The sequence below is a fragment of the Symphalangus syndactylus genome, chromosome 6 (assembly GCF_028878055.3).
Source record: "Symphalangus syndactylus isolate Jambi chromosome 6, NHGRI_mSymSyn1-v2.1_pri, whole genome shotgun sequence".
In the NCBI taxonomy this organism is placed as follows: domain Eukaryota; kingdom Metazoa; phylum Chordata; class Mammalia; order Primates; family Hylobatidae; genus Symphalangus; species Symphalangus syndactylus.
In genome coordinates this window covers 43,443,127-43,884,094 of record NC_072428.2, presented here as the reverse complement: position 1 = coordinate 43,884,094, position 440,968 = coordinate 43,443,127, and the positions used below count along the sequence as shown (strand labels likewise).

At 42.2% G+C, this 440,968-nt stretch overlaps 2 protein-coding genes and 3 long non-coding RNA genes across 8 annotated transcripts in view; 3 read left to right on the top strand and 2 right to left on the bottom strand.

Annotated features, from left to right (window-relative positions):
• The first annotated feature begins 15,120 nt into the window (after positions 1 to 15,120).
• PARVA (parvin alpha) lies at positions 15,121 to 174,504 on the top strand. 2 transcript variants are annotated; one of them, XM_055282389.2, is made up of 14 exons: positions 15,121 to 15,136; positions 15,439 to 15,661; positions 113,333 to 113,422; positions 113,501 to 113,571; positions 117,393 to 117,495; positions 136,280 to 136,420; positions 144,139 to 144,254; positions 148,388 to 148,446; positions 151,624 to 151,643; positions 153,409 to 153,470; positions 154,111 to 154,179; positions 157,695 to 157,796; positions 158,521 to 158,593; positions 167,806 to 172,244. In XM_055282389.2, the coding sequence occupies exons 2-14, from the start codon at positions 15,526 to 15,528 to the stop codon at positions 167,880 to 167,882; spliced, it is 1,119 nt and encodes a 372-aa protein (XP_055138364.1). In that variant the 5' UTR covers positions 15,121 to 15,136; positions 15,439 to 15,525; the 3' UTR covers positions 167,883 to 172,244. The 2 variants fall into 2 exon arrangements, with proteins under 2 accessions (XP_055138364.1, XP_055138365.1); XM_055282390.2 differs by lacking the exon at positions 15,121 to 15,136 and having other exon boundaries at positions 15,300 to 15,661; positions 167,806 to 174,504.
• Positions 76,557 to 98,630, bottom strand: LOC134737009 (uncharacterized). The gene is made up of 3 exons (XR_010121526.1): positions 98,459 to 98,630; positions 79,685 to 79,794; positions 76,557 to 76,863 (listed from the first exon to the last, which is right to left on the bottom strand). It is a non-coding gene; the product is annotated as an uncharacterized lncRNA (long non-coding RNA).
• On the bottom strand, positions 109,992 to 262,220 carry LOC129484401 (uncharacterized). The gene is made up of 4 exons (XR_008658431.1): positions 262,117 to 262,220; positions 229,006 to 229,067; positions 161,260 to 161,390; positions 109,992 to 110,121 (listed from the first exon to the last, which is right to left on the bottom strand). It is a non-coding gene; the product is annotated as an uncharacterized lncRNA (long non-coding RNA).
• Positions 262,221 to 262,388: 168 nt separating this feature from the next.
• LOC129483900 (uncharacterized) lies at positions 262,389 to 312,829 on the top strand. Of its 2 annotated transcripts, none has more exons than XR_008658328.2 (4): positions 262,389 to 262,549; positions 282,788 to 282,927; positions 289,185 to 289,270; positions 312,556 to 312,829. It is a non-coding gene; the product is annotated as an uncharacterized lncRNA (long non-coding RNA). The 2 variants fall into 2 exon arrangements; XR_008658327.2 differs by having other exon boundaries at positions 289,115 to 289,270.
• A 5,826-nt stretch (positions 312,830 to 318,655) lies between these two features.
• TEAD1 (TEA domain transcription factor 1) overlaps positions 318,656 to 440,968 on the top strand; it is a 270,500-nt gene continuing 148,187 nt past the window's right edge. The window contains exons 1-2 of one of the 2 annotated variants that reach the window (XM_055282388.2): positions 318,656 to 319,123; positions 408,411 to 408,666. In XM_055282388.2, coding sequence (XP_055138363.1) covers positions 408,510 to 408,666 — 157 coding nt within the window. In that variant the 5' untranslated portion in view covers positions 318,656 to 319,123; positions 408,411 to 408,509. Of the gene's footprint in view, positions 319,124 to 319,767; positions 319,883 to 408,410; positions 408,667 to 440,968 lie in introns of those variants that run through there. The other variant, XM_055282386.2, reaches the window with a different exon arrangement.

The following is a 440,968-nucleotide window of genomic DNA, read 5'->3' as shown; positions in this document are numbered from 1 at the left end:
AATTGATGTTTTCTGCATTCTGGAGACAAATGACAATTCAGTAGTGTCACTCTTCCCAGGAAGCAGATTTACAGGCTTTTCCTTGCAAACTGAAAATGGCAGCATGCCCCACCCAGGTGGTTGATCAGAGAACTACCTCAGCAGGGCAGAGGTGGCAGGGGGCAGCCAGGGCCACCACATGAACAGAGAGCAGCAGTCATTGGATGTGGTGAGCTCAAATGTAGGAGTTTATTGTAATACGAAAGTTCACATACAGGGGAAAGTGTACGATTTCATCTACTGTTTATCTTCTAACCTCACTGCTGAGTAGCTTGTAAAAGATTAATTTGCTCCAACAATTGGGAACTATTCATGTGGATGGAAATGTGTTATTTGTGCACTGCTATAGATACCGAAATGAACCAAAAATAAATGGTTTTGTGTCTCAGGAATCAAAACATTTTCATGTGGGCTTGGTCTGGCACCTCTGAGGGCAGCATCCATTTCATTTATTTCTTCTCAGTGAAAGAGCCTGGCAAGGCTTTGATTTTGTGTGGGAGTCTGTTAATTAACCTGGAAGATTTTATTACCATGGGGCATCTGGAAGGACTTACCTGACCAGCAAATTGGATTTGAATGGGAGGAGAAGCGAAGAAGGCTCACCTCAGGTGTATTCCTTCAACAAAGAAAGCTGTTTTCAAGGCTAGGGAAGGGGAGGGATGAGGCTTATGGTAGCCCCAGCCTCCCCCTTTCTCTCACCTGGTTTTGTATTTCACTCAACAGGAACGTTTCGTTCTGAGCAGAACTAGCCTCTTCCTTCAAGTCACACTCTTTTAGTTTGTTCTTATTACCTCTTTTCTTAACCCCAGCACATGCATATTCTTAAACTATGAGTGCAGGATACACCAGAATTGCCACATCACAGTAATCAACCCATGAGTCCCAGGAGCTCCCACCATTCCACATGAAGGTGCCCCCTTTGTTTGAAAGCTTTTGTCTGCTGATCAAATATTTGAAAGGATTTATTTTTCCATTGAGCATCAACAACAAATATACAAAACTGCAGATGAGAGCTCCTGTTTTACCAGCACTAATGTGGGGAGTGAAGAGCTCCAAGCAACAGCCACTTCTGATGGCACTTTGCAAGTTTTTCCTTGGGGCTCAGCTGACATCCTCGTGCTCACAGAGCTGCAGACTCTCAGCCATTGCTGCAACTCACTGTCTCTGAGCCTTCAGAGCACACTTGGTAATTTCATGCTCACTCCCTTTCCCAGTTCACTTAGAAATAAAAGAAACCAAACATCACAGCACCCTTCCCCCAGCCCCTCTGACCCTGATAATGGTAACAGCTACTGTGAACTCAGCTCTTCTCACCTACCAGGTGAACTAGGCCAGGAAACTCACTCCTCAGAACTCTGTCACCTCTCTGATTTCGTCTGACTCACTACAGTGCTCGTGGAATCTCTTTGGGGACCATCTCTTTGGACTGCCCTCTGCTGACTGGATGTCCAGCCTCTTGCACAGCTCTTTGGCCAATACTCCTTCAAGTATACCCTTTAGTGTTTCCAGCAGACAACATCTGGCCTTGGTGATTTGGTTCCATTTCATTGTTAGATATAATACTTCTAACTTCCTCCCTAAGAGGAAACATCCGGCGTATGAATAGCTATAATATCTCCCCCCAAGAAAGATGGAAGTGGAGTCTCTCACTCCTCCAGGTCACACTGACCTAGGAAAGATTTGGGGAGAGGAAAATCAAGACCATGGGTATAATCTCAGTGGCCTGGGACATGGACCACACACCAGTATAATCACTGGGGCCCCAGGTATTCCCCCTTGCCTGGCTGAGTCTGCAGTGGCTCACACCTACTGCTTTCTGCCCTTAAAAGCATTGCTGTGCTCTTGTTTACCTGTGTGTTACTCATTCCTCTGTTAGATTACCCAAGGAGGAACTACTGATTTTAGGGCTTCACTTCTGCAGCTGGCCCTCAGCTATCATGCTGAGCTGAGAAAATCTCTCCACCACTGTCTGTAGTTCATTATTACCCCTGAAGGGTAGGTGAGCAGGTCATCTGTCTCAAATAACTTTGGACTCATTCCCCCATGGCTGAATCAGAGGCTGTCTGAGTGGCATCATCCTGTGTGATCCTCAAAAACAGCCCTGCCCTCAGTCTACCATGTTACCAACTAAGGCTGAGGTTGTCCAACTTCCTCCTGTCCTGTGACTTCCCTGCCCACCAAGAGAATTCCTATTCTCTCATTCCATCCCTGCCACCTGGACAGCTTTCACCCAGACAGGTAGAACTCCTGGAGGACATGCTCACCGGCAGGCTGACCTTCAAAGGCCGCCACTAATATTCCAGAGTTCCCAAGGGGGACATGCAATGAGGCTTGCCCCTTAAGACCCCCACTCCACAGGCATTTCATTTCTCACGCATTCCTTTCATCCTAAGAGCACACCTTGCTTGCAGTGATCAAAGAGATCCCCAAGAGGCTCTGGCTGGCTTCTCTCTTCCCCCTCCTGCTTTGCTGCGGTCAAATAACTCTGATTATTGGTTGGGATCCAGAGCTTTTGTAAAACCCTCATCTTGATCTGCAGGGGATACCATTTTGTCCCTTAGATGGTATGTGGTCCATGTCCCAGGCCACTGAGATGATACCAAGTTCTTGATTTTCCTCTCCCCGATCCTTTCCGAGGTCAGTGTGATCTGGAAGAGTGAGAGTCTCCTAGGGCTGCTGTCACAAAGTACAGCAGGTTTAAAACAGCAGAAATTTATTATCTCCCAGTCCTGGAGGCTAGAAATCCAAAGTTAAGGTGTCTGCTGGGCCATGTTCCCTCTGAGACTCTAGGGGAGGATTCTTTGTCGCCTCCTCCATTTTCTGGAAGTCCCAGGCATCCCTTGGCATGTGGCTGCATCACTCCAATGGCCATCTTCTTCTTGTATTATTTGCATCACATTCCCTCTGTGCATGTCTGTGTCCAAATTTTCCTCTTCCCATAAAGATACAAGTCTCATTGGATTAGGTGCCCACCATATTCCAGTATGACCTAAATACAATTTTTAGCAACTAATTACATTGGCAATGACCCTACTTCCAGGATCCCATTCTGAAGTACTAGGTGTTAGAGCTTCAACGTATCTTTTTTAGGGGACAAAATTCAACCCATAACAGATGGCCTTCACATTTAGGAAGAATATCTTTTCCTAGTGAAAGCCACTTTGGGCTTGAATTTTGCCTTAATTTGCTTTGATATGATTGGTTTACCTCTATCCTGGGTTGTTAAGCTATTCAATAAAAAGCAACCCAGTAAAATAAGTAGATAACAGAATACAAAAGAAAAGCTTCCTTCTATATGACAGCTATAGATCACATGTAATTTATGAAGTCTGAATGGAACACCTAGACTCCAATTTTCTTTCCATTATCTTGGTACTTATAGTTACTATTTTATTATTCCTTTAATGGTTACCCTGGAGATTACAACATGATCCTTGATTTATCAGAGTCCAATAGAAATTGCTACTTTTACTTCTTCCCAGACAATGCCTGGATCTTAAAACACTTAACTCCATTTATTCGCTTCCCAATTTGAATGCTTCTGCTTTTGTTTATTGTGATTTATATTTTTAAATCCTGTATTATTTATCTTGTCTTGTATAGTGAATAGGCTTTTATGCTTACCCGTATACTTACCCTCACTTGGGATGATTTTCCTTCTGCCATTTGCTTCAGTATTTCCTCTTGTTTGGATCAACTATTAATAATTTTTCTCATGGTGGATAAGCTTTTTGATGTGCTGCTGGATTCGGTTTGCTAATATTAGTCTCTCAGTTATTGGCTACATGTGATCTCTAGCCCATAATTTAAATTCTGGGTTTTGAATTACTTGTCCATAAAATGGTGGTGATGATAATATCATGTATGAGTCTCAAATGACATACTAATAGCTTGGCTGGGCCCAATGGCTCATGCCTGTGATCCCAGCATTTTCAGAGGCCAAGGCAGGCGAATCATGAAGTCAGGAGTTTGAGACCAGCCTGGCCAACATGGTGAAACCCTGTCTCTACTAAAAATACAAAAATTAGCCAGGCTTGGTGGCATGCACCTGTAATCCTAGCTACTCAGGTGGCTGAAGCAGGAGAATCGCTTGAACCTGGGAGACAGAGGTTGCAGTGAGCCAAGATCATGCCACTGGACTCTAGCCTGGGCAACAGAGTGAGACTCAGTCTAAAAAAAAAAAAAGAAAAAAGGGAACTTTTAAGATGGCCAAATAAGAACAGCTCCGGTCTGCAGCTCCTAGTGAGATCGACACAGAAGACAGGTGATTCTTGCATTTCAAACTGAGGTATCTGGTTCCTCTCATTGGGACTGGTTGGACAGTTGGTGCAGGCCATGGAGGGCGAGCTGAAGCAGGGCAGGGCGTCGCCTCACCCAGGAAGCGCAAGGGGTCAGGGGACTTCCCTTTTCTAGCCAAGGGAAGCCATGACAGAATGTACCTGGAGAAACGGTACACTCCTGACCAAATACTGCATTTTCTCCACAGTCTTAGCAACTGGCAGACTAGGAGATACCCTCCCATGCCTGGCTCAGTGGGTCCCACACCCACGGAGCCTTGCTCACTGCTAGCACAGCAGTCTGAGATCATCCTGCGATGCTGCAGATTGGTGGAGGGAGGGGCGTCTGCCATTGCTGAGGCTTGAGTAGCTCACAGTGTAAACAAGCCAGGAAGCACGAATTGGGTGGAGCCCACTGCAGCTCAGCAAGGCCTACTGTCTCTGTAGATTCCACCTCTGGGGGCAGGGCATAGTAGAACAAAGGCAGCAGACAGCTTCTGCAGACTTAAACATCCCTGTCTGACAGCTCTGAAGAGAGCAGGGGTTCTCTCAGCATGGTGTTCGAGCTTTGAGAATGGACAGACTGCCTCCTCAAGTGGGTTCCTGACCCCCGTGTAGCCTGACTGGGAAACATCTCCCAGTAGGGACCAACAGACACCTCAAACAGGCGGGTGCGCCTCTGGGATGAAGCATCCAGAGGAAGGATCAGGTAGCAATACTTGCTGTTCTGCAGCTTCCGCTGATGATACCCAGGCGAACAGCATCTGGAGTGAACCTCCAGCAAACTCCAACAGACTGGCAGCTGAGGGGTCTGACTGTTAGGAAGAAAACTAACAAGCAGAAAGGAATAGCATCAATATCAACAAAAAGGACATCCACACCAAAACCCCATCTGTAGGTCACCAACATCAAAGATCAAAAACCACAAAGATGGGGAGAAGCCAGAGCAGAAAAGCTGAGAATTCCAAAAAACAGAGTGCCTCTTCTCCTCCAAGGATTGCAGCTCCTCGCCAGCAACAGAACAAAACTGGATGGAGAATGAGTTTGATGAGTTGACAGAAGTAGGCCTCAGAAGGTCGGTTATAACAAACTTCTCCGAGCTAAAGGAGCGTATTCAAAACCATTGCAAGGAAGCTAAAAACTTTGAAAAAAGGTTAGACAAATGACTAACTAGAGTAAACAGTGTAGAGAAGACCTTAAATGACCTGATGGAGCTGAAAATCATGGCACAAGAACTTCATGACGCATGCACAAGCTTCGATAGCCAATTCGATCAAGTGGAAGAAAGGATATCAGTGATTGAAGATCAAATTAATGAAATAAAGCGAAAAGACAAGATTAGAGAGAAAAGAGTGAAAAGAAACGAACAAAGCCTCAAGAAGACAAATATACGTTTGATTGGTGTACTGGAAAGTGATGGGGAGAATGGAACCAAGTTAGAAAACATTCTTCAGGATATTATCCAGGAGAACTTCCTTAACCTAGCAAGGCAGGTCAACATTCAAATTCAGGAAATACAGAGAACACTACAAAGATACTCCTCAAGAAGAGCAACCCCAAGACACATAATTATCAGATTCACCAAGGTTGAATTGAAGGAAAAAATATTAAGGGCAGCCAGAGAGAAAGGTCAGGTTACCCACAAAGGGAGGCCCATCAGACTAACAGCAGATCTCTCGGCAGGAACACTACAAGCCAGAAGAGAGTAGGGGCCAATATTCAACATTCTTAAAGAAAAGAATTTTCAACCCAGAATCTCATATCCAGCCAAACTAAGCTTCCTAAGTGAAGGAGAAATAAAATCCTTTACAGACAAGCAAATGCTGAGAGATTTTGTCACCACCAGGCCTGCCTTATAAGAGCTCCTGAAGGAAGCACTAAACATGCAAAGAAACAATTGGTACCAGCCACTGCAAAAACATCCCAAATGGTAAAGACCATTGACACTACGAAGAAACTGCATCAATTAATGGGCAAAATAACCAGCTAACATCATAATGACAGGATCAAATTCAAACATAACAATATTAATCTTACATGTAAGTGAGCTAAATGCCCTAATTAAAAGACAGACTGGCAAATTGGATAAAGAGTCAAGACCCGTCAGTGTGCTGTATTCAGGAAACCCATCTCACGTGCAAAGACTCACAGAGACTCAAAATAAAGGGATGGAGGAAGATCTACCAAGCAAATGGAAAGCAAAAAAAAAAAAAAAAAAAAAAAAAAAAGCAGGGGTTGCAATCCTAGTCTCTGATAAAACAGACTTTAAACCAACAAAGATCAAAAGAGACAAAGAAGGCCATTACATAATGGTAAAGGGATCAATTCACCAAGAAGAGCTAACTATCCTAAATATATATGCACCCAATACAGGAGCACCCAGATTCATAAAGCAAGTCCTTAGAGACCTACAAATAGACTTAGACTCCCACAGAATAACAATGGGAGACTTTAACACCCCACTGTCAATATTAGAGAGATCAATGAGACAGAAGGTTAACAAGGATATCCAGGACTTGAACTCAGCTCTGGAACAAGCAGACCTAATAGACATCTACAGAGCTCTCCACCCAAAGTCAACAGAATATACATTCTTCTCAGCACCACATCACACTTATTCTAAAATTGACCACATAATTGGTAGTAAAACACTCCTCAGCAAATGTGAAAGAACAGAAATCACAACAAACTGTCTCTCAGACCACAGTGCAATCAAATCAGAACTCTGGATTAAGAAATTCACTCAAAACTGCACAACTACGTGCAAACTGAGCAACCTGCTCCTGAATGACTACTGGGTAAATAACAAAATGAAGGCAGAAATAAAGATGTTCTTTGAAACCAATGAGAACAAAGACACAACATACCAGAATCTCTGGGACACATTTAAAGCAGTGTGTAGAGGGAAATTTATACCACTAAGTGCCCACAAAAGAAAGCAGGAAAGATCTAAAATTGACACCCTAACATCACAATTAAAAGAACTAGAGAAGCAAGAGCAAACAAATTCAAAAGCTAGCAGAAGGCAAGAAATAACGAAGATCAGAGCAGAACTAAAGGAGATAGAGACACAAAAAAACTTTCAAAAAATCAATGAATCCTGGAGCTGGTTTTTTGAAAAGATCGACAAAATAGACCACTGGCAAGACTAATAAAGAAGAAAAGAGAGAAGAATCAAATAGATACAATAAAAAATGATAAAGGGGATGTCACCACCGATCCCACAGAAATACAAACTACCATCAGAGAATACTATAAACACCTCTATGCAAATAAACTAGAAAATCTAGAAAAAATGGATAAATTCCTGGACACATACAACCTCCCAAGACTAAACCAGGAAGAAGTTGAATCTCTGAATAGACCAATAACAGGCTCTGAAATTGAGGCAATAATTAATAGCCTACCAAACGGATTCACAGCCAAATTCTATCAGAGCTACAAAGAGGAGCTGGTACCATTCCTTCTGAAACTATTTCAGTCAATAGAAAAAGAGGGAATCCTCTCTAAATCATTTTATGAGGCTAGCCTGGGAGAGACACAACAAAAAAAGGGAATTTTAGGCCAATATCCCTGATAAACATCGATGTGATAATCCTCAATAAAATACTGGCAAACCGAATCCAGCAGCACATCAAAAAGCTTATCCACCATGATCAAGTCGGCTTCATCCCTGGGATGCAAGGCTGGTTCAACATACGCAAATCAATAAACGTAATCCATCACATAAACAGAACCAGTGACAAAAACCACGTGACTATCTCAATAGATGCAGAAAAGGCCTTTGACAAAATTCAACAGCCTTTCATGCTAAAATCTCTCAATAAACTAGGTATTAATGGAACATATCTCAAAAAAGTAAGAACTACTTATGACAAACCCACAGCCAATATCATACTCAATGGCAAAAACTGGAAGCATTCCATTTGAAAACTGGCACAAGACAAGGATGCTCTCTCTCACCACTCCTGTTCAACATAGCATTGGAAGTTCTGGTCAGGGCAATCAGGCAAGAGAAAGAAATAAAAGGTATTCAATTGGGAAAAGAGGAAGTCAAATTGTCTCTGTTTGCAGATGACATGATTGTATATTTAGAAAACCCCATCGTCTCAGCCCCAAATCTCCTTAAGCTGATAAGCAACCTTAGCAAAGTCTCAGGATACAAAATCAATGTGCAAAAATCACAAGCATTCCTATACACCAATAACAGACAAACAGAGATCCAAATCATGAGTGAACTCCCATTCACAATTACTACAAAGAGAATAAAATACCTAGGAATTCAACTTACAAGGGATGTGAAGGACCTCTTGAAGGAGAACTACAAACCACTGCTCAACACAATAAAAGAGAACACAAACAAATGGAAGAACATTCCATGCTCATGGATAGGAAGAATCAATATTGTGAAAATGGCCATACTGCCTAAAGTAATTTATAGATTCAATGCTATCCCCATCAAGCTACCACTGACTTTCTTCACAGAATTGGAAAAAACTACTTTAAAGTTCATATGGGACCAAAAAAGAGCCCGCACAGCCCAGACAATCCTAAGCAAAAAGAACAAAGCTGGAGGCATCACACTACCTGACTTCAAACTACACTACAAGGCTCCGGTAACCAAAACAGCATGGTACTGGTACCAAAACAGATATATAGACCAATGGAACAGAAAAGAGGCCTCAGAAATAACGCCACACATCTACAACCATCTGATCTTTGACAAACCTGATGAAAACAAACAATGAGGAAAGGATTCCCTACTTAATAAATGGTGCTGGGATAACCAGCTAGCCATATGTAGAAAGCTGAAACTGGATTCCTTCCTTACACCATGTACAAAAATTAACTCAAGATGGATTAAAGACTTAAATGTAAGACCTAACAGCATAAAAACCCTAGAATACAACCTAGGCAGTACCATTCAGGACATAGGCATGGGCAAAGACTTCATGACTAAAACACAAAAAGCAATGGCAACAAAAGCCAAAATAGGCATATAGGATCAAATTAAACTAAAGAGCTTCTGCACAGCAAAATAAACTATCATCAGAGTGAACATGCAACCTACAGAATGGGAGAGAATCTTTGCAATCTACCCATCTGACAAAGGGCTAATATACAGAATCTACAAAGAACTTAAACAAATTTACAAGAAAAAAAATCCCATCAAAAAGTGGGCAAAGGATATGAACAGACACTTCTCAAAAGAAGACAATTTACGCAGCCAACAAACATACGAAAAAATGCTCATCATCACTGGTCATCAGAGAAATGCAAATCAAAACCACAATGAGATACCATCTCATGCCAGTTAGAATAGCCATCATTAAAAAGTCAGGAATCAACAGACGCTGGAGAGGATGTGGAGAAATAGGAACACTTCTACACTGTTGGTGGGAGTATAAATTAGGTCAACCACTGTGGAAGACAGTGTGGTGATTCCTCAAGGATCTAGAGCTAGAAATATCATTTGACCCAGCTATCCCATTACTGGGTATATACCCAAAGGATTATAAATCATGCTACTGTAAAGACACATGCACATGTACGTTTATTGTGGCACTATTCACAATAGCCAAGACTTGGAACCAACCCAAATGCCCATCAATGATAGACTGGATTAAGAAAATGTGGCATGGTATATACCATGGAATACTATGCAGCCATAAAAAAGGATGAGTTCCTGTCCTTTGAATGGACATCGATGAAGCTGGAAACCATCATTCAAAGGAAATTATCACAAGGACAGAAAACCAAACACTGCATGTTCTCACTCATAGGTGGGAGTTGAACAATGAGACACATGGACACAGGGTGGAGAACATCACACACTGGGGCCTGTTGGGGGGTGAGGGGCTAGGGGAGGGATAGGATTAGAAGAAACACCTAATGTAAATGACGAGTTGATGGGTGCAGCAAACCAACATGGCACATGTATTCCTGTGTAACAAACCTGCACATTGTGCTCATGTACCCTAGAACTTAAAGTATAATAAAAACAGAAAAAAAAAGAGAGATACTAATAGCCAGTATTTATTAAACTAAGGTCTTATCATCTGCTAGGCACTGAGCTGAGTTGCTTATTTATTCTCACTCTCTTGGTCCTCTCAACAAACTCAAGAGGAATTATTCATTTTGTGATAAAAGTGAAGCAACAGCAAAGTTAAATAACTCTCACAGGATTATACAGCTTTGGCTGCAGAATGGTGATTTGAACCCATATGCTTCACCACTACGTGATCTTTCTTGTACATCACACAGCCTGCCTGTTGACATTCTTGAAGGAAGATGACAGGACTGGGATAGGAAAGCTGCTGGGTGGATGAGAGTAGACACAAGTTTATGTAGAAATGTAATTGCCTAAGAAAAGGCTGGGGACAGAACTGGACTCATTTAGGAACTGTGAAATTTTGAGTGACATGGGCCACCCAGTGACTTGGAGGAGACTAGACATACCTACAGGGCATATCGTCCCATGGCTTCATTTTTAAAAATTAATCATGTTTGTGATAAATTCATAATTTTTTTTTGAGACAGGGTCTGGCTCTGTTGCCCAGCCTGGAGTGCAATGGCGCAATCTCAGCTCACTGCAGCCTTTGCCTCCTTGGCTCAAGCCATCCTTACACCTCAGCCTCCTGAGTAGCTGGGACTACAGGCACATGCCATCATACCTGGCTAATTTTTGTATTTTTTGTAGAGACACGTTTTTGCCATGTTGTCCAGGCTGGCCTTGAACTCCAAACTCAAGCAATCCACCTGGCTCAGCCTCCCAAAGTGCTGGGATTACAGGCATAAGCCACCATGCCCAGCTGTAGATTTTTATTGAAGTAAAAAATACATACAGAAAATCTGCTGAAAGTACTATGTATATGTCCCATTGATTTTTAAAAATGAATATATCCACGTACCCAGTACCCAGATCAGGAAACAGAACATTAGCAGCTTCAGTGGTTTCCCTCATGCCGCCCACCCCATTCTAGTCACTACACTGCCCAAGGCTAATCAATATCCTGACTTCTAACATTATAGAGTAGTTTTGCCTGTTTGAGAACTTTATATGAATAGAATTATACAGTATGTGCTCTTTTGTGTCTGGTTTCCTTCGCTCAACATTATATTGTAAAATCCATTCCTATTGCTGCTTGTAGTTGCAAATTGTTCACTCTCATTGCTGTGGTTATCATAATCAATTCAACTGTTAACAGACAGTTGAATGGTGCTGCTGTGAACTTTCTAGAGCCTGTATCTGTGTGTACACATGTACTCATTTTTGTTGGGTATAGCCTATAATTGAAATTGTTGATCATAAGGTATGTATGATGGTTGGCTTTAGTAGGTACTGCCTTGGCTTCATTTTATAGATGATGGGAAAAGTAAATGCAGAAAGGGAAGAGATTTATCCAAGATCACCTGGCTGCTAAGCTAAGATTGGAACCTGAGTTTATTCTCTTCCAGTGCATTTGTCTAGGCCCCAATTTCAAGAAATGGCAGCCTAGAAATTCAGCAGAGTCTTACACATCACACATTTAATTGATGATCTGTCCTTATAATCAAACCCCTTGGGTAAGATGAAAACAATGACCAAGCATGAGAGGGGGTGCTGTTCAGTGGGGACATAATTGTAAATACCAATTTAGAGTGGAGGGAGCTGGTACAAGGTCTTCACATCCTATCAAAGAATAGCATACAGCATGTCTCTAAATAAGATTTAGATTCAGCCTACTTCAGTGCCAGGCCCTGTAGATGGTGCTTTCCCATAGATTATCTCATTTACTCTTCTAAACAAAAACCAGATCAATTCACATTCTTAAGGATTCTAAAAGCATTATATCAAATGAGAGTAGATGAACTCTGTAAGTAAACAAGAGCAATGTAGAACAGTGCTTCTCAATCTGCTAAAGGACCAATTCATCATAGAGCAATATTTTTGTAAAAAAATAAATAAATAAAAAATTACTAGAAAAATAGAATGAAAAGATTCAAAATATAAGCTTCTGATTTTTATAATTAGATTAAACAGACATAAAGTGTTGTTAAATTGCTAAGAAATTTTCTAAAAACTCTCAATTTCTACATTTATGTCATTGGCTAATTGTTGGGAACAGGCCCCCCAAAATCTGGCCATAAACTGGCCCCAAAACTGGCCATAAACAAAATCTCTGCAGCACTGTGACATGTTCATGATGGCCATAACACCCACGCTGGAAGCTTGTGGGTTTACCAGAATGAGGGCAAGGAACACCTGGCCCCCCAGGGTGGAAAACCACAAACAATAGCATGAGCAATCTGTGCCTTAAGGACATGCTTCTGCTGCAGATAACTAGCCCAACCCATCCCTTTATTTCGGCCCATCCCTTCGTTTCCCATAAGGAATACTTTTAGTTAATCTAATATCTATAGAAACAATGCTAATGACTGGCTGGCTTGCTGTAAATAAATACGTGGGTAAATCTCTGTTCAAGACTTTCAGCTCTGAAGACTGTAAGACCCCTGATTTCCCACTTCACATGTCTATATTTCTGTGTGTGTGTCTTTAATTCCTCTAGCGCCGCTGGGTTAGGGTCTCCCTGACTGAGCTGGTCTTGGCAGCTAATAATGGTATCCAGATCAATACTGGTTTGCAGACTACACTGTGAGTAGCACTGATTTATAATTCACCATCCATGCCCACTGGCCTTTCCAGAAAGATTGATAATGATCTCACCAGTAGAAATGCTTGAATAACAAGGTATGGGCATAATATTGAGACCCTGGGAACCATTCCCACCAACATAGGTTACTGCATACATTAACAGGACTTTATCGTTCCCCTGTCTGTCTTCCAAAAATTCTTGCCCAGGAAGATAAAAAGCTATGAATAACTTTCTTGTTCTTTTCAAGTACTCCCCACCAAATCTCATGGAAATGAACATAAACCCATTAGACTTTTCAATAGCATTAAAAAGACGGTTTACTCTCCAAGACTCTTGGAAAGCTTTGCCTTGGGTCTACCAGTCCTAATCTATTATATCATGATCCTTAGTCGAACTTAATCAAGCACCATCCCACTGGAAGGCCTGTCTTCATCAAGATTCCAAAACCTTATAAATATCCCTTCCCCTACTCCAAGATGCTACTGAGACTCTGCCAAGGCAGGGCTCTCCTTATCATGGTGTACAAAAAATTCAGCTTTGCCTTCTTCCACAGCTTATTTTGCTGATATTTTCTGGGAGCTAGCATTCAACAATCAAGACTTTACTCTTCCTTTTAGCCTTGCTCAGTGGCTTTCCAAGTTTAATGAACATAACAATTACTGAGGAGTATTATATATGCAAAAGCATGCATGGGCAATTGAAGGAATCTCCATGGGTAATTTTGGTTATGCCACATTTAGGACTAAGCCTTGCATACAGATATTAGCAATTTTTGAAAGAATAAAGAACCACAGACTGTTAGAGCTGAAAGAAGCCCTAAATGGCAAGACATCAGGGTGTGAATCAGCTATTAATACATTGAAATCACCTGATGTAGTCTGTTTAAAAAACACCTATCCCTTGGTTTCACCTGAGATCTACTGAATCAGAATTTCTGGAGATGGGGCCTGTGAATGTAACAGACTTCTAAGGGACTGTGATGCACAATCAAGTTTGAGAACCACTGTTCTGTACCAACCATTTCCTTTTGTAGATGAGGAAATGGAGACTCAGAAAAGGGAGTAAACCTTTCCAAGATCACACCGCTATTGAGCTCCGTGTCTCTTAATTCCCTGACAAGAGCTCCCGGGGCTGGAGATACACTTTTGGAGACGTCCTATATCTGATATCCTGAACAAAAATGATTAATGATGTAATCAAAACACACTTATATTTTGGCTTCTCACCATCCCTTTAAGATTTATTGTCTAGGAGGAGTTGCAGTAATCTTCCCAGGCTAGCAGACATCATGACTTTTCTGCTGTTAGGTAAGAGGCACCAACTAAAGTAGAATTTTCAAAAAAAAAAAAAGTAAAATTATTACTTTCAAAAAAAGATAAAATGAACCTATATGGTGTTGAGAATCTGTTGACTATCTTGTTTGTTAAATTTTAGTTCTACTCAGAAACTGTTGCTTGTCATGTTATTTAGTTTAAGGAAAGGTGGATGGGTTAATAAAAGGCTGAGTAACATCTCCTGGGAAGCAGCACAGCTGGCCCTGGCAGTAAGTGCAAGTGGGGTCTGGGAAAAGATTCAAGGTCCAAGCAGCTACTCCCCACGGTTTCCATTACTCAGACCACGTGCCTTCTTGAGCACACTTCTTTGCTCCATTCTTTGGTTTCCCTACTCCTCAGCATGGACATGGCTAGAAACAGCCACCCTAGTTTTAACTGCGAATGATCATCAGTCACGAGCACAACTTCTGACAACAGTCTCTCCAGCTTAGCGCAGTCTTAACTGGGGCTAGCTGATCGGCTGCTCTTCAGTAAAACAGTACCGCCCTTTGGATTGGGTGTTCACCCAGGTTCAATCAGCTGTAGCCTAGAGGGAAGGGGCCACAAGGAGGAAATACAGTTGCCAAGGTGCTGTGAGTCTGTGTGTGAGAGGATAACTTGTGCACTCCAAGCTTCTCAGTCTTGGATGGGAGTAGAGACGAGGAGGTTGACGGTCATGGATAGGTTCAGGAGTGATTGGTTCTGCCCACTTTGGTGGGGCCTGGACACATTTTGGTTCACTGCAATAATTTCTTCCAGGAGCTGCAGTCTTGTGGGCGCAAGACGTGGGCTTGATAACCCCACAGGCAGTAGTGCTGGGGAAGAGCGAGCTCACCAGCCGCCGGCTGGAAGACCCTGGGAGAGTAGTAGGGTTGGGTTGGTTCTCAGATCTGTTTTGCGCCAGGCTGTGTGGTGGGTGCAGAGCCTGGGTAAATAAAGCTTTCCGGCTCGACCGCTCCTAACCTGGGCACACACGGCCTCCTGTAAGGGGCAGTTTTGGGGCATCCTCCCTGCTTGGGGCAACCCAGGGGCGCAGGGCGCGGCCCCGGGAGCGCAGCTCCTTCCAGGGCAGAGGGCGGCGCGAGGGAGGGAGCGAGGGAGGGAGCGAGGGAAGGGAAAGGCGAGCGTGAGCTGCCTCAAATGCTTGGAATAATTCCGCTTCCGTTTGGAAAGCCGCAGCCTCAGTCCCGCCGCCGCCCGCTGCGTCCGCCCAGCACCAGCTCCGCGTCCCGACCGGCCCGCGGCAGCCTGCGCCGCGCCATGGCCACCTCCCCGCAGAAGTCGCCTTCTGTCCCCAAGTCTCCCACTCCCAAGTCGCCCCCGTCCCGCAAGAAAGATGATTCCTTCTTGGGGAAACTCGGAGGCACCCTGGCCCGGAGGAAGAAAGCCAAGGAGGGTGAGTGCGGCCAGGCCGGCCAGGCGGGCGGTGGGAGCTGGGGGTGCCGTAGGGGCCGAGGGGCCGGGGCGCTGGGGCCGGGCGGGAGCGCGCCGCGGGTGCCCGGCGCAGTGGGGCGCGCGGCGATGCGTGCGCGCGCTTTCCGGATACGTCGGGCAGGAGCTACGCGCGCCCCACACTGAGCACGGGGCTCGCGGGCCATCGAGGCCACCCCGCCCGCTCGCGGTCGCCCGGGCGCTGCCCTCCTGGGCCGGGGACCAGGCCAACGCCCCCGCCGGGCCGTGGGCGGGCGCCGTTTGGCGGCCGGAGGCAGCAGGACTGGAGTCCAGGCGGGGCCCCAGCCCGCAGGCAGCGCGATCCAGTAGGCCCTGCCCCGCCCTCTGCGCCCGAAGGCTGGCATTTCCCAAGTTTCCGCTGCAACTTTCCTGGGCGCCGTCACTTTTACTCGTTGCATTCATTGGTCCTTAAAATCAGGTCGTTTCCTAGACCTGCTGACGTCCTCTGGCAGCGGCGTCGTGGCTTTGGCCTCTTCGGATCTTTTGTCCATCCCGAGAGCCGAGAAGGGCTCTGTTAATGGAGTAGGTGGACATCGAGTGTTTGTTGAATGAATGAGCGAAAAACTGGCAGACCTAGCGTGCCCTTGGTGTAATACACAGTAAACTCCCACCAAAGGAGAAAACCTGCGTGAGACACAAACTTCGTCATGGGCCTGCTGTGAACTCAGGCATTCAGGGCTTTTGTAAAAACCTTTGTTTTCCCCACGAGAGTGAATTGAGGCGACCTTATTCTTTTTTTTCTTTTCTTTTCAGGGTAGTTTGCATGTGGAATATTTTTTTCCCATGGACAGATTTTGCGTCCTGGTTTTTGGTTTGAAAACTGAGGTGGCAGTTCTCAAGAGGCACTGTGGTGACTGGTGTGTAGATAGAAGTTGCTGAGTTAAAAATTTTTGTTTTAAACATTTTTTAATTGATGCATGATGTACATAGTTTTGGGGCACATGTGATAATTTAATACGTTCATATAATTTGTAAAGATCAAATTGCACAGGAAAGGGGTCCCAATCCAGACCCCAAGAGAGGGTTCTTGGATCTCATGCAAGAAAAAATTCAGGGTGAGTACACACAGTAAAGTGAAAGCAAGTTTATTAAGAAAGTAGAGGAATAAAAGAATGGCCACTCCATAGACAGAGCAGCCTGGGGCTGCTGGTTGCCCATTTTTATGGTTATTTCTTGATGGTATGCTAAACAAGGGGTGGATTATTCATGTCTCCTCTTTTTAGACCATATAGGGTAACTTCTGGACGTTGCCATGGCATGTGTAAACTGTCCTGGCGCTGGTGGGAGTGTTATCAGTGAGGACGACCAGAGGTCACTCTTGTCGCCATTTTGGTTTTGGTGGGTTTTAGCCGACTTCTTTACTGCGACCTGTTTTATCAGCAAGGTCTTTATGACCTATATCTTGTGCCGACATCCTATCTCATCCTATAAGTTAGAATGCCTTAACCTTGTGGGAATGCAGCCCAGTAGGTCTCACTCAGCCTTGTTTTACCTGGCCCCATTCAAGATGGAGTTGCTCTGGTTCACATGCCTCTGACAAAATCAGTGTACTTGGGATATCTATCACGTTAAATATTTGTCTTTTCTCTATGCTAGACCATTGGAATGCTAGATATTTTTGAAATATACAAGAGGTTATTGTAAAATATAGTTACTTTACCAATCTAACACTAGGTCTTCTTATATCAAATGGTATATTTGTAACAATTAATCAAGTTCTCTTCCCCCCTAAAAAATGTTTTTAATAGATCGCTCCGTGAATTGGAAATAACCTTTTGAAAGCTGTGATGCTGTGTGAAATGTTTCATGTTTGTAAGTCGTCTTAAAGTATAAAAACATCTTCAGCGTTGAGGATTATCAGACTTGATGAAGAACTAGACTTCTGTTCCCTAGATTGAAACGAGAAGCAGCAAAAACATAGGAAAGTTTCCCCACATTGGTTATTTTGGTAACCCATTGAGTAGTGTACAGTTGGTGGCAAATCATGAAACCCTGGCTTGGAAAGCTCTTTTCTAGACCATGTTTCTAACTTCTTCCTTACAGCATTCCTGACATAGTCTCATCCAGTTTAAAATGGGGCAACTGAGAAATATTGAGGCTCATGACCTACCAGGATAACCATCCTTACCTACTCTGTAGAAAGGTTTATTTTATATTTAGCCCGAAATTTATCTCTCTGTACCTATCACTGTTGGTGGAGCCAGAGAATGAGTCTGGGGTGGCCCTTTATTAATACCTTGCTGAAGTAGGCTATCCTGCTTTCTAGAGTCTTCTCTCCACCAGGCCCAACATCCTCTGTTCTTCACAGACATAATTTTAAGGCCTTTTGCATCCTGTCTCTTTAGTTTCAGTCAGGGTCCCTGCAGGAAAAAGAAGGCCAATTTAGATGAGATTTTGAAAATAATTTAGTGAAAGGGCTATTGACAGAGCTGTGGGCAGGGTTAAGGGAACTAAGAAGGGATGCTGAGGTCCCTAGGGGCTAGCAACAGGGGGAAGCTCTTAATGACTCCGAGGCCTGAGGGACAAGGGAAGCAAATTGGAACCTATTGCAAGCTGGGGTTATGGACGAGGGGCTGCTGGACTGGAACTATAGTCACAGAGGGATGCAGCTACTGTCAGAAATATGCAGACAGAGCAAGGAGAGAGTGGCACAAGAAATGCACATTCTGCATGTTCTCTGTCTTCTTGCCCTTGCATCACCTACTGGTGCTAAACCCAGTGGGAAGCCATCAGAGCAAGGGATCTGCAATAGATAGGGGCAGCGTCCATAGGGCACAGAGCAGTGCAGAGAATAGATCACAGCGGGGACGGGGGAAATGGAGAATACCTAGCAGATCAACCTGTTACCAGACCCGCTCAAAGTGAGCTCTCCAGAAGTCACCATAGTACAGTTGTGCAAGCCAGCCACCCCAGATTAGGACTGTCACCTCCCTTATTCTAGCCCAGACACTATGTTTTTTTAATGCAGCTAAGGTTGCTTCTAACTATTCTGCCAGCCACGTCGCACTGTGATCTCTCACTGAGCTTGCTATCAGCTTACTCAAAGACATTTTTATATTTGTTGCTCCTAAATCACAGCCTTCCCTATCTTGGATTTACTCAGTTGGGTTTTTGAAACCAAGTGCAAGATCTTATTTTCATCCCTGTTATATTTCACCGTAAAGTCCTGATTCTGTCATTCAGTCTGTCAACTAATCCAGGGGCTGTAAATGGGTGAATGGAAGAACACAGAGCCTCTTCTGAAGGGCCAGCCACCACCCAGCTCCAGCTGCTTGCTGCGGCATATGGTATTTCTGCAAGCCCAGGCAAAGAAGGGAGTGGGTTGGTCTGAAATGACTGCCCTTAGTGGGTATGTGCTAGATCTCAATGATCAGCGCTGAAGTGATGGTTAGTAGGTGTGGGGCCCCATTAACCATCACTTCAGTAATAATAAGGCCGGGTCTTGCTCTGCATCCTGGATAAGCTCACAGCTTTGTGCTCTGTAGAATCTGCCTTCTTCCACTTTCTCTCTGGTGTTCTTGAACCTCTCATTCTTCATTCCTCAAGATCACTGCCATCAGTCTGCCCACAGATTATCTCAGTGCTTTGGTGTAGCATTCTACGAGGCCCAAGGACTCCCATTCATTCATTTGGTGCCTGCTATGCCCCACTGTAGGACACAACAAATGGAAAGATATAATACTTGTTAGAATACAGTTGACCCTTGAACTATGTGGGGGTTATGGACATTGACCCCCTGTACAGTCAAAAATCTGTGTATAGTTTTTAACTCCCCCCAAACTAATAGCCTATCGTTGACCAGAAGCCTTACTGATAATAGTTAGTCAACACATATTTTGTATTATATACTATATTCTTACAATAAAGAAACTGGAGAAAAGAAAATGTTATTAAGAAAATCATAAGGAAGAGAAAATACATTTGCAAAACTGTGCTGCATTTATCGATACTGTAAGTTTACGTCGTCTGACTGAAATGGTGGGTAACCACAGCTGCACACCTCAACCTATGGTACATATCAAGCAATTCAACTTTTCTTATAATGTCATGACTTTTCTCTGATACTTGGGAGTACTTCTAGCATCTCTAGTGGCACTTCGTTAGAGTTCCATGGTGTTAGTCAAGGTTTACGGTATTTCACTAAACATGAAAAATATGTGAGAACCTCAAGAGATCACTTTTAACTGCTATACACAATTTACTGGAGAGATGAACTGTTCACGTGGAGATGATTAGCGTCACACGGTGTTTTAAGCAGATACTTGCAACACTTGAGCTCACCACAATAGCAACAGGAGGTAGCTGTGAAATTATTACAGTAGTACAGTATGTACTACAGTTCATTTTGTGCAGTGAGGATTTAATCTTTACATTTACATTTCTTTCATCTGCAAATGGCATCACACACAGTTTTTGTGTGTATGTGTACATTTCGATAAGTTCTAACTTTATAATAGATTTGTTTATATTTTATGGTAGTAAATGAGAAGGCAGACAAGTATCGATGTATATTTTATGCATTCATGACATGAGTAACTTTTTCTTATTTTTTTTTATATTTCTAGGCTACATGGTTCATCTCAAGGTTTTTCTAATTGTCACAGATCTCCAAAAATATTTTCCCATATTGTTATTGAAAAAATTTGCATATAAGTGGACCCTCGCAGTTCAAACCTGTGTTGTTCAAGGATCAACTCTAGGTTAATAATTTCATGTAAAAAATGTCCTCCTAAGGAAAACTACATCCTAGAATGACTATGAGTCTCATAAGAATGCACTCAACTAGTCATCACTCCTGTGTTTTCATAAGAAAAAACAGTGTTAGAGTCCAAGAGAGAACAGGGGTTAAAAGCATGGTCTTTAGGATTAGACACATTTCAATTTGATTTCTGGTTCAACCCCTTATTTATTCTATGACTTAAGACAAGTTACTTAACCCCTGTAAGCCTCTGTGTCTTCATCTATAAAATGAGAATAGGAATTCCTTCTTTACTTGGAAGTTGTGAGGTTAAATTAGATCGAGAATATAAAATGCATTGCATGGCACAAGTAATGGTAGCTATTAAAATTGACAACTCAATTTTCATTGGTCTTTGAAATTTGAAATAGTCTTTTTATTATGGACTGCACTGGCTTTTTCAGGTTCTGTAAATAGCCTAGTAGCCCATGACTAATGGAGCCTGTGGGACACTGTTTTGTCCCTTTAGGAGTTAAGGGATCTTTCTTTGCAAGTGAGATCCTCCCTTTTCCCAAGATGACAATTTCAGCACTTTATCTGGGCCCCTTCTTATGAGTTGTAGCTTAAGTGGCTTTTGTTTTTCTCTGTTGATCTTTTTCTTCTTCTTTTGGGTTTTCAATGCCATTTCTGTTGGACATGGCCCTCCTGTGTGGATTCTTTCACTACCCTTTCAGAGTCTACTTGCCAGAGGGCCACTTTTCAACTTTCTTTCTCTGAAACTGTCCTCAAGACGTGCTCTTTCAAGGAACACCAACTTGAATTGTACCTCTCTGCTGAAGGCACCCGAATTAGGTCGGCAGCACTGGTCATTCCTGTCGTTTACCCATTCATTTAAGTTTTTATCCCCCAGAGTTTTACATTTTGATCAGGACCTGAAGTATCCAATGAAGGCTTTAATTTCATAATTCTTCTAATAATGCTAGTTCTTACCACTTGATTCTCATTGGCTGCCCAGTGTTGCTGGAGAAAAATCCACAAACCTTGCAACAAATGTCTGGTTTCTAGAGTGAGTAGAACCCTTAGCACTGCAGAGCTACCCTTTTCTTCTAATCAGGGTGCATTCTCATTTTTCCAAAGTACATCTTTTTTTGTAGAGACATGGTGTTGCTATGTTGCCCTGGTGGGTCTCGAACTCCTGGGCATATCTAACTTTTTCTTAAATTTTTTTGATATTTCTAGATCACAAAATTCATCTGCAATTTTTTCAAATTGTTGCAGTTCTCAAAAAAGTTTCTAATACATTTATTTTGAAAGTTTGCATATAAGTGGACTCTTGAAATTCAAACCTGCATTGTTCAAGGGGCACGCCTTGAACAATGGTACCCAAGTTGTTGTCCATAGCCCCTAAAACCCTTCCCTGGATCTTCAAATAGAAATTTGAGACCAGCTATGAGCTCCTTCAAGTTCCCTTTCTACCATATCTGGCCAGTCCCACCCATATGTGCAACTGTCTTTTTGTTCTCCCCTCCTGCCCTAGTCCCTTCCGAGGAGGTCCCTTCCCTCCTTGCTCACAAGGCCATTTCTTTCAGCTTCCTCCCAGACTTGGCATAGCCAGATATGCTATTTCTCATATCCCATCTTTTTTTGCCACTCTGTAAATATGCTTGATGTTCTGTAAATATGCTTGAGTCTTTCCTGTTTGGAGAAAATCTCCTGATACGGTTTCCTCTTTAGCTACTCACCAGATGCCTTGAAAGAGTTATCTCTACCTGCTTCTCTTTTCTTATCTCCCAGTCACTTTCTGATCCATTTTTCCCATTTTTTCAGCAACTATTTATTGAGTGCCTAATATGTACCATGCACTGTACTAGGTGCTAGAAAGGAAAACAAAACAAAAACTCCTGCCTTCCTGGAGCTTACATTCTAATAGGGGAGACAGGTAATAAACAAGATAAATTGGTAATGTATGTATTTTGTTTGAGTGGTAGTAAGTACTAGAGAGCAGAATAAAGCAAGAAAAAGAGAAATGGAGGGTTGTGGTCTGAGGATGGTTGTCAGTATTAAGTAGGATGGCTAGAGAAGGCCTTACTAAGAAGGGTAGATTTGAGTCCCAATCTGAAGGAGTTGAGGGAGAGAACCACATGTATATCTTGGAAAATAACATTCCAGGTGGAAGGAATGACAGATGCAAAGACCTTAAGGCAGGTGTGGACCTGGTACATTATTGAGGACCAAGAAGGAGGTTGATGTGACTGGAGAAGAGAGTGAGCATGATTGTGGAATGGGGGTTGGTCCTGGGCATAACGAGAGGAAGGGCAGAGGCAGGTTTTGTAGGGCCCTGGAAGCCATTGTAAAACTTGGGCCTTTACTCAGAGTTAGATGGGAAGGCTTGGGAAGACTTTGTGCAGAGGAATGGCGTGATCTCACTTCTGTTTTAACTGATGGTGCTAAAACACCATCGCTCAGATGGTGTTAAGTGACTGAAGCAGACAGAGATGAAGCAGGGAGATGAGGCAAAAGTTTTCTAGAATGAAGCTGGGCATGGTGGCTCATGCCTGTAATCCCAGCACTTTGGGAGGCCAAGTGGGTGGATTGCTTGAGCTCAGGAGTTCAAGACCAGCCTGGGCAACATGGCAAAATCCCATCTCTGCAAAAAATTAGCCATGGGTGGTGGTGCACACCTGTAGTCCCAGCTACTCAGGAGGCTGACATGGGAGGATTGCTTGAGCCCAGGAGTTTGGGACTGCAGGGAGCTGTGATCACACCACTGCACTCCAGTCTATGTGACAGAGCAAGGCCCTGTCTCAATAAATAATAAATAAATAAAGACTACTACAATGACCCAGCTGAGAGATGGTAGTGGTCAGGAACAGAGTGGTAGCAAGGGAAGGAGTGAGGGTCAAATTCTGGATATATTTTTAAAATACAGCAGATCTTGATGAAAGATCGGATGGCAGGTTAAGAGCAGAATTAAGATGACCCCAGAGGTTTTGGTCTGGGCAACTAGAAAGATGAACTGATTTTAACTGAGTTGGAGAATCCTGCAGGAGGTCAGCAACTTTTTCTGAAAGGGCCAAATAGTAACTATCTAAGGCTTTATGAGACCTATGACCTGGTTTGCACTATTCAAGTCTGCCTTTGCTGCCATAGACAATAGGTCAATGAACAAGTGCGGCTGTGTTCCCATGTAATTTTAGTTATGGTCACTGAAATTTGAATTTCCCATGATTTTCATGTGTTACAAAAGATGCTTCTTTTGTTTCTTCTCAGCTATTGAAGGAAGCATGTACATGTACATGAGAATGTCAAAACCATTCTTAGCACTCGGGCTGTACAAAATAGATGGCAGCCTGCACATGACCCAAGGGCAGTAGTTTGCTGTCCCATCCTCCATTTTATTCCCCATGTCTAATCATCTTTTATGAAATCCTGCTGAGTCTACTGTCACTAAATATCTAAATATCACTGCTTTAATTCAACCTTCACAAGTGCTCTGGATTGTTCGTTCATTTTCAAAATTTTTACTCTTATTTTCCACCTGAAATACTGTGTTATCCACCCAGCCAGGCTTCCTATCATGGTTCCATTTTTGTTCAACCCATTCTTCATCCTTTTGCCACTACATTGTTTCTTAAAGCACAAAGAGAACTTCTCTTCAGGACACACTTCTTAGCATGCTGTCCAAGGCCTTCACAGCTACTCCTTCCTTTACCTTTTTGCTGTCTCGTCTATTTCCCTTCCAATAAATCTCCATTTTTACCATGGAAAACCACTCTTTATCCCCCAAACACGTCATTTTCTTTCACATGTTTATGCCTTTACATGCTGTTCCATATTCTGGAAAGACCTTTTCCCTTTCCTATACAACCAACTTCTATTCATTCATAAAGACCCAACTCAGAAGTCCCCTTCTGCATGAAGCCTTCCACAGTGCCCCCAGGAAGAGTGAGATGCTTCCTCCTCTGTGATCCCACAGTGCCTTGTCTATACTCTGTGCTAGCACTGGTCATGTTGCATTGCAGCTGCTTGTCATACGCTATGGTGAGAGTCCTCCTGCCTACCATAATATCATCAAACACATAGTTATTAGAATTTCTGTGGAATGAATTTCCCCATATTTACCTTGATGAAAATAGCCCACCATTAACTGGCCATGTAATCTTAGACAGATCTCTTCCCCTTTTGGTGTTATTTGCCCATTTCTAACATTAGAAGATGAGGCTAAATAACCTCTTAGGCCCCTGCTGCACTGGTATTCTATGGTTTCTGAGCTCTTATTTCACCCAGCTTCTCTCAAATTCAGTTTTATTGTATGTGTAGGGTGGTCTGGGAATTACATCATCACAAAGACCTCTTTCTTTCCTCTACTAATGAAGGCACCTCTGTGTCGGGAGGAGGAGATGGATACCAGGATAAGTGGGCCCCGGCCCAAGGACACCTCCATATTAGGAATCAGCCTTCTTGTCTCATGGAATATCTCTATTTGGTTAACAAGCACAGTTCATAATTATGTTCCAGCCATTAGTCCAAGAGAAGAGATGAAATCCTCATGTAAACATTTGTAAGCATCTAAAATCTCCTCACTGTCATGGAACAAAGAACAACATTTGAGGAAAGCCCTACAGTCATTTCAAAAATAAAATACTTTTAAAAAGTAGATGTAAACACATTCTGTTAGGTTTTCAATAGGTTGTGCAGCCTGAAATCAGTAGGAAATCCAATGAGGGCTTTGCCCGAGGACCAGAGCACCCCCACAAGGAGACCTCCTCCTGCATAGGCCCTGGGCAGCATCCTTTCTTTTTTGTTTTTTCTGCAGATGCCATGAGGGGAGCCGTTGTGGTATCTTTGGTGCCTAGCATACTACTTAGTACTTAACCAATGCTCCCTACAATGCTTCTTTTTATTTTATTTTATTATTTTTTTTTGAGATGGAGTTTAGCTGTGTCATCCAGGCTGGGGTGCAGTGGCGTGATCTCAGCTCACTGCAAGCTCCGCCTCCCGGGTTCACACCATTCTCCTGCCTCAGCCTCCTGAGTAGCTGGGACTACCAGTAGATGGGACTACAGGCGCCTGCCAACACACCCGGCTAATTTTTCTATATTTTTAGTAGAGATGCGGTTTCACCGTGTTAGCCAGGATGGTCTCGATCTCTTGACCTTGTGATCCGCCCGCCTCGGTCTCCCAAAGTGCTGGGATTACAGGCGTGAGCCACCGCGCCCAGCCCTTAAAATACTTCTTAACTGTCTGAATCATCATTGGGCATCTTATTCCCATAGAGGGAGTCCCCAGGTTACCCCAAACTCTGCTTTAACCTTGGATGACTCTTCTGGTCCCCAGATTCTATCCAGGTCTCTATTTTTGAATGTGTGTGTGTGTGTGTGTGTGTATGTAGCTTATGAAAATGCCTCATCCCTACCCCTAGGAGTCTCTTTTCCTTTTGCGGGGAGACATTATCAGTTAATCCTGTTATTTGACAAAGGCCTGTGAGACCAGAGGGTCCTAGAGCCCATGGGCACTGATTTTGCCGTGGCAGCAGTGAGCCCGGAGGAGGCCCATCGGTTGGGGGGTTTGGGGTGGGGAGGGTGCGGGGGGTGACCAGATGGAATGTGAAGGCCAGTTGACTTCTTTGTTTTCATGCAGAAAAGCTTGCTTTTCAGAAATGGCTTAGTATATATTTATACGAAGGAGGACTAAGGTAAAAGAGCCCAATAGCAAGATTTAGGAGAGATAAGAGACGTACAGACCAAAACTCTATAGGAGAGATTCAGAGTTCCCTTAATTCCCCAAAGTCTGTCTCATTCTCCCTCCCCTACCTATTCCATCCCCTCTTGCCCATCTCAGCTTCATTTCCTCACTAAAGTGCAAAGTGAAGGCAACTGAAAATCAGCCAGATGCAGAGCCACTATCATTCCTCCTCAACAAGAGTCTCCTCACTTCAGCCCTCCCCCAAAAGACAGAACTCACCAAGAGGAGAAGATGGCTGGAGGGCACGCCTTTGGTGAGCTTTGCCTAGCCTCAGTTAATTGCAGCTGCTTAATTTTTGTTCAGGCCTGGGACAAATGTTAGCTTGATGTGTGGATCACTATAGGACTTACCTAAAATCTGGTTCTACTAGCATTTACTAAGTGATAATTCTGTTTGCTTGGAACAGGCCAGCCTGCCAAAGCCTTAGTAAACTGACACGTGACCAGTGTCACTGTTTTTGCTTCAAACCAGCTTTAGGGCAATGAGAGGCCATGGATGGAAGAGGCAGTGAACTTTTATCAGCTTAAACATAAACATTCTTAATGACTGCACACTCTCTTGGGGGAAAGAAGAATGAACCAAATCACCATCTGATTTTTTTTAATAAAAGTTTTTCCTTCCCCGTTATAAAATTAGCCCATGCTTATGGGATTTATGGAGAAATAGATAAAACCATTGTGCAAAGTTCCAGCTCCCAAAGGCAATTGCTATTAGCGTTTTGCTTCATTTCTTTCTATTCTTCATTATAATTTTTTTCTTTTTTAGTATTGTGAGTATACCATGTATGTTGTAAAGATAAGTTTTTTATCTTTTTCATTTATTATAATGTAAATATTTTTGTGTTATAAATCTTATTAAACACAATTTTATAGGCACATAATACTCCATTGAGTGATTATCTTGTTGTTTACTTTGGTCTTCATTTTTTTTCTTCTGTAAATAATGCAACCTAAAGCTTTTTTAAAAAAATTCAGAGTACTTTACTTTGGGTAAAGTCCTAAAAGTGCAATTACAGGGCTAGAGTGTGATAATTAGCTTGTTTATCCTCAATAGGTTAGAACTGATAGCCAAGAAGAAATGGTTGCCGTTAATCATTATCAGAGGGATCTGAGTGATCCCTCTGATAGGTTGCTTGGAAGTAAAAGCAACATTGTGAGGCTGAAAGTTTCTATTTGCTTTGGGCTGGCAGGGCCAGGTTACCTAAGGGGTAGGATGGGAGGAAGATGGGTCAGGGAGAGGAGATTTCCAGCCTGGCCAGTAACGTGCTCAGAAGCAGGCCTTTATTTGAGAACGTTCTCTATGGCCATCTTTCCATCCATATATGGCCCTGTATATCACCCCAGTGTCTCCTCCCTTCTGACAGAGCCCAGAGTGTGGCTGCCCTGGGAACTGCCATCCTTGAAGCTGTCTGAGAAGCATGGCCACCATCCCCTCTTCCCCTCTGCGCCGTCACCACTCCTGTGTGAGACCCAGTGGAGGTCTAGTCAAGAAGTCTCTTTCTCTTGTACACTTTTCTCCCCACCTCCCAGCTTCTGAGTTCTTGGACTTACCCCAAACTTGGCAATTACAGACACATGAGAGGTAATTGCAAGACAGTGGGCTGAGTGCTGCAGTAGACGCATTTAGGTGGAACCCTTAGGAGACAGACATGGTGATTTCAAGATGGGTCTTGACGCCAGCAAAGGGATCCCCTCCCACCCATTTCCCCTCCACGGCAACAAGAGAAGGGATGGGCTTTGGGAACCTGAGTTTCAGCTGGTTTTGACAGAGTGGGTTGGGCTGATGCCTCAGGGGCTCAGTTTCCTCTACCTACATTAGAAGTCAGTAGGCAGGTATCTCATTGCATCTCTGAAGAATGGATCTGAGCCAGTTGGAGCATGTCATTATCACACCTGACACCTCAGGGAGTGTTTCTGAGGAGTCAGTGGAGGAGGTGGATTCTCTTCCTGGGAGGGATGTGTCAGGGCATTTATTTCATCATTGAATCATACTCTTTTCCGTTCACTCATTCCCTTATCTCTTTTAAAATCCAGAGGCAACCCTCCTCTTCTACTCTGAAAAGCAGCCTGGCTCTGGGGAGCCGTGAATGAGGCTCTTCATGAAAATGCAGCCCATCTCTTGGGGATGATGATGAACTACCAAGGGGCACGGCTGGGGGCTGTTTCTCCTCCCTTGGTGACATAAACCCAGGTGGAGCAGACTCTGTGCTCGTTTCTTTCCAGGAAACATTCATAGGCAGAATCGTTAATCTGCCAATTGCAGTATTACATTGACTTTCCAATTCAAAACGATTATTCTGAAAGCATTTTTTGTCTTGGCTATCATGGTTTTGGCTGTGGGATGTGTTGAGAGCCCCTGGTGGGGATGGGGAAGGAGAGAGGAATTCAGGAGGGGTCTGTAGTTCTAATTACCATGTTTAGGAAGCAGGGCACGCCAGGTCTGTTGAGGTGGTCAGTGAGATGACAGGGTGCAGAGATTCTGAGCAGAGAATTCTTGGCATCTCTTGAGTGCCTGAGTCCTGAATCAAGGAGACTCCTCAGAGTCCAGGGTGAGGTCTCAGATTCAGAGTCCTGGGGACAGAAGCTGGCAGAACGTAGCAGGCAGGTTACAACCCTAGCTGAGTAGGTAAGGGGCAGAGGCTGCTGTAGTCTCTATGTGGAATCAAAACTCCTGGCCCTGCAAAGTAGAGATCGGTGGGGAGGCTCAAAAAGGGACCCTGGTTCTTGCCTCCCTCACCCTATTCTCCCACACTTGAGACTTGAAAATAAACTTTCCTCTCTGTTGGGAGGGGTTTTCCTATTTACCATGAGGCTGAGCTCTCCCTGGCTCTCAGCCCTGGTGAGGCAGACCTGCAGATGACAGGTAATTAATAATGACAGCTGGGAGAAGTTGGGGCAGCAGGAATCAACAGTTTTGATGCTGTTTGCAAAACACAGGAGGAGGGTAACACAATTCCATTTTAAAGCAGCTCTCAGGATACAGGCAAGTCCTGAAATAGCCCCATGTAAGGAGTAGCAGCTGCCTCTTGGCTGAGTGTTGCAAGGCCTCTCTTGGTGGGCTCAGCATCTCCTTCAGCACATGCCCAAGTTCCCAGAGAACAGAATGATCCCTTCGCCTGCATTTCCTCCATGGCCATCATTACAGTAAATTGCAAGGCTCTCATGATGACTATAGAGAGGCAGATTGATTTGTTCCTTCTGACTGTCACTGTGCTGAACGTGGCCGGGGTGATGGGCACCCAGATTTCACACCTTGTAATGGCCCTGCCAGGGTGGATGTTAGCGCAATTGGGACCTGACGCTTCAATAAATCTGAGATATTCTGCTGTGGAGATCAAAGTTCGGAATTGCTTAAATTGGTGTTGGAGCAGGTGGGAAACAGGAGTCCAGGGCCATGAATTGGCTAGATGGCAATTGTCGTTCAGTTTGTGAGATCCCAGTGTCGCCTCTTCAGATGATATGACATCAATTTAAGTAATTTGGGCTCCCAGCTACCTAGCCCTTTCAGCATTACTGGTTCTGGGAAGTGCGATTCATGGTCTAGCTTATGCTCTTGTGTGAAAAAGAAAAACAACACCCCTGCTTGTATCTCTGGGGTTGGAAGGTTGTGTTTGTGCAGGTTGGTATCAATGGGTTATCAGTTTTCACGTGAGTGTGGATGACAATTTCATCTCCTACCTGCATATGCTGCTAACTCCCCAAGCTACATTTCCAGCCATGACCTCTCATCTTCACTTCAGACTCATTAGCATGTGTGTGTCATGTCATTGTCACTTGCACACAGAAATGGACCTGGATTTTAACACACAGCACGGAATTCCCAAAGACTTCTTATGAGCTGGGAACGTGCTCTGCCTTCTGATGGAAGGTCAAGTCCAGAGGAGAGGTGATCTGATCCATTTGGAGGAGTGGGCACTTTTTTAATATAGCAGCTTTATTGAGATACAATTCACCCATTTAAATGGCATAATTCAGTGGTCTTTAGTATATTCATAGTTGTGCAACCATTGCCACAATCAATTTAGCATATTTTCATCATCCCAAAAAGCAACCCTGTACCCATTAGCAGTCACTCCTCCTCCCCTGCCCATTTCCTAACCCCAAGTTATCACTAATATACTTTCTGTTTCTCTGAATTTGCCTGCTCTGGACATTCCACATAAATGGAATAATATATATTATTATAATAATGGAATAATATATGTGGAATAATGGAATAATATATGGAATAGAATAATATGTGGTGTCTTGTGACTGGCCTTTTACACTTAGCATAATATTTTCAAGGTTTCGTCTATGTTGTAGAATGTATCTGTACTTCATTCCTTTTTTTTTTTTTTTTTTCTGAGACGGAGTCTTGCTCTGTCACTCAGGCTGGAGTGCAGTCGTGCGATCTCAGCTCACTGCAACCTCCGCCTCTTGGGTTCAAGCGATTCTCTTGCCTCAGCCTCCCAATTGGCTGGGGTTACAGGCACCTGCCACCACGCCCAGCTAATTTTTCTATTTTTAGTAGAGACGGGGTTTTACCATGTTGGTCAGGCTCGTCTCGAACTCTGGACCTCAAGTGATCTGCCCGGCTCAGCTTCCCAAAGTGCTGGGATTACAGGCGTGAGCCACCACACCCTTCATTCCTTTTTATGAGTAACAAATATTATTTGAATATGCCACATTTTGTTTATCAGTTGATGGACACTTGGATATTCATACTTTTTGGCAATTATGAATAATGTGACTGAATTTTCATGTACAAGTTTTGGTGTAGACACATATTTTTATTTGTCTTAGGTATATACCTAGGAGTATACACTCAAGTGTATTTTAAAATTTTACAGAGTTCAGTGCACATCTCCTCAGTCCTGAGCCTTATGAGATATCTGGCTGTTAACCCCGAAAGGTGCACACTGGATCTCCTTTACCCATTTTTTAACCCTGACTGGGACACCAGAGACATGCTGCATCTTGTACTAAGTGTTTCATCTTGCAGAATGGCTGTGCTCCTGAAATATTTCCTGTGAAGAAAATTGTTACAATCCTGTTACATCACTGGCTTTTATTATTAAATTGGAAATTGTTGGCCGGAAACAATTTTAACCCCAAATTGTAAAAAAAAAAGAAAAAAAATACCAGAAAAGTAGCAAAGATTTACACGTAAGTGAAATGTAGACATTCTCGATGATGCACCATTATTTTCCAAATAATACTACTATTAATAACAACAGTAATAATGTAAATGCATCAGGGACAAGCACTTATAAAGTGCGATTATGGGCTGGGTAATATGGTAGATTTACATTTGTTAACATATTTGGTCTTCCTAACAACCTCACAAAATAGGTATTAATATTAGCATCTTTGCCCCTTTACAGATGAGGAAACTGAGGCACACAGAGGCCAGGTAACTTGCCCAAAGTCAAGACTAGTGTACTAGTTAAGATAACATTAGCTGCTGTAACAGATAAGCCCCAAGTTCTTGGAAGCTTAACATAATCAGCTTATTTCTTGCTTATAGCAGAACCTGGTGGCATTGTTTTTGATTGAGTTGTCTTCCACGTGGTCGTTCAGGGATCCAGGCCCCTTTCATCTTATGGCTCTACCTTCCTGAAGGTTTTTCAAATCCTCATCACTCAGCTGGTGGGTGAGAAAGAAAGCAAGGACTCAGTGGGAGGTCTTGGGGGATCAGCCTGAATGTGGCGTATGTCACATCTGCCACTTCCCACTGGCCAGAACTCAGCTATGTGGCCATACCTAAGCACAAGAGAAATATAATTTTGTTCTTGGCTCCAGGGGAAAGGAAATGGGTTTGAGCAAACACATGTTTCATTTTGGCACTGGTAGCAAGTGGAAGACATGGATTTGAACCCAGACAGTCTGGCTCCAGAAGCTTGCTCTTGAGTGGCACACTCCTCTACCTTCCTCTGAATAGCAGCTCAGAGGTCTGGGGAAAATGTGTGGTTGCACAAGTTTTTACTCAGTTTTCTTCCCACATATAACTATATTTGGTTGCCTGGATGCTGTTGAAGTCATTGCCTTTTAGAAAAAGAGAAACGATAAAAGCCAGTATTAATCAAGTATTTGCCCTATGCCAGGCACTGTTCTAAGCATTTTACACTTACTATTTTATTGAATTTTTGCAAAACCCTATGGGATAGGGAATTATTATTTTCATTTTTCAGGTGAGGAAGCTGAAGCAGAGAGCTTGGTTCCATGTCCAAGGCCATATTATTAGTAAGAGGTATCACTGGACTTTGAATGCCCCCACACAACTACTGTGCTAGGAAGGGATTAAAGGGAAGAAGAAAGAAGATGAAAGATCCAAAGCCACCAGAGACACAATTCAAAGTCAAAACCCAGCTAGTTGTTTTGAATCCTGCTTCAAACAAATCAACTTCTACAAGTCACTTACGAGACTATCAAGAAAATGTAAACATTCATGGGAGAGCTGATGATATTAAGGAATCATTGTTAACTAACTGGGTGTAAGAATGATGTTTTGGTTATCTTACCAAAAATGTCCTTATCTTTTCAAGGTACATACTGAAACGTTTGTGGATGACACGATGAAATGTCTAGGATTTGCATCAAATAATGCAGTGTAGGGGTCAAGGTAAAGATGGAATCAAGAGTAGGCACAAGTTGTTCCTTGTTGTAGAATGGTAGTGGGTATGTGAAGAGTTGCTGTAGTATTCTGTCTACTCTGGGTATATCTGAAATTTTCCATTATGATTACAATCATCCCCCTGTATACACAAGAGATTGGTCCCAGCACCCCTGTGTATACCCAGATCCGAGCACACTCAAGTCCTGCAGTCAGCTCTACAGAATCCACCTATATGAAAAGGCCCTACGGGCTGGGCGTGGTGGCTCAAGCCTGTAATTCCAGTACTTTGGGAGGCCGAGGTGGGCAGATCACCTGTGGTCAGGAATTCGAGACCAGCCTGACCAACATGGTGAAACCCCATCTTTACTAAAAATACAAAATTAGCTGGGCATGGTGGCTCATGCCTTTAATCCCAGCTACTTGGGAGGTAGAGGCAGGAGAATCGCTTGAACCCAGGAGGTGGAGGTTGCAGTGAACCGAGATCAGGCCATTGCATTCTAGCCTGGGCAATAAGAGTGAAACTCCATCTCAAAAAAAAAAAGAGAGAAAGAAAAGGCCCTATGGAAGTTTTTCCATGGGTTTTGCATCTTGCAAATACTTTATTTTTGATTCACATTTGGTTGAAAAAAGTCCACATATAAGTGGGTCTCACAACTCAAACTAGTGTTGTTCCAGGGTCAACTGTATAATTTTAAAAAAAGACTTTAACAAATCATGAGTGTAGACTTTCCGTAGTCCCCAGATAGTAAACTAAGAGCACCGGATGTGTTTACCGAAGAACAGCTTTACACAGGTCTTCAGGGACTCTGTTTGGGAGCCGTTGGTCAGCTTTTGAACTCTGATTCTAAGATACTCCTGGAGGTAGTGGTTAGTGCCTAGAGAATCGGGCTGCTGAAGTTGAGCCCTGAAGCCTCTAAAAGTTAGAAGCACAGGCTTCCTGGGTAATGGGGAGGCCAGGCCAAAGTCTGGGCTCTGCCCTGGCCAGATTGGCTCAGCCTGGGTTAGTTGTTCAACCCATGACACATATCTTGTTTGAAAGGTACGGTGCAGCCCAGATCCCAGCTGCACTTTAATTAAACGGTGAAAATCCATCAAAACCTCGGCCTCTTCCACTGGCTAGTTTTCTCCTGAGTCCCAGGTGAAGCTTGCTCATGGCTGGCCAGGAGGACCTCCCAATTCTCCACCTAAAATCAACAGCCAACACTTGGCAGCCCAGCTTCTGACCCAATGTAAATTAAGCCTGGCATTTGGAGATGGTATTAAATGTCCTAAATCAATATTTTGGAGGCAGAATCAGAACAATTAAAATCCTGCTTTCCTATTCAGACCATTGGAATATCTTGTATTGGAATATAAGATTTTTAGTTCACTTTTAAAACTCAGAAGGTTGAAAAAGAAATATTATCCTTGGCAATGCTCTGAGCATAGTTTATTCCATCTTCAGCATCTTTTCCTTTTATTTGTATATGTATCCAACATATGTCAAGCACCTAGGGACCTCCATATATGACATCACATTTAATCCTTACAGGAACCCTGGGAGGTCCCAATTTTACAGATGAGGAAACTGAGGCCCAGAGAAGTAAAGTGACTTGTCCAAGATCTCTCAACTATTAATTGGTGGAACAGGGATTTCAACTGCTTTCTTCATACCAAAGTCTACCTCTTTGCCCACTGTAACACAGCTGGCTTTTCTGAAGTATTTATTTTTCATTCATCAATAATAATTATTAATAATGATAAATCAACAGTGACAATAGAAACTGTTTAATAATTTACTACCTTTCTCTCGTCTTTAAAGGTGCTGGCAGTTTGTCTAGCTTGTCCATTTGTTCAACAAATGTTGATTGTGAGGCAAGCCTGGGAGGGAGGTGTCTGGGCCCTGGAAGCAAAGTGCCTGGTCCTAGCACACACTGGCTGTGTCACCTGGGACAGGTTCATCATTCTCTCTGAGCTCCAGTCTCCTCATCTGCAAAATGGCATGACTAGCAGCTGTCTCATAAGGTTGTCTTGAAGATGAAAGGAATTGATACTTGTGAAGTGTTTAAAACAGGGCCTGGCCCTCAGTGGGCATTCCAGAAATAGGATCCCCTGCCAGGCATTGCCCAAGCTCTATGTCTTTGCTCTCATGGAACTTCCTCTTGTTCACAGTACGTTTAACCAGTTGGTATTATGACTTCTATGTGTATTAACCTAGCTAAAACTGTTTAGGTTTGTGGTAAAACAGAATTTTTAAAGGGTAGAAATATAAACTGAAAAGTAAGGGCCCCCTCTTTCTTACTTCCAGGCTTTGACCATAGTAGTGTAGCCTGTGAGAAATGCTTGTTTTGTTCTTTCTTCCTTTCTTCCTTTCTCCTTTCCTTTCCTTTCCTTTCATGTACTTGTTTTCTTTATATACGACTGCAATACTATTATTAAGAGTGTTCAGCAGTTTATTCTTTTTCACGTACCTATTTGTCCTGGGTATTTTTCACATGGGGATTGACCTCATTTTTATAAACAGCTTTATGCATTGCTTGGATGTGCCACTCAATGCATAAAGGTGTTTAATATGTTCCCTATTGATGAACATTTAAGTTTTTTTATAGGCTGAAAGATAATTTATTTAATCATATCTTTCTTTTATTATTATTATTTTTAGAGATGGGGTCTTGCTATGTTGCCTATGCTGGACTCGAACTCTTGGGCTCAAGCAATCCCCCTGCCTCAGCCTCTCCAGTAGCTGGGACTACAGGCATGAGCCACTGCACCCAGCTTAAATTTATTTTAGTGTTTTGCTACTCTGAACAATGCTGCATTAAACATGCTTGCAAACAACATTCTATGCCAGTTTATCTGCACAATAAATTCTTAGAGGTGGAATTGCTGAGGCAAAACGTTTTTAAGTTTGGATTTTGCTGGATTTTGCCACATTGCTCTCCAAAAAGGAAATGCTAGGGAAGAAAAACACCTACTCACATTTTAGTAAAACTCTTATTCTTGTTAAGAATTCAGTCTTGAAAAGAGAGGGTGGAAACTAAAAGTTATCCAGCTCTCTAATCTTATTGGAAATACTTCTCTTTGGCCACACATTTTTAGGCAACAAATTATCAGGCTCCTAGCTGCAGCATGTTGGTCCAGACAGGATGTTCTGGATCTCAAGGCGAAATCCTGTGTGTTCTTAACCATCTCTCCACTCCCAGGTCCCCTGCTCCCGTTTTCTGGGGGAAGGTCTTTTTTTTTTTTTCTTTCAACTTTGAGGATAAACATTTAGAGATTTCACACTCCTCTGGATGCAGAGGGGCCAGATTTCTGACTAGAGGAGGAAGTCGTGGAAGAGCATCCACACGCGGAGGTCGGAAGCCAGTGGTTGCTAAGTGTTCCACTAGCCCAGCACGGGCCTGTCTGCCCCCTTGAATTCCTCCAGGCCCAGAACAGCTGGGCCCTGCCAGTGTCCTTCCCTCTGCTTCCAGTCCATTTGGCAGGGAGAGATGGGACTTGTTAACAGGCTGATTTCCTTTTAGGGATGACTGCTCCACCAACCCCCAGCCAACTAGGAGCAGACACCCAAATGATGAAGGTAATAAATTACATCCAAAACCATGGTGAGGAGGGAGTGTTGAATGACTCACGAGCCCCTGCATCCTCCCATTACGTTCCAAGAGCTGCCCTCCTTGGGACTTAGATCACTCCCTGAGAACAACACCCCAACCAGGCTGCGGAGGAAGACCAGCTGCTGTTTGCTGGCCTGCGTGACAGGGACCAGGTGAGGGCCCTGGCTGGAAACAAGTTCTGGATTTTTTTTTGGCCTGGTCTTTTGAATAGGTTGGTGACCCTGGCTATTGTAAGAGCCCTGACTGGGGTAGGCACAGGAGGACAGGGGTCCCTAGAGGCTAGACCGTGAACCCCATAGAAGAGCAGAAATGAGACATGCTGTGTCTTGGTTTCCCATCTACCAAATGGGCATAAGAACTCAGTACTAGGTCTCTAGTGTTAATAATTAAGGAGCTAATTCATGTTAAGTGCTTGGCATGGAACCAGGCTCATATAAAGCACTTAATATTCCTTGCTGTTATTACCACATATACCACTCCTCTTAACCCATGTTGCAAATAAGACATTGGAAGATACGGTCTGACTGCGGCTGTCACCCATGCCCATGACTTGTGATGATAATAGTTGGCACTTACGTAGAGCTTATTGTTTTCCATCACCTTGTATTTATTGAATTATTTAATCCTGCCGAACCCTATACATAACTATGAGATAGGTTCTGTTTTTATCCCCATTTTATGCATGAATAAACTGAGGCACAGAGAGGTTGAGCAACTAGCTCACAGTTAGTAAATGGTGGAGCCAGGATTCAAACCAAGACTGTCGGTTCTAAAATCTATTTTCCTAACCATGATGTCATTCTGCCTCTCAGTATATATTACATTTCTCTAGAAAAGTTTTCCAAACATAGCAGTCCACTGACATTTACTTTTCTCTTTTTTCTTTCATTAAAAAAGTTTTTTCTTGTACTAGCTATAAAGCATTATAAAAAATTTTGAACATATGGAAATATAACAATATTTTCCCACAGTGCTACTACCTACAGCAGAGGGGCAGTTCTTTTTTATTTCCAATCCTTTGTGGACTGTGATGTCCTACTGTGTGTGACTACTACGCAGCTTGTGTAACCTGTAATTCTCCACTGGAGTTGGACAGCAGTGAAGCGGGTCTATACCCTGTTCAACTAGACAATGCCATGGTACACCCTCCTGAATGTCATAGCAGTATCAAATTGCTAAATATTTCTAAATGCTTATTATAAGTTCTTGTCTTATCATGGACAGGGAGCAAACAGTTCCCAGGCTGATGCTGGTCTGCAGATCACACTCTGTGTAGCACTGACCTAGATAAACACTGTTTGCATTTTATCATATTTATTTCCAAGTTTTTTTGTGTGTATTTTATTGTTTTTAGCTTGTATATACTTTTTGATTTTTTTCTCATTACATTTCCCATTACAATGTTACAGTAAATAATTCCTGTATATCTTCTTTAGTGACAATAATGTAAATAATATAGCCATTTGGAAGATGTACCATAGATTACCAACCTTTTCCCTCAGTGTTGGAGCTTAGGTATGTTTTCAGTTATTTGCTGTCATAAAAATACATTGATAAAGTTTTATATAAATATTTTTTCCATATTTAGTGTTACTTCTTTAGGGTAGATTTCCTAGAATGGAATTACTAGGTCAAACATTATGAAGGCTTTTAAATTTCTTGATAGATGGTAGGAGGATCACTTGAGCCCAGGAGTTTGAGACCAGCCTGGGCAACATAGTGAGACCCAATCTCTGTTAAAAAATAAAAATTAAAACATAAATTAAAAACATTACTTGATATATATGCCTGACCAAATTCAAACTACTTTTTAAAAGGGATGTGCCAACATATGTTCCCAGCAGTAGTCTATGAGAGTGCCTATTTAACTTTATTCTTTTTAGCATTTACTGTTTTAGTTTATTAAATTTGCTTAGTGGGAAAAACTTTAATTGTTTTTATTTGAATTTCTGTGATTACCAGTGAGGTTGAACGTTTTTCATGCATAAATCCGTTTATATGCATACCAAATACTATGTATTGATAATGTAGCAAGTGTACATTGATAATGTAGCAAGGACTTTTCTTGAGTATTTCCAATGGTTTCTTTAGCCTTATTAAAAATTTTTCTTTCCCTCCCTCTCTTTTTTGTGAGTTGGGCCTATTTTATAAGTATTACATACCAGTTTGGATTAATTAATTTTTGCAACTGTTTTGCATCCAATGGAATTTCTGACATATTTTTGTTAATTATAGGGAAAGCAAGAAGAATATTTGAAATCTGGGTTATTTTAGGAACTTCTAGATGCCTGAACACAAGTATCTAACTGTATTCCCATGTGATCTGTGCTATACGAGCAGTGTGGGCAAAGGGAGGCCTGAGGAGCAACGTAGGCAGTTGGGGCTGGAGTCTGGCAATAAATGTTGACCTGTATTTCCCTTGAAGAGACTTTTTGAGGGCTCATTTGTTGTTTAATAACATGAGGATATGTTTATCAATAAGACAGTGATTTCTCAGTGTGCACCAAAGTGCACACTTTCAAAGTGTGTGCCACTGCGGTGTGTAGTGGGACCAGGGTATTCCATCATGGTTGATTCCCACCTTAACAAGCCTTGGGTCCTTTCCCTGGGCTGGTAGATATTTTTAAGCAAGACAAAAGAGCATACTTGGAATCTGCAGCGACCTCACAGGCAAATAATTATAAGTGGCTAAAATATGTGGCTATCTGTTTTACATTTAGGAAAGCTATGTTAATAAATATCCACAGAAAAAATGTATTATGCTCAAATTGTTTGGAAAAAGCAAGGTTAAAGGGGCTTCTTTTCCTGCTAAGGCTTAACACACTATTTCAATTTCCAAAGAAGAGGCAAAGGTAGGATTTAATATGCAGTTTTTTCAAAACTTTTTTTGCCGATGGGATCCTATTTTTCAAAAAGCACCTACTAACTTCTTGCACAGTACCATTCTGCAGTACACACAGACAACGGAGCATGCTGGTGCCAGCCCAGTGTCTGTGGCATTGATGTTTACCTTGGTCGTGAATCTTACGAAGTTAAGGACATCGTACTGAAGTACAGAATTATCTGTGAAGTGGGAATGATGGTCCCTACTTTAGAAAGGGCTGGATTTGAAATGCATTCACATTCCCCAACTTTTCTTTGTGTCCAGTGACAGAGCAGTAACATTTAGGGAAAAATAAGATTGGGAAACCATGATCGCAGGGCATGAAAAAATGTTTTTAAAACAATCAAGACAGCCTTAGTATGTTAGGATATTTTATATAATTTACAGTACCAGTGCAATACTTACTGCACAGTAGCTAAGGTGTAATATAGGCATGGGAGTGTGACTGCTTGTGTCAAATCTAGACTTTGCCACTTAATTACCTTTAAGCAGTTAGTCAACCCATCAGAATTCTCAAGTTCCCCAACTAGAGAATGTAGATAATAATTTCACTCATTTATAGGGTTGATGGATTAAAAATTCATGTAAAGTGTTATAACCTCGTGTATGAGTCAAGGCCCTGGGAGGGAACGCTTTGCACACTCTATGGAGTGATTGAAGAGAGTAGTGGAGGGACCACTTACAAAGAGTGGGTTTGAAGGGAACCAATGAGGGTGAAGCGCCCCAAGGCAACAGCAGGGAGCAGTGACTACCCTTAGATAAGAGGTAAGGCGACAGGATATTGACCAGCAGCTGGGGAGAAAGCTATAGGCACAGAAGAGGGCCTCAGCAGGAACTGTGGCCCTCAGAAGAGCAAAACCATAACTGCCAGTGTGTGGCCCAGCACGGGGGGAACCAGGGGAATAAACATCCATTATTCCTGACATCATCCGTTGGCCAAACTCAACCACAGTATAGAGTGGATCTGGAGGGGCAAGTGGATATTTAGCATAGTAAATGTTAACTAAGGTTGATGGGTACTATGCAGTTAATTTCCTTTTTCCCCCTTAGTCACAAGAAGTTCTATAGGATTGCTATTACTATATGTGTAACTTTTGGAAAATTGAAAATTACTTAACCTCATGGTGCCTAAGCTTTTTCTGTCTTGCTAAAGGAGATACTACTAGTATATTCCCATTATGTAAGTAAGACAATGAGTTAATACACATCAAGCGCATAGAACAACTAATGTCTGACCCGTAGTAGGCTCTCAATAAATGTGAAGCAATGAGCTGTTTCCCTTCTTCACAGTTTCAAAGAGATGTTGACATGTACATTCTGCTTTGTTTCAGAGACTACACACACATACGTAAGAAGGAGCTTATTTTCCTCCTGGGTCTGGCCCTCTGTCGGAAAGTTGAATGCCTTTCTCATTTTCTTACTCAGAGTGGTTGGGTCTCCATTCTGGGCCTCAACTGAGTTTCAGAAATCCAAATACATTTTTCTGATGCTGATGGTAACTTTTCTGTAATGTACTCGGCACGGCTGAGAATAGGTCGTTCTCATTCCCTCTCTATAGCCTGTGGTTAGCCCTGCCCATTAAATCCTGGTACTAAAGCACATATTATCAGCCCTACCGGCACATGCCTCGCTGCCTCCTTCCCCACAGGGGCCAGCACAGGGCAGCTCGAAGGGCCTGTCCCCTCTTCTCAGTCTCCTTTCTCTCTCCCTTTTTCCCAAGGCTTCATTGTGAAACCCCTACTGTACTCTGCCTTGTATTTAACCCACTCCTGTCCCCCTCCCTCTTCCATTTCTATTTATCATAATAGGAGGAGGGGGAGAAGGAATCTTCTTGTTTTTCCAGTTTTGCCAGGAGCAGCCTGAGTCCTTGGTTTTGAGGTCACTAGGATGGGGAGCAACAGGTACCCTGATTAGTCCCCTAGCAGGTGATGGAAGCCTACACAACATTTAGGGAAGCTGAAGGCTTTTGCGTGGTGATGATAGGAGGCCCCCAGCCTTCTCTGTGCCCAGCCAGTGCTCTGAGCATTTCCACTGTGTGCGTGGGAGGTTCTGATGCGGTGGGACTCAGAATGTAGCAGGCCAAATACTTGAGGTATGTGCTCAATGTTTAGTTATGAGGATAAACTGACATTACATTAACAAAGCCAGTAAGCCAGTTTCTTTGTATTCAAAATAAGAGATTAGATTTGCTTATTTCATGTCATTTTCTGCACTAGGCAACGTCTTAGAAAATATAGTAAAGGAGTTAAAATTTAGCTGCTCAGATACATTGCTCATTCCCACCAAATAGCTCTAATGTCTAGGGTTAGTTTGGTTTCAAACTTTCAGCTGACCTGCACCTCCCAACATCAGGTTCTGTCAGCCAGCTGGTTTTGGGGTTGGTGGCACCTCTAGTTACACCTTGCACCTTGCACTTTTGGCAGTGTAAACATGTTCATCCAAAGTAGCTCTCAGAGAGAACTGTGATTTTTAACCCTCTCTCACCAAATGCGCTATCTTCTTTGACAGAAATGGAAACAATTTACACTTTACCAGTTATGGAAGAAGCAGCATGTAGAAACCTGAGTTAACTGTTACCATATTTCCAATTTATTCTAGGGATATTTCAGCATTTCTTATAAACTCGCACCCCCAGGCAGCTGCCGAGTTGGCTCACTGTTTAATATAGCTCTTTTTTTTTTAATCACTGAGAAATGCTTGGATAGGAGGCTTGCCAGGACCTCAGTAGTATGGCCTATGTGTAGTCTATTTATTCATTTTTTCAGCAAATACTGGAAGTTATCCCAGCCTGCATTACCATCGGGTCTTAGGGTTGCAGATTATAGCAGGATATTCCAGGGTGCCAGTGCTTGGGAATAAAAAGGCTCATGATTTGGGGAGATCAGTCCATTTGTTGCAGGGATGCTGATAGAGCAGGGCCCAGTTCCTTGGGGATGCAAAGGAGAGTGTGAAGGCCCCAAAAAGGGTCCAGTCCTAAAGGGATTCAAGAGTATGCTCAGTCTGGGTGGGCCCAGGAGGGAAGAGGGAAAGCCCTTGGTGCTAGGACCCAATCAGAGCCTCCACAGAAGCAGAATTTGAAGTTGCTGGCAGAAGGAGTTGCTTTTGTATCCTAAATCTTCTGCAGTTGGGCTATCCCTTCATGGGCATGGGATGGCGGGTGGCCAGGGCCATGTGCCAATAATTAGATGGGGACTGGAGAGGCTGCTGAGACGGAAAGAAAGTGCTGAATTTGGCCCCATTTAGGGTAGCGCGGGTGGCCCTGTTCGCTTCCAGCTGTGGAGCTTGAGTCATTAGGGGTCCTGGCCAGATGCTTTGGACACGTGGCATAACCCAGAGCACTTTTGGTCCTGGCACCTGACCCTGGCCATCCTTACATCCTCATCTTTTCTGGAGCTTAATGACCCATTGTCTGAAGTCACTGAAGAAAGCTGTGGAAGGCCAAGGAGAAAACTCTGTAATGTAATTGACATGGTTCTCCCACGGTCCATATGGGAGCAGTAGTGAAAGTCATTCACATGTGTCTAGTTTTACAGTTTACAAAGGAAGGAATCTGGGCTGGGTCAACTACCATCTGGGTATCTAGGTGCAACTCATTTAAACCCTTTTAGCCTCACTTTCCTCATTTATAAAACAGATAATAAAAGTCTCTGCCTGACCCATCTAACAGGTTTTTCATTTGAGAGAATAGGCTTTTTCCTTCTGGGCAGGAAAAAACGAGTCCAAAGGCAAAAAGGAACAAGAACAACAAAAAGGTGGGGCTGGGACAGGTCCAGAGGAAAGGCCAGGAATCAGATTTTTGATGTGAGATGGTAAAGAAGCATGCTGTCTTCTTCAGATTGCCTAAAATTGCACCATACACCTTTGAGTGGGCATTGAAATGGCTTCACTGAATTCAAATTATATTGTAATTATGTTTTCCCTGATTACAAATTTAACACATGCATATAGGAAAAAGTTTAGGAAAATATATTAAGTATAAAGAAAAGCCAGGAGTGTTGCCTCATGCCTGTAATCCCAACACTTTGGGAGGATCACTTGGGCCCTGGAGGTCAAAGCTGCAGTGAGCCCTGAGTCCACCATTGAACTCTAGCCTGGGTGACAGAGTGAGACCATGTCTCAAGAAAATAATAATAAAGACAAAAATTAAAATAAACCAGTTTTTTTACTGTTAATATTTGGATATGTTTTCTCTTTCGTTGTTCATATATCTAATATTGTAATAATAGAATTAGAGCTGGACATGGTGGCTCACCCCTGTAATCCCAGCAATTTGGGAGGTTGAGGTGGGTGGATCACTTAAGGTCAGGAGTTTGAGACCAGCCTGGCCAACATGGTGAAACCCCATCTCTACTAAAAATACAAAAATTAGCTGGGCGCAGTGGCAGGTGCCTGTAATCCCAGCTACTTGGGAGGCTGAGGCAGGAGAATTGCTTGAACCTGGGAGGCGGAGGTTGCAGTGAGCTGAGATCCTGCCACTGCACTCCAGCTTGGGTGACAGAGAGTCTGTCTCAGAAGAAAAAAGAATTGGAATCATACTATATATTCAATTATGAGACCCAAACTTTTTCAGTGTTATTTATACATGTATATGTTTTTAGCTTTGTTTTTACAAAAATGAAATCATACTGTGTATTAGGGTTATCCAGAGAAACAGAACCAGTAGGGAAGATACACACACACACAAACACACATTTATTTTAAGGAATTGACTCAGGTGATTGTGGAGGCTGGGAAGTCCAAAATCCATAAGCAATCCAGCAGGCTGGAAACTCAGGCAGGAATTAATTAATTCTATTGTTTTACAACAGAGTTCCATTTTCTCTGAGAAATCTCAGTTTTTGTTCTTAAGGCTTTTAACTGATTGGATGAGGTCCAGCCACGTTATGGAGGATAACCTCATTTACTTAAAGTCAACTGATTGTGGACATTAACCACATCTACAAAATACCTTCAGAGCAACATCTAGATTAGTGGTTGATTAAATAACAGGATACTGTATCCTAGTCAAGGTGACATATAAAACTAAAGTATAACATGCTGCATACCCCACTTTTGTATTTGGATTTTTTTTTTACTTTACATGTCATGAACATTTTCCCGTAATACCAAATGTTCTATAAGAATTTGATATTTAATGACTATATTGACTTTTCATCAAATGGCTTTCTCATGATTTATTTAAAATTTCCACATTGTTAGCTATTTAGGTTGTAGCTGGTTTTTTTTTTTTTTTTTTTTTTTTTGAGATGGAGTCTTGCTCTGTTGCCCAGGCTGGAATGCAGTGGCACAATCTCAGCTCACTGCAAGCTCCACCTCCCGGGTTCACACCATTCTCCTGCCTCAGCCTCCCAAGTAGCTGGGACTACAGGCACCCGCCACCATGCCTGGCTAATTTTTTGTGTTTTTAGTAGAGACGGGGTTTCACCATGTTAGCCAGGATGGTCTCGATCTCCTGACCTCATGATCCGCCCACCTCGGCTTCCCTAAGTGCTGGGATTACAGGCATAAGCCACCGTGCCCAGCCTGTATCTGGTTTTTATTGTAAACATTCTTATTGATATCTTTTTGTGCATCTTCTTCTTATGTATGTCTTATTAGTCACTAGAATATATTCATTAGTATGGAATTACTGGGTCAAAAGGTATGAAGATTTTAAGCTTTTGATGTACATTGCTAACATTTCCCTGGGATGTTGCTTCTCAAAGTGTGATCCTTGGGCCAATATCATCAGTATCAAAGCAGATTCACTGTTTTGATGTTTAAAATGTGTATATCTGTGATATATTAGCATATGGAAATATCAATTCCTTGGGAGGCCGGAACCATCTTTTTTAAGTCTTATTTCTGATGTTTCAGTTCTACCTTGCGTGTCTTCAGGAAAAATAGTGGATAAATTTAGTTTTCTACTTTAGGCATCATAGATAGAACTGATGCTAGGGAAAGCCCATAGACATGTACACTGCTATTCTTTGGAGTTGAAGCATAGAGGAGATAAACCATGAAAGGATGTTTTTTAATGTTTCATTTAAAACGTGCCCAGTAAACAAACAGTTCTTTCCAGCCAGCTTTTAAAGGTGTTTTTTGAAATCAGGAAACTGTAAATATTCACTATGGGGGCATGGGAGAAGGGATTTCTTAGGCTCCAGTTACATGGTACAGTGTCCAATTTTTTCTCCTCTTGGTCTTTTCTCACACCCTCCTAAATGTCCCCAGCTGCTCAAATGATCACCAGCACAGAGGAAAGCAGTTTGATACTCTAAGGCCTGGAAGTATTAAGTTCTCCCTGCGTCACCCTCAGGGTGTGCATGGCTCAGCCCTCTTGAAGGACCTCAGCATGAGGACAGAGCCCTGACAGGTGGCTTTGAGGTGCAGAGGTGTTTTGTGATTGAAGGCCTTTTTGTACCTCATAAGGAGTAGCTCTCCCTGCTATCTGATGCATCCTGCCTTCCATTGCTTAAATAAGTCTTCCTAAAACACAGGCTTCTCTCTTGTTCAGGAACCTGCAGTGAGTCCCCATGCTTTTAAAGAGGAAGTATAAATTCCTTAGTCCAGGTTTAAGGACTCTAGAGTCTGGCTCTTTTTTTTTTTTTCTTTTTTGAGACGGAGTCTCGCTCTGTCGCCCAGGCTGGAGTGCAGTGGCACGATCTCAGCTCACCGCAAGCTCCGCCTCCCGGGTTCACGCTGTTTTCCTGCCTCAGCCTCCGGAGTAGCTAGGACTACAGGCGCCCACCACCGCGCTCAGCTAATTTTTTGTATTTTCAGTAGAGATGGGGTTTCACTGTGGTCTTGATCTCCTGACCCCATGATCCGCCCGCCTCGGCCTCCCAAAGTGCTGGGATTACAGGCGTGAGCCACCGTGCCCAGCCAAGAGTCTGGCTCTTACTTGGCTTTGTTTTCCTTTGCTTTATAATAGCAATTTCTACTGACTGTTTTTCACGTGTGTCCTGCCAGTTCTGAGGTCTGCACCTTTGCTTGGGCATTCCCCTGTTGTCACCACATGCCCCTACCCCGGCCTGGCCCTACTTATTAAATCCAGCCACTGCGACCCTATTGTCTCTGACATGTCTGGCCCTGCAGCCTTTCCTGTCGCAGCAGTGAATCCAGGCTCATACGCCTCCTGTGTCGCTGACCGTTTCACGTTTGGGTTTGGTTTTCCCAACTTGATTGTGCATTCCTGGTTTGTGGTGACCACATCCTCTCCTGTTTTCAGCCCTCTCGGTTGGCTGAGCTGCAGACCATACCTAGTGATGCACTGATTTCTTGGGCCACAGCAGCCTCTCAGGAGGCCTCTGTCTTGGTTTCATTGCACTTCACGAAGCTTGGGACTGCTTGGGAGCTGGACCCAGTGTTTTCATCCCTGTGCCTCTCAGCCAGACCCTGTGATGAAGAGGTCAGGGATGGTTCCTTCGGAGGCTGGGGTGTAGAGTACATCCTTTGTTGGAATCCCAGCTAACTAGTTCTGGAAAGTTGGCCGTATCACTTAGTTTTTTTCATTTATCCTGTTCAGAACTGCTCACTTAACAAATATTTCTTAAGACCCTACTATTTACTAAGCCCTATGTTAGGGGTTGGAGGATATAGCAGTGAATAGAGTAGACTAGGTTTCTGACCCCATGGACCAGACAGGCAATATAAAACAAATAATGATAATTTTAGATAATAGTGGCTTGGTGGGAAGCAGGTGGTCGCTTCAGAGCAGATGGCTAAGGAAGGCCTCCCTGGGGACAGGGTATTTCAGTGGAGATTGGAATAATGAAGTGGGACTAACTATATGATCTTGGGAATGAATGTTCCAGAAAGAGGGGTCAGTAGCTACAGCCACGAGAGTTCAAGGAACCAAAAGGAGGCCCCCATGGCTGAAGCACAGAGGACCTGGGAGAGGCCGAAGGGGATGGTGCTAGATGTTGGGCCAAAGGTATGTCCCACAGGGCCTTGCAGGGCCACTGGAAGGCTATGAATTTTCCCAAGGACATATGGAAAGTCATTAGAGGATTTTAGCAAGTGAGTGACCAGTTCTGGTTTCTTAACAGTGCCTGCTTCATTAAACATCAAATACAATTAAGTAAGATTATATATATAAAATATGTAGTGGTGTGCCTGGTACACAGAGATGCTTCAGAAGAGGTAATTATTGTTTTCATATTTTGGAGACAGAATGGTTATCTCCTACAGTTTGACCTTAAAATCTGGGGTTGTGGTAGGCTGAATAGTGGCAGCCCAAAAGTGTCTATATCCTAATCCCTGGAACTTGTAGGTATGTTATCTTATATGGTAAAGGGGAATTAAAGTTGCAGATGGAGTTAAGGTTGCTAATCAGCTGACCTTAAAATAGGGAGAGTTTCCTGAGTTATCCAGGTGCACCGAATGTGATCACAAGTGTCCTTAAAAGTGGAAGAGAGGACAGAAGAGTCAGAAGGAGGTGTGACTATAGAAGAATGGCCATGGAGATGTGACATCACTGGCTTTGAAGATGGAGTAAGGGGCCACAAACCAAAAAATAGGGGTGGCTGCTAGAAGATGGGAAAGGCAAGGAAAGGGATTCTCCCCTAGAGCCCTCAGAACGGAATGCAGCCCTGCCAACAGGTTGATTTTAACTCGACTTCTAACCTCCAGAATTGTGAAATAATAAATTAGTGTTGTAAGCCACTAAGCATTTAATAATTTGTTAGAGCCACAGTTGGAAGCAAGTACGAAGTTTTTGCACCAAACATTGTCAACTCCAATTTAGTACATTCCAGTATTACCCTTGACCCATGCAGTTTTAATTCTTTCTTGAGTTCACTGCCTATTGATTGGTACCTGCTACATAGCCAGGCTGTCTGAGACAGCATCTTTGCTTTTGCAGAGTTGACTATCTAGGGGACTTGCTATTGTTTTCTGTAAACTCTAGGAGTACCAAATTCCAAATGTGCCTCTAGGTGGCACATAGTAGCCTCTCAAGTACACTGGTGAAGTGACTCCCACTTTTTATTGATCCAGGAGGGCAGGAGAGACTACAGAGCTCATGGTAAGGGATTAGGCTCTCAGCCCTAGGCCCCTCTGGGCTGGGCCACCCAGGCCCTGGGACTGCAGGGCAGGGATCAGGTTTGCCTTGTGCTGGCCTGGGCTCTGCTTGAAGTCCTCCTATCTGCCCTTTCCCCGTCTTCAGGGCTCAGCCCACAGGCCTCAGCCCGCAGGCCTCCTCCAGGAACACCCCTGCCTACCCCAGGCCACAGGAAGCATTCCCTCCAAGGTCGTGCGCCTTTCCCCCAAGCAGGGACTCCGGGCCAGCTGCTCCATCTCTTGGGCTGCGGTTATTTTCTCTTTACTGTCGGCTCCTGTCTGTGGAGACAGGCCTGTGCCAGGCATACATTTAGGGGCTCAGCAATGCCTGTGGTTTGATTGGTTGGGGCTAGATCCGAAGGATTGCTATACGAGGGCTTTTGCTTTATCCTTTTAGGGAAGTTCGTTCTCTCTGGTTGCTTCTCCTCCTCCTTTTGGAGACATCACTAGAAAATCTCAGCAGCAGGAGCCCAGTGCCTACGCCAGCCCATCGTTCACACTGTAGCTGCCAGAATGTTCATTCCCAAACCAAACTCTGACCTAGTTCCTCCTCCAGTGGAAAACTACTGAGGATCCCTTCTTCTCCCCACCCCATCTATAGCTATGACTTTCAGTGTTAAAAAGAAAGAAGGAAATGAAACTTGTGTAGACCCTTCTTTTTCAATGAAGTATCGCATGGAGTGTTCATCATTAAGCATCTGGACTCTGGCATCAGAAAGACCTGGGTCCAAATGCAGGCTCTGCCACTTACCTGTATAACCTCAGGCAAGCTGTCTAACCTCTCTGTACGTCACTTTTCTCAGCTGTAAAATGGGGGTGTGATACTGACGATCCCTAGTTCATGAGGCTGTTGTGGAGATCAGTTATGGTACTTAGCAGAGTACCTGGCCTGGTATAGCTACCAAATAAATGTTAGCTAATGTTACTAGAGCATAAGTTAATTTTCTAAGTTCTAACTTATAACAGTTATAAAGCCCATCAGTGACAATAATTTGGCTGTTTGGATGAACGAAGGATTTTTAAAAACAGATTTCACTTTTTATTAGGTTGCTGCAAAGGTAATTGTGATCTTTGCCATTTTAATGGTAAAAACCACAATTACCTTTGTACCAACCTAATAGAACAGTTTTAGATTTATGCGAAATTGTGGGATAGTGCAGAGAGTTTCCATAAGCCCTGTACCCAGTTCCCCTATTGTCAATATTGTACATTGGTATGGTACATTTATTATAATTAATGAACCAATATTAATACATAATCATCAACTAAAGTTCATACTTTATTCAAAACTCCTTAGTTTTTACCTAATAGATTTCTTTTTCTGTTCCAGGGTTCCACCAGGGAAGGTACCATAGTACATTAGGTTGTCACACCTCCCTAGGTTCCTCTTGGCTATAATAGCTTTTTTACTTTCCTTGTTTTTGATGGCCTTGACACTTTTTAGGAGTACTGGTCAGGTGTTTTGTAGGATGCCCCTGTACTAGAATTTATCTGATATTCTTCTCATGGTTAGATGAAATTGAACACAGAAATGTAAGGTTAGCGGATTATGGATGACCACTCCAGTTTTCCCTTGGTCTCAGCATCCATGAAATTAGAATCAGATGTTTATGGGGAGTCTAAAAACATGGTTTGAAAAATCACTGGAGAAGATCAAGTCTGTACTCCCTGGTGTGACCTACGAGGTCCTTCTCACTCCAACCCCTGCCCACATCACCAGCTTGCTTTATCACTCCTTCCTGCTGCAGGCACCCCCAGCTTCTCAGCATTCCCCTAATAGGTCCGGGCATTGAGGCATATCGACTCATCCCCCAGGAATGCCTTCCCTCCTTTCTCTGCCTGCCTAGTTTCTTTCTAGTCTCTATGCGAAGACTCTAAGATCCAGTTTAACTTGTCCTTCTTCCCTGATGCCGTTCCCACTTTCCTCACAGACACTGACACTCTCCCTAGGGATCCCTGGGCACATCTCTCTATTGTCCTTCTCAGCTCTCTTGTCTGCCTCTTCCTGTACACTGGAAGCTTCTTAAGAGCAGGAGCTGAGTCATAATCCTCTGTTCCTCATGTCCAGCATGAGCCTGGCACACAGTAGGTGCTTAAGAGATGCTTAATGAATGACTCTGGATGTTAGAGAAAGGTGCCGTTTCTATACCAGCTTTAACACAGAGCATGTTGCGTTTGTCCTAAGAAAATGGGGTGCCCCAGTGAATGATGGATACCGGAGTTTAAGGCCCTTTTCTCCCTGCCCCAGAGGGTGTGGGAATGAGGTGTGAGTATGGAAAGCGCCACCAGGGGGCTCCGGGATGCAGTTCACCAGCCCAGGCCGAGAGGAAGGCTCAGTGGTGGCTTCAGCAGCAAGCCTGGGTCTGGCAGAATCCTCAAAGAAAGTGTGTCAAAAGAGAGGTCTGTTTTGCTACTGATGTGCCAGGCTCTGTAGCAAGGACAGGATGTACCAGCCTGTTCTTCAAACATGTGTGGGCCCCTCACTGTCCTTTGCCCCAGAGGTCCCAGCCTACAGAGAAAGGGACAAAAGGTCCTGAGAGCCAAGAAATAATATTTGCAGGAAAAATGGTCTTGTTATATGCGCGAGCAGACCTTTACTTCATTCAGACTTCCTAATTTCCCTTCCCACGCCAGTGTTAACAGTTCTCCTTGGATCACAAACTCTTAATAGATATTCCTAAGGCCAGAAGTATCACTGAGAAGTTGGAGCCAAAATCTCAGGGCTTTTTCTTGAATTCTAGAAGAAGAGGGAAAACAGCCGAGTTAATTTGAAATAATGAAGCTGGAATTAGAAATTGCTCTGGTCAGTAACATCCACTGTTTTGTTTTTTTGTTGTTTGTGTTATTAACAGTAATAATAACAATAGCTCTTGTGCATTGGGTGCCAACTCTGTGCCAGGCATTGGGATGCAGGCGTCTGCCTGTGCCGGGCATTTGTCTTTGGGCATACAAGGGGAATTAGACCAGCATAATCCCTGCTCATTCTGCCACAAAGATATTATCTCCATTTCATAGATGAGGAAATTGAGGCCCGGGAACATTGCATGATTTGTTAAGGCTAGAAATCAGATTCTGTCCAGCTTCAAGACCTGAACCCTTTCCAGTCACCCAAACATGCCTCAAAAGGATATAAAATAGTTGCCAATCTTAAAACATGACTGTGCTCCAGGGGAAAGGAAGGGATTATCACACGAGACAGAAAGGTATAGGCATTACAAGTACATCCATGGTTAATAATAATGATGAAAGGATGATAATATCTTACTGTTTTGGGCCATGAGCTTCCTAGCATTCATGCAGACAAATGAAAATACAGAGGGATGTCTGCTAGAATGTGATATGGTTTGTATTCAAAAGATTCTTGTAGTTTACTTTAAAAGCAGTGTTATGATGGAACCTGTACACTCACACATTTTTAAGAAGCAGACTCTTCCTTCCAGGGGTTTTGACCCAGTTGCACATGATCTTATGTGCACCTCTCCTCTGCTTTAACCTCAGTAGTCAGGTGAGGTGCCCCGTAGGCTCCAGGGAGCTGGCACAGGCAGCTCCCTGTCCTGAAGGCTCTCTTGCCTCTATTTCCCAAGATGGGGATTCTAAACAGTAGAGCCCAGAACCAAACTTGGAGAACGCTCGAGCCCCCAGCTGAAAGACATTAATCACCCATGGACAGGTTTCTTGAACAGGAGAAAGTTTGTAACCAGAGAACAAAGCAGTTTCTGCACAAAACGGTAACTTAAGAAGGATATTCAAAAACCTCTTGGACTTTTGTCCCACGCCATAGCCTAAGTCCCTCTCAAAGCTGCCCAGATTCTCAGGACCAGACGTGTACCCTGCCTTTGGCCGGGCCCTTGGGATTCCAGGGCCACACGGCAGCCGTGCGTGGCACATCTTCGAGTTCACTTCTCCAAGCTCTGGGACTCTCCCCATGCCAGCACAGAACTATTAATTATTTTTCTCTGTCAAACCTTTGTCAGCAACTTTATCCCAAAAAAGGAGGTTTATTTTCCCTTCGGCAGTGTTTGTGACTCTTGTAAATAAGAGATAATTACACTCCAGTTTTTAAATTAAAACAAAAAGAGCTAGAGATGCCCGTTAGGAGTTTACATTTTACAACAGCCCACTTCCTTAGTCAAAGATCCAACAGACTTAGTTTGCTGAGTTTTATGCAGATTCTGAGAAGTTTGAGTGGTTTAAATGTGAAACTTTTGTGTTAGCCGCCTGAAATGCCTTCACTTTTGCTTCGAGTTAATATTAAAATAATTTTTAAATTCTTTCATCTTTCAGCACTGCTGGAGGATTTTAAGGCTTTAAAACTGCAATTAAAATGTGAACATTAAGGAGTTATAAGATTAAATGAGAGAATGTTTCAGAAAGCGTTTGGAGATGTTTTTATTGCATCATGATCTGACTTGGTAGCAGGAGAAATGCATTCTTGTCTTGTGGCTGCTGAAAATTTCATTTTTTTTTTTTTTTTGTCTCAAGTTTGTGCTTGGAAAGTGAAAATATATTCAAATGAGTCCTTATAAACATTTGATCTTGTTTTCATATGAAGTGAAAAGAATTGTGAAAAGTAATTCAAAACATGGAATTAGATTCTTACATCGTTAGTTGCGTGGAGCCATCTGCGGGGCTAGGCCAGGAGTTCTGTGGGTTGCGGCCAGCCCTGGATCGATGTGAACTAACATCTAATTAGTGGGCCTGGTGGAAGTTGGCAAGGCTTTGGACAAGAAGGCTTTGGGGAGGTGAAGACATCTTTCCTCCCTAAGGGGGAATCATCCCACCGTCTCAAGGGCAGCGTTCTTCGCAGAATGTAAGGGTGGACCTAGCGTCGGCTGTCAGGAACCAGCCTGGACACTGGTGGGCTGGCTTAACCCCTTGTTTTCCATCCCATCCCAACACCTTGATGAAGTGATGTGTTAACAGCAGGAAAGGCAATGTTGAGAATGTCATGACTTAGGGAGAGAGTTTATTTGACATGTCAGCTGCAGGCTGTGCTTACACAGATGGGCGTTTTGGGACTGGAAATCTGTGAATACCCCCAAAAGACATTATAAGGCTCATGGGAGCAAGGATGGCATGAGAAACTTGAAACTAGGATTCCAGCATGGCAGAGTAAGAGTACACAAAGTTTCATGTGTCATATGCTAAGCTTTCTCCTAGGCCTTTTATTTTTGTAAATCAGAGGAGAAAGCCATATGTTGACAACCCTGCATTTAAGACATACCAACCGCTTTGACAATGAAGTGGCATGGCCTTGCCCTCCCCATCCCCACCCCCACCCCAACATGTGCTTCAATAACCAGGCAGCACTCCCTGATGTCATCAATACTTAGATTTATGGGGAGGGACCAGGAGAGCTTTAGTCTATGAGAAACAATGGCCAGACTTTACTCTCAAGGGGAATCAGCCTTTACATCATCTGAGCCTAAGACGTTTTCTGGACTACAATATATATTTTCACAGATCTTAATTTGTGGCATACATGTTAGAATAATTTCATTTTGAAATATGGTGGTAGTAAAATTCAGCATTAACATGAGCAGTCAGTAATTCAAATTTTATTTGCTCTGATATCAAAGGGATATCTTTCTGCTCCCACCAGCCAGGAAAAAGACAGAGAGAGAGAGAGAGAGATTAGGCATTTTGCTGAGTACTTTTTCAGCCCAATTTTATTTAAAGATGAAGCCTTGTAATTGATTTGTTTGGTCTCTGAAACCCGCAAGAGTCCCGCATAGCCCCCTGGATCTTGGTGAAAAGGCGTAGCGCCTTCTCTACTTAGCTGTTGGCACTAATCTATGCTTGCCTTATTAGGGGCAGAAAGTTTGAAAACTTAGAACTGTTTGTAACCTCCATTTGTTTTCCCTTTCAACATCATAATGCTATGGTGAACTGGCTGTTTTGGGAAAGAGGTTGAAAGTGGAATGATTGGGGGGAATTTTCCCCCTTGGTGAAACTGATTGACTAGCCCAGTTTTAGAAAAATTTTCATCCGTAGAATAATTTTGGCCATTTATGAACATAAATGGCTTTGTCACCTGTTAGCGGGCAGATGGAGCATGTGTTTCACATTATTAATTCGAGGCAACCTTAGGGCTGGTTGAGGCAGCTTTTAAGAAAGCAGAGTCTACACGTCCCCATCTTTCATCCAGTTCCACCTCAAGAGACAGCATTCAAACTGTCCCAAGCGGGAGAACAGCCCCTCTGTTGGAAATGCTGTGTGACATGAATCTTGCCAAAAACTAATGGATCGTTTACAGGAAATAAGAAGTTGAAGAGAAGGATGAGTTAGTAGACTTCAAGGCAAACTCATTTCCACAGAACTTAAATAATGAATACCAAACCCTGAAGATTTTACAGACAGCTTATACGGTTCTCTGTACAGCTGAAACCTTTGCCAACTCCAGTGCCATCTGCCCTGATGAAGGGTCCCTGCTGCTTCAGGAAGGAAGGAAGAAAAGGAAAGAAGGAAGGAAATCAGGGGAGAAAGAGAAAGAAGGGAATGGAGAGAAAGGAGAGCAATTTTACAAAGAAAGGGAGAGGAGGAGAGAGGAAAGATAGGGAGGAGGCAGAGAAGGAAGGAAGAAAGCAATGGAGGGAGAAAGAAGGGAAGAGAAAGAGGGAGGGAGGGAGAAAGGAGGGGAGGGCACGAGGGCAGAGAGATGGAAGGTGAGAGCATGAGGGCTGATCACAAGGTGGGTCGTTAAGTCTAATTTTGCACAAATGGGTTTTGTATGGCCAGTATCCTGGGACATCTGTCTTGTGGGTCTCTAGTAATCTTTAGATTACTAAAGTCAAAATAACATTGTGTATCTTTTAAATGCCCCTGAGTCACTTTGTTGGAACTACTTATAATGGAGAACTGTGTTTGCGAAGGCCAAGGGCTGGTTCAGACTATAAGCACAATTCCAAGGTCTGTCACTGTAAGGAAACTTGTATATCAATGAAATCGACTGATTAGGGAGATTTATGCATATTACAAAAACATTTTGATCCAGCAATTCCACCTTTAGGAATTTATTCTTAATAAATAATTGGACGAGGTTGTAAATCCTGTGTAGATAACAGCATTGTTCACACTTGTGAGAAACTTGAAATAAACTATAAGTCTAATATGAAAAGATTGGTTAAATAAATTATGGTGTATCATAATAAAATACTGTAACATTAAAAATATACTGCAGTTCTATATTATTTTTTGGAATAATTTTTACGCTATATTCACTGAAATGTTTTAAAAAGTATTTATATACATTTGTAAGGGTATATATGTAAAAATATATGTTTATACTTGCATTGAATAAAGTCTGGAAATGTGTACCTACAGTATTAACAGTGACTAAATCTGGAAGGTAGGATTTGGAGTGATTTTAATTTTTCTGTCTGCATTTTCTAATTTCTACCATGAATATGTATTACTTGCCTAATATAAAAAACAATCAGTAGGAGAGGAGGATTTTTCACTCTGCAAGAGTGAAAAATGCAAGAGGATTTATTTAAGTGTTTTTCCACAGAGAAGGGCCCAAGTTAAGTTTGTATTTACAGAGTCCCTCCCAATGTTGGGAAGGGAAAAAACTTTCCCAAATGTCAAAATCCTGTTTCTGGATCTTTTTTGTCCTCAGGGCCCCCGGTGCCAAGCCTTCCTTCTTGCTTATGGCCTGACCTGAGTTTTCTTCTGGAGCCAACAGCCCCTTCTAGCTAAGCAGCTCCCAGGGCCGAGGCATCTCTGGCCAGGGAGCACCTCCTGCAAAGCACCCTTTCCTCCAGATTAGAGACCCCAGCAGTGCCAGATGCTGATGCAGAGTGCCTGTAGGCCACCTAAGGCCGGCTTGGAGCAGGGTGGGGAAGAGAAGTCACTTGAGAGAAAAAAAAAACTTCTGAAACTGCAAGTCATTGGAAGATTCCTGCTGGCACCCCCTCTGGGCTCAGATAAGAATCAGGAACCGAATTCCTGCCACATTTCAGAAATTTTCTAAGGAAATCAGCATGGGCCAAGGGGCCCAATGAGAGTCTGAGGTGGAAGTGGGTCATTGGAGTCCAGGCCGCCTACCTGGGCCTAATACTCCATGACAGACACTGCTGGTCCCTGGGTGGGTGATGTGAGTTTTCTTCCCTTAGTTTGGGCTGGGTGATGGTGCCCAGCAGGCCCCGCCCACAGGCCTCTGTGGCTTCCTGTTTGGGTCTTGCCCTTCCATCTGCTTGAGGGCTGTAGTGGTGCCCTCTGGATCCAGCTTCCCACTTTGGGCTTGCGTTCTCTTTGTTGGATCCAGCTGGTCTCATCCCTGGGGCAGGATGGGTGTGGGAGGAGGACGAAGACAGTTGGGATTCTTTAGCGGGTGGGTTGTTGGCTTGGAGCAGAGCCCAGCTTCTCAGCGTGCCTGCCACAGCCTCCCCCACCCAGTTCATGGTCTGGGCCAGCGTGATGACTGCTTGATTCTCTATCAGGCAACTGCACCTCACTGGAGCCAAATTCCATCTTTATCCTGCTCCCCATTACCACTCTGCCACGGGCTTTGTGACCTAGACTGATCACTGAATGCCTCTGAGCCTCTGTCCTCATCTGTAAAATTTAGCTGTATTGAGAGTGGAGGTGGGGGGTTGAAGACTAGATGCCACAACATAGGAAAGCACTTTGAATGCTGCCTTGCACCCTGTAACAATAATAACCATTATTGCTGTGATAACTGACGTGTATTGAACAATACTTTGCACCAGGAACTCTTAGAAACACTTTACATGTAGTAATTTACTTAATCCTCACAACGGTTTATGAGGTAGGTACTAATCAATCCCATTTGCAGATGAGTAAATTGAACCATGAAGAGATTGAATAGCTTGCTGAAGTTATTAAGTGGTTGAATTTATGAAGTAACCAGGCTGTGACCAAAGAGTTGTTTTTTTTAAATTTTTTGGTTTTAAAAAAAGTCCTTCCAGCCATCTTAAAAAAATTGTAGTAAAATACATATAACTTAAATTCTTAACCATTTTAAGTGTACAGTTCAGTAGTATAAAGTGCATTCACACTGTTTTGTAACCAACCTCCTAAACCCTTTTCATCTTGCAAAACTGAAACCCTATACCCATTAAACAACTCCCCATTCTCCCCACCCTCCAGTCCCCAGCAACCAATATCCTGCTTTATGTCTTGATGAATCTGAGTACTCTAGGTACCTCCTATGAGTGGAATCATATGATATTTGCCTTTTTATGACTGACTTATTTCACTCAGTATAATGTCCAGAGCTATATCCATGTTGTAGCATGTGTCAGAATGTTCTTTCTGTTTGAGGCTGAATGATATTCCATTGTATGTATATACCACATTTTGTTTATCCATTTATCCATTGATGGACACTTGAATTGCTTCCATCTTTTGACTATTGTGAGTAATGCTGCTCTGGACATGGGTGTACAAATGTATCTTCAAGACTGTGTTTTCAGTTCTTTTGAGTGTGTGCAGAAGTTAAATTGCTGGATCTTACAGGTAATTCTATGTTTAATTTTTTGAGGAACAGCCATACTGTTTTCCACAGTAGCTGCACCATTTTACATTCCACAGCAGGGCACAAGGGTTCCAGTTCCCCAACATCCTCACCAATACTTATTATTGTTATTTTTGTTATTAATAGTAACCATCCTAATGGATATGAAGCAGAGTCTAGCCCTACTGCGGTTAATGTCAAACTGAATTCTTCTTACGTTGTTGCTGAAGGTGTGGTGGCAAAACCTGGGTAAATGCTGGTGGAAACACTTTTAAGATTCATGTATACTGCTGTTCAGAATGTCTCCCATCATTATGGGGAAAATATACTATTTTTAGCAGATGTTAAATCAACTATATTAATTAAAAGTTCTGTTCAGTAATGTTCCAAATACATATGTAGCTAGTTCTCAAAATGCATTCCTTGAAGTCTTTGAGTTTCCACTAATAAAGAAAACTAAGGAAATCAGGCATTCATGGCTCTAGACAGGAATGAAGACTTTAGGAGAAAAAAAGGGTTAGTTCTGGGAGACTCACCTTCTAATGTGGACCCATTAAAAATTCCTAATAGGCATTTATTGTACACATGTTATTCCTTTTGGAGGCACTAATTTCAGCAAGGAATGTAGGTTTGTGGTTTTTTTGAAAAACACTAAATCAAATTATCGTGTGTTTAATTTGAACGGGAACTTCATGAATGAGATGTCTCCCAAGTGCACCAAGCAAGAGTGAGGAAACGTAGGTTTAAACCTTTTGTTCTGTTTGAAAGTGGAAACAGTGTATTCAAATTCTTAAATATAGAGAAAAGATCTAGAACAGGGGCAGTGAAGCTAATGTGTCTTGAGAGATTGCAGCAGACACATGGAAAATACCTATACCTAAAAGCACTGAGGATGTTTCCACCTAATAATAATGAGTATGGCTCTGTAAGCTCCTGGAAGTAAGGATTGTCCTTTGGGCTCAGATCCAGAGCCCAATACCTGTTTTTAGTGGATGATGAGAATGATAATAATAGCTAACATTTATTGATTGCTTACTACATGCCGAACGCTGTTCTAAGCACTTTACAGGTCTTAAATCACTTAATCTTCTTACCAATCTTGTGGGGCAAGAACCATCATTATTCTCAATTTATAGATGAAAAAGATGAGGCCCAGTGAAGCTGTTTGCCCATGGTCACACAGCTAGTAAATGGCATAACTAGCATTCAGGTCCAGGCAGTAGATTCCAGAGCCCGTCCTCTTCACACCACCCCACCCAGTGAGAATGGAAGGAGTTAGCTGCCAGAGGTCTTAAATTCCTGGATCCTTCAATGATCACTCAAACGGTGGTCAACCATCTGTTTATATCAGCATGTTAGGACTTTTTTTTTTTTGTACTTTTCAATCTGTACCAGCTTCTGTATAGAAGTGGATGTACCAGTATCATCCACCATGGTGATACTACCATGATTTACTACTTGGTGTGTCTTGATGGACTCGGAGCTTGCCATTATGGATTGCTAGGCATGAGATGGACAAGGTGGTGGGCTGGTAAGAGGGGCAACTAAGGATCTGACCCAGCTACAAAAAGTTGCACAGATGAGGCTATCCAAGCATGGTACCCAAGAGGGATTATAAATATCTCTGCCCAAAACTGAAGTGTTTACATTATATACTTAGGAAATCCAAGTAAAGACATGAGACTAGACTTTAGGTTGTGGGGCAATGATGGTGGCCATTAAGCCATGACAATGGATGGACTTTCCTAGAGAGAGGGTGCAGGATGGTAACCTCAACACCATTTATCAGATTCTTCCTCTGGAAGTCTAAATTCCAGAAAAATCCCAGCAAGATATTTTTTTTTTTCTTTAATCTGCCTTTTAAAATCTTATACCTTTGAAGTGATTGCAGAGTACAGTTTTGCGGAAGTGGACTTCACATGGTCTTAAGATAGCCAGAGGGGCATCTGTCAGCTGCCCACCTGGTGGTATCACAGCTGTCCAGGCCATGCTCTGTGGACAGATTGGTGATGATACCATGGGCTGTCACAAACCAGGCTCTCACCAGCAATGCTCTAGTTGTAGTGTTTTTAGTTATTGATGTGTTTCAGGGGCCAACAATAGCTTTAATTCTTGAATTGCAATTCTGCAAATATAGTTTGTACACTCCATTCCTTAATCCACATAATAAAAGGAAAAGCCAAAAGGATGCATTCAACAAATATTGGGGCTGATCAGATCTTTATCTGATTATGTTCTTTTGGAGTTAAACTAAGCTCTAGAAATATGGAACAGGTCAGGCCCAGAACATTCTTGATTGAGTAGTTCAAGATCTTTTGATAGAATTCAGAGCCTCCATGGCAGCTAAGCCAGTTATTGCTGCTTTAACTTGACTTCTCCCCACATTTGGAGGATATTCCAGCCAAGAAAGGACTTTGATTCATAATCATCATCTTCTATGTACAATTTGAAATGTTTTGCATTTAGGGTTCTTATGCTTGTTTTTTTCCTAACTTAAAATTGTATTGTATTTACATTTCTATCCATAGGTCAATTCACATGATCACTGAAAGTTTTAAATAATGTCATAGAAATCCTACTGAATTGCTATATTGAATTTACTTAACCCATTTCTCTGTGGTTGGATATTTAGACAGATTCCATTTTAGTTCTTAATAATATGCTGTTGGAAACATTGCTCACATTGGTTATGTTTCTTTCTGTGTGTCTCTTTTTTGAGCATTTCTTCAAGATATAGTCCCTAAAGAAGAATTAAGGATAAAAAATATGGATGGTTTTATAGCTCTAGTTCCATATTGTTAGACATCTGACAGGAACACTGGAGTAATGTACAGTGCCCCTGGCAGTAGTTGAGTGGGCTTGTCGTCCAACAGCTCTGCCCAGTATTTTACCATTGTGTCTCTTATTGTGTTCAAGTAGGTAAACAGTTATTTTCATTCATGTTTCTTTAATTGTGAGACTGAACATCTTCCCTGTGTTAGCTTATAGGGTACATTTCCCAGTGTGTGTAATGCACCTATAAAGTGCCTGGCACAGGGCTGCCACCTGCTAATGTCCTTCTCTTTCCTGCTTTCCCCCTTTACTGTTTAGCCATTTGTCAAATGAAGTCTCATTACTGATGACAATATATGTTTATCTCACACTATAAGATTTTATTATTATTTTGGATTATAAATATTTATCCATTATATTTATCATAATTTAAAATTTGGGGGGGCTCCCTTTGTATTTGTTTTGTTACTTTTCTTATTTATTTATTTGATACTGAGTCTCGCTCTGTTGCCCAGGCTGGAGTGTAGTGGCACAATCTCAGCTCACTGCAACCTCCACCTTCCGGTTCAAGCAATTCTCGCGCCTCAGCCTCCGAGTAGCTGGGATTACAGGCACCTGCCACCACGCCCAACTAAGTTTTATATTTCTAGTAGAGATGGGCTTTCACCATGTTGGCCAGGCTGGTCTCAAACTCCTGACCTCAGGTGATCTGTCCACCTTGGCCTCTCAAAGTGCTGGGATTACAGGCGTGAGCCACCTCGCCCAGCCAGATGTTTTGTTACTTTTCATTAAGGAGTTTTTTTTTTTTTTTTTTTTTTTTGAGACGGGGTCTTGCTCACCCATTCTGGAGTGCAGTGGCTTGAACACAGCTCATTTCAGCCTTGACCTCCAGGGCTCAAGCCATTCTCCCACCCCAGTCTCCTGAGTAGCTGGGACCACAGGCGTGCCCCACCATGCTCGGCTAATTTTTTTGTTTGTTTGTTTTTTTGGTAGAGACAGGGTTTTGCCATGTTGCCCAGGCTGACCTTGAACTCCTGGGCTCAAGCAGTCTGCCTTCCTTGGCCTTCCAGAGTGCAAAGAGACTTTAAATAGACTTTATGATAGTCGAGTCCACCTACCTCAGTCTTATACTATTTAAAACTCATGTTTTTAAATCATGAATTTCTCTCTCTGCTATAGCTGGGATAAATATGCTCTCCTTTTTTTCTTTTAAATGCTTTCCATGTTTAATTAGTTCATTAACCAATTTAGAAAGTACTATTGTATATGGTGAGTTATGGATATAATATACTTTTCTTCATATTGATATCAGGTTGTTCCACCAGCATTTATTAAATGGTGATTCTGACATCTATTATCGTGATTCTTAGTTTTGTTTTGTTTGCCATGTCCTCAGGACTTATAAGTGCTTGAATCCATCTCTGGAATCACTGTTTTAGTAGAGTCTTTGTCCTGGCTTTGATTCAGCAAAATTCAGTTTTGATGAAGATCACTTTATAATATGTCTTAAAATTTGATTATTACATCCTCCTGCAATCTTCTTTGGAATTATTGTGTATTTATTTTTCTTTATGAATTTTGCCAGTCATTTATCACATTCTAGAGTATTCTTGCAGGAATATAATTGTTATTATGTTAATATATTTTTTGTTTTATGGATTAATGTTACTGGTATTACTCTAAATTTTCTAAATCAAGAGCAATGGATATAACTTTGTTTCTTTAGGTATTCCTTTATTTTTCCCATTATAATTATATTATTTTTATCTCACTAGATATTTATCTAGATATATAAATTCTCAGATGTTTTTTAATATTGTGAATAGCACCATTTTTCATTGCCTTTTCTAACTTTATAGCAGTGGTATGCATTTGGTTAATCTTGCTTTTTCTATTTACACTTTTATATCATCTGCAAAACAAGTGATATGTCTGTTTCCATCTTTCCTATATTTATTCTGTATTTATTTTTCATCTTGTCCTGCAGTATTTCCTATTACCTCCAACACGAGTGCTGAGAGGAACATCTTATGCTTCTACCTGTGTTTGCAAAGTGAAGTCTCTAAGACTGTGCCATCATTACAGTAGCTAATAGCCACTTCTGGCTATTCAAATTTAAATAAATTTAAAAATAAAATAAAAAATTCAGTCCTTCAGTCACATTTGCCACATCGAAGTCTCAATAGTCCTCCATAACTGGTTGCTACCAATACTAGTTGTCCAGTTGTACTGGACAGTGCAGAAATAAATATTTCCATCATTGCAGAAAGTCCTAATAGATAGCATTGCTCTAGAATTTCCACATAAAGAATAACACTCAAGCCCAGATTTATGTCTATAATCATTGTTTTATCCTAAGGAATAAATCTCCTCTTCTGATTTTGAGTTCTTTTGAAGATTTAATGTTGAACGTTATTGATGGCCTCAGCGTCCACCAAAGAATTCTTACAGTAAAACCCTTTTTTTCTATCAAAGTTTTGAACTACCCTAATCATTTCCCTATGTGCTAGCTCCATCTTTGTAGGATAGCTCATACTTGTTTGTTTTTGAAACATTTCCCTTTTGTGTATGTAGGATATTATTTGTGATTAAACTGTATTTATGAATTAAATGGCCTGTAATCCACATGCTCTGTCTCCCCCTCTTTCAATTGGTGTTGTCCTCAGGTGTTTCAGATCAAGATCTTATTTATATAACATATAATCTTGTCTGTATTTTGAAATCACTTATGTAACTGGTATTTGAACAGTTCGAGATGTTCTGAGAATCCATTAGGGGCTTCCTTTAGAAGTGTGTAGAGAGGACAGAACTTTCCCTAACAGTTTCTCTGTCATTTGTCTGTTTGTGTTTTTAATTTTTTATTCAACATAATTAGTTCAACAAGCACTGCTAAATGTAAACCACCTGTGAAACACTAGGCAACATGCTGGAGGATAAGATGAACAGTTTTGGCCATCGGAAAGAAATGAGAATGGTCATATCACCTCTTCATTGGATTCCTCAAGGCCTTCCCTCACCCCGCAGTTTCCCCAACACGAATCTTACCAGGTCAGTCTTCTAGTTGTGCCCCTACCCCCAAAATACCTTGACCTCCTCATTGCCTCTTCCCAACACCAAAGTTCTCTTGCAGAGGATGCCCTTTTTCTTTTCACCTCTCACTCATCCCAAAGTTCCTGTCTTTGTGATTTTCCCTGAGTGATTTCTCTCTGCTCTCATCTTAATGTTTCCCTTAAGTGTGCCATTCATCTTGGCAAATAATTATTCATAGCCTTGTCATATTATCTAGTTACCTCCTGTGTTATTATGTACATCTCATATGTCTAATATCCCTGTAGGGATAGGGGCGGAGGGAGATCTCAAGTCTTCTATTTCTTTTGTTTAGCAAACAGAGTCCACTATACAGTGCTAAATATATGGCAGACGTTAAGAAATACTTATTGAATAAGTGTGTTGAGACGTTAACAATTCTCACTTCGTTACCAGGCAGAGCCAGTAAAATCTGTGGCCAAGGGCAGGTTTTATTAGCTTTAGTAAACTATTATAACCTATTTGGAGAAAAAGGCAAAAGTTTCCACAAAGAACCAAACTCATCTTACAAGTTCATCAATCAGCCATCCAATCCCATTCATTCAACAGATAATGATTGAGTACCTCCCATGTGCCAGGTGTTGGGGAGACAGGGTCAAGCAAAGCGAACATGGTTCATGGTGTTCACAGTACCAGGGGGGACGTATTAAACAAGTCAACCAACAAATAAGTGTATAACTTCAAATTTTGTTAAGTACTATAAAGGAAGGACAATGACATGGACCATTAAAGTTAGCCTGGGTGGTTGAGCAGGGCCTCTGTCAGATTAGGAAGTGACATTTAAGCTGAGAGCTGAAGGATGGGTCACTAGCCATGTGAAGCTGGGTGAAGAAGCCTGTCTGTGGGAACAGCATATGCAAAGGCACTGAGGTGTGAAAAAGTTTAGTAGGCCTGAGAGGCAACCAGGAGCCAGTGTGTGGCTGGAGCATGGTGAGTAAGGAGGGGGAGTGGTGTGGGGTGAGGCAGGCCCTGATCTTGAAGACCCTTATGATCCAGGGCAGAGTATTTGGGTTGAAGTGGGTTTTAAGCAGTTTGATATATATTTTCAGAGGCATTTCAAAGTGCCTAAAGCCAGTTTATTGCTCCAAGCAATAAATATATTCTCTCATTTAATACTGAGAGCATCCAGATGACGTATGTGCTTTTAATTATGGGATTTTACTCTGCTCATTTTCAGTGGAGGAAACCAAGGCCCAGAGATGTTAAGCAACTAGCCTAGGGTCACATCGTATGTTTGAAAGGGGCCAGGATATCACCAGGTTGTCTTGTGCCTCCAGAGCCTAAGCTCTGCCTGCTGCCTGACCACCACAAGATTACTTGGCCACCGTGTGGCTGGAGGAATTGGGCAAGTACAGGAGCAGGCAAAATCAGGAGGCTTTTTCAGCAGGTAAGAGGCCGTAGCTTGGACCAGGGGATGCAGTGTGACTGGAGAGGAATGGATATTCTGGCGGCAGAATGAGGATGGGGGAGATAAAAGGAAATATGTGTTGAAATAAATAGACATGATTTATTTGGACCAAAAAAAGGCTTTGAAGTCTCATTTTAAAGAATTTAGAATCTAGAAAAGAAACAAAGTAGTAAGCTAAAGCATACAGCATGAGAAGGAAAATAAAAATATGAACGGAAATGAAGTAAAAATCAGGCTAATAAGACAGGGTTTTAAATTTTAATTAATATAGTAGAGCTACTGAATGAGAAAGGAAATATAATTATTATAAAAGAAATTTGTCATATGTATGGCATATTATTTATAACTCTTGCTGAATTAGCTAACCCAGCTGAAACAGATACTTAGATAGCATGAGATAATGAAATTGGTCAACAATTTATTGTCATAAAATCTGATATGCAGTCTCCTGCCCTGCAAGTGGCCTACCCTTTCACTTTCTCCCCTCTCCCTTCCCTGCCTGTTGAAGTCTGACCAGTCTTCATGACCCTGTTCAAATCCCTTCCTAGGACAGAAAAATGAAAATCATTGACATGAATAAATGGTTATTTTAGCCCAAATCAACAGTTATCAGCGGTAAGGATGGCCTTGAATTAGTGGAGGCAAAGGTTAAGTTATGTACAGCCTTCTCTGTTGATGGAAGCAAGTATGGGCTTAATCTTCTTTAGAAATGTTTTCATCTACAACAGTCACTTTTTTTTTAAAGCAAGTTTTGACACTTTAAAAGGCATACAAAAAATCAATTATCTTGAAACTTTTGTCTTATGGGTCATCAGCAGGGCTGAATAAAGTCAGAACGAAGTATCTTTTGGCAAATTGAAGTTGTAAGCTTTAGGTAAAAACATCAAATACAGCTGCTATATTCCTAACTTTCACTCTCTTGAGAAAAGGTGAATGACAGTGGTTAGGAGTCAATTGCCCTCAGGTTCTCAAACTGAGAGATGAGGAAGACTGTTCCCGATTTCTAGGTAACACAACTGCTTCTGGTCCAGGCGTGTGTCCCCGAAGGTTGTATACTGACCAGGGCAGAAAAGGGCAGCAGAACCTGGAGGGCAGCTGACATTGCCCACTGCATGCTCATCTCCAGGCCTACCCTCCTCCTGGGAGAAGTCTCCCCATTTGTGGAGAACTTAACTATTGGGACAGGGCTCACTACCAGCCTGTGAGACCTCCCTTAGAGAGTGAGCAGCCATTTTAAATGGTGCCATGTGCTTTCTGTGAGGGGACTGGGAAATTTACAGAGCAGTGGCAAATGATGAGCAGAGAAGTTGGGCAAATGTGGAGTCTCTAGCCATATGCTGCATCAGGTATTGCCGGATTACCAGTCTTAGGAAAGTAGTATGGCTTTTCTATATCATGTGCAGGCCACTTCAGCTTCCTTTTCCATATAGAGTCTCTCATATGAAAGGAGGGAAGGAAGGAAGGTAAGAGGAAAGAAGAGAAGACGCAGAGCAGATCGATAACTAAATGCTAACAGTAGGCCACTCAATCATTCATGCAGACATGTATGCTTCAACATTACTAAGCCAGGACAGGGCTGGGGCCTGAGGACTGAGATGACCAAGACCCAGTCTCAAGTCACTATCTTTGACTAGTTAGCCACATGTTCACAGATACCGCTGTATCTAGATAGTATATGCAGAGTCCCTGGCATAGTATCTGGCACCTATTTGGTCCTCAGTAAACTCTGGCCATCACTGCATTACCATCATCTCCATCATGATGAGATATTCATGCGTGTCTGAATCCCTGGTTTGGCTCAGTGTTGGGTGCAGAGGTCAACATGGTAAGTTGGCCAATTGACTAACTGAGCAAATACATTTTTTTGGCGCTCACCCCACACAGGCACCTTTAAAAGGCCCGGAGAAAGCTTCTGAAACTGACCTTTGTCTAAAACAAGATGGAACATAAATTAAAAATGTTATAAATTGAAAAGCCAGTACAGGGGTATCATGTGCTAAGTGAATAAAAACAGAAGGAGCTTCAGGAATTTGGGGGAAGGGTAAATTGTGTGGGTTGGTAAAAGCATGATGTGTATTATTAATCTAGAATCAAATCTGGTTCAGAGTTTTTGTTTTTTTTGTTTTGTTTGAGACACAATCTCTCTCTGTTACCTAGGCTAGAGTGCAGCAGTGCGATCATAGCTCACTGCAGCCTCGACCTCCTGGGCTCACGTGATCCTCCTGCCCCAGCTTCTTCCCAAGTAGCTGGGACCACAGGTGCACATCACCTTGCCCAGTTAATTTTTTAATTTTTTGTAGAGACAAGGTCTCACTTCATTGCCCAGGCTGGTCTTGAACTCCTCGCCTCAAACAGTCCTCCCGCCTCTGCCTCCCTGGGATTATAGGCATGAGCCACCATGCCTGGCTCAAAGTTTTAAAAGAAGTACTAACCCTTTAGCCCTTTAGCAGTGAGAATAGGGAGAGCAAACCCCTCCCCGAGGCCTGCATTTGCAGCACCCTCAATAAGTTGCACGTTGGTAAATGTTTAACAACCAGCTTTCCAGTAAAAAGTGTGTGTACGAATGCATATAGAAGTTAATTATAAACTTCACTGATATAAGGGATGTATAGCACACAGTTTACAAATAATAATAAAATATCAACGCTGTTTATTGTAAATTCCATATAGCCAATCCATTCTCACAGAATACTTTTGATTCTTTGAGCTCTTGTAGCCATAGCTAACCTATGGTTAGCCATGATTTGATGCGTGGAATTTCATCAGTCTGCTAACCTTTTCCCAATAAATTTATTGTCATTAAATCTGATATGTGATCACTAAACTATTTTTCATCTTTGCATCTATTAACCCATTTATGCCAGTGGTTGCAAATTTTTTGTGAAAAATCAGACCTTGGCGATGACCTTGAGCAGTAGGATATAAATAACTCCCACAAGCTTAGCGTTCCAATAATGGAACACTAGGCATAACTGGGATAAACTGAAACCTCTTTCAGCCTCAGTACTGAGTATAACTTCATTCACCAATGGCATGAGCACCTTCTTTGCTGATCGTATAACAGTTTTAAATACTGGAAGAGTATTTTCCTTTTTTTAATGTTATTCATGATATAATGACTACAGACACTTTTAAATTTTACAGACTCACTTTAAGTTTAATCTGCATCATTGACATTCCTTCATCATTATCTTAAGTCTAGATAATCAACAGAATGAGAAATCAAACCCTGATTTGCAATGTTGGTTGATTTCCAAGAAGTAAATACCCCCACTAGGGCCACTTTTGTGGTATCCCTGAACGTGGAATTGGGAAGAGCAGCACACCATTGTGTAGTAGTACTTCTGCCATATAGATGCAGAACATCATCTCAAGAACATAGTTCATCAATATAAGTGATAAGTTTTGAGTATTTCCTTTCTAAGTATAATTTACTTAATTGCAAGTTTGTATTTTAGATTTTAATAATAACTGTATTTAACAACTGGCTCCCTGAATCCCTGAAAATTTAACATTTGAGAGCTGGTAGGAGCCAGTTCCAACACACCCATTGCCCTCTTTCCTAACGAGGGTAAAAGTCTCCTGTTTGGGTGAGTGAGTACCTTTCGTCACCTTGCCCCTCCTGGACACACAGGTCTTGGTTGCTCACGCTGCCTCCAGCAGAAAACCCACACACAGAGGCTCCTTTCTTTCCTGAATCTCATACCAAGATGCTGTGGGGGGTTTGACATGGATCTTGCCTAAGCCTTATTACTCACATGAATCATGACGTTTAATGCATTTACTAATACCTTTCCATCTCACACTTATTTTCCCTTATATCTTAAGAATAAGAAAGAGGGTCCATGCCTGGCTATAATAGAGGATAGTTATAGACATATCACTTGGGCAGCTGTCAAATTAGTTACTCTAAAGTGTTCAAAAGTTCCCTCCTGATCTCACCTCCTAAAAGAAATCCAAACCTGCTTGACAGGGCGGAGAAGTCTATGACTTTCTTTTCCCTCAACCATGCCACAAGAACAAAGAGACACGATTCCTAATCGCAAAAGCACAAGCTTTTGTTTGTGCTAACCAGCAAAGCAAATGTTTGAGAAATTTGACAAAAACAAGCTCCTCCTGGCTCCACCCTCAGCCTTATTTTCCTTTCTTAAGCAATATCCCTTTCACACAGATGTGGACCGAGTGCCAACTGGAAGGCGGGAATAACCTGTCTGCCCCTGCTCCCAGGGCTGACTCACAGAAGTTTATTTTTGCAGTGGTTGATAAATAGCTGATCCCCCAATACCCCTGCCAGTGTTTCCCATCCTGTGTAGGCAGCCTTGTCCCCACTGGGGCCTGCCAGACCCTCCCATAATCTAGCAACAGCAAGTGCTTCCAGACCCTGCCGTGGTGTCAGACTGGATAGTGCCTGGATGTTATGCATTGTTACATATCTGTCACCCCTGCTTCCATTCTTTCAATCTTGGCCTTGAGCCACTTAACACCCTGTGCATTCAGCCTCTGCCTCCAATCCAAACCAGGAGGCTCAGGCCCACCACGTGGCTGTGGGACCCATCTGATTTTTGGTTTTTCAGTAGAGAAGAACTTAGCAGCTTAGAATCAGGCAAGAGTCTGCAGAACCCAAGGCCCCTTCTCTGAAGTTCTTGCCCCACATTTTCAGTCCTGACATGTTCCCAGATGGCTTCACTCATTCATTCCCAAATCCTAGGTCCTTTAAATGGATTAAAGGACCTGTGTGCTCTCACCTGACCTGAAAGGCCACCTGTCCCATGCTAGGGCCTAACCATCTATTGGACCTCCTAAATGCAGACCCTGTGCTCAGCTGGGCCTTATGCCTGTATCTGCATGGCCCTGAGGCCAATGCCACCATGGGCCCCCCACTCCCTGCCAACTTCCTTCACTCATGTTACTCTTTTTGCTACCATCAACACTTAGCCACACTGCCTTGCTTGCCCTTTGGGACTTTTTTCTCATCTTATTCTGTGGCTTCTAAATCTAAGCAACCATTTGAATCTAGCAGTTGTTGGAAATTCCCAACTTTCTTACTCTGGCTGCAGCCTTGGTCCTTATAGAGGTGAGGATGCTAGTTTACGCTGGGGTTGCTTGTCCATTGAATCAGAATCATAAACGAAATGAAACTCCTTTCTCCAAAAGAGAAGAGCTCTGCAAAGGAGCTATAATATGCCCAATATCTGATCATAAAATCAAAATAAAATTCTTTTTACAATTAACATAAAACTTTTCCTACTTTGCTTTGGGTTGGGAAATTACTATATAGTTGAGTAATGACTCTTTTTTTCTTCATTTTCTTTCTCACCTGTCTCTTGAAAAATATTGCTCACACATGTTAAAGAATTTATAGTAAAAGTGAATTCCAATAAAAGGCCTATTAAATTAGCCTGATTCATTAACTCTTTTTAAAAATAATGTGCATGTTTAGGACAGTCGTATCTTTCAGTTTTTATTTCATGAGATAAATGTGTTGGGAAATGGAGAGACTACAAATAGATGTGAATGTCATTTTATCTAATTGAAGATGAATGCTGAATTTGGGAGCTGTAGAATTTAGTTTAACTTGCCTTGAAAGAGATTTATGATCATGGGATATGATGCTGTGTCTCCCAACAGCTCTGCCGTTAACCCATTCACCTCTTGTCTTTGTGAATCCAAAGAGGTAACTTGCAAGGTGGATGGGGGAAGAAAGAAGGATGTTGAAGTTTGTGTGGCAAGTCAACAGAACCAAACCAAACCAAAAAATAACTGCTTATCTGGGCCTGTGCAATTTAAAGTAATTTGACGAAGTAAGAACCACGTTCTGTCATGTGTATGTTATTTAGGCTCTTGCATCATTTTTTTCTGTATCAGGATTTTCGAGAATATTTTAAAAAGTGGAGAGCTGTTCTAGCACAGTCGGTACTGCATTGTTGAAGCCAGGCATAGCCATTGTATTTGAACCTGTTTTCTATCATGACCTCTGAAAACCCATTCCCAGAAAACTGATTGCTTAGGTCCTGTGGTTACACACAAAGGAGATGGTGGCTAGAAATGAGGGCTCTGTCGTAGCCGTGGTACTGAAAGATGCTTCCTTGATGGAATGTTGCCAGACATGATTTAAAAAATTAAAAGGTATATTAAATTGAATTGTTTTGAATCGTTTTAATACCCATAGAGGAAGCTAGGGAAAGCTAGAGTTCTTAATGACCTATTTGAAGAATAAAATACACCCGAACCTCTAGGTCAAATGCTAAATTCCTTCTGCAGGTGGAAAGGCTGCACCTCACAAGGGAGGCCAAGTTTCATTTTTGTGATGACCTTACCCAACTGAAACTTTCCCGGAATCTTTTATCATTAGCTCCCCACCCAAAGGATGAAAAACACCATCTGATTTACAGTTTTCCCATCTCTTATTTGAGTTTGCAACTTTCTTGGATAACAGATGGCCACAAAATGTGTAAGCCCAAATAAAAGCAAAGCATGGGCTTCACTGGTTCTTCACTGGTATCAGCTGCTTCTTAAAATTAAAATTATGTAAATGATACCTTAGTTTTAAGTGAGAGAATCAGCAATGAAGGAAGCAACCCCAGCACTTGAGAGTATTTCAATTTAGGTTGTGTGGAAGGCTTTTTTTTTTTTTTTTAAGCTTCTAATGTTTCCTTTTAAAGAGAAATAAAAGAGGCATTTGGTAGAAGCATTTTGCAAGTTGCTCATTCACAAGGCTCGCAGTTTCACCAGCAGCCGGCCTAGAATCAGAGAGAATATTAGGATTGGCAGAGACCTTAGAGGTTGTTGTTTTAACTGACTTGAAGAGGGAGGAAAAGACTCGGAGTAAGAGCCCAGAAAAAGGCCCCAGCCTCTCTGGGTTTGGCATCTTTCTTACCTCAAGGAGTTAAAAGTCTGGGCCTGGGCGTGATCAGCCAGATGGTCTTTAATTGTAACATGGTTCATATTGTTTAGATTATCCTGTTGCAAGTACCGTGCCTCCTTTACCTTTTATGGAATAAAGTGTGGAAAATTGACCACAGATGTAAGTAACCAAGAATGACGGGGAAGCTGTTGTTACCAGGCCTCTCTGTTTCTCTCCAACGCGCCTGATCCCACAGATAAAAATAAGGGGAAAAATGTGAGGCCGGCCGAGAACGAGCTTGCCTTACCTCGACGGCTCAGGTCTGAGCACCGCGAGCACCCTTTTCTACGTGTTCATAAATCCAGGGTTGGCCTTAGGACTCGTGTGCAGGCTACCCTCGAATTCTGATTTTCCAAGTGCCCTTGGTTAAAATATCATACCACGTAAGCAGTTTTTCCATCCTGTTTTGAAAGGCAGTGGGGGGCAAGGCCCACATACTGACACCGAGGAGTTTTGCAGCCCTGCGCTCCCTGAGGGAGAGCAGTGAGTGGCATTTTGCAGCCTGACAAGTGTGGATAAATTCTGTATTCCCATTGCTTTGATGGCTATCTCAGCTGCAGGTCCCGCCTGCTGGGACCCCCAGTACTTTTTTTTTTATTATTATTATTATACTTTAGGTTTTAGGGTACATGTGCACAATGTGCAGGTTTGTTACATATGTATCCATGTGCCATGTTGATTTCCTGCACCCATTAACTCGTCATTTAGCATTAGGTATATCTCCTAATGCTGTCCCTCCCTCCTCCCCCAACCCCACAACAGTCCCCATAGTGTGATGTTCCCCTTCCTGTGTCCATGAGTTCTCATTGTTCAATTCCCACCTATGAGTGAGAACATGTGGTGTTTGGTTTTTTGTCCTTGCGATAGTTTACTGAGAATGATGTTTTCCAGTTTCATCCATGTCCCTACAAAGGACATGAACTCATCATTTTTTATGGCTGCATAGTATTCCATAGTGTATATGTGCCACATTTTCTTAATCCAGTCTATCGTTGTTGGACATTTGGGTTGGTTCCAACTCTTTGCTATTGTGAATAGTGCCGCAATAAACATACGTGTGCATGTGTCCAAAGGACATGAACAGACACTTCTCAAAAGAAGACATTTATGCAGCCAAAAAACACATGAAGAAATGCTCATCATCACTGGCCATCAGAGAAATGCAAATCAAAACCACAGTGAGATACCATCTCACACCAGTTAGAATGGCCATCATTAAAAAATCAGGAAACAACAGGTGCTGGAGAGGATGTGGAGAAATAGGAACACTTTTACGCTGTTGGTGGGACTGTAAACTAGTTCAACCATTGTGAAGTCAGTGTGGCGATTCCTCAGGGATCTAGAACTAGAAATACCATTTGACCCCCAGTACTTTTCGTACTTACCAGGGACTCTGGCGCTTGCTCCCTATCAAACAGGCCTTCTTTTTCCCGGGTGAGTTTAACAGCCTCCCTGCTGACCTGTCTCCCAGCCTTGGAGTTCCTTCTCAGCTTTTCTGGCTATCACAGCCCCCAACCATGTGACTGTGCTTCCGTAGTTCATGGCTTGGATCATGCTATGTCTGAACACATAGTGCCCTCTGGGCTTCCCCTTCTTGACCACAATCCTCCACCTCCTGGTCTCTTCTACTCTGTAACTCCCATGAAGACTTGGTCTCCAGCCTCTAGCTTCTGGGCCTCTATCCTTCCAGACCCTCCCAACCCAGCCCGGTTATCTGTTGATTATTCTAGCCACACTCACAGCATCCTCGGTGCCCCCCACCACCAATCCCCAACCCCTTTTGTTCTTAGTGCTCAAACTGAGCAGTCCCCAACTTGAATCAACCCAGAAGGCATTTTTACTGAGCCTGCTCCAGGTCTGAAGATAATCACTTAGTCTGCCTAAGTGACTTGGTTACAAACCCCCAGCTTCTAACATTATCCCAGTCCTTAGTCCGCCACCCCACACACCAGTCCCTTCTCAATCAGCTTCTTTCCTGCCCGTATTCACCAAATGCCTTGAAAACTCACGTACAGATAAGGTGCTGCTTTTTTGCTTCCATTCATACACCAAACTGCAGTCTGACTTGTACACCCATTGAAACTGTTCTGGAAGAGTTTACCTGGGACTTCCCAATTTCCAGACTTTCTTTCCTAATCTTGCTTGATCTCTCTCTTCAGCTGCCTGCTTCTTGAAGCTGTCCTCTTCCTCAGCTGTGACAGGTGTTGCTCGAGGCTCCCCCATCTCTCTGATCACTTGTTCCATTTTCCCCACTGACTCTCCCTTTTCTTCTTAAAAATTATTCCTCCCTTAGTTCCCATCCTCTTCCCCTTCTCCTGTCACTCCAGCCAAGATCCTGATTCCAGAACATGGGGAAAAGTACAGAGGGTTGACCATTCCAAAGCCGCTTCTGAAAACATCCCTGTCATTCAACACAGATGAGATGTGAAACACGCAGATGGGTGACAGAGCTTCCGGTCTATTTCTAAGTCCCAGGACCGAAGAGTTCTTGTTTTGGTCATGATAGCAGGTGCTTGTGTTTGATGCTCCAAATGGCCAAACCTGTGGAATTACAGGGGTGTTTGAGCTGCATGTTGGGTGTACAAACTCTCATAGGTCATAAAGAATGATGAATGGGTGGTTCCTAAACTCTGGAGAAGAGCTTCCATTTCAAAAGCTGGGCTGTGCAGTGGAAACAGTGTAGGGTTTGGAGTTACACATTAAATTTAGAATCCCTCTCTCCTCTCAACAGTTGTCTGATTTTGGGGCAAGTGACTTCTCCTGGCTATATCTCTGTTGTGTTTTTTTTGTTGTTGTTGTTTTGTTCTGTTTTGCTTTGTTTTGTTTTTTGAGACGAAGTCTTGCTTTGTTGCCCAGGCTGGAGTGAAGTGGCGTGATCTTGGCTCACTGCAACCTCTGCTTCCTGGGTTCAAGTTCCCAGATTCACCTGCCTCAGCCTCCTGAGTAGCTGGCACTACAGGCGCGTACCACCACACCCAGCTAATTTTTTGTATTTTTAGTAGAGATGGGGTTTCACTGTGTTAGCCAGGATGGTCTCGATCTCCTGACCTTGTGATCCACCTGCCTCGGCCCCCCAAAGTGCTGGGGTTACAGGTATGAGCCACCGCACCCAGTGTCTGTTTTTATTTGTAAAATATATAGCAATATCTCCCTCTTCTGAGGATTAGGGATAATGTGCATATTAGGAACATATTATTTGCTAGACTTAATTCGGTCGGATGATTGAGCCCATATAGTGAAATTCTCTTAGACTAATTATAAACCTGACAACTCACCAAAAATTTTTTATTAACCTGTCTCATACACTGGTATCAGAGTTGAAGGGAGAGAATTAGCAGAACTGGTTGCTGGTCTCAGACTACGGAAACTACACACAACACAATTAGAGCCCATTCAGTAACAGTCTCCCATCAAGGTCTCAGTGGCCTTGGGAAGTCAGAGTCCTGGAGATGGAGAGAGATCTGTGTGGGCCAGAGTAGAGGGACACGTGACAAGTGGCCTAGGAGGACCTTTGGCTGCCTGTATAAAGTGAGTAATGAGTGATGAAGGCTTCTATGAAAGTTAGGGGAACTAAAATTGATGCCAGAGGCCACAGGGAGCCATTGAATATTATTGAGGGAGAACACTAAGAAACAGTGTTTTGAGAAGATCAATTTAGCTTCCTTTTATATATAAGGCATTTTTGCTTGGGAGGATGGGGGTAGGAAGTGTATTCAGCAGGTTGTTGCTGGAACCAGACCCTGATCTGAAGAAGTGTGGGGTTAGATTGGGAAGGAAAGGATGGAAATGCAAACTATTTCAAAAGAAAAAATGATTAAAGTTATTGATGATAAATTTGGTATTGGAGATGAGAGCAAAAGTGGCTTAAAAACAACTCCAAAGTTTCAATGAAACTTGAAATATGGGGATACTATGAAAATGAAAGGGAAACTTTTTTGTGTATTGAAGTATACATGACATAAATTTTGCTATTTTCACCATCTTTAAGTGCCCAGTTCAATGTGGTACCATCACCACCAAGGGAGAAACTTTTACAGCAATTTGACATTGTTGCAACATCTGAGCATGGGATTGGCATGCTAGTATTTTGTGTTATAATCCAATATTTTATAGTAGTTTATTTTATTATATTTTTGCAAAGTATCAGTCTGCAATTATTTGGAAATAAGAAAAAGAAAAGAAACTGGTCCTTTACTTCAGAGAACTTAAGGAACCCTCTCCTAGAAGAATAAGAAAGGACTGCAGAAAGAAGAGGTGAGGTACAAGAAGGATATCCTCTCCCTGCCTTTGCCAGGCATGTGCCTACTCATTCTGTGAAGCCCATCTCCTGGGTCCCTCCTTCCAGGAAGCCTTCTCTTCCCTACATCCTCCCCAGCCTCCTAAGCCTCCTGTCAGAGGTTAATTAGCCTTTGTGGTGCTGTTGTGCCCTGGACGTATTTCTATTGCTAGCATCATCACAGTGTATGAACTGGCCATCTTGGCAGTCTTCTCACTAGAATGTGAGCTCTGTGAGTAAAGACTATGGCCTCTTCATCTCTATATCCACTTTGTCTTGCACATCTTAGGTGCTCAGCGAAGGTTTGTTCACATGAATTGAATTAAGAGAGCAGACTTAGAGAGTGGATATAGGGATGATGCTATGTTCGGGTGGGGGGTGGGAATAAAAGAGCATCAGGGCTCTTGCTTAGTGTCCAAGTCTCCTTTGGGAGGGAATCAGATGGTGTGGGGAATACGCTGAAGCTGAAGACAGAATCAGGTTGAGCAGCCCATGTGGGGAATGTGCAGGGGAGGCAGAGAGAGAGAGAGTAAAAAGGAAAGGTGGCAGCTTGGTCGGTGCTTCCCATCGACCCCGTGACTTTGTACCTCTGCTGAAGCATTCTTCATGGAGTTTCATCAATATCCAATCATCAAATGTACTTCCAACCTTGTCATTCATTGTCTTAGTCCATCTTCTGCTTCTATAAAAGAATACCATACATAGGCTGGGCGCAGTGGCTCACGTCTGTAATCCCAGCACTTTGGGAGGCCGAGGTGGGTGGATCACGAGGTCAGGAGATCGAGACCATCCTGGCTAACACGGTGCAACCCTGTCTCTACTAAAAATACAAAAAATTAGCCGGGCGTGGTGGTGGGCGCCTGTAGTCCCAGCTACTCGGGAGGCTGAGGCAGGAGAATGGTGTGAACCTGGGAGGCGGAGCTTGCAGTGAGCAGAGATCGCGCCAGTGCACCCCAGCCTGGGTGACAGAGCAAGACTGCATCTCAAAAAAAAAAAAAAAGAATACCATACATAGACTGGTTTTTGGCTCATGGTTGTGGAGGCTAGGAAGTACAAGATTGAGGGGCTTCATCTGGTGAGGAGCTTCTTGTTACTTTATCCTATGATGAGAGAGCAAGCAAGCAAGCACACCAGAGACAGGAAATCAGGCCAAACTCATCCTTTTTATCAGGAGTCCACTCCCAGGATAACTAATCCACTCCTGCACTAATGGCATTTATTTCATCATGGGGGCTGAGCCCTCGTGGCCTACTCACCTCTTAAAGTCCCCACCTCTTAATACTGTTACAATGGCATTTAAATTTCAACATGAGTTTTGAAGGGGACATTCAAACATAGCATTCATTAATTTATTCATTTATTCAATAAATATCCACTAAGGGCCTACTTTGTCTCCAGCTTCATGCTAGAGACTTGACTTTTATTGTTCCTAACCCCTAAGCACCTCCTTAAAGTAGGTATTATTGTTCCCATTCATAGTTGAGACTCAGGGAGGTTCGGTTATTTGCCCAAATTAAGATAGTCAGTGGCAGCATTAGGTTTTGAACCCAGGGCTTAAATCCCTCCTGCCTTGTACAATGCCACAAGGTTGGCGCTCAATAAACGTTTGCTGGATCAATTCCAGGAAAATTTGGAAACCAGGATGAGAAGAAAGAGGCTCTTTGGGATTAAAAATTGGCCCAGCAGTTCAGAGGAAGATTGAGGCAAAATGGCGTTAGGGTGGGTACTATAGTGCCCGAGATGGCTCATGTCTTCAGAAGGGCCTAATGATACGGGAAAGAAAGGATACATGATAAGACTGTTTGGGATGGACAGTAGACTCGTTTGGGAAAGTGGCAGAGGAGACCACTAGTTCTGATCCCAGGGGCACTTCAGGAACAGTAATTCTTTTGGAGTCCCTCTCATGGTTTCTGAGCTGACTATGTTCTTTTGATTGGATGCATCTCTCTAGGAATATGAGGGTGAATGGGGAAGGGGACAACTCCTTGGCCAGTGGTTCTGCTGATTCTTCCCCCAAACTACACGGCAGGAGAGATGAAAAGAGGGCCCAGCTATCTCTGTAGGAAGGAGCCTTTGGTATAGACACTGTCCCTTCATTTACCACTGACCTTCCATTACCTCCTGTGGACTCTGCCCATTTGATTCAGTCCTCCAGCTTGAATCAAAGATGGTTGAGACATTATTGAATTAACCAAAGTTGTTCTTAGTGATAATGGGAGCATGAAGTAGATGTCTAGCCTGACTCACTCATCACCCCCATTCTTTGGGAATGATGGCACCCAGAGGCCCAGCTGAAGGGGCAGGCCTGGGTTGCCATGTTTGAGACCTTGTTTGGATCTCTGACTGAAGACCAGCAATCCGTGTCACTACCTCGCAGTAAACTCCTTGATGGTTTTCCCATATTGGCCATAATTGTGTTGGCCCGTGCTGCTCCTCCCACCCCACTTCCCGTCCTCCTCCCCCTGCTTTCTCTGCCCCAGCTGCCCTGGCCTCCTCCTTGTTCCCTACAGGAGCAAAGTACATTTACATTTCAAAGCCTCTGCACTTCCTGTTTCTTCTTCCTGAATGTTCCCTATGTATTTGCATAACTGGCTCCTTCACTCCAGCCTCTGTTCAAATCCTCCTTATGCACAACCCTTCTTAGAGAGGCCTATGACCACCTGTTTAAATATAGCACTTCCTGGTTCTCTTTATTCCCATCTCCCTGTTCTGTTTTCTTTATAGCCTGTCACTGCTGGCGTAGCATGCATGTTTCCTTGTTTGCCTTTCCATTGTTTCTCTCCTTCACTAGAATATAAACTCCCTGTGAGCAGGATAGCATCTTGTTTATTGCTGTATCCCCAGCACCTGGAACAATTCTTAACCATTGTATATGCTCAGTTAACGTTTGTTGGATGAATAAATGGCCAATGACCAACTGGCCATTCATTGCAAATTCTCAGAATTTGAACTAAGGACACAGTGGCTTTTTTGGTCAGTGGTAGGTGCTGGCCCTGTGAGTTCAGTTAGGGTTGGGGCCAGCAGTCATATGTTGTCACAGGTAAGTGTAGGAAGCCGGTAAAGATCAAAAGAGAAGCTGAGGGGGAGAGTCCAGGTGGCCCCTGACCGGTGGAGAGGTTTTGCTTCCTTGGGACTTCTCTCCTTCCCACTGGGGCCTGCCCACATTTGGGTTCCTGTGCCCATGAACTGGGAATCTGTATTAGTTTTCTAATGCTGCATAACAGCATTAGAAATTAGAAATTATCACAAACTTAGCAGCTTAAAACAATCCATGTATTATATCCCAGTTCTATAGGTCAGAAGTCCAGTGGGTTCAACTGGGTTCTCTGTTTAGAATCTCACAAAGCTGACGTCAGGGTGTTGGCTGGGCAGGGTTTTTATCTGGTGGCCCTGGAAAGAATCTGCTTCTAAGCTCATTCAGGTTCTTGGCAAAATTTGTTTCCTTGCACTGTAGGACTGGAGTCCCTATTCCCTTGCTGGCCTTGGCCAGGGACTGTTCTTACCTCCGAGGGGCCACTCTCAGCTCCTTGCCACAGGGCCTCTCCATGTCAGCAACAGAGAATCACGAATGCCCCTCATACTAAGTCTCTCCGACTTCTTCTTCTGCTACCTGCTTTTAAAGGGTAAGAATGATTAGGTTAGGTTTACGCAGATCATCTCCTTTAGGGTAACTCAAATCAAAACTAGTACCCATGATTACATCTACATAATCCCTCTATCAGGTAACCTAACATAGGGCATGATGTCTCATCACATTCAAAGTCCCAGGGTTGGAGCAGGAAATCTTAAGGCACAGGATTTTGCCTACCACTGTATTTTTAAACAATCTCCTTTAATTAATTAGCCTAGGGGAGGCGGATTCTGTTTCTTACAACTAAAGAGTAATGGCCTGTAATCCACAGAGGCCCCAGCCTTGGGGGTGGAGGTGGGGCTGAAGTTACAAACTTTGCATTCCTGACCTCTACTAAATTGTGGTTCTTTATTTTTCCTCTGGAATTGAGTTCAGACTATAGAGATGCAAAAGATTAGACCATCTGCCATGCTTCAGATGCCAAAAATAATGAAAATGTTTGCCTCTATATTCTGGTAGAAAACTTTTTCTTTTTTAATTGCTTTTCCTTGCGGATCACTCTCCAAGTGAGATCATTGGTGATCCTGAGCCTTTTCCCATGACTTAATTGACCAAGAGAAGACCGCCCAGCTAAATCTCACAGAATACATTCGGGGGTAATTGGCTTAAAGCCTCTAGGCTCTTGTTAAAATGAGTGGTTTTGGTTAATCCACACCATGAAGCTGAAAAGCTATTATGTATGTATATTTTTGTCCTGAGGTATTATCAAGAAATTCCACATAGACGGGAATAAAGTATGGTTTGAGAATGAAAAAAAAAAAAAAAAAAACGCAAGACGTAAACTCTATTTCCTACAGATGTAAATCAGAGCAAGTTTTAAAGCCTTTTCATGACTCAGAGGTCACCAACCAAATCTGCTGAGGGAGGCAGGATTAAACAAAAACGACTACATTTTAATGATTTTTCCCCCTGCTGCTGTTAGCTCTTTCATTTGCCCAATGTAACACAATTCTCCACAACGCTGTAGGAAATTGGAGATAGGGAATTGCTATCCAGTTCACTGCCTAGCTCCACAAAATGTATAGTAAATAGTTGAGTGTCAAAAAATAGCATGCGGTAAGTTGGGGGGAGTTGAAGAGAGAAGCTTGCTTTGTGGAAGATTGCCGACAGGTCGAAGGATTGTGGAGTTAGAGAGTCAGAGAGACCCAGAGTTGGAAGGGGCCTTGCCCCTCGTAGCCTACCAATCCAAACCTTACTTGATGCGTGGACCAGTTCAGCAGCATGGAGGCAGGGGGCCATCAGCTCTACTTAATCATACTCTTCAGAGCAAGTGAGAAGTAGCAAGGCAGCAACTGTGATTGAGGATAAGGAGTCCTGGACAGGGAGGACCTTTGGGCAGTGCCCGACGCTGCTGTCCAGCTGAACAAACTTCTTAACTCTTTTGAGCCTCAGCGTCAAATGGAGATCACAATACCTACTTAGCAGGATTGCTATAGAGTTAAATAAGATGCATATGTAAGCTTTGGGAAGCATTAAGCAAATGTAAGGTATGGTATTCATACTATTAACAGGAAGAAAGTGAGACTCTAACCAAGGATGGTGGATGGCCAGTGCCTGAAGAAAAGGTATGTGGAGCCCAAGGCAGGTATTGGGAATGCAGCCAAAGACTGCATTTTCAAGGTCAATAGCTGTGACACTAGGAGCTTGAGGCTGCTTCAAAGAGGGAGATGTCGGGGAGATGTAGGGCAGAAGTCTCAGGTACAAGACAAAAAGCCCTCATTGCTTGGCTGTCCACAGGTACATCAACTAAGCTCTTAGGGATACAGCCTAAGAGCAGAGCCCCTGTGATCTATTCATCAGGCCCACTGAGAATCCAGGCACCATGAGGACCGAGGGGAAAAGAGCCTCCCCACGAAGCTTTAGGAGGGTAGAAGGCAGAGGCTGCTACACATAAAATAAATGACATAAGGGCAGTTTCCAAAAGCCGTGGGGCAACTTGGGATGCTATATATCAAGGTGTTTTGTAATGTTTGCTCACTTCACTTCCTTTTTTTTTTGAGACGGAGTCTTGCTCTGTCCCCCAGGCTTGAGTGCAGTGGTGCAATCTTGGCTCACTGCAAGTTCCGCCTCCTGGGTTCACACCATTCTCCTGCCTCAGCCTCCCAAGTAGCTGGGACTACAGGCACCCACCACCACACCCAGCTAATTTTTTGTATTTTTAGTAGAGACAGGGTTTCACTGTGTTAGCCAGGATGGTCTTGATCTCCTGACCTTGTGATCTGCCCGCCTCGGCCTCCCAAAGTGCTGGGATTACAGGCATGAACCACCGTGCCCGTCCCCCCGCCGCCCCCCGCCGCTTTTTTTTTGAGACGGAGTCTCACTCTGTCGCCAAGTTGGAGTGCAGTGGTGCAATCTCAGCACACTGCAACCTTCGCATCCCGGGTTGAAGCGATTCCCTTGCCTCAGCCTCCTGAGTAGCTGGGACTACAGGTGTGTGCCACCATGCCCAGCTAATTTTTTGTATTTCAGTAGAGACGGGGTTTCACCATGTTGGCCAGGATGGTCTCGATCTCCTGATCTCATGATCCTCCCACCTTGGCCTCCCAAAGTGCTGGGATTACAGGCATGAGCCACCACGCCTGGCCAACTTGACTTCTTAAAAGCATCTGTCACACACCACTTCTCTTGGATGACCTGTTTCCCCTGCAGATATAGGATTCAAAGGAACTACTGAACTCTTGGCTTTTGGCAATAACAGAGTTAAGTATATTCATTCATGCTTTTTAAGTATATTCATTTGTGCTTTTATTTTACTGATACTTTCTCAACCCTGTTTCTAGGCTCTGGGGATTCAGAGATGCAGCCTAGTGGATATCAGATGGGAACATGAGGTGCTTGGATGGAAGCAGGTGTAGCATAATTTTTGTTTTCCCTTGCCTGTACCCTTAGGCAATATGGCCACCATTGCTGATTCCTGCTCTGAAGACTTTGCTTCTGGGCTTGCTTCTTCTCCTCTACCTTCAAGTTCTAGGTTGAGCCCTGCTTCTTCTCCAAAGCCTTACCAATCCTGTCACCACTTGCTTGTTGTCTGTGCTCCCATTTTACTGCCTTACTATCTCATTCCTGTTTGCCTCATGTCGTTTGCAGTGTGCCTTTGTAGTACTGAACCTGGCTCCATGAATGCTTGTTGAGCTGAATCTTGAGGTCCTCACTTCAGACACCATGTGGTGGCTTCAGGGAGGCAGGTTTGCAGCTTCCTACCCACCTCCTAACCCCCCAGCATCCTTTTGCTCATGGTTTCCTCACAGAGAGGGGCATGTTGAGGTTGGCCCCAAATGGTAAGGATTTGGCAGAAGCGAAATCCAGGTTGTTAGTGGGAACACACAGGAGGGCATCAGGCAGTGCTGTTGGTAAGAGGTGGGTCAGTGGAGGCATTGCAAAGTCTTCCAAAGAGCACCAAAAGCGAAATTCAAGGGCCCAGAAGAAATGGATAGCCCATAAAGATGGGTGGTGAGGGCCAGAACAGGCAGCTCAGACAATTAATACTCACTAATTCATGGTGATGACTGAACCAATCCTTATGTATAATACTCAGCCCAGTATATCTTTCTTTTCTTTTCTTTTCTTTTTTTATAGAGATATAGGGTCTCACTCTGTTGCCAGGCTGGAGTGCAGTGACAAGATCAAAACTCACTGCAGCCTGGAACTCCTGGGTTCAAGTGATCTGCTCACCTCAGCCTCCTGAGTAGCAGGGACTACAGGCATGCATCACCACACCCAGCTGTTTTTTAAATTTTTTTGTTGTTGCCCAGTCTGGTCTCAAACTCCTGGCCTCAAGTGATCCTCCCACCTCAGCCTCCCAACCTGTTTATCTTAAATGCATTATATAATCTCTGGTATTCTGGTTGCTCCTGAAGGAAGAAGCCACTGGTTATTACTACATAGATGAACCCAGAGGCATGCTGAGACCTCAGCCTTGGCCCTAGGGGAAAAGAAAGCAGCTAGGGCAGGGTAGAACCAAGATTGGAATTCAGGATTTCAGGTTAGCATGAGCAGCTGGATTGCTGTGCCTGGTGGTCTATCTGGAGTGTAGCAATTCTGCAGTCAGTAGGTGGAGTTGAGAGGGCTTGTCGTATAAAGAAGGGGCTGGCAAAGTAGCCAAGTAGGCAGTGGTCTAGGGGAGGGCTGTACTTCTAGGAGGAACTAGACTTTTAACCCTTGAGTGCACAGAGCCAACTGTAATGGGGTCTGGGGAAAACTAACTCTGATTGTATATGTACTTGTTCACTGAGGCAGCCTGGATACTGGGTATATGAGGAAGGGTCCCCGCTGGACACTATGGCACACTCCAGTTGATTAACATAACTACAGTTTAATAAAGGGTTTGTTCACATAGGAATGGGCTAAGTATACTCTATCCTGGGGCTGGGAACTGTGGGGAGCTGTTATCACTCCTAAGCCTGAAACGGGAGGGATGTGAATGGTTACTAAATTCCAAGATAGAGAAAGTGGTGTGGGGAGGGCCACCCAACAGACAAGGCCTATGACCTTTGATCATGGTGACCTCACAGCAGGGGAATCAGGACATAAATACCCTGATTGTCTCTCCCCTCTCTCCCAGATTTCTTGGGGTACTTCCCATTGATCTAATGGGAGCTGAGGACAGACAGCAAGTGTGCCCACTGAAACATGGAGTGGGGAACAAGGTGGGAAGGCATGGATCTAGAGGGGCAAATACCAGGCTCTTTGCAACATAACTAATTCCGGATCCTTCTTTCTGGTAGGAATGGCTGTATTGCCATTCTGCCTGCCCTCATAAGGTTGGGCTCAGGACTTGGGTGACATTGAACCTTAGGCTAAAAAGCTCTATTGCTTAGAGTTGATATGGGCTGAAAAAAGCGGGACGTTTAAAATAACAGCTTGCTCCATACATATGGGGGCCATATGTCCTTGATTTTCCAGGAAAGTCTCAATTTCAAATATTCTGTCCCATTTTACCCATGAGAACACTGGCATTTGTCAGATCACATGTTCCAATTTTTGATTCAGAAAATATGGTCAGTGTATCCCTATACCACAACAAATGCCAGATGGTTTAAAGAGCTAATTTTTTTAATAGTATTCTTATCCCAATTGTTGAGGAAAGACAATTTTCTGACTATTGAAGCAATTGAAGAAATTATCAGTGACAAGTTTGACGAGTTCAATTACTTTAAAAAAAAATACACACCTTTTTTTGTACAAAGAAAATCAACAAAACAAAAAGGTAAAAAGACAAGCAACAGATTGGGGAAATAGTTGTAATAAACATGACATCTGAAAACTTAATATCCAAACACTTTGAGGGAGTTTTAGAAAAATCTGAGAGGTCCCAATCAAGACTTCATTGGACAGATGGTCAAAGGATATGAGCAGACAATTCACACAGTGGTACACAAATCCTAGGGAGGTAAGTTAATAAGTTCAAGTTAAAACAACTGTGAGTTACCACTCCCACCTACTACAATATCAAAAATAAAAAAACCTACAAAATCTAACATGGGCAGAGATATACCCATACACTCAGGAAGGCATTATAATTTTTTTTCCTTCCTAGAGAACAGTGTGATGATATGCAAAAAAGATCACCAAATCAGTCCTCCACTCTGACCCAGCAATTCTACTTTTAGAAATATATCCTAAGGTAATAAAAAATTATATAGAGAGTTTTACCTAGACTGCAACAACCCAATGGCCAACAATTGTGTGATGACTTAAATATATTAAAATAGGCTGGGATCAATGAATATTATTAAAATATCAAATAGGTTCACTTTGTAAGTATGTGGAGAGATATACTTTAAATATTGACAAGAATACAATAATAAAGCAGTAATGATTGTCATCATTTGAAAGCTAGCCTTGTCCAATTATAAGGGTCAGATGAGTCTAAATTTTGCAGTTCATTGCTTTCCTGTGGTAAAAGTGTATTCTGTGGTTTCTGGCCCGTTGTTTCATGATTGTTGGTTTCATACATTCTCAATGTAGCCAAGTTTTCCATAGAGAAAATTAAGAACATGGCTATGACTCCTATAAGTCTATAGGTTAAGTCTCAGGGTAAATGTTGCTTGTGTCTTTAGAAAAATTCCTATACAGGATGAGTAACTTCTACCAGGCCTGTGTTATATGCTTGGCTCTCTGTCTCCTCTCTGTGTCCTAAATGTGACTGATGAGAATGCCCAGGCACCTGGCTGTAACAGGTGATGAGGTTCCATCTATGTGTTACTCAAACCCTGTAATGTAGCAGTTTATACTTGACCGTAAAATTGCTCAGGTTAACCCAAGTAAAGGTCAATCTAATGACACAACCCCGCCATGCCTCACTGTAGGGAAAAGCCAGTATAATCTCTAGTGTATTTTTTTTGGTCGTATTTTTAAAGCCTTAAATGTTAATCTTAAAAGTGGGGGTGGGGTCAGGAGAGGAGATAATTCATTATGCAAATGTGAAGTTTTCAAATACCTTGCCCCGTGTCCCTTTCATAAACAGCACCCCATCAGGGCTGGTGTGTAGCTCACCCTGGGCAATCCCTGGCATACCTCATGTCTTCAGCAGAGAGAGAGAGACAGAGAGAGAGAGGGACCAGAGCGCCTTGCCGAGCCCCGAGCCCTGCAGATGTGGTCCCAGTCAGTATGGGTGCATTGACTTGCTTCTGGGAAATCCAAGTCTCACTCATGCCTTGCTTGCTGGGACAGCAGCTCCCATAAAGTTATAATACTTATTTGTACTCTGCTCCCTTGAGAGAGTTTGGAGAACTCCACATTTCATCTTCTGTGTGACCTGAATTTTAATAGTAGAAAAAAACTGGGAGAGAATGCTGAGAGCAGTTTGTATGAATACTCTGAGTACAGTCACTAACCCTGAAGGTAGATGCCCTATATATTATCAAAATTTATAAAGGGAAGAAAGAAAAAGATAAAAACCTCGTAGGGTTCCAGGCACCCATCAGAAAGACCACGCCCAGTGTTGGGGAATGAACATGAGGTTTGAAGTCAGTGGGACCCCTGTTGAGGGCCGTGCCTGATGCCTTGCTGGCTCTTTGAACTGAATCTTCTCATACAGAAAATGTTAATGATGATGTATCTATCTCTTGGGTTTGTTATGGTTAAAATAATTGTGTAAAGCAAGAAATCAATGTCTGGTACAAAATAAACCTTCAGCATTAGTTCTCCTCTCTTTCCCTCACCTGTCAGGGTATCTTGCATATAGGAGGTGCTCAATTTATAACGTGTATAAATTACAATTGAATCACGTGCAGGGCTGCAGTCTGATTAACCTACCTTACAGTAGAGATAACCAAAACTCAGAGATTTTGGTCGTGTTGCAGCATGGCCAGTTACCTACAATGGAATGACGAAGGTGGGGGGGTCATAGAGATCTGACCCTTCCGCCAGGCTAGGATTGCACTAGAATTGCTGGCCTGCACGCTAATGGTGAAGATGCAGCCTGGCCAGCATGGGTGCAGCCGTGATCCTTCTGAGATTCGACAGCAACACAGAAGGATCCAAGACAAAGTAGTAGGATGTTTCCATGGGCAGATGAGTGTGGCAGCAGTTGGATGGGATGATGCTCAGATGTCCAGAAAGGCAGGCTTACGACACCCAGGAGTTGTAGCTCCAGACATTGGGTAAGGGTGCTTGGCAATTCTCTAGGATGAGGTGCTCAGCAGATTCTTGGACAGGGATTCATCAACAGGGACCAAGGCAGAGAACTTCAGTGATAAGAACCCGAGTAATGGATTAGAACTGTCATTTATTGGAATGAAGCAGTGCCCTGGGATCAGACAGTGATGCTGTTGAGCCCAAGTCAGCCTTAGGTCAAGATCGGTCTTAGAAAATGAGGCAGAACTGAGTTACAGCTGAGGGTCAGCTGGTCCCTGTCATGGGGAGGGGATGGAATGGGATACAACAGCTGGAAGCCAGGGATCATTGTCTATCTTGAAAGCAGACTCACTACTACTTGGGTAAAATTTAGACTCATTTCCAGAGATATCAGCAGACGTTGCTCCGAAGTTCTTCAGGGATGACCTAGGTTCTCTGTCCCCTCTCCCTTCTCTCTGTCTTTTATCTCTTCCCAGCTTATTTAAACCACTGTGAGTTGACATTTAGCTAAGAAGCTTTATCAGAATTTTAGTGAGAGGAAGGAACTGTTTGTAATGGAAAATAATATTCACTATATTATAGTTGCTAATTTGGGTTTAGGCATGATGTTTGTTTTGAAATTTCAATCTCAATAAAAAGATTTTTATGTTTACCAAAAGGGGCATTTATTTATTTATTTATTTATTTATTTATTTATTTATTTTATATTTTTTGGAGACAGTCTCCCCGTCACCCAGGCTGGAGGGCAGCGGCGCAATCTCGGCTCACTGCAACCTCTGCCTCTCCAGCTCAAGTGATTGATTCTCCCGCCTCAGCCTCCCTCCAGGGTAGCTGGGATTACAGGTGTGCACCACCATGCCTGGCTAATTTTTGTATTTTTGTAGAGACAGGGTTTTGCCATGTTGGACAGGCTGGTTTCAAACTCCTGGCCTCAAGTGATCTGCCTGCCTCACCCTCCCTAAGTGCTAGGATTACATGTGTGTGAGCCACAGCACCTGGCACGACATACATTTAAAATGGTCGTGAAGTACCATTTAAGGCCCTGTCTTCTAAGGAACCTTCCCTGTTTCTGTCAATGAGTTCCCTTCGTGGACTTACTGCTGCTCTTTTACCACAGGTTCTAGCTCTGCATTCTTCTTTCTTCCTCTCTGTATGTGGTACTTCCCAGCTAGATCAGTAGTTCTCCATGGGGGTGACTTTGCTCCCACCAGCCTCTCCTCTGGGGAACACTAAGCAATGTCTGGAGATATTTTTGGTTGTCACAACTGTGGGAGTGGGGGAATGCCACTGGCATTTAGTGGGTAGGGGCCAGGGATGCTATTAGACATTCTACAGTGTGCAGAACAGCCCCCCACAACAAGGGATTATCCTGTCCAAAGATCAATAGTGCCTCTGTTGAGAAACTCTGAGCTAGATTGTAAGCATATTATGAGCTGATGTTTGTCTTAGGATTCTACTCCCCAGATTCTTGCAAAATAATAATCACCACTAGCAACTAACATTGATCAGATTCTTACCATGTGCCAGGTATTGTTCCAAACCCTTCCTGCATATTTACTCATTTAATCTTTTTCATGAAGAATTGTTGTTATCCCATTTTCCTAAACCTGATCATTATGGGAAAATCGTAACATCTGAGACATGAGTTAAGTAACTTGCCCAAGGTCACACATCTGGTAACAGCTGAAGCTACACATTAGTAATAATAAAATAGTAGTACCAGTAGAATTTTTATTAAGTCAAGATCTTTGTACATATTGACTCATTTCATCTTTGCCATGACCCCATGGAATAGATATTCTCTAAATCTATTTCAGATATGCAGAAACTAGGACTCAGTAGAACTTTGCTTGTATTTATTAATTTGTATATTTCTTAGATTAATGTCTGTTTTCCCCACTGCACTGTAATCCAAAGAATGCAAGGACCTTGCTGATCTGGTGGATCTTGTGGTAACCCCACTATTCAGCTCTGGGTCTGCCAATACTACATATGCTAAGTGATTAAGGGAAAAGAGAATGAAGCCTCAGGGTGTTGGATGCCCATGTGTATTAGTCAGGGTTCTCTAGAGGGACAGAACTGATAGGATATAAGCATACATGAAAGGGAGTTTATTAAGGAGAATTGACTCACACGATCACAAGGTAAAGTCCCGCGATAGGCCGTCTGCAAGTTGAGGAGCAAGGAAGCCAGTGGGGGTCAGTCCGAGACCCACAGCATTCAGTCTGTGGCCAAAGGCCCAAGAGGCCCTGGCAAACCACTCGTGGAAGTCCAAGAGTCCAAAAGCTGAAGAACTGGAGTCTGATGTTTGAGGGCAGGAAGCATCCAGCCTGGGAGAAAGATGAAGGCCGGAAGACTCAGCAAGTCTGCTCTTCCATCTTCTCCTGCCTGCTTTATTCTAGCTGTGCTGGCAGCTCATTTAGATGGTGCCCACCCAGACTGAGGGCAGGTCTGCCTCTCCTAGTCCACTAACTCAAAATGTTAATCTCCTCTGGCAACACCCTCACAGACACACCCAGAAACAATACTTTACCAGCTATCTAGGCATCCTTCAGTCCAATCAAGTTGACACTCTATATTAACCATCACACCCTGGAAGGACCAGTTGAGGCCTAGCTGTGGCTTGGTCAGTGTGCTGTGTTTTTCTTGCCCTGATGCTGTCCTGTGGCTCCTTCTTTCCACTAGACCTCAAAACTGCCCCATGAGAGGATCTGGTCCTTATCACTATACAGGGTCCCCAAACTGGTGGAAGTTTATTGAGAGTTCTCTGGTTTCTCCTGGGGCTTGTCAAAACAAGGAGAGCATCTCATCTCTACAGCTAAAAGCTCATGAGTATGTTAAACCCCAGATTTTCAGGCACCTTCGAAAGCCTTATGACTTGCTCTCAGAGGAGGGAAGGGTTTTCCTGCTGCTGGATGCTGACGTCCCTACCTAATGAAATTTGGTGACACATGAGGCTAGGTAGAGATGCTTTTTTTTTTTCTGTCTGATATCTGGACATTTTCAGAACCTAGATAATTTTATCCTATTTATATCAAACATGCAGGTAACTCTAGACTTTTATATCTGTATTATTTCTGGGGAGGTATAATATGATTATGAATGACAGTAATTGACATTACATGCTTTAATTAAATTTCCTTTGCCATGAATCAAAACCTTTTAGTTCAGTCCTACAGTGCTATTTCTAGATTTCTCTTTTACATACTCTAATGCATTAGGCAGTAGGTATGATAAATTCGTTTTTACAAAGTCTGCATCCTATAGATTAAATGAGATAATGTGTGCAAGAGGCTCAACTTAACAGTTACATATTAGTTATTAATCCAAGAATGTTAGCTAAATTTGCATACTCTACCTTTTAGCCGTTGGCTCCTTGAAGAATATTGTGCTTCTTAGGTAATCATCATAAAGCCGATGGTTATGGAAAGAGCCCCTTTTTCAAATGGTCATGGGTGGCATAGTGATTACATCTCAGGATTCCTCCTTCTAGGGCTTTTAGGGGATCTGTGGAGACTTTGAGTTTTGTCCTTTTTCAAAAGGGTGAAGTACCCCAGATAGTCTCCTGCCACCACCACCCTCCTGCCCCACTCCAACAAAACAAAACAAACCCTTCATCTGTCATCGGAAGCTATCAATCTCCTAGAAAGGACTAAACAAGGAAGGTCTATGTGTCAGTTCCGTCAGACCTAACCCTGCCCTTCACGTGGGTGCACAAAGTACCTTGCCTTGGAAAATGCACCTGTAGCTCCAGGGCTCTTGAGCATCCTGGAGCACCTCTGCAGCCCTCTGAGAATACTTCACACCTTGGTCCTGAGGGTCAGACGCAGCAGGAAGGAAGAGTCCCCTGCTGGATTCTAGCCATAGTGCCTCCTTCAAAGTGACTTTCCCTAGGTCTGATTCTCAGCAAGACCACTTTTGTGCCCTTGCTCAGTCCCTCCCCACCCCTGAGGCAGAGTGACCTTGGCACAGAGTCCTGGGGGACAGACCACAGTGGTTGGCATCCTTGCTGAGACCCCCAAGACCAGCATCTTGGGAACCCTGCAGGAGACAGAGTTTTGTCCTTTTCCAAAAGGGTGAAGTACCCCAGATAGTCTCCTGCCACCACCACCCTGCAGGGCTACTCCAGCAGGGTGCAGATGAACTGGTCCCGGCACCTGAGCAATCCGTTTAGCCCAGGGCCAGTGCTGCTCATCTGCCTGCCTTATCTGCAAGCGGAAACAGGTGTACGGTTCCAGGGCCTGCCTCCCAGGCAGGGCTTAGCATTAAGCCAACCAAGCAGCAAACCCAAAGGGCCAGAATGACACTTATTCAAAAATGAGAAAGTTTTCTTCTTTTCCTTAATGCATGCCTAAGATTACACACTTGTGCTTAGAAAAGTGTATGTAAATGCCCTCTTCTCCTGTGGGGAGAGCCTGTCCTATCATATGAGACAACCTAAACTAGTAGTTAGATCTTCGTGATCTAGTTTGGGTTATCTCACCTGATAGGACAGGCTCTCCCCACCACAATTGAGAAAAAGCTTTGAGAGCACAGCATAGCAACTCTGTGTCCAGTGTGGCCTTGGGGTCACCCAGCTATACCCACAACTTGCCTCTGCCTTTGTCAGATCCCCATGACCTTGAGTCTGTGAGTCAGCTAAGAAATTTCAGATCCCCCAGGTGAGACTCATTTCTCAGTAGCCCCCAGCACTTGAGTACCCAGCCCAGCCTTCACCCCTACCCTGCTCTACAGGTAACTTATATCCTGAATGAGCAGAAACAAGCAGGCACTTCAGATTTCAGGTTGCCAAGAGGCGAGAGGCAGAATCCGGCTTGCTTTGCAGCAGGTCTGTGAGTCTCCAGTGGCATCGTATTAAATTATATAGGCAGCCACTTGTTTGCAACTGACGCACTGAGCTGAGAGTTGTGCCGAGCTGGAGGCATTCTCTTCGGAAAGCATTTGAGAAGATCCTATAGCTTCACAGACCTCCAGTTGGTCTGAAAGCAGAAGGGTAGAAACCACAGGGAGGGGGTCAGCTCTGGGCAGAAGATGCCATGATCGCCATGAAATCCTAGACCATGGGCTGCGGGGCACTTTGCCCTCAAGGTAGGTCAGAGCCCGGACAAAGTTGAACGTGCTGTGGTGGGAGCGATTCTTTGTCGGAGGCGCCCTGGCCACCTCCCAGCTCGTCTCTGGGGTTTGAGTTGAGATGGTGAGGGCTCCTCCTCTTGCATTTGAAGGGTTTTTATATCATCCTGACCTGCCTTATTGTGGCTCTGTTGTTAGAGGTAGCTATGGGGGGTAGGTGGGGGTGTCTGATATTTAGAGATAGGAGGGAAGGGGTGAAGATGAACAAAGAAATGAAGGAGTGAAGGACTTATGGAAGAAAAGCTCTACCCAAGTTTACTGCTTGCTGTTCTGTGCCCCTGCATAATGGTAGGATTCTGAAACAATACAAAGAAGCTTTGGGCCTTTGTGAGCTGTGAGCCTGCTACTTGCCTTTCCTAAGAGCTGACAGTCAGCTCCACTCCATAGCTGGAGTCGAGAGGGTGTTGTCATTCTGATTAGTGACGGTAATAGGAAAAGTACAAGTATCTTTCTTACTGTAAGAGCTCCTAATCAGTAAGGGCTAATAGGCCTTTCCAATTCTCCCACATAGTTTGGAATAAATAGATTAAAACAGAAACTGAGGTGGGTTTTATTGATGTGCACGAAAGTTTTTGGCAAGATTTTCCATTCAGCTTCCACCCATAGGTTAAACATGGTTTTGAAAATTCCTATGTTTGGGTTGATGACTGAGCTGAAACGCCTCCCTGTAGATTTTGACAGGTTAAAGGTTACATTGGTTTGGGCTCATTGATTGGGTTCTGAAAACACACATAACTAATAAAGGAATAAAAAGGGTGGCTCTAAGCAACCTTCAGCCACAGCAGAGCCCACGCGATGGCCATGGTGAGCGAGCCCTCTTGGTTCCCCTGAAGACGTACTGGGGGGACACAGCATCTTCCTGGGGTCCTTTGTGCTGTCATCACAGATTAGCAGCCCCTTCCTAACAGATGAATGTATAAACCACAAATCCACTCCTTTGCCCCCCCCAGGAAGGCATTTGTATTGAAGGTCACAGCCAGAGAAGACAGTAACTTGGGGGAAAAGCAGGAGACTTTGAGGGATCCAGAGGTCACAAGCAACCCCTGGAGGCTCCTCAGCAGAGCCGGTGTTTGCCCTTGGATCCAGGAAGTGGGCGGAGCAGATATGAAGGGAAGAAGGTGGTGAGAGGACCCTGGGCTGCTACTCATAGAAAAGAGCCCTTTCACTGTTTCACCTACATTTCAGTGGAGACCAGTGAAGATGGATATTTTCTCCAATATTGACTAAATAGTATAATTTTTTTCTTTACACAAATTGCCACTTAATGTAATTTGTTGACTTTCCTTAGGGGCTTTGATAGACTTTCATTATGGATTTTGACAGTAAAGTCATTATATATTAAATAATATAGTAATCTGTGCTTGCTACGTTAGTTGAATATTTTTTTCAGATGGACATTATTCTGAGTCTGAAAAGCTTCTTGCTTTGATCTGCCTCCTTATTATGTTACAAAACAAGCCTGTGTGTCACTTCTGCTTTACCCCCACAATCCAGTTCTAAAATATCATTAAAAAAAAAAAAGAAGAAGAACTTCTGACTATGGAAAACTTCTAACAAATACAAAGGTAGATAGTGTAATACACTACCAATGCACCCAGCAGCCAACAACGATCAATCCATGGCCAATCTTGGTTTCATTCACACTTCCCATCTGACCCTCTGCCCCTGCTGGAAGATTATTTTATTATTTTGAAGTGGTTACCAGATATATCATTTTAGCATATATATTTACCATATATATTTATGGCTCTTAAAAATAAGGATCCTTTTTAAAAAACACAACTATATTCATGTAAAAACATTAATAATTCCTTAACATGTTCAGCTATTCAGTGTCATAATTTTGATTGTTTCATCAGGCATGAGTCACATGCCGAACTTATTATTTATTGTTTTTCTGGTTTGTCAGAATCAAGATTGAAATAAGGCCCATGCATTGCAGCTGGTGGACATCCTGTCATAAAATATATTTATTAAAGAAACCTGTAGAGTTTTCCACAGTCTAGACTTTGCTACTTGTATCTTGATGGTGTCACGTTCCCCTGACCCCTGCATTTCCCAAAAACTGATGGGTAAATATAGGACTGATGGTGGTGTGTCACTTCGGGGAAGATGGGAAAGCATTACTTCTGGTTGTCTCTCTTTTTGTGATGCTAGGAGCCATTAATGATCGTTGCCTAGATAATTAATCCATTAGGGATTTCCAAGTGGTAATACTCTCATTCATGCATTCCATCATCATTTATTAGCTAAAATACTTTATAAACATTTCCTCATTAGGTATTTGACCAGCCAGAGATACATTTTGATTTAGAAAAATAGGATAAATTTTAGATTATTTCCCTTTATTTATCAGTTTTCAAAATGCGTGGGTTTCCTCGCATCCTCCAGAGGTGACTAGCAATGTGTTATATATTGTTTTTCTAGTGTCATTATTAACTCATGGATTTAAATATTTTTGATGCGTTTGGGTCCATTGCTGATATCCTTATTGATGTTCACATTTTTCTGTCTTTGGTCATTGGAAGCCTCTTTGATACAACCCTATCTAGTAGAAATCTATTGCTTACTGGTTTCTGGTTCCAGGCTCTTCTCATCTATTTTTTGCTCTGTATATTTTTAGATCTAAAATCAGCCATTTCTCCAAGGAGCTCTGATTGCTTTTAGTGGGTAATAGCATTCATATTTATTTAGAGACCACAGTCCAGGTGCTGTGAGAATTGAGCACCATTTTTTTTTCTGCTCCTTGCCACCTCTGAAACTTCATCTCAACACAGTTTCCACTATCAGCACCACCACCCATTACAGCCCCCAGGCCATCACCATACCATCTTCATCTTTCCTCAAGTGTCCAGCTTCCAGACTCCATAACACCTGTAAAATATTCCTTCTCCAATCTGCCTGGGTAATTTCACCGTGCCACCTGTTCTGAAATGTCCTTCAATGTCATGAAGCATTGTGTGGGCCTTTTCTAGTCCCTTTTTCACCTTGCTGTCTCTTTGCATCTGTTTGTTTGAAACCCAAGACAAGGAGATAGATGATAATTTCTTAAAGTCTCCTCCAGCTTTGTTTTTGAGCCCTGCTGGCTTGCCAAGTCATTCTTATTCCACTAGGTCATCACTGGGCAGTCCTTCCCTCCCTCCCAGTATGTATGCGTTGTTGGCATGTACTGAGAAAACGCAGGGAAAGGGTAAACCAAGAGTTAGAGGATGCTTATGAAGGCATGCACTACTGTGCTGGGCATTTCATATGTGCCGTGTCATCTAAGCTTCATTATAAACCTATGAGCTAAGTATCATGATTCCCATTTTAGAGGGGGAACAAGTTAAGTAATAGGCAGAGCTGGGGTTAATCCAAGATCTACCTTTCTACAGAGCCCAGGCTAATTCAGACTGTATCATTGGGTAGTGTACATCCTATGAAGACTTCTGCTTGAATGGATCCATTAGGGAACCTGTTCCCAGCCATCCTACAGACTTGCAAAACTCTGCTTGTATCTCGTGGCTCCCCATTGCTTTCAGGCTTAAACTCACACTTGGTATGTTCTGGCTTGTATGGCCTTGACTTAGCTCTCTAACAACACTCCACAGTTCCATTACCCTCCAGCGAACCTTCCCAAAAATGTTCCCTGTTCTCATGTCTCCAGCCCTTTTGTATGTCTTGTTCCCTCTTCACCTGGTGAACTCCTAATCCCCTTTAAGAAGCAACTGAAGCATGTTCTCCCTCATGAGGCCCTCCCTGATTTCCACTTTCAGATGACTTGTGATACCCCCGGGCTCCCATAGAGTACTATGCTGTACTCTGGGGCTGGTTCTTATTCATCCCTTTTACCCCAGGACACAGCACAGGGCCTGATCTGGGAACATTGGTCAGCAGTGCTGTCAAATGCACATTTAAATGAATGAGTCTGTACCAGCTACCCCACACTTGCTCACATGGGTAAAATGTTATCTTCTTTGAAATGGTCTTTATAGTTTCTTATGGCCTTTGCCACTCTATGCTTATATTGTGCATGTTTATTTTTGTGTACAAGCTAAATTATGCCCTAGGCCTAGAAGATGCAACTGGAATGAGGCTCTCATCACATTGCCTTGCCCATAGTCAAGACTGAATAATTATCCATTGAATCGAATCAAATGGAAGGTTGTACAAAAGGAAGCTATAGTGGAAGTGTCAGGCATGCAATCAGCACAACGTCAGACAGGCAGTTAAAGCATCTTCGATTTACTACAATTTCTTTTAATAGGTTCTCTCTACAGATTTGCTGTCAACATGAATTGTTGGTTTAGGAAAAAAACTCAGGGTGCTGCAATGGGTCTGTGCTGCACAGTGACTGGCAATGTTTTGCTGTTTCCAATGCAGTAGTCCACAGATTTCCAGTTGCCGACAGGGCTTAGTCATTCATGCTAAAGAGGCCTAAGTTATAAGCAAAAATGCTTCACAGTCAATGTCCTGAACCCCTACTCTCAGAACCAGCATATGCTCACCCTCTCTGCTTCCTCCATTGCTGCCTCAGTTCCTCAGCCTTCCCCATTCCAGCTTCTCTTCTTAAAGCCCAGACCCTCTGATGATTAACGTCCTGGCTCTGGTGTAGAAGGGAGAGCTGTGTATTTGGATGTGGGACTCTGCTGGAAGGGGAAGACTGCCCAGGGCCAGCGTCGACAGACCACTCATCCATTCAGTAAATAGGTATTTAGCATGTGTTGTGTGTCAGGTCCTGGCAGGACAGTGGTGCACAAGGCCTCAGTCCTCTTGGACCACCCAAAATAGTGGGGGAAGACAGGTGTCCTTCAGATATGCACACAGATGCACAATTGCAAACTGTGGTGAGTGAGATAGAAGAGCAGAGATCTGTCCATACAAGGGTCTGGCACTGCCTTTGCCATGAAGCCCTCCCTGGTCCCCCCTGGCAGTGTGAGGCTCACCTGGAGGTGCTCCTTCATCACTGGAGCTAGACCAGAGTCGGCCCTCAGCCCACCAAGACTGGGGTCATGTGTGACTGTGAGCTCCTGGGGCCAGGGTTCATTCTTTCCTAGAATAGTGTGTGGCATACAGTAGGTACTCAATCATTGTGTAAGACTGGGAGGAAAGGAATGAGTACATTTTACAAGTCCCCATTCCATCAGATGAAGGGGTCACTGGCTTTCCCCAGTGCTGTGATCATGATTGTATTAACATGATGCACAAGCTCCAAAACTTCAGTCCCGTTACCAGGAAGGTGTCTCTTCCCAGAAGAGTTGTAAAGCATGAAATAATGAACGGACAGTCCTCGGCGCAGGGCCTGGCCCCAGGAGTTTTCTCAGGACAGTGTCATACCCTACTGAGAGTGAGCTGCCCAGCAAGCATGGCCTGCATTTTCTCAAACCAGACCTGAGCCAGGCTAGGGACAGGACTGACATCCTGATCATCTCAACAGCATGGGCTTGCCAGAGAGTCAGGACTGAGGAAATGTCTGTTTTTGCATGGCATTGGCCTAGTGTCATATACAAGGAACAGGATTCTGCAACCTGCTCATTCTTGGTTGCTTCTTCCTTGGAGGAAAAGAGCATGTTCTGTTCCCAGATCTGCTCCTAAAAATATACTCTCTTAACTCCCCGCCAGTTTCCTGTGATTTCTCTCCTGGGGAAAGGGGAGAAAGACTCTGGCCCCCAGTTCTCTGGTGGGCACAGCAGATGCTTGTGCACCCCACATCCTACCCCCTCTGTGTCAGCCCAGGGTGGCAGCTTCTCACACCTCCCCTTTTCTGTCTCAAGGCTTTGGCTTCTGAAGCCCCCTCAGCCTGCACTCTGCACAGCCTGGAAGTGTGGAGAGAGAGAGCTCCCTGGGGGTAACCTCAACTAATGGGAAAGTCTCCTTGAGACACTTTCTGCAGTTTCTCAGAGAGCCCCAGTAGGGATTAAGCCCCAGTTACCCACACATGACCAGCTCAGAAACTCACCTTTATTGTCTCTTCTTGGGTCTGTCATACTTTCTTTGTTCTTCTTTCCTTTCCTGGGATTTCTTTCCTGCTTTCAAGCAACTCCAAACTAAGACACTGGAGAAAGGAGACAATTCACTGTTAGAATCATCCTGTTAGGGATCTTTTCAGGGAAGTCACTGAAGCTTTCTGGATGTTGGCTTCCCTACCCGTGAAAGAGAAAGGATATAGCCTGTGCCAGCTGGGCATGGTGGCTTGAGCCTGTAATCCCAGCACTTTTGAGCCCAGGGGTTCGAGACCAGCCTGGGCAACATGGTGAAACCCCGTCTCCACAAAAAAAATACAAAAATTAGCTGGGCATGGTGGAATATGCTTATAGTCCCAGCTACTCAGGAGGTTAAGGTGGGAAGATCACTTAAGCCCAGGAGGTCAAGGCTGCAGTGAGCTGTGATCATATTACTGCACGCCAGCTTGGGTAACAGAGAGAGACCCTGTCTCAAAAAAAAAAAAAAAAAAAAAGAAAAGAAAGAAGAAGAAAGAATATAGGCTGTGCCCTAATTCTCATATAGAACTGTGCACGAGTTCCCAGAGGCCCCACGTTCCTTGCTGGTCTGCCTGTGAGCACCCACTCACTCTTCGTAGCTGGGAAATGACTCAACTGTCACCTTCCAAAAACTGGAAACTACCTAAATGTTCAACAGTTACAGAATGGTTATGTATGGTGTGTACCTTCAATAGAGATTGAGAAGTCACTTAAAGTGATATTTTTTATGGCATATAGAAATATAACAAGATTATATGACATGAAAAAAGCAGGCTATAGAACCCAGTATGTTTTGAAACTATATAGAAAACATAGACACACTTGTGAGAAAATATAACATGTTACAGAGTTTAACTCTAAGCAGTAGGATTATTTTCTCTTTTTAAAAATATTTTCCAAGTTATCTTAAAGAGCATGTTTTTCTTTTATAGTCAGAAAAAAATCAACCATTATTTAAAACAAACAAAAATACTGCTCAAATATCACCTCCTTTTTAATCTGTCCTTGCAGGGGCTGAGCCTCCATAGAATGACCAGGCAACCCCTAGGGCTCAGCTTATGCAAGATTATTCTCCATTAAATTTTCTCCTGGCTTTACGTGGGAATGCAGAAGTGACTGTGTTCCCATGCCTTCACAACAAATGTGGTTTGCAAAAATGGCGTGATATGTATTTTTGGGCCTTTTTTAGATATATGCATTGTGTTTGGGGAGCACTTCCTCTGCCTAACCTAATGGATGAAACATTTTCGTATAAAAAGCAAATGTTGCTACATAAAACTGGGACAACATATAGCATAGTGTTAAGGATGTGAGAGCTCTGCAGCCAGCTGGCTCGGGATCAAACCTTGGCTCCACTTTCTAGCTGTGTGGCCTTGTTCAGATTATATAATGTCTCTGGGCCTCATTTTCCTCATCTGTAAAATGAGGATAATAATAATACCTACTCATTGGATTGTTGCAAAGATTACATGAGTTAATACATGTAAAAAACAAAGTGTTATATCGATGCACCTGATACAAGGGACATACAATGTGTGTGCTCTCACCACCATCATCATCGATCACAGGAGAGAGTTTCCACAAACAGTGCTCTTCAGGGTAAACCACCGACTCTTCAGACAAACCCAGAATTAACTCACCAGCAAATTGATCCGACCAGAACACAGCATGTCTGTTTGCTTACTAGCGCCACTGAGAGCTGTTTCCAAGGAGGTTACCTCTTAGGAATTCAGTGGACTAGTAGTTGATGTGGCACTTTTTAAGCAGCAATGAGCCACTGCAAAAATAAATGACTAGCTGTTCAGGATTCGTAAATAAGAAGGATATAGACATGAAGGTCAAAGAGCCACAGAGAATGAGATGAAGAGAGGAAACTTAACTCAGGTGATGCATGAAGATGAAGGCCAGTGAGATGACAAGGCTTCACCAGGTGCCTCTTGTGCCCACATGGCATTTGCTTAGGGTCCTGCTGACAGCCTGTGGCTCCAAAATGCTCCTCTATTGCTGCCTCCACCCCTGGAAGAGTACACTGCTCTCAGAACTTGGTTCAGGACTGTGTGAGGGCCCTCAGATTGCATTGCAGTTTGTGGGATGCATTGTCCCCCGCCCCCCCCCCCCATTAAAACATCCTCCAGGTACTTAATAAGTGCTTATCAGGTACCTGGAACTGTGCTGGGCTCCAAGGGCCAACAAGGTGGCTGCCCTTCAGGAACCAACTAGCTCTGGAAGGCAGGTACTTGTCTTTGTATTCATAGCTCCTGGCCCATCTCCTAGCACCAGAGATGCCCATACATGCTTATGAATCTGTGAGATAAGTAATGCCAGCTCCACTCCGGCTGTCCTTGGTTTAGGTGGCTTATTGTGTCTACATTTCCTATGTAATTAGCCAGCTTACCAGGTCAAGTTCTATGTTCTCCCCAAGGCCGTTACAAATGCTTAGGGCATGTGTACACATGGAGATGCACACCCATGCACAAAGGCATGGCACTTCTTCTCTAAGTAGGAGCAGACTTTCAAAGCAAGGAAATGGTTCTCGTTCTCAATCTAAAAAGATAACAGGGTATGGCATGGCAAAAGACAAAGAACAGTGATGAATATTGTTCCCTGGGCCCTGTATGCCTGTTTTGTGTTTAAATTTAACTCCCATGGCTTACTTGAGACCTCAAATAATGTTTCAATTCAGATTATTTTGACTGCCTGAAGCCATCCAATGGTGCTTCCATCTCCTTCTGTGCCTACGAGCAATTGGAGGGCAGCCGCATCACATGGTTGGCTGAACAGTGAATAAGTGCCTAGGGGCCATTTGCTTGGCAGACTTCCAACTCTGCAGAGCCTATGAAACAGACCAAAACAAAGATGGGTGGAAACTGTAGGACTTGGGGCTATAGATCCTGCTGTCAGCTCCCATCACAACACCAGCCTCTAAGTTCTCTTTTTTGGCTGTGCTCCAAGGGCCGTATGTCAACCCTGGTGACTAGACAGCTGTGTCAAGTACAAGAGAGTGTGGTGAGACCCCAACATTCTGCTGAGGCCACCAAGAGCTGGCTCCCATGTTTACCTGAAGCCACATATTATAACCACTGAAACAAGTATCCTTTTAGTTAAACATAGTAAAACTTCTTGTTTAAGGGACTGGGTTGGGGGGTGCAGATTTTGCATTTTCTTCTGGCAATCTCACATGGAAAAAAAGTGAACCCATATGTTGTAGGGAAGGGTGGGTATTAAGAACAGAACTTGTTCCCTTAACAGAAAAAGCTATTGTAGGCAGAATAATCACTCTCCCAAAGCTCTCCATGCCCTAATCCCTAGAATCTGTAAATATGTTAGTTTATGTGGCAAAGGGGAATTTCAGTTGCTAATCAGCTGATCCTAAAATAGGGAGATTGGCCTGGATTATTCAGGTGGGCTTAATAAAATCACAGGAAACTTAAAAGTAGAAGAGGAGATTTAGAGTATGCAGTGAGAAGGATTTGAGCCTTGCCCCCACTGCTGGCTTTGAGATGGAGGAAAGGGACCACAGATCAAGGAATGAGGGCAGCCTCCAGATGCTAGAAAAGGAAAGAAAATGGATTACTCCCTAAGCCGGTAGAAAGGAACACAGCCCTGCTGACACTTTGACTTTAGCCCAGTGAGACCTATGTTGGTCTTCTAACTTACAGGTCTGCAAGGATAATACATTTGTATTGTGTTAAGCCATGAAGTTTGTGACTTGCTACTACAGCAATAGAGAACTAATACAAAAGCCCATGGTATAAAGACCTCCGTAGGTGACCATGGATAGATGCAATTCCAGAGAAAAGTCATTGAAGAGACAACCGAACTTTCAGTGACACTTGTACTAGTGAGACAGAGCCCTTTTTAATAAAGTAGAAATGACCCTGCCAGGCATCCCTAAGTTAGGAGGAAGCTCTGTCTTCTCCTGAATTTTCTCATCTCAGCCCTGGAAACAACCAACAACTTTGAGTTCTCAGGCGCTGTAGTGATCTTTGGGCTTTGCCTCCTGTCCAAATGCTTCTACAGAGCTTAGTCAGATAAGTTACTACTATCTCCTTGGTGATGGGGGGAAACATTTGTGTCTCATAAAATCTTGGATTTCCACCCCCCCCCCCAACTTCATGAACACTATATATTTTTAGGATAGTTTTAGATCTACAAAAAAAAAAATTTGCAAAGGGAGTACAGAGTTTTCGTATATCCCACGGCCACTTTTCTTTCTTATTAACATCTTAAATTAGTATGGTACAATTCTTAAAATTAATGGACAGTAGTGATATATTACTAACTTACAGTTATTGATATATTACTTTTGTTATATTATTGATATTACTATATTTTGTCTAAAGCCATAGTTTATTCAGATTTCTTTAGCTTGTACTTAACATACTCTATCTGTTCCACATCACGCTTTGTCTTCACGTCTCCTTAGGCTTCTCTTGGCTGTGACAGTTTCTCAGACTTTGTTTTTTTATGACTTTGACAGTTTTGAGGAGTACTGGTCAAGTATTTTTTAGGATGCCCTCCTGTTAGAATTGACATTTTTTCATGCTTAGGCTATAGTTATGGGTTCCTGGAAGGAAGGTCACAGAGGTAAAGTGCCATTTTCATCACATCATGTCAAGGGTACATAACATCAACATGGTTTATGACTGTGGATATTAGTCTTGTTTTCCTGGCTGAGGTGGTGTTTGTCACATTTCTCCACTGTAAAGGCATACTTTTTTCCTCCTTCCTATACAGTACTCTTTCAAAGGAAGTCACTAGATGCAGCCCACACATAAAGAGTGGGGAGTTATGCTCCATTCTTTCAGAACAGAGGATCTATGTAAATTTGAAATTCTGCACAGATTAGTTTCTTCTCTTCCATGTGTTAATTTATTCAATTATTTATATCACTATGGATTCACAGACATTTATTTTATCTGTGGGCTTTAGATTATTATAATCCAATTTATATGATAATCCACTTTATTATAATCTAATACTACTTTATTTTGTTATTCAAATGGTTCCAACTTTGGCCAGCTCTTTCAGTCAGCTCCTGTGGGCCTTTGACATCCCTCCTTTTTTTTTTTTTTCCTGAGTACTTCCTTCCTTTCTGGCTGCAAGCTTATCTCATGTATTTTCTCTGCAGTCCTAGAACCAGCCATTTTTCCAAGGAGCCCTGGTTACTTTTATTGGAGAACAGGACTAGAAACGAACATCTGGGCTCTATGTACATTCATTGCTACTGGAGTATTGATGCATCTAGGCCCTCTCAGTTAACACAGTAAGGAAATATATGTGTGTGCACTAATTTATAGAAATACTTAGAGATATATACATGTATCTTGTAACCATCTGTATCTATATTAAGGTAAACATAAGTTCTTACTGATGTCTCTAACGCCAATGCATTACCACATGGACCATCCTAGCTTTCTCCCCTTGTTTATCTATAACCTCCCACTCCAGTGAGAAAACTGGCTCCTACCATCCACCATGCATTTACTTAATTGTTCAATTCCAGTATACACATATAGCAGTATCAGCATTGTTAACCCATACCCTATGGGAAACAACTTTATCAACTAGAGTGCAGTGCCTAGATGCAGTTCCTTTTGCCTTTGGTCTTATAGAATCATCTCATTTCCAGAGATACTTAAGTTAGTACCATTCCCATCACCCCTTTCATTGAGGTCATCTCATACATTTGTAATACAGTTAGATTCTATTGTCACAATCTGCATTCCATCCTTGGGTCCTCTAACCTTCTAAATGATTTTTTAATTTGCTTACATTAAGGTTTACTCCTTGTTAGGGTTTGAATATTTGTCGCCTCTGAAACTCATGTTAAGAATCCCCAATGTGGCAGTATTGAAAGGTGGGGCCTTTAAGAGGTGACTGACTCATGAGCACTCTACCTGGATTAATCCAGTAGTCCCTAACCTTTTTGGCATCAGGGACCAATTTCATGGAAGACAGTTTTTTCCATGGACATGGGGTTGGGTTGGGGGTAGTTTTGGGATGAAATTGTTCCACCTCAGATCATTAGGCATTAAATTCTCATAAGGAGCACACAACCTAGATCACTTGCATGCACAATTCACAATAGGGTTTGCACTCCTATGAGAATCTAAGCCACTGATCTGACAGGAGGCAGAGCTCAGCTAGTAATACTCACCCACTGCTCACCTCCTGCTGTACAGCCTAGTTCCTAACAGGCCATGGACCAGTACTGATCCACGTTCTAGTTCATAGCCTGGGGGTTGGGGATGCCTGGATTAATCCATTAATGGATTAATGAGTTATGGAATAGGACTGGTGGCTTTATAAGAAGAGGAAGAGAGATGTAAGCTGGCACACTCAGCCCCTTTGCCATGTGCTGCCTCAGGACCCTGCAGAGAGTCCCCACCAGCACAAAGGCCCTCACTAGATGTGGCCCCACAACCTTGGACATCTTAGCCTCCATAACTGTAAAAAATATTTTTTTCTTTATAAATTACCCAGTTTCAGACATTCTGTTATAAGCAACAGAAAATGGACTAAGACATTTCTTATACTATAAATATCATGTGTCTGCCATTACAGTATCATACAGAACACTTTCACTGCCTTAAAAATCTTCTGTACTTTGCCTATTTGGCATTTTCCCCCATTTATCTTTTTACTCTCTCTAGTTTCACCTTTTCCAGAATGTCATATAATTAGAATTGTATAGCATGTAGCCTTTTTAGACCAACTTCTTTGTCTAGGAATATGCATTTAAGGTTCTTTCATGTCTCTTCATGGCTTTATAGCTCATTTCTTTTTATCACTGAATAATAATTTTCATATAGATGTACTACAGTTTATCTACTCACCTATTAGAGGATATCTTGGTTGCTTGTGCTTTTGGGTGATTATGAATAAAGCTGCTATAAATATTCACATTCAGGGTTTTGTGTGAACATGTTTTCAAATCAGTTGGGTAAATACCTAGGAGCTTGACTACTGGATTATATGGTAAAATTATAGTTTTGTAAGAAAACACCAAAGTGGCTCTTACTACTTTGCATTCCCACCAGCAATAAATGAAAGTTCCTGTTGCTCCACACCCCTTGCCAGTGTTTAGTGTTGTCAGTTTATTTTGGCTTTTAGCCATTCTAATTGATACCTAGTGATATCTCATTGGTGTTTTGTCATTCCCTAATCACAAAGGATAATGAACACCCTCTCATATGCCTCTTTGCTATATGTATATCTTCTCTGGTGATATGCTTATTCAGATCTTTTGCCCATTTTGTAGTTGATTCAGACTTGCATACAAGTCTTATCAGATAGGTATTTTGCAAATATTTTCTCTCAGTCTATGCCTTGTCTTTTCATTCTCTTAACAGTATCTTTTGTAGAGTAGAAATATTTATTTATTTATTTGTTTTGAGACGGAGTCTTGCTCTGTTGCCCAGGCTGGAGTGCAGTGGCCTGATCTCAGCTCACTGCAACCTCTGCCTCCTGGGTTCAAGCAATTCTTCTGCCTCAGCCTCCCAAGTAGCTGGGACTACAGGCATGCACCACCATGCCTGGCTAATTTTTGTATTTTTAGTAGAGACGGGGTTTCACTATGTTGGCCAGGCTGGTCTCGAACTCCTGACCTTGTGGTCCGCCTGCCTTGGCCTCCCAAAGTGCTGAGATTACAGGCGTAAGCCACTACGCCCGGCCTGTAGAGTAGAAGTATTAATAAAGCCCAACTCACCAAGTTTTCTTTCAGTGATTATCCTTTTGGTGTTGTATCTAAAAACTCATTATCAAACCATCGGTCACACGGATTTTCTCCTATTTTTTTTTCTAGAAGTTTTATAGTATTGTGTTTTAACTTAGGTCTGTGATCATTTTAACAATTGATGAATGTATCTTTTTAGTAGTCTTGAAGTATGGTAGTGTTCGTCCTCCAACTTCGTTATTCTTCCATATTTTGTTAGCTACTCTAGGTCTCTCGCCTTTTTGTGTAAACTTTAGAATCAGTTTGTCAATATCCACAAAATAGCTTTCTGTGATTTTGACTGAGATTAACATTGAATCTATACATGAAGTTGGCAAGAATTGACATCTTAAGTTTTCCAGTCCATGAACACTGAATATCTCTTCCATTATTTAGATCATCTGGATTTTATAATCTTCTCCATATCAGAAGATATAGTGTGCCCATTATTTTAGATTTATACCCAAGTATTGCATTTTTTTGTCCTACTATAACTGATACTGTGTTTTTAATTTTAAATTTCAACCATTCATTGCTAGTATATAGGAAGCAACTGATTTTTGTATATTAGCCTTATATCCTGCAACCTTGCTAGAATTGCTTATTCTAGGAATTTTAGGAGTGAGGAGCATTGGTGTTTTGTTTGTTTGCTTTATGGTTGATTCTTTAGAAATGTCACCTGCAAACAAAGACAATTTCTTCCTTCCCAATCTGTGTACCTTTTATTTTCTTCTCTTGTGTTATTGTACTAAGATTTCTAGTATAATTTTGAATAGGCATGGTGAGAGGAGACATCCTTGACTTGTTCCCATTTTTAGGGGCAAAGCGTCCAATTTCTCACCATAATATATGATGTTAGGCTGTAGGGTTTAATTTTGTTGTTGTTGTTGTTGTTGTAGATGTTCTTTCAGATTGATTTTTCACATAGAGAAACATTGCTGGGACTTGCTGACCAGATAATATAGTTGTCTTTAGCTGCCAAGAGCTTCTGTATAGGACCTTGAACTATTTAGAAATTAAGGGAGCTTTAATAACTTTCAAGAGGACTAGAAATTAATAATCAGAGTTCTGATAAGGATCTAGAGAAGCCTAAACATCTCACTGGGGCCACTGGCCCTGAAGGAGAAAGAACATCTTGGTTCTTTTCTTGCCCTCTCTCAGAATGGTTTTTTTAAGTACAGATACAGTGGGCATGGTTCAGGGAGTGTAGAGAATAGATGAATTCAAGACCCTAACACTCTGGAAGCATGCCCTACTTATCTGCTATTCCATTCCTCACCCCTTCCCCTGTGCACATTTATATTCCCTGTGCTCCGACATAATCACTACGCCCTCAACACCTGCCCTGTTTTTCCACATCTTGCTGTTTTTACACAAGATGTGCCTTTTGTAGTGCACCTGTGTTGGTTGAAAATTTACATTTTCAAGGTCCAGTTCAAATGTCCCATTTTCTAGGACTCCTTCCCAATCTTCTCCATCCAAAGTTAGCCTTGTTCTACATGAGCCCCTGTGGCTGTCTCCATATATCTCTATCACCTCTGAGTGTAGCACCTTGTGCATTGCATCTATGGGCCTACCTTTCCCACCACCTTGAGCAGACTGAAGCAGGCCTATGTCAAATCCCCAAACTTGTATCACCAGTGCTGGCATGGGGACTGCTTCAGGGGAGGCACCCAGTAATGCTTATTGGTTGAATGAATGAAATTACTGGTCTTGCATATTTAGAGACCTCTGTCTGTTCTCTCCATGTTTGCTTTTCCCCTGGTATTCTTTGAGTCCCTAGATGTATTCTGGAGTAAAAGAGATGCCATAGCATTTCTTTTCTTCATGAACAAAAATCAGGGGAAATTACCATTCATTGCAGACCTATTCACCCATTGACTTTAGAATCCTAGTATCCCCATGTTATCAGTTAGGGAGTTTGGGCTCTGAGGCCCAGAAAAAATACCTCTTCTAATTGGCTCAAACAATAAGGGAATTTATTGTATCTCCTATAACAAGACAAATAGAGCTTGAGTGGTTCCAGGGGTAGTGGCTTAATAGTGTCAACAACAACTCCATCTTTCTATATTTTTTCTCTGCCAACCTCAACACACTAGCTTCTTCCTTGAGCTTACTCACTGCATGGCTACGAAATGGCTGCAACAAATCCAGGTATAATATCCTGACACAATAATGATTAGAAGGAGAAGGTTGCCTTCTCTTCCTTGGGCCTTTCTTTAGAATGAAGGAAAGTGATTCCAGAAGCTTCTAGAAATTTTCTGTCACAGTTCACTGATCAGAATTGACATGATGATACTTGAGCCAACCACTGCTACAGGGATCAAGATCATCATGATTCGTTTAAACCAATAGTGGCTTTACCTGGAGGCATGTGAGGGAGGGGTGTGTACTGGAACAAAATGAGGGTTCTTTCAGCAGGGAAAATGGATTAATATTGGGGAGCAAACCACCAGTGTCAGCTATACCCTTGTTATGGACAGAACTGTTTTATACTGAATTTCAGGGAGGTTAACCTACTTATATAAGGTTCCACGGTTGATAAAAATAGAAGTAGGGTTCAAATCCACACGCCAAAGCCCATCCAGGTACTTTCTTCTGCGCATGTGGCCCCAGAGTCAGACCACAAATCCCTGGAAACAAAAGCCCCTTTTCTCATGGTGAGCACTTCAGGGGTTCAGGCAATCTCCCTGCTTTCCCTAGCCCGACCTTCAGCTGGGCATTTGATCTGTTTATTAAGTTACGACTTAATGGCGCTGCGAGACATTCAGACCTAGTTTTAGATTGTTAGAGAAGGTTCAGGGGATAAACATCAGATTCCCATTCTGTGCGGAGAAAATTCAGTTGTAGCTCTTTCTCTTTCAGTGCATGAGGATTGGCAAGGGGCTTCTGCTGGGTCCTGCTTTGGTTTAATAGAAATGAAACCTCCAAAGCAGGAGGGCTGTTTTGGGAAAGTGGCCACTAATGGGGCCCCATGGGGCAAGGGCCAGGCCTGCACTGGGCAGTTTGCATATTCACTTTTACAAACAGTTGGCTCAGAGTCAGCAGTTAATGGAATGGGAATGATGTTCCTGTACCAAATCGTTTCCTGAAAAAAAATTTCCAATTGCAAACATATCTTGGCCTTTCTTCTTGGATTTGTTATGTCTCTGTGAGTGAATTAAAGAGGCAGGGCAGAGGGGAATGTTTCTGACTGGGGATTTTTCATCTGAAAACATTTTTAACAATGATCTACACAGAAAAAGAGATCCTGTTCAGACCCACCTTTAGGAGTCCTGGCTTCAAATACTGCGTTTCTAGTCACACTTTAGAGATGTTTCAATACCTCTCTATTTACAAATTGGCTCACTTTGGCTATACAACAAGTCTTGGGACAGGTGTGACTTTACTTCCCTTACAAAATGTAAGCTGGAAATGCTGCCCCAGAAATGTGCGTGCATGCGTACGCACACGTGCACACACATAGTCAGGCTAAAATGGAAATGTATTTTGTTTTTCTGGGAAAAAGGTAAAATCCTTTGCATCCCATTCTCTGCTTTGGCAAATTCTGCCTCAACTCATAACCTTTGCAGTTGAAGGGTGGTCTTGACAGTTTGGATTATGTATTCAACAAGTATTTCTTGAGTGCTTACAATGCTTAAGGTGTTGTTTTAAGTAATAATAATAGTTGCATATATTTACCTAGCTCTTACCAGCTGCCAGGCATGCTTCTGGGTACTTTGCATATGTTAACTCATTTAATCTTCTCAGCAACCCTTGGAGGTCAGCAATATTGCTGTCACTCCCATTTTGCAGGTGCGGAATCTAAGGCATGAGAGGTTGATGAACTTGCCCAAGGCCACAGAGCTGGTGAGTGGTAGAGTCTGGATATGAACGTAGGCAGCTTGGCTTCTAACCACTGTGCCCTCCGGCCTCATGGGGGATCTAATAGTGAACAAAAGAGAAATAGTGCCAGTCCTTACAAAACTTACATTCTTGTGAGGGAGAGAGTTAACAGACATATAAGTTATTATTTCAGATCATCATGAGAAAATAGATCATCATGAGAAAATAGATCATGATGAGAAAATAAAACATGAGAGGGAGGTGGGGGGTGCTAATCAGAGTCTGATAGAATAAAACCTCAACTCCTACCTATGACCTGAGTATGATGGGAAGTCACAAGAAAGCTTGAAGTGGGAGAATGTATGATCCTATTTACGTTTTTATAGAACAATTCTGGCTGCACTGTGGGAAGTGGGTGAGAGTGGGAGAAATGCAAGCAAAGCAGTAGACCAGTTAGAAGGTGGTTCTGATAGGCCAGGCAAAAGATAACGGTGGCTCAAGTCAGGATGGTGGAGCGGGGAGATGGTGAGAAGTGTTTGGAATTGGGTCCTGGTTTGGAGGTGGAGCCTACAAAACTTGCCAGTGTTTTGGACAGATGCAAAAGGTGAGGAAAATGATAACTTAAGAGTGATTCCTCGGAGCTCGGCGTGAACCATGGTGTAAACAGTGGTGCCATCTACTGAAGAGGATAAGAATAAAGAACAGGTTCATTTTAGTGCTGGTGTGGTGGGTATGAGGGTGTTGAGAATCACAAGTTCTGTTTGGATGTGTACATTTGAGATCTCTATTAGTAGACTTAAGAGGAAACATCGAATAAACGATTAGATTCATAAGCTTGGAGCTCAGGGCTGGAGATTTAAATGTGGACATGGACATTAGTTGAATGGGATGACCTGGGACAACATTATCCATTTAATCTCTTTTAAAAATTTTGTTTTTTAACTTTAAGTTCAGGGGTACATGTTTGTTACACAGGCAGACTTGTGTCCTGGGGGTTTGTTGTATGGATTATTTTCCCATCAACTATAGACTGGATAAAGAAAATGTGGTACATATACACCATGGAACACTATGCAGCCATGAAAAAAGAAAGGATCATGTCATTTGCAGCGACATGGATGGAGCTGGAGGCCATTATCCTTAGCGTTTGCAGAAAACCAAACACAGGAGCAGAAAACCAAATATGGCATGTTCTCACTTAAATCATGAGAACACACTTGATGATCTTGTGATGGAAACTTTCTATATCCATGCTGTCCAGTGTTGTAGGTACCAGCCACCTGTGGCCATTGAGTGCTTGAAATGTGGTTGGTGCAGCTAAGGAGCGGAATTTTTAATTCATTGAAATTTAAATAGCTCAAGTGGCTAGTAGCTACTGTATTGGACAGTGCAGATCAGTGTAGCTACAGGAGAGAAAGTCCCAGGCAGGAGCAAGTTCCTTCATTGGCCAGTAAGCCTAGCCTTGCAGCCGCATTTAGACATGACTTTATTTCCACTGCTCACTGCATGCATAACAGTGCTTGTTAACAAAGTAATGAAAATTGTGCTTCTTTGTGAGAAATAACCTGAGAAAGAAAGAAAACTGGTAGTTCTAGGGGAGATATTAGAAGAAACTATAGAAGTTTAAGGAAACAGTTGTGCTTAGCTGGAAAACAAACACAATCCGTACCTACAGAATCATTTAAGCCAGGGATGTCCAATCTTTTGGCTTCCCTGGGCCACATTGGAAGGAGGAGGATTGTCTTAGGCCACACATAAAATACACTAAACACTAATGATAGCTGATGAGCTATTAAAAAAAATATCTCCAGGTAATCTCATAATGTTTTAAGAAAGTTTATGAATTTGTGTTGGGCTGCATTCAAAGCCATCCTGGGCCACATTGCAGCCTGTGAGCTGTGGGTTGGACAAGCTTGATTTAAACTTTGAAGGTACCGTTTCTGTGTTTCTGTCATTTATGGAGAATTCTATGAAATAGTAGGTGTCTGTGAATGTGGAGATCAAGGTGGTGACTGGCTGGTACCCTATGTGAATGTCAGTGCCTGCTGCGAAGGTACTAAATAACAGCCTCGCCATGCAAGTTGTGTCTCTCAGGGCGTAGAGTGTGTTTCACTCCCTTTGTTTCTCATCCTCCTTCCAGTCCAACTGCAGCTATCAGTGAGTGTACTGAGGTGAAAGAACTCTTTGTAAGTGGCTGCCTTGTGCTTAGGATTTCTTGCAAGTCTATGCTGGCAGTTGGTGAGGCCAGAGTCTATAAAAAAATAAAATGGAAAGATGGGACGTTGCTTTTATTAAGGTTGATTGCAGCTGCTGTATTAGCTCTTTAAGAACCTCTTGGTGACCAACGCCTTCTGAGAAAATGGCCTTTCTGTGCTTAACTGGCAAAAAGCAAGGGGATTTAAGTCACTGCTTTTAGGAGGGGTAATCCAAGGTCAGCACTCACCAAACGTCTGTCACACAACTGGTTTTGTGGGAGGAATTTTTTTGTGCTAAGGCTCCATGTGGGGGCTGGGCACTTGGAGGAGCGTGGGCTGGTAATCTTTGGTAGTTTTTACCTGTTTTTGTTTTTCTTTCTGAGGAAGGTGGAATTATAGATTTCTAGGATTTGAAGACTGTAAAACAGCTTACTGTTCATCCAGTCAAACTCTATTTTCAGCTGAGGAAATGGGCCAAGAGAGATGAAGTGCCTGGCCCCAGGTGCCACAGCTGGTTCCATCTCAAGGGATAGGACCAGAGCTCAGGGAAGGGCCGGAACTGAGGTATTTTTGAGCAGTGGCTGGGGTTGGGTGGAGGTGGGAAGGCAGATAATCAGGAGAGTACCTCAGGGGAGCCAGGAGAGGTGAGAAGCCAGAGGAGGGTTGAAGTGAGGATGGAAATGCCTTACAGTGTACATGTAGCCTCAAACCCATGACCCCATTCATCCTGTCAGCACACAGTCACTGGGCACCAGACACAAGTCCTGGAAGAAGGGACAGGCAGGAGGCAGAGACTCAGAAAGAAGTCCGTGCCCACCTCGCCTCCATTTATTCCGAAATCTTTTCTGAGAGGAGGGAGATTTCTGTGCTTTTGAGACCTCCCTGCTTCCCTGAGGAAAGCAAGTGAAGTGACAGCTGGCAGAGGTGAGATTAAGGGGACAATTAGGTCCTTTCAGCCAGGCGAGGCCATGAATTGATCGGAGGCTGAGTAACAGCTGTAATCTACCCTTAGTGGGTTTTCTTCTCAATGTCAATATCGAACGCCCTTGTTATAGAGCTCTAACCTCCTGCCGTCCGTCAGCTGAAATGTGACCCTGCTCTTTCTTTTCTTCCAGTGTCCGAGCTGCAGGAGGAGGGAATGAACGCCATCAACCTGCCCCTCAGCCCGATTCCCTTCGAGCTGGACCCCGAGGACACGATGCTGGGTAACTGTGCTCTTGTCTCTGAATTCGCTTAAGCTTTCCCGTGCCCACACCCCCACTGAATTCCTTTTCTTTTTAAAGAGGAGAATGAGGTGCGAACAATGGTGGATCCAAACTCACGCAGTGACCCCAAGCTTCAAGAACTGATGAAGGTAAGAAGAAATCAGGAGCGGCTTCAGGTGGCTCACAGACCCACCAGGTGTCCATATGCCACCTGCTTTGTCCAGGCACCCCACGAGCCCCTCAGAGAAGGTAAAAAGTCATGGCAGCCCCTGCCTCAAGCAGTGAGTGGTCTAGCAGATGGCCATCGAAAATGTAACCGATTGTGTAAGCGTGGGACGTGAAAAATGCCCAGTGAGTGGTGCTGTCACAGCACCAGACAGTTCAGTACAGGTAAGCTCACGATGGCCAGGATTCCAGAGTGCATAAAATGCTTATTTTCTCAAGGACCCTCAAAAGCAGGCAGTGGAGCAGGAATTAGTCTCATCCCCATTTTCCAGATGACAAAACCAACTCTCAGAAAAGCCAGATGCTTTGTTTATGGTCATAAACAAGGAGATGGAATTCAAGCAGAAGTAAAGGAGATGAAGTGACATACCGTGCCATAATGTACCTGCGCAGTGGCTGGTGTGCGCTTGTCCTTCCAAAACTGTTCATTTCTCCCCTGCATCTTATTCCCTGTCCTATGTTCCTCCTCTTCAGCTTAACCAAGCTGCACTTAAGACAAAAGGCACTCATGCCTGTCATCCCAGCACTCTGCAGTGGCCAAGGCGGGTGGATCACTTGAGCTCAAGAGTTTGAGACCAGCCTGGACAACACGGTGAAACATCATCTCTACTAAAAGTACAAAAATTAGCTGGTGGGCGGGTCACTTGAGCTCAGGAGTTCGAGACCAGCCTGGGCAACATGGTGAAATACCATCTCTACTAAAAATACAAAAATTAGCCAAGTATGGTGGCACATGCCTGTAGTCCCAGCTACTCGGGAGGCTGAGGTGGGAGGATGGCTTGAACCTGGGAGGCAGAGGTTGCAGTGAGCCATGATCACGCCACTGTACTCCAGCCTGGCCCTGTCTCAAAAAAAAAAAAAAAATAGCACCGGATGTCAGAGTGATTCATTGCCCATGCAAATCTGAATACGCGGTTCCCCTGTGCAAGACCTATCAGAGTTTCCTGTCCACTACAGGTTGCAGTCCACTCCTAAGAGGTGGTGTTTAGAGTCCTTGCTCTAGCTGCCTCTTCAGCCTGAGATCAGCCACTACCCGGCAACACAAGGACGCCAGAACTGCTCCTCCCAGCAGCCCATGCGTGCTCCCAGCGCTCCCCACCGCCAAAGCCTGGCTAATGCAGTCCACTCTGATTAGAATGCCTCTCATGCCCCTCATCTGAAAGTCTCAGCACGCCTGCTTGCTCCAGGAAGCTTGCTCTAAACTCTAGTGCCATGGCTCAGCCACTCCACGGCTGCTATGGCCCTGTCTTTAGTTTTGTTGTTGTCTCCACATAATATTATAGCTTCTCATGCTCTTCTCTGTCTCCTTCACTAAATGGTGAGCTTCTTGGGGTTAGAGACTGTCTTTTTTTTCTATCATTGTACCCCAAGGACCCAGCACAGAATGTCACATATAGCAGGTATTTAATAAACATTGGAGTATGGATGGAGGAAAGGAAGGGTGGGTGGATGAATGGGTAGGAATTTCAAAGTAAGCCAGGAGTATTCAGAAGTAAAATCAAACCCATGTGAGGGTTGGGCCATCTCACTAGGGACTGGAGGACTGAGGGCAGTCATCTCAGAGGAGATGTATAAATGTCCCTTCTGTCTGCTGAAGGGAGTCTGTGCCCTGACCCCAGAGTTCAAGAGAAAGGAGGCAGTCTTGGCTAGGCCGCCATGCAGCCCCTTGCTCCCCTGGATCACAACTAGAGCCCCACAGGCAGCTGGGCTGTGCATGTTGGGTATCTGGCCTTTCCTGATGCAGCCTGTGCTGCACCCACAGATGACTGCTCCTGCCCAGTGAGACCCTGAGCCCTCACCTTTCTGTGCAGGAAGAAGATGGAACAGTTGAGGTGCAGGCTCTGCCTGCCGCTGCACCTCTCCGGGATGCTGGGCCTCTATGGGCAAGGATAGGGGCAAAGGGGCTAGCCCTGGGCTTGCTCCTATCAGAGGGCGCTCACCATGCTAGAATGGGTATGCTGCTACTTGCTCAGGAGACCTCTAAGGGTAAGGACAAGGTCAGAATGGGCTCCAAATGGTTTAGGTTTCAATGTTGATCTCCTAGACCTAGACCTGCACTTGGGCCCTGTTTGAGGGAGTGGAGAATTGGAGATGCACATAAGCCTGAGCCCCGGGGTGCTGACCAAAGGCACAGCTACCTCCGTAATTCCAGAGGGAGGTTCAATTTTCTAGATCTAGGCTGCTCTGACCACCTTGAAATCCTACTCTTTCTGGTCAACTCCTAGTATTCTTTTAAGAGTCTCCTTAGGAGCTGGGCACAGTAGCATGTACCTATAGTGCCAGCTACTTTCAGATGAAGGTTTGAGACCAGAAGTTTGAGGCTATAGTGCACTATGATTGCACCTGTAAATAGCCACTGCACTCCAGCCTGGGCAACATAGCAAGACCCTACCTCAAAAGAAAAAAAAAAGTCTCCTCCAACACAGGCTTTCTGGAAGCCTCCCCTCATTCCTGATCTCTCCTGCCCACTCCCAGCCTGTTGGGGCCTCTTCTCTACTGTCTCATAGCACCATGTCCTCCCCACCCCAGGATTTGAACCCTTTATGTTATAATCCTATGTTTGACCGGTTTTCTGCCCCCATAAGCCTCTCCAGGACAGAGGCTGGGTCTTACCCTACTGGATACAGTGCAGTGCCTGGTATACAGTAGGTGTTACAGTTGCCATCCTCCTGCCTTGGGACAGTAGAACAATGTCCTGTAAAGCCTCCAGGCTCCAACATCAGCCCACACAGCGATGGCAACGCTGTCTGGCTATTGCTGTGTTATAAAGGCAGCATATTTATGCTAAGGCAAAGACGTCCAACACAAAGGACGATGTCCACTTATAAGAAATTGGAGAAATGTCAAAACTGTAGTGGTTCCCCCAGGCCTGTGGTCAGGGAGGAGGATTGAGTACAAAAGGACCTACGGAAGCATCCTACTGGGGAGGGAACTGTTCTGTATCTCGATTGTGGTGGGGATTAAACTACTGTGCACAATGACCAAAACGTATCACTGTATACTTAACTTTTTTTTTTTTTATTTTGAGATAGAGTCTCACTCTGTTGCCCAGGCTGGAGTGCAGTGGCACGATCTCGGCTTACTGCAGCCTCGACCTCCCGGTTCAAGCAATTCTCCTACCTCAGCCACCCAAGTAGCTGGGATTACAGGCACCTATCACCATGCCTGACTAATCTTTGTAGTTTTAGTAGAGACGGGGTTTCACCATGTTGGCCAGGCTGGTCTCAAACTCCTGACCTCAAGTGATCTGCCCGTCTCGACCTCCCAAAGTGTTGAGATTACAGGTGTGAACCACTACGCCTGCCTAAAATTTTTTTTATGGCCATACACTGTGAATGTTGCTTGCCATTAGAGTAAGGAATAATAGGGGACATAGATATTAACAGGGACACTGGTGCCACCAGCACTAGCAGGATATACATCTGAAAATTAAGAAGGCCAGTAGGGCTCACACTTGCACACGCTGGGTCATGTGGATAGTTCTCCTGCTTTTAAAATCTGAAGTTCAAAGCGGGGCACGATGGAACACTCCCACAGTCTCAGCTACACAGGAGGCTGAGGCAGGAAGATCACTTTAGCCCAGGAGTTTGAGTCCAGCCTAGGCAACGTAGTGAGACCCTATCTCAAATAAAATGAAACTTAAAATCTAAAGTTCATTTAGATTTTAATTGTTTAGGATAAGAAAGCTGGTCTGTAAGAAAATACCCCATAACTCTTTTCTTATTATTGCACGTTCTCTCTGTAGGTATTAATTGACTGGATTAATGATGTGTTGGTTGGAGAAAGAATCATTGTGAAAGACCTAGCTGAAGATTTATATGACGGACAAGTCCTGCAGAAGCTTTTCGGTAGGAGAGTTGAGTGCTGCAGTGGATATGTGTTTAAATGCAGGTGGTTGGATCACCTACTTATAGCTAAAAGGAGTTATTCTCAGTTTACAGTGGCTTACCTGGAAATGGATTACAAATGTGTGGAGCATGGAATAACAGCTCAGTGAAGGCTTTAGATGTCCTCTTGGAATGTTGCACATGAATGAGTCGTAGAGGGAGTCCCCATGACTAGGTGGGCCTGCTCCTTCTAGCAGCCAAGAGTCATCAGCTAGATGAAAAGACCCCACTGTATATTAATAGTTAGAAAGCACGCCTCCACCTCTCCAGAAAAGCATGCCTGTGTGGCCTCTTTTGGTATATTTACATGCATGGGCGTAAGTATGCATTTTTAGACCTCTGTCACCTTCAGATGCGTGTGTGTTCTTCTGTCATCTGTAGACTTCTGTGTGTGTGTATTCCTCCCTGGGTCACTTTGAAGCGTTCATGTGAAAATGTGAGGACAAAGGGGAGAGAAAGGAGAATTCAGGGGTAATCTTAGTGTTGAAAGCACAAATTTCAGCTTAAATGGAGTTAAGGTGTCCCCCACTGCTCCTAATCTAACTCTGGCCCAAACCATCCCCTCAGATTCTCGACTTCAATCCTTAGCTGCCCTCTGGGCACCTCTACCTGAATCTACCTTAGACTGAATTCATCCACTTTTCTAAAGCTGTTTCTTCCCCTCTGAGTTCATAGAATCCCCTCCCTTCCTCCTCTGCCCCCATGTATATAGGGATCAGCAAGACCCATTTCTACCTCTCCTGAATACATCCTCTGCCATTTTGACTTCTCTGAACTATTGAAAAAACTTCCAAACTCACTTCTTTGCTTCCCATCTCACCTCCTCCAACCTATTCCCTACACAGCTAGCAGAGGAAACTTTTAAAATCACAAGTCCAGTCTTGCCTGTACTTATTTATAACTCTTAGTGCCTCTCTCTTGCTGGACAAAGTCCAAACCCCTTGGCACAACATTCAAAGCATTCCATCATCCGATGACCCCCAGCTGTCTCCTTGGTCTCACCCACACATGTGGCTCATCCGTGTGATAATACGTGTAAAGTGCTTAGGATAGTGCCTGACACATAGTAGATGCTCGATAAATGTCTGTCATCATTGGTTTTACATTTTTTTTGTATACCATTGCTGCATTTTTATATATGCCACACATATTAACATGCCTGTACTTTTGATCATGCTAGTCCTTCTGCCTCTAAGGCCTGCCTTCCTCCTTTACCCACCAGGGCAAGCCATTATTGCTCATCCTTCTGATCGCTAGAATTAATCAAATTAATCAAATGTGCCTCCCTATTACAGCCTTTACAGTACTGTCACTTCTTTTTTCTTGAGACAGGTTCTCACTGTCACCCAGGCTGGAGTGCAGTGGCATGATCTTGGCTTATTGCAGCCTTGACCTCCAGGGTTCAAGTGACCCTCCTGCCTTAGCCTCCTGAGTAGCTGGGACTACAGGGTATGTACCATCATGCCCAGCTAATTTTTGTATTTTTTCTGGAGATGGGGTTTTGCCATGTTGCCCAGGCTGGTCTCAAACTCCTGGGCTCAAGCAACCCGCCTCAGCCTCCCAAAGTACTGGGATTACAGTAGTGAGCCACGGCGCCTGGCCCTATAGTCACATTTAGAAAAGATAGTCATATACTCTTTTTTTTGTGTTCCCCACACACACACACATATGTATCTCTCTCTGAGGGACTATATATACACTTGCACATATATGCATATATGTATAGGTGTGTAGATATAAACAAATGTGTACACACATATCTGTGTACATACATGTAAGTATATATACATGCCTTATTATAAGACTTTCCATGTCATCTGTAGCTGTTTAGGTAAATGTGTATAGGCTTCCCAAGGGCACGAGCCATGTCCTATATATTTATCCAGGCTTCTCCAGCACCATCAGGTTGTCTAGCATATGTTGCCTAGCACTTAATCAATGTATATTGAGGCTGGGCATGGTGGCTCACGCCTGTAATCCCAGCACTTTGGGAGGCCGAGGCAGGCAGATCACCTGAGGTCAGGAGTTTAAGAGCAGCCTGGTCAACATGGTGAAACCCTGTCTCTACTAAAAATACAAAAATTAGCTGGGCGTGGTGGCGGGCACCTGTAATCCCAGCTACTCGGGATGCTGAGGCAGGAGAATCGCTTGAACCTGGGAGGCAGAGGTTGCAGAGAGCCGAGATCACGCCATTGCACTCTAGCATGGGGGACAGAGCAAGACTCCCTCTCAAAAAAAAAAAAAAAAAGTGTATTGAATGAATGAATGGCTAATGTAATTTCTAAGAAGTTAAACTGATTTGGTTCTCAGACATCAGTATTAATGAGTTTTAATATTTAAAGGCTTGTAAACTCCAACTGAATACAGAGAGGAAATGAAAAAGCTTCGGCACATGAAGACATGGCTAAGCTGGGAGCCTCACCACGCATCTCTCCCAGTGACTACAGCTTTTAACTCCTCCAGCAGACATCTAGTCAGGATCTGAAACTGCCAAAATGTTCTATGCTAGGCTGTCAAAGCAAGGTAGGACATGGACACAGAGTAATGGAATATGGTTGTGGAGGAATCTTGCCTCCAGGAATGGTTACAAAACTATCCAGCATCACATCTATGCAACCCCAAGTTAGGCATTGCGTACAAGCAGATTAGATCATTTCACATTTCACCCTTCATGCTGAAAAGGTGATTCACTATAGAGGTGATGCTTCTTTTGTGAACTTAAGTTTAGACCCTAATCTCAAAGGTCTGAGGCAAGGCATACACATTCAAAGCCTATATAGGAAGAATACTAAGGTGGAGGGAACCAGTTTGCGGTAAAAAAAAAAAAAAAAAAAAAAAAAAAAAAAAAAAAACATGCATCAGGAGCTCCTAGGAGGGATCAGTCTGGAAGCAGAGATTTTGGAGAATGTTTCGGTTTGTTTTCTTTTTTTAACGACCCTGTGAGTATAAAGGAGGCAGAATTTTGAGTGAGCACTCTGATCCTACGTTCCCCTCTGGCTATTTTTCCTGTCACTGGTCATGTTAACCTCAATCACATTGTCAAGGTGGTATCTGCCAGATTTCTTCATTATAAAGTGACTGTTTTTCTCTTTTTAATTAATTTAAGTGGGGAGAGATACTTTGAGACCATGTAAATATCCTGTTTCTCCTTAAACTTCTCCCTCTAGTTTTAGCATCCATTTAGAATGCATCTGTCGCAGTTCTTATGGTAGTGTTCTAGCAGAGATGGTCTCTTCTCTGCATTCCTTCTGCATTTCTTAACTGGAATTCTAAAAGGAAGAGTTGTCATTTCTATTTATTTATATCACTATGGACATATTTATTTTATACGTTGGGTTTAATCCAGTACTACTTTATCGTTCACTTTTTTGCTTATTGGCCTTCAGCTTTGGCCATTGGGAGCTCTTTCAGGTTGCCTCCTGGACACTTTCAACAAGCCGCCCATGTTTTTTTTTTTTTCTGAGCATTTTCTTTGTTTCTCACATCATAAGATACTCCAAGACCATCTTATATTTTTCTTACTCCAGTCCTGAAATCAATCACTTCTCCAATGAGCCCTGATTTATTTTACTGGAGAATGGAATTTAGATATCAAGATTTGGGCATATTAGTGGATTTTTTTTTTTTTTTTTTTTGAGACAGAGTCTCGCTCTGTCGCCCAGGCTGGAGTGCAGTGGCGCAATCTCGGCTCACTGCAAGCTCCGCCTCCCGGGTTCACGCCATTCTCCTGCCTCAGCCTCTCCGAGTAGCTGGGACTACAGGCGCCCGCCACCACGCCCGGCTAATTTTTTGTATTTTTTAGTAGAGACGGGGTTTCACCGTGGTCTCTATCTCCTGACCTCGTGATCCGCCCGCCTCGGCTTCCCAAAGTGCTGGGATTACAAGCGTGAGCCACCGCGCCCGGCTAGTGGATGTTTTTAACTTCTTGTCTGCAGCATAAATAACCAAACATCTGTACCTAGGTACAGTGCCCTTACATGATGGTATTAACCAGGCATGATTGTTCCCAGAAATCCAGCTTCTAATTGTACTGGGGCTTGAGCTTCCTTAATGCTGAGTTGGTTGGGCAGCAAGCTGGAGGGATCTAAGTTTGAGATTAGTAAAGTAACTATGAAACACTAGCACTTAGAAGATGGTAGAAATGGCATAGAGGCCTCTTGTAGCCCAGGAGCGTACACATCTGACATCAAGGAAAGGTTATGGGGCCAGGCGTGGTTGCTCACTCCTGTAATCCTAGCACTTTGGGAGACTGAGGCAGGTGGATCACCTGAGGTCAGGAGTTCAAGACCAGCCTGACCAACATGGTGAAACGCCATCTCTTCTAAATACAAAAAATTAGCCGGGCATGGTGGTGCATGCTACTTGAGAGGCTGAGGCAGGAGAATCACTTGAACCCAGGAGGCAGAGGTTGCAGTGAGCCAAGATCATGCCATTGCACTCCAGCCTGGGCAATAAGAGTGAAACTCTGTCTCAAAAAAAAAAAAAAAAAAAAGGACATGGAATCCACGAAGCCATGCTGATTACATTGTGGATCAAAGACCCAGAATCTAGAGGCAAGAAGTGTGTGAGAAGGTGTGGCAGTGTATTAGTCTGTTCTCACACTGCTCATAAAGATACACCTAAGACTGGGTAATTTTAAAAGGAAAGCCAGCCGGGTGTGGTGGCTCACACCTGTAATCCCAACACTTTGGATCATGAGGTCAGGAATTTGAGACCAGCCTGACCAACATGGTGAAACCTCCATCTCTATTAAAAATACAAAAATTAACCAGGCATGGTGGCGGGCGCCTGCAATCCCAGCTACTTGGGAGGCTGAGGTAGGAGAATTGCTTGAACCCAGGAGGCAGAGGTTGCAGTGAGCCAAGATCATACCATTGCACTCCAGCCTGGGTGACAGAGCAAGACTCCATCTCAAAAAAAAAAAAAAAAAAAAAAAAAAAAAAAAAAAAAAAAAAAAAAGGAAAGAGGTTTAATTATTGACTCATGGTTCCACATGGCTGGTGAGGCCTCACAATCATGGCTGAAGGCGAATGAAGAACAAAGTCATGTCTTACATGGCAGCAGGCAAAAAAGCTTGTGCAGGGGAACTCCCATTTATAAAACCATCAGATATTGTGAGACTTATTCACTACCCCATAATTCAGTTATGTCCACCTGGCCCCACCCTTGACACATGGGGATTATTACAATTCAAGGTGAGATTTGGGTAGGGACACAGCCAAACCATATTAGGCAGGGACCTCTTGGCAGAGGGCTGTATATGTTTCGTTGCTGTGGTGAAAGCCTGAACAGGTGAGCATCCTTGAGATGCCATGTGACCTTGGCTGGCAAGGACTGGCTGGGTGTTCTCCAATTGTGAGCTCAATGGGGAGCAATAGCATGCCTGGCTGGCCTCTGTGTGGCCACATGCCCCTTGCTCACAGCAGTGTCTGCCTTCCTTGCAGGAAAATAAATCACCCTTCTCAGAGGCCCCAGGCATTTCTGGTAGATTCTATCAGAACAGCCTCTCCCTAGTCCTTCTTTCTTAGCTGCCCAACCCAGCTGCCCCATGGCCGCCTGTATTCCCTGGGTCTTCCCACTTGCCCTGGCAGCAGATCTTAGTTTAGGTTTTCCCAAAAGCAGATGCCAAGACAAGGACGTGGGTGGAGGAACCTTATATGGAAGGTGACCTTAAAACGTACAAATAACTGAGTAGGGCATATAAGAGGGGAAGAGAGAAGTGCCAGACACGAGTATGTTAATCAGAACAGCAGCTCTGTTTCAACCAGGGCTCATAGCTGGGTCCTCTGAGAAACCACGTAACAACACATCTCAGAATCACCCTTCCCAGTGCAAGTAGCAAGGGCATTTTTCCTATGGTTCCTTTCCCGCTGTGGTTGAGGGTTGCCTGTGCAGGAAATAAAAACTTCCAGGTTGTGCTCCTGTGGTGACGGAGAAGGAGAGAGCCTTGGGGCCAGAGATGGCCATCAGTGTGCTAGGAGCGGTCTGCAGCTGCAGATGAATGCAGGTGGGCCAAGGAGCTCCAGGAAGGGGCATCGCTGTCATCCAGAGAGACCACAGGGACAGCACCCCCACTGTGGGGACACTGGCCACTTCTCTGCGCTATTGGTGTTGCTGCCAAGAAAATATTAGCCGCCAGCAACGCTGGCCTGCCTCTTCATGACGTACACTTCGTCCTCTCACAGGAGCAGCCCCAGCCCTTTCCAAACCTCAGAGCAAAGGTTTCCCAACCCCAGAATGAGGAGGAAGTTCCTTGCTACCCCAGCCAAAAAGTCACCTCATTTCTTGTCCAGCATTACCCGCTTCCAGGGTGATTGATGGAGGAAAGAGCCTTAGGTCTCCCAGAATATACTCTTACTCCATCGCATCAATAAGAAGTCACAGAATCATCCAAAGTTGGGACACATTTCCCAATGCCTCAGTTTTGCAGGTGTGTCCATGGTCACCTGGTTATATTCACATTCACAACACCTCGGCAGTAGGCATGACTGAGTGAGAGATGGGATAAGCGATTCCAGGAAGATGCCTACACAACATAATTCATCACTTCATTTGAACATGGCCCACCGCCTGTTTCTTATTGAGGTTTCCTGGCTTGGGATGTCTATGTGAATTTCCTTACGGTATGTTTCATTTGACTGATCCTTATCTTTGAACATGTACATGTGCTGGGAACAGAAAAGGCCTATTTTCAGGGATGAGAGTCATAAGGTTCCAGGGCTCTTCCTTCTGGTTTTCACAGTAACATGTGACTGAAACAGGATATCATTCTTCAGGCTTGAGACCAAAAGGTTCCCTGTGGCGATAAAGTTCTGCAGGAGGGTGGTTTTGTTTTGTGTGTGTGTGTATGTGTATGCGGTTTTCTTTTTCCCTGATAGACCCTAAAGAGTGCATTTTACACTGATCTTAATCAGTCAGATAATAATATCCACTAGGCAAAAACCATTTGGTGTGCTATATGCTAACTGCTGAGTTTAGGGATATAAAAGTAAACGTGTCATATTGCTGTCTTGTGGAAACTCACAGCCTGGTAGTATACAGGTCCGTAAGAGATCAAGTAGGAGTTTGGGAAAGGTTTCAGGAAAGAGGGGGTATTTTGGTGTTTGTTTGATTTTTGTTGACTTTTTTTTTTTTTTTTTTTGAGATAGGGCCTCCCTCTATTGCTTAGGCTGGAGTGCAGTGGCACAATCATAGCTCACTGCAGCCTCGACCTCCCTGGGCTCAGGAGATCTTCCCATCTCAGCCTCCTAGGTAGCTGGGATCACAGGTGTGTGCCACCACACCCAACTAATTTTTGCATGTTTTGTAGAAATGGGATTTCACCATGTTGCCCAAGCTGGTCTCAAACTACTGGGCTCAAATGATTCACCCACCTTGGCCTCCCAAAGTGCTGAGATTAAAGGCGTGAGCCACCTCACCCAGCCAGAGGGGGCATTTTGAATGGGGCCTTACAGAAAAAGATTCTCAACCATATGAGGAAGGAGAAAGGGCACTTTAGCCAGGACAACAAAAGAGTTTCCAGGAAGCCTCTGTTAATTTTGGTGCTAATGGAGGGAAAATGCTGTAGAGTCCAGGAGCCAGTGGGTAGATGACCATCAGTGTTGGGTGAGTGGGATATGAGGCTAACAAAGAAAATGAGACCCAGCTCCCAGGTCGTGGTTTTTAGCACCATTTCCAACAGGAGAAACCAGGACTTCTTGGAGAAATGGCTAATTTTAGACCTGGGGCAGGGAATGTAGATGAGCCTAGAGCATCTTGCAGTGCCAACAAGAAGTGCTAAGAAAAAATATATATACGGGGCCACACATTGAAAATGTCCAAATCCAACCTGAGGGAGCTCCCAAAGCTGGAATTATTTGGGGGAAAAATTAATAATAGTAGTATTGGATTATAACCCAAAGTCTAAATATCCTTAAATTGATACTGATATAAATAACTGAATAAACAAATGGGAACAAAAAGACAACTCTGTCTTATAGAATTTCAAATACTTTGTGTAGATACAACCCCTTCAAAAAAGGTGGCAATTAATTCCACAATCCTTGAGTGGCTGAATTTAGTGACAGGCTTCCCATGCTTAGGGTGTGGAAGTGGGGATAGGGTAGGGGCAGGGTGTAATGAAAGCGTACTTCACTTCTGTGGTCTTCCTCCCCAGCTTACCCATGAGAAAAATATAGGAAAATCAAGCAGTCCTGACCATCACTTCTCAAAACTGTCAAGGTCATGGTAAAAACAATGAAAGTGTGAAAAACCATCACAGAACAGAGGAGGCTAAGGAGACATGAAGAAAGGAAGTGGTATCCTAGACCGTTTCCTGAAACAGAAAAGGGGCATTAGAAAAAACCTAGTGAATCCAGATAAGATATAGAGTTAACAGTCATGTACTAATGTCATACATAAATAGCTGTGACATATGTACCATAGTAATGTGAGATGTTAACAATAGGAGGGGAGACTGAGTTCGGAGTGCATAGGAACTGTCTGTACTGTTCGTAACTTTTCTATAAATCTAAAAACCATTCTAAAATGAAAAGTCATTTAAAATAAAGGGTCGAGTGCCGTGGCTCACGCCTGTAATCTCAGCACTTTGGGAGGCCGAGGTGGGTGGATCACCTGAGGTCGAGAGTTCAAGACCAGCCTGACTAACATGGAGAAACCTTGTTTCTACTAAAAATACAAAATTAGCCAGGCATGGTGGTGAATACCTGTAATCCCAGCTACTTGGGAGGCTGAGGCAGGAGAATCACTTGAACCCGGGAGGCGGAGGTTGCAGTGAGCCGAGATCACACCATTGCACTCCAGCGTGGGCAACAAGAGCGAAACTCTGTCTCAAAAATGAAAATAAAAATAAAATAAAATAAATAGAGGCTGGGTGCGGTGGCTCATGCCTATAATCCCAGCACTTCAGGAGGCTGAGGCAGGCAGATCACTCGAGGCCAGGAATTCAAGACCAGCCTGACCAACATGATAAAACCTCATTTCTACTAAAAATACAAAAATCAGTGGGGCATGGTGGTGGGTGCCTGTAATCCCAGCTACTCAAGAGACTGAGGCGGGAGGATCACTTGAGCCCAGGAGGCAGAGGTTGCAGTGAGCTGAGATTGCACCACTGCACTCTGGCCTGGAAGACAAAGTGAGACTCTGTCTCAAAACAATAAATAAAATAAAGGAAGAAGATGAAGCTCACATTAGAGGATCATGAACTAAGAGTTTTAGACTGTATTGTTTGGGTAGCGGCAACTAGTGATGCCTTATGAGCAAAACAACACAGTCAGAAATGGGGCTTTAGGAAATAACATAGGAGCAGTATGGGGGTTGCTCAGAGACAGTGGAAGGAACTCCAGCAGAGCATCTCCTCATGAGAAAAGGATAGTGTCAAACTAGAGGAGTGACAGTTTGGATGGGGAAAAGCTTGAAGAGGACCTAGAGATGTAGGGAATGAGTAACCAGAGTAAACCAGGCTGATTCTATGTGGTGGATGTTGAATGGGTATGACTCCATGAACCCCAGGAGGAGATGCATCTTGAAGAGTTTGATCTTGTTTACTTTGAGGGTCACTTTTCTATGCCCCAAAATGCTGGGCTGAAGTGGCAGCTATGCTAAAATTGAAGCAGGAATGAAGAAACAGGAGATCTCAGTTCCAATCTTGGTTTCACCACTAAAACAAACCTCTGCTACTCCGACCACTCTCCTGTAAAGTCAGGAAGGTGGCTTTAAAAACCTCCATGGCTGAGCTATCCAATTCAGCAACCAACAGCCATATGCAGCTGTTAAAAGCAATTAAAATGGAACATTCATTTTCTCAGTTACACCAGCTAGATATCACGTGCTCAATAGCCAAATATAGCTAGTAGCTACCATATTGGACAATTAAAAAAATGAACATTGCCATCATACCAGATAGTTCTGTTGAATAGCACTGCTTGAAGATCCTCCTCCTATAATAGTCTGATTTTAGGATTGTTGATATATGCTGCTGTTCTTAAACTGAAAGAGGCATTTTCTCATCTCAGAAACTCAAAAGTTACATGAAAATTTTGTATTATTATTCTTTATAAATAATAGAGAAGCTCTCTAAAATGTCTTACTACAGAGAAAAAGGCATGGTAGAGAACGACTGTGTGTGTGTGTGTGTCAAGGGACACATACAATATTTTTATGCATAGAATATATCTGGTAATAGTCATAATAAACTGTCTCTATGAATGGGACTAGGGAACTTGGGACTGCCATGCAGAGGAGACAGTTTTCACAGCTTGAATTTTCTCTGTTTGTATATTATCAGTCTTACTGAAATTGGTTGAGTGCATATGTAAATTTCAGGAGCAAAACTGAATTAACCCATCAGTAGATATCAAATAACATTTGATATATATTTGAACAGTCATTTCAAGTAAAATAGAAAGAGGAAACTACTTAAATATGATAAAGACCACTAAATAAAACCTAACTGAACATATTAAATAGTGAAATATCAAAGATGTGGTATTAGGGACAAATGAGAAATAATGGCTATTACAACTATTATAAGTGTTTCAGAGGTCCCAGTTAATATAATAAGAAAATAGATTTTCATTTTTAGCATTATGGCTGATGACTAGATGTTCAGATAAATCTTATTGGTACAGCACATTTTAAAAATCTGGATAAGCCTTTAAGAACATATTTTTGTATGGGGTGGCTAAACTGGTGTGAAAAGGAAGGAAATTCTTCTGATTCCAAAAACAAGAAGGAAGTATAAATCTAGTGGGATAAGTGCTAATTCCTAATAACCTATCATTCCTAATGGCCTATAGCCTGAAGTTTAAAGGGTCACACATACAGGGTCAGGAGACAAATCTTGGGTAGAGTCTGAGCAAGAAAGAGGGTTGGATTCGAGCCCCCTGAATAGAACCATGGTCTTGAAAGGGCAACTCTTTCAATGAGTACAAAATTTGTCCCACAGAAAGAGGCAATAAGGATAAATTATCTTAGCCTTGGATGTGAACAGAACAACTAAAAAGAAGTCTGCGTCAGATAACTCCTCATCAAAAGTCTATACTCACACAGATTTAAGGCTAGGATTCACAGTACTTATGTGACTTTAAAAAATCTAAATTGAAATTTTAGTTACAAGTTGTCCCAGGTCACTAGTGCCCCAAGACAGAAGCAAACATATGTCCTTCTTTTAAAGAGGAAGGAACTCTAAACCCAGACCACAAAGAACTCCCAGAGTTAAAATTCCAAAGAATATGACCTCAAATTTAGAAATCACCAAAGACATGAGCGTAAGCCACCATGAGCACTGTCAACAGAAACAATAATCTATAGATTCATCCCACAAATACTATAAATATTAGAAACTGTCGAGCTATAGACTGGGCATGGTGGCTCATACCTGTAACCCCAGCACTTTGGGAAGCCAAGGTGGGAGGATTGCTTGAGCCCAGGAGTTCAAGACTAGCATGGGCAATATGGTGAGACCCCACCTCTATTTAAAAAAAAAAAAGAAAAAAAAGTATTCAGTCATAGAATATAAAATGAGTATGATTAATATGTCAAAATAAATGTTTTTAAAGACTTAAAAATAATAAAAGAACAAGAAACTATTAAGACTGGACAGGTAGATAGGAAAAACAACCAAATAGAACTTCTAGAAATGAAAAAGTGTGAATAATAATGAAACTAGAAACCTCAATGGATTAGACACAGCTAAAGAAGGAATTAATGAACCAGAAGAGAGCACTAGAGAAATTACCCAGAATCCAGTATAGAGAGACAACAGAATAGAAAACGAGAAAGAGAATTTGAAAACATAGAGGTTATTCTAAGTAGATCCAACATACATGGCTAATTGGAATTCTAGAAGAAAAGAAAATGGAGTATAGTAAATATTTAAAGAAAACATAATGAATGAGAATTTTCTAGAATTGATGAAAGACATGAATCCTCAGATTCAGGGAGCTCAGTGAATCCCAAATAGGATAAGTAGTGAGAAATCTACACCTACACACTTTACAGTGAAACCTAAGAACACTGAAGACAAATGATTAAAAGCATAGAGGAAAAAAATCAATTATTTATAAAGGAACAACAGACTGAAAGCTGTCTTTCACAAGGAACAAAAAAGCCAAAAGATATTAATATTGAAGATATCAAAACACTTTGATATCTTTAAAGTGCTGACAAAAATGATCAACTTATAAGTTCATACACAGCCAAACAGTTAGGAGAGGTGGCTTTAAAAAGTTAGGAGAGGTGGCCAGCTGCAGTGGCTCACGCCTGTAATCCCAGCACTTTGGGAGGCCAAGGCAGACGGATCACGAGGTCAGGAGATCGAGACCATCCTGGCTAATATGGTGAAACCCCGTCTCTATGAAAAATACAAAAAATTAGCCAGGTGTGATGGGGGGCGCCTGTAGTCCCAGCTATTCGGGAGGCTGAGGCAGGAGAATGGCATGAACCGGGGAGGCAGAGCTTGCCGTGAGCCGAGATCGCGCCACTGCACTCCAGCCTGGGTGACAGAGTGAGGCTCAGTCTCAAAAAAAAAAAAAAAGTTAGGAGAGGCGGGGCTCAGTGACTCACGCCTGTAATCCCAGCACTTTGGGAGGCTGAGGCAAATGGATCACCTGAGCTCAGGAGTTCAAGACTAGCCTGATCAACATGGTGAAACCCCATTTCTACTAAAAATACAAAAATTAGCCAGGCAATAGTGGCACACACCCGTAATCCCAGCTACTTGGGAGGCTGAGGCAGGAGAATCGCTTGAACCCAGGAGGTGGAGGTTGCAGTGAGCAGAGATCGAGCCACTGCACTCCAGCCTGGGTGAGACTATGTCTCAAACAAAAAAAAAAAGAGAGAAAAAATAAAGGCATTTTCAATAAACACAAACTGAGAGGGTTTATTACCAATAGACCCCCGCAAAGGAATTTCTAAAGAATATAAAATAGGAAGGAAAATGAACCCCCCAAAAATATCTAAAATGCAATAGTGAACAAAGATTATCATGGTGGGTAGATCAAAGCCATTAATTAAATGAATATAAAATAATCACAATAATGTCTAATTTGTTAATTAAAACAAGATAGAATCAGAATCCCACACAACTGTAGCACATAAGTCAGGAATTATGTGATTGGAGTCAAAGCGTGCTGAGGTCTTTGTATTGTTTAGTATATGGGTAAAGATACCAATTAGCTTAAGACTTTATTAAGTTAAATATGAATGATAAATTTTCTATCATAAATACTGAAATAATAGAAACAGAGTATATAACCTCCCTACTAATCATGGGGAGAAAATGGAATGAGAAAGAATAAAAACATTAATCCAAAAAAAAAAGGATGGAAGGGGGAAAAGAATCGGAAAACCCACTAAATAGAAAGTTCAGAATAAGTTGGTAGAAGTGAATCCAAGTATACTGGTAAACTCAGTATCAGACTAAATAACAAAACAAATTCTTGCCAAATACTATATCCAAGAGATAGTTTTGTTTTGAGACAGGGTCTTGCTCTGTTGCCCAGGCTGGAGTACAGTGGCACAATCACAGCCGACTGTAGCCTCTACCTCCCCGGCTCAAAAGAAATCCTCCCATCTCTCCCCACCAAGTAGTTAGGACTACAGGTGTGTGCCACCATGCCCAGCTAAGTTTTTTCTTATTTTTTGTACAGACAGGGTCTCACTATGTTGCCCAGGCTGGTCTCCAACTCCTGGCCTCAAGCAGTCCTCCTGCCTCAGCTTCCCAAAGTGCTGGGATTACAGGCGTAGAGCCACCACGCCCAGCTGAGATAGTTTTAATAAATGAGGGACACACAAAGGTTGAAAGGAAAAGGGTGGAAATAGTTACGTATACTGGACTAATTATTTTAAAGCTGGGGTAACTATTTTACATCATACAAAATAGACTTTAAGGCAAAAGGCATTACTACAGAGAGTCACTACATATTAATAAGAAATTAAAGTCACTAGGAAAATATAGAAATTTTAAACTTATATGTACTTTTGTATATCAAATATTTAAAAATTTAAAATGATAATCATTACTTCAAGAATTTGACAAACCTATCACAGTGGTAGTTTTTAACATACTTCTCTTAACATATTAAGAAAAAAGTTCATAGAGAATATTTGAACAATACAGTTAATCAGCTCTAACTAATCTGCAGATAGCATATGATACCCCGCGAACTGTATTCTTTTCAACTGCTCATGGAACACTTACGAAATTTGACTATGTCCATAAAGCAAATCTCAACAACTCAGTCTACAGACCAAATTCTCTGACTACAATGCAAGTTTCTCTCCTAATATACTTGGAGACAAAAGTATTTTTTAATCAACTCAGGAATTGTTCATACTGGAAAGAGTATTTTACGTATTTTAGTTCTTGAAGGGTGGTTACATTAATATAGTGTGGTATATATGACAATTGTGTTTGTTGGAACATCTCAGTTCTACCACCATTCAGGGTAATTGAGTTTATTCTGCCTTGTCTTTATGCGTCAGAACTTTTGAATACTGTTTCATTGTTTTCTATATTTAATCTCTCCAAAAGCAAATTTGGGTAATACCTTCAAAAACAACTCAAAGATTCACAAAATAATCCACCTGAGAAAATTTTCTAAATCACATCCTATCAATTTCAAAATCATGCCTAATACTTATGAAGAGTTAAACTAGTTATGAACAATTTGTATCACTATGGAAACATGAGAGAAATAGTTTCCTGGAAGAATAAAACTTCAGCAATAGAAAACTTTATGGAACTAGCTGAAATTAGCCCACAAAAGAACATTAGCTTTAAATCCTTAGTAATGTTGAGTAAATTACTATTAAGCTATAGAAATATTATTTGAGTGGACCTCTTATATTTTAAGGGTTGAATACCTTAAAGATAAAGGAGGGGGTAGGAAAAGCAGAAGAAATTCTCAAATTAATCTTGTATTTAAAATGTTAGAAAATTAAAATATGTCACATAAGCCTGCAAAATAGAGGTAATTATGTCTTATTTGCATACCCAGAGAATGCTGAAGACTCAAACTGCAATAGGACTAATAAAGGGGTTTGGTAAGATGACAACATACAAGGAAAAAATCTGTAAGGCCATAGCTTTCATGTTTACCAGCAGTAATCAATTAGTAATATATACACACACACACAACATGTTTATTGCAACTTTATTACAAATAGGGAAAACATGGGTTATAACCTGGCTGTATGTCAAGTTATAAGTCATATAATGCAATATGCAGTTTTGAAAAAGAATGAGTTATATTAACATATTGACCTAAAAAGACTTATATATATGAGTGGAAAAAATCCAATAGCAAAAATATGTATATACTATAATCTCATTTTTATTAAAAGAGAAAGAGAAGGCTGGGTGTGGTGGCTCATGCCTGTAATCCCAGCACTTGGGGAGGTTGAGGTGGGTGGATCTCTTGAGTCCAGGAGTTCAAGACCAGCCTGACCAACATAGTGAAACCCCATCTCTACTAAAAATACAAAAATTGGCTGGGCGTGGTGGCGCATGCCTGTAATCCCAGCTACTTAGGAGGCTGAGACAGGAGAATCACTTGAACCCGGGAGGCGGAGGTTGCAGTAAGCTGAGACTGTGCCACCGCACTCCAGCTTGGGCAACAGAATGAGACTCTATCTCAAAAAAAAAAAAAAAAAGAGAAAGAGAATATTAACACACACACAGTAAGGATTACTTTGAGATATATTTTTATGCAAATCCATTTAATACCAATATCAATGCCTAAACTAAAATATCCAACAGCAAAAATTAAAAGCAAGAATATAAACCCAAAAATAATGACTAAAATGGAAAGAAGTAAAGCAGAATTACATTTTATAAAACATTTGCAACACAAAACAAAGCCACAAAAATGCTTCTCCTAAATAAGAAATACCAGATGCTAAAAAAAAAAAAGGAAAAAATTTAATTTTAGGAAGAATGCACTACAATTTTAGTATCATAGACTAGTTAAATATATTAGTGGAAACAGAAAAACAATGGATGCTTCAGTAAGTAAGGTGTGAAATCCAATAATGGAAAACACATTTTTCTATACTCCTAACACTTCTGACACCAAATGTGTGGGTTTTCCACACTAAGCAATTTTCCAGTTCTCTATGGACACCAAAAGGGTGTTCTACAATTTAATTTTGATACTACTGGCCCAAAGTTAGCACAGCCCTCGCAGGTTAAGGGCTCAGTGCCACAAGAGTGTCCCCACTTCAGCTGGCATTCGCCAAGTTCAGACCTCCGGTACTTCTGACCAACTAGCTATAATCGATCAGGGGTTTCCAAAACCCCTTCCTCAGATATGATCATTTGCTAGAATGACACACAGAACTCAGGAAGGCATTTAGGTTTACTAGACTATTATAAAGGATAAAACTCAAAATCAGCCAAAAGGAAGAGATGCATAGGGCATAGTTTGCGGGAGAGGCACAGAGCTCCCATGCTTTCTCATGTGCACAACCCTCCAGCACCTTCATATATTTACCAGCCAGGAAGCTCTCTGAACATTTTTGGCCAGAGTTTTTATGAAGTGTCATTAAGTAGGCATAACTGATTAAATCACTGGCCATTGATAGTTGACCTCCAGCTTCCTTCCCCTTTCTCATGGGTGGGGGGTATGAGGCTGAATGTTCCAATCCTTTAATCATATGCTTGGTTCTCCTGGCAATCAGCTTCCCCATCTTCAAGAGCTTTCTAAAAGTTGCCTCATTAACATAAAACTCAGATGTAGGTGAAAGGGGCTTGTTATGAATAACAAAAGATGTTTCTTTTACCTTAATCATTTCAGAGCTTTTTCAGGAACTGGGGACAAAACCCAAATATTATAACAAAAGATGCCACTATCATCTTTCAGAAAGTTACAAGGTTTTTAGAAGCTCTGTGCTAGGAAGGGGGATCAAGGAGACAAGATGTATATTTCTTCTTATGTCACTCTATTTTTAAAAAAATAAGAATGAACTAGACAACTGTACAAGAAAAAGTTATTGACCTAGAAAACAGACTCAGATACCTAAGCTGAAAATCTGTTCAATGCCAGATTTTAAATATGAAAATTTATAGACAATGATGTAACACAGCAGAGCTAGCAAATAAGTGGCTCCTCCTCACTCCTCTCCTCCCCACCCAACCCTCTCTCACAACAGTCATCAGTAATCTTTGCCTGCAATCTTTTCCTCTGAGCCAAGATAAGACCAGAAGGTTCTTAACCCAGCATTTTGGGCAGCCTCTATCCAATGCTTGTAGTTGCAAAGTAAGATTAAGATAATTTGCTTCTATAGAGACAATTACATCATCTGAAAATAATGGGAAAAAGTGAAAGAAAATAACTTGTCATTTTTTCAGTAGGAGAGGATCCAAGATAAGAATTCAGCCTAAAAATGGATAAGGCACACACAAGGTCTCTTCAAGATGTAAGAAGAAGACATTTAGATATATTCTTGTTAAATCCCTGAACTTTAGAGATAAAAATGGCTTGAAACAACTAAAGAGAACATTTCAGGCCATCACAGGTAAGAATAGCTTGAGATTATCCTACTGAGGTGCTTTAAAAAATTCACAAATCCACAGAACCTGCATAAATTCTCCATTGGGCAACTTTATCTTCAAAGAATGACTCAAGGGGCATTTGGCTTAGATAAACCACAGTTACTTAAAAATAAATAATGTAAGCATTAGGGAAAATATTGATACATAGTAAAATTTAATTTGTATAGGAGCCCTTACAAATTAGGAGAAAAGATATTTTAAATGTGTGCAGTTCTGTCAATGTTAAATTAATTAGAACTGATTAGGTGAGTTCCAGGGGTAGGCAACCAATTTCCTGTTAAGGAGTCCAAAGTTGTTTTTTTCTTTGTAATAGATTAAAATATGAATTTAGATTAATATAATGATTGGACTGAGTTTTTCCTTTTTTAAGTATTAAGGTGTTATGTCATTGCATAAAAAAACCATTGATTTTAAAACACACCATTATATAAGAACCACTGAGAAAGAGAAAAATCACTTTAAGCTATTACTCAATGCTTTCTTGTTGCTGAGAATTTTTATTTTATACTTTTTGAAGGTGCTCATGTAGGCTTATTGAGACATGTGAGTAATCATACTATGAAGAGCTATGAGCAAGTTCACACCCGTGGAGACAATAACTCTTAGACCTTCCACCTAGCTGACAGCCATTGTAGGATGCCAGTAAAACACAACCTGGCTTTAAGGATGTTAAAATGTGAAAAATATGTGCCTTAGAATTGATTAAATATGACACGTTAAGTAAGTTACCTTCCAGGTGGGTTTAAAAGGAAAGAAGATACTTAAAACAGATAAATATGATTGGACCTGACACAGACTGTACTACAGGAATGTACAAAATGCCTTGACTAACTCTACAGAGAAGGCTTTCCAGTCAGAGCACAGAGATGTCCTTGGAGAAGGTAGAATTGAAAAGAAGGAGAAAACTCCAGAATGATAGAGTTCAAATATGACAGGCTAGGTTAAATGCCCCTGGGATCTGGGGATTCAAGTCATCATCATGAGGCTCTCACAGTACTGATGCTGCTGGTGCCACCATAAGGTGATGAGGGGACAGCAGTGTCCCTCTGCTGGTAGGCATCCAGTATCTATTGTTGCAAGAGTGCATGCATGCATGAGTGCATGAGAGACCGAATAAGTGAGTAAGTGCCTGCGGTAGGGTTGTCTGGGGCCCAGCATAACAGCTGTTCTCTTTTCCCTTGTCACCCTCAGAGAAACTGGAGAGTGAGAAGCTAAATGTGGCTGAGGTCACCCAGTCAGAGATTGCTCAGAAGCAAAAACTGCAGACTGTCCTGGAGAAGATCAATGAAACCCTGAAACTTCCTCCCAGGAGCATCAAGTGGAATGTGGATTGTGAGTTGAACAAAGGAAAGGGGCACCATTAAACAATGCCTGTGGTCCCTGCCATGGGGCTTCCCCAAGAAGCCATCCATAAGCTTGGCAGGCTTCAGGGGAGGGGGTCAAACTAATTTATCTTTGAACAAGATGCCCTGCTTCCTCAGAACTTAGAAGAAGTTCCATCCATACCCTTGGGGAAAAATAACAGAATGTCAAAATCTCACGTTCCTCTTCTGTAAAAGGCTTTCCATAGAAACCTCATGTGAAATGGGGAAGGGAAGCAAACTCATTCACTGAGCTACTTCTTCTAAGTCCCAGCACAGCCTTTTGAGAAAGCTGTTGTCTGCAGCTTGGAGAGGCTTGGGAAGCTGAGGTCCCCACATTCACACAGCTGAGAAGCAGGGAGCAAGGATTCAGTTCTGTCTATTCCAAAGCCCATGCCCTTCCAATCCCCCTTCATTTTCTAGAAAGAGCAAAGATATGGCTGAGATCATAGGCACTGAAACAAGATGTTAAAATTCAGCTTTTTACAGCTAGCATAGCTCAGAGACCTCAGAAAGCATAAATTATTAGTTTATAAGAATTATTAGTTTATAAATTATTAGTTCATTTGCTGCTCCAAAGGCCCGGTGTCTAATACAGACTTAATGAGTCCCTATCAGAATTAATCAAGGGATTAGGTGAATCTAGCAGTAACAACTGGATTCCAAAGTTTATTGTAATAGATAAAAATATGAATTTACATTAATAAAAGATTAGATTAGACTGTGTTTTGCCTTTAAGTATTAAAGGGTTAAGTACTATGCTTTATTGCGTCTAACTTACACAACTTAAAATCAACAGCCCCTTACAAAAAAAAAAAATACTTTTCAAACTTGGGAAAGAAAATGGAGTCTTTACCTCTAAAGTTAGAAACCCAGTAACTGCCAGTCACAATCTCTCCAGCAGGTCTCTAACATCTGACATTGGGGCTGAGACACCAAGTGCCTCCTCAGCATAATTACACGTTTTTGTGCACAGCGTGATCAGCTGCTTTGCACAGCAGTGACGCTGGGAACAGGGCACAGGGCATTCTCTGCCCGCAGAGGGAGACACCTGAGGGCAGGAGGAGGGGAGGCCGTGCCCTGGGCCCTAGATGCTATCAAGGAGAGGGGCTCTGTTTCACTGTGTTCCAGGAATGCTAGTATTGTCAGTGGGGGAGAACAAGGCAGGGCAGGGAGGTTGATGACTAGTTTGGGAAATGTATCTGCATTTTAAAACTCCACAATAGTCATAAACATTAGAGAAGTCCTGTAATGAAGACTGCTATTTAGTTTGGTTTGATCCTATCTCCCACTCCTTTGAATATGGACCACCTCCCTGTACCCCTCCAAAAAAAAAACAAGTCAAACATCATTTAACTTATCATGGCACCCAATTTGGGAAAGGCTGAGATAGAAGAACAGAGTCTTTTATTTTTTTTTTTGTAGAGACAGAGTCTCGCTCTGTCGCCCAGGCTGGAGTGCAGTGGCGCGATCTCAGCTCATTGCAGCCTCTGCCTCCCAGGTTCAAGCGATTCTCATGCCTCAGCCTCCCGAGTAGCTGGGATTACAGGCGTGTGCCACCAAGCCCAGCTAATTTGTTTTGTATTTTACTAGAGGCAGGGTTTCACCATGTTGCCCAGGCCAGTCTCGAACTCCTGAGCTCAGGCAGTCTGCCCGCCTCAGCCTCCCAAAGTGCTAGAATTACAGGCACGAGCCACTGTGCCCAGCCTAGAACAGGGTCTTTTAAAGCCACATCAAGAACATTGTCTCCAGTGGCTTTGAATGATTTGTTTGGTTTATGCTTACTTTAATTTCTTATAGGGAAATGTGTGCAAGAAAAATCATCACTCGTATTACCATGCTAATCTAGCTGTTTTCATTTGTTTGTTTCATTTCACTTGTTTTGTTTGTTACTAGTTACATCACAGCATCATTTGCTTGGTCAGGTCATATACTTTTTTTTTTTTTTTTTTTTGAGATGGAGTCTGGCTTTGTTGCCCAGGCTGAAGTGAAGTGGCACGATCTTGGCTCACTGCAACCTTCGCCTCCTGGGTTCAAGCAATTCTCCTGCCTCAGCCTCCTGAGTAGCTGGGATTACAAGGATGCCCCACCACACCCACCTAACTTTCGTATTTTTAGTAGAGACGGGAATTCGCCATGGCTAGGCTGGTCTCAAAGTCCTGACTTCAGGTGATCCGCCCGCCTCGGCCTCCCGAAGTGCCAGGATTACAGGTGTGAGCCACTGCGCCTGGCCCAAGTCATATACACTTTTGTGTTTTGTTATTTTTCTCTTGATCTTACATCACACGTATTTTCTACATTCCCTCGTGGTCTTCATAGTTAAAATTTTTGATAGCCGTTTCTGTTTCATAGGGTAGATATCCCACAGTTAACTTAAACCCTAGGTTGATGCCTATCCTTTTAGGATGTTTCCCAACCTATATCTAATATCAGATAGCACCAAACTGAATGTCTTAGCTTGTGCCTCTTTTTGCTTCTCTTGAATTCCTCCCTTTAGATAAATTTCCAGAACTGAGATGGATTATTAGGTCAGAGGGAATAATTATCTCATCTCAGTGGCTAGCTCCCTGTGATGCCTTGGGGCTTTTGAAGAGCTGGGCTTATTTACAAAGTCACAGTGGCATGTTCCATAAGGAATGTGGCAGACTCAGCTCCTGGGGGAAAAGCTGTGTCTCCTGTCTCAGTTACCTTCCCTGGATGTAAACCTGAGGAAACTGTGGCGCCTCTCCGCTCAGGATGAGGGTGGTAGGGACAGGCTGCTGAGTTACCAAGGTCCTTGATCTGGGGCTTTAGGGATTTCTTTTTTTTTTTTTTTTCTAATTCACAACAGTAATTTTCATTATTGAAAATTTACAAAGAGCAGATAAAATAAAGTTAAATATTAACATTTAACATATTTATTATGCTTACTGTATGTCTTGTACTCTCCTAAACACTTTATGTATTTTAATCTTTGTAATCTTCACTCACCCATCTGAAGTAAGAATTCTTTTCTTCCCATGTTACAGATGGGAAAATCAGGGCATAGAGTGGTTAAGAAACTATGAAGGTAAACTTCATGAGGGCAGGGACTTTTGTCTTTTCACTGCCCACCTAGAGACAAGAACCACGAACATTGTGCTGTGTTCTTCAAGCTCTGTGTGTCTGTACATGTGTAATAAGTAGTGTATAATATTTTATATATGTATATATACAAAACTTTTAGCAAAAATGAGATCAACCTGTTTATGTTGTTTGGAAGATGTCTATATTGACAAATCATTAAATATTCCTCTGTATGTCACTTTTAATACTATATAATGTGACATTGTATGGATCTACCATAATTTATTTAACTGATAATGGATTTTCAGATTGTTCTCCGTTTTCCCACTGATACCAACACAGCTGGATGCATTCTCCCTTCTTGTAGCCATAATTACTTCTTTAGGATAAATACCCAAGAGTGGTATTTTAGGGCCAAAGGGTGAGAGCATTTTTAAGGTCATAACACATAATGTTAAATTACCTCCAGAAAAATTACACCAATTTCTGTTTCCACCACAGGACATGTTTGGAAGACTATTCCTAACTCAGCAGCCCTGTTTTAAATACTGCTTTCCAGCCCTAGAGTGACACTCTTAGCCTTGCAGCTGCAGTTCTCAGCTTGCACCATGAGGCCTGGGCGCTTACTCTTATCCCATATGTTCCCTCCTGACTTGACTGCGGGCACATGTTGGCCCCAGCTTCTGTTGAGCACCAGGGAGAAAATTCCCAGGAGACGTGTTGAGAGGCAGCAATGATGAGTGTGCACAAACGTTCAACAGTGGGTAGAATCTGTTTAAATTGAAAAAATGGCATATTTTTATTCTAAAGAAGATTTCAAAATAGGAAAAAAGGCTGGGCACTGTGGCTCACACCTGTAATCCCAGCACTTTGGAAGGCCAAGGTGGGTGGATCACCTGAGGTCAGGACTTTGAGACTAGCCTGGCCAACATGGCAAAACCCCGTCTCTACTAAAAAATACAAAAATTAGCCCAGCATGGTGGCACATGCCTGTAATCCCAGCTACTCGGGAGGCTGAGGCAGGAGATTCGCTTGAACTCAGGAGGCAGAGCTTGCAGTGAGCCAAGATTGCACCAATGCACTCCAGCCTGGGCGACAGAGTGAGACTCCATCTCAAAAAAAAGAAAAAAGAAAAAAGGGGGAAAAAAAAACCTATCCGGCTGGGCACGGTGGCTCACACCTGTAATCCCAGCACTTTGGGAGGCCAAGGTGGGTGGATCACCTGAGGTCAGGAGTTAGATACCAGCCTGGCCAACATGGTGAAACTCCCTCTCTACTAAAAGCACAAAAATTAGCCAGGTATGGTGGCATGCACCTATAATCCCAGCTACTCAGGAGGCTGAGTCAGGAGAATCACTTAAACCGAGGAGGAGGTGGCTGCAGTGAGACGAGATCCAGTCATTGCACTCCAACCTGGGCGACAAGAGCAAAACTCCATCATCTCAAAAAAAAAAAAAAAAAAACTATCTTTCCACTCTAGCATAACTATTTTCATTTTTTTAAATATATTCCTTTCCAAATGTTGGCCACAAGCACATGTTTGTATGTGTATATGTAGATATACATACATATGTATATGCTTTTATGTATGCATATATCCATAAATGTATATTTATAGCTATGTATATTATACACATATACACGTGTATATAGATATATACACATATACACATATATATAGCTATACTATCTTAACTATGATTTTCAAAGCATGCAAACTATTCATTATGTGTATATACCATAACTTCTTAAAGCAGTGGTTATTCAACTATGGTTGGTCCAAAACTAGGGATTTGCAAGGAGAAACTCTAGCATCACCAAGGAGAAGAAAAGAAGTCATGGGTAGGCTGCAGTTAGGACTCCAGAATCCTCACTTTAACCAGAGCAGTTGTACTTTTTTCATGAGTTTTAACTATCAGCTTTTAGAACAAAGGATTTCCATGCTTAATATTTAAAAGTTTGAAAAATGCTGATCTAAACCATCCTCTTGTTATTGGACATAGTGTTTTCCAGGGTTTTAAAAAATCATAGTATATTACACAGTAACATCTTTGTACATGTAGTGTAGTATGTATGTGTGTGAGACTATAGACTATTTCTTTCTAAAAAAAATCCCAGGAGGATAGAGTATTCATTGAATGAGTCTGACATCTATATGATGCTTACGGTATAGCTCTGCATTGCTCACCAAGACAATGGAGATGGTGTACGATGTCACCAGGGTATAAGAACAACTTGTTTGATCACAACTTTTCTAGCATTATATTTTGCCATTAAAGGGGAGAGGGATAGCAAATGTTCTTACAACCCTCATTGATGCCAGGTGGTGGGCCGGTAGTTCTGATCAGAAGAGTAAACCTGGATTTGCCTCTGATGGTGACCACACCACGTCAGTGGGTCACAGTGGGTCGGTGCCACATTAGGATCTTTTTTTGAGGCTGTAAGTCTGGGTAAAACTTAGTTAACAAGGCCCGAAAGCCCAAAATTGAAACCTTCTGGAAGGCTAGGAGTTCAGAGCAGTTCAGCTTCTGTTTGTGGTGATGGTGAGCTGCTGTTCATAATCAGTAGAAAACCTTCTTTGAAGTAGCAGTGATAACCAGAAACCCTAATGAGTTACAAAGGAATGTCTGAATCATTCTCTTTTCTTGGTGATTTCTCAAAGCTTCTGCTAAATCAGACTCACTGATCCCAGGGAAGACAGAATGACATCCTAATAATGGGCCTAGTGCATGCGAAGTACACAAAATAGGCATTTTTTTATTATTCCCTTAAATGCCCCCTGTAATGAAGAGCTGTGAAGCTGGTAGGACTGTGAAGGCAGGCAAAATATCTGGTGAATCTTCCCTTTGATGAGAAAGAAAGGGAAGAAAGCTGGCATGTTTTAGTTGCCTAGGTGCCAGTTAATTTCACGTAAGGTATAATAAAAAAAAAAAAATCAGCCATTCCTGGGAACCTGCTGTGTTCCAGGAGCATCAGAGAGAAAACTCCCAGGACACATGTTGAGAGGCAGGAATGATAGGGGCACACAAATGTTCAACAGTGGCTAGAATTTGTTTTAATTGAAAAGATGGCAGATTGTTATTCTAAATATTTTGAAATAGGAAAAAAATTAAGACTATCCACTCTAGTGTAACTATTTTCATTTTTTTTTAATGAAGCCTTTTGGGGAATCTTTACAACCTGTACGTCCACATAGGTTCTGTTACCTCCATTTGTAAAGATGAGCAAATTAAGGCTCAGAGGCCTTTGGTGGCCTACCCTACCCAAGGCCATGTAGCCAGTAAATAAGTGGTAGATGATAAAGTTAGAATTCAGGCTCCAGTCTGCCTGACCCTCTGTGCACCTCACTGAGTCTTCTTCTCCTCATCTAGTGAGAAAACTACAACCCAGTGTGACCCAGCCTTCTCTGGTGTAAATGGCTTGACTTTGAGCACATGACTCAGCAGCTTTGGCAGCCCCCTGGCTCAGTAACATCCCGTCCCAGCTGCTCCTTAAAGGGCATTGCCTGCAGTGACCATAGTGACACTCAAGCAAGTAACATAGCCCTTTGAATGTCTCTCTCGTGCCTTCTTCCAGGGATCTTAAAGCCCTGAACCAAGGAAGAGACCTAGTGTTCCTGACTCAGTGTTTATTTATTAAGGGCGTGCTTTGTGTGCAGTCTTGAGACAAGGGTAGTAGTGATAATCCAGAGTTCATGGTTAAGTGGGAAGGGAGAGGGAGTGCAGAGCAGACATGCTTATGGTGATTGGAGTGGAGTGGGCAGGGACATGGGACTGGGAGAGAGCTGATCTGAGCTCAGAGCTCAGCAGTTGTCAGGATCCTGATGGGAACCTGGGATTAGAGAGGTGCCACATTGGAAATCTGGCAATAATATGAACCAAGAAGGAGCCCCATGGGACCTGGCAAAGAACTGAGGGGGCCAGGCATGGTGGCATATGCCTGTAGTCCCAGCTACTCCACAGAGGCCAAGGCGGGAGGATTGCTTGAGCCTAGGAGTTCGAGGCTGCAGTGAGCTAGGATTGTGCCACTGCACTCCAGCCTGAGCAACAGAGCAAGACCCTGCTTCAAAAAACAGAAAGATTTGAGGGGGCCCAGAGCGAGGCCTGTGATAACTACAGGTATCCCCTGACCCTCAGGCATGGTATAAAGGGACATTGGGTGGATATATTAGGCTGTTCATGCATAGCCATTAAGAAAGGCTTGAGGCTGGGTAATTTATAAATAAAAGAGGTTTAATTGGCCAGCATCTGCCTGGCTTACAGGGAGGCCTCAGGGACCTTTTACTCGTGGCAGAAGGCAAAGTGGGAACAGGCACTTCATATGACACAAGCAGGAGCAAGAGAGAGAGTGGGCTGCAGGAAGGTGCCATATGCTTTTCAACCACCAGATCACATGTGAGAGCTCGAGTGTACTTACTACCAAGGGGATGGCACTAAGCCATTCATGAGGGGTCCACCCCCACGATCCAAATACCTCCCACCAGGCCCCACCTCCAACACCGGGGATTACATTTCAGCATGAGATTTGGGCAGGGACAAATATCCAAACTCTATCAGTGGGGTAATACTACACTTTGAACATCTGCTTATATTGCCTAGAACCTGGAAGAAGATGCTGTAACTTTTCAATCTTCTTTCATTTCAGCTGTTCATGCCAAGAGCCTGGTGGCCATCTTACACCTGCTCGTTGCTCTGTCTCAGTATTTCCGGGCACCAATTCGACTCCCAGACCATGTTTCCATCCAAGTGGTTGTGGTCCAGGTAAGACAGATAACACTACAAACATCTGTGTCTTTAAAGAGTCGTGGAGGTCGAGTTCCTATGGTGCGTCGAGTAGATCATTAGGATGGCTGCATGAATGTTGAGTGAGCCTGGTGTGCAGTATATTGTGAGGCACTGAGCTTTCTGTTGCATGTTGGCTTCCCCTGGTAAGTGTACACAAGATGGAAGAGCGTGTGCTTGTGTATAGATAGCTTTGGGTGGGGTATGTGCCTATGGTTTATGTGTTTTTGTCTGAGTTTTCTGTGTAATGTGTAGATGAGGGTGTGTGGTATGTATGTGAGCTGTGTGTCATGGGGTCAGGAGGAAAGGTGTGTGTGTGTGTGTGTGTGTGTGTGTGTGTGTGTGTTTGTGTACAGGAGTGTACAGGTGCCCTGCAAACCATGGAGAGCCATAATATTTTGGTTAAACAAATGATACTTAGGTATGGGGAGAACGATATCTATGCATATAAGGGAATGTGTGTGTACATGTGCATGCGTTTGAGAGAGACCCCAACTGGCCATGTCTGTATTGCTATATTGAAGGCACTGCCACTGTTCACCCACCCACAGAAGCACAGCTGGGATCTCAAGTCATCTTTTCCAGATTGTTGGATGGAATTTCCATTCACATATGGCTGTGTAATTTCCACAATGAGGGTGTGCTCTCTCCCTGTGACTATCTCACTCTGCTCCTAACCCCATTAAATACCCAAATTCAATTTTATTTTCCAACTTTATACCCATTTAGCAAAAGGTCATCCTTTTGTTTGCTTGTTTCTGTTCTTTTCCAAATAAACATGCAGCAAGGGAGAGCTCTCCATCTAAGCAGCTCCCTGGTGATCCAGGCTCTGGAATAGGGAATGATAACAGTGGCTCTGCCATCCCTTGATGAGAAAAAGCCTTGAGGGCTGGTAGACTTTGCCCGATCAGACCAGGCCGGTTTCCAAGACAAAAGGACTTTGAGTTTAACTTTCAAGGATCAGCTGTCAACAGGAGGAGACGAGGAAATGGTCCTCCTAATCAACTGATCAGTTGTCCCCCAGTGAAAAACTATTTCTTCTACACCTCTGGGTACTTAACTCCACTAGGCATCAAGAAGATATAATAGGAATATGACACCTTGACCCTGCCTGCTGAGGAGATAGGACTACAAATAAGAAGCAGAGAGGGCTCATAGAAAATGGGAATGTGTGTGGCTCAGATACCCAGTGCCACTGGCCAAAAGGTCCTAAATGTCCTCGTTATTGAGCTCTTCACTTGTATCAAACATGGCACTAAGCATTTTATGGCTGCTATGGATATGTGGCCAACTCAGACTACTGTGGTTCAAGCATCTTCCTAGTGAGTCCAGGTCATCTCTATCAAGTTATTTTTACCAATCGATAATGTATGAATACAATTCTTTATGTTTTCAAAAACTACAATTAGGGAGGCAGGGATGAATAGGTGGACATGGTCCCCATAGGTGGGAGCACAGAGGATTTTTAGGTACATGTCACTGTACATTTGTCAAAACACATAGAATGGACAGCACCAAGAGTGAACCCTAATGTCAGCTATAGACTTTGGGTGATAGTATCAATTATAAGCTCATCAGTTGTTAAAAGTGTATCCTTCTGGTATAGGATACCGAAAGTGGGTGAGGACAAGTATGTGTCAGGGCAGGGAATATCTAGGAAATCTCTGGAAATGTCTGTACCTTCCTCTCAATTTTGCTGTGAACCTCAGACTGCTCTGGAAAATATAGTCTGTTTTTTTTAATCATGGTTCCTGGAACAGTTCATGAAAGAGTACTTTAAAAGTGACCACATATTATTAACATTGAAATTTTTAAAAATTATTTTCATAAGTAAACATACTGTTGTTATATTCATTTATAATAGCTCTCTTATCACTAGAGGAGATAAATACTTTTATTTAAATTGCCCTTCTTTATCTTCTCTTTTGTGACAAATCCAGTCCAGTTCTTTGTGCATGAATTTGTTGAACATCTTAAGACTTTTCTTATCAGCTAGAATAAACAGCCCTCTAACAGAAACAATAAAATCTGCCTGTTGGAATTACTACAGACTGAACGACGACTGAAAATGTGAGCAGGAGAGAGGGGGCTTCTATTTTGAAACAGTGGTCATTGCAAGCCTGTGTCTCCTGCCTTATTTTGAGCTCAATTATAGGCCATCAGAAGCCTGTTGTCGGTTTAATTTCTCCTGTAGGCTGTTTTGTTAGCATGAGGGAGAAAAGAGGACATGTTCCATAAAATGGCATTAATGCACGTCAGGTTTTATGGGGTGTTTTTGCTTTATCAAGTTGAACAGGCACAGAAGCAAGACTCAGAATTGGTGGTGAGTCACAGACTGAACCACAGGGAGAGCTCTTTGGGGAACAAATAATGGGTGGAGGTGAATCAGGATGCTGTATGAGGGGTTATTTAACCCAGATTTCTTTTCCATTCTATGCAGAAGCATTTAATTTTGCATAAAGTTGGAGATGAGGTTTTATGTCTATGAATGGCCATGCAGGACAAGGACACAGATTCCATTAACCCCACATGAAAACACTGCCTGTGTTGAAACTGCATGTGGAAAGAAGTCCTGATTTATCTTCACCTGGTCCTCTTTAAATGACAGATTTTTTTTTCTTTTACCTCCTTTTTTGTTTTAATTAGTCCATTCTTAATCTAAGCCAGATAGACTCTTGGCCTTTATCCAGCTCTTCCTTTCTTCCGTAAAAGTATTTTGCAAGGACGCTGGGTTCTGTGGCTGTTTGTGGAACTTTAGGCAGGAGGCTCAAGAAGGCAGGGCTCAGATGAGCCACCCATGTTCAGAGGCTCCTTCCTTCTTCACACTCATCTCAGCCTTGGGGAAGATGCATTTGCTTGGTCAATTGCTTGCTATGTCACAGCATCCTCCAGGTGTCTGGTGCTGGTGGTGGAAGGACGTAGTAGCATGAATCTCCCTCCTCACACCCATCAGAAAGTCTTCCTGCACCCCAATATTACCGCCTTCATCAGCTCCCATGCCCACGTAGTGCTGTTTAAACCCTCCAAACTGGCACTCAGAGCTGCCCCCTGACTGTTGGCAGCTGCCCTCCCCTGGATGGCCTCTGGAACACATTTGTGCATCCTGCCTCTGCCTCTTGGCTGGGGCCATTCCTCCCATTGAAATAACCCCTTCTCAGTGTCCAGCTCCAGGGCCCCCTCCCCTTGGAAGGTTTCTCTGACCATTCTAGCTAAAAGTGCTTGCTCCTGGCCTGCGTTCAGCACTTTCTGCCAAGGGTGACCGGGTGACCACGTAATCTATTATTCTTGACACTTTTGAGATGAAAGGGAATCTTACTAATATGCTGGGACATCAGAGATAAACCAGGACTGTTTTGGGGAAACCATTCTCAGGTGTCTGCTTCATCTATCCCTATTGACTTTAAGCTCCTCAAGGGCAGAAACTATATCATATACTCCATAGTATTTGTTCTAACTCCAGTACAAGGCCTTGTACATAGAAGGCACTAATTAATGAAATAAACAAGAAAGAGGATAAGTTGATGGGAGAAGGGTGGATAGATGGATGGATGGATGAGTTTCTAACATGCTTAACCTTTTCTCAGAGAATAAGCTAGTCACCTGAGTGAGGACTTACTACTTATTTAAAAGCTCCCATATTTATCAGTTAAAAAAAAAAAAAACCCTCTGCTTCTTGTCTGAATTCCCTGAGTTGGCCTCAGTTCCTCCACCCAGCCCCCCAGTTAAATGTGTTTCTCGGCTTCCCTCTGTGGCCCCAGCTGGAGGGCAGACACACCCTGGCCTTCATTTCCATTTGGTTTATTGTGGATTACTCCAGGAGGCAAACAGTTTGCTTCCAGCAGAATGTCTTCCAATAAAGAAAGGAAAGATTCACCATCCAAGAAACAGCCTACTTGTTTGGACTAAACACTAATTGCACTTGCGTCCTAATGGTTCAGTCCGGTCCCAGAAAATCAGGACCTCCTTTCACTTCCAGCATTATCTTATCTCGGGTGCATTTCTTAAACACCAGTAACTTTCTCATTATCAGGAATGCTCATCAGTGTTTCTGTATTTTTCTAAAGCATAGTTTTCTCTTCTCTTCCCAACCCCTTTCCCCACCCCCATTTCAGAAACGAGAAGGAATCCTCCAGTCTCGGCAAATCCAAGAGGAAATAACTGGTAACACAGAGTATGTCAACACCATTGTTGCCAGCGATTCTGTAATGGAACACAGATGTTTCTCCGAAATTCATCCATTTGCTGATATTTAGTTTTCATTTATTGGGATTGCAGGAGGGATTAGACTTCAGCCAATGATTATAGTTTAGCCTTTTCCATGCATTCAAAACATGCCTCTCAATGCTTAAGGTACAAACTTGGGTGGGGAAGTAGGGAGAGGGAATTAGCAGTGATTGAAAAATTCTAATTTTGTGCCACTCCAGGAAAAAGTGTGCCCAAAAAAAGCCAACCCAGCATGAAATCATCATGCCATAAACACTGGGTTGAATTTAAATTGTTAACCTTCAAAAGGACGTTTTTCTTCCTTTTCTGAATCTGATTTGGTCATGTGCCATGACCCAGAAAGCCTCTCTACCTTAGATTTGTCTTTTGGTTTGGGGTGGTTTTTCTTCTCATTTATTTTTAGAAATTGGGATATCAGAACCTATCAAAATTTTGCCATGGGGAACAGGAGTTTTCTCCTCAAGCAGAAAAAAATTGATAGTGTGGGGTGAGTTTGTGATCCCGAGAACTGAGCCCTGGCCCCACGCAAAGTCAGGCAGTTAGCTTTCAGCATCCCCTGCTCCCCAGACTTTTCTCTGAGTCCCCCTTGAACAAGAGCAGCATAGTGCAAAGAGCAAAGGCTGCTAAACCAACCCAACTTGAGTTCAAATCCAGGCTCTGCCACTTACTCACCAGGTGAGTCCCTTAACCTCTCTGACCTCAGTTTCTCCACGCAGAGAGGTAGGAAGGATTTATTGTGGTCACAACTGTGACTTCGTTCCCTTGCCCTCTGTAGCTGCTGTTCCAGCTTTTCTCCAGCACAGCTGACCCGTACCTGCCAAGCCCATCCAGTCTCTAGGAGGTTCCTGCCCTCTCCCCAGCCATGGCTGACAGGAGTCCAGGGCACTGCCCGTCTAGATCACATTGTGTACATGGCTTAACAAGGACTAAGGGGCGTGGGCATTCCAGGCCAAGACTAGGGGCCAGAGATGTAAAGTGGCCTTTCCCAAGATGCCCTGTTTATGGCCTATGGAGACCCCATCAAGCAGCCTCCGTATCACCTCAGAGGCCAGTCTTGGTAGCTGAAGGGTCAGCCGATCTATAGGGCACACCTTGGCCTTGGTTCTGTGAGGGATGGGAGGAGCCAGGCCTGTTGGGAAAGGAGAATTCCTCACTGTCCCACCGCCCACCACCCCTCCCCTATGCTGGGCTTGCCTGTGCCCACTATTTCACCTCTGGGAAAGAAGACGACAGAGCAGAGAGGAGCATGGCCTGGGAGAAACTCCCAAACCAGAGAGTGTGAAGTTTCAGATTACTGAACAATCTCTCGGATGCATGTTATGCTTTCTATGGCCCCTCTCTCTGCCACAAAGACATAAACATGGATGCAATGTCCTAATAATGACAACACAGTACAATTTATGGGGCACTTTCCTATCTATTGATGTTGATAGTAAACACATGAAGCCATGATTACACCCCCTAAAACCCCACAGCCCAAGGGTGAGGAAGGAGACTGTGCCCTTGGTTTATCCAGCACTTAACTCCAAGTTCATTATTCTTTCCAGTGCACTACTTGCAAGTGCTCACTTAGTGGGTGACAGGTGTGCTGATGGATAAACCAATATAATAATCATTATGAGAACCAAAAGTGTATTTGGAAAAAAGTGTTTTGAGCGTTTACTACGTACTAGGAATTATGCTAAAATATTTCTAGATATTAAATCATTTAATAATCACAATATCCGATTGAAGTATTTACCATAATCATCTTCATTTTAGAGATGAGAGACCTAGCGCCCAGAAAGGTTCATTGGCTTGCCCAAGGTCACTGTATGAGTTTGTTTTCACGCTTCTGATAAAGACATACCCGAAACTGGGAACGAAAAAAGGTTTAATTGGACTTACAGTTCCACATGGCTGGAGAGGCGTCAGAATCATGGTAGGAGGCAAAAGGCTCTTCTTTTTTTTTTTTTTTTTTTTTTTTTGAGAAGGAGTCTCGCTCTTTCACCCAGGCTGGAGTGCAGTGGCGTGATCTCGGCTCACTGCAGGCTCCGTCCCCGGGGTTCATGCCATTCTCCTGCCTCAGCCTCCCGCGTAGCTGGGACTACAGGCGCCCACCACCTCGCCCGGCTAATTTTTTTGTATTTTTAGTAGAGACGGGGTTTCACCGTGTTAGCCAGGATGGTCTCGATCTCCTGACCTCGTGATCCGCCCGCCTCGGCCTCCCAAAGTGCTGGGATTACAGGCGTGAGCCACCGCGCCCAGCCACAAAAGGCTCTTCTTACATGGTGGTGGCAGGAGAAAAATGAGGAAGAAGCAAAAGAGGAAACCCTAATAAACCCATCAGATCTCATGAGAATTATTCATTATCATGAGAATAGTATGGGAAAGACCAGCCCCCATGATTCAATTACCTCCCCCTGGGTCCCTCCCACAACACGTGGGAATTCTGGGAGATACAGTTCAAGTTGAGATTTGGGTAGGGACACAGCCAAACCATATCAGTCACACAGCAAAAAAATCACTTAGTGCAATTTAAACCTCAATGATCTGTCTTTAAAGCTTGTGCTCTTGATACTATGCTGCTTCTCTGCTATGAGTGTGGTTCCAGTTCCTGCACTCTTTGAGAAAACCTACCCTGGGTCAATGGCAGGTGCATCTTGGTGGGTACTACAGGGTGGACAGGAGAGAGACAAAGCTGACCTGCCCACAGCAACCTAGGCAGTAAAATTCTGCATTGAGGGGTTGCTTGAGCTCACCCATAAGAATCCTAAGATTTTCTGGTTGGAAATCTTCAGCCCCTGAGTCCAATGTTCTTTAACTGCAAGCAATAATATGATTTTATTTAAGGCAAAAAGTGATCCTTTAGGCATCACTATGCCAGGCTTTGCATTACACTACTATATGGGTGTAACAGATGGGGGAAAAATGGGTGGTAATGTGGTAAAGTCTCAATAACTGGAGGCCGTGCAGAATAAAATGCCAGTGGAAGGAGGCTTTTTGAGCTCCTCAGCCAAGGGCAGGTGGGTGGCAGGCAGCATGGGGTGGGCTTCCAGCAGTGGTGGAGTGTCCTTTCAGAGGACTGGCCTCTTGTAAGGGACAAGAGAAGAGTCACACTATTTTATTTCTCTTTTTCCTCCAGGGCTCTTTCCGGGAGGCATGGTAAGTCACATAAGATTGTCCTCTGGCACTGGTGGCTGCACTGGGGCTTTAGTTAATTCTGCAGCAGCTGGGAAGAACAGGCTCTCAGCTTGTCACCTGGATATATGTCTTCACCAGCCTGGGTGACATGGCCAATTGGGTTGGGAGGGACAGCTTACTGGCGGGAAGAAGACTACCTACACCTGCACAGTCATCTTGAAAGTTAGCAGGCCGTTGACCTTGCCATTTATGAAGCACTTTTGTAGCTATTGATGTTCACAGTAAACACATGAAGCCACGATTACACCCCCTGGGACCCCTCAGCCCAAGGGTGAAGGAGGAGATTATGATCTTGGTTTATCAAGCACTTAACTCCAAGTTTATTATTCTTTCCAGTGCACTACTTGCAAGTGCTTATTTAGTGGGTGATAGGTGTGCAGATGGATAAACCAATATAACAATCAAAAAGAACCATAAATGTCCTCAGAAAAAAATGTTTTGAGCATTTACTATGTCCTAGGAAGTATGCTAAAATATTTCTAGATATTAAATCATCTAATGCTCATAACATCCCACTGAAATATTTACTGTAATTATCCTCATTTTAGAGATGAGAGACCTGTAGCCCAGAAGGATTCATTAGCTTGCCCGAGGCTTCTGGATAGGTCCTGGGCATTTTCAGGGCAGTTTTGCTCTAATTGTCTCATGGAAATAAAGGAAGACATGCATGAACACAAGGACTGTCCCCTCTCCCCACTGTCCTTCTAGAGACTGTCTTCCCTTTCTTCCCTCATCACAGCTCTTATCTCTTCCATTTATCACGACTGGGTTTGTTTGTTTATGAAGTCCATGAATGTTAGGGATCACCATCCCCTTCCTGGTCGTCTCAGATTTACCCACTGGTGCCAGAGTTGGAAAAGGCAGGCCTCAGGGCCTCGCACCCTCCCAGCCCCAGGTTCACCTTGGAGACCCTTCTCCTTTCCTGAGTCAGATCCCTTCCACTGTGTCACCTCTTGGTTCTGAGAACACGGAGGCTCCAGCAAGGAGAATCCCTGCAGGCAGCATGGCTTTGCTATTTTCTATGATCCTGATATTTACTGTGGGTAATATTTTGAAATATTTCAATCATGCTAAAAATTATTCACTTCAGGAGAACATGACAGAGTTTACAGAGCACGCACATGCTTGTTCTCACCCTTCATCCTCATGACAAACCTGAGGGAGGGTTATTTTTAAAATGACATTTTATAGAAGAGTAAACTAAGGTACAAAGGGTTGAAGTGGCCTAGATCACTTAAGAGGAAGAGTTCATATACCATCCTGGAGCTCCCTGGCTCCCAGCCCTCTTCTCTGTGCCTTCTGCCAGCTTGTTTGTCATGGGTCTCCTGTTTTTGAAAATTGGGGGATGAAATGATTTAATATTTGGATAACATTCTCCCTCTACAGAGGTTCAGAAACACCTAAACAATGGCTAAGTCAGGATATAATGGAATACAATGAAGGGAAATGACTAATCCTGGGTCACACTACCTAAGAGAGCCCTGAGCCTGCCCCAATCCAATAATGTACACGTGCATGGACACAGACACAGGCTCCCAGGGTGAGAATCACCCCAAATCTTAGCCCCAGATCACATTCCAGAGTTCCTAGCACAGTCTGTATCCCAGAGGCTTCCCGTCGGTAGTTGACCTTGTAACCTAGAGAGGCGCGTGGCTCTGGGGTCCGAGGTGGGCTTCCCTGCCAGGAATCGGCCCTGTGCTCCACATTGTGTTTCCCTCTTTTTCAGAACGTGATGCCTTTGACACCTTGTTCGACCATGCCCCAGACAAGCTGAATGTGGTGAAAAAGGTGGGAAAGGGGTGCCTGGGATGGAGAGAGGGAAGCGAGATGCAACAGAACATTGGGAAAACCCATCCCTGCAGCTTGCGAGCTTCCTGCCAGAACTGGTGGCATCACCTAACCTCTGCACACACGGGGCTTTCCCCCTTGCCATCCATGTACCTGTCTGTTCCTCACTGGATGTTGCACCCGGGCCTTTTCCCCTCCATCACCATGAGCAGCCTGTCTTCCCACTCAGGCTAACCCCAGCAATCTCAGCATTCCCCGCTCCTCACAGAATTCCCTGTCTCCCTGGCCTAGGCACCTGTGCCAAAGAAGGGACAGGAAGGAGAGAGCCAGTGGAATCATTTTATCACATTTCCCCCACCCAGACACTCAGTGGCTCAGACACTCCACCTATCATTCTGCCTCTTGGGACCTCCTTGTTCCTTACACACCCTGAGTTGTATGGGACTGCAAAGTCGAACCTGTGGCCCTCCCTGTGCACTCAAGGGCCTTTGCAGAGAGAGCTCCTGGGCCCGGGGCTCTTGGCTGGTCCTGATCCCCTGCTTTCACCCTCACCCTCGCCCTCACGGGAGTCACGGAGCAGCTGCAGGCTCCTGCACTAATGCGAGTCCCCAGCTCAGGGCCTGCTTTGCTTCTCTTTTAGACACTCATCACTTTCGTGAACAAGCACCTGAATAAACTGAACCTGGAGGTCACAGAACTGGAAACCCAGGTGGGTGACAGACCCCAGCACAGGCAGAGGCAGGGCCCTGCCCTACAGCCCCTGTTCGAAGTGGCCCACCACACTTGGCCAGGGGAGCTTCCCCAGCTGAAGGGGATGAGGGCATGGGAATCTGTCCTACTCTGAGGGGTGGACTGAGTCTCTGTGGATTTTTTCCAACTTTTTATTGTGAAAATTACAAGAATGAATACTCATATACTCTTCACTGGGATGCACCGATTGTTAATATTTGGCCACACCTCTCTCTCTTTCTCTGCACCCCTAAATGCTTGAGCATATGTCTCTCAAGAACAAGCACATTCTCTTACGTAACCACAACACAATTATCAAAGGCAGGCAGTTTTAACATAATACATTAATCTGTTTAGATTGAATCATATGAAATTGCTGACATTCGACTGTTTTTGTTTTTTTGTTTTCTGTTTTTTGAGATAGAGTTTCACTCTTGTTGCCCAGGCTGGAGTGCAGTGGCAAGATCTCGGCTCACTGCAACCTCCGCCTCCCAGGTTCAAGCGATTCTCCTGCCTCAGCCTGCCAAGTAGCTGGGATTACAGGCATGCGCCACCATGCCCAGCTAATTTTTTGTAGAGACGGGGTTTCACCATGTTGGTCAGGCGGGTCTCAAACTCCTGACCTCAGGTGATCCACCCACCTTGGCCTCCCAAAGTGCTGGGATTATAGGCATGAGCCACCGTGCCCGGCCGACTGTTTTTAACCTACTAAAATGGCAACATCATGTGGTTGGAGAAAACACTCTGTTCAGATTTTGCCAGTTGTCCAGTTTGCTCACATGCTGCATTTACTTGTCACGTCTCTTTAGTCTCTTTTTAACATAGAACAACTCCTCGGCCTTTCTTGTCGTGGCATTGACACTTTTTGAAGTGTTCAGGCCAGTTGGTTTATAGACCGTCTTTTCTTCGCATATTAGATTCAGGTCATGCATTTTCATTAACAGCACTCCCCAAGCAAGGCTGTGTTCTTCCCGGGGCATCCGAGGAGGAGGCACTCTGTCCATTAGTTCCACTGCTAGTGATAACTTGGATTATTTGGTTAGGGTGGTGTTCACCAGATTTCCCTATTATAAAGTTATTTTTCCTCTCTTTATACTTAACTAATCTTTATTGGGGAGATATTTTGAGCCTGATGAATCCTGTTTCCCCACCTCCTTTCATTCTTGGTGAGCTTCTGCCTTATACTTCTCTTTCAATCATCTGGGTACCTCCCTTTATTTTAAAGGCAAATGCCAGTTTGTCGCTGAGCTCCACCTGAGTGTGTCTAGACTGTGTGAAATGAGCTTCATGTACTCTTGTAGGAAATAAGGAACGTTCTGGAAAAGTGACGCTTCCTTAAGTGAGCTAGAATGGGCCCTGGAATGATCAGCTCCGTTTTCAAGGGCAGGGAGTGCTATGACAGGGGTCACTGCCAAGCACTTTGGGTCTCTACAGTTTTATCTACTATTCCTACCAAGTCAGTGGAACCAGCCATGGGAGGTGAGGAGCAGTCTAAGCCTGGCACTCAGAGCTGTGAATGACCCCAACCCTAACCCAAGGTCACCCCTGAGCTCACAGATTGGATTCTTTTATGCCTAACTCCTTCTCACCACAGCTTGAATGAAGCCCAGTTGCTCAGCTCCCACCAGAAGGGCCTTGATTTTGACAGACTCTGGGGTCTGCTCTCCCGTGTCCACCTAGGGTGAGTCATGCTCAGGCCGTTCCCACCTGAGTCGCAGGCCTGATGGATGGAAGCTGGGAGGAGCTACCCTTTTGTTTTTGAGACAGGGTTTTACTCCTGTCATGCAGGCTAGAGTGCAGTGGCACGATCACGGCTTACTGCATCCTCAACTTCCCAGGCTCAGGTGATCCTCCCACCCCAGTCTCCTGAGCAGCTGGGACTACAGGCATGCACCACCATACCAGGTTAATTTTTTTGTATTTTTAGTACAGACAGGGTTTCACCATGTTGCCCAGGCCAGTCTTGAACTCCTGAGCTCAAGCGATCCACCCACCTCAGCCTCCCAAAGTGCTGCGATTACAGGCATGAGCCACCTTACTCGGCCAGGAGCTGCCTTTAAGGCAAGCCCAAGCTCAGGGTCTTATGCCCTTAATGACGGCTGAGCCACAGGCTGGCCAGCTGGCTACCTAGAAAGCTCTCTGAGCAGACTCAGGGCTCCTAAGGTGATTCCAAGAAATGTGGCCTTCTGTAAACCCCAGCAGCTATATACACTCATAAACATTTGGTGGCCCAGCCTCCTTTGAAAGGGTTCTAGAATGTCGAATATGCACCTGACCTCTATGTCTTTGCCAGGCCATCCCCCCTACCTGGAACCCCTACTCCTCCCAAGGTCCGTCATCCCCGGCCTCCACAAGCCTGCCCTGAGCGCTCAGTGTATGCTCACTTCACCCAGCCCTGAGCAGAAGACCAGCAGCCTCCGCACTTAGCCGAGGGACTGTCCTGTCCCTTGGGCCTGGTTTTCCAACCAATCTGGGCTCTTCTGCCTAGGAAGGGACCGGGCTGCGAGCCTCTTGCCAGGGTCCTCAGCACATACTTCTGCTTTTGCCAGCAAGAGCAAGTCAGTCATGTCCTGATTGCTTTGTTGTTTTCCCAGACAGTAATAGCAATATTTAATATTTATTCAATGCTACATGCCCAGCAGTTTACAGGCCCTCTCTGCAGGACTCTGGCTTAGTCCTCACAATAACCCTGTGACGTAGATACTATTCTATTACCATCCCTGTTTCACAGATAAGACATATGAGTACAGAGAAGTGACATAACTTGCCCAAGGCATATAGCTAGTAGGTGAGAGAGCTGAATTTGCACCTGGGAGGCCTGGCCCCATAGCCCACATTCATAACAGCTGCACTCTGCTGCTGTAATTCTGAAGAGAGATGGGAGAAAGAATGCCCAGGCCTGTGTGACACTAGTCCTTTCTCTGTTCAGAAAGCACAGATCACCCCAGGAGCCTCATGCAATTCACCTTGGACACCACCTCCCCCTCCTCCCTCTGCCCCACTCTAGCCGATCCTGCTCATCCTCAGCTCTCCACTCAGGCTCTGGCCCCTCCAGAAGACTCCTCTGATGCCTTCAGTGCTTGTGGGCAACCTTTCTCAGCCTCACTTAGGCCAGCGAGCTTCCTTCCATCAGAGTAGCTGTGCCTTGCCCCTACACCAGTTTCCCTATTGGACTGTGCACTCCTCCAGGGCAGGAGCCACACTGACCCCCACCCATGCTCTGGTCCCCATGCCTAGACCAGGAGTTGGTACACAACCTCTGTTCAGTAAATGCTGGGTCAGCTGAGATCAGGGCCTGGGCTTGTGGCTCCTGTGCCAGCCAGACGTGGGGCAGAGCAGACCTCCTTGTCTCGGGCCACTGCCCCTACCCCCCAGCTAGCAGCCTGCCTGGGGTGGTAGGCTTCAGGTGGCATAGCACAGAAGTTGATGGGCCCCCTGGATGGGGATTGGCTGGGAAGCTCAGGGGCCAGAACCATCACCTGGCTCTTCCTCCAGTTTGCAGATGGGGTGTACCTGGTGCTGCTCATGGGGCTCCTGGAGGGCTACTTTGTGCCCCTGCACAGCTTCTTCCTGACCCCGGACAGCTTTGAACAGAAGGTAAGGAGAAGGGACATCAAGGGAGGCCCCCTAGCCCACATCCCCGACTCATGTGCCCACACCCATGCTGGGGCTATCCAGAAAAAAAGGCAGAAGCTTCCCCTCTGCTCAAGGTCTTCAGTGCCTGGAGGTGGGACCCATTATAAGACCTGAGCTGGGAAGGAGCTACCTGCAGACCACTGGGCATCCCTGACTGCCTTTCCCTTCCCCTGAAGCCTGGCCCTGGTCCCCTGCCCTGTGTTCCTGTCAAGTGCCCCAGCCCAGCCTCCTCTCTTCCCAGAGGTGACAAGGAAAGTGACTGTGAAGCTGGTCAGACCTGAGGCTCATGCTTAGCCTGGTTCTGATGGCCTCTCGTAGGCTGCCACATCCTGCTCGCTACACAAAGGCATTTGGTCCACAGCAGAAAGCCTGCTCTGCCTGTTGAACATGTCCTGCCATCTGATTCTTCCAGACGTGTGCACTGACACCCCCAATTTGAAGTCCTGGCAGTTTACACAGGAACACAGTAGGATATGAAGGGAGTTTTGTGCTTCTCCAACAGCAAGCTAGGATCAGCTAGCTCACGCTCCAGGTGGCCTGCCCATTTTGGTAGCCATATTTATCTTTGACATTAGTTGAGCCTCTGTCCCTCTGGCTACAGTGCTGGGCTCCTTCACTTCCCAGGGCCAGGTCCCGGGGCTCCTGGGTGTGCAATGGTACATGCTGTCTGCATCTCTCTTGCCAGGTCTTGAATGTCTCCTTTGCCTTTGAGCTCATGCAAGATGGAGGGTTGGAAAAGCCAAAACCACGGCCAGAAGGTACTTTGCTCTTTCCTGGGTTTGTGACAACAGAGTGAGACCCTCTCCCTGCACATGAGTACTCAGATTTTGTAGCAGAGGGAAGCATTTTCTGAAGCCTTCATTGCTGGGGAAGGTGGGACTTGGTGCAGCTGCTCAGTCCCAGAGACCCTTTGTGAGCTGCCAGCTGCACAGCCAGGGGAAGAAAAGAATCTGAAATCCCACACATGCCATGCATGAGATCGCGGGGATCAAGGCCCGAGCAGAAGTGCTGCTGCAGGAACTGCCCTGTGCCCAATTTCCAGGTTTTCCTGTCCCTGCACAGGGTGCTGACCTGCCAAAGAGCTGTGTCCCCGCCAGTTGGGGTGAAGGTGCAGCGCAGCCAGTTCTGGGCTGAGCAAAACTGCTTCTCTCCTGACAGATGCGGAGCTCTGCCTGCTCAGACTCTGTCTGAGGACAGGCCGTGATTTGTGGGGTTTGGGTTGTAAATATAAGTCTGAGGGGAAATGCAGAAGGAACAAGTGCTCCTGCAGCCCTTGCATACTCATGCTAGGAGTGCACACGTGCATTCGTGAGCAGAGGAGGCACATTTCTCTTAGTAGTCTTGGTACGGATGTTTGCTTTCTGCCCCTTACTGACTGAAGTATTCCATTTCACCAGAGCTGGCGAGTCACCACTGAGTTGCAGATAATCTTCTGCATATGTCCCCTGGAAACATTGAGAATGCCATCTGTGGCCCTTTTGCTTGCACTTTTCTGGTAGTTTACAGGCAAGTGGATGAGTAGGAATGGTGGGTTTTCATGCCCCCTTCCTGCCTCTGAGCTCCTCTATCCAGACCCCCACCTAGTGGGGGCCATGCCCTGGTCTAGTGGGCTTGAGACCCTGTAGACAATGATATAACAAGAGAGGTAAGACCTTCCTGAACCTCAAGGCATGTGCAGCCAACCAGGGAAGAGAAAAGTTGCAGCCAGTTAGCAAAATGAAACGACAGTCATGGGAACTGTTATGAAAGAGGTACAAGGAAGAGGCTGTGAGGACTGAGGAGGTGATACCACTTCTGTCTTGGAGGAGGAACAGTTTGATGGAGATGGTGACAGTGGGGCTGAACCATAAGGACCAGGTAGGGCTTTGGTGTATGGAGACTGGAAGAGAAGTATGCGCATGCCAGACAGAATGACAGCATGAGCAAAAGTCCCCCCTGGGGAAGAATGGGGATCCTGTCTCATGACTCCTGCCAGACTCGTTATCTATTGACTCTAGCCAACAAAGGTCAACTCCTGTTCTCATTTATTACCACCTTGTCCTAAGCCTCTGGTCAACTGAGACCTGGGGGAGGGCCTCTAGCAAGGCTGGTGTCCCCTGGGGCTCTCTCTTTGGCAAGGCCACTCCAGCCTTCTTAATGCCATTAGGAATGGACTTGTCTTGTTCTGTGGGCAGATGATCAGCACCCTGCTTCTGGGAGGACAGACACAGTGAGAAAGTTCTGACCATCATTTTGCTTCCATTTTCTTGAACCGCTTAATATGAAACTTCCTGGTTACAGATTGGAAGTACTTCTGATATTTTAGAATTGGGATCTTTCTTTCCCTTGGGACAGATGATTTTCCCAATATAAATCAATCTATAGGAATATTTTTGAATATAGGTGATATTTTTATGCAATTATTAAGTTGCTGAATATGAAACTAACTGACCGATGTGGATGGAAAAACACGTGTTTTATTTGTTATGACACAGGGCATTATGCCCGTGCTGCAAATTTCCAGTACGTAAAGGGGAATGGAAATAGCATTTTATGAAACTGTACTTTGAAAGAAGTGAATCCCAGCATTCCGCCTGGTTTTTATGCTTCTACCTGGAAAGTGAGAGTTGGAAGTAAATGATGCAGACATTTCAAAGGGTGCCAATGTGGGTAATTCTTTGAGGGCATTTCAAAATCAAACTGGTTGTGGTGGAGGCATTTTTCATGGCAACATGTTTTTAAGGTCAGGAAAATGCATTCTCCACTGTGCTGTTGTGCCTCTCCAAAGCTCTGTTGTGCCTTGAAATCCCCTAGAAACTGGGTTTGTATCTGAGATGACTTGCTGCCCAGGCTTCATGACCCTTTAGTGCCTGAGTTAGTGTAAGCCAAGGGTTAGCATCAAGTTCATAACCAGTGGAGCAGTTGAAATAATGGCCACGCGTGGAAGCTCACACCTGTAATCCCAACACTTTGGGAGGCCAAGGTGGGCAGACGGCTTGAGCTCAGGAGTTTGAGACCAGCCTGGGCAACATAGTGAGACCCCATCTGTACAAAAAATACAAAAAAATTAGCCAGGTGTATTGGTGCATGCCTGTGGTCCCAGCTCCTCAGGAGGCTGAGGTGGAAGGGATCGCTTGAGCCTGGGAGGCGGAAGTTGCACCACTGCACTCCAGCCTGGGCAACAAAGTGAGATCCTATCTCAAAGAAAAGTAAAAAGGAAAGAAAAAGAAATATTGTCATGCAGCTGGCAGCTTTTTATTTAGGGCATTGTGCCACATGTCTTCAAATTTACATGTCCACCCTGTTATCACCTTTCAAGTAGACTCATCATCAATTATGGTTAAGACTCCAGAATAACAGGCAGGCAGGGACTCAGAAGACATCTAGTACCAGGCAGGATTGAAGTCTGTAGGACTAAATATCCAAAATTTAAGGAGTCTCATACCTGGGACCAGATGGCAAGCAATGCTGAAAAACCAAGCAGGTGATGGCAGCTTAGTTCCAGGAGATCACTTCATTTGGGGAAGACTTGGTCAGTGGCTGATAACATGGAAAATGTTCAACTCCCCCATTCCCCTAGGAGATAGTGTACAGAAGCCAACAGTGACAAACATTTAAAACTCTAATCATACCAAATGTTAGCAAGGATGTAGAACAACAGAAACTGCTGGTATTCTAAATTGCTAGAACCATTTTATTTTTATTCAGTCCTTATTTAGCTGAAAGTAGAAAACAGTTTGTTCTCATCTAACATAGTTGAAGATTTGTAATATGCTATAAAATAATGGGGTCTCCATCCCTGGCCAAAAACGTCCAGGTCCTAATCCTCAGTACCTGTTCATGTGTTATCTTACGTGGCAAAAGGGACTTTGCAGATGTGATTAAATTTAGGGTCTTGAGAGGATGACATTATCTAGGTGGTCCCAATGTCATCACAGGGATCCTTATTATAAGTCGAAGAGGGAGACAGGAGTGTGAGGGTGATGCAGCATAAGAAAGGCTCACCCAACCATTGCTGGCTTTAGGGATGGAAGAGGGTTATGAGCCAGAGAATGCAGGCAACCCCAGAGGGTTAGAACATGAGTAACTGCCTTATGGCCACCTAACTTATTCCATCCCCCACTTGGAAAGAACAAGTGTAAAGATCTCCATTCGAGCCTCCAGAAAAAAATGCAGCTGTGCTGACACTGTGATTTTATCTCAGTGAGATGGATTTGGGGCTTTTGATTTCTAGAATTCAGAGATAATACATTTATGTTGTTTTTAGGCCACCAAATGTGTGCTAATTTACTACAGCAGTAATAGGAAGTTAGCACACTCCTTGACTTAGCAATTCCATTCATAGGTATGTATGTCCATATACCAGGAGACAAGCCCAATAATACCCATGATAGCATAGGCTGGAGTGTACATCCCAGTAGACTAGCTACATAAATTGGAGCATATTCATATCATGGATTATAATACAACCATGACAATAAAAAGACTGAACTGAGAAGTCAGGGGAGGAACTTCTAGTTACTGTAGTCTGAAGAGATCAGTGACTATTCTCTGCTAAAAAGCAAGTGTAAAACTGGACAAAAATGATCAAAACAATGATTTTGAAGCACTGAAAATCTACCAGAGGTAGACAACAAATCAAGAAGATTTTTTTTTTTTTTTTTTTTTTTTTCCTGAGACGGAGTCTCGCTCTCCAGGCTGGAGTGCAATGGCACAGTCTCAGCTCACTGGAACCTTCCCCTCCCAGGTTCAAGGGATTCTCCTGCCTCAGCCTCCTAAGTAGCTGGGATTACAGGCTGCCACCACCACACCCGGCTAATTTTTGTATTTTTAGTAAAGACAGGGTTTCACCATGTTGGCCAGGCTGGTCTTGAACTCCTGACCTCAAGTGATCCGCCTGCCTCGGCTTCCCAAAGTGCTGGGATTACAGGCATGAGCCACCCTGCCCGGCCAAGAAGCTTTATTCTTGAACAATTATAGAATTATAGTTGGATAATTATAGCTATACCTCAGTAAAACTGTTAAAAAAAAAAAAACAGCTCATGTAACAACATAGATGAATCCTATGAAATACAAAAAGAGGCAACATTCGAATCTACTGTTCAAGGGCACGTATGTTGATGCTAGGACTGGTAAGAAAAGCAAGGAAGTAATCATAAGTGTCAGCACAGTGGTTATATTTGGGGAATGAGAGAGGAAATGTAGAAGGGGAGGGGATGCTTCTAGGATACCGACAATGTTCTATTTTTGGTGGGCAGGAGTTCATTTTCAAATATTTAAAACAGTACATATATGTTGCATGGTTTTCTTTTTCCGGATGTATGTCATATTTTAAAAAAATTTTAATGACTTAAAAGTTTTTAAAAATAAATAAAGCAAATGGCAAACTCATAGGGCAGTAGGTCACCATGAAAAGGAGCATCTGTACAGCATGGATCCTGCCCCAGTGGGGAATAGAGAGCAGGTAGAGATACCAGGCAGGATGAGATAGAGGCGCCAGGAGGTCAGCTGGGGGCTAGAGCATAAGTAACCACCTAGTGGCCACCTAACTGATTCCAGCCCCCACCAGCTGCCAGCCCTGAGCCAGCAGGGGCCTCCCACCTTGGTCAAGGGGTTCAGAGACTGCGGGGGAAGGCTTCGGAGAAGGGCCTTCAGCAGTGCCTTGGGATGAAGGAAACTGTGGTGTCACAAATGGCCACAGAGGGCCTTGTCCCTTTGTGCAAAGACGGTTTCTGCTGGGAAGAGAGTTCCTCTCTTTCCTTTGGCCTCTGCATCATTTAGAGATTCATGAACTCATTTTGGATGGTCCTCTCCTGATGGAAAGAGTCACTAATACCTCTGGGTGGGAGGAGCACACAATGAGCCCTTTCCCCTTGGCCAGAAGCTGTTTTATCTCTAGAGCCGCCTTTTCCTTGGCCGCAGGCTGCCAGACAGCCTCTGTTCTGGTGTATCTGACCAGGGGCCCCATAGTCCTGGCTGTCTGCCTCCAGAGAGGGGCCCTGGGCCAGCACACAGAGGCTATCAGAACTGAACTGAGTTGCTAATCACACAATTTATGAGATCAGGGCTTTGAAGTGGCTCTGTTTATACGGTATGGAGTTACAATATATTCCCAGGAATCCACAGCCCTTCTCCTGGCTGAGATAGTCCAGTCTCCTGCTGGCCTGCTAGTCTGCCTGGGACTACCTGGGGGCCCAGGTCTTGGCTTTCTCGATAAGAACAGGTGATAAGTGATAGGCAGTGTCTCTGACTGCTGTCTCCCCTATTCACCCGGCCCATCTGTTGGCGTTAGTGGTGAAGAAGCAACTCAGATTTCCAAGGAGCAGGGCTTAGTCCATGTGAATGGTGCAGGTATTGTGCAGTGCACAGACTGCACGGCTGTACATAGCAGCTCTGCTAACAGGCAAAGATGGGAAAACAGAAAGAAAACTACCATTTAGGGGACCCTTAATATATTCTGGGTGTTTTTCATAAAGGTATTGCCCAATTTTACCAGTGAGAAAACTGATTCAGAGAATTTAAGTGACTGCCAGGGTCACACAGCTGTAGTGGAGATGGACTTCAAACTTCTGTGAACATAAAAATGTCACTTAGTAACCATTAAAATGGCCAGTTTAAAACATTCTCCCATATTGGACATTTTCTTTTTCTAGCAACCTCAGAACTCACCCACCTTTCAAAAGGGAAAACAAATCCCCCTGCCTCCATCAGTGTCTGTCCTTCACCAGGCCCCCAAATTCCTCCTTTGTGACCCGTGCTCATGCCTCCACTTCTGATCTGCCCATGCTGTTGTTAACACTTTACCTCCACCTGCTCTTGGCCTTGCTCTCTCCCAAGTCACCTGCTGGGCCTGTGTTCCCTGGGAACACAGTCCTTAACCTCCTCACCCTCTTGGGAAGCATGTGGCCCTCTTGTCCGCCCTCTCTGGAATTTTTTTCCTGGGCTTCCAAGACACTGGGCAACCATTCATTCATGGATCTGTTAATATCCTTGGAGGTTCCGTGTTCTCTGTGTTCAAGGAACCTATAGTCCAGGGCAGAGGCAGATGTTAATCAATAAGCATACAAGTCACTGATTTACACCTGGAGTGAGTACTATGAAGGAAGCATGTGGGAGCTTTGAGAACATAAAACAGGACCCCTGCGCCCAGGCCGGGGTCAGGAAGGCCTCCCTCCAGGAGCCTGTGCTTTGAGCTGAGGTCTGCAGGAGGACCTAGAGCCGGCTATTTGGGAAGAGTGATCTAGATGTTGTAACAGCATGGGCAGAGGCCAAGCATGGCCCATGGGGAGGGTAGTGAAAGGAAGCCACAGTGACTGTGATACATAGTGAGGGAGGCGGTGTGGCACCAAATGAGAGTGGGAAGGTAGGCTGGTCGGGTCAGGCTATGCCTTACAAAGCCATGATTTAGGATTTTGGACCTTCTAAGTGAAATAGTTGTATGGCCATATGAGCTGTGAGCTACACAGCTCCAAGAGGCTCTGTTTACCTTGCAGTCCATGACAGTGGTGCCCTGGAAGTGTGAATGATGTGCCTGGGAGTTGTGCAGTGCACATCCTGCACAGCCATACCTGGAGGCCTGTCATAGTCTGGCTCCAGTAGGTAGAATGGATTGGAGAGGGTAAGGGGAGCTCATTAGGAGCCTGTTGTACTGGCTCCAGGCCCACTTTACCTTCCCCTTTACACCCAACTCCTTTGGCAAGCTCACCTTTGCCCCTCTCTGCCTTTCTAGCAGTTCCTCCCTGGAGTAACTTCCTAATATTTGACTTGAGTGGAATTTAAGAAACACTCAACACCAAGCAGTCAGGGGATTGGCCTAGAGGGCATGGGATTCCATCTGGCAGAAGGTGATTCAGGGTAGGACTCCTGGCTCAGCATGAGCAAGGCAAGGTAGCAGGGCTCAGCCTCAGGCCAGGGCCCCAGGTAGAGGCTTAGATATGTGATGAACCACCACGGGAGCAGAAACAGAAGCTGTGAGCTCCAGGCCACTCCAGGCCTCTCCACGGGTCTCTGGAAGCCCCTGGTCTATCAGTAGGAGACCTTGGGCCCAGCCAGGGTGGAGCAGGGTTGGTCTATAACCAGGATAAGGCCTGGAGGGAGCAGGCAGGAGGGGCCCTGGGGTGGGGGGAACCAGTGGCAGTCCCAGTTGCAAGAATCCCAAGGCTAAATACAGAGTGATATAATGCACTTTAGAGACTGAGAATGGCACAGGTGGGAGCGGGGACAGGGATAAAGAAACTAATACATGTTAGGTACAATGTGCAGTATTGGGTGGTGGGCTCACTAAAATCTCAGAATTCACTGCTATATAATTCATTCATGTAACAGAAAACCACTGTACCCCAAAAGCTATTGAAATAAAAAATAAAGTCATTTTTTAAAAGTCCCAGGGCTAAGACCTGGGAGCCCCTGGCTCCCCACTCTGCCTGCTCTTGACAGATCCCTGTGGGTATTGACCAGAGCATTGCTAGAATCCTGACACCTTCCCCCACCCCTTCTCTCCCAATGGCTTGGTGTAATTTCTCCCGTCTTTGAATCCCAGAGCACTTATTACCTTCTCTTAATCACCTACTTCATCTGACCTCCCATACAATTGTTTTTTAATCATTTTTATTGTGAAAAATATCACAAATACAGAAAGGTGCATGAAACATAAATGTACAGGTTAGTGAACTTTTACCAAGTGAGCCACCACACAGCCACCACCCAGGACAAAGAAAAGAGTAATGCCAGCTCCCAAGAGCTCCCTCCAACTTGCCCTGCATCCTTTTTGAACATAACCTCTCCCTTCTCCCTAAAGGTAACCACTATTCTGAGTCCAATCATCAAGGTTTTGCTTTGTTTTTGCTTTTCTTTATAATTTTATTACCTAAGTATGCATTCCTCAATAGTAGATAGAGTTCCATTTTTTTGTTTGTTTTCTCTTCTCCCACTCTTCAAAGGTTGGCTCTCTAGGAGAGTGACAGCAGAGGGACAAGAACAGAGAGGGGGTCTTGTTGGGGGAGGGAGAAAGGTAGAGGAGCCAGCAGAGGGTTAGAGGAACAGCCAGAGAAAGTAGTGACCAGTAAGTAGATGGATGAAGGGGGGAAGGGCCGAGCACAGTGTGTCAGTGAGTCATAGCTAGCCTGCCAGCTGCCAGTTTCCAGCCTCTAGCCTACAAAATCGTGCAAGCTCTGTAACTTGGAATTCAAGGCCTTTCAGGATCCAGCCCCGCACACCCCAACCTCTCTAGCCATGCTAGCCTATTGGGAATTCTCCAGCATAGCTGGGTTTAGTAAGATACACTAAACTTTCCACATGGAATTCTTTGCCCACTTCTGTACCTGGAAAGCTCCTATTGCAAAGGAAGGAAGGCAAAGAGGGAGGATGGGAAGATCCGGGGGGACGGAAAAAGGGAGGAATAGAGGGAGGGAAGGAGGATCAGAGGAAAGAAGGGAGGATGGGAGGATTAGAAGGAGGGAGGGAGGAAGTGAGCGAGAGAGGGAATGGTGGCATAGAAGCTGAGGAACCTCCAGCTGAAGTTTTAGCGCCTCAAACCCTTCTGCCGTGCTGTATTCTTAATCGGAAGCTGTCTGTCCCCCATGATGCCTATTTCCTGAGTACTCCTTGCAAGTCACCCTTCTCTGCTAGGCATGCTCCTGTGAGGCAGCTTGAGTCCTAACTCACCCCCTGGTCTTCCACTGTAGCCCCAGGCCTTCCCCTCCTTTCCACCACACATGGTTGGTGCTATGATGGAGGTTGGAGGCAGTGGGCAAAGAGCCCCTGGGACAGGTGGGGATTGTGGGGAGGGTCAGGCCTTCTTATCTGGAGATGCTGTGCCCCAGCACCTCTACCCTCACTGCCCCCTGCTCTGAATTCTCGCTGCCCACTCTATCCATCTGCCCCAAACATGCTGGGTACACGGGATTCGGTGGTGGGTGGGAGGGGCAATGTGTGCCAGCTTTGGAACACGTGGCCCCATGGAAACAATTGGTGTTTTTTGTTTTCTACACAGACATAGTCAACTGTGACCTGAAATCTACACTACGAGTGTTGTACAACCTCTTCACCAAGTACCGCAACGTGGAGTGAGGGGCTGCCCTGGGCCCACCACTGCCCAGGAGCTCTTGCTGTTGGCATACTGGACCCTCCTCTGAACTGCCTTACCCTGCTTATTCCTGTCTCTTGCACTGTGCTCTCCCACAAGTCCAGCTGCAACCCAGAGATAGTGGAAATTGAAATTAGGAAGGAAATGATCAATAACTCAGTGGACGACCCATCCCTCCCAGGCCCTGGGGACCAACCTAGCAGTGAAGGTTGGGAAGGTTGTTCCCACCCCGGTGCCAGGTCCAGATTTCCCTCCGTGATTTGGGAACCAGCTTAGGCAAAAGAGTCCCCACAAGATGAAAATAAAGATCCTAGTTACCATTCAAATGGTGCTAACTGTGTGTCAGGCACCACACTAAGTGCTCTGCTCTGATATACTCAAGGCCATTAATCTTCAGGACTCCCATTGAAGTAGATGTTTCATTCCCCTTTTACAGATGAGGAAACTAAGGCTCAGAGGTTAAATGACTTGCCAGAAGTTGGCATTTTTTTTTCTCTTTGAACATAACCTCTCCCTTCTCCCTAAAGGTAACCACTATTCTGAGTCCAATCATCAAGGTTTTGCTTTTTTTGTTTTTGCTTTTCTTTATAATTTTATCTAAGTATGCATTCCTCAATAGTAGACAGTACAACATGTTTATAACAAGCCAATTACATTATGTTCTTTGAATGTTCTAAAGTTGTGTATATGTGTGCACATACGAGCACGTGCACATGTACACCTGAGCCAAAAAGACGAGAACTCACTGATCTCACCACTGGGGCAAGCTAGGTCAGAGCTTAGTGATTCACACTGAAATTGGCAAATTGGATTTAACCCAATTAATAGTGTGTGTGTGGCAGGAGTCAAGTCCCTCATATCCTTTGTACAAATGAAAATTACTCTTAATTCCTTCAGATTTATAATAACTCTGTACTTTGGTTTCAGGATGACATTTGGGAAGGACTCTGTTTAGAATTAATGGAGTGGCACATTTTGCAGCCTTTTTGCTTGATTGCATGTAATGGAAATGCCCTATATTTTCCTGCAAAATAAGTACTAAATTCATTATCATTAAGCAAATGTACAATATGCTCAGGCACCGCAGAGAGTTGGGCATGGGCACGGGCCCATGTGAGCATCGCTTTGGAAGTAGGGCTCTTCAACAGGGACCCTTGAACTTTAAAGAAAGGAACTTCTTTTTGCCTTCTAATTGATCATTTAGACTATTCTGGCTAAGTCTGCCCACATGTAATTACCAGCTAATTCAGGCAAGGAAAAATGTAAGTCATTTAGACCAAAGCCAAGCAGTTTCTTTGCGTGGGTTACTCAAGGGCTTGTGGTTACTTGTATCTCCTCTATGTGAACTTGACTTTGAAAGACAGAGCTCTAGTGTGCCAGCCTGCTAGGTCCTGTAAGAATAGGGAAGAGGCAGAGGGGGGTGGGCAGTGACTAGGGGATGAGAAGCATGGGGAAAATATTTGCACTCTAAACATACAGAGATAGAGGTGGGGCTTGTGGTACTTAAAACTTGTAGCCATCAACTGACCGAGACCTTGGGCTAAATAATCAATTGTGCTGATATTACATCTCATTATGGAATGTTCCTAAATATGCCAGGTAGACACCAGCCCAAGTACCCTCCTCCAGAAGTCTGTGACTACCTTGTCACTACTTCAGGCCCATTCCACAAAGCCCATCTCTGGTTTGAGAAATTCATCTTGATCTGTATCTACACCACCCAAAGTTAGGCCTCCTATAATGTCCAAAACATTCCTTTCAGCCTTTTTATTTCTTACCGTACTGTCTATCTGCAGTAATTCAGGACCCATAAAATTTAGATAACTACATGTCTTTGCTTGTAGAATTGTCACTCAGCATAATGAGCATTTAACATACAAAGGCAATGTACTGTTTTGTGTTGATCTATGTAAAAGAATACAATTCTTTTTTACATAATTAGTGAAATTTTATTTATTAGGAAACACTAAATAGTGTAATATTTCTTTTGCTTTTTAAAAAATTCCTGGTAGCAAATCAAGATAAATAATTGCTTCATTTTCTTGAGCAATACAGAAGCAGGATGAAGTAAGAGGAATGCATTCATTTAAACATGCTTTGCTTTATGAATTTTGTCTCTTTTTTGGTCTTTTTTTCTTATATTCAAGTTACAAATGTACAAGTGTCCTTACTAAGAGTGCTCCTTTTGTATTTTACATATACACAGTGTGAAAATACATTGGAACACTAGGAAAGTTTTTAAATAACAGTTCTAATTTATCAGAAAATTGTGTTTTGGGATTGAGTTCTTTGTCTCAGCCCAGAATCCCAGGTCCTGGGCCTGGTTTTCTAATGCTGTCATCTCATTTCGATGTTTTACTTTAGAATCTGGAATCTCCTACTTAATATATGACCATGACTTTGAAAGGCAAAAGAGGAATCAACAATAAATAAAACAAACTTAATCTTCATCTTTAAAAAAAAGAAAAAAGAAACCAAAATGAGAATCAACACTTTATAGGCTCACTGGCTTTTGTTTTCTTTTCTCTTAATTTAAACTCAGTTATTTTTAATGGTTAATACATACATGGTGCAAAATTTAAAAAGCGCAAATAGGTATCTAGTGGAAAACCTAAGCCTCCCTCTCTCCTCCGGCACCCATTACCTCTCCCTGGAGGCAACTATTTTGATCCATTTCTTACACACACTGCCAGAGATACTCTAGGCATGTAAAGCACAAACATACATATAAAATCTGTGGGCTTTAAGAAATATAAGTAGAATGTCATATATACTGTCATACACATTGTTTTTTATCACTTAATGTTATATCTTGGATATTGTATTACCCTGGGTATTAAAAATACATTTCACATTTTAAAATAACAATCTGAGCACTTCATAAATCCAAATGCGTATCTCCAGTCTGCTTGAGCTAGGAAAGGAAAAAAGCCCGAGCTGAAGGAGGAAAGGCTGCCTAGACAATGATTTCAAAAGTAGAGACTAAAACCTATGGGGTACAGGACCAGAGGCTGGGACGCATTATCAGAGGCATCCTCATGTGCCTTGAACTGAAGTCCTCTTTTGGAACGTTATGGTGAATTGTATGCAGATTGATAAGGTTTCATTTTTACATATTACCAGGACTACCAGTTTGTAATCCACTAAGCATCACAAAGGTTACTACATACGCTATAATACCGTGCTACAAAGTCTAGCTGCCAGCAATGCTGTGCTCGCCTGCTGTATTAGAAGGCTCCAGTTTCACAAGTGCAGACACAGAGATGACATTTCCCGATCTGGGAGAAGGTTTCTTTATCAGCACGCACATCATCAGTGTTGCCTCGAGTTGGTTGCAATTTCCAATTGCTGCTATTGGTACTTTTTAATTATGAATTACTGTTAGCTTGCATTATCATCAGTTTATTTTGTTGTGGGTTGCTTGGTTAACCCTACAGAGTATACTTGAAGCTTATTTGCATCAACAGTATTCTGGAGCTGTAATTTTTCAATAACTAGACTCTAAGACATGTATACATTGTGGTTCAAATAGGAATCATCCATAGTCCAGTGCTAGAACAAATGTATACATAATCCACTCCCCACAAATTATCACTCATTTATTTTTCCACTGGAAAATAAGACTAGATGGAGTCGGTAGGTGAAGCAGTTTTGCTGTGCCCAAGTGGAGGCTGATCAAACATAATTTGAGGTCCCCTGCCTTTAATACAGCTCCACCTCAGGAATCTTACCTTTATAATACATCCTAGACATGCAAGAGGGATATGTCCTGAAATCTTCACTAACTCCAAGATTGCATGTCATTTCCCCCAAAAAATTTGCTTAACTCTATTGGAAAATCCAAGAGAATTGCTGCAGCTGCTGAAAACAAGAGAGCTGCATTGAGCTGCAAGGCTGGGTAGGGTAGGCAGACTGACTCACCACCTATGGGACCTGCCTCCACACATCAGCTTCCCAAATACTTGCAGATTCGGGTCTTACCAAAAGACAAGTCAGTTTGAGTTACTCACAATCATAACTACAAAGGCTACATTTACAAATACCAGAGTTTCGATTGTTTTTTACTCTCTGTTCCCTGAAAACTATAACCCCAGGCTAGCTCCAAACTCTGCTTATAGCCCATGCTTTACTACAGTGGTGGTTGCATTTGTGAATACGTGCATGTGTGTTCACGTGTTCATGACAACAGCAATGCAGCTGTGAGGGTGCTCAGTGCAGGGTGAGCAGCCCCCAAACCAAGCCTGATGACCTTGAGAACCTCAGGCTTCCCAGTAGGATCCTGCAAGAAAGCATCTCTTAAAAATAAATTCTACAGGATATTAGTAAATGTTAGATGAAAAAAAAAAGTCACATTTAAATATGTTTAGGAAACATGAGGTGAAGAAAGTTTAGCTTACTGAGGCTTTTTGTTTTCTAGTTGGAGCCCACCTCAGAGTCCCCTACATAATGCATATTAGGACTTTCTAAGGGAAGACGGGGTACGATGGGTCCCAATCTTGTTTGATCACAGGACCTATCTGTCCCCTGAGAAATTTCTAGGATGAGTACTCTGAACTCAGGCCTTCATTTAGTCATGTATTTGGCAAGTACATGTTGAGTGCAGCATGTCCAAGGGTGAGCGAGAGCTTATAGTCTAGCAGGGGAGACAGATGAAAAATAACTATGAATCGATGTTAGTTACAAATTGTGATGATTGCGATGGAGAAATACTAAAATCTATGAAAGAGGTCTAATGTAGATTTGAGGTCATGAGAAGTCTCTGGCAAGGCGGCATTTTAAAGTAATCCCTCAGTCATGGAGCTGCTCCAGTGAGGAGCCTGCCACTCCAGGGCGCACCACAGAGGAGGATCCCCAGACAAGAAGACCTGGCTCCCCAGAGAAGTGCAGAAAGCCAGCATGGCTAGAGGACACAGAGTGAGGGAGAAGACGGATCTGATCGCAGGCATCAGGAGTGCTGATTTTTCTCATTTGAAAAATAAGTTGCCATTTACCTTTTTAAATGTTCCACTGTGTAGGAAAACTCTGGGGAAAGCTACGTCAGCCATACGGAGTCTGGGACTGCCCTTCTCATGTCATACCATGGTCCTGGCTGGGGAGTGGAGGAGACCAGGAGAGGAGATCAGACCTCTGCCCACCCCAACACCAATCTGGTCTCAGCAACCTCTGGGCATCCCATAGCACCTCCTAACCTGCTGCTGCTGATGGACAGGAGCTCCTGGACTGCCACCCCCCAGCCCCTCCACAATGTGTCCTGAGAAGAGCTAGGGGAACTGGACAGAGTGGACGAGGCTGCATGTGTGGAGGGAAGGAAATAAGGCCTACCAGGCCAGAACGCTGATCCATGGAGACCAGTGCTTCCAGCCCTCTCACCTCGGAGGAGCATTCCTGTTTTACCAATGGCAGGAGCAGGAATCCCACCATCCAGCCTGTGGGCTTGACAGGCTATAAGCAAGCCTCCTGGATGTGGAATAATACATTTTCCTAATTCATACTAATCAGCATGAACTATAACTGCTCCAATGCCCACCACATTATATAAAATCTACCAAAAGGGGGTCACTTAATGCTTCACAATGTTTGCTGAAACAACTTTCATATGAAAGTACAGTTGGTCCTTGAATGATATGGGCACCGACCCCTGAGCAGCTGAAAATTTGCATATAACGACTCCCCCAAAACGTAACTATAATACTAATAGCCTTACTGAACACAATCAATTAACACATAGCTTGTATGTTATGTGCATTATATACTACATCCTTACCATATGGTAAGCTAGAGAAAAAATGTTACTAACAAAAACATAAGCAAGAGAAAATATATTTACTATTCATTAAGTGAAAGCAGGTCATCATAAAGGTCCTCATCCTCATGGTCGTCACATTGAGTAGGCTGAGGAGGAGGAGGGGTTGGTCTTGCTGTCTGAGGGGTGGCAGAGGCAGAAAAAAATCCATGGGCTGGGCATGGTGGCTCACACCTGTAATCCCAGCACTTTGGGAGGCCAAGACAGGCAGATCACAAGGTCAGGAGATCGAGACTATCCTGGCTAATGTGGTGAAACCCTGTCTCTACTAAAAATACAAAAAATTAGCCAGGCGTGGTGGTGCGTGCCTGTAATCCCAGCTACTTGGGGGGCTGAGGCAGAAGAATCGCTTGAACCCAGGAGGCAGAGGTTGCAGTGAGCTGAGATCGCGTCACTGCACTCAAGCCTGGGCAACAGAGCAAGACTCCGTCTCAAAAAAACAAAACAAAACAAAACAAAAATCCGTGAACAAGTGGACCCGCCCCGTTCAAATCATTGTTGTTCAAGGGTCAACTGTATATTATTTTCACTGGAAGTTTTGAAATTCCAGAAATATGCTTGGAAATCCCCGCTTGAAAGCTCCTTGGTTGGAAACCAGTCCAGTGGGTGACTGGCCCAGAATGATGCTTCTCCTCGGTGGCCCCCCTGGGCTGAGCAGCCTGGGTTCCTGCCTCAACTCCCCTGAACCCTCCTGAACTTTCTACACACATGTGGGCACTGGCTTTGATACTGGCATTTGGAAGGGCACTTGGGAAATTCAGAGAAGTACCCATTATTAAGATAAATGATGTTTTTTCAATGAAGCAGACTTTTCATTTCTTTTTATTGATCTTCATGTTTTCACATCTTGAGATGCAATTTGTTAGCACAGGCCGGCATTCCAAGACACACAAATGTCATTAAGGCAACCGCTTAAAGGAGTGTGATATTTTATTGAGGTAGACAGGACAATAGATAAATATTTAATCTGTTACATGTTTGCTCTGTATGGAGCCAGGGTTGGGGCTGCACAACTCTCTGGCTGCTATGTGTCTTCCTGGATACCCTGTCAAAGGCCTTACCGCCTGCCTGGAGAAGCACAGTGCCTGCCCTTGGCAAATATACGTTGGTGTATCTGAAAAACAGCTCCTGAAAGCTTTTTCTCATTCAGGCTTTCGAGGTTACCCCATCTTTCCTTATGTGTGTAATATTGGAGAAAGTACACTCTCACTGAACTGGGGATGTTTGACTTAAAATGATGGACAATAAGATAGTGAGCGGTAAGTGTGCTCTAGGCTAGGCTACGAGAGGCCGTGAGCTCCTCATCTCTTCTCGGTTCTGAGCTCTCTGATCCACTGCACTTGGGGGCAGGGGGTGCATTCTCTGTGCCTCTCCTGAGTCTACTTTCTGCATCATCCGTTCTCCCAGCTCACTCCCATAATGTCCTCCTAGCCTGCATTGGAATTTTGTGTTGTCCAGACCCATGACCAAGGCTGTCATTGCCCGTGGGGGAGACCAAGCTCACCACCAAGTGGTTTTTGCCAGATTGCTTTCATTTACAAAATCTGCCCACTCATGTGTCTTTGTTTATAGATTAAATGGCTTTCTGACCGGCATCCCTTTGGTGTGCTTTGTCAATAAGATACAGAGCTTTCTCTCCCGTTCTTTTCATGTGATTCCAATTCCCACATGGCAGCACAGGCCTGCCCTAACACTGATGAAGTGGAACTCCAAACACCATGGGACAAGAATTCTGGTCACTGCCCTGGGCTGGACCCCAAACTTCTCACAATCAGAATGCAGTCAAGTCAGCGAATATTTGCGGAATGTCTGTTCTGTCTTCAGCCCCACTCCCTGCACAAAATGGGTGGGGAAAGTCCAGGGTCTCTTCCCAAATGACTCTCCCGTCTTAGTGGGGATGACAGGTGCAGCTCATTTGAGGTAATTCAATGACATGATGAGATAGCATCAGATACCACTGAGGGACCCTAGTTAGATTCGCCCAGAAAATACCCCAGCTGTAGCTGCCATGAAATCTTTGGGAGCTTCTCCCTCCAGGATCAACAACTTCATTTTCCATACAGATTTGCTGCTCCAAAAATCACACAACTCACCCTAAAACCAAATGGAGACTTGGGGTCATTCTTCTAAAGTATTATTTGTTGCTAGGAAATCACTGTCTTTATGCTACAGATTCCAGACAACCAGCAATGACCCAAAGTCCAGCCTGGGCTCTACTGCCAGCTGTTTCGTCTTTGTCTTCACACACAGCTTCCTTGCCTCTCTAAACTCACTGTTTGGTCATCCCCGTTGGCAGGCATCTCTACTCTTGTCCCAGAACATAGAATTACTGCAGAAAATTCCAGAATGGACTTGCATCAGCCAATTACTTTGTCATTTTTCAATTGCCATTGGGTGCTCCCTGGCTTTTCAGAGTCCTCTCATTCTCACGGATTGCCTTCATCTTCCATACGCCTGTGCCCTACCTATCCCCCATGTCCTTCTACTTGCTCCCTGCTTATGTCTTCATCTCTTCCTTCACCAAGAAAGTCAAAGCTATTTGCTTCATGTTCTTTCCATAGCATCTCAACATCTTTTCTCACTGCCTCTCTCACTACCTCCTACCTCAATTCTGAGGCTGCCACTTCCTCCACCTGCCTGCTCCAGGACCGACTCCCTCCTTCTCCAGCATCTTGACTTTCACTCCTAACACATACAGGTTCTGTTCTCACTGCAGTTCCATCTTCTGTCCTGTTTTACTTTTTCCTTAAGGCACTTTTCTGGTGTCATATGGACCCACGCTAATTCCATTTCCATCCTTTCTCCCTTCTTTTATGAACCCCTAGATTCTGCCTTTAATTTTCCAGAAGATAAGGTGCCCTCTGAGTTGTCAGCACTGAACCCACTAGCTGGCCCTGGCCCCACTCCCCTGCTTCACTCCTCCAGGAACTTGGCTGCCACAGCCTCAGGGGCACTGCATTTGTCCCCTTCTCACCTGCCCTCTGGCTATAGCTCTGTGTGCTCCTAGGTGGAGGTCTTTCCTCTCCCCGCCCCCAAACATGGGTGTTCTCTGGAAGTGCCCTCCACACGTCTCTTCCTACATGTCCCCTGGCTTCCATCCCTGCTTGCCCTCCCTCCAACCCCAAGATCTCACCCATCCACGTGGGCATGTCCAGCTTCACAGCGTTTTTCAAGCGGGCTACCCAATGTCCCCCTTAGCACATTCCAAACTGGATTTTTATCTTTCACCAGCCCTGCTCCTTCTTAGACATCCCTCATCTCTTCGAGAGCTACCATCTCCTTCCAGACCCACAAAGGAGTTCTACATTTTCTGCTCCCCTTAACACATCCAATCAGTTCTACCAATTGCTCCTTCATGAACCATCTGTTTTGCACTGGTCCTCTCCCTCTGTGGACCCCCAACTAGTCCCCTAATCTAGGCCTCATCCTCTCATGCCCAAATATTGCAATGACTCTTAACTAGTTTCTGGGTTTTTTTCCCCATATTGTTTTCTTTCTATGCTCTAAAATCTATCACTATATTAAGAAGTTTCTCTTTAAGCTATCCATTCTGTGTGTATTCCCTGCCAAAACTTCTGGAAACACAGCTAATTTCACATCCCTCTCAACTAATACTAACAGTTGTGTTTATTGAGAACTTACAGTGTACACTTCACACAAATAATCTCCTTTGGTCCTTTCAACAATCCTGTGAGGTAGGTTCTATTATCCCCATGTTATAGGCAAAAAATAAAAAAAAAAATGAAGGCACAGAAAGATTTAGTGACATGATCCAGGTTCCATGTCTTGTAAGTGACAGAGCTTTGGCTCCAGAGTTGAGGTTCTAGCCATTTAAACATGGTGTATCTTCAGAACCTTTGGTGGTTCCCACCTTTGTTTCCTGCCAGCAGCTGTTCTCCTTTGCCTTGTTTTCAAATGGAATTCCCGAAACAACCAGGCTCTGAACTGATAAGGCTGTCGCTAATTCATTTATTCTTCATTTGTTCAATAAATATTTAAACACTGCCTATGATGCCAGATGCTGCGCTAGGCATGGGAGAATCCACAGCAAACAAAACAGACATGCTCTCAGCCTCATGCACTTATGCTCTAGTGACTTCCAAGCCTTGACACTTCCCTCTGACCCTTGATTCAGACCCCAGATGGAACCAGGCTGCATCTCCTTCCAAGCTTTAGCTCAGTCTGACCCTCTCCAACAACAGTCCCTGCTAGGATCCTGTTACTTCCTCCTGTGGTTGTGCCTTGCATAACCTGTGTGCTGCCAGAGCCTAGGGTGTTCCAAGAGAGACACATGCTCCCTCTTGGGAAAGATAACTGCCAACCCCCTTTCTGCTCAGGAGACCGCAACTCAGTGATGATCTCCAGTGGAAAAAGAAAGACTTGAAATAAATTCTTGTTGGACTCCAGCCATGTGCCATGCACAGAAACCTATCTATCATGTAGATGCTAACCTGTCAGATAGGTGCTATAGTTACCCATTTTACAGAAGAGAAAACAGAGGTTCATCAGCTGGCTTCAAATCTAGCTCTGTCTGACTCTGAAGTCTTCATTCTCTCCAGGATGTCCTGCTGCCTCCACGTTCCTTTAACCCTGGCTCCCCAACACCACACAGGCTAGAGGTGAGGTCATGATCAGTGTCAATGAGGTTTGATTCCAACTGTGAATCAAAATTCCTTTTACCATCACAAATACTGTGTTTCCTCTTGACTTTATGTATTTATCCAGTTAGTTGACAGAGGGGGAGTGGTGGGGCTTTTCTTAACTGATTGCAGGAAACTCTGAAATTAAACAAAGAGAGGTTTATCCAAACTCTGAAGCTGTTCCATTTTTGTTTGTTTGTTTTTAGAGACAGGGTCTTACTCTATCACCCAAGCTAGAGTGCAGTGGTACAACATAGCTTACTGCAGCCTCAAACTCTTGGCCTCAAGCAATCCTCCTGCCTCAGCCTCCCAAACAGCTGGGACTAGAGGCACATGCCACCCTACTTGGCTAATTCTTTATTTTTATTTTGTAGAGACGGGGTCTATGTTGCTAGGCTGGTCTTAAACTCCTGGTCTGAGCCTCCCAAAGCACTAGAATTACAAGTGCAAGCCCTTGTGCCCAGCCTTGAAGTATTCTTTTAAGGGTATGCTCTGTGTCTTTTTCTGCCAAACACTTGGTTACTTGGAGTACTCTGGGAAAAGGCACAGGTATGAATGTCTGAGGAAGCCTCACTTCCTCTCCAACAAACAAGTGGCCTGTCTCTGCCCTTGTGGGGACTTGGGGGGCTGTCCTCTGGGTAGAAAGCTAGAGGCAGGTTGAGCTCCCGGCTTCTGGACTGGAGTTGGGGGGAGAGGGAAGGGCGTAGGTGGTCCAGAGGCTGGAGTCTGCAGCACCACCCCAACTGACCAATTCTGGGCCCAGGGAAATAGCCAGGCTTGCTGAGGTCTCATAGGCAGGGACACACGAACTGGTCACAGTTCAGGCAGGTGTACAGGGAAAGGAGGATTCCAGCAGGTAGGACTAAACAACAGGCAGCACGCAGGGCTTGAGATCAGGGGAGATGGCACCACACAGATGGGGCTGGCCCAGTCTGCCAGCCTCAGACAGGGGACCAGCTGGAATTAGTAGTGGGCTTTTTGAGTCCCATTGGGCAATTGCTGTGCAGGGCAGGTGAAGGCAGGAGCTTAGGCCCGTGAGAGGGATGAGAGAGCCAGGGAGGAGGGTGCTGTTATCAAACAATGTCCAGGTGCTCCAGGTAGATACTAGGTCTTTAGTAACAGAACTTCTCCGGGGCTGTTGAGTTATTGCCCGCCTGTGAACCTCTACCTCCCCACACTGCACCATCAGCAGATTGGTTCCTGAGACTGCGGCTGGGAACACCAGTAAACCCAGAGACAGGGAACTGAAAAAGCAAAATCACGGCAATCCTGACTTACGGCCTACTTGAGCCCAGAGCCCTGCCTGGAAGCACATGGCTCCACTGGCACAGCCTGTGCCCATATGTGAATAGACGTTACTGAAAGGCTCTGCTTCCTCCATTCGTGACTCAGGTTTACTCACACTGGCTGTTTCAAAATTTAAAGATGTACATCAATGCATGTTTATAATAAGCCTATGAGATCATTTTACAAAATCGAATTCCAAGTCACATGCAGCAAGTTTCTTCTCTTGGATTTTCCTAATGTGAAAATCTGCAGTCAAGTTACACTGCTAGAGACTTGACTCAAGGGAAGCCCAGGGGAGAGAGTGCAAGCACATTTTATTAGGACAGCCAGAACCCCTGAAAACTTTGATTGAGGGGCAAAGGGCTTATGTTCAAGCCTGGCATTTGCTAGCTGTGTAATACTGGGCAAGTCACTGTACCTCTGAGTCTCTCCATCGGTAGTGAGGATGTGAGGAGGGTTTGTCACATGTTGAGTCCTGGTTTGATTTTGCCTGGATCAGAAGTGTCTCCCACCCCACCATCTTCAGGCCTCTCTCCTGAACCTATGCTCCAACTATGAGAGTAATCATCCCACACCCAGGAGAGTCACTCCACAACCCAGTGCTGGTGAAGAAGTCCAACAACAGTGTGGCTATGGACACTCTGTAAACCTGAAAGCTCCACAGCAGTAGGGGTTCTTAGTGCTATTGTTATTCCTGCAAGCCTTAGGCCAGGGTTGGCAATAGTACCATGCTTCCTCTGCAACTCACATATCTATGGCAGACATTACTAATCAACCCAGCACTCTCCCCATTGCCTTTTGACTAGTGATGTCTGTGGTGGAGTGGGAGGGAGGCAGGAATATTACAAGGAAAGCTGTTTGCCACTGTAGCCTTATACAAATTTTATAGCTTAGGATGCCAATACAAGGCTCCAAATAAATTCTTAATGCCCACTCCTGGACCAATCAGTTATGATTGGGGATGGGGCAGGAGGTAAAATCTATAGAAAGATAGTAGCTACCACTCAAACTACATATTTAGAGAGGAAATATTTACCAGAAGGCAGCATGTTGATCTGCTCAAGATGTTCTGTTTTTAGCCTCCAGAAAAGCCACGTCCCTAGGTTCTGAGGGTAGTACCAAGTCTACGCAAGAGATGAGCAAACAAGCCCAGATAGGTTAAGGGGAGTGGCCAAAATGACCCTGTAGAAAGGGGTAGAACTGTCTGACTCCAGCTTCCAAGCATCTTACCTTTAGGCAGGAAGGCAAGGGTTCCAAACACCCACGCATTCCCCAGGCAACCTCACCAAGGCCCACTGACCCCAGCAGCCAGAGGACAGCCCTGAAAAGTGAGGCCCGGAAGTCCTTGGCTAGGTTCTAAGAACTGAGAGAAGCATTCACAATGAAATCCAGAAGGCTCTTTGGAGAAGTCTGCAGTTTGGGAACAAGACTGCTAAGTCATAGATGCTTTGAATTCCTCAGCTTTTGCCTTCAGAATTCCTGGCAGCTGCAGGAAGTGGATGAGTATTCATGGACAGACACTGATTTCTCCCTGGCTGGGGAAGGCCAGGGCAGGCCAGGTCCAAGACTGAGAAGCCAGCAGACTGAATCTCCACTCTAGAGAAGTCTAGAGGCAGGAAGGGCTTGTATAGTGGATGCTGTGGTGCCCCCCTGCCCAGGTGGCCCTGAGAGGCAAGGCACTCATTCTTCCCTCCCTACCCTCCACACCCCCAGCTGCCTCCCACTGCACCATAGGCCCTGCTGAAGAAAGATGTGAGCCTGTCTTCAAGATGACACGCTCTCGCATCGGCACCCAAGGACTGGTCGATGCACACAGTCAGTGCACACACTTTCTTCCATCTGGACATCTCTGAAGGGAAGAGGCTCTTTCAAGATACTCCCTCCAGCCCCAGAGCTCCAGGTGGGAGCAGCTGAGGCCACCCTTGCAGCATATCACAGGCTAGCTCCTCTCCCCACGTGCTCCCGCTCCCTCACAGGTGTTGTTCCTGTGCTCACTCCCCAGTAAGCCACCTGCTCATAGATCTCCATCTCAGAGCCTGATTCCCAGGGACCAGAACGGGGGCTGCTTGAAAAGAGAAAGAAGAATCCTGGAGGTGGGACGCTCAGAGTAGCTAGAAATAATCGCATCCAGCCACACCACTGCAGAGGGGAGAGTTTGCCCAAGGTCACAGAGCCCATTGATGGCAAAGGTGGCTCCAGGGACCTCTGACCCTCGTTCCCTCCATTCTTGGGGCTGATATTAAAACTGCTGACATGTTTGAATGTTATTTGTATGTATGCATTTTCCCTAATCATCACAGCACCCTGTGAGGTAGGTGTGATTAACTTCATGTTTTTACAGATGATAAAACAGGCTCCAAGAAGTTGTGAGTTGCTCAAGGTTGCACTGCTTGCACGTGGCGGAGGTGAGATCCAACCCAGGTCTGTGTGATTCCCAAGCCCACATTCTTTGCATGATGGCACATTTCCTCTGGCTCTTTTGGGAAAGAGGGGATCTTTGGATTGTTATGAGGCTTCCCAGACCTGCATGGGTCCTATGCCCTGCTACTCTGAGCATAGAACCAGAGGTAGCAGGGCATAGGGCATAGTTCCCTCCCCTAAAAGAACCTCAGGGAGGCCCTCTGTGGAGGAGGCACACACTCCCGGCCTCAGCGGGAGCATCTCCTTTGGCAGATCAAGTTCCCACTCATTCCTCAGGGCAGCCCTGTTACTCTACATTCCAACCCAGGGATGCCGCAGCTTTAAGGCCAGGATTTAAACCAAATATCCTGCCTCTCCCCAGGGACGTCCCCAAAGGTGGTAGAAATGTGTCACATTCACCACACTCTGTACACAAGACTCAGCATTGTTGTGATCCAAGAGGTAGCTCATTGAGTAGGCAGGAGGAACCTCTCAGGATGACATACAATGAGGGAGCTATGAATATAAAATTCTCATTGAATATCAGCCAGAACAGGAAAGGAGGCATTCCCTCTGCATAAGTGAGAAAGGGAAATGGGCAGGAAACCAGGTGGGCCAACCTGCCACCCCTGTGGGCTCCTGCACCACCCCCCACATGCACACATCCCTGGACCCCGTGTACCTCAGTTAATAAAGCCTCTACCTGCAACTTCCACCTCATCCAGTTTCTGAACACACTTGTGGACCCTCAGTGCCCCAATGACATTATTTTACTCAAGCCTAGCAGCTAAGATCCAAGGGGCTGTGGCCCTAAGCAGTGGCCTCTCCCCATTCCCCAACACACCTGAGTCTCTGCCTCGGTCTCCTTGCCTGGCACTCTTGTTTCCCAAAAGAATTATTGCTGCTTGTGGAGCCAACCTGCTTGACTGAGGTTTTCACATCAGGACCAGCCCCTGGCTTTCTTTTCTGGGTGACAGGGTGAAGGATGTCAGTATCTATGCTCCAAAATCTGGCCATTGGTGTTCCTTCTCAAAGGGACAGAGTTCCCAGAACTGTGCCGTGTTGGGGACAGCAGAGATCTGGGGATCAGTAGCCCAAACACAGAGAGAGGGTGGTCAGACATGGGCACAGTACTATAGGGCTCCTGTGATGCTCCTTCTGAGCTCCTGAAGCTCAGTCAAGGTTTGGATGGGACGGACCTGGGAAGAAACAATCCCATAGGCAGACATGGTGTCCAATATCCAATGTCAGGAAGAAAGTGGGGGTTCTGGCTAGGGACCAGGCACTTGGCCGATTCAAAGCTCCAGAGAAGCATGAAAGGCTGAGCCCCAGGACAGAAGAGGCCTCAAGGGCTGGACTCTGAGTCTTAGGTTGAAGGATGGAACTGCATCTGGACCAGCAGCAACAGTCCCAGAGATGGTAAAGCCAACCAGGGCAAAAAGATGAGGGCTCTTGACCCTGGGATGTTCACATTCCGTAATGTGTGGCTGAGGAATGCCAAGAGTGAGCAATCCCAAAAAAGTGATCCGGGTGGGCAATGGAATGTCCAGGGATGCTGCAAGACACAAAAGTAAAGGTGCTCAGTCTTAGGACCTGGGGCAGAATGAGACAAGATTCAGACACAAATATGCAGACTAGGGAGCAGAGCCAGCCCCAGGTAACACCATGAGGTGAATCATTAGAAAAACAGTTCTGAGCTCTGTGTTTGAAAACCAGCTCCACTCCTGAGTTGCTGAGAAACTTTGGACGAGTCACTTAAGGAAATGCATGGACCACTCAAATGGAGTGAGAAAAAACCAACAAGGAGACGATTGATGAGAATGTAAGGAAGGGGCTATTTTCAAAGGTAGGGGTAGGATTAAGGGAAGCAACAAGGGCTGATAAAGCCCTGGGGCTGGCAGCAGTGGGTAGTTGGTGCCATGCCAGGGACAGAGGCTCTTACTGGAGCCCAGCAAGATCTATAACTATGAGAAAACTGTACAGGAGCCATGGCTTTAGGTAGAGGAATCCACTCACTGCTACCAGACTGAGGCCAGGCAGGGAGGGAGCGGAAGGGCAAACATCTCCTTCCTCCTCCTCCGGCCCTCCAGTCTCCTGCCAGCACCTACCAGAAGGAGGCCAGAGGCCAGGGCAGCCCAGCTGTGCTGTCCATAGGTGAGGCTCCTGGAACACAGGGAAGGTAGAGAGAGTTTCCAAGTGGGCCTGCAGGGGCAAACAGAATACCCAGCATGCCCTCTCTGAAAACATTTCCTTACCCACAAAAGGAGGCAACAGTATTTGTCCTTCTTACCTCTTAGGGGGCTATGAGGATGGGCAGGAAGTTCAAGCTTCAGGGGAGGGGAAAGTGGATGACTCTTAATGTTCCTTTCAGCTCTCAGTGCCCAGGATTCTCAGTAAATAAAATCACTGAAAGAAAAACTAGACAGAAGAGAAAAGCCTGGAGAAGCTCAGTAGACCTATTCCAGAGAGACAGCAGAGTTCAAGTTTGAGTTCAAGTTTAAGTGGCCACCACAGTTGGAACAAACGTCCTTAAGAGACAATGGGGCGTATTGAAAAGAAGTGGTTAAAAGACCCAGATTCAAATTCTGGCTTTGCCACTTATTATTCCTGGTGTACCTCCAGGAAAGGTATTAATCCTTCTGAGCCTTAATATCTTGAACTGTAAAAATGGAAATAACGCCCTCCTAGCACATATGTAGACTTGTTATAAAGATCAAATTCAAGGAGAAGATGCATCCCAGTACTGGCGGACAGCAGGTTCTCATTCCGTGTGAGTTCCTTACTTTCCTTGCTTAGGGACACAGGTCATGGAAGGAAATCGCACAAACTTAACATGAAGTGGTGAAAGTAAAAGTGAAAAAGCAAGTGAATTCTATGTGACTCTGGAGATGGGTTGCCTAGGAAACCTATCCCACTAAAGGAGGACTGGGGAAGGCCTGCAAGAATCTCAGAAAGGCTGTAAGATAAGTACATGAGACTACAGAGTGACCTGATGTGAATGTCCAGGCGTGACTCACACTCAGGGCAGACCAGGACTCTCCGTGTTCCAAAGCATGAACCAGACAAAGCCCTAGGTCCCCACAGCGGCTGGTCCATCATGTCTCAATGAACACGTACTTCAACAGGCATCCAGTGGCTTCCAGGTGCCCTGGAGGTTAGGACAGGCAGGTAGGGAAACTCTTGAGCACATGGTGTCCTCTGAGTCAGGGACCATGCGCCTTGTTCGTTCAATGAGGGACATGAATCGGGTACTGAGGAAAGAGCCTGGACGCAGAGCCAGCAGTTCCAGATTCCATTCCAGCTCTGCCACTGGTTACAGCTTCTCCTTGGGTCTCCCCTTCTTTCATCTACAGAATAGGGATGACATTATCCCCATTTCAGAGTCTCCATGAGGATTCAGAAAGGACACATAGAAGAATATGTAAAAGCGGGCCGGGCACGGTGGCTTATGCAGGTAATCCCAGCACTTTGGGAGACGGAGGCAGGTGGATCACTTCAGGTCAGGAGTTCGAGACCAGCCTGGCCAACACGGTGAAACCCTGTCTCTACTAAAAATACAAAAATTAGCCTGGTGTGGTGGTGCATACCTGTTATCCCAGCTACTCAGGGGCTGAGGCATGAGAATCACTTGAACCTACAAGACAGAGGTTGCAGCAAGCTGAGATTGAGCTACTGCACTCCAGCCTGGGTGACAGAGCAAGACTGTCTCAAAAAAAAAAAAAAAAAAAAAAAAAAAGTGTATGTACAAGTGTGGTGTGATCAAACAGGAATGCCCCACCCTTCCCTCCCAATGCTGCTGCTGTATGTAGGGAAGCCACAATGGGGAAATGCCTCTTTCCATTAAAGGCTGAGAAGAAGCTAATCAACCCTGTGATGGTTAACATTGGGCGTCAACTTGATTGGATTGAAGGATGCCTAGGTAGCTGTTAAAGTATTGTTTCTGGGTACGTCTGTGAGAGGGTTCCCAGAGGAGACTGACATTTGAGTCAGTGGACTGGGAGAGGAAGACCCACCCTCAGTGTGGGTGGGCACCAACCAATCTGCTGTCAGCATGGCTAGAACAAAGCAGGCGGAAGAAGGTGGGATGATTTTGCTTGCTGAGTCTTCTGGCTTTCATCTTTCTCCCGTTCCTCCTGCCCTTGGACATCAGACTCCAGGTTCTTGGGCCTTTGCACTCTTGGACTTACACCAGTGGTTTGCTGGGATCTCTCAGGCCTTCGGCCACAGACTAAAGGCTGCCCCGTTGGCTTTCCTTCTTTTGAATTAGGAGTGAGCTACTTTCTTCCCCAGCTTGCCGGCGGCCTATTGTTGGACTTTGCCTTGTGATTGTGTGAACCAATTCTCCCTAAAAAACTCCTTTCATATATACATCTATCCAATTACCTCTGTCTCTCTGGAGAACACTGACTAATATGGTCCCCAAACCCTGAACAGGTGGGAACATATGCTCAGTGGGATTGAGAACACAGGCATCCAGGCCCAAAACTCTGGGGAAAGAAGTCATCTGGGGATTTGTGGTGGAACTAGTAGAGCAGACAGATTTGACAGAAGTGACCTCCATGGTGATGAATTCACCAAGATTACACTCAGAGCAAACTGGGCCACTGCAGACTCATGGAAGGAGCACCAGGGAAAGGTTAGCAGTGAGATCTGAGGCTGGGAATGACAGGAGGTGGAAAGAGGAGAATCCTGCCTGAGCCAGGGAGGAGCTGGCTCCCCTTGTAATTCTCCTCCTTCCCCGAACACTGTGTGCTAGAATGCAGCGTAAACTGCGTAAGGTTCTCATTGCAGAGTGTGGGAGCAATCATTCCCAGCAAATCCTCTTATCCTCGTAAGAGCACTCCAGGTATTGGTGATAAAGGAAGCCAATCTCGGTGGACACTAACTATAACCAGCCTAGTTCTCAGAATGGGCCAATCAAAGAGGTTCCCTTTCTGCTTCCTATTCTTTGTCTGAAAAGATGGCATCTCAGGTAGACTTGCTGCTTTCTGGATGTGCTTCCTGGGACACCAGCTCCCAGTCTGATTCCTGGCCCCTTCTCAGCCCTCTGTAAATGTTCATGCTGCCACTCCTCCATGGGGTGCACTTCCATCCAGGCCCAGGACAACTGACGCTCACTGTCTAATTTTGTGCTAAGCCCATTGTAAAAGGGTTCCTCCTTGGAGCAGCCTGGACCCAATGTCCAAAACAGTGTCCAAGTCCCAGGCCCATTTTAAAAGCCAAGCAACCCAAGGCCCAGGATCTCCAGAACTCAGCCTTGTAGACTGGGCCTTCCTCTGCCGTAGACTCCTCTCCTGTAGACAGCCCTCCCTCACACCCCACTCCTCATCCCTCCTATTCCACTTGCTGGGCCCTATTGACAAGGGTGATAGCTTTTCCTGCAGCCCCTGAACATCATGGCTGCTCCAGATGCTGTGCTGAGCTCCAGGAGTCTGAAAAGTCATAAGATGCAATCTTTGCCCTCAAAATGGCTATCCTGGGAATTGTAACTAGATCTGTGTGAGAATAGAAGGCTCAGAGTGGGAGTGAGTTTTGAAAGGAGGACACGAGTTGGGTCATGAAGGACATCGAGTGTCAAACTATGGGACCTGACTTTGTCCTGCACAGAGGAAATCACAGAAGGTCTCTAAGGCTCTGTAAGCACGGAGGTGATATGATCAGATGTGACCATGCAGTAAGGGGCCAAGGGCCCTGCCTGCTCCCAGAGCTCACACTGATGTGCTCAGCAACACGCTAGCCACCAGAGTTGTATCAATGCACACGTCGATGCCTTCTGACCCCGAGTCCAAGTGTGAGGCCAGCTGTGTCCTTGCTCCCTTACTCACCCCATCCCACAGTCTCCTTACTGTTCTTTCCAACATGATTGAGGGGTTTAAATGGTCTTGTTGAAGGCCCAGAAGTCTCCCAGAGTTCAAAATGGAACACAAATGTTAGAGCACAGGCCTTGGAGACAGGCAGATTGAGACCTAAAACCAAAGGTCCTTTCTGTGTGACCTTGAACAGGCCACAACCCCTCTCTGAGCTGGGTTCTGTTTCAGTACAATGGCTCTGCTCATTCATGTGATGGTGCAATGAGATAAGATGTGTCAAGACAGCTAGTGAGTGGCCTGAGGAGCCAAAACAGTTCACTACTGCTTGCTGAGTGTGAACCTGACAGATCAGTCTGGGGTCTCTGTGGGAAGAGGCCCAGGCAGGCCCAATCCATTAGGGGAGAAAAAATTCCTAACTGGGAGAGTTCTGGGGACCACCAGTTTTCTGCAGACCGTATCAGGCAGCCTTGTGACCCTCTCATGTCCCTGAGGTGGGAGAGGCTTGGGCTGCACTCCAAGGACTTAAAAGCTATTAATAGACAGCAGAGCTGTAGGTCATTGTCCAAGGGACTTCATGGCTTTCACCTCTGCTCTCAGTTGCAACAGCCCTTTAGAACCACTGGGAAAGGGTTGTGTTATTTGCAAAGCTGGTAGGGAGAGGGCATGAAATCCTTTCTAGAGAAGATCACCACTTTCTCCAAATGGTTTGTTTTCCAACAAACATCCACCCATTTCATCTCTCTGTTTCCAGCACAATATATAAAAGCCTTACTTTTCTGCCCTTGTTTAGTTACGTGGGGTTTTCTTCTGCATAACCGTCTATAAATAGGAGCACACATTGTAAAGCATGTCAACACTTTCTCATTTAATCCTTATCCTGAGGTAGGGGCTACTTTTATCCCCATTTTACAGATAAGAAAAGTGAGGCCATGAGAGCTTATGTGATTTGACCAAGCTGCAGAGCTGAAAATGGAATCTCCAGGATCAAGCTCAGGATTTCTCTCTCCACATTCTGCATGCTTCCCAGGGCTCCATGCTGCCTTTCATTCTCCTAAGAAGCTCCAACTAATGGCTTTTCAGAATTGCTTTGTGAATAACACAGAAGTGGAGAATTTCAAAGTGTAAAAGGAGCCACCACATGTCCCACACAAGGCAGGAATCCCTCCTGCAATATTCCTGGCAGATGGTCTTCCAGAGGGGGAGATGAGGGCAACCAAATTTAAGAATCTCATGAAGGAGTATCTCATCTAGGTTGCCTTCTCTGACTTAACTGACCTAAACCAAAAGGAAAATTCATCTCTGTAACAAGAATCCCAGGGGTGATTAGATCAGTGGCGCAGATGCTATCAAGGACCCAGGTTCTCCCAGCTTTCGGCTCCACCATCCTCAGGGGATTGGTGTGGTTCTCCGCGTGGGCTCAAGATGGCTGCTCAGTTCCAGCCATCACAGACAGTCAAACAATAGCCAGTGGAAAAGAGAAGAGTGTTTTGGGGGCTATTTCCCCCCATGTGTATTCTTCCTTTTCTTTGAAGCAACAAGACCTTTCTTGGCAGCCTTCAGTGACATCCTCTCATGTCTTGTTGGCCAGGACAGAGCCGCATGGCCACCCCTAAACTAATCACAGGCAAAGGCAATGAGGTCATCAGGATGATTCATCTGAAAGAATGAAGATTTACCTCTGAGACAGAGACAGGAGACACAGGATTACTGAATACAATTGGGGTCTGTCAATAAGGAAAATAGGGAAAACTGTTTTGAGGGCACTCACCAATTACCTCTGGTCTTAGTAGATGCTATTTTCTCTGTCTTACAAATAAACTAATCTTCAGAAGAACTAAATAACTCAAATGCTTATCTGTTAGACTAAGCAGCACTGAAACAATTTCTACACATAGGTGATACTCAACAAATCAGCTCAGTTTAATGCAAAAAACATTTAAGGGGCTGCCTACTATATGCCAAGAAGTCTGTAGTGTGGTAGGGGTGCAAAGATAAATGAGACAGTCTCTGCCCTTGAGCTTACAATCTGGTACTTTTTGATTATTTTTATATGTTTTGGTCTACATTTTTCTCCTTATTACTGTAGTAACTAGCATTTAATTAGCACGCATAATGTGCTTGGGATTTTGGAAATATATAATGTTCGTATCAAGATTCAGGATAATTATTTGCACTCCATTTGGCAGACAAGAAACGGAGGCGCAGTGGCTCATGCCTGTAATCCCAGCATTTGGGAGGCCAAGGTGGGCAGTTCGCTTGAGCTCAGGAGTTCAAGACCACTCTGGGCAACATGGCGAAACCCTGTCTCTAAAAAAGATACAAAAATTAGCAAGGCATGATGGTGCATGCCTGCAGTCCCAGGTACTTGGGGAGCTGAGTTGGAAGGATCACTTGAGCCCAGAAGTTTGAGACTGCAGTGAACTGTGTTTGCACCACTGCACCCCAGCCTGGGCGACAAAGCTAGACCCTGCTACTTGCCCCAAATCATGTAACTCAGTTTCAGACCAAAAACACACTCAGGTCCTAGCTCAGGGCCCACTATTTTCCTATGAATCACATTCTACATGTCTCTTATCCTACTAAATGTTCCAGAGTATAAATAAAATCATATAACATGAAGCCAGTATGTGAATATGTAGGTCTCAAAAGTTATTGTGAAAAGACCAATATTTGTCTGTCTCTTATTGTCCTTTTTACTCTATTCAGTGGGGGTTGCCCCTCCCCTACCCGAGATGCAAAGTTGGGCAGCTGCATCATTTTCTGCTGGTTCTTGGCTATTAGAATGCCTCACGCATTAAGTTCCCAATACAATAATTCACAGATTAAAATGTTAGCCGGGTGTGGTGACTCACGCCTGTAATCCCAGTACTTTGGGAGGCCGAGGCGGGCGGATCACGAGGTCAGGAGATCGAGACTATCCTGGCTAACACAGTGAGACCCCATCTCTACTACAAATACAAAAAAACTAGCCGGGCGTGATGGCGGGCAGCTGTAGTCCCAGCTACTCGGGAGGCTGAGGCAGGAGAACGGCATGAACCTGGGAGGCGGAGCTTGCAGTGAGCCGAGATCGCGCTACTGCACTCCAGCCTGGGCGACAGAGCAAGACTCCATCTCAACAACAACAACAAAAGTGTCTCCCCTTCCCTGATGGAACCTGCTGCCAGGGAGAACTCACAGTCAGGGAAGAGGGTGTGGGATGCTGCTTCTGCTTCTCTTTTTTTTTTTTTTTTTTTTTTGATACAGAGTCTTGCTCTGTGGCCCAAGCTGGAGTGCAGTGGCACAATCTCGGCCCACTACAAGCTCCGCCTCCCAGATTCATGCCGTTCTCCTGCCTCAGCCTCCCGAGTAGCTGGGACTACAGGCGCCTGCCACCACACCCAGCTAATTTTTTGTATTTTTTAGTAGAGACGGGTTTCACCATGTTAGACAGGATGGTCTTGATCTCCTGACCTCATGATCCGCCCACCTTGGCCTCCCAAAGTGCTGGGATTACAGGCATGAGCCACCGCACCCAGCCCTCTTTACTTTTTTGATAATCTTCCTCAGGTCAGAACCATTGGTGAGTCATTCCTGGAATCATTTCCACCATTTTGAATATCAGCCCTTTGTTACCACCAGCCTCTGGTATCTCTGGGCCTCTGCCTCGGGATGAGCCGAAGAACATGGCCTCAGATGCCACAGGCAAAAATGAAAGACATTGGCCAGCTTTGCTCAAAAGTGTGCTTCTGGACATGCCATGTGGTTCTGGATTCCATGGCTCCACTATGAACCCATACCCCTGTTCTTCACAAACACAGACTGCTGGATGTTGCTGAGGTGTACTCTGCCCAGAGTTCTTTTCCCTCTCTGGGTTAAAGATGCTTTATTCTCTAGAAACAGATCTACTTCCATTATCCTGGGTGCCCATAATGGGGCAGGGGTCAGGAGTAGGGGCAGTGAGCCACCCATCTGGTCTAGAAAGCCTGTTTTAATTAGAAGAAATACAATAAACATTCCTCCCTAAACTTCAGTGCATCACACTGCAAGTCTCTTAGTGCCCTGGGACTTAGTGTCTGAAATCTTTAAACTCTTAGAGTACATTAAAACTTCCATGTTGATAGTGCTGGAAGTTCTGGCCAGAGCAATCAGGCAGGAGAAGGAAATAAAGGGTATTCAATTAGGAAAAGAGGAAGTCAAATTGTCCCTGTTTGCAGATGACATGATTGTATATCTAGAAAACCCCATTGTCTCAGCCCAAAATCTCCTTAAGCTGATTAGCAACTTCAGCAAAGTCTCAGGATACAAAATTAATGTACAAAAATCACAAGCATTCTTGTACACCAATAACAGACAAACAGAGAGCCAAATCATGAGTGAACTCCCATTCACAATTGCTTCAAAGAGAATAAAATACCTAGGAATCCAACTTACAAGGGATGTGAAGGACCTCTTCAAGGAGAACTACAAACCACTGCTCAATGAAATAAAAGAGGATACAAACAAATGGAGGAACATTCCATGCTCATGGGTTGGAAGAATCAATATCGTGAAAATGGCCATACTGCCCAAGGTAATTTATAGATTCAATGCCATCCCCATCAAGCTACCAATGACTTTCTTCACAGAATTGGAAAAAACTACTTTAAAGTTCATATGGAACCAAAAAAGAGCCCGCATCGCCAAGTCAATCCTAAGCCAAAAGAACAAAGCTGGAGGCATCACGCTACCTGACTTTAAACTATACTACAAGGCTACAGTAACCAAAACAGCATGGTACTGGTACCACAACAGAGACATAGATCAATGGAACAGAACAGAGCCCTCAGAAATGATGCCGCATAGCTACAACTATCTGATCTTTGACAAACCTGACAAAAACAAGAAATGGGGAAAGGATTCCCTATTTAATAAATGGTGCTGGGAAAACTGGCTAGCCATATGTAGAAAGCTGAAACTGGATCCCTTCCTTACACCTTCTACAAAAATTAATTCAAGATGGATTAAAGACTTATATGTTAGACCTAAAACCATTAAAATCCTACAAGAAAACCTAGGCAATACCATTCAGGACATAGGCGTGGGCAAGGACTTCATGTCTAAAACACCAAAAGCAATGGCAACAAAAGCCAAAATCGACAAATGGGATCTCATTAAACTAAAGAGCTTCTGCACAGCAAAAGAAACTACCATCAGAGTGAACAGGCAACCTACACAATGGGAGAAAATTTTTGCAACCTACTCATCTGACAAAGGGCTAATATCCAGAATCTACAATGAACTCAAACAAATTTACAAGAAAAAAACAAACAACCCCATCAAAAAGTGGGCAGAGGACATGAACAGACACTTCTCAAAAGAAGACATTTATGCAGCCAAAAAACACATGAAGAAATGCTCCTCATCACTGGCCATCAGAGAAATGCAAATCAAAACCACAGTGAGATACCATCTCACACCAGTTAGAATGGCCATCATTAAAAAATCAGGAAACAACAGGTGCTGGAGAGGATGTGGAGAAATAGGAACACTTTTACACTGTTGGTGGGACTGTAAACTAGTTCAACCATTGTGGAAGTCAGTGTGGCGATTCCTCAGGGATCTCGAACTAGAAATACCATTTGACCCAGCCATCCCATTACTGGGTATATACCCAAAGGACTATAAATCATGCTGCTATAAAGACACATGCACACGTATGTTTATTGCGGCACTATTCACAATAGCAAAGAGTTGGAACCAACCCAAATGTCCAACAACGATAGACTGGATTAAGAAAATGTGGCACATATACACCATGGAATACTATGCAGCCATAAAAAATGATGAGTTCGTGTCCTTTGTAGGGACATGGATGAAACTGGAAAACATCATTCTCAGTAAACTATCACAAGGACAAAAAACCAAACACCGCATGTTCTCACTCATAGGTGGGAATTGAACAACGAGAACTCATGGACACAGGAAGGGGAACATCACACTCCGGGGACTGTTGTGGGGTGGGGGGAGGGGGGAGGGACAGCATTAGGAGATACACCTAATGCTAAATGACGAGTTAATGGGTGCAGGAAATCAACATGGCACATGGATACATATGTAACAAACCTGCACATCGTGCACATGTACCCTAAAACCCTAAAGTATAATAAAAAAAAAAAAAAAAAAACTTCCATGTTGAATGCACCCAGAGAGATTTCTCCTTTCTCTTGGGAGCAAAGAGTTTTGGACAGCTTCTCAGAATACTTCAGTCTTTGTGTTAATTGCTGGAAGTTCTTTATAAATAAGTGATTTCTGGGGAAACCTCCCCACTAGGCTCCCAGGACCCACGAGGTCTTCAGAGGTTGGGCCCAGAATGAGCATGAATCTAGCCTCTACTGTTTTTTCCACACTCTTTATCTGCCCACTTCTACCTTCTCCCACGTGGGTCTCAGTTTTCTGCCTTTGTTCACTTTAGTTTTTCTTGTCCGACTCTCTTTTACTCACCTCTAATTAAGGACTCATTTGCTTATGGCCAGTGTCATAGCGAGCACAAGTAGAGGCCTGAGATTCAGGCTACACTGGGTTCAGATCCAGATACTTCCATTTGCCAGCTGTTTGTTTTAAGGTAAGAGACTAAACCTATCTCTTTTGTATACAGGAATAATCATTCCCACCTTATAGGCTGTTGGTTGATTAAATGAGATCTTCTGTGTGGAAGCTTGTAACAAAGCCTGGCATATCACTGGATACACAATCCATGTTAGCCAGTAGTTATACCACGCAGCTCAGCTAAATAGACTCACTGAGTACTCAATATAGGTTTCTTAAATTGACCTGAAATAAACATTTTCCAGACTTCTGGGTTGCATTGAACAGGTTTCCTCTATCACCTCTATCTAAATTAAAATTTAAAAACCAGAAGCTTAAAAGTTGAGGAGGGATAGGAGAGAAGGCAATGAAGTCAGCAGATGCTAGAAGCCTAGATTGCCTTTGGCTCAGTCCAGATTTGAGGGAAACCTGGAATTATTGCAATTTCATCACAGCAGCTGGTCCAAGCTAAACCTGCCAGAACTGCTTAGAGGCCAGATCTGGATTGCAGTGATAGCTGGGGCCTGCTGAGAAGCAAGAAGAAACTATTTATCTGACACTTTTTTTCAACCCCAACCAAGAATTTTCTTTGGCTCAAGATGCTGTTGGGACCGGTTTTCATTTGCATGGAGCTCGTTTGAGGACTGGTGCCTCTGACAGCAGAGACTTCTTAGAAAGACTTCCATCTTCCGTCCCCCTGCCTCCTTTCCATGTGTGCCTTTCCCATGATTCAGAAATAATTATTCATCCAGGAAAGCTAATCCCTGGGTCTTATTTGTGCTTGGATTGTGCCAGAACCTCATGTATAAGTTCTCTCTGATTGAGCTCCACACACAGCCTGTGCAGTCCTGGGCATCAGCAAAGATGGCCACCAAGGAACATATGCCCTCCTTCCAAATTGGCAACCTCCATCTAATTGAACCCATGTTAACTGATGTGGCACATTTTAATACATTTCACTGTTTCAAGCTGTGGCAGCAAATTAGAGTATGAATCTTCTTAACAGCTGCTTCTAGAGTGGCTGTCTGAAATCTCTGCATCCTTGACTCTTTTCTGCCAGCTAAAGAAAGATTTGTCCATGTATTTTATGTCCTGGAGGGGTTTCATCGCAGTCCTGTCTGGACTAAAATGTCACCATTCTGTATTATTATTACATAGATTCTGCACTTTTTTTTTTTTCTTTTTCTTTTTTTTTTTTTTTTTTGGTAGAGACAGGGTCTCAGTATGTACCCAAGCTGGTCTTGAACTCCTGACCTCAAGTGATCCTCCTGCCTTCGACTCTCAAAGTGCTGGGATCATAGGAATGAGCCACTGTGCCTGGCTCACTTTTCAAATAGGTAGCATTTGAGGGTGGCATCAATATTCTAGGAATAGAATAATGAGATGTTTTTTGAGAAAACATTCAGAATGTATCCAATCAGATCAGCATTTTCTGCTTCAAGCAGTCACCCAATTCCAATGACATTGCCAGGAGCTGCCTTAAGAAGCCTGTATTTCTTTAGTTTGCCATTCTTTGACTAGAAGTAGTCAAAGCTAAGCACAAGAATGGGCTTTGCTTTATTGTTGTCATGGTGAAAGATTAGAAAAAACTTAAATGTTTATTGATAGGGAAGTGGCTAAATCAATTATGATACATTCAGTCAATGGAATACCACATAATCATTTAAAAAGTATGAGGCAGTAAGAATGATCAACTATCCAAAGTGATTTATAGGTTCAAAGCAGTCCTTATCAAAATTCCAATGGTGTTGTTTACAGAAATGGAAAAAAAAAAAAAACAATACTCACATAGAACCACAAAAGACCCCAAATAACCAAAGTAATCTTAAGAAAGAAGAATAAAATCAGAGGCATCATACCTCCTGGTTTTAAACTGTATAATACAGCTATAGTAATCAAAACAGTGTGGTTCTGGCACAAAAGCAGACACAGACTAATGGAACAGAATAGGGAGACTAGAAACCCATGCATACACGGTCAACTATTATTTGACGAGGGCATCAAGATTACAAAATAGGGAAAGGAAAGTCTCTTCCATAAATAAAGTTAGGAAAGCTAGATATTGATATGCAAAAAAAGAGAAAGAAATAGAATCTTTATCTTACACCAGCACAAAAATTAACTCAAAATGGATTAAAGACTTAAATATAAGACCTGAAATCATAAAACTCCTAGAAAAAAAAAAAAAACAGAGTAAAAGCTTCTTGACATTGGCCTTAGTAACGATATTTTTACATATGACACCAAAAGTAAAGGCAACAAAAGCAAAAACAAATAAGTGGGACTACATCAAACAATAAAATTTCTGCACAGCAAAGGAAACAACAAAATGAAAAGGCAACCTATGGAATGAGCAAAAAATATTTTCAAGTCATATATCTGATAAGGGGTAAATACCCAAAATATACAAAATATTCATGCAACTCAATAGCAAAGAAATCCCAAAAAATCTCTTCTAAAAAGTGTTACAAAGAACTTGAATTGATACTTTTCCAAAGGAGACATACAAATGGCTAACAGGTACATGAAAAAGTACTCAGTATCACTAATCATCAGGGACATGCAAGTCAAAACCACAGTGAGATGTCACCTCACACCTGTTAGGATGGCTATTACCAAAAAGATGAAGTAAGTGTTGGTGAGGATGTGGAGGAAGAGGAATCCTTGTATACAGTGGGAGGGAATGTAAATTAGTACAGCCATTATGGAAAACAATATGGAGGTTCCTCAAAAAATTAAAACTAGAACTACCATGTGATCCAGCAATTCCATTTCTGGGTACATATCTGAAGGAAATTAGATCAGTATCTCTCTGCACTCCTACGTTCATTGCAGCATTATTCAAATTGCCAAGACATGGAAACAAATGGATAAAGGTGGTAATATACAGAAAATGAAATATTATCCGGCCATAAAGAAGAAAAAAATTCTGCCATTCGTGACAGTGTGGATTAACCTGGAGGTTAAGTGAAATAAGCCAGAAACAGAAAGACAAATATTGTATGATTCCACTTATATGTGCAATCTAAAAAGGTCAAACTCATACAAACAGAGTAGAAGGATGGTTGCCAAAGGCTGGGGGGTGGGGGAAATGGGGAGATATCGGTCAAAGAGTACAAACTTTCAGTTATAAGACGAATATATTGTGGAGGTCTAACGTACAACATGGTGACTACAGTTTATACTATTGTATTGTACACTTGAAATTTGCAAGTAGAGTAGTACATAAGTGTTCTTACCACATACGCACAAATGGTAACTATGTGAGATGATGATGCATTAACTAACCTGATTGTGGTAATCATTTTATAATATATACGTATGTCAAATCATCACATTGTTCCCTTTAAATATATACAACATCATTTGTCAATTATACCTCAATTAACTGAAAAAAAAAAAAAAAAAAAAAAGAATGAGCACTAAGTATTGCTATGGACCGATCTCTGAGAAATACAGTTAAATCTGGAAATATACAAGATCTCGGTTGTATTCTTTCTAGTGAGGAGAACTAATGGCAAGGGGTAAGGACAGGGAGAAGATATTCTTTTCATCATCTAATTTTTGTATACTTTGAATTTGGTACCTTGTGCATATTTCTCATGCACAGGATGATTAATTTTTCAGACAGTAAGAGTCTAGTCCAAAAAAAAAAAAAAGACAGTTGAACTAGCTATGTAATTCAAACAATTAAAATCATAAGTGCTCTCATTTTCTGAGCAATTACTCTACATCAACTTCTGTGCTAAGGCTGCTTACTACATATTTTCCTCTGATTTTCTCCTCAAAGACATCCCATCAAGTAGATTTTACTGTCTTCCTTTTACAAATGGGGCACTGTGACTCAAAGAGTTTAGGAAAGTTGCCTGAGATCACACAATCTGCACGAGGCTAAACCAGGATTCAAATCCAGGTCGGGCTAACTTTTTCCACTGGCCCCTGGGGCTTCGCATGATCAGACATTCAATAAGACTGCGCCTCCCCCATTACTCTATCCCCAGAGCTTTGCAGAGTGCTTGGCACACAAGAGGTGCCCCATATGTGCTGACTGAATGATAAACAAAAAGCAAAACAGCAAGAGTGTAGTAATTTCCTTAAAGGAATTTTACACAGGTTGGAGCATCTTGGGATTGCAGGGTCACAGACCACTGAGATTACTTGGAAGGCAACAACCTGAATTTGGATGGCTACAGTTTGGTGTGATTGCTTAAAAAGAATTACTCACATTGTTTTGAGTCACACCTCACAAAGCCCCGTTGCTTCAAAATGTCTTTCTGGTGGAAGATGATTTCAAACAAACCAAAGGGTGTGATTTTCATTAGGCTACCCTTAAAAATAGCTGTTTTCCAGATGGGATCATATGAATAAATAAATATATCTTCTGTTTTTTCTTCACGATTATTGGAAAAGTCCAACAACCTTGGTGATTCCTTTCAGGGTGAATTTGGGACCCAAACAGTTAAGCAACCAGCCAATTTGCTTCCCTGCTGCCTCCCAGCCAAGGAGATGAATGGAATGCACATGAGGTCGCTTGGCAGGCATCCACATTCCTATGGGAACGCTGCAGCAGCCAGAGCTTTGGGACATGAAGAAGCAAACGTGTGGGAGTTATGGGGCAAACTGCAAACGATCCAAAGTCCCGAAAAAATGCATGGAACCTCTTTGGCCCAAGGATGCTCTGCAGAACACCAGCAAAGACCCTGCCCTTGCTCAAATCAATGACAGAGGCAGGGCTCGGCACTGCCCTGTTCTTTCTTACTGCTGCCAAGGCCTTGAATTGTACAGGCCACTTCCAGGACTACTGTGGATGTGACTCCATTAAAAGAAGCTCAACAAGGAGTTCCATTTCTTCAGCTGATCTTTATACTCGTTCCTTTTTCTCCCATACTCAAGGAAATTACCTTGAAGAATTTGTCTCACCCCCCCTCTTCCTTTTACCTTCCCCATCCCTGTCTTTGTCCTTCCCCATGAAAGAGGGCTTGAACCCAATGACATTTTCATTTTCTTCAACCATTCCCCTTGTGTCCTTTTAAAATGCCCTCTAGGGACCAGGTGAGCTCACTCGAATTCTGCATTACAACTCCCTCCAGCTTTTAGAAAAGGCTACATCTGATCAATAATGATGGTGATATGGTGGAAGGCGGACTTTTCATTTAAAATTAGAAACCATAATCCTCACATATTTTCCCCCAAAGAGCAGTACCTAAGAGTTTTTTGTCACCACATTAAAAAAAGAAGCTCAAGCCTAGAGTTGTCCAACCAACCAGAGGCCTCTGAGTCTCCCCCAAACATCTCTTGTGCTAGTCATGCTGAGAAATGCTCCCTGCTGAGACGAGGGAGCCCTGAGTTCTGTTTTACCTTCCCACTAAGGTGACTATGGTACATAGGAGTCATAGGCATTTTAGAAGCATTCCCTATGGTGACTCTGGCTATGAAGATTGCTTTCTTTAGCGCCATTACACTAGAATGTGGAGGAAATAGAGCCATTTGAAGCTATGGAGTTCTCTGTTTCATCATATCCCTAGTTTTTGCAAAAAAAAAAGATACATTTCCATTCCATCTACAAAGGCAAAGATAAACCAGCAAGTCACATGTTTTGTTAGTGAAGCCCTGCCTAATAAATGCCCTTGAAGGCAAAACTAGCAGTCTCTCCCAAGGCCAGCAAGCTAGGCTGAGAAGGCTATAAGGAAGGGATCATTTTGGAGAGAAACAGTAGTTTCTTAGGGAAGAAAAGGGGATCTTGGTTTTATTGGTCCTGCAGGGCACCAAAATCCTAGACACCCTTAGGACCAGAGCAAAAATAATAAAGGGAATAAGATGTCATGGGAATGACATTTCGCAGCTATTCATTTGAAGTCATCTGCCTGGCCCATAATTCACCTTCCTCAGTAGCTGCATTCCTTTGGCCACAAAAGTAACTCCTGGCAGCAATATCTGTACGTATGCCCTACTCCCTGCCCCTGACGGATTGATCACTAGTGGATGTTGACCGACCCGAACAGACCAAATCAGATTCTGTCTCCCGGGAGTTCAGATTTGGGATCCAGATATGCTAGTTGTACCTGTTGGCCACTTGAACTGAAAAGATGTAATCTGGCAGCCATGGGGTGGCCACCTTCTGTCCTGTGGAGAGAGAAGTCTGAAACCCCTTCTGCAGAGAGAAGAGAGGAATGAACTAACCGGGTGAACAGAAACAGAGAGAGACATCACACAGGGCTAGACAGAGGCTGAAAGACCCCAAGCCTGGTTCCAGAGGGCATCCTTGCTCAGCCCTGGTCACAGGATCAGCCCCTGGATTCTGCAATACTCATTTGTTCTTATAATAAATCCCCCCACCACACACACACCCTTTTTAAAATTAAGCTAATACAAGTGGGTTTCTGTTACTTGTAACTAAAAGAACATTGGCTAACGCAGCATAGGAAGGTCCACAGGCCAAGGTAGGCAAGGTTTGTATGGTCAAGTTGTCTACCTGGGCATCAGGGTGGGACTGCAGCTGTCCATATCTGGTCTGGACCTCCCTCCTCCACAAAGCCCAAAGGGGTCAGTTGTTGTTGTCTTCTTACACAAGTCAGTCATATACATATTTCTCATAGCAAAGTTTCACATAATAAGAAGTAAATACAGAAGTGCCTCAGGTGGAAGTCCAAGTGTAACTAAAGAATAATAAAGTAAAAAGTCCCTTATCATCCTTACCCAATCACCAATCCTACCTCCAAGATAACCTTTGCTAATGCCATACTTTATCCAATCTTAGACGCCATCACTTGTAAGACACATTCCAGTTTTGGAAATGTTAAAAGGTAAAATGAGGTACAGTAGTATGTTGAGTATCCTTTCAAATATTTTTCTTGGCATTTCACATGTCCATAGTTTTGGGTAAAGCTATTCATTTTTGTCATTCATAGACTCATTCTAAGAACACTGTTTTGCAACTGCCTTCTTAACATTTCTTGGAGCATTTTGCGTTTCGATAAAGGATTTTGTTCTATCTACCACTGTATCTCCAGTGCCAGGAAAGGGCCTGTCACATTATAGGAACTCAATAAAGAAAGGCTCAGCTAATCAATGACCAGTCTCCTTAATTCTTCTAATGCCTTCATGGTCTTCAATAATATTTAACTTTTCCCCATTAAAGTGATCATTTTGGTTACTTACTTCTCTTTAATCTTTATAAATAATGCTGTTGTGAACATCCTAGCTCCATTGTGTTTCTATGACCAAAATAATTCTCATTGAGTGTTTACTATGTTACAGTTGTTAATCTAAGTACTTTACGTGTAGTCACTTTTTAAATATTCACAACAGCCATCTGAGGTCGGAGCTATGATCATTCCCACTTTTCAGATGACAAAGCTGAGAAAGAGGCTAAATAACTTGCAGCAGCAGGGAATAAGTTAACAAGCAGGATTCAACAAGCAAGCAACTCTGCTCATAAGTCCAGGTTCTTACCACTGTGCTCCTTTATCTGGATGAGTATCATGAAATTGACTTACTATGTTAGAAGGAAAGAACGTTTCACTCCAAAAAAATGCTACATCAATTCAAATTCACCCTATTCGTATTTGACAGCACCAGCTTCTCAAACACCCTTGCCAATAACATATGTTATCAGTTTTTAGATAATTTAAAAAATAGGTAAAAAATTATTTTATTGTTCACTTAATTTGTATCTCCTGGTTAACTGGGACATTGAGCTTTTTTCTGTTGATTCTTGGCCATTTGTATTTTTCCTATGAGTTGCCAGCTCATTTTCCTTGCTCATTATTTTTCTTTTGGGTTGTCTTTTAATTATTTTTTTCGAACACTGAACATTATTATAAATGTGACAAAAGTTTTATCTAGGTTTCTTTGATATAGTCGTTCAAAAGTTAAAAAAATTTGATACAGTCAAATTCATCAGTTTCTACACATGGCTTCTGAATTTTGTGTCCTTTTTCACCGACAATGATAAAGTATTCCATTTTTCCTTCTAACGTTTTATTTTTATGTTAAACTCCATATTCCATCTGGAACCTGTCTGGAGATGTAACTTGGGCTCTAACTTTTTAAATGGAGACCCAGTGTTCTCATCACTATTCTTTGATGTGCCATGCTTATCGCATTTTACATTCCCATTAATGCAAGAGTCTGTTTCTAGACTTTCTATCAAGCTTCACTGTCCTAATTGTCTATTCCTGTGCCATGACATTTATGTAAAGCACCAGGAACACAGTCGGCACATAATTAATGTCAGCTATCTCCCTCACCTCTTCTTAACCTTTCTATATTTTTTTCCTTTCCACAGTTTCAACCTATAGAATCATACCTATGTTATTTTTCACCTATTTAGAATCTCTCATCCTGAATTCTAGGGTAGTCATCTGACTATTCTCGTGTCTAATGAAATGAGATGATGGGGTCAATTGACCAAATCATTTTTATCGCTTTACAGCTATGTATAATATGGCTTTCTCCCAATCCTATTAAACCAGCTAATCTTTCTTTATTGATCAGTATAAGAAACAAGGCTGAATTTCTTCAGGTTGCTTCTGAGGGTTCCCAGAGGTGAAATCACTTACAAAGCTGCCTGTCAATCATTCTGCTGTTGGCAGAGGTCTGAGGTTTTGGGAAAGGATCCAGAGAAATAGCCTCCCATCACGGCTGTGTGTGCCATCTGTGTCCTTTCTGTCAGCTGGGTCAGGATGCATCCTTTGGTCTCCTCAAGACCATGTGGTGTGCCGACCTTGCCCTTTCTCTCTTTACATAACGGTGACTCTTCTGTCACCATATTCCAACCCAGTTCTGGTCTCCACAGTGCCAATAACACTATGAAACTTCTCAAGTAATAAACAATAATCTCAGATCTGTTGTGCAAGTTACCAAATTTTCACGCATTGATGTTTGAATATTTAGGGCCATAATACAGTAAGTCCTCACTTAACATCATCAATAGGTTCTTGGAAACTGCAAGTTTAAGTGAAACAACATGTAACAAAACCACTTTTATCACATATAAACAAGAGGTAAGTTCCTACAGCATATTTGTGGTCCCCAAAACATTACCAAACTTCTAAACAAAGACCCAAACACTTTTAATATTAAACATTGAAATAAGTGTGAGCTATATATACATTAAGAAAGGTTAACAAAAACAAGCTAATTGTTTACCCAATTTTTGGTAAATCAGCTAATGATGGTGGTCATAGTGGTGATGAGTTAAATCAAGAAATAAGTGCTTCCAAAGCAAAAATTGTCAGGAACACCTCCTCCCACCACATAGTTCGAAACCAACAATCACAAATATGGCAGGCTCGCAGAGCTTTTTTTGTGCTGCATTGTTTATTGTTATGCATTTGTATGATTATGGTAGACTTGACGAATATTTATTTGACAATAATTGGTATTCATTTATTCATTCCTTTTCCAACCCATTTATTGCAGTTCAGGGTCACAGGTGGCCAAAGCCTATCCCAGCAGCTTAGGGTGGAAGACAGGAGCCAGCCCTGGAGGTGACATCATCCTATCACAGAGCTTACTCACACACACTCACATTCTTAAAACCAGGACCATTTAGACATGCCAGTTCACCTAACAGGCACAACTCTGGGATGTGGGAGGAAAACAGAGTCCCCAGAAAAACCTCATACATATATGTGGAGAATGTATAAACTCCATACAGACAGTGGTACCAGCAAGAGAGTAATTTTTTTTTTCTCATCAACATTATAAGGAAATGAGTTGAAAGAAATGACATTATTCAAGGACCCACTGCACTCTCTTCAACTCCTGTCCTAACTGTTCCTCGATATAACACATGTGGTTAGGAGCATGGCCCCTGAATCCAGTCTGCTGGGTTTGAATTCCAGCTCCCTCAAGAAACCAGCTGAGCAACTTCAAGCCTCTGTCAACCTCAGTTTCCTCATTTATAAAGTCAAGGTGGCAATGATAATATACCCATCCTATAGGGTTGTTGTAAAACTAAATGAATAATTGTAAAGTACTTAGAACACTGCCGACACGTCATAAAAAACACGTCATAAAAAAAAGTGTTGGATGAAATAAACAGGATGACACATCAAGCCTTTCCTATATTTTCATTAATCTCTGCATGTCATTCCTTCTACTCTACATAACAATTGTTTGTTTCTCCCACCTTAAATTTTCATGTGACGATAGTCTTTAAATATATCAACTAGGTTCAGAACATGGTTTTTTCATCCTCCATAGATGTCCTGCAGACTTCGATAAGGTGGATAATCTCATAGAAATAATAGCAGCTGAAGTAACGATATTATTAAACAAAGAAATTTGAAGGTCTATGTGAAGAGAACTTTTTAATTCTCCTGAAGGATACAAAAGATGACTTGCTTCAATGGCAAGACAAACCACATTCCTGAGTAGGAAGACTCATAAGGATGCCAGTTGTCCCTGAGTTTATTTCTATATTAACTCCATAAAAATACCAATAAGTTTTTTAGGACTAAACAAGGTAATTCTGAAGTTTGTGTGAAAGACAAAAGCAAAAATATCCAGGAAAACTCTTAAAAAAGAAAAATGTGGAGGGAACTAAGATTAGCAGATTTTTAAAAATCCTTATTATTATTATTTGAGACAGGATCTCTCTCTGTCACCCAGGCTGGAGTGCAGTGGCATCATCACTGCAGCCTCCAACCTCCTGGGCTCAAAAGATGCTCCTACCTTGGCCCCCCAAGTATCTAGGACTACAGGTGGCCACCACACCTGGCTAATTTTTAAATTTTTTTGTAGAGACAAGGTCTCACTATATTGCACAGGCTGGTCTTGAATTCCTGGGCTTAAGCGATCGTCTCACTTTGGTGACTTTGAAGTGACACCTCAAATCAGCGGTGAGAGACAGACCATTCAAGTGACTGTATTAGAGGAGCTATGTAGTTATCTTGAAAAAACATATACAGTTGATTCTCATGATTAGCAGTAGTTCTATAAAGATGCTGCAAACATGAATTAGTGAATACTGAATCATTGCTGCTAGTGGAAATGCTGGGTTTGGTTTCTTCAAGCCTCCGGTCACAACATTTTTTATCAACTGATTAATCCATAACCTTGTTTATGTGTTTCTGTTAATGACACCTTAGTCAATATATATTGTTGATTCATTAACATTGAACTCATGGCCAACAGCACTGGAACTCATGCCTGAACAAAGCTAATCTAACACATATATTTGCTCTGTAAGACAGTTGGGAATACCAGATAACACTTCAGCACTATACTTAGGCACCAACAAACAGCACAAAAAATGTGAAAATGTCATACTAAATAGGCTGGAAGAAGCCCACTTGTTTACAGTACTAGAGAAGGCAGAGCATCAGTTGTTCGACCTCAGCTGGGAACACTCACATGTCACACAACTGGAATTTGTTGCCACTGCTTGTATCAAGAATGACTGCAAAAATACTATAAGTATAGATTCTGGGGTTATAAATACATTTTAGCAAGTAGGTGAATTCATAAATACAGAATCTGTGAATAATGAGAACAGACTGTAGTTAGACCCAAATTTCACACTATATACTAGAATAAATTACAAAAGATCAAATCTTTAAGTGCAAAACAAAATGACCATAAACTAGTAGAGAAAATAGTGGAGAACTTTCTTTATGACCTTGGAATGAGGGTAGAACTTGAATTAAAACATAAAATCCAAAGGCCACAAATAAAGATTGTTAAATTTGACTGCAGTAAAAAAACAAAAACAAAAAAATGTTTTCAAGGCAAAAAAAAGTGCTACAACCAAGGTCAAATTTAACTTATCAAATAATTAAAATAGCAAAAGATAAATGATGAGTCAGGAAAATATTTGCAATTTGTGTGACAGCAGAGGGATAATCTCCCTAGAATGTTAAATGTCCTGGACATAGACAAGAAACACATAAAAAACCCAATAGAAAAACTGAACAAAAGATATGACGAAGTCACAGAATATATAAAAGGCTCAACTTTATTCTTAATAGGAGTAATGCAGACTAAAGCTATATTTAGGTATTATTTCTCAGTTATAATGGCAGAAATCCAAAAGATTTCAGAATGATGTAATAATGTAATAATGCTGATATGAAGTAGTATATTCTTTCATGTATTTCTTTTTTTTTTTTTTTTTTTTTTTTTGAGACAGTCTTGCTCTCTCGCCCAGGCTGCAGTGCAATGGCGTAATCTTGGCTCACTGCAACCTCTGCCTCCCGGGTTCAAGCGATTCTCCCACCTCAGCCTCCCAAGTAGCTGGGATTACAGGCACCCGCCATCATGCCCGGCTAATTTTTGTATTTTTAATAGAGATGGTGTTTCACCATGTTGGCCAGGCTGGTCTTGAACTCCCAACCTCAGGTGATCTACCTGCCTCAGCCTCCCAAAGTGCTGGGATTACAAGCATGAGCCACCGTGCCCAGTTCCTTTCATACATTTCTATCAGGAGTTTTAATTGGTGCCATCCCTATAGACGATAAATTGGCAATAATTATCAGAATTCAAACACATACAGCCTTTTTCTGTGAAACGTATTTCAATTTTAAAATTATTTATTGATACATAATAGATGTAAATATTTTCAGGGTATATATGCTATTTTGATACATTCATATAATGTGTAAAGTCAAGTCAGGGTAACTGAGATATCTATCACCTTAAATATTTATCTTTCCTTTATACTAGGAGCATCTGAATTATTCTCTTCTAGCTATTTGGAAATATACAGTAGAATATTGTCAACTGTAGTCACCCTACTAATCTATTGAACACTAGGTCTTATTTCTTCTATCCAATTATATATTTGGACCCATTAATCAACATCTCTTCATTCCCCCACCCCCCAACTCCCTAACTCTTCTCAGCCTCTTGTCAGTATAAACTTTTACCCAGAAATTTATCTTAAGGATTTATCCTATACAGGCATACCTCAAAGATGCTATGGGCTCTGTTCCAGATACCACAATAAAGCGAATGTTGCAATAAAGTGAATCAATTTTTTTTGGTTTCCTACTGCATATACAAGTTATGTTTAGGGGAGGCACAGTGGCTCATGCCTGTAATCCCAGCATTTTAGGAGGCTGAGGGTGGAAGATTCCTTGAAGCTAGCAGTTCAAGACCAGCCTGGGAAACATAGTGAGACCTCGTTGCTACAAAAAAATTTAAAAATTAGCTGGGCGTGGTAGTGCATGTCTGTAATCCTAGTTATTCAAGAGACTGAGGTGGAAGGATTGCTTGAGCTCAGGAATTCAAGGCTATGTGAGCTATGATTATGCCACTACACTCCAGCCTGGGCAACAGAGCAAGATCCTGTCTTAAAATAAATAAATAAATAAATAAATAAAAAGTATGTTTGCACTATACTGTAGTCTAAGTGTACAATAGCATTATGTCTAAAAATGTACAGTTAATTTTAAAATATTTTATTGCCAAACAATGCTAATGATCATCTGAGCCTTCAGCAATTTGTAATATTTTTGCTGCTGGAGGATCCTGCCCCCACGTTGATGGCTGCTGACTGATCGGGGTGGGTGGGGTTTGCTGAATTGAGGTGGCTGTGGCAATTTCTGAAAATAAGTCAATAAAATTTGCTGCTTGATGGACTCTTTCTTCCATGAAAGATTTCTCTGTAGCATGCAATGCTGTTTGATAGCATTTTACCCACAGAACTTCTTTCAAAATTGGAGTCAATCCTCTCAAATCCTACCACTGTTTTATCAACTAAGTTTATGTAATATTCTATATCCTTTGATATCATTTCAACAATGTTCACAGCATCTTCACCAGGAGTAGATCCCATCTCAAGAAACTACTTTCTTTGCTCATCCATAAGAAAGAAGCAACTCCCCATTCATTCAAGTTTTATCATGATACTGTAGCAATTCCGTCATATTTTCAGGCTCCATTTCTAATTTTGTTCCCTTGCTAGCTCTACCACATCTGCAGTTACTTCTACTAAAGTCTTGAACTCCTCAAACTCATCCACAAGGACTGGAATCAATTTCTTCCAAATTCCTATTCATGTTGGTATTTTAACCTCCTCCCACAAATCATGTATCTTCTTGATAGCATCTAGAATGGTGAATCCTTTCCTGAAGATTTTCAATTTACTTTGCCCAGCTCCATCAGAGGAATCATTCTCCATGACAGCTATAGCCTTACAAAATGTATTTCTTAAATTAAGTCTTGAAAGTCAAGATTACTCCTTGATCTAGAATGTAGAATGGATGTTGTGCTAACAGTCATGAAAACGGTATTAATCTCCTGTACATCTCCATCAGAACTCTGAGGTGATCAGGTGCATTGTCAATGAGCAGTACTTTCTTTTCCCCCCAAATGGAGTCTCACTTTGTCACCCAAGATGGCGTGCTACGGTGCAATCTCAGCTCACTGCAACCTCCACCTCCTGGGCTCAAGCAATCCTCCCATCTCAGCCTCTCAAGTAACCGGGACTATAGGCACACACCACCATACCAAAGCTAATTTTTGTATTTTTTGTAGAGATGTGTTTCATCATGATGCCCAGGTTGGTTTTAAACTCCTGGTCTCAAGGGATCTGCCCATCTTAGCCTCCCCCAAGTGCTGGGATTACAGGTGTAAGCCACCACACCTGGCAGAGCAGTACTATTTTGAAACGAATTTTTCTGAGCAGTAGGTCTCAACAGTGGGCTTAAAACATTTACTAAACCATGCTGTAAACAGATGTGTTATTATCTAGGCTTTTTTGTTCCATTTATGGAGTGCAGCATAATTCTTAAGGTCTCTAGGATTTTTGAAATGGTAAATGAGCATAGGCTTCAACTGAAACTTACCGACTGCATTAGCCCCTAACAAGAGAATCAGCCTGTCCTTTGAAGCTAGGTATTGACTTCTGTCCTCTCTGGCTACAGAAGTCCTAGTTGGCATCTTTTTCCCATAGAAAACTTTTTTATCTACATTGAAAATATATTGTTTAATGCAGCCACCATCATCAATTATCTTAGCCAAATCCTCTGGATAACTTGGTACAGCTTTATCATCAGCAGCACTTGCTGCTTCATCTTGTACTCTTATGTTATGGAGATGGCTTCTTTCCTTAAACCTCATGAACCAACTTCTCCTATCTTCTAGTTTTTCTTCTGCAGCTCCCTTGCCTCTCTCAGCCTTCACAGAATTGAAGAGACTTAGGGTCTTCTCTGGACTAGGCTTCAGTTTAAGGGAATGTTGTGGTTGGTTTCATCTTATATCCAGACTTCTCAAACATTCTCCACATCAGCAAATTTTGTTTTCTTACTGTGTGTTCACTTGAGTAGTACTTTTAATTTCCTTCAATAACTTTTCCATCGCATTCACAACTTAACTGTTGGGTGCAAGAGGACTTGCTTTCAGTCTATCTCACCTTTCAATATGTCTTCCTCATTAAGCTTAATAATTTCTAGCTTTTGATTTGAAGTGAGAGAATGTGTAACTCTTTCTTTCACTTGAACACTTAGAGTCCATTGTTAGGTTATTAACTGACCTCATTTTGCTATTGTTTTGTCTCAGGGAATAGGGAGGCCCAAGGACGGGAGAGAAATGAGGGAATAGCAGGTCAGTGGAGCTGTCACAACAAACACATTTATCAAGCTTGCTGTCTTATATGGGCACAGTGATTCATAGTGCCTCAAAAGTTATAATAGTAACATCAAAGATCACTAATCACAGACCATCATAACAGATATAATAATGAACAAGTTTTAAATATTGCTAGAATTACCAAAATGTGATGCAGACACACAAAGTGAGCACATGCTGTTGGAAAAATTATGCTGATAAATTTGCTCCACACAAGGTTGCCATGAACCTTAAGTTTGTGAAAAATGCAACATCTGCAAAGCACAGTAAATCAAAGTGCAGTAAAATGAGGTATGCCTATACTTAGGACATACAAAATAACAAACAGACAGGCTTATTCATTGCGATGGTGTTAGCAATAGCCAGAGATTAGAAAGTCTATGGATAAAATACAGATTTAAAAACTATGGTTATTTATACAATGGAAAACTGTGCAGTTGCAAAATGCATGAAAAAACTATGGATTAACACAAAAAAATCACTAAGATATATTATTAAGTGAAAAAGCAAGATGCAGAATAATATTTTTGCTATCACATATATAAAGGTGAGAAGAAAAAACAGTTATGTGTACTGGCTTGCATATGCTTAAAAATTCGATGAAATGATTATTAAGAAAATAATACCAGTAATTACCCATTGTGGAAACTGAGCATATATAAAAATGAGGTGGAAAGGATATTGTCTTATAATTCCTGATAGTTAACCCTCGGGAATGTGTTACATATTCAAAAAATTAAATAGAAAATTTTATTTTAAAACAGAAGCTTGATAGATTTGATTATAAGATGAAAGCACATATCCTTTTATCAACACAGACACAGAAAGGCAATCACAAACTCTAGAAAGGGAGAAAAAATAAATAAAAGGCTACACCTAAAGTCCTTGTCCAAACTGGAAGCAAAGTAAAATTCATCATGATTTGTGTACACGGCATGCTATATACAAAGAGAATCTATTTAACCTTGATGCTTGGGATAGCATTCAGGACCCACCTATTCCCTGATTTCCAGATTATTCAGTACACAGTCACATCAGTGGGTGCCTATTTAAATCCAGCCCAGTCTGTTACACCCTTGATGAAACTAAGATCAATAGCATTCAGTAGGGAAGATAACCAATGGGAAAAATCACTATTTGGACCGGTCACCTTGTCTTTCTGTAAAATTACTAAACTAGGCAAGGCGTGGTGGCTCATGCCTGTAATCCCAGCACTTTGGGAGGCTGAGGCAGGAGGACTGTCTGAGCCCAGAAGTTCAAGACTAGCTTGGGCAACACAGAGAGACTCTATCTCCTTTTTCATAAATAAATTTTTAAAAATTACTAAACTATTAAAACTAAACCCAACTGTTGAAAATTTTTTTCTTTACAAGTTCCATACTTCTCCATCTGACATTATCATAATCCAAAAACTCAACCTCACTTTGGTCATTCTACCAGCCCAACAAGGCTCTGGGAAGACAAGAATAATTCAAAAAGTCAATGGAATAGTATATTCATCTTATGAAAAGCTCCTTGGCCAAGATCAACATTGTTTACCTTCTTATTGCAGTCAGTCTGTGATAAGAGAAGAGGAGGTATATGCTAGGGTTCCATCTCATTTTCACTACTCTATTGGAGTTCCAAGGGGAGCCACCCAGATTCTCTCCACCTGACTCAGACAACATTTGGGAATTCCATGTGCACAATGAAAACCTTAGTTTATGGATACATGGATTATAGCATTTTATTATGGAATAGACTCAAGAGCAGGAGCCAGCAGACCACAACCCATGGACCAAATCTGTTTTTATAAATATAATTTAATTGGGACACAGCCACACCTAGTCATTTACATATTGTTTATGGTCCTTTCACACTGTAACTGCAGAGTTGAGTAATTGTGACAGAGGCCATATGGCCTGCAAAGCCAAAAATATTTGTTATCTAGCCCTTTAATGAAAAAGTTTGCTGAACCCTGCTCAAGAGTGTCCTGAAATGGTATCCAGCCAATTTCCACTAACAAAGTCAGACAGTTATAACACATGTAGCCTGAATCATCATCACCAAAAAACTGTTTAGCCATGTCCCTATGTGTGTACATATACACAGACATATATGTATGGTGGTATGCTCTTACTAAAAAATAAGATCACTAACAAAATGTTCATTCAAAGAGACTGTAATAATCTTACCCTCATTCTGCTTTCTCACAAGAATCCAGTGTATTTCACATACCTAAGGGAGGCAGCATCATTTAAGGGACGGAACTGTAGGTGTGCGCCACCATGCCTGGAATTTTTTTTTTTTACTTGTTGTAGAGACAAGGTCTTGCAATCTTGCCTAGGCTGATTTCAGACTCCTGGGCTCAAGCAGTTCTCCCACCTTGGCCTCCCAAAGTGTTGAGATTACAGTCATGAGCCACTCTGCATGGCCAGGTACTTAATTTTTAACTTCAAATTATTGAGGGCTGGAAGCTTCAGTAAGTTGCCACTAACTAGTAATCAGAGAAAATATGTAGTTTATCTGAAATATTTTATATAAATATATATAATCTTTCAGATCTCTTTATAATTTTTATGTATAAAAATATACATATGTAGTTTTATGTATGTGCATCCTTTAAAATTAATAACTAATACTATCAGAAATAGAGATAAATCTTCACATCCTATGAATGAAGAGGAATCCAAAAATCAGAATAAATATAGGAACTAACTCTGAAATTCCTAGAGAATAGAGAAGAAATGCTTGTTTCGATAATGTAAGGATTTGGGTTCCACACCCATGTGAGACAGAAAAGTCCCATGTGATACTGGGAGCTGGAACTGAGATATCTACACAAAGCTTGACATCTTCCAGGGAAGAAAAAACTATCCATCAGCATGCAAGCTATATTAGTTCATTTTCACACTGCTGTAACGAACTACCTGTGACTGGGTATTTAAAAAAAAAAAAAAAAAAAGAGGATTAATTGACTCACAGTTCCACATGGCTGGAGAAGCCTCAGCAAACTTAAAATCATGGCAGAAGGTGAAGGGGAAGGAAGGCACGTCTTACATGGTGGCAGGAGAGAGAGAGCACGAAGGGGGAACTGCCTCACTTTTAAACCATCAGATCTTGTGAGAACTCACTCACTATCATGAGAATTACACGGAGGAACCACCCTCAGAATCCAATCACCTCCCACCAGGTCCCTTCCTCGACACATGGGGATTACAATTTGAGATGAGATTTGGGTGGGGACACAGAGCCAAACCATATCACAAGGATTATGAGAAAGTTTGCCAGTCTTTGCTTGGGCTCCACATTGAAAAAAGGAACTCTCAACAACTTAAAAATGTGGACCAACACCATACATTTGTTTCAACTTTGAATTTACATTCTCCATGTGATCTGAGGATACCAAAGATGTCCGATATCTAAAAACAATTATTTCATATATGTTTGTTAGCTCATTTTCAGTGGATTTTCATCTGTGGAAATTCTGCAAAGTTGAGAAATTAACATAATCTGGTAGAAGGAAACACAAAACTACCCTTGAGGAATATTCCATCAACACAGGCTACATAGGATTCTGACAGGAAAAAAAATGTAATCAACAGGAATCGTAGATATAGTCTGCATCCATAAAATAAGTACTTTAAAAGTACTTTTAAAGTTATTATAGAGAACCCAGAAATAAATCCATACATCTACAGTGAACTTATTTTTAACAAAGGTGTCAAGAACATACGTTGGAGAAAGGACACATAAATGCTGCTGGGAAAACTGCATATCCATACTCAGAAGAATGAAGCTAGATACCTATCTCTTACCATATATAAGAATCAAATAAAAAAATGAATTAAAGACTTAAATCTAAGACCTCAAACTAAGAAACTACTGAAGGAAAACATTGGAGAAACTTTTCAGGACATTGGTCTGGGCCAAAGTTTCTTGTGTCACAAGCACAGGCAACCAAAGTTTCTGTGCCTCAAGCACAGACAACTAAAGCAAAAATGTACAAATGAGATCACATCAAGTTGGAAGGCTTCCGCACAGCAAAGAAACAATCAACAAAGTGAAGAGACAACCCACAGAATGGGAGAAAATATTTGCAAACTATCCATCTGACACAGGATTAATAACTAGAATATATAAGGAGCTCAAACAACTCATAGGCAAAAAAATCTAATAATCTGATTGAAAAATTGGCAAAAGGTCTGAATAGACTTCTCTCAAAAGGATACATATGAATGGCAAACAGTTATATGAAAAGGTGATTAACATTACTGATCATCAGAGAAATGCAGATTAAAACTACAATGAGATATTATCTCACCCCAATAAAAATGGCTTTTATCCAAAAGACAGGCAATAAGGAATGATGGTGAGGATGTGGAGGAAAGGGAATCCTTGTACACTGTTGATGGAAATGTAAGTTACTACAACCACTATGGACAACAATATGGAGGTTCTTCAAAAAACTAAAAATAGAAATACCATATAATCTAGCAATCCCACTGCTAGGTATATGCCCAAAATAAAGGAAATCAGAATTGTGAAGAGGTATTTGCACTCCCATGTTTATTGCAGCACTATTCACAATAACCAAGATCTGGAATCAACGTAAGTGTCCATCAGCAGACTAAGAGATAAAGAAAACATGATACATATACACAATGGAGTGCTCTTCAGCCATAAAAAATGAAATCTTGTCGTTTGTAACAACATGGATGGAATTGGATGATATCATGTTAAGTGAAATAAGCCAGGCACAGAAGAAAACAACTTTGCATGTTCTCACTCATTTGTGGAAGCTAAAAATTAAAACAATTGAACTCAGAAATAGAGAGTAGAATGATAGTTATCAGAGGCTGGGAATGGTGATGGTGGGAGGGGGAAGTGAGTATGGTTAATGGGTACAAAAATATAGTTAGACAGAATAAATACAATCTAGTATTTGATAACACAACAGAGTGACTATAGCCAAAAATAAAAAAGAAATTAAAAAAATAAGGACTTCTACATTTGGTCAATATGGAGTAATAGAGATTGGATACTCCCTCCCATCTGAAGCAATTGAGAAAAGGACAAAACATATGAAACAATTATTTTCAGACGTTGAATATCAGGCAGTTCTGGACAGTGACATCTCAGAGAGGGAAAACACAGAACATTTTAGCTTACTGCCTAGAGGGAGTTTCCAAGTCCCTGCATGAGAAGAGAGAATCCAGGCAGAGGCTAGCAGTCTCCTTGAGCTGAGGAGAAACAGCTGAAAGATAGGGAGGCTAAAGTGGCTAGACCTGACAGGACAGAGCACCAGAGAAGAGAGGGGCACATCAGGAGAGAGCTCCATAATCTTCAAAGCCTTGAGTCTTCAGCTGAGGACAGATCAGAGAATGCGTGTGAGGAAACTACCCAAGGACAAGGAAAGAATCAACCAAAGAGTAGAAGGAAAAATCTCCAAAGCTCACACAGAGCCAAGAATAGTTTATATTCCTACCAGCCAGCATGGAAACCCTCATAATTCAAGGGCATTGAGTAAAGTACTTAAAAAGATATCATCTCATTAGTGATATCAAGATTTAGAACAAAGAAATTTGCCATGGATAAAGAGAGATATGTAATAAGAATAATGATGATGATGATGATGATAATGATGAAGGGATCAATTCAACAAAAGGATGATGAGTTGAGAAGATGTAGCTGAGAGTCTAGAGAAGCCAAGGTGGCCAGCATTTGCAGGACAGAGTACCAGAGAAGAGAGTATCACAGAAAAGGAGAATCTGCAGAGGGTACCTATAGGAAGACAGCCTGTTGCACACCAAGACTGATGCCATCTTGAAGTGAAACTGCTATGATGACCCATGTTTGACTCTCACATACCAAGGTGTTCTGCAGTAATATCTTTAAGCAATGCCTCTAGCATAGATAATCCCTCATAAAGATGCTTATCTAATCTCCCCAGTGGTTGCAAGTTTTGCAGGAAAATTTGAGGCATGACCAGCTGCACATGTCTTTACCTTAAAAACTTGCTACATAAAGGACATTTTCTGGAGGGCAGGTTGTGGGGAATCCACCATCTCACAGCTGCCTGAGACCACTTTTGTTTGCAAGCTCCTATTAAAAGTTTCTTTCTGAGAAACTGGATTTGTCAGCCTCTTTCTTCAGCTATCAGCTCCCTAGCCTTTGGAGGTAGGTGTGCATATACTTGCTCACTGTGGAACAGTGCCCTTCAGTATTCAGCTGAGTATAATAAGCACATGCGTGTGGGGAAGCTAGACAAGGCTGGGGAAAGAACCACCAAAAGATTTAGAAGTAACATTGTCCAGTGCTCACGTACAGCTAGACATGATGCCTTTCCCCTTCTGCCAGACTGAAAAACTTTATGATCCTCAGAGTGTAAGATAGAGTGCACAGAACAGTCTTGCCTCAATAGTGGAAAAGAATCAGTACTGAGTACTGCTCCAACTTTACATAATAATCTTAAAAGCAAAACCTGAAAAGATCAAATGCTTCAAGTAACTTAACTATGTCCCAGAACAAAGAGCAATAACATTTTATGGAAACACAAAAATATGCAGTAACCATCATGGAAAAATTCACAATGTCTGGTATCCAATAAAAAATTCCTAGATACAAAAAAGGAGGGAAATATGACTTGTAATGAGAAAAAATAAATAAATTGAAAACAAACCGTAACTGATAATAGATAGAAATAGCAAGCATAGTCATTAAAAGTTACTACAACTATATGCCACATGTTTAAAAAGTTAAGTAGGGATATGGAAGATATAAAAAAGAACCAAGTAAAACTTCTAGAGAAGAAAACTGCAATGCGTGATGGCAAATACATTGGATAGGATTAATGACACATTAGATTTTGCAGAAGAAAAAATTAGTGAACCTAAAGATGTAACAGTAGAAACTATGCAAAAAAACAAACCAACTAACAAAAAAACAGAGAGAAAAGGGAATTTTAAAAAATGAGCACAGACAGCATCAGTGAGCTATGGGAAAACTTCAAGTGGCTTAACATACTTGTAATGGAATCAGTAAAGAAGAGAAAACATAGGAGCAGAAAAAATTTTGAAGAAATAATGGCCATAATTTTTATAAATTTGATAAAAATCTTAATCCTACAAGATCTAAGAATCTAAAATGCTAAGCCCAAGAAATAGAAAAAAGCATCCCAAGGCCCATCATAATCAAATTGTTCAAAACCAGTGATGATTAAAAAAAAAAACTTAAAAAGCAGCCAGGTTAAAAAAAATAATAAAAATCACCAATATGTAACATATAGGGGAACAAAGATAACTCAACAGAAATGATGTCAGTGGAAAGACAACAGACAACATCTTCAAAATGCTGAAAAAAAAAAAAAAAATGAACTGTCAGCCTCAATCTTTATATTCAGCAAAAATATCTTTCAAAAACAGAGGTGATTCAAGATCAAGGAGCTGGCAGGAAGAAGCAAAAAAAGAAGGTAATATTGGTTTTTCAGATATTCAAAAGCTGAGAGATTTCACCAAGAGCAGAGCCACACTACAAGAAATATTAAAAGAAGTCTTTCAGATAGAAGCAAAGAGTTATCAGATAAAAATATGAATCTACACAAAGAAAGCATACTAGAAATAATAACTACACAGGTAAATATACAAGACATTGTTATATAAATGCCTACGAAGGTCCTTGATTCTTTAAACTAAAGTAATAACTAATATGAGATTTATAATTCGTAAAAGTAAAACATATGACAGTAGCACAAAGTTTAGGAGGATGGAAGTAGAAGCACATTATTGAAAGTTTCTTATACTATATGTAAAGTGGTATAATGTCCCTGGAAGGTGGAATGTGATAAATTAAAGATGTGTATAATAAACCTTCACCTCCTTCTAAAATAATAAAACAAAATGTTATACTTAATCATCCAATATTGGAAATAAAATGAAATCATAAAAATATTCAATTAATTTTTAAAGAATTAGAGGAAAAAAGGAACAAAGACTAGATGGGACGCATATTTTAAAATAGCAAGATGATTTAAAGCTCACCATATTAATAATCATATTCACTGTAAATTGTCTAAGTATTCTAATTAAAAGGCAAATTTTTTCAGATTAGATTTTAAAATTGTGAAGCCCAATTATATGCTGCCTATTAAAAATGTACTTCAAGGCCGGGCGCAGTGGCTCACGCCTGTAATCTCAACACTTTGGGTAGCCGAAGTGGGCGGATCACTTGAGATCAGGAGTTAAAGACCAGCCTGGCCAACATGGTGAAACCCTGTCTCTACTAAAAATACAAAAAAATTAGCCAGGTGTGGTCGCGAGCACCTATAATCCCAGCTACTCGGGAGGCTGAGGCAAGGAGAATCGCTTGAACCTGGGAGGCAGAGGTTGCAGCGAGTGGAGATCACACCACTACACTCCAGCCTGGGCAACAGAGCAAGACTGTCTCAAAAAAAAGAAAAAAAAAAAAAAGAAAAGTACTTCAAATACAGACACAAATAAGTTAAAAAGTAGGCAGATAGAAAAATACACAGCATGCAAACTTTAATTCAAAGTCAGATAGTTGGAGTGACTATATCATCAGACTGAGTAGATTTCAGGCCAATGTCTATTTCCAGGACTAAATAAGGTCACTTTTAATAGTTGCTCTAGGGATTATAATACACACGACTAACCGTTCATGGGCTCCTTAGAATGTTTTACCATATGAATTAAAATGTAGATGTCTTACAACCACATTGTTCTCTTCACTCTCCCATTTCTTGTTATAGTTGTCATAGGTATTACATTTAGATACGTTGAAAACCCTACCAATCTTACATTTGTTTTCAACAGTCAGACATATTTTCAAGAACTTATGAGAAGAAAAATTATCTATTACATATACCCAGATATCTATCATTTCTCTTACTCTTCCTTCATACTGAAGTTTCAAGGGTCCCTCTGGTATCATTTCCCTTTAAACTGAAGAACTTTAACATTTTTTAAGACCAGTTCATCTTGGTGAATTCTCTTAGTTTTTCTTCATCTGCAAGTGCCTTATTTCTCCTTCATTCTCAATTAATATTTTTGCTGGATATAGAATTCTGGATTAACAGTTCTCTTTCCTTAAAAATTTTATTCTACTGTTCTTTGGCCTCCAAGGGTACTAATAAGAAATCCACAGTCATAAAAATCATTGTCCTCTTCTATATAATGTGTCATTTTTTTTTCCAGATGCTTTCAAGATTTTTTTCTTTTTCTTTTTCTTTGGTATTCAGAAATTTTTCTCTGATGAATAGATGGGCTTTGTTTGTTGTTGTTATTCAGTTTTTCTTGTTTGGGGTTCAATGATCTTCTTGAAATATAAACTGATGTCTTTCACTGAATTTAGGAAGTTTTTTTTGCTATTATTTCTTGAAAATATTTTCTCTGAATCCATCTCTTTCTCTTCTGTTTCTGGGACTCCAATGATATAAAATATTAGATCTTTTGATAAGAGCTCACAGATTTGTCAATCTTTTTTCTCTTTGTTTTTCAAATCAGATCCTTCCTATTGCTCCATTTTCAAATGTCATCTCCATTTTGTTACTGAGTTCATTCAGTGAAGTTTTTATTTCACACAGTACATTTCTCAGTTTTAAAAGTCCCAATTGGGTCTTTTTGTAGTTTCTATTTCCATACCTAAGGCTTTTATTTCTCTATTAACTTCAAATTGTAATAGCTGCTTAAAGCCATTGATAATTTCAGCATCTGGATCACCTTGGGATTAGCATCTGTTTGTCTTTTCTCTTGAGAATTTATCACATATTCACAGTGTTTTACATGTCGAGTAATTTTGGATTCATGTGGGTAATTTGAATGTTGTGTATGAAACTTTGGGTTTTGTCAAAACCCCTGAAGAAGGTTGAGTTTGGCAGTGAACCTGTTTAGATCCAGACTGTAAATTCCGTTTCATTTTTCTAGGGGCTGTGCTTCTAATGTGAATTTTAAAAGCCTTTGCTATGCTCTAGTGAGTTTGCCCCATACATGCGCCATTAGTCCAGGACTTAGCTGTGGATTATATTCTAGTTCAGTCCTCAAATCCCATGCTATGCTTCTCTGGGCCTGTCTCACACGTGCCCAGCTGAGGGATGACTTGTACTGGTTCATACAGAATCAGGGGATTCCCTTCTCTAGCTCTCTTCTCCTCAGGATTTCTCCCACACTTTCCAGGTCCTGAGGTCCCACCTTTTTTCATTTCTTTGACTAGAAATACATGTTTCTCCCTCTGAGTTTTAGCCTCTGTGCTTTCACAGTTTTGCATGGCTGGAGCCACACCCAGAGTAAAATGATGAGATAAAACAGAGGGAGTGCTCCAGACTCTCACACCACAGGAATCCCTTATTTCGGTTTCTCTGACCAGAGAGATAAGTTTTCTCTCAAGGTTTTCAGTGTCTATGCTATTATCACCACTACTACAGCAGGGAGCTTCACAAATGGGGCTGCTGAAAAAAAGATAAATGAAAAACAACTGGGATATTCCCCCACACTCTCTGGTGTGCAGGAGTCTCTTCCTTTGGTCTTCTGGTCAGATGGGGAAGGCCTTCTTCTCTGAGTTTTGCTGTCTGTACCTGTTACACAGTTCTGCCACTGGGGCTACCCTTGGATCAAACCTTGAAGACAAAGGAAAAAAACCCAGAAAACTCCTTCCCATACTGCTTGTTCTTTAAGATTTGACATTCTTTCCCAATCTGACAACTAGTGTTTGTTTTTCAGTCTTCAGGTAGTTTTTTTGTTTTTTTTTTTTTTAATTCTATCCAGAGTTATTAGTTGTGATCTGTGGGGAAGATAGGCCGTAGTGGAGTGAGTCCATTTTGGCTAGCACCAGAAGTCTCAAATAAATTATTAAGGCAGGCAAAGGTTATAAACATACATTTGACAGTGGCAGAGAACCATAATGTCTGATAAACTCACGTAAGTACATTGACCTTCATTTATAATCAGGAAAATGGAAGTTAGTTTGATAAAATTTACACACAGCAGTTTGGCAAAATTTTATCATCTGATAATATCCAGAGTAGAAGATAAAGTAAGAAAACAGGAATGGAATCATTTTATATTTTAAGTAGAATTATAAATCAGTATAACCAATTCCTAACCAAAGTCATAATACAGGTTAAAATAATTACAAGAGACTATCATATGCAACTCCACAGCTACAGATTTGGAAACCTACAGGAAATATATCATTTCCTAACAAAATAAAAATTACCAACATTAATGCAAGAAGTAGCAAAAAAACTGAATACACCAATTACAAAAGCTGTTAGAAAATGACAAGAAATCTACCTTTGAAAGTAATACTAAGTCCAAATGATTTTAGAATTCAGCTTTAAGCTATTGGACAAATTATTATAATACTGTTTAAATTATTCCAGACCACATAAAAATATAGAAACCTCTTGAACTTATTTTACTAGTAAGCATTTTAATAACAAAATTGCTTGAAGATAGTATGAAACAAAGAAGATCAAGCTCACCCATGCATCTAGAAAAAGTTTTAATCAAAGTATTAGCAAAAAATACTGCAGGATGCAAAATAATACAATGTGACCAAATAGGGTATATTTCGAGATCCAAGGATGGTATAATAGCAAGAGATTGATAAACATATTACATAAATCAAAGGACAAAAACGGTACCATTAAGCATCATCTGTCAAGATGTTCAAGATTAAGAAGCAGCCGGGCGTGGTGGCTCACGCCTATAATCCCAGCACTTTGGGAGGCCGAGGCGGGCGGATCAGAAGGCAGGAGATGGAGACCATCCTGGCTAACACAGTGAAACCCCGTCTCTACTAAAAATACAAAAAATTAGCTGGGTCAGGTGGCGGGCGCCTGTAGTCCCAGCTACTCGGGAGGCTGAGGCAGGAGAATGGCGTGAACCCTGGGGGCGGAGCCTGCAGTGAGCCGAGATCGCGCCATTGCATTCCAGCCTGGGTGACAGCGAGACTCTGTCTCAAAAAAAAAAAAAAAAAAAAAAAAAAGATTAAGAAGCATAGCTGAGAGGGACCCCACCTGATAGTCTTTTAACTCCCTGAATTCTAGTTGTTAATGATTAACACTTCATTTGTTCTTCTTCATTACATAAACCAATATACTTTCTTTTATTTTTTCTTAAGCTAGTTTGAGTTGGAATGCTGTCATGTGCAACTAAGTATATTTTCTGCTAGGTGCAGCGGCTCACACCTGTAACCCCAAGACTTTGGGAGGCTGAGGAGGAAGGATTACTTGACACCAGCCTGGGAAAGCATAACAAGGTATCATCCCTACAAACATTTTTTTTTTTTTTTTTGAGACGGAGTCTTGCTCTGTTGCCCAGGCTGGAGTGCAGTGGCGCTATGTCAGCTCACTGCAAGCTCTGCCTCCTGGGAGGCTGCAAGCTCAGCCTCCCAAGTAGCTGGATCTACAGGCGCCCGCCACCACGACCGGGTAATTTTTTTGTATTTTTGGTAGAGACGGGGTTTCACCATGTTAGCCAGGATGGTCTTGATCTCCTGACCTTGTGATCTGCCCGCCTCGGCCTCCTAAACTGCTGGGATTACCAGCGTGAGCCACCGCGCCCGGTCACAAAAAATTTTTAAATAAAAATTAGCCAGGTATAAGTGGCACATGCCTATAGTCCTAGCTATTCAGGAGGCTGAGGCAGGGGGGTCACTTGAGCCCAGGAGTTCGAGGCTGCAATGACCTATAATTGCGCCACTGCACTCCAGCCATGACTACAGAGCAAGACCCTACCACTAAAAATAAAACAAACAACAAAACAGAAAGAATGTATATTAATACAAGCATCAACAGAAAAATAATAAAAACAATTTTCCATGGTCACTTACAACATAAATATTTTAAAGTCAGTAGAAAACCATCATACATTGTTAGTAGGAATGTGAAACAGTATAGCCCTTTTGGAAAATAGTTTGGTAGTTTCTCAAAAAGTTAAACATAATATTACCATATAACCCAACAATTCTCCTATGTATCTACCCCAGAGAAATGAAAACATGTCCACATAAAGACTTCACGTTCACAGTAACATTATTCATAATAGTCCAAAACTGGAAAGAACCTAAATGTCCATCACTGGTAAATGAATACAGGAAATGTGGTTTAACCATACAGTGAAATATTATTCAGCAGTAAAAACAAAATACTGACACACGCTACATCATAGATGAACCTTGCTAAGTGAAAGCAAGCCGGACACAAGAAACTACATATAGCAAGATTTCGTTTACATGAATTGTTCAGAAAATCTATAGGGATAGGAAGTAGACTGGTGTTGTCCTGGGGGTAGGGGCTGGGATTGACTATAAATAAGTCTAAAATGTATCTTGGGAGAATGAAAATATTCTAAAACTAGTTCACGGTAGTAGTTGGACCACTCACTAAATGTTACCAAACATCATTGAACACTTGAAATGGATATAATACTATAAAATATAACTCAGTAACGTTGTTAAAAATCAGCCAATAGGTTCCTAATATACAAACAATAATCAAGTAAAATAAAGATAGAAGAAAGCATTCCATTCACAACTATAGAAAGTCATAAAGTATCTAGAAATAATATAACCAGAAATGTTTGGTACCTATAGGAAACTACAAAATTTTACTAATAAACATTAAATCTTGAATAAAAGGAGAGAGCTTGTTCTTTAGAAGTATATTGCACCATCATACATATTTCCTAATTTACACTGTAAATTTAATATATTCGCAATCAAAATCTCAACAGGATTTTTAAGAGAAGAAACCTTAAAAAAGATTGTTAACTTTATCTAAAATTATAAACATATGAAAATAATCAGGAAAATCTTTAAAAAGAAGAGCAAGAAATGGGAACACACCCTACAGTACTATATTATCATAAAGCTACAATCCTTACAACAGTACAATAGAATTTACAGATGTATCAATAGAACAGAATTAAAAGCTAATAAATTAGCAAATAAATATGTAAGTTTTTATCTTATAAAGCAAATTTCAAAGGAACGGAAAAATATGAAATATTCAATATGTGGTGTTTGGACCCATGTCAAGTCATTTGGAAAAACATAAAGCGTGATTCTGACCTCACTTCTTATACCGAAATAAAATCCAGATGGATGATACTTTTATAATAGCTGAATGAGAAAGGCTTTAAGTATTTCACAAAGATTAATGTCTATAGAGAAAAGGATTATAAATTGGATTGCATTTTAGTTAACAGTATTTGAGAGCTCACTTTATACCAGGCACTTTTCTGAGCATTTTATTTAACCTAAGATTAAATGCAAGTAATGTATTTAATCCACACAACCAACTTGACCTATCTTCTGTTCCTCCTCATAGTCTCTCAGCCTCACCTGTCTCCTGGACTCAGCCATTTGCTCTGCTTCACTCAGCATCTCAGCCAAAGGACACACCCTTCTGCTGCTTGAGGCTGAGCAGCCACTTATCTGGAGTCTCTGGCCCCTCCTACAATCTCCAGACCCAGATGAAATGCCACTCCACAGGAGTGGCTACCCATAGCTGCCAAAAAGCCTGATAATGCAACCCACAGTGTGGAAAAGTTAACTCCTAGTGGGGAAAATTTTGACTAGTAAAAGACAGGAAGCAGAAGGATAAAATCTCTCCTTCCTCCTGCCCACTGACTGCTGAGACATAGATGGCCATGCAGCCTGTCTGGAGGCTTCATGCATGGCTGAGTGACTGACTCACCTGCTGAGATGCCATTATGTGTTTGTAGTCATGACAGTAGCCAGTGCAGAAAGGCTTTACCCTACATTGCTTCCCACACTTTACCACCTTTCCTTTTCTTTTCATCTGTTCTTGCTGCCCTGGGATCACATCTCTCACCTAAAGCATTAGCACTTAATCCTTGTCCCAGTGCTTGTATTTTAGGGAATCTAGAGTAGGACATCCAATTTTTCTGATAAGAACACTAATTCACAGACAAGTAAAGAAACTGGTTAAAGATCATTCAGCCATTAAGCTTGGTTTTGAACACAAGGAAACTCATTAATCTTATACAGTGTAATTACAAAAATAAAAACCCAGCAACAAACTGTGAACTATGGATGCTATTTTTGGGATCAAGAGTAAGACAAGACAGGGCTGGGCACAGTGGCTCACACCTGTAATCCCAGCACTTTGGGAGGCCGAGGCAGGCGGATCATGAGGTCAGGAGATCCAGACCATCCTGGCCAAAATGATGAAACCCTGTTTCTACTAAAAAAAATACAAAAAATTAGCCAGGTGTGGTGGCACGTGCCTGTAGTCCCAGCTACTCAGGAGGCTGAGGCAGGAGAATCGCTTGAACCTGGGAGGCGGAGGTTGCAGTGAGCTGAGATTACGCCACTGCACTCCAGCCTGGGCGGGAGCAAGACTCCATCTCAAAAAAAAAAAAAGTAAGACAAGACTGCCCACTGTTATCATCTCTCTTCAGTATTAGATTGTTATACTATTATACTATGATACTAGAAATCCTAGCATAATGGCAAACAAAAGAAACAGAACTGATATTACTCACAGATGTTTTGATTATATATGTAGGTGATTTTTTTAATCCATAAATGAATTATTAGAATAAACTTGAAATATAAAATGTTGCTGAATACAAGGGCAATATACAAATCTCAATTATATTTTTATATATCGCAACAAGACACAAAACCACAAATACTGCTTTTAATTGCATTTAAAATACCCAGGAATATATCTTACAGTAACTCTGCAAGACACACAAAACTATAAAACATTATCAACAGAAATCAATAAGGATTCCAAAAATGGAGATACAAATCACATTAATAGATTGTAAGATTCAATTTTATTATGTCATTTCTCAAACTGATCTATAGATTCAAAGCAATCCTAATCAAAGTCCTAGCAAGTTTTTTGTTTGGAGGAAGCGGATTTTGAGTGTGTGAAATGTGTGCCAAGGGCCAAGAATAACCAAAAACGTCCTTGAAGAAGAAGAAATGGAGAGGAAGTTGTTCCAACAGATGTTAAGCTATAGGAAACTCAGTAGAGTGTTGGTACAAAGGTTAACAAAAATGAAAAAGAAAGACACAGGCAATAAGGTAAAAGATGCCATTGGACCTTATTTTACACCATAACTAAAATCAACTCTCAGTAGATTAAAGGTAAAATGAGAAGGAGAAAACTATGTAACTTTTAGAAATTAATGTATCTTCATTATCTCACAGCTGGAAATGATTTCTTTAAAAAGATGCAAAAAGAAAAAAAAAGCCATAGAGAAAAAGGTAGATAAATTCGACTTCCTTAAAAGTTAGAACTGCAGTTAATCAAAGAGAACTATAAAGAGAGGGAAAAACCAAGCAACAAATCAGGAGAAGCTATTTGCAACACATATAACTGGCAAAGGTCTTCTACTTAGAACACCATAGTTTTTGTATCTGAGACAAACAGTTTTCCACATTTTACCATCATGGACGTTGGGGTGCATCTTATGATCGCTGGCAGGTTACAACGTAATTGAAAATGTTTTTGTTCTTAATGTGATACAGTGGTACATTTTTAGTGATGGCATCTTAGATTTGATGAAAAACTGCATAGAAAGAACACTGAAGAATCCTTAAGTAAAAGACAATTCAAGACCAAAAATGGACAAATGACTTAACAGGAATTTCATGAGAGAGAAAACCAAAATGGTCAATAATTATGTGAAAAAAATAGCCTCATTAGGATCAGATAAATGCAAATTAAAGCTATAATGATATATGTAGGCAAAAATTTTTAAGCCTGGCAATACCAAGTATTGGCAAACATTTAAAGAAATAGGATCCTCTCATCCATCATGGATCAGAAAGTAAATTGGTAAATCACTCTGGAGTACAATTTGCATTACCTAGTAAAGATTAACATGTCCAAACCCTGTGATTCAATAACCCCTCTCCTAGGTATACATCATAAGAAAACCTTAATATACTTACACCAGATACATGTATGTGTGTGTATGTATTTAAAATAGCAACATTAAAAATATCGAAAAACTAAAAATGACACAATTGTTCATCAAAAATCCACTGGCTAAACAAATTGATTTCTATATCTGCAATGGAATATTATACACCAATAAAAATGAATGAACTACAGCTACATGCAGCAAAATTAATTTATCTCATTCTCAAAGCTGAATGTAAGAAAGAAGTTACAAAAATGCATTCAGAATGATTTCTTTTATATAAAGTTCAAAATAGTCAAAACTGAACAAAAGATTATTTAGGAATACATAGATACGTGGTGTAAGTATGAAGAAAAGCAAGACAACGGTTGTCACAGAAGTCAAGGTCACGGTTTCCTATGTTATAGTAGTAAGCACTTGTGATTATGAAGGGGCACAGCAACTTTCAAAGGTGCAGGCAATTTTCTGTTTCATATCCTAGGTAGAGATTGCACCAGTGTTCATTTAGTTATAATTTGTATGCATCCATTTATATAATCTTCTGTAGGTATGCCATATCACATTTTTTTAAATGAAAGGAGTTGCAGAGCAATATGATCTCATTTAATTTTCATATTTATATGTTAAGTACATATAGGTAGAAAAACTCTCAACTGTTTTACTTACAGGATATTACCTCTGGGGTTTGGGGTTGTGAGTCTGTAAGAGATTTGTAGTCTGTGTTATGTGAATTTTTACAATAAGCACATATGACTTTGTAATCAATTAAAACAAGTAAGACATTTAATCAAGTAGGAAAAGCATGCCAGGTAAAACACACCAGTTATTGAGACTGGCCAACTTCACCCAAATAATTTGAATTGAACATTTCTATACAATTTTATATTCCTTGCCCTACTGCCTGGGTTGCCATGAATCAGATTTCAAAGATAATTAAAGCCTTTAAGGAAAACCGATTCTACAAGCACAGCCAAAATTGTAAGGTGTTGACAGTAATTCTAACTACAGTCGCACCATCACATCATTTCACAATTCACCTTTACCTCTTATAAATAATTCTCAGCTTCTTTACACAACATCCCAGAGCCTCTTCCAAATATAACAAGAGTCAAAAACATTCCAAAATGTACAGAACTGTCTTGTAGCTTTCCATAGTCAGAGAGAAGGCAGTGGTCATGCAGTAGCGGCGCAGTGGCAGGGTGTGACGAGTGTCCAATTTGTAACATACATTACACCTCACACAACACCTCCAAGTTCAAAAGAAAAAACCATCCCAGTATCTCATCTCTAACTACTTTATATACTAATGGGGTTTTGTTAGACCTCAAAAAATGTTTACCAATTGAGTTTATATTAATATTATCTAATTTCTATTTCACAATTTTATTCTCATAAGCATTTAAACCATTTTTTCTATACCAAACATTTCTATTTGCAAAATACCAAAACCCCATTCTCCAGCTCCCTGAATGCTAAGTACCCCAAATCATAGAGGGCAGCAATCACAGGCAACTACAGCTTCAATCTGTACACTGTTCTTTGGCTTTTGACATTTGGCTCTGATCTTGGCCCCTTTCCCAGGGATTAAAGCAGTAGTAGCGTGCTAACAAACATCTAACAACCAGCTTTCAGAAATGGGAGGACTGCTATGTAGTGCTTGCCAATTTCCGTGGTGTAAACATGGGACGATGGACAATTTCAAGCTAGCTTCCCCACACAGAAGTGGGAAGAGATGCACAGTAGCATACCACTACATAGTATTTCTCCCATTCAGTTTCAGTAGACATAACTCAAGAGCATAAATAATAGTAAAATGTAATAAAATCATTAGGAAGTAATAAGTTTTAAGTATTTGTTACCTTTGCTTTTAATATACTTTTAAATTACAGGTTTATAAAAATTAATGTTTAATAATGACTATATCTAATAACCAGCTTGCAAAATTCCTGAAAATTTAACAATCAGCTCTTATGAGCTGGCACACCAGTGGCTTTGACCTGCCAAACTTCCTCCTGGTTCCAATTCGGACTTAACTTCCCGTAAAGACCTCTCTTGGCTCTTTGCAGCTGAGAGATATATATTCCACTGTGGGCTTCCTTAGGGGCTGCCACACCCCTGCACAAACCGGTGCCTGCTTTACTTACCTTTTGCCCAGGAAGGAACATTCCCTGAAGACTTTGTGCTATTCACAGCTTAGGTCTTCACCCTTGAGTTAGAAAAAAGAAAAAAAAAATCCCATTAAACTTAAAACTAGTTATTTAGAAGTTACAATAGTTACATTGCTTGATAAAGACAGAAAGACATCAATCCTAATATTTGCTCCACTACTTATGAAATATAGGACATCATTCACCATCTGAGTTTCAGTGTCCTCATCACTACAATGGGAATAACCTTATAGGTGGTTGTGAGGATTAAATAAATAATGTCTGTAAAACAGCACAGTGTTTGGCATGGGATAGTATTCAACAAATGGTAGCTGTTATCACCTGTTTTTAAATGCCACTTTTATGGGTTACATATGTGATGAAACTTTTGAAAGTTTAGAATAATATCAACTCCTGACTGACCAGCTCATTATCAAAGCAAAATGCCTTCCAGAAATCACATTTCTATACTTTACACTCAAATGTTAACATCAGGAATATGTTCTCTGGCCACCAAAACACCCAATCTGCTTTTTTATGCTAATGACCTGGAGAGGTGCATCCAGGCATGGCAAACACCATATTTAAGAAAGTAGACACCATTTTCACCCTCATGGAACTTAGAGCCTAGTTGGGGACAGGGACATAGAACATAATCACACAAATATAAGTTCACATTGTTATAAGTGCCAGGAAGAGCAAGGAAGAGATGTTATAAGAAATTATTTCAGGCAGATCTTATCTAGTCTAGGGTGTTAGGGAGCTTTTTGTTAATCAGAGACATTTAAGCTAAGCTCTAAATGATGAGGAGTTAACCAGATACAGAGTACGGGGGAACACATTTCATGGTAAGGCATCAGCCTTTGTTTAGGCCTTGAAGTGGGTGACAGCATGGTGTGGTCCGCACACTGAGAAAAGAAGCTACATAGGGCAATAAGTGTAAGAGGAAAACTACGTTTGTTATTAATGTAAACTAGACTTGTTACTCCCCCCTTACTCTCCCCTACTGCATCTCTCTAGCTCTAAGAGGTGGATCCTATGCCTAGAAAGCCCCTTGTGATTGATTTGATTATCTACGTTTAGAGGTAGTGATTGGGATCAAGTTTAATTAATTGCTCAGCATATTAAAGGTTGACTCAGAGGAGAAGCTGAGAGCCAACAAGGCTGCATACTGCACTGGGGAAGGTAATTGCAGCAAACAGGAAATACTCGCTGAAGATCAGAGGCTAGTGAAGGTATTTAACTCCCTGTCACTCTGCCTCCAGCTAGGTCTCTAGCAGCAGCTGCATCTCCACTGTGATTTCAGATCCTACCAGCCCCTCCCACCTTGGTCCCAGCTCCCATCAGGAAACCCTGGCCACAGGGCTAGCTACCACTCAGTGGCACTGAAATATCATCCCCTCCCGTGTTTCTTCAACCCTAAGGAAAGTTGTGTCTTCCTGTTACTGCTAATCTCTGGTTTCCTCAACTTTTTCTATTTCCTTACTATTCAAAAAGTGTTTCAGGAACCAGCAGCATTGGCTTTATCTAGGAGCATCTTTAAAATGCTGAATCTCAGGGCTCATTCCAAATCTATTAAATTTGAATCTATTTTTTTTTTTTTTTGAGATGGAGTCTTGCTCTATTGCCCAGGCTGGAGTGCGGTGGCACAACCCCGGCTCACTGCAACCTCCGTCTCCTGGGTTCAAGCAATTCTCCTCCCTCAGCCTCCCGAGCAGCTGGATTATAGGTGTGCGCCACCACGCCTGGCTAATTTTTGTATTTTTAGTAGAGATGGGGTTTCGCCATGTTGGCCAGGCTGGTCTCAAACTCCTAACCTCAGGTGATCCACCCGCCTCGGCCTCCCAAAGTGCTGTGATTACAGGTGCAAGCCACAACACCCAGCCTGAACCTGCATTTTTAAAAGATCCCAGGCGACATTAAAGTTTGAGAAGTAATGCCCTATTTGTGTCTTCAGGAAGACCATCCTTTAAGTAACAAATAGCCTATATTAAATTCCCTCTGATTGAAATATCTAGATGATTTCTGTCTTCTGACAGGATCCTGACAGTTTTCATGTTCACACTGTTCACTTATTTTCAATGTTTATTATCTGTTCTATTGTACTACAATTTTAACATTCTTGAATTAATTTAGATTCTACTAGATTATAGAATCTAATGATCTAGATTCTAGATTAGTGTTCACAGAACTCTACCGTTTCTACCACAATGTTTTTCCTTGAACAGCTATTCATTTCCAGATCCCTCACCTGATGTCTCTGACCAATACTTGGTTCACATTTTTTCCTTCAAAACTATGCAGAATTGTTCTATTTTCTTAAGTTATTCAGTGTTGCCAATGAGAAGTCTGATTTTTGTTTCTTGATAATGTGTTGCTGTTGGTTTTGGTTGTGTTTTGTGATTTTTTTGCACAAATTTTTACAGAATCTTGTCTTCCTCTTTAAAAAATGTCATCAACAATATATAAAAGTCACCTGGAAAATACCAAATCACGTTAATCTCCAAACACTGGCCTTTTCTTCTACTAAAGAATAGTTTGTTTTACAGGTGCTGGAGAGGATGTGGAGAAATAGGAACACTTTTACACTGTTGGTGGGACTGTAAACTAGTTCAACCATTGTGGAAGTCAGTGTGGCGATTCCTCAGGGATCTAGAACTAGAAATACCATTTGACCCAGCCATCCCATTACTGGGTATATACCCAAAGGACTATAAATCATGCTGCTATAAAGACACATGCACACGTATGTTTATTGCGGCACTATTCACAATAGCAAAGACTTGGAACCAACCCAAATGTCCAACAACGATAGACTGGATTAAGAAAATGTGGCACATATACACCATGGAATACTATGCAGCCATAAAAAATGATGAGTTCATGTCCTTTGTAGGGACATGGATGAAACTGGAAAACATCATTCTCAGTAAACTATCGCAAGGACAAAAAACCAAACACCGCATGTTCTCACTCATAGGTGGGAATTGAACAATGAGAACTCATGGACACAGGAAGGGGAACATCACGCTCTGGGGACTGTTGTGGGGTGGGGGGAGCGGGGAGGGACAGCATTAGGAGATACACCTAATGCTAAATGACGAGTTAATGGGTGCAGGAAATCAACATGGCACATGGATACATATGTAACAAACCTGCACATTGTGCACATGTACCCTAAAACCCTAAAGTATAATAAAAAAAAAAAAAAGAATAGTTTGTTTTATTAAAACTTATATATTTTTGTTTCATTCCAATATTTTCTTCAGGAAATTTCATTTTATAAAATCATGTCCAAAATGGACATGAATATTAGTCTTGCTTTTGGATTTGACTTTCAAACTCTTTTCATCTCACACCATTTCTGTTTCAGGCTCACCTGTCCTTTTTCAGAGATACCATGACTTTTTACATTTAATTGAAAAAAAGCAAATGTTTTCCAAAATATTTTCTGACTTCTATAGCAAGTAATTTTTAGAGTTATGATTTCCCTTTGAGCCTAGAGAATAATTTTCCATTTCCTTTATGCTATAGTAATTTTTATAGGGCACTTTAAAAAAACCTATTGACTTATCCTTGTACAAGGACCACCGTATGCCAACAAGTAGAGGCCATGGCATCTCCTTGCTTTCTCTCTGTCCCTCTCGGTGCTGAAGTATTCTTTTATAAGATTTAGACTTAAAGTAGGGGTGGATATGCATGGCACCTAGTCCTAGGCTGGGTAGGCAATTATCCTTCTTGACTGATCAGGGCTGAGGAGAACTCTCCTCTCACTGACTTTGGGGCTAGATGCATTTGTTGGTTCTTTTATTATATAGAGCATAGAGACCCCATCCTTTTTCTCCTGCCTCTTCCTTCATCACTACCCCATCTCTACCTACTGCACTGTTCCCAGAACTCTACCATTTCTACCAGAATGCTTTTCCTTGGATAGCTACTTTCCAGATGCAATGCATCACATGTTCTGTGAGTTGTAGCTTCTGATCGTGTGTGGAAAAAAATTATGAAAATGAGAGGCTAGGACTTCTATCAAGCTAAAATTATCCAAATGCAGAAGAGATGTTGCTGCATAAGGTTTGTCGATATTTTGGATCAATTTACATCCCTGCTTCCCAAAAGGGAGTTCCATGGTTTCTATACAACAGTATTATCCAGGATGGACATATTTATCAATAGCAGAGCTGGAAAAAATCCCCCTTCAGACTTTGGCATATGGTTCTTTCTGTAGCATCCAGTGTTTGAGTTTTTGCATGTCTTCATGGATACATTAAGGGAAAAATATCAGAGAATATATTGGGCCCTGTTAATCTACTGCCGTAGTAACAACAATAAAAGCTAACATTTGTTCAGTGTTTACTGCATGCCAGGCACTATGCTTAGAGTGCTCACTGTATATTTTACCTCATATTTAATCCAGTTCTTTGCTAATATGGATGTTGGAAGCACCCTCCCTTTCTCAGACTTCAGGTTTTCCTGTAGAATTAAGGATCTTCACCACAGCAAACTCTTAGCCTCTTACTCACCCCTCATTCTCCCTGGGAGAGTCACTCAACCCATTGGTTAGTTGGGAAGAAGAAACTAGATGCACTTGGCTCAGCCACGTCTAAAACCACTCTTTGGCCTGAATGCATTAGAGTCTGCTTGCTGAGTAAGCTTCGTAGAGCAGATTTTCCTCCTAAAAGGGGCCTGTAGTTTCCATTTCTGCCAGTGCCTAGTGACTATGTTCATTGTTGGGGTGTAGAATTAGGAAGCCCATCATTTCTAAGCATCCAAGTTTTTCAATACAGTTTTATGAGTAGTAACATGACATTTTTATACCCATCTATCTAATTTCCACCTTTTCAATTAGTTCCAAGTCTAAATGAGGAAGATAGGAAATTTTTTGTTGGTCCCTTAAAGTGTCCAAAATAGCTATTACTAGCATCTCCATTTTAAGTTGTGTAAACACAAGCACCTGAACCAACTTATCCAAGGTTCATCCAACTCATCAGTGACATAGCATGGATTCTCACTCAGAGTTCTGCCTAGCTATAGAGCAAATATTTGATTATCATGCCAAGCTAATCATCACTTCACCACTTCCCACAGCGATCTTCACAAAACCTCATCACAGTTTGAAGATGGCATTAGTATTAACACCATCTGAGGAAAAGCCAATCTATCCTTCATCTCCCCTGTGCCCAGTTCTCCCAGGTAGAGTTAGAGGCTCCGTGCTCTGTGTTCTTTGTACAGTCTTTTGTTGAAGAGCAAAGGTTTGTTCAGCAAATCAAAGGTTTATATATTCATTTCTCTCTCTAAACTTAGCATTCAGCACTGCATAGATGCCAGTTCAATTTTTTGTTAAATTGTTCATAGGAACAAATAAACTAACACTAAATTATCCAAAGCAGCCACTTTAAGCACAAGGTCTACACTGATTCCAAGACAGACATAATTGCACTCCAGCAGTATTTAAGCTACAGGGCTTGCCTTTATTCCATTTGGTTTGGTGCTTTTTCTTTTTGGTTTTAGGTTTTTAAAGTTCCCTCTACCCTTGCTTTTAGAAAATATTGTGTGATAAGTCAGTTAATCAACAATATAGATGATGTCCATTAGCCATTAGCAGTATTTCACTGCACTATGGCACCTGGTTTAATCTTACCCTGAATTGCTACAGGAAACCAAAGTAATTACATTAACAGAACATGAAAATAATAACAATTATAGCTACCATTTATCAGCACCCACCAGGTACCAAACCCTGTGCTAAATGGCTTATGCATATTAGCTCTGAGTTACACAAGAAGCCTTTGAGGTATTATTATCCCCATTTTACAAACGAGAAAACTGAGGCTTAGTGAGGTAAACATATTTGCCCCCTGCCACATCAGTAAGTGGCAGAGCAGGAATTGAATCAGTGCTGTCTAGCTCTAGAGCTGGATCTCTTTCCTTCATTTGGTGCCCTCTGGAATACCGCATATAGCAGCTGTTGTGGCGATTAGAAAAGATAATGGGTAGGAAAGTGCCTGGAAAACTCCAGAGAACCAAGCATGTAAGAGATTAGGAAGACTTGTCGAGAGCTTTGGCAGGGCCACTGTGACAACAGCCCTAGGGAGGGCGAACAAAATGATCTGGCTGGAGTTTCGGGACATTTCCCATTGTCTAAGTGCTCTGAATTCAGCATTTCTGAAATAGTGGAGATGCAGACCCTCTTTCTTTGTGAACCAGTCCCCATGTCTGAGAACGAAGGAAGGAGAGGTTAGTTTGGCTTAAACCAATCATTTTCTCTTGAGACAGATTAAAAGGTTGGGGGTGAATAGTGGTGGTGTCCATGTGCTTTTGGGTCCTAGACATTGATTGATTCCGGACCCTACTCTGAGGGACAGCAGTAACTTACAACACATGCTGAAACTTTTTCCATTTAAAATGCATTTCAAAAACACAATAGGCCTGCATGTTTATTCTCTGAAATATAGAACAACAGAGCACAGATTGTTACATATGTTCTGAATGTTTCACCAGACTTCAGAGGCACAGAAAGGCTTTTTGTTCTTTCATTCACCCAAACATTTAATGGATAATTTCTGTATGTTGGGCATTGTGCTAGGCACCAAGGAACAAGACAGTGTCCCTGTTGTCAAAAACTAAGACTACAGTAGGAAAGGCCGACCTATAAGCTAATTTTTAAAATATTACAACATCAGTACAACAAGAGAAGTGTATACAAGATAAAGAAAATAGAATGAAAGAGAGCGACACTTTCTGCCTATGGAGAGTCCTTCCAAGAAGAGATGATGTTTGAGCTGGCTTTTGATGACCAAATAGGAATGTTAAGCTCCACTCCTCTTATATGCATTGTTCCCCACTCTTCATATAGATCTGGTGCATGGAAACACACTAAAATATTTTTAAATAATTATTAAGCACGTAACATATACAGAACACTAAGTTAATATCTGTGCACAGGTCAAAGAACAAGGTATGATTGTATCTGTCTTGTAAAAACAGATTGGAGAAAACAAGACATGATCCAAAATAATAAAAGAATGAATAACAATGAGGAAAGCATTTAACATAACACTGGCTATAAAAGATCAAGCAGGGAAAAAGCAAACCTGAATCGATAGGCAGATAACGGGTCAATAATGTAACCTTAAGAAGCTAGAAAAACAAGAGCAAATTATACCCCAAAAATATGTAAAAAGAAATAGTATAACCAAGAACAGAAAACAATAAAATAAAAAACATATTAGGGTTAGGGTTAGGGCAAAAGCAAAAGTTCGTTCTCTTAAATAATCAATATAATTAATAAAATCCTACATCAACTTCTCAAAAATAAAAGAATATAGCCTGGGGCTGGGCACAGTGACTCACGCCTATAATCTCAGCACTTTGGGAGGCTGAGGCGGGCGGATCATGAGGTCAGGAATTTGAGACCAGCCTGATCAACATGGTGAAACCCCGTCTTTACTAAAAATACAAAAATCCACCAGGTGTTGTGGCACACACCTGTGATCCTAGCTACTCGGGGGCTGAGGCAGAAGAATCACTTGAACCAGGGAGGCAGAGGTTGCAGTGAGCTGAGATCATGCCATTGCACTCCAGCCTGGGCAACAGAGCAAGACTCTGTCTCTAAATAAATAAATAAATAAATAAACAAACAAACAAATAAAGCCTGGGCAACATGGCAAGACCTACTCTACAAAAAATAAAAAAAGAAATTAGCTGGGCATGATGGTGCACACCTGTGGTCCCAGCTACTAGAGAGGCTGAGGCAGGAGGATTTGTTGAACCCAGTGGTTTGAGATTACAGTGAGCTATGATCATACCACTGCACTCCAGCCTGGGTGACAAAGACAGACCTGTCTCAGAAAAAATAAATAAATAAAAGAATAGATATAAATTGCTAATATCAGGAATGAAAGAGAGAACATCGCTACAGATATTTCAGATATTAAAAGGATGAAATATTATCAATAATATAATGCCAAAAAAATTGGCAACTTAGATGAAATGGACAAATTTCCTAAAAGAATGCAACTTACCAAAACTTAAGAAGAAACAGAAAATCTGAACCTATGTCTTATTAAATAAATTAAATTTGTAATTAATCACCTTTACACACAAAAAAATCTCTGGGGCCAGATGGCTTCCTAATGAATTCTACATTCAACATTCAAACATTTCAAGAAAAAAATAATACAAATTCTACACAAGCTCTTTCAGAAAATAGAAGATGAGGCCAGTATTCCCTGCTAAGAAAACCTGACAAAGACATTATACGAAAAGAAAATTATAGATCACTGTCCTTTATGAACATGAATAAAAAAAATCCTTCCAACACAATTAGCAAATTGTATCTAGTAATATTTTTAAAGGATAGCAATCCATAATCAAGTGGGGTTTATTCCTGGAATACAATCTTGGCTTTACATTTATAAATCAATTAATGTAATTTATCATATTAAGCTAGCAAAAGAATTTAATGTTAATTTACAATTTAATATGTTAGTTTATCATATTATCATGGTAACAGAATATGGTGCATTTCAATAGATGTAGGAAGAGTATTTAACAACAGTTAATACCTATTCATGATCAAAACTCTGCAAACTAGGAACAGAACTTCTTCAACATGATTAACACTATCTACAAAAAAACCTACATTTAACATCATACTGAATGGTGTAAAACTGAATATTTTTCCACATAAATTTGGAACAAGGAAATATAATGCTGGAGGTCCTAGCTAATGTAAAAAGGCAAAACAAAAAGGGAAGGACATACCGTTTGGAAACAAAGAAAACTATTTGTAATTACAGATGACATGACTGTATACCTAGAAAATCCTAAAAAGTCTTCCTAGTAGAATAAATGAGATTAACCTTGTTTCAGCATACAAGATTAACATGTAAAAATCAATTGCATCTGTATATATTAGCAACAAACAACTGGAAAAGTAACTAAAATATAATTTATAAGAGCATTCAAAAAGGTGAGCTACTTAGGTATAAATTTTTAAAAATTATTCAAGATCTTAATTAAACTAAAGAGCTTCTGCATAGCAAAAGAAACTACCATCAGAGTGAAATCGCAACCCACAGAATGGGAGAAAAATTTTGCAATCTACCCATCTGACAAAGGGCTAATATCCAGAATCTACACAGAACTTAAACAAATTTACAAGAAAAAAAAACCCCATCAAAAAGTGGGCAAAGGATATGAACAGACACTTCTCAAAAGAAGACATTTATGCAGCCAACAGACACATGAAAAAATGCTCATCATCACTGGTTATCAGAGAAATCCAAATCAAAACCACAGTGAGATACCATCTCACACCAGTTAGAATGGTGATCATTAAAAAGTCAGGAAAAAACAGGTGCTGGAGAGGATGTGGAAAAATAGGAATGCTTTTACACTGTTGGTGGGAGTGTAAATTAGTTCAACCATTGTGGAAGACAGTGTGGCGACTCCTCAAGGATCTAGAACTAGAAATACCATTTGACCCAGCCATCCCATTACTAGGTATATACCCAAAGGATTATAAATCATGCTGCTATAAAGACACATGCACACGTATGTTTATTGTGGCACTATTCACAATAGCAAAAACTTGGAACCAACCCAAATGTGCATCAATGATAGACTGGATTAAGAAAATGTGGCACATATACACCATGGAATATTATGCAGCCACAAAAAATGATGAGTTCATGTCCTTTGCAGGGACATGGATGAAACTGGAAATCATCATTCTGAGCAAACTATCACAGGGACAGAAAACCAAACACCACATGTTCTCACTCATAGGTGGGAACTGAACAATGAGAACACCTGGACACAGGGCAGGGAACATCACACCCCGGGGCCTGTCATGGAGGGTGGGCAGGGGAAGGGATAGCATTAGGAAATACCTAATGTAAATAACGAGTTAATGGGTGCAGCAAACCAACATGGCACATGTATACCTATGTAACAAACCTGCACATTGTGCACATGTACCCTAGAACTTAAAGTATAATTAAAAAAAATTATTCAAGATCTGCAAAATGGAAACTAAAACACTGCTAAGAGAAATTAAAGAAAATTTAAATGAACAGAGGGATATATTACATTCATAGATTGGAAACTCAATATAGTTAATACTTTCCAAATTAATTTATATCTTTAACTCAATTCCTATCAAAATCTCAGCAGATTATTTTTAGATAATGATAAGCTTATTCCAAAATTCACAAAGGACATCAAATACCCAAAACAATTTGAAAAAGAACTAAGTTGGAGGACTTATATTACCTGATTATAAAGCTACAATCAGAGCCATGCGCAGTGGCTCATGCCTCTAATTCTAGCACTTTGGGAGGCTGAGGCGGGCAGATCATGAGGTCAGGAGTTCGAGACCAGACTGGCCAACACGGCAAAACCCCATCTCTACTTAAAAAAAAAAAAAAAAATACAAAAATTAGCCAGGCATGGTGGTGGGTCCTTGTAATCCCAGCTACTCAGGAGGATGAGGCAGGAGAATTGCTTGAACCTGGGAGGCAGAGGTTGCAGTGAGCCGAGATTGTGCCACAGCATTCCAGCGTGGGTGACAGAGCAAGACTCCATCTCAAAAAAAAAAAAAAAAAAAAAAAAGCTACAATCAGGACAGTGTAATGTTATAAGGGCAGATATATAAATCAAAGGAACAGTAGTGACAGTCCAGAAATAGATCTACTATATGTGATCTATTAATTTTTTTTGAGGTGGAGTCTCATTCTGTTGCCCAGGCTGGAGTACGGTGGCATGATCTCAGCTCACCACAACCTCCGTCTTTTTAACAAATGTGATGGAACTTTGTATATTCATTTGGAAAAACTTGACCTCATCCCTTATGATATGGTTTGGCTCTGTGTCCCCACCCAAATCTCACCTCAAATTGTAATTCCCATGTGTCAAAGGAGGGACCTGGTGGGAGGTGATTGGATCATGGGGGCAGTATCCCCCACGCTGTTCTCACGATAGTGAAGTGAGTTCTCACGAGACCTGATGGTTTAAAAGCGTTTGGCAGTTTCCCCTTCACTGTCTTTGTCTCCTGCCACCATGTAAGTCATGCCTTGCTTTCCCTTCACCTTCCACCATGATTGTAAGTTTCTGAGACCTCTTCAGCCATGTGGAACTGTGAATCAACTAAACCTCTTTCCTTTATAAATTACCCAGTCTTGGGTAGTTCTTTACAGCAGTGTGAAAACAGACTAATAACCTTACCTCAAACATACACAAAAATTAACTCTAAAATTACCATAAGTATAACAAAGAGGCTAAAACTATTAAACTTCTAAACATTGAGAAAATTTTTGCAAACTTAAGGTTAAAGACTTTGTGTGTGTGATTTTCTTTTTTGTTATTTTCTTTTCTGAAAGACACAAAAAAGCATTAAGCACAAAAGAACAAAATTAATAAATTGGACTTAATCAAAAGTAAAAACTCCTGCTCTGTGAAACACACCATTTTTAAATATTAAAAAGGCAAGTTTCAGACACATGTATATAATATATAGTTACATAGTCATTCATATACACACACACACACACACACACACACGGACATACACACATCTGACAAGGAATTTTTTTCTTTTTTTTTTTTTTTTTTTTTTGAGACAGAGTCTCACTCTGCCACCCAGGCTGGAGTGCAGTGGTATGATCTTGGCTGACTGCAACCTCCGCCTCCTCGGTTCAAGCAATTCTCCTGTCTCAGCCTCCCAAGTAGCTGGGATTGCAGGTGTGTGTCACCATGTCTGGCTAAATTTTGTACTTTTGGTAGAGACGGGGTTTCACCATGTTGGCCAGGCTGGTTTCAGACTCCTGACCTCAAGTAATCCAACCACCTCGATATCCCAAAGTGCTGGGATTACAGGCGTAAGCCACTGCGCCCAGCCCTGACAAGGAATTTATATCGAGAATATAAGAACTCCTATAAATCATTCAGAAACAGATAAGAGGCCTGATTTTTTTTAAATGGGCAAAATATTTAAACATCCATTTCACAAAAGAGGATTATGGGCAGCTAATAAATACATAACAATATGTTCAACATAACCAATCTTCAGAGAAATGTAAGTTAAAATTATGAGACAACATGAATAAAACTTATGGGTAATGGTTAAAATTTGAAACACTGATAATAGTGTTAATGAGGATGTAGAACAACTGAAACTCCAACAGTGATAGTGGAAATATAAAATAGTACCACTTGGAAAAACAGTTTGGCAATTTCTTAAGAAGTTAAACACATGCTTTGCATACAACCCAGAAATTTCATTCACAGGAAATAAAAACATTTGAGAGAAAAATAAAAGTATATGTCTAAACAAAGAGTTGTACATAAATGTTCATAGCAGCATTTTTCATAATTGCTCAAAATTGGAAACCACACAAATGTCTGTCAGGAGGAATGGTGAATAAATTGATGTGTATCAATACAACAGAGTACTTCTCAGCAATAAAAAGAAACAAACCCCTGATGTATGCAACAGTATGGATAAATCTCAGAAGTGTTATGCTGAGCAAAAAAGCCCAGACCCAAAGTGTACACAGTGTGCGTGTGTATACACACAGACACATACCCCTTAGAATATCTATCTATAAATCAGAATATGATACTTAATAGTGCTCCAATAACATTACTCGTCTCTAAGTTCCACCCAAGAGATGACAGAATCGGAAGGTTCTGATATTTCTTGGAGTTCTTTAGCCAGCCCTCTGAACCCTAACAGTTCAGAAGTAATTACGGCCCGAGTTACAGATCAAGCCAGCAGACACTACTTTCTTCTCTGGGTAATAAGACAAAAGACAGGAAGTTGCGGCTTGGCAGTGATTCTTTGGTAAAAGGAAAGCTTGTAGAACAAACCATAGGAAGGGAGATGGATAGGAAGGAAGGAAGGAAGACACAAGTACAACTGTGAATAATTAGGTTTCTCCCTTCTGCTTTGACTCCAGGTTTTTTCTTCAGTTCTATGATTGGTCATGTCTATAGATAACAAATAATTACTGTGTTCAGTGCAGGATAGCCTGGTGGAAGGACAACAGCCCTTGAAGCTCTCAGATCTAGGCTTCAATGCCAACTTTTCTATTGCATGGCTGAGTGAGCCTCGGCAGGAGACACAGGATCTCCGTATTACAGTCTCCTCATCTCCAAGATGAGGATAATAAAAGAATCTAGCTTACAGGGGCATCCTGGGGATTAAATGGCACAGGCTTCCATCGAAATGTATTAGAAACTGGGTAGTCAAAAACTGGAGTTTTCAAGTGTGTGACCAAGAATAGACACAGGCTGCCCAGAGCTCAGGGCCCAGTCCAGATTGGACGAGAAAGTTCCCTAGGCCTAGCTGGCTAAGCACCTCAGGTACCATTATAACGCCAGCCCTGAGGGATGTGAGCCAACTACTTAAGAATGAGAGAGGCCATAAAAGGCTTCGGCCTCCTCCACCCCATTCCTCAGCCACTTTCCTCCCAGAGGACCTAAGCTCTGTCCCCTGCCACTGTTTGTCCTCTTGGTGCTGGAATCCTCAGAGCAGAATGTGAGTGTGTCCTCCACCTGGGGAAGGATTGCGTCACAAGCTGGGTGCGTCCTATGAAGTGTTTGCCCTGCTTGGGCTTAGTAAATACGAATGGCGGCCACCATCTGCTCTTGACCCTCTGCTCCACGAGCGCGGAGGCTCCCTGGCCCAGTTGGTACTGGGTGCTTCTCCGCAGCGGCCGCCAGGGGGAGCCTGGGCCGAGAGCTCTGGGAAATTGAACAACTTGTTGAGGTCTTAGTTGTGGTAGAAAACCTTGAGGTGGTGTTAGGTCAGCACCTGCGAGGGTCTTATTCTAAATACACCAGTATTCGGAGGATGTTTGAGAAAGGGAAATTGTCCAACAGTTAAGTAAAAAGAGCTGGAAAACATATTATCTCCATACTCTCCCTTCACTGGCTGAGAGACTAGTCTGGGCCTTCCCTGACTGCCCAATTTACAGTCAGATGCTGTGCAGTGGAGCCAGGTGCCGTGGGTCATGCCTGTAATCCCAGCACCTTGGGGGGCTGATGCAGGAGGATCACTTGAGCCCAGGAGTTCAAGGCTGCAGTGAGCCGTGATCACACCACTGTACTCCATCCAACCTGGACAACAGTGCAAGACCCTATCTAAAAAAAAAAAAAAAAAAAAAAAAAAAAGCTGTGTAGTGGAAAGAACAAGAATCAGAAGTCATGGATGGATCCAAGACTGTTCTGGACCCTCCCTAGTTATGAGAACTTGGACATGTCTCTATTTCCCTGAGCCTTTGTTTTTTAATAATGTCTGTTGCTATTCATCAGTTATTTTCCATATGCCATGCTGCCAAAATTATCTCATTCAATCCTTGCAATAATTACATGAACAAAGTGTTTGCTATGTACGGTTTATAGACTAAGAACTGAGGCATAAAAAGTAGCTTACCCGAGGTTTTTAATCTACTAGTTGTTCAGATCTTTCTGACTTCGAAGAGTATGCTGAAGGCCTCTTCTATTTCCTCTATACTCTCATTTTCAGATGAGCAATAGTAATAATAATGCCCTTATAACAGATTTTTACTTGCAAACTTGAAAGTTATTCAAATGATTACATTCAAAGTTTCTTGTATGTTTTGGGATCTGCAATGAGCTGAATGACATATGAATGTCTCAAAATTCATATGTTGAAATCTCAATCCCCAATATAATGGTATTAGGAAATGGGGCCTTTGGGAGGTGATTCAGTCATGAGTGGAGCCCTCATGGATAGGATTAGTGCCCTTATAAAAGGAATCTCAGAGTGCTCTCTAGGGCACCCCCCACCGTTTTTTGTTTTTTGTTTTCACCGTGTAAAGACACAATGAGAAGACAGCAGTCTGCAACACAGAAGAGGGCCCTCATCAGAACCTGACCACGCAGGCACCTTGATCTCAGACTTCCAGCCTCCAGAACTGTGAGAAATAAATGTCCATCATTTATAAGCCACCTAGTCTGTTACTTTATTGTAGGAGCCGAAACTGATTAACGCAAGGTCTAAAGGTCACTTTGCAAAGGGCTATGACATGGTATTTGAGTAGACAGAAAAGGTCTGTGGAAAGGGCTGAAGGCAAGGCTGTGATCACAAGCGTGACAAGGGCCTGAGCAGAGCCCATCTCGGGAGCCTCGGGCAGGCAGCAGCCTTGCCCCTCTGCCGTCTCCCCTTGCCTGGTGCTGATGCTGTTATAGAACAGCCCTATCTCCTTCCTGGCCACTCCTTTGCCCATGGAAGAGAAGCCTCCAGTCCTCTAATGAAAAGTCTGATGAAACAATCACCTCTCCCTTGGTTTAACTATGCAGGGCTCAAGGTAGCCTCTTGCTTTGTTCTTATGAAATTCTGTATCATGCACAAAACATCAAAACATTGGCCCTTTAATTTACCCAACATCATCCTCCACCCCCTCCTTCCACCAGCTCCAGGGATTGCATGACTTATAATAGCTAAAACTTTAAGCAACTTAAATGCCCATCCATAGAGGACAGATTAAATAAATGATGCCACATCCTTAACAATGTTCATTAGTTACTTAAAATTTTATGGTAGTTGAAATAAGTACAACTGGAACTGCCTAAAGCCAAAATAGGGGTTTATTGGCTCTTGTAACTGAAAGGGCCTAGGACATCTGACTGCAGGTCCAGGAGGAACCAGGTGTTCAAATAATGTTGTCAGGAACCTGCCTCTTTCCATCTCTTTTCTTTCTTTTGCATCAGCTTCAATCTCAGGCAGCAAAAATGACTAAGAGCAGCTCTAGGTTTTTATCTCACAAAATATACTTACCCAGAAACTTTCAAGCAAAAATCCTGTGACTGTCCATTTCTGGACCAATCTCGGTGATTCAGACCAGGTCAAGCCTTAATTAAGGGATTGATATAACAAAGATTAGACCATTAAACTTCTAAAAGGAGACATGAGAAAATCTTCACGACCTAGGGATAGGCAAAGATTTTCTTAGATAAGACACAAAAAAGCACTACTTATAAAGGAAAAGAATGATAAATTGAACTTAACTGAAGTTAAAAGCTGTTGTTTGACAGATATCATTTGAAAATGGAAAGGCAAGACTCAGACCGAGAGAAAACAATGTCTCTTATGCTGTAAAATAGTTCTGCCACTGTTAAAAAAGACACGAATATATGTGTGTCAGTATGAAAAAAAAAACATTGAAAAGATATAGTGAATGAGTGAATAAAACAGAAATCTCTATTATCTAAAGTAGTTCACAATATTTATTGAATGAATCTTGAAAATATATTATTAAATTTAAAAGATGTACAGATTGATCTCATTTATGTTTTTAAAAAGTATTTTGTATATGTGTGTAAATGCATAGAAACAGATTAGAAGGGGTAACAGAAAGGTGGGCTTTTGTTTTTTTACCCCCTTATACTTATGTAGATGTTTAATTTATATCAAAATAAGTAGAAAATAAAAGATAATAAAAATCATCATGCTATCTTAAGCCCTCAGACCACAACCTGCCTGGAGTAGAGGAGCCATGTCTTGTGGTTCTGGGAATTTCTCCAGATCCTGCCTCCCAACCCCACTTTAAAGTTTCATGCATGATTGATTTTTTCAAGTTTTAGTCCAGTTTGTGTAAAACTGAGCTTCTTGCACTTGACAAATTGACTGTCTAGCTCTTAATTTGCCTTTTCTCCAAGATGCTACCTCTCTAGTCATTTCCTCAGTCCCACCCATTTCAGCTGTTAAATGAATGATACGCCAGCCTGTCATTGATCTAAGCTCCCTACACACTATGTCCTGCCCCAGCAGTGTCCTCAGCAGAACAAGTGAGGAATCAACCTGGCTTTCCCAATAGGGTAAAACGTTTGCGATAGGACTTTGAGTAATTTGAATTATGTGAGACATAAGAGCATGAGAAAAACTGGCACATTTAACACGTGTTTAACACATAAGCGTTACTATTTTCATTGAGTATGAACAGAACAAGCTTCATTATTCCCATTTTAAATACAGCGGGAGATTGAACCTCCAAGTTTGAAGAACATGCCCTAAGTCACACAGCTAGTAAGTGGCTCTGGCACAAACAAAGTCTGTCTGAATATAAAGTTTATTCTTTCTTTTTTAACTACACCAGTTGGCAATGGGGAATATAAGGTGAGAGTAGGACCTTGGTTATCCCCAAATTTCCCTCCTGTAAATTTAGAACTAACAGACTCTATCTAAAAAATGAAGGAAGTTTCTAATCAGATTTTATGTCCTCTGCACATCCCATAGATAATGTTGTTTTGAAATAGCCAAGGTACTAACCATCTCTGAGCAGAAATGGACATCCCATCATCTGGAATGTGTCCCAAGTGGGCCTTATGAAAATTTTTAAGTCCCTGACAAGAGGAAGCTGACTACTCAAAATAGCTTGATTATTTTTCCACTCTCCCAAATCAAGAGGAGTGACCTCCTTGAAAATATAAGGATTTCAGAACTTTCAGAAGTGCTTCAAGTAAAACAAGATATAAGAATGTGCCTTATGAAGAATATGCCCACAATTTCCTCCCATTCAAATCCTCTTGGGAAAATACATTCACCTCAGTGCCAAAGTGGCAACTCTATAACATGTGACCAAGTCCCCTGATCACAGTTGATTGGGCCTGAGATGAACACCGGAAGTTGAGGTAGTCACATTCTATTCCCAGGTGGAGATGATTTGAACTCAGGGAACAACTCAAAGAAGTGGTAAAGCATTGGTCTAAACATTGAAGAAATAAAAGTCATAAAACTGAATAGTGAGACTTCCTAGGACATTGGCAGCTAAGAGTATAACACTGCTCAAGAGAAAAGACACACATATACTGACATTTTGATGACTCCTCCAGCCTAAGGAAACAGCAAGGTTAGCCCTGATCAGTGAAGCCCTGATCAGTGAACTAACATCTTTTCTCCCCTCCCCCACTCCTCTTGATTTCTCTCACACACACACACACCTCTCCAATCAGCCTGTAGTCCCTGTTTTTAAAACATTAAAAAGACACACACACACAAGGCTTACCAGACATTTGAGGAAAGCTTTTTACCGTAACAGACAAATAAAATAAACAGGAGGAAAAAAGGGGGAGAAGAGAGAGAGAGATATGGACAAATTAGAAAAAATTCAGGAAATGAATACACTTTTAAAAATTATGGCCAGGTGCGGTGGCTCACACCTGTAATCCCAGCACTTTGGGAGGCTGAGGCAGGCGAATCATGAGGTCAAGAGATCGAGACTATCCTGGCCAACATGATGAAACCCCGTCTCTACTAAAAATAAAGAAATTAGCTGGGCATGGTGGCTTGTGCCCGTAGTCCCAGCTACTCAAGAGGCTGAGGCAGGAGAACTGCTTGAACCCAGGAGGCAAAGTTTGCAGTGAGCCAAGATCGTGCCACTGCACAAGCCTGGTGACAGAGCAAGACTCCGTCTCGGGGAAAAAAAAAAAAAATTATAATACACTCAAGGAAATGGCAAATGAGGTTATTAATGTGGGACTAGATAAGAGAACCATTCTTCTATTGGAAATATCGATAAAAACTGCGTTTTAAAAAAGTTTAAAACTGCCTAGAGTACTGAAGGGCCCAAAAGATAGTGAAGAACTGGTGGACCAAGATGCATAAGATGACAGAGCTAACATGGAATTAGGAGCTTCTTTTAGAGACACTTATCAATTCCAGAAAAAGTATCTGAGATGTTTAGCAGCCTTTGATAAGCTTCCAGGCCCGGGGACCAATGGGAGATATCCAAGGCCTGCCAAGGAATAGAAGGTGATAAACTTGCTATGTTTGGGTTAGGATCCTAAAGGGCTATAACTTAGAAGTAAAGGCAAATCAGAAGGTGACTCACTTGTAGGAAATGCAGCCATGTTTTAAATTATCTCACTTGCTGAAATTACATTAAGTTTATCCCAAACTGGTAGTGGCTCCAGAAACTTCACAGAAGCAAAGTAAAATCCTTTCCAGAGGAGAAACATAACTTCCAAGTCCTCACATAATTTCTAAAATAATTTTCACATATAAGATCTGGCACAAAATCTTAAAATAACTTGGCATACTGTAAGGCAAGGCAACAGAAAAGACACCCAGCAGAAATAACATACAATAGAAACAGACTCACAGAGATCCAAAGATTGCATAATTAAACAGTCTTTAACATAATTTGTGTCAATACGATAAAAGATAAGATTAACGGTTTCAGTACAGTTTCAGTTAAGACCTAAAAATATGTACTTTTAAAACTCATAAAAGGACTTCTGCCATTTATGAGAGACTATCTTATATCAGAACAATACTTTGCCATAAACAACTAGAAAAAGTGGGTTTAAATGTCTTTTGGGAGATAAAGAAGAGCTCCCAACTTGGCCAGGGGATGAAGGGATGTGAGCCCAGAGATGGGAATCTCATAATTGGGCATGGATTTTTTCTTTGAAGCATTTGCTTCAAAAATGAAAAAGAAAAATTTGAAAGCAGGGTAGAGAAAGAAGATATATCATCCATACAAAAAAAACCCCACAACAATCACAGCTAACTTCTCAACAGAAGCTCTAAAAGCAAGAAATCAATGGGATGACATGTTTAAAGTGCCAAAGGACATTAAATTTTCATAGAAATAGAAACAAAATTCTTAGGCTTGGTGCAGTGGCTTGCACCTATAACCCCAGCAATTTGGGAGGCTGAGGCAAAAGGATTGCTTGAAGTTAGGAGTTCAAGAAACAGAATTCCTTATAGCAAAATAATACAAATCAATAGAATTGAAAACAAAAAAAGGAGAAAAAAGTAATGAAATCTAAAGCTAGTTAGTTGAAAAGATCAATATAATTGATAAATCTCCAGCCAGACTGATGAAGAAAAAAAAATTGTAAAGATACACATTCCCAACAATAAGAATGCAGAGGCAGGGAAGATGTGGACATCACCACAGATTCTACAGACATAACAGGATAATAAAGGAATACTATGATCAACTTTATGCCAATATGCTTGATAACATAGATAAAATAAATTCCTGAAAATTGTGAACTATCATAGCTCACTCAAGAAGAAATAGATAACATGAATAGTCCCTATATCTATTAAATAAATTGAATGTGTTGTTTAAAACACTCCCTCAACTAAAACTCCAGGCCCTGATGGCATTACTGGTAAATAATATCAAGCATTTTAAGAAGAAATAATATCAATTCTATTCAAAATCTTCCAGAATACGGAAGAGAAACACTTACCAACATATTTTGTAAAGCCACAATTTTCCTAATATTGAAACCAGAAAACAATATATTAAAAAACCGCATAAAATTTCTCTTGTAAATAGACATAAAACTCTTCAACAAAATTATGTCTTGTAAATAGACATAAAACTCTTCAGTCAGACTCTAAAGGCTATATACTGTATATAGCCTTAGAATTTGTATATTCCATTTACATGATCTGCCAAACTCCAGAGGCAGAAACCAAATCAGTTATTACTTGGAGCTTGGATGGGAGAAGACTGATTTCAAACAAGCATAAGAGAACTTTTTTGTGGTGATGAAAATGTTCTATATCTCTCTTGCCATGGTAGTTATATTACTATATATATATATGTCATATATCATTGAATTTATACCCTAAAAAGGGAGAGTTTTACTGAATGTAAATTATGCCTGAATTAGCCTGAATTTTAAAAACAATACCACTTACAATAGTGTCAGTTTCCTGAGGCTGCCGTAACAAATTACTACAAACATGATGACTTAAAACAACAAAAATGTATTTTCTCATAGTTCTGGAGGCCAGAAGTCCAAAATTGGTTTCACTGGGGAAAAACAAGAAAATCAAAGACACGTTCCAGAGGATCTAGGAGAGAATCTGTTCCTTGCTTCTTCCAGCTTCTGGAGGCTGTTAGCATTCTTGAGCTAATAGTCATCTCTCTCCAGTCTTCAAGGCCAGCATCTTCAAATCTCTTTCTGCTCCATTTCCAGATGGTTTTCTCCCCTGTGTGTCTATGTCAAATCTCTCTCTGTCTCTCTTATAAGAATGTCTGTGACATGACTGTATATTTAGAAAACCCCATCGTCTCAGCCCAAAATCTCCTCAAGCTGATAAGCAACTTCAGCAAAGCCTCAGGATACAAAATCAATGTGAAAAAATCACAAGCATTCTTATACATCAATAACAGACAAACAGCCAAATCATGAGTGAACTCCCATTCACAATTGATGCAAAAAGATAAAATATCTAGGAATACAACTTACAAGGGATGTGAAGGACCTCTTCAAGGAGAACTACAAACCACTGCTCAAGGAAATAAGAGGGGACACAAACAAATGGAAAAACATTCCATGCTCATCAATAGGAAGAATCAATATTGTGAAAATGGCCATACTGCCCAAGTTAATTTATAGATTCAATGCTATCCCCATCAAGCTACCATTGACTTTCTTCGAAGAATTAGAAAAAACCACTTTAAATTTCATATGGAACCAAAAAAGAGCCCGCATTGCCAAGACAATCCTAAGCAAAAAGAACAAAGCTGGAGGCATCATGCTACCTGACTTCAAACTATTCTATAAGGCTACAGTAACCAAAACAGCATGGTACTGGTACCAAAACAGATATATAGACCAATGGAACATACCAGAGGCCTCAAAAATAACACCACACATATACAACCATCTGATCTTTGACAAACCTGACAAAAACAAACAATGGGGAAAGGATTCCCTATTTAATAAATGGTGTTGGGAAAACTGGCTAGCCATATGCAGAATATTGAAACTGGACCCCTTTCTTACACCTTACACAAAACTTAACTCAAGATGGATTAAAGACTTAAATGTGGCCAGACGTGGTGGCTCACACCTGTAATCTCAGCACTTTGGGAGGGTGAGGCAGGTAGATCACAAGGTCAGGAGATAGAGACCATCCTGGCTAGCACGGTGAAACCCTATCTCCACTAAAAATACAAAAAAATTAGCCGGGCATGGTGGCAGGCACCTGTAGTCCCAGCTACTCGGGAGGCTGAGGCAGGAAAATGGTGTGAACCTGAGAGGCGGAGCTTGCAGTGAGCCAAGATCATGCCATTGCACTCCAGCCTGGGTGACAGAGTGAGACTCTGTCTCAAAAAAAGATTTAAATATAAGACCTAAAACCATAAAAATCCTAGAAGAAAACCTAGGCAATACCATTCAGGACATAGGCATGGCCAAAGACTTCATGACATCAAAAGCGATGGCAACAAAGCCAAAATTGACAACTGGGATCAAATTAAACTAAAGACCTTCTGCACAGCAAAAGAATCTATCATCAGACTGAACAAGCAACCTACAGAATGGGAGATAAATTTTGCAATCTATCCATCTGACAAAGGGCTAATATTCAGAATCTACAAAGAACTTAAACAAATTTACAAGAAAAAAACAACCCCATCAAAAACTGCCCAAAGGATATGAACAGACACTTCTCACAAGACGACATTTATGCGGCCAACAAACATATGAAAAAAGCTCATCATCACTGGTCGTTAGAGAAATGCAAATCAAAACCACTACGAGATACCATCTCACGCCAGTTAGAATGATGATCACTAAAAACTCGGGAAACAACAGATGCTGGAGAGGATGTGGAGAAATAGGAATGCTTTTACACTGGTGGTGGAAGTGTAAATTAGTTCAACCATTGTGGAAGACAGTGTGGCAATTCCTCAAGGATCTAGAACCAGAAATACCATTTGACCCAGCAATCCCATTACTGGGTATATACCCAAAGGATTATAAATCATTCTGCTATAAAGACACATGCACACGTATGTTTATTGCAGCACTGTTCACAATAGCAAAGTCTTGGAACCAACCCAAATGCCTATCAATGATAGACTGGATAAAGAAAATGTGGCACATATACACCATGGAATACTATGCAGCCATAAAAAAGGATGAGTTCATGTCCTTTGCAGGGACATGGATGAAGCTGGAAACCATCATTCTCAGCAAACTAACACAAGAACAGAAAACTAAACAGTGCACCAAGAACACATGGACACAGGAAAGGGAACATCATACATTGGGGCCTGTCGGGGGCTGGGGGTCTAGGGGAGGGATAGCATCAGGAGAAATACCTAATGTAGATGACAGATTGATAAGTGCAGCAAACCACCATGACACGTGTAGACCTACATAACAAACCTGCACGTTCTGCACATGTATCCCAGAACTTAAAGTATAATAAAAAAAAATTTTAAAGAAAAAAAGAATACCTGTTACAGCATTTAGGACCCACCCAGATAATTCAGGACAATTTCCTCACCTCAAGATCCTTAACCTAATCACATATGCAGAGACCTTTTTTTCCAAATAAGATAACATTTATAGGTTTTTGGGAACTAGGACCCAACATTGTTACAGGCCATTTTTCAACCTACCCCAAGTAGGATCAAAAAACATCAAGTATCTAGCAATAAATTGGATTAACTATGATTAAGGCCTCTACACTGAAAACCACAAAATGTTATTGAGAGAAATGAGAAACTTAGATAAATGAAAGGAGAGACCATTTTCATGAATGTTTAGACTTAATATTTTAAGATACCAGTTCTCTCCAAATCCTCATGTAAGTTACATGCAAACCTGACCAAAATGTCAATACTTTATTAATGGAAATTGACAAGCTGATTCTCAAATTTTTATAAAAACGCAAATCTGAGAAGAGCCAAAACAAACTTGAAAAAATTAAAAAAGAGGAATTAAGAATAATCTGGGTAGGGAAAATAGCAGATAGGAGACAGGACTAACGTGCAGCTCAAACCACCACAGGAATGTGCCAGGAAAATTGAAAGAGTTCACAGATCTTGTGGAATAAGTGGCTTGCTTCTGGAAACTCCATGAGACAGCTGGACAACTTCCCAAAGTGTGATGGGGGGAAACCTGCCTCTGAATACATATCCTCATCGGGGAACCTGAAAATCCAGGTCATGGGAGAGGATTACCTAGAGTTGAAACAGATTTAAGGAGCTGAGTGAAATATTAAAGTAGAAGGAGCAGCAGGAAGAGCCCTGTAGGCACTCCCAGTCTCCAGCTCAAGCCCAGGGAAGCTATCCCTGACTTTATCTCACAGGGGTGCTCAGGGAAGGCAGCCAGCAGAACTAGAGAGGGGTCATAGAGTGAAAGAAGCTTCCCACTAAACTTTGTAAAAATTTCAACCAAGCACAAATTTTCTTGAGCAGAATCGGGGGCAGGGGTGGGTGGGCAAACAGGAATTGCTGCAGGCGTTGCAGCCAATGGTGTAAGCAGGTGGGAGGTGTGAGGTCTGAAAGCTTGCTTTCTCAGTGGGGAAGATTGTACCTGGGACAACATCTGAACTCCATGCATGGGATGCCTGGGTAGAAACTCAGTGCTGTTAGCAGAGCATGACAGGAGTGAGACTGGCCTTGCTGGCTGCATGAAAGCTGGGTTATGCCTACCACTGCCAGGTTCCCCCACTTCCCTGGCAACCTGTATGATGCAGCAGAGGAAGCCAAAGTCTCCCTTGGAACCCCATCCCCCAAAGTGGCCGCAGCAAGCCCTGCCCAAGGAGAGTCTGAGCTCAGACCTGCCTAACTCTGCCCCTACCTGATGGTATCCCTCTACCCGCCCTGGTAGCTGAACACAAAAGACAAAGTCTTGGGAGCTTTATGGCCCTGCCCGTCACCTGAGAAACCCAAATAATTGTGCTGGCCAACTTAGGGCATATTTATATCCCCCTTCTACTACCACGGCTGGTGCTCTCTTGAAAGTACCACCTCCTGGCTGGAGGTCAACCAACTCAAGCCATTACAGCAACTCATAACAGAATAATCCTGCTCCAAGAAAACATCCTGGCTAACCAGAGGTCCTGAGCATATCTACAGACAACTTCACTGCTAGCATAACCAGCATTCAAGAAAACCAGCACACTCAACAAAACTACAATCAAGGACTCTCAGAGTCTACCTCACTCCCCTGCCACCTCCACCAGAGCAGGTGCTTGTATACATGGCCATGAGACCTAAAGACAGATCATATCACAGGATTCTTTGCAGACACTCCCCAGCATCAGCCCAGAGCCTGGTAGCCCCACTGGGTAGTTAGACCCAGAAAAACAATAACAATCACTACAGTCTGGCTCTTGGGAAGCTCCATCCCTAGAGGAAGGGGGAGAGCACCACATCAAGTTATCACCCCATGGGACAAAAGAAGCTAAACAGCAGCCTTTGAGTTCCAGATCTTTCCACTGAAATAGTCTACCCAAATGAGAAGTAACCAGGAAATTCTGGTGATATGACAAAATAAGGTTCTATCATACCCCCAAAAGATTACCTCCCCAGCAATGGATCCAAACCAAGAAGAAATCCCTGAATCATCAGATAAACAATTCAGAAGGTTGATTATTAAGCTACTCAAGGAGGTATCAGGGAAAGGTGAAAACCAATATAAAGAAATTTAAAAAAAAATTAAGGATATGGATGAAAAATTTTCCAGAGAAATAGATACCACAAGGAAAAAAACAATCACAACTTCTGGAAATGAAAGACAAACTCAGAGAAATATAAAATACACTAGAAAGTTTCAACAATAGAAGAAGTAGAAGAAAGAACTTCAGAGCTCTAAGACAAGGCTTTTGAATTAACCCGATCTGACAAAGACAGAGAAAAAGGAATTTTTCAAAAGTGAACAAAGCTTCCAAGAAATTTGAGATTATGTTAAATGACCAAACCTAAGAATAATTAGTGTTCCTGAGAAAGAAGAGGAATCTAAAAGTTTGGAAAACTTACTTGAGAAAATAATCAAGGAAAACTTCCCTGGCCTTGCTAGAGATCTAGACATCCAAATACAAGAAGCCCAAAGAACACCTTGGAAATTCATCAGAAAAAGGTTATCACCTAGGCACGTAGTCATCAGGTTATCTAAAATCAAGGTGAAGGAAAGAACCTTAAGAGCTGTGATGCAAAAGCATCACGTAACCTACAAAGGAAAACCTATCAGATTAACAGATTTCTCAGCAGAAACCCTAAATGCCAGAAGGTATTGGGGTCCTATCTTTAGCCTCCTCAAACAAAAATTATCCTCCAAGAATTTTGTATCCAGCAAAGCTAAGCTTCATAATTGTAGGAGAAATAAATTCTTTTACAAATAAACAAATGCTGAGAGAAGTCACCACTACCAAGCAAGCACTATAAGAAATGCTAAAAGGAGTTCTAAATCTTGAAACAAAACCTTGAGATGCAGCAAAATAGAACCGCTTTAAAGCATAAATCTCACAGGGCCTATAAAACAATAACACAATGAAAAAAAGAGGTATTCAGGCAATAACTAGCTTGATGAATTGAACAGTACCTCACATTGCAATATTAACATTGAATGTAAATGGCCTAAATACTCCACTTAAAAGATACAGAATGGCAGAATGGATAAAAATCCATCAACCAAGTAGCTGCTGTCTTCAAGAGACTCATCTAACACATAAGGACTCACATAAATGTAAGTTAAAAAGTGGAAAAAGATATTCCATGCAAATGGAAACCAAAAGGGAACCGAGTAGCTATTCTTTTATCAGACAAAAAACAGATTTTAAAGCAAGACAAAGAGGAACATTATATAATTATAAAAGGATTAGTCCAACAGGAAAATATCATAATTCTACATATATATGTGCTCAACACTGGAGCTCCAAAATTTATTAAGCAATTACTACTAGACCTAAGAAATGAGATAGATGGCAACATAGTAATAGTGGGGGACTTCAGTACTCCACTTACAGCACTGGACAGATCATCAAAACAGAAAGTCAACAAAGAAATAATGTACTTAAAACTATACCCTAAAACAAATGGAATGAACAGATATTTACATAACATTCTACACAACAACTGCAGAATATACTTTTTTTCATCAGCACATGGAACATTCTCCAAGATAGACCATATGACAGGACACAAAACAAGTCTCAATAAATTTAAGAAAATCAGAATTATATCAAATATGCTCTCGGACCACAGTGGAATAAAACTGGAAATTAACTCTAAAAGGAACCCTCGAAATGATACAAATACATGGAAATTAAATAATCTGCCCCTGAATGATCTTTGAATGAAATCAAGATGCACATTAAAAAATTCTTTGAACTGAATGATAATAGTGACATAACCTATCAAAATCTCTGGGATACAGCAAAAGTGGTGCTAAGAGAAAAGTTCATAGCATTAAATGCCTACATCAAAAAGTCTGAAAAAGCACAAATAGACAATCTAAGGTCACACCTCAAGGAACTAGAAAAACAAGAACAAACCAAACCCAAACCCAGCAGAAGAAATGAAATAACAAAGATCAGAGCAGAACTAAATGAAATTGAAACAAAAAAATGCAAAAGGTAACTTAAAAAGCTGGTTCTTTGAAAAGATAAACAAAATTGATAGACCATTAGCAAGATTAACCAAGAAAAGAAGAGAGAAGATGCAAATAAGCTCAATTAGAAACAAAATGGCAGATATTACAACCAATACCACAGAAATACAAAAGACCATCCAAGGCTACTATGAACACAAACTGGAAAACGTAGAGGAGATGGATAAATGCCTGGAAATATCCAACCCTCCTAGATTAAATCAGGAAGAAATAGAAGCTCTGAACAGACCAATAACAAGGAGCTAGATAAAACTGTAATTTAAAAATTGCCAACAGTAAAAATAATCCAGGACCAGATGGATTCACAGCTGAATTCTATCAGACGTTCAAATAATTAGTACCAATCCTACTGAAACTACTAAAAAAAAAAAAAAATAGAGAAAGAGGGAATTTTCCCTAAATCATTCTATGAAGCCAGTATCACTCTAACACCCAAACCAGGGAAGGACATAAAAACACCAACAAAACACTACAAATCAATATACCTGATGAACATACATGCAAAAATCCTCCACAAAATACTAGGTAACTGAATCCAACAGCATATCAAAAAGATATAGGTTTCATACCATATGCAGGATGGTTTAACATATACAAGTCAATAAATGTGATACATCACATAAACAGAATTAAAAACAAAAATCATATGATTATCTCAATAGACACAGAAAAAGCATTTTACAAAATCCATCATCCCTTTATCATTAAAACCCTCAGCAAAATCGGCACAGAAGAGACATACCTCAAGGTACTAAAAGCCATCTGTGATAAACCCACACCCAATGTTATACTGAACAGGGAAAAGTTGAAAGCATTTCCCCTGAGAAATGAAACAGGAGAAGGATGCCCACTTTCACCACTTCTATTCAACATAGTCCTGGAAATCCTAGCCAGAGCAATCAGACAAGAGAAACAAATAAAAGGTGTCCGAATCAGCAAAAAGGAAGTTAAACTGTTGCTATTCACTGATGATGTGATCATATACCTAGAAAACCCTAAAGAGCTATTCAAAAAGCTCCTAGATCTGATAAATGAATTCAGTAAAGTTTCAGGATAAAAAATCAATGTACAAAAGTCAGAAGCACTGCTGTACAACAACCATCAAGCTGAGAATCAAATCAAGAACTCAACCCCTTTTACAACAGCTGCAAAAAGTAAAAATAAAATACTTAGAAATATACATAACCAAGGAGGTGAAATATCTTGACAAGGAAAACTACAAAACACTGCTGAAAGAAATCATAGACAACACAAACAAATGGAAACACATCCCATGCTCATGGATAGGTAGAATCAATACTGTGAAACTGTCCATACTGGCAAAAGTAGTCCACAAATTCAATGCAATTCCTATTAAAATACCACCATCATTCTTCACAGAACTAGAAAAAACTATCCTAAAATTCATATGGAACCAAAAATTTAAAAAAAAAAAAAAAAGCTTCACATAGTCAAATTGAGACTAAGCAGAAAGAGCAAATCTGGAGGCATCACATTACCTGACTTCAAACTACACTATAAGGCCATAGTCACCAAAATAGCATGGTACTGATATAAACACAGTCATGTAGGCCAATGGAACAGAATAGAGAACTCAGAAGTAAAGCCAAAAACTTACAGTCAACTGATCTTCGACAAAGCAAACAAAAACAAAGTGGGAAAGGATACTCTATTCAACAAATGGTGCTGGGATAATTGGCAAGCCACATGTAGAAGAATGAAACTGGATCCTCATCTCTCACCTTATACAAAATCAACTCAAATAGATCAAATACTTAAATCTTAGACTGGAAACCATAAAAATTCTACAAGATAGCATTGGAAAAACACTTCTGGACATTGGCTAGGCAACGGCTTCATGACCAATAACCCAAAAGCAATGCAACAAAAACAAAGATAAATAGATGGGACTTAAATGAAAAAGCTTCTGCACAGCAAAAGAAATAACCAGCAGAGTAAACAGCCCACAGAGTGGGAGAAAATCTTTGCAATCTATACATCAAACAAAGTACTAACATCCAGAATCTACAAGGAACTAAAACAAATCATCAAGAAAAAAACAAACAATCCCATCAAAAAGTGGGCTAAGGACATGAATAGACAATTCTTAAGGTATACAAATGGCCAACAAATATATGAAGAAATGCTCAACATCACTAATGATCAGGGAAATGCAAATCAAAACCACAATGTGATACCACCTTACTCCTGCAAGAATGGCCATAATCAAAAAATCAAAAAATAACAGATGTTGGTGTGGATGTAGTGAAAAGGGAACACTTACACTGTTGGTGGGAATGTAAACTAGTACAATACACTATGGAAAACAGTGTGGAGATTCCTTAAAGAACTGAAAGTAGAACTACCCTTTGATCCAGCAATCCCTCTCCTGGGTATTTACCCATAAAGAAAAGAAGTCATTATATGAAAAAGATACTTGCACACGCATGTTTATAGCAGCACAATTCACAATTGCAAAAATATGAAACTAGCCTAAATGCCCATCAACCAATGAGTGGATAATGAAAATGTGGTATGTATATATACACCATGGAATACTACTCAGCCATAAAAAGGAATGAAATAATGGCATTCGCAGCAACCTGAATGGATTTGGAGACCATTATTCTAAGTGAAGTAACTCAGGAATGGAAAACCAAACATCATATGTTCTCACTTATTAATACAAGTGGGAGCTAAGCTATGAGTATGCAAAGGCATAAGAATGATACAATGGACTTTGGGGACTTGGGGAAAAGGGTGGGGTGGGGGTAAGGGATAAAAGACTACACAACGGGTACAGTGTCTACTGCTTGGGTGATGGGTTCACCAAGCTCTCAGAAATTACCACTAAAGAACTTATCCATGAAACCAAAAACTACCTGTTCCCCAAATACGATTGAATAAAAAAGATAAGAAAAATTAAAGACCCGGATATCAATAAAAAGTTAAAAATATAAATGAAGCCATATAGCAATTGAATTCTAAAACAGCATTTTAATAACGTTAATGTACACAGGGGGACTAGATAGGGATATCACTCAAATCATATTTCCCACTTTCTACCCCTGACTTTCCAGAGTAGCCACATCCATTGTAGTGAGGGCTTTAGTAAAGTAGAGAGAGCAGTAGGTGCTCAGGAAATATTTGTTAAATTGACTTCGGTAACTCAGTTCTGTTTGTAATTTTTAAAATAATAAATATCAAAAGAACAAAAACCTTCCCATACATGTCCATTAGTGATTCAGGGAAGTAAGTGAGAATGTACTAAATTTAGTGGATGTTAGATGAGTTAGTTTCCTATAAAGGTTTTTGTCCCATCTATGATCTACAGACCAAGACAGGGGGACTAATTCTATACTTCAGCTGATATCTAGGAAACGCCTGGCTCACTCAGTAATTCCTTCCAGTTAGGTGTGTATTTTACATCAGTACCTTTATCTACACAAATGGCGCCAGAACCTCGCTCTATTGTAACTCAGCAAACAGTACCGGTTAGTGATCTGAAATCAGCTGCCTATACCAATAATGACTCTATTGGACCTTATCTTTCTATTGTGACTGCTTAAATTAGCATTTCTTTCTGTTATAATGAAAAAAATGATCTCCATTGATTGCAAAAAGCAATGCCTAATATTATAGCATGATTACTTTCAGAACAAATTGAATACAGTATTGTCCAGTAAAAATTATCATGTTAAGGAGATTTTAGTCTGCAAGATAGGAAGAAATACTGTCAATTAGAGACAATGTCCAATAAACCAATAACCAAACAGTACTAATATATTAAACATAATTAGCCTTAGAGTTTCAAAAATACTTCGAAAGGCAAAGTTAAGTCATTTCCTGGGAAGATATTGTGATTGTCAACTGCAGCTTTAGTCATCCCTGTATCTGAGGCAGACTGAGGCTCAGAGGAGAGCATGATGTTTAAGAACAAGGCCTGTGTAGTGTTTTGTCTTTTTTATTGCCCTTTGTCTCCACTGGACTAAACCTTGTTCAGGCCCTTGTCACTTAACTTATGTTCCAATCTCCAGGCTGTGCCTCCATCTGTCTATGCTACACACCATAATCCAATTAGCTTAAAAAAAGAAAAAGTTATGCTTTCCCAACCTGAAATTATTTGGGTCAGCTGGTATTGGTTACATTATGGTGAGGCAAAAAATATAGGTCTTATTGGCTTAACAAAAGTTTCTTTCTTATGCTGCATATTCAATTCTGATTGGCAGTGGGACTATATTCTTTTTAGACACTCAGACCTGCGTGGAAGAAGCCTGTGATGGGTCATAAGCCCCACAGCTGAAGGAAGAAACGTGACAAATCACACAGTGATACTTAAATCTTCTGCCTGAAAGTGACATCCATGATGGCCACTCACATTTCTTTGGCCAAGACAAGTCACATGACCCATGCCTATCTTCAAAAATGGGCAGGAAGGTGCTATCCTACCATGTGCCTGCAGAGAAGTGGAGTGTGTGTGAACAATCGAAATAGCTCCTGCTTCTATAATAGAATGTAAAGATGAGAAACATATCCCCTTATGGGAAAGCTGAGGACCATTAACATCTCTTATAAATATTTTTTAATTTTCAAAGAAAATAAATTACTTTAGCACATCAGATAGCATGTTTTTAAAAACATTAAATTAGCAATAAAGACTATACAATTAATTTCCTATTATGGTTTTTCTCTCTGGAAAATTTAAATTTTTTCTCCTCAATGATTTTGGCAGTAGCCATTTATTCATTTTGCTTAGAAGCAGACATAATGTATGTGATGAGACATTTTTCTACTATCTGGTATTCCACCAGGTGTCCTGTTTTATTTTAAAATCCTTATGACAAATAAAAATTTACATACTCCAGGCCGGGCGCAGTGGCTTATGCCTGTAATCTCAGCACTTTGGGAGGCTGAGGCAGGCAGATCACTTGAGATCAGGAGTTCGAGACCATTCTGGCCAATATGGTGGAACCCCGTCTCTATTAAAAATACAAAAATTAGCTGGGCATGGTGCCAGGTGCCTGTAATCCCAACTACTTGGGAGGCTGAGGTGGGAGAATCGCTTGAACCTAGGAGGCAGAGGTTATAGTGAGCAAAGAAAAAAAAATTCACGTATTCTCTGTCATACATGTTTACAGTCTAAAATAATATAATTTTATCTTCAATAACTCAAATTTTACAGAAAAGATTTGAGATAGGAGAGAAATATCTGCAGTGGCTTATTCATATTTTATTTCTCGTCTCAAAACCTTCAAAAATTTCCATCACCCACCTGTTCAAACACAAATTCTAATGTTTGGCAAACATAGTTAGCTATTTGCCAAAAATTCAGAACGTGCCGGTTCCACAATGTGGAGTTGGCACTGGGAAACAGCTCCCCTTGCAGCCAGGTATAGCTAATGAAGAGAGCAGAAGTTTTTTTTAATGTTTTTATTATTTTATCTAGAAAGTACTTATAAAGCCCATACTATGTACCAGGTATAGATAAGTACTTGACAAATATTAACTCAGTAACTGTGCATAACAATCCTATGAGGTAGTTCTATAATTGCCCCCGCTTTACAGATAAAGAAACTGAGGGTAAAAGCAGTTCAGTGATGGAGAAGCACAGCTAAGAAGTGACTGGGGTAAGATCTAATTCCAGGGCCAGATCCCTTAAAAAGCAAGTGGGGGTACTCTATGTTCTCTTCTTCTATTTACTGTGTGGCCCCAGTGGGTTGCAGATCCACACAATTGTAGGGGTCTGGGTTTCTGATTAACCACAGGAAGCAAGCTGCCCACTGGCCAGGAACTCCCACACTACATTGCCACATGAACGAAAACTAAAATTCTGTTGAGCCAAGGCACTGAAATTTGGGCATTGTTACAGCATCTAGTGTTTTTTCTTATATCCATGGCAACCAAGACCACTGTAATTGGTCTATGTCTGGAATCAGGAGGCCTGGTTCTAGCCCAAGCACAGTCTCCAGCTTAAGGAATGACCTTAAGCAAGCACTTCTTCCCTCAGGGCAACATTTAAAAAAATAAGAAGGTTGGATTGATCAACATTTTACAGCCTGTATTTCATATGACATTCTCCTTTTAATATATTTGCTTGAACCTTCTTGAAAACAGGACTCCATGGACAAATAAGGTAGGCAAATTCGGGATAATACATCTTGCTTTGGAGACTCATAATGCACATTTGCGACATCCTTCCCTAAGGACTTTAACACAGTATTCACCAGATGGATTTGACCATAGGACCTCTTAAATTTTTTGATTGGGAATATTTATTAATACTTAGAGAGATATGAGTGTCCTAAGAAATGTAGTTTGGGGAATGATTAATTAGATGAATTCAAAAACTATTCCCAGTACTAAAACTGCTCTGCCATGATTTCCTACCTTTCCACATTTCCCAAATGCAGCTCTAATCAGATTACCTCTTTATTGCTACACATGTGCAGCATGTATGTCCACTTAGGGCTGGGAACCTCTCACCTTGCTTCCTGAATCTGGAATAACATTTCCTCTCTTTTGCACCATTCCTAGTCTTGCCTATACTTAAAGGCCCAACTCAACTCTCTCTGGTCTAAGAAGACCTCACAATGTGATCTAGCACACACCTTACATCTCTCTCACTCAAAACACATTAAACTCCCTAGACTCTCCACATGTGTTCATTAATTAAATTCATTCATTTATGAGACGGACTCTCACTGCTGTCCAGGCTGAAGTGCAGTGGCGCAATCTCTGCTCACTGCAACCTCTGCCTCCGGGGTTCCAGCGATTCCCCTGCCTCACCCTCCCAAGTAGCTGGGACTACAGGCATGCACCACCATGCCTGGCTAATTTTTGTATTTTTAGTAGAGATAGGATTTCAACATGTTGGCCAGGCTGGTCTCAAACTCCTGGGCTCAGGTGATCCAGCCTCCCAAAGTGCTTGGATGACAGGCATGAGTCACTATGCCCGGCCCATGCATTTTAGAATTAGATCCCAGAGAAAAGTCTCTTGAAAAACAGCATTTGTAGGACAAGAGTTAAGTAGAAGGTGAGGTTCTTGAACCATTTTGATATGCATTGCTGAAACTGAGACAAAATCTGTCTGGAAACAGTCATAAACAAGAAATATATGTGTTAACCCTGGAAGAAATGGGAGAACAAGTTGTGTGATCCTTACCCACAAAAATCTATGAAGCTCAAACAAGGAGTGATATGCAGTTTCAACCGGAAGTTCAGAAGCTAGTCTACAAACAAAAGGGGGTTATATTGGGATTTCCTTAAAAGTAGTTGCTACAAGATGGAGTTTTCTGTTTAAACCAGAATGAACATGCATTGACTGTGTGGGATTGGCTGTGTACTCAATGTGCCTCCTCTATATTATGAGGGTATCCGGTCCACTTAGATCTGGGTTTTAAAAATCTATCTCTGATATGGTGTGAAAGGTGGATGGGAATTGAAGATTGGAGTTAAAGAGCAATTCAGAACAAGTTTCAGTTTTCTCCAGGTGGAAAAGGCAATGAGATTTTGACTAAGGCATGGAGGTGAAAGAGAATAAAGAGGTATTAGGCTTATTGCATGTATAAATGGATGGAAAAGGAGAGAGGGAAGAAAGAAGAAAGGAAATGAAAGAGGAAGAAGGAAGGGAGAAGGAAGAAAAGAGAAAGGAGAGGCTGAAGATGACTCCCAGTCTGCTGGCTACAAAACTGGGTGAAGCCTAGGATTTTTAGAAGACTCCTCCTATTTCCCCATACTCCCTGTTTGCAGAGTTGCCTGAGTGGGCAGCAGGAAAGGAGAGACTTTCCTTCCCCATATTATCCTGTTACGTTGGTCTCAAATTATCCCTTCAGCAGAGTAAATATTTCATACCCATTCTTCATTGTTCTAGGATTGGGTCTGGTAATCAGGAGTACATAAGGCAAAGGAGACCTTTCAAAAGGCTTGAAGTGGCACAGCCAGGATAGTCATAAACCAAATTGTTAATGACATGAAGCTGACTTTGGTTTCTCATCCAGATCCAGTTCCAGACAGGCAGCTCTCCTCATCTGCCCCATTCCCCACCTTACCCTACCACAAACCTGTCCATCAAGGAGTTAAGTCACTGTGAAAGAGGCCCTGTTGAGGGTTTAGGAAATTAATATAAAAGGAACATAGGAATCAGACCAACTTCATAGACCTTGCAGTCAGAGTGATCTGGATCTGAATTTCAGCTGTTGGACACCAAAGCCTATGGTTCAAGAGAAAGGAACAAGCCGAAAATAGAGATGTTGAGTCCCTTAGGTCCTAGGGAGCAAAGGAATTTAAGGAGATGGCTCAGGGAAAATGAAGAAAGAGTGAACTGTTTCTGCATGTGTTTGCTTTGAACCCACCATGTTCAAAGCAGGATTATGAGGGCCTTGCCTGGCTGTGGACACACTCTCTAGAGGAAGAATTTTCACAAACAATGAAACAACAATTTCACAAACAATTTTCACAAACCTCTAGGTTGTTTCACTCCCATTCTGTCATTTTTATACACTTGACTATTCAGACTCAGGAACAAAAAAAAGGAAGAAAAAGAGCCTCGGAGACATATGGGACACGATCAAGTGTATCAATATATTCCTGAGAGTCCTAGAAAGAGAGGAAAGAACGGGGAAAAATAGTATTTGAAGAAACCATGGGCAAAAACTTCCCAAATTTGATTTTAAAAAATATGAATCTACACCTCCAAGAAGGTCAACAAATTCCAGTAGGGTAAACTCAAAGAGTTTCATACCTAGAAACATCATAATCAAACTGTCGAAAGACAGAGAATCTTAAAAACAGCAAGAGAGAAGCAATACAGCACAAGTGGTCTTAAGATTAACTTATTTCTCATCAGGGACTATGGAATCTGGGAGGCAGTGGATGGCATATTCAAAGACCTGAAAGAAAGACTCAAGAGTTCTATATCTAGCAAAACTGTCCTTGAAAAATGAAAGAGAAATTAAGTAATTCCAATATAAACAAAAACAGAGAATGGAGTCCTTCCAGCCTGAATGAAAGGATCCTAGACAATAACTTGAGTCCACATAAAGAAATATAAGTCTCTGGTAAAAACTAAATATAAAAGACAATATAAATGTATCTTTTATTTATAATTCTTTTCTACTATATTATTTGAGACAACTACATAAAGCAATAATTATGAATCTGTATACCAGTCATGCATCAGACCATGCAATGTATAATGAGGTAATTTATATGAAAATAACAGCACAAATAAGAGGGTAGGTACTAGAGCTATATAAGAGGAAAGTTTTATATATTGTTGTAATCAACTTTGTATTAATGCAAATTAAATTGTTATAAGATGTTAATTGTGGCTGGGCTCAGTGGCTCATGCCTGTAATCCCAGCACTTTGGGAGGCCGAGGCAGGCGGATCATGAGGTCAGGAGATTGAGATCATCCTGGCTAACACGGTTAAACCCCATCTCTACTAAAAATACAAAAAATTAGCCAGGCATGGTGGCATACGCCTGTAGTCCCAGCTACTCAGGAGGCTGAGGCAGGTGAACAGCGTGAACCCGGGAAGCGGAGCTTGCAGTGAGTTGAGATTGTGCCATGGCACTCCAACCTGGGGGACAGAGTGAGACTCCATCTCAAAAAAAAAAAAAGATGTTAATTGTAACACCCAGTGTAACCACTAAAAAAAAAAAAAAAAGTAAAATAGGTCAATTAAAATGGCCCACTAAGTAATATCCATTTTACACAAAAGAAGGCAGTAATGGGTAAATGAAGAAACAAAGAAGACATACATAACACATATAGAAAACAAGTAACAAATGGCAGATGTAAATCTTACCAGTTATTATATTAAATACAAACTGATTAAACACTGTAATTAAAAGACAAAGACTAGAATTATGATGGGAGGGTGCATGATTCAAATATATGTTGTCTACAAAAGGTACATTTTAGAATCAAAGTCACAAATAGGTTTAAAGGATGGAAATATGTGTACCATGAAAACAGTAAACAAAAGAGCTGGAGTGGTTGCAGTATAGACAAAAGAGACTTTAAGTTAAAAATTGTTACTGGAGAAAAAAAGGATATTTTATAATGATAAAAGGGTCACACCATCAAAACAATTATAAGCGTATATGTACTTAACAACAAAGCCCAGAAATGCATGAAGCAGAACTTGACACATTTGAAGGTATTCATAGGCAATTCATCAGTAATAGAAGGAAACACTTCCTAACTCATTATTTGGAGCCAGAATTACCCTGATACCAAAGCCAGACAACTCACTAGAAAACTACAGAAAGCTATATCCCTTACGAATATATATACAAATATCTTCAACAAGGTACTAGCAAACCAAATCCAGCAGCATATAAAAAGGATCATACACCATGACAAAGTGTGATTAATCCCAGGAATGCTAAGTTGGTTCAGCTCATGAAAAAAAACAATGTACTAAATCGTATTAATAGATTAAAGGACAAATCCACATTATTTTGCCAATAGATGCAGAGAAAGCATTGACAAAATCTAACAACCTTTCATAAGAACACTGAAGAAGGCAGGAATAGAAGGGAACTTCTTTGATCTGATAAAGGGCATTTAAGAAAAACCCACAACTAACATCATACTTAATGGTGAAAGCTGATAGCTTTGCCCCTAAGGTCAGGAACAAGACCAGAATGTCTATCTCATCCCTTCTATCTAATCAGCATTGTAGTGGAGAATCTAGTCAAGGCACTAGGCAAGAAAAAGAAAAAAAAATCATCAGATTGAAAAGAAAGAAGTAGAACTACTTCTATTCATAGATAGCATACTTAGGAATAAATTTTAAAAAAGAAGTCTTGTACACTGAAAAGTACAAAACATTATTAAGGAAAATAAAAGAAGTAAATAAATGAAAGAAATTTCATGTTCATGGATACAAATATATAATATTAATATGCTAACACTACTCAAAACGATTTACAGATTTAACACAAGCTTTATCAAAATCCCAGTGGTATTTTAATTAACAAACACCCTAAAATTCATATGAAAATATAATCTTGAAAATAGCCAAACAAATATTGAAAAAGTAGAACAAAGGAGGACTCACACTTCCTGATTTCAAAACTTACCACAAAGCTACAATAATCAAAATGGTATGGTACTGGCATGAGAATAGACAAATAGATTAATGAAATAGAATTGAGAATCTAGATAAATCCATATATGTGGCCAATTAATTACTGACAAGGGTGCTAAGACTGTTTGATGTAGAATGAGTAGTCTCTTCAATTTATGATGCTGGGACAACTAGGCATCCAAATGCAAAAGAATTAAGTTGGCTCCTTTCCTCAAACCATATATAAAAATTAACTCAAAATAGATGAAAGACTAAGTGTAAAATGCTAATACTATAAAACTCTTGAAGAAAACATGGGTTAAATCTTCATAATCTTGGATTTGGGAAAAGATTATTAGATAATGACACCAAAGTCTTAAGTAACAAAAGTAGATAAATTGGACTTTATCAAAATTTAAAATTTTTGTGTATCAGAAGATACTATCAATAAAGTGAGAAGACAACCCAAAGAATGGGAGAAAATATCACAAGTCATATATCTAATAAGCATTTAGTATCTAGACTATACAAAGAATTCTTACATCTCAATAACAAAAAGACAAGTAATCCAATTTAAAAATGAACAGAAGACATTTCTCTAAATACACATTCAACATAATTTGTCAAATTATGGTAAATAAAAATCTCAATAAGCTACCACTTCACATCCACTAGGCTGGCTATCATAAAAAAACAAATATCAAGGGCTGACGAGGATGTAGGGAAATTGGAACCCCCATGTATTTGCTGCTGACGTCATAAAAATGATGTAGTCACTTTGGAAAACATTTTGGCAGTTCCTCAAAAAGTTAACCATATAATTACCATATGACTCAGCAATTCTACCAAGTATATATGTCCAACTTCTTTCACTTAATGTATATACAAACATTAAAAGCATATATCCACACAAAATATATACACAAATGTTCATAACAGCTTTACTCATCATAGCCAAAACATGAGAACAACCAAAACTTCTATCAGGTGATAAATGGAGACACAAAATGTGATATATTCATATAATGGAATATTACTGATCCATAAAATGGAATAAAAGTCTGATTCATGCTACAATGAGTCAACTTTGAAACATTATGCTAAGTGAAAGAAGCTAGACACAAAAGGTCACATATTTTATGATTCTATTTATATGAAATGTCCAGACAAGGCAAACTCATAGAAACATAAAGCAGATTAGTGGTTGCCAGGGTCTGAGGGATGGGGGAATGGGGAATGACTGTTAATGAGTATGAAGATTCTCTTTGGGGTGATGAAAATACTATGGAATTAGATAGTTATACAGAGGTAATGGTTACACTTCTTTATGAATATACTAAAAACCACTAAATTGTATACTTTAAAAGTGAATTTTGTGGTTTGTGAATTCTATCTCAATTTGAAAAACCATAAAAACATGGAAGACATTCCCACCCATCAGACGGAATCCCAGCAACATAACTTAGGGATAGTCTTTTAGGGCATCATTTCTTCATTTGTCAATTAGACATATACTATCTGATATGGTTTAGATCTCTGTCCCCACCCAAATCTCATGTCAAATTGTAATCTCCAATGTTGGAGGTGGGGCCTGGTGGGAGGTGACTGCATCATGAGGGTGGTCTCATAAATGGTTTAGCATCATCCCCCCTTGGTGCTGTATAGTGAGTGACTTCCTACAATATACGATTTTTTAAAAGTGTATGGCACCTCCCCAGTCTCTTTCTTGGTTCTGCTCCTGTCATGCAAGATGCCTGCTCTCACTTTGCCTTCAGCCATGAAAGCTCCCTGAGGCCTCCCCAGAAGCAGATGCTGCCATGCTTCCTGTATGCCCCATGGAATCATGAGCCAATTAAACCTCTTTTCTTTATAAATTACCCAGTCTCAGGTATTTCTTTACAGCAGTGCGAGAACGTACCTAATATACTATCATTCCCACAAACTTGTGATGAAACCAGTATACATGAAATTCTGAGCCCCATATCCTTCATACTGTTAGTATTCCTAGTTGAATCTGAACCTACTTCTTGTTTATAGTATTGCCCTGTCTAATCCAGCCTTACCCAGGCCACCAGATGTTTTTCTGGTTCTTTAGTGTGGTGTGGTTTTTTTACATGCTCTCTCTCTCTCTCTGAAAGTCCTGGGGAGGGAGACAAAGTAACATTCATTCAGGACCTGTTACATGTCACCCTGCGGTCTAAAATACCATATTAATTTAGGCCTCCAGACAATGTCATAGACTAGGTTTTTTTGGGGGGGCGGGGGGAGTCTCGCTCTGTTGTCCAGGCTGGAGTACAGTGGTGGGATCTCAGCTCACTGCAACCTCTGCCTCCCACCTCCTGGGTGCAAGCGATTCTCCTGCCTCAGCCTCCTGAGTAACTGGGACTACAGGCACATGCCACCATGGCCAGCTAATTTTTTTGTATTTTTAGTAGAGATGGTGTTTCACCATGTTGGCCAGGCTGGTCTTGAACTCCTGGCCTCAAGTGATCCACCCACCTCAGCCTCCCAAAGTGCTAGAATTACAGGCATGAGCCACCATGGCTGGCTTATTTATTTCTATTTTAAAGGAAAGGAAACTGAAACCTCAGTTTTAAAAATACCCTCCAAGTCATGCTTTGAAGGCAGGGACATTGGACTTTGAAGGGCCCGAGTTCAAATCCAACTCTCAACAAATCCTGTGGGATCTCCAATAAGTGCCCTATGCTTCTGAACATCAGTTCTTCATCAATGAGATGGGACAGTAGGAGACTAAATGGAATTATGAAGTGGTTTTGAAGATTAAATGAGATAGAGAATATACACTTAGCACAGATTCTAAAACACATATAAGGCTCAATAAATGTTAGCTAGTATTAGTCTTATGAGGAACTAACCAGTGGCTAAATTGAAATTACAGGCTAGATCCATAGCCTACCAAAGCCTTCTCTTCCACTTCTCCATGTTGCCTCTTTCTTCTCTATACCTGTCTGAGCTACTCACTCTATCAATTGAAATGTAAGTCAGCAAGGAGAGGGACTGAGGCAAATTATCGATAAACATACCTATCCAGTTTCCCTGAACACTTGCCAATCCCAGCTTTTTCTTCATTGATGCTACCCATGCTCACACGTGCACACACACACACACACACACAGTGTTCTTGCCACTTCTGGGTAACTGGCACTCATGCCCTTGTGGAAAAAATGGATGCAGCTTGATCCAGAGTTTCACTGAAATATCCCCCCAATCTCACTTCATTGGCTTTTCACAAAAACTCCAAGACACATCCAAAAAGCTTGCAAAAACCTCTTTACCCTCTCTGGGTCTTCTTGGAAACTATTTGGCTTTTGCCTTTCCCAGCTACATCTGGTCTCAATGGAATGTGCTTATCGATCTTGGGAATGAGGCCAAACAACCTGGTACCCTGATGGCTAAAATGGCTCGTACAGTTTGTGACATGCCATCAGCAAGTGGGTTAACACAGGATTTCAATTTCTTATCTTCTGCTAACTTCCAGCAGACTCCATAAGCACCCACCCTTCCAGACAAATTCTCTTCTCCTGTCTCAATCCTTCTTTTTGGATCTCTATTAGTATTAATTGAGCATCAACTCTCACTATAATTATGAACTTTTGATATAACTTATAGGAATCACTAATTCAGTTGGGCTTCCTGGTACAACTGGACAACAGGATTTCCCATTCTCTGGGGAGACATCATGGTAGCTATGGGCTTTGGTTTTGGACAGGCCTGGCTTTGGATCCAGCTTTATTCTGAAAGAACTTAAATGAGGTTCTTCACATATCTGAACCTCTTTTCTCATTTGTAAACGTATCTACTAAAAATCACCTAACCAGGTTGTTAGTGGGAAATAAATAATAAGCACTATAGTAACTATTAGCATTGCCATCATTGTTGTTGCTTTTAGAATGCCACAAACAACCAGATACGAACCCAGTTCAAATCACGCCACGCCCTCTTTGAAATTGTTACTTGTTAAAAAATTAACTATGGGATGTATAAACTTCAAGAGTATACACATTCTTTATACCCAAACACAATTTCTAAGACTTAGTAGAAAGAAGAAATAACCAAAGATGTAGGGCAAAGATTTAGCTACAAGACTGATTATCACATTGTTTACAATACTGAAAAACTGGAAACAAACTAGACATGAGAAAGGAGTTCTTCTACAGATAGTGGAACTCCCACTTCAGTGGATGACTTGCAGCCCTTTTAAATGTGATAAACAAATGTTCATGACAGGGAAAGGTGTTTACAGTGTGTATAGTTGAATATACAAAGTGTTAAAAGATACTTACAAAATGGCATCTAGAACATGGTCCTGATTTTATTTGAAGGAGAGCATTGCACAGGACAACATTTGAGTGCATACAGAAAAAATCAAAAGGATAATCATTAAAATATTAGAAGTAGGTTAGCCTTATTGCAATTTTTCTGTTCTATATTTTCTAAATTTTTGATAATGAAAATATTGAGAAAAAGTAAACTTCTTGGTAAATTTTATTAATGAAAAACATACATAAAGTCAAGAATTCTAGAACAGCTTCATGGAGTTTGATAAAGTGAAGATACATGAGTGATTAGTACCCAGATGTTGAAACAGAACCCTTACCAGCATTCCACAAGCCACCCTTTTGCCCAGTTCCAGTCACTACTCACAGCCTAAAAGATAACCACCATCCTGGTTTCTAACAGCCTGGACGAGTTTTGTTTATTTTTAAGCATTTCACAAATGAATCACCTCATATGCTCTGTGCCTATCTTTCTTCATTCACCATTGTCTGTGAGAGTTATCAATGTTATTGCATGTAATCATAGTTCATTCATCCTCATTGCTATCTTCTAGTGTATGAACAGTTATTTATCCATTCTCCTCTGTACATTTGTGTCATTATTTGTTTTTGACATTATGAATAGGGCTGCTAGCTATATTCATGTCCTGTTTTTTGTTGAACATATGTACATGTGGAATTGCTGACTATAGGAAATGTATATGTACAGGTTAGTAGATACTATCAGTTTTCCAAAATAGTTATTCCCATACACACTTCCAGTGTCAGTGTGAGAATTCTGGTTGCTCAATTCCAATTACTTGTCAACATTTGGTATTGTTTTATGTTTTCACTTTAGCCATTTCTCGTGGCATCACATTGAGGTCTTAATTTACATTTCCCAAGTAACTAGCAGAATTTAACACTTTTAAAAATGTGTATTGGCCATGTGGGTATTCTTTTTTGGAAGTGCCTGTTTACGTCCTTTGCCCATTTTTCTATTAAGTTATCTGCCTTGGAAGAATTCCTATATTCTGTACACAAGTCATATTAGATGTGTATATCAGAAATGTTTTTTCCCATTGTGTAAACTTGATTTTTCAATCTCTTAATGGTATCTTTTGATGAAAGAGGGTCTTAATGATAATGTCCTGTAGTTCAGTAGGACTCTTGCTGTGTCCCCTGGCAAGAGTGAGCCCCTGATGATATCTCATACCATGCCATCTAAACACAGGAAAGGCAAACTTGTACTCAGAAGAGGTCTCTCTCCTTGTGAGGACAAACTGCTGGTCTTTTCAAGATGGAACAGAACCAGTAGCACTACTATCCCATTCGCAATACTACGTTTGTTAGTCTGGGTCCTTGAGAAATATGCCAAGATGGAACTAAATGTGCAAAGATTTTAAGAAAATGGGGAAAGAGCTGCAAAAATCTGGAAGAGGCATCAGACTACAAGTCTAGGAGATCCCAAGTATTGGAGTGACAGAAGAAAGGTTGAATAAAAACATCCTAGACTGCCATGCAGCCTATGGAAGATTCTGCAAGGCCATCAGGAAGTCCTTGAGCCAAAGTCAGTTGTCAAAGTTGCCCCATGTCTCTCAGCAATAGATCTGCCTTGGTGTATTTACTAGGCTTAATTATTGCTGGGAACAGTCTGTGGAAAACATGGTCGCAGGGCAAACACAATGATAGATTTTGGAGCACAGAAGATGAGTCCTTGGTTAATGACACTCCCTGTGGCTGGAGTTCTGCTAACACACTCTCAGAGGCAACACACCAAGATAGGGAATATGGGAGGAGGAGACAGTAGTGGCAAACAGGGAAGTTGATTGATGTGTTGGGCCTATATTGAGTTTGATACATCTTTTCCTCCTAGATATTCCATGTCCAGCCAAATATACCGGTCTAGAATTCAACAAGGGGATCTGGGTTGCTCAGACAGAACATTAGGAGTGACTTCTAGAAGGGCCTTATGAGAAAAGGGAGTTTCAGGTATCTCCATAAAGGAACATCCAGGGGCTCCAGGCATTTCAGTGACTCCCTGCTCTTTCTGCCCAAATAGCTTAGTTGAGGAGATAGAGAGCAAAGAGGGAAGAGAGAGAGAGAAAGAGGCCCTTTGTGGTAGAACATGGGGCCATTCTCAGACTTGAGGACTGTCATTACTAAAATACTTCCCCAAACATGGCAGCCTAAGGCTGTTGACACATTTCAACTATATTTGTCTCTTGGATTTTCCCACCTTGAACCTGAACATAGCCAAAAGTAATTTGTAACAGCAAGAATTTTGGAGGGAAGCCAGTGTGCAATTATACACGAGTGAGCTTGCATGCACACTTATACACATACACACACAGTGCAGAGGATATGAGCAGTCAGATGCGATGAATCACAGAATCTACACTCCACAACCTGCGAAAGAGCGTGTGGACCCATGAGTCAGGATTAAACACCATGGCGACAAAGTCACTGAAGCCTGCCTAGTGAGGCAGCAATTTCTGCCCTTAATAGAGCCCTTAGGTCTCAATAATTGCTTCAAAATCCACACAAAGCAGCACACAGTTTTTCATAACTGGAGAAGCCAAAAATCCAAGTGTGAAGTGAGAACTGACAGCATCTCTTATGCACATCTGAGATGCAAGCAAGGTCTATGGTTCTGCCTGCTTTCCAGTATCTGCCTCATTTCCAGCAGCCAGAACACTGTTTCCCAAATGCCTACAGCCTGGAGCCTGCTCTGTACTTGAATTTCCCCCTTGGCCTCCATCTTCCTGGCTGCTCCCAACTTCCCATTCTACTTTTTGTCCTTACCTGAAACTGTCTTTTCAGTACTGTCCAGTATTTCTGCCCACCTCCAGGAGTCTCATGGCAGACTAGGCTAGGTTTGTAGACAAGGGCAAGGTATTAAAATTAAATCTGAACTAAGATTAAAATTCAGTTCTAAATTAAGTACTGAATTAAAATTCACAGATGCTACTGACCCATATTAACCAACTAGAAAAAGGTGTCCCTTCTCAAAACACCTTTCTGAAAATCATAATATACTAATTTTGTTAAAACAATTTATAACCATCGTGTGGAAATGTTATAATAAATATTATAACAAATTGTAATATTTATTATAAATTAATGTTTATTTCATGAAGGATGTCCTACTAGATGTGGCAGTATACAACCTAGACAACAGTCCATGGTAGCTGTCTCGGCAGCATATGGCAGCCATCTCAGCTCAGCATCCAGGAATTGTCTTTCCTCTGCCCTTTGTTTTTACACTATTGAATTTAACAGACTACATTTATATGAGTGCTTTTTGTGTGTGTGTGTGTGTGTGTGTGTGTGTGTGTGTGTGTGTGTGGAACCAAGAGGCCAGGGTCCTCCGGCCGGAATTTCACAGATGTAGGCACTCATGGTCAAGCAAAGTCCTGGGGAGAAAAAGAGGCAAAGACTTCCTGCATGGGAGATACTCATGTGGTCGCCTTGGAGAGTAAAAGAGCTTAGAGTCAGGAAGTGTTCCAAGCAATCTAGAACACTTTCCCAAATGGCTGCAGCCTGAACCCGCTCTGTGCTTGAATTTCTCCCTTGGCCTCTGTCTTTCTGGCTGCTCTCAACTTCCCACTCTACTTCTTCTCCATCCTAGGGTGCCTCTGCAGCAGTAAATGTGGCTGTTCAACAATCTGAAGTCTTTGGTTGTGAACAGTGCTGACCAGCCCTGGGAAAGAAAAGCAGCTCTCTCCCCTGCTCTCCAGGGCCAGCAGATGAACACTGTGGGGTCGAGCCCAGCCTGGCCAGAGCAAGTCCAGGAACAGGTGCTTCTTACTCTTCAGGGCACTGCTCAGATCCCCAAGCATAGTTTTGGAAACTCTGATCCAGAACCCTGGATTGCAGGTTTTAAATCTTTTTTTCTTTTGCGTTTACAAGTAATACAAAATCATTATGGAAAAATACTAAAAAGAATGAAGAAGAAAATAAGTTTCCCTTCATCTCATTAACCAGAAATAAGTTGTTGTTTTTCGTCCTGATTACAGAAATAAAATAGTCATTGTAGAAAATCTAGAAGATAAAGTTAAGGGAAACGCTGATCTATCATTGATTGTCACTTTTGGTATGATCTTTTCAGTCTTTTCCTATGTACATTTTTGTTTTGTTTTGAGACAGGGTCTGGCTCTATTGCCCAGGTTGGATTGCAGTGGTGTGGTCTTGGCTCACTGCAACCTCTACCTCCGGGACTCAAGCAATCTTCCTACGTCAGCCTTCCAAGTAGGTGGGACTACAGGCACGTGCCACCGTGCTGGGCTAATTTTTGTATTTTTTGGTGGAGATGGGGTTTGCCTTGTTGCCTGGGCTGGTCTCGCTCTCCTGAGCTCAAGCAATCCTCCCATCTTGGCCTCTCAAAGTGCTGAGATTACAGATGTGAGTGACTGTGTCTGGCCTACGTACAAAGTTTTTAAAACAAATTAAATTATATCACAAATATGGTTTGCTATGGTATTTTTAAATTATTTGTATAGTATGAGCATTTCCAATCATTTTAAAATGTATTTCTACTTCTTTACTTTTAAAATCATTTAATTTTTTATTAATTAATGAATAGGTAATATGTCTACATGGTACAAAATTTGAAAAACATGAAAGAACATAAAGTGAATAATTTTTCCCTTTATTCTTGCTCCCCAAATGGGCCACCAGTGTTAACAGGGTTTTATATGTCCTTCCTAATATAGTTTATCCATTTACACACACACACCCACATTCCATTTAATATATTTAGGATATAGTTCCACAGAACTACATGAGTGGAATGAACAATCTCATTGTTTTGAACAGCTGTATAGTATATTACATTGAAAGCTGTCCCATACTATTTACCCAATGCCCTGTTGGTAGACATTTAGGGCATTTCCAGCTTTTGCATTAAAGCAATATTGTAATAACTTTCCTTGTATATATTTATATATATCATTAGACACAAATGCAAATCTTTCAGTATAAATTCCTAAAAGTTAAATTCCTGGGTCAAAGGGTTTGCGCATTTTAAATTTCAATAGATATTGCCAAATATCTTCCCACTTCCAGAGTATGTGGGACTCCAAGATGGCCCAGATAATCTTCATCTGGTTCATATTCCCAAGTGCTCTTCTCCCACATTAAATCAGAGCTTGTCTATGTGATGCATAGTGTGGTGGAGATGATAGTGTGTGACTTCTGGGGCTAGATTATAAAAGGTCTTGCAGCTAAAATCTGTTCCCTTACTCAGGAGAGAGACACCATGTCATGACAACACTTGTCATGAGAAAGCCCTGAGGAGAAGTCCCTGTGGGGAGAAACTGAGACCTCCCACCAATAACTAGAATCGCCTTGCCAGCCATGTGAGTGAGGTATTTTGGAAGGAAACTGTGCATATCCAGTCGAGCTTTCAGCTGAGGGTAATCTCATGAAATACCCCAAGCCAGAAAGATCCCACTAAGATGTTCCAAAATAACTTACACACAGAAACTAGGAGACATGACAAGTGTTTATTGTTGTCGTAAGCCACTAACTTTAAGAGTTTGTTATATTGCAATAGGTAACTAACAGTGTATGAGAGTTCCAGTTCTCTCTCTCCCTCAATAACACAAATTATCAACTATTTTACTCTTTCACTAGTGATAATGGTATCTCATGTTGCTTTAATTTGCATCTCTCTTATTTGGAGTGAGGTGGAGCACTTTTTCATATATTTAAGAAAATTAGCCGGGCGTGATGGCTCACACCTGTAATCCCAGCACTTTGGGAGGCTGAGGAGAGCAGATCATGAGATCAGGAGTTCAAGACCAGCCTGACCAACATGGTGAAACCCCGTCTCTACTACAGATACAAAATTTAGCCGGGCGTGGTGGCATGCGCCTGTAATCCCAGCTACTCAGGAGGCTGAGCCAGGAGAATCACTTGAACCCGGGAGGCAGAGGTTGCAGTGAGCCTAGATCGTGCCACTGCACTCCAGCCTGGGTGATAGAACAAGACTCCATCTCAAAAAAAAAAAAAAAAAAAAAAAAAGGAAATTAGTATTTTCTGTAAACTGTGTATGTATTTTCTCTAAGTGTCATTTTTTCACAGAGGCCTAATATTTCACCAAATAAGTTTAATGTGACTAATTTAACTATTCTCTTATTATCAGACACTGAAGTAAATTTCCACATTTTGATATGAGCAATACTGGCATAAACATCACAATTCTTTCTCCATATATCTGATCATTTCCTGAAAGGGGATTACTATAAAGAGAATTATTGGGCAAAAGTGCAATTATAAAACAGAGTATGTGTAATCAGAGCTGTCTTGAAATCTGTCTAATTTCTTAAGGCTCTTTGTACAGACTAGTAAATGTCTTTTGTTTTTTGTTTTGTTTTGTTATGAGATAGAGTTTCACTCTTTTTGCCCAGGCAGGGGCGCAGTAGCATGATCTCGGCTCACTGCAGCCTCCTCCTCCCGGGTTCAAGTGATTCTCCTGCCTCCGCCTCCCAAGTAGCTGGGACTACAGGTGCCCGCCACTATGCCCGGCTAATTTTTTGTATTTTTAGTAGAGATGGGGTTTCACCATGTTGGCCAGAATGGTCTCAAACTCCTGGCTTCAGGTGATCTGCCCGCCTTAGCCTCCCAAAGTGCTGGGATTACAAGTGTGAGCCACCATGCACGGCCACAAATGTCTTTTACAAAAAACTTTCGTTAACATATATTCCTACTTGTAGTATCTATCTCACCCCCAACCTTCACCAAAGTATTATCATTAAAAAAAATGTGCTGAGTGTGGTAGCTTACACCTGCAATCCCAGCACTTTGGGAGGCCAAGGTGGGAAGAATACTTGAGGCCAGGAATTCAAGACCAGGCTGGGCAACAAAGCAAGATCCCATCTTTACAAACTAAAAAAAATTAGCCAGTCATGGTGGCATGTACCTGTAGTCCCAGCTACTAGGGAGGCTGAGGAGGGAGCATCACTTGAGCCCAGGAGGTTGAGGCTTCAGTGAGCCATGATAGTGCCACAGTACGCCAGCCTGACCAACCGAGCAAGACCCTGTTACCAAAAAAAAAAAAAAAAAAAAAAAAAAAAGTTTCTAAAAGACAAAAATGGCCTTATACTAGCAACATTGCTTTGGAGGAGCATTCTCATCAAGAATTGAGAGATTCTACTCAATCCCAACTTGGGAATTTTCTCAATACCAACTTTCCTACCTGAAGTTGGAATTGCACCAAGACATGATTATTCAGTAGAGACTCCTTAGGGCCTCCAGCATCATCACAGATTCCCACTGTCACCTGCCTGCTTCCTGAAATGAACCTAGCTTGGACAATAACTTAAGAAAAGTCAGCTGCTAAGTTTGTGAGAACCACAGAAGCTGAGATCCAATGCTCAAAGTTTTGGCCACATGGATGCCAAATTTCTGGGATATCTCTGATTATACATATTCTGGACATAATCCCAAAAGCACACGCATGCTTGTCAGACCTGATGTCCCCAGACAGGGTGTGGAAAATGTGGGTGCAAATCTCATTACACATGCATTTCCTTGGCTCAGATTCCCCAGGCAGACTGTGAGGTACAATCAGGATGGGCCTATGAATGGAAGAGAGGCAAGAGCCCAGGGCCTTGACTAGGAGGAGTGAAAGTCTCCTGAAGTAAGATCTCAGGACCCCAGGCCTGTCAACTTCCCCTTCCAGGAGGTTTGGAATTCTCCAGGCCTCAAAAGCCTCTTTGATAAAACCTCAAACCAAGAGAGTTCATGTGATATTATTTAAGCTTCAGGCCTCCTTTCTGCCCAGTCCCAGTCTCGTGCTGCTCAGCAGTCAGGATCCTGCCCTCTTCTCTGACATTCCCTCCCAGTCCTGCCCTGGACATTCTCACAGGCTCCTCATGGACCTGGTCTTGCCTGCCCTGCTTCCAGCCCGGTGACACCCTCCAGCCTTCCTGCCTGCCTTTCCTACTCAGAACTGTGGATCACAGGCCTTCCCTGGGACCTTGGGGAATTAAAAGAAGAAGGAAGAGAGCCTGCTTCCTACACCTCTAGTTAATTAGAACACTTGGGGCCAAGGCACACCACAGCCCCTTAGCAAAGGCTTTTTCTCAAGACAGTGGCTATGAGGCAGCCCCCTCCAAATCCACACATAGAGTGACCACATTGTCGAAACCAACCCAATCACAATGTCTAACAAAATAGGGGTATCTCTGATTGTACTATTTTAGAAAATTCTCATAAAGGTAAGGAATTATTTAACAGGCTGCTTTTATGTGGGGAAGATCACTTACAAATAAGATATAAGGAAAATACCCCAAAATATTAATCTTTGTCTTTCCTGAAACTTTCTGACTTTCACCTAATAAGCAAAGTCATCCACGTTGCCTTAAGAAGTGAAGGCCTTGGCCGGGCGCGGTGGCTCACGTCTGTAATCCCAGAACGTTGGGAGGCCAAGGTGGGTAGACCATGAGGTCAAGAGTTCAAGACCAGCCTGGCCAAGATGATGAAACCCCGTCTCTACTAAAAATACAAAAAATTAGTCAGGGGCAGTGACAGGTGCCTGTAATCCCAGCTACTCGGGAGGCTGATTCAGGAGAATCACCTGAACCCAGGGGTCGGATGTTGCAGTGAGCCAAGATCCGAGATCGTGCCACTGTACTCCAGCCTGGGTAACAGAGTGAGACTCTGTCTCAAAAAAAAAAAAAAAAAAAAAAAGAAGTGAGGGCCTTGAGGAGGTGAGTTCAGAGACCATTAGATATTAAGCCACACAAGTGATGGTGCCAAGAGGTGGTTCCACTGAAACAATTCCCCCCACACCCCCATTAAATGTCATTAGTTACCCCCTGCAGTCTCTCCACAACAACACACAACCTAAGTTACAATTAAACTAATTCCCAAATTCCCAGCCCCTGATTTCCAGTAAGATTGTTCTGTCTATAGAAATCCATTCCTACCACAGGCCCCTACCCACCCCAAAGCCTCAGAGCAGGATTATACTGTTTAACGATTCCACATCCCACAGGGCAAACATGGTGCCCAGTAGGCATGCTATGTTTGTTGGACTGAACGAACCTTTGTGCATTAGTCTTGCTTCTGCCTAGTCCTGCCTCATGAACATTTTGAATCTTTCAGAAACTGTCTTTCAAATATTTGAACCATCAAGTTTTATCTGAATACTCTCCAGTGTAAAATTTCCAACCCCTTCAACTGTAGTGTGTGTGGCATTCATTCATTCATTCATTTAGTAATTGCATGCTCTGGGCTAATTACTGTGACAATGTGATTCAAATAACTGAGGTTCAATGTGAACCATGGGTGACAGAAAACTAGACTCATAATAGTGGAGCTGGTTTTTACATTTCATTAAATGGGTAATTTAAAATGGAAATAGAACAGGAAGGTCAAGTAAAACTCAGCCCCCCAGAATTACCCCTCTCTGATGTCTGAGTGTTGTGTAGGTAGTTTTGAAATTCAGAGTAAGTTACATCCCACTTTATATGATCCAATCTGCTTAGAACACAGATCTTGTTTCCCATAGTCAGAAACAATGGTACATACAGAGGTGAATCCTCCCTATACCCTGAAAATCCAGCAAAGAGAGAAATCCATACTGAAGCTAACATGCTGTACATTTGCCACTGAATATTATGAGGTATTCTGTGGCCACAGTTGCGATGATTAAACAAAACAGGAAAGCAACATAATAAGGAAATTTTTACTTATTTTGCTGGTCCTTGAGGATAAGCAGATATTGTTCATTTATTCATTCATTCGAAAACCACATATTGGGTTTATTTAGAAAAGAAGGAAAAACTAGTTGACTATATCTGCGGGGCTTCTAAAAGGGACTTCTGGACATCTCAAGGTACTCAGAGAGTAATGTAACTAAATTACATGTTATTTCTCTTCTGAATGCCCTGTTCTCTCTTCCTCAATACAGGTCTAACACCAACAATATTTACACACAGAAAGCATGAGTATGGCCATTTGGGGGGCTGTGATATTGTTATTGAGGAGTTTTCCAGAGATAACTAGAAAAGAGCTAGAAAACAATGGAAGGAACTTTAGAAGCTCACAGGTATGTAACTGAACTAAAGCAATTAACTGTGTACTGGAAAAGAAAAGAGGAATTTATTGTCTACTTGTGCCAATAAACAAGACAGATATTATTTTCACAATTCTACATGAGACAAAAGAAAGGAGGTGATAGGGAGGAGATCCGAGTCAGCATATTCTGTGTTGGCCTCCACAAGTTCCTGTCATCTAGGATGTCTCACTTGATTTCAGAGAAAGACCTAGGTAAGGGAGGGAAGAGTGACCTTCCCCATTGGCATCAGAGTTACCAGAAGCAACACCTACCACTGCCTCTGTGAGTTAAGGATGCCTGACCTGGGCAGCCAAACTATATATACCTCCAAATGTAGATCCAAAAGAAATCTATACACCTTGACCAAAACATAATTGTTTTAGAATAATTGCATAAATTCTCAAGAGAAGAAAAATAAAAAATAACTATTAACAACCATTATATTCTTCCCCACTTTATACTGCAGGATAATCCAGCATTGGTCACCCTGTGTAAAGGCTCTAAGGTGGATCCATCAGGCTGTCAGTCAAGTCTTTGTTGAGCTCCTTGGAAACGCACAATAGAAAACTATCCCTCGGGGAGCTTACAATCAAATAGGGAAGTAGATGTTATTAAATAAGAAACACGGCAGGGCACAGTGGCTCACGCCTGTAATCCCAACACTTTGAGAGGCTGAGGCAGAAGGATCACTTGAGCCCAGGAATTCAAGACCAGCCTAAGCAACATAGGGAGACTGTGTACAAATGATTTAAAAATTAGTTGGGCACCATGGTGTGCACCTGTGGTTTCAGCTACTAGGGAGGCTGAGGTAGAAGGATCGCTTGAGCTTGAGAGGTCAAGGCTGCAGTGAGCTGTCATCTTGCTCACTCTCTTGCCCAGGTCTCAGAGCAAGATCCTGTCTCCAAAATAATAATAATAAACAACTTGAAATAATTAAATTATTACAGGTGTGGAAAGGGAAGATCTCGGTTTCAATGGAGCATTGGATCTACACAAGTCAAGACGCAAAGAGTGGGCTTTGATGAAGACTGATGCTAAAGCTGAATTCTGGACAATGAGTAGCAATGAGCCATGTAAAGAAAAGGAAGTGAGTAGGTCCTGAGGCAAAACAGAGCTTGCCATGTTTGAGGAACTGTGAGAGAACTTTTGTGCCCAGTGGGAGAACACTAAGAATGAAATTGGCTCAAAATGAGGCTGGAGATGTAGGCTTAGATTACATAAGTTGGCCAGAGTAGGAATTTTAGATTTCATTTTAAAAATCAATGGGGAATCATTAAACTGCTTTAAGTTAAGAGAGGAGGAATAGCTTCAGAGCAAATTTCCATTTTTTAAAGATTATTTTAGGGGTAAGACTTCCAGAATAGCTATCACCATTCCCCCATCACCACATACCCCCCACCACCATCTCCCCCCACTATAATCCCACATTCCCCCACATCCCCCCCACCACATCCCCCCCTACCACCACCACATCCTCCCCCTAACCACCACCACATCCTCCCCCTAACCACCACATCCCCCCCACCACCTCATCCCCCCTACCACCTCCACATCCCCCCCACGTCCCCCCCACTACCACATCCCCCCCACCACCACCACATCCCCTCTACCACCACTACACCCCCACCACCTCCACATCCCCCCACCACCTCCACATCCCCCCACCACCTCCACATCCCCCCACCACCTCCACATCCCCCCTACCACCTCCACATCCCCCCTACCACCTCCACATCCCCCCTACCACCTCCACATCCCCCCTACCACCTCCACATCCCCCCTACCACCTCCACATCCCCCCTACCACCTCCACATCCCCCCTACCACCTCCACATCCCCCCTACCATCACCATCCCTGGATCATGGAAGCTGTATTCTAGGCAGGCACATCCGAGATGACCAGGGTACTCTTTCTCCACCCAGCCCTCAGTCATAGGATAGAAATTACCTCAGGCAAGGCAAGCTGCAAACACTGGCAGTCCAATAGCCCTCTGCCCACATTCCATGTGCTCTTAGGAGAGTTTCCATGCCAGGAAGGTCAAGCCAAGTAGACAAGGGGTTACCATCCACCCACCCCAACCCTATTCATAGAGCAAGGGTGTCACATCGAGAAGTAGGTCTCCACCCCCAACTCCAGTGCATAGCACAGGGTCTCTGCCCAGGGGAGAGGCAGGCCATGAGATGAAGAGCTCTGCGGCTCTGCCTGAGGGGACCAGCTGTTTGGAACACAGAGTGGAGAACTCCAGGCCTAAGAATGCTGTGGATCATGGACAACACGGGGAAACCCTAGCTCTAAAAAAAAAAAAAAAAAAAAAAAAAAAAAAAAAAAAAAAAAAAAAATTAGAAAAATTAGCCTGTGTGGTGGTGCATGCCTGTAATCCCAGCTACTCAGGAGGCTGAGGTGGGAAGATCACCTGAGTCTGGGGAGGTCGAGGCTGCAGTGAGCAGTGATCATGCTACTGCACACTGCACTGCAGCCAGGGCAACAGAGCAAGCCCCTGTGTAAAAAAGAAAAACAAACAACAACAACGCTGTGGAACACCATAAAGATCAGGCGGAGAATAATTAAGAGGAGGCTGGTAGCTCCGTTATACAAGCAAAATAGCAGAACAGAAGTTTAACAGAACCAGGAAAAGACAGCCAAAAAGAGGCCTGGTAGGATCACAGTCAACTCTAGGGGTCAAAAGGGTTGTGTGCAGGCACAAGGCTGCCCCCACACAGGAGCAATTGGAGCAGACGTGGGGACGGACTTGAAAGCATTCCCCAAGCCTCACAGACTCATCAACACAAGGTGAAGCTTTAGTGGAACAAGGAGCTTAAACAGAACATCTGACAAAACACTAAGTGAACAATAAGCTACTCTGCCCCAAGAGGCAACTCCTATGAAGCCAAGCTTAAAAATAAAATCACACTCAGCCCTGGCAGCCTAGAAGACTGTGTGAATACACAAGGCCGCTTCCTCAGGAGCAATGAGAGGAAACTTCCAAGTTACTAGTCCTCGGCTGAATCTTGAACAAAAATGTAAACTTCCTGCCCTGTGATAGCTGAATGCACACCACACATACATCCAACAGTAAAAGGTAAAAATTTCACTGGTGACTTCCAGTTTCCAGTCTAGCATGTAAGAAGCTTGGAAGTCACCATTTCATTGTAACAATTAAAAAGCTAAGCACACAGAAAAACCAACTCTTCTTAGATCAGAGAAAGAAGTGAGGTTAAGGTGCAAACCTCTGCCCCTAAAATTGGAAAGACCGACCGGTGAGTACAGAGAATCACAACTTACCACAGCAGAAACCACATGCAGAAACTTCCTCGGAACCAACGCTGGGGTACAGAAATCTGAACTGTAGCTGATAAATTGCTGGAGATAAAAATTCCTTGGGGTCCCAGTCATCAGGGACCCTACACTTTTGCGAGTTTTAACTGCTAGAATCCACAGGGTCTCACAGTGATTTTGGGGAAAAATCTCCTTGTGCTTCTAGCAGAAGAGAGGAGAAAAGGGAACCATTTTGAAGTACACCAGTGCATTTTATTCTTCTTAACAAGGTCTGCCCTCAGGAGAAAGTAGTTAACTGGAGCCTAACCAGCTGGAGTTTTATCAGCACCTAACAGGGAGGAAGGGAAATACCCAAATCTACTACAGCTGGTTCTAGCCTTCCACGTAAAGGAAGAAAAATACCTAACTCTAGCCCCTTCCAGATTTCCATGTGAGAGAAGGGAAATGCTTAACTCCAGCCCACTCTTGTTATTCTGCTCCACCTGGGCTGGGAGGTGCTGAGAAGCACATGTGAAGTTCACAGTCCAGAGGCACAGGCTCACTAAAAGACTGAAAACTACCTATGGGCCTGTAGAGCACTTCTCCACCCCACAATACCTTACCACCACATTACTGAAGGCCTGTTTAGGGCGGTTCCTTTAACCCAGAACATCATCTCCGGTCATCATGAAGAAATTATGAGGCATACTCTAAAACAAAGGACACAGTTCAAAGAAACAAAGCAAGCATCAGAGCCAGATTCAAATATGGCAAGAATATTGGAATTATCAGACCAGGAATTTAAAACAAATATCATTAATATGCTAAGGGCTCTAATGAATAAATTTGGGAGAACACAGTAACAGATGGTCAATATAAGTAGAGAGGTGGAAATTCAAAGAAAAAATGCTAGAGATCAAAAACAACAGAAGAGAAATGGGAGACTACTTTGGTGGGGTTATTAGTAGACTGGACACAGCTGAGGAAAGAGTCACTGCGCTTAAGGATACCTCAGTAGAAACCTCCAAAGTCGAAAATCAAATAGGAAAAAAAGACTAGAAAAAAACAACAGAATGTCTAAAAACTGTGAGACAATTACAAAAGGTGTAAATATACATAATGAGAATACTAGAAGGAGAAGAAAAAAAGGAACAAAAAATTATTTTTAAAAGAATAATTATTTTAAATATTTGAAAAAATAATGACTAAGAATTTCTGCAAATTAATGTCAGACACCAAACCACAGATACAGGAAACTCAGAGAACATCAAGCATCATAAATGCCAAAAACCTACACCTAGGTATATCATATTTAAACTACAGAAAATTAAAGATAAAGAAAAAGACCCTGAAAGAAGTAGAGAAAATGGCCGAGCGTGGTGGCTCATTCCTGTAATCCCAGCACTTTGGGAGGCCAAGGCTGGTGGATCGCTTGAGGCCAGGAGTTCAAGACCAGCCTGGCCAACATGGAGAAACCCCATCTCTACAAAAAATACAAAAATAATTAGCTAGGCATGGTGGCATGCACCTGTAATCCCAGCTACTTGGGAGGCTGAGGCAGGAGAATCGCTTGAACCTGGGAGACAGAGGTTTCAATGAGCCGAGATCGTGCCACTGCACTTTAGCCTGGGCAACAGAGAAACTCTGTTTCCAAAAAAAAAAAAAAAAAAAAAGTAGAGAAAATGAACACACCTTATCTACATAGAAGCAAAGATAAGAATTACATACAACTTCTCCTCAGAAAGCATGCAAGCAAAAACAGAGTGAAATACTTCAAGTGTTGAAAGTAAAAAACCACCAACCTAGAATGCTGTACCCTGAAAAATTATCTTTCAAAAATGAAGGAGAAATAAAGGCTTGCAGACCAAAAAAAAAAAAAAAAATTGAAGGAATTCGTTACCAGTACACCTGAGTTTCAAAAAATGTTGCAAGAATTTATTTAGAGAGAAGGGAAATGATATAGGTAAGAAACTTGAATCTATATAAACAAAGAACAGAAGAGAAGGCATATGTGAAGATAAAATAAAAACTATTATTTTTCTAATTCTTTTTTTTTTTTTTTTTGAGACGGAGTCTTGCTCTGTCGCCCAGGCTGGAGTGCAGTGGCACAATCTCGGCTCACTGCAAGCTCCGCCTCCTGGGTTCACGCCATTCTCCTGCCTCAGCCTCCCAAGTAGCTGGGACTACAGGCGCCCGCCACCACGCCCAGCTAATTTTTTGTATTTTTAGTAGAGAGGGGGTTTCACCGTGGTCTCAATCTCCTGACCTCGTGATCCGCCTGCCTCGGCCTCCCAAAGTGCTGGGATTACAAGCGTGAGCCACCGCGCCCGGCCTATTTTTCTAATTCTTAATTGATCTAATAGATAAGTTTATTTAAAATAATAATAAGAAACTCTAAGAAAGGAGAGAAAATGAAATTATAGATAACGCTCTCTTAAAACCACAAAAGGAAGAAAAAAAGACAAAAATAGGAACATAGAACAAGGGCAACAATGGAAAACAGTTTTTAAAATGATAGATATTGGCCGGACGCAGTGGCTCATGCCTTTAATCCTAGCACTTTGGGAGGCCGAGGCAGGTAGATCACCTGAGGTCACGAGTTCAAGACCAGCCTGACCAACATGGTGAAACCCTGTCTGTACTAAAAATACAAAAATTAGTTGGGCAGGGGGCGGGCACCTGTAATCCCAGCTACTCTGAAGGCTGAGGCAGGAGAATCGCTTGAACCTGGGAGGTGGAGTTTGCAGTAAGTCGAGATTGTGCCATTGCACTCTAGCCTGGGCAACAAAGTGAAACTCCATCTCAAAAAAAAAAATTTCGATCAGAAATCAATGAAATTGAAATTGGAAATCAATAGAGAAAATTGATAAAATCAAAAGCTGTTTCTTTGAAAAGATCAACAAAACCAATAAGTCTCAAGCCATGCAAGCTAATTTAAAAAAAAAAGAGAAAATACAAATTGCTAATATCAGAAACAGAAGAGGGAACATCACTATAAACATTAAAAGAATAATTTTTAAAATACTATAAACAACTCAATGCTAATAAATTTGATAACGTAGATGAAATAGACCAATTCCTTGAAATACAATCTTCCAAACTCACACAAGAGTAAATTGACAATCTCAATAGGCCTATATCTATTAAAGAAATTGAATCAATAGCTTTCCAAAACAGAAAGGACCAGGCCCAGATGGGTTCACTGGTTAACTCTACCAAACATTTAAGGAAGAAATGCTTCCAACTCTCTGCAATCTCATTCAGAAGATAGAAGCAGAGGGAATATTCCCTAGCTCATTCTATGAAGCCAGCATTACTCAATTCCAAAAGCAGACAAAGACATTACTAAAATTAAAAAACTCATAGATCAATGCTTCTCATGACTACAGAAGCAAAAATTTTCAACAAAATATTAGCAAATTAAATAAAAAAATTATAAAAAGAATTATACCTCAAGACCTAGTGGGATTTATTAAGGGTATTTAAAACGTATTCAGTATTCAAAAATCAATTAATATAATCCATCATATCATTAGGTTAAAGAAGAAAAATCATATGATTATATCAAGAGATGCAGAAAAGCCATTTGACAAAATCCAACACCCATTCATAATAAATACTCTCAGTTAACTAGGAATAGAGGGTGCTATAGTTTGGATGTTTGTCCCCTTCAAATCTTATGTTCAAATTTGATCCCCAGTGTGGTGGTGTTGACAGGTAGAGCCTAACAGGAAGTGGATGGGTCATGGGGGTGGGCCCGTAATGAATAGATTAATGCCCTCCTTTGGTGGGGGAAGGAGTGGAGTCAGTGAATGAGTTCTTGCACTATTAGTTGCCATAAGAGCTGATTCTTAAAAAACAAACAAACAAACAAAAAACTAGCATTTTCCCTTTCTCTTGCTTCCTCTCTCACCATATGATCACTGAACACATTGGCTTGCCTTCACCTTCCGCCATGAGTTGAAGCAGCCCGAATCCCTCACCAGAAGCAGATGCTGACGCTATGCTTATTTTACAGCATGAAGAACTGTGATGCAAATCAACCTCTTTTCTTTATAAGTTACCCAGCCTCCGGTATTCCTTTATAGCAACACTAAATGGACTAAGAAGGGAACTTCCCACCTTACTAAAGAATATTTACAAAAAATTACTGCAGTTAACAGCATACTTAATGGTAAGTAACTTAAAATTTTCTGAATAAGATCAGAAACATGATATGTCTCCTCTCATCATTAATTTTGAATATTGCACTGGAAGTTTCAGCCAATACAATAAGATTTAAAAATAAATAAATAAATAAAAGGGTTACAAATAGGGAAGAAAGAAAGAAAACAGGGGACATGATTATCTATTTAGAAAATCCAAAAAAATTCATTTAATAACTGGAAATAATAAGTGAACATAGCAATGTTATAGGATACAAGATTAATATACAAAAGCCAATCACTTTTTATATATACCAGAAATAAACAAGTGGGATTTGAAAATAAAAATACAATGCCATTTACCTTAGAACCAAAAGCAATGAAGTACTTAGGCATAAATCTAACAAAATATGTATTTAGGATGGTGCAAAGGTAATTGTGGGTTTTGCAATTATTTTAATGGCAAAAACTGCAATTTCTTTTTTTTTCTTTTCTTTTTTTTTCTTTTGAGATGATGAAGTCTCGATCTGTCACCCAGGCTGGAGTGCAATGGCATGATCTTGGCTCATTGCAACCTGTGCCTCCTGGGTTCAAGTGATTCTCCTGTCTCAGCCTCCCAAGTAGCTGGGATTACAGGCGTGTGCCACCAGGCCCAGCTAATTTTTTTGTATTTTTGTAGAGATAGGGTTTCTCCATGTTGGCCAGGCTGGTCTCGAACTCCTGACCTCAAGTGATCCACCTGCCTCAGCCTCCCAAAGTGCTGGGATTATAGGCGTGAGCCACCGCACCCGGCCAAAAAAACTGCAATTTCTTTCATATACATGTTGTGTATGATATGAGAAAAGTTACGAAACTCTGATGAAAGAAGGACTAAATAAATGGAGAGAGATTCCATGTTCATGAATAGGAAGATTCAGTTATATTAATAGAGCATATTAGGAATGGAAAAGGAATCAAATAATAGCAAGATACTATTTTTTAATTCAAATTCAGAAAATACCTTTATAGAATTTCTAAAAATACAAAACAGTCCCTGAAATTAAAAACACAAAATACAGTGGGCTGCCTAAAGATCATATTAGATACTACCAAGCTAGAAGACAAGGCTAAGATTGTAAAAGAAATGAAGTCTTAAAAAGAAAAATTGGGCCTGGTGCAGTGGCTCAGACCTGTAATTCCAGCACTTTGGGAGGCCTGGGTAGGTGGACTGTTTGAGCTCAGGTGTTTGAGACCAGCCTGGGCAACATGACAAAACCCCATCTCTACATAAAACACACACACACACACACACACACAAAGTAGCTGGGTATGGTGGCTCATGCCTGTAGTCCCAGCTACTTGGGGGGCTGAGGTGCAAGGATCAATTGAGCCTTGGAGGTCAAGGCTGCAGTGCACCATGATCACACCACTGCACTCCAGCCTGGGAGACAGACTAGCCCCACAACTTTCAAACCTGATTGAAATATGTTAAAACAGATTTAAAGACTTCTTTGAACCCCAAATTGGATAAATATATTTAAAAACTATATCTAGGTTTATTATAGTCAACCTGCTGAAAATCAAATGCAAAGAGTAAAATAAACATAGGAAAAAGCACATTGCCTTCAAAAGAAATAAGACCTGGATGCCTTTTGGCTGGGCGCAGTGGCTCACGCCTGTAATCTCAACACTTTGGGAGGCCGAAGTGGGTGGATCATGAGGTCAGGAGATCGAGACCATCCTGGGTCACACAGTGAAACCCCGTCTCTACTAAAAATACAAAAAATTAGCTGAGCGTGGTGGCGGGCGCCTGTAGTCCCAGCTACTTGGGAGGCTGAGGCAGGAGAATGGTGTGAACCCGGGAGGCGGAGCTTGCAGTGAGCCGAGAGCGTGCCATTGCACTCCAGCCTGGACGACAGAGCAAGACTCCATCTCAAAAAAAAAAAAAAACCAGCCTGGCCAACATAATGAAACCTCATATCTAGTAAAAATACAAAAAAAAAAAAAAAAAAAAAAAGACTCGGTTGCCTTTTTAGCAAAGTTATAAAAGACAGAAGACAATAAAAGATAATCTTCCAAATGGGATTTTAAAGAAATCTGCCAACTTAGAATTTTATCTTTTTTTTTTTTTTTGAGACGGAGTCTTCCTGTCTCCCAGGCTGAGGTGCAGTGGCGCGATCTCGGCTCACTGCAACCTCCGCCTCCCGGGTTCACGCCATTCTCCTGACTCAGCCGCCCGAGTAGCTGGGACTACAGGCGCCGGCCACCATGCCTGGCTAATTTTTTGTATTTTTAGTAGAGACAGGGTTTCACCGTGTTTGCCAGGATGCGATCTCCTGACCTCATGATCCGCCCACTTCGGCCTCCCAAAGTGCTGGGATTACAGGCGTGAGCCACCGCATCCGGCCTAGAATTTTATCTTTTAAAATTAAAGTAAACGCGGTGGCTCAAGCCTGTAATCCCAGCACTTTGGGAGGCCGAGGCGGGCAGATCACGAGGTAGGAGATCGAGACCATCCTGGCTAACACGGTGAAACCCCGTCTCTACTAAAAATACAAAAAATTAGCCGGGCGTGGTGGCGGGCGCCTGTAGTCCCAGCTACTCCGGAGGCTGAGGCAGGAGAATGGCGTGAACCCGGGAGGCGGAGCTTGCACTGAGCCGAGATTGCGCCACTGCACCTCAGCCTGGGAGACAGGGAGACTCCGTCTCAAAAAAAAGAAAAGAAAAGAAAAAAAAAGTTAAAGTAAAAACTTTTCAGACAAGGCTGAGAAAATGTGTCACCAAAAGCCTTGTACTGTAAGAAATACTTAAGGGAATTCTTCATACTAAATGAAAATGACCCCAGTCAGAAGCATTTAACTATAAATATGTAGATAAAATAAATAAATTTTTATTGTTTAAAAACACTAGTAACAGGCCGGGCGCGGTGGCTCAAGCCTGTAATCCTAGCACTTTGGGAGGCCGAGGTGGGCGGATCACGAGGTCAGGAGTTCGAGACCATCCTGGCCAACATAGTGAAACCCTGTCTCTACTAAAAATACAAAAAAATTAGCAGGGCGTGGTGGCGGGCACCTGTAGTCCCAGCTACTCGGGAGGATAAGGCAGGAGCATGGCGTGAACCCGGGAGGCGGAGCTTGCAGTGAGCCAAGATGGTGCCACTGCACTCCAGCCTGGGGGACAGAGCCAGACTCTGTCCCAAAAAAAAAAAAACACTAGTAACAATGCCAGGTAGGGATTAAAACATAGGTAGTAATAAAATGTGACAATAACATAAAGTGTGTGAAGGACATAAATGGAACCAAACTTGTAAAATTTTTTTTTTTTTGAGATGGAGTCTCACTCTGTCACCCAGGTTGGAGTGCAGTGGCACAATCTTGGCTCACTGCAACCTCCGCCTCCCACGTTCAAGCAATTCTCCTGGCTCAGCCTCCTGAGTAGCTGGGATTACAGGTGCCCACCACCATGCCTGGCTAATTTTTGTATTTCTAGTAGAGACAGGGTTTCACCATTTTGGCCAGGCTGGTCTCAAATTCCTGACCTCAGGCGATCTGCCTGACTCGGCCTCCCAAAGTGCTGGGATTACAGGTGCTAGCCACAATGCCCGGCCAACTTGTAAATTTTTGGCATAGTTCAGAAAGTGGCAAAAGTATTCATTTAAGGTAGGCTTTCATAAATCAAAGAATATGTTGTCATTTATTTCGTAACCACTAAATGATTAATAAAAGTATACATTACTCGAAGACCAAAACAGAAGAAAAAGGTCATAAGAAAAATATTTTGTTAATCCAAAAGAGAGTAAGGGAGGAGCAAGGAAGAAACAAAGGAATAGAATGAACAAATAGAAAATGAACAGAAGGACAGTAGACCCAAATCAATTGTATCATTAAGTATAAACGTTAAATATAAACAGGTGAATCACTGCAATTAAAAGATAAATACTCTGAGGTGGGAAGATCACTGGAGGTCAGGAATTCAAGACCAGCCTGGGCAGCACAGCAAGACCCTGTCTCTTAAAACATGGAAAAAAAAATTAGCTGGGTGTGGTGGCATGTGCCTGTAGTCCCAGCTATTTAGGAAGCTGAGGCGGGAGGATAGTCAGAGCCAAGGAAGTCAAGGCTTCAGTGAACCATGATCCGGCCATTGCACTCTAGCCTGGATGACAGAGCCAGATCCTGTCTCAAGAAATATATATTTATACTTTTTTAAAAGTCAACTATACGCTGTTTATATGGACCTGGTACAGTGGCTCATGCCTGTAATCCCAGCACTTTGGGAGGCTGAGGGGGGCGGATCACCTGAGGTCAGGAGTTTGAGACCAGCTGGCCAAAATGGTGAAACCCCGTCTCCACTAAAAATACAAAAAAAATTAGCTGGGCATGGTGGTGGGCACCTGTAATCCAACTACTCAGGAGGCTGAGGTGGGAGAATCGCTTGAACCCAGGAGGTGGAGGTTGCAGTGAGCCGAGATCATGCCACTGCACTCCAGCCTGGGCAACAGAGTGAGACTCCGTCTCAAAAAAAAAAAGAAAGAAAAGAAAGAAAAAAAAAGCTGTTTATATACCCAGGGGGAAAAAATCCTTTTAAGTATAAAGTTAAGATACGTTGAGAGAAAAAGAAAGAAGAAACATTGTATTTTGGTGTATGTTCCCTATACACTTGAAAATAATGTGCATTATGCAGTGGTTGGCTGTACTGTTCTATAAATGTCTATAAAGTCAAGTTGATTAATTGTACTTTTCAAATCTTTTATATCCTTAGTGAGTTTTTATCTGCTTGTTCTATCATTTCCTATAAGAGCTGATACCAAAGTTTTCAACTGTAATTGCGGATTTGCACAGTTCTCCTTTTAGTTCTATTAATTTTTGCTTTTATATTTTGATACTGTCATTAAGTGCATAAATGTGCATATATACATAAGTATATATATATGTTCATACATATATAAAAAACTAAATAAGACACTAGTGAAAGAAATATTACTAAAGTTAAAGAGATTTCATGTAATAAAAAGAAATTGGAAAATTTAACAACTTTTAAACATGGAAATTTTAACAAGTACTTTGAATAGCAAAAATATAGACTACATTTGTTGAACATTGTAGATTTCAACTATAAATAAAATTTTAAAAGATTCCTAGAATCCTTAGATATTTTGAGATTGGACACTTATTTTTGAATAGCCCATGGATCATAGAATTAATCACAATGAATATCAGAAAATATTTTAAACTGAACAAACAGCAAAAAATTTACTACATATAAAAATGTGTAAGAAGCAGTTACAGCAGTGCCTAGAGAGAAATGTAAAATGTTAAATGTATGTATGAGAAAAAGGAGAATGATTGAAAATAAATTATGAAAGTCTCCAATTTAAGCTACAAAAACAACAGGAAACAACACAAATAAAGTAGGATAGATAAGATCTGAAAACAATGAAAGAGAAAGTGAATATACAATACAGAAACTAAACAAACAAAGCCTAGAGTGGTTCTTTGAAGATATTATTAAAATCAATAAATACATAGAAAAATTGATGAAAATAAGGGAGAGAGCACAAATTATGAATTTCAAGAATTCTACAGATAAAAAGATAAAATTGTATTAAATAATTTAGGGTAATGATTTTGACAATTGGGATAAGATAAAATAAATTATTGCACAAATAAAAGTTAACAATATTGAAATAAAAAATACAAATTCTCAATAGTTCATATCTATAAAATAAATTACATTTGTAATTTATAAACTTTCTCCAGAGAAACCGTCAAACTTAAATGTTCTCACTCTTGAGCTCTTCTAAATATATAATTGAAAAATTATTAATTTTACAGAAGCTCTTTGAGATCATAAAAATTTGACAGCATTTCCCAATTCATTTTTTGAGCTAGCCTAATCTTGATACCAAAACTCAAAGAGGACATTCTAAGAAAGGAAAATTATAGATTACCATCTCTCATGAACCTAAACACAGTAATTCTATATTTAAAAATCCAGGGTTATGTAAAAAGAGTAATATATAATGACCAATGGGCTTTTTCCACTAATGCAAGTATATTCATTATTTATTATTGCATAATAAATTACTTCTTCTTTTTTTTTTTTTTTTGTTTGAGATGGAGGCTCACTCTGTCACCCAGGCTAGAGTGCGGTGGCACGATCTCGGCTCACTGCAACCTCTGCCTCCTGGGTTCAAGCGATTCTCTTGCCTCAGCCTCCGTAGTAGCTGGGACTACAGGTGCACATCACCACACCCAGCTAACTTTTGTAGTTTTAGTAGAGACAGGGTTTCACCATATTGGCCAGGATGGTCTCGATCTCTTGACCTCGTGATCTGCCTGCCTCACTCTCCCAAAGTGCTGGGATTACAGGCGTGAGCCACCGTGCCCGGCACTTCAATTTTTCATGGTTTAAACAAAAAATATTTATTATCTCATAGTTTCTGTGGGTCAGAAGTTTGATAGTTGCTCAGAAAGGTAGATTTGGTTCTCAGGATCTCTCGTGAGGTTGCAGTTAAGATGTCAGCTGAGGCTGCAGTCATCTGAATGTCTGAGGAGAACCAGATAGTTTTGCTCCCAAGATGGCTTACTTACATGGCTGTTGGCAGGAGGCTTCAGTTGCTTGACATGTGGGAAAGGATGTATATTTTATGATTTTGTTTACATAGAATTTCTAGAAATGACAAAATTATACAAACAGAACAAACAGAAAACATTTCAGAGGTTGCCTGGGGATTGGAAAAATAAGAGCAATGAACTGCATAGGGGAATAATAAGGAAAGTTTTGGGGTGATAGCTTGTGATAGTGATTGCACAACGGGATAAATTTACAAAAACTCGTCAAACTGTACACTTGAAGTTGGTGAATTTAAGATATGTAAAACATGCCTCAATAAATTTGTTAAAACATCAATCAGTATAATTCACCACATGAACAAAATAAATGAGAGTCTTACAAGTGTCTTACGAGATGCAGAAAAAGTATTTGATAACATTTAGCTCTCTTAAACAATAAAGTCTTACATAGATTAGAAATAGAACTTTCTTAATCTGCTTAAAAGGTTGTTACCAAAAAAAAAAAAAAAGCTAAAATTTAAAAAGGCTAACAACAAATGTTGTGGAGGATATAAAACATTTGGTACTCATATATTGCTTGTGGTAATAGAAAACAGCACTATCATTATAATAAACTTTTGAAGTTTCTTATAAAGTTAAACAGACTTAATCTATGACCCAACAGTTCCTATCCTAGGGATTAACCCAAGAGAAATTAAAATGTAAGTTCACAAAAGGACTTGTATGGAAATATTTATAACAGCTTTATTTATAATAGCCCCAAACTAGAAACAGCTTAAATGTTCATCAAATAGGAGAGTGAATAAAAATTTATGTCATGCTAAAAATATTTTGCTCAGCAAAGAAGCCAAACACAAACGAATTCATGCTTTATGATTCCATGTATGTGAAATTTTAAAACAGCAAAACAAAAACATTAACAGAAATCAGCATAATGTTTGCATGTGTGCTGTGAGTAGTAACTGGAAGGAAGCAAGATAAAATTTGGGAGAATGTAGAAATGTTTTGTATGTTGATTGAGTTACTGGTTACAAGGTCAATATTCAATATGCTAAAATTCATAAGATCTGTTCATTTTTACGTATGTAAATTTTACCTAGATTTAAAACTCTTCAAAAATTTTATTTAAACATTTGCTATGTTCTCAATTCCATATTCAAAAGTAGGTTACGTTGCTTGTTCTTCGTTAATTATACTTTACAACCTGCCTCTGAGTTCACAGTCCTAAGTCTTAATAACTTACGTGAGACTAAAGCAGTGGTCCACAACCTTTTTGGCACCAGGGACCTGTTTTGTGGAAAACATTTTTTCCACAGACCGAGGTAGGGGGATGGTTTTGGGATGATTTAAGCACATTACATTTATTGTGCACTTTATTTCTATTATTTTACAATGTAATATATAATAAAATAATTATAAACACCATAATGTAGAATCAGTGGGAGCCCTGAGCTTGTTTTCCTGCAACTAGATGGTCCCATCTGGGGGTGATGGGAGACAGTGACAGATCATCAGGCATTGGATTCTCAGAAGAAGCATGCAACCTAGATCCTTCACATGCACAGTTCACAATAGGGTTCGCGTTCCTATGAGAATCTAATGCCGCCACTGATCTGACAGGAGGTGGAGCTCATGCAGTCACGCAAGCGATGGGGAACGACTGTAAATACAGGCGAAGCTTCACTCGCTGGCTCACTGCTCACCTCCTGCTGTGCAGCTCGTTCCTAAAAGGCCACATACCTGTCTGTGGCCTGGGGGTTGGAGACCCCGGGCTAAAGGATGTTTTTTAAAAAATTAGTTCTGAATTTTGCACATGTAAAACAAAATAAAAGCCTACAATATTCTATAGCTGAAATCCTACACAAAGGCAAAGTATTGAATATTCTCACTGATTTCATGTAAGATAGGATATTCACTGTCACTGGTTTTATTCAGTTTTGTGCTGGAGATCTTAGCTCACATAATATGGCAAGAAAAATAAATAAAAATAAAGAATAGAAAAGATTAAAGAACTAAAACTGTCCTTATTTGCAGGAATATGATTAAGTACACAAGAAATATAAATGACTACTGAAATACTTAAGTAAATTTAGCAAGTTTGTTGGATACAAAGTCAATACATAAACAATTTTATTTCTACATACTAATAATACTTATAAAATAAAATTAAGGAAATAATTTCATTTACAAACCAAAAGTATTAAATACATGAGAATAAATCTAATGAAAAATGTTTAAGATCTTTAAATTAAAAACTACCAAATATTTCTAAGAGAAATTTAGGAAGACATAAATAAAGAGTCAATATTCAAAAGTCAATGTGATTCACCATATTAATAGGCCAAAGAAGAAAAGCTATATGACCATATCAATTGATGCAAAAAAAAATGCGCTCGACAAAATTTATTTTCTGTTTGTGATAAAAACACTCAGCAAACTAGAAAAAGGGGCTCCTTACTTACCTTGACGAAGAGCATCTGCAAAAAAACCATAAAGCTAATATCACACTTAATGATTAAAGACTGAATGTGTTCCCTCTAAATTCCAGAAGAAAACAAGGATATTAGCTCTCATCACTTTGGTTTGACATAGCACTGGAAGGCCTAGCCAGCATGATAAAATAAGAAAATGAAATAAAAGGCATATAAATTGAGAAGAAAAAGATAACTGTCTCTATTTACAAATGACATAACTATCTACATTAAACAATCTCAAGGAATCTTTTTTACTTTTTATTTTGAGACAGGGTCTCCATTTGTTACCCAGGCTGGAGTGCAGTGGTGCAAACATGGCTCACTGTAGCCTTGATCTCCTGAGCTCAAGCAAGCCTTCTACCTTAGCCCCCAAGTAGCTAGGACTACAGGTGCACACCATTACACCTGGCTAATTTTTGTACTTACTATTTTTTTGTAGAGATGGGGTTTCACCCTGTTGCCCAGGCTAAGAAATCTTTAAAAAACAAACAGACTGGGCACAGTGGCTCACCCCTGTAATTTCAGCACTTTGGGAGGCTAAGGCAGGTGGATCACCTGAGGTTGGGAGTTCAAGACCAGCCTGACCAACATGGAGAAACCCCGTCTCTACTAAAAATACAAAATTAGCGAGGCATGGTGGCACATGCCTGTAATCCCAGCTACTTGGGAGGGAGGCTGAGGCAGGAGAATTGCTTGAATCTGGGAGGTGGAGGTTGTAGTGAGCTGAGATCACACCATTGCACTCCAGCCTGGGCACTTGGGCAACAAGAGCGAAACTCCATCTCAAAAAACAAAAACAAAAACAAAAACCACCACCACCACCAACGAAACTAGTCTCCTAAAATTAATCAATGATTTCAGCAAATCCTCAGGATAGAAAATCAATACACGAAAATCATTTTTATTTCTATATACTAGAAATGAACAAGTAGAAACTGAAGTGAAAAACATAATGTTAACTATAATCACTCACAAGGAAAATTTAATCAGCTGGAATTCATTAACATTAAATATATTCAATTAAGAGAGTGAAAATGTAAGCCACGGGCAGGGAAAAGATATTTTTGGTGTACATATCCATCAACAGAATCCTAAACAGAATATAAAATGTTTTGGCAAAGCACTAAAGAAAAGTTAGATGACCTTCACAGAAATGGGCTAAAGATGTAAACAAACACATCACAAAAAGGATCACCAATAACTGAATGAAAATTTGCACAGTATTATAGAAATCTGGCAAATGCAAAGTAAAACCATAATCAGATAGGACTGCACCTATACTGCTCTCTGAGAGGACTGACAATATCAAGTGTTGATGCTAATGTGGAGCAACTGGAATGCTCATTGGCATGCTCACATATTATTATAGAGGAAGTTTCAATTTGTATATTTACTATAAAAACTGAAAGTATCTATAAACTCTGAAAAAATTTATATTTTATGATCTTGAATCCCTGAGTATATACCAAACAGAAATGATTGCTTATGCTTATCAAAAACCTGGCCAAGAATATTCAAAACAGGTTTATTCACTGTATTCCCAAATTGGAAGGCACACTAATGTACATCAACAATGAAATAGATCAGATATATACACATATATGACCATTATATATTAATAGATCATATATATAATAAAAGTATAAAAAATAGCTAGAACTATACACTCGAAATTCGATTGTGGTGGCTTCTGAGGAAGTAGAAGGGAGAATAAAATTGTAATGAGGGGTCAAAGAGAGTTCTGAATTGATCAGTAACCTTTTGTTTCCTTCATTTAGAAGATAAACAAAAAAACAGTATCTCTACCCTTAGATCTAGGAAACAGTCATCTCTCCTCAGTCCTGAACTTTAAACTTTTTTACATAATCAGAAATTCTCAAAAATATTTTATTTTAAAAATAATAAAATAATAAACTCTCAAGTGTATTTTTAAAATGTGCACAACTCTTTTCATTTGCCATTACATTATTATATGATAATAATATTTTATGGGACAGAGAGAATCATAATTTGTAAGTGATAGCGGTAATTTATATGATGAACTTGAAATATTTTATAATACATTTTGTGATAATGATTATTTCTCATATAAACAGAAAGATATCTTAAGCTCCGAAAATGTAAGCAACTGTCTAGAAGTAACTATGACAAAATGTTAGCAATTTTCAGTTCTGAGTAGTGCAAATACAACTGTTTTATTAATCTAGTTGTATTTTAAGACAGTTTAACATTTTAAAAAATATTGAGTGGTTAGTTTTATGACATGATACAATGGGTGCTAATAATTTTCTTCCTTATGCTCTTACTTTACTTTTCTTTTCTTTTTTTTTTTTTTTTTGAGATGGAGTCTCGCTCTGTTGCCCAGGCTGGAGTGCAGTGGCGCAATCTTGGCTCACCACAAGCTCCGCCTCCCGGGTTCACACCATTCTCCTGCCTCAGCCTCTCCGAGTAGCTGGGACTGCAGGCACCCGCCACCACGCCCGGCTAATTTTTTGTATTTTTAGTAGAGACGGGGTTTCACCATGGTCTTGATCTCCTGACCTTGTGATCTGCCCGCCTCGGCCTCCTAAAGTGCTGGGATTACAAGTATGAGCCACCGGGCCCGGCCTGCTCTTACTTTTCTAAATTTTAATATAATTAACACATTTCATTTTATAATCAAAAAGGAAAATAGCATTCTAAAATTAGAAAGAACTGTTTGGAATAAGGATGATTTTAAGAACCTGATCCCTGCAGGGTCCTGATTAAGCCTTTTAATACTTAAAGAAAAAACTGACCAAACAGGCCTTGTTAGTCATTCACAGACATCCACCAGTAGCAACTAGGCTATGGAGGAAAGTGTGATGCTGGGGGTGCTGGGTTGGGGGTTTGGAATATAGAAGTTAAAGGGAGAAGGTTAGAATGGATCTGATTAAATTAGCGCAAAATAACAGCATGATCTAATCGGAGTGGATACTGGAAGGGGTGAATTGGCTGTTGGGAGACCAGCAATAAAGGACTGTAGGCTCCACGGACTCATCCCCTGCCTTGTATGATGTTGTTGTCTAGTATTTTAATTCTAGGCCAGGATTCCTCCACAAACTGGACATTATTTCTTAAATTTTATACCATGTTTGTTTAGAGTTTGTGACGTATTTATAAATATATTTGATCATCATGCCTTCAAAAATTCATTCAATCTATCATCCAGTTCACTAATTCTATCTTCAGTAGTATAACCTGACTTTCTTCAAATGGGTTTTGTATTTTCAATAATTAAATTTTTATTTTTAAGAATTTCTATGTGAACTTTTCTCAGTTCTGCCTGGTTATTCCATGCTCATACTTTAAGCTTGTCTTATATTTATTTAATTATATTGTATTAGTCAGTTCAGACTGCCGTAACAAACACCATAGACTGGCTTAAAACAACATACGTTTATTTTGTCACAGCCCGAAGGCTGGAATTCTAAGATCAGGGTGCCAGCATTGCTGGGTTTGTGATGAGGCCTCTCTTCCTGGCTTGCAGGAGAAACTTTCTCACTCTGTCTTCATTTGGCAGAGGGACAGAGTGAGTTCTCTAGTGTCTCTTCTTAGAAGGACACTAATCCTTTCAGACCAGGGCTCTATCCTTATAATCTTATTTAACCTCAATTACTTCCTCACTCCAAAAACAGTCAAGTTAAGGATGGGGGCTTTGACATATGAGTTTTGGGGAGATGCAATTCAGTCCATAGCACATATTAAATTTAATTACTTCAGTGTCCATGTCTTATATTCCAGTTATCTGTAGCTGTAAAGTTCCTATTTCTGTGTTCTGTTTTTACTGCTGGTTCCTGTGAATGATGCCTTGCTTCTTAGTATGTTTTGTGATTTTGTTTTACAGTGAGTTACTCATTTTTGTTGGAACGTTATCTGTGGGAGTTCTTGGAGGCCTGGATTGAGTATGCATTATTCCAGAGAGGATTTATATTTATGTCTCTCAGTCAACTAGCAGCCTAACAAGCAACCACTTTAAATAGTATCATCAGCTTGCATTTTTCTTTTTTTGTAGAATCATTGTAAAATCATTTGATGATCAGTTTGTGGTTACAAATTTTCAGATGATTATTTTCCCTGACACCCAACACCAAGGTCAAGACATGTATATAAGTTTTTTGTTGTCTCCTCTTTGTTGAGACAGGGTCCCACTTTGTCACCCAGGCTGGAGTGCAGTGGCACGATCTCGGCTCACTGCAACCTCTGCCTCCCAGGTTCAAGTGATTCTCCTGCCTCAGCCTCTGAGTAGTTGGGACTACAGGCGCGCACCACCACACCCAGCTAATGTTGTCTCCTTTTTTTTGCAGTGTTTGTTTTTCTCATACACCTTGCCCTTAGACTGGGGTCCCAGCTTTACATAAGGGTCTCAGGTTTGATTTTTTGCTTTTAGTGGCCTTTGGCTTTGCTTTCTATTCTCCGTGCATCACCTGGCTATGAAGGCAAAGGCCCCAGTTCTCTAGTATTTAGCAGGGTTTTCTAGGAGCTGCTCATCTCTCAGGGTTCTGCTTTAACATCATTTATGGCTCTGTAGATTCCTTATAGTTTTTCTAGTTCAGATAAATAATTAAAATGATGTGTGTTTTTTTAAAATTTTAAAGTTGCATTTTTATGGCTCAGTTGGGAAAGTATGGTAAATTATTGCACTAATAGTCCCCAGTGAATTGTTTCCCTATGTCAGTGCTCCTTTGTAATGTGACTTGGATGTTACAGCTCTTATCATCCAGAGGTGTTGACAGTTTCTCCACCCCTTGAATCAGGGCTGACCTTTGACTTGTCTTGACCAGTAGAATGTGGTATAAGAGACACTGTATGACTTAAGAAGCCTTTCCGCTTCGTTTTTGCTTTTCTTGAAAACTTCCAACATCATATGAACAAGTCCTGGATGAAAGACCACAGTCTAGAGGAGCGAGGCTGAGCCATCCCAGCCATCCCAGCTGAGATCTCAGACATGGGAGCGATGACATCTAAAAATGGCCATTCTCCCTGCAATCTATTAACTGAATGTAGCTCCATGAATAAACTCAAGTGAGAGAAGCAGAACCTCCCAGCCAACTCACAGAATTATGAGAAATAATAAATCATTATTGTTTTAAGCCACTAAGTTTTGGGGTGGTTGGTCACACATCAATGGAAACTGATACAAAGGGTCATTGCCATATGTATCCCCCCATATTGCTGGAAAAGGATGTCCCCAGTGTGGATATCAGAACTGAAGAGGGGTAATGATGGCATCCTTGTAGGGGAAGCAGGGTAGGGTGTGGTGAAGAGAAATTGCTTATGGTAAAGACATTTATAAAATACACATTAAGAATAATGAGGCTGGGCACAGTGGCTCATGCCTGTAGTCCTAGCATTTTGAGAGGCTAAGGCGGGCAGGTCATTGAGCTCAGGAGTTCAAGACCAGCCTGGGCATCATGGCGAAACCTCATCTGTACAAAAAAAGTACAAAAATTAGCCGGTTGTGGTAGCATATGCCTGTAGTCCTAGCTACTTAGGAGGCTGAGATGGGAGGATGGCTTGAGCCCAGGAGGGCTGTGAGCTGAGATCATGCCATTGCATTCCAGCCTGGGCAGCAGAGCTAGACTCTGTCTCAAAACAAAACAAAACAAAAAAAGAATAATGGAAGTTTTAATCATAAAGGATGCTGGATTTTGTCGAATGCTTTTTCTGCATCTATTGAGATGATCATATGAGTTTGCTTTTAATTCTGTTTATGTGGTATATCACATTATTGACTTGCATATGTTAAAACCATCCCTTCATCCCTGGTATGAAACCCACTTGATCATGGTGGATTATCTTTTTGATATGTTGTTGGATTTGGTTAGCTAGTATTTTGTTAAGGATTTTAGCATCTATGTTCATCAAGGATATTGGTCTGTAATTTTCTTTTTGGTTATGTTCTTTCCTGGTTTTGGTACTAGGGTGATGCTGGCTTCATAAAATGAATTAGGGAGAGTTCCTTCTTTTTCTGTCTTGTGGAAGAGTGTCAAAATGATTGGTACCAATTCTTCTTTGAATGTCTAGTAGAATTCTGCTGTGAATCCACCTGGTCCTGGACTTTTTTTGTTGGTAATTTTTAAATTGCCATTTCAATCTCTCTGCTTGTTATTGGTCCATTCACGGTATCTAATTCTTCCTGATTTAAGCTAGGAGGGTTGTATTTTTCCAGGAATTTATCCATTTCTTCTAGGTTTTCTAGTTTATGTTAATAAAGGTGTTCATAGTAACCTTGAATGATCTTTTGTATTTCAGTGGTGTCAGTTGTAACATCTCCTGTTTTGTTTCTTAATGAGATTATTTGGATTTTCTCTCTTTTCTTGGTTAATCTTGCTAATGGCAAAATCACGGAATCAACCCAAATACCCATCAATCAACAAGTGGATAAAGAAACTGTGGTATATTTATATGATGGAATACTACTCAGCCATAAAAAGGAATTGATTAATGGCATTTGCAGCAACCTGGATGAGATTGGAGACTATTATTCTAAGTGAAGTAACTCAGGAATGGAAAACCAAGCATCATGTGTTCTCACTGATATGTGGGAGCTAAGTTTTGAGGACACAAAGGCATGAGAATAATACAATGGACTTTGGGGAACTGGGGTGAAGGTTGCTGGGATAAAAGACTACAAATAGGGTGCAGTGTATACTGCTCAGGTGATGGGTGCGCCAAAATCTCACAAATCACCACTAAAGAACTTACTCATGTAACCAAATACCACCTGCACCCCAATAACTTATGAGAAAAAAAAAGAATAAGGGAAGCCAGTTTGTTCACTGTTGGAGAAGGGAATTAGACACAACTAGAATGAATCCAAGGTTTGGCCGAATTGGAGGTACCAACATAAATTTATGGCTGTTGATATATATGGATGTATAAAGAAAAAAGTGGCCAAATATGGCATGATTTGATTATAAAAATAAATAATGATACTAATGGATTATAACCCATTGAATAAAATATGAGTCCAAACATTTATACAGATGGAAAACAATGAATAGTTCAGACAAGGTGGCTCGTGCCTTTAATTCCAGCACTTTGGAAGGCTGAGGCAGGAGGATCCCTTGAGTACAGGAGTTCAAGACCGGCCAGGGCAACATAGTGAAACCCTGCCTCTACAAAATATTTAAAAATTACCTGGGCATGGCGTTGCATACCTGTGGTCCTAGCTACTTGGGAGGCTGAGGCAGGATGATTGCTTGAGCCCAGGAGTTCAAGGTTACAGGGAGCCGTGATCATACCACTTCACTCCAGCCTGGGTGACAGAGTGAGGCCCTGTCTCAAAAAAAGTGAATATAGTGAAAATTTGATAAGACACAGAACAGTTACACAGTGTCAACGTATTTCCCCACAAATTGCTTATTAATTACGTACATAGAAATAGAATAACTTCCCGACTCCACAGCATGACACATATTCCTTTAATCAAGTAATCAAATTTAACATCACCAATACTGTGACAAGGTGAAATCATGCAGGATGTGATAGAAAGCGATCAGAAGAACACAGCATCATTATAGCAACATGCCTGGCAAAGATGAGGTACTTGAATGCAGTCAGTGGGAAGCAGACAAGCCTGTATTTGTTAGCAATTGCCAAGTAAAATGACCTCAAAACTTCATGGATTAAACCAACATTTATTCTCTTTCACAGTTTCTATGGGTCAGGAATTTGGGAGTACATGAACTGGAGGGTGGCGGGGGCAACCTCTCTTGAGGTTGCTGGATCCACTTCCAAGGTAGCTGTCACATGGCTTGCAAGTCAATGCTGACGGAGGATGGGAGGCTCTGGTTTATCTCCAGGTGGGCGTCTCCACAGAGCTGTTTGAGTGTCATGATATAATGCCTGGCTTCCCCCAGAATTCTGCTTTGGATTTTGCTTAAAACAGGCCAGGAACGGTGGCTCACATCTGTAATTCCAGCACTTTGGAAGGCTGAAGTGGGTGGATTGCCTGAGCTCAGGAGTTCGAGACCAGCCTGGGCAACATGGTGAAACCCCATCTCTACTAAAATACAAAAAAAATTAGCCAGGCATGGTGGCATGCGCCTATAGTCCCAGCTACTGGAGAGGCTGACGTGGGAGAATCACTTGAGCCTGGGAGGTGGAGTTTGCAGTGAGCCGAGATAGCGCCACTGCACTCTTGCCTGGGTGACAGAGTGAGACTCTGTCTCAAAAAAACCCAAACCAAATCAAACCAACCAACCAATCAGACAAACAAAAAACTTGCTTAAAACATAGATTCTTAGGGGTTTTATAGTGCAGTTATTTAATGCAGATCATTTCTTAGCTGACCTTCTCTATAAAAGTCACCAAGCTTTATATTTATTTCTTTATTTATTTTATTTTATTTTATTTTTTTGAGATGGAGTCTCGCTCTGTTGCCCAGGCTGGAGTGCAGTGGCGCAATCTCGGCTCACTGCAAGCTCCGCCTTGCGGGTTCACGCCATTCTCCTGTCTCAGCCTCGCGAGTAGCTGGGACGACAGGCGCCCGCCACCACGTCTGGCTAATTTTTTGTGTTTTTAGTAGAGACGGGGTTTCACCGTGTTAGCCAGGATGGTCTCAATCTCCTGACCTCGTGATCCACCTGCCTCGGCGTCCTAAAGTGCTGGGATTACAGGCGTGAGCCACCGCGCCCGGCCTTCTTTATTTATTTTAGACAAGGTCTCCTCCATCACCCAGACTGGAGTGCAGCCACGTGATCATGGCTCACTGCAGCCTCAACTTCCTGGGCTCAGGTGATTCTCCCACCTCAGCTTCCCAAGTAGCTGGGACCACAGGCACATGCCACCATGCCCAGATAATTTTTTTGTATTTTCAGTAGAGATGGGTTTTCACCTTGTTGCCACTCCTGACCTCAAGTGATCCACCTGTCTCAGCCTCCCAAAATGTTGGGATTACAGGCATGTGCCAGCACACTTGGATCATGATGCTTTAAACTTGAGAAACACAGAAAAGGACCAAAAAAAAAAATTAAAAATCACCTATTATCTAATTACCTGTCAATATGTTGGCATATAGCTTTCTGGTCCTTTTTCTGTGCATATATATCTATATACTGTATATTGACATATATTTAAAAATATATATAAACAGACTATTATATTAGTCATATTTTTATTCTAAATGCCCATAAACAGACCAGCAATATTTTTCTACAATATAAAAATAAATTACTTACCTGCTTTTACACATCAGGTAAACAATGAGGCTGAGATTCAGCCCAGTCTTGCTGAGCTCCAAAGCCTTTACTGTTGCTCCCTGACCTTCTCTTCCTCCTAAATCAGGAGAAAAAAAAGCACAGGTTTTTTTCCCCTCACCCATCAAAATGTATGAATAATAGCAATGACGCTTGCCAGCTGTGCAGCTCTTTGCACTTCCGAGCACCCATTCACACTGGTCATCTCAGGATCTTCCAAAGAAGTGTACTATTTTTTTTTCAATCCTGAGATAGAGTCTTGCTCTGTTGCCCAGGCTGGAGTGCAATGGTGCAATCTCAGCTTATTGCAACCTCTGCCTCCTGGGTTCAAGGAATTCTCCTGCCTCAACCTCCTGAGTAGCTGGGATTACAGGTGTGTGCCCCCACATCCGGTTAATTTTTATATTTTTAGTAGAGATGGTGTTTCACCATGTTGGTCAGGCTGGTCTTGAACTCCTGACCTCAGGTGAACCGCCCTCCTTCAGCCTCCCAAAGGGCTGGGATTACAGGCGTGAATCACCGCACCCAGCCAGAGGTGTACTGTTTTTTACGCACCACCTTCATCCATAGGGTACTTACATAGCTAATGGTGGTGACAGTCTCTATTTTATAGCATTTCTTTAAGGGGTTTATTTAAAATAGTGCTACATAGTTTACCACTGGCCCCTTTGGAAGTGACGTTGGGATATGTCAGTGATGTTGAGATATGGAAGTGATGTTGGGATATGTCAAACTCCATGTCAGATGTTGGGATATTCAATCATTCAATATTTGAATATCCACTCAGCACAAAATTCTGCATCTCAAGTCTCTTGGGAGTGCAGAGATGTGAATGCTAATTTCTTTCAGGAAGCACTCTGAAATTCACCTAGGGAGAGAATATAAATATACAACACACAGTAGCAGCAGGCAGTCTGTACTCAGTGGCGGTAGCCAGGGGAAGCAGAGAGCATGACGGGTTTTATCATCAGAAAGACTTCATTGAGAAGTAGGGACTTGAGCTCATCCTCCAATGATGGATGGAATGTACATGCAGCAAGGATTTCTGGCAAAAGAAATACTTTTAATAAAGATGCCAGGACAGAATGCTTTAGATTTGTGTGGCAGAAAGTGAAGAGATGAGGTAGCTAGAAGGTGACAAAGAGAAACATGGATAAGAAGTTTGACCAGGTTGGGCATGATGGCTCACATCTGTAATCTCAGTGCTTTGGGAGGGTGACCCAGGAGAATTACTTGAGACCAGGAGTTTAAGACCAGCCTGGACAACATAGCGAGACCCAGTCTCTATAAAAAAAAAAAAATAGCCAGGTGTGGAGGTGCATGCCTGTAGTCCTAGCTACTCAGGCTGAGGTAGGAGCATTGCTTGAGCCCAGGAGATTGAAGCTGTAGTGAGCAACGATCATGTGAATGCACGCCATTCTGGGCAACAGAGAAAGATACTGTATCCAAAAAAAAAAAGAAGAAGAAAGGAGAAGAAATAAGGAGAAGGAGAAAGAGATGGAGGAGGAGGAGGAGAAGAAGGAGGAGGAGGAGGAGAAGAAGGAGGAGGAGGAGGAGGAGAAGGAGGAGGAGGAGAAGAAGGAGGAGGACGAGGAGGAGGAGGAGGAGGACGCGGAGAAGGAGGAGGAGGAGGAGAAGGAGGAGGAGGAGAAGAAGGAGGAGGAGGAGAAGAAGGAGGAGGAGGAGAAGAAGGAGGAGGACGAGGAGGAGAAGAAGGAGGAGGACGAGGAGGAGAAGAAGGAGGAGGAGGAGAAGAAGGAGGAGGAGAAGGAGGAGGAGGAGGAGGAGGAGAAGGAGGAGGAGGAGAAGGAGGAGGAGGAGGAGAAGGAGGAGGAGGAGGAGAAGGAGGAGGAGGAGGAGAAGGAGGAGGAGGAGGAGAAGGAGGAGGAGGAGGAGAAGGAGGAGGAGGAGGAGAAGGAGGAGGAGGAGAAGGAGGAGGAGGAGGAGAAGGAGGAGGAGGAGAAGGAGGAGGAGGAGGAGAAGGAGGAGGAGGAGGGAGAAGGAGGAGGAGGGAGAAGGAGGAGGAGGAGAAGGAGGAGGAGGAGGAGGAGGAAGAGGAGGAAAGAGGAGGAGGAGGAGAAAGAATAAGGAGGAGGTGGAGAAGAAGAAGAAAAGAAGAAGAGAAAAGAGGAAAGGAAGGAAGGAAGGAAAGAAGGAAAAGAAGAAGAAGAAGTCGTCAGACCGAGGACCTGTCATGGAGAACCCTGAGTGTACATCCAGAACAAATTTTATTAAGTGGGATGAAACTGAGTCGGATGAGATCCAGGTTCTAGGTGGGAAATGAGGATTTAGAGTCTTTTTATAGATAACTCCCCAGAGCCAATTGATAGGGAAAAGAAGAAATGGGATGGTGGCCCTAAAGGGTCAATTAAAGTTACTAACGATACTGGGGAGTTATGTTGTGCAACAAAGTTACGCATACTTGAAGGCTGAAGAGACAGTCCTAATGGAGAGAGAAAGATGGAAGATGATAGACAGGGAGAGAGAGAATAATGAAGCATTTTCCAATGAGGTGAAGAGGGCATAGAATCCAGAACACATATGTTGATGGAGAAGTTGGGGGAAGAATTACCTTTCAGAAGGAGGGAAATCACATACTCTGAGACAAGAGGAATGGAGCCTGGCCTAAGGGTAGGGATGGACTGGTTAGAAGCAGAGAGGAGGGTAGATGATGCATTGTCCTGGTCCTGGGCTAGGCATGGCTCAGTGGGTTCAAGACAGGAGGTGATGAACAGTCTGGTTTAGAGAATGATGGTGGTTATTTAAAGTGAGATTGATTGGCCGGGCATGGTGACTCACACCTGTAATCCCAGCACTTTGGGAGGCTGAGGCTGACGGATCACTTGAGGTTAGGAGTTCAAGACCAGCCTGGCCAACATGGTGAAACCCTGTCTCTACTAAAAATATAAAAATTAGCCAGGCATGGTGGCATGTGCCTGTAGTCCTAGCTACTTGGGAGGCTGAGGCAGGAGAATCACTTGAACCCAGGAGGCGGTTCAAGAGATTACAGTGAGCTGAGATCACGCCATTGTACTCCAGCCTGGGCAACAGAGTGAGACTCTGTCTCATAAATAAATAAATAAATAAAGTGTGATTGATTGCTCAGAGGACAGATGGAAAAGAGGCAGAAATCTTGATGAGAGAGCACTACCTGCAGAAGTGAATTCATATCCATAACTCCTAAGGGACCATTTTTTACAAGTGAGCTGGGTTTTTTTTGTGGGGTGGATAAGTCCCTCCCATTCATAGAGAAGATGGTGACTCTCCAGCTCTTTGTTTTGCCTTCCTTCATGACACTGAAATTTTCAGGGGCTAGGATTACCTCGGTTCTTTGGCAGCACCATCCAGTAGAATTTTCTGTGATGATAGAAATGTTCTGTATTTGCACTTTCCAATATGGTAGGTACTAGCTACATGTGGCTTTTGAGCACTTTAAGTGTGGTTAGTGTAACTGAGGACATGAATTTTTAAGTTTTATTTAATGTTAATTATTTTAAATTTAAATATCCACAAGAGACTAATGGCCACATTCAATAATAGAACAGCTCTTGAATGGTCTCTTTCTCCTTAGTGAGGAACGAGATAAGAACTTCTACAGGAGTGAAGGATGCATGAGGCCAGACAGAAAATTTTGCCATTGAGAGGCACTAGCTTTCCCAGTGACTACTCTGGTGGACCCTGACAAGAGTTAAGTTTGTAGTTTCAGAAACTCCACACTCTCTTCTCTTTGCCATCTTTGTGAGTTTGTTCACGAGGAGACAGTTTTGGATAATTTTTTTTTCATGACTAGATTCTGAGTATTCTCTCATCTTAAGGACAGTCCTGTCCTTAAATCCACACATCTGGAAAGCAGAATTAGCTCCCAAGGATGCTTGATGAGGAAATATGGAAACACAGGAGACCATTTCACCAAGGCCAAAGCAGTTCCAGTTCCTCTTTTGTGGTCATAGAGAGGAAGTCCGGAGTCATAGAAATTATCCTGGCTTAGAATCAGAGAGACTTGGATTCAAATTTTGGCTCAGAAACAAGTTATCTAACCATTTTGGCTTTGCATTTAACATTTGTAAAATGGAAAGAACAATATCTACCTAAAAGGACTGTTCTGGGTGTTATACATAGTTAATAACTTATTTATATTTATTACACATGAACGTATTAATACCAGGTAATATGTTAAATATTGGGGATAAAATTGTGGGCAAAGCAGGTAGGAGTCTTGTTTCAAAAAAGCATATGTTCTAGTATGGGAAATGTCTTCGTTCATTTTGTGTTGCTATAACAGAATACCTGTGGCTGGTATTCTGTTATAGCTGGGTAATTTATGAAAGAAAGAGGTTCATTTGGCTCACAGTTTTGTGGGCTGGGAAGTTCAAGAGCATGGTGCTGGATTCTGGTGAGGGCTTTCCTGCTGTGTCATAATAGTAGCAGTTTAAAGGGGGAGTCAAATTGGAAGGGGTCCAACATGCAAGGTGTCCTCGCTTTATAAACAAGTTGCTCTTGCAAGAATGGATCAAGTCTAATGAGAGCAATAACTCATTATTGCGAGAACAGCACCAAGCCATTTGTGAGAGATCTGTCTCCATTACCTAAACACCTCCCATTAAGCCCCACCTCTTAAAGGTTTCACCTCCCAACATTGTTACCTTAGCAATTAAATTTCAGCATGAGTTTTGGCGGGGATAAATCACATTCAAACCATAGCAGGAAGATAAACATTCATCAAATAATCACATGAGTATATACTATATCTTTATAATATAATTATATGCTATGTAAAAGTACAGACTGTGATAAGTTCAGGAAAGGAGAATAAAGGTGAGGTGATTTTTAAAGTATACTTGCATTTTTTGTTGATGCTCTTCCTCTCCCTCTTTTTAGAATAAGGTAGAATCTAATTCCTTTCTGATTAGATATGAGCCAGTCTCAGTGACTCACTTCTGACAAATAGAATATGGCAGAAGTGGTGCTATGTGGCTTCTGAGACTAATTCATACAGAAGGATACAGCTCTCTTCCGTGCACTCACTTGCTCCTCTCTCTCTTTCTCTCCTTCAATGCTTAACTTTGAGATCAAGTCAACAGGTTGTGAGGAAGCCTAGGAAATAAGGAGAGTCCCATGTAGAGAAGAACTGAGGCTTGTTGACAACAGCCAACACCAACATGCCAGCTACATGAGTGAGCAGTCTTTAAGTGGAAACTCCAGTCTCAATCAGACCTTCAGATAATGCATTCCTGGCTGACCTCTGCAATCTCAGGAGAGACCACAAGCCAGAACCACTCAGCCATGCCATTCCCAAATGCAGAAGCTGCGAGAAATAATAAATGATTGTTACTGTTTTAAGACATTAAGTTTTAAAGAGATTTGTTACCCAGCATTAGACAACTAACACAATAGAAAACCAGGAGATAAAGTCTGAGGGATCAATAAAGACTTTCTTGATGAAATAACATTTGAACTTATAACAGGAGGAGAGGAATTAATTAGCTCAAGAAGAGGGAGAAGTATTCTAAGCAGCTATAACAATACAAACAAGGGCCCTGTGGGCAAATGATAAATTTGAGAAATTAGGAGTTATCTAGTTTGGGAAGAACACAGTGTTGGGAGGGAGAGGTGCAAGATGCTTGAAAAGGTGTCAGGGGTAGGGGAGGGTTAGATCATTATGGGCCTTAGAAAGGACTTTTTTTCTAAACATGATAGAACACTCTTGAAGGCTATTAATCAGGTAGGGAGGTATCAAGACTAACATTCTAGGTTTCTGCTGATTTCCCAGAGATGGAAACACTGGATGAGGACCAAGTTTATAGTGGAAGATCATGGTTTTGGACAGGTTGCTTGAGATACTTTTGAGATACCCAGATGGTGGTATCACGTAAGAGATCAGATATACACATCTGGAGTTCCAGAGAGAGAGAGAGAGATGGATCACATGGGCATGTTTGGAAGACAACAGTGAAAAAATAATAATTGAAACCAATGGAGTGAATGAGCTCAGCTGGAGATAGGATATAAAGTGAAACTAGAAGAAAGCCTAAGATCCAGAACTACAAAATTCATGGCTCGCTAGAGGGGACCAGGTCAGCTAAGCAAAATGAGAGAGAGCAGCCAGAGAAGTAGGAATTAAATGAACAGATTGTCTCAGGGAGGTGGTGATTAATAATGTCAAATAATCCAAGTAAGACGATAGATGAAAGGCCTACTGAACTAGCTACACTCATGAAAGGCTAGAACAACCACTGTTTGAATGCAATTCCTGATGGGTGCAGAAGCCCAATTGGAGAGGGTTGAGAAATAAGTAGGAGGTAAATAAATGGAGGCAATGAGGCCAGACAATTCCTCTCAGAAGTTTTGCTATGAAAGGGAAGAGAGAGGACAGTAGCTGGGCATGAGGCCAGAACAACAGAAGGTTATTTTTTGTTGTATTTAAGATGGCAAAGAGATTTATTTAAATGCCGATGAAAAGGATCCAGTATAGAGTGAAGTTGAAGATCTGGAAGAGAGGAATAATGTGTACAGAAAGGACTATGAAAATGTAAGAAGGGATAGGACTCACAACCAAGTGAAGTCCTTGGTGCATGGGAGGTATGTGAATATTGATAGTTCTCTTTAGCATCTATTTTTAACTTTGAAAAAAAATTGTGGCTGGGCATGGGGGCTCATGCCTGTAATCCCAGTACTATGGGAGGCTGAGGCAAAAGGATCACTTGAGCCCAGAAGTTCAAAACCAGTAGGGGAGCACACGCACACACACACACACATGAAATTGGCCAGGCGTGGTGGTGCATGCCTGTAGTCCCAGCTAATCAGGAGGGTAAGGTGGGAGGCTCACTTGAGCCTGGGAGGTGGAGGCTGCAGTGAGCCAAGATGGCGCCACTGCACTTCATCCTGGTTGACACAGTGAGACCTTGTCTCCCCCGCCCCAAATTGTGAAATATTAATACAATAGTAGAAAAGCATGTTTAAAATAAATACATAGCTTCATGAATCATTATAGTGAGCATTCATGATGCAGCCAGGCAAAAATAAACATTGCCAGCAGTCCAGAAGCCCCCTTCCTGTGTTTTCCTTCTTCTTCACAACATCCTCCATGTAGTGATGACCACTACTCCAGATTTGTTGGTCATTCTTCTTGTTCTTCTGTTGAATTTTTTTCTTCTTTCTAAATATGTATCTCTAAACAATGCTGTTAAATTTTCCTTGTTTTTGATCTTTATATAAAAACAATTATACTATATGGATTCTTTTATTTCATATTCCTTTTACTCAGTATATTTTAAGGATTCACCCATGTCATTGCATGTAGCTGTTGTTCATTCATTTTCATCACTGTATAGTATTCCATTGTATGATTATATCACAATTCATTTATCCTTTCTAGCACTAGTGGACATTGCAGTTGTTTCTTGTTTGGGGTTATTACAAAAATGTCCAATGAATATTCTTGCACATGTGTCCTGGTGCATATGCATCTGAGTCTCTCTTTGGTTTATTATTAAGAGTGGGACTTCTGCTGGGTGTGGTGGCCCACGCCTGTAATCCCAGCACTTTGGGAGGCCAAGGCTGGTGGACCACGAGGTCAGGAGATCGAGACCATCCTGGCTAACATGGTGAAACCCCATCTCTACTAAAAATATAAAAAATTAGCCGGGTATGGTGGCAGGCGCCTGTAGTCCCGGCTGCTTGGGAGGCTGAGGCAGGATAATGGCACAAGTAAACCCGGGAGGTGGAGCTTGCAGTGAGCCTAGATCGTGCCATTGCACTCCAGCCTGGGTGACAAAGAGAGACTCCGTCTCAAAAAAAAAAAAAAGAAATGAGGTGATTAGTATCATCCTTATTAATATATCTCTCCTTGTTTTCCAAAGCAATATCTTCTGGAGCCAGGTACAACTTTAGGGTCAATTCTAATCCATTGGCTCTGGCTCTCCTTCCTAGCTCTAGGCTGACTCAGAGTTTGTCTCAGCATGATTTGTTACCACTAAGTGGACCACTGTTTCAGCTTCTTTCTTGGTAAGAACTGGTAGGTGGAAACGAACCCTTTTGTTATCATTAGTGATAAACATGATTGTTACATCTCCAGGTAAGTCACCCCTGTGGACGTTGATCTTCTGCCTTCATTGTAGTGGGCAGCTCAGTGGGAGGCTAAGAGCATGAAATCTGGAGCTGGACTGCCTGAGTTTGAATCTTTGCTTCGCACTTACTAAATATGTGACCCTGATCGAGTTATTTCATCTCTCTGGTCCTTGGCTCGTTCATCTATAAAATGAGACTAATAACAGTAACCACCTCATAGGGTGGCTGTGGGGATCAAATGAGGTAATACCTGGAAAGTACTTAGATCAGTGCCTGGCATTCTACTGCTTTGATTTATATTCATTTCAGCTTTGGTGACAGTAGAGGTCAGGGGTTATGAATACAGGTTATAAATATGAGTCAGAAGGAATTCAGGTTCTGACTCTACTCTCTTCTGGCTATGTGACCATGGACAAGTTATATAGCCTCCGTAACATCTCAGTTTTTCCCTTGTGTAAACTGGGGGTACTAATTACTGCTTTACACAGGTTCTGTGAGAACTAATTGAGATGGCAAATGTAAAATGCCAAGTGCTAAGCATGGATGCAGTATATGGTATCTGCTGTCATTTTAGCAGGTTGCAGTTAATGTTCCTGCCCTTAGATGCTGGGGCCCTAAATCCCTGCACTGGTCCTTTGCATTGATCAAGGTGGCTGAGGAGAGTGAAAGCATTTGGAAGAGTGGAGAGATGACAATGAGAGTCACTTCCCATTTATATGTCCTGGGCAGGGCATACTTAGCTGCATGAGACCCAGACCACCTTCCAGGGGCTCAGATAGGTAGGCATCACCAGTAACACACATATGCTGGTAACTAACAGAATATAGGAAGCATATCTGGGGCAAGGAGCTTCAAGGGTCCTAGAGAGGAAATATTTAGTTCAGCAGTCTTCCCGGAGGAAGAGGTTTTTAAGGTGAGTCTCAAAAAATATACACACAGGAGAAGTTGGAGAAAATACTGGTCAAAAAGTCACGTCATAAAGAACTTTGGATCCCAGGCCAAGGAATTTTTCCTTAATTCAGTATGGAATGGGGGAGATATTGTATTGCAAAGTGGCTATAAGACAGGAACTAGTCTGAAAGGTGCCCAGGTATACTGGGCCAACAAATAGTGGTTTAGAAACCCTACTAACTGGTTGGCACTGCCATCGAAATTTATCTGGTGCTTTTAGAAGATGACATTTGGAGAGATATGCCTAGCAGTTTTAATGCCAAATTAATTATGTGTTTTCTAACACATTTCCAAAAACCAGTGCCAAGGTGGTTGGGTTCATTATGGTGAACCTCACTGTATTACCTTATCATTGCCTATGAATTAGAAATAAAATGCACTTGTACTTGACTGTGGTGGTACCTACACAAGTCAGAAAATTGCATAGACCTAAATACAGGCACGTACGAATACGTACAAGTAAGACTGGGGAAATCTGAATAAGATGGGTGGATCGTATCAATGTCAATATCCCAATTGTGATACTGTATTAGAGTTTTGGAAGACATTACCAGTGGGGAGAACTGGGCAAGGTGAACAAACGATTTATTATTATTTTTTACAACTGCCTGTTACTCTGATTACTTCAAGAGTTGAAATTAAAAATGTATTAATAAGACCGGGTGCAGTGGCTCACTTTTGTAATCCCAGCACTTCAGGAAGCCAAGGCAGGAGGACAGCTTGAGCCCGGGCGTCTGAGACCAGCCCGGGCAGCATGGTGAAACTGCGTCTCTACAAAAAAATTTTAAAAATTAGCTAGACGTGGTGGTGTGTGCCTGTAGTTCCAGCTACTTGGGAGGCTGAGAAGGGAGGATGGCTTGATTCCAGAGAGTCGAGGCTGCAGTGACCCCAGATCGCACCATTGCATTCTAGCCTAGGTGACAGAGCAAGATCCTGTCTCCCAAAAATAAAATAAAATAAAATAATGATAAAAATAAATTAAAAAAGAAAAAGAAGGAAAACAATGTATTAGTAAAAGTTATGTTTTGTAAAAATGTGTTGCAGTAAGTCACAGTCTAGTCTCCTCAGTTACCCATATATAGGGATATAGGGATTCCTCGGACACAAAACATGTTCTGTTATTTAATCCTGAGGCCTGAGGCCTCAGCTGGAAAAGAGAGCCAAGTGCCTAGAAGGAATGAGGTCCACTGTGCGGGAACTGCTTTGCAGCTTGTTAAATAATTGTAACAATCACCCGAAACTTTAGACGGTTCTGTCCCCAGTGGGTCGATTTTACCCGTTTTCTGATTTTCCGACTGGGTCTGTCACTTTTGCGTCACTACCTCCAATGGCAGGGTTAAAATGATTCCTTTATTAATGAAATGAAGTTTCTCAAGAAAGAAAGGGCTAACTTAAAAGTCGCCGGATGCAGCATTTTAAAGTTTAGGAAGTTACTTTTGAAAAGTACAACCGGCAGAGATGAGTGAACTTAGTTTTTTAACTGACTTGGAGAAGACCTTGCTAGCAGGGCAGGTTTATTACGAACTCTGTAATTATCCTTCTTTGCTAGGCTAAAGGTTTTCCTTTCCCAACAATAAGACAGATTTCGACTTGAGAGCTGTGAACTTTTATAAAAGTGAAAGGGAAGAGAAGAAATGGCCGGCTGGGAATCTGGCCCGGAGACGGCGTCCACCGCGCTCGAGAGCAACAATCTGAATCACCAGAAAGGAAACTTCTCTTCCCCACACTTGCAGACTTCCGCGAGTCTGGGAGCACTCAACGCAGCCACCCGCGCTTCCGCGTCCCGGAATGGGGAAACTGAGGCACGGTAGACGCGCCGCGCTCAACTCCGGGCTCGGCGCCTGCCCCCTGGAAGGAACCCAGGCTTCCAGAGTTCTTCGCGCGAGCACAGGGACTTCCAAGCGGCGCAGCTCCCGTCCGCCCCGCCCCGCCCCGGCTCGGGACAAAGCCCGGAGCCCGCGCCGGGAGACGGAGGGCGGCTCCCGCGCGAGCCACGCTCCCCCGTGGGCGCGAAACTCCGCCCAGCTGCCGAGAGCCCGCGCCCCAACGGCAAAGCGGCCGCGCCGGTCCGCCCCGATTCCCCATGACGTCACCGGCGGCGGCAGGCCCCGCCTCCAGCCCCGGGCGGCAGGCCGCATGACGTCACCGAGGCCCCACCCCTCCGGAGCGAGTTCGGTCCTGGCGTTCATTTCATTCCTGTCCTCATTCCGAACATTCTTAGCATCGCTCGCGCCGCGCCGCGCCGCCCGAGCCGAGCCGAGCCTCTGCTGCCGCCGCCGCGGCCCCGCCGCCCGCCGCGGGCGCCCACCAAGCACTTTGCAGACTCGCTTCCACCCTGCGGGCCATTCCGCGCGGCGGGGCCCGGGCCCGGGGCGGCCGCGTCCAGGGACAGGCCATGCAGTGACGCCCCCCCACCCCTCCACCTTTGCCCGGAGCGCGGGCAGCAGCCCAGCGCGCCAGCCGGCCCCGGGGCAGGAGCGGTGCTAGGCAGGGGTGGGGTGGCCGGGCCCGGGGACCGGGAGCCGGGGAGGGAGCCGGGCACCGAGCAGAGGGCGGGGGAAGCGGCGCCGAAGTTTGCCTCGGACTCGCCGGGCGCTGCGGCGGCTCCCTGGGCCGAGGTAAGTTGGCGAGCGGGGCGGATGCTGGGGTGCGGGGGGCGCACGGGGCGGCGGGGGGCCGGCGGCGCGTCCCTCGCGGGCCGCTCTTTCTTTGCGGACTCTGCTTTGTGTGCGACGGCGGGCGGGCACGCGGAGGGCCGCGGCCGGGCCCCCACACCCGCCTCCCCGCGCCCTCTCCGAGGTGAGCGGCCGGGCGCCGCCGCGCGACTTGCCAGGACGCCAAGTTGGGCCGCGCGGTGGGAGCCCGCGCGGCAACAGGCGGCCCCCGGCGGCGGCCCTGGAGGCGCCCGGCCGGCCGCGCCGCGCCCCCCTCGCGCCCCCTCTCCCGCCGCCTGCACGCGCACACACGCACACACCCTCGGGCGCCTTGCACGGGGTGCGCTGGGGAGCCAGAAGTTCGGAGCGAGTGCGGGCGGGCAGAGCTGCTGCCGGCGCCGCCTGGGAGCCCGGAGCCGGTCCGGACCCCCCTGCTTTCGCCGCTGTCCCCCGGCGCCGGGTACCCCCGAGGCTGGCCCGGGTCTGCGCCGACTTGTGCCGCTGGCGGGGGGGTTCGCTCCTTCTTCTCAAAGATGAAAAAGGGCACGGTCGTCTTTGCCGCTTCTCCAGGACTGTTGCCGCCGCCGCCGCCGCCGCTTCATTGCACATTCAAGTGGAAAATTTTCAGGAGTCAGCAGAAACATTGTGTCCAAAAAAGACTGAGTCGCAGTTACCACCAAACCCAGGAGGAGACTCTCCCTGGAAAACTTCCCTTCCCTTTCGGTAGGAAATACTGGGGGATTTGTTTATTGGAAGAGAAATGGTCCCCGGGGGGGAGAAAATCTGGGTACACTTCTAGTCTTTGTTCGTAACAGCAACACTTGTTTTCAAAAGTCCAGAGTCCCGCTTTAAAGAAAGTTCAACTTCTGTGACTTTTCTTCTTTTTAAAAAAATAACGTATTTTTTAAAAAATCAAAGCAATATTTTTAATGAGTCGAAAACAATGAGGGCTCACACCTCCCCTCTCATGAAAATAAATGAAATCCAGATCAAAATTTTCTTTGCTTTTAAATTGCCTTTTTAAAAAGATTAAAGTTGGATAGTGTCACTATATAAAAATATTTATGAAACAATGAAATAGCAGCCACCAGCGTTTCTCAGGAGGCTTGTTAACTTCTTAGAAGCAAGTGGCTTCCTGTGATTTGCAGAAATGAAAATTGACCTCAGTGAGCCCTGGAAACTTAGAGACAGATGATGTTCCAGGAGCAGGGAATGTAAAAAGGCCATGTTTAAAAGCAGTGCCCTGGAAGGAGCCCAGGTCTTGGGACAGAAAGGTCTGTTAAGCCTGCCACATTTCAAAATAGTAAAAAGAAACACTAAAATCACTACACGTATTGCAAAGGAGCAGAACGTTATCAGTTCACAACAACCACAGATTTCTTTCTCCCCGCTTTCCACCTTGATTGTTTTTGGAAGTTCAGGTGGTCTGATGGCTTGGGGTGCGCTGGGTGCCTGCAGTGGTTACCTGAGTAGGCACATCCCTCCCTTCAGGGAGATGTGATCCACTGTGTAGTCACAGCCGGGAGTGGGCTCCTTTCTCTGCAGCCTGCAGTGAATCTTACTGGTCTCCTACGGATAGAGGCTTCTCTGAGGCACAGATTGAGGAACAGTTTTCAGGCTACGCCCGGTGCTTCACCCTTTCACTGTTGGGTTTGTGCCCCCCTTCTGTAAACAGCAGGGTCTTCGGGTCCAAGCATATCTGAATGCTTACAAGGACCAGACTTAAATCCCAGCTTCCTTAGGAATCTTTTTCTCTTTAGAAGGAAATAGTAGAACTAAATACAAAGTGACTCAGGAAAGACAAATGGATTGTTGAACCTTTGTCAGTAGTGAGGTTTTGAATTGTTGAATTTTTGGGGAAAGGCTTATTTTTCTAATCTCACTGTTTCCATAAATGGTCACAGATATTTTTGTTTAGTGTTTCTTTGTATGTGCAACTCTGTGTTGAACTCTCAGGTTTCAGGTTTTAAACAATTAACAATTATTTATTGTTGGTATAAAAAATGAACTGATGATAAGCTATATCCATTACGGGTTCTTGCTGGTGGTATCAAAGTGCCAAGGTAGACTATTTTATTTTTACTTTAATGGTAAATATTATTTGATCTGCAGTTTTAGGGGAATATTAGAACTTTTTTTTAAAAAACAAGCTTGAAACAAAACCAGTATGACACTTTGCCTTGACAATATGGGTAAAGAAAATTATAGGAAAGAATCTTTGTGTAAATTCCTCCTCTGTGTGATCCTTTATAAAGTAATGAACTCCGGGGAACATGCCTGAGAGAGATTATTGGAGGGTTAGAGGGTTTTTTTCTTTTCTTTTCCCAAAAACAAAAACCAGGACTCACCATGACATATACTTAATTAAATTTAATTTAAAGGGGGAGGACATCCCAATTTAGTTTGAGCCAGACTGATAGGAATTTCTCACTGAGAGGCTTTTCCTTGCCTTGCGGTACAATTTGTGCCCAGGCCCCAGCAGCAAACTAATTACACATAAGGGCGGGTTTGGGAGGGCAGCATGGGGGGAGTCGGCTTCCTCCTCCCTTTCCCATTTCCTCTCTCCCCCCACTTACTTTATACAGCAGGAATTATATATTGATATACTCACTTGGGAGACTGGAGTCCCCTTTTATTTAGAAAAAGGAACAAATAAGTCATAAGGAAAAAAAATGTTGGAGTGTTTTTCCCTGCTTGAGCCTCAGCAATTTATAAACAATTTTGTGTTTTGTTGGTTCTTAGAATACAGAGCAGCAATTATGAGGGCATTTCTTAACGGGAACGTTTGGGAAGAATATACTTTTATCATCGGTGTTTAGATCATATTTGTCGTTACATTTTCAGCAGAAAAGTATATAGTACAAACAGTTTAAAGCATGTAGATCCCAAATGTTAAATAGACTTTTGAAGAAATGAGCTGTGACATTAGCAATATTTTAAGGTTGGTTGCTTCAGAAATGGATTGATCTCTCATACGTGGTGGTCATACAAGAGCCTGGGCATTTGTGGGATTACTTTTCTCTCTAACCTCATGTATTATGTGTTAATTGTGAGCGTAATTATGCTGCCTGCAAATGAAAATTGTGGTGTCTTATCACTCAGGGTTGGTGCAAATAACTGTATGATCTGGTGGACTTAAAAATGACCATATTCACATACAGACAGTAGGTGGATAACACTTTTAAGCTCCGTTTTAGGCACTTCTACCCAGTAGAGAGATTGTGAAAGGGAAAATAAATAAATAAATAAATATGAAAGCTGTGTTTAGAGGTCGAATCTGTTTAGTGGTAAAACTTTAGGGTCTGTTTTCTCCAAAGACTGAAGAATGTGGCCAAAACAATTGTCCATATTTCTCTGTAGAACTGCAAGAAAAAGCAAGCCAACCTTGTTGTTAAATGCGAGCATTACAGCTGCCCCTTTGGATTTCAGTGACTGGAACTGCAAACTACCAATGTCCAACTTTTGAACTCAGCCAGAAAAATATATTGTAAGCTTATTCCCCTTTGACAAACCTAGGCTGTGCTGCTGCTGGGCTGCTTGGGGACTGATTGATGGCTGGCACAATCTTTTACAGCTGCATGGTGCTTTTTCTTATTTTATAATAAGGCATAGATTACCTTGTATTAATATTTAAGTTGCATCTAGAGTTGTGTTTCAACCACATCAGTGATATATTTTATTCTTTCATATTCATAAAAGTGATAAAATCAGGTAATTCAAGTCCATCCTACGCACTTCGTATTTCAGGGTTGAGCTTTTTGACAGACACCTTATTTAGACCTTGTTGTATTGCAATTACTGTGTACCTCTGAAATCAGGGAAGTTCTGGGGCTTCCCTCTTCTTGGGATAGTTTGTGGAGTGCTAGTATATTTGGATCTAAATACTTGGAGTATTTTTCTGTGGGCTTTTATTTTTTGTTTCAAAGCTGTGAACTCTTGAGTGTCCTTAATCTGTAAGATTCTCATTATGAGCTTCGTGGTCCATATTTGAATTTGGAATTGAAATTTGACCATTTTTTCAAATACATTCCAGTTTTGTAGTGGTACAGAATAGGGTGGCTTTGAAGTATGTGTTTTATTTTAGTCAAAGTAAAAATGGGATGCCCTGGTGGGTGGGTTTTCAGGATGATGTTTCTCACAAGTGTAGGTTACTCTTAGCTTTTAAATTCTCCTTTGGTCCACTGACTTTTTGCATAGTTGAGAGGATTCTCAAAAAATAGTTTCCAGTAGTCCGGGAGTCTTGGCTCACTGTGAAACTCACTAGTTTCCTCTTCTTGATTGGATAATGGTAGTGGTGGTGGTGGTGGTGGTGAGGAGTAGGGGGAAGGTCCTCGTAAAAAGCTATCTTTTTTTCTACCTTTGTGGCAGGCCAAGGGAAGGGTGTGTTGCACGCGCTACACCCACCCCGCCTTGTTTAAACCTGATCTTTACTATCCGAATGCAATGCTTTCTATCCTTTTTCATGATTCATATTTGTTTTGAAGGCTCTGTCCTAGGATTTCATTAGCAGTTTTAATTTGCAGGCATGGGACCCTGGAAAATGGGTTTAAAAGAAAAAGCTGGCTTATTGATGAACAAATTAAGCATCCATCATCTCTAGTGGGAAATTCTGGTTGCTTTTAGGCATCTGACAGGTTTAGATGTATGTGTAAAGTGACTGAAACACTCTTGACTGGGAATATACAACACTGTTGTTCTTACTGATACATAAACTGAAAAACTGCTGCTAATGGTGGGAAACGTTAATTATGTGAGAACATATTGAACTTATATTCTCTGGCATGAACTTTTTTAAAAAAATGCATCAACTGTGCTGCTTTTTTTTAATAGGCACAGCTTTCTAATTATCATAATTCAGTTCAGCTCTGCTCTTGGATGGTGTTCAAGTGCAATCTCAATTTAACTTGAAAGGGGATTTTTTTTTTAAAACTTGGAATGTTTAAGAAAATTTGAAAAGTTCATCCAAGAATGTTGTCTGCTTAGGTGTGAGTAAATCTAGGGGAATGAAATGAGTGCCTTTCTGTAATAGTTCAATAGATCTGAATATTAAGAAAGAGACTGTTTTTTTTTGCTTTGCTCTGTATCCAAGCATTTTTGTATAACCTGATGCTACACACTGCTGAGTTCTCTTTGAAAACCAGTGTTTTTCTAATAGATAGTAAACTAAATAAATGAATATTTTATTACCATCTGCAAAAATGGGAAAGTCTTTTAAGAGAGCAGAAATACAAAATTGATATGAATTTATTTGACAGAAATAATTGTTAATCTTCTATACCAACCAAGCCTTTAGAAGGTAATTGCTTTATCTGCTCCTTCTTTACTCTGTGACTTGATGGCATTTTGTGAAGGGAGTCATCTTTGACAGCGTTCATCCCAGTGTCTGTATCCCTTAATTTTTCTCTGACTTTAATAGCTTTTCAAAGAAAAAAAATTAAATGAAGCCCAAGCGCCGAATCCTCCGGGAATCAATTTTAATTGTAAGAAAGAACAACTTAGATGGGCCTTCCGACTTTCATCCAGCCTCTTTCTGCTGAAATGCAGAGAGCCCGCAGTAACCAAATGACTTCATTTGCTCTGGCACTTAAGAACCGAATTCACTTCCGTGGTGGTGAAATAAAAGGAGCCAAGTGTTTTAAATAGCCACTCCCCGAGGCCCGCCCGCCCGAGCCTGTTGAGAAAAGCGCATTGTCTGCTTGCAGCTCTAGCTGGGAGGCTGCCTGGCTCGCCCTCCCCCACCAGGCAGCTCCGTTTCTGAAGTTGACATCTGGTTTTCTCTCTGTTCACCTGATGTATCCCTGTACACGTGCTCACATGCAGTGTGCATGCATGCATTCTGCAGGTAACAGGGATTTGTGACATTAAGTGTGTGTGTTTCAAATCCCTACTGGGATGGGAGAGGAACAAAGCTAATGGCACAAAATAAAATGTAAACACAGTAGCTGCCCCACATGCCGCCGCTGCTGGGTTTCTGTCCGATGGTGCTTTCTGGGTAGGCGTGCCTATTGTTATGGCAGCAACAGGCGGCAGAACTTGGGGCACCATATGGCGGATGTGGGCCTCAGATAAGCTGTCTGGTAATTTAGCTTATCAATAGCATTTTGATATGCTTCATTTTCAGATCACCCATTACTGTGGCTGGGGGTGTCTTGGGGGCTAACTGATTCTGAAACCATTGTGAGCGGATGCTTCCTTTGGTGGAATCTCTTTCAGTCCTTTCTGCCTGGCTGCCTTTTCATCTCAAAGCCTTTGAGAGACAATGCTGGTTAGAGTTAGAGCTCCATTAGCTGAAGGAACCATCAGCCCCGTCTTGAAATCCTGGGCACTTAGAAGACCTTGTCATGTATTGTCATTGAGAGAAAAACAGAAAACAGATACTTAATAGCATTTCATATTGTCCGAGCCAAGAAATTCTCTTAATTCAAAGTTGCTTTTGCTTTAAATATTGAAGGAGTAAGTTTGATACTGTTTTTAAGTTTTGATGAAAGGTTTCTAGTTTTGTTATGCATTCAGAATACCTCCCTAATTTCTTTTCACCTTTAAATTTTACCTTAGCCGTAAAATGCAAAAATTATTACCATTTGTATAATTTGAAATCAGGGAATGTGCCATTTGTAATTTGGAGGCAAGAAGCAGCTTCCTTCATGCTTAGAAACTGTGAAAGTGGAAAATGCTTCCAGAACACCACTCAAGTGTCCAGTGAAGCTGAAGCAAAACTAAAATCTCCCCTACTGATGAATCGGTAGGGGAACTCTTGCCTCAGCTGGAGCCAGCTTAGGGAATCTGCACTTAGTAGGTGGCTCAGTGGAAGTCTGATGGTGTGCATGACCATGTGCTCATCACCCGTGTGACCCTCATTCACCATATACTTGTTGTCTCTGATGTGTGTCAGGCATGGGAGAAGCTAGGGCGAGGCTGTCTGCCCCGCTCCTATCTCCCGCTGCCTGCATGTTCTCACTCACCTTTGCAGGCCCTGCTCCTTTTCTCACATTTTGCCTTTTGGGTTTGTCATTCAGGACACATGGATCCATTTACATGGCTAACTCAGGATGGTTCTGACTGAAACCCAGGTCAGCCTCTTTCTGTTCCTGCTCCAGGAAGCTCCTGCCGCATCAGTGGTTCCCACCTTAGCATGTGCACTGCAGCCTCCATGGAGCTTTTACAGCCTGGGCACCACCTGTGGAGGCTTAGGAGGGTTGTGGTAGGTGCAGTGTGTCTGTATTTCTGAAAGGCCCCATCATAACATCCGCTCCTGGCTGGGAACCATTGATCTAGATATTCTGGTTTTTATCTGCAGATAGAATCAGGTTAAATTTGGCCACTTCTAAGTCTGAATGTGATTTTCTTCCCTCTATATTTGTGAGGCAGTGTACCTAGGAACATAGGCTGAATCTTTATGGAATTCACTAAGATGTTCTTCATTGGTTTTAAAGATAAGCCTGCACAAAACTAAGGTCTCACCTTTCGATCCAGCGGAAGCAATAAAATGAACCAGAACCACCTTCTCTGTGCCCGGCATTCATTTGTTACCTCTTGGGAGTGTAGCAGTTGTTTCCAGATGTGATTGTAGAGGTGTGTGTCACGGTTACTGGTGAGGGGCTTGAGAATGGAGTTCTGTCTGGCTGCTTGTAGAGGTTTTGCTTTCTGAGTAGCAGAGATGCTCCTGATGCTCCTAGAGGTCCTTGGGTGGTATGCCTGGTGTTGGAAAATGAGGGGATAGGAAGGGTAATCCTGACGGCTTTCTGGAGATGAACTGTGGATAAACCACCATGCTTTTCATTCTTTCCTTCCTTGTCTCTTCTCTTCACCTTGGGCACTTTGAAATCCAGATGCTCCTGGTTTTCATGGAGCTACTACTTGCCACTGAGCATTTAAACATTTATGGGTGCTACTGTGTGCTAGGGATTTAGTAATTAGGAAAAGGTGGCTAATGAACAGCGATTGGTAAAACTCCCCTGCCTGGCAGAGTTTACAGATTAGCAAGGAAAACAGGCATGTACAGAGGTCATGGCAATCCAGTGGGAAAGTTGTGTGTATGGTATTTTGTGAGTTCCAAGGTACACATTTTTAACATGCTTGAACATTTTTGAAATTGGGATGTGTTTGACAATCATGGCTGGCCAGGTGGTGGTAATGACCCTTGATGTTGCATATGTTCACCAAAGCCTGTGGAGTGAATGCAGTGGAGAGGAAGAAAATCCCAGAGTAAGTAGTGAGCATTCCTAAGAATACCCTTGTTCTTACAGAGGGTGATAGTGTATGTGCACTGATCACTCTGAGAAGTTACTTTAGCTTATGTTACCCAATTTATTTAGCTTGTATTTTCCTTTTTATGTAGGCACAAGATTGATAGTAAAAAGTTTCAATATGTATAAAATAATATTTCTAAGTGATAAGCATTGTGACATCATTTGTTTCACACTAGTACGCCTGAAATAAAATCCTGCTGCATCTTACCGGCAGTGGTGTCTTAGGGTTAGTGAAATGTTGAAACAACACCTTTGCATCTCTAGTCCTAAGGATCTGGGAGGTTATACATTATCGATGGGTGTTGCCTTGAGGGTTGCTTTGAGCGAGTGGGGTTTTTTACACGTTTATATTTTTTAGGAGCATGGATTTCCTTATGTAACATCAGAATAAAGGGGAAACACACTCACTGGGGTAAGCCCTCATGATACATCCCAAGAGCTGTGTTGCCCTGTGGTAGGAACTGAGGAGGGCTTTGCGGAGGAAGTGATGTTGGAGTTGGGCTTTGAAGGAACAGGGGGATTTTTTCCAGATGCCATTTTGGGGGTGAGTTGAGAGTAGGTTGTTAGAAAATAAACAAACCTTGTGAAATATACTCCTGAGTAATGAACTTAACCCTCACATATCGATACGGTTTGTTGCCAGTAATGGGCTACTACAGATTTGAAACTTGGCTGTGAGGAATTAATTGAAAGGAGTAGGAGGGGGGAACTGATTGACATGAACAGTGGGCTGTTTCCTGATTTTGGTTTGGAAAAAGACAGGATAAGGTGGGTTCAAAATCACAGATTTGGAGTTGGACACACCTTGGCTCAGCTACTTGCTAGTGTGGCCTTGCACAAATTACATGTTCTCTGCAAGCCTTGGTGTCCCCATCTATAAATTTCAATTGCGCCCACTGTATACCAGACACATGGTATGGTAAATGCTCAGTAAATAGCAACTTCAAATGTTATGTTGCATAGCAGATCTTTAAGGATTTTCTGCCAAGTCATCCTGGACAGTGACCCTTGAGGAACACCCAAGGCATTTACTTAGAATCTGAGCCGGATTCCTGGTCTCAGGCAAACAGGTAGAAATCTAGGAGAGGCTGAGGCAAGCCCATAAAGCTCTTGACCATTAATCGCTTTGAACCACACTTCCCTTATTCATAAAGTGGAGGAAATCCATCAGTAAATACATAATATTTGAGGTCATTCCTTACCCAGTATGAATTAAATGGAAATGCTTCAAAAACTGGTTAGCATGGTGCAACTTCATCTGTCTAAAAGAAAACCTTTTCCTTAGCTTCTTGCTTGAAAGCCACACTCCTAACATTGGGGTTGGGTTGTAAAAGTTCTTTTGTAAGTGGTTGAATGGAACTCATCTTTTCATAGCGAAACAATGCTTAGGGTCTCGGGCCTTCTTGTAAAACCACTGCATAATCCCCCCTGGGGTGCAGAGGGCATCCAGCTTCAGGTGTAGAGAAGAAAGGTACTTTTGCTGCCTTCATTGCACTTCTTAATACCTACTTTGGGCTGGCTGCTTAGCTTCTCTGTGCCCGCAGTTTCCCCATCTGGAAAATGGGGATGATGTTATCTACTTGGAAGAGTTGGAGTAAAGTTTAGATTAGGTAAGTGCTGGCTTGGTAGGCTAGAGCTATAGGTGTGGCTGCTGTTAAAACCTAGGCCATTCGTTTCTCCCAGTACTCCAAGCTCCAGAGATAAATCTTTGCCCCTCTCCTAAGACTCGCTTCCTCTGGGCCTTAAATGTCACTCAAATAATAATTCACACTCATGTGAATGAATGGTTGCCCATCTCTTTAGCCAGTGTATTTGCATGTTTAAGAGGATGTTTGTGAATTCCAGTGCCTAACTCCAGGTACTTCCTGGGTAGATGAGCTGAGTTCCTTCTGGAAGCTGGTGATAGAACCTTGTGTTTTCAAAGTCAGCTGCCTTAAGCTGGTCCTGCTCTGCTCACATTCCCAGCTACACTTCTGGGTGTGTCAATGTCCTTGTGTTTTTAGATCTGGGCCACTCCCGGTGACTGGTCTGAGCAGTTAAGATTGCTTTGTATGAGCCTGGGCCAGGGACCACCTGCATTTTATTGACATCTTTGCTGTTGTCTCTTAAGCAGTGTATAGACGTGTGTGCTAATTAATCTGGTTTCCCAGTCTTTAAAAAAATTAAAATTAAGAATTATTGAGGGAGGAGAGTAGTCTGGTTGAGGAGAGAGACTTAGATTCGGCAGGCTGACAGTGGATGAGGGGAGAAAAATATATTTAAAAGCACTTACTCACAACCCTGGGAGTCTACTAAAAGTACTGAATTACATACTTTAAAAGGGTGAACTTTATGGTATGTGAATCATATCTCATAAAGAAATAAAACGCTGGATCTAGTCACCACACAGAACAGCATCTTGTCATGCCCACCATGGTATCCCCAGCACTCTGGCTGTCCTGTTTTTCGGTGATCGAGTGATTAAAAAACTGATAATCAGACCTAATAAGAAGAGTTTCTACCAGTTGGTTTTAGAGAGGAGCCAGGAAAAAACATATCGTTCCTTTCAAAGATAAACAGTAGTAGTATTTAAAATGAAACTTTTTACTTTAGAATCAGTTTCAGTAATGTGGAATGATGTGCTCCCTAATGATAAATGTTTACCATGTTAACCCATCCTTATAGATTATACTTTTAAACAATGCAGGAACTAAGAATTTCTTAATTCTTAAAGGATAAAGTGGGAGATCATGAAGAGGAGACACCTGGAAGGCATGGGAGGCCACAAATCAGTCATTGAATCTGATTTGCAGATTGACTTAAGAATGGGAAAAAACGGACCTAGAATCAGGTTAATGTGTACCTCAAGTTTCAGGCTCTGCTCTACCTAGCTTTTTTCTTAATTTTAACTTGGTCTTCCTTGTTCCTGTGTCCGTCCACCAGATCCTGGCTGCCTTCCTCCTGGTTACTGTTTGTGGCAGTTTTGCCCATTTGTATTTTCTACAGGGCTGCTCTTTATGGTTCCCCATGGCTAAGTACCTGTTTGCCTGGTATAGTCCTGGTTTATGTTGCTTGTCTTGGCATAATCCTTAAAGAACCCTCCTTTACTATCAAAATGTCCCAGTTTGGATGATAAATTATATGCTTATGGTACTAATAGGAAATTGTCAGGGAAACTGGCAGACTAGACTTTTCTAGAATGGAGAGACAATCCTGGGCAGGAAGGCTTTGTGGTGTCTTGGTATCACTTTTGAAGGATTGTCCCAGGCCATTTCTGAGGCCAGAGCTACAATAGAGGGGAATTTCAGGAAACAACTTTCCCTTCAGATCTGTGCTATTTCAACCAAATTGTTACAAACCTTGTTCTTTTCTGTGGATGCACTCATAAGTATTTTTTTAAAAATAATTCTCATCATTCATAGGAGTGATTCAGCATTGGTTCATTTCCTTTTAGACCAACAAAGTTTAATTTAGAAAGAAGTTTTTTTTCAGTGGTATTCTGAAAGGTTGGTTTGTACTGTATGCAATTGGGGGATTTCAGATTATATTTTAGAACCTGTGGTCTTGGCACTCCTGACATTCTTAGGTTTCAAACTCACTTACCTTTGTTCTGAGGGAGACTGTGTAATGATGTCCTATGATGCACCTAAATAGATAAGCCAGAGAACATTGAGTGGAATTTTAGAAATTTTAAAAGAAATTTTAGTACTTTTAGAACTTTGCCTAAAACCAAAAGTAATTGGAATGACACTGCCCAGTTCCTGGTGGTTCTTTTGACACCACTGTTTAGTTATTTTGTGATGTGCCTTAGGCAGCAACTTCGGGCGAGAGTGGAGGTGTTCAGTCCAGTGTTTCAGCTCTGACCAAAACAATGGCGTCTAGACTTTGCTGTTGAGAACTCTGCTGGAGAACTGTTACCTTGTTGGGGTGGTTCACTGGGAGAAGGCATTTGAGGGTCCTCCAAGTGCTGGGTCTTGGTCTCTCCACTTCTAGCTGGTGTGGAAGGAAGTCCTGGTTGGGAATCCTCTGCTATGGCTCTTCCTGTGACCTTAGGTAAGTCACTTGAAAATCTTTGGTTATCTTTCTGGGAAGATGATGCTGTACTGCCTCTTGCCCCTCTAGCTGTTTTTTGTGCTGTGCTTTTGATTAAAGAGAAAATGTGTGAGCCCTTAGGCAGAAAGGTCCTGGAGAACTGTTATCTTATCATACCATCCATAACCCTCAAAGACAGGGTTTGTGGAGGAGGAACAGTACTGCTGAGTTCACTTTTAGTTGTGCTAATTCCTGGGCTTCTTGGATAGGAAGGGAAGGCTGACAGGCCAGGTTCTGTCTTAAGCCCATGAAGAGTTGCAATTGTAGTTGAAGAAGGTGAAGCTCAGAGAAGTTTAGTGCCTTACCCAACATCACACAGCTAGACTTTAAAACCAGTTCTTTATCTGTGTGACTCCACAGCTGTCAGGCCAACAAAGGACTGCACATCAAGTCACCTATCAGGTTTTCTTGTGGCATTTGAAGGGAGTTAAGATAGATTGTGACGTTGAAACAAAGGTAGGCTTCTCATTTAGTGTATTTGCCCAGAAAAATGAGGACACAATACTTGTGTTTTCTTGGTGGCCCATTTTACTCCCTCTTATAAACATATGGCTAAGGTCTTGAAAAGCTGGGTGTGTCTCAGTTGAGCCTTTCAGAGGTTACTTATCCTACCCCATTCACCTCTCCCCTGTGGTTTCAGTCCTCCAGGATTGTGGGGACCAGTACCCCTCACCCCTGTGACTGGTTATACTCACCGTTGAGAGAGAGGGGGCAAGACTCCTCCGGGCCAGGCTAATCCAAACTATTCTCTAGGTGGGTGTAGTGGGTAGGGGGGACTGCTGTAGTTTGGAAGTTTGGAACTGGACCTGCCAGTTTATCTGGTTTTGCTTTGGAATGTGCTATGTTGGCAGGCAGGCAGAATAAGTTACCCACCCCCCCCCATCACCCTGAAGGCCTGTATATGGAAATGGCCTCATGCTGGGGATAGGGTTTAGGCAGATGACCTTGACTTCACTTTTTGAGAATGGGAGTGCTTGGGAACCTGCTGAGATGGGGTGAATTTCTCTCTTCCCACCCAGGTGACCAGCTTAGCCTGTGATAGGTGATGGGCAGTGATGGGGCAGCTGGCAGAAGAGAGTTAACTGTGCTTGCCCAGAGCCCTTCATAATCAGGACTCTGAAAAAGACACTGGGGCTTTGAAATGGGGTTGTTCACATGTTGATACCCCTGTTTGACACCTTGGTTGGTTTTTGGTGGGAGGCAGTGGGGCTGGTTGATACAGTCTTTTCCTCCTGTCTACCTGTTTCTGGTGTCTCTCAGCTAAAAGGTGTGTGATCACTGATTGCCAGTTTTTAGGACCGTGTGCTCATGTCTTTCCCTCCTTCCCAACTTGCTTTACCTTCTTAGTCTTCATGCATTTCTTAAATTCTTCCTAGGTGCTTCTATTGGCTGTTTTGGTGTTGTCCTAACTGTGCAGTTCTCACTAGTGCTTGGTGTATTTAGCAAGGTAGCCAGAAAGCATGGCTTGGAGGTCAGATCTTGGTTGCAGCCCCAGTTCTGCCTGTTGGCTGTGTGATTTTGAATAAGTGATTAACTCTATCCGGGCTTCTTGTTTCCTCCTCTGCAAAGTGGAGAAAATAATAGTACTTCTCCACATGGGAGTTTAAATGAAATATAGTGAATGACCCACTGTCAGCCTCTCTATTGGTTCCCCTAACCCACTGAGAAGTCTCTTGCTTCCTCCACTCTCCAGTTTCTCAGTTCAGGGTCCTGAGGTTTTCCTCCCAACTAACATAGGCTAGTCTGACGGGGGGTCATTTATTTGCCTTTTCATCTTCCTCCTTCGGGTTTAGTTTTAAGCTTTGCCCCAGCTTCCTCTCTGGCTGGATTTCCTGCTTTGTTGTTTTTCTGGGTTTTTTTTGTTTGTTTTGTTTTTAAATTTTTAGTTTGTCAGGCTATTTCCCATTTGTTTTCATATTTTCTGTTGTCTCTCCCTCCTCCCTGGAAAACACATCCACCCTTCCCGCCTCCACTTTTCACCCTTTCTCCTCTGCTCTTATCACTTTAAGATCTCAGAGACTCTACCCTGCAGTTCACTACATTTCACCAAAAATGGTCATCAGAAAGCACCACTTCTGCTCTCATTAATGCTGGATTGAATCTGTTGGCTTATAGAGTTCCCAGCACTCTTGATATTTGTTACTATTTTGGAATAACATAACTCATTCTCATCCTCATTATGCTTATGAACTTGTGGAATAACACAGGTTTCCTTCACTTATCTGTTTGACCTTGGGCAACCTCTTTATCCTTCTGAACCACAGTTTCCTAACCCCTGAAATGCATATAGAAGTGCCTTCCTTATGGGTTATAGTGCAGGTTCAGTGAGGGTGAGCACAGTGCTGACTCACAGAGAAGTGTCTCATAAATGTTAGCTGCTGCTGCTAATTATGATTGTGACTACCATCATCCAGCAGCTGTGAAGTAGAGTGCCAAGTACCTCTTCCGTAGCATCTGTCTGTCTTTTTGAAGAGGGGGGTCAGGAGCAGAATCTTATTTTTATTTTAGATTTTCAATGTCTTTGCTTTGGGAAAGTTTAGTACAGTAGAGGGCAGTTGAACCCCTGTGCACCCATTATCACCCAGCAGCAATCATCACCTCATGGCTATTCTTGTAAACTCCTGGCTCCTCTCCCACCAGATTATTTGGAAGCAATCCTAGTTGTCATACCATTTCATCTGTAAATTAGTATGTATTTTAAAAATATGACTCTATTTTTAAAAAAACAACCAACTATGATACTGTGATCATACCAGCACTTTAATAACTCTTTAATGTTGGCCGGGCATGGTGGCTCACGCCTGTAATCCCAGCACTTTGGGAGACCGAGGTGGGCAGATCATGAGGTCAGGAGATCGAGACCATGCTGGTTAACACAGTGAAACCCCGTCTCTACCAAAAAATACAAAAAATTAGCCAGGCGTGGTGGCGGCTGCCTGTAGTCCCAGCTACTCCGGAAGCTGAGGCAGGAGAATGGCGTGAACCTGGGAGGCCGAGCTTGTAGTGAGCCGAGATTGCGCCACTGCACTCCAGCCTGGGCCACAGAGTGAGACTCCGTCTCAAAAAAAAAAAAAAAAACAACAAAATACAATAATAAGTCCTTAATGTCAAATATCTAGTCACTGTTTGGATTTCCTTGATTGTCTCATAAATGTTTTTTCATAGTTGGCTTGTTCAGATGAGGGTCCCAAACCAGATCAACAGGTTATATTTGGTTGCTGTGTTTCTTAAAACTCTTTAAATCGCATCCCACCTTCCTTGTAATTGATTTGTTACAAAAGCCCCTGTGTTTCTCTTCTAGACTGCCTCGTTCTGGAATTTGCAGTTGTATCTCCATGGTGCTGTGTATTTTATTCTCTTATCCTCTGTATTTCCTATAAATGGGAATTTAGATGTTGACATTTGATCTAATTCAGGGTTTTTTTTTTTATTTTTTTGATGCAAATATTTCATAGCTAGTATTCTACCAGGAGGCACACAATGTACAGTGTCACTTTTTCTGTGATGTTAGTGCCATTGATTGATTATCTCTGCCTGTATCTATTATTTCACGTAGTTTTTGCAAACTGGTGGTTCTCTGATATTCTAGTTCTCTTTTTGGAGACAGGTCTCACTCAGTCTGTCACCCAGGATAGAGTTCAGTGTTGCGATCTCGGCTTGCCGTAGCCTTGACTTCCCGGGCTCAGGTGATCCTCTCACCTCAGTCTCCTAAATAGCTGGGACTGTCAGTGCGCCACCATGTCTGGCTAGTTTTTTAGTTTTTTGTAGAAACGGGGTTTCATCACCCAGGCTGGTCTGAAATTCCTGGGCTCAAGCGATCTGCTCACCTCGGCCTCCCAAATTGCTGAGATTACAGGTGTGAGCCATCTCACCCAACCCATTCCTTCTTTTATGGAGAAGGTTTCTCTTAGCAGCTATATGGTTAACGTAGCATATAGTTTGTAAAGGAAAGATAGTTTTTTTCTTGTTTACATATCATTAGGCAATCACTGATTTTAAATTATTGAATGCGTTTCAGTCCATTGCAGTTCCTCCTCTTACTGATGCTCAAATTGTTTCATCTTTGGCCAGTGGGAATTTCTTTAGTTGGCTCCTGTGGCCTTTTGATGTGACCCTATTAATAGTCGTTTATAGTTTCCTTGCTGTCCAACCTCTTATATATTCTGGGAGATGGAATGAACCATTTCTGCAGAGTTTGGGTTCCTTTTAGTGAGAAATGGAGTTTCCAGGCTATGATGTGTGTGCTAGGTTCTCTGCTTTTTTTCTCCTCCCACTCCTTCAGTTGAATAATCTGCTCAGCTTTGGAAATGGATCCTGCCTGCCATGTCAGCTCTAATCGTGGTAAGTGCTTTCCTTGCACACTTGCTCATGCCTGGCCCCTTTGGCTCTCATTTGCCACTTTCATGCTTGTGCTTGTCATCTTGTCCTTTCCTCCTTTAAGAAAAAGACCAAACTGAAGAATTACCATGGATAGTTTGTGGTTTGACTTGCCTCCTGAAGGCCAAAGCTCATGTTAATGTAGGCTTCACAGTTTTTAGTCATTGCCTTCATCATGTCTGCCTGATAGTTTGTTCTATTCCTTGTATACATAACCAGGACATGAGAGATTCCTTATCTTATTACCACTGTGAGCCATTCAGGCTGCAAGCTGTATTTCGATGATGTTGTTGGGTGCATTTGTACTCATCTGTTTCAATAAATATTGATTGAATTAAGCTTTGTACTTCTCCAAAGTGTTTAAAATAGAATGTATTTAATGTCCTAGTCATTTAAAGAATTTATCACTAGTCTATTATTTTTATAAGCTTAAATAAGTTAAAGATTTGTAGTTTTAGATAGATTTATGCATTGCACCCCTAGTCATAACATAGCTATTGTTTTAGTGCTGCGGGCCTACAGTAGTAGGCCTGTAAGTCTAAGATGAGTGTTTTTTATTTAACAAGTCTGCTATTAAACTTATTTTTAGTATTACAATTTCTGTCTTTGCTTCTTGGAAATTGTTTTATGCCCATGTTGGTGCATCATAGACTATGCACTTGGGTCAACCCCCACCCCTCCGGCCCCGCCCCAGTCCCCCAAGCAAAGCAGGGCTCATTTTAAAGACAAGCTCTAATGCTTTCTTCAGAGTTTCCGTTCAGACCTACAGTTTTAGCTTCAGTAATACTTTTTTGTTTTGTTGGTGAAACAAAGCTGTATGCGTTCACAGTGCAGCCAACACAGTCTCACAACGGCACAAGTGAATAGTCCTGAAATTATCATCATTCTCCACACCACTGAGAAATTAACCAGCATCCTGGCCTGGGAAATTTTGGATACACATTTAATGCCCCTTACCCACCACCCCGGCTTTTTTTTTTCCTTTTAAAGCCACAAGCTTAATTTAATGGTTCCTCTGTATTAAAGGAAAGTACAGTATTATTGTAGGGGTTTATTCCCCCCCACCCCCGCTTTCCTCCGTGGGCACTGAGTAGGGGGAAGAGCCCCCTAATTCACAAGGCAGGCCTCTGTGCCCCGTGGTAAACTCAGTTTCACAAAGGGAATTTTCATTATGGTCCTGTGGCTCCCTAACATAGTGGAGGCTTCAGGAGGCAAGTGGTAAAAGCTACCAAAGAAAAAGCTGGACTGGAGCCACTGACGTCATGTCAGTAAATCTGCTGGAGGAGCCCAGCCATGCAGCGCCTGCCAGCCGGCCCCTGCACTTTGGCCTTGCCTGGTCAACTGTTCTTACTGCTTCCTCCACCCCCACCCCACAGAACAGCCTGTGTTTTTTGTGTTCTTTTCCCCCTTTTCCTTCTGTGCAACTGGGCTGTGTTGAAACCCATAAAGGCTTTTGAAAACCACCCCTACTGGTCCTGTGCTTAATGTCTTGTGTGGGGAGAGTGGGGAGAACCCAACAATCCATGAGTGAGGGAGGCTTTAAAACTTTTTTCTAGTGGGGACCTCTTTGTGATGAATAAATCCACAGGGAACATCATGGAAAGCAGCCAGAGGTGCAAGCCCCTGGTGCTTAATACTTTTAAAGAACTTCGCTTTTAAGTCTTGGGCTGTGTGCATGTGTGTGCGTGCGTGTGTGCATGCGCACAGTAAAGGACAGAGAAGGCCAGTCAGCACATGGGTGGAAATACAGAATTTCAGCCTTCTAGCAGAGGATGATTTAAGAGAATGAGTTCCAATGCGAGTCCTTTATTACCCATTAATCATTGGTCAGCTCACTCTGAACTCTGGTTTGCAACTGGAACAGTTAAATCTGAAGCTACATGCTTCTGTACATCCTGGATATTTAGAGTCGCAACCCCAGATGGGCCTGAATTAAAATATTGCTGTGCTAAATCTATTTTTACATCTAGGGGAATGACATCTAAAAATAAACCTTATCCCACCTGTTATCCACTTTTGGGAAGTTGAAACACTGTTAAGTCGCAGCCCATGGATTAAGCTTTGATGATGGCTTCCCATGTGATGCCTGCATTCCACTTTTCCTGCCATTGGCATGATGTTTTCATTGTTTCAGTAATCGTTGTCCTCCTGTTTATTTTGCTGTGAATATTCATTTGCAAATAAGAGTGAAGCATAGGTTCAGATTGGTTTTGATGTTCCTGAATCTTAGGGTCAGAAACATATTAAAAGCAGTATCTTATCCATGAATCATGAGATGAGTCAGTTCCTGAAACCACTACAAGCCTCATAGTTCTTGGCTACAAGCAAAGGCAGGAAATCCAGGCTTCAATAACTTCCTTTCCCAGTCCTGGCTATAGCCGCGTTGGTGGTTAGGTTCTGCTGCCTGCCTTTGTAAGCGGTAGGAAGATGTATGTCTGAGGAACAAAGGCACTTGAGTCAATTTACTGAAACTGTTTATAATTTGTGGTCTTGATCTGAATGTTAGGCTGCATTGGCACACCCTGCTCTGCTGTGCGGCCCAGCACAACTCAGCCAGGAGAGGCGGCAGGCTGAGTCCGGGGAAGTGCCCCAGCAAACACATGGCAAATGTTTCAAGGGGCTTTAGCGTTCCAGTGAATCCTAAAACTAGGGGACATGCAAGCCGACACTAGGCAGAAAGCTCTGGATTCCATATGTATAGTTGAAGTATCGACTCTTTGTTTGTTCTTCACTTGAGAGAAAGGAGGGAAAAGAGAGGAGAGAGAGATGAGAGAACAAACTAACACACTCGCCAGCCTGCCAAGCTCTGGCCTGTCTCTTGCTTTTACTTGCAATTTACTTCCTTATATACAGGGTCCTTTTTTTTTTTTTTTCCTTTTGCAGTGTTTCAGGCCAGTCTTCCTGACTTCAGAATCAGTTTTATAACTGTTTTATTAAATATTTTAGAGAGTAAGGGAGAAACTCGAAGTTGTCTCCCAACGTTGGGTCTGCTGTGACTCATATTTATTTTTCTCCTTTATGAGCAGTGCCCACTTTGTGTATGTACCCAGGTCAGAGCAGAGTCGGGTTGGTGTTTCTGTGTGAAGTTGGGACTCACTGTTGCTTCATGCTTTACTTGTGAATTTATGGGCTTTTTCAATACTGAGAAAAATTACAGTTGAGTGTGACTCATTTTCATTTATCAACTCTTACCTTCTTTTTCTACGCTAATTGGTGTAGAACCAGCTCTCCACAGTTAGCTAGCTGTGGGATTTGAGAAAATGGGACTGAAATGAGACCCTTTTCCCCCCTACTGTAGGTTTATATGGAGTCATTGGAAGTTCTGATAGAAGTCTAAAAATAGCATGGGTAGACAAACCCTGTGAAAAGACACTGAGGAAGATGGAAAAAAAATTGAGATGATGAGCAGTTGGATATTGATGCTACCTTTTAAATTGAGCTTGTTTCCAATTCGTAGCTGGCAATAGCTCAGAAAGGTCAAATTCTATTTCAGCCTATGTAAAGAATAAAATAAAAGCAAATGCAAAAGTTTGCCTGGCTTTTTAATCAAGTGTGGCTAATTCAGCGCACAGCCAGGCTGGCGAGTGCCACTTCGTTCTTACTTGTCGTTTGTATTTTGTGTTTGGGTAATTTTCTGTTCAACATCAGGCCTCACTAAAAGATTCTGACAAGCTGTTGAGAAAGTAGGGCTCATTTTGATTTTAGAGGCCTGACTGAGAGTCATAATTTCTGGCTGTGGTTCTCCAGATTTCAGGGTGGTAGAAAAACTCCTTAGTCTTAGGTGAGTTTCTTTGGAAATCACTGTGAAAATATATTACTCTTATTAACATGTAAATAGTCACTATCTAAACTTGGAAGAGATTTTTCCTTATGTTAAGAGAGGTACAAATCCAGTTATTTTTATTCGTTCTTCATTGATCTGAGAGTTAACTTCTTTTTCATGTAGATTTCAGGCTGGGATTAGAGACTGAATCTTGAATTGCTTATCGTCTCTGGACCAGGTTGTTCGGGGCCAGGGATTGATTCATTAATTAAAATCAATGTAAATGGATTTGTAAGCCTCCTGTAACAGATTATCCTATTAGCAACCACACAGAGCACAGCCCATGATCTGTGAGGAATGTTTGTTGCCTTAGGTGAAATGGACCCAGACTGATGGACTCTTTGGGGTTACTTTATGAAAAACCCAGTGGCTTTTGTAAGGAAGGGGCCTCACTTAACCTTTACACTGAACAGATATTTCCTATATATGGCAGATTGTGTTATTTTCTGAGCCTGCCCCAGAAGGCTTGAGTTCTGTTTGTGGGTTGTGTGTTTCTACTGTGCCTGCATCTCCCCCACCCTTGCATTCATGCCGTCCAGGACCTTGCCATATTTTAGCCAGGTTCTGCCCCCTTTCAGGTGAGATTCCTGCTAAGAACTCTTCTCTAAAGAAAAAAGGAGGAACCAGAAATACATTCCTATTTGATAGCAACAAAGTGCATTTTTCCTCCAACCCAAGCAACCAACAAGCAAGCTACAAAGAAGACAGTTGCTTGTTATTTGAGGCTCTGACTGTACAGCTGTGCCTCCTTAGAGTGGTAAGAAGACAAGATGATACTTTAGGAAAACTTTCTGGATTTAACAAAGGTTGGAGTTCATTCAGCGGCTGTCATTTATATTGTGTGTGTGTTTTTTGTTTTGTTTTTGTTTTGTAATTGTGTTGGACAGGTAGATACTTTCTATAGTAGGATCAGCTCACCCACCTTTTCTTGGATCAAAGTGGGGATACCTGAGCCAAGTTAAGTTAAATTCTGTCTCCTGCCTATTTTGGGATTGAGATAGCAATCCCAGTTTGTCTTTGATGCTCACACTGTAGTTCAGGGAGACCCTAACTGGGAAGTAGATGTTTGACCCATGGGTATAGAGAAGTGTGGAATAAAACCACTTTGCAGAAAGACAAGGAAACACAGTTGTGCTGAGGATGAGACGAGAAACCAAGGGAATAGTCTCATTTCCTGATGGTTTTCTATTTCCTGGTTTCCATCTCTTGTGAGGGTTGGCTGCAGTTTCTGATTCAGGGGTCTTCTGATGGACGCCTTGGCCTTATAATGAACTCGTATTCCCTTACTGTTTTTTCCTACCTTAGGTTAGTGGGAGTGGGTTTCTGTTAATTGAAACCAAATGGTGTTTGGCCGACTAGTTTGCTGGGAAATACGCCCTGCGTCTTCTAGGGAGGACCCGTTCAGCAAAGGCAGCTCCATTTGGTTACATGTGCCTTCTGCTTGGTCTGCCATGCAGGGCTGCTCCCCTCGGCAGATAGAGCCGCCCTGGACCCTGTGCTCTCCTGTGTACTCGGTTTGAGGGAACATCATTCCGGTTCCTGGACTGTCTAGCTAACTGGGGAACAAGAAGGGCTACCCACTTCCACCGAGTCTCAGACTGGAACAGTTCGAGGCTTGACTTAGTCCTTTCTGCTGCCTGGTGTGCCCTGTGGATTTAGGCTGTGTGGTGCTAGGTTCAAGCATGGCAGGTGAGGAATTTTCCCAGTCGTGCCTGGGGGCACTAAAGAGTTCTGGTTGGCTGAGCACGTGGAAAGCAAGCCAGGTGTGTCATTAGACCTGAGTGTCCTGCCTGGTGGTACCACCCCTCCCTCCCCGCCCATCCCTGAGCAATGTGGAAACCATGCTGTCAGTGGCCTTTGGCAAGTGCTTCCCTGTGATAAATCTGAAAAATAAAAAGTGCATAGGTGAGTACTTCCTCTGTCAGGGAATCTTCGAAAATCAGAGGATTTTATTAGCAAATGGATTATATAGCAAGTGCCTTTCTCACGGAGACCAGTATGGTTGGGGACCCATAGGGGTGGTGTCAGAATAAAAGCCTGCCCAGAAGGGGGTGTGGTGGCAGTGTCAATAAGCAGGGAGGAAATTTAGATGAGACTTGAGAATTTTAGATAACAGAGTAAAAATTATTTAAGAGGATAGAGGATAGATTTTTTGGGGGAGGAAAACCCCTACAAGTACATTAGCAGATGTATGTACATGCCATATTAGTGTGTTGGCATCTTCTACAAATTTGAAGCCATTTTTACTTGAGGCTCAATATAACATGTTTTACCTGTTTTGTTGGTGAAGTTTGGTTTGTATATTTAGGAAGTAGAAATATGGAAACTTTGTGCTTTAAATTGAGAGGGGCACAGTGAAAGAGGGGGATATGTAGAAAGTTCTCAGAATAGAGGGCCTGGCGTGGTGGCTCACGCCTGTAATCCCAGCACTTGGGAGGCTGAGGTGGGCGGATCCCTTGAGCTCTGGAGTTCGAGACCACCCTGACCAACATGATGAAACCCCGTCTCTACTAAAAATACAAAAATTAGCCAGGCATGGTGGCATGCGCCTATAATCCCAGCTAGTTGGGAGACTGAGGTGGGAGAATCGCTTGAACCCAGGAGTCGAAGGTTGCAGTGAGCCAAGATCACGCCACTGCACTCCAGCCTGGGCAACAGAACGAAACTCCGTCTCAAAAAAAGGGCCCTCAGAACAGGTACCTGAGGGGTTTAGACTTTTATAAGTGTGTTTCTTCTGGTCATCACAGATCTAATAAAAAATAACATGTTCATATGATGCTTTAGAGTTGACAGAGCTTTTTCAGTAGGGTAACTCTTTGATCTCTCACAACTTGATTTGTGCAAGCGAGGAAGCGGGGACCGGGAGGTGAGGAGCCTTACCGTGAAGCCATGGCTGAAATGCTTCCTGCCATGCCTTCTCCTTCCTTGCCGCGCTCTCTCTTTTTTGGTGGGAGGATTATGTGTTAGGACGAGGCTAGGGGAACGGTGAAGTCGGGGTGGAGGAGGGAGGGCAGGTGGGGTCTGGAGATGGTAAAGGAATTGTTTAAACTACCAGAGCAGATGGGTCTCTGCAGTATTCAGAGCACAGGCAGAGCAGGAAGGGACTCAGATGTGGTTTTCAGACCAGTGAATATCTTTGTCACTTAAAGAGGTTTTTTTTTTTGTTTGTTTTGTTTTTTTAATATTGATTCCTGCTATTCATCCTGGATCTTCTAAGTCTTAATCACTCATGGTGAAGCTTGGGTGACTGAGTGCTCTGAAACTTCACCAGCTGATCCTTAGGAGGTATCTGAGTCCCATTCAATTCCAGCCCCGTGTCTCTTTAACTAGAAAAGTTTTAGAATTTAGGTCTCAGCATGTCCTGGGAGCTTGTTAGAAATGCATAATATGAGATCCGATCCCAGACCTGCTGAATTAGAATCTGCATTTTAATAAAATTCCAGGTGATTAGGGCGTGCACATTTTTTAGAAGCATTGCTATAAGATGTTTCAGGGAACTTCAGGGAGTGTAGCTGGGGTAGTTTCACATACTCTTTCCAAGTTTGTTATTTGCCTTTTGACTTACCTTATATAACTGTTTCATGCAGAAATTAGTTGTAAGTCGGATTTATCAGTACTTCCTTTATAGTTTCTGTGTTTTTTATTTGCATACTAAAGACTTGCCTATTCAAAAACTACTGGAAAAAAGTCCTCCAATTTAAAAAAATGAAATCATGGTATATTTTATATAATTGGATACGTCTCGAATTTGTCTGGACTGGTATAAGGAGCGAGGTAGGAATCTAGACCCAGTGGTTAGTCACTTGTCTCAACACTGTATCTTTCACCATTTATTTTTTTCATTGGTTTCTTCATGGATCCACACACTAAATTCATATATGTTTTATCCACATGTTGAATTAATTACTGTAGCTCTATAATGTGTATACCTACCTGTTTCTCATTACTTTTCTTTTAAAGATTTTTTTTCCCTAGCTTTTCTCATCAGTTTCTTTAATGAATTGTAGAAACCACTTGTCTGGTTAAAAAAATTCCAGAAGCTGTTTTTACTGGAGTTGTATTACATTTTAGAATAGTTTACCTCATTCTGTTTTTTAAACAGTTTTGCCTTTTCTAAATTATATACACCAATAGTACTTCAGAACATTTTTCAGTAACAGTCATGCCAGCCTTTGCAATGGAATTTTGAAACTTATATCTTCTGTGGGGTTATTCATAGAGACTTTCCGCTTATTCTGTATCACTGCATCCTGTTTATTTCTCTCAATGAAACTAGTTTATCATCTGATTTACTCAGTAGATTATAAGCCTCACAAGGGAAGTTTCCATGTCTCTTTATTTACCAATGTAATTGCTCAGTGTCTAGAAAACCTCTGGTACATAGATGCCCAATACATATTTGTTGAATGAATGAAATTTCGGTAACCAGAGACTCTGGCCCTGCAGTTGAAGATCAATGACATGTTGAATTGTTTGGATTTGGATCCCAGTTTGAATTCAGTGCACCTTTTGAGATTATTGTGCAGTCTTTTGGGGGAAGTGTTCCTTCTCTGCCATTGAACTGAGGATGGACCTGGGAATGTTTTGGTCTATGAGACTTGACAGTTAGTGTGAATTCATTGTGAAAGTGGAGACTGATGACCCAGCAGGCGTTGTCAACCCACACATTATTTGGGAAATAATGCTGTGAATCAAATCCCACCACTTTGATTCAGCAGCATCTCTCTTTTAGATCATTCTGGTATTTTTCTTTTAATTAGAAAAAATAAAATATTTCTGCAAAGAACTTTGTACCCTTTTTTCTATAATTAGAGATCCCTTAGATAAATTAGCATCACCCATTTAAGCCCTTTTGTTTTAGGCACAAATACCCAACCTGTGTGCACCTTATGGACAGGAATGGACTCTTCATTCATTTTTATAACTCTTAACAACTTTGGACTTTTTCTTCCATAACTAGAGATCCCTTAGATAAATGAGCATCATCCATTTGAACTCTTTTGTTTTAGGTACAGATACCCAACCTGTGTGCACCTTATGGACAGGAATAGACTCTTCGTTCATTTTTATAACTCTTAACCAGGTACTCAAAAAAGGTTTAAATAATAAGAGAAACCAAATCATAAACATACAGTACATTCTAAAATTATAAATTAAAAAATGATGTTATACCTGTGGGGTGCAGTGGAAATGAGTTTTGCGTCTATTTTAGTTTCTGCTACCCTTTTAAAAGCCACACTGATCTTAGAAACTTTTTTTTCTATGATAGGAGTATTTCTAGAAATTATGCTTCTTAACTCTCATTTATTTTCCCTCACCGTGGTATGAGAAGTGTGGGATATTTGGATGGAGTTGGTCAGTTATTTATAATACTGTTGCTTTTGCTTCCTAATTTATTTCAGTTTTATATTTGGTGTAAAATGAAACTCCCCTAATATTTGAGGCCTTTAATGCATCTGGTGCCAAGTGACTTGATTTTGTAGATTATAAGTAGTTCAATCGACTGCTTCTTCAATAAAAATCGTTTTGAGAACGATCACAGTCGCTCCACTGCAGATTTTGTGGTCCTCCCCTTAGCTCGCTATGATGGTCGGTGAGAGAGATTATTTTGGGAAAGACAAAGCACAGAGTCTCCTCTGCTCTAGCACAGTCATGCCTTAGAGTTTAGATTTTGAGCAAAGCCATAGCAGACCCCCTCTGGGACCCCTTTGAATTTTGTGTTTGATTCTTCATGTGTACAGTGTACAATATTTGGAGAGTGTTTGTAAGACCGTTGTGTTTTCTTTAATAAAACTGCGTTTATCCTTGTGTGGACAGATTGTGTTCTTAGAGTCTAATTTCTTAGAGAACACTGGGAACTGTTTACTTAGATTTTTTTTTCTTTCTTTAAATAAAGGCTTCCTCCGGTTATCAGCTTTAAAACTATTGAAAGCCAGCCAAAAAAATTGGTTGAAGGGAAAAGGCACTATTCTGGAGTGTCTTAAATTTTAGTAACTATATGTTGGGGGTGATTAGGGCTTTTACTTTTCCAGAACCTGTAGCAAACAAAACAAAACAAAAACTTAGACGTCAAGCCTAATCGCCTTTCTTTTGATCTTGGAAATTGGAGTTTTGGAAAACCAAGCAGGGTAGGCTTAATTAAAGGAGATGCTGTTATCTTGAAGTCTTTCCTGAGTGAAGGGGAAAGTTGAGTAATCGGAAGGGTCATGCCTGTGGGTTTTCACTGTCTTTAGGTTCCAAAAGATGTTATGAAATTTCAGTTCATTGTTTGCAAGTGTCCGTGTTGGGTGGTGGGGATTCAGAGAAGAAAAACTGCAGGCTAGTGGGAAAACGGGGTTGTGTTAAGGGGACCATTTCAGTCTACAGTGGTGAGTGATGTATGGGAGGTGTGGGGCCCACCAGATAAGAGACTTTAAGAGACTTAGAGCTGGGAGTCCTGAGTTCCTTTTGAAGCTAAAATAAATAAAAATTATATAGGGAATAGAAGCTACTGGTCATTATGATCTCCTGGACTACACTGGGCATAAAAAAGATGACTTTCTATAAGAAATTCTGTCCAAAGTGGCAAGATTATGCAGGAAATGTAGTCATTTGGTTATAGCCGAAGGCAAACTGATGCAGAGCTGCCTGCCACAGCACTTGCAGGCTGCTTGTGTCATCCCCAGCCCTCTCTGGCTGGTTCCAGGGCCCTTTGATCTGCTAACAGACTGTGTAAATAGACAGCTGAAGGAGATAGAGCCAACTGATGTTACTTTTCTATGTACTCCCTTTATCCATGGTGTGCCCAGAAATAGTCAATTTCCCTCTCAGCACTCAGGGGCTGCCCCCTTGAACCAGATCCTCTCTGCATTCAACCCTTGGTGCCATGGCAGGCTCAGGTGTCAGTGGTCCTAGGCTGGTATCAGGCCATAGCGGTGCAGGGTAAGAATGTTGGAAATTGACCCTGCGTGTTACTATCTGAGAACATCATGGACAAGGTTAAGTGGAGTTTCTCTCTCTGGCTCACTGTCCAGACCAGTCCCTCGACACCACTCCCTCTTTATAGCTTCATGGCTTCCATCTGTAGAATGCTTTATGTTTTAAATGTACCGTAGCCAAGTTCATGGTCTTATTTGAGCCTCAGGACAATGCCGAAAGTAGAAGGATAAGAATCGTTAGCCCAATTTTAGAGATAGAAGAATTGAGTCTCAGAGAAATGCATCTGGGTGTGCGTTTCGGTCTTCACTGAGTGCTTTTGTAGCTGAGCGGCTCCTCCAGCAGCACTGCCTTTCTCCAGGCTGCAGCCTTCTGTGAAACATTTCCCTTTCCCTTCCATGTTCTCCCAAATCAGTTACTTCCTTCCCATTCCCTGGAAGCTGCTTCCATCCTTCTCTCGCCTGGATTACTCTGGCAGCCTCTCAGATAATCTTCCAGTGCCATTGTGTCTCAGCAGATTAATTAATTTGCTGCATCATCATCACCATCATTATCCGATAATGCACTTACATAGTCATTCTTGTGAACTGGCACTGTTCTTATTGCTTTGCAATTCATTTAATTTTCACAGTAATTCTGTGAAGGAGGTAGTAATATCAGCCTCATTTAATGAGGAAGTGGAGGCACAGAGAAGTTAAGTACTTTGTCCAAATTGCACAGCTGTTAGGGGCCACAGCTGGGATTCAAGCCCAGGCCTGCTGGCTCCAGGGTGCTTGTTCTGAGCCACTACATCTTATCCTGGGGCTCCCATTCTCAGAGCCTCCTCCCTACCTGCTTCATCACCCAACCAATGAGCGCATACCCCTTAGCCTGGTGCTTGAGACATCCCACAGTGTGGTCTCAGTATCGGTCGAGCATAGCATCCTACAGATTGAATCTTTGTCACTTCCCAAATGTGTTGCCCTACTCATAACATTCTCTCTCCCAAAAAAGCTTCCCTTAGCAGAGGATGGGGGCTTTGGTTCTTGTCTCTGCCACTGACAATACATGTACCATAGATGAGTCAGTCCACCTCTCCTAGCTGGACTCCCCTGCCCGGTACGTGGACATATTATCATAACACTGGTTGGTTGCGAGATATGAGTGACACCTAGCAAGTGCTCACAAATGGGGATGACCTTTTCCATTTGTTTTGCCTGCCCAAGCCTCCCTATATTTTCTTAAAGCTCCTCCTTTAGGAAGTTGTCTTGGAGTTCCTCCCTCCTTTACCAGGAGGGAATCTTTGCTTTCTTTAGCCCATAAGTGTCTTACAGCCACTTTCACCATCCAGCATATTTTATCATCCTTCGTTGTTGTTCTTCTTCCTCCTGAACTCTGAGCCCTTGCGGGATACAGGCTGTGACTTGCACATCTTTATATTCTCAGTGCTTTGTTTATAATAGACCCTCAGGATATATCCATTGGAGTGAGTGAATTTGGGGCCACTGGAATTCAGTTATTGCATCCCTTGGAAAGCTTGGTGAGTGGTACCCAGCATGAATTGACCTGCAGGAGCAGCCATCTATTGTGTGTGCTCTTGAGTTCTGCTTTTTATTAAAATTCTTCCCTGCTATAGTTGGAGATCCCCCTCACCTCTTTTTATAAAACACAGGCTCATGGGGTAGTGTAAATTTGCACAACCATCTTCTAAGCAAATTGGCTAAAACCCTAAATTCCCTAGAAGCAGAATGGCCCTGGATGTGCTTTTAAAAAACAGCATGGATTTTAGAACATGGAAAAAGTTATGTTAGAAGAACTAGACTCCTACCAAGTCAGAGATATATTTATTTCTTTTTATGGTTATGTTTATTTTCTTTTTATGGCTGAGTTGGCATTGTGTTTGGTTTGTGTTGGGAGCTCCCCTCCATGTACCTAGGCTAGAGGAAGATGACAAATGTATTAGACAAGCCTTCTGCCAAGCACAGGAAGAATGCATCTTAGCCATTCAGTTTGGTATGTGAAATTTGCTGGAGGGGCCACTGTTTCCCTTCTGAGAAGTTAGACAGAGTTGAAGTGTCTGAGGCCAGTTCACCCCAGTCATAGTAACTGTACAGCTGAGAAAGTCTTGGTTCTGTCTTCCAGCCTCCTGGCCAGTCAACCATGTTCTTCTGTCTCAGCCACTTGCAGCAGCCTTTTCTGCCTCTGTGCCTTTGCTTCCACTGGCATCTGCCTGGCATGCCACTCCTGACATTCCCTAACTATTGTTTAGCTCTTGCTTCTTTCTGAAGAGAGGAATGTACATCATTTTACAGAAGCCTTCCCAGCGCCAACAGCATAATAAAACCAAGCCTTCCTTTTATTCCCGTAGTCCTCCATACTGCTGCTCTGTGTTGGCATTAACCACGTTGTCTTCTGCGTGTTGGATTTACCCTATTGTCTCTCTCTGAGAGCCTCTTGAGGGCAGGAACTGGATTTTATCTTTGTATCCTGATTGGCATGCAGAAGCTCTCAAAGTGTGCTTGCACAAGTCAAAGGATTGGGATGGGATGATAATAGCTAACATTTACCAAGTGCTGTGCTGTTTTATTCATAGAACTGGGTCTTGGTTCTGGTATTGCTTATTCATTTTTGGCATCTTCAGATTACCTGGAAGGGTATTGCTACACTGTCAAAAATAAAATACAGTGAAATTTATGCTAATGAAAACATACACCGTGTGTATGCCCAACTCTGCTTTGCAAAGTAGACGTTCAGTGGCTATCTCTGGAATGACTGGATTAATGAATGAGTGAGTGGATGATTGAATGGAAAGAGACTCCATCCTCTGGGAAGGAAAGAAGAATGGAATGGGCTTGACAGCCATACTGCTCTTAAAGCTGAACTTGTTGCTTGGCTGGAAGGAGGGATGAGGCAGGAGCTAAGCTGACAGAAGCACTCGGAACTCGCATATCCTCTTTCTTGTGATTTCTGTTTTAGGGAACCAACAGGTCTTCGGTACCATCTCCCATTTTTCCAGACCACAAGCTTTTACCTTGTTCTTCAGAATCCTAGAATTTTGCCACCAAGTTCCAGCCTAAAGGAAAATACACTTGTAGAGTGCAAATTCTCACCTCAAAACCTGCTGTGAAAATAGTCGGTGTCATTGTAGAGTGATGCAGTGCAGAAAGGGGCCTGGGATGCTTCACCTGGTCACCTGGAGAATGAAAGTCCCAAGTCTGGATCCCATTTGCTCTTACCATCCACCTTGATAGGAGTGTAGGTGTGGCACCTGTCACCATTCTGTTTGCATTTGTGTGAGTTTATGCCAGGCAAACATGAGTAAAACCAATTCCTTCAAACACTTGACACATAGAGAAGTGAAGAAAATTTTATCTTACATTGTGAACACAGTGGCAGGTAAGATTGCAGGAATGATGGTTTGTGTACAAGCTATTAATAAAAGTTGTGTGTTGCATATACAAACTTTGCTTTATTGTAGATGGCCTTTTAGTTCAGTGCTATACATGTCATATTCAAAGTGTACATTATATTACCATGTTATCTTTTTACTTTTATGAGTTATTTGTAATGTGGATAATAATTCTTAGTTCACATCACAGTTTGCTGACCACGCAAGGAAAAGTTGAACTGCAAATATTTCAAATGAGGTGATAAATTACTGTTGGTTTTTTAATTGTCTGACAAAGAAACTCCATTGTTCTAAATCTTTCAAAAATAATGTGATTACCCTCGTTTGTGTGTCTTGCCCAATTTTAAAGTATAAATAGAGGGAGTTCCATTAAGCAATACAGGCTGTTTTCTTACCATGCTTACAAGGGCTGTTAGAGTATCAATGATGAAATTGAAACTTAGTTTGAACTTGATATGCAAAACAAAATAAATTTGACTCGTTTGAAATATTGCGTAAATATGTTCCGGAGCCTGGCACCAAGTATCTGGGGATTTTTAGAGCTGACCTCACTGGACATTGAATTATAAGATACATTTTAACAGTGTTTTTGAACTGGTTGAAGAAACCCCTCTTCCATTCCCTTCAAGTCAAGTATTTCCTGGTAAGAAATATTCTGCTTTAAAAGAGAAATTTCCTATTGCACTTCTTCAGTTTTCTGGGTGAGTTTAACTGAATGGATTCCTGAAGCTACAAGTGAAAGGTTAAATAGGTACCATTTGCAACTACTTATCTGTGAATCCGAATTTTTTGAATACTGTGTATGCAAAATGAAGAGAAACATACTTCGTTTGTGATTTAAACTATGTTCTTGAAAACATACTGTAATTTACATAATTCAGATAAATTATCTGTTTTGTATATTGTGGTTATATATAAGGTTTCCTCTGACAGAGGGTGATTTCTGCTGCTAAAATTGTTTAAAGGCATTGCCCTTGATATTTCTAGCCAACAGTGGAGCTCCCAGGTGCAACCTGCTGTGGTTGAATTGGAAACTTGTCACTGAGCTCTTTTCTTACCTGGCTCCTTCTAGGACTTTCAAGATCCTCTGGTGTGGCCGGGCCAGATGGGCTAGCCCTGATGCACATGTCCTATGGTTCATGAGCATTCCAAGCTTGAGTGGGAGAGTCAGCTTGGGCAGTGGTGGTAACAGTCATATCCTCTCACCATCTCCATAATGGGCCTCTTCTTCCAGGCAAGAGCAGATGTTATCCCCATTTTACACTGAAGAGAAAACTAAGCCGAGAAAGGGCATGTGATAGGCCCAAGGGCATCTCCTGACCTTGACTAGCACTCTTTTCACCATGCTGTTTTACCCTCGTATGTCTCAGTTGCTGTGCCTAGGAGAAGAGTTCCAGTTTGTAAAACTCTCCAAATTGATGGCCAGTTGGAGATTTTTCGGAAGGCTTAAGTAAGGGAAAGAAATAGCGCTTGTGGGACTTTTTTTTTTTTTTTTTTTTTTTTTGCAGAAGCATGATGCCAGCAGAAGACTTGTTTACTTGTGGTGCTATACTTATGCGGCTGGTGTTTATCTCACTTTCTATAGAGGAACGCAGTTGATGTGTTCTTTTAAAAACACTAGACCCGAGACCTGGGATCACCCTTCCACTCCTCCTCATGCTGTTTGCTTTGGCGGTCAGCCAGCTGCCTGCCTCTATGTGTCAAAAACAAGATCTCCCCACCCAAGGACATGATAGAGCTATCTGCAAGCCATTTTAAGGCACATATTCACGTTTAATGGTGGCGCTTGAATTAGTTTTCACAAAGTCTGTGCACCAGAACTTAACTACCTCACTCTCAGGCCACCTTCTGAAACTTAGTGACATCATTCCTAGGTGATTCTCTCAAGGCTCTGCCTATTTATTCTTCATGCCTTTGCAATTCTAACCTTTTAATTTCTGCTTGTTGCAGCATAAACTGCTAGAAAGTAGGGAAGAGGGTGTCTGCTAGAGAGAGAGAGGGTGATAGCTGATAAGACAGGAAAAGGTAAACACTATAGTTGGCACATTTAAAAGGCATATTGAACTGGTCTCTTTAGCCCTAATTGCCTTTCTTTTTTTGGAATGTCAGTACTATCGTCTGGCACAGTTTGATTGTGATGTTTACAAAGCATCATACTTGTGTCTAGTAAACTCTGTTTAAGGAAACAGGAAGATTGTTAGAAATACTAAAAAATTAAAAGAAAAGTTTCGATGCTTGAAGTGCTGATTAGTATTCGGACTAAAGCATATGAATGAATAACAATTTTTTCTCTGCAGAGACTGCAGCATGAAATCTCATGCTACATTGACTGGTGACAGTGGTTTTTATTTTATAGAACTTTCTTTTCTGTTGTTAAGATCTGTTTTGTTGGCGCTGGTTCTGCTTTGGCAGTTCCCAAAGTCCCTTACAGGACAAGAATGATGAGTGGGGATATAAATCTCAGTTCCAGCAGCTGCTCACTCACAGGTGTCTCGGTGGAAGAATTGGGTCCTGTTGAGCCTGTAGCTTCTCTCTATATACTGCTGGGAGATGGCTGCCTGTGAGTGCCTTGCTTGATGGCCAGGTGCTAGGGCTAAGGACCTCTTTGTGGAATAGCCATCTTTGCTTGAGGTCTGTGCAGTTGTGTATGTCTGTAGTGCAGTGCCTGGTAAGGCTTTCAAACTGTGGGCAAGAATGTAACAATGCCTGTCACTCGTGAAGAGACACAGTTGGTGAGGTGAGTATGGATTAGTGCCAGGGCAAGTTTTGTGGGTCAGAGACTTTATCCTGCTGCAGGAATTAACTCCATTGATCAAAAACGGCCTTAATTGGGATGGGGCTGGGGGGAAATTTCATATGTGATTGGCAGGAGTCTAAACTGTATAGCTTTTCTGGAGGGCATTTTGGCAGTGGGGATTAAAGTGTTAAATGTGCGTACTTTGTGACTGGACATTTTCACTTCACAGAATTTATCCTAAGGAAATCATTGTGCAAGTATACGCAAAAGGATGTTCCTCCGCACCATAGTGTTTAGTGTTGCCATCACCTGGGGCTTTATTAAAAAAGGAAAAGTTACATAAATTCCAGTAAAACCATACAGTGGAATATTATAAAGCTGCTGAAGAAGATGAAGTCAACTTCTATGTACTATTATGGAATGATGGTAAAGAAATTATGTACAAAAGTCACAGATCAGTATGAATAGTGTGATCCTATTTTCAATATATATGTGTGTATTAATGAGTGCATATTATGTAATGGTTTATATGCATTAATTTTGGGAGGAAGAATATCAGATGCTAATAGCGATCATCAAATGCTAATAGTGATTATGTAAAGACCCTCATTTTCTTCTTCCTACTTCTCTGTATTGTTTGAACTGTTTATAAAGGTAAAACCACAATAATTTGGGCCGGGTGCGGTAGCTCACGCCTGTAATCCCAGCACTTTGGGAGGCCAAGTGGGGTGGATATCTTGAGGTCAGTTGTTTAAGATGAGCCTGACCAACATGGTGAAACCCTGTCTCTACTAAAAATACATAAATTGGTTGGGCTTGATGGTGTGCGCCTGTGGTCCTAACTACTTGGGAGGCTGAGGTGGGAGAATAGCTTGAACCCAGGAGGTGGAGGTTGCAGTGAGCTGAGATTGCACCACTGCACTCCAGCCTGGATGATAGAGCAAGATTCTGTCTCAAAAAAATAAACAACCAGAATAATTTGATGTTTACTTTTTATAGTTTTCTTTTTTTAAATTTAAATTTTTTTTTAAAGATGTGGTCTTGCTATGTTGCTCAGGTTACACTTGAAGTTCTGGGCTCAAGTGATTCTCCTGTCTCAACTTCCTGAGTAGCTGATAGTTTCTTTTTCTGCTTATTTATTTTAGAGATGAGGATCTTACTTTATCATCCAGGTTGGAGTGCAATGGTGTGATCGTAGCCCACTGTGTCCTTGAACTCGTAGGCTCAAGTTATCCTCAGCTCCCCCAAGTAGCTAGAACTACAGGTGCATGCCACCGCGCCTGGCTAATTTTTTTAATTTTTATTTGTTTTGTAGGGATAGGGTCTTGCTCTGTTGCCCAGAGTGGTCTTGAACTCCTGGTCTTTAACCCAAGTAATCCCCCTGCCTTGGCCTCACACAGTGCTGGGATTGCAGTTGTGAGTTACCATGCCCAGCCCTGATAGTTTCTTTTTAGAAAGCTGATCTGCATGGGCCCGTTTTTACATCTTTTAGTTCTTCGACTTACTGGAACTTTTCTGATTTTGTTTTTTAAAAGGGACTCTTCTTCCTTTTAAAAGTCCTACAACATCTTTTTCATATTTACCTAAACAGTAATGAGAAAAGAAATAATGAAGTCTTAACAAATTGTTAAAAAAAAAAAAAATGAAATTGTAGGCCAGGCACTATGGCTCACACCTGTAATTCTAGCACTTTGGAAGGCTCAGGTAGGAGGGTCACTTGAGCCCAGGAGTTTGAGACCAGCCTGGGCAACATAGCAAGTCCTTTTCTCTACAAAAAAATAAAATTAGCCAGGCGTGGTGGTGCACGCCTGTAGTCGCAGCTTCTTGGGAGGCTGAGGCAGGAGGATTGCTTGAGCCTGAGAGGTCAAGGCTGCAGTAAGCCATGATCACACCACTGCACTAAAGCCTGGGTGACAGAGTGGGACCCTGTCTCAAAATTTAAAAAACCAACCATGAATTGTCTATGTGTTCTTTATGAAAATAATGTGACAGATATCATTGGGCATCTACTGTGTGCCAGGGATACAAGGATGAATAAGATGTGGCTCCTGTTCTTCAGAGTTCACAGTGAAGTCAGGAGTGTAGTTATACCAGTAAATGATGGTTAAACTGGGTGATAGGTGCAAATAGAGGGCGGTACAGTACACACAGTGAGAATAGAGTGGTGCTGGTAATTCATTTATTTAATAAAGAGCGAGCATCTTTATTATAATTTATTTAATCAAGAGCAAGCACTGGCCAGACACTGTTGTAGGCACTGCGACAGCAGTGAACAAGCAGGTAAGGTCCTGTTCTCATGGAGCTTCTGTTCAGCAAGAGAGAGAAATAGACATGTCATGAAGAGTGTGACCGGTGTGAAGATGAAGAGGAGGATAATGGCAGGTGAGGGGTTGTTGTGACCCATGAGTTAGGGAGAGTAGCCCTTCAGGAGGAGGAACGATGGTATGTAGAGGAGGAGAGAGTGAGTGCTAGTGTCTCCTGGAAGGGGATGGAAGAGATGGAGATGGCATTGCAGGCAGAGGGCCCAGCTGGTACAAAGGCACAGACATAGGATATCTGGGAGTCCCCTGCCATTTTGGGTTTACAGCAAATTGGGGATGGTGTTTTTAGGACTGTACCATGAATACCATGTTTAGGAGCCTGGATTGATCTGTTGGTGACAGGCTGGCCTGCTGGACTTTAAATTGGGAAGAGATATGATTGGATTGGTGATTTAGGAAGTTCCCTCTGACTCTGAGACTGGATTGAAAGAGAAAGACAAGAGTCAGGGTAGTCACTGGGGAGGCCACTGCAGCGGCTTGGGAAGAGGTGATCAGGCTGTGGAAGAGAGGTGGAATGAAGAAATAAGAGCATGCAGGACTAGAATGTGCAGGACTAGGTGATTATAAGCCATAGAAATCCTGGCTAGAGCAGGAGTTGGAAGAGATTGAGGTAGTAATGACATAATTCATATTTGTTCATTTGAATCCAGGTTTGTCTAATGCCACTTCAAGATGTTCTCTTAGTAGTCACCAGTGATGTCCTGGTCTTTTCTCATTTCAGCATCTCCCAGTTGTTTGAGATCTTGCATACTGCAAACCTCCCTGGAGCCTCAGAGACCCTTTCCCCAGAGGTCCCTGGCTGGTGAAGGCCTGAAAACTGGGCCAAGTCCTCTCTTCATTGCTGTCAACATTGTTAGTCCTTTCATGTTCCCTCCCCTACATCTGGGAATGCAGTGACGTGCAGTTTCCCATCTCCTTTCTTGTCCCATAAAGACTAATAAACAGGCCCTTTACCCTCTGGGATTTTTACCGAGAATCAATAAAAGGAAACTGCTAAAGAAGCAAGGTAACGTGTAAGGTGACTGATGTAATAAAGGCAAAGTAGCAAAGACAGCAAGGTAACAAGTTAACAACTGTAGCAATGAACCAAGTGTGGGGTCCCTCAGGAGGTTCTGCTCCTCTTACAAAGTCACTGTCCTGATTGCTGGTCCCTGACTCTTGGTGAGGCTGTATCATGCTTCCTGATCTCATCTGTTATTTCTCAGGGTTGAATGTGCAGAGCCTGCCTCTCTCTTCTCTACTCCTCTTCTCCAGGTCCTCTGCACCTCTTTCTTCATGAAAGCTCCTCAGTCCAGTCCTAGGCACTCAGGGAGTGTCCATTTCTGGGCCCACTTGGATAATTTGCATCTTTTGAGGGACATTCTCCATAACAGCCCCCAGCCTTATGGGGCAGTCTTTTTGAAGTATTTCTTCATGGAATCACCCTTGTCCTCAAATATCTCCCACTTCTCTGTCCATCTGTCCGTCCATCCATCCATCCATCCGTCCATCCATCCATCCATCCAATGATTTGAGCTTCTTATTGGAGCAAATCACTGTTCTTAGTACTCAGGATATAAAAATAAAGTGCCAAGGGATTCTCAGTTTTCTTCCTACCACTCTGACCATGTTGCCTCTGGAATCTTTGCTGGCATTGCCTCTTCCTATGAGAACCACTGACATTTTATGTGCACCTACACAGCTTCACTTGCTATCTGTGTGCTGCTGTCAGTGCATGATGACCGCCATCCCAGCTCTGCAATTCATCTTGCTGTGTGGCTTCAGGCAAGTTCCCTAAACTCTGTTGCTGCCCTCAGTTGGTAAAATGGGAATGATAATGTACTTATTTGAAAAGTTGCTTTGCAGATTAAGTTAAATAATGCATGCGAAGTGCTTGGCACATTGGCTGGAACAGATTAAGTACTTAAATGTTATTACCACCACCACCATCACTACTGTTAGTATTGCTGCTATCACTACCATTCTTTCTGCCCTTGGGAAATATATCAATCATGTGGGAGTAATAGGGAGTAAAATGAGAGACCAGACTTTTATCTGGATGAGAATAAATCAAATCCAGTATCTTTGGGATTGATATGCAAGCATTATGGGGCAATTTTGAATTGACAATTGAGGGGGGAGCCTGTGGGAAGACTTCATTAGGGATAAGTGAGTCTTAAATATACTTGGGCCTGAATTGATAAGAGGCATCAAGTTTAGACCCAAGCTGAGTTGGAAAGGTCTTTAGCCTTGTCTAGTAGGAGGGTTCTCGGGTTGGTGACCAGGTACTTCTCAGGTGAACAGGATAGGGCCTGTGCATTTGTTTGTTTGTTTGTTTATTTATTTTGAGACCGTCTTTCTCCATTGCCTGGGCTGGAGTGCAGTGGGTTGATCATGGCTTACTGCAGCCTCGACCTTAGGGGCTCAAGTGATCCTCCAACCTCAGCCTCCCAAGTAGCTGGGATTACAGGCATGTGCCACCATGCCTGGCTAATACTTTTATTTTTTGTAGAGATGGGATCTCATCATGTTGCCCAGGCTGGTCTCAAACACTTGGACTCAAGTGGTTTTCCTGCCTCAGCCTCCCAAAGTGCTGGGATTATAGGCATGAGCCATTGTGCCTGTCCTGGGGCTGTGCATTTAATGTGAGGCTCCTCACACCCGTGCCCACATTGGGGATTGTCTCCAGATTTATTTAATGTGCTACGTGTTTATAATTATGCCTGAGTGTTTTCAGATGTCTAAAATGCAAATTTATTCAAAACACTACTAAACATTGTATTAGTTTGTTGGCTCTTAGTCATTAGATACTAAAAGTAGGACTTCTATTACGTGAGTGGCCTGTAGAACATTTTGGTGTTAGAAGAGGTTCCCAAACTTGAAAAAGTCAGGAACCACAGAATTTGCTTAATAAAACCAGAAGCAGATCCTGGCAGCATTCTAGCTGGAGGGTACAACCCAATTAAAATGGCTGTGTAATAAAGCAATCTTATGTCTCATAGGACAAAAAGTCCAGAGGTACAGTGATGCTAGGGTTAGTTAGGGCAGCAGCTTAGTGACCTCATAGGACCTGGTTGTTCCCTCTTTCCACTCCGCTGTCCTTTGCATGTCAGCTCCCTCCTCTCATGTTCAGCAAATGGCTGCAGCAGCTCCAGGCATCACATCTCCATACTAATGCCCCAATATATTTGTTCCTGACCTCACTTCTCTCAGTAAGGAAAGCTTTCCAATTACTGGTCAGCCTTCAGACTTTCCCTCATGCCTCACTTTGATGAATGGCCTAACTTGCACATTCCTAGATGAAACAGGGCCTAGGGAGTGGAATTCCCACACACAGGTCAGGGATCCCAGTGGACGAGGGAACGTGTGGATTGAATCAGGATTCTGCCCTCAAGAAAGGTGGGGTGGAGTATTTGGGTAGGCAAGAATATCTGGGCAGGCAGGAACTCAGGAGGCTGCCAGGCAGTTCATCAGGGCGATAGCTGGGAGAAGACTCCCAAGCAGTCACATCCAGGGCTGCTCTTTGGCCAAGAGGCAGAAGCCTCCCAAGCAGTGGCCCCGGGGAGTCTCCTGGTGCAAGGAGAAGTGGAAAGGTCTTAGAGTGGGATGATAGGATCTGCACCCTGTCATTGTCCCCAGCAGCTCTGGGCCATTCATCCTCTGTATAGTGCTCTGGGGAGAGACTGCAAATGCTTCTTTTGGCTTTTTTTTTTTTTTTTTTGAGACAGAGTCTCATTCTGTTTCCCAGGCTGGAGTGCGGTGGTGGACCATGCCTGGCTAATTTTTGTAGTTTTTATAGAGACAAGGTTTCGCCATGTTCTTTTGGCTTTGTTAAATGAGAGCCCACTGTGTCCTGGCCTAGGCACTGAAGATATAGTGAAAGACAAATAGGCATGGACTCTTTCATTCATTTATTTGGTCATTCATTCCAGTAGTAGTTTCCTGGGGCTGCTATAACAAAGCACCATAGGCTGGGGATTTAAGCAACAGAAAAATGTATTTGCTCACGATTCTGGAGGCTGGAGGTCCAAGATCAAGATGCCAGCAGGTTTGATTTCTTCCGAGGCCCCTCTTGTTGGCCTGCAGTAGTGGTCTTCTTGCTGTGTCCTTGGGTGGCCTCTCCTCTGTGTGTGTCCCTGGTGTCTCTGTGTCCCAGTCTCCTCTTATAAGGACACCAGTCACATTGGGTTAGGGCCCACCTTGTTAATCACCTCTTTTAAAGGCCATGTCTCCAAATGCTGTCACATCCTGAGGTACTGGGGATTAGGGGTTCAACGTATGATTTTTTTGAGGGGGAGACACAATTCAGCCCGTAACAATTCCACAGTTCTCTACCGAGTGTCAGTATGTGTCAGGTACTGCCCTCTAGGAATGTAGCTATGAATAAAACACAAAAATCTCTACCCTTATGGAGTATACCATGGGGTCGGGGAGTTTAGTGGTCTTCAGTCACTGCTTCCAGTTTCTGTTTGGGACCCACCTAACTTAGTATGATTTTAGCACCCTCCTCTCCTCCAAATTCCTTATTTCTGTAAATTCCATGCCCTGAGACCATTCCTTCACTAGAGACAAAACCCAGGGATGGAAACGCCTCGTGACCCAGTGTAACCAGCAGAACAGGCATCAGGGACAGGAGATCCTTTCTGGTTGAGCAGGACTCCTTGAGGGATCTGAGAAACAGAGCCTGGGGACTGGGGAGGAGGAGAGGGTATGGGTCTCGGGTCCAGGTGATGGCTGGGCAAGGAGAGGCTGGGGGCAGTTTTCCTTAGGCAAGGGGCTGGTTGCCTTCGTTTCACCTGGGTGAGGGGCCCAGGTGTTCTGCTCCTGGGGAAGCTTGTTTCTGGAAGCCGCAGCAGGCTGGCTGTCTCTCTGGGGAGCTGCACATGATGCAGACCGGGCTGCTGGAGACAGGCCTACTGGCATGGAGACCTACGTTGCAGGGGCTTTGCCAGAAGGGCTTGGGATCAGGGAGTCACTTCCCGAGTGATTTGGGTTGTAGATGGGCTTATCAGATTGAAAAAAGATGCCCAGTTAAATTTGAATATCAGATAATCAGTATATGTCCCATGATTCAAATTTCAGGTAAGCATTATTTGGGAAAAATTTATACAAATAAATTAATTTGAATGTCATTTTTCTGACATTCACATTTAAGGGGGCATACCATTTTTATTTCCCGAATCTAGCAATCTCAGCTCTAGGGGTTCCCAGATTAACAGGTGGCAATGGAAAATGGGGGAAAGGCCAACAAGAATAATCATAATTCATTTTTTTGCAATAAAAATCTTGGCCAGGGAATCACTTCCTAGCTCACCTTCCCCACCCTCCCCCCAAGACTGAGACTGTCATTTGCCCCCTTTGCATGAACAGACCTCACAGAGAGGTCATAGCCTGGTGACTTACGATGGGCTTCGTGTCCTGCGTGGGCCCTTTGTCTGTCGGCTTCCGGCCGAGGGATGGGAGGGGGAGCACTCTGAACACTGGTGGAAACTCCGGCCAACTCTCTTCTCTGCCCTCCTTTTCTGTTGCATTGGAGCCACCGGACAAGCAGAATTGCTGTGCCCCATTCCAGCCTCATCTATCTTAGAACAGGCAGGTGTCTGCGAGGGGCTGCAGTGGAGAATGTGACTTCCTAGGAGTTCACGGGGGGTTCCTGCAGCCCTTGGAGAGCACCCTTTTTCTGCTGACATCCCTCCCCACTCCATTGAGGGACCTCTGTCGTTGCTGCTGAATCCCTGGACCTGAACCTGTGATCAAGAAGTAATCCTTTTTATTTTCCTCCTAGACAATGTATAGATTTTTGAGGTCTCATTTTTAGCAGTGTCCTGGCACTTGCTTCTTAGTCAGGGGTCAGAAAACTTTTTCTGGTATAGGTGAGATAGTAAATATTTTTGACTTTGCAGGTCACCTGGTCTCTGCCACCACCTCTCAGCTCTGCTGTTGTGGCTTGAAAGCAGCCATAGACAACATGAAAACCAGTGGGATATGGCTGTGTTCCAATAAAATCTTATTTATGGACACATGTGAACTCCATGTAGTTCATTATTCTTTTGATTGTTTTTCAACCGTTAAGGAATGTAAAAACCATTCTTCCTTCATGGGCCATACAAAAACAGATGGCAGACCAGATTTGGCCTGGGAGCCATGGTTTGCCAGCCCTCTTCTAAGTCATCAGCAGAGAACATTACAGATCAGAAGCCTGGCTCTGCGTTCCCCACGTAGGCGCTGAATGGCTTCCCGCCCTGAGGTCACAGCTTCTGCTGCTCCCAGGTGACTGACTGAGCCGGGATCCAAAGTAGTGGGCTTGGCCTCTCAGCTGCCCACAATGTGGGTACCAACTCACATACCATAGTTTGCTGTACAGAGAAAGGTTCCTGCCTGGATTTGTAGATCTTCAGAGAATGAGCCATAAACAATCAAGTCTGGCCATAGAATGTAATGAATGTAGTTATAATGATCATAGACTATAATATCCAGAGTGATTTGGGGCTAATAAGTAGCCAGCAGAATTGAATGTGGGGCAGTTGTATGCCTCTGGTATGCTACTTTCTGCCTACAGTTGTGTTTATGCTTGGTATTGTGTGTTTTAAGTGAAAGGATCAATGGGATTTGAATTTCTGTCACTGGTGGGGTCTAGCTACACCTGAAACACGAGTCAGGAGGCAGGGCCCTTCATTCCTGTGTGTCTTGACCAATGGAGATGGAGGCTTCGTGTTTTATGGATAGAAGATGTGCTGTGTAAGGTGGACAGTGGAATTACACCTCCACAGAAATCACTCCTGGATGGAGAATCAAGTTTGCATGTGTGCCCCGTAGCATTCATTCTTGCCGCATGCTGGGAGATGGGTGGTTATTAGGTTATGTCAAAGTAGTGTTTGCCTTAATACACGATCCTCCTGCAGTAACCCAATAATGGAAGTGGAAGGGAGGGAGGACGGGAAGGTGGTGACCTGCTTATTTCTGAAAGTGGGAATCATCTGGAAGTCAAGGAAGCTTTGTGTGGTGTTAACAGGGAGCTAGTAGGGGTCTGTACCCCACTGCTCACCCCAGGCCCCTGGCAGGTTTGAATTCACTAATTCTAGTCCTCAGGTGAGGTAGCATGGCTTAGCGGTCAGCAGGACAGCATCTGGGCTCAGACTGCCTGGCTCCTGGCCCACTGTTTTTCACCTCTGCCTTTGGGCAAATTACTTCACCTTGCCATTTACTGGGTTGTACAATGGGGGTATTAATAGGAGTACCTTCCTCATAGGGCTGTTGTAAGAGTGAAATGAGTTAACGGATATGAAGGGCTTAGAACCATGTCTGGCTCATAGTGAGCAGCACGTGAATCTTTCTTGTGGTTGTGGTGGTGGTGGTGAAGGTAGAGGAGGAAGAGTGGTTTTCTTAGCCTCTAACCTCATGCTCTGAGGGTAAGCACAGCTCTGGTAGTCATTCAGAGTCCGCTTATAACCCTGTCTCCTCCCACCGTGTCATACGGAGACACGTGAACATCTGTGGGGACGTGCCCCGGCATTCTTTGTGAGTAGTGGTTCATGGAGGATGCTTGGCCCGGCCACAACCCAAGGTTCTCATGCTACACCTGTCACTTGCTGGTTGTGGGACCTCTGGCAGGTCCCTAGCCTCTCAGAGCATGAAATAGAGATAATCAGGTGTCCCCAGGCCCCTCGCAGGATTGTCTTGGGGGCATGACAAGATAATGAAAGTCAAAATGCTTTGCGAACTGTCAGGTTCCTCTGCAGAGGGAAGGTGTGATTGCTGCTGTTGGCATCATCTTCCTCATTATGTTCTTGCATTCCCTTGGTCTCTGGGTTTCCTTCCTCCAGCTTCTGTGGGGCAGGGGTTTTGATAGAATATTCACAGAATCCTGGTTTTTCCATAAAGACATTTTGATGTACCGTTGCTTTTTTTTGGGGTGAAATTATTGATGTAATTCAAGTTTGAAGTTGTGTAAGAATAATGTGCGGATTTTGTGTAAGGGTATTATTTCTGAATCCAGTTCCTTCTCTTTTTTCTTTAATTATACTCTTGTCTTATCCCTGTAGTGTTCTTAAGTGCAGTCCAAGGCCAGTCTAGCTGTATTCAGATGGCTTTGTTAAATTGGATTTTCTGTGACCCAGGCTTTTTTTAAAAGGAACAATTTCATCAAATCCCAACAACTTTCATCCTAATTTTGCCTGCTTAAATCTCTTCCTGCACCCTAACTTGGGTTGAGTAGTATAAATTTTACTTTCTGATGCTTTATGTATATCATCATAATTGTTTAAGGACATAATTCTTAATTAAATCTAAAGAGCTTGAAAACTTTGGGGATTTTTTTTGCGGGGGGGAGTCCAAGGGTCTTCTGAACAACAAGTTTTCAAATGTGGTTGGTTTCTGGGATTCCCAGGGATTGGAAAGCTATCTCTTTGATGGTGACATTTCCAGGAATCAGGACAGGACTCACGTCCTGGCTTGGGTCATTCCCAAGCCCCCTCCTTCGCAGCCCATGTCTAGCTGACTCTGACCAGAGTTAAACATGAGAGCAGTTTGGGGAGGTGATGGAAGGTACCTGGGGACCTTTGACTCTGCCTAGTGGATGAGGGACTGTGGTGGCTGCATCCTGTGGAAGTGACTGCGTCCTGTGGAGGAATGCTCTTGTCTCACAGTGGGAGTAGGGAAAGTGGCTTCCATATGCTCACATTAACAAGGGTGAGATTCTGTCCCATGAGCTTCCTGAGAGAGTTGCCGCTTTTGCCCCACCTCATGCTTTGCTGAGTGCAGGCAGCCCAGCTGCAGTCCCTAACTACACACTGTGGCTCTCTACCTCTTACGCTATGCTCCTTGCTTAACTCCAGATGACTTTCCAGCACATTGCTGACTCTCCCCTTTTTCCTTCGAGTCCTTTTTTTTTTTTTTTGTGGGGGGGGGCACGGGGGGGCTGTGTCAAAAGGTCAGGCTAGGGGCAGGGATTTGTTTTGCATTGAAAAAGACAACCAAGGCTGAGGTAAATCTTGGCAGCCTTTTCAGAATTTAATCTGGGTGAAGCCGTGGGTTGGACATGGGGTAGGGTTATTAGGATATTGGTTCAAACTTGGAAGAACTTGGGCCAGCTATACAATCTTGAGCTAATAGCTAAGAAACTCTGACTTGAAAATTATGGTTTGTGAAAAAACATAGAGGGCATAGCCTCCTGAAAGAGGGGAGGGCTGAGTAGGAGGAACATAGTCCAGGTAGCATGATCTGTAATGAAAATTCAACTTTGCAAACCGGGGTGTGTTTGGAAATCTAATTTTTTTTTTTTTTTTTTGTGGGGACCCAGCCATGCTAAGTGTCTTGTAGATCTCATAGCCAGTAATCTGCTGAGGTGGAGCTCTGGCTTTGGCCTCTCCTGGTAGTGAGGGGCATCTCTCATTATATAATGTTGCTTTGCTAATTAAGTCAGCAATAATGTCTGTGGCATATTTAATTTCCAGTTAGACTACTTTATGGATCAATTTGAATTTAATGTTAAATCTAATGTGGAAATCATTAAAAAGTTAGATCTCTAGAGAGAGGAATAGGCACTTACTCTGACTATTAAAAATAACAGTTAAGGCCCTGTGTTAATACATGAAGTTTTTTTATGTGGACTGGGAAGAAATTAGTAGAGAATGCAGAACATATAGATACATAGATAGTCTGCATGCTTGTGATTTGGGGAAAATTCTGGTGTTCAGATCAAATTTTACAATGCTTATGGTAACTGCTGCAACAGATATCATTTACTGCAGCTTTACTGTATGCCAGGCCCCTGGTGAGTACTTTAAATGTATTATTTAATTATCAGAACAACTCTTATGAGGTGAGCATTATTATTCTGCTGTATAAATAAGGAAACTGAGGCTTGGGAGATGAAGGTCTCATTGTCAGAAAATGTTGAAGGCAGGATTTGAATCCAAGCCAATTTCATTTCAAAATCAACTCTTGACTAGATTGAGGTGCTCTGGAAGATGCCCAATAATTGTAACCAGCAGAGCTCTGCAGGTGGTCTGAGTTTAAAGCCCATTTGCTTCTGAAGTGTTTGTTGCTGCTGATAATTTGAAGAGTGGCATCAGCACTGCCATTATTGCTTTAAGGAACAGATATGGGCCCCAAGGTGCCAAGCCAAGACCCTCTCCCAGCATTCCCAGGCTAAAGGGACAGTCCTCAGAAAATGTGACTCTCTGACCATGACTTGTCTGAGGTCAGCCCCGGCACTTCCTCTGGGCAACTTCTCAAAAGTTGACTCATCCAGCACCTTCAGTCTTGTGTGTACCTTGGATTTCCTTTGGACCTCGTATTTATGGGTTATACTTTCTTGTATTATTTTTCATGTTTGACTACCCTGTGTTTAGTTAGACAGAAGAATGTGGTTTTGAGTCCAGACGCTCACTTACTGCCTGGTGTATTGGACAAACCATTTAATGGTTGCTAGTTACTAGTCTCCCATGCAGTGTAGTTGTGAGGTTTCCTTGAGGACGAGCGAGTGTAGAAGCACCTGGCTCAGTGCATGGTGTGCACTCAGGAAGGAAGCTTCCCTTCTTGCGTTCTTGTTGCCTCCCCTGTAGGAACAGCATCCATTTACTAATGAGATGACCAGGTTCAGGAGCACCACATTTTTTCTGGCTCTTGTGAGTGCCTAGTGTTCATTTATGCAACCACTGTGTATGAGGGCACAGTATCTCCAGTCCCTGTTCTACCAGCTGGGGTTACTGTGTGGAGTAAGAAGGGTGATCTGCACACACCCCTATCCCCAGCATCCTGGAGCTGACACTGTAGTGGGGAGGAGAGGAGGGGCAGGTTAATAAGCAAACAAAGAAAATAAATGCTGTATATAGTTGGATGTAGATACTCTGTCAGCTCATTCATTCATTCATTCATTCATTCACCCATTATTTCAACAAACAGTTCTAAATACACGTTATGTTCCCAGCATTATGCTAAGCATGGACATGTGAAATTGGATAATGTCTGTTAGCCCAGGAATTATTTCAACAGAAAAAAAAAGTCTGGAAAACGTAGATCACTCTCGTGTTCTTCCCTTTTGAACATCCTAACTCTTTAGGGTTAAATACTCATTTGAGCAAGTACAAGCTTCTAAATATACCCACCCCTCAAGCCACTCGCCCCACTATCCAGCAGGTTTTCCTGTTGGTAGGACAGTGGACATATGAGTTTGAGTGTTTGGCAGATGTTTGCATGATTCTTAGATCAGTGCTTCTCAAACATCCCTGTGTGTAAGAGTTGCCTGGAAGGCTGGTTAAATTCGGATTCAGGTGCCTCACTCCTAAATATTCTAATTCACTGGGTCTGGGTTGGTGCCAGTTGTCTGAGCTTTTAGCCTGCAGTGCAGGTGAATTGGTTGCAGGTGGTCTGTGAACCACACATGGATGAAACAGTGTCATATTCACACCAGGCTGGAAGAATGTTTAACCTCTTCAGTTTAAGGAGGAAACTATTTCCCAGGGAGCAGAGGGGCTCTGAAATTAGAAGCTACAGTGGACAAGATGGGCCAGGACTTTTGAACAGAACAGATCTGGGATCTCATCCTGTCTCCACCATCTCCTGAACCTGGTCACCTCCTCAGTAAATGGATGCTGTTCCTATAGGGGAGGGAAGAAGAACGCAAGAGGGGAAGACTCCTTCCTGAGTGCACACCATGCACTGAGCCAGGTGCTTCTACACTCGGTCTTCCTCAGGAAACCTCATGCAGGCAGCCTTGGATAGGTCATCCGGTAACATCCCTTTCCTCATCAGCCTGCCTTGCTAGGTGGGTAATGCCGAGAGATATGATTGGAAAGACCCAGGCAGAGTACAGGATAGAGACTCTAGGGCTAGGTTTTGGTCCATGCTAAAAAATAACATACAAATTGGTTTCCCAAATTCCTGATGGATTATTTGAATGTGAGTTGAGTTGCTGCATATATACCCTGTGATTTCTCTTTTTTTTTTTTTTTCACAAAAATATACTATAACCGCAAAAAAGACAGTCAAACAAAAGAGGGAAAAAATTCATCCAGAACTAGCTCAGTACCCTAACACAACTGTTTTCATTTTAACTTTTAGCCCTTGTCTGTATGCAGGCATATTTCTCTATATCTGTAATCATATGTAGGCTCAATTTTGTATTCTGCTCTTTTCAGTAAACCTTAAGTAAATGCTTTCCAAATGGTTAGTCTTCAAGATGATTTTTAATGATCTTACAATCTATCATCCCACAGGCTGAATTTACTTAACCATTCATCTACTGTTGGACATTTAGATTTTTTTTTCTGTAGTTCTGTGCTATTATAAGTAATACTTTGGGATATGGCCTCGTGCTTATTGTGGATTTTTTCCTTAGGGTGAATTCCCAGGAGCAGGATTTCTGGGTTAAAGGGCACAATTATTTTCTTGGCTCTCAATGGATATTGCTAAATTGCTTTCCAAAAGGGTTGTACCAGTTTATAATGCCACCAGCAGTGCATGAAGATACCAATTTCAACATCTTGGCTTGCACTAGATAGTATAATTTTTACAAAGGTTTGGCTCAGTGGTGCACATCGTTTAATTGATATTTCTTGGATTATGATAAGGTTGAATATGGCTTTACTTAACTATGTTTTGAGATTTTACTTAGTATTTTTGTTTTCTTACAGTCAAGACCTAGCTGTGGTTGAGGTCAGATTCTCTGTGTAGAGCTTTTCAGACTCTTGAATTTTACAGCGAAAAAACAAACCAAACTAACAAAAACCAAACCAGAATTCATCTGTAAAATAAATACTTTGGACATATTTTGTGGTTGGATTAACTGTTCGTGATCTTCCTTATAGGTCATAAGTTAATAGGGCGGTATTTGGAGAGTAGGGGGGCTTTTCCTATTCTCCTTAGATTCTCCTTTGTTCTTTCCCTCTACCATCCCCCCATTTCCTGTTTCCCTCCTGCCCTGTAAGCCCTGTTTTTGTCTTTTTGGAGATAAAACATAAAAGGATCAGCTTTTAGTCATGCTCCTTCAACTTATAAAATGTAGGTTGCCTAAATTATGTAGTACAGAGTGAGGATAAAGAAAATCACAGTATTGTAACAAATTGCCTGTAACTGCTTTGCAAAAGCAAACGTCTCCCATGAAATCTTAGAAAGGTGTGTTTGAAGGTGTAATCTTGGCTTGTGGTGCAAGGGAGCCCAACTTGTTTTTCAAGTTGGTCTTGAATAAGTTCTTTCTGGAATGCTCGCCATCCTCAGTATGACAGAGTTCGCTTGATGACAAACTCTTTTACTCTCTTGTACATACCATGGCCACTGAACTGGTTTGTTTATTTGCCTGGGGTAAATGATTGAAACGCACTCCCCTTTGCAGTGGCAGTGGCACTCAGCATTTGATAGATGATTCTTATTCCCCAGGCTCCTTCATGGTGATGCCAAGCCCAAGTCTAGCCTTCCAGTGGCCCCTGAGGCCACACTGTCCCCTCCCCAACAAACACTGAGAAAAACACACACTTTCTTGAATGTGCACATAATTTATTGAGCTCGTGGGCTCTCCGTGAGTAATGCTGCCCCACCATGCGCATAGTAGGAGAATCGATATTGGCAGAATAACTGGGTCTATGTACATAAAGTAGAATGATCGAAGCTCGATTTCAGTTTAATTTGTTAATGAAACAAGATGGAGCACATTTTCCCTTCCCGCACACCTCTCGGGCTGTTTGAGATGAGGCACAATTAATTTATTTGTACTGTCTGTGGAGGCGTATGCCAGCTAATGTAGTGCAAGAGCTTTTATCTTTATGTTTGTAATGAAGAGGGGCAGGCAGCTGGCAAATTGACAAGGACTGCTGATGACTCATCCTCTGAATGCGAGTGCTTTCTTCTGAAATCATAAAATGCGCGTGCACACGCAAGCCTAGTTCCTGTTTGAAATGGACAGAACCCATTTGGGAAAGTTCAGGTGCCTTTGAAACACTGCAGGGGAAAGAACAGGCCAGTGAGGCTGTTTCTCCGGCTCCCTGGCCTGTCTTGAGGGCAGGACCTCCTGCTCAGTGGGGGCCCTACTCTGGGATGCGAATTCCTGTCCTCTCCCTGGCCACTCCTCCTTGCCCCTCCTTTCCTTGGAAGGCTGGCTCCTTTGTGCTGGTCTTTTGTGCTCCAGTAGGCAGCCTTCCCCACCTGCCAGGCCAGGTGCCCGGTTCACCTGGCGAGGCCTGTGCTTCCGGGGCTGCTCCCTAACCTTGATCCTGGGCAGTGCCCTGGGGCTTTGCTTTATGAGGCTGTGGATTCTGGGGCCTGGTTGATTTTAGCCTGGGAGTACACATGGGATTCCTCTGGCCTTTGCTTGAGTTCCCCAGGCCTGGGCTTGATGGTGGCTGTGTTGTCACTCTGTTGATATGCCTCAGAAGAAATAGTTTACACAGTAACTAAAGTTGGTTTGACCCTTTACAGTGTGTAAAGCTTTCTGGCATTAAAACAACTCTGAATTGGATATATTGTTACCCCACTTTATGGATGAGGAAATCGAGGTGCACAGAGGTTAAATGACATGTCCATGATCAAGCAGCTAGCCGGTGGAAAAGTAGTGGTGACAAAACCTTGGACTTTAGAGTCTAAAACCTGACCTTACAATTTCTTTATAACATTCATTAAGGACAAAATGAAACTTTTTCTGCGTAAGAAATATATAAATTCTCTTCAAGAGTCATGTGAGAGTTAGACAGCAGACTAGAGTGACTACGGTTAACAACAATGTATTGTGTATTTCAAAGTAACTAGAAGAAAGGACTTGAATTGTTCCCAACACTTAATAATGATAAATGCTCAATGTGATGGATACCTTAAATTCCCTGACTTGATCATTACATATTCCATGCATGTAACAAAATATCACATGCACCTTATAAATATGTAAAGTATTACGTATCAGTTAAAAAAATTAAATAAGTGAGTGAATATACAGATTTCTATAGTTCAGTAGAATAACAGGAAATTCACAGGATACTTTCTGGAGATTTAAAAGCAAAATGTTTGCAGTGGTCTGAGAAAGGAACCCTGAAGTGTGTGGTCTAAGAAGTTTTCCTTCCTGTGTCAGATGCCTAGTCGAGCTGGTTGTACAGGAAGGCTAAGTGCAAATGTCCCAGTCAGTCCTGTCATCTGAGTGTAAGCAACACAAATCACTGTGCATGGTCTTATTGAATTTCAGAGCCAGAAGGAACCATGGAGATTTTACAAATGAGGAAACTATGGCCTAGAGTGAGAGATTTTGTGTTGGGAAGAATTCCATTCGTTTATCCAACCATCCATCCATGCGTCCAACAAATATTTATTGAGCCAGTTTTGGGCTGGGAGATAAGGCTTAGGCTTTGAATGAAACAGGCACAGTCCCGTCTTCAAGGAACATACAATAGCAGATGACACGGCTGAGCAGGAATGAGCATGGCGTGATAAGGGCTGTGATGAGTGAAGTCAGGGTAGCTTGAGGCACATAGGTGGGGCACGTAACTATTGGAGTGGGAGAAGGTAGTTAGGGAAGGTTTCCTTTAAAGAGTGGTATCTCTGGTGAGACTTGAAGGATGTTGTTGAATGTCATTCTAAAAATGGAGAGCCTGTGTTGGCTAAAAATTGGGACGTCATAATTCTCAAATGCAACTGAAGTTGGTAAAAGGTTGTATGTGCTTGGAGACCACAGATACTAGGCTCTGAGACTTAAATGCATGCAAGAAGTGGTTGCTCTAGGCCTGTGCTGTGCATTGGGGGAGTCACCAGCCTTGTGCACTAATTCAGCACTAGGAAGGTGGCTAATCTGGGTTGGGATGTGTCATAAGTAAACAATGACCACTGAATTTCAAAGACTTAGTATGGGGGAAAAAAAAGAAGTAAAACACATCATTAACAGTTTTGGGCTGGGCACGGTGGCTCATGCCTATAATTCCAGCTCTTTGGGAGGCTGAGGCTGGCCAATTGCTTGAGCCCAGCAGGGGCAACATGGCGAAACCTCATCTCTACAAAAAATACAAAAATTAACCAGGCGTAGTGGCATGCGCCTGTAGTCCCAGCTACTTGGGAGGCTGAGCCTGGGGAGGTTGAGGCTACAGTGAGCTGAAATTGCTCCACTGCATTCCAGTCTGGGTGACAGTGAGACTCTGTTTCAAAAAACAAACATATAATTTTGTTTATATTGATTATAAGTTGGATAATTTTTGGATGTGTTGAGTTAATAAGTTATTGAAATTAATTTCATCTGTTTCTTTTTACGTCCGAAAATGAGTCAGCTGGGTGTGGTGGCTCACAACTGTAATCCCAGCACTTTGGGAGCCCGAGGTGGGCAGATCACTTGAGGTCAGGAGTTCAAGACCAGCCTGGCCAACATGGTGAAGCCCCATCTCTACTGAAAATACAAAAATTAGCTGGACGTGGTGGTGCACGCCTGTAGTCCCAGCTACTTGGGAAGCTGAGGCAGGAGAATTGCTTGAACCCGGGAGGTGGAGGTTGCAGTGAGCCAATATCGTGCCATTGCACTCCAGCCTGGCGACAAAAACAGCAACAAAAAATGAGTCTACTAGAAACTGTAAAATGACGCCTGTGGTTCCCATTATAGTTCTGTGGGTGGGGATGCTGAATGGAGAGACTGACCCAGGAGAGGAAGCTCCATTGGTGGTGTGAGGGGGTTTTAGAGTGAAGAGCTGTGAATCGGGTCCTGTGGGCCCTGGGGCATAGTCTGTGGTAGGCGCTTTGCATCTCTCAACCTTGCTGCCCTGTTTCTGACATCCCCTTAACTAACACCCATCCCACAGCGGGGACTGAGGATAAAGTCAGAATGCCTAGGAAAAGCATTTTTTAAAAATATTAAGTATGAAGCCATTGTGATCCATGGTTCTCTTTGTAATAAAAATTTGGGATTAAGGCCTTATATACCATACTCCGTACTGTGTACCGATAGTTCAAAAGACAGACAAGAAACCTGGCCAGTTATAAAATAGGAGGTCGAAGTGTGGGAAATGCATTCAGCACAGAATGAATTACAGAGTGGGAGTGGATCTGTGTGAGATGCCATAGATAAGAAAATTCCTTTTCTGTTGCACTTGGCTTGCTCTACTCCAGGAATTCCCTCACCCTTACATGGGAGTTTGTATCCAGGCTTTCATAGTCCTTGTTCCTTGTTTTGTTTAGTCTCCAAAGGCCAACAAGGAATATCCATATCTTTTTTTTTTTAATCTTCAGGTGTTTCATATTGTATTCCTGAAACTCCACACGCATTAAATGCTTGAATGAATTGCCATTATACCACTGTTTCCTGAAAACCTGGGTGTGTCAGGCATCTGCTGGGCTGGTAGGATGATGATGGGCAGGACACAGCCCCTGCCCTCAAGATGCTCTCAGTTGGGAATGAGACAGAATGCAGTGTGACCAAGCCATAGTAGGGGTGAGCCTGAGGACTGTGGGAGACCTGGATAGCGTTCCTAACTGCTAAACGTTGCGATTTAGAGGATGACTGAGTTAAAGACAGCAAAGGAGGGAGCTAAGGGACAGTTGTAGCTGCCGGGAGTGCACTCTGTTATTCTCTTTTGGTCAATGAGACTGTGGATCTGAGTTTGCATAGGATCCTGCCAGTCCCCAGGGGTCTCTAACACTGTGGCAACGTTCGATGTTAATGTTGCACCTGTATATTAGTTACACTTTTCATTGCTGGTTTATGTACTTCAAAGGTGTAGCACACAGATAGCCCTCCCTGATAGAGAGTGACCCCGGTTAGTTGGAAGGCTCTCAGAGGACCAGTGGGGCAGAGACAGTTTGGCAGCACTGAGCAGGGCGTATCTGAGGGGTATAAGGTAGCTGTGACCTGGCATAGAGTTGGCAGGCAGACAGACAGTCATTTCACTGGGAGATAGCATCTGATACTCATCCCTTCGGGCTAGTCTTGTAATAGTGGCAGATAAATAAGCTGCCTCCAGTGTGTTCCCAGAATATCTCTGTCTGCAAAATGTCTTTGAGGAGATGTTTGACTTGCAAGCATGTGGTTGATAAAATAAATACATTTTAAAAATGTAAACCTCTCTGAAAGAGGTTTTAGTCTCTTCTCTCCCCAGGGAAAAATAAGGCCCTTCTTTAACCTCTTTTCTTCCCTAAGTGTAGAATTCTTGCCATGCTTTATAAGAAAAAACATTATTTGGAATGTAGCACCTGCAGAAATACAAAGGGGTTGTGCCCAAACCATTGGACCATGGCTATTATGTGGGTGGTTTCTTGGATGTTTTGTGAAGAGATATCAGCCCTGACACCTGCAAAGCTGGAGGAGCTGGACTTTAGAAGTGCTTACGTTGTTTTTAGCTGAATTCTGAGGGCAGGCAGCTGTAATGAGTGATTCTCTCTAATATTAGAGGAGCCTTGCCATTCAGTGACACCTGCTAGAACAGGACTTGGTGCCTGGCAAAGTACCTTGCACAATGTAGGAACTTCATATATAGTTATTGAATGAGTGAATAACTGAATAAGTAAGTGAATGAGTGAATGACTGGGGCCCTTTTCTGGGCTTTCAGATCATGTGGACGAGATTCCCCAGGCCTTCCTCTTGCTGCTTGAGGGCAGTCTGTGCAACAGCAGCGTCAGCATCACCTTGTTAGTGTTTCTGAATCCTGGACATGTTGTTAAGCATGCAGATTCTCATTCAGTGGATCTGGGACAGGGTCTAAGAATCTGCATTTCTAAGAAAGTCCCAGGTGATACCACGCTGGTCTGTGGGCTACACTTGAAGTAGCAGGGCTCTGTTAGGGTTCAGTGAGATCATCAGTAAGTCTTTAATAGGTGCTCAGCATGCACTAGGGATTGTGGAGAAAGATGGAAACCTAGATTCTTTTGTTAAAATTCGTAATCATGGTGAAAAATCAAGACTCATCCTTATAAACTGGAGAAAATGCATTCATTATATTGTGTGGTATGATAAATGGTCAGGAGAAAGCTAGAGAGAGGAATGAAGGACCTTCTTATGGAGATAGTGCTTGGGCCATGGTGTAGAATCATGAGATGCTAGAATTAAAGTTGTGTCTGCTTCCAACCCTGCGTGATCTCTAAGCCTCCCTGATGGTTGGCTATCCAACTTCTGCTGAAATGCCCTCACGATAAAGAATGCACTGGGTCCCTAATTCTCAAGGCGTGTTGCTCTCCTCATATCTTATGAGATGCCCTGAGGAAAGGGTTTGCCCGGGTGAATAATGCCCACATGTGTTGCCTATTCCATCCACACGCTGCAGATTCACAGTGCAGCGTATTAAAGGCTTTGCAATGCCTGGCACTAAGACAGCTAGTTTAACTTCGTATTACCTAAGGTAACTGGGTCTAACATAGGTGACCACAACTTCCCTCCTGTTTTATTAGTACTTATTAATACATGTTAGCAAGCCTGTATCAGGTGGTTCATCATACTAAGTTAATACAGGACTCATTTATCACTCATAAAACATTTATTAAGCGGCCATGATGTACCAGTCGCTGTTCAGGGGTATGCACGGAGGAGTAAATTGTCTCTTGCTTGCATAGCACTTTATTGTTTACAAAGCACTCTCCCAGGCTTTGTCTTAAATTGTCAGCAGAACCTTGTGAGGTTGCATAAATTTTACTGCCATTTCATAGTTGAGGAAACTGAGGCTTCTAGAGATTAAAGTGACTTGTTTAAGGGTATACTCCTTCCAGTGGTGCCATTGGGATTTGAAACTTTTGATTCCCAGTTGAGTGGTTGTTTTTTTTTTTTTTTTTCCAAACGGTATTCCATTTGGCTCCGATTTGGTGAGAGAACCGAGAGAGGTAGGTCTTAAAAACTTGATTGAGAATCGAACTTATGTGAGAGAAATAGAGGTGTTGTGGTTTCTAGAGCTGGGATGGCTCAAGCAGTGCTGAAGGAATTGGAGTATATAGATTAGAGGGAACTTCAAAGGTCGTTCAGGAGGAGCTAACCCTGTACTCCATGACTTTATGGAGGCTTGCCTACAGTGCTTTTCTACATAGCTCTTTTTTTTTTTTTTTTTTGGAGATAGAGTCTTGCCCTGTTGCACAGGCTGGAGTGCACTAGTACAGTCATGACTCACTGCAACCTCCACCTTCCAGTTTCAAATGATTCTCATGCCTCAGCCTCCCAAGCAGCTGGAACTACAGGCGCACACCACCATGCCCGGCTAATTTTAGTATTTTTTAGTAGAGATGGAGTTTCACCATGTTGGCCAGGCTGGTCTTGAACTACTGGCCTCAAGTGATCCACCCGCCTTGGCCTCTCAAAGTGCTGGGATTACAAGCATGAGCCACCATGCCCGGCCCCTTTCCTACATAGCTCTAATGCATCCTGGAGGCACAGATCTTTTGATGAGGAGCTTACTACAGCAAAGGGCAGTTTATTTCACTTATACACCGTTCTCTTATGTTGAGCTTAGATAGGGTCTCTTAGAATCTTTATCCATTAATCCGAATTCCCTACCTCTGCTGGAACCATACAGCACAAGCCTAATTCTGCTTTTCATATGCTAGCCCATTTAGGTTTTTTCTTTTGAAAAATCTAAAATGATTTTTCTTATCAGATTTGCAATATATGTCCAATGTGAAACAATGAGAAAATGTAGAGAAGCAAAATACAGAGAAGCAAAAACTAAAATTTAGAACTATCTGTAATTTCACCACTCATGGATTATTAGTATCACACTACTACTTAGTCTTCCAAACTATTTTCAGTAGTTTTTGATGTGGGTGTATATATTTTTTTTGTATGTATGTTTTTTTAAAAAACTAAATTAACCATATATTTGGGGATAATATTTTGTAATTTTCTGGTAGGTGGAATTTTATTAATATCTTTAATATCATACTTACTGCAATTAATAACAATTTTAAAATAGGATATATAATTTATTCCCACTTGTCAGATATTTTGTCGGTTCCTTCTCATTTTTTGGTAGTTATAAACCATGCTGTAATAAATATCCTCATAGGTTAATTTCTGCCTTAGACTTTTTTACCTAGACTATAAGTCGAGGTAAACTGTTTCTGTTACCCATTCCTAGAAATAAAAAAGTAAAGCCTAAGACTCCAGCCTGAAAATAGCTCCATGGCCCTCTTATTCATTCTCTAGCCTCACTGTCTCCATTTCTGTTAGGACGTGGCTTTGTGCCCGTTTGCTGTCTTAAAATGTGCTCACTTTAAACCATTTATCTCTCTACGGTCTCTGGGATCCAGATTGGAGATCCTTTCCTTACCCTGAATGCCACATTTCTAATCAGAACAGCCTGATAGTGCATTAACTTTTACAGGGCCTTGTCACACTGAGTCATTGAGCTTGTGGGCAACCCAATCCCTTAAGTCTCTCATATGATCTTCTCCATCCTATACTTGTGAGTTGATTTTTTTTTTTCAGCCCTAAGTGCATGACTTGATATCTATCCTTATTAAATTTCGACCTTATTAAAGTCAGCTGGTCATTATATCCTTTGAGATAGTATCAGGAATAGACTCTATCATCCTTCATAGTCACTGTCCCTTCCAACTCCCAGTCACAGGCAAATTCCAGTGTCAAATGATTCAGCAAATCCCAGCAATCATTTCTATCTCTGTCTTCCTTACTGGATTGTAAATTTTTTGAGGCCAAGACCATCTCCTATTAATTCTCCTTAAAAAGTAGTTCCTACTTCCATTTTGTCACATGTGACATAGCGGATACCCAGGAAATGTTGCCATGTGAATATTTGTTTTGATTTAACTCCGGGGATGAGGGCTTGGTGGTGGTGGGTATCACAGTGATGAAGAACATAGAGAAGTCTAGGCTGGGTTTCTTGAGGAGCTTACAGTGAGGAGGAAGAGACAAAAACTGGCCAGACCATGGGTAATGGATGTAGTAAAGAGAAACCTAAATACTCCTCTGAGGGTACTCAGTTGACTAGAGGCTTGAGCTAATTCTTCAGATGCATTTCGATGTCCTCCAGAAAGGCAGACAGTGGAGGAATTCCTCAGTGGACAGTTGGTGAATGCCCAAGGCTGTGAAAAGTCAGAGTTGGGACTAGGAGAGTGGAAAAGGAGATGATGTTTGCTGGGAGAGTTGATCAGAAACCAGCCACCCAGCTTTTGAGAATTGTGTTGAATAGTGATTGCATAGAATGGTCTTATCTGCTTCTTTTCTGTGAGATACAGAAAAAAGATCACCCTCTCTTTTTCTTTTTACATTTATTGAGCTTGAGGCTTGCAAAGCTAATACCTACTCAGGACTGATTACTCTTAGATCAGAGGATGAACTGAAACCAGAATCCAAGAGCTCTGATTCTTCTCACTCTGTGAGTACCTTTAAGCCAGATTTATGGTATGAAGGCAGCAGGATAGCACCTCCATTGACCCACATGGGGGCCTGCCTTGGGCTTCATCAGCCCTTTGGAGTCTCAGATCCCTCACCTGTAAAAGGAGAGTAATACTACCCACTTACCTTTTTGGGTTGTTGTGAAACACACATAAGACAGTATTAGGAGAAGTAAGGTCTGAGGGCTGGGCTTTGGACCCAGCGGCCCCTAGGTAAAGGCCTGTTGAATTGGATGACAGTGAACTTTGCAGCATTTCCTAGCCTCAGAAGTTCTAGAGCAGGAGCCTGAGTGTTCTAGGTCCCTGGTGTGGCTGTGGATTTCCAGGCATGCAGCAGTTCTGGGGCCCCTGCTTCCTACCCGCCAGCGGTTCCAGCTCTCCGATTAACTGAAAGGGAAATTTTTCTTGAGGAAGGGAGGGAGGTTTCTTAGTGGCCCAGGTCCAGCCACAGGGAATTTGAACACCTAGAGCCCTGTCCCAGTGACCTTGCGAATTTAACAGCTTCTTCATTGGTGGAACCTTGGTTATTTGTGAAAAGTGAGCTTGCAGGGTTCTGAGGTAGACACTCAATTGACCTCTCCTGCCTTCTGCCTGTGTGCATGGTGGTATCTGTCACACTTCCATCAGCCACGAGAAGGTGAGTTTGCATTTCTGTATAGATGCATGCCCTTGTGCATGCTCATTTAAATAACATGTGTTTGTGTGAATGTATGTACATATAGTCTTGTGCCATATGATGTTTCGGTCAATGATAATCATATATACAATAGTGGTCACTTTATAATGGAGCTGAAATATTCCTATTGTCTAGTGACATCCAATGATCCTGACTCTGTGTAGGCCTGGGCTGATGTGTTTGCTTGTGTCTTTATGTGTGTGTCGGTTCCCCTCCTCCCCTGCCCCTTCTAGGAACAGAGTCTTGCTCTGTTGCCCAGGCTGGAGTGTGATCATGTGATAATAGCTTATTGCAGCCTTGAACTTCTAAGCTCAAATGACCCTCCTGCTTCAGCCTCCCAAGTAGCTGGGACTACTGGCATGCACCACCATGCCTAATTTTTAAATTTTTTGTGGAGATAGGATCTTGCCGTGTTGCCCAGGCTGGTCTTGAACTCCTGGGCTCAAGAGATCCTTTTGCCTAGGCCTCCGGAGTAGCTGGGATTACATTGTGAGCCCCTGTGCCCAGCTATGTCTTTGTTTTTGAAGAGTAAAAAATAAGAAAAGAAAAAAATGTTTAAATAGAAAGCTTATAGAAAAAGACATAAAATATTTTTGTATAGCTGTATGGTATGTTTGTGTTTTTAAGCTAAGTGTTATTACAAATGAGTCAAAAGTTAAAAATTAAAAAATTTGTAAAGTTGCAGTGAGCTAAGGTTATTTTATAATTGAAAAAAATTAAAAATAAATGTAGTGTGGCATAAGAATACAGTGTTTATAAAGTCTACAGTGGCGTACAGTAATATCCTAGGCCTTCACATTCACTCACCACTCACTCATTGACTCGCCCAGAGCAACTTCCAGTTCTGCAAGCTTCATTTATGGGTAGTGCCCCATGCAGGTGTACCATTTTAATCTTTTATACCATATTTTTACTGTACCTTTTCTATGTGTAGCTATGTTTAGATACACAAATACTTACCATTGAGTTACAATTGCCTACAGTATTCAGTATAGTAATACGCCATACAGATCTGTATCCTAGAAACAATAGGCTATAACTGTACCAAATAGCCTAGATGTGTAGTAGGATATACCATGTAGGTTTGTGTAACTGTGCTCTATGATGTTGATGTACGATGACGAAATTGACTGACAACACATTTTGTTAAGCAACATGTGACTGCACATGAACGCCTGTGCATTCATAGGCATTCACAGCTACATACACTGAAACACACAAACACACCGCCATATATATTTTTAAAGAATTTGAAAGATCTAAGATTATATTAAAGGTAGTTTAGTTTACTTTTGTGTTGATCAAGTGTTACTATGCTGTAATTAATTTAGTAAAGGAAATTAAAATGGAGATGTGGGAAAAATGTGACTCTGCCTAATTGACAAGAATCTGGGGCAGTCCAGAAAAGCATTATGGCCAGGCAGAAGTTGAAACCTTTGAGAAGTCTGGGCCGGGACTTTAAAAATGTTTTTCCAGGTTAGAAATACTGAGGGTTTCCATTCTAAAGGATGAAAAGGATCTTTTCCTTTCTCCTTAGCTAGCCAGTAGATTCTCTCTTCCTCTTCTTTCCTCCAGTTCCTTTTTGGTTCATTCACTCTGAGTCTCATCTGAATAAGCATTAGGGGAGGGGCTTCTTGGAGGATTAGAGAAGGGCAAGGAACAAGTGGAAAAAAAGAAATCTTATCCCACTGCTGTCGTTCTTTGTCATCCCTGGTCCCTGTCCTTGGCAGAATCACACAGCTACAAAGTGGTGGAATGTGCATTCCAACCAGACCTCTGTGTCATGCTGCCTACTAAACTCCCAACTCTTTGGCCTGATCTCTGCCTGCCCTCCTTGTCTCCTTTCCTGCTTCGATTTTTTTTTTTTTTTTTTTTTTTTTTTTTGAGTGCTTACTATGTGCTATGCACTGTTCTGGATTCTGGGATTATAGCTGTGACCAAGGCAGACGTATGCTTGACATATGTTAACCATGAGGCATGCATCCCCTGGTCCCACCACCACTCTGCTCCCCATGATTTCTATACATATATCTTTCTATCACAACAGTTACTGGGTTGCATTAGAGTTATCTCTTGGTGTATCTGCCTCTCTCACTGGACTGTGAAATCTTTGAGGGAGGAGTTAGTTACTTCATCTCTCCATCACAGAACCCTGCCTGAAGTTGGCTGCATGCTTGTTTAAGGCTAATTGAACAAATGCTTGCGTGCCTTTTATGACACACAACTAAATTGTGAGCAATCCAGGTACCTACCACTTCTGTGTCTCAATTGGTCCTACAGAACTAGTACATAATAGGCCATGTTTTATCCTCCAGCTAGACATCTAGAGAAGTAAATAAGCCTTCAAGTGCTTCATCACTATGTGTGAATTGTGAAGAAAAACTTTTATTAAAACGTTAATATGATTGTGATAATTGTTTACTCTGGCAAGTAGTTTGCCTCTTGGATTCCTCTCTGTGAATCTACCCATAATGTCCTGAAATTCCAAATGCATCCTTTTCTCTTCCTCTCATTTACTATTTCTATTCAAAACTGGAATATGTGGACATGTGTACAGCCTTTTAAGACCAAAGGCTTTACGTTTTCTAGCTTTTCGTTTTGTTTTGTTTTTGTCATTGCCCTACCTAGAACAAACTTTAGGAAAGATACGTTTGTACAGTAGTGGTGTATCTTAAGATAAAAATGAATTCAGTTTTTTAAAGCAAAAATAGGGATTTAAAATGTTATTTGCATTAAGCTTTTGGATATTTTTCTGAATTCAAAAAGTTACTGTAAAGTGGGACAGAAATAACCACCTCTCCTCCGTTGAAGATGCAATTTATTAGTGATTGTCCTTAAATCTAAAAAATGTGCATCTGTGAATATTGTATTCTAAGTTTCAGTTGCAGGCATAATCCTTAAAGCTTGTGAATGATGCTTGAATATATTAAATTTAGGATTTATATGAAACTTAATGGTCTTATGGAGTGCAATAGGCTCCAGCTGGAACCTAAGCTTTTGATTCTTATCCATTCACAAAGAAATATAGGTAAAGCAGAAATTTAAAAAGCAGAGAATGTTTCTTTGAAATGGCCAAATGAATCTTCTCTTTTTACTTTAAAAATTTACCTATAATTTTCTTATAGGATCTCCTTTTGAAAAGTGCCTTTTAAAATAGTTGGGCAGAATTGTAATACCGTCTTTTATTTTGTTAGAAATAGTCTTCTTTAGAAACAAAAATGGTGTTAGAACATTTGTATCTATATGTATGTATTAAATATAGTCAATAATACTTTATGGGACTTGAAGAAAAATTTAACTCTTGGGCAGTCCAGCTGTAAGCCAGAAGTCTACTTTTTCTGTTGGACAGGTGAATAGAGTAGAAATAGAATATTAATTCACTTTGAGAGCTTTCTAAAAATGTCATGTTTCAGCTCTCTTGTTTTCAGATGAGGAGACGGAGGCCTAGGTAGGGGGAAAAAAGGAATTGCTCAGTTATATTATTGTTGTATCTTATCTTACCTAGCAGAAGTTAAAACTCCTCAGAGTCAGACTGTGTGTTTATACATCCCTATCTTTGCAGTTCACATAAGTCCTTAATAAGGATGGTTTGACTAAAATCAATGAAAGACTAAGCAAAAAAAAAGTTATCGTCTCAGGTCCTCAGGTGTCTTTTACCTGTGATATTTCTTGGTGAATGAGTGGGACTCAAGAACTTAGGTTTGTGCGAGGACTTTGCTTACTGATGGAGAATTCCCAGACAGCTCACAAGCATGTGTCCTCTACTTACAGCTGTCCCTTGTCATTTCAGCATTACCTGTTTGGAGCTGTTCTGCATTGGGTTTGCCCTAAAGCTAAATTTAAGTCATGTTGGCAGTCTTTTGTGCTTTTCAGTTGCAGCTCTATACTCTGGCAGCTTACAGCTCAAGTCTGGATGTGCCTAGCTTATGCATGCGTTTTAGTGTCACTCTTACCATTTGCTTGGTAATTGGGGGGAAAAAAAGGGGAAACATTTTGCTCAGTAGCAAATCAAAAATTCTTTTCTCCTATGTGAAACATAAACCAAGAGTAAGGGTGGAGGTGTATATAGAGAAGCATCGTAAGGGTGATGTATTAGTCCATTTTTACGCTGCTGATAAAGGCATACCTGAGACTGGGTAACTTACAAAGAAAAAGAGATTTAATGGACTCACAGTTCCATGTGGTTGGGGAAGCCTCACAGTCATGTCCGAAGACGAAGGGCAGCATGGCGGCAGGCTAGAGAGAATGAGAGCCAAGCGAAAGGGGAAATCCCTTGTATAAAACCGTCAAATCTCATGAGACATTCACTACCACAAGAACAGTATGGGGGAAACTGCCCCCATGATTCACTTATCTCCATCTGGGTCCCTCCCACAACATGTGGGAATTATGGGAGCTACGATTCAAGATGAGATTTGGATGGGTACACAGCCAAACCATATCAGATGGTTAAGTAATTTATATGGCAGAAATACATAGAATAAATACTGTGCATGTACCAGCTGCCTTAAAGCATGGAAAATGGAGTAGGGGAAGAAAAGCAATTATCACCCCATACCTTCTGAGCTGACCCCTAAGTATTGATAAAAATTTAGCATCAATAAATATTTAGCAGCCTTGAAGAATGTTTTCTAATTTTAGCCCAAAGAATAGGTGTCTGACAAATTGATCAAATTGCAATTTAAACTTCTGTTCCTGTAAAGAGGAAAATACTCCTTTGATATCAAGAGAATTTGAAGAGGTGGCATGTCTCAGCCCCTGCATCATGTCTGACACCTGAATCTTAGCCCCAGGATACCAGAAGGCAGGCACAAAGCTTTAACTCTGTACATGTGTAGATTCTGCAAATCACCTTGTCCACATATAGGATCTCCCTTTTTCTAGTAGAGGAGGTGGTGAGAATCTTCCTGGGACTCATCTGTAGTTGGATGCTTTTCCTTTCAGTTTCAGATGAAAAAATCTTTGAATTTTCTGTATTTACTTGCCTTGCTAATCACTCCTTAAGACAGCCTGGCATGTGGGCTCTGAAAATCAGAGCAATATTCCAGCCCCTCCCTTTTCATCAGTTAATTAATTAATTCTATATTTATTAAAGATGATGTGTGCCAAGCCAGGTCCTAAAGACACACCCTAGTAAGATGAGGTTGCTGCTTTCATGGAGTTTGACACTGGGGAGATAGACTTGTTGATGGGCAGTTGCAGAGGTGCTCTAATACAAGGGCATGGTGCTGTGGAAACAGGCACAGGGCAACTCAGCCTGACTTAGGTATCCAGGAAGGCTCCATTGAGGAAGTGATAGCTCTGTTGAAATGAGAAGACGCTTGGAAAGATACAAGGGGTGACTCTGTGTATGTGTGAAGCATCTATTGGAATATGAGTACCCCAGCACTGAGAGTTATGTTTAGATTACACTGAGTATAATTTGACTTGGTCTGATTGCTTTGCTTTGAGGTCTCATTCTATCTATCTGTCTGTCAATCAGTCATCTATCTCTGTCTGTCATCTATCTACAATCTATCTTTTTAATTGTGATAAAGTACACATAAAAGTTACCATCTTCATTTTTAATTGTACAGTTTAGTGGTATTAAGTGCATTGACATTGTTTTGCTATCATCACCACTATCCATTCACAGAACTTTTTATCTGCAAAACTGAAAATGTCTATTAAACAATAACTCTCCATTCCTTCCTCCTCCTCCTAGCCCTTGTCAACCACCATTCTACTTTCTGTCTCTGTGAATTTGACTAGTCTAGGTACCACTTATGAGTGGAATCCTACTGTATTTGTCCTTTTGTGACTGGCTTAATTCACTTAGCATAATCTCCACAAGATTTATTCTTGTCATGGGTGTCAGAATTGCCTTCCTTTTCAAGGCTGAATAATATTCAAGGTCCCATTTTATTAAAACCTCATCAAGCATATGTGAAATATTCCCTGATCAACACATTAATGAGCTCTCTATTCCCTTTACTGATAAGTCATTCATGCATTTGTCCCTCTCTCCCTCTGTTATTGATTACATGTAAGGTGCCAGACATCGGGCTAGTTGCTGCAAATACAAAGAACACCTGTATCTACTCCCCATCCCAAATATTGGTCCATCAGTGAGAGAAGCCCAGTGAATTATTAAACAGTATTAGTGAAAGAGTAGTTGTATGTATAAAGTACTGTGAGACTTAACAGGTAACACAAACAAAAGCTGCATGGGAAAGCCAAATAAGGCTTTACCAAAGAGGTAGCTATTGAATCGGCCTCTGAAGTATTTGTGGGAGCTTTGTAGATAGCGAGGAAAGGCATTTCTGATAAGAGGAACAGCATAACAGTGGCTTGGGAGTCTTGTCTGTACACATAGGCAGTCTTACGTGGTGGTTATCAATTAAACTCTGGAGTCAGACTGTCTAGATTTAAATCCTGGCTCTTCCACTTCTCTGAGTGATTAGGCAATTTATTTTCTTTCCGTGCCTTAGTTTCCTCATCTGTAAAATAGGAATAACAGTAGTACTTTTCTCATAGTATTGTTATGGGTATTAAATGAGTCAAGACATACAAAGTGCTTAGAACAGGGTCAGGTACAAAATGTATACTCTAGAAGTGTTAGCTACTGTGATTGATTATTGCTAGTGTAATGTTATTGCTAGTGTAATGTTTGAGGGAATATCAAGTCATTTGGTCTACCTAAAATAGGATATAATGTGTGTATGTGAAAATCGTCACTAGACATAAAGTTGGTGTATTAGTCTGTTTCCATAGTGCTATGAAGACATACCTGAACCTGGGTAATTTATAAAGAAAAGAGGTTTGTCTCACAGTTCTGCATGGTTAGGGAGGCCTCAGGAAACTTACAATCATGGCAGAAGACAAAACAGGTACGTCTTACATGGCGGCAGGAGAGAGAAGTGAGTGCTGAGCAAAGCGGGAAGCCCCTTATAAAACCATCGGATCTTGTGAGAACTCATTCACTGTCACAAGAACAGCATGAGGGTAATTGCCCCCCGCCCCGTGATTCAATTGCCTCCCACCAGGTCCCTCCCACGACACATGGGGATCATGGGAACTACAATTCAAGATGAGATTTGGGTGGGGACACAGCCAAACCATATCAGTTGGAGGTTGCCTCGGTGGATCCTGATGATAAAGGATTCAAGTATCCCCATATCTGTGACTTCTAAGCTTTCTTCTTGTATTCAAGTGCTTGAATGTCTGAACTGGTATCTGATGTTTACTTAAATTTTCTTTTTAAAAATATTGGAATCCTTTCTTAAAAATTGCAAAAACAATGGAACATTAAAAAAAGTATAAGACAAAAAACCGCAATATCACTGTCCTAACTTAGTAACTATTTCCTTTTTATTTTCATTTTGTGTAGCTATATGCATAAAACTAGTTATAATCATTATGTAATTTTGCTTTGCTTTTAAAAATACATATTCTATGAGAAATTTTCCCTTATGTTTTAGTTCATTTTAATTATTTTTGTAAATGAATGCCCAGCTTTCCTTTGCATTCATGTACTGTTTTTTTTAGTCATTCTCTTTTTCATCATATTATAGTTTTATAATCTACATCTTTGTGCTCATAATTTTTGTCTTCTAATGAATTTTCTCTTTTTGATAAATTTCTAGGGTTAGGATTGCTAGGTCAAAGGATTTAAGCCTTTTGAGGCTCCCAATAAAGGTAGCTAATTGGATCTTCACATCCACACCACCAGCAGCATATTTTCTATGTCACATTCACTAGAGATGTGATTATAGTCTTTAAAGGCTTGCTGATTAAGAGGTTTAAAATAACTCCTTGAATTTGCTTGAATTTGCCTTTTTTTCCCTCCTAGTGATCATGTATATTTTCCCGTATGCTTATTCTCCTCTGTAATTGTCTATTCATCTCCTCTTTCTGGTTGTGTTCTTGATATTTTCTGATGTAAATCTGGATTGTTTATTTACCTTATTAGTTCTGTGTTGGAGAAAAATGCAGGTTCAGGATATTAAAGAGGAGGTCAAAAAGTCTTTTTTCCCCCTGCCTTGCAGTAGCAAGGCTCTCATCCTTGCAGCTGTGGTTCTGGGAAAGCAGAAAGAAGCACAAGCTTTTGCCGCGTGCCAGCGCTCCTGGGATCACAGTGGCCAGAGTCTGGGCTCTCCAACAGCCTTGTTTTTCAGCTGCCTTGCTTTTCAGCAGAAAAATCATGTGGCTGTCTGTTATCTCAGCTCTAATTGTGTGTACACTTTGTTTAGAGGGCCTGGCCTGCTCCTCATGTCCCACAAGCACCTGATACAGAGCCAGCACACAGTAGGCAGTTTCTTTTCACTCACCATAGATCAGAGGTTGGAATGCACCTTTCTTGACGTCTTCATCTGCCTCCTGTCCCCTTTACAGCATGACTGTTTTAAGAGGTCTTGCAGCTATTCTTTGATTAGCTCTAGCGATGGGAAGTTTACTGTCTCACAAATACATTTAGACTTTGAGTTCAAGGTGTGATGAACCTGGGTTTGAATTTCAGCTTGACCACTGACTAGTGACATGATTCTGGACAAATAATATTTCTAAACTTCATTTTATTTATCTGAATAACAGAGATAGTAATATTTCTACCTCTTACAATTGTGATGAGGATGAAGTGAAATAATAAAAGTTCTGGACTCTAAAGAAGTCAAACTTATAAAAGTAGAGAGTAGAATGTGGTTACCAGAGGTTTTGGGGGTGAGAGGATAGGTGATAGGTAGGTAAAGTGGAGCTTGATCAAAGTGTGCAAAGTTTCTCTTAAGAGGAATAAATTCTGGTGCATAACATGGTGACTGTAGTTAATAATAATTATGGTATATTTCAAAATAGCAAAAAGAAGAAGTTAAATGTTCTTATCACAAAGAAATGATACCTATTGGAGGTGATGGATATGTTAATTCATCAGATTGGATGATTCCACAATATATACATGTATGGAAATATCACATTGTGCCCCATAAACATATACAACTATTATTTGTCGTTCAAAAATAAAACTTTAAAAAAGGAAAGGCTTGACCCCTATTCCTCACATAGTGTCAAGTAAATGTTAGTTGTGAATATTAATTTTATTTACTGTTACAAGTTGTATTTCCTTAAACTTTTGCCATCTATTAGAATCTCAGTAATTTGGCAAAGAAGCCATAGCTCAGCCTCCAGCTCTTATAGTGGCCTGGAATTTGGAGTATATTCTTCTGTAATGGAGATGTGGGAGGGTATTGTCTTTGAGCTGATTCCAGAGTGGGCCATGGTCCAGCGGTGGGGCTGGGCAGTGCTGTAATACATCCAGACTAGCACCTTCTTGGTTTTCAGAGTCTGATTATAGAGACCTCTTGTTTGTCCTTCTCTTTCTTAGCTGGTGTTCTTGCCTTGGCATCCCTAATAGAAGATGGACAAAAACATTTAGAAGAAATGAAGCTCTGATCCACATACTAGTTATCTGTTCCCCTCCACAGAAAAGAGCTTAGTTTAGCAAAGAGAGGTAAAGGTAGAGATGATACTTCTAAATTCATAGCAGTATATGTTGAGCTCATTGACAGCACTCAATAAATGTTGCTTTTATTAGTATTACAGGTAAGCCAATACGAGGGTGGCCTGGGCATAGGGTAGGCAGGACCTAACTCTTCTCTTATCCCCAGACTTTAGTATTTCAGTATTTTTGACGAGAATCTGATTAATGATCTGAAAGTTCCTCAAAGTCTCCTGTGATTTAAGCAGATAGCTTTTATCCTTGGGGAACCAATATAATTAGTAATAGAACTAGGTTTATGAATCTTAAGATTATGGAGTTCATCTTTGTCCAGCCCATCTCACTATGCTTTGTAGAGAATAACTTAGCAGAAACAGCCCCCTGCTAGGCATCTTGGTAATTGCTTCCTAATAACTGTTAATTTTTGGTTTCACAACTAAAATGTTAGGGAGTCTGGTGAATTTAAGAAATAGTGTTGAAGTGATGGCAATTAAGATTTTAAAAGTTGCCTGTATGACAAATGAAACAGATTTAAGGTGGGGGAAAAAGGTTACCCATGAACAGGGAGGGCATTGACACAGTAGAAACTACACTGCAGGCCTCTTGATTTGCCAGACACCTATCGTTGTTGAATAGTGAGGAGACCTTGGAACACTACGAAGGGGACAGAGCATTCAGCGGGGCTTGGGGCACTGACTCTTTACACGCTGTTATGGAAGTATTTCAGTATTTTAAACAACCAGTATAGCTGTACCAGTCGGGTACTGGAGGTGGTGTGGGAGAGTGTCTGAAATTGGCAGGTGTTCAGAGGTGTTGATAGATTCTTCACTTGTCGTCTTTAATTCATTGCTGAGAAAACTTTAGTTGCACTAGGCCAGATTATCCCCAAAGGCGTTTGGACAGTGTCACATTAGAATTTAGGGCTGTCTATTTAGAAAGCACTGAGACATGTCCTTTTTTTTCCAGAAAATACTGTGTATACAGTGTGAGAGGCACACAGCCTCTGTCTTCATGAGGTCCCCAGTCTATTGGTGGCCTTGAAATTGTTCTGCTCTTTGACTGTAGGCTAGGAATCTGTCATTGAGAAGTGATTACAAGGATGTTTGCTACAACAGTGAAAAGTTGGGCAAAATCTAAATGTCCAAGCATGGGAAAAGAGCTAAATAATAGCATATCCACTCCCCAGAATATTATGTACCTCTTAAAAATCACAGACACAAAGAAGTTTTCAGGACTTAGGAACTATTTCTGACTGTGAAATGTTAGATGGGCAATAAAAACCTAAAGCTATAAGGAATAATTAGTGTAAGAAAGGACATCAAAATGCATGGGTAGCACTGATTATTATTTGATGGTGGAATATGGGTAAAGTTAATTTTCTTTGTGGATGTTTCTATATGTTCCACTTTTTTTGGTCATCTATGGGTATTTATAACTAGAGGTGTTCCAGAAATATTTTTAAAAACTCGATTAAAAATTTAAAAATTATTGTATAATTAGTGAGTGGGTGAACATGTTGGATTTAAACTTGGAGAAGCACATTTGGAAGTTGTATTTATCTCGTGTAAAGAAAGCTGCTGACTTGGTGGGATACAAATAAGAGGCCTAGGTCAGCCTCCTTGCGTTGAGGCACCCAGCTCCCCCAGGCTTCCAGACTGCACGGGTTCTGAGAGGCCCTAATGGGCTTATTGAAAGGCTCTACTTGGCTTTTTATTAATGTCCCTCCCTGAGCAGTGCTCTGCTCTGCTGGCTAACCTTGTCAGAAGGTTACCCGTGGCTCTCCAGGGCTCGGCTAATTTTAAACCTGGTCAGGGAGTGTGGTGGCATTGCTCTGCGGAGACAAGAACAGCTCCCTGGGAGACACTGCTGGGGAAAGATTAGTCGGGTCTACGGTTTTTTCTCATCCTCCTGTAAGTGACAAGGCACGTTGAACAAGCAAAGAGAGCTGGGATAATAATGAGAGCTTTTACGGTAAAAACCAGGATTATTAAAGATCTTTTAGCAGTGTCAATGCTGGTTGGTAATTGCACGGTGTGATGTGCCCTGCATGAACTGTGTTAATTCGGACCACACTAGGAGTCGCAAGGTGAATGAGATCCTCTCTTCTGGAAACTAGACTTTGGCTGCTTTTAAAGACAGAATGAAACTACAGTGAATTTCAGTACTTAATCGGTATTCTTTTAAATTTTCAGGACTCAGACTCCACTGGTGTAGGTTCTTCTATGAAATTTTTAATCAATTTGATTGGGAGAGGGCTGTTTCCGACAAGCTAAAAAAAATTTAAAAACACAGAATCGCTGCCTGTCTGCATGTCAACTGCTGGTCTGGCTGCCTCTAAAATTGTCATTTTAAGGGTTTTTTTTTTTTTTTTTGGACTGTTTGCAATAGAGTCTTGTTCAGAATACAGCTGTGTCTTATAATACGTGCAACCCTGATATTGTAAGATGAAACAAATCAATAACTGCAAAATAAGGTGACAATTGAGAACCTTTTCCCCATCAAAATTAATTGTTAAAAAGCAGCCCATATTTTTCTGCCTAGAATTTTTTTGTCCATCTACCTTTCACCACCTTCAGGTTGGGAATCTAAATGTGCCTGTTAGAGTTGGCTCTGTCTTCTCCTGCCAAGGCATTCACAGCTTCTTTTGCATGTACGGGATTACAGTGGGAAATGCATTCCACCCAGTGGATGGCCTGGTCTTGAGGCTTACCTGCCTGGCTTAAGGAAGTGCATCTTTTCTTGTAGCTGGACCTATACCCACCCACTCATAAAACAGTTGCTAGGAGCAAATTAAAGAGGCATTGTGTGTGGAGTAAAACAAGATGAAAGAACAATGAATGGAGAATCAATACCCTCCTAACTCCCTACAGTGATTGAAGTTAACTTTATTTGAAATATCCAGGCTGGGCCAGACCACATCAAGCTAGCAGCATTCTTGCACGAGAGTAGCACGGGAGTGAACTTTGATTTCATTTTAGGGAAGAAGAAAAATAATGAATAAATGCTTTTTATTAGCCTTTTCCCTCTCCTTGAAGTCCTACCTCTTCTACATAAACCTAATTAGCTTCGACATGTTTGGATTTAGTTTTGAGAAAATTAAAGCTGAGTAATATTAGGAATTTGTTCAGTGGGAATACTTGTTAAAACCTTCATTGACCCAAATCGGACTTATAAATGGTATTAAATAAGCAAACTAAAGAAAACTTCATCCCCGTCTTGTCCTAAAATAATATTTTTAAAAGCATATTCAGAGTTAAGTATAATATAAATATGTTACCCTGATTAGGTACTAAATGAGTTACTGAAGAGGCTGTAGTGGCGATACTGAGTGTAGTTACGAATTTAATGTTCTTTTCTTAAAAACGAAGTCCTCTTTGACACATGTTCAAAGGTCTTCCTTTTTTCCTTCTCCTGAGCTGCTCTGTCTCACCTCTGGGGCACTTCCCTCCTACACTTGGCCTGCATGCGTGGTTTAGGCAGGCCCACTGTTATTTTTGCAGTAACCTGACACTTTGGGCCCAGGGCAGCCCCCTGGCCCCTGTGGGAGGTGAACTGGCTGAGAGCCAGGCTGCATTCTCCTAGGATGAGCTGCTGCTGAAGCAGACTGGGCTGAGGGCTGTGGGCAGGCTGCAGCAGGGGCTGGGATGCCACAGACGGGGGCGGGGGCTGGGGGTTCACCAGTGAAGACCTCAGATTGTGGGGCTCAGCAGGTGGCAGGCCCTGCCTGAGGTTAAAGAAAGGTGGAGTTGGTTGTTGAGGCTACAGACCAGGTAGTCAGGGTGTTTGGAAGCCTGAGGAAGGTTTTTGAGGCCAGTGAGTCTCTTTTATCTCACTCTGTGGTTCTAGTCTAAGGTATGCCTGAGGCCGTCCTTGTAATTCCTTAGACAAGGATGAATTTCTTAAGAATCATCAAAATTGTATTAACATTTTAGGTTAAAATAAAGCAAATGGTTATTTGTTGAGCTGGGTTAGGGGGCTGGAGTGGGGTGCAGAAATGAATGGGAAATAGTGCCTACCTTTGAAAATTTGCAGTATAGCAGGGAAGAAGGTGTATATATTAGTAGTAATTATTATTATTTTTAAATTTTTTAAATTTTTATTTTTTATCTATTTTTTGAGACGAAGTCTCGCTATGTTATCCAGGCTGGAGTGCAGTGGCACAATCTTGGTTCACTGCAACTCCGCCTCCCGGGTTCAAGTGATAATCCTGCTTCAGCCTCCTGAGTAGCTGGGATTACAGGCACCCGCCACCACACCCATCTAATTTTTTGTATTTTTAGTAGAGATGTGTTTTCCCTATGTTGGCAAGGCTGGTCTTGAACTCCCGACCTCAAGTGATCTGCCTGCCTAGGTCTCTCGGAGTGCTAGGATTACAGGCATGAGTCACCATGTCTGTCCTATTAGTTTTGTTGATCAACTATTTGAGAACCTATGGTGTGTCTGGCACAGTTAAGACATACTACCCATGCTAATCTCTAAGCATTTAGATAAGATAATATATGCATTGACTGTTGATTGAGATATTCTGTTAATACTTTTCATGGATCATCTCATTTAATCTTTACATCAGGTGGCTAATATTGTTCCAGTTTTCCTGAAAAGAAATGCAGGCATAGGTAATAAGTGGAGGAATCAAAATTCAAACTCTTTGGGATTCTAAAACTCAATATTCTCTTTATGTATATATAACTACTCTGCCATATGGATTCTCCAGATGTCCAAGGTGATCCCTGCAATTCCTTTTTTTTTTTTTTTTTTTTTTTTTTTTTTTGAGACGGAGTCTTGCTTTGTTGCCCAGGCTGGAGTGCAGTGGTGCAATCCTGGCTCACTGCAACCTCCGCCTCCTGGGTTCAAGTGATTCTCCTGCTTCAGCCTCCCAAGTAGCTGAGACTACAGGCGCCCGTCACCACGCCCGGCTAATTTTTATTCTTAGTAGTGATGAAGTTTCACCATATTGGCCAGGCTGGTCTTGAACTCCTGACCTCAGGTGATCCACCCGCCTCTGCCTCCCAAAGTGCTGGGATGTACAGGCGTGAGCCACTGTGCCTGGTCTAATCCCTGCAATTCTTAGAAGTACCTACCAAGGACAATATTAGCACAAGTTTTGTGAGTTCCAACAATCTGTCAGGTATTGGGAGAGCCTCAGGCACCTGAAGGAGTTGGAGTAGGTAGCCGGCTGTGTCCAGGCATCTTGGAGTGTGTGTGCAGCTAGAATGTTGGGGTCCTGGATGGGTGGCTGGAGGAGCAGGCTGAGAACAGGAGTGAAAGGCCAGGGGTCTCATAATGCACTTCAGTCCTGAGTGAGTGGCGATCCGCTGAATGACTTCAAGTGAGTATATGATGAAAGTCCTATTTGCATTTTAGGAAAACCTTTCTGACTGCAGGATAGTGTAGGAGAGACTTGCTAAAAATACGTCTCCTGGGATTCTGATTCAGTATTTCTGGCATAAAGCTGGGAATCTCTATGTTTAAGAAGCCACCTGTATCATCTTGTATAACCAGGCCTGGGGACCAGGTTGTTGGCAGTGGCGAGAGTGTGGGGAGGCGGGGGACGGGGACAGCTCAGCTCTGGTAGAGGGCTGAGGCAGAAATGGTGCAGTCCTTTCCTTGAGACAGGAGCAAAGTTAGTGGGGTAGAGAGGAGCAGAGGGGATCCAGGGGAGGCAGGGGGACTGGGGGTCAAGTAGACGTTCTTGGTGATCATTAGATCAGGAGGGGAGGAGGGGAACCTAGGATAATGGCCCTCGCTTTGGGTGCTGCTCCAGCCAGTTTACCTGAGAAGCATCATCTCTGAGAGGAGGCTGTGGGATTGGGTTATTTTTCCCAGGACCTGGGAATCCTTTTGGATTTTCATGGGGACTTTTACAGATAGATCCTTAATCAGCAATGTGATATTGAAGGTGTCAGGGCCCAGTGTGCCAGAACTGTGTGTGTGTGAGGATTTGCGCTGGTTTGTTTTGCCTGTGGGGGACTTTTGGCCTCTGAAGTCACATCCCCTACATAGAGTCACCATTAGGCAGTTGGATTGAGAGGGAATCTGCACCTGGAAGTCTCCCTGAGAGGGAGGGCTTTAGTGGCCATTTGTAGGTGTAATTGGAAATGGATTACATTTTAATTAAATCTAAGGGGCTGAGAGCTCATCTTGTTCCTCTACCAGGGTTAACAGAATCTGTAGAAGGATGTAGTCTTGGAAGGAAATATATTAACCCCACCCAACACCCTGCCCACCTTTTTCCCTAAAGAAACTTGTGCATATGTGCTGGGGACCCGTAGAAAATGTGGATTTAATCAAGGTGTGGCCTTTGCATATTTTACTGAATTCAGCAGACTCATTTTGCTGGGGCTTGTCAGAGGGGAGGGGGAGGAGACTGCTGGCTGGAGAGGGCTCACAGCACCCTGGGCCATGGGGAAGTGAAGGCAGGCCTGATGTCAGACGTGAGCGCATCAGACTTTCTGTCCGTACCTCTCTTGGACTGGGCGTCTTGCCCCCACTGAATGCCCTTACAGTGCTTGTGGATGGCTTAGAGCAGTGTTGTGCCCACAGCAGGTGCTCCAGTAATATTTGTTCATTTGAATGAGTGGTTTAATTGTCTGAGGCGGGGAACAGTAGTTACTCTCTTATCCTGCCTCAGCCAGTTTTCAACTAAAGTGCCAAGATTCTTTCTCTTGCTGAACTTGAACTGGATGTAAACCAAGGACCAGGTTTACATTTTGAGGATTGGGATGGGGTGTGGGTGGGGCTTTAAGTGGCCCCTGAATTTGCATCTCTCAATGGGAGACCTGTTTTGCATCTGCTCCATCACCATGTCATCATTAAATGGCAGATTGAATTTCTCGTTTGAAGGGTGGGGACTTGCTTGTGTTGGTGATCATTGGGACCCAGTTGACATTTGTGAACCAGCAGTGTTGCGTATTTTTGGTTAAATTCATGCATTAGCTCGTGTTGGCATTAGTTGGTGTTTTCACATTGGCCAAATGCAGACGTGTGTCTCTGCGTAAGCATAGCAGCCTGGTTCCCATGCTGGGCTTGAGTGTGACCCTGCTGTCAGCTCACAGCCTCTCTTTAGGGACGAGGGGAGTATGTTGAGTGCTTGAAGACGAAGTCTGATGAGCATTCATTACAATGGCTGAGTGATCAGGTACCGAGCAGAGTTAATCCCATGGCTCTGGGTTGTTTAAACAAACACACCTTCATAAACTTGGAACACTGAAGGGAGACGTCACATTGTAGTATTTCAGTTTATCTAGAGAACTGTTCTGGCCTTGGACCGTACTGAAAATACTTTTGATTTAAAAATTCTGATTCCGGATATATAACATTCTCTGTTCTTCACCCTTTATCTTCCCAGGTAGACAGACACACAGACACACACATGTACACGTTCAGGAGCTGCTCACACACTCCTGCTGTTTCTGGTGTTTTCGTGCTTTTTGTATGAAACAGTCCACCTTTCGTCATGGCCTGTGAGGCCCGCTGTGATTGGCTCGGCTTACATTTTCAGCCTCTGCTCTAGCCTTTCTACTTTCTCGCTTGGCTCTCTCTTCCCCACATCTCCTCCACTAATACTTGGCCTATGAGTCCGGCTCAGCCTTTCAGACCAGCCTAAATGCCACCCCCCTGAGAAACTCTCACTGATCTGAGAGACAGAATAAACTCCTCCAACAGCACTCTATTGATTCCTCCATTGCATCAGGTGACATATTTATTCACCTGTTCGTATTCACCCATTGACTCATTATTTCCGGCAACCATTCAGTCCTCTTTTTTGGGGAGCAGTTGCCATGTGCTGGGCATTCTGCTGAATGCCAAACATAGAAAAATGACTAGGCTGGGTGAGATGGTTCATGTCTGTAGTCCCAGCACTTTGGGAAGCTGAGGCAGGAGAATCGCTTGAGGCCATTAGTTTGAAGTGAGCCTGGGCAACATAGTGAGGCCAAAAAACCAAAATAATTAGCTGGGCATGGTAGCATATGCCTGTAGTCCCAGCTACTTGGGAGGCTGAGGCAGGAGGATGGCTTGAGCCCTGGAGGCTGAGGCTGCAGTGTGCTGTGATCATGCCACTGTATGTACTCCAACCTGACTCAAAAAAAAAAAAAAAAAAAAAGGAAAAATGACTAAAGGCAGGGGCCCAACCCTTAAAGATCTCACAAACCCTGAAAGGTGAGAGGCGCATAAACAAATCATTCCTATGCGGTGAGTGAGTTCAGTTCATTTGTACTGGCTGGCAAAGGTGCTACCTGTGGGAACACAGTGGAGTGGGGAAAGGTCAGGTCAGGCTTCCCAGTGGAGGGGCTTGAAGTCTTGCAGGTATGTGTACTTACTTGTCTCGCTGCTGGAGAGGGTGCTTGTTGAGGACAGGGAATGTGGTATCTTTATCTCCATATCCAGTGCTTGGGACATATGGCTGAAGGAACAGGGGTGGGAGGGGCTCTCAGTAAATGCTTTTACCACATTAAATTGAAACAGATAATTAGAAAACAGAAACTTTCCCTTTCATATTTATACCCCATCATGTTTCAGAATCATTTTAAGGCAGCATGCAAGACTGTAAAATAGCGTAAATAGAAGGTGGGAGAAAGAAGGGAGAAAAAGAAGAGGATAGAGGTAAAGACTGAATGTGGACTTGGGAATGAAACCAAGCTTGCCGACCAAAACCACCTCTGAGCACTCTCTGAGGGGCCTGCCAGTGTGGCTCAGTGCACTTTGGCGGCTACTGAGTAAAGGAAAGGCCAATGGCTTGACCACGAGGTAAAAAACACATTGTGTTTTGTTTGCTGTAGAACTTTCCTTTGGGATCTTTGTAAAGATCAGTCTGTGTGACGTGATGAGCAGCATCTTCCACATCCTTGCATTCACTCTAGAGACAAATCCCATTGGCTGTTTCTTCTAATAACCCTTCATATGCTGATGGCAGCACATCAAAGCATAATTGATAAAAAGCAAATGTATTCAGAGCTCCTGGAATAATCTTTCTCTAAGATAACTGTGGAATCAGAAAGGCACTGAAACAGGACAGTTTGTTTTTTTTTCATTTCTTTCTTTTTTTTTAAATAATTTTTATTGAAGTCCAACTTACATACAGAAAAGGGCACACACATCATCAGTATTGAGTCCCTTGTGTTTTTCCATTTGAACACATTGGCATCCAGAGCCATTGATCTGCACTGACATGACCAGAACCTCCTAAGCCTCCCCACGCTGCCTTCCAGTCAGTACTCCCAACCCTAAAGGGTGGTTACTACCCTGACTTCTAATAACGTAGATGAATTTCATTAGTGCTTGAACTTGGTATGAATGGAGGCAGGCAGTATAGTATATGTTGCTTTGTATCTATTTTTTTTTTCAATATTGCATTGGTAGAATTCACCCATGTTGTTACTTGCAGTTGTCATTTATTTATATTCTCATTGCTATCCCGTAGAACTTTCTGTGGCTGTGAAATGATTTTTGTCTGTGCTGTATGACGCAGTAGCCATTAGCCACTTGTGAATATTGAGCTCATGAGATACGAGTAGTGTGACTGAACAACTGAACTTTTAATCTTATTAATTTACATTTAAATTCAGAAATGTGTCTAGTACCTACTGCATTGGACAGTACAGCTGTATACCATTCTATTTTATGAATATGCTACAGTTTTTTTTTTTTTTTTTTTAAGACAGTGCCTCACTCTCCCAGGCCAGAGTGCAGTGGTGTGATCACAGCTCACTGCAGCTTGACCGCCTGGGCTCAGGTGATCCTCCTACTTCAGCCTCTGGGGTAGCTGGGACTACAGGCATGTGCCACCAACACTCAGCTAATTTTTTTTTTTTTTCTTTTTGTAGAGATAGGGAATCACTGTGTTGCCCAGGCTGCTCTCAACTCCTGCGCTGAAGCATCCGCCCACCTTGGCCTCCCAAAGTGCTGGAATTACAAATGTGTTCCACAGCACCCAGCCTGATTATGCTATAGTTTATATGTCCTATTGTTAATAAAAATTTGGCTGTTTCTGGCTGTTACAAACAATGAAAATATAAACATTCCTATACCTGTCTTTTGGTGAACATAGGCATGCATTTCTTTAGCATCTGTACCTGGGATTTGGAACTGCTGAATCAGGAGGTATGCATATAATCAGTTTTGGTATGTGGATGTTGCTAGAGAGTTTTCCAGAATGACTGTACCAATTTGCGCTCTCATCAGTTCTTTGAGAATTCCATTTACTCCATCTCCTTGAAAACCCTTAGTATTAGTCTCTTTATTGTAGCTCTTCTAGTGGCTGGATAGAGGTATCACATTGTTTTATTTTGCATTTCTTTAATAACTAGGCATGTTGAACACCTTTTCATATGTTTATGGGCCATTTGGTTATCTTTCATAAAATACATTAGCTTTTTACTTTTTTTTCTATCGGGTTGTCTGATTTCTTATTGTTTGGAGTTCCTGTAGGATGAAGGATATGAGTCTCTGTTGAATAAATGTGTTGCAAGTATCTGCTTTGTGGCCTGCTTTGATTTTCTTAATGGTTCTTTCAAGAAAGCGAGTTCTGAGTTGTGATATGGTCCAGTTTATCATGTTTTTCCCTCCTGATTAGTGCTTTTGTGTTCCTTTAAAGTATCCTTGACTACTTTATGGCCATGTAGGTAATCTGCTAAGAATTCTTATAAATTCTTTATTGGTTTTTTACTTTCACATCTAAAGTCTGTTTCAGATGGATTGTAAACTATTGTGTGTGGTGGGGTCAATTTTTATTTTTTTCGTATGGATATCAATCAACCTGGCTCATTTATCGGGAAAAAAATTTCTTTGCTCAGGGTAATGCAGTGTCACTTTTGTTACAAATCAAGTGAACGTATGTGTATGAGTTTGTTTCTAGACTCTCTATTCTGATTCCTTGGCCTATTTTCATTATCTTTGTGCCAGTACTATACTATGAATGACTAAGCTTTGCATTGAGGTTTCATATTGGGCAGTTTAAGTCGTTCAGCTTTGGTTTTCTTCTTCAAGGTTGCACAAGAGCTGCATTTATTCAAACAGGTTCGTTTTGTTGTTTTATGTTGTCTCACTTTTATCCAGCATCCCAATGTTATTTGACACTGTCCTAGGTTCTAGAGGTCACACAGGCTCTGCCTCTGCCCCAGAGGAGTTTTACGATCATGTTTTGGGACTTAGAAATATCCATGTGTGATTTGGGTACGCTGTGAGGATCTGTATGCTCATATCCATTAGAAATGGGTAAAGGCAGACCAGATCTGACACCCACATGAGAGAAAGTGACAGCCTGATTTCTGATAGTCTAGAGGATGGGAAGGAAAACAATGTGATGAATTGTGGTTTTGGTTCCTTAGGTTGACAGGAAAGAGTTTTTTCCTTTTGGGCATGTTAGAGCCTAGATTTTGGTTCCTGATGTGAGTGCTGATGAAATCCATTTGGATCCATTAGATCTTGAGAGCCCTGAATGTCAGGGGCTGTGGTTGAAGGACCAGAGCAGGGCTTGGCCTTCGCAGTTCAGCTCTTTAAAATGCCATCCTGATTCAGGTTTTCCTTGTTGATTGGCTTACGACTCAGTCAGGAGTGAAGCGTGGATTTCTCTGTTGCTTCTCTCCCCAACCCCTAGAATGCCTGTCTCAGTAATTTAGGATAGATGGGGCATGGCCAGAATGAGAGAAGCATCCAAAGTCATAGAAGCTGGTGGAGAAGGCCCTGGACTATTTTTGTATGCAAAGTAGGGAGGGCCGTTTCTGATGCAGCACAATTAGAATTCTGAATCAGCCAAGGGGGCTGCATCTGGGCAGGTTGCTGCCGGGACCTGGAGTGAGGCCAGTGCTAACATATCATTTAAGTTGGCTGTCAACAGACTGTGTAACATTGGGTGAGTCTCACCTGGCCTTTAGTAAGCAGGGATGACTCCCCAGGCATTTACCTATAGACTTCCCTCTTAGGGAGCCATTTCTAATGGTGTAGGACCCATTTCTAGGCATTCCATCAATCATGCAGCTGGGGGGACTTCTTGAAATGGTGTATATACTTACATTTATCTTGTATGTTAATGTCTTTTTAGTTCTACTTTTGATTTTTACTTTATGCTCATTGTCATTTAAAATACTGAGTTATAATAATCGGATGGTAAATCTTACCAACTAAGAAAGTGATGTGATCCATAGGTTAAGAAAAGTGATGTGATCCATAGGTTAGTGGCTAAGGAGTATTATTTTCCTGGTGTTTTCTTTTTTATTAAGCATTATGGTTGGTTAGTCTACCCCAAGTGTATGTTGACTGTACAGGCTACTGGAATTGGGGAGTTAGTCTTAAGGTTTTCTTTGACTGTTACTCCTGGGAAAAGGCTTATGAGTTTTCCTTTTGAAATACTGACAGCTCCTTACTGCTAACAGTTGGGACGTTTGCTCTCTTAAAGCAGGAAAGAAGCTTCTGTTTCTGGGTTTGAAATGTGTTTCCGAGGTTAAGTAGTCCAGTTCCCAGGGTGGGAGCGACTTGGGCTCTGAGACTTGGGCTACGAGTCATGTCCTCTGGTTCACGCTCACTTTGGGCATGCACTGTCTTGGTATCAGGTCTTTGCTTTGGAATGGTCAGATAGGATAGATTGCCTGAAACTGGGTCTGTGGCATTGTCCTTTTGAAGGAGTCCACTGATGAAGAACAACAATGATCAGCTTGACTGGTGGTAGTGACAGGAGAAAGGAAGGGGCAGGATTTCTGTTCTCAATGGCTAACAGATTCATTAAGGGGATGAGGTGGGCGATTCCCCTAAAGGCTGGTAATGCGGAGTGGTCCCGTCAGAGCTGCATAGCATGAAATCAATCAGAGCTTTTCTTGAGCTGTCACCTGGGCAAGTACTTAGGGCTGATGGAGCGGAGAATTAATCAGGGATTCTCAGGAGGGTAATGCTAAGTCCTCTAATGGGATGCTTAGCATTGGAGCTTGGTGAAGAGATATTGGCTTGTTGATGGGATTCTGTTGACACGGAAGTGATTTTTGAAAACGAGAAGGAGTAATTATCCATTCTTCCCTGCTGAAATTAGAGGGAACCTGTTGGCAATTGGCACCAAGGCTCACTGGCTGCTACTGTCGTCGTGGCAGATGTTGCCTCAATTCTCAGCATCAGCATTCCCATTCCCTGAGAATTCTGCCCTGTCTGTGACAATGACATACTTTCTGTGCCTCCATCTCTTTTGTGGTTGCCTGCAAAATCCAGGCTGCCAATCTTCACCTGTATTTTTCTCAGGCCTCTTGTTAGCAAGGTTGGCTAGTGTCTTAAATGGTAGGAAAATAATAACACAACCCACTTTACATATGCAAAAGCAATTAACCATTATTAGTGTCTGACATTCCTCTCAGCTGCCCAGAGCGGTGAGTCAGGATCATCACTATTCATTAGAAATTAATTAGACTGTCCTTGATGATATCAGTCGTCTACAGAGCTAAGAATTCAGCACTGCCTACATCCTACTGTCTAATGAGGGTATAGTGTATCTGATATTCCCACAGAATGTGCATTCTGTTTGGAAGATGACTCCTAGATTGAATCTCTGTTAAATATAGGACTTCAGACAACTTATTTAGGTCTCTGAACCTCACAAGGTGGGGATAATACTGGAGGGGGAAGTGCAGCGATTAAATAAGATCCTCTAGGCAGAAACTGCTGGCATTATGCCTGACACCTAGTTCTGGGAGAAGGCTGAATTTGGATTTGAGGTACCAGTTCACTTTGGAAGTAAAGCAGCTTTTTTTACCCCCATTCTTTTTGTTGGAGGGGAGCTTTTCTCCTGTGAGAGAAATTTGGACTTTGACTAAGATTACAGTGACCTTCAAGCCATCAAATGTTTGGTTAAGTTGTCCACTATGAATATCATTCCAACCATGTGATTCTCTTTCTAGAAACCCTAAAGTGGCCCTCACTTGTACTGACTTCTCTCTGCTCCTGGGCTATTAGAAATCTTTTCTCTTAGTGCTTGTCCCGTTGCCACTGTCTGTATGCTGCCCTTTGCTCACCTGCTCACTCAGATTTGCTTTACCATTTGTCACCTCTTCGAATTTCTTCCTTGGCCACCTCCTTGGCTTCTGGTCTTTACACCCTGGCCGCTCCGCCTCCGTTATCTCTTTCCCTGTAGCTGTCACCTTTTGGTAATTTTCTTCTCCAGTCATCAAAAGGGAAAGGGAAATGGAGAAGGTAAAATATATTATCTCAAAAATTACCATTCTCCTCAAAATAAGATTTGCTCATGATAAAAGATTACCTCTTAAAGGACCCAAATCTTATTTGTCCCTCTAACACAGAAGGACTATTAGTTGCCAATAATTGTGATTAAGAAATTGGATCAGCCACCCGACTGTTCGTTATTTACACTGTGCCTGGCTTACAGTCTGTCTCCTTGTGTCCTCCTAATTTGGCGATTTTCTCTGGATCTCTTACTACTCATTGGAACCTTGGCCAGTGTCAGAAATGTGAAAGTAGCTGAAACACTTCCTTTTCTTGTGGAAACTTTGGGTGTTAAGCTCAGTCATGTTTTTGTCAAAGAATATTTGTGTCATCTGGTTGTTGGTTCATTCTTTTCTTTTTTTAATTTTTTATTTATTAATTTTTTTGAGACAGAGTCGTGTTCTGTCACTCAGACTGGAGTGCAGTGGCCTGATCTTGGCTCACTGCTATCTCTGCCTCTCGAGTTCAAGCGATTATTCTGCCTCAGCCTCCCAAGTAGCTGGGATTACAGGCGCCTGCCACCACGCCTGACTAATTTTTGTATTTTTAGTAGAGATGGAGTTTCGCTATGTTTGCCAGGCTGGTCTCGAACTCCTGACCTCAGGTGATTCGCCCACCTTGGCCTCCCAAAGTGCTAAGCATTATAGGCGTGAACTGCCATGCCCAGAGGTTCATTCTTTCTTTCATTGACTATTTATATGACAGGTATGGTACTGGTGCTAGGGACAGTGTAAATGTTTTATAGTCTCTGCCCTCAGGGAGGGACACTGGGATGCAAGTGGGAGGAGCAATGACAAACCAACCCACTCAGTTTTTTTATTTATTTATTTAAAAAAAAAATTTTTTTTTTGTGATGGAGTCTCACTCTGTCACCCAGGCTGGAGTGCAGTGGCACAATCTTGGCTCACTGCGACCTCCGCCTCCTGGGTTCGAGTAATCCTCCTGCCTCAGCCTCCTGAGTAGCTGGCATTATAGGCACCTGTCATCACGCCCAGCTAGTTTTTTTTTTTTTTTTTTTTTTTTTTTTGAGATGGAGTATCACTCTGTCGCCTAGGCTGGAGTGCAGTGGTGCAATCTCAGCTCACTGCAAGCTCCACCTCCCAGGTTCACGCCATTCTCCCACCTCGGCCTCCTGAGTAGCTGGGACTACAGGTGCCTGCCACCATGCCCGGCTAATTTTTTGTATTTTTAGTAGAGATGGGGTTTCATCGTGTTAGCCAGGATGGTCTCGATCTCCTGACCTCGTCATCTGCCCGCCTCGGCCTCCCAAAGTGCTGGGATTACAGGTGTAAGCCACCCTACCCAGCCGTTTTTTTAAACAGACTCAAGGTTTCACCATGTTGGCCAGGCTGGTCTCAAACTCCTGACCTCAAATGATCTGCCTGCTTCAGCCTCCCAAAGTGCTGGGATTAGAGGCTCCAACTCATCAAGTTCTGTTATAGGTAAAGTCTGTAGGATCATATGGTGATGAATGAATAAGTTGGCTTTCTCCAGGGTTAATGGTGGAAACTGAGGCATACTGGAGCTACAGGTGCTGTGTGGTCCTGTGTTACTCAGGGGAACAGAGCCCTAACTTCATCCCAGCTCTTTTCCTGTGGCCTCATAGAATATTGAGACACTGGCAAAAACAAGCCATAATGATTTTTTTTTGGTGATCCTTGTGTTCAGTGACATTTCATTAATTATGAGGATTAGTTAAAATCAACCCTTTTACTTAAGAGCCTTTAAATAATCTGAAGATGGGTGAGAAACTGACATTATGAGAGACCCACAGGAATTAAGATGAAGGGAGCAGCGAATTCCTGTGTCCTATGTCATCCCTTGTTGGATAGAGTTGGTGTCAGAGCACCTGCATTGGACTGTCTTATCCCAGTCATCCCCCAGGCTTTTATAATAAAATGTGTATTGGTTGAATGCACATGTGATATCTCCACTGTACTCATGTTACTCTTTTTGAAGCCTCAGTAGGTTATAGTGAAGGAATTATACATTTAGGGAATGTGGTTGTTGAGGCAGTTACCAGGATATTTGGATTCATAGTTTGTTTTTGGAGTTTATTAGAGTGTGTCTGGGAAAAATTTCAGGAATAAAGGATCTTTCAGAAAAGTGTTTATGATGGAAACTGAGGCACATGGGGGCTACAAAATATACATATTTTTAAAAGTATTTCCAGCCAGGTGCGGTGGCTCGCGCCTGTAATCCCAGCACTTTGGGAGTCCAAGGTGGGCGGATTATGAGGTCAGGAGTTCGAGATCAGCCTGGCCAACATGGTGAAACCCTGTCTCTACTAAAAAATACAAAAATTAGCTGAGCGTGGTGGTGAATGCCTGTAATCCCAGCTACTTGGAAGGCTGAGGCAGGAGAATTGCTTGAACTCGGGAGTAGGAGGTTGCAGTGAGCCGAGATCATGCCACTGCACTCCAGCCTGGGCAATAGAGTGAGACTCCATCCCCCCCCAAAAAAAAAAATTGTTTCCAACAAAGAAGACTTTTCTATTCTCTTTCCTTGAAGGCATTCTGTGGAAAGGGTTACTACCCTGAACCACACTGCCCGTAAGAATCTGAAAGCTGTTGAATCCGTGAATAAATTCAGAATTAGATGAGTGTTAGAAATAAAGGTGTTGTCACCAGTTTACATTTTCTATGCAGTCATTTGAAGACCTTGAAGAAGAGATCCTTTGTAAATCAGTTTCCCAAAGTGAACCGTTAGAGGAAGCTCTCTCATGTCTTCACCATCCATCAAAAAGGTACATAGCATTGTCTAGAGAGGATGGACTTGGACATAAATGAACGTCTGTTCATGGTTTTACAGATGGCAGAGTGCCTTCACTCATGATCTTACTAAATCTTTATGGCAACCTTGTGGAATAGAGTCCCTCCATCCCTTAATCATTTTTCTGTGTTAGGATGGAATTTAATTTGTTATTTGCATTTAACAAATGAAAACCTGAGCTTCTGAGCGTTATTAGGTTGGCACAAAAGTAGTTGTGGTAGCTTGAGCTCCATGGCTTGAGGGCGAGTAGGTTTGAAACCCACATCTGTTGGAGTCTTCATACACTCCCCTCCCTTCCTCTCCCACCTCTTGCCCCAGTACTGTGTTATTTATTTACTGAATTTAGTGAAAGCTGACTCCTTCACTTAAAGGATATATATGTATGGGGAGGTAAAGATATCAGCTCTGTAGATAAGACATTGTGTGCATAATTCACTCATTTAGATTTTAATATTGATTATAATCAAGTGCTTGTTGCTATAGATTCAGAATCGAGGTAGATTGCGTGGCAGTTGGCCAATTCCACACATTTTTAAGGTTCTCCTAACGTGTGGTTGATACTCTCAGAGCCTGTAGATACAAGGCCAGTTTCCAGGATGAGGTGGAGTTTGAGCTGAACTGGAAGGAACCTGGGGGATGGAGTGCCAGGATGGTTATTTTGGTATCCAGTATGGGGAGCTTTTCTCAGCCAGCTCCGGTCTTGTGATAGGAAATTCTCTGCCCATATGTAAAGTCTTCATCTTATGATGGGGTTGTAAAACCAGAGGCCTGTGTAACTCTGTGGATTATGTATCTGGTAGTTTCTGGGGCTGTGTCCTGGCCCATTACTAGATTAGGTAATTCCATCCTGCTGAACTCTAGTTGACGAAAAATTGCAAGAGCCCGGATACACAGGGTCTTTTCCTTTGCAGTAAATGAATAAAAATGTGAGCATTTAAAACTGGCTGTACTTAACTAAGTGGATAGATCAGTTAATGCTAGTTAATACTGCATTCCCCCAAACAACCAGGAACTTGTGATTCATACCTACAGAAGTAATTAGAAGAGGTTGTCTGTAAGACTCTGCTGCCTGTCTGCTAGAACAGCCAGCCCCTTCTGGAGCAGTTCAAGTAGCAGAAATTTTTTTCTTATATTGAGTCAGAATATTCTTTGGAACTTCCCAAAGTGGATCTACATCCTTCCCATGTGACAGACAGCTCTTCAGAGGTTGTTTAGTGTCTTAGACACTAAGTGTGCAGTTATGATTCAGAAGAATCTTCCCATCTTTGGGCTGTGGGCTGAGGCTAAAAATGATAGAATTTAATAGGAATAAATGTAAACTCTTGCTTTTAGCTCTGACACCAGTTGCACAAAAGACAGTATTCAGGGACAACCTCTGAGGGGCAGGAGCTTAGAAGTTTAATGGAAAGTAAGTCCACCTCTGAGTGCCATTTATTGGGGGCCACTAAATGCATTCATGAGGGTGGGCAGAGGGATGATGGTTTCTAGTCTGGAAGACAATTAGGATCCTGGGGGCTGCTTCTGTCATACCTAAATGGGTGTCTTAGGAGAGATTTGCTCCCCTGAAGGATGGGGTATACTCTCAAGGAATGGATGTGCAGATGTTAACCAGGAGATGGGTTTTCGCCTGATAAATGGAAGCATTTCAACATGTCAGTATGAAGTGGGGTAGTACTGAGAAGGTAATGAGTTCCTTGCCGGTAGTGTTCAAGGGTAGACTGTGACCAGTTGAGTAGATCTTGAGGGGACTTCAAGCACTGAATGGGGGTGGTTGGTGGAGACTCTGGGGCTTACAGTTATATGAGAACATTCTTTTAAGGCAGTCGAAGGTCCCTCAGTCCCTTCAGCTATCCCCTACTGTTCTGGATCCCATTCCCTGCTATCCTGACTGAGCACTGGGCATAACTACTATTTATCTTAAAGTGCGGCTCCTTGGAGTAAATACATACTGCTGTGAACTGCCCGGAGCTCAAGGACTGGCCTGTGGTTTTGTACATGTGTGTTGTTTTGGTTTGTTTTTGTCTTTTTGTTGTTGTTGTTTGGTGGGTAGGGTGGAGAGGAAGAAGGTGGGCTAGCCACTGCTCAAAGAATTCATTCTTATTCTCATAATTTGTCTAATAAACTACTTTGAAGCTAGAACAGACTCTAGAGTATAGTTCAGTTTGAATTTCATAAGACTCTTAGATCGTAACAAAAAAGGTAATAGTTTGAATTCAAAAGGCCCACACTGCAGGCATCGTCAAGTTCATCCGGAGGTCAGTCACAAAATGCTTTCTTGTGGCTTAATTTATACCTTCACATTTGGCAATTTTGAAAGTCCTGTGTAAATGTACATATGTTGGTAAGAGGTAGTAAATATTTTGCTGACAAGTTCTTTGAATGATGGCTCAGTAGCAGCATTTAAAGGCAGACAACCAGAGGGTTTTTTGTGTATTTTTTTTTAAATCCAGGTGCTGCCAAGTCTACAGAGCTGGAAGGGAAGAAGCCAAAAGTGCCCACTAGTTATAGTTATACCATTAATTATATAATATTCATGTGCCTCAGAGTTTCTGCACCTGGCATCTGTTGATACACACAGGTAGGGGAGGACAGGGGCACAGGATACAGTTGAGAGACAGCGGGGAAGAAGACAGGTTGCTTGCTGTCAGGTAATGGCCCTGGAATATGCAGCAGTCCCTGGTGCCAGGTGGGGCCACCAGCACCTGCTTCCCTCCTGGGTGTCCGTGTTGTAATACTGCCTGGATTTGATGGGGCGAGAAGGGGAGGAACTGTGGCCACATGAAGTCCTCCCTACTCAGGCCCTTGGCCTCCTCTTTTCGATCAATCCTTTCTCTCTCATTTTTGGGAGGCCTTTGAATTAATGATCTTACACCGTTTCAACAAAGGGATATTGATATGTTAGTGTGCCAGACAGCAGGGAGTACTGGATTAGATCATTTTCACATTGACGTTATGCCAGTTTGACATTTGTTTGGAAAGTTTATCCCTTTATGACCATAGGTTATATACATAATTTAAGGGGAATAAATCTTTGAGAGATTTTTTTTTGGTTCCATGATCTTCAGTGCTACAGAAAAAGAAATGAAATACTCCCCCACAGTTTTCATGTGATCAGGAATTTAGCATAGGCTACGAGACAGAGTGCTCCATGTCAATAGAGAATATTTCCACAGGTGTGCTAGGCACTTGTGGTAGATGTTGCAGGGAAGTCAGGACTGGGGACAGCTTGGTCCCTACTTCAAGGTTACAGTCTAGGAGCTGAGAGTAGCAAAGTGACCTGATTCTACAGGGTAAAAGCCCCAGAGATAAATGACATAGGTCCAGGTCAGCCGGCATTGCTGTCTCAGTAGAATGAGTATGTGTGATACCAAAATAATCTTCCTCCTTCCCTCCTTGATCCTGCCACCATCTTGCATCTTGATGATCTCATGTTGGGATAGTGAAACTAACAGAGTTTCCGAGTTATGATGCCAGTTGCCATGGTGAAGTGGACATTTTAAAAAACTTTATTTTCTTATAAATAACTTGTTCTGCTTTGGGGATTCGATGATCATTTAGCAAAGTGCCCCTGGTAGGTAGTAGGCACTCAGTAAATGGTTTTTGTGTGAGTCACTGCAAACTTGCAACTCCGAGTGAGTACAGTTCTTCCATATAAATTTCCTCTCGTCTCTGAAGATTATCCAGCTTCTGCCTGCAGTTGCATTTCTGTGTGGGTGCTTAACATGATACTTAGATAATAAAGCCACTTGGATCTCAAAATTCCATGTTCTCCAATAGGAGTTCTCCAAGCAAAGCTGGTGACTGAACCAAAATCTCAGAAATCACCACTAAAGAACTTAACCATGTAACCCAAAACCACCTGTACCCCCAAAAAGACTGAAATAATAAAATGAAATGAAAAAAGCTGGTGACTGAAGAATTTGCACTAGAGCTAGCAAGAGCATTATGTTTGTGGTTACCACATCCTTACACTGTTTTTGGTTTTCTCTTCTAGGTTTATTTTCTTGAAAAGGCTCCAGGCTTCGGCTTGGAAAATCCCACCGCCAAAATTGAGCCCAGCAGTTGGAGCGGCAGTGAGAGCCCTGCCGAAAACATGGAAAGGATGAGTGACTCTGCAGATAAGCCAATTGACAATGATGCGGAAGGGGTCTGGAGCCCCGACATTGAGCAAAGCTTTCAGGAGGCCCTGGCTATCTATCCGCCATGTGGGAGGAGGAAAATTATCTTATCAGACGAAGGCAAAATGTATGGTAAGTGGCCTGGAACACTCCTTTGAAATACTACAACCTGCTGTTGTGGTAGGGGATAGACTGTAGCTGGTCTTCCAGCAAGAGCCGTCCATTGTATGGGGTTGAATGATATTTGTAGAATTTTAGTGGGTCATCCAAAGGACTAACCTTCAACTAAAAAGGAGAGTCAATAAAGGACCTTTGGGAAATCACCCCCTGGGCTTTTCTTCTTCTACATGCGTAGTGGCATTACGTCAGAAGCTCCAGGGGTCCAGGCAGGAACATAAATAGTTGCAGTGGCATGTACAGACACCAGATGGTGGGGAGGAGGTCTTCTGAACGCAGACCAGATCGCAAGGAAACACTGCCACTTACCTCTAGGGAACTGATGCCACTAGGAATGGGGGCCTGGTGCTGCCGAATCCCTTGATTGCCCCCAGCCCCCTTGAGGAAGAGCCAGCATTCCAGATGCTTATATGAAATCTACTCTTTTAAAAAGCCAGCACTTTTTTTTTTTTTTAAAGCAACTCTGTACAGGCCAGAGAAAACATGTATGTGCATGGGCTTGATCAGCCTCTGAACCACCAATTTGCTGCTTTGCTGCCAGCTTGAAGTTGAATGGTCAGACAAGGCATTAGCACCCCGGGTCACTGTCACCATCTCCCCTTCTTTGGGGGTTGTCTTGAAGGGCATTCTGAAGGAAACACCAGGAGTGCGAAGGAGAGAGAGACCTGTTAACTATTTGGCTCTGGATGCCTAGGGCAGCAGCAAGGATCCACCTGCTGGTCTGGGGCTTGCTTGCTGGGTTTGGGCACCCCCTAACTTCCTTCCATAAGTGCTTCCAGCTGCAGACCTGTACTTTTTGGCTGCTTACCTTTTGGGAAGCAGATGGCAGGTGTAGTTGCTTGAACATTGTGCTTGTCTAATTGAGCACGTTGAGTTGACAGAGTTCGCACTGTAGCTGAGTCTAAAAAGATGCAAACACAAATAACCTAAACTCAAAGAGAACTGGCTCAGTATTTTACCTGAGGTTAACTTATCATGGGAGTGATTATTTCTAAACAATTGGAAGTCTTTTTCATAATAAGGTGTTGTACCTTTAATACTGCGCTTCCTCTATCAGGAGCCGTAGGAGACTGTGGCTTCAACTAGCACACACTGCTAAGGAGAAAGCAGATGGTGGTGCAGCTGCCACCAGCTGTGCCCCCACCCCGCCCTCCTCCTCTCCAACTTGGATGATGTAATGGAAACAAGGAAAATTTTGCTTTCTGCAGCATTGGAGTCTCTCAGCCTGTCACACACAGAGGAGAAGGAGACCCAGGCCTTCAGCATTTGTTTTATGCTCCCATAATATCCTTTGTAGCCAGGGAAGCCTCTTCGTATCTGGTGAAATGGACTGGGGATGAAACATCTCAGCTACTATGGGAAGAGAGTTTCAGGGCCCTAGATTTTCTGTATGTCTGGATCTTTCCTGGTCTCTTCATCCTCAGCCTGGCTATTTGCTTTGTGGGTCTTGTTTTCATACCTGAAAATGCAGCTCCCTTTCTTAAAGGCAGAGAAAAGCATTTTAATCTTTGAAGCTTCTTTGAAGATGATTTTATTATGGGTAGTAAAGGGTAGCTTTGGGACACTACCTTGTACAACTCTCATTTGCTTACCCAAAAATGGTTTCAATTTAAAACAAAGGCATAGTATTAGAAATCCCAGTGGGGCATAACCACTGCACTTCATTTCCCACAGGAAATACTAGGAAAGGTCCTGTCCTTTCAGGAATAAGGTTTTGGGGCTGAGAACATAATTCAAAGCACAAGTTAACTTTTGTCAACTCCAATTTTGTATTGTTCTCCATTGAGATTTTACTTTATAGACAGCAGCCCTGGTGGATTTAACCAATTTGCCTATAATTCAATTATATAAATATTTTTATGTGAAAATAATTGTATAAGAGCTCGTGTTGGTAATTGGGTCTCAGAGGCAGCAAGCTAAGAAGAGCAAAGAGAAGCTTTGGATGTGAGTAGTTGTATCAACAATGAACTTGAAGATTTTACCCTTGGTCTTGGTCTCAGTTTTCTCCTGTGTAAAAATAAGATGATAAAGTAGTTGATGATGTCCATGGGTCCTTTGGACTCTTCCATTTTGTGATGCTATGGTTTTGTTTCTTGTCACTGAGGAAGAGGGTCAGTTTTGACAAATGTGGTGCTGCTTGGGAGCCTAGCCTGTTTTGGGTACCCAGCGTAACTTAAATTCTGAGTGCTTCCTGAGTGTGCATGGTTTTGATGTATGGATTCTTTTCTCCTTAACTCAGCAGCACATTTAGTGACTGTGTTGGTGGCTAACCTGATTTAAAATGGGACAGTCCTTTTGAGCAAGCAGCATTAGGAATTTTAACTCATTTGGAAAGAACAATCTTACTGGTTGTGGGTTTTTCAGCAAGTGGAGGATACAGCCTGGGGGAGTGTGTATCCTAATTGGGGCTCAGAAGATGCGTTGGCTGCACTGTCCTGCAGCCACCCCCACCTCCAGGCAGCTGCCTTGGGGAGGAAACATCCCCCCTGAACTCCCTCTCTCTGGTCAACATGAGGAGCTTTGCTTCTACTGCTACCTTGGAAGGGAACCATGGTGGTTAATGGAACTATTGGTAGTGGAGACTGGACCCCTTAAGAGGAACTGCCCTGGGTGACTGGGAGCTGCCTCTCACCTGCCTGTGACTTGGAGGATGAGAGACAGTTGACTTGGGAGCCTCCATGGTGAGGCCCCAGCCACTGGATAATTGAATCATATGAGCAGTGTGGGGCCGGAGCTACTGTCTCGGGCTTTTGGCCTATTCCCCATCTTACCATACATGAACTGGGACACAAACCAGACCAGGAGTCAGGGTTTCTTAAGGCCTTAAAGAGCATAGTTTTTTTCTAAGGATTTTGAAAATGAAAACATTTAAAGCATTTTTGAATTCCATGCAGTAAAATAAAAATGATTTAGTCTTTTAGTGAAATACCAAGTGTTTTTTACTTGAAAGGGTTATGGTTATTCCAGTATTTCAGAGCATTTGTAGAGTGCTTTGTGATGTCACTAATCTTGAGCCGTTGGAGAAGCAAGGTCAAGTGATTTATTTTGGTAATGAAATTTTGTTCGTGGTTGGCGGTAGGGCAAATGCAGTCTTATAAAGGAGAAAAAAGGACAACTCTGTTTATGATGAGGTTTTGGCCACTGGAGGAGATGGCTTCATTCGCTTTCTGCTAACTTAGTCTTTGGGGAGCTAAGACTTTATGTGTTTGGGCTCCGTGTGGATAGGTGGCTTCTGCTGTGGGCATCCTTATGTGTAGGCAGTCGTTTTTATGGATTACTAGAAGGGGTATGAGACGTCCTTTGACCTGGTTCCTAAGGGCATGTGTGCTCACTCCCTAGGGCTCTTTCTCTGTGCTTGTCTTTTTCATTTTTTGTTTTCACACAGCTGTGTGTGACTCTTTTCCTGGTAGTTCATGGGAGAGGAGATGGCAGGAGGACAAGATGAGAGGGAAGTTCTTGATAAACAAACTTACCAAAATTGGATTTCAGAAGAGCAGGCTGTAGTTTAAAACAAAACAAAATAAATAGCAAACCACGGGAACACCTGAATATGTTTCTTTTGCAACTGAAAACCCCAGTCAGATAGACCCCATAATCAAATAGGGCAGGGACAGGAACTAACCTTCACTGGTTGCTTGCTGTAGAGGCAGAGAAGTATAGCACTTAACAGTCTGGACTCTATAAATAATATGAATCCTGGCCCCGCACTTCTAGATATCAGATTTTTATCGAGTTACCTTACTTCTCTGTCTCAATTTCCTCAACTGAAAAGGAGGATTAGATAGATCTTACTGCATAGGATTGTTAGAAGAATTAAATGAACGAATCGTTATCTGGAACACCACTACACCCTGCAATGTTTGAACTGTATCTAGCATATAGTGAGAGGTATGTAAGTGCTTATGAACTGAAAACAAAGAAGTGCTCTCTGCCAAGCACTGTGCTAAAGAGGCTTCACATACAATTCTGTCTAATGCTCTTAACAATGCTTTGAAGCTGGTATTATCATCCTCACTGTATAGACAGGAAGCTGAGTCTGAGAGGGGTAAAGTGGCTTGCACATGGCCAATATAAATGGTATAGCTAGCAGGTTTCAAATTCAGGGCTGTCTGACTCTACATCTTGGACTCTTTCTGCTGAGCTTTTGTTCCTTCCTTGGTAGAGATCGTTATACGTAAATCCAGTGAATCAGTGTTGAGCCCCAGCGCAGCTGTATTCCAGCCCTGTGCTAGGGGTTGTCAGGGATACTGCAGTGAACCAGACAGACATGGTCCCTGCCCTCATGGAGCTATCTCAAGTTCATTTGCAGGAAACTGACCTGAGGTCAGGACTGTGTGCCAAAGCTTTCTGAGAAGTTTGAGAGCCCTTTGAAGATGGTCACCTTCCACTTAGCCTTTTGAAGCCTATTCTTGGCTACCAGGGTCGAGGGCACCTGGCCTGATGCTGGCAGGAAGAAATCATCTCAAATAACGTAGCGGAGAGCATCCCAGATCACAAGGCTGGCCTCGGTAGTGGCCAGGAGGATGTCTGGAAGGTTCCAGTGCCCTAGGATCCTATAAGCAGTCTGGGCAGAGCTGTTGCTTCCAGACATCTTCCTGGCCACTATTGACTTCTCCTTTTGCAAGCAGATGTCTTCAGGATCCTTGCTTAGGTCAGCTCCAAGGAAGGACCCTTTCTTATTGGGATACCAGGACTACTGGTCAGCCCCAGAGACCTGAAATGTGAGGACCAGCGAAGATGAGGGGGAGGGTGTCTCTAGTCAGTCCTCCCCCGCTGCTGACCTGTGCTCTGCCCACCAGGATAGCATAGGACTTAGGATTGCATCTTTCTTTACTTCATAGGAGCAGAAGTCAGAAGAGGAAAGCGGGCTTTTTAAATGAGGTGGTGGCAGAACTGACAAAGGGGGTATCAAAATGAGAGTTCACACAAGCGAGTGAGAGTATGTATTGATTAGTCAGTACAGCAAAGAGACTGAAACCTGTGGTCACTACACTCCTCTGGATGCAGAGGACTGGTCAAAAAATTGCAGAATCATCCTTTTATAAGATAGTGTGTTCTCACAGCAGCTCTTTGAGGATCAGGGAGGTAGGCTTTGTCAGTGGAGACCCCAGAGCCCTGGTGTGGAAATGGCCATAGACTCCCAGCCCTGGAGGGTCTCCAGGCCTTGGCAAAGTGTTCTTCTCAGAGCTCCATATGAACATCATGTGGCATCTTTGATTTCCTCTTTCGGACCTCTGATTCAGGGTGTTATTTCAAGTTAATTGGTTAGAAGCGTGAAACAAACAGCTATGTGGTAGAACAGGCTAGAAGCTCCCAAAGCCGGGACCCCACCGATCACTGGATGTATTTCAAGGCCTGGAATATAGAAGGTGTCAGTAATGTTTGCTGAATAAATGCTTATGGGAGATGAATTACGGTTCAAACAGAGAACGTAGGTGATTAAGCCTGTAAGCCCTAAGGGCCTCTCCTGTGGGAGGAAGTGGCTAGAAAGAAAGAAGGAAAAAAAGAGGAAGATGCTTATTTAATGATCTTAGATTGAGAAAGAAGAAGCCCTATTTTTTGTGTTGGCAAATGTTAGTTGAAGAGATAGAAAAGGTTTCTGCACAAAATATGAACAATAGCAGAGCAAGGGTTAATTCTGGAATGCTCGGAGCAGATGAGTAATGGGGAATTTTTGAAATAGTTTGGTTCCTGTGAGAATAGCAGGGCCAGCGTCATCAGCATTTTGATTGGGAAGCTTAATGTGTGGGGGGTATGCAAAAGTGTATGCACAAGGTGTGAGCTCTTATGCAATCCGGGTACAAAATAGCTAATTAAAGATGGCTCAAGAATTGGTCATAAGGGAGGCAGAAGGAAAAGAACGTGAAAGTATTACCAAGTTATGCTTTCCAACAGCTTTGCTGTGGCAGTGGATGAGCCCTGGGATTCAGGAAGATGTGGATTCGTAAATCATTTATTGAGGGCCTGCACTGTGCTTTGAGTGTGATGGGGACAACAGACATACAATAACTTAAAAAGCTGATCTGCATGAGCAGTTAACATACCAGGCACTTTCCCATTGTTATAGGATGTGCTATCTTGATTATTCCTCAAAAACAACCCAATAATATAGGTACTGTAATTATGCCCATTTTGCTGCTGAGGAAAGTGAGGTCCAGCAAGGTCAGGTTATTTGCTTGAGGTCACATAGTAAATAAGCTGTGGAGCTGACATTTACAACCAAGCCAGTCAATACAAATGACTCCAATATTGATATGGAAGGAAGTATATTCTGTACTAGAGATATACCTGGTTTAGTAGTGGAGCAGCACAAAGTGTGATTATTTATGATTGGGGAATTTACTTGTATATGTTTGAGAATGAAAGAGAGCATGAGACAGACAGACTTAGCTAACTTTGAACTTTGGGAAAAAGATCACGTAGTGGTTTTTAAACTTAGTTTGGATTATAGACCCCTTGGAGAATCTGTAGAAAGCTATGGACCCTTTCCCCCAGAAAAATCACATATTTGTATGTAGTTTTAGGACTGTTGCATATAACTTCAGGCAAGTTCTGGAGCACAGGTTCAGACTTGCCCCTGTGGGGAAAAGGAGAAGGGAAGGTCATTCTGGCTGAAGGAATGTGTGATAAAGGCATGGAGGCCTGGAAGGGCACAGCCCTGATGTGCTTAGAAATGAAAATATCTCCTGGGGGAGGGGTACAGGAGCCAGCGTTGTGTCGTTGCGGGTCCGAGTGCCATGCCAAGGTGCCTGGCACTCATTCTGGGGGCAGACGGAAGCCATTACAGTTTTTTCAGGAGAGATGACATGTCTCAGCCTGTGTTTGACAAAACTAGGTCTGAAGGTGTGAAGACAAGTTAGATGGCTATTACAGTAGTCCAGTAGGAGAGCCTGAGGCCTACACTAGGATGCAGGCAGTGCTGGTGGGAGGAAGGAGTTTCAGAGATAAAACCAACAGAATTGGCTGATGGGATGAGATTTGTGAAAAAGAAGGAGGAGTTTGATTTCAGGTTCCACTTCTGGGTCATGGGGAGGATGGTGGTACTGTTAAACGAGTTGGGGAGTGGAGGCAGGAGAAGCAGGTTTGTAGAGAGGAGAGGAATGAGGAGTTAAGTTTTGTCATATGCTTGATGTACTGGGTGACCATCCAGCTGGAGATGACCTGTAAGGAGTTGGAAATTCCTGCCTAGAGCTCAGTCAGATTGAAGTTGCAGGGGTAGTTTGGAGTCTCATCATCAGAGAAGTGATCTGATAATGGCCTGTGATGCCCAGGTTCACAATTTACCAAGGGCAAAACTGGCATGGATTTTAAATGGAATGTCTGCAGCACTGGGAGAGTAAAGTGATTGCCTTTTTCAGAAAAGGGAAGACAGATTAGTGGTTCTCAAGGCTCACTATCAACAGAAACACTCAAAGAGCTTAAAAGACAAAACAACTACTGACTAAGAATATCTGGGAGTATGGCCTGGGAAACTGTATTTCTAAATGCTCCCTGAGTCATTTGGGTGATCAGCCAGGTTTGAGAGCTGCTGGGCTAGCTGCAGTCTGGGTCCAAGAAGACAGGACCACATTTTTAGAGTTGATAAACAAGTGAGCAGAGAATGAGGCTAACATTTGAAGCAGTCTTTATGAGGTTTTGGTGCAGGAAATGAATGACGCTAGTTTCGTTCTTCAGTTTATGTTCCCTTTCTACCTAGAGGGAACATTACCATGACCTGGTCTGCAGAGAGTTTGACCATGCATGGAAGGAGACACGGTATCCTGAAGGGCAGAACAAATTAAGAGAAGACTTTTTCTGGGACAGGGGAGGCACTTGGCCATTTGGTTAGTTGGGGAAAAGAATTTATGAGTTGAGGTTGTATTTGATGGAGCAAAACCCAGAAGGGACTTTAAAGGGAAAGGAGCCTCTTTTCCTCTGATGCGGAATGGAGGAGGATGGGGGAGGGCCGAGAGGGGGCCTCATTGCTGTTCTCAAATGAAGGTTATTGTGGGCTTTTGAAAAGTAGAGCAAGCTTAGTACAGATGTACAGTATAGATGTTATCATTGACAGACAGGGATGAGTAAAAAAGAACTACTCAGCAGTGAGTATTAGCAGAGAGTATTACTTTCTTTTTTATCTGAAATTTTTATTGAGATATTGTAGATTCACATGCAATGGTAAGAAATAATACACAAAGGGATCCTTTATGCATGTTGCCCATTTCCCCCCAGTGTGGTTACATTTTGCAAAACTGGAGTGTAATATTGCAACAAGCGGGATATTGGCATCCATACAACCCAGTGATACAACTCAGATTTTCCCAGTTTTACTTGAACTCGTTTGTGTGTGCGTACTAAGTTGTGTACACTACTTGTTGTGTGTTAGTCTTGTGCAGGTTCATGTCTCCACTGCCACAATCAGAATACAGAACAGCTCCAACACCACAGGACCCGGGTTGCCCTTCTCCCTAACTGCTGGCGACCACCGATCTGTCCTCTGTTTCTAAAATTTTGTCATTTCAAACATGTTATATAAATGGAATCAGACTACATGAACCTTTTGAGATTGGCTTTTTTCCAACTCAGCTTAATTCCTGGGAGATTCATCCAGATTGTGTGTATCAAGTTTGTTCCTTTTTATCATTGAGTAGTATTCCGTGGTGTGTATGTACCACAGTTTGTTTAACCATTCTGCTATTCAAGGGCATCTGGGCTGATTCCAGTGTTTAGGCATTTCAAATCCACTATAAACATACACGTATAGGTCTTTGTATGAAACTAAGTATTCACTTACATGGGATAAATGCTCACAAGTGTAATTTGCTGGCTCATATGGTATTTGTACATTTAGTGTTTTTTTCTTTTAAACTGCCCAAGTGTTTTCCAGAGTAGCTGTACCACTTTACATTCTCACCTGCAATCTAGTTTCTCTGCATCCTCACCAGCATTTGGTGTCATCACCATTGTTTATTTTCATTGTGATAGGTGTGTAATCAATACCTCATGTGGTTTTAATTTGCATTTCCTTAAAGACTAACGATGTTGAACATCTTTTCATGTGCTTATTTGCCATGTGTATATCCTCCTCAGTGAAATGTCTGTTCATGTCTTTTGTTCATTTTCTAATTGGAGGGTTTATGTTGTTACTGTTGTGTTTTTGGAATTCTTTTTTCTAGATACAGCTCCCTTTTTTGGATATGTGGTTTGCAAAGATTTTCTCCTTATCTGTAGCTTATCTTTTCATCTTTTCTCATGGGCAAAGCAAAAGAACTTTTAGCAGAGCAAAACTTTTAACAGCAAAAGTTTTAATTTTGATGAGGTCTTATTTATTAGTTTTTCCTCTTGTGAGTCATGCTTTTGGTGTTGAGTCTGAGAACTCATTGCCTGGCCCTAGGTCCTGAAAATTTTCTCTTGTGTCTTATTCTAAGAGTTTATAGTTGTATGTTTTAAATGTAGGTCTGTGATGCATATTACTTGTGAGGGAACCCATTGGCATGATTCTGTGATTTTTCTTTACAAGAAGGTTGTTGTGTTTATTCATATTTTGACAGTTGTTATGGCTTGGTCGTAGGAGTCTAAGTTGGGAAAGTGACAGGGTGAAGCTGGAGGGGCTGGTAGGCCATGGGGCATGCTATTCAGAGGCTCTGGTGCATGTAGGAGAGGAGGCAGGACAGGAGGCTCTGGTCATGCATGGGAGAGGCAGCACTGAGATTAGAGATGGAGAGATTTCAGTGGATGAGTTTCGAGGTGTGGCCACAAATACGGTCAACTAATGTGAATGTGGGCGATGGGCATGGGAGATGAGGAAGCAAGGCACTGTGTGAAGCTCATCCACAGTGAGTTGATGAATCACTTAGATGCTCAACTTCACAGTGATAAAGTGTGCATTTTTAAAGAAGGTACCAAAGTAAACCAGGTGCTGAGGGATTTCTTTGAGGAGTACATGGCCCCATGGATATGCATGGAAAGATGTTGATAGGGTGTAAGTGGTGTCTAAAAGCAGAGAGCAGAACAGTGGGACAGGAGGAACATCAAGGTCGGAAGAAAATGCCAACATTTCTACCTTCCTCTTCCCAAATTCTTCAGTTGGTCCAAAACTATACCTATTTGTGATGTATAGTTATAGTTATGTGGGCCAGCCATACAAGCTCTTTGAGCCTTGTTGCCATCACCAGTAGAATGGGGCTGGTAAGTCAGCATGTTTCTTTCTACCTCTCAGCAATGTTGAGAGAAAATGTAATTATGTATGAAGAAGTTCTTTGAATTCTTAAAATTAATGGTTTAATTAATTTAAACAAAACCAAATATCGCATGTGCTCACTTGTAAGAGAGAGCTAAATAAGGAGAACACATGGACACCGACACATAGAGGAGAGCAATAGACACGGCGCCTGATGGAGGGTAGGAGGAGAGAGAGGATTGGGAAAAATAACGAATGGGTACCAGGCTTAATACCTGGGCAACAAAATAATCTGTACAACAAACTCCCATGACACGACTTTACCCATGTAACAAACCTGCACATGTACCCCTGAACTTAAAAGTCAAAAAAAGGAAGTTATATCATATTTTAAAAAAATGAATGCTTTTAGAAGTTAAGCCTGTTCAGGACTTGTTGGAAAAGTAGGAAAGAACACTTTGGAACCATCAAGCAGAGTTAAGCATCCCTAGCTCAGTTAGAGGGCTGTGTGGTTAAGGGAGAAATTGAGCTGAGCCCTCCTTTCTTAGGTTTTCTGTCAAAGAATAGGGGGATGGCGAGCTCCAGGGCAGACTTTTAGAGATCAGCGCCACGAATGATGGAAGGGACTGTTGCTGGGCAGAGGTTCATCAGGCTTCCCTCACAGTGGCCCTCCGCAGCATCAGAGGGAAGTAGTGAGTGGGTGGACATTTGTGTTCTTAGCAGCACAGGCCTGGATTCAATGCTGTTTCTCTGTTCTCCTCCCCACCGGACCCCCACCTCTAGAGCTTCAGTTCCTCACTCATCTGCTGCCGTGGCCTTCCATTTTACATGAAAGCATGTCTCTGATTTATTGTTGTTGTTATCTATTTTATCCTGTTCCAGTGATAGTATGTGTTTAAAGTGGTCTTTTTAAAATAAATGATCATTATTGGTGGTAGTGTTCTGTTGGTCTCTCACTAAAGGTGCTATTTTAGAGACTGTTCAACTTGATAAATTTAAATATAGAAGTGTGTTTGTGGGGAGGATCCTAGAAAAAAATCTGGAGGAATTTACAGTCTACTAATAGTGGTTGCCACAGGGAGATGGGATTATAGGAGACTCGGTTTCTATTATGTTTCTGTATTAATGGGATTGTTTCAATCGCAAACATATGTTACTTTTGGAATCAGAAGAAAAAAGATAATTGTGTCAAGTTTATTTTTTCCTCTGGTTCTGAGTAAAGGATATTCATTAAAGAAAAATGTGGAAAATAGCAAGAGTTAGAAAGCAGACCATATTGCCTGGGTCCACTGTGGTGTGGTGTTTACTGGGGGGGGGGGGGTTCACCCAGGGGAGTCACAGCAGGGTCACGGTGGGCAGGGAGGGGTGCAGGGGTGTTTGGAGACCATCTCTCCCTTCCAGTTGTGGGCGGCTGAGGTGTCAAGCTCAGGGGACAGGTGGTCAGAGAGTGGCAGTGCTAGGGTGGAGAAGGAGAACAGGGCGTTCTTATTATAGGTTTTAGGACATCGGTCCGGGACTTCAACAGGTGTCCTGGCCACTTGAGCGTGTCAGTCAGCTGGCCCAGCCCAGAGACGCATAATTCCAACTTTCATGTATTATGGTAAGATGGTGATGGGAGAAAGAGAGGAAAGCGTCCACATCCATTCTTTGAATGTCCATAGGCTCACACCACAAATAGAATGAACGGGATCCACATCTCTGCTGAGTATTTTTCGTTCAGCTTGTACATGAGAGTAGACGTGGTTTATTCCTAGAGGGTTGGGGGCTTCTCTCTGCCAGTAATGTTTTTGATGGCCATGTTATCCTTTGTAATAGATTCCTGGCAAGTAATCTTGTATTTGTACTGCCTTTGGACAGAGATGGGTAGATTTTAGAGAACGAAAACACTGGGTACTTTACAGTGTGCTACAGATTCTTATTTGATTATAATGAATAATTATAATTATTCATTATAATCAAATAAACATGCAATCCGAATGTGTTTGATCAGCTTGATATTGACCTGCTATGCATACCCTGCAGATTATTCCGTCTGCCTACCTTCCCTTTCCTCACATGTTTCAGTTATAGCTAAATAGTAAAATCAAATTTGTTCTTCAAAGCCCATTTGGATATTATTATTATTATTATTATTTTTGAGTTGGAGTTTTGCTTTTGTTGCCCAGGCTGGAGTGCAATGGCACCATCTCGCTGCAACCTCTGCCTCCCGGGTTCAAGTGATTCTCCTGCCTCAGCCTCCCCAGTAGCTGGGATTACAGGCATGCACCACCATGCTCGGCTAATTTTGTATTTTAGTAGAGATGGGGTTTCACTGTGTTGGCCAGGCTGGTCTCTAACTCCCGACCTCAGGTGATCCTCCTTCCTCGGTCTCCCAAAGTGCTAGGATTACAGGCGTGAACCACCACACCCAGCCTTATTTTTTTTTTAAGTTTGTTTTTGTGTCAGTGTACTCTCCTCTCCCTCTTAGCCTTTTAGAACACAGTCTTAAAGGTATGATAGTGAAACCTGCTGCCCAGGATGTTTATTAAAAAAAATTTTTCTTTATTGCATTTTAGCCCCCCTCCCCTTTGGGGGAAATATTTGTCACCCCAAAGCTTTACAGCTTCTGGGGTAATATTTAACATATGTTAATAAGCTGAGTTATTCCGGCCATTTAAAAAGGTCCCAATTGCTCACTGTATGCCTACCCTCTTCCCTGGATCTGCCTCTGTGCTCTGTGACTTGCCCGATATTTTGTTGAGATGGGCTTTGGCAACTGTCTCTTAGATGAATGGTTCTATTACAAACACGGTAGCTTCCATGACAGCTTAGAAGAGCTTGTTGTTTATGACTGCTTTCATTGAGAGAGGTTTGGTGCACGTTAATGTCCCGATAAAGACAGTTCTACCTATAAAGTAGCCACAGCCTGAAACATATTTGATTGTCAGTAAAATATTGGGGATGATGACATGCCAGATGTGAGGTATCGGATTGCATGTTTATTCAACTGTTATTGCAATCTCTGTGCTAAGATGTGCCCTTGTATTTTCTGTCTCACAGCAACACACAAAATGCAATGGTGATATGATCCTGATTATGAAAGATGCTATTTAGGTTACTTGGATTGTAAACCATGTGTATTAGGAAGCATTCTCTCAGTCCCCATATGTCCTTAGACAGCAACCACAAACAGTTGTTAGGTGAAGGGAATTGTCAAGTGGGTTGAACACATGCATTGTGATAGGGACCTTTTGAAATGTATGAATCTTAGTAAGGCCTGGACTGACCAGGGCAGGTGATGTGACAGGCACTCAAAATAATAATAATATTTATTCTTGAAGTGAATTTTTGCAATAATGAATATTTATGCTTGCAATGTGCCAGGTACTGTTCTGAACACTTCGCATTAACCCATTTAAACCTTCTAACAAGTCTTATGAATAGCTACTATTATTCTCACATTACAGATGAGGAAACCATGGCCTAGAGAGGTTTAGTAAGTTGCCCAGGATCAGATTCTCATTTGATTGTAATCGTTAATTATATTTAATCATGAAAGTAGTGGTTAAGAACTCAGGCTCTGGGGTTCATATCCTGGCTCCAGTCCTGGATGTTCTCACTGCTGCCTGGCTAGGATGGAAGAGAGTTTTGGTTCCAGGTAAACGATAGAAAAGAAAGAATGGGCTTTCCTGGTGTCTGGGATACTGTTCATCCTGTTTTTTGCTTTGTAAATTCCTACTGGTCATTAAAAAAACACTCCATCCTCTCTGAAGCCTTCCTTAATCTCCACAGGCAGAGCTAATTTTTCCCTCTCTTATGTTTCCAAAGCACATGACTTTTAACTGTCCGTTAAAGGCCTCATCAGACTCTTTTTTTTTTTTTTTTTTTTTTTTTAAAAAACTGTAGTAAGCACTGTCAGGCTCTGTTTCTGTGGGTCTGTACCCGCTGAGAACTCTTCAAGGGCCACTGCTGCTCAGCCTCCAGTATGGTCCCTGGCACACATTAGGCCCTCAAAAAATGTTTGAATTAGTGAAAGTTGTTGGTAATAAAATTCCATCTTGTGCCTCTCAAGAGTTTTCTTTCCTACATTCTTGGCATTTTTATGACATTTACAACATTCTAATGAAACAACAAGGGCAAGAATTTTGATTTCATAAATAAGAAACTGAAGCACGGAGACCAGGATGTTTTCTGTTAGATTGTTTTATCTTGAGAAACCACCTGGTGAAACAAAACTTAGGAGAGTTAACTCATTTACAAGACCCCCACTCCCCTATTTACACTTTTTCTTCATAACCATATTGATCTTACACCTGAGATGTTGTGAACTAGAGTAATTTTTTCACAGTAGTGAAGCATAATCCTAGAAAAGTTAGTCTTTGACCATTTCTTTTCCCTGCTATATACTGGACATAATATGTTTGTAAGCTTATTTGAGATGTTTCTAAGTGGTAGGGGTGTGTGTGTGTAAATGTTACTTTTTTCAGATTGACTGTGGGTTTAGTTTTAGTTGTCTGAAAATCACTTCCACCACTGATTATTCTAAGATGACATTGTTGATCTTGAATGATATGGTTACCAGGAGCAATGAACTAAGTAAGCTGTCACTGTAGAGTTCAGAAGGGTGTTGAGTTAGGGTGAGTTTCCAAGATACAAAATCTGGTTAGCTCATTGGCTGATTTATAAGGGGCTTATTAGCCTATGGGAGTAAGTTCCTCACTGGTGGTAAAGGGCACAGGGTTGGGAGTAAGGGTTGTTGGGGTTTAAATCCTGGCTTTGCCACTTCACTGGCTGTGTAACCATGGCTAATATTGCTAAACCTCCATATCCTCATCTGGTCAATGGGACCAGTATTGGCACCCCATCTCACAACTTCAGTGTGAAGATTAAATTAGATAATACATTAAAATACTTAGAATACCCACTTCATTCTTTGAGAGCAGTATTACCTTGACAGCTAAATCAGACAAAGATATCATGAGAAAATAACTAATATCCCTTATGAATATAGATATAAAACTCCTCCACAAAATATAAACCCATTCAGCAACATATAAAAAGGTTAATATACAGTGACCAAGTGGGATTTATCCCAAGAATGCAAGGTCAGTTTAACATCCGAAAATCAATTAATGTAATACACCATATTAATAGAATGAAGAAGAAAAACACATTTTTAATCTCAACAGATACAGAAAAAGGATTTCACAAAATTCTTCATGGTGTAAATAATCCGCAAGCTAGGATTAGAAGAGGGCCTCTCACCTGCTAAAGGCATCTATGAAAAATCTAAGCAAATGTATGTAATAGTAAAAGACTGAATGCTTTCCTTCTAAGATCAGGAGCGAGACAAGGATGTCTGCTTTTACTCCTTCCATTCAATATTATACTGGAGTAAGCAATTGTACAAGGAAATAAAATAAAAATCACTCAGATTGGGAAGGGAGAAGTCAAACTATACTATCTCTATTTGATCTTGTATGTAGCTAAAAAAGTAAAACACAACACTATTAAAGTTCATAAACAGTTGTAGCAAGGTTTCCGGACACAAGATAAATACATAAAAATATACAATTGTAAATTATTTCTTTTTCTTTTTTTTTTTTTTTTTTTTGAGACAGAGTTTTGCTCTTGTCACCTAGGCTGTACTGCAGTGGCACGATCTTGGCTCATTACAACCTCTGCCTCCCAGGTTCAAGCGATTCTCCTGGCTCAGCCTCCCGAGTAGCTGGGATTACAGATGCATGCCACCATGCCCAGCTAATTTTTGTATTTTTAGTAGAGATGTGGTTTCACCACATTGGCCAGGCTGGTCTCGAACTCCTGACCTCAGGTGACGCGCCTGTCTCGGTCTCCCAAAGTGCTAGGATTACAGGTGTGAGCCGCTGCACCTGGCCATTCAATTGTATTTCTGTACTTAACAGCAAACAACCTGAAAATGAAATAAAGCAATTTTATTCATCATAGTGTGAAAAAGAACAACATACACAGGAATAAATGTGACAAAAGAGCAAAACATTTACCTCCAAAACTACAAAATATTGTTTAAATAAATTAAATAACTAAACAAATTGGAAGACATTCTATGTTCATGGGTTGGAAGACTTAACATTGCTAAGACAGCAGTACCTACAAATTGATCTACAGATTAAGTGAAATCCTTATCAGAATCCCAGAATCCAATGACTTCTTTGACAAGTTGATTCTAAAATTTATATGGAAATTCAAGACCTAGAATAGCCAAAACAATCTTGAAAAAGAAGAACAAAGTTGGAGGACTCAGACTTCGTGATTTCAAAACTTATTACAGAGCTACAGTCTGAATCAAGACAGTGTGGTACTGGGATAAATTAGACATATCATCAATGGAGTAGAATCACAAGTCTAGAAATAAACCCTTACATTTATTGTCAATTGATTTTCAACAGATGTACCAAGACAATTCAATAGGAAATAATAGACTTTTCAACAAATGATGCTGAGACATGCAAAGAGTGAAGTCGGATCCCTTCCTCACATATCATATATCATAATTAACTAGAAAATGATCATAGATGTAAAAGCTATGATTATGAAACTCTAAAAGGAAATACAGGAATGAGTCTTTCTGACTTTGGATTAGGCAAAGCCTTAGATGTGACAACAAAAGTATAAGTGGTAAAATAAAAATAGAGAAAATTCATGAAAATTAAAAAAACTTTCCTGCTTCAAAGGATATCATCAAGAAAATGAAAAGTCAATCCAGAGAACAGGAGAAAATTTTTTCAAATCATAAATCTAGTAAGCAACTTGTATCTAGACTATATAAAGGAATTTTGCCATTAATAAAAAGATAACTATCCAATTAAAGAATGGACAGAGGATCTGACTAGACCTTTCCTTAAAGAAGACGTACATTGAAAAACACATCAAAGATGCCCAAAACCATTAGCTAGCAGGGAAATGCAAATTAAAACTACACTGTGATACCACTTTATGTCTCTTAGGATGGCTATCATCAAAAAAAAAAAAAAAAAGACAATAACAAGTGTTAGGGAGGATGCAGAGAACTGGGAACCCTCATAGGTCACTGGTGGGATTATAAAGATGGCATAACCACTCTGGAAACAGTCTGGAAGTTCTTTAAAAGACTCACCATAGAGTTATTATAGGACCCAAAAGAAATGAAAACAGATTTCCATACAAACACTTGTACATTAGGGTAGGTGTGTTGGCTCCCAGCACTTTGAGAGGCCTAGGTGGGCAGATCGTGTGAGTCTAGGAGTTAGAATCCAGCCTGGGCAACATGGTGAAGCCCCGTCTCTACAAAAAAAAAAAAAAAAAGAAAATAAAATTAGCCAAGCGTGGTGGTGCACACCTGTAGTCCCAGCTACTCAGGTAGCTGAGGTGGGAGGATCACCTGAGCCTGGGAGGTGGAGGTTGCAGTGAGCAGAGATCCCCCTACTGCACTCCAGCCTGTCTCAAAAAACAAAACAAACTTGTACATGGATATTTATAGCAGCATTATTTCTAATAATCAGAAAGTGGAAACAACCCAAATGTTTATCAGCTGATGACTGCATAAATAAAATGTGATAATAGCTATACAATGGAATATTATTTGGCAATAAAAAGGAATGAAGTCTTAATACATACCACAATATGGATGACACTTGAAAACTGTGCTAAATGAAAGAAGATTCATGAAAGACCACATATTGTACGATTTCATTTATACATGGAATCATATGAATCATACGAAATGCCCGGAATAGGTCAGTCTACAGAAACAGGAGGAAGCAGATTAGTGGTTACCTGAGACTGGAGGATTTGAGAGAAAATAGGGAGTAACTGCTAATGGGTATGGAGTTCTTTCTGGGGTGATTAAGATGTTCTAAAACTAGTTATGGTAATGCTTACACAACTCTGTGAATGTGCTAAAAACTATTGAATTGTACACTTAAAATGGGTGAGCTGTATGAAATATGAATTACATCACAATAAAAGTAGTATCAATGTATATGCTTAGCATCATGCCTGGCCCTTGATACATTGGTAAATGTTAGCTACCATTGTAGCAGTAACTCTCTGACTTCATGTGCAGAGCACATTTATAATAGCAAAGATGGAAAGAGGAAAATGCTGAGAGAGTAGATGAACATACCAGTTAACTCAGATACCAGGTGAGGGAGAAGGTGACTAAATCTGTGGCAGCAGTAGGGTAGGAGCTGAGTGCTGCTTTTGGAGAAGGTGAATGAAGTTATGTGGTATAAGAGCCTGATACCCTAAAAGTGTCTAGTAAACCTGAATCTAGTTACCCTTCAAATGTGGTTGAACTTGGGTCTCAGGATCCAGATGTCACTAAACAGTATCACCGTCTAAATGAGTACACTAAAGAGTAATCACCGTCAGGGTGATAAAAGCCAGAGTTTTTGTGTCTAGAAGTCACTAAACCAGGTAAGGGTGTGTGTGTGTGTGTGTGTGTGTGCGCGCGCGCGCACGCTTTCTTTTTAAATCACTGTATGACAAAGGCCAGAGTTTTAGTTGTTGTGCTTTTTTTTTTTAAGGCAGTGTGTGGGGGAAGTTATCTTCCCACAGTCAGCCCATGGCTTTGATTTTTGCAGGGTGTCTTTGGGCCTGAGTGGTTGAGCCTCCCTCAGGAGATGGCTAGAGCCTAGCCCTCATGCCCTGGAAGTTAGTGCTGGTAAAAGCTTTGCAGTTGGCGCTGTGGATGCCCTGTGCTACTTAACAGTGGTTCCTCCTTTAGAACTTGGAAGACATGTGCCAATAGGGAGGAAGGTTCTCTGCTAAGATGCATTTGTTTGTGAACACCTCTCACAGTGTTTTTTTTCAAGGATATACCTGTGGAGGGAATTTACCATTTCAGTTTTGGGGGAAACCTAGAGAGCTGCTTCTCAGATGTTTAGGTCACACACTGTCATTCAAGGTCAAATGGCTACTGAGTGGTGGAGCTGTGATTCCAAAAAACCTTCCATGTCTGATTGCTAAGACAGTTCACAGTCTTAACCACTAGGCTGAGTTGTCCCTCAGGGATGGACAAAGTGGAAGAGAGAGAAGGCTGAAGTCAGAGAGATGTGAAAATACAGTGCTTTCAGGAGTAGTAAGGAGGCTGGTAAGCATGTGGGATGTCTAGAAGGGTGGATGGAGTGTGGAGTGGCTTGTAAGCTGGGAGGTTATGGGAGTGAAGTGCCAGGCAAGGACATTCGAACAGTAAGATTAGAGGTTCTCAACTTCTCTGTGTATGCAGCATATACACAGGAAGGGGGATGGGAGCCCTTGTTTTTAGGATATTCAACAAGTGTTTGAGGAGAATTATTCTGGAGGCTCTGTCTCCCATAAGGAGGCTGACACTGCAACACTCCTGGTAGGAGATGAGGAGGGCTTGAACTAGGTCAGAGGTTATGGGAGTGACAAGGAGGGGATGGATGGGAAGGACATTTTACATCAGTATATTAGAGATTAGGTATTTAGATTAGGTGTATTAGAGATGAGAGAGCTCTGTAGGGTTTTCTGATGAGGGAGAAGATGAGGGTTTTTCATCTGCATGGATGGCAGTGCCATTTATAGACACAAGTGTACAGCAGGGGAGACAAGTTGTAAGGGCCAGAGTTGGGGTAATGTATTTGGATTGTATGGAGTTTGCAGTGCTTTGGGGGCACTTCATGGGGAGGGTGCCAGCAGGCACTGGGCAGTTCAGCATTCTGGATTTGAGAACAGTTTGGAAAACATCATCACAGGGTTTGGAGTTGAGACCCTGGAAGTGGATAAGCTTGTCTAGGAGGCAGAGGGAAAGGACAGAAAGGAAGAAAGGCTAGGAGAGAATCCACTGGAAGCATTAAGAGTCATTGTCTTGAGTAAGCATCTTCCATGTCATATGAAACCTTAGAAATGCAGGAGCAGGGGAGTCTGAATTCATGTATGTTTACTAAGTGTGCTGAAGTGTTTGTCTCCTGGTGGTGTGTTGATGGAAGCAGATGACTTTCTTGCAAGTTCCAGGGGTGCTGATGTCTTGGCATGTTCCTTTCTGTGGCTCCCTAGGGTGAGTTAATGGGTCAGCCCAGGATCCTATTTCCTCCTTCCCTTTCCTTAAGTCAAAGCTGGCCTAGGCTCCATGTGTGATCTCCTTCTTCCCAGCCTCCCTGGGAGTGTTGCTGAGCTCCGTTTGGAGTTTCAGTTGCAAGGCTTTAGCCACCCATGTTAACTGTAGCTCCTGTCGTTGAGAAATGCAGGGTGAGGGGAGCCTGGAGAATCAGCTCCCTTTTGAAATCTGCTCCTGCTTGCTCTCTTGGGGTCAGCATGAGTGTGGAGAAGACTGGAGAAAACCCAGAGACGGTAGGCATGACCTGCCAGATGCAGCAAGCCCTGCCCTCTCTCTGTGTCATATCAAAGACTGACTCTTCAGTCATTTGACACCCTAATGTGAGGATGTTTCTGAGCCAGGGCCCGGGCTCCTGGTGGCCTGTGCCTGGGAGCCGTGGGGAACGTGTGGGCCTGCATGTGCTCTGGGTAAGTGGGGGTAGGAGAGTAGGCCAAGTACCTTCCCAGCTGCTGTCTTAGACACAGAGCTGGAGGGATCTGGAGAGATCAGCCCAGCCTCCTCAGTTTTCAGATTGGAAGCTGCTGCCCAGAGATGCCCTTTTCCCAGTTCCAGTTCTGAGGGCGAGTTGGCCCAGCTTGGTTGCAGCTGCTCTTGCGTGGCTCTTTCCTCCTATCCCACAGGTCCTGGGTTCCAGGGCACAGAGGTCGTTCCCAGTTTGGCTGGTGCCTAGAATGACCATATCATTTAATGTTCAGACTAAGACACTTCAGAGAATAAATGGGGGCAATGTTAACAATGACACCAGGAAAACAGAAATAAACCTTAGGCAAATCAGGATATATAATCTTCCTTCCTGTGCCTTCACTTTTGGCTCAATTCTTATTCCTATGCCAGGTGATATTCCCTCATCCCCTACCCTCCTAGTCCTATGGCCCACATGACTTTAGGTTCCGGGAACTTACAGATCTTGGTCTTTGGAGATTTGGTCTGTAGATCTTGGTATCTAGAGTTTAGAAACCTCAGGGATCTCCCATGTTGGAGGGTCCAGGAGATGGGAAACCTGGGAATCACATGGTGAGCATATCTCTGACAATCCATGACTATTCAGAACCTAGATCCAGGAACTTTGATTTTCAGTAGCTAGGGTGGGTATGTCATAATTTACTTAGTTTTTTTTTCCAACATACATTTGTCTCTTGCACGTAGCGTAAGATGGTATGCTAGCAACATACAAATCACGAGAGAAGCATCCTACTCTGCAAATCTGTAGCACCAGATAGAGCTCAGCAACTCAGCTATGCAATCTTCTGCCTTGGAGGTGGAGGGGAGCCAAGGCCCTGGGCTCCTGACAGGTGTGTGACGGAGCAGGGCATAGTTACTTGTCTCCCAGGTGTCCACAGTCACAGCACAGGGTGGGAGGGGACATGAGCAGCTGGGCTTCGCTGAGACCAAGCCAAATGGGGATTTAGGCAGAGAAGGTGTTCTTTTTTGAGAGTAGAGGAGGTGGAGATGAATGCTCTGCCTGGTAGCTTTCTTGGACTGCACTAACTTGTTTTTCTATCTAAAGCTGGCAGAACCCAGACCACCATGGATCCTCAATGACAAAGGCCAGAGGAGAGGAAATGGTTCTTCACTGGGTCTTCTGGCTGTGTCCTTGGACCTCTGCCTCTCCCAGCTGACCAGAGTGGTCTGGATTTGCCCATTCTCTCACTGGAGTTAGGAGTAGGATTGCCAGACCTGGCAAATAGAAGTACGGGAGGCCCAGTTAAATTGGAATTGCAGATAAACAAAAAATTATTTTTTAGTATGAGTATATCCCATGCCGTGGTTGTATTTTATATAGCAACCCTACTTAGTAAGGACTGGCCTGATTTTGCTTACCTCTGGGGCATGGTTTCACAGTGCCTCTTTCATTCAGTAGATGCTTATTGAGTGCCAAGGATATGTCAGATGCCGCTCTAGGCACTGGAGATATTGCAGTGAGCAACAACAGACAAGAGTTGGTGAACTCATGGAGCTTGCATTCTAGTGGGGGCAATAGACAATAAGGAAGATATGTAAGTATGTTAGGTGGTGGAAGTGATAAAGAGGAAAATAAAGCAGGGAAGGAAGATAGGGAGTATTCAAACCTGAAGAAGATGAGGGATTGAGGGGATAAGCCAGACAGACATTTGTAGAAGTGTGTTCTAGGCAGAGAGCACCACAGACATCAAAGCTCGGACGTGCCTGATGTGTTTGAGGACTAATGGGCCTCCGTGGCTTGAGTGGAGTCAGCAGGGAAGAGGATCCAGCATGGAGGTCACAGCTCAGATCTTGCAAAGCCTCATAGCCCTCTGTAAGGATATAGGCTTTCACTCTGAGCGGGAGTGTGATCTGATTAGGTTTTGAAAGGATCACCGGCTGCTGGGTAGTGAAAGACTGAAAGCAAGCCTGGGCCCAGGTCTCTCACCATATCCTCAGGGGTGGGCCATGAGATTTGAGACCTGCATGCCATTTGGAATATAAGGGCATGCCACCTGGACACAGCATCACCTTGCAGGATCTTTGATTTCTTTTTGCCTTTTTCTTCCTCATTTAAGGGATACATTCCTACTCAAAAAAGGGAAGGATATGTTGCAGTTATCTACCTCTTTTTTGCTAACCATTGTGTGATGCGCCTGGTTTAAGGGACAGTTCCCTAATGCTTCCTATTAAGCTTTGGAGAAAGAGTAGTGGTGTGGTAGGTATCAGATACCTGGAGCTTTAGAGCCTTCTGAGAAGCTAATTCAGTAAAAATACATCATTTTTTGGTTGGTGTTGAAGGAAGTTGTTTTTCATTGCACAGATTAAATTTAAATTGTTCATGAGAGCTAAAGAGCTTGAAAGCATTTCTTTGTTTTCTAATCTTTGAAAAGTAGAGAAGAGTGAGCTGGCTATATAATATAGAACTTTCTCGGCTTTACTTTACCAAAGCAGTCTGATTTAAAAACTTAAAGCCAACATATTTCACATTTATAGTTTAAGGTTATAAAAACGAAATATGCATTTAATTTCATAAATTTATGCACTTAATTTCATAAAATTGTTTTTTGGAGAAAAATACTGAGGCTATAAAATCTTGGCTTGTAAGTAAATAAAATTATTTTAAATGTCAGCCAGTTTTGATGATGAGAGCTATAATTCTAATGAGTGGCAAATATTTTCAAAATCAGACTGTATAAATCTTTCACTTTTTTTTTTTTTTTTGAGATGGAGTTTTGCTCATCGCTCAGGCTGGAGTGCAGTGATGCAATCTCGGCTCACTGCAACCTCTGCCTCCTGGGTTCGGGTGATTTTCCGGGTTCGGGTGATTTTCCTGCTTCAGTCTCCTGAGTAGCTGGGACTACAGAGCTACTGTGCCCAGCCTAATTTTGTATTTTTAGTAGAGACGGGAGTTCACCATGTTGGCCAGGCTGGTCTCGAACTCCTGACCTCAGGTGATCCACCTGCCCCGGCCTCCCAAAGTGCTGGGATTACAGGCGTGAGCCACTGCACCCGGCCAAATCTTTCATCTTTTACTAAATATCTTTGACAAGTCTTTTGACTTAGTATACTGGTAAATTAGCTTTGGTAATATTATTAACAGATTTGTAAATTTTTGGTATATCCACAAAATTCATTTGAAAAGAAGCAAAAATGAAACCTTTAAAAAAGTATAATGTACACATTCCAAATATGAAAATGTACTACTTCACCAGAGTTGTGAAGCATATAAGACATGGTCCATATTTAAAGTAAGAATAAAGCAGACTTTTTAAAAGGACTGTCTTGTGCAACATCACGCCCTTGGGCACTGAGAATATGGAATTACAGGGGTGATCCCTGTAAAAAATACTGAGTAAAATGCAATGTGTGCTAAAATGCAACTATGTATGTATAATTTAAAAGGCAGGCATTTCAGTTTAAAGTTATTTTAGACTAGAGATTTTAGCTGTTTTCCTAAGCAGGGATTAAAAACCAGTTTAACTGGGGGTTTGGTTTTGTTTTGTTTTTAGAGATGGGGTTTAGAGATGGGGCCTGGCTGTGTTGCCCAGGCTGGTCTCAAGCCCCTGGCCTCAAGTGATCTTCCTGCCTTGGCCTCCCAAAGTGCTGGGATTATAGACTTGAGCCACTGCACCTGGCCCAAAACTGTCTTAATGTAATTGAGACTCCTACACACATAACAAATTGAGATTTTTGTCGTCTCAGTTTGGAATTAACATTGTAAAAGTACATGCACTTGAGGGTTAGAAAGATGTAACATTACTACCTCTAGCTGTATGACTTTGATTTTAGTAAGTCTCCTCTGTAAAATGGGGACAATGAAACCTACCCCAAGGACTGGTTGTGCCAGTTAGATGAGGTAACTTGAATTGGTTCCTGAGACAGTACCTGACACATAAGCTCTCAGCACACAGTGACCAGTGTCATTCTTATTGGCATTGCTTTTATTATTTATTTTCATTATTTTTGCTATATTCATAAAATGTATTTGAAAAGCAAAAATTAAATACTTTTTAAGAAAATACAGTGATTTGAGTGTAACATAAACATACAGTTTATGTTAGCTAATGATTTCCGAGGCCATCCAAGTTCAAGTTTTGAGTGTGCAAGCCAGCATCTTTTGAATACCTTGGGAGAGGGAGCAGACAAGAAAGAGTTTGGCTCAGAAAAGGTAGGCGGTGGGAACCCAGAGTCCTGGTGAGTGTGCCTTTACACCCGACATCTCCCTCCAGATGGCTGTTCAGCCAGGTTGATAATTAGCATCAACAGATGCAAGCCGAGAGTCTCCTGGGCTGCATGTCTCCAGCATGGATATGTATGGAGAGAAGCCTGCAGCATGTGGAAGCCCGAGCTCAGTTGGGTTGTAGGGCTGGGCTCATCTGGGCCTGTGGAGGCATTGCTCCGAGTTGGGCCTGCGTGAGTCTCAGCTGGTGCACAGGCACTGCCCTACAGCCCAGGACCTGCCCAGGGGCTCAGCGGAACAGACCCATCTTGGTGGGGGGCTGCTGCTTCCAGCTGCTTTGCAGCTTCTGTCAGGCCAGGGCTGCTTGAGTCCTTGCTCGGCTATTTAAATCTGTCACTCGTTGGTGACAGCTTTCTGCCTAAGCAGTGGCAGCATGTATGCTATAGGTTTCAGCTCATTACCTCTGTAGGGCTGTTCCTGGACTGCTGGCTGGGGGAAAGGCCAGCCATACAGACTGCGGCACCAGCCCCAAACTCTCTATTGGATGTTGCTGAGCCTGGGTGGAGAGTGGGGCCCTGCTACCTCCAGTGCCTGCTACCTGTCCTTCAGAGGACCTGTGTGCAGCAGGGCCAGAGCCTAAGGTTTTGTTTTCTCCCAGCCTGATGGGACTGTGATACTTGGACATGGACATCAAGGAGATGTGGGCTCTGCCACTCTGCTTAAGTGGGCCTAGGCAAGTCAGTTTACCTCTTGGGGTTCATTTCCTCTGTTAATAGGTGGTGAACTTTTCAAGGGTGATTAACATGTCATCTTTATCTCCATATCCCTTGGACACAGTAGGTACTTAGTAAATGATAGCTTAAATTTGTAAAATGGGGATGATAGGACCCTTATCCCTAATTTGTACTAGGCAGAGACAATGAATATAATTCTATTAAACTTTGGCAAATGGGAATAAAGTGAGGGAACCCTTGTATTTCCCCAGGTTCGTCTCCCGTATCCCCAGTGTTAAAGAATCTCAGACGAATGGGGACGTAAAAAGAAGTTCATTTGTGTATCTTTATTTACTGATTCAAACTTTTACTACCTTTGCCAGTTGATCTAAATAGACATCTCTATTTAAGGCATCTTCTATATAAAGAAGGTATATAAATAGTCAAGAAGCACAGGAAAAGATACTTAACATTAGCCATTAGGGAAATCCAAATGAAAACCGCAGTGAGATACCACATCATACCCTCAGGTGACTGTTCAGAAAGACAATAACAGGTGTTGGGGAGGGGGGCAAAAAATGGGGAGCCTTATGCATTGCTGATGGGAATGTAAAATGGTGCAGCCTCTTTGGAAAGCAGCCTGGCAGTTCCTCAAAATGTTAAACATAGAGCAATTCTATTTCTAGGTGTTTACCCAAGAGAAATGAAAACATATGTCCATGCAAAGACTTGTATGCACATATTCACATTAGCATTATTTTTATATGTGCATCTGAATGCCCTCGTCTCTGTTATGGATTGGATGTTAGGACACTCTATAGAGATTTCCAGGGATAGCTACTCTTGTGTTTGTCTTCTTATATGGGGTTCATGCGTAGGAAATGCCAAGCTTTTGGCCTCTCTCATTTATAACTTTAAGAGAACAACCTAAGTTTGGTCTATGTTTAAGGAAATTCAAGAGTCTTTTGCAGGGCTTCTGTAGAAACCTTTATCAACTAAAAGTGTCTGGTGTTTCCCAGGCTTTGCTCTCCTGCATTCCTTGTAGTCAGCAAGGAAGGACCCCTTGTTATGATGTGAGTTACTCTCAACATTTCAGGCTTTTGAAGATTAATTCCTGATCTGAGGGAAGATTCTGGCAGAATCGGGATATCTCTAGAATGCACTGATAAGAGCCTTGTCAGTTTCTGGGGTGGGCAGGTCCTTCTTATAGACATTTTTATGACTAAGATACCTGATGAGTAGGCTTTTTTTCCTGGCTGTAACTAGTGATGGGTTGCAGGTGGGTGCGTGTGGGGATGGAACATCTTAGAGTTGTCTACAAAGTTAGGCATCAGAGAGCATCAGTGTCACGGAGAGAACTTCTTGATTGAGATTTGGGGCCAATTTAAATCAGTTCTCTAATATTTTCTTGCATTTGAAGTTATAAGCTGTTCCTATAAGTAAGTGATAAGGGAGGAGGGGGAAAATGCATCCTTAATTAATAGGCAGAATAAAGGTAGGTGGCCATAGGAAGGCCATAAAAAGCCCAAGGAAGCAGCCCTATTTATTTGTAGAACAGAGGTGAAATGTTTATTATTTGCAAAACAAGTTAAACCAAAACATCTAAATGCACCATAGTATATGATTACAGAAACCTGAAAGATCCAGGAATAACAATAGCAAAGGAACAAATGAACTAGACATGGACACTAATCTTCCCTGGAACTAAGGATAGGTGGCACTTAGAAGTGCTTGTGGGATGGGAGGTCAGGCTGCAGGGCGATGGACATTGGGCTTGTGCTTGGGACACTCCTTGAGGCACATGGAGACTATTTGAGATCACCTCTCTGATTAGAAAGTTGTTTGGTGAGTACCAAAATAGGACAAAAATGAGTAAGTGTTTTTAAGGGAGATTTCCCTCAAGCTGTGTTTGGTAGATAAATAATAACTCTCTGTTCTGGGATATTTTCTCTCTAGGCCACTGTCATTGACCTCTCAAATGCTTGCAGGTGAGAAGGGTAAAGATAATATAAAAGTATCAAGAAAAGGAAAGTAAAGGGAAAATAGTAAAAAAAAAAAAAAAAAAAAAAAAAAAAAACACAAAACAACAACAACAAAAGTCCTATATAGTCCTATGAAGAAAATTTTGACCTAGATATAAAAATATAGGCAAGTCTGAAATCTTGTTGCTTTTCTCTTTAGTTTGCCTTCTTTGATATGTCTGTTTATTCATGTCTGTATGCTAACCACTGACACTTAAATGTGAAATTGTTCTTAGGACTCTGCTGCATTGTCCTACTAGAAGTCCTTGTTTTAGAACATAAGGTCTGGATATGTACAGCCTAGCTTTTGGATGAGCAACTCTGTGCAAGTTCCCCAACCTCTGTTCAGCTTCAAAATAAGGGCGGTTATACTGAACACCTGTATGGGTGCTATGAGGATTACATGAGATATATAGTAAAGCTAGCCAAAAAACATTGGTTATGGGCCGGGTCCCAAAGTGTTATAAAATGAGCCGGGCATGGTGACTCATACCTGTAATCCCAGTAGTTTGGGCGGCTGAGACAAGAGGATTGTTTGATGCAAAGAGTTTGAGGCCAGCCTGGGCAACATAGCAAGACCCCATCTCTACAAAAAATAAAAATTTAGCCGGGAATGATGGCTCATGACTGTAGTCAGCTACTCAGAGGCTGAGGCAGGAGGATTGCTTGAGCCAGGAGTTTGGGGCTGTAGTATGCCACGCTCACACCTGTGAATAGCCACTGCATTCTAGCTTGGGCTGTTAGTGAGACCTTGTCTTTAAAAAAAAAAAAAAAAAAAAAAAAATTTTTTTTTGCATATCATTGAAAATCTATGAAGTTTTTTTTTTTAATTTATAAATATACTTTATTCAACCGGTTGCCTATTTTTGAGCAATTAAAGTGGGTTTTCCCTACTACAGGTAACTACAGTGAATGTCCTTGAGTGAGATACATAATTATTTCTTTAGGACCAATTCCAAGAAGTGGAATGGCACAGTTAAAGGATAGATTTTTTTTTTTTTTAAGAACTATGATAATATTTCCAAATACCAATGTCCGCTCCACTAAAAAAGTAGTGAGAATGGTCATTTCCTCAGTCTGTGATCAGTGCTGGATATTTAGGTTTTTAAATATCTTTGCTATTTTAGAGGTAGAAAATATCTTATAGTTGATTTGATTTTTATTTCTGATAACAGCTGAGCTTAAATAATGGTATATTTTATTATGTACGGTGTTTCTTTCATATAATATCTGTTTAATTTTGTTCAGTTTTTCCTTTGGAGTATTGTCTGTCTTACTAGTTTGTAGGACATTGACTGTTTTCACTTTTGTTGCAGATACCTCAAGTTTGGCATTCATTCATTCAAAAAACCCACCATTTTTAGATAACCCACTGACATGGTGAAGTAAGGACATTGTTAGGAAAAAGGCATGTAGGATGTGGAACATGAATCAAAAGATCATGAATCAAAAGATCATCCATCCTGGATGATCTCTTTGTTGTTAAGCCCAGTGATTGTCTGTGAGGGAGTGGGATTGGTGGGGATCTCACTGAGTGCTGACTGTCCAGAACTCACTTTCTCATTGTGATCTGACTCCAGTTGTTCAAAAGCCGTTTCCTTACTGGGAGAAGTCAGAGCATGGGATATCCCTTGAGAGTATATGTGAAATGCATTACTTTGAAGAATTGGTTTTGGAACACTAAAGTGGATAATGGACGCAGCTATTTCATTCTTACAGCTCTGGCGTAAAATGGCAATGATCTTTGGTCTACCCCAAAACTGTCTTAAATTTTGCTTGCTTTGGCTAACTCTGATAGGAAATAGCTATGGGAGAGTAGGAAGGGAATAGGGCTTAGAGCCCATAATTCAAACCCTACTACCACTTCTAGGTATGAGCTGTGTGACCCTGCACAGGTTACTTATCTCTGTTTTCTAGGTTTCATGCGGTCCATTGGGCATGTCCTAAGCACCCAGTACATGCTCGTTAATTATTTTTTCTCTTCTCACCAGGTCTGGTCTATGTCATGTTCATCTCTATCCTCATTAGCATGATAGTCTCTTTGAGATTATTTGATGACCAAATGAATGGGGCTGAGTGTAACAGCTTAAGAGCAGGTACATTCTGAAGAGTGAGAATAAACTTTCTCTGTATATTATTTACTGTTTAAGAAAAACAAAAACAGCCTTCATGGTGTTGATGGATTTTGTGTAATCAAGGTAGATTTGGAATGTCCCTCTCTTTTCGACATGTGACAGCCTCTGTGGGTGAGGGCCAGGGTCACAATGATGGTTCTGATTATTCCTCTCCAGGAGGGCCCCTGAGCTTTGACACCATCTCCTAACGCAGTGCTGCTGGAGGCCTTCCTGTCAGAGCCTCCTGGGCCAGAATGGGCCTCTGTGGCCAGCCGGGCCTATAACTATTCCCACTCATAATGAGCAGAGCTGCTCCTGCAACCCAGCAGGAGCACCCGAGTGGGTGTGCATGCACAAATGGGCCCAGCTGCTGTGGCTGCAGCCTGTGAATGCCCTCCAGGAGGCCAGATGCCTGGGCACATCACTCAGCAGCTACTTTTCCTTTAAGGCGGATGCTCACTCCCTGGTGCTTATCCCTAGTACCTCTGACAAGGAAAGGAAATCCATCCTGCCCTGATCAGCAGGGTGAGCACCTTCACCGGATTCAGTCTCATGCAGCTCAGCAAGGGAGATGCTAGTGTCTAATGGTCTTAGTTTCCTAGGGCTGCCATAACACAATAGTGTAAACTAGGTGACCTAAAACAACAGGTATTTAATTTCTCACAGTTCTGGCGGTGAGAAGCTGGAGGTTGAGGTGTTGGCAGGGCCATGTTTTCTCAAGTCTTTAGGGGAGGATTTGTTCTGTGCCTTTCTCTTAAAGGCTACTGTGTAGCCATCAATGCTTGTCTTTCCTTATCTCACAGCTGTGAACTTCAGTCTCTAACTTTGTTGCCTCATGGTATTCTCTCCTAGGGTTGTCGTTGCATTATCTTCTTGTAAGGACAATTGTCATATTGAACTAAGGGATCACCCTACTCCAGTATGACCTTGACTGATCATATCTTCAATGACACCATCTCTGAATAAGGTCAAATTTGAGGTGTACTGAGGGTTAACACTTCAACAAATCTTTCTGGGGCATGCAATTCAACCCATAATCCTCATGTTGTATACAAGGTTGCAGGTTTAAAGAGGATCAGTAATTTGGGTATGGTCACAATTAGGCAGTGTTGGGACCAGGATTGGAACTCAGGCCAGCCTGTCCAAAGCTGGTTCTCTTTCTACTAAACTTTGGTGTGTCAGAATCACCTGGAGGGCTGATAAGAAAGACTGGGGCCCAGGCTTTATACCCTTGCTCCTCCACCTGTGGTCCATGGACCAACTGGCAGCATGAGCATCACCTGAGAGCTTTTTTGGAAATGCAGAGTCTCAGTCCCCACCACACACCTATTTTTAACAAGATCTCCAGGTGATTTGGGTGTGCAGTCAGTTTGATGAAGCACCTGAATCAGGTATATGCTGCTTCTCAGTCCTGATTGCATATTAGATTGCTTGAGAACAGTAAAAGACAAAACACAAATAACAGTGATGGCAGCCTTACCCCACGCCATTGAATCAGATCTCTGATGAGGCACCGACATTTGTATTTTTTAAAAGCTGCCCAGATTATTCTGATTCACAGTATAAGTTGAGGACCACTGTGGGGCTGGAGGTCCTCATTTCTGGAATATCCAGACTTCAATACTGAGGTTGAGAATTCTTTTTGCACAGGTTCTTCTTTTTATTTCCACAGTAGTGCAGAAACTGGGCCGGGAGGGGGCTAGTGTGCGGAATTTATTTCAGAGAAGGCTGAATATTATATAGCAAAGGAGACCACACTGCATTTTTTTTCTGACTTTACCTCTTACAGATACTAAGTGTTGGGTAGCAACCTATTTGTCCACCCCAGGAGCTTGGGAGAACATGAAAGGTGGTATGGAGATAGCATATAGTGGACAGTCAGTGCTTGTTGAATTAAATTGAATAACAAAAACTGTAGGAAATCAGCATTGTTAGTCTCACTGAAATGTATCATTTATAGAGATGCTATTGTGTTACTTTTGGGGTACAAGGAAGAGTTGCAGAAGACTGCGCAGATGCTTACGATGTTTAGCAATTCTTAGGCTATGTGGGATGGCTTATGCTTGTAATCCCAGCACTTTGGGAGGCTGAGGCGGGCAGATCACTTGAGCTTAGGAGTTTAAGACCAGCCTGGGCAATGTGGTGAAACCCGTCTCCACAAAAAATACAAAAATCAGCTGGGTGTGATGTCACACACCTGTAGTCTCAGCTACTTGGGAGGCTAAGGTGGGAGGATCACCTGAGCCCAAGGGGGTTGAGGCTTCAGTGAGCCATGATCATACCACTGCACTGCAGCCTGGGCAACAGAGCTAGATCCTGACTCAAAAAAAAAAAAATATTTAGCAATTCTTGTTACATCAATAAACATGGAAGAGTTATTGGAAGTTTTGAGAGTAAAATGGGAACACCCCTTAATATCTACAGATGTGGCTGGGCGCGGTAGCTCACGCTTGTAATCCCAGCACTTTGGGAGGCCGAGGTGGGCGGATCACGAGGTCAGGAGATCGAGAACATCCTGGCTAACATGGTGAAACCCCGTCTCTACTAA

What these genes read in the sequence shown, in the direction of transcription:
- PARVA (XM_055282390.2), top strand. Translation starts at nt 15,406, where the DNA reads ATGCTTGGAATAATTCCGCTTCCGTTTGGAAAGCCGCAGCCTCAGTCC. An exon ending in CCCCGAGGACACGATGCTGG is followed by an intron (nt 113,423 to 113,500) that starts GTAACTGTGCTC and finishes TTCTTTTTAAAG; the next exon opens with AGGAGAATGAGGTGCGAACA. An exon ending in CATCAAGTGGAATGTGGATT is followed by an intron (nt 136,421 to 144,138) that starts GTGAGTTGAACA and finishes CTTTCATTTCAG; the next exon opens with CTGTTCATGCCAAGAGCCTG.